The 569041-nt window shown below is 50.8% G+C and overlaps 10 protein-coding genes, 4 long non-coding RNA genes and 1 other non-coding gene across 47 annotated transcripts; 8 read left to right on the top strand and 7 right to left on the bottom strand.

Moving 5' to 3' along the window:
• The first annotated feature begins 1404 nt into the window (after nt 1-1404).
• On the top strand, nt 1405-1508 carry LOC132656198 (U6 spliceosomal RNA). Its single transcript, XR_009594121.1, has one exon. It is a non-coding gene; the product is annotated as a U6 spliceosomal RNA (small nuclear RNA).
• A 22239-nt stretch (nt 1509-23747) lies between these two features.
• Nucleotides 23748-62375, top strand: Cerk (ceramide kinase). Its single transcript, XM_021659081.2, has 13 exons — nt 23748-24616; nt 42114-42227; nt 42856-42978; nt 45826-45951; nt 47532-47595; nt 48807-48952; nt 51582-51656; nt 53358-53510; nt 55894-55999; nt 56683-56759; nt 57570-57775; nt 58692-58900; nt 59892-62375. Exons 1-13 carry the CDS (start codon nt 24475-24477, stop codon nt 59944-59946), a joined length of 1596 nt encoding a protein of 531 aa, XP_021514756.1. The 5' UTR covers nt 23748-24474; the 3' UTR covers nt 59947-62375.
• Nucleotides 24633-37482, top strand: LOC132655776 (uncharacterized). Its single transcript, XR_009593602.1, has 2 exons — nt 24633-30875; nt 36792-37482. It is a non-coding gene; the product is annotated as an uncharacterized LOC132655776 (long non-coding RNA).
• A 1414-nt stretch (nt 62376-63789) lies between the features above and the next one.
• Gramd4 (GRAM domain containing 4) lies at nt 63790-139666 on the bottom strand. 2 transcript variants are annotated; one of them, XM_021659082.2, is made up of 19 exons: nt 139499-139666; nt 108435-108645; nt 99320-99440; nt 82847-82967; nt 79459-79532; nt 76476-76608; nt 76114-76139; nt 75155-75246; nt 73969-74060; nt 72800-72848; nt 71434-71505; nt 70963-71006; nt 70787-70896; nt 70514-70668; nt 69111-69255; nt 68204-68297; nt 67395-67479; nt 66476-66544; nt 63790-66084 (listed from the first exon to the last, which is right to left on the bottom strand). In XM_021659082.2, the coding sequence occupies exons 1-19, from the start codon at nt 139525-139527 to the stop codon at nt 65980-65982; spliced, it is 1827 nt and encodes a 608-aa protein (XP_021514757.1). In that variant the 5' UTR covers nt 139528-139666; the 3' UTR covers nt 63790-65979. The 2 variants fall into 2 exon arrangements, with proteins under 2 accessions (XP_021514757.1, XP_060244850.1); XM_060388867.1 differs by lacking the exon at nt 139499-139666 and adding an exon at nt 112902-112920.
• Nucleotides 139667-144033: 4367 nt separating this feature from the next.
• LOC132655993 (uncharacterized) lies at nt 144034-145865 on the top strand. Its single transcript, XR_009593948.1, has 3 exons — nt 144034-144354; nt 144950-145008; nt 145524-145865. It is a non-coding gene; the product is annotated as an uncharacterized LOC132655993 (long non-coding RNA).
• A 14549-nt stretch (nt 145866-160414) lies between these two features.
• Nucleotides 160415-289407, top strand: Celsr1 (cadherin EGF LAG seven-pass G-type receptor 1). Of its 3 annotated transcripts, none has more exons than XM_060388870.1 (35): nt 160415-164070; nt 216061-216699; nt 232372-232594; nt 235309-235424; nt 236173-236261; nt 249170-249327; nt 250524-250687; nt 251168-251293; nt 252134-252300; nt 256882-257067; nt 257985-258098; nt 258615-258789; nt 259463-259604; nt 259875-259995; nt 261810-261993; nt 262299-262400; nt 263214-263308; nt 263735-263944; nt 264701-264884; nt 266258-266401; nt 268238-268442; nt 269229-269396; nt 271478-271604; nt 273757-273957; nt 281216-281390; nt 282828-282940; nt 283330-283409; nt 284491-284617; nt 285179-285304; nt 285483-285577; nt 285842-285945; nt 286114-286263; nt 286641-286874; nt 287117-287378; nt 287553-289407. In XM_060388870.1, the coding sequence occupies exons 1-35, from the start codon at nt 160482-160484 to the stop codon at nt 287575-287577; spliced, it is 9120 nt and encodes a 3039-aa protein (XP_060244853.1). In that variant the 5' UTR covers nt 160415-160481; the 3' UTR covers nt 287578-289407. The 3 variants fall into 3 exon arrangements, with proteins under 3 accessions (XP_060244853.1, XP_060244852.1, XP_060244851.1); XM_060388869.1 differs by having other exon boundaries at nt 160418-164070; nt 287586-289407; XM_060388868.1 differs by having other exon boundaries at nt 160418-164070; nt 286644-286874.
• Nucleotides 289408-291078: 1671 nt separating this feature from the next.
• Nucleotides 291079-306397, bottom strand: Trmu (tRNA mitochondrial 2-thiouridylase). 4 transcript variants are annotated; one of them, XM_060388871.1, is made up of 12 exons: nt 306233-306396; nt 303103-303268; nt 302829-303016; nt 300665-300771; nt 298392-298514; nt 296103-296275; nt 294902-294955; nt 294762-294828; nt 293689-293789; nt 292120-292264; nt 291641-291723; nt 291079-291504 (listed from the first exon to the last, which is right to left on the bottom strand). In XM_060388871.1, exons 3-12 carry the CDS (start codon nt 302846-302848, stop codon nt 291352-291354), a joined length of 1026 nt encoding a protein of 341 aa, XP_060244854.1. In that variant the 5' UTR covers nt 302849-303016; nt 303103-303268; nt 306233-306396; the 3' UTR covers nt 291079-291351. The 4 variants fall into 4 exon arrangements, with proteins under 4 accessions (XP_060244854.1, XP_021486569.1, XP_021486570.1 ...); XM_021630894.2 differs by lacking the exon at nt 302829-303016 and having other exon boundaries at nt 306233-306395; XM_021630895.2 differs by lacking the exons at nt 298392-298514; nt 302829-303016 and having other exon boundaries at nt 306233-306397.
• Nucleotides 306398-309024: 2627 nt separating this feature from the next.
• Nucleotides 309025-327669, bottom strand: Gtse1 (G2 and S-phase expressed 1). 2 transcript variants are annotated; one of them, XM_021630847.2, is made up of 12 exons: nt 326431-327669; nt 326111-326203; nt 324725-324782; nt 323988-324615; nt 321832-321987; nt 320347-320473; nt 318951-319328; nt 313804-313876; nt 311574-311810; nt 310474-310681; nt 309866-310081; nt 309025-309458 (listed from the first exon to the last, which is right to left on the bottom strand). In XM_021630847.2, the coding sequence occupies exons 2-12, from the start codon at nt 326136-326138 to the stop codon at nt 309375-309377; spliced, it is 2193 nt and encodes a 730-aa protein (XP_021486522.2). In that variant the 5' UTR covers nt 326139-326203; nt 326431-327669; the 3' UTR covers nt 309025-309374. The 2 variants fall into 2 exon arrangements, with proteins under 2 accessions (XP_021486522.2, XP_060244857.1); XM_060388874.1 differs by lacking the exon at nt 326431-327669 and having other exon boundaries at nt 326111-326418.
• Nucleotides 327670-328305: 636 nt separating this feature from the next.
• On the bottom strand, nt 328306-348830 carry Ttc38 (tetratricopeptide repeat domain 38). The gene is made up of 14 exons (XM_021630893.2): nt 348687-348830; nt 347884-347961; nt 346706-346787; nt 345064-345235; nt 342353-342526; nt 341808-341883; nt 338963-339082; nt 337689-337748; nt 336381-336419; nt 334319-334400; nt 333272-333437; nt 332490-332649; nt 332197-332270; nt 328306-329688 (listed from the first exon to the last, which is right to left on the bottom strand). The coding sequence occupies exons 1-14, from the start codon at nt 348705-348707 to the stop codon at nt 329595-329597; spliced, it is 1398 nt and encodes a 465-aa protein (XP_021486568.2). The 5' UTR covers nt 348708-348830; the 3' UTR covers nt 328306-329594.
• Nucleotides 348831-356314: 7484 nt separating this feature from the next.
• On the top strand, nt 356315-363584 carry Pkdrej (polycystin family receptor for egg jelly). Its single transcript, XM_021630840.2, has one exon. The coding sequence runs from the start codon at nt 356315-356317 to the stop codon at nt 362705-362707; it is 6393 nt and encodes a 2130-aa protein (XP_021486515.2). The 3' UTR covers nt 362708-363584.
• A 2575-nt stretch (nt 363585-366159) lies between these two features.
• On the top strand, nt 366160-370674 carry Cdpf1 (cysteine rich DPF motif domain containing 1). Of its 8 annotated transcripts, none has more exons than XM_060388879.1 (5): nt 366472-366526; nt 368023-368147; nt 368381-368493; nt 369338-369509; nt 370137-370674. In XM_060388879.1, the coding sequence occupies exons 3-5, from the start codon at nt 368381-368383 to the stop codon at nt 370269-370271; spliced, it is 420 nt and encodes a 139-aa protein (XP_060244862.1). In that variant the 5' UTR covers nt 366472-366526; nt 368023-368147; the 3' UTR covers nt 370272-370674. The 8 variants fall into 8 exon arrangements, with proteins under 8 accessions (XP_060244868.1, XP_060244866.1, XP_021486559.1 ...); XM_060388882.1 differs by having other exon boundaries at nt 366476-366564; XM_060388881.1 differs by having other exon boundaries at nt 366526-366615.
• Nucleotides 367640-432069, bottom strand: Ppara (peroxisome proliferator activated receptor alpha). Of its 11 annotated transcripts, none has more exons than XR_009593603.1 (8): nt 399918-400047; nt 394897-395143; nt 390862-391022; nt 389053-389191; nt 387652-387854; nt 378403-378850; nt 376185-376560; nt 367640-367914 (listed from the first exon to the last, which is right to left on the bottom strand). XR_009593603.1 is itself a non-coding variant. In XM_021630876.2 (8 exons), the coding sequence occupies exons 3-8, from the start codon at nt 395102-395104 to the stop codon at nt 376313-376315; spliced, it is 1407 nt and encodes a 468-aa protein (XP_021486551.1). In that variant the 5' UTR covers nt 395105-395143; nt 428919-428995; nt 431930-432069; the 3' UTR covers nt 370804-376312. The 11 variants fall into 11 exon arrangements, 10 of the variants coding, with proteins under 10 accessions (XP_060244860.1, XP_021486551.1, XP_021486553.1 ...); XM_021630876.2 differs by lacking the exons at nt 367640-367914; nt 399918-400047 and adding exons at nt 428919-428995; nt 431930-432069 and having other exon boundaries at nt 370804-376560; XM_021630878.2 differs by lacking the exons at nt 367640-367914; nt 399918-400047 and adding exons at nt 428919-428995; nt 430090-430241 and having other exon boundaries at nt 370804-376560.
• LOC132655777 (uncharacterized) lies at nt 432030-434554 on the top strand. The gene is made up of 2 exons (XR_009593605.1): nt 432030-432165; nt 432936-434554. It is a non-coding gene; the product is annotated as an uncharacterized LOC132655777 (long non-coding RNA).
• Nucleotides 434555-454948: 20394 nt separating this feature from the next.
• Nucleotides 454949-489723, bottom strand: LOC110545021 (uncharacterized). 9 transcript variants are annotated; one of them, XR_009593609.1, is made up of 6 exons: nt 488956-489723; nt 478005-478084; nt 467685-467767; nt 458568-461976; nt 458422-458473; nt 454949-455978 (listed from the first exon to the last, which is right to left on the bottom strand). XR_009593609.1 is itself a non-coding variant. In XM_060388886.1 (4 exons), exons 1-4 carry the CDS (start codon nt 489410-489412, stop codon nt 461952-461954), a joined length of 645 nt encoding a protein of 214 aa, XP_060244869.1. In that variant the 5' UTR covers nt 489413-489723; the 3' UTR covers nt 454949-461951. The 9 variants fall into 9 exon arrangements, 1 of the variants encoding a protein (XP_060244869.1); XR_009593611.1 differs by having other exon boundaries at nt 458422-458476; XR_009593607.1 differs by having other exon boundaries at nt 454949-458473.
• Nucleotides 489724-514962: 25239 nt separating this feature from the next.
• Nucleotides 514963-547032, bottom strand: LOC132655778 (uncharacterized). The gene is made up of 3 exons (XR_009593614.1): nt 546598-547032; nt 538934-540218; nt 514963-516654 (listed from the first exon to the last, which is right to left on the bottom strand). It is a non-coding gene; the product is annotated as an uncharacterized LOC132655778 (long non-coding RNA).
• Between the last annotated feature and the right edge of the window lie 22009 nt (nt 547033-569041).

Genomic DNA, 569041 nt, shown 5'->3' on the forward strand with positions numbered 1-569041 from the left:
TCTGTTTCCTTGCTTGCTTGCAAGTGCCGAGAACTAGAAGGAGCAAAGCACGAGTCCGGACCCAGGTGCGGGCGGGTGAGAAGGTTGAAAGCCTCTCCCGCTGTAATGGGGTCCTGGCCTCATCGCAGGGTATTGACATGGGATCCGTAAACACCACAAGGTGAAGTGAAGGAAGCAACTACCAGTTGAGCGTATCTGAGGCGATGAGGCAGATCCTCCTGGGCTTCTGCTGAAGAATGAATAAGCACAGAGGCATGAAGCATTCATCTTGCCGGCGCTCGCGCGCTTCAAACCGAGTCCGAAGTAAAGTGTGCTTTAATTGTGATATACATGTAAGATCCAAAAGCTTAACACAGGAATATTAATTTTACAATTTCATATTGAGTGGTACTTTATATATAGATTGGGTTCTGCAGGCTGTATTGTTAAATTTGCTTTACTATTTCTTTGCCGTGTAACCTAGCTACTTGAAATTATTTTTGTGGTTGGCGTTACATTTCTATGGTCTTAGACTCAAGGCTGTGGGCTGAGAGGCTGACATATCAGGCTGGAGCTTTATTGTGACATTGGTAGTGCCAACTGCCTGTTGTCTTTTAACGTCACTTGCCCACACACCCCTAAGTCCCCTGTAAGGATGGTATTCAAGGCCTTGTGTGTGCTAGGCAAGCACTCCACTACTGAGAAATATATTCACCACTTACATTTCTTAAACTTTTTCTCCTTTTGATATGGTCTCCCTGTTTAACCCAGGCCCTGACTGTATTCTCAGAGACCGAGACTAATAGACATATTGACCAGTGGTGTTGACTTAGCACTTGGTGGATGCAAGAAATCACACCAAAGTACTTGTATGCATTAGCCCAGTTGTATGCCAGACTTGTCCCCAGTACTCAAAGCAGGGTGAATGGCTCAGCACTCTATATCTCAACTTTGTACGCATTCTATAAGAGTAAAGCCTTCTGTGACTCCTTGCTAAATGCAGCGTGTACCAGACAACGCTTTTACTTTGCAAAATTGAGTGGCACCTGTTCCTCTTTTTCATTTCCCGCACAATGATGGCCTCAGGACCTGAAGCAGTGCATGGTAAATGTTTGCTATCTGGCTGACAACTGCAGGGCTCTCCAGGAACCCTTTTTGACAAAAGAAGAAACTTCAGGAAACATCAGACACTGTCAACAGATGCTGTGTGATCCCTTCAGACACAACCTATAGAGCATAGCTTCAGGTTCTCCCTGAAATGCCGTTTCGAATAGACTGGAATTTGAGAGATCTTGCCAAATTAAACTAATAACCATTTCCTAGCATTGCCCAGAGAGCTCCCTGAAAGAAAACTTTAGTGGTACATAGCTATAGCCCCAGCTTCTTAAGAGACTGAGGCAGGAGAATGGAAATCAAAGGTTGGGCGTACTCACTTTAGTAGCACACATATTAAAATTGGAATAATACAGAGATTACCATGGCTCTTGCAGAAGGATGACACACAAACTGGTGGGTGTGTGTTTGTGTTTGCGCGTGTGCGCCCCATGCACACCTGTGTGTAGGCAAAAGCCAGTAGTCAGCTGTAGAAGTTTTCCACCATTACTGGCCAACTTATCTTTTGAGACTTTGTCTCACCCTACCTGGCCCTCATCAATTGCCTAAACTGTTCCAGGGGTCTCCCTTTGTCTGCCCACTGAGCATTAAGGTTCTGGAGCACACCAGGATTTTTATGTGGATGCTAAGAATCCAAACTCCGGTCCCTTACCCTCTGACGCGGATGCTTTAGGCTCTGAGCCATCTCACCATCCCAGTGTTTCATGTTTTTTAAAATAAATAAAACCTGAACATGGTGGCACAGGTGTATAATCTCAGCCATCAGAGGCTGCAGATAACAGATCCTCAAGTTTAAGGTCAGCTTGGGCTGTATATATTGAAGGCTGGGGACATAGTGGGACAGTGCTTACCTAGCATGTATAATGCCTGTTCTGTTCCCAGTACTTGGGGGAAAGTCTTAGAATCCCTCTCAGTGGAATTCAAGAAGGCCAGGGGGGCCAGGCATGGTGCCACACACCTTTAATCCCAGCACTTGGGAGGCAATGGCAGGAGGAGCTCAGTGAGTTCAAAGACAGCCTGATCTATATAGACCCTGACTCAAAAAAAAAAAAAAAAGGCTCCAGGGATCTCTTCCTGACCTCAGCCAGTGACACCTCCCCAGAGATAGGGTCCTAGTAGCCTTAGGGATCCCCTTCAGGCAACACCAAAGACTGGATTCTCTCCAGCTTAGTCTGGTTTATCCAAAGATGGAAAAGGCAAAGAGCAGGCAGGACTAGGAGGAACAGTGGGGGCAGAAAGGAAGAAAAAGCTGTATAAGACCACAGGGGGCAACAGCAGATGCTAGTGACAGGTTAGATGTGACAGTGGTACCATAAATTTAGTCGTCCACAGTTGCCTTAGGGTTCTCTACATGCTGTCTTGGGGCAAGAGATGAAGCTAAGATTAAACCTGTGTACAGCATAGGCTTATGTGTGGCTTGTATTGAATCTCAGCCAGATACTATATTAGAGAACACACATCATAGGAGAGACAGGTTGCTGGAGAAGCGGGGGCAAAACAAAACCCTGGGACAGCACTGTCATGACTGACAGTCACAAAGACAAAGCTAAGGTGGGGAATCTTTAGAAATGCTCTGGAAAGGGTATAAGTGAGATTCAAAAGGATAATATAAGATGGTGGATTTTACAATTACAGCAATGTGAAGTTGGGATTGGGACCTGTGCAAGAATCAGGATAGATGCCCAAAGTCCTAAGGTGAGAAATCTTTTGAGTGAAACTGTTTGGGGAGGACAGAGCCTGGCAGTTACTCAGGCTGGTCTCCTGATGCTCCCACTCCACCTCTGTGGTATCTAGCTAAGACTGGAGGTGAAAACAGTTGCTGAGCAGCAAGAGAAAGAGGCTTACATTCACTAAGGCCTAGTCACTTAAATCAAAAGCAACAATGTACCATTTGACAAGGAAAAGAATGAGGTGAATGCCAAGATTGATAAAAATGTAGATTTGTAAACAAAGACAGGCTTTTGTGGCCTGCAGGAAGGGGTTCAAGTGCATTCAATACCTGGCCATTTAGAAATTTCTACTAAACATATTCTGTTACTCAGCAGTTACCCTCAGGGTGTGTACCCTGGAGCAGACTACACAGCTAAGCAAAGAAAAGGATGTTGATCTCATCTTCTCTCCTTATGGAGGTGGTGAGGAGGAGAAAAGCAATCAAACTGTCATCTGCAGGAGAATTGACAAATCCGTTTCCCCGTAGAATACTCTGTGGTAATAGAAATAAATTACTTTTACATACATTAATCTCAACATTAATTTCACACTGTTGAGAGAAAAGTCTGTAGTAGATGCATATGGCACAAAGCCATTTAGTAGTGTTGTGTTTTATTAATACCATTTTTTAAAAGCATGAACATGCTAAAAGCCAAATTCAGGAGTGTTTGCCTCTGGGTGTTGGAACAATAATGAGAAAATTCATAGGTTTCCTTGTGCTGTTATGCTTGGTATCTTAGGGCAAACTATATTCCAGTGTCTGTTGCAAATTATGATTTTTCCACATCTACAGTCTTTGTACATTAGCACGTATTTGAGCTCCCGCCTTGCTATACACTGAGCTGCTTTGAACGTAGAATTAAGGAAATTCAAACAATGAAGCTGGGAATGGGCAGGGTTCACTGAGGGGCTTCAGGGAGGGGAAGGATGGTCACACCAGGACTCTTGTGACCATTGCTTGAGGTTGAGTAGTTGAGATAAGACATAACGCATGGAACATCACTGTGTAAGTAAAGAGAACAACCTGAACTGGTTGGTAACACAAATTTCTTGGTGAAGCTGCGGTTATGATGCAGGCTGGTTTCTGCAGGAGGCAGGTGGGGAGACAGATATTGGCATCAGGTGGCTGATTGGGGAGGAAAGGTGGCTTATGGTGTGCTACATAGAGGCACCAGAAGAGGCCCCCAGACCTTAGCACACTGATGCCATGATGGTACCCTAAAACTCAGCATGTAGACAGCCCCACCTGCAAAAAAAAGAAAAAAGAAAAAAACAACAAACAAAAAACACCCAATCCATCAGAGTCCATAGCACTGGAAAAGTCTATGAGTACTGATCTTGCTTTCTTGCTTCTGTAGTTCTGCTTCTAGCTAACTATTCTTGCTAACTGAAGTATGTCAACCCAGGACATGGTTTTTGTGCTTGTGAGAGATCCCAGACACCCAGTGTAGTTGCCAGCTAGCTAATAAAGACTTTTCTGTTGGCTTAAACCCATGTCTGAGTAGTCTTCTCTGATGGAATCTCCACAACAGCAACAAACAAATACAAGGGTTAGTCCACATTGAGAGTAGTCAGTAGAGCATATAGATGGGCTTCAGAAGTGGCTTGTCTCAAGAAGGAGCCGTGTCATCTGGGGAAGAAGTGTCCTTCAGTTGAGGACAGCTCACAAGGAGGGTTTTATCCGTAAGCCGTCAGTACTCAGCATTCTTAGCATTGGGGGTCCTAAAACAGACTCTGCATGGCATCTATGACAACCTCTCTTGACCTTCAAACAGACTCACCCAACTGGGAAGAGTGTTTCCAAGATTCTAGTTGATCCGCTTCAGTGAGGAGCAGATCCTCATTGCCACCACTATCATTACCCTGGGAGAGTGCTCCCACCCTACCCCTGAGTCAGTGTGTCCCTAATGCAGGTACCTCGTCTGGTGGAGTGACCCAGATTTCCATCCTGAGTTTTTAGTAGTTCTGTGCTTGTCCCATGGCCATCAGAGCTGGGCAGGACAGTGCTCTCTTCCTCGGTGTCACAGAAGAGCTAGGTTTGCCCTTTTCCCTGCCCTCACCATCGGTTAGCATCCCTGACATCTCATGGCAATACAGTCATTCCCTCCTTTACCTCCTTCTCTCTTGACTAGGAGCCTGATGTGAGCAGGAGGCATCCGTAACTGAAAGCTTATGAGACTTCCTGGCTCCCTTCAGGAAGGGAGTGTACTGTGTCCTCTGCGGCTCAAGACTATCAGAATAGTGAAAACACACAAACCTCACTGTTGTCTACCCTAGTTTGCTTTCTGTTGCTTTGATAAACTTAATGACCAAAAAGCAATTTGGGAAGGAAAGGATTGATTTGGCTTATATATCCCAACCAATCAGTCCATGATTGAGGGAAACCAAGGCAGGAATTGAAGCAGAGACCATGGAGGAACAATGCTTACTGTTTTGCTTTTCATTGCTCATCAGCCTATGGATTGTTTTTCGTTTGTTTCTGTTTGGTTTTGGTTTTTACAGCCTAAGACCACCAACCCTGTGGTGGCACTTAGCACCCTAACTAGGGGCTTTGGCCCCACATCTTTAATCATTAATCAAGAAAAGGCTCCACAGACATCTATATGCCAGTCTGATGAAGACAATTCCTCTATGGAGAGTCCCTCTTCCCAGATATGTCTAAGTTGTTGCTGTGTTGGAAAAAAAAAAAAAAAAAAAAAAACCTTACTGTGACAATAAGGGAGGCCACTTCTCCCTCCTCTCCTGGCTCCCACTGCCAAGTTTACTATTCAGAGGAACCAGGACATCATTTACCTGCCTGCTTGAGGTAAGATCCCCCCCAACCCCCGCCAGGCTAAATGGGTATTGTGGTATACTGTAGAACCAATGGCTGTCCTCACTGTTGTTACCTCTTGTTACCGTGCTTTGCTCCAGTGCATGGCTATTCTCAGATACACTGAAGTCCTCAGAGTCCGTGCCAATGAATTAATCACGTCATACCTCACCACAAAAGTGCAAGTGATACGGAGACAGTTAGTCTCCAATTGGGTATATTTCCACCTAAAAAGGTTGACTACATTACTGGCTACCAGCAGGCAATAGCAATCTAAGCTACACTGGTAAAGGACAGCAGCAGCCCTCACAACTAAAAGAAGAGAAAGGAGCGGCTGCTGAGCTGGGACATGCTGGAAGAGCCCAGCCTTTGAATCAATCACAGGTGAGTTAACAGAGGGACACAAGTCATGGCCACTCCACAGCAGCTTCCATTGGCTTGTGCCATTCCTGACTGGCACACCCATCCTCCTTTGCCTCTTACCCACTCTTTTCTGTAACCCCTATGTGCTGTTATTCTGACCATGTTCTCAACTGAAAATATCAGAACACCTGACCAACTGTTTGGCCCGGTGATAAAACAAGTCTCCTCATCCTTGGAAATAGACGGCATCTTTTGGCTGAGTTGCTGTGCAGTGAGTGATGGAGGGTGCTGTGTGCACACCAGATCCCTCCTTGTAGACTGAAGCACTTGTTTTCTGAGCTGTGAGCAACAGGCATACCTCACCTCAGTACAGCCCACACTCAAGAACTGGACAGAATGGAGAGACAGAAGCCCAGCCCTCTGCCCCAGTCCCAGGTCTCCTTCCTTATGGACCAGCTGAACCCACTGGTCTGACTGATGTAGCTCAGCCTCTCCTTGCCCACCTCAGCCTCTCACCTGCTGCCTGGATCCATCTCCAGCAAGCCTCCCACAAGAGCACCTCTCACCTTTCTCTGAGACAAGGCATATGCCCTGGAGTCCAGATTGACTAGTTTGCACTCCTCAGCTTTATCATGTACCCACACCAGTGCCAAGAATGTCACCAGTCCTCTCTGTGCCTGGAAAGATGAGCTCTCTTTTGGGCATTCGTTCATCTGCCTCTCCGTTCTACAATTCTACAGCTGCCCATTAAGAAGGATGTTATGGTTTGGCAGTGAAATAGAAAGGGGCGCACAGTTCTGCTGTACCTAGGTTATGTTTTATCCCCTTCTGACTCACTGGCTAGAACTGAGGGATGGCTTTCCTCAGGAATGAATTTAATATTATTATTAATTTTTATTTTCCTTTTTTCAAGTCAAAGTTTCTCTGGGGGGGGGGGAGGGAAACAGCCCTGGCTATCCTGGAACTCATTCTGAAGACCAAACTGGCCTGTAACTCAAATGCTGGGACCATATATTACTTACATTTGTTGCTGTGATAAAACACTATGACCAAAAGCACTAAGAAATAGAGTTTATTTTGGTTTATGGTTGTAGTGGGATAGAATCTATAATGGTGAAGGAGGCATAGCAGCAGGAAGCTGAGAGATCACATCTCAGCCAAACACAGAAAGCAGAGATGGTGGGCCAGAAGAGAGACAAAGCTACAAACCCACAAAGATCACAAGCCACAGTGACATGTTTCCTCCAGCAAGCTTGTGCCTCCTAAAGGTTCCATGACCTTTTTAAACAGCACCTCCAACTGATAAGTGTTCAAATACATGAGCCCATGGGGGACATTTCACATTCAGACAGATATATCAGCCACTGGGTCACAGGCAACCTATCAGCAGCCACGCTCCCAAAGAAAAATGACTTTCCAGCTCAACAACCATCCATTGTCAGTAGCTTCTCAGCTAGAGTCCAGCCTTCTGAGCCCTTCTCCCACGCATGCTCTAACGTTGACTGGCTAGACCTTGTGTGGGTAGCCATGACTGCTGTGAGTCTGTGAGTGTAACAGCCACATCTTGTCTGTTTCACATCACTCCTTCCCATTCACAAGCTCTGACATTCTTTCTTCCTTCTCTCCCATGATGTTCCAAGAGCCTTGGGGACAATAGATTAACACAGATGTCTCCTTTAAGGCTGAGTACTCAATAGGCACTTATTCTCAGCACTTTAAATAGTTCTGTGTCTCTGAATTGACTGCTGCATACTGCAAAGAGAGGCTTCTCTGAACAAGTTGATAAACATAAATATTTAGAAGGCATTTTGATAACATGTCCATTTAGCAAAACAACAGTAGTAAGTTTTTGCCTAGGGTCTGTGACCTGAGCCATGGACTTTTGACCAGGTTTACAGTACAAGATTTTAAGAGTGGCTGATTAACCCATAAAAGTCATGGCACTTTTGACTAGTGGGCACAACTTTCCTAGCAGATCTTGTATTATAGCATTCAGGGTCCACCTGTGGCAAAGCCTGGGATGTTCAGGACAGTTCTTACTTACCTCTGGCTGTTGTGTTCTCTATACATTCTGCCCAAGAATTTCAGGCAAGATGGAAAGCTCTGGTTTACCCACAGTCCCTCAGTGACCTACTCACCTGCATTTGCTCTGTAGGAACTGGCAAACTTCTGTGGCAGCTGCCCATTAAGAAGGATGTTATGGTTTGGCAGTGAAATGTCCCCCGCAGGCTTGTGTGTGCAAATTCTTAGTTTCCAGCTGGTGGTGGCTTTAGGAAAATGTGAAACCTTTAGGAACTGGGACCTCAGTAAAGGAAGCATATTATTGGGGGTATAGTGTGTGGATTTATCCTGGCCCAAGCGCTCTCTGCTTCCTAGCTGCCTATACAATGCACTCAGGCTAGGACCACTCTTATGTATGCTCTCAAACCATGAATTGAGATAAACCCTTACTCCCTTAAATTGGGCATTCTGTTCACTCCAACAACAAAGCCAGAAAGCATGTGGGGAAGACTGGACAGTGTGTTAAATGTTTGTCAAAATACAACTGAATTGGAAATATATATATATATATGTACCATGTCCGAAGAGGAGTTAATATATACAAACCTTGAAAGTGAGAAAGTCAAAAACTCCCAACAGGAAATAGCCATGACTTTTATAATTAAGTATGAATTTTAAGACCAGCTAAATGAATCAAGACATTCAAAAAAAAATGTGCAAATTCTAAACAAATAAAAGCCAGGTGCATGGCACAAACCTGCAATGTCAGCACCCAAGAAACAGAAACAGGAGGATCTGGAGTTTAAGGCCTGCCTGGGCTACACAGTGATACCATTCCTCAAAAAGAAAATAAGACTTAAAAATACATGAAATAGCATTCATCTCCAGATTGACAAAGATGAAAAAGAATGGTGTATAGCTAGGTGTGGTGACACAACAGCCCAACTACCCAAGAGGCTGAGGCACAAGGATTGCAGTTTCAAGGCCAGCCTGGAAAGCCTAGCAAGACCCTGTCTCAGAATTTTAAAGTTTAAACAATGAAAGTACTGTGACTATAACTCTGGATAGAGTGGTTGCCTAACAGGCCTAAGAGCCTAGACTCAAACTCTCCCCCCTCCTAGTTATAGAATAGGTGTGGTTGCACATGCCTTTAATCAGCAATCGGATTTCTGTGAGTTCAAGGCCAGCCTGCTCTACAAAGACAGTTCCAGGACAGCCAGGGCTACATAGTAAGATCCTTTCTCCAAACAAATAATCCTCAGTAAAACACACACACACACCAGAATGCAACATTTGCAGAGTCTACACATACTTTCCCATAGGCTTTAATCATCTCTGGATTACATCCAATTATAATACAAATCTCTAAGATAGTTGTCATGCTGTACTACTTAGGGAAAAAAAACAAAAATCAGACGTGGAACCCACAGGTATAGAGAAACAACTGGTATCTAAGCTGGAGCCAGGCAGGGCAGGTGTCCACTTGGGCACCATTCCTGGCCTAGGACTGGATTCAGCTCTACAAGGCAAACTCTTACTGGCTCCGAACTAGAATGCCAGCAGCTCTGCTGGGTACTGGCAGCTGTTACTACGATAAGGAGGGAAGCCAGTTTGTAGCTTTCATTAGCACAGGAAGGAGGTCAGAGGCAAAAGCACAACCCCCAAGTGGACCTGCTGTATCCAAAGCCTGACTTACTCTTTTTTTTTTTCATTACTTAACCAGTAACTTCCTGTAATTGTTTAAATCCGTGTATGTTTTGTTCATCTGGAACCATCTTAACTCATACAATGGACTTCTAGAATCTTCTGTCTACATGCGAAACTTCATCTAACAAAAGTTGGAAATGTGTCCTTCCAATTAACAGTAAGCATGTCCATTCTAGATGCTGAGCCCTGTGTGGAGGGCATCGACCAGCAGAGGGCAGAAGCCTAGCCTGTTATGGCAGGCAAAAGAGTAGTCTCAGGCAGGAGCTCTAGTGAGCTCCTTCACTAGAGGCTGCTGTTGGCATATAGCCTGCCTCTAGGTTGCTTGGCGACCTGTGACGTCATCACCTGCTGCCAATGCCAGGGGGCGCAGATAAAGATTCCCATCTCTTCTCCTCTCTGCCTGTCCCTCTGATTCTGTCTGTCTCCCTCCCCACTATATTCTCCCCCACTGTCTGTCTGTCTGTCTGTCCGTCTCGCCTTTCCCATAATAAACTTCCTTGTACCACACCTGTTGTGCGGCGTATAATTTTTAATTCTAACAGCCTCCATGTTGTCTGTTACGCTCTTTGCTCATTCTGCATCTAGCAAGTCCTCAAACAGGCTGGCTGGGTCTGAAACCACTTTCTCACTCTAGCCTCACTGCTCTGGCTATGCAGATAGCCCAGCAAGTGACAACCTTCCCCACACTGTCCCTGGCTACCTGTGCGGCAGCAGTAAGCTGCATGTTGAGAACAGCTCATCAAATAAACTAGAGAGAATTTGGACCCTTGCCCCAGAAGGCTAGAGGGCCTAAAGACCAGGACGCTTTTGGTCCTTCCTTATCCTACCACCTAGCTTACAGTTGGGGACCAGAGTCAAGGTTTCAGGTTTTTCTGGGGTCAAGTGTGCTTTGAGATGAATGGAGCTTAGCTTCAGCTTTAGTCTTTTCCTGGTGCAGACTTGGTAGTGAGAGGGAGTGAGAAAGTGGCCTGGTTTCACCTTTCCTGCCCATAAAATGGGATTATGGCTTCTGCCCTGCCCAACCCACAGACCTGTCAAGATCTAGGGGTGAGGGGGAAGCTGGAGGGAGGACAAGAACACAGAAAGCTAAGTCACAGCCTCCTCTTATTTAAAGCCCCAGCTGAGCAACTGAATGGACCCTTAACCCCAGGCTAACCCTGTAGAGTCTCATCTCAGGGCTCATTCCTAAGAGCTGTCAGAGCTGGAATGTGACCTTCACGGCCCAGGCAGAAGGCAGATGCCAGGGAGGGCATGGCAGACAGAGCAGGAGCCAGGCTTGAGAGCAGGCCCTGCCCACTTCCTTATTTCTCTATTCCACTCCTGTCAGTCACTGGTGCCAGATGCTGCTATTGCCTGTCCCAACCACGACTGGTTTTCCAACAGCAAAGTATCCTGCCCATGGCACAGCAGGGACCATGAAAGACAAGAAAGACAATCCTGACTCCCACTAGCTTCACCCAGGAATCTCTCCCCACAGTGACTTTCCATTCTCCTCTGGAGGGGTGTGGCCTATCACACAATGGTTAGCTCAAGAACCATCAGTGACTCCAAGTGTCTATGAAAAAACTGCTGTGAGGCCCAGCCCTCTGAGGCCCCTGAAGCCCTGCAGCCCTAGGGTGTCCAACCCCAGTTTCCAGGACTTGCTTCTCGGGTTTGTGCTTTCTGCCCCAGGCCTCCCCATGCTGAGTGCCAGTTGACTTGATGGTATCTTTCTAGAACATCTGTGAGGTCCCAGAGCTGGCTCTTAGGTGGCCCAAGCTTCATGGGGCTGGCATATCTTAGCCAGCTTCTCTCTGAGCCTAAACACACCCATCTGTAAAAGAGGGAACCATCTCTTTCTTGCATACCTCATAAGCAAAAAACAAAGAAGCAATAACTGGGGATTGCCCGGGTGAGATGTGATCTCCTGCCAACTCCTGGGGCTGGGATTTCATTAGCACAAGGCAGCGCAGGAAACACCTCTTCCGAGGATTCTGAGAAATGGTGGGAGTGAAAGCTCCAGTATACAACAGTTCCTCCTCAAGTTTGTGAGAGCAGAGGGCACCATGCCAGGCTCAGTCCCTCTTCCTACTACAAGGTGCAAAGCTGAGTGGTCACTCAGGATTCCTGCTCTGGCTGTCAGCGGCTCCTGTTGTCCTGGTGTACAGACTGTTGGCCCCCATGGAATGGTGGCAGCCTGGCAAAGGGCTCTCTCTCTCTCCCTTTTATTTAACTTGTCATTGATTCTTTCTGGATTTCACATCATGCACCCCAAACCCACTCATCTCCCCATCCCTTCTCATCCACCCTCCACCCTTGCAGTGTCCGCCACAAAAGAAAGTAAAAAATAGAAATGAAAAAAAAAAAGAACCCAAAACAAACAAGTCTAGTTGTGGAAGCTGTCGTGTGTCCCACAGTATACCCTTTTGTCCACGCATCTTTATTTGCAAATGTTCATTGCCATGAGTCACTGGTCTGGTTCGAGGCCTCTGGCTTCTGCTACACCATCCCAAGACTCCTCTCAGATATCCAAGTGTTGCCCTGTGTCATGGAGATCCTGCAGCTTTTTCTAATGTCTCCCTATGGCTATAGTCACAGTGACGCACTGTCATGCTTGCTTCGGGCTATTTCCTTTTCTAAAGAGGAAGAGGGTGGATTCCTTTCTGTGCAAGCTTAGGCAAGAGACAAAGCAAGCTCTGTGCTCCTAAAACTTGCCTTTCCACACAGACTTGTTGCTTCCAGCATTGTCACATAATGTACCCAACAAAGAGGACTTGGCCAAGTGACTGGGGCAGGCATGAGATCAGAAAGTCACAGATGGTGGGGACTTACATTGCTCCATCCTGAACTGTCCCCTTGCAAATGGGCAAGCTAGGGTGTAGAGAGCAGCGAATCATTCAAGGAAGACATGAACTAGCCATGCATTCCTAGCCAAGGTTTTGTCTGGATCCCCTCTACTCTGTGTGCGTGAGTGAGTGCGTGTGCATTTACATGTATGTGCCTATGTGGCAGAGAGTGCATGGAGAAGACACAGTCACTCGCTCTCTTTCCACCTTACTTTCTCAGACAGAGTCCTTTTTGCTGAACCTGAGCAAACACCAGTCATCCTCCTGTCTCCACCTCCCCAGCGCTGCAATTACATGCCACCTGACCCACTCTTTTTAAGTGGGTTTTGGAGATTGAATTCAAATCCTTGTGTTTTGTGGCCAGCACTTTACGGACTGAGCCATCTCCCCAGAGCCACTCTTTGTTTTTACTTCAAACAATTGGTTAATTATTAATCTGTTCACTTATTTTCACAGTGGTGGAAATGAAGTCCAGGGCTTCATCTTAGTTTCACGGTGTTGGAGATGAAGCCCAGGGCTTTCTGGTTGCTTTAATGCTGAGCCACACCCCATCACTGCCTCTCCACTCTGGCCAGAGTGAGCACCTTCCAAGGAAGGCAGGACCAAAGAGAAAGGATCAAGGGCAGGATGCAGAAGAGAGGGTGGTGCCACAGGAGGAGGAAGTATGTGAAGGTACAGATGGGCCGGGGATTGGGGGGCTCTCTGAGGCCTCCTTCTCAGCCCTGGGACAATTTCTGGGGCTATGAGTGGCAGCAGGTCAGAACAGCATTCCTAACACAGATTGATCTACATTCTGACACCGGGGAACAGTTACCCACAGGGAGCCCAGCAGCCTGGGCTTTGATCACTGACAGCCAAGCTTCTGTTTGAATGTGGGAGCACAGCCCAGACCCCACGGTCAGCACATAAGACCCAGAGAGAACCCCTGGATTCCTGGATTCCCTTTTCTGCTTTCAAGGGAAAGAGAGCCAAGCAAGAGAAAGAAAAGGTCAACATCATCTGCCTGGACCACAGAGGTCCCTTGACTTCTGGCCTGGGACCTCTTGCACCATCTGCCTACCTGTGACAGAGGCCACTTTTGGGAGTAGACAGCAGCACAGGCTAGCTACAGTGGCAGCCCTGTGGCCAACTCTGGGTCAAATCCCACTCGGACACTGACCCCCTCAGCTGCCTTTTGAGATGAGAGCTATAAACAAGTGCACTGTGTCCCTGCCCTTGCGTAGGTCAGTGTGAAGCCCCGACTATGTTACACTGTCCAGTGTGAGGACCAGCAGGGGATATCAAGTCACTGAGAATTGTGTGAAGTATCCAGCCCCAAGCCTATGGAAGCAGCATTGGATGGGTGGGGGGGATGTGCTTCCCAACCCTGAATGCTCTCATGAGCAGGTGGCACAATTTGATGCGTCCCCAGGGCAAGGGACCTCACACTTCTTACCCACCACTGGAGGAAGGGTGGATGGAATTTTCCACATCCCAGAATGTCGGAGGCTGTGGCCCATTTGTAAGCCCTGATGAGCTAATTAGAGCTGCTGTTCTATTTCTGCTTGGTACCTAAATGAGGTCACCAGCCTGGTGTGCCTGCGAGGAGCCTGATGAGGAGACTAGGGGTGGCTGGGATGGACAGCAGGCAGGCTCCATCTTTGAGAAAAGCTGTGGGACCTGGAATCAGAATGGCTGGAGTGATCGGAGAAAAGTTTCCTCAGTATTGGATGTAGGACTTGAAGTGATGAAGCCAGGAAATGTCCCAGCAAGATAAGAGAAGTAGTGTTTCTACAGCCCAAATTGTCCTCACGTGGCTCTCTCTGGTGTCTGTATTTTTTGTTTGGGGGGAGAGGGCACAGGGTATAGAGTTTCTCTGTATAGTCCTGGCTGTCCTGGAACCCCCTGTGGACTAGGCTGGCCTTGAACTCAGAGATCTACCTGCCTCTGCCTCCTAAGTGCTGGGATTAAAGGTGTGTGCTACCATCATGTTTTAGAAACTCGCCCTTCATGCTCCCAAAATGACTAGCCTCTTGGTCCTTGGTATGCTCCTCCTCTCAGCATCATCAAGTCCATCCTCCCCCAGGAACACACACACGTTCACAGCTGCCTTGTCAGTCTGGCAGTCAAGGCTCAGGAAATCATGATTTCATGACCCCCCCCCCAAATGTCTCCACTGTGCCCCAGGCTCTGGGCTCTCACTTTAATGGGTTCATTTAGTGAGCTCTACACTCTATCAAGCCCTGTATATGGGCTACCCTGGGCAGATGCATGGCATCCCACATGGTGCGTTTTAGTGTCTATGTTTACCGAGCATGGAAGCGAGGTATCAAGGCAGCATTTCTTCGGGGCTGTGTTTGGCAATGTCTGCAGGTGGTTGATGCTTATCATGCTGGCTGCCACTGCTGGCATCCAGTGAGCGGAAGCATCCCACAGTGCTGGAGACAGCCCTGTCACAAGAAAGGTGGTATTTGCCTGAGAGACCAGGCACTCAGCTACTGGCAGGCAGAGCCTGGGTTTGAATTCTAGCCTTCGCCCACTTGGATCTGTGGTATGACTCTCATTTTACATTCAGAAAAGCCGAGGCTTCAAGGGAGGAGGGCAGACTCTCATCACTAACACAAACAGAGCTGGGTCCCCAAAGCCACCCCACCCTCTCCAAATCCTTGAGGCTCCCAAATCCCTACCATCCTCCTTGCTGTCCCCCTAAGATGCCCTCTCCCCCCAGATGTCCTTACAAGTAATGGGTGGCGAGGCAACTAGTCACCCACAGAGCTGCTTTGGAGAGGCAAGCCTGGAGCAGCACCTGGAAAGATTTTGGCACAGTAGGTACACATCAGGACTGTCCTGTAAACAGAGGCATGGAGCTCCCTGGGCAGATCTACTGTGCTGTATTGAATTCTAATCTTTGCCCACTTGGGTCTGGGATGTGACTCCTGAGAAGCAGACACACAACCCCATAGGCTCCTTGGAACACTTTTCTCACACAGTGACAGGTGTGACACCCAGTGACAGGTGTGACACAGTGACACCCAGACATGAAGCTAGGCAGGGGTGGGACCCAGACCCTTACTGCCCACAGCCTGTCAATCACTGTACACATCAGTTCTGCTCTGGACCACCCTGATCCAAATCCATCTGTGTTTATCACCACTGCCCTGACTGGTCAAGGACACCCCAACTTCCCATAGCTGAAACAGAAACTTACTTATGATTTTGTTTGTTTGATTTTTGTTTTCAGTGCTGGGAATCAAACCCAAGGAAGACAGAAAGGTAGCTACTGGAATTGGAGAAGAGGATAAATAAATAACCCCATCAATTAAAAACCAAGTGAGAGGTGAGGTGTGTAAGCAACACAGATCAGATCCGTTTCCTCATAGATAAGCTAAGCCAAACCCATGGTGAGACAATTTACACCTGCTGGGATGTTTTAATGCAAAAGCAACTCTCACCTTACAGGAGATAAATTATTCCAAAGCTAAATTTGAGTGACCGTGACCCAGGAACACAGATTTAGGTTACCCCATCTTCCAACATGAAATAGTTAGATGAAGTTTTATAGTTTTTATAGTCACAGAATGAAGAAAGTCATAAATCAAGGTGATTTTCAAATATGTTGGTGGGGACACCAGAGAGATGGTTGCAGCAAAGCAGAGACATGTCAGCTATAGGCCTCTGATGTTGTCTGACAGTCTTTGCTTTTGGGGTTAGTGGAAGCTAGTGTGAAGCCAAGCCAACACATTCCAAGAGGTCTTTTATCTGTCAGCCTTAGAACATTAGGTCTAACCCAGAGGTAAGCAAGGAATGGCTACTTAGGAGGCTGAAGATAATCCAAGATAATTGCAATTAGGCCCTGGACCTGTAACATTCCAAGCTGTCCACAGTCACCGACGTCCTGATCAGTTAATCAGTCTTGCAGAAGGTTAGGCCAAAGACACAGCTTCTTTAGGTGAACGTTTGTTTGTTTGTTTACAGATGGCTACAGCCAACAGCCAACAGGAAACCATAAGCAACAGTGCAGACATGCTGGAAGCCTGTGCCCTTCTGGGGTTTTCAGGCAGTGAGGCTGCATGGGGAGACAGACTGATGATTCCTCAAACAGTTAAGCAAAGAGAGTCAGAAGACAGGACAATCCTACTCCATGTGTCTATCTATCCATGAGACTAAGACTCCCCCACACACACACACACAAAAACTCACCACTGAATGTCCGGAGCCATGCTATTCATACAGCCAAAGAGTGCAAACAACTAACTGAAGGCCCATCAGTCCACGAATGAGCAAATAAATGCAGCACAGCCATGACAATACTACTTAGCCATAAGGGCAGTGAGGTGGAGACAGACAGAAAACGTGGATGGACCTTGAGAGCATTATACTCCATGCTGAAGCCAAGTTCCCTGTGCAGGGGCATGGAGACATGGGCCTTTGAGGAAGACGTTGTGACAGTTGTAGGTTGGAGTGCCCTGTGAATGGATGCATGGCCCTGAGAGCTGGAGGGAGCTGGTTTGTCAGATGGAACATCCTTCACTGGACGCTAGACCTGCCAGCATTTTTATTTTGGACCATGCAGGGTCTGGACTATGAGAATGATGAATTCCTGTTGCTCATAAAACATTCGGTCTCAGCCAGGCACGGTGGCACAGGCCTATAGTGCCAGCGCTCAGGAGGCTGAGGCAGGGGGGTTGCTGCAAGTTTGAGGCTAGCCTGGGCTGAAGAATGGGTTTTAGGTCAGTCCGGGTTACAACGTGAGACCGTGAGTGAGTGAATGACATTATTCAGCCTTCAGTTTTGTGGTGTCAGGCGTGCACTGAGACACTTTCAGGGGTTCTCACCCTTTCTAATGCCTCGACCCTTTAACACAGTTCCTCATGTTGTGCTGACCTTCAACCATAGAATTATTGTCGTTGCTACCTAATAACTGTAATTTTGCTACTGTTATGAATCGTAATGTAAATGTCTGTGTTTTCCTATGGCCTTAGGCAACCCCTGTGAAACGGTCTTTCAAGCCCAAAGGGGTCATGACCTACAGGCTGAGAACCGCTCCACCAAGTGGAAGAAGTCAGAGAGGCCGCTTCGTGGGACTGGAAGTGTAACTCCTCGGCAAAGCGTTTGTCTAGTATGTGCACAGCTCATTCTGCTCCCAGCAGGGAGTTGGGGGAGGGATAGTGTGTGATTCTACTTTAGGAAAAGTCTAGAACAGGCGAAGCCAGACAGAAACGAGGTTAGTGGTTCTCAGAGCAGGCAGGAGGGCAGAGTGTGGAGTGGAGGCTCATGGGTACAGGAGTTCTTTATGGGAAAAGGAGCTTTTCCCTTCTGTGGTGAAAGTATTGATAACTGTGAGCCTTGACTGAGTGAACTACCAGGGACATGAGCCATAGTTCCTTGAACCGGCAACTGAGACAGAAGCAGTCTTCCGAATGGGGAATCTTCTGTTTGTCCCTCTGCCCCCCCACATTCAACGTCTGGCCTCCCCCACCCCCTCCCACCACCTGCACCAGACTGCAGCTCCCCTGAGGGGCTTGTGTCTCCAGGGTGAGCTGGGTACCCTGGGTTTGGAGGGTGCCATAAGAGGTCTTCCCTACTGGCTCCCAGGGACGGGAGGATCCCACTAAAGCCTGCTCAGTCCATTCTCGTGCAGCATATCTTCCAAACGATTCCAGCAGCACCGCTTCCGTATCCTTCCTGGCTGAGCATTTACACACAACGCTAGCATGTGTTCGTCCATCTCTCCCACTGGGCCTTTTCAGTCTAACTTAACTCTGCGGTGCTAACCTAGCAGCCACAGACTGCTGGGGCCCCTGGATGCCCAGCCTGTGTCAGGAGTTACCATGCCACAAAACTCTCTTCAACCAAATCCATTGCTATTTTAGAGCTACTCATAAAAGCGTGGTTCTCTGTCTTCTCTTGAAAATTCTGCCAAGCTAGCCACAAGGGTCCTTGTCCCTAACTGGCCACAAATGATTGGAGCTTCACAGCCCTGTCACCTTTTGACAGGCAGATCTCTGCAAGGAAGAGTATGGTCTTCTCCTCAGAGGCTGCAATGGCCGGCCTACATAGAATTGAGTGCTAAGGGCTGATGGAAGATGTCAGAAGTGACAGCCCTGGGAGAAGGACAGGATGGGGAAGTGGTTTGGGGTGGGGTTGGGAGGTAGTTACTAGGCCAGCATAACAGTTGAGTAGGTGAAAGCACCAAGCCTGATGACCTGGGTTTGATCCCTATGATCCCCATTATAGACGAGAACTGATGCCTACAACTTGTCCTCTGGCCTACACGTGTGTGTGTGTGTGTGTGTGTGTGTGTGTGTGTGTGCGTGTGTGTTGGCAAGCATTGCTACAGCTTCAGTTTCCCTGTTCATAGATGATATGGTGTGAGCGGAATGAGGCTTTCTGATCTCGCATGGTCAGCATTATTGTCAAGACGCAGCCCCTCCACACTGTGAATTCAGGTTTCCTCCCTCTCTGCCCGTCCCTCCCATTTCTGGCAGACTGTTGAGGGTGGTAGAGTTTGCCCCTCATCTTCCCAGCCAACCATCCTTCTCTGCCAGCGCTGCCCAGCAGGACTTTTAGCGTGGCTTCTCTCGGGGGAACAATAACTTCTTTGCCATCCATGAGCACTGAATTCAACAGTGTTCAGTTCCTACTGATCTTTTTCTTTTTCAACTTTTTAAATTCCTTTGGTCTTGATCTTGGGTAGGATCTGATACTTTATTCCCTGTGCTACAAAGCTTGTTGCCTGTGGTGGCTTGTGTTATCTCTCTGAAATGGCCTTCTCCAGAGGGTGTTACTTCCAAGACCCTGGCTTTGTCTGAAGGTGTTTTTCTCCTGGAATCTTCTCTTGAACACAGAAAGACAAGTGAAACAGTCACAGACTGAAGAAGGCCTTCCTGCTCCTCCAAGCACCAAAGAAGGTATAACAATGGCCTCTGGGTCCTCCCACCTCTTCCTCCAGATCAGAGTTGCCAAGGGTTCCAGACCACTCAAGCAACTACCAATATGCAAAGGCCACTCAGCTGAGTCCTGGCGGATCACAGGTGTCACTTACTGGGCCCTTTTGGTGGTGACTTTCACCCAATTCCTAAAGTTGAATATTGTTGCAGCTTCTACTCTCTAGAAGGAGTCAAGGCTACATTGTATCACTTAACTGAAGTTGGGAGAGGTGGTCAAGGCTACATTGTATCACTTAACTGAAGTTGGGAGATGCTGGCACACATTGTTCCCTCCTGGATTGTTCCCAGTCTGCACCTTTGTCAGTCTGCTCCTCCTGACATGGCCAAGAGCTGTGGATCCACAGAGCTGTCCGTCTTTCCTCCAGCTGCAGGAATACACAGGGAGGGGGACTCTCTGTAGCCCTGGCTGTTCTAGAACCTCTCTCTCTGTAGACCAGGCTAGCCTCCCACTCACAGAGACCCGCATGCTTCTGCCTCCCTAGGGCTGGAATTAAAGGTATGCACGAACACCACCTGGCTCAGGTTCACTCCCTAAGCCAGGATCAGGTTCACTCCCTAAGCCAGTAGCCTTTTTCTCAAGAGAGACTACCACAGAGCAAACCTCCTTCCTTGTGGGCTGACATCCTGGACAACTCTCAGGACACTCCCTGTCTGGAAAGGAATGTAGTCAGTGGCCCACAGGCTGACCAGGCAGTGGAGGCCAGGCTCTGAATCTTGCAGCTGTGTTCCTTCCCAGTTCTCTTTCTTGCTTCTTTTCTCACAAAGCTGTTGCCTTGCCTTGGAGGCACAGTGCCCTGGGGACTGTACGAGTTTCAGCGAAGCAGAGTATCCAGCTCCTCTTTCTGCTCGGTATTGGCTACCCCTGAAGGTCTGGGGAACTTGCAGGCTCAAAGCAAACCAGAGTCTGGTCTCTGAGAACCCCTGTGCTGGGCAAGATGCTCCCCCAGCTCTCCAGAGGAATGGGTGTCCTGATCTCTGTCTCTAATTCAGGATTTTCTAGCCAGATCGACACCAAAGCCTTTCCAGCCTCTGTCACACAAAGGGCCACCTGTTCTTCAGTCCAAGCCTCGATGTCTTCAATGGGTGAGGACCCTTCTGCCCTACCTGCCCTCCTGAAGGTGGACTGGCTGTCCCAGTAGGGTGTCCAAGAAGCAGCATGTCCACTGACAGCATTGAGATAAGCTTATGCCACTTTCCAGCTTCTCTGAGGTGTTAAGGGCAGGAGAGCCTGATGTACCCTCCCATCTAATTGCTTCCCAGTGTCACAGGAGCAGGTCAGTTTGGTTCCTGGAGTGTCGGTTTGCCCTCCACAAAATGAAATAGACAATGGGTGTTTCCAGTCATTGCCTGGGCCATGAGGGCAGGTCAGAGTTGTGCATTTTGTGAACCATGAGCCTAACTCTCAAACACTGGGCCTCTGAGCTCAGGACATTTCTTCTAGGCAGTCAGCTTTGACAGGTAGTGCTTGGAAGGCTCTTCCTCGAGGGTGGAGGGCAGAGGGCAGCATTCCTGGCAGTCTGTGGGTTACAGCCTGCCAGATCCCCTGGCCCCACCCAGCAGTGTTCCAGTTTCTGATGTCAATTAGTCCCGCTGACTTCATCAGGGAGGAAGCTTGGGACGATAAGCAGGCAGGCAGCGCGGAGCGTAAACAAGAGCATGGGCTCCTGGAGATAGAGGAGCTCAGAGCACACAAAGGACTAACTTGGAAGGTGCTGCAGGTGGATGAAGACCTCTCCGGTGGGTGACTCAGTGGCTGAGACACTCATGATTAGTGGCAATTTGTGAGACTAGACAGGACCTCAGGAGCCAGCCAGGCCATCTATGAGAGAACCTGGACCCAAGGAGGGAAGGTGCTGGGCCACAGCTGGTCAGATGCCCAGATTTACATGACCCAGAGCATCAGGTCAAGAGCTGCATGCTTCAACTTGACATATGACAGGGCAGGACAGTGCTAGCTCATGAGGGCTCCGGGCTGCTGAAGCTGAGCCTATGCCCTGGGATTCCTGGTCAGCTTGGGCCCTTCTAAACCTGGGGCCATCTGTGCACATGGCAGGCCAGCAACAGGCTGGGGCAGCATTGGCTGTAGGGAGCCAGGCACAAGTCGAAGTTCTATGACAGACAGGGGCCAAAGCAGCATGAAGAGGTGGCCGTGGATAAGGCTGGTGGATAGGGACATCCAAAATAGACATGTAAGAAGGTGTTTGGATCAGGACCCAGGAAGGGAAGGGTATGATAGTCAGGGAAGTGGTGATCCGGGTACCTTGAGAAGCCATCATGGGAGCTGGGTGTGTTATCTCGGTGTAAAGGCCCACATCCCAGGACTGATCCAGGCTGCATGGGTGTTTCCAAGGCCCTGTCAGCTGCTCTGCCATCTGCTTTCACACTCAACAAGTGATGAGCCCCAGGGGACTCACAGGCAGCAAGGACCTGGCAGCTGCTCTGGACAGAGAAGCCTCCTTTCCTTCCGCCCGCAGTGCTGTGCTCATTATGCTCCACATCCTGGAGGGCCTAAGCCCTTCCATACCGCTCGCCTCAGCTGCACAAAGTGTGTCCTCACAAGACACAGCCCTCACTAGGCTGCCTCCCCTCGGCAGAGGCTTCCCAGTCAATCCTGAAACCGCAGCAACCCAGGCCGGCATGCTAATACACTAGTGGGCCAGGGTCACCACAGAGCAACTAGCTGCTTCAGCACCTGACACTGCTTCCTGACTCTGGTTCACAGAGGCAGGAAGCCCAAGGGTCTCCCGAGGCCTGCAGGTGGCCATTCCTCTGATGCTTCTCAGAGCTCGTGTTCTATGTGCACAGCCCTGGCATCTGTGTTCAAATCTCCCCTGCACCAGCTGAACTGGGTTAAGCCTACCCTCAGGGTCTTATTTCTTTGCAGGCACCTGTTCATTTGTGTGCACAAGTGCACACATGTGGGATGAGTTGTGTTTGGAGGCCAAGTGACCACAGGCTAAGCTATCGCACCAGCCCCTTAAAGGCCTCACTTAATCCCCTCTGTCTCCAAATAAGTCACTGTCTATGGACACTCAAACTTGGAGCTTCAGCATTTCAATGGCAGGGTACCCTTCAGCCCACAGCAGCCACGGGGGGACCCTGATCCTCACTAATTGGCTGTAAGAATGCACAGGGAATCCTCCTCGGGTTCTCGAGTATTCTGTGGTCTGTGTGGCCGTGTCTTCCTGGATGGAGCGCCTCCAGGGCTAGGGTGGGGTCAGGTCCTCTTAGGGACTCTGTCTGGCTACAGAATTATGTGGTCAGTGTGGACACATAAAACACCTCACGATTTTTCAGGTGTGGTGGCTCATACCTTTAATCCCAGCACTTGGCAGGTGGATCTTTAAGTTCGAGATCAGCCTGGTTTATAGAATGAGTTCCAGGACAGCTGAAAACAAGTAATAGTAATAATAATAATAACAATAATAAATCATGCATGATTAAATGTGAAGGGGCAGGAAGGCCAGAAGAGGCTCAACAGAGAGGCCATGGTTTTAGAGTCCCTAGTCCCTGCTGCCCTTGCCTGACACAATCCCTCACACCCACCTAGGTTTCTGAAGAAGTTTCATGTCCACCTTCTCCAAGCCTCATCACAGCATTGGTGGAAGGAAAGAGCTGGAGCAGCCCTTGCTTAGACCAACCACTGAGCTAGATCAGGTCCAGCTTGCTCGAGGGTGGGGCTAAGATTCTGCCTGAGCCTAACCAATACTACAGAGCTGTCTGGGAGCCTAGAACTGGGCTGGGCTTCCAGGAAGCAAGTGATTCATGGCTGTTCCTGCCCTGCAGCTGGACACCGGGCCCTGACAGGAACAGACTTGTACCTTAGCCGTCTGGTACCAGGCACAGCAGCCAGGCAAAGGTAGACTTGGGCCAGCCCTGCCTCAGTCTGCAGCAGCAGGAAAGCTGAGGGGGAGGGCAGAGCAGCGGGCTCCAACCGTCTGGAAGACTGACCCTGCTGTGAGGCTTATCTCTGTCACATCAGAGACCTGAACTCTTGGACCAGTTAGCATTTCTGAGCAAACTCTTCATAGGCCAGATGTGAACTGCTGCCATCATGGAACCAATATTTGAGGAACAACACTATGTGCAGGGGCCATTTTAGGCACTGGAGACCCAGTAAGGGACAAGCCCATACGCCCATGGAAGTTTCACAGAGAGGGGTGGACACGCTTTGAGGGCAGTGCTGAATACTGCCTTGCTGTGCCTTGGGACCCTTTAACTGGAGGAGGCCCAAGAAGACCTCCCTGAGGCAGCCATGTTGCGCTTGTCCCATCTTAAGCAGCATCCGGAACAGCAACTCCGGTTCCTCGGGCCTGTTAGGGAGGGAACAGTCAGGTGACCGACACAAGAACTCCATCCCCTGTCTCTCTGGCGGTTGTAGACCCACAGCCATCCACAGAACCAGCTTTCACTTCCCGGAAAAGCAGCCCTTATTCTCCTTTCCCTCCCAGCCTTCCTTGGCCTGCCGGGGCCAACCTGCAGGACTCTCGCCAGCCGCCAGGAGACCAAGACCTAAAAAGACACGGATGCCCAAGGTCACGTCGCTCGTGGGCGCACACCGGCAGTTCTAAGGCTACCCAACGCCAGCACACGACCGCCTGGGGAGCATTTCTGCGCCGCTGGAACTCCGCCTGTCATTGCAGCCCTCCCCCGCCCGCCGCGCGTGCGGACCCAGCAGCGCCCAGGGACAGCGAGAGCCACACCGGGCCGCTCCGACCTCACTCCTCACGCCCAGGCCCCTCAGTCGCCTCCTCTGACCCCTCCCGGTCCTTCCTAGGCCCTTTCTGCTCCCCAACCTAGGCTCCCTCTATCCTCTGCTCCTTCTCTGTCCCCAAGCCCAGCCTCCCCTATCCTCACCCTGCTCGCTTCCTCCCGGGTCCCCGCCGTCCTCCCTGCGTCCCGGGTGACGCAGCGCCGCCTCCCGTTCCCGCCTCCCCGCGACACCTCCGGGAAGACTGCAGGGGCCGCTAACGGTCCCGCGCCCCCCGGCGTCCGCGCGCCCCGCGCCCGGCAGGACGAGGCCGCGCCGGCTACGATGGGCGCAATGGGGGAGGCGGAGCCGCTGCAGTCGGTGCTGTGGGTAAAGCAGCAACGTTGTGCCGTCAGCCTGGAGCCCGCTCGGGCTCTGCTACGCTGGTGGCGGAGCCCAGAGACCGGGCCTTGCGTGCCCGGTGCCGGTGAGTGTGGTCATCCGGGGCTGGTGGGGCGGTGCTCCATCCATCCCGGGCCTGCGCAGCCAGAGCACTCCGGGCAGGCTGGGGTGGGCCGAACCCCGGAGAGAGAAATCCCGAGCACGGGAAGAGGAGGCCTGGGTATCTGAGGCTCGGGGGATCCGAGGCACACGGCCCGGGTGTCGGGTAGTCAGAGTTCTCCGCTACTTCTGGCGGGGAACCGTCCCGCCGCTGAGGCATGACAAAGCCTCAGGAGGTGCTGGATGGGGATGGGGGAAGGGCAAGCGTCCGCAGCCCCCAGCACTGCCGCGGGACCGCAAGGAGGTCTGGCGCTGGTGCTGCCTTTGGGATGCGCTGACACGCCTAGACAGGACAGGTTTCTGGTCACCCCCTTCCTCCAATACAGTGAATCCAAGTCCAGGCACAGGGGAGAAGCCCAGAGGCGTCCTGGCAGGGACTTCCTTTGATTAGGGAGTTGAGCAAGGGGCTCTGACTTTGTGTTGAGGTGTGCACCCTGCTCAGAGGCTCTCAAGGTTGAAAGAGGAGTAGCTTAGGTGAACACAGGAAAGATACAACCCACCTTCCGGGACACTGGAGCCACTCTCCCAGGGCTTTGTTGCAGGTCTGTCTGGTGGCCTAGGGATTGGCAGAGATTTACAAAGGTGTCATTCAGTCCTCCTTAAAAGGAGGATTACAGAAGATTGTGTGTGGAGACCAGGAGTTGGGGCACCCAGGGCTGGCCTTGTGGGTGTATTCATTTTCATTCATCCCTTGCTTTTTGTTGTTGTTGTTGTTGTTGTTTTGAGACTGTTTCTCTTTGTGGCTCAGGTCCTCCTCAAACTTTGGCTGCAGAAGTATGTGTGCCACCAAGCCCAACTTTATTTTTCCTCTCCCTCTTTCTTTGTTGGAGATAACAGAATACAGGGCCTGGGGCTTGCTAAACACAGGCTCTACCATCAAACAAGCATCCGTGCAAAGTTTCCCTTGAGTGCCTGCTGGGGATGGGCCCTGGGATCCCAGCCTAGGCTCAACACCTGTCAAGTGTCTGATGCAATGGGGGCTTTTCCATTTAGCAAGACACAGGGGAATAACCGTGTCTGGTGAACTTGGATCCTGAGAAGAGCCTCTGAGGGTAGGCATCTGAGGCTGAGCCACAAAGGGGTGGCCAATGGCCAGTACACGATAGGCTGAGCAGGCCTCACATGGAGGCATTTGCCCGGAGAAACCTGCAGACTGAGCGTTGATGTACATGAGTTGGGTGAAGACTGATAAAGACAGGAAGAACCTCAAGACATGGGTGTATCAGGGTCACGGTTGAAGGGAACCACTGGAAAATAAAATCTTAGGACTCCTGTGGCCTGGCAGGCTGAAGCAGCCACTGGTCTTTATTGTGGCTGTAAAGAGAACCCCTGGAATGTGGTGTCCAGCTTCATTTAAGACCCAGTGAGCTCTTCAGGGAGGCTAGAGAGAGGAGTGACCAAGCCAAGCAGAAGAGAGGCAGTTGACCCTGTCTAGGTGGAGACAGTGGAGGTAGTAGGCAAGGCTGGGTGTAGTGGGATTGATTGTCATTTTAAGAAAGCTCTCCACCTCCATTTGAATAAAAAACAACAACAAAAAACAAAAAAAAAAAAAACAACAAAAAAAACAAGTTGGCAAACTGTGGTTTGGGAGGGGAAGGGAGGACCAAGATGACTCCCTCCACCAACACCCCCACACTCCCGCCATGTTTTCAGCCCCCAAAGAATTAGGCCTACTTTAGACTAAGGTGAGATTGAAGTCTGTGGAGTCAGGAGAGCAGGCTAGGAGCAGTTGATGGCGCATTTATTTAATTCAGCGGGAGCAGCATGGATTTTCCTATTACAACTCATTGAGAGTGGGAGTAGTGGAAGTCAGGACTCCCCCAGTGGACAATCGGAGTTTGGGTTGTCACCCATGCATTCACTCATTCAACCCAGAATGGCTTTCTGGTGTCCTGTGGGTAGTCGAGGCTGTAAGCACCCTGACATTGTGCTGTGAGGCTCTGAAGACTGAGTGAAGATAGGTAGGGCTAAGATGGCCTCAGACTTGTGACCAACCTGGTTTCTGGCCTTGGGATCAAAGCAGTATTGTCTTCAGAGTGGCTTCCTGTGGCTCAGTGCCTGGGACTTGATTACCCTGAGGTCTCCCTATGTGTTCCTGGCACCACCTCTCAGGGCCACGTCTCTCTTGTTCTTTGACTTTACCACTGTTCTGCCTAGGCCTGAGTTGATTGAATTCCAGGTAAGCCTCCAGGGCCTGGAGTCTAGGCTTAGGATAAGAATGCTGTTTGCATGGGGTGTTCAGGATGTGTGTACACTGCAGGCCTCTGCTTTGTTCTACACACCAGACGGGTACCCTACTGACCCAGCTAGGACTTGGGGCCAAGCAAACCCAGTTCTACAAGACAGCACTGTCTCTTTTGGGCAGGGAGGCCACGAAGACGTGGATAAGACCTGCCCCGCCTGCTTCATAGGATGTGGTGTGGGACATCATTCATTGCTGGTTGTCAGTGTTGGCACAGTTGATGAGCTGCCATTATGGTCTCCGGTGCCCACATTCTAGGTCTGGTTTGCTGGCAGTGTCTGCTTTTAGCCTGCGTGTTTTTGCTGGCAGGTGGCTTCCACAGCTGGCCGGCTCTTCGAGTATTGCATCACCCCTGTGAAGTGTGCAGCCACTTTTGCACAGTCTCATCCACAGCCACTTGGGTAGCAGCCCAACAGACCCGTCCTCTCTAGGATTGGCTGTGAGGGACCAGTTGGTAGGCTGGCTCAGGAAAGTTCCCCTTCCCTGGTGCTCTCCACCTCCATGTGACTTAAAAAACAGTTGTAAGATTTGTGGCTTAGGAGGGGGAGGGGGAACCAAGTTGGCTTTCCCAATCCCCACCTACTACCCCCCTCCCTCGCCATGTTTTCAACCCCCAAATTATTAGACCTACTTTAGAATAAGCTGCCTGTGAAGTCAGGAAGGCAGACTAGGAACGAGCAGTTCATGCCACATTGAATTCAGTTGGCCAGTGGCACTTCCAACCTGCCACTCCCCAGGTGTGTCTGGACACACCTGAATTGCCTGGCTTGGGAACCCTGGGCAGAAGATTGTGCAAAAACAGATTGTAGAACACGTGAGAGGCTGTCAGTCCTGGAACTCCAGGACAGCCCTCAGGGACACTGGGCAACCACCTGGGTATTTCATCTTCTCCTTCATTTTTTCCTGCTGTAGACATAGGAACTGGAATATATGAGTTGCTTGTTCCCTAGGTGCCTGGTGCACAGCAGGAGCAGGCTCTAAACCTGGGCACACGCTCTCTGCCAAGTGCCCGGCAACAGAGATAAGGACTCAGTCTTGGGAGTCAGAGCTTGGTGCAGGAGGAAGCTGATGAGCCAGCCAGTGTACTCTAGGCCACTGCCTGAGAGGAAGTGGGTCAGACTAAAAAACAGGAAATGGGGGGGGCTTCTCTAAGTGGGTCAGTAGTTGAACTTGAGACAGTCTGGAATGATGTCTGGGCTTCTCCCTCTGGCTGCAGTAAGGCACACCATCCATTCTGCATTTGTTCTTTCAGAGAGTATGGGCTGTGTGTCTGAGTGCGCTCAGGGCTCAAGGATGGCACTGGGGCTGCTGCCTAGGCCCCACCTTTGTGGTAGAACCTCCTTTGTCTTCTACCAGCCCCAACTTGGATGCCCCAAAGCTGGCAGTGAGCTCATGGCAAGTCACTTCTATCTTTGCCTACATCCTCATTTCTCCCTGCCATGGCCAAGAAAAAGTGACCTTACATAAATCATGGGGTTGAGGGTATAGCTGAGCTGTAGAGTTGCTTGCAGACACCAGGCCATAGGATGGGTCACCCTTGGAAAAAAAAAAAAAAAAAAAAAGCTGATTTAATAAAATCCTGAAAGCAGAAGCTGGAGAGATGACCCAGTGGGGGGTAAGAGCATGTTTTGCTCTTGCAGAGGACCTGCATTTGACTCTGAGCACCCACATCAGGCAGCTTACAACCACCTAAAGCTATAGCACTAACAGGATCCAATGCTTCTAGCTCCAGTGGGTACCTGTACTCACCTGCACATAGTCTCACACACATAGACATCATTTTAAACTAAAAGTAAAATTTTTTAAAAAATCTAGAAAGCAGACAAAATTACTTTAGGATCATATATCCAAAGCCCTTAATGCTTGCTGTTTCTGTGTATGCAAATATGCACTGAAGGAAAAACAAAAAACAAAACAAAACAACAACAACAAAAAACTAGGGAAATAACCATAGGCTATTTTCCATGTTTTAGCTTGCTGCTGGGAAACATGGCTTGTCAAAGAGCAGCTTCACAGAGATCTGAGTCTCCTGCAATAAAATCCTCCTATTTTAAGGGCACAGTTCGATGTATTTTGATAACTCTGCACCTGTGTAAGCATTGCCAAGATAGGGCACAGGAGCCACAGCCCAGAACTTTCCCCCTGCAGTTGTGGGGAAGCCCTGCCCAGCTGTCAGGGACGGGCACCACTCTGCAGGTAGTTCACAGAAACACAGCACACAGCCAAAACTCCCGGCAGCCCCATCTCCACTGCTTTTAAACATCATGTATCTGTGATCAATTCTTTTGGGCTTAAATAGTATTCGTGTGGTGTGTGTGTGTGTGTGTGTGTGTGTGTGTGTGTGCGCACAGCAAATATGATAGCAAAGCTTAAAAAGTTAAAAACTTCTAAGCATCTATGAAAATTAAAGCCAGGTCTCATGGCACATATCTGTAATCCCAGAATTTGGGAGGTATGGGGTATCACCACCAGGGCCAGCTTGGACTATACAGCGAGTTCCTGACAAAACAAAACAAAATTGGTAGGAAAGCAGAACCAAGCATGGAAACACACACCTATGATTTGAGAGCTACAGGCAGGAGGACATGAGTTCTATCCTGGGTTACATGGTAAGACCTTGTCTCCAAAACATTGAAAGACATAGACGTCTCATCAGAGCAATGGCAGGGAATGGAAGAACAGATGATAGACAGCTAGGTGATCAGTAGATAAATTATTGATAGATAAGTGGTAGATAATTGATAGATATCAATAAAAAGATGATTGATAGATAACCAACTAATTATTGATAAACAGGAAGTGATAGATTATTGTTAAGTAGGTAAATGATAAACAAATAGAAGATAGATGACTGACACATAGTTGCCATTCACAGAAACAGATCCTGGGGTGGAGGCTAAGCACCTCAGTGGATGCCACAGAGATGCTGTCCTCAGCCTTAGGAACCCACGGGAGTGGGGGTGAGGCACAATGGAAGGAACACAGCAGAAAGTGCTCTGCTGTTTTTGGAAAGCTTCTAATTTTTTTTCTTTCTTGGTGCTGAAGGTGAAACCTAGGGCCTCACAGGTGCTGAGTATCTGCTTTGCTAATGAACTACACCTCACTCCATACCCTAAATTCCATTTTTGATCATGCATACTAAGGAAATGAAACATCAGTTTTTAGGTCACTTCTTTTTTTAATTAATTTAATTTTAATGTGCATTTAGTGTTTGGCATACATACATATCTGTGTGAGGGAGTTGGATCCACTGGAATTTGAGTTACAGATCAGATGGTTGTGAGCTGCCATGTAAGTGCTGGAAACTGAACCAGGGACCTCTGGAAAAACAGAGCTGAGCCATCTTTCCAGTAGGGCCCTTCTTACTTTTGAAGATACAATGTGTTTGCCGAGACCTTGCCAATGTTTTTTTTACTTTACATTCCCCTGCCTGTCCACATTCTTGTTGGTCCTCCCCTTTCTCTCTGATAACTTATCAACACAGATCCCTTTGTTCTAATGCTTCTCATTGGCAGCTGTCCCCTGTCCAGATCTGTCCCTGAGGTGTTAACTTGAGGCCCGCATATTGGTCCTTTTCTCCCATTTTCAGTCCATGTGTGGCTTCGAAGGACACGACAGGCCACACTCTTAAGTGGCTGGGCCTGACACTGTTTCTCCGTGGACCCCCATACATGTTGATCATGGAGCCAACTCCAGTACTGCTGGTACAGGCCCTATGGCGTGGAAGCACCTGGTGTGTGTTTTGACAGCTTGACCACCCATCTGGGGACTTGAGGAAGGATGTCAGAGCTCTGACACTCTTGCTGGCTTAACCTTTTACAGGGACTCCAGGCATTGTGTGGCCTCCATGGCCTCTGCTTTCTCTTAAGAGTTGGTTCTCACTGCCGAACTGGAGACAGTCAACATGTCACACATCACGGGGGACCATGAGCTGGCCACTGCTGTAAGTGGGATCACTTGCGAGTCAGCTTTCTCTGTCTCATTCCTCCTCTCTGTTCTCACTGAACCCAGTTGTGTTCCTTTGGCTACAGACTGGTTCAGACAACTGCTATCCACAAGCTCACTGTCCCCCTGCCTCTGACCTTGGTCTTGGATCCTCTGTGGTCACTATTTCCTCTCCCTGGGAATGTCTGTTATGGATGAACCCCAGGCATCCGGATGGGAAACTTGAAAAAAAAAAAACAAAAAACACCCAGTTCAGCCCGCCGGCTTGATGGTAGTGTGAGTGTCTGACATCCCTCTGTGCAAACACAGCTTCCCACGTTCTGCGTGTTCTGCACCTTCTTCTATGATTCAACCCTGACCTTAGCTCACCTCCCGCTAACACATTCTCCCCAGCAAAGCTGAGCCATTATCAATACCCTGACCCCTCCCCTGATCCCATTTTCCCATATCAGCCTAAGTCTCACTCCTATCCTTCAGGATTCAAAATGTGTTTTGCCCTTCAGCGGACTTTTCCTCTGCTGGGTATTTCTTTTTGCAATGCCTCTTGTACCGTGTTCCTCTTATCTCCCTCCTTCTCTGGGCCAGAGTCCGCCACTACCTCCTCCCTCTTCAAAGATTCCCTCATCCGCTGAGTAGATGATTATGGGACAGTGTGTGACAGACAGCTCATTATCCTCGCTCAGCTGTGGGGTCGACTTCAGGCCCTCTGTCAGGAGGACTCTGGCTCAGGACCCCCAGCACCCTCCCACCAGGATCGGAAGTTTCAGTGGTGTGACCCTGGTGGAATTACAGAGGCCACCTCACTGGATGATATCCACCCGTCTTTCCTTCCCTCTGAAGGAATATGGGTTAGAAGCCAGCCAGGCATGCGGAGGCTGAGGAGTGTGTGTAAAAACCCCTGCAGTGCCCTGACATGAAGGGCATTGGTGTAAAGTGCTGCCTGCCAGGTGTCAGCCTAACAGGGCAGCACAGCGTTGTGGTTGGGATATCAGACTCTAGAGAGCTTCTCTAACCTAGCTAGCTGCCGAATAATTGACACAGTAGAACTATAACAGCTTTAAAGCACAGTAACTGAGAAGATATCAACCCTCTAAGCTATTTTGCTATTTTCCTGCTGCACACCCTCCAGTTACTTGTAATCATTGTTCTTGCCTGGGCTGCTTCTGTTCCATCAGGCCAGCACTCATGGCCATATGCTCATGCTCCTTAATACCCACCCCATGTCGACTTCCTTCTCCCCTGCTTCCTCTCCTTCTGCTATATCTTATGCTTCCTCTCTATTCTTCTGCCCTCACGGTCCCTCTCTGACCCCAAGCCTGGGAACCTAAGCTCCACCTACTTCTCTTTAACCCAGTTACAGGCTTCTAGCTATTTTATTAACCAATTAAACTTTAAATTAGGTTGAGCAAAGGCCGGATGATGTACTTTTCTCAACTGCAACTAGATCTCAGGGGCCAGTGTTTAGAAAACATAGCACCAGACCAGCCTCCAACAGCGCAGTCTTCATTCCTGTCCCTCTATGAGGTCTGAAGCAACGGAAACGGTCAACTTACATAGCCAATGTGACTCGCACATTTCCCGTGAATAGCAGGAAATAAATGGCAATCATCTCAACTTACAGCAGAAATAGTCTCCCTCCAGATCAGTCCAGGGGCTGTGGGAGGCTTTGGATTGCAGGCTTCACAGCTTCCCAGGCAGAGGCTGGAAGGCAGCATCGAGGCAGCAGCCTCTGCTGGTGTTTCAGTGACTCGTAAGAGATGACAGGTCTTGGCGATCCTTGAATAGTCATAAAGGTGTAATCATTCTGACCGGGTTTCATGCTTTTGGTAATCTAAAACAGGTCAGCAGGTAGGTGAGGCGGTCCCTGTCTGTAATCCCAGCTCCCTGAGACTTTAAAGCTCGAAAGTGCCAGGCCATGTGGGCCAGCTGTGAGAACCTGTTTCAAATAAAAATAAAGGGAGTCCCTTAACACAAGCATTGTCTAAAAAGGACAAACAGAGGTTTCTTTGGCTCTGTGGGCCGCATAGTTTCTCAGCCCTGCTTTTTGAGCATATAAGCCGCCACAAACACCACGTCAACAAAGGGTCATGGCTGTGTGCCAGTAAAGCCTTATTTACAAAGGCAGCCAGCAGCCTGAATTGGGGCTGTGTTTGTAAGCTGCCAGCCCTTCCTGCTCTAAGTAATTTTTAGCAAAGAGAGACGAACATTGCATGCTGTCTTGTAAAAGCAGTGAATCCAGGTGGTCAAAAACAATTTAACTTAAAAAGCAAAAACAAAAACAAAAACAAAAAAACCTGTGACTGGAAAAATTGCTGCTTCTATTTAGGGAACATGCTCATATGGGGTTTTTTTCTCCCAGATGTGACAGGTATCTGCAAGAAAGAAACCCACAGGGTCAGGGTAGGCTGTATAGCAGTGAAGCCTCAGGCCCCCTGTGGCTTGGATTTACACCTCTTGGGACCAGTTCTCTCCACAGATACCTGAATCAACTGAAGTTCCCAATCAAGGCGTAAAGGCGCACAGAGCAGGAACGTGTGCCAGGGTGTACTACGGGGCACTAAGCAATGTCACCCCTCCCTCTTCAGAAGGTCCTAGTGACAAACCAAAGTCTATGCTACCAGAATTCACCCCGGAGAACCAATGAATTTAGTGGGCTTACTTAGCGTAGGTGGGAGGTCCACCCCCAAACCCTGAAAGTAGCCTGGAAAGTCTATACCAAGCACAGATGAGGGCTCCTTCCCCCTCGCCTTCCCCTTCTTCAGCCAATACACTCCAGCCCCTCCTCAGAACTAACCCATCTCACTCCACCAGTTGCAATTAGGACAAAGTTGTTTACAGATGGCTGGAATCTCCAGTGACCCTCCCTGCACCTTCCTCCCCTGAGGAAATCTCAACAGTCCACAGACCTTCATGGATGGGCCCTTGCCAGCGGGCACAGCCGGTCTCAGGATGGTGTCTGTTTTGCTCACAGGACAGTGCTTTACGACACAGGGGCTCCTGAGCAGGTAGACAGTTGAGGTATATTTTGGGGTCTCCCGGTTAGGTAAATGGTTTTGAGAGACTAGAAGTTAGACAGACTCCCTGTTGGGCAGATGGGTAGGGAGAGGGACCATGGCTAGGTAAGAAAAGGCGGTGAATTTCCGAGATAGCCAGCTTCTTTCCTCACCCTTATGACTTGAGACCAAAGCCTGGCAGCTCAAAACAAAACAAAACGCCTCGTAGGCTTTTGTTTTCCACCAGAAGGTCACTGCTTTCCGACTGGCTTAACAAGTTCAAGCCCTGCTTAGGACACGTCACATGATAGTTCCAAGCCAATCAACCAGCCAAGCTTTCTTCAAACCGAACAACCCTCAAGTAGAGGAGGAAAACTCTGCAGTGGCTTTGAAAGCCCCAGGCCTCCAGAAGAGACTGGATTTTCACTTTCCTCCTTACAGAGGGTGTTTTTCTCTGTGTGTGACTGCTGTGTGTGTGTGTTTGTGTGTGTGTTTCTTCATCCTCAATAAACGCTGTTCTTCAGCTGTTGTTTCTGTCCACAGTGTCTGAGATGTCTCTGCTGCTGCCGGTTTTGCTTCAGATCCCTCCTCTGCCCCCATCTTTTAATTCTTTAAGTGGCAGAAAAAACGAACCTGACCAAGACCCCTAGACTGTATCAGTTTGGGTTCATGTTTTGAGGGCTCCTAGGAAGGCAGTGTCCTGCTGCTTTTAGAGGAGTGTCCTTGAAGGCAGCGTTGAGCTCCACAACGCTGCTTTCCAGACCAGTATTCTGTCTGCTGCTGAGGTGGTCAGTACAGTCGGAATTCATTTATTTCCCCCATCAGTTGTATCTGTTTCCACCTTCCATGCTCTGCAGCTGTTTTTGCTGCAAGCACAGAGCCTTGCCACATCTCATCTTCATACAGTGGGTCGGTCCTCCATCTCTGGAGACTCTCCTTGGCTTGAAGTCTATCTGGTATTAGCATGGCCACCCCTGCTTTCTGTCACTGATCGGTTATCACCGGGTTTCCGGCCTCACTCCTAGAATGCTTACATCTTGAAGTCTGTAGTGAGTTCCTCAGCACGGCGGGCTCGATTGGAAAAGCAGGATAAGCCTTTTCGGTGGGGCATGGCGGTTCTTGTTCAAGGCTCTGTTCTGAGAGGCCAGCCCTGCCCTGGCTTGTGGCTGCAGAGAGCTGGCTTGTGTTGACGCTCTTGTCTGTACACATTGGCATTTCCAACTGTAGTTTCTTCTTTCCAGATCAGAGCTCTGTGGTGAAAAAGGAAACCCACAGGTCCCTCTCCAACCTTCAAAGCCCAGGCAGCTACTTTGTCCTTCTGCCTCTCTGGCCCTTCTTATGTGGGTTTCATATTTGACATCTAAGAAGGAAGAGCAAAGAAAGGCACATCCAGTCCATTCTGAGAGTCAAAGTAGTCCATATTTTCAGAATAGATTGTTCCTACTGACCTATTTTCTAGTCACTGTCTCTCCTCATTGCTCCATATTCTGAGCACAGCTTTCAGCTTTTAGCTTTAAGCTTCAGACACAAAGCTTTTCGGCTCCGTATTTGGCTCTCTCCTGAGCGCTTCCCTCTGGGCACCCACTCAAAGGCTCCAGGCACGCCTCAGCAGGTGTGGAGCCCACAGCCACCTCGGAGCTTCCATTCGGTGACTCCTAAGTCTGGTTTGCTTTGTTGTCCACGCCCTTTGATGATGCAACAGGCAGAATGTGCATCAGGATGGAAGAGCCCAACGGGAAGGGAACAGACAGCTCGGCTGCTCTCAAAAGAGAACCATTACCCAGAGAATCATGACCTGCTTGGTATTGCTGCACTCCCCAGGGCCCATGTGAAGAGTTTTAATGAAGGCCAGGTGTTCACACAGGCAAATGCTGTGGAGTGGCCTGATGCCAGGGAAATGTGTCTGACCCCTGTTTAATTACAGGGCAATGAGACATGTTCCCCATCCAGCTCTCTTGGGCGCCCTTGTTGCTCAGGTTCCTGTACAAACTGGGTGCATACAGACCAAGGTGCCTGGAGCTACTTCATACCTATTTTCCATGGGGACTGTAGCCTCAGCTTTTGCATGACCTATGAACTTTGCTGGTGGGCACTGGGGGTGCTGCTCTCTTGTCCCAACCCCACTTTACCCTGTCACATCAGACCTCAAGATTTTGGAGAGCCACGTGCAGCATTTGTGACCTTGATGATAAACTTCTCGTCTGATTCTTGCTTCCAGTTCCTCAGGCTGAGATCACAAGTGTCTGTCACTGTGCCCAGTTTGCTGTCTTGATCTTTATCCACTGGGTTTCCCAGGTGGCCATTGGAGGCCTGACTGACTGGCATATTCCCATCCTCTTGACCCTTGTCCTATATTTGTGGGCTTACATGTGTGTGCACCTGGGTCCCTGGTGAACCTTGCTGTCCCTGAGGCACGTGGGAAACAGATGGGCATCCAGGAGCCTCTGACATCACAGCTGAGTGACGACAGATGCTGGTTTCCTGTCTGTGCTATGGTCACAACTCATGCACACCAACAGCGCAGAACCAGCAAGCACTAGAAGCCAGTGTCCGTGTCATTCACGAGGCCGTGTGATGACTGCAAATACTGCAGCGGGCTGTAAAGAAGGTGCTGGCACACTCAGCCTGGTGACAGGAAGCGGCAGGCCAGCCTCACCTGCTGAGGGTGGCTGATTTTTCTGGAATGTGATGGCCTGGCATTGCAGGGTGGGCTGCACACTCACCCCTGGTGTGAACAGAAGGGCAGGAGAGTTTGCCCGGTGTCAGCAAAAGTGTTCAGAGGCTTAACCAAACTCACTTACAAATGTTCAGTCCAAGTTTGAGGAGGCTTATGGAACAGAAACAGTGTTGAATTTATGACATTTGGACCAGTATTGTTTTTAACGTGGATTTTGTTGTGGTCTGGTTTTTGTTTTTTCCAGAACAAGGGTTTCTCTGCGTAGCTTTGGCTGCCCTGAGACTCACTCTGTAGACCAGGCTGGCCTTGAACTCAGATCCAGCTGCCTCTGCCTCCCAAGTGCTGGGATGGAAGGCATGTGTCACCACTGACCGGCTAGAATGGATTGTTTCCTTGTCAGAAGACCAAGGCATGAGCCGCAACGTAGAGCGGTGCATTCCCTGTCTGGAAGTGAGTAAGGGCCCAGCTGGTGTCACAGGCAGTGGAGGAACCCAGCAAGAGAGAGGCAGAACAGCTCTGTGATGGGGGCCGACAGTTCTAACATCTCTGAATATGTGAAAACTGTTCAAAATAGAGTTGTATGGTGCACCAGAGCCAGCGAAAGGACCCGCCACGATGTGTTGTCTAGAAGGGCACCCTCATCGCCAAAAGCCTACATCTTTCCCAAGCAGAGACCAAATCTTCCACCATTTGCTCTCCTTTCCAACTGGAGTTTCTGTTTCAGTGTTTCTGAAAACAAAGTCCCTGTGCGTGTGTACATGGAGGTACAGGTGTGTGTGTGTGTGTGTGTGTGTGTGTGCAATAAATATGTGTGTGTGCGTATGTTCCTGTGAGCCTGTGAAGGTGCATGTGCATGCAAAAGCCAGAGGGTGACACCAAGCATCTTCCTCATTCACTCTCCACCTTTTTTTTTCCATTAAAGGTTTTTATATTTATTTTATGTGCATGAGTGTTTTGACCGCACATATGTGTGTACACCGTGTGTTCCTGGGGCCCACAGATGGATTTCCTGGGACTAGAGTTACAGACAGTTGTGAGCTGCTAAGCGGGCGCTGGAAACTGAACCCAGGTCCTCTACAACTGCCGAGCCATCTCTCCAGACCCCTATTTATTTATTTATTTATTTATTTATTTATTTATTTACTGTCTCACCCCCAAGCCCTGGGGTTACAAATACGTGCCACAATAACCGGCTTTTAAAGTAGGTACTGGGGATCGAACTTGAGTCCTTGTGCTTACAACAGCAAGCCCTTTATCTACTGAGCCACTTCCCAGACCCCTGGAAGACCCCCGCTTGTGATTTGTCTTGCAGTTCATGTCACCGTGGTGGGATGATGAGAAGCCAGAATGGTGGGGCACTCACGAGGCAAGGATGTCTGGAAGGGGCCCCTGGGAGGTGCCTCCGGAGCTCACTTGGGCCATGTGGAGGTAGTGGAGGTAGGAGAGGGCCAGTGGCGTTCTTAACCTCTGGATACTGAAAGAAAAAGGTGTTTGGTAGATCTCCCAAAAGGTCGCACCAGAAGCTGAAACTTGCTCTGGCTTAAAGGAGATACAGTGACTTTTAAAGTGCTTGTGTCCTCATGTCACCTGCAAGGAGGTGACCCTTGGGGGTGGGCCTCATTGCTCTGACTGGGCCCTCTTGTCAAGCATGTAGAATGATTTGAAAACCATTGCTCATAAGGGGTCCAAGGCTGGATTGGCCAGGCCTTGGTGTGACAGGCTGATGGGGACACATCCAGAATTCCAAATGGAGTAGGTAAGGACGCTTGTGAGCGTTTGCCTCATCCGGGCAGCGCTTGGACACTGGGCTTAGGGTGAAATGGCCCTGTAGCCCATTTTCGTGTTTTCAGGACTGCTGCGCCACAAACAGGGCCTCTTCTCAGAATGGTGGGGGCGCCCAGAGTGACACTCTGTGTCCCCAGGTCAGGTGGGTGACTGGTACAGTGAGTAGCAGGCTAGGCTGGGCATTGTAGTACCTGGGAGGTAGGAACTGCTTAATGGGGGGCTGGGGTTTGATGTTTGAGTAGTGGACCACAGGACCTGTCATCCCTTCGGTGTCTTGGTCACTCACTGCTCCTGCTCTAAGGCTGGCCCTTAGTTTGACTGTGGGGTACTGGAGAGGAGGTTAATATCCCTCATAGTTATCCAGGACATTTGTCTCAGAGTCCTAGCCTGCCATCTTTATTATGGGAAGGGGACCCATCTAATGATTATCAGTCACTGTTTTTTTGGGATCAGGAACAAGACCTGCAAAGACCCTGGAGTAACACCCACCACTCCGGCAGAAGCTGCCTGGCAAGCTCTGAGTATAGACCAGGGGGGCATGAGTATTGGCAGCTGTGGGCACATCCCAGCTGCTGCCAGATCACAGGACACAGCAAGACAGGACACCATCCTTGGACCAGATGAGCTGGTCCCTGCCGTGGCTTTCTCATGCCTTTTCCTTCATAGCAAAAGATCCCTGGCGGGCAACCCATTCCCAGTGTCACCGTCACACAGGCACGGAGCCAGCCTGGTCTGGAAAAACTGCACTCCTCATCTCTAGTCTCTGTGGGCCTTCTAACCTTGCCGGCAGTGCATGCAAACACGCACCAGAGAAATGTTAGCGTTCTTTTCTGCGGGGACATAAAGGAGCCAGATTCCCCGCCTCTCGGTCAGTGATTTGCCAATGTTCTCAGTTGCTGTGGTTGATGTCATCAAGTGTCCCCGTGGCCATCCTGGTGCATGGACATCTGTCCATATGGTCTAGACTGCATAGCAGAACACATGTTGGAGGGGCACCCTGCCCCAAGAGGACCAGCTGCTGTCTCCTCCAGGGCCCCTGTGCCCCCTCTTCACTCACTTGTCCCCACTGACCTCCGTGGCTGACAGTGTCAGCTTCCTGTGACATGACACTGGTGCAGAGGTGGCCTTGTCTGCTCTGCAGGGATGCAGGCCTGCCTGTAGGGAGCACATCCCCACCGACAGCTCCGTTTTCTGATAGGAAGCCACCCATTTTGGAACTGTCCTTCTGTGTTTACAGAGCCTCGCCCCTTACTTCCCTCTAGCTCTGCCCAACCCCTAGCAGAGTGATGCTAGTTCCTAAAGCTGACATTCTCATCCCTGTGTCCCTCTCTTCCTGCATCCCCGACTCCTTGTCCCTCACTGCTTCTTGGCCTGCTCTCTTCTCACTGTAGCTCTCTCAGAACCTCCCCAGCCATTAGCCCGACCACAAGACCTCCTCAGCCCCTCCCTGCTGGGCCTGCATCCCTCCTGACGGCTCATGTGACTCACTCTGGTTCTTTATTTTCTGCCTCCCGGTCCACCCCTGAGTTATGCTCATGGGTTATCTGGGCGATGCTGTTTTTAGAGCTTTGTTCCTACCGAGGGACAGTGCCAGTGTCACATGAGCTATGCTGTGGCTTGTGAGCCGCAGCAGCCATGGACTGTATGTGGGCCACGTGGCTTGATGGTGTCCCTGCTGCAGCACAGCCTTTGGGGTCTGGCCAGCAGAGCATGTGACGTGTTAGGACACTGCTCTCTTCTTCCTGGGGCTGAGACTCCCTTTGAATGTGTAAGATGAAGTGTTATTCATGAGTATTCCTTCAAGTGAGTCGTCCAGTGGTCACTGCTGCATTTTAGTTATTTTGTGATATAATGGGTGACCTTTGCCTCTCTCGTCCCTCTGAATAGTGGAAGCTTATCTTACTCCGCTCTTGTGCTTAGCAGCTGTGACTTCTATCTCCTGTTTCTCATGGACAGTCACAGTTGTGAAGTTAGAGGCACTGAGAGACACCTGGAGTCTTCTCTCAGGAATGCTTACACTCAAAGCACAGGTTGCGTTACCAAAGGGTCCCTGCCTCATGACTGTTCTGTCCCCACGACTGGGCACCTGTTGTAAGCCTGGCAGGTCATCTGTAACGACACAGAGAAGTGCCCCTGTCGCCTCCTGGTGTTGCAGGAAGTAGACAGAGGTCAGGTGGATCCAGGGTCACAAGCGGTGACTCTGGTGAGGGGGCTCCTTGAGGCCCGAATACCCCCAGAAATGGGGAAGGCGGGTAAGCTTCGGAAGTAGGCAGGGGCTGTGTTGGAGAACTGGCTGCTGGTTGGCGTGGCTGCTTGCTGCGGAGGTGTCCAGATGTGTGCTACAGGGGCTGTCCTGGGCAACACTCACCTGTGCAGAAATGGTGAGAAGCTGTGTGTGTGTGTGTGTGTGTGTGTGTGTGTGTGTGTGTGTGTGCAGGGGCGGTGGTGGAGTGTAGGAGGCTGTTATCAGGGAGGGGAGAAGCAGAAGGAGCTAAAAACTAAATTTTGGAGACACAATAGTGAAAAAATGGGAATCCCAGGAGGGAGCTATCTGAGGAGAGCTGAGGGTGGCCCCAGACCCAGGGTGAGCACAGAAGGCTCTACACAGCACTGGGCTTGATCCTTCTCAGTTCAGCCTTTCCCCAGTGTGTGTGTGTGTGTGTGTGTGTGTGTGTGTGTGTGTGTGTGTGCGTGCGTGCGTGCGCGCACGCCTCTGGAGACATGACTACAATCCTTCCGTGGCTCAGATTGCACCTCCCCAGGTGCTGATGACCCAATTTCCCTGGCAACAGCTTGAAAAGGAACACAAAAGGATCATGGGTGTTACCCAGCGTGGTTTGCTAATTCAGCTGTTGGCAGGGATGCAGGATTTTAGCTAGACTGCAGGGTTTGGAGCCAAGCTAGGAAGCCAGCAGGTAGCAACGCCCTTCTGTGCAAAAATACACCATGATTCATAAAGAAGCATTGGGAGTCCAGCCTGTGTTCAAAGAGGACATTACTGTCTATAATCTTCTCTGCCCTCCTGACCACAATGCTTCAGCCCACAGCTTCTTTCAGGCCTGTCATTTACCACGGCTCTGTGCCCGTGTAACAACTTCCTTTCGAACCAAGCCAAGTAATTGCAGCATGCTTCATGCAAGTATGGGTCAGCTCTGCCTCTCTCTGGGCTACCGGGTTAGAGAGCTATTTTGCCACCAGGCATGATGGAGCACGCTCATAATCCAGCTCTCAGGAGGCTGAGGCAGGAGGATTGAGAGCCCATGGCTAACCTTGGATACATAGTGAGACCTTACTTATCTCAAAGCAACAGAACCAAACCGATTGCCTGGAGCCGTCATCCTCTAGGCCAGTGGTTTGCAACCTTCCCTCGTCCCTTTAATACAGTTCCTCATGTTGTGGTGAGCTCCCCCCGACCATAAAATTTTTTTTGTTGCTATTTTGTAGCTGTAATTTTGCTACTGTTATGAACTGTAATGCAGATATTACATTAATGTAAACGTAATGATTTTATTTGTTGGGAGGGGGTGCGTGCCATGGCATGCTCGTGGAAGTCAGAGGGCAACTTGTAGAAGCAGTTATTCTCCTCCCACCCTGAAGATCCTGGGGACCCGACGCAGGTCATCAAGCTTGGCCACAGGCACTTTTACCTTGCCGAGCCATCTTGCCAGTCACAGCCTTCCTTTTGGTTCGAGCTGCCGTGTGTCTCCACAGCTCCAGAGCTGGGGGCCTCTGTCTGTGTAACTCTGATGGGTCCTTGAACCTAAGCGTGTTGTCGTTGTAGATACCTTCTCGGTGCCAGTGTCCGAGATCATCGCTGTGGAGGAAGCGGATGTCCATGAGAAGCAGTCCTCCAGTGGCCGATGGCAGAAAATGGAAAATCCGTTCGCGTTCACAGGTGAGGGCGCTTCAGTGTTTGCCAGGGCCCCCCCTTTAGCTCCGTGCACACTGCAGAGAAGGGCACTTACCAGGCCAGTGATTGGCTCCTCTTCATAGACTCTCTCTGATAGCACCTACACAACACCTACTTTTTGGAGTGGGGAAACGTCTCAGAGTGTTAAAGTGCTCGCCATAAGTGCTCGCCATGTGTCGCTAAAATTCTCCCTTCTCCCAGCATCCCAAGGGCAAACCCAGGTGGCTTAGCACCAAAGTTCATCCAGGGGAACCAATGCATTTATGGGCTTCCTTTACAGAGCCTAGGTGAGGAGCGTGGATGTCCCTTTCCCAACAGGCTGTGCCTGGAAGATCTCACCCAGCAGGAACAGAGCGGGCAGCTTTAGCCTCCCTGGCCTGTTTTCATTTTGGCCCCGCCCCCTGACCTCGTGCAACCCCGCCAGCCTGTGGATTAGAGCGCAGCTGGACTGTCTTACCTCTACAAAGGGGGTGTAAACCATCAGCCAGGCCCGCTGGGGGTGTGATCTTTTGCAAGAAAGCACAGCTGAACTCCCCAGGATGAGAGGTGGAGACCTGGAGGTCTCGCTCCCAACAGCCTCAGACCCTGCTAACCAGTGTCGGTTTCTGTACAGTCCACTGTGTGAAGCGAGCACGGCCACACCGCTGGAAGTGCGCCCAGGTGACCTTCTGGAGCCCGGACGAGCAACTGTGTCACCTGTGGCTGCAGACCCTCCGTGAGCTGCTGGACAGCCTGAGTACGTGGGCGAGCTTTCGGATTTGTTGCCAGGCAGCACAGCTGTGGTGGCACGCGAGACTCAGTGACCTGACCCAGGTGGACGTGACGGATCCCTTTGATTTGTTTTTGTGTTTCCTACTTAGAGGGTCACAGAGGAGTAGTAGCAGTGTGTAGATCCGCAGCCGCGGTGCGGGCTCAGCCGCTGCTTAGGAGCAGTGAGACTGGAGCAAACGCCTTAGGCCCCTCATCAATGTTCAGGGAGAAGCAGGCTTGTGACTTCCTTTCTGTGACATCCCTGTCAGGTTTTGCCTGGGAGGTCACCGTTACTTAACATGAATCACTCAGAAGTGCTTCTTTTCCTGTCCTTTGGAAAAGGTCACCCATGATGAAGATTGGTTTTCTGTCCTTCCTTCCTTCCTTCCTTCCTTCCTTCCTTCCTTCCTTCCTTCCTTCCTTCCTTCCTTCCTTTTTCTTTCTTTCTTTCCTTCCTCCTTCCCTCCCTCCCTCCCTCCCTCCCTCCCTCCCTCCCTCCCTCTCTCTCTCTCTCTCTCTCCCTTCCTCCCTCCCTCCCTCCCTCCCTCCCTCCCACCCTCCCTCCATCCCTCCCTTCCTTCCTTCCTTCCTTTCTTCCTTTCTTTTCTCCCTTTCTGTTTTTGTTTTGAGACCGGGTTTCTCTGGCTGTCCTGAAACTCACTATGTAGACCAGGCTGGACTGGCAGAGATCTGCCTGCCTTTGCCTCCCTGAGTGCTGAAATTAAAGCCACTATGCCTGGCTAAAACTGGTTTTCTTTAGCAGTTTGAGGAACTTTAGTGGTAAAACTGTTTAGGCCTGGGAATTCTTAGTAGGAAGGCATTTATTTGTCTGTGTGTGTACATCCATGTGTAGAGGCTAGAAGCTGACTTCAAATCAGGGGTTTTCCTCTGTCACTCTCCATCCTGTTTTTTAAGACAGGGTCTCTCACTGAACTTGGTGCTCAATGATTTGACTAGACTGGCTGGCCAGCCAGCCTTCCCAACTCTGGGACTTCACTTGGCTTTTCACTGTTTTGGGGTTTTTGTTTGTTTGTTGATTTTGGTTTTTGGCTTGTTTGGTTTTTTGAGACGGGGTGTCTCTGTGTAGTCCTGGCACTTGCCTTTTACACCAGGTTTGGGATGGCCTCAGATTCACAGTGATCTGCCTGCCTCTGTCTCCCCACATCTGTGCCACCAGGCCCAACTTGGCTTTTGGGTTTTTTGGTTTTTGTTTTGTTTTATGTTTTGAGACAGTGTCTCTCTGCTTAGCCCTGGCTAGCCTGGAACTCAGCGTAAATTGTAGGCCAGGCTGGCCTGGAACTCACAGAGAGCCTCCTGTCTGCCTCCCGAGCGCTGGCATTAAAGACATGTGTCACCATTGCCCAGCATTCACCTCACTTGTCTGTGGGTACAGAGAATCAGAACTCAGGTCCTTGTGTGTAGACAGAAAATACTTTACTAGGCGGTCTCCTTGGCTCCGTACCTGGATTTTCTGATACAACTATAAATGGTAAAATATGAAACAGACCTATTTTAAGTTTCTTCATTTTGTACTTGTTTGCTTTTACTTGCTTGTTTTGAGAGTAAGTCTAATATACCCCAGGCTGGCCCTGGAGTTTTCTGTATAGCCAAGGCTGACCTTGAACTCCTGATCTTCCTACCTCTACCTCCCAAGTGTTGAAATGACAGGTGTGTACCAGCACACCTGGCAGACTCTGAAGCCTGCATGCCCCCTGAAACTCCCTCAGGGTTGGGCCTGTCTGCCTTTCTCTTTCTTTCTTCCCTCCCTTTTCCTCTTCTTTCTCTTTCCCCTCCCCACATCCCTCAATCTTTTATCTTTTTTTTTTTGTAAGACCCACTTCGTGTTCCACAAGCCTTCTCTCATGAGCTCCACCCCCAATACACTTTATTTCAGCTTTCTCTAGTTAGAGGAGCATCCTCCCAGTTGGTTTTGTCTTTTTTCGAGACTACAGCTGAGTGTGAATGGAGTCACGTAGATGAGCTATTTTGTATACATCCTGGATGTATACAAGGTACATTCAGGGCGCATATCCTTGTTGCTTTTGGCATCTGTCCACTAGGTGGTGCCCTATCTATGGGTCTGTACCCGACAGTTAGACTCACCCACTTTCTGGGTATGCACCCCACCCTCTGGCTGTGTGCCCCATGGCTGGCCGCTCACCCACCCTCTGGGTATGTGCCCTGTGTCTAGAGGTTAGTCAGTCACTCACTCCATGGGTATGTGCTCCATAGTTAGCTGTTAGCCTCTTACCCACCGCCATTGGCATGGGGCAGCCCTTCATAGCACAGTGATAAACACCCATGTCTAAGTTTGGGTGTAGATGGATGTCCATCTTGGGTTTCTTTGGGCATCTTCATGTTATTGTGAGTTGATGGACCTAAGTGGCTATGTACTTAAATCAGCCAAAATAGATGTATGGGAGGGAGTTTCACAGGAAAGCAGGAAACCCAGGCACTGGCTGGGCCTGAGGGAAGGATCTCTTCCCATTGTCCATCCAGTCATTCTGTCTGTGTGTGTGTCTGTGTTCCTCTCCTCAGGCTCCCGTCTGTATTCCCACCTCATTCTTGTTCCCAAAAGCCTGTCCTTCCCATGGGCAGAAGGAGCTACAGCCATCTGTGCTCACGCCTCGTGAGACCTGGGCAGGACAGGGACCTTCCTGATGCCCCACACGTGTGCAAAGCCCACCCTCATCTCAACAGATGGTCGCTTTGCTCCTTTGGCGACCACGAATTCTTTGTCAAAGCTTGCCTGCTCTTCACCAGCAGCGCACTAACCCGGTTTGAACTCACTGTGCCCCGTTGTGATTGACGGGATGTGGGTGTTGTCTTGCAGTTTCAAGACCAAAGCATTTGCTGGTATTTATCAACCCTTTCGGAGGGAAAGGCCAGGGCAAGCACATCTATGAAAAAAAAGTGGCACCTCTGTTCGCCTTGGCTTCCATCACCACCGAAATCATCAGTAAGTGTTTTGGGCACCGGGGCAAATGTGCAGGGCCACCTTGAGAGGGACTCCCATTGCCACCGCTGCAGGAGGCTTTATCCTAGCAATCAACCTTCCTAACCCTTTAATACAGTTCCTCTCTGGTGACCCCCAGCCATAAAAGTATTTTCATTGCTACGTCATAACTGTAATTTTGTTACTGTTATGGGTCACAAGGTAAATATCTGATGTGTGACACCCAACACCCATGGGGGTCCTGACAAACAGGTTGAGCACCGCTGTGCCAGACGGTCATTTTAAACTCAATGGCAGTTTTTATACACTCAGTTGGAAGAATGCAAAAGAGATAATGTACTTAATGTGCTTTGCCTATAAAGTACTCGTGGGAACACAGAGGAAATAAAAAAAAAGAACAGAGTTCTCAGGCAGGAAGTCCTTGCAGGAAAAGATACAAGTAGAGGTCAGCTCAGAATGTCACATCATAGGTCATTTTACAAAGCACGACTTAACGCCATGTCATAGCACTTTGTCATCAGTGCGGTACCGGTTTCAGAGGGGGACACAGACATGGTCCCCTGCTCCTGCAGGCCTTCAGGGGCTTGGTGCAGCTGGGCATGGCTGGAACCCCAGCATGGAGCAGGCTGAAGCAGGAGGACTAGATATTGGAGGCCAGCTCAGTTACATTGTAAAACTTTACCAAAAAAAGGGGGGGGTACTTAGCAGTACAAGTCAAAAGTCTCAAAATGAAGAGGTTATCCCAATATGCCATACTTCCCAGATCTGAGCACAGTCGGGTATTCACCAAGACTGGGGCATTCAGCTATCCTTGGCATGCTTCGTGATAACAGGAAACTGGCAACAACGCAGATGTCGCCAATAGGAGATGTGAACCTGAAATCATGGTGGCTCCAAAGGAACAGCTCTATTAAAGGAGCAGTTCAGATTGCAATGTGGGAAACCATAGACACAGAATCGTGTGAGCAGTAAATTTCACTATCAGTTTTGCTTTTTCACATTAGTCACAAGGACTGTGGGCTAGCCTTATCTCCTTACATTTTGGTGTATTCTAAAAAAAAAAATTAAAGCAACTTGTATATTAAGGAATAAGTATAACAGAAGCTGCACTTAACTGCTCTTAAAGAACTTATTTATTGAGGCTGGAGAGATGGCTCGGTGGTTAAGAGCACTAGCTGCTCTTGCAGAGGACCAGGATTCAATTCCCAGCACCCACCTGGCGGCTCACAACCACCTGTAACACTCACCTCTTCTGTGGGCACTGCATGCACCTGGTGCTCATACACACATGCAGGCGGACACTCACGCGCACAGGTTAAAAACGAAGTTACCTGTTGACCAGTGCCGAGAATGTCAGGTCTCGACTGGTAGAATGGATCCTGAGATGCTTGTTTCCCACGGAGGCCGCCTTAGTCTTACTCTTTTGTAAGAGGGAGGGGGTGAGTCTGGGGTGGGGGGACTGCCTGCGGGAAATCTTCCTGTGACTTCCTGGGGCCCCTTATAAAATAGCATCATTTGGCAGTTAGCTCACACACGGGTGCCGAGCTGTGACGCTAAACTGTCCCATGCGCTGTTTTCCCCAGTTACTGAGCATGCCAATCAAGCCAAGGAGACTTTATACGAGATCAACACAGACAGCTATGATGGGTGAGTTACGCTCGCTTTTCCTGCGCTCCCAGTGAACGCTAACCAAGACCTACTCTGTGGGAGCTCTTGAGTTATCCTGGACTGTGAGCACGCCCTTGGCCTTCCCTTCATGTTACAGAATAGAACGCATCCCTGTGCACGCTTCTCCATGCCACCTGCAATCATCCCCAGTGCTGGACAGCATGCTGTAAATTCTGTCCTGCCCAGTCCACCGTCTCCCCTTAGCTTTCCTTACCCACTTATTTTACCTGGCTTTCACTTGGTCCCCGTCTCCCCTTAGCTTTCCTTACCCACTTATTTTACCTGGCTTTCACTTGGTCCCCTCTGCCCCTGCTTCCTGAGTTCCCAAGATTGTGCCCAGGGCAGGGGGTTGACAACAGAGGCCGAGCTCCCCTCTTTTCTGAGGTCCACTTTGGGGTACAGCAAGACCATTCAGTTGGATCAAGAGAAGGGAAGGGTACCACACGTCACCCCCGTCTCGGAGGCCCTCCCAGCGGCAGGAACACTACCATACTGGATTGGCATTCCTGCCTGGCAAGCCTCAATCTCAATACAAAGTGTCTTCTAATCTTTAATATGTATTTTTGCAGTGCTAAAGATTAAACCCAAGGGGTTTGTGTGCTAGGCAAGTGCTCTGCCCTAAGCTACCCCAGCCCAGGCTCTAGTTGTGTGTTTTTTTTTAAACAATTTATATTATGTGTATGTGTGTATGATGGTTTGCCTGCATACGTGTAAATGTATGCACTATATATGAGCCTGGTGTCCATGGAGGGCAGAAGACAGATCAGATTCCCAGGAATTGGAGTTATAGACAGTTGTGAGCTGCCATGTGGGTGCTAGGAACTGAACCCAGGTCCTCTGGAGGAGCAGTGTGTGCTCTTGATCACTGAACCATCTCTCCAGCACCCCAAAACCATAGGTTTTTGATGATGGTTGATCAGGCCCACACACACACACACACATGTACCCTCTGTTTAGAAACCGCCAAAATGCCACATCCCTAGCAGAGAAGCTGGGTGTGTGAAAACTCCTATTGTTTGGAAAAGCAGAGTAGGCAGGCTGGTCTGACCTCATGGCACAGGGAGGGGTTCAGGAGCCCAGTTTTCAGATGTCTGACAGGCCGGTCTTCTGAGCTGCCTCCAGCACCTGAGGTCCCCCGGCTGCTGTGAGTAGAGGGCTGACAGACTAACAGACCTATGCTCCTCCTGCAGCATCGTGTGTGTCGGCGGGGACGGCACGTTCAGCGAGGTGCTGCACGGGGTAATCGGGAGGACTCAGCAAAGCGCCGGCATTGACCCCAACCACCCCAGAGCTGTGCTGGTGCCCAGTACCCTCCGGATTGGCATCATCCCTGCAGGTATGGCACACAGACGGCTTTCTCCTCGCTGTTGGAGTTAGGAGGAGGTCTGCACGCACAACCACAGGACGTGTCCAGTCATGTGGTCACACACACAATTAGTGACACTTCCCTAGGATTAGGGCTTCAAGTCGAGGGTTAATCATTACGGGTTCATACTTCATTTAAACTGTGATTCTGCCATCAGGAGGCAGAAGCAAGTTGGAGATCATCTTCAGTTACATGGTGAGTTCTGCTGAGCCTACATTAGAATCTGGTTTGTTTTTCTTTTCTTTTTTTTAAGTGGTTTTTCAGGGGCCCAGAGAGATGGCTCAGCAGTTGAGAACATTGACTGCTCTCCCAGGGGACCTGGGTTCAATTCCCAGCACCTACATGGCAGCTTATAACTGTAACTCCAGGATCCAACACCCTCACGCAGACATACATGCAGGCAAAATGTCAATGCACATGAGATAAAAATAAATAAACTACTAAAAGGTGATTTTTATAATTTCTCAGAACTACACTGTTATCTGAGATAATGTATGACTAGCAGAAGGAACAAGACTGTGTGTCTGGGAAGATGCTTATTCCGGTACCCTGGGAGCCCAGCAGCAAACAGGACAGTCCCTGCTCTTAGGGAACTCACAGTTGGGGACCAAAGGAGCTGCTATCCTGGAGTCAGGGAGGGAAATTTTTCTGTATCTGAGGGAGGAACTTCATTTGCAGGCTTAGTGAGCGTGCTTGCCAGAGACCCAATCCTCTGTGATGAATGCAGGCTGGCTGAGAGACCCTGAGGGAAGACAATTCAGTTTCCTAGCCTAAGAGGTAGAGCCCTTACTGTTAGCACGGTCCCTTACAAGTCATCCGTTGGCCATCAGAGTGACCTGTGGGACCACAGAAGAGCCCCCTATTCTATGCAACTTGCCACATGAACACTGTGTGATGCTTTAATGGCATAAGCTTTTCTAAACTTTAGTGAGCAGTTCCTATTATTCATAGAGCCTCAGGGAACTCACCTCTGCTAAGCAGGTGCCAGGCCCAAAGCTTAGTCTTTCCTGTGGCACCAGGACAGTGAGCTCCAGTTGGCTGCTGGCCTGTGGGTTAGGTAGGCAGAGAACTCCCGTTGTCCTGTGCGTAGGGAATGCCAAGTTACTGTGAGCACAGATCACTCTTCTGAACCTGACCTTCAATGCTAAGGTCATGCTTGGCTGTGCCAGCAGGGTGGCAAACAAAAGCCTTCGGAGTGGCATCCAGCCTCTTCACAGAGGAACAAGTGGACACATGAACCACCCACCCTCAGATGAAATTTGAAAAGATGGCTTTGTGTGACCTCCACCGGATCCAGCTGGCTCAAAAGTCTGACATTTCTATAACTTCAGTAAAGCATAAAATGAGTTTCTCCGGGAGAATGCTGGTGCTGACTCAGCTCTGACTTCCACCCAGCCAGGTGACAATTCCCTTGCTAAGCAGCACACAGGCAGAAGATTCTGGCTTGAGGCCACGATGGGGACTGCAGGGCAATGCAATAGGGTTGGGAGGCGTATGCCACCGAATATTCGCCCCTGTGTACCGAGCAAAAAGAACTGGGAAGGTACTCCAGCAAAGCTGGGCTCATCTCCAGCTCTACTTCCAGTTAACTTCTCTGTTACTGCGGTAAAACATTCCGGCCAAAAAGCAGCTTAGGGAGGGCAGGGTTTATTTTAGTTTACACCCCCAGGTCACAATCCATCATTAAGGAAAGTCACGGCAGGCACTCAAGCAGGAACTGAAGCAGAAACCACCTCGGAACGCTGAGAACTGGCTTGCTCGTTGGCTCATGCTCACTAGCTGTCTTACACAGGCCAGGTTCCTCTGCCTAGGGATAGTACCGCCCACAGTGGGCTGGGTCCTCCCGATTCAATCAAGGTAGCCTCTCACAGACATGGCCACAGGTCAGTCCGGTTGAGACGGTCCATCAACTGAGGTTCCCTCTTTTTTGGGGAGGCTCTAGGTTGTGACAGGTTGACAATAAAAACGAAGACGCCTTCACAGCTGACTTCGTTTGCAGTGTGCTTTCTCGTGATGGTGCTCAGTGCAGGACTCCCTTTGTTCTTAAGGCCTCGACTGGCTGTAAGGAACTACAGCCAGTTATAGAGAAGTGGCCAGGGGCCACATACCTTCCAGAGCCTTACAAGGGAGGGGAGTGACTGGCCGTGTTACGGACATCTCTTAGAAGCTCCAAGAGGGTTCAGGGTGGTCTCTGTGTCCGGGTATGCTGCAGGCCACTTTATGGAGCTATGCAACATTTTTATAAGGCCTTTTATTTTATTGGTTTTTTTTTTTTTTTTTTCCACAATAGAGTTTCTTTTGTAGCCTTGGCTGTCCTAGAACTAGCTCTATAGACCAGGCTGGCCTCAAACTCAACAGATATCTGAGTGCTTCTGCCTTCTGAGTGCTGGGATTAAAAGTGTGTACCACCACCGCCTTGGCCAGCCATCAGGCCATTTTTCGTATTTTGAACATTCGCCGTGTGGGTGAATTCCTTTCATTCTCCAGCTGTCCCAGGGCTACAGAAGGACAGGATCAGCGTGCCACTCAGCAGACTGGAAATCAGTTATAGTTTTGGACAGTTACATTCACGCTAAGGGCTTTCCTGTCCTCTTTGCAGGGTCCACAGATTGCGTGTGTTATGCAACAGTGGGCACAAACGATGCAGAGACGTCGGCTCTGCACATCATCGTTGGTGAGTCCTGTCTTCTCTTTCTAAGACTGATCAACTGATTGATGTAACATGTGTGAGGGTTTTGCCTGGGTGCACACCTATGTACCATATGTCCGCAGGGTGCCTCCATGTGGGTGCTGGGAATTGAACCTAGGTCCTTCCCACCAACAGCAATTGCTCTTAACTACTGAGGCAACTCTCCAGAGACAGGGTCTCTCTGTATAGCCCTGGCTGTCCTGGACTCAGTTTGTAGACGAGGCTGGCCTCAAACTCACAGAGATCCACCTGCCTCTGCCTTCCGACTGCTGGGGACAAACGCATGCGCCACCATGTCTGGTAACTTTTTTTTTCCTTTTAACTTTTAATTGATTCTTTGTGAATTTCACATTGTGTACCCCAATCCCACTCATGTCCCTTCATATCTGCCCCCTGCCCTTGTAATGTCACCAGAAAACCAAAACAACACCCCCCCCCAAATCTCCCTGTGAAAGCTGCAGTGTGTGAGACCCACAGTATGCCCCTTTGCCTAAACAGCTTCACTTGCAAATGTCCATTGCAGTGTGTCATTGGTCTGGTTCGAGGCCTCTGGCTTCTGTTATGCTATCAATACTGGATCCTCACCCAGACTCCCCTCAGATACCCTGTTGTTGCCCTGTGTCATGGAGATCCTGCAGCTTTGAGTCTGCAGGCCAAGTCCTGCGGGTGCCTCACGCACAGACGGTAGGCCCCAGCTAGTTTCACTGTGGCCCTGCTTTCTCATGTTCTAGCCAGCTACCAGGAGTAATCCCCACTGTGAAGCGCCTGCAAGGCCCCAGGGGGAGTTACTCATTGGAGTGACAGACACACCCAGCCAATGTTGCAGTTCCCAGGGAGAAACCCCATGGGAGGAAGAGCTGTGGGGTTTCCTCGATTTTATTGTCGTGGGGTTTTGTTATGTTTTGTTTTGGAGATAGGGTCTCATTTAGCCTCAGCTGGCCTAGAACTTTCTATGTAAGACCAAGCTGGCTTGATCTCACAGGAATCTGCGTGCTAAGTATAATTTTTATTTATTTATTTATTTATTTATTTATTTATTTATTTTTAAGATAAGCCTTTCCTATACAGCCTAGGCTGGCCTCGAACTCACAGTGTGCTTGCCTCGGCCTCCTGGGTGCTGGGACTGCAGTGGGAAGAGCCTCCATACGTGGTGGATTTTGTGTTTTGAGTGCTGCGTTCCTGTTTTCAACCTCAAGCCTACTTCTCTTTCAATTAACATGGATGACCACCCCCCACCTCCACTCCCCCACCCCCACCCCACCCCAGTACACTTCGTTCTGTCCATTCAGAACAGTGCTCAAACCTTTGCTTGGAAATCTGAGCCACATTCTTGTCACTGGAGAGCTCATTTCTGAGGTTCCAACATAAACCCTGGGCCAGAGGTCCAGGAAGGTCGTCCTTTCTGACAGAGGGAGAAGCTTTGGGAGGGACACAGATGAAGCAATGAGAGAGGGAGGGGACCCCCACTTAACCAGCCAGATCAGCTGAATGGACCCTGGTGCGTGAGGTGGCGTTGACAGATGTCTCAGCCAGATAACTTGTCACTCAGACTGCTGCGCCGAGCGTGTTCCGGTCCTCATGTTCGCGGCAGGCAGACATCCCTGGTATCTTCAGAGTGCTGTCTGGGACAGGGCAGAGGAGGTCTGGGTGAAGACGGGGGTCCCTTACAGCTCTCCTCCCCCACAGGGGACTCGCTGGCCATGGACGTGTCCTCCGTGCACCACAACAGCACGCTGCTGACGTACTCGGTGTCTCTGCTGGGCTACGGTTTCTACGGAGACTTAATCAAGGACAGCGAAAAGAAACGGTGGATGGGCCTCGTCAGATACGATTTCTCAGGTACGCTGTGTTCACAGACATGGAGCTCATCCGAAAAGCTGGCCAACGCAGAGACGGGCAGGGCTCTGGGGCCTGGCTTTCCAGAATGTGAACGTGACCTTGAATCTGGCTAGTGCAACCCAGATCCTGTTCCCCCTGAGAGTCACAGCGTGTGTCCGAACCACACTGGGGGAGGCCTGGTGGATTGTCACATGTCACGTAAGTGGTACTAACCCAAGAGGTCAAGGTAGATGGTTTTCATAGGAAAAAAAAAAAAAAAAAGATCGTTTCTCCGATCAGCCTGAGTGTAGCAGTTGAAGTGGGAGGACCCTTCCCTGTGAAGAGGTTCAGCCCTGGGTATCTGTCTTTCAGGCTCAGGTCCACTTCCTCCCTATCCACAAATGCACCGTTTCCCAGAGCTTCTACAGTAGCGTCCATCATCCATTTCAGCTACGTCCTCAAGCACTTGTAACTGTGAGCATGCGTAACTAACTGACCAGGACAGTAGAGTTCTGAGGTCCGCATCTGCCTCAGTGCAACTCCAGCAGGGGAGGGGAGGGGAGGGCTAGACAGACGTTCCCCCATCCTCCCTTCCCCTCCTATATGCAGCAGGGACTCAGCCCCCATTTCACGGTTGAGACAATAGGAAGTATGCTTGAATGGCTTGCCCAGGTCTGTTGTCACTCTTCCTGCAGGTCAGTGGCCTGCAGAGGTGGGCATCAGTGTCCCTGGGAGGCTCGCCAGAACCCAGACCTCGGGGCCTTCCTAAGTGCAGCTGGTATGGGACGGACCTGCAAACAGTGTGTCTGTCCACCGGCACCCTAGGGAATCAGATAGAGCCCTCAGTGACAGCTGTGTGCCCTCTTACCTACTCACGAAGCCGGGAGGAACAAGAAAGGCAGATCAGCTTCAGGCTACTCAAAGCTATCACCTGCTGGTTTCAAGTTGTGCCTGGGTCCTCCTCCCTCCCCCGTCAGTTTAAACTGCAGAGGAGGAGGAGCTTAGAAAAAAATGCAAAACGTAGTGTGTGGCATTCTGGTGGTCCAGATGAATCCTTCTCCTGTGTTTACTGTCCCCCCCTTGTCTGAGCCTCTTCTCTATACTCTGCCATCGGCAAAACCGTACAAAGTTTAATGGCTCCAAGCACCAAAGCCCACCCCTTTCCTCATGAGAGGAAAGAAGGCAACCCTGACACACTTAGACACTGTGGGGTAGCAGGGGTACAACAAACACCCAGCGCTTCCCGAAGAGAAGGGCTCTGGGGTGCTGGGCAGACTGTGACCTTTTCCATATTGAGGTCCTGTGCCTGCCTCTCCCCCTCCCCTTCCTGCCCCTCATCTGTTGAGCCACCTGGCAGGCCAGAGGAGCCCCTGCTGGCCACAGCCTCTGGCCACTGCCTTCCTTTCAGTCCCAGGCCCCTCAGATCCTATCTGAGAAGCCCCCTTCTTCCAGGCCCCTCCCCTCAGACAGCTCTCCTGGTCTTTGTCCCCACGGTATTACAGCCAACTCAAGGGTGTTAGCACAGTGAGTGGGAAGCGGCCACTGTGACGGGCAGCTGAGGGTTTCACGAAGGAGAGCGGAGTGTGAAGCGAGGCATTCTATCCTGGACTCTCGGACATTCCAGGGCCGACAGGCTGGATGGCTGCAGCCAGCGGTGGGAACCTGGGGGTTGGAACAAGCCTGTGCTTGGGGTTGCTGCTCGTGATGAGACAACTCTCCCCAGTATCCTACCGGGGCTCAGTGGTGCACACCTCACACAACTGCTGGGCTGCTCACTGTGGGTCAGCTCCCCCATGGCGCTGGACACTGAACATCTCGGGAGGCCCCCAGGGAGTGAGTGGAAAGAGAAGGCGGCACCAACATGCAGGCGGAGGCAACAGAAGCCCCATGATCCATAGCCGTTCTCCACAAAGCTGTCCCCAGCATGCTTCCCACACCCAGCAGCCGACATAGAGGACTAGCATCTGGATGGGTACCCAGGGTAGACTGGGAGAGTGGGATCTGTGGCTCCTGGTACTGTAGCAATACCATGCAAGGGCCCTCTTGCCCCCCTGCGGACCGGTCAGCTCCTGGTCTTCTTTTTTCTTTTTAATTATTTTATTATTTTGTGTTTCTGAGCACTACATACACGCCCATTGCCTACAAGGGGTAGAAAAGGGCGTCAGATCCCCTGGAACTGAAATTACACATAGTGGTGAAATTACACTATGGGGGTGCTGGGAATCAAACCAGGGTCCTATGGAAGGACAGCCAGTGCTCTTTAACCGCCACTCTCTAGACCCCTGTCCTCTTGATGACGGTGGAAGTGGGGAGTGGTGGCAGTGACGGTCACGGTGTGTGTAAAAGGGCACTCGGAACCAGGTAGTGACAAATGGGTGTTCATTCTCGGCTGCTCTTTTCCCAGGGTTGAAGACCTTCCTCTCCCATCAGTACTATGAAGGGACAGTGTCCTTCCTCCCAGCACAGCACACGGTGGGATCTCCCAGGGACAAGAAACCCTGCCGGGCCGGGTAAGCAGGTGCATTTCTGCATGGGTTTCCATTGTAAATGACTTGATATACACAGGGCTGTTTGGGAGCCTGTTCCTGTTAGGGCAGTGGATGCAGGGGACTTTTTCCAAACACACAGGGGAGGCTCTGAGTTGCATGGGTTTGTGTAGAGCTTCCCAGTTCACAGATGCTTCCAGAAGACGCGCCTCCACGTCTCCATCCTGGTGATGTGCACAGCAGCTGTGTCCTCCCCGTGGTGCGGATGAAGAGGGTGGGTCCAGCCGCACCCGCACCCAAATGAGAAATATGCACTGAGTCAGCGGCTCAGCTCTGAGTTACTAACTGACGGGAGCATAGGCTCATCACATTTGTTACCTGAGATCCGGGGCACTCTCACCACAAATCCAAATCCGTTTGATGGGTTTTGCACGTTTACCATTGATGCATCCTGAGCTAGGTAACCAAGCCTGTCCTAGAGATGTTTGCAAGCCCTGGAGAAGGGAGCTGCTGGTTAGTAGGTGTGAATTTGGGTGTAATCTTGAGAGTTCAAAAGCAGTATGCTAAAGAATGAAGCTTTTGAAACAAGAGCCTTTTATTGCCCAAAAGGAGTTGAAATGCTTTTCTGTGTGTCCAGACCAGGGGCTTGGTTGTTTAATGCACTTGGATGCGTGCACTAGAGGCAAGGTGACCACGCTGTCTTTCAGGTGCTTCGTGTGCAGGCAGAGCAAGCAGCAGCTGGAGGAAGAGCAGAAGAAAGCCCTCTACGGCCTGGAGAACGCTGGTAATCGCTGCGAGCGTGGTCTTGTGTGTGCCTCTCCAGTGCGCGACCTCTCCTGGCCATCTACTTCCTCGCCCTCTTTTCCTGCTTGTCTTGTGTCAGCTCTCGCTCTAGCTCCAGGCAGCACTGAGACAGCGCAGCTCAGGAGTTACTAGGGAGCCGAGACATTTGTGGAAAGGCCTTCGATCACTGTCAGAGCGAGAGCGAAGGCTGCCATTCCAGCTAATGTAAAATATGGGTCGGCAAATGCCCTGTTTGGGCTTCCCTGAATGAGTGCCTTCTGCCATATTCACCACAAGGTCTTTGTTACATCCCTACTCTGCCAGAACGACAGCTACAGAGTGTGACTCAGTGGGCGTGTCGCCTGCCTATAGCGTTGTCTACGGACTCTGAGATTGGAGTTTTGTGTAGTCATCTCGAGCAAACTATTGTTCTTTTATTATTATTTTATTATTATTATTATTGTTGTTCTTTTAGACTATTCAAGTCTGTGGCAACCGTTCTCAGTCTATAAGCCATATAAAGAGAGATGGTGGGCCAGATTGACCCCGGCAGGGGTCTTCTTGTCCTTCTTAAACTGCTGTCCAAAAGTGCTCTTGTCAGGGCCGGGGTGGGTGGGGGCAGGGAAATGACCTGGTCCCCATAAAACCTGCTGGGGTACCGAGGTGGGTGGCTGGGTGGTTCCACGGTACGTAGTCAGGCCAGAATGAAAGCCAAGAACACACAGGAGGGACAGCAGCTACAACCCCTCACGGCCCAGGCAGCCGCCTCTGCACCCACATTGACCACAGCGCCCGCCCCTGTCTTCCGCAGAGGAAGTGGAAGAGTGGCAAGTGGTATGTGGGAAGTTCCTGGCTATCAATGCCACCAATATGTCCTGTGCTTGTCCCCGGAGCCCCAGGGGCCTGTCCCCGGCTGCCCATCTGGGAGATGGATCCTCCGATCTCATCCTCATCCGGAAGTGCTCCAGGTTCAACTTCCTGAGATTCCTCGTCCGGCACACCAACCAGGATGACCAGGTGAGGTGGTGCACTCCTGCCCCAAGGTCATTTACATTTTGGGCAGGTCCTGCCGTACAGGGAAATTGTAGGATCTGTTGCTAACTCCAAGGAAAGATCTTTGGATGTGTATTTCACAAGCCTTAAGCTCCTTGTCAGTCCCTTCATGTAAATTTTTCACTTAAAAATGTAAATCCAGGGGCTGGAAAGATGGCTCAGCAGTTAAGGGCACTGGTTGTCCTTGCTGAGGACCGGGATTCAATTCCCAACACTCACTGATGGCTATTAATTGTGTATTACTTCAGTTCTAGGAGAGCCAATGACCTTTTCTGGGCCTCTATGGGCACCAGACATGCGAGTGGTGCACATACATACATTCATACATGCAGGCAAAATACACACACAGGCAAAATACACACACACAAATTTAAAAATAAGTAAGTTTCAAAAATAGAGAATTCTACAAATCCCTACTAATGAGCCACAGGATTCTTTAGAGTATTTATATCCGTGGAGGAATAAAAAAATTTCCGTGAGTGTGGGGGGAGGGGGGGATCGGTTATCTGTACGTGGTGAGCACAATTGCTTGTGGAGACCAGAAGTGTTGAATTCCCCTGGAGGTGGTTGTGAGCAGCCTGATGTAGGTGCTGGGAACCAAACTTGGGTCTTTTGCAAAACCAATACAAGCTCTTAACCCCTGAGGCTAGGTCTCTCTATCCTCAGACCTGAGATTGCAAAGGTATTGGCAGTTGTCTGAAGCTCCCGAGAGGGCAGTGCACATCTTGGCTCTAAGCTGTCCGATGGGGAGGACTGGGTGGCTTGGAGACACTGCTCTGGGCGTCTTTACAGGACCACGAGTCCTGGCTGGCTGAACCAGCAGAGCTGGAGCATTTATCTCACTGACTGACTGTCGCCCCCACCACGTTTGCCTCGGCAGTTCGACTTCACTTTTGTTGAAGTTTATCGAGTCAAGAAATTTCAGTTTGTATCAAAGCACGTGGAAGATGAGGACGGTGACCTGAAGGAACCCGGGAAGCAGGGATTCGGGCAGATCTGCAACGACAGCCCCAGGTGCAGTTGCTTGGCCTCCAGAAGCTCCTGGAACTGTGACGGAGAGATCCTGCACAGCCCCACCATCGAGGTCAGGTGAGTGGGCAGGACCCCAGCCACCTGGCCAGAGGAGTGCTGTCCCCTCACATACATCAACTGGGATTTGTGGCAGGAAACACAAGTCTTTATTCAGGTGTGGAAGCTGTGTGGCCTGAAGTTTGCACGGAGCAGGCGCTGACTTTGTGGTGCTGTGCGTTGTAGACGCATCCTGTGGGGTTTTAAGGCTTCCCTGCTCTATTCTCTCTCTCTCTGCCATACTTGGCATTCTGCCCTTGATCTCTTGTCTGTCATAGTCACACGGCCCCTCTCTCTAGTTAAAAGAATAACAAAAAGCGACTGGCTTCCTGGGTGCTCCCTAAGTCCTGGGTCCCCCCCCTCCCCAAGTCACCCACAAAGTATCTGGCCTCTGTGGCAAGGGATAGGTACTCATGGTGGGAATAAGCAGCACCAGGGGGCCGTCTGAGGAACTGGGAAGGGTGTCCTGATTCTGTCAGGCAAAGAAGGGGCAGGAGCCTCAGAGGGGCCTGGAGAGGCCACACCACATAGCCTCAGGGGACTCGAAAGCCTAGGGTGGCCCATAAGGACATGTGCAAGAGCCTAGGGCCGGGTGGCTGGCTCTGCCTGACTTTCCCCATTCAGTCCCGTCGGTCCCCAAGGGGAGCGCAGAGTCACCCTCAGCTAAAGCTTTCGGTGTTCTTGGTGAACCTCAGAGCACGAGTCACCCCTGAAATTTGTTAACTAGAGCCCGAGCACCCAGCATCCAAGCTATGAGTAGACTAGAGGAAGGCCCTCGTGCCTGCTCTCCATGGTGGGGGCAGCATTTGTTCCCCAGCCTGTGGTAGAGAGCCCAAGAGAACAGAGCAAGGAAAAGCCTTTCCCCATATAAAGAATAAAGCAAGCTGTCTTTGGAAAACGGACCATTAGTAGTTATGCATACTCGGAGACTGGGGGAGAACTGCACGATTCTGGGTCAGCTGTGACTGTCGGCACACACGTGGGGTTTAAATGCAGCTGTTTGTCCCTGCAGGGTCCACTGCCAGCTGGTACGCCTCTTTGCTCGGGGAATTGAAGAAGAGTCCTAAGCAAGAACCCCAAAGTTGAGGCGCCATCTACCTTGAGCTTGGGGAGTATGAAAATAACTTAAGAAAACTTTGACAGAGCAATTATGTTGACATATCCATTTGAACTTAGAGATTTATTTTTGATAGGTAAATCTTGGTTTTAGAAAAGACAGCTTCATCAGCAGGTCCGTGTCCATACCTGGCACCCTTGGTTCTACGTGCATCGGAGTCGCTTTTCATAGAACTTGTTCTCAGCAAATGGCTCTTGCTGGTTTGGGAGCACCGGCGACATTTTAGCCATGCCAACCATGCAAATTTCAAGACGGCCCTTTAGTGGCCATACTGCAATAATTTTAGGGACATTATAATACAAATACTTCCCAGGAATCAGGTCACAGCATCTGGACACACGGGGGGCAACCCGGTCACTCTGACCCCTTTGTGAGACTTTCTCTAGAGTTGTGACCAGGTTTGGGGAAGTCAGATGGCTTTCTTTGCTGTCACTTTACCCCCACCTCCATTTATGATCATGACGTTGCTATATGGCCCTTGCTGACCGCCACACCCGTAACCTCTGTAAAGCTGCGCCTGCAGAGCAGGGCCGTGTCACTGCAAGAAGATACCCAGGGTGACGTCTCATCCTCAGGACTCCCCGCATCTGCTGCCATCACAGCCACGTCCTGGAAGACAATCCAGCAAAGTACCCACTGGAAGTTTTGTTCTGTCAGCCCCGGCAGCCTGCGCACTCTGGCCCAAAGGAGGCTCTATCTGAAATCAAAGCACTTGGCACAACTGGGCTTTATGGGGGTTGGGGTGGGGTGGACAGAGGGCAGCTGGCATGCACAAAGGGTGCTTTGTGAATTCCATACCACCCTCAACCTGAGTGTCACCAGTGGGATGACGGCTGATCCCAGGTTGCCGCCTCCCCCACTCCCCCCAGGTACTTTGGTGCAAGCCCTGTGTCCATTCCCAGAGTCCACATCCATTTTTCCCTCACCATGTGTTCTGGTCCATGTACTTCTTACCAGCTTTCTCCTTGTCTATCAGAAGGGTATAATCCATGTCTTGGCTATTTGCTTTGTCTCCACAAGGGGACTGCTAGCTGCTCTGGTCAAAGCCCCCTGAGCTCATGATCAGTTTCCTCTGAAGGCATTCCTGACCCAGGGGTTTCTCAGTGTGGCCTGTGCTGTGTCTCCAGAGTTACGCATCTGAAGCATGTGTGTAAAAGAGTTTTTTATATGAAATTCAAGAATATGCAGCTTAACCTTGTCTTGCAAAGGGGGAAGGGCCATGACTGTTACAAGAGTGGGTTTTAGGTTCTGCATTGGGGAAAGCATGCATCACACGCAGGCCCCATTGGTCACTCCAGAGTTCTGCAGGCTGCACCTGTGTCTAGGAGCTCTTGCATTGACTTACGTTTTGAAGCATATGTGAAATTTCTCTGTTTCTCAGTCCCATCCAGACAAAAGGAGCAGCTGCAAAGGAGGCTGTGCTTAGGGACCACGTTAAAGGGAATTGTGTGGTGGTGCTATTTAATGATTGACAGTCCAGTGAAAAGCTGGATAGAAAGAGTAAAGGCACTCGGCAATTTCTATCCAGGTCTGTTCTCGGATGGGCAGAAGCCAAAGGTGTCAGACTAGCAGCTCTTTGAGGAGGTAGGCAGCCTTGGAGCGGCACCAGGGCAGTCACTTGGCTGGCCGCCTCACTGCCCACTCACCCCTGGCATTCCATAGGGGCCCAAGGCCCGAGGCAGCTGTGGGTGCCCCTGGATCTCAGGAACTGCACTCTCCCCTCCAAGGACTCAGGTCTGCATTGGCCTTGCTACATGATGCCCACGCCCTGGTCCGCCCCTACCACTCACTGCCAGTTCTAGCGGAGGGGCCCAGATAGAGGATGCTTTGACGGTGCTCGGTAGTGCAAGCCACGCTCAGAATCTCCAACCTAGGCGCTATCATGGAGCACCATGAGTGTCAGACACGTATGACCCTGACACTCGTACACAGGATAATAAGGTGTCCCTGACATTCCCACACAATAGACTGTGGTCTCCATGATGCTTTTTAGATGCAATACCCCAACCCCAGCCCTTAGATATCTTAGGGGGGGAAAACAGGAGTAAAGGTTAGGCAAAGGCAACTTAGGATCCTATAGGGGTTCTGGTCCATGTTTTAACTCCCTCTGTGGCCCACTGGTGCACAATTAGGCAGCAGTCATATGCAGTAACTTATTCTTCTTTATCGAAACTAATCAGTGGGAATGGGGAGCAGCTGGTTTCCTAAGAGCTGCTCCAGTCCTCAGCACAGTCTCCTGGAACCAGGAGCACTGACAAGGACAGCCAAATATGCCTCCTGATCCTGCTGGCTTCAAGGTTAGGAAGTGGCATATTTGATCTGATATGTTTGAGAAGACAAAAAAATAAAAAATAAAAAATAAAGTGACTTTGGGCAGAATGTGGCGTGTCCCCCTCTTTTATAATTTCTTGTTATTTTCAAAGCAGTTTTATGTTTTTAAAGATAAGAACACAGTTTAATGAGTCTGTGCTAAGAAACCGAATGATACCCCAGAATACTCATTGTGCTCTCCCTGATGAATCTACCCCTCCCCCACCCTCCTTGTGGGTTGCTCTGCAGCCATTTTAACATCTGAGAAGTCCCTTCCTGGGTAACCTGGGATGTGGCTCCCATAGCATTATTATTTAGCTAGCAGGTTCTGCAGTTTGCCTGAAGGAAATGCGCCAGGTGTTGCTTCGTGACTCAATTCTTTTACTGATACAGCTGTGCTTTCGAGGTGCAGCTGCGCCAGGTACAGCACGAGCACCCTGTGTCCATACAGCTAGCCACACTAGCACACGTGGCCCTCAGACACTCCACTTGGCCTAAGGGAACCAGGTGAGGGCCACAAACAGGACTGGGTGTGGTGGCACTGTGTGGCTGAGAGGTCATGCTACAGGCACAGGAAGGACAGCTGTAGAGAGGCAGAGACGGTGAGTGGAGTGATTAGGCTGGCCCAGTGCCATGTGCTCCCAGGAGAGCTGCGAGTGTCTATTTGCCAAGATCCTAGGGGCTTTGACTGGGCTGTGTCCCAGCACCAATACCAATGTGTGGTGTGGCTGAATGAAGGGTGGGTGGGTGGGTGGAGAGAGGAAGAAGTAAGATGGGCGAATAGATAACGTTTATGTGTCTGGAAGTATGGATAGGTAAATGGCTGGATGTGAGGATGGGTCAGTAGATAGATGATGTATGGGTGAACACACAGAACATGCAAATGTCCAACCTCCCTATGGCCACGCTCCTGGGTACCCACTGGTCATAGCCCCCTTCCAAAGAGATTTTGGCAGCTTACTGGGGGCTCATTTGGGGTAGGGGTGGTGTGAGGCACCATCAATGTGCCTATCCAGGTTTGACTCTCAGGTTTTCTCGTATCCCTCTGTGTGCAAGATCGGCATCTGAATCAATGAGGTCACAGCGTTGCTGGTTGCTGAAGACCATTCTGCTCAGGACTCCAGGCTGGCAGAAATCAAGGCTCAGTGGGGCCAATGCCTACGCTGCAACCCTAAGGCACTGCCTGGCCCAGCCTTCCCTTGCACACCCAGGGCCAGCCCCTTCTCCTCTGGCCTGTCCTTTAGGACCAAGGGACAACCTCCTGTTCCCAGCCTCCTTCACACCAGGGGCGCCCTAGAGCAATCACCACCCACTCCCACTCAATACCCAAGCCTTCATTCTCCCAGGTAGTTTTTGTGCTGACTGCTAACTGCCCTGGTGGCCATGAGGACGACTCTGGTGCTGTGAAGGTCTGGGGGCCACCCAGATGCTCTACCAACCAACAAACATCTACACACTCTCCTAAGAACAGAGGCCCCCAGACTTAGCACAGAGCATTTTAGGTTTATTAAATAAAAATTATAATTTATACAAGACTTTGTATCTAAACAAGGTTGTCTTTTAAAAAAAAAGTGACAGAGATTTTTCTTTTTCCTATCAGTTCTTTATAGAATATGATCCTTTTGTAGAACAAAAGTTACACCAGTAACAATTATGTACAGATCCAAAACAGACTCAAGCTTCAGACATACAAAAATTGAACATTCTAGGTCAGTGATTAGTCAGCAATTAAACACCTGCCCAGATCACACAATCCAGTACAGACTCCAGTGTCTCTGTAAGTATGTCTAGATCCTGTCTAGCCCTGTCCCCCTGGGCTCCACTCAAAGACCCGCTGGTGGCCAGCTGTGGAACTTGGGGCCACCACTTACTCCCCGCTCCCTAACCAACTACCCTAGCCCATGGTCAGTCTTCATCTCTCTTTCCTAGAGAAAGAGACTCAAACTAAACCGACTGTTCCACTCGCCCGTTCAGCTCAAGGCCTCCGTGTGGCACGCCGGTGGCAGCACTTGCCAACCAGGGCACTGCCAGGGTCTATAAAGCATTAACCACCATGAAGCCATCCCCAGAGACAGGTCAGAGGCCATGCTGCCTCCCATCTGGCATGTTGGGGTGCCAGCAGGTCCTCCCTTATCTCCCCTCATGCTCTGAAGAGCATGAGCATATTACAGGGGCCAAACCCTGGGTGGAGGGTCCTAACTCCATGTTCAGACTCCTCCTCCAGCCATGGGCCTGGAGCAGTGTGGCCTTTGCTGCACATCTGGGGTGGTGTGTGTGCTTGTGTGTGGCCTGAAGCCCCTGGGAATGAGGTGTCATGAGCCCAAGCCACCAGGCCTCACACCCACAACCAGCAAATGAGGATTGGAGCAAAGGTAAAAATTACATTTGAAAAATGATACAAAAATAAGAAAGACAGCTTGCTCTCTGTAAAAAATATAATCTTCTGTTTCTTCAAAAAAGCAATCTCAGTGACATTTGAAGGACTCAGGACAAGCTGAAGGAACCAGAGTGTGGTTCACCTGGGAAATGCACAGGTGGGGTGGTGGTCGCCCCCTTCAGAGGCCCGGGCCTATAAGATCGCCCTCCCTTGAAGTCTCCACCTTTGCTGGGGCAGGCAGCATGGATAGGGTGGGGTCTGCCTGGCCCTTGCTGGACTCGAAGGAAGAGGGAATACTGTTAGTTAGATGTTAGAGGTACAGGGCAACTCGGGTCCTCCAACCTCTAGGCTCTGCCCACAGCCATCTCCTGTGGCACAGGGCCCTCCCATATCTCCCTGACAGACCCTCAGGCCAGTTCCCCTAACCCATCCCATTACCCAGAGTGGCTGCAGCCTGGAGGCCAAGTGCCAGCCAGACGACCACCGCGTCTCTCACTTAAGAGCAGCCAGAGTGGAGAATGCCTCCTAAACCTTCCCGAAGAGCGAAGTATTTAAAAGGTGTGCTTTTGCCAACACGCCATTCTGGACCCTAGCCGGCCACCAATTACTGGCCTGGCCTCTTGGTTGGAGGGTCAAGCCAAGATGGGCCAGATGCGTGATAGCTCAGGCCAAGACACCGAAAATGGAGGGGGAGGAACCCATAACCCCAAGCCTTGAGGGGCCCTACCCACAGCCTCGCAGTGCCCACAGTTAGGTCCAGCGTGGGAGGAGGGTCTGAGGGCCGAGTGAGCTGACTGGCCGTTTCTTCCTTGGAGAGGGGCCTCCCCGCCATTTCTCTCTGTCTTACCATCCTGGCAGGAAGGGGCTACAACCACTCCCAGCTATGACTTTGGTGGAAAAAAGCCTCTAGCCTCTGAAGAGCCTCATAAGATCAAGGGGCCTCTCAGGATGGGATGGCAAGTGCTCCGTCTGTACCCAGGCTGGGATGGAGAGTGAGGAGCTGTGCTTAGCGGGGGCCTGAGGACGAGTGTCCTGTGTGCCACCCTTCAAACAGGTTGAGAGGATCCTCTGCCCACCTGTGTCCACAGGTGTCCACGAAGGTGCTTCACGCACTCAGCACGGGCCAGCCCGGCACCATTTCCATGTGAGTTGCAGCCCTTTGGGTCTGCAGAACCCAGGGCCAATGTAACCAGCCACACAGTCCGGGAGAATTATTGCCAAAGATCGTGAGGACAGCCCCATCAGTTCCTCTAGCCAATGGTTGGAAAGGATTCCAGCAACATCTCGGAGTCAATACTAGCTGTCGCCGCCAGAGGCTGCTGCAGACGTGATTTTCAAGTACTGGCCGAAAATGGTCTCAAAGGCTTCGTCTCTGTGTACCATGGCACCGAACACCAGGGGCTGGCAGGGAGGAAATGGAGAGTGGGGGAATGAGTGCTTCATAGCCAGGCTTGGGCTAGAAGAGCCCCTGTTAGGAGACCAGGGCAGCATCCAGGCAAATCAAATATTCCTCTCACCCAGAAGGCTTCATCCAGCCTGAGAATCCAGCCTGAGGACGCTGCATGCAGGATCCATTCTCCCTTGGCCTCACCAAACTGTCTGTCCTATATCTCTATGAAGCCCACCCAAGCTAAGCTTTCTGGACCTTGATTCCATGCAGCAGGCTCTTGGGCTGACAGAGAAGGGAATCTCCCCCCAAGTTGAAACCATGTCCCAGGGAGGCTCACTCAGGTCCCCTGGTAGCAGCCAGAAGTAGGGGTGGGAGGAGGGGCATCATCTGCCAGGCACTTACTTTCTGCGTTGATGGTGTTGAGACGGCAATTCCCATGCCCGAGCCAGGGAGGACGGACAAGACTTTGTACTGAAAGGAAAACAGCACAGCCATTACCACCAGCTTCTCCCAAGGACAGGAGTGAAGCCAGTTCCCGGCGTGCCCAGGGATCTCTTGAGGGTCCTGTCTAGTACTAGGACTGTTCCTGACTAGGCTGCCAGCCTGGACCGGGGCTACTCAGCTGGGGAGGCTGGTCCGTCCCATGCTCAACAGATCCTTCCTCTCTCTGTTCCAGAGAACACTTCCCGCCCTCCAGACACGGCACACTCCACACGCCAACCCTCTAGGAAACTACTAGACCTCACTACATACATACAAATGCTTGTGTGCTTGTTTATAAGGGCCCGTGGCAGGAGACCAACGTTTCTTGGGGGGGAGGGGTGTCAGATAGAGGTGGAAAGTTCATGACAGAACTTCTCAGACTCTCCTTTCAAGACACAGGAAGGGCTGGCATGTGGCTCAGCTGGTAAAATCCTTGCTTAACAGGAATGAAGGCCTGAGTTTGATCCTCAGCAACACAAACAAACAAACAAACAAACAAACACCCACCCCAACAACAAAAAACCCATGTTCAAGGTTAGCCTGGACCACACGAGAGCGGAGGTCAGGCATACGTCATGATGCCCTTTTCTGCATGTAGGATGGTTGCCAGGCCAGGTGCTGACTCCCAGGGACACGGGAGAAGTGAGGCTGCACTTGGAATCTCGGGAGGAAGCTGACAGGGCTCCCCACAGAGCCTTCCCTCGGGTGGGCTGAAACAGCGGTGGCGGCAGCACCAGGATAAGCCTTTAGCCAACATCTCCCCCCAACCCTGGACTCATAGCCGAAAACCTGTCTGTGGCCCCAGACTGTGAGCGTGGCAGGAGCGGTGAGCACCCACCTTCTGGATGTCTGTGATGTCTACCAGCTTGATCACTTTGTTCCTCTTTGATGACCCAGACTTGGAGCTTTCGAAGCACAGGTAACTAGACAGGGGAGGAAATGCAGAGGCACGAGAGATAGCAGCTGGGCCAGACGGGCCCCTGCTAAGTAGGGTCCTCCCCGACTGCCTCCATAATCCCCGTGGGATGGTCAGTGACCCGTCGCACACAGAACCTGGAGAGGACTGAACACCCTGCTCTGTGGGACACCTAGGGCTTTCTCTCCCAGACGTCTGCTGGCAGGAGCTGCAGGAAGGCAACCTGAGGCCCTGCCAGGCTCCTCTGGGCTGACTTCTTTGGCAGGGAAAACAAGTAGGGACTTGGGGCTATGGTAAAAGGCCCCTTGAGGACTACCATATACCCTACCCCCTGTTGTAACTCTCAAATACCATGGTGGTGCTGGGGCATAGCAAAGACAAGGTGCTATGTAGTCCCACAGAGGGGAAAGCCCAAAGCTACTTTTAGCTTAGCCTCAGACAGCCAGGAGTCATGGACAGGACCCTCAAACGTCCCTATAAAGTCTACTTCCTGAGAGATTCTACCATCTGAATAGGCTCGACCTCCACTTGAGAGATTCCATCAGCCAAAGTGAGGGTGGGGCTGCCCCAGGAATGACGTCATGAAGGCCAGGCAGCTGGGCAGAATGAGGCTGGGCTGTGGCATTGCAAAGCCTGCTTGATGGACATGGGCATGTGTCTGGGACCTGGAGAGGACCCTCTTTCACTCCCCCGCCCCCAACAGTCATGCTTGGGCCTGTGGCATCACTTACTTCTCTGTCACATACAGAACTCCATTCCTGATGTAGTCCGTGGGCATCTTCCGGTCTCGGTTTATGAGGCAGCAACGCCAACCATTCTCACACACTGATGGAGAAAATGGACCTGGAATTTTCTTCCTCTAGAAATACCCTAGCCTTGACCTATATTGGTGCCTGTCGGCACAGACTTGTTAAAGATGTAACTACATCCACAAGGGACCATCAGAAAAGGTTGATGGGGTCACAGTGCTCACTCAGCACAGGCCAGCCCTGGGTTCCATGCCCAGAATTGGGAATGCACAAGAGTCCACAGTTGGGGTGGGTGAGGCCTGTCAGGAGTGAGGTCACCTATTGTGTGGGAGGATGGCTTTCCTCTCCCAGCAACCAAGTCAAGCTGCAGTCCTCATTGACTTAGGCTGCTTTCCACACAGGCCTGCAGCGCAGAAGGAGACTCTAGAGAAAGCCCTAGACTCTGGATCTCAGGTATTTACTGAACACTCTTCCAGAACGTTGACTGGACACCCAAGTCTTGAGGTACCTGTAACAGGTTGTACACTCAAGCCAAAGTGCCAGGACAGGGCTAGGAAGCAGGCTCTAGGCTTCAGGCTTATACCTTGATACAATGATATGGGAATCCCCAGCAGGGGTAGGGCTGAGCCCCACTCCCTGGAGATTTCTGCCTTCAGAAGGTCCACCTGAATCTCTGATGAGTAGTCCATACCTCCTCATGATTCCTAGGACAGCCCAAGACTTCACTCCTACGTCACCTCTCCTGAGAAGTAAGTTTGGGCCTTTTCCTCACAAGTTCCTTCAGCCTGTCATGAAGGCGGGGGCCATGCCTCCTGCGTGGGCTTAGACCCTGCCCCAGTTTTCCACTTCCTTCATGACTGGCTGGGTCACAGACTCACGACATGCTTACCTGCCAGTGGGCGCTCGTTTTCAGTCAAGTTAAAGATCTCGTGGAAATTTCCCTTCTTGGTGCTGTGAAAGCGACCGGCGTCTTCATCCTTACTCAGACCGGCTGGAGCGCTGGAGACGTAGCTCCGTGATGAGGCTGTCTGCAGCTGACAACAGCATACAGTCCCGGTGAGGGTCTGGGGGGAGACAGCTGGACCCACAGCTGATGTGGGGACACACTGGCCTCCCTGCCTGAGTCAGCTGTAAACTGACTGATGGGCTCTATTCCTATCCAGAAGATGCGGGTGTACAGCTCCCCCAGGAAGCCCCCCTTCTAGTGTTGGCCCTGCACCGGATGAATTCCACGTGCAACCTGGGCTAGATGAGGGGTGTTTTCCTCGAGAGATGCCCACAGTCTTCTCCAGCCCACAGTGCTGGGACTAAGCCTGGGCTCCAGCACATAAAATGCAAGGACACAGCTGCCTCACATGGGTTCTGCACTGAGGCAATTACAATCGACACTGCAGAAGTCAGCTGGCCACACAACGCCAGAACATCAGTCACAACACAGCAATGTCATAGCATCAGCTCACAGGAGGCCCAAGGGGGCTTCCACACGGACACAGTACCTTGTCATGCCCTGACAGCTGGCCAGAAAGGAGACAATAGGCACACGTGTGACCGTCACGAAGGAGAAAAGGGGGTACAGGTGATGCGAGGTTGTAAGCACAGAGACCTGAATGTAGCTCTGTACAGACATGGGGCCTGTGGGACACCAGGGATGGGGGATGGGTGGCCTCCACCAGGATGAACCAGCCATGTTGTAGTGAATGCTACATGGTCTTGAGCCCTGGCCAAGCCACTCCAGGGTTAAGATGGGCCCTTGAGTTGTCCCAACAGGCCAAGCTCTGTCCTGGGCGACCTCTACTTGTTGGAAAAGAGTCAGCAGCGCTCATTCCAGGCCTGGGCTGCTCTGGCCAATGGCTGATCTCAGGTTCCCAACAATTTTTGCTGTCCTGGATGCCAGAGTGTGACCCCCCCCCCAACCCAGCTCAGTGCTTCACTCTCACAAGCAGCAGTGGGGGATCCCTGGTGCGCCCCCTCCTAGAGAGCACTCACATGGAGAAGCTAATGTAATTTCTTATGCATCCCTAGGAGCCCTGCTGGGCCTGAGCACCTCACCCACCTCAGCCCCTGAGGAAGACACACTGGCCCACTCCTCCCAGGGCTGGCTGGCCCTGACATGTGAAGTGAGTGGTGACAGGGGAAAACCTCAGGGTGCTTTCCGCCACCTGTCTCAAAGGCTGCTAAGATCTGGAAAACACCAGGCTCCGAGTGAGCGTATGTAGAACCAGAGGTTAGGGTCCATCGGCTTAAGGGTTCTGCTAGCACCCTCCTCAGGGTGTTGGGGGCTGGGGGGCTCACTCTGCGAGACACGGTGGCACCAGCACGCTCCTTGAGCTGGGGGTCGGTGGGGAGGCTCCTCCAGATGATATAGGGTGTGTCGTACTTGGCTCGGAGTCTAGGGCAGCGTTTGAAGATGAAGTCGATTAAGAAAAACTTGATGCCAGCGTAGAGGCCTGAGGGGAAAGCAGAGATATATCCAGGTTGACAAAGGGCAGGTACCCCTGCCCAGCCCCACTCCTTGTACGACATTTCTGCTAACCGTTTCCCAGGACGGTGGCACTTTTTCCTTACCGACAGCAAGCCCCACCAGGCGGTAGGGGAAGAAGCAAGAAGCCAGGAAGGCAGCCCACAGGGCAACATACAGCTTCTGTGTGATCTCAGGTTGCACCCACATGAACAAGCTGTGAGGAAGATGGAGGTCAGGAGGGGTGGTGCACACCACCCTCGCTGTGGGGACAGCCACTTACTTCTTGATCTTTTCCAGAATGTCAGCCATCTTGCCAAAGAGATTCTGCGTGAAGGAGAAACCGCAGTGACCACAAGCCCCAGTGCCTGTCGGTCACATAGACGTACCCAGAAGGCACCAGGGGAAATACACAGCCATGACCACTTGAGCCCTATGGTCCTGCCCCACCACTGCCAAGGTCTGAGGTTGTTGTGGTTCTAAAGCTAAGGCCACCAGAAGTAATGAAGTGGGCAGGTGAGGTTAAGCCCTGACTTCTGGAGATGCTCAGCCCTGAATTCTAGGGGTGCTCAGCCCTTGTGGTGGAGGGCTCTGTCTACATAAGGCTATAGATTCATCAGGAAGCCACGCCCCCCCCATGCCACCTCACCATCGTGAGAATGATCGACTAGAAGAGGCACGGAACTGAAGGACATGTGACCTTTGGATTAGGGTTCCCCCCTCCCAGGGTGACCAGCAAGCTGGGAGATGGCACCTGTGCTTTCTGGGCGACGTCCAGCACCAGCTGGAACTTCTCAGACACGGTCAAATCTTCCTTTGCGGGTTCCTTCAGTCAAAGGAGAGAGAGAATTTTCCACTGAAATTTAACAGTTCAGAACAATTACTGACAAAACAGCATGAAGGCTCCCAGCCCCGGGGAATGTGTGGGTCACTGCTGTCTCCATACAGCCAGAGGACTGGGTGCAAAGACATCTGCTGGGCTAAGGGTGGGATCTCCCCTTATGCTTGCTGCCCTGCTCCAGTGCAGAGGGTAGGCAGGCGGTGGGGCCCCATGGGGGAGCAGACACAATGGCGGACAAAGGCCCTGACTCACTCTCCCAGCTCACTGCAATGGTATGTCCTGTCAGTGCTTCCCCCACTCAGTTCTTGACAGGCAGGGTGACTGAGGCCCAGGCCTGCAGCAGTTCACATGACTCTCTGCTGTTTCAGTAAGAATCTCCCTAGGGCTCCCAGTCTCAGGGCTGGGTGAGACACTGGCTTGGCTTCCTGGAAACTGTCCCATCCCTAGGTACTCCACAGACTATCAGGTGTGCCCACAGGCATTGTGGCCTCCCTCTGTCCCACAGACGCAAGAGTCTGCCCCTAGACTCTAGAGTAGTGGTTCTAAGCCATCGAGACCCCTTGGGAGTCAAATGGCCCTTTCACAGGGGTCTCATATCAGATATCCTGCATATCAGGTATTTATATTATAACTCATAACATTAGCAAAATTAGAGTTGTGTAATAGCAGTGCAATAATTTTATGGTTGGGGGAGGGGTCACCACAACAAGAGGAACTGTATTAAAGGGTCACAGAGTTAGGAAGCTTAAGAACCACTGCTCTAGAGAACTCTAGAGTCTAGAGCAAACTTCTGTCAATAATCTTAGATTTGAGGGTCCATGCAGCCTCTGTCATAGCTACTCTCCTGTAGTTTAAAAGGACCCATAGCCATGTCAACAAGTAGGTGAAACTGAGTATTAATAAAATATAAGCCAGGCAGGGGCCGGACAGAGGTTCTGGTGTCCAGGACTGAGACATGTCTGTTCATCTGGCATCCTGTTTACCTCCCCACCCAGAAAGCTCTATTGGGGGCTACAGCAGCTCCCTGATTGCCCTTATAACAATCCCAGGTAGAAAGGGTCAACCAGGACAGATGGACAGGGCAATCTGCTTCTAGGTAGCAAAGCTTGATCCAGTTGAGTGTCTGAGTTGGGTAGCCTCCTGGAGCTCAGGGCTGGCATGGCTGGCCGCTCTAAAGAGCCCCTGCCAGGGCAATGCTCATCTGGACTCCCTGTGATGTGGCCCCAGCTTAGAAGCCCTGGCTGATTTAGGCAGAGAGACAGTTTGCCCCAGGACTCACCACAGCTTCTGATACTTCTGGCACAATGCTCCACTGTATCCGCCAGCCCCTGAAAAACAGAAGCCGCTACAGCCGTGAAAACAATGTCATCTGGCGGGGGACAACATCCAAGCCATCAGCTGGGTCACCAGCTAGAGTAGGGGTCACCTGTTCCTTCAGGGACGGCCACGTAGAAGAGACTCCTGAAGCTGGAACAGTTGCCCCTAACACCTTACTGGTTACCCGCGCTGGTTTCTCCTCTCCTGGAGAACACGCAACAGCAGCCATTGCGGGTAGGAAGAAGCCCAACGTTGTGACTGGCTTAAGTAGCCACAGTGCCTGTTTGATCTCATCATGCCCCCTGACTGGTGTGTTAATGCAGTTTTATTGACATCAGCAATGCCTCTTAGTGGACTGATGGTGATTAGGTGCTGTGAACTAATGGGGACTTATGACTTTCAAAGGCATTTCAGTGTTTCCAGTAAAAATCGTATTCAAATGAATTCCCGAGGCAGGCCCAGAAGGGGGTGGATTAGGCTGGTATGTGTGCTTGCAATCTTTTGAGGGACCGAGAGGAAATCTGGAGTCCGGCTCTCCCACAAGCCAAGGCAAAAAACTAAGGTTCACTCCTGGGAGAAGCCAGAGGTAAAGCTCACCCCAGGAGTGCAGGCAAGGGTTCACCCCAGATGTGGCTTCCCCGAAAAGGGATGCTGGGTAAGGGCACAGAGTAATGGAGGAAGGGCCTCAGCCTTGGTGGAGTAGAGTGCCTGCCATGCAAGTGTGTTCCTGCTGCAAACACTGTGAATTTCAACCTCGGCTGTTCAACACTTCCTTTTTTGTTTGTTTGGCTGTTTTTTCAAGACGGGATTTCTCTGTGAAACAGCCCTGGCTGGCCTTGAATTCAGGTGTGTGCCACCACGCCCAACTTTCAGCGCTTCCTTTTTACAACCAAAAGTCACCAGGGCACCCATGGGGGTGCAGAGCCCTACAGTTTCACCCATCCACCCCAGGATGGGGGAGAACTCCCTGACAAACACACAACACCTCAGAGAGAGGGATGGGGTTGTACTGAAGCTCAGCCACCCACCGCCTGCTCCCTACAGTCTCCAGAGCCTCTCAGAGGACATGGGTAGCAGGCCACACGGTGTAGCCCTGTGTAATAGAGCCAAACAAGAGCCCAGCTCACCTACCTGGCGATGAGGTAATTGAGGGACAACCTCAAAATTGCTAGGAACAGGAACATGGGGATGGCCCAGCCATGCCATACAGCATTCATGTACACCTGAGCGTGAGAAGGTGAAGGACATGGTTAGGGATGTGTCAGGAGGTGAGGGACATGGTTAGGCAGGCCAAACAGAGCACGCTGGTACAAGTGGTGTCCTGCTTGCTTCCTCCCAGCAACAAGGCAACCCTTAATGAGGGAGACCAGTGCTGGCTCTACAGACATGCAGGGAACAAGGGCATGTGGGATGGGGCAGTCAGGAAGGCTGCTTCCAGTTTAAGAGAGAGGTCCACTCGGGCAGCGGGTGGACAGGGAGACTGCCCTGTGTGAGTATGGATCAGAAAAGGAGGGTGGGGGCCTCATGACGAGGTCTTCCCTGTCCCCAGTGTGACCCCCTCCCCCCATACCTGGGTTCTTCCACCTGATAAGGAGGCCTATCCCTGCTAAGGTAGCAGGTGAGCTGCGGCGGAGGCCTGTGTGGAGCCGGAGGCCCTGAGTGACACTCAGAGGAGGAAGGCCAGAAGGTGGGCCTGAACAAGAGTTTGTCTCTTAGGGAGACAGCACGTGCCCCTCGGTGTAGAACCCTCTCTCACAGTCTCAGCTATGTGCCAAGGGCCCGTCTGCCTGGGAGATATCAAGTCCCCGAGAAGGTACCAGTGTGCCTGACCAGGATTCAGGTTGTCTTAGGACCCTCCTAGGATAGGACTAACTGGGCAATACCTACAAATGGGCCTCCTCAGAAGGAGGCCACTATCTGTGAATACTCTGGAAGGTGCACAGGCCTGTGGCTTCCTTCTGGCCTGAAGGACCTGGCAGGTGGATGGATCGCCTGCGGCCTGCTGACATCATTCATTTGTCTGGAGCCTCCCTAACCCCACCTCTGGGTCCATGTGGCCATGCCTCAGGATACAACCAAACAGTGAGCCAAGAGGTTTATCCTAAGGACACTGCTATGAGGTACACGCCATGTCCTCAGGGGCCTGTGATCTAGTACTGGAACCACTGCACACACCCATATTGCTGATGGAGAGACTGAGGCCGAGCACATTCAGAGCCCAAGAAAGAGTTGCCTGGGGGGCTGCCCTCTGGGGATCTCATAGGGAAGACTTGTCCGGGCATCTTGCTGGCCCTACCCAGCCTGTGAGAACACTCACGGTGAAGGCGATGGCAGAGGTGTAGATGGAGTACCAGTCAGATAAGGCAGACAGGTTCTTCACGAAGTTAGTGACAGGCTTGGCACCACGCTCTGGGGACAGAACAGACTGCAATGGTTAGCACAGCGCTGGCCTGCCCCTTAGCACACAAGCGGGATCATGTGCCCTCCACCACCCCAGCCAGAAGCAGAACCAGCTCAATAATGCAAGACGCAACCCACTGAAGGGCCTTGCTGCCAGTGTCCCTCCTAACCACTGACCATGGTCCCCATAGGGAGATGATACCTGCCCCTAGCAGAGGCCCACAAGTAGCAGGAGATAAGGAAAAGAAAGAGACGGTGAGGATAGATGTATTCTGTGGGACCTGAGGAATATCAGAGAAGTGAGCCACAGTTCACCGTAAATCAGCAGTTCTCAACCTGTGGGTCAGAACCCCCCGGAGTCAAAAGGGGTCACCTAAGACTATCGGAAAACACAGAGATTTACTCCACAGACTATCAGGTGTGCCCGCAAGCATCGTGGCCTCCCTCTGCCGTATAGGCCCAACGGTCCCTCTAGACTCTAGAGCAGCGGTTCTCAGCCTGTGCATCGTGACCCCTTTGGGTCACATTATCAGATATTCTGCAGATCAGGTATTTATGCTATGAGTCATAGCAGCAGCAAAATTACGGTTATGAAGGTGCAACAGAAATAAGTTTATGGCTGGGGGTCACTACGGCATGAGAAACTGTAATGAAGGGTCGCAGTAGGAGGAAGGTTGAGGACTGCTGTCCTAAATACGGAGTCCACCAAAGCAGGCTCGGTTCTCCACTGGCCCTGGACTGTGCTACGTGTGAGGCACTCTTCCACCACAAGTTTTTGTCCCAGGGAAGACAGGAGAGGACTTTTTTGGAGGGTTCTATTCAGCTCAGGAGCACAGAGGCTCCCCCCAGGCCCCACGACAAGCCCTCAGTACTTACTCAATCTTCTCATGTTTTCAGTTAACCTGAGAGAGGGAGAGAGGGAAGGCTCAGAGTGACATCACCAAGCAGCAAGGGGGGGGGGGCGTCTAAGTGCCTGGGAGACCCTCAGGTGCCTGGGGACACATGCACAGTGACACACAGACCTCAACGCTGGGGCCCTTGCTGCTGATCCCTAGGTTCTGAAGTTGGGGTGACTCCCACAGTAGACCGGCCCTCCCATCTGTCACACGACTCCACTTTCCCACAAGCCCCTCCGAGGAGGTGCTCCAAGGACATGGGCACAGGGGGTTTCTAGAGCTTGTTAGCGCAGGGCCCTGGTCCTAGCCCACGGCTTCCAGGGCTTGCTGAGGCTCCCCTACCTGCGGGCGCTGAGGGGCTCCTCCGTCTCTACCGTGTTCTCCTCTGGCTGGAAGCGGAAGTCCTCCACGTACTCCCCAAACCTCTCATAGAACCACTTCTGTACTCGGGAGGACAGCCCCTGGCTGCGGCGGTCTGTGGGAAGGAGACCAGAGAGGGGCGCTGCAGGGGCCGCACAACCCCTTCTGAGGTTGGACCGGGGATGTAGGGCCAGGTACGGAGCCTTACAGAAAATACTGATCTGGGTGGGGATCCAAGAAACGTTTAGGGGAGAGAAGCTTGTACTATAGAGCAAGATGTGAAGAGACCTAGCCAGAGGGGTCTTTGAAGGGCTCAGGTCCCTGAGGACACTACGTGCAAACCAACAAATGCAGGTCAGAGCCACCCCAGCCGCAGAGACCCTAAAAAGCATGATGTCTCCACCCTCACGCTGGACCCCAGCAATCTCCAGGCATCAGTTTTCCGGCAGCCTTGGGCTTATGTCCAGGCCATGTCGGACCACGGTGGCAGTCTGTACCACCCTCCCTGTGGACCTCTGGTTTGTCTGGGAAGCGGCTGAGTGGGTTCGCCCCGCCAGCGAACCTGAGGCCCAGCCACTGGGTGCACTAGGGTACACGGCCCCAGAGACCAAGCTGCTGGCCCCGGTGAGCTCACGGTTATTGTCTGTATGTCACTCGCTGTCGTTATGGGCAGCTGAGACCACAGATGGCAATCCAAGTGGGAGAACTCCAGGGAGAAAGCTGCTGGGCAGGCAGTGTTCTGAGACCCGACCATAACGAAAACAAGATGTGGATCTGCCTGCAGGGGGCGCTGCCATACCATAATTTAAAAGACTGGGACCGGCAGGCACTTGATGCCCTGGGCGCCATAAACACCAAATTGATATCATGTGTCGATTTAAACTTAAAGAAAATACACCAGGTGTGTTGTGGACCCAGGGCGAGTGGATAACAATCAACACAAGCACAAGAGCACTGGACAGAAGATGAAGGACACAGGCCAATGGGAAGTGGGTGGGCTGAGATAGGAGCCTCCTGGAGCTACCCAGACAGTCTGCAGGCTGATCTGGCTCTATTACCGTCCACCAAGGTTTTCAAGCGGATCCAGGGCAGGCAAGGACGATTGTCTGGGAGCTAAAGGTGGTCTAAAGGCCAGGCAAAAGACTGGCCAGCCCGTGCTTCCACTGGATATTCATGGACGACAGACTCACAGAATTTCACTTACCGAGAAATAATCTTCCTTCTCTTTTTACTTTTTTCTTCAGCCATTTAAATATATTCTAAAAACTATTTTAAAATGTAAACCCAGCTGGGCACGGTGTGGAGTATCTACAATCCCAGCCAGCACTGGGGAGGAGGTTGGGGGCGGGGGGCCGACGCAGGAGATTCAGCCTGGGCTACATAGAGAGACCTTGTCTTATGAAACCAAAAATGTAAGACAAGACAAAACAAAAACAAAAGCCAAAAAACAAAACGAAACCAAACCAGACAGGGCTTGTGGGTTGTGGACCCCAGGTCTGGGAAACATGACAATCTGCCTGAAGGAGGCCATCTCTACCTAGTCCTGAAGTCCATCTGCTCAGCGAGCGCCTGCAGCTCCTGCCTGACTTTCATAACCAGAGTCGGGGATGCGTTATGCTACACTCCTAGCTTCTAGCAAGGGAAAGGCCCGAAGTGCTTCATCCTCAAAGGTGTGAACCTGAGGTCCAGGGATGAGCTGAGGCAGGCACACACCTGATGGCTGGATTTCTTCTTTTATCTAGGATGTGGCAGGGCCAGGGTGTGGCCCCTCCTCTATCATGTCCTCCCTGTCTTGGAGGGTGACCAGGGGCCAAAGTATGGAGAAGGCACACAGCCCCCACACAGCCTGCCGCACCGAGGCAATCAAGATTAGGTTTGGGTGTGCTGGAGAGATGGCTCAATGGTTAAGAGCACCAGCTGATCTTCCAGAGGACTCAGGTTCAATTCCCAGCACCCACATGGCAGCTCACAATCGTGTGTAACTCCAGTTGCAAGAGCTTCCACACCTTCTCCTAGCCTTCGTGGGTACCGTACACTCAAATGGTACACGCATACATGAAGACAAAACATGCATATACGTAAAATAAAAATAAATCTTTTAAAAAAAATAAAAATAATTAGGCCTGATGTTGACAAAGGGACAAGGGGTCCCCCGCCCTATGAAGGACCAAGGAGTAGGGAGGACCCCCACACTTCTCAACCCTCACTATCACCAAGCCCCAAGAGTCTCAAAGTCTCCTGTGTTGTTCTTGGCTTGATAACCAAGATTCACAAGCTAAGGGCTCTCCATCTAAGCCTGGGAACTGGCCAGGGATCCTCCATATGGCTCAGGAAGGCCACCTCCCGAGGGAGGCAGCCGCACTGGGGCTGGATGCCAGTGGGTGCAGTGAGGCTGGCCCTGGGAGACCTTAGGAGAAACCTCCTAGCCTGGGCCTCTTCCTGATGCAGGCAGCCTGATGCCAGTGACCTAAGCCATGGTTTATGCCAGGCTTACTGGCACGGGGAGGGAGAGCTTTGTGAATCGTCGGCATGTGGGCGGGGCACTCACTGTCTGTGAGGGTGCAGCCAGGGTGCAGGAGAACTGAACGGAGAATGGAGTTCCCTTCCCTTACAAAGGTAAAGTATGTGGCAAGATGGACGTGGGCACCAAGGAGGAAGCAAGGGGATGAGAAACGGCTTGTGCCCATGGTCTTTCTCGCCACGGCCTGCCACAATTCACTCAGCACCCGCATGGGATGACCAGTCACAGGGAGCATGTCACCAGGTCAATGTGGTATAACCCACTGTGCTTTTAGGTGCCTCTCAGGAGGTGTGGCCAAACTAGACACCACATTCGTGCGAGGAAATGAGATCATGTGGAGTGACTTGAGCCACAGTGAGAGACACTAACCCAGTTTTGATGGCAAGAGATTCCCATGGGAGGGGTCTGGCTGGGGAGAGAACCCGCCCTTCCCTCGGGGCCTACCTGTGCCCGTGCCATTGCTGGCCTGGCTCTGTCCCTTTGGCGGCTGCTGAGGCTGTGCTGGCTGCTCCTCCGACCTTAATCAGGACAAAAACGCAAAGTTCATGATTGCAAATGCCCAAAGAACGGAACTGAGCTTCAGGGACAGGTGGGATCTGGCAGCTCCGGAAGCCCTGAAGGCTGGAGCGCTGGTGAGGACAGAGCCCAGCAAACACGAAGCGGCTTTCTTCATGAGTGCACAGTTTAGTTTTCAATAGGTAAGTAGTGTCTCATAAGCAAGAGGTTCACCTTTCCTATTAATTTTAACACAGTTGCTTATCTCATCGTAAAGGGAAAAAAAATAGCTCACTAATGAGAATACCACACACTTCTTTACACAACACCACATGAGGCCAAAGCTGGAGGATACCCCGACATCCCTGTGCAGGGTTCCAGCTAGGCCATGCCAGCCACCTCCCTGGCTTCCTGCCCCCCAGCTCATGATCATCAGTCTTTACCGGGCCTAACGGATCCCTTGTCTCTGTCTACCGGTCTGACTCTTACTGTTACCCAGTCTCGAGCGCACACCCTGAGGGGCCTATACCCCAGCAAGAGCCTGGGTCGCACCCCTTGGGTGGCATCTCTATCGTGTGGCATCTCTATCTATGCCCTCCTCTGGAATGTCGGGACACCAGCCAACCCGCCCTGCCCTGGCTTTGGCCACAGTAGCTGTGGCCTGGAGCCAATAGTTCCTAGGCTCTATACTGCAGCTACCTGAAGCTTCAGGGTCCGGTGTGAGCACACTTATGTATCTGTATGTGAAATACACACGTTGTACTGGCTGGTTTTGTGTCAGCTTGGCACAGGCTAGAGTCATCAGGGAGGAAAGAGCCTCAGTTGAGGAAATGTCTCCATGAGGTCCAGCTGCAAGGCATTTTCTCAATTAGTGGTCAATTGGGGACGGCCCAGCCCATTGAGGGTGGTGCCAGCCCTGGGCTGGTGCTCCTGGGTTCTATAAGAAAGATGTCTGAGCAAGCCATGGGGAGCAAGCCAGTAAGCAGCACCCCGCCATGGCCTCTGCATCAACTCCTGCCTCCAGGTTCCTGCCCTGATTGAGTTCCTGTCCTGACTTCCTTTATTGATGAACAGCAATATAGACGTATAAGCCGAACAAACCCTTTCCTCCCCACCTTGCTTTTTTGGTCATAGTGTTTTGTTGCAGCAACAGAAACACGAAGACACGTGTGTTATGTGGTATATGGATGTGTGCACTGCCTGTGTTTGAAATGCCCCTACAAAGCTCTTCTCTCTCCCCTCCCAGTTCACTAACATCAGAAATGAGGAAGTCTCCCCCTGGAAATGTCCCTCCCTTCAACCTCTCCATTTTCAGGCTTCCAGAAGGCTCCTAAACACTTCCTCGACAAAAAGTGAGGGAGGAGCCCCTTGCTTCTCCTAGGTTCATTTTCTATTTCCTGGGTCACAACCTGGATGTTCCTTTCCTTTCCATGTACTAGTTAAACCCTCTAAGTCTTCAGAATCGACTCAGTAAGCTCACCCACCAAGAGAGGAGGGGTAGATCTTTAGGGTGGGACTGGGACTGGGGTACAGATCCTGAGTAGGCAAGAGAGGCTGAGGCTGCTGGGACAGGGTTAGTGTGTGGCTGAGTGCTCCTGCTCCTTCTAGGACCACCACGGGGAACCTAGCCCTCATGGGAAGCTGGGCAGATTGTATGGAAGAGGGTACCCTACACACAAGGGAATGCTCATTTAACTTCTGAGTCTCTAAGATCATAGTTCAACCCAGGGGAACACCAGCCTTGCGGCCAGGGCTAAAAGGCAAGGTAGGTTTCCTCCTCCCATGGTGGACCCTACCCTGGAAGACTCTAAACAGGTTACAGTGGCGGGGGCTGATGGGGCCAGGGTAGCCTGACTGCCAGGTGACATGAAGTTGTCGCCGGGAATGTCAGGATGGGGAATATGCAGCTTCATTTCCAAGACCTGTGCTTCTCAGAGCTGCTACTGTAGACTAAGACCCAGCAGGAAGTGGACATGACCACAGAGGGGCCTGTCACTCAAGCCTGAACTGTGAGATCTGCCACCAGCATGGCTCATCCTTGAATGGCAAAATCCCAACAAGGAAGACACTCGGTCCACATGGACAAGCACGGTCATGCTGGGGTATTCTAGAGGCAGCAGTGTGTGTCCCTAACTGCTCATAGTCATTCTCTCTGGCCTACCAGGGGCACTGACTTGCCTCCTGCCAGAAGCAGCAGAAGCAGAAGCCACACTCCTGAGGGTGATCAGAGGAATGGATGAGTACTGGATCTGCAGGCGCCCAGGGGACTAAGTGCTTAGAGCAACTATCCAAGGAAAAACTGTCGACCAGAAACAACCCTGCAGAAGCTGGGGTGGCAAATGTCATCCAGAGGAAAAGTGCGTGGGAAAGAGGGTGTGATCTTGGTGGGTAACTATACAGAGGATGTGCTGACGGGAGGTGCCTAGGACCCTGCCTTGAAGCTGAAGAAGCAGCCAAGCCTCTGTATAGGTCACAGGGCCTGAGCAGGGCTGCGGTATACTCCTGGAAAGGGCAACAAGTACAGGCAAATATAAGGCAGGGCAGGGGAGTCAGTGTCCTCCAAAGGTCCCAAGAGGCCCAGCCAACTCTCTGGGGCTAAATTTACAGGGTCAGGACAGGGCCTACAGGTCAGGGAGCATCTTCTAGTCAAGACAGGAGGGTATGTGGTGGTCTGGTGTCTTTAGACCTTCTTGGGTCACAGCTTTCTACACAGGCCTGGCTGGTGACAGGATCACCCATGCTAGGCTCCCCACCTCCCAGAAAGACACCTTTCCACAGCATGGCTCGGCCAGCGGTATGACTCACCTTGCACCCCTTGAGAGACTAAGAGCAAGACTTCTCAGGTGGCCCAGTTTTCACCACTCTTGGCCCATGGTCCCACCAGGGATCCGGGTGAGGGTCCATGAAACCCTGCCCACTGAGGAGAGGGTGGACACTGTGGTTCAACTGTGGCTTGTCTTTCACAGGCTGATGAAGCTCAATTCTTGGTATGATGGAACAGGGGTTGGGGGACCTTTAAGGGCCTGGGCCTGGTAGGAGGTTCTCCGGTCCTGAGAGCAGCCTTGGGAAGGGATTAATGCAGTTCTCTGGGACCCTAAATTAGCTCTCACCGGAGGGTCATTAAATGCGTTTGACCCTGCCTGGCCCCTGGCAGGATGTAATCTCTCTCCTACACACTCTCCCACCATGAGGCCATATACCATGAGTCCCCACCAGGGCCGAATCAATGCCAGCTGAGTTCTTCAGACTCCAGAACTGTGAGCTAAATAAACGTTTTATAAATACCAGCTTCAGGGATATCGTTACAGCAGTAAGAAGAGACGGATGTGGGCGTCACCTGGCCTTTAGCACCTCCTGCATTTTCTGCTCCAGTTCAATCCGGCGCTGCCGTTCCCGATCTAGCTCCTGCCGCAGCATCTCTGAGTTGGTCTCTTCTCGAAGCTTGCGGAGCTCCTCCTCTGTGGAGAGAAGATCCAGGTGATCAGAAGTTATGCCCACTGACCCCTCTGACAACACTACCCAACTTGAGAACAGCAGATAGGCTCCTGACAGGTAAGGGCATGTGACGTTCTCGAGTTTGCTGAGTGCTCAGTTGGCAGGTGCATTCTGGTTCCTGTCTGCTGTCTGAGAGGATGCTGGTGCTGGGATTCAGACCTGGGGCAAGGGGCTGAGGTATCTATTTAATATACCAAAGCAGACCTGTCCTCCAGGTTCTCCCAGCATCCCTCAGTCCCTACCTGTTACAGGACAGGGCTGGCATACCCCATCCTCTACCCTGAACTTTCCAGCTCAGGGGCAGACATTTCTGCTCTCGCTCTGTCTGTCTCCCCGCCCCGCCCCCTGTGGGTGTGCTTTCTCTCTATCCCAGCTTTTCTGAATCTCCATCTGCAGTGACTCCCCTGACCTCCTCCTATGATATCAGTGAACCCACAGGAGAGCTGCCCCCGGCAAACCTGCCTTTATGTACACTTAATTTGGCTTGAATTGTCACATTTTGTCGGCGGAGAAAACCTACCAGTTGGCAGCTCTCCTAACCCCGCCCGCTGGGGTATACACTGGGGGAGATGGGGTTCCTCTTACACAGTCCAGATAAAACTAGGGCGAAGTATGGGTGATGGCTTTTATCGAGCTCAGTAACGGTGCAAGAGAGAACTGCAAATGCCGTTTAGCCATGTCATCACCACAGGAGACGCTGGGGCACACACTGCCAATTGATTGAGTCAACAGGACGGTGACAGAAAGGCTAAAGGCTCCAGGGGGTGCCAGCAGCAGAATGGTGGTGAGCCAGCGCTCAATCCTCCACAATGCAGAGGACCTTGGGGGTACTAAGAGAAGGGGAAGGGGGTGCAGTATCCCTGGAAAGACCCTCATGAAGGCCAGATCACAGTCGAGCCCTGGATGGAACTAAAAAGCCAGGCAGCAGATAGCTGGCGGAGGGGCAGACAGCCTGACAGCTTGGAGGGTAGAGGAAGGCAGGAGTTGAGGAAGGTAGTGGCCTCAAACTGCAGATGTCAAAGCATACGTCAAAGTCACTGTGGAAATGAATGAGAGAACTCTTTCATGTCACAGCCCCACAACATGGGATTTGTCCCCCTCTACTTTTTCCATACCGGCATGAGAAGAGGGGTCCTAGTTAGCATCCCTTTATCTCTCTTCTATCACACTTAGGGTCACTCAGCTTAATGCAGCCAGGATTCTGGTGGTGAATTGAATGGTCACTGCCTTCAACACACTAAGTTTTTGTGCTCAGTTCCCCCACGGTCCCCACAGACAGCTAAGGCTGAGCCATGAGGGAATCTTGAGTGACAACCTTCAGCCCTGCCCTGGCCAGTCTTGAATCCCAGCAGGAAGGTAGGAACAGTTCTTTAGGAGGAGAGGGCTCAGGCAGAGAGGAACAGGGTGGCAGATGGAGTGGGGTCAGAAAATAAGTGAATTTTCTAGGCTACCTGAGAGCCTTGGTGGGCTCTCTCACTGTAGATAGGTGTGAGCAAGTGAGGATGGGAGTGGGAACACCTGTCACAGTCACACCTGAGACCCTAAAGCTCAGGCCCCAGCAAGGCCATGGGGCGGGGGGCAGGGGAGGTGAGGGTTCAGCCCAGGTAGTCAGCTCGAGCCATAAGGCTTGCTTGTAGTTGCTGCCCAGGAACCAGGCCTGGCTGGTAACTAGCACGGTGGTGGGCTTCAGTCTGGGAGAGCCCCACTGACAAGGTCTCTCACGGCGCTGCCAGGCTCACATTCCACCTCACACTGAGCTATCCCTCTGAGACACAGCTCTGCCCACTCACAACGGCCATGACCAACACAGCTCCACAGGGAACCTCCTCAGGGTCCTGCCACCTAGGTTACAGGTTGTCACTTCACCTCACAGAGCCACAGCCTGTCCTGGGCTCCCAGCACCTAGAGCTATCGGTGAGGAAAGTTCACGGCAAGGGAGACCTCAACAAGGGTCAGTACAGCTCAAGCCTCAGGCCACATCCAGCCCCCAGCCATTTCCAGAGCCACAGAAAACACAGGATGAACTCCTAGGAGAATGCCATGAACTCTCTCAATGCTGGTAAGGGGACAACGAAGATGTGGTGTTCTTGTCAGCACAGATGACAAGAATGTCCCGTGTGGAGTCTGGTCTTCCTGGGGTGATGTGGCAGTCACTTCTAAAGACTATCCTGTGGAGGAAGGGTTGGCACCCACACCCACCCCTATCTCGTCTCCACAGGCTCAGGCAGGTACAACACCATGATAATCCCAGGGCCAAGGTCAGGGCATGTTTGTGTGTGCTGAGCGTGACTTCCTGGATGGCAGTAGCCCAGGGACCTGGCTGAAGGTGATTGAAGGACTGTCTCTACAGAAGTCCCCTGCAGTTGTGGCCTGGGTTGGCTGGTGGTTCAGTTATTGGGTCAGCAGTGGTTTCGGCCACATAGAGCACCCCAGTCCTGGGGTTGGTGAGATGAGCCTTACTTAGCAAGGAAATCTCTGCAGGAAAAGATAAGCTTGCCCTGTGCTGTTATATGGTCCCGAGACAAAGGAACTAAACAGCGTTATTCTCTGCAGGCTCTGAGCAGGGCCATGTGGCTAGATTCCTAGGGAGAGGCAGCTGCTCCATGCTGATGGGCAAGGTGAGGTCCACGGAAGCCTGGAACCTTTCTGGATTACATGGGAACATACAATCTCAGAGTGACCCGGAGGCTCTCTTTCCTGTCTTAGTCTCCTCACCCAACATTGGGACACAGTCACACCTGAGACCCTAAAGCTCAGGCCAAGGTTAATAGAGCAGCTGAGGACACAGGCCTCGTTCTAGGAGAACAGGGCAAAACAGCCAGGCATACCATCTAGGCAGAATATAGCAACGGTAGACCAGGACAGTGACAGAAAACTAACTGAGCACGTGGACTGGCTGAGGTGGGAATCAGTGGGCTCAGTATTTTGAGTGGGGGAGATTTTCTGTGTCTCCATTTTCTGGATTCCACAGAATTGTTCAGGGGTCCTTTAGCGCCCTTCATCTCTGAGGGCCATAACATGACTGGGTCACATTGGACAGGCTATCCCCTTAAAGGAGTCAGAGTACGCCAGGCCAATGCTGCAGGGAAGTACCACCCAGATCTTATTACCTATGGTTCTCTGCAGAGGTCAGCCCCAGGGAGGAGACTGATGACTCAGGCCACCTCCAAGCCTGCTGACCTTAACCCACAGGGCAAAGATACAGTACAGGATGGAATCAGGAGCAGAGTCCCAAGGTGTGCTTGCTAGGTACCCTCTGCATTCTGTGTCTGTCACGTATGTAGGGGGGTGTTTACACACTTCCCCTTGACTTTGACCGTGCAGGATGATGACTTAGGGAAGGGAGGCTGTGATGCTCCTCAGGGTTCTGGGTGAGGGTTGCCAGAGACCATATAGGTCCTTGGAGAAGGACGCAGCAAGCATTGCCTCCCTAAGAGCATGTCTCACATCCCACGTCTATCTCCACATCTATCTGCAGGCTTCTCTGACTCCACTCCATCCCAGAAAGTTCCAGAGAGAGGAGGACTCCACCAGTACCATCTCCTCTAGCCTCAGGGCCCAGTCCAGCTCACGATGTCAAGGATGTCAAGGATATAGTAAAAGGATGATAGGCGGGGCATCTCAGTGAGACTTAGCTAGCAATATAAGCAGGTGCTTTGGGTACAGGGACACACATTCTAGACTGGCCAAGCCCCTAGAAGAGAACAGTGATGGTGGGTGAGGGAATGAGGTGAATGCCACAAGGGACAAGGCTCTGAGCACTCGAATACTGCACTGACAGGGCCCCAGACATCAAGCAAACTGACCCTGGTCTTGTACTGGGATTCCTGGGGACACTGCCCTAGAGGAATCAGGCTGCTCACAGGCTTGTCCATAATAATTGTTGGCACATGCTACCTGTTAGGAAGTCCAAGCAGAGGTAGCAGAGGGCCCTGGGTTTGGGGGGGGAGGGGTCTCTCAGCCCATGAGCCCTAGGCCCCACAGGGCAGCCCACCCATCCCATTGCTAATCCTGGCTGTGAGGTAAGGCTGTCTCAATCCCCCAGTGCTGCCTGGTGCGGCTTCACTGGTAGACACTCACTAAGGTTCTCTGCTTTAGTCTCCATCAAAGTTCCAGGGACACTAACTGGGGAGAATATGCTGCCCAGAGCAGACACCTAGGTGGGATCTGGAGAGCAGCCTCAAGCATATGAATAGGTCCATTGGGTAAGCCTAGATGCTAGCCTGGAACCCCTACTAGGCAGAGCATTGTCTATAATGCTCAGGGAGACTGCTGCCTCAGGCCTTTCCCTGAGAGGGTCCTTGGATGGATGAAAGCCAAGAAAGCCTCTTAACAACATGGAGACTATGATCACCTGAGTTGAATGGACCAGGAGACTACCTCCACAGGACCCAACTCTCAGCCACCTGGCTCCTCCTGCAGCCTGGGATAGGTATAGCAGAAGATCTGTTGGGGCTCACTGAATGAGCAGGTGAAGAGACCTGACGGCCTCCACTAAGATGGACCAATGAGCTTTCTCCCAAAGGTATGCATTTACCTGGCTCAGCCACGTATTCAGGGCAGTTAATGAGGTGTGCACTTAAGGCAAATGCGCATGGCCAGCTCAAGAACCGGGTGTGGAAGTATTTTTTTCAAAAGGGGCTGGGAATGTTGGAGAGACAGCTCAGCAGTAAGAGTGCTTTCCACTCCTGCACAGGACCTAGGTTCTCTTCCCAGCATCCACATTAGACAGCTCACAACTACCTAACTCCAGTTCCAGGGGATTCGGATGCCCTCTGGCCTCTGTGGGCACCTACACTCATGTGGTGTACATAAACTCACACAGGCATATATATACTGTCTCAGTTAGGATTTCTACTGCTTTCTGAAACACTATGACCAAAAGCAACTTGGGGAGGAAGGAGTTTATTTGGCTTGCACTTCCACATCATAGTCCATCCCTGAAGGAAGTCAGGGCAGGAACTCAAACAGGATAGGAACCTGGAGGCAGAAGCTGATGCAGAGGCCATGGAGGGAGGCTGCTTGCTCCCCATGGCTTGCTCACCCTGCTTTCTTATAGAACACCAGCCCAGGATGGCACCACCCCCATCAATCACTAATTAAGAAAATGCCCTACAGCTGGATATTATGGAGGCATTTTTCTTAATTGAGATTCCATCCTCCCAGATGACTGTAGCTTGCATCAAGTTGACATAAAACCACCCAGTGGATGTACATATTAAAACAACACATGAACCTTTTTTAAAAATTAAAAAGAAAAGTACCAGATGTATAAGCAGACTCAGCCTGGAGCGTCTATTTTCCCTCTCTGCTTCTATAAAGACAGCACCTCTACCACAGGATAAACAGAGCTGGGAAACCTTACATCATTGGCATTACAGGGGGGAGATTGAGGGAAGAGGGCTGAGGCTGGGGGTTGGAGACTTTCCTGCCTGATCGCCTGATCACCTGATCCCCCACCACCCCCACCAGTCCTTGGCCTCTTGGATCCCAGCCCATGTGAAGATCAAAGCAATTCTTCTCTATCTTTACACTGCACGCCACTCAGGAACAGGAAATTGGGCTTTCCTTAATTGGCCTCCCTTGAACGTCTGTGTCTTCCTGGTGTCACTACATCATGAAAGCTCATCGCCATGTTCCACTCATGGCAGATGATTAGCCAACAGCACCCAGTAGCACTGCTGAGACAGACATGGGCACAGAGATCCCTTCCCAAGGTGAGCAGGATACACGGAACATTCTTGCCAGCACGGAATGGAATGTGCGCAGCCCCTTAGAGGGGCTCAGAGCCTCTTAGCGTATGTCCTCCTGACAAACACCGCTAGCCGGCCTCCCCCGGGACCCCAAGGGCAGGAAACTCAGCCCTGCAACGGTACAACTGCTTCTTCGACACTGTGCCTCTGCAGCCCAGCTCTCTACCTCACCTGCCCTCCCCAGCCATTAGGGGCTCAGCTGCAGGGGCAGATCTACTGCAGCCCTTGCCAATTTAGTGTCTGTTCCCAGCAGAGCCGCAGAGGCTCTACACCTTTTCCTGGTGGCGCAGAGAGCTAAGAATGTAAAAACCAGCGGGATTTCTGAGCCTTTCTTTTCATGAACTCTTTCTTCCTCAGCTAATGGCTCCCTGCAAGGCCCTCTCTCCGCAACTGAAATGATGAGGCCTGGTGTCTGGGTAATGTGGGCCAGCTTCCACCCCACGGTGACACATTTAGGTCAGATGCAGCGTGGTGCCCGGTCGGTTGTCATTCTACAGAACAAAAGCAACACAAACCCAGTCATCAGTTTCTCATGCTCCTCCCCTAGAGGAGGAGAAGGAGGGGTAAGGCTCACTGCCTGCCAAGCAGAAAGCGCTGAGCTGGCCACCGGGAAGGTCACTCCCGCCCAGCCTTCCCATGGCATGGAGTCTCTTAGGACCGTGAGGGCCATGGCAGACAGCCTCCATCCTCAGTGTCTCTGCCTTGAGTTCTGACTGTGGCCTGTTGGCAGTTAGAGCTTTCTCTCCCAGAACTCTGAATCTCTTGTAATAGAAGCCTGCCACTGCCATGACTCTGGGGATTCCTCAGCCTCACAGAGGCTGATGAGGCTGTATCCACACATGACAGACATATGCGGATATGGGACCCCTGGTCCCTCAGTCAGGGGGCAAAATTCTCCCATGGGGTGGGAGGTGGGATGAGGAGCCCTTCAAATATTTAAGTATTTGCTTTCTGTGGCTGCTAATATCACATTCTTACTTAGTACAATAGTCACTGTCTTACAGTTTTAAAGGTCAAGAGATCAAATAGGTGTTCTAGGCTAGAACAGAGGTGTCAACGGAGGTTCATCTGGAGGCTGGCTGGAAGACTGGGCATATCCCATCCTTTCCAGCTTCCAGAGGAACATGCTCTGCTTGGCTGGTGACTTCCAAAGAGCAATGACATCATGCTGACCTACTTTCATCATTGCCAACTCCATCTGACCCACCAGCCAGCCCCCTCCATGTGATTGCCCCGTTCCCATAGATAATCTTGGATCTTCTAATCTCTGGCTTAGGCACAAATTCCAAGGAATGGTCACTCACACAAGTTCCAGGGGTTAGGAGTTGAATACTCTTGGAAAAACTGAGATTCTACCTACCATGTTCTCCTCTGAGAATTATTTCAGATAGGGCAAAGGAACCCCCAATAGACAGAGGCTCACAGAGGACTTTCCAGCCTCACAGCATTCTGAACACCGAAAAACAAGAAGCCCTCTTCTGATGGGCATACTGGCCTTTATGGGTGCAGGGACTCCCCAATCTAGAGGGGTCCTCCCTCTCACCTCACTCTCCAATTATGTCCCCAAACAAAGAAGCAGGACTCCTCAAGACCCCACCGGGGCAGCCCAGACAATGAATGCTTACATAGACTTTCTTAAAGCCCAGTAGTTTTGAAAAAGGAACCAACGAACGGGACATTGCCAGAGGCAATAGGTGTGCCATCCTATAATATGTTCACACAATCCTGAGCAGAGGGCAGAGAGACAGAGGTGCACACAAGCTCAGGGCCCAGGCTGTAGCTGACTGTCCTATCTCCCTATTTACACATGATGTTCTCACAGGCTCAGTCAAGAGACGAAGCCATACAGAGCCTGGGTCTAAGTCACAAGTGAGGATTCAGGCAGAGCCATAGCCTAGCATATTAGACCAGAGTCAATACTGCAGAGCTGTGAGACCACTTATCACATGCCACCAATGGTGTGGCACAGCTCCTAGCTCAGGGTCTAGCTTTTCTTACGTGGCCCACTGCTGGCTATTACTATTACTCCAGGCAGGTACTCTCACTCCCCTGGCATTCTGCAGGCTACCTGGCCATGCCTGCTGTCTAACCAGGTCAGCTTACTGCCTGGAGTTGGTTCCCAAAATTTCTGAGTCCCAAGGGTATACCTCAAAAAAAAAAAAAAAAAAAAAAAAAAAAAAAAGAGTTCAATGTCACAATTTAGAAGCTCCCATTCTAGGCTTCTGCTCACACAACACCCATGCAGGCAGACCAGCAAAGCAATTACCAGGAAGACAAGCAAGATGACTCAGGTGCACAGCACCAGAGGGAACCAGGACAGTCCCTGAGGGAGAAGGTCCATCCCCCATCCCCACCCACATTAAGAGTTGTTGAGGCAGCAAAATGAATGTGGAGGAGAGAGAAGACCAGGCGGCTCTTTCTGTATTTAAGTAATCTACATATGTCTAAAAAGGCCAGGTCACCTGTGATAGCAACCTTCAGGGACCCTAAGAAGGAAGAGACATTCTGATCCCCATGCTCAACCCCGTTTGGAGACTGCCAGGCATCTCCAAAGCAAAGGGGCAAAGTGAACTCAAGAGAGGAAGCCCCTGAAGCCAGGGGGACCTGGTAGAACAAAGAACATGCCTAACAGAAGCTATGGGAGCCTGGCACAGCCGGACCGCCTGTCCACCCACCTGGTCCAGCCTTCAGCCTCTTCAGGGTCTGGAAGGTGAACGGCAGGTGATTCATGGACCCTCAACCTCAAGAAACCCATTCATCCCCTCTCAAAACATGCTGACTCAAGGGGACATAGAGGAGATACTCAATTCAGCCCATGGTCATGGCCTGCCCAGGCTGCGCAGACTCCATGGCTCCCAGCCCACAGGGAAGGAAAACAACTTCAAAGCTATTTTTAAATTTGCAAAAGCAGATCTCTTAAGCAGGAATCCCTTTGGCACAAGATGCAACAGGCCCAGCCAGAGGTAAAAAAAAAAAAAAAAAAAAAAAATCAAATGATAAACTTTAAATAAAATTTCTTCCCACCCAGCTGAAGCACACACACATACACACACACACACACACACACACACACACACACACACACACACAAGAGCCACCCAGTGGGGAAAAGAAAGCTGTCCCAGGCCAGGCTGGCCTGCACACACCGGCACCTGATCAGATTTCTCCCAGCCCAATTTACCCTTCTTGTTATCCTTAAGGACTTTCCTAAAAGACAATGCCTGGCCATCCCCAACACTCCTGACCCCAGGGCATCCTTTCACCTTCATTCCCAGAGAAGGGGTTGGCTGTGTGAAGTTCTCCTCGCCTCTGGCCACTCTACTGGGAGGGTGCCTCGCTCGCTGTGTCCACCACAGCCTGTGTGTTCTCCTAGTGCTTCCTTGTCACCATGTCAGTCACTGCTCTGCACAGAAGCGGCATTTACTGCATAATGAACTGTCAACACCAAGCTGAATGTTCCTTCAATCAGGCAGTGAGTATCGTGCAGCCAAGTCCTGGACGCTTCACATTCTAACATGACAGGCTGCTGCTTGGGCTGGGCCTGTTACTGAGTTTAGGAAGTCAGTTATAGGGCTGGGGTGGTGCCCTGAGATATCTTTTCTCTATGTGCAAACAAACAAACAAACAAATAGAGAAAAAAAGGAAAGGAAGACAGAAAAAAAAAAAGAAAGAAAAAGAAATAGGATTCTAGGCAGAACCACTGCCCAGAATGGCTGGCTTTACAGACCTATCGCAGCCCTTCAGTACACGATGGGGAGATGGGATGGCATGCCAGCTCTGATGTGCTGGACTTGGAGGTCCTGGCTACCCCTGGGTTGAGAGATGTGAATATTCAGAAGTCTCTGCCTTAAGGTCTGGAAGGAGAAGGACAAGGGCTGGAGATATGACTTAGAGGCTAAAAGCACAGGCTGCTCTTCCAGAAAACCCAGGCTCAAGTCCCAGAAAACATATAGTGGCTCACAGCTGTCTGTACCTCCAGTTTCAGGGATCCAGTGCCCTCTTCTGGTGTCCATGGGCACCAGGCATGCACGCGGTACAGGTACACAACAGTACACAAATACACACACACACACACACACACACACACACACACACACATATATATATATATTTTTTTTTTTTTAGGTGTTTGCTTCTTCTGGACACATCCTTCCAACCACGCACCAGCCGCCAAACTTTCTCAAAGCATCAGGCTCATTGCTAGGACCCAATTTCTGTCTGATTCCTGGGCAGGAGGGCAGGCAAGGTGAGGTGAGCCCCACAGGCTCATACTGGGTACACATGCTAGGAAGCAAAGTAAGGTTAAACTGGGCCTGGGCCTAAACACCAGATATGAAACAAAGGAAGATACAGCTAGAGAATGGCTTTGAGAGGTGCCTAGTAAGACCCCAAAGGATGTAAGGAAAGGCACGCCTGGCTGTGGGGTAGCACCTCCGACCACCTATCTGCTCATCCCATTATCTAGGTGCTCACCACTGCTTGACAGTGCCAGCCATCTGCTTGTCATCCATCCATCCACCCAGATGTGTACTGAACACCCTGCAGCTGCCAGACTCTGGGACCAGACAGATGAGGCAGCAGCTGCCTTCTCTCCCTCCCATGAAATCCAGCTGGTGGATGCCAATATGGACGGGCAACAACTGTGCTGTCCCTGCCGGGCTATACAACACACCCCACAAGCCAATGGACAGTGTCTCTGCCATATGAGGCTTTCCACACGGAGCAACAGACAATGGAAGGCTGCTGGCCCAAGCGACTTCTCTCCCCACTGCAGACACAGGACCTCGCTCATGCCACTCAGAAGCAGGGATGGATTACCCACTCACGGCCCTGGGAGCTATACTGTGACCGTGAGGCAGGATATGAGTCCACAGAGAGGTCACAGAGACAGACAATGGCTGTGGATTGGAACACTCCCCTGAAAATCAATTGTCATTGCCCAAAGCACCCTGCCAGACCTGCGACATGGAGCTGTCAGCATGACACAGCAGATGAGCACGTACAGCCGATGACATCACTGTATCACCCCAATACTGCAGGCCCTGGCCCTGGGGCAAACCAGGGCATTTAGAGTGTTTTTTTCCTCTGAAGTATGAGTGACAGGCAGGCTAGGGGTTTGGTAAGCAGGCTCAGCCTCTGTGCTCAGAGAACTTCTATCCTGGGCAATGAGAAGTCTTAGGGCCAAATATCTTACCTGCAATGAAGACTTCAAGAGTGTATTTTACTGGGCAACAGAAATTATCTAGAAAAAGCAAAGGTTTGGGGCTCCTCTCCTACCTTGGTACTGGGTACAGATCCTAGGGCTTCCCACAAGATGGAAAAGCTAAGTCATGCCCATTCCCCCTGACATACAAATATGAAACTATGGGCCTAATGGGTCAGATCTTTAATTTTCTTAGGGACCAATTTTATCTTTTTCCTGAAAAAAAAAACTATAGGGCTTACGTCTAGCTCATCCCTGTCTTCTGCCCGTATCTTATGTCTGACCACCTCCTCCCACTGGCTTCACTCTACTCCACGCTAGGGACAGAAGCAGGCCCACTGAGGTGCTGTCCCTGGGGCTTATTTTGAGCTCCACACCACTTAACTTAGAGGAGGAGGCAGTTAGGAAGTCAGGCCTCCCAGCAAGACATCTGCAGGCCCAGGCTTTGAGGCACACTGTCAACCACACACCTCTAAACTGGTCTCAGGACTGTCCCAAACTCTTGAGAATGCTAGAGGAACTCTGGTGGCAGCAGAAGCGACAGCTGGGAGGTATCAGCTCAGAGGAAGGGACCTCACTCCATCCAAAGCTCTGCAGCCCAGCCCAGCAACCAGGAGGCCCCTAAAAGGCCTGCAGCACTTTTCCCTCTCCCAAATCCAATGCCATGCCAAGCTGCTTTGGGGGAGAGGCTTGTGTATACTCTTTATGGCGCTGGTGAATCTTGCTTCTCGGAGCCTGCACGAAGCAAGTAATCAATAAATGCACACTCAGATATAGAAAGCCTTGGAGGGGAATTGCATTTGTGTCCAACAAGCGATAATGCAGTGAAACGCATCTCGGACTTCCTGGAAATGGACACCAGTCATTCGTTTAAGGTCTTTAACAAGCTTTGGCCCCTGCCTTTGGCTGGAGCTACGGCACATTTCAACTGTACCTTCTTTATCCCATGTCATTTTCTCCTGGGAACATCTGTACCCTTCAATATTTAATCACTGAGGGAACCTATTGTGTACTTCGGGCTATTTCCCTCTTCTGTGAAGAATGGCACCTGTTGTCAGAGAGAGTTGAATAGAATTTGAACACTAACCACATAGCTGCTTATGGGTGGAGCCAAGGTCCTAAACAGCTCATTCTGAGTTGCTAGTGAAAGGAGGAAGTACAGCTTGAAGCCTGGGTCTCAAGGCCGGCCTGAAGCAACCCCGACCCTACACATGGTGTTTCCCCTGAAAGAAGGAACAGGCCAGCATGTGCTGTATAGGCTTAGTGAAAATGGGAACATATTTCTGTGTCTCAAGACTCAATAACACTGTATTGCCCTGGAAACTGTGATGGATGCCATATTGGGAGGAGGCACGGGCTCCTCTGTGCAAACTCCACCTCAGCCAGGCTTTTCTGCTATTTCTTCCAGTCACTCAGCACCCACTACACCCAAGACATCAAGCCTCGGGTATAAAAATAGGTCCCACCCCATCCTCAAAGTGCAGATGGCCTGGAAAGAGCTGCCTGAAGCCAGCACCCAATGCAGAAGGCTGGGGATGGGATAACCAGTCACCAATGGGCAACCAGGAGATTAAGCCACACCCAGCCTGGGGACACTGACAGAAAGCAGATCAGGGACTGTATCTCTGGTACCATCCCAGAGTGACTGCTAGAGGAGAACACAAGTGTGCATAAAGTATGAGTGTGCTAACATTTATCTATGCGCAGGGCTGTTACCAAACACAAAAATCAGTAGAAGTGATCAGTGAACTGGAAGAAAACTGGAACTCCAGAGAAGATGAGAAGGAGACCAAAGTTCTCTGACTGTAACTTGATAATGCAGCCAGATAAATCACCCTGTGTTATCTTTTTAAAATCTGCTTTTGGGATGGGGTCTCACTGTGCTTCCCAGGCTGGTGTTGAATTCCAGGGCTCAGGTGACTTCCTGGCTCAATCTCCCTGGTGCTGGGACCATAGGCTTATGCTACTACAAATAGTTTTTCTTGATTGGGTGTTCCCCCCCTCCCAGTACTGTGGAAGGGACCCAGGCCCTCCCTTGAGCATGCTTGGCAGGCCTTCTGCCACTAAGCTACGCCCCCAGTGCAATAATTTTAGATGGTTTCGAAAATTTAATTTGACAAGGAACTGTTGGCATTGTGCAGAAATAGATGAGGCAATATCTCATAACTCCTGACCGGCACTGAGGGCACACCACCATGCCTGTGACATTCAGGGCAAAAAAAACCCCACATGACTGGAGTCTTTGTAAAGCAACAGAAGGCATCTAAACCCAGCCAATCTATGTGCAACCTACCTGCATACCTCAAAAAACACCTGCTTCAGGAAACAAGCTGAGAAGAGGAGCCTAAAGAAGCAATGCATGATGAGAGCTTTCTTTTGCTATAAAGGACATTAATAAGACAATAGTGAAGCTGCAATAAGGTACAGCGACATAATGGCACAGCGACATCATTTCCTGGTTTTGATAGCTGCACACTGCACACTGTGGCTAGATAAGAGAATAGCCTTGCTTTTAGGAAGCATGGCAGAGTATGCAGAACTTAGAAGCATTGTTTCTTAAACAGACAACCAGGCAGCTCAGGAAAAAAAAAAAATATATATATATATATATATATAAATAGATAAACAGATGGATGAATGGATGGATGGGTAGGTGGATGAAAGATGGATGTGTGGGTGAGTGGGCAAGAGATGGATGTGGGTGGATACATGTGTGAGTGGGCGAGAGACAGACAGATGCGTAGGGGGGAGGACTAGTGGGTAAGTAGGAGATGGATAGATGTGTAGATAGATGGATGGAAAGGTGGATGGGAGATGGATGGATGTGCGGGTGGATAGATGGGTAGACAGACGAAAAAGATGGATATGTAGGTGGGAGATGGATGGATGTGTGGGTGGACGGCTAAACAGATAAGAGGCGGGTGGACACGTGGGTGGCAGATAATAAATGGGTGAATGCACGCATGTATATGTAAATGTATAGACAGCTGGATGGTGGGAAAGGAAGGCTTGGCAGATAAAAACTACAGACAAACAAGTGTGGCAAGAATGCTACCCTTTGAGGAATAGCTTCATGAAAATCACACAGAAATTCTTTGTGCTATTTTTGTAACTTTCTTCCAAGTCTGAAATAAAGTCAAAATAAGTTTCTGCAAAACAGAGGCAATCTCCGTAAACACCCTGAGTGGAAACAAGTAAGGGTGGCCTTGCACTCCTTGACAGCAGGGCCGTGAAGAGAGGGCGGAACCTTGCACGTGGCATTCTGATGAAGAAATGGATACTTCCATAGTAAGATATCCTCTTGGGGCAAAAGTGGCAGAACTGGACACACACCAGGCTTGGTGGTCCCAAGGCTGACGGTGGCCCTGGCACTTTGTTCTTTTGAGACAGGGTCTCATTATGTAGCTGTAGCTGGCCTCTAACTGACAGCCATCTGCCTCTGCTTCCTAAGAGCTGTATGCACTGCCTCGTTGGGGTGTTTGTGGACTTATGGGTTTTTTGTTTTGTTTTGTCAGGGTTTCTCTCTGTATCCCAGGCTGGCCTCAGAGATGCTCCTGCCTCTGCTTCTGGAGTGTTGGGATTATAGGTGTATGCCGCTGTGCCCAGCTAGTCCTGACACCTGCATGTATTATTGTGAGATAAAACAACTGAGTAAGTCTGGTGCTGCCTCTCTAGGAACCAAACAGTCAGTATGAGCTGAAGACACAATAAAGACCCAGTGAGGTCCAGAAGACATCCAGGAGTCTTGGATGTATGTTCCTAGAGAGTCACCTATCTGAACTCACACTGCCCAAGCCCTGGACTCTGTAGTGGTAGCTACAGCTACCATCCTGCAATCCTCAGTTGCTCTCTAAAGATCACTTTCCATTGGGGGGAAAAAAAAAACAAAAACAAAAAACAGGGCTGCCTTGAGATGGTTAATTTCAGCATTGGGACAAGAAGTGTTTGTGAGGGTGTTAGACTATCCTGTCCCACTCTGAACAGGCTCAGAAGTCAAGGGATAAGGCATCCGCAGACCAGAGGCAGAACTATGAGCACATACTCAGGTCATAACTCCATGACCATGCCTTGTTACTGGGGCTCCTGACAGTGGAGCAGGCACCCTCTCTGGTCTGAGGTGAAATATTCTAGTCATATTTAAAACTTTGTCACAAAGGGAGGAAGTCTATATCCCTGCCTTTCCCATGAGAACCACACCTCAAGGCAATCGTAGAGCAAAGAGAAATTTGATATGTTGGTTAATCAATAGAGCAAGAACTACAGACATACAAAAATGACCAGTCAGTTGAGATGACAGCCCTTTATGACATTAGGGACAGCATGCCCCAGGGCGATGCACAGCAATACCATCAGAGGTCTTCCCCTAACACCGACATCTGCCACTATGGATGAGGGATGGCAGACATGGACAGACCACAGTGCCCTATCCATAGAATCAAGTGGGGAGTTCCAGCCACTAAGGGTGAAGGCAGTAATAGAGAGAGAAGGCACCAAAAGACTGAGGAGAAGCACCAGCCGTTCCCACCCACGGGCCCTGCTGAGTATCGATTCAGAGTTGTCAAAAACCTATCAGGGAAATCCAGTCGGTCTCTGATGCAATCAGAGAAAAGCTGTCTGTTGTTCTACTTGCCATCTTGGTCTCTCAGCTTTTGTCATTAAAACATATTGCGATATCTACTAAAATATTTACAGATGAAGCGATAGAGCGCTGGCTGAGCTTCGCCCGACACGCCCAGGGAGGAAGGAATGAAAGCCAGCCTGGCCTAGAATCCGCTCCTACAGAAGCAGGTGTGAGTCAACAGAGATGCTCTCACGCTGTCAGGGTAAACACCACCCCTTAAGAGTCACCAAAGAGGGCAGTGGTGGCTCATACCTTTGATGCCGGCCAGCAGGAGCCATGAGGGCAAGGCCAGCAGACAACTGCTCCCACTGTCTCAATACGTAACAGAACAAATAGCTTCAGAGTCCTCTGAGGAACTCGGAAAATTCCGAGTTAGGTATGCTTGATTCACTAAAATCAACCTAATTGTCAGGGAAGAGGTCGCTCCTCTCCGAGACTACAACTGCTCCCTCACCCCACCTGCACAGCACAGGCCGGGGCTGGGTTTTGTTAAGCAACAGGCAACAGGCACACGTTCAGATAGATGGAAAGTGTCACATGGAGATATCAAGGTCCAAAGTCCACATCTATCTTGGTCCAAGCCTTTCCCTGAACACGCCTATGGTCACACGTGCCTGCCCCCATCTACACCTGCCCTCACGCACACCTGCCCATCTCCATTCTACAGTATCCCCAGACTGGCCCTGACGCTGTGGTAGTCCCCCCCTCCCCACCCCATAAGTACTTTTTTGTACTCACGAAGAAAGTGCTTTTCCAGTAAGGCGATTTCCAGATGACCCTTGATCTCATTCAGCCGATCAAACTCTGTCCTGTTGAAGTCCTGGACGCCTGCCGCCATGATGAGGGTCCCTGGACCAGCCTGGAAGGAAACCGCCAAGAGTTCAGAGGGCCACACAGAAGCAGCCTTGACTGATCCTAGCTGGTTTTAGGAGGCCCCAGAGCTTTGGGATGTCAGCCGAGACTCCTGGTGCTTTAGTGCAACCGATCACAAGAAAAAATATGGTATAGTTGGTATAATGGCCATAGGGCCCCCAGGAGCATCTTCCCGAACACATGAGACAAGGAAACATGGGCTCCACAACTGTTTGTGCTGGCATACCCTTCTACCTCAGGATGTTAGACAGCTCCTCGGACCTGACAGGAGGTCTTAAAAAATAACACACAAAAGCTGGGCATGGTGGTGTATGCCTTTAATCCCAGCATGTCAGGGGCAGAGGCAAAGGCAGAGGCAAAGGCAGAGGCAGGTAGATCTCTGTGAGTTTGAGGCCAGCCTGGTCTACAAATCAATTTCCTGGGCAGCCAGGATGAGAAACCCTGTCTCGAAGAAAACAAAAACAAAATGAAACACCAAATAACAACAACAACAACAAAAGTGGAAATAACACAAAAATCAAAACCCCATGTGAGGACTGGGAAGACTGCTCAGTGGTTAGGGTACTTGTCACACAAATATGAAGACCAGAGCTTGAATCCCCAGAGCCTTCATAAATGCCAGGTGGGCGTGGTACTTCCCATACTTGTAATTCCAGCCTTAGAAGGCAGAGACAGGGAATCACCAGCGCAGACTGGCTAGCAAGACTCACTATCACTGAGCTCTGGGTTTGATTGAGAGATCCTGCTTCAGTGAATAAAGCAGAGGAGCAATAAAGGATGATTCCCGACATCAACCTCATGCCTCCTCATGCACACTTATGCACATGGACTCACACACATACCCCTACACATGCAAACATGCATGTGCACGCCACCCATACCCATTTAACAATGGAAAAGGAAGGATCAAAACACTAAATAAAGTGTTAAACTTGGTTTCTGTTGTTTGGTTTTTGAGACAGCCTCATAACACAGTCCAGACAGGCCTCAAATTTATGATCCTCCTGAGTGCTGGGAATACAGTGAGTATTTCCACACCCAGCTGGCATTAGCCCTCTTGATGATAGCAACATTGACTGTGGTGCTGCAGAGGGAAGAAAGCATGACATGGTCCTGGCCAGGGTATGATCCAATCAGAGCAGTTACCCTCCAATGGAAGGCAAAGGGCATCTATCCTACACTGTGTAGATCAGAGGGAAAAATAGCTTGTAAGTGAGGCCTGTGAGGAACCGAGATGAGCATACTCCAGACCATGTCCTTCTCGTTGGCTTCCCAGAGAGCAAATTCCCCCACTGTCCTGTCCAAGGACTGGCTCTTGTCACAGTACCCACTGCCCCTGCCATAGGCATTAGACACAGCCACAAGTCCTGCTGACCACTGGGAAAAGAAAGCAGCCCCACCCAGCACCGCACAGCCTCCCGGCCGCAGTGGGAACTCACATGGTCATCCCTACAGTTGCACTCTGCTACTGACATGGCAAAAAAAAAAGGTACACAACTACCCTGCAAGCAACAGAGGAAACCTATGCACCTTGCCTGGGCACCCAAACCTCTCCTAAGCAACAGGACATGTGTGTAGACAGGTCAGCTGGGGTAGCACTGTGGATACGTGTGCCCTTCAGGGGCCACAGCCTGGGATGAAGGGGCTGGCAGGGACCAGAGGCTCTGCACAAAACCCACCAGTCCATGGATACACTGCCTGGACACCTGACCTGCACTTCCGGCGGCTCTGTTTACCAGTTTACCAGTTTATGGGGACATGGACCAGGTCCCCTGGTACAGTGGCACGTGGAAGCTTCGGGTGGCTGAGGCCACACGAACTTCTACTGTATGATCCACCCAAGGGGGTGGACTCCCCAGGTCAACGCTGACAGATGAAATCCAGCTAAGAGGCTCCTGCTCTAGAAGAAGCAGGAGCTCATGGGTATCCCGGCACCACCAAGCCCCTGCCCAGGATAAGAAAACTCTCCAAGAGGACATGCGTCCCAACCTGCGTCCTAGGTCACATGGCAATGGATCCCAAGGAAGCTCACAATCAGGTGGGGAGCCAGGTGACCCCTCCTCCCAGCCCAGAAACACCAGGCAGACATCGTCCACAGGTGGCTCGGACCCGGCCAGCCCCCAACTGAACGTACTAAGCCGGAAGAAAGCCACTGAGAGTCTTTGCTGTGGCCTGTGTGCAGGACTCCATATATACAGGCTAGTGAAGCTGCAGCCAAACCCCAACATGGCTGCCTGTCTCCAGCCCCATCGTGTCAACTAGCCCCTGACACGTTAAAGGCAGGAGGGTAATCAGATGCCTGACGTGGCTGTCTGTGAAGGGACAACAGAACTCACACAATCTCAAAAGCAAACTTCAGGACACCCGTGACCTGCTCATCTCTAACGCAGCTCTGGGCCATATGACCAATGGTCCCTGGCTAGCACCTAATTCCTAACTTTGCCCCCTTCCGACCTCTCATTGCTTCACTGCCTCCTGCTCCCTCAGAGTCTCTGCTCAGGCTGCTTCTGGCATGTGCACCCCGATTTCTTTGTCTCCACATCCTCTCCTCTGGCCCTCTTGTCTATGCACCTTCTAAAAGTTCGACTCATTCTCCCAGTAGTTGTACCTAGCCTCCCAGCACCAGCACACTAAGGCAAGGGCTATCTTAAAAGGGAGGTCATCAATGTTGAATTGAAATGGGATCCAGCCGCCCAGCAGCTCTGCTGTCCTATTCCCACTTCATCTCCAAGAAATGCCCCACACTGGCTGCAGCCTGCTCTAGCCTACAAGGAGAATGTGTTAAATATTTCACCAGCTCTGCTCATGGCACCAGCAGGCTTATAGCAGGAGTACTATGTTGGGCTTAGCAGGCCTGTCTGCTGCCCCATTTGTCAAGGGACCCTACAGCAGGAGTCCTAGGTGAGCCAGGCCAAAGGAGTGGGCACAGTCCATGCAGGACAACTAAGGCCCTGCTCAGGAGATGCCCAGCTATTAGGTTATGGGTTACATAGCAGAGAAGAACAGGAAGCAAGAACTACCCTGGGCAGTACCATGCTAAGGAAGGTCAGTGCTGCCAGCCCACCTATTCTCCTCCACTCAAGATCTGCCTTCCCTACAACCAATTCCTCCCTGGATCTCCTCAAGGGATGATGGAGGGAAGAGGGACCCTGGGATTCCCTAAGAAGTCAGGGGGCTTGACCTATATCACCTGGGAGATCTGGTCTGGAGCAAGGACATTAACCCTAGGAAAAGACAGTGGAGGGTTGTAAGCCCTGGCGAGCTTCTGGAGCGAGTGTGACCTTCATCTGCCAGAGCCGTCACTTGGCTCCAAATAGCCCTGGCATAACCATGCCCGAGGGGGTTGTAGAAGAAAATGAGGGGCTGTCAGTTGTTAGTGGGAACAAAGCTAGGGTGTGTACCCATGTCCCCCCATCCTAAATCCCTGCTTTGACCATTAGGGGATGTCTCAGAGCAGAGTCCCAAGACAAACTGCTCTGGACACAAATCCGTTCCCATGGGGATACCCCAAGGCCCCAAATCAAATCATAGGCCTATGAGTAGAAGGGAAGATGACATAGGAGCTGAAATGGAAGAATGGAGGCAGGGTGGGGGTGGAGGGGGAGTCCCTGGGTACTGGTCAGTATATGAAAGGAGGGAGAAGAGTCTAAGAATTCAGCAGTTAACATACAGCTTTGGAACCTTGTGCCTAGCCCAGCATGCTCCCACACGGTGGCCTGTGGCATGACCTTGGTGTAATCACCACCCAGGGCCTCAGTCTTCTTATCTAGATGCTGGCACTAGAAAGGAGCCTCATGTGCCAGGCACAGCACAGACACTCTGGCGCTCTTTGTGTCCTGGTTGTATGTGCTAGCCCTCTAGCGGCAGGGCCATGCTTCCGATCCCTGTTTGGGGTCACGATGGGACCACGGGATCATGGGATCCCGGATCCCACCAGTTTTCAGGGCAGCCCAGGAGACCAGAGTCAATGATGCCTCTCTTCTCAGCATGTCAGGTCAGGAAGGGTGAATCCCAAGTGAGGAGGCTAAGAAGGAGGCTTGGAGAAGAACCAGTATGTTCCAGCCCATAAGCCAACCTTCCTGGAAGGGAGCAGGGTAGCCACATAACAGGCAGGCAGCCGGTGCAGAGGCTGATAGTGAGGGGGAGGGGGCAGAGACAGAAAGGTCAACCTGATGCACTTAGCGGCCTCCTGCCAAAAGCGGCCAGTTCATCCTGGGATGGCCGGCTACAGTGAATGCTCGCTCATTTACATCCCTGGATGGTTAGACACTGGCCTCAGGGTTTCTACCCAACATGTGTATTCTAGTGGCCTCAGTGCAGAAGAGGCCACAGTTCAGGGGAGTCTCCTGACCCCAGCAGCAGTGAAGGTAAGGCCTAAGGGATCTGGAAAGTGACCAAGGTCTCCAACTCTGGAGTGACAAGGCCCCAGGGTGCTGTGCTGAAGTTCTGGTGTGATTCCCCCTGCAGGCTTCATGGTTCCCTAGGTGGCCCTTTCTCAGACTCAGGGGCAGAGTAACTGTGACCTGGGAGCCAGAGGCCTGGACATGGACGAGGCTGGGACAAAACCACTGTAAATTTACATAATGAAGTGCGTGTAAAGATGACCAGCTCTCTCATGATAAAAGCCAGGCAAGCCGAGTTGTCATTTTGGCTTGAATTGGCCGACACAGGGGTTGGAGGGAACCCAAGGTGGAGGTGAGGGAACACGGGCCTTTCAGCCAGTTGTGAGGATGAACTGCAATGTCTGGAGTGGAACAGTTCTTGGCAGCCATGGGAAGTGCCAGCACTCTCTCATATGAGTGGGAAGTGGCCTGTGTGGGCACGTGACTCAAAGACCAAGCAATACCATGAGCTGGAGGGCGCCAGGGTACCTCAGCAGGGAGGTCACTAGAGGCAGAAACGTGCATCTACGATGGGGGCCTGCTGAGCGAGGCAGCTCAGTAGCCCTCAGAGAGCTCCACAGCGCCCTGGTGAATGGGACATCTGTGCCACCCAGACCGAGAGAATCCACAGACCCTCGGCACGGGGAGCAGATGATGGCCCCATCACCTGGGAAAAACAGTGCAGCAGGCCTTCAGAAGCACAGGGCTTCCACGTGACCGAGTGACTCCAGATGCAAACAGATGTTTGAGAGAAACTATGTTCACAGGTGTTCTGTTGTTTGTCAGAGCCCCAAAGTGGAAGCAAATCTAATGGCTGCTGGTGCGTGCATGGATAAACAAATGTGGTCCATCTAACCTACAGGGTTGTTTTATTTACTTATTTTAGGGGTTTTGTTGATTTGTTGTGTTTTTGAGACTGAGTCTTGTTCTGTGGCCATACTTGCTATAACCTGGGCTAGCCTTGTGGTTATCTTGCTTTTTAGCCTCCCGAGTGCTGGAATTAGACACATGCCAACACTCCGGAAAATCAGGCGCACAGATGCACTTGGGACTGAATGCAGAGTCTTCCATATGTTAGGCAACCACTCCATTGCTGAGCTTTACTCCTAGCCTAAACCACAGGACATTATTAAGCTACAAAAAAGGGAAAAAAATGCTAGATACCAGAGGCCACATGCTGCCATTTTACAGGAAAATGTACAGAATAGGCAATGTTGGGCCACTGAAACAGCTAGATAAAGGCACTTGCAGCCAAGCTTGATTGCCTCAGTGTGAATCCTAGGACCCATATTGTGGAAGGAGAGACTCAGCACCATCAAGTTGCACTTTGACCTCTAAACACATGCCCTGATGAGCACAAGATCATAAGAGACAGAGAGATAAACAGATGAATAAATAAATGTACATAGGCTATCCTTGAACTCACAGAGATCTGTCTGCCTCTGCCTCCCATGTACTAGGATTAAAGGCATGCACTACCATACCTGAAAAAAAAAAACAATCCTAAAGAACACGCAATGCCACAGAGAGAGCAAACCAGCAATGTGCAGGCCTGAGGCTGGGGAATCACCAGCCTAAAGCAGGCACAGTCCCTCTTAGGCTGCCCAATATAAAGCCTACACTGAGAACCACTGACTCAAACTCACGCAATGGCCCCATGACATGATGAGGGTGCTGCTATTTGCCTGGCAACAAACCAGCCAACGACCAAAGGTTTCATGCTGGCGTCTGGGCTCCCAATATCTCCAGGAGGCTGCACAAAGCAAAGGGCCACCGCACCCCCAAGGTGGAACATGGGTATTGGAGAATACCTACCACCGTGCACCCTGACCTGGGTGCCCTGGATAGCGACCCCAGAGCAGGGTCTACATGAGGCAAGACAAAGGTTCTGCAACGGATCTGGCCTGGGGGAGCCTCTGAGTCGAAAGTTTGTGGGTGCTAATACCTACCTGTATGCTAACGATGGGCTGACGAGTATCAACACACTTAAGCCTCAAACCTAACCAGGACAGAGGGGTGGGTGAAGGGCAAACAGCATCACCTGGTCTGCTCTCTAGCCAGTAACCTGGCACTCTGCACAGTGCCCCAACCTAGAACCTGTTTTTGTTTCTTCAGGACTGAACTCATGACAGGGATTTCCCATAAGTCCTGGCCTCCAGGTCCACCTGGAGCAGTTTTCCCACAGGATCCCCTAATGCCAGAAGGTACAAGAGCCTAGGTCCCAGCTCTGACCTTGCTGAGACCTCTGCAGAATCTATTCTCAGCTGCAGCCTGGGATGCCACACCTACCTTCCAAATCAACATGTCCCCGGGACCTTCCTGCCACACAGAGAGTTTCCTATACACCAGAGATGGCCCGTCCAACTTGTACCATGCCCTGGCATGTCCCTTCTTAATCTTCTGTGACTCTCAGGAGCCCTCATTCTTTAAACTATACCTCAAAGCTAGTCACCCTAAAACAACCCACCTTCAGCATGGACCCTCCCTTGCAAGGGCTCCTAGTATCCCCTAAATCCACCATGACACCCTGGTGACTACAACAGATACCAGGGGCAGACATTCTCCCTGTGACGTCAAGACAAGCAAGGTAGTAGGATATGCCGATTTTAAGGTCACAAGCTTACCTGCCCTCTCCACTCACCAGGTGTCCCAGCTCTGGCCCAATGTTACCCAGAGCAGTCACAAGAACATGTGTCACTCCCTACCTAGGCCCTACCATCAACCCATACCCAAGCTCATTTCTGCAATGAGGGTCCCCAACCCTGTGTGTGGCCACGGGCTGAGGCCACAGCCTCAGAATCCTCCGCCAGCCCAAGCCTAGCTATGTCACCAGCAGGAGGACCAGGGCTGGCCAGACATCACAGGGTGGCAGGACACATGGGGTAAGGGTACCCATGGTCTGCGGAACGGGAGACTCTTTCTAACTGTATCTCGCTAGACCCTGCAGCCGCTAAGTGGCCAAGTGAGGCTGTGACTTGGGGCGGCTATCCCCAGAGACCCATACACCACCCTCTCCTCTCCACACTGCCTCATGTTACCTCAGACGTGCACACCCTCAGGTAGATGAATCCAGGTTCAGTCCAACTCTGCCACACAATTCTGGCTAGACACACAGATGGGCAGACAGAGCGACACCCAGGAGGACAGCCATTTTTCAGCCTCTGAGTGGGTTCTTTTGGCCATTGAACCCAGAATCTTACAGGTACACATATGTGTATGCATGTGTGTATATTTATGCATGCATGTGAGTGTGTATGTTTATATGTGCATGTATGTGTACATGTGTAACTTTGTGTGTATATGTAGATGCATGTACAAATGTGTGTGTGTGTGTGTGTGTGTGTGTGTGTGTGTGATTGTTTGTGTGTGTGTAGGGCAATTCTTGTCCCTGAGATGCTCAATCCAAAGACTCTCATCTCACCCAGACCCACGCCTTGTACACCTCTATACCAGCACTAGGCAAGACACAGTTTTTCTGTCAAATTAAGTCTCTACTGCTCTGTACTGTCACCTGCAAAACAGTACACACAACGCTAGAAGCACGACCCACCCTTAGGCCAAAACCTAAAGGACTAGCCATCACCTTTGAACCCTAGGAACAGCACCAGCCAAACACACCAGGAGGCTGGGTAGGAAGGCACACGGCCCCACCCACCTGGCCAGGCGGCATAGGGCACACAGCCAGGCTGTTAGGAGGCAGCACTGGTAAATTATTAATCTTGCCAGGAGCAGTACACAGTCACCATCCTATTATGAAGCATTAATAATACAGCAGCTAGGAGAAGGCCAGTGATCATGGCCACATCTGGAAAGATCCCCAGGCTCAGGGGCTGAGAGGGAAAACCAGTGGCCATCAAGTCCACTCAAGGATGCCGGGGTGCTTCGGAGGGGGTCTGAGCAGATACCCACACCACGGCCAGCCGGGGACTGAAGAGGCCTATCCAGAGGAAAGGCTGCAAGGTCCTTCACTTGCCCAACTCTATAATGCACTCCCCTGCCTGACACACCCATGAAACACAAGCTCTGGGAGGCAGGGGCCCTTGGTTTGTTCACAACAAAGCCTCACCCTGGCTAGGGTTCTCCAGTGATACCTGATGCCTGGACAAAGAGCTCCTTGCCATTGGCCACCGAGTGGACTAATGAGGGCTCAGCCAGTGGCTGGGTCAGTGACATACAACCTGGCATGGACATATAAGCTGGATGCCAGTAGCTTCTAGGCCAGCCTCATCCTGCCCCATCGCCACACCAATGCTGGGTTGGGTGGGGCGGTGTCAGGCCAGGCTACAGCGCTGTGTTTATATGAGACAATTCCCAATGTCTCACATAACACCCAGAAAAACCAACAAACAAGACAAAGGAAATGCAGCCTCTAAGGCAAAGTTTGGTATTGACGTCCCGCTTAGACAAGGCCCTGTCCTGGTGCGCTCTGTGGACAAGGAACAGGGAACTGGGCCTTTGAGCTTGTCTAAACAGCAGGCATGTTCATGCTCAGTTTGGCCACCTATGAATGACCCCACACATGTACCCCTGGCCCCTCCCCAAAACCCCGCTGTCCATATTGAGGGGTGGAAAAGACTCTCGGGGACTGGCATACTCACAGGGTCCCTGAGCTCCTCACTGTCCCGGGGCGAGGGCCGTGGCGTCTTCAGAGGGATCTCGTCTCCACACTCGGTGTCCGAGGCATTTGGGGACTCGGCTAAGTCAAGGAAGTCCTCTCTCTTGTGGCCTCTGAACCTGATCCTGTCCAGCCTCCTGAGCATGTTCAGCACGGCGCTCCTTGGCCTCACCTGGACATGACGAGACGGTTCCCTGCGAGAGAATGAGACGTGTCACTGGCTGCCCACCGCCTGGTGCCCCTGCCACGTTTGGTTCCGGCTCTGTGTTGAGGCTGAGAGTAAGCACCTAGCTCTACGATGCATGGCCAGATCTGACCAGACCAGCCATCTCCCAACCACAGACAACCTGGCCAGCTGCCGAGGTTCCTCCTGTACAAAGTCCTAATATAAGGAAGCCCTAGGGAGGCTCTCCTGGCCACACAGATGGTCTAGCCTGGGTCACCATGGTATGACGGACTTAAGGGTAGGGGGATAACCTGAGCTGGGGAAAAAAAAAAAAAAAAGGTTGACCGCTCTCTAAAATACTAAAAGACTGGAGACTGGGTTACGTACTGCCTGGGGACAGCACCAAGGCTGGGCCTGAGCATCAGCTCTGCAGACTCCCTGCAGGCCCAATGCAATCTGTGGGAAATCAGGCAGGGACTGACTCCATCATACTTTCACCTGCTCAGCTTTCCCCTTCACTTTTGAATACTGGCTTGGCCTGGGAGGCTCAGCTGTTATAACAAAGCCCTCCCAGAGTGGACTCAGAAGTTGGGCAAAGGCCTCATACCCTGTCACATTACACGCTGTGTGCTACATGCAAAGCTCACATAAATTAACAGATAATGTGTACTAAATGATGGACACCTCCTGGAGGCCTGTTCTCCACCCCTCCATCCTAACTGGACCAGGAGAGCCATGGAAACCTTCAAAATCCCCAGGAGGCAGGGGGAAAGGGCTGCTTTTCCCCAGTGTCCAGCTGGCCTTGTTCCCAGGCTTAGAGCAGGGCTGGCTGGTTAGGCAGGGAAGGCCCCAGCTCCAACCATACAGTCCAGATCTAGGGATACAGGTCAGGACCCACAGGCCGCCCTTCCCCCAGATCCTGCCCTGACAGCTTTAAGAGCCCTGGAGCCCCAGGGTGCAGTACACAGATATGCCTGGGCTCCAGCCTGTTCTGCCGCTCACAGCCTTTCCGAGCTGAGACTTCTGTCTCTGAAGCAGAAATGATCTGACTAGGCCAAAGTATTCTGGGAATTCAAGATGACACATGATGAGGGCCTGACCCCAGGCCTGGGCCTAGGCCCAGTCAACCACAGGATTGTTTTCATGCAGGCATAGCCAGGGGAGTGAACTGTGTGGACTCTTTGCAGCAAGATGGGAAGAGCTTCCTGTTCAGGGCAGCAGCACGGAAGCCCTCAGCGGACAGATAAATCACAGTCTGGACATAGTCTTGCAACAGGCAAGCCTGCCTGCCCCAAGGCTCCTGCTCTCCTTGACATCAAGGCCCAGGGCAAGATTCACCAGTGGTGGAAGCGGTAAGACTCGGTCAGGATGTATCAGAAGCTGCTCTGGGGGTCAGGAGGGAACAGCTCAGCTTTTAGAATTCTTGCCTGGCATGGATGGAACCTTTGTTTCAATCCCCAGCACTGTGGTGATACATGTCTGTAACACTAGGGAGATGAAGTAGAAGGGTCAGCAGCTCAAAGTCAACCTCTGCTATATAGCAAGTCCGAGGCCAGCCTGGACTACGTGAGAGCCCATCAGGAAAGAAAGGAAAACAAATCAAAAGCAGGCCAGGGTGGGGGAATTGAAGAAAAGTAGGAAGGGAAGAAAAAGAAACTGCTGTGCTCTCACTGTAGAACAGTGGCGGCATTCAGCACGTCAGAAGGACCAAAGTGCAAACCGACCCCCCAAGGGAATTGGAGCCTCACCTACACCCCACCGTAGGCAGCATGGTGGGTGGGGTGGGCAGTCACTCAGGGTGGGAGCACACATCAGTCACGTGAAAACGTGTCATAAATAGGAACTATGAATTCAGGGGTAACACAGGGATATTAAATTAAAAAACACGCAGCAAACCACCTGAAAGGAGATAACGGTGTACATGGAGAGACTGAGAGTAAGGGGCTGGAGAGATGGCTTAGCAGAGTCAAGAGCATCAGCTCCTCTTCTAGGGGAGCCAGTCCCCAGAACACACACTGTGGCTCACAACTATCTTGAACTCCAGTTTCAGGGGTCGGGTGCCCTCCTCTGACCTCTGCAGGCACCAGGCATGCATGTGGTGCACATCATACATGCAGGCAAAACACTCACAATATACAGAATATAAAATAAATAGATCTAAAATAAAACTTTTAAAGGGACTGAAAAATAAAATTCACAAAGCAAAAAAAAAGTATACAAACTATTGGACAAATGTAAAAACAAAACAAAACAAAAATAAAGCTCACACTTGTTTAAAAGTAAAAGCGTGGAGGATGAAACAGGAAACGCTGTACGCAATGTGAGCGAGCGTTACACATTTTCCAGGACTGCATATATAAACAGGGGTGCGGCGGGGGTGAGGAGACCACTTCCTAGCTCAAAATCTGGCGGCGTGTCACCAAACAGCAAAACAGCGCACATTTACACGGCAGGTGCTTCAGGGTCCTGGCACACAGATCTGCAGAGCCAGCGGTCCACCTTGTGGGACCTGATCCCATCATCAAACACAAGCGGGAGAGGGCACACCTGTGTGTTACCCTCACCCACTACCAGCCATGCACAGGGTGGGGACAATGTCATGTCTACTGTGGCCTCACACGGGACACCAGTTGCAATACACCATAGTCCTGTGGTCCCACTGTGCAGCTCCACCAGGGTGCTGGCTTAGAGTGGCTTCCAGTCTCTCTCCAAATGCACCACGGCGCCTTCCAATGGCTTTGTTCTAGCAATTTATTTACTGTGGTAACATATACACACCATAGACCGTATTAAGTAAGGTTCTTTTAAGGGTGTCATTTGGTGACATTAACTAGATTCCTCCACTCCCCTCACTGAACACCAGCCCCCTTTCCTTCTTCATCCCACTTCTGGGGACTTTAGCACCAATGGCTCAGAAAACTAAGATCAGGGGCTAGGGAGAGGACCCAGTGGAAAGCATGGGGATCTGAGTTCAAATCCCTACTCGGTCACATGCACACCTATAACCCTGATGCTGTGGGGGTGGAGTATGACAGAGGAAGACACCTGATGTCCTCCTCTGGCTTTTGCACGTGCATGGGCAGACATATGAGCATGTGTGTGTGCACAAGTAAGTAAAAAGAAAGAGGGAAGGGGCTGGAGAATGGCTTGGCGGTTAATAGCACTGGCAGCTCTTTCAGAAGACCCAGGTTCAGTTCCCAGCACCCACATGGCAGCCCACAACTGTCTGTAACTCCAGTTACAGGAGATCTGACACCCTCACACAGACATACGTGTAGGCAAAACAAACAAACAAACAAAACCCCAACACACATAAAAATAAATAAATTCTTTTAAAAAAAAAGAAAGAAAGAGGGTGGGGAGAAGAAAGGAAGACAAAGCGAAGCAGGTAGATGAAGGTTGGCTGCTGCTAGACACTGCAAAGAAGGGAGTCGGGGTTGGGGGAGGGGACTACCAAGATGCTGAGGTCAAGGGCACCTGGATGCAGGGGTTCATGCACCCGGGTGGGCACCAGCTATCAGCAGGCTGAGGAAAATAAGAAGCATACTTTTACATGGAGCTCTTGGCTCCCTCAAGAGGGTTCCCCTGTCTGAGATTCTGCAGTTCCCTGGAACTAGGGCCAACTTCTCCATTAAGCTTCAGCAAGTAAATGAGGAGAAGGAACAAAGGTGGCCCGGCATCCAGCCTGCACCACCCGAATGGAAGGCATGGCAGGCTGGCTACCACAGGAGCTCAAGCTCCTAGCCACCTCCTCATTGTGCACACACAAACACACACACACACACACACACACACACACACACACACACTGCCAGAACTCTCTGCAGCTGCCTTTTCCCTTTCCCCTTGTCCTGTGAAGTTCTGTGCAGTGGCGCTTCCTGAGATGGGACAGTTCCTTTGCTGGTTCTCTTGGTGCTACTAGGTCCTCAGGTGGCCTTTCCATGCCTCCTCAGACTTCTCCCTGAGCTACATCAGACTCTGCCCTTGACCGACTGACCTGAAAGGGAGTGTGTTTTTCTCTCAAGATCAAGACAGCTCCGTATGAACCGGTGCTACCTGGAACTCTGCAGTAAGTCACAGATTCCCTCAAGGCAGTGACATACAACCAGAGTGCAATCCACCATGCCATCAGCTGTGCCCTTGGTCGGACCATCGCTGTGCTTGTCTGGAAGGAGGCGTGCTTCAATATACCCCCAGCTACAACTATTCAGGGACATGTCTCAAGGACACGGTGGCTGCCAGCCTCAGAGCTGGCATGACACAAAGCCTCCATGCGGAGGATACCTGCTGCCCAGATTTTGATGATCCAGGATCTGCAGGCCCTGGCAGAGCAGGGCGGCGGGTGCTCTCTTTTCTCTAGGCTCCTCCAGCTCAGGTGGCACCCTCGCAGTCTCCCAGCCCCTCTCTGCAAGCGAGTCCTGGAATGCCACGGCACACTGTGCTGGAAAGCACTGAATGGCTTCCAGGCACACAAAGGAGGCAGTGTCTGAGAACCCAGGACTTGGGAACCACAAAGGGCTTTATTTCCCTTTCCAAGTCCAAGACTAAGAAAATAAAAGCAGCTGCCAGCCTCAACGCTTGGCCTGACAGCAACACTGGCTCACCTTCCTCCAGCCGAAACTCCTTTCTGAATTCGGAGTCTGACTTTGGATACGCTGGTCTGTAACCCGCGGCCCACAGCCGAGGCGCTGCTCTACTCTTCAGCCCTCCTTATCTGGGAGCTCTCCCACAGATCCCTAGATAAAGCACATCCTCTTTCCCATTGGACGCCAACCCTTGCTCCTGCTTAACAATCCCAGGGGCCCCCAGCTGCTGAGCAAGACTGAGCCACCTGGCCCTCGGCCAAATCTCTGTCTTCTTGGGAAGGTGGCCCTTAAGCCTCGAGAACATGAACGGGGCTAGACTTCCCATGGCCGGTCGGTGATGTAAGACGCTGTGCTCTGAGCATAACAGCCGTTACCATCTTCAGCAGAGTAACAAACTTGCAAGAGACCCTTTACCGACCTTCCCTCACAGAAGAGGGTGGGGAGGGTCACTACAGCCTCCCCTCAGATTCAAGCAACTCCCTCCTACACACGCCTCTAAGTATAAATAATTCTGCCCGAGCTGCGTGTGATCCCGTGGTCTCGGGAGATGACAGCATATACAGACTAAGGGAACATAACTGAAAGGGAGACTACCTGTGCAGCTGTGGAGAAACTGTCATCTATACTGGGTTCTGTTCCCAGCGCTCACGAGGCAGCTTACAGCCGCCTGCAACCCCAGTCCTGGAGGATCCGACACTCTCTCCTGGTTTTTAGAGGCAAGGCATGAACAAGGTGCAGACATACGTGCGAGTAAACACTCATCCATGTAAAATAAAAGAAAGAGAGGATGTGGCCAAGGCTAAGCACATAATGCTTTTGCTTGTGTTCAAGCTTCCAGCTCAGAGTGTCTGGGGGGGATGTGCCTGCTTGGAGGCCACCCACATTTTTGTAGGCAGTAACCCCTCTCCCATCCTCTCCAAGTAAGCCCAATAAACTACAATGCCACCAAATTGGACTTTGGTGGAATTGCTATTTTGGTTTGTCAGTGGTGGCCAATGTGGGGTGAGCAGATATTTGTCTATGCCTCTCGCCAAGAAAATATCATACAGCAACTGAAAGGGAGGTGGATGGAGCCACAGTGGGGTCAAGGAGCAGCAGGTGAGACAGGTTCTAATCCACATCCCAACCCTACCTACGCCTAGCTGACTGCCCCTGCAGTGACAGACACAAGTATCCCAACACACACACAAAGCCACCAACCAGCCCATCCCCCTAGACCAATATGCATCCCTGAGACCACAGGACCCCTCTGGTATTACCCAAGATCTTATCCATATACTCCCATCTGCCCCTGGCCACTGTCATTCCAGCACCAGGTTTGGCATGTTGGCTCAGACCTGATAGCCTTCAGGTCTGACCAAGCTCAAGGTGCGTGTGGGAGCCACCTCCTGGACCTTAGTTCCACAACATGGTCTGGTAACCTGGGCAACTGATGGGAGCCCAAGTGCACCTGACCTGGGGACTCTGAATCTTAAGCTGGCCTTATCGGGGGAGGTATGTCACTGCAGGCAGGTTTCAAGATTTCAAAAGCTCACAACATATGGGCATGGTAAGGCATGCCTTTTGTTCCAGCACTTGGGATCTCTGTGACTTCGAGGCTATCCTGGTTTACATAGTGAGTTCCAGGACAGACAGAGCTACATTGTGAGACCCTGGCTCAAACAAAACAAAACAATGAATAAATAAAAATAAACCAACCAAACAAAAAATCCACACCATTCCTGGTTAGCTCTCTCTGCCTGGGACCAAGGATGTAAGTGCTCAGCTACTGCTTCAATGTCATCCCACCTGCCTGCTGCCACGTCCCTCCCATGACTGTCATGGACTACGTAACCTGGGCCACTATGCAGCCTGCAGCCTTGGCTTTGTGATTTCAGTCACGTGACTTGATACCTTCTCCATGCCCTGAGTTCCTCTGCTAGGAGTTATAGCCGAGTACCTAACTCACATGCCTGTGGAGGATGAGCCAAAATGCCACCAGAAGGACCCAGCACCATGTCTGGCCAACAGTAGTGACAAAGACAAAAAGACAAAGATCTGCTTTCCCAAATGAGCTACCTGTGACTCTGTCCCTCCGCAGCTGTCCAGGGTTAAGACGGAGGTGAGTTCCTAGAGCCAACCAGGTCTGGCCACCTGGACTGTATACAAACCCCGCCCACATAAAGACCACGCCCAGGTGACGTGGCCTCTGTCCAGATTCACTGCACAGACCCCTAGATAGAGTATTCTCACCTCCCCCAGGCTTCCACAGTCCCTGCAACCCAAGTCCTGACTCTAAAGAGAGGACCTTCCTCTGACCTGCAGAGAACATAACCCTCATCGGCAACTTCAGCAAAACAGCACGGTTGGATGTGATGTCACTAGCCAGCAAAGGCACTCCAGCACACCTATCCTCAAGCCTGGAGGCCAGCCTCTCACCTGTTCAGCCCTTCCTTAACTGACAGGAGACAGAACAAGCTCCCCAACCATCCGTCTCCTCCACAACACACACAAGATCTCCCTTATTCCTGGTCACCACACCGTGGGTTGCTACTGCTGATCCAACTGACAGATGGGGAGACTGAGGCTTGGGAAGGCCGGCAGGGTAAGAGGTACTACAGCAGCAACAGAAGTGGTTCCAGAGCTCCAAGCCCAGACATCCTTCCCAGTTTATGGACCAGAGGTCCCTCTGCCTTTGAGACTGAGTGGGAACCTAGCAGGATATCCACACATGGGTTGACAAAGCTTGAAGGAAAACCTGTTTTTCAGCAGGTAATTGAGCAAAAACCTCTGTTACATAAGTGACTACGCTCAGCAACAGGAAACCCACGCAAGAATTCCTCACTAGCGAAGCATTCCTTCCCCAGCTCCAGCATCCTCCAAGCAACCAGGACCTGGGAGGATGGAACCAGTGAGACATCTACAAGAAGACACCTTCTGTAGTTCCTGGATACAACCTGTCTCCCTGCCATGGCCCCCGCCCACATTCCAGAAAGCAGAAGGTGGCAGCGCCTTTCATCGGAAAGCTTCATCGGAAAGCAAGCAGCTCTCTGTAGGATCAGGGCTCCACAGATGGTGTTGTGGGAAGCCCAGTGGCCAGGTGGGATGGGGGCCTCCTAGCCCCTGTTCAACTATCTGTCACAGTGCCAACAGGCACGGTTATGTGCCAGTGTTTATAAAACCAGGCAGAAACAGGTAGCGACACACACCTTCTGTCTCAGACCAATGAGTCTGAAGAGAAACAACTCCCACAAGGGTCCTGGGAGTTACTAACCCACTAAATGGTTAGGGAGGCCAGCGAGAACCTCAGCCTCACGACCGGCATGAGGGCTCCATTTTCGGAGGCCCAAGAAACATGCCCTGAAGGAAAGGAGCAGGCCAGGTGTGATCTACATAAATCCAGGCCACACTGAGACGGAAGCATCTACCCAGTAAGGGCTCACGAACTGCCACTCACACTCTCACCCCACCTGTGCTGTGTGCTGGACTGCCACTTGAGGCAAGAGAGCCTGCGAGAACATCATCGGCCGTGGATGCACAGAGGAGAGGCAGCTGTGAACAGCCACAGGCCTGGTGGTGGCAGGGACTGTCCCTTATTCTCCCAACGGAGGACACAGTAAAGAAGATGTCATGGTATCCAGACTAGCGCAAGACGGGACAGCCACTTGAGGGTTCCATCAGAGGCCGGTCTACCCAGGATTGACCAGCACCTTCTCAGAAATCCAGCTGGCTCCTCTACTCACGGTGGCAAGCATACGCTGGGCACCTGCTAAGCAAGGAGAACACCGGATCAAGTGCCGCTACCTAGAGACTCCACTACCTAGATGTTCCCGAACCCATACACAGGCGCTTCCATGTCCCCAGGGCACACTAACTGGAAAACTGGATCCAATGGCTTGTGGGTCTGTCCAACCTCCCAGCATGCAACTCGCAAAGTATTATGTAGAGGATTTGAAACACTCCCTCCTGCAGGGAGGAGGGAGGTTCATGAGACCCAAAGCTGATGAAACTTATTTACACAGCTCAAAAAGTTAAAGGACTCACATGGCCCATAAAAGCAATTTTCTGAGGAGTGGAGACTTTCCAACTGACCAAGCTGCCTGCCCTGTGCAGGGAACTCCCAGCATGGAAGCTTTTTTTTCTGAGTCATCACCACGCTGGGGTGGGCTTTTTGAGGATGCAGACGCCTCTGAGTCACCCCTGGTCCTGTATGTAACCCCAATAAATTCATTGGTTCACTATGCTAGACTTGCATGGGATCATTTCTTTGGTGTACTCTCCATGGCCTATCTGGGATGGATAGAAGTTTGTTTGTGACTTCTCATATACAACTGGACACAAAGACTAGCGCCAGCTGAGTGAGGAGCCAGGTGGGACTTCAGAAAAGGTCCAGTTTCGGATCCCCTAACTGAACCTGACCCCAGCCTTAAACAGCTTCTTAAACAGGTGACGTGCCAGTGAGCCACCAAACCAAGTTCTTTCCCTCCAATTGCTTCTGGTTTTCTTAGCTTGGCTCAGCTGTAGCCAGAGGCCACGCCAGCTGGAGACTCCCACACAGATCAAGCCCTGAATATGTACAGGCCGGGCACTGGCAGCACAGCTACAAGTACTATCAAACATTTTATGCCTAAAACAACTCAGCAAGGAGATGGTTCCTGCCTGGCTGGCAGCCCTGGATCCCTCGGCATCCCTCACTTGGAACCACCGCTTTAAAACTCAAGTCTCAGCTGGATGGTGGCGACTCATGCCTTTAATCCCAGCCCTGGGAGGCAGAGGCAGGTGAATCTCTAAGTTTGAGGCCAGCAGCATGGTCTACAGAATGAGTTCCAAAGCAGCCAGGGTTATACAGAGAAATCCTGTCTCAAAACAACAACAACAAAACTCCTCAAATCCCATGAATAGGGTAAAAACTGAAAAGCAAGTTGCAAAGCCCTAAAGCCCTCCAGGTACACCTGACGCCTCCAGACCAGGCAAATGGAAAGCTGCAGTGCTGCAGTCTGTGCTGGCCTTAAGGCAGAGTCTTCTAGTGGCCCGAGGGGCAAGGCGGTAGGAAGGCAGTGTTCCAGGGATTGCTGCAGTCCGAGTAGACCGCAGGGGAAGCTCCCAGGCAGCCAGTAGAGACAAATGAAGTGTGTGAGAGTGCCACTGCTCAGGAACACCAAAGACAACTGCCTACTAGGTGTTCTGGGAAACACTTACTATGCGCCAGGCTTGCTGTTGCTTTTGTTGTTGTTGCCCTTCTTTGAGACAAGATCTTGTGCTGAAGCCAAGGCTCACTTGCAATTTACTATGCCCTCAGGTTAGCTTCACACTAGCAGCAATCCTCCTGCGGCATCCTCCAGAGTACCAGTATTGAAGGCATGAGCTTTAGGCACACTTGATTTTTGGTGCTGGGGTGTGGTGGGGAATACTGCTGGAGCTGTGAATGCTGGTCTCGGTAGGGAAGAGAGGGTTTCCAGCCTGAGGGATAGACAGTGACAGCCCAGGAAGGACACACCATTGAGGTAAAGAGCCAGCTGGTGGATATGCAGTGTCCTCTGACCAAAGCGAAGCAGAGAGGAAATGGCAAAGGCAACCTTATTTAGGGTCATCCCATTCCAAGCACAGCATGTGATCTGTGACATACAGAGGGGAGAAGACAGGGGTCAAGATTCAGAAAACAGAACACAGGTGGTGGACATGGAACCCAGCAGACAACTCAGGGTTCATCGGGAGGCTCCGCCAGATTGCATGGGGCAGCAGAGGTGGCAGGAACTGGCCATAGGTAACCACCCCAACCGTTGAGGACAAGCAACAGGCCAGCCTCAGTGGAGCCACTGAGGTCCTGGTTCCTCAACTCTGTCTTCAGGCATGACACCCCTGGACCTTTCTGTGGTGATTAGAGTGCCTTCCTTCTTTAAGAGATGAAGAAACAGGAATCAGGGAGGGGAAACGCAGCCATCACCAGGTGGAAGATGGAATCCGGTCTCGCTGCTGTAGTCCTCCTCTGGGGCCCTGGTGAGATGCGAGCCCAGGTGTGAGGCACGGTGAGTGGCAGAGCTGAAGAGCCCGTTTTCAGGCAGTTGCACTGGCCTGGCTTCAAAAACCAGCAGAAGTATTGTTGTTGTTGGTGGTGGTGGTGGTGTGTGTGTGTGTGTGTCCACAGTCACAACCACGGAGGGCCATTAAGAGCAGCAAGAAGATGGTTCGTCTAGAACGGAACCCAGTGTGACCCAGTGTCAATCTCTGAGCCCACATACAACTGAACAGACCCAGCAGCAGGGGCTGAGCTGCCTGCAAACTTCTGCTCAGAGCAGAGCACCCACAGAAGTGCACCTGGCCCTCCTCCGGCCGTCCTGTCACAGGCAACCCCATGGAGACCTACAGGGATGCTGGTGCCTCTCTTCACTGGCTTTCTCCTCACAGTTTTCGTAAGTGAGCCTGTGGCTGTGTGTGCTGACATGTAGTGGGGCTGTCGTGGACATTCTTCAATACGCTCACAAATATTTTCAAAGTCCTCAGACTTTAATTTCTGGTACAAGAGGTAGCCACAAACACAATCCACATAAACACTGCCCGGAATGTCCTCAGCCCCTGAAGGCTGTAAAGGAACCAAGGCGGAGGCGGGGACCAAACAGGAAGGAGTGGGAGGTGGGAGGGGTGGAAGGGAGATTCAGAAACCAGACACTAGGCAACCACTGGACAGCCCCCGTGTGACCTCTGACCTGCCATCTAGGTCTTGGAGGATGGAAGCAGGTGCCACAAGGAGCTATATCCAGGCATAATATGGGAGAGGTGCCAGGTCAGGAGGGTCTCACTTTCCAGTAGAAAGACAGAGGGGACCAAGGATACCACTCCTGTCACAGGGCCATCTAGAGCACCCATCTCCAGAGATAGCCCTGACCCATCTGTAAGTTACTTAGGATATCAGGACCTCTAGCCTGCCTCACGATCCTAGCAGAGGACCCCAAATCCAGAGTCAAGGCTGGTGGGCGGCTCCTTGTATAAACTTCACAGCAAATGTACCATCAAGAAGGACACAGCTCAGGATGGCTCAGCCAGTGGCCCCTGTCCACAACACCCACTGACAGGCAGAGCCTGGGAGAAGCTGGCACCAAGGGGTGAGGCATGGGAAAGGTGGGTGGGTGTTAGCCTGGAGGCCAGCAGGTGGCTTGGGCAAAAAACAGATGATGCCAGGATGGAAACTAAGGGGGTGGAGAAAGTGTCAGGGCCAGTGGCTCCTCCCTGCCCTGACCGGAGGTCACTGTGTGTAAGGGCTGCTGGGAAGGCAAGACATAGCTGGGACAGCTTGGGGTCCTCAGTGACCCAACTTCATCCTCATGTATCTACCTGATAGAAGCCACCACCTCACCTATTACAAAGACAGGACACAGAGAGCTTCAGAGAGATGGGACAGTGCCCTGTTCCTGGCTGGTGCTCCAGGCCTCCCCACCACAGGCTCATGACCCTGTGGACCTCATGCCAGCACTCTCAAGCCTTCACCCTCCTAATCGCAGCATGTCTTTGCCCCTCCCCAACACCAATGGAGACCCAGAAGAGCAGGTGATCCCTCCTTCTGGCTATTGTCAATGCCATACCGCCTGCACACAACAGTAGACTGACATGACACAGACAGCCCTAGGCAAGCCCTGTCTCCAAACACACTCTTCCCAGAACCCCTGCTGCCTCTTCCTGACTCTCCACAGAAGGCCTGCCCTCCAGGAAGTCCTCCCTGACTTCCACGGTCCACAGGAACCTCTTATCCCCAGTGCACAGCCATCCTGAGGTATGTGCACACCTTTGTGGGTCCACACACCAGTATGGGTGGTTGGTTACCTGTGCCATACCCCTGATACCTGCACACCCTCGTGCGCTCATTTAGCCATGTGGGCTGCTTGAATACACCTGCTCCCCGGTACTGTGCTTCCTTCCACACCCTTCTCTGCTGCCTGTATGATGCATCTACTCAACGTCTCACATCTAGTATCCTCCCTTTCGGTGAAGACCCAATGCTCTCCATCATTACCTGCCCACTGTGAGGGGCAGCCACTCACCAGCCCCCGGTAGGGGTGACACTGTAAGTGAGGGGGGTAAACCTAGCCTTTTTTAAAAGGGGCATGCAATACAGGGGGTGGGAAGTATGCACGTCCCAAGAGACAGAATGGACATAGACCAGGATGAGGCAGAAGAAAGCCACAAGAAGGAAGGTGAAGGGACCAGAGACCCTGACCTGATACCCCGTACAGCTTCATTTCCACACTGACAGGGACTCAGGGCGGGCCCCAGATAGGCTCAAAATGTAGCCACCAGAAGAAAGTGACAGCTCTGGGCAGCAACTTCAGGAACTGTTAATATGCCAGTGGGAACATATTATGGAGGGCACAGTTGTGGCCAACCTCAAGTAACCTGACATGAAATGGTCAATTTCCAAAGCAGTTTGAGAAGAATATTTTGTGACTAAAGGGCAAGACACGTCCATAGAAACCTTCCGCCCATTGCCTGTTACAGGGCACTTCGGCCCATAAATCTCCTGCCTCCATTTCCCTATATCCCAATGAAATTAGAAAACAGAAATTTGTAAAGAACAATGGATTTATTATATCAGAGTTATTTAAAAAGAAGGAAAAAGAGGCCTAAACCCCCATATGTGTTACCTTACAATTTATAGACAGTTTTGAGGTGAAGGCCAGAACGTATGTAGACTTGGGCAGAGATAGGTTAATGACCCTGTCTTGTGGGAAACATGCCTGCACTCCAGGCTGTCAAGTGTTGCTGTTCTTCCACAAAGCGTTGTTGATTCAAGTCCAAACCAAAGGAAAGAGGGCATTAAAGATTCCCCAATTTAAAAAAGAAATGTGGGGTTTATGGGATGTAACGTCCCCACCTGCCCTGAGCCTGGCAGAGTTCCTTGTCCCTTGGCCTTTCCTTTGGTGAGTGTGGAGTGGAAGACTTTTTGTGGAGGTCGTCTTGAGCTCCCATTCCTGAGTGCCTGTCACACACAGAATCCAAACACGAGCAAAGGTGAAGGACAGCCATAGGTGACAGTCTCTCCTCTCCTGTTGGCTTTGGTGACATAAGCATCCAGCTTCCCAGGCACGGTCCAGGCTACAGAGAGAAAGGTTGCTGGTGGCCAGACACAGCTGGGAGGCTCCCACAGCTAGCCCTGGCCCACAATGGGGAGTCTCTGCCCAGCAAGGCCTATCAGCACCCACCTGTGCCTTTCTCCAGCCAAAGGACAGTATGACCCAGATGGATGGGGCTATTTCACCACAAGGGACTGATGGGCGGAATGTTCCCACCCTCCCCAAAGCACAGAATCTTGTTACAAAGAACAAAGTTCATTGGCTAAATTTGGGTTGCCAGGTAATCCTGTACTAGGTGCTATTAATTCTTTAACAGCATGAATATCCAGAAGGACAAGCCAACAGCCAGCTCCGCATCAGTATCCCAAAGTTCTCAGCTCTCAGTGCAACCAGGTCCATGCCCACAAGGCTCCACAGGAGAAATACCTGCCCTGTTCCCCTATGGGCACAGATCTCCACGGGTCTGCTGCTTGTACATTCTAGATTCTCTTATGGTCTTGGATCACGCTGACCTGATCTCACACCATCTCAGTGTATGCCAAGTCCACATCCCTGACCTTTCTGTTCCCCATTCCCAGCGTTTTCCATGCACACCTGGCCCGTTCACTCCTCCCTCAGTCCCAGTCTGAAATCAGCCTGAGAGCGGGCAAGGGCATTGCCTCAAGTTCTCCTGAGTCCACACAGCTGTGGACTTGACTTTCAGCTCCTGTTTCCATATCAGATGTCCCTGCTCTCCAGGAGCTCAGAGATACACCAAGGCTATCTGACCAGAAGGTCTCATATCCTACTGTGGCTGCTTTTGCAATATTTTCCTGCCAGGAACTGACCCCACACACATACTTCAACCCACACTCAGAGCTTCCATGAGCCAAAGACCAGCTGCTGGCAAATCCTAAGTCATATGGTGTTTCAGAGATCCAAAGGGAAGGATGAAAAGGCAGCCCATAGATCCAGGCCAGGAGCACCTGGGTCTTGTCCTGAACCTTCTACAATTAGAACGCAGTGACAAAAACCACAATGTAAGCTGACATGTCCCTCCACCACCGTTCCCGTCCCCCTCCCCGCTCTACTTTCCCTTCACCCATCCCCGTTGTCCCTCCCTCCAACAACCTTATCCCCTGACTCTACTTATCACAGCAGTAGAACCCCAAACATCTCAAGGGTCATCCAAGTGTCGCTGGAAAAAGGCCACCACAGCCAAAACTCTAGTAAAGTAAACTAAAAATAGATAAATGTACCTGACCAGAAGAGGCCAATCTCTGCTTTGAAAGGTGACAAACAACAGCCGGAGCAGAACAAAACTTCCGTGTGTCAGGTAAAGCTGTCACAAACATACTTAAAAAAAAAAAAAAAAAAAAGTGCACTTGTTTTGAACACCCAAGAACACCCAAACTCACCACATTGCCTCACAACCACAGGCCTCGGGGCTACGGCCGGTCTCTCTCTGGGAAAACCCAAGCTCTGAAGCATGGAAATCCAGCTGATACACTGCTTTGCCTCCTGGCATGCCTCCTTCCACAATCACGCCGCAGCTCCAAGGCCACACCTGGCGCCTGGCGGAGGCCTGCTCTCCTCATCGGACAGCTCCAGCACAGCCCTCCAGGCCAAGGACCCAGGGGAGGGCAGGTCTCAAGAGAGCAGGCGTGAAGACCTGGCTGGGCCGGATGAACAGGTTGACAAGAAGTGTGGAGAAGGGAGGCTGGTCTTCCACCAGACGGACAGCAGCTGAGTCAACCGTGAAACAACGAAACCTTACAAAGGAGAGGTGGTGGGGCACTATGAGGGAAAGGTACCGGGATTACAAGAGAACACGCTCTGCGGGACCTCACCTCCTAATTCCAAAGCTTAAAAGAAAGATCCTGCCCGCCAGTTAGTTGAAATGAAAGATCAAAATGCTCGGCTGGGCACACACACCCTGAAGCCAGAGAGGTACCCGCCTCCACCCACAGAGGGGAGGAGGGGTACAAAGCTACGTCAGGCTTCACAGGGTCCTATGTCACTGGTCCTCCTTCAGGCTGGGCCAGGTGACAGCTGTCATTGGTCCATGTGCACACCTGCAGAAACTGATGTCTGACTCAGAAATGCCACCTGACCAGCTAACTCTGCTCCCTGGGCTTCCAGAACACAGCTCAAGTCCCTCCTCACAGAAGCCATGAAGCTGGGCCTGGCTACCATGTCCTCATCATCAGTCCAGGCAAAGAAGCTTTAGTTCAGTGGACTCTGACTCCACTTACGGTGCCAATCTGAGACCATGACAATGAGTCCAGCAGCTGTCCATGAACTTCATGAAAAAAAAAAAAAATCTACCACACCGTGCAAGCTACCAGAGCTATCATCAAGGCAGCAACACGATGGACCCTCTGTATATCCCACAAGCCAGCTCCTGTCCACCCCTGCCAAACCCTGGATGAGCAGTGAGGTGGATGAGGTAGTGAACCAGTGATGGACTTAAGGCCAGGAACCTGAAGAACCCAGAACGCACTAGCCATGGGTCCCTAATGAGTCATGTGTCTGTCAACCTTTTACATCACAGACAGGGTAGTCACATGCCATGTGGCACAGGTTTTGTGAGTCTCTACATGTTTCTGTCCTGGCCTCCTGATAGGACACAGCCATTCCCTCACTGCTGGGAAGAGGGCTCTGGGGTCAGGAAGAGGGGTCCCCCATGACTGGAAAAGGCTGACCCCCCTCAAGGGCTGAGCTGCCTCAGTCAGAAGCCCCCTTTTCCTTTCAGAATCCATAATTCTCTTCTCTTGTGACCCTAGTGTCCCAAAGGGCCACTGGCCCAGAATATCAGGCATTGCCTACCTTTCCCAGGTATACATCCAGCCATGGATGGTGAGAAAAGGTTTTGAATAAACTATTCTAGGAAAGACATAACAAACACCTGCTCCCCCCCCCAACTCCCAATACAGCTCCAATGACAAACCAAAGTTCCATTTCATCAATGTCCAACTTGATGAACCAATGAGTTTACTGGACTCACAGAGTATGGGTGACCCCCAAATAACACTCAGCATGGATAGTGACTTCCCGAAACTTCATTGCTGGAAATCTCCCTGCAGTTAACCTTCTGTCCTCGATATACTGTAGTCCCTTCCCAGACCACAAGGCTACATGCAAGTAGGGCAAAATCATACACAGAGCTGGCTCGGGAGCATAGAAGACGGTGGCTTGAATCTCACACCAGGGTCCTCCTTACTCGCTTCTATAACGAAGAGACAATCAGCCCTGTCTCACGGGTCTCTTGAAAGTGGTCCTAGCTGCTGTCTGAAATGAGGGCTGTTACATTCAGAGAATAGTGTTCTACAAGAGGGGGGTCATACAGGTGTGCATGTTGGGAGGGGTGTTCCCATCTCATGTAGCATGAGAGAGAGAAAGAAGGAGAGTCACAAGACAGAAAGTCAGAGTGGGAAGAGAGAGTTGCTTTGGAAAGCAGCTAAGTCCAAAACCTGCTCTGCTGGATGATACCCCCCCCACACACACACACACAACACACACAAACACTCAAGTCACTTCTGGACTACTGTGGGCGCACAGAACAGAGAGAGGTTCTCCCATGAGCCTGTGTCACTCCAACACAGGGAAAGCGCTGTTTTCTAGGCCTGCTGCTGGGGTATAGACTGTTGCATCCCTCACTTCTCTGCTCCATGGCTATGTGACCTGTAGCACACAGAAGGCACAGGAAAAACGGAGCTGACAGCTATAGCAACACCAAAAGGTCCTAGTTGCTGGTGTGGATGCACCTCAGCAGAAGGCTACAGGATGGCAAAAGTAGGGAGCCTGAGAGCCTGTCTACTCCCTCCCAGCCTGGCTCCCTTATATGCCTCTGTATTTTGGGGAGTCTCAACTTTCCCTTAAGATGAAAAAGTTCCCAGGGGACGCTGCCTCACCAGGAGAGCCACAGCCTCCTGTCTCGCCACGGCTGACTGCCCTGTCTCTAACACTGCTTTGCCTCCTGAGACACCCACCCTACCTAGAACTGCCTTCAAGGTCCCTCCTGACCCAGAGGTACCTCTTCCTCTGCCTGGAGCCCCAGAAGACCTGGGAGCCTCCCTCTGACCCCTCACCTGCCCCCTTATGGCTCAAGCCATCCCACCATGCCTACACATGCCTGGTTCCTCAACCTGCATGCTTCAACACCTGTCCTGGCCTAAGGGTTCTTCTCTTCACCAACCCAGGCAGCCCTGCCTGATAAGACCATCTTTGCCTCCCTCCAGCAGGAGGGACCAGGGAGTGGGGACAGCCAGGTGGCAGGCACCACACTCTTCAGACAAGCTGTGGTAGGTACCGTGCATATGGAGGCCAGAGTTTGACTCTAGGTATCTTCGCTGATTGCTCTCTGCCCCTTATGTTTAGGTAGGGTCTCTCAACTGGGCCCAGAGCTCACTATTTGGCTAATCTAGTCATCCAGCTTGCTTGAGGTCCTGTCTTTGGCTCCTGCACACTGAAATTACAGGTGGACTCCATTCCTTCTTTGTGGGTGTTGGAGTTTGAACTCTGTCTTAACATTTGTTTGATAAGTACCTTACCCACTGGGACCCAAATCTATTTCCTTTCTTTTTCTTTCTTTCTTCTTTCCTTCCTTCCTTCTTCCTTCCTTCCTTCCTTCCTTCCTTCCTTTCTTCCTTCCTTCCTTCCTTCCTTTCCTTTCCTTCTTTTTTTTCCTTTGGTTTTTCAAGACAGGGTTTCTTTATGTTACAGCCTTGGCTGTCCTAGAACTCATTTTGTAGACCAGGATGGCCTAAGACTCACAGATATCCTCCTGCCCTTACCTCCAGAGTGCTGGGACTAAAAGTGTGTGCCACCGTGCCTGGTACAAATCTCTTTCTTAAAGACCTGACCCACCACTCTAGGCAACATATTCTCCTCCACCTGCCTCCTCAGGTACTCCTCAGAGGGCAGGGAGGGAGTCACCACCTGCCTTCACATGGGCACAGACCCACAGGTATGAGGCAACTGAAAAACTGCAGAAAGAGCCACACAACCTCTGTCACTCTCAATGCCCTGTGGAGGCTGGAGACTGCCTGCAGTGGGGAGCATTCCAGGCAAGCAGATGTTCTCACCCAAGGTCTGGAGATAAACAACACACTGGTGAGGGCCTAGTGAGAAACCTGGGTTCCCTAAAGTCAAAGTTCATAACACTACAGTCAGATCTCCTTTCCGCTGCTGGTGAAGAGAAAACACCAACAAACGGAACAGAGATAGCATGCCTCTGGTTACTTAAGCAACTGCGTTATTCTCCGGCATTTGGGAGCACGGTAGATAAAAATCAATTCCTTTCATGTCGTTAGTCAAACGCGTTCCTTTTTGAAAACACATGCAGAGGTAGCTCTAATTTAGGTTACGTTGGTGAACCAAAATAATGGCCGAGCGGGGTTTCTATCTTCTAATTATACAGAATTTAGGACAAAATATCCTCGTAAGTGATTCTGAGATACTTAATAAATAGGTCATAACGAGTTCATTTTGCTGCTAAAATCATTCACACCCAACCCAGCAGAACTAACTTCAGTATCAGGAAGAAGTGTCATCACGGCAGGAAGCCGGGCAGCCCTTCCTTCGCGCTGGTGCATCCTGGAAGTGAAAACCAGTTACAGGGCTAGCTCCCATTCATGTGGACGACTGGACCCTAATTTCCTTGTGGGGGGAGGACTGCCTTGACAAGCGTAGGGAGCTGGGGGCCCACCCCACCACTGGCGCGCTCGCTCACCAGCCCCACCCCACTCCACCCCCACCACCCAGGCCTATGCAGTCAACCGATCCTTCAATTAATAAGCAAGGCTCCGACACAGCCGTGAGCACTCTCAGTGTAGCGACACCCTGCGCTATTTTCAATCCTACCATTAAATACTCAATTATTAAAGAAAAAAAAACCAAAAAACCACCCTCGCCTCGCCTACCTTAAAGGAACAAATACTTATTTGTCAATTAAGTTGGCGGTTGGGGAGGGGGTTGACAGGGGAAGCTGGCTCCCTCCCCTGGCAACAGGATCCTGCAGAGACTGAACCATACCTGTTGCAGAGCCAAGACAAGCCCTGGTGGCCTGCCGAGCCAGGCCCTGGGGACAGGATTTGTACTGAGGCAATTGGCACCAATGGGTTCTCCTCAGATATTACAGTGTCCTCAATGTCTGCCCCAGGCCCTCAGCCAACTGCTGGGAACAGAGGGGAGGAGGCACCCACCTTTGTGGAACCTACTGCAATGGGAAGAAGGGGACTAGACAGCCCTCAGGTTTAGAGCTAGCCCTGGATAGCCCATCAATATCACCTGACACCTCTGACTATGCCTAGCTCATTGTGAGGGGTGGGAATGGTCTTTCCATGGGACGCAACTCACAACGGTCCACGGGAAGTTCTGGCGAATCTAGGTTTAAATCGGTCAAGCCTTTCTACCCCATGTCAGTGGTGGCTTCTAGAACTGGTGCCTGAGTATCTCCCAGAATCCCTCCTCTCTTCCAAAGCGAGCTCTATGACAGCCTTGGGTCTACACCAGCCTCTGGATCAGTCGCTCAGGCCAGCAGTGGGGACAGTAACTGGCCTCTGGCCTCGGGGAAGGCACCTGACCTCTCTGAACCAATCCTGCAGCACTGAACGCGTTAGATGGTGGGGCCTCCTACCGACAGGCACATCGTACCACATGCTGCAAAGAGTTGGGAGGGTCCTAGGAAGGAGTCGGGGGTTATGTGAGAGTCTGACTACCACGCAGACACTATCTGCTAGGAGGATCCCCAGGGAAGGGGATGGGAAAGAAGAGGTTTGGGCAGACCCAAGGGGGCCTTCCGGGGTGCACATGGTGGGGGGAATCACCCAGAAGCATGAGGAGAGGGCTCATCGAAAGACTTGAGGGTTACCCCCAAAATAAGAGTGAAGACAGCACTGATCTTTGGAAATACATAAACCGGAGCGGGTGGCAGGATGACGAGCATGGGCCCTGCCGAAAGGCAAGGTGGGACCTCTCTGATGCCCACTTCCTCATCTGCAGTGTGGAGGCCATATGGCTCCCTCTGGGGTTATGTAGGAGGGGGAGGTGTCAACTTCCTCCATGGACCCTCTGGCCCACCCACTCACTCTCTTCCTTGGGCAGCCTCAGGTATCCCTCCCTGGGCCCAATCAACCCAGTCCCCACCTGCCATCTGCCCTCCGGCCACCTGGGTCAGAGATTCCGCTACCCAAGCTCCCCAATATCCAGAGTTCTCCCACAGCATGCAAGACTCTCTTCCTCTAAGGAAGTTCCATGGCTTTGGCAGCTCGAGAAACCAGCATACATGAAGAAGGACCCTCGCTCTGGAAAGGGTCCGCTCTAGAGCACTGTAGCAGGCATCCTGCTCCACCTAGCAGCTGCCCTGGATGGCTACGTACGACCAGACTGCAGACCCAGACTTCACTCAGTCTAACAGCTGATACTGCTTGGGTGGGCACTTTCCACTCGACGTCTCAGGGCCTACAAGCACTCTATGCTCACTGGCCTCACTCTGGAGGAGAAATGAGAGACACTCAGAGAGGCCCGGCCACTTGCTCCAGGCCCCACCATTATGGCTTTGACATCAGTCAGTCAGGGAAAAGGGTCGCCACCCAGACTCACCCAATCCAATATATTCTCCACACCTTGTGAGACCACCAAGGACTAGCCCAAGAGGCAGGGATGTAGGGCTAGGGGAAGTGTCACTGTGGTACCTCGGGATGGAATAAGGGAGAGGTTGAGGGCTGGAGCACCTGGAGCAGGCCTAGGCAGTAGGCCAAAGGAATGACAGGCAACTAGCAGCTTGGAGGACCCCAACCCCCAGGCCATCTGAAGATGGAGCTGCAAGGGATCAGCTGGGGCTCTTAAAAGCCCAGAAAGCCAGGGCCCAGCTCCCCTTTTCCTGCCTATAAGCAGCCCACCCTGCCTCCCCACATACATTGATATAAACAGAGCACCCACCCATAGCTGTCTTGGGAGCCAGCCTGACCCTCATCCACACAGCATTGCTGGTCTGGGGGGGGGGTGGTGGAAGGCCTGCCTTTCCCTCTGGGAGCTGGCCTGTGGCCTCCCCAACCCTGATATTTAACAGCTACAAGAGGGACTGACACCTGTTGGCACTCACTGTCCTATATAGGTTAAGAACTAGTAGCACCTGAATCACGGGGCCTGCCCCTCCCAGGGAAGCCCCAGGGCTGTCCACTCTGCATGCCACAAATCTTGATGTCCACTCGGAAAGCAATGCCCAGATAGCCCGGACTGAGCCCAACCTGGCCCAACCTCCCTAACCCCAGTGGACTAGATACAAGCCACATCAGTCCCTTCTCTGCCGTTGTTCCTGACCAGGCCCTTGTCCCTTTGCCATGTGCCTCCAATCCTAGTGAGAGGAGTGGGGCTCCCAGCAGGGCAGGGGTGGGGGTGGGGGTAGGAGGCCATGTAGGCCATCCTCCTGGGCCTCCACCCTGGCGCTGTGGGCGGCTGACTCATGCTTCATTTCCTCTCTACAAAGACAACTCTACGTGTGGTAAAGTCGCACGTGGGCCCCTCCCACTGCTGGGCAGTGGCCCTGAAGACCAACAGCCGACACTAACAGATGTCATTCCTCTGATTTCTACCTCCAGCACCTGTGAGTCCCTCCCTTCCACTTTTCCCTCTCCCTCTCCACACCACCCCCCTTGTTCTCACTGTATTTAAACCTTCTGACGGAAATGCTTTCTGAAGTGATTCACACACCCCTGCACTCTTCAGCAAGCTGTTGAACAAAATGTCACCTTCCTTCTTGATTCAGGATCTACATATGCCTGTTTCACATTCTTCGAGGCCCCACCACCTCTGACCCCATCCCATTTCTTTTCCCAGCCCCGCCTCATCCCTAGCCACTTCTCTGGCACTGCCTTGGGAAATGACATATGACCACCACCCCCCCAACACACACACACCTTCTATTAAACCCTTGACCATTCCCTATGGGTAAAAATGGGTGAGGAAGGAGAAAGCTCTAGAAACCAGCCCTGAAGTTAGCACGGGACCCAAACAGGCATATTCTGAGGCTCTCTAGGGCACAGACAACATAGCTTTCTCCTATGCTGAGGGGTGTCATACTGGACAGCTGGGCTTCCAGCCAGCTTTCCAACCCTGCCCACACACACTCAAACCTCAGGTTCTACTTCTCAGACTTGTGAAATGACTCATATACCTCCCTCTATGCCTAGCAGTGTCTAGGCACCAAAAAAAAAAAAAAAAAAAAAAAAAAAAAAAAAAAAAAAAAGGAAGAAGGAGAAGAAAGAAGAAAAGAAAGAAAGAAAACCATCATCTCCTCAGGCTCAGGGTCCCCTCCTCAAGTCTCTGGCTCATCAAAACACAGAAGGGTCCTGTACTTGACTGAAAACTTCTCTGGGACGATATTAGCCCGTCCTGTTTCACGTCTATGGAAAATAAGAGAATGGGTTCAGAACAAGCCAGGAAACCACACTAGCATCTGGCCTTTGCAGCCTCTCCTTGGGCAGCTAGCTGGAGGAGGACTCTCCTCCTGAAGACAGAATGGATTTTGTGACACTCAAGTTCTGTAGTTGTCTTTTTTTATTTTTAGTCTATACTGATTATTAAACCACAGAGCCTCATATATACTCTGTGACTGCCATTACCACTGGGCTACAATCATGGCTCTTTAAATTTTGTTTTGAGACAGGGTCTCCCTATGTAGCCCAGGCTGACTATGAACTCACAGTCCTCCTGCCTCATGTCCAGTTGTCTGTCCTTTTTTAAACAAACAAACAAACAAACAAAGACAAAAGCAAAACTTAGGGTTTTTACTTTTTAGATGTACTTATTTTTAGATGTATGAATGTACATGCTTGCCTGGTACCCACTGAGGTCAAAAGAAGGCATCAGATCCACTGGAACTGGAGTTACAGACAGTTGTAAGTTGCCATGTGGGTGCTGGGAACTGAACCCTGGTCCTGTGAACGGCAAGTGCTCTTTACCACTGAAGCATCTCACCACTCTGAGCTTTAGAGTCTCAGATGCCAAATGGCCCCCTCAGTGGGCCATCTGGAATATGCCTTCCTGACATCATGGGTTCCAACCCAAGTGTCCTCTGAACTACAGGCCTGGGTTTCAGGATAGGACAACTAGGTGCCTGTGAAGGATGACAGGCCTTCACTGACACAGGTGTGCTTCTCAGGAAACAGGCCCCCAGACGGCAGTGGTGACATTCAACACTGTCCAGTGTCCAGCATGGAGCAGGTCCTTAATACACATCTACAGAGACAAGGCTGGGTGTGCAGATGAGCCAGGGCTTCTTAAACTATAACCAGAAGCTCTCCTCCTATATCAGTTCTCAACAGTGGAAGGAAAAAAAAAATGCTTCTAAGATCTTAGCAAAAACAAACCTATAGGGAAAACAGATCAACATTTATAGACAGTAGTGTATACATCCCTCCCTATGGGTGCAGCTCACACCTCACACCCCATTCCCTCCACACCGCCATGCCCATCAGGTATTGGGGTGGCACCTATCCCAGGGCACACAGGGCTCAGCCTATGTCACCCAGGAAATAGACTCTCAACCACTCAACAGTTCTCACTGAGCCCGGCCCAGAGGCCTCGGAGTATCCTGTCTCACTTCAGCTCAAGGGGAAAGCAACATGAAATGGAGGTATTTGTGCAGGCGTCTCCTGAGCCTGCTCTAGTGGTTGCACTCTTCTGAAATATCCTTGTCCCTCCGCACTGCTCTCGGGCCCTTATCAGGATGGGTAGCACTGTCTACCCATCCATTCAGCCTGCACCCAGCACACCTCCAGGTACACAATTCCTGTCTCAGGAAGCTCTGTGGCTGCAGACCCCCTACCCTGCCACAGGCACCAGCTGCTGATGACCTGGACAGCCGGGACAGGGCAGTGGCTACCCACTATTAAGAAATGGAACCAAGCCAAGCCTGAGTCAACAGAAAGGGAATGCTCACTTTATTCCCCGCCACCGCCACCATGGGCGGCGACGGCAAATGTGTGGCGCTTCCCAGAACTGCAAGTAGGTGTATCTTCTGTGCTCGGAGAACCATTCAAAGACTCCTCCTTGCTGAAGTGGCAAGTTCAGAGGGCTGAGAGGAGACAGACCCAGCCAGGATCAAAGTCAAAGATCCCTGAGCTCCAAAGCAGCCAGCAGCAACAGCCTGTCTCTACCCTGCCAGACTACGAGGATTCCTTCAAAAGATGGGCCCCACTCTCAAGTTTCAAACGGATGTCCCAGTCTGTGCCCATCCCACAGCCAGGCTGTTAAGCACAGCAGGGAAGCGCCCCCCCCCCATCCACAGCTTCCTCTTGTTTCTCTCTCCAGTCACAGAAGCATCTCTGGGGAGGGAGTTCCACTCCCTACCCTCTTCAGGCTCAAAGTGCATACCCACTGCACGGGCTGGTAAGATTCCCGGTTGGCAAACTCTCCCCGAGAGCTGCAAGATAACAATTCCGACTCCACTTTGTGAGTACTGATGTTAAGGGATTAAGCGCATGAGTAGCTAGTGAAGAAAGAGCCTAGCTCCATGATGCTGAGATGGAATGGTGCTCCATTCCATCTCTACAAGGAGAAGAGACCAGAACCATCCACGGAGTGACTAGACTGAAGCTGGTCATCCAGGAGCATACCTCCCTTGTTGTAGACGCAGATGGCCATGCACGGACGGGTTCATGGACAGATTCAAGTTCCCAGGGGTCAGAGTTCACACATGCCCCTCCTGTTCCTCCATCTGAGGGGGGTCTAGAATCAACCAAACCCAGTAGCAAACAGCAACCTCTAGATCTGGCTTTTTGATACTGGTCTCCAGAAAAGGAACCTGGGATCCCTATAGAATGGGCAGACTCTAGGGCTGAACCTGGCGCATTCTATGAGCCAAACAGCAGTGAAGGGCTCAGGCTCTCGTGGGGTTGTGGTGTCCACAGGACCCAGAGATAATAGCAAAAGAACAGAGCAAGGAAATAAGTCGAGCGGAATCACACAGTGTAAAATACAAATCAACACAAATAGAAATCAATGATTAATAAGTGGCTGCATGAAGAAGTGACAATTCCCCTATCCACACAGAATCCAAAATAATTCAGGTACTCAGCCCTTCAGGGAGTAGCACAGAACCCCTTTTCCTTCTGTCTGTTGTAGGATGCACCGTGAATTCCTTCTAAAGAGCATAGCAGGGAGGGCCTTGACAGAGTGAGCCCTTAACAACTATACCTGGGCCTGAGTCATACTGAAAGACAGAACCCAGACATCAAGAATGCTGCGGCCCTCCCCAAATCCATCACCCAGACTCATCATGACAAAAACATCTAAATTTCTTTCTTTTTTTCCCCCCATGACAGGGTTTCTCTATGTAGCCTTGGCTGTCCTGGACTTGCTTTGTAGACTAGGCTGGCCTCATCAAACTCACATCAAACCCCCCTACCTCTGCCTCCCTGAGTGCTGGGATTAAAGGAGTGCACCACCAGACCCAGCTAACTCATCTAAATTTCAAGAGAGGATTCCCAAGTAATACACAGACTCCCAACTTGGGGCCCTGAAGCCCACCAAACTCTTCAGGAAGTCAATCAAAGTCCGAGACAGGGTCAAAGCCAAAAGGAGCCTAAGGGGATGTGACAAGAGGACATATGTGGGACCTCATGGGGTCCTGGGACAAAAAACAAGGACATGAGGCAAAAAAAAAATGAAGACAACCTGTCAAGCAAAGGACTTCATCAATAACCATGTGTGGGGCTGGCAAGATTGCCACCTAATCTGATGACCTGAGTTCCATCCATCCCTAGGGACAGAGACCCACACAGTAGAAGGAGAGGACAGACTCCCAAAAGTTGTCCTCTGGCCTCTGCATGTGTGCTACGGTATCTTGTACCCACAAATACAAACATAACTAAACATAGTCTAAAACTTTCTAAATGAATGGATACCAGTGTACAAATAATAACAACCGAACCACACCAGCCTCAATTGTTAGAGATAAAACAGAGTGTTGGCCCAGGGGGCGGAGTGGAGAGGGAGGCAAGACCAGCATCACACAATTGCCACCATCACACATCCACAGTGAACGAGGGAGCTGACACAAAAGCCACCCACAGCGTGAGTACAGGTGCATTAGGCGTCCGGAAGAGGCGAATCCACAGCTAAACTGGCAAGGTGGCCTCAGCTGGGAGAGAGGCAGTGGAGTGCCGGCTGTCCTGTCCTCGCCTCTAGATTACAGCGAACGGGTTAGAAAGCAGTAAATTATATCCGTAAAGGGTGTATAGTGTGGTATGTGAATTACACTTCAACAAAGATGCTTAAAAAGAACAAATTCTCTCCCCGGAGCAGCTGTCAGAGCACTTGGCCCCTTCGAACCACACAGCCTTGCTCAACTATGGATGGATCCTAAACTAGGATCCCGGTGGTAATAACTGCCAAACGACCCAGAGAAGACAGAGCACGATGCCCACTCGGTGCCACTACACCTCACCATAGGCTGTGCGACACAGGGACATGGTGATGAATGGGTGTGAAGAGACCATGGCTTTGGAAAATGCCTACCCTCTCCATGGGAGGAGTGACAAACAGGAAAGGAGGCCAAGTGCATCATGGGGAAACCCCCAAACTTCTCTATACTAGAGGTACCCTTCCTGTGGGATGGAGCCTACCACAGAACCGACCTTCCGTAGTCACAAACATAAACCACAAGAACTTCCCCAGAAGAATGTCACCCAGGCCCTGTGAGAGATACTGCCGTGCCTTGAAATACCACAGGGCCCTTTTGATTCAGCTTTACAGGAGGATTAGCACGGGGTCCTAGAGCTGCTGTGGCCACAAGCCACCACCCAAGTTCAAATCCTAGTTCTGCTACCGAACTAACCAGCCCTTGAACAAGCTGTGCCCCTCTCTCTGTGCCTCGGTTTCCTCCCCTGGTGACTAGCAAAAGCACATGTGGTGAGATGATTCCTGGGAGGCACGCGGCACAGCCTGTGGCATGTAGAATGACTTCTCTTACTACTACTATTTTTTTTTTTTTTTTAGATAGGCCAATTCTTTCTGTCTTCCTGTATAATCACAGGGGACTTTAATCACAGGCTTAAGCATAATCACAACCTTGGTTATAACTCAAACACCAAACAGTCTTAACAATGGCCTGTCGATGTCAAATGTTATGAGTGGTGACTTACAGCCGAAAGTCCCCTCCCAGGCCTTCTGTACCGGCCACACGCAGACACCCCAGGAGAAAAGAACAAAGTTTTCCACAATCAGGAAAACCCCCGTCTGCCACAGCCGTGATTTTGCTTTATAAGGCGTTTCTCCACCAGCCACAGGCTCTGACCTGGTACAACGGCCCTGGACCCACCTACCTGGGCTGGGCTAGGCCTCCTCCCTGGAGCTGGCCCACACCTGGCTGAGGACTTTCACCCCTTTCTAGGTCTGCACAGAATGAAGAAAAGCAGGAAGCCACATGTGCAAAGCCAAGGAGAAAGCAGCCCCAAAGCCACTATGAGTGGCACAAAAAAGCCCCCGGGCAGCTCACAGAGCTCACATACCAAACCTTCCAGAGCCCGTAGTTATGGTCAAACTGCCCTGGGGTGGCGGCCTCCCTGGAAATGGCCACCTGAGGCCAGGGAAAAAGGATCCGCCTCCCAGCAAGTCAGTCTGCATTCACCTTTGACTCACTTTGCAAGGCTCCCATCTTATCTCCCTAGATTCACGATTACTGTCTCTCCACTCTTGACACACAGCAGAGCGGTCAGCAGCTGTCCCAGCAGCCACTTACACCAGAGGGCCACAGACGCGCCTCTCGCTGCTAACAGGGCCAGCGGCAACTTCTAAGTCTACCTTGCAGGGAAGAATGCAGAAGCTCGGACAAGGTAGCCCAAAAACAGGTGTTTGCCGCCACCGACCCGATGTGTCCCTATCCTGACATACGGAGAAAACCAAACACCACAGTAGAGAGGACAGGGGGTGCTCGGGAGGAGAACCTGCCCAGCTTCCCAAGAGAAAATGGCCCCAAACATCCTCACCCCATAATGAGCACACACACACCCCAATCCTGTAAAAGGCTCAGTAGATCGGGCTTCTAGAGAGAAACCCTACCAGAGCCTGGGGAACTGGATAGGGCTTCCATGTGTCCCCAGAGAAGGAAGGGGCCAAGCAGCACATTAGTCATAAGGATCCCACAGCAGAGCACTAAGCCTTTGATTCTCCAGACATGAATTCTGTGCAGATTTGGCACGGCCGGAGCTGGTGTTTCTAAACAGCTGTAATGGTCTCCTTACAGAGAGCTATGCTGGGGCCATGCCAGCCCTGTCAAGAGTATGTCAGGGCCTCCAATGACACTTTTCCATTGTGTGGAGCACTATCTATAGTGAGGCAGAAATGTTGATTCAGGAAACAGGTCTCATTCTCCTCTTTCTAGGTGGTGAAGGTGAAGCTCAGCAAGAATGAGGACAGCGGAGGCCATCGCCGCTGGCATTGGCCACTGCGCTATCTGCTGGCGCCACTCCGGGTAAGTCAGGATAACAGATAACAGAGGGTACAGGGGGAGGTTTGGAGAGAGACTACTGGTCCCTCCTTAGGGAGAGCCCCTCTGCAAAACTCCTCTGCCTGCCCAGGTAGGACACACAGGATAAATAGGTGCCCAGGCTGTGTAGAAACAGACCTCAACTCTGAGACTGTCCCAGGCAGTTTATAGGAACTAAGTCCAAGCATGTACACAGACAGACATCTCTGGGACCAATGGGGACAGCCATGCTCCCTACTATCGGCCCAGGTTAGCCAAGGAAAAACAAGCAGAGCAGGGAGATAATGGTCCACAAAGAATGTGATTCTGGGCATCCAACATTCCAGACATCAGTCCCTGGCCCAGATGCCCTCTGAGCTCAGCAGTCATTATCACAGCAAAGGCTGGGGCTGCATCCAGAAGCAGCTTGGGGAGGAGGGAGGAGCAGGCATACTGACTGAGACCCCCAGTTGGGGTATCCCAGAGAGGATATGTGGGTTGTAGTTTCATCCTAGAATGGGATAATAAATAAAACACCCTCACTGGGCCAGGCTGTGAGTGCCCAGATGGGCCTGGGAACAGTTTGGGCAGTGGCAGAATGGGAGAAGATTCTTCAGGTCTCTGCAGGTTCACTAAGGCCATCCGAGAGGCAAAGGACAGCACAGCCTAGTCTGACTCTTGACCCAGGGTGTGTCTGGCCAGCATGGAACACATACCATGTCATCACTCCTCTTATCTTCTCCTTATCTTCCTCATCAGTCACTCGCTGATGAGGAAACTGAGGCAGGAGATGCTTGCTGCCTTGCCCAATGTCAAAGAACAGGAACTTGAGAAAAGCTAACTTCCAACTGCCCTCTATTTGAAACCTTACAGAGCCTGGACCATGACCCTCCTCCTGAGCTTGGTCTTATAGCAAGCCCCTCTGCCTGGCTGGGCTTCAGTGAGATTGAGGAAGACTCAGAACTTGAATTTTGTCCCTAATTTACACAAAGCAAGGCAGGAAGGGAACCCACTCTGAAAAAGATCTCCCCCAAACTGAATCTCTCCTACCTAGTGTACCAGCTTCTGTCTCTGGCCCTGTGAGCCTGCTCCTCACTCTGGCCACAGGTAGGGTCAGGGGAACCAACACTCAAATTGGCCTCTCCACCCTTCAGAGGTGCTGACCCTGCTGTAGACAGGTAAGGTCTTAGGCTGGGACTGCCACACAGCACCCCACCTCAATGGTTGTATAAACACATAGGCCTAAACTCCAGCCCAGGTGCCAACTGTCCCCAGGATCCCACAGGCTACTGTCCAAATGAAAGAAACTGACACACAGAAAGCAGGGTGTAAAAAGAGACACAAGCGTCCACAACTTTTCCCCGGGTCATCTCTTGGACCACAGCAGCCTGGAGAGATCCACCTCCTTTGCAACCACCACCACCACCAAACACACAACCCCCAAGAGTGGGTCAGTAGGACGACATTTGCTGCGCCCTCATCCTGTCCCCCTCCGCGAGCGGCCTAGGCATCGTAACCCATCTAATGACAGCCCCACATCCTAGTTTTGGCCCTGCGTCGGGTCGACGTTGGCCTCTCGCCCACCAGGACCCTGACCCGCACAGTGCCGGAGGTACACTCTAGGGGCGGCCGTGACGCGCGCCCCGGGGGCGTGTGTGCGGGGCACGCCCGCGCTGGTCCCCGAAGGGAGGGTCGCCGCAGTGGGCCACCGATTAAAGCGCACGGGGTCGCAGCCCCACGGCCGGGACAGAGCGTGGCGAGCGTCTCCAGGTCCGTGTGGGAGTCCGCGCGCGTGCCGCTTACCCTGTGGGGAGATCGGGGCCAACTCTCATCCACCCGCTGCTGCGGCGACCCCCTGGCCGGCCACCCGGCCCCGCTGCACCTGCCGCTCTCCCGGGAGCCCAGCGGCGCCGGGGAGCGGGGACTACGCGGCCCCGCGGGTGCCGGCCACGAGCGCGGAGGCGGCGCCGCGTCGCGCGCTCACGTCCTGCTGCGCGGAGTCTGCGCGCCCCCGGCCGGGCCTGCGCAGCCGCCGCCCCGCCCCTCCCCTCGCCTCCCCGCCCTCCCTGCTCGGCTCGCGCGCACGCGCGCGCGCGCCCGATCACGCGGCGCCGCCTTTGTTTGGGTGGCCCACGTGGGTCCTCGCCGCGCGTATCCACGCGCACGCGCGGCCTCCTGCCAGTCGCAGCCACGGACTCAACCGCGCACAAGCACGCACGCCACTGTCGCCTCGCTCGGGTGTGCTGGAGTTGCTGCCAGTGGTGACCCGCACTTGGAGTAGAAATACTTCGCCAGACTGGACTCAGAGCACAGCTCCACACCGGGAAAAGGATATGATACCTGCTCCGGGAGGGGCAGTGGGCAACTCCTCTCTTAGTCCCCACTTAGTACCTACCCGAGAATGGTTCCACACACCTTTAAATGTCACCTTAGAGATAGGAAGCCTGCTGCAGGCCGGCCACTACCCTCAGGAACTGAGATGCTCCGGTAGACCCCTTCCCCTTTGGATTTGCCTTTCAGAAACAAGGGTTGCCAGGCTCCCAGGAAGATAACTGATGAACCAGGTAAAGACAGCATCCTCCAGAAGCCCAGGCCCTAACATGGTTGGAGAACCAACCATCAGCACCCTGTGAGGTCCGACCTAGGAGTCCAGCTGCAGGGTGGGTGGCGACCTTAGCAAGCTCAGCGTCGGAGGGTGGAGCCAGAGCGTTAGGCTTGGGCCCGCCTGATGCTTTGCCTGCCTCACCTCCAACCCTCTCAGTCCAGAAATGGCCCCCACCATTTGTCTCAAGCACCCCAGCTCAAGGACTCCTGGAGCTCCCTGGAATGCCTACCTTCCAGACAGGCCTTTGTATCAGGGTCAGGGGCGGGCACTCAGATGGGCGCCAGTGGGTGAGCTCTCTCTGAAGAATGAGAAGCAATGGTCTCATGTGTGTGGGGTGTATTCCACGGCTCTTGGCTGGCAGTGTGAAGCGCCCTGCTAAGCTGCCCGCAGGGCTTGGTCTTGGCAAGATGAGAGCTACTTTGGGCAGGAACCTCCTCTGAGTCACCTTTGTGCGGCATCCCGGGCAACACCATGCCAATCCTGCTGGTTCCTCCTACCTCTTGGCTTTTCCTGCTTCCTCTTTGTCCTCGAGCAAAACGGGGCCCTGATTTCCCCCAAAACACAAGTTCTGCTTTCCTGCCTCCAAGCCATTGCCTAGGCCATATCCTCCCGGTGGGGGAGAGGGAGGGGTCACCACTCTAACCCTGCCCAGCCTTCCAGGCTAACTCTAAAGTTTCAGCCCTGCAAAGCCTGCCTTTCCCAGCTGAGTCAGAAAATGGTTCTAGCTTCGCATGCAGCCAGAGTTCTCGGGAGTCATTCCCGATCCCTCTCCGAGGAACTCAGCCGGGGAAGCTTCTACAAGGAAAGGCTCAGTGCGTTTGTGTAGGTGTCCGTCGCTGCTAGAGTTGAAATGTGTCCCCAACGTCGCTGAATTGCAAGCTTAATCCCCGGTGTACCAGTGTGATTGTTTTGGAGGTGTCCGCCCTGAGAATGGTTTTATGATTGGTGCTGGTTTTATATGAGTGGGCTCTGGATGGAAGGTGTGGCAGTTTGAATGAGAATAGACGCCTAGGTTGGTGGCACTGTTTGGGGAGGATTAGGAGGTGTGGCTTTGCTGGAGGAGGTGTGTCCCTGGGTTTGAGGTCTCAAAAGCCCACGCCATTCCCAGCTGACTTTCTCTTTGCCTCATGATTGTGTCTCAAGGGGTAAGCTCCCAGCCACTTCTCCAGCACTATTCGTGCCTGCTGCCTACCGTGACTGTCACGGACTAACCCATATGAGCCCCAAATTAAACATTTGTCTGTGAGTTGCCTTAGTCATGATGTCTCATCAAGGCAATAGAAAAGTAATTAAGGCAGAAAAAGGTAAGTCCCTGACACATGCTCCTTCACAGCTCTCATGAGGATGACATGGCAGGCAGATCCTTATTATCACACAGGATATCCTGAAGCTGGCCAGTGCAGCTGCAGAAATGCCCTGTGCAGGGTGTTACAGGAAGCCCTGCCCCTCCATTCCACTTGCTCTCTCTGACTTCCTGTTCCTCTGTAGACAGGTCCCTCCCTCAGCCCCTGACCCCAGGGGAGAATCCTCCTTAGTCTTATCCCTGTAGCATATCTCAAGTTTTCTGGCTCAGCCCTCGCGCACTGGTGGCAGTGGGGAGAGGAGGGGAGCCTAGGCGCTGCTGGGCCTTCTGAGCCACCTGAGATCATAGCATCGCTCCATCTGGAAGGGAGCCAACAGATACTGCAATAGCCCCCCGCCCTTGCATAACACGGGGGGGGGGGTGTGCCCAGGAAACATTCTTTGCATGAGTGGCCAGGATGAGGAGATAGTCAGGAGCCCAGCAATGGAGCCAGACCTCTAGGGCCTTCCCAGGGTCTCTAATCACTCTCCTTCTGTCTACAAACATCCACTGGGTGCCCACTCCCAGACATTGCCTGGTGGGGAACAAAACTGGTCAATAAGGTACATTCTAGAAGACATACTTGGACAGACACTGCCCCCAGGAGAGCTTGAGGCTACCATGACCCCCATCATGAGGAGCCACTCAGAGTTTCCTCACACCCATGGCTCCTCACTGCCTGCCAACAGTTATCATGGTCTGGGCTGTGTTTCATAACTCTGGATATTGAAGTCCTAATCCGCTAGACCTCAGAACACAACTGCATCCGAAGACAAGGTCTTTACAGAAGCAGTAAGGCCAGAGGGGTCCTATGGGCCAGCTCCAGTCTAATTTGCATGGTTCTTCTTTTGGGGACAGGCTGTTCGAAACAGGGCTTCTCTGTATAGCCCTGGCTATCCTGGGACTCATTCTGTAGACCAGGCTGGCCTCAAACTTCAGAGATCCACCTGCCTCTGCCTCCCCAGTGCTGGGATCAAAGGTGTGAGTCACCACTGCCCAGCTATCTGTCTGGTTCTTATAAAAAGACAATCAGGAGACAGAGACAAGTGGATCTCTGAGAGTTTGAGGCCAGCCTGGTCTGCAGAGTGAGTTCCAGACAGGAGGGGCTACACAAAGAGACCCTGTCTCAAAAAGCCAAAAGGAAGAAAGAAAGAAAGAAAGAAAGAAAGAAGAAAGAAAGAGAGAGAGGAAGAAAATCTCACTCATGTTTTCTGGGTGGTGGGGGGCACATTCCTTTAATCTCAGCACTTGGGAGGCAGAGGCAGAAGGATCTGTCAGAGTTTGAGGCCAGCCAGACCCTCAGAACAGTAGTTCTCAACCTTCCTAATGCTGTAACCCTTTATTACAGTTCCTCATGTTCCCCAACCATAAGATTATTTTGTCACTACTTCATAACCTTAACTTGGCTAGTGTTACAAATCATAATATAAACATCTATATGCTGGATCTCTGATGTGTGATGGCAAAGGGGTCACGACCCACAGGTCGAGAACCTTCCCAGAACCTTCATTTCCACGTTCAGTAAGGTGCAGTAATGAACTGCCCTTTGTAAGGCAACTGGGGATCTCGGTATCCGTTCCATTCCCAACGAGTAGGTAAGCAGCAGCAGCCTGTGGGGGAGATCAGGGCTTCCAAGACAGCGTAGGGGACCAGGGAGCCTGGGCAGCCAGTGCTGCAGTCTTGATGGTGCCAAGCAACGAATGGGCGTCTTCGCACAGTGCCTATTCCTCTCCTCATAGGCACTCGGTGAGCAGGGGCCCAGTAAATGGACAGATGTCATCTAGAAACCTAATTTACATATTTTCTTATAAAATAAAAAAGGTCCTCAGATGTGAACGGTCTCACCAACGTAACAGCTTGTTTTTCAGGAAATAGCCCCAACCCAGCTGTGTTAGGTACACTCCTGTTCTAGGTTGTTCCCATGACAGCGTGACAAGAGGCTATCGGGACTCTTGGATGGAAGAAACATGGATGTGACACGTGGAGGGTTCTGCTCTGGGCTCTCCACTATGCACCCCCACTCTGGCTGCGACCCTTGGAGACTCCGCCCCTGGAATAGAGGCTCTTCCGTACAGCCTTGCCAGGCCTCACGGGGGTAGCAGAAAACAGTCCCCGAGCCGCCAGCCTGGGGTTGGAGCTGGCGAGTAGCGAGCCAGTGCAGAGGGGCGAGGTGAGAGAGCCGGCCCAAGTAAACTGCAAGTTCCCCTCAGTCAAGTTCTGAAACAGTTAGGTAGGATGCTGGCTTCCGTGCTGACGGGTGCGCCACCTTGTGGCGGTGGGTGGTAGCACAGGAAGCGAAGTCACACTCCGGCATGGCCCGTTGGGGTCTTATTACACCTTACCCTTCTCCCTATCCGGCACGCTGCCAAGCTCCGGCACACTTGCGGCCATAGGGCGGGGTCTTTCTTTTTTTGTACCTCTGTCTGTGTCCACTTGGGGACAGACTGCTGTCCCTGAGCTTGTCTAGGCTGAGTTTCACCCGCTAGGTGACCTTGACAAGTCCGTGAAAGCTTTCAGAGCCTTAGTTTCTTTACTTCGAAGGACGGTGGTTGTCGCCTTACTTTTTTCCTACCCTTTTAGCTCCCCACATAGCCAGGCATAGAGGCTCATGACCAGCAGATCTGGCCCATGAAGATCTGGTGATGAAAACCCATGTATTACCCATGTACCACATACTTACCGGGGCCAGGGGACTGGCGAGAAGGCCTTCTGGTAAGCCTTGGGGTTATCGGGAGAGGAAGTTTATAACCTAGAAAGGCATCTGAGGAGGGTAGACCACGGAGGGGTGACAATCTTCAGGATCTTTGGGGTCTCAGGGGTGGCATGGGGGAGTAAACACTGGGCTCGGGGAGCTGAGGAATAAGCTCATGAGCAGTAGAGATGAGAATCCTAACACAGTCCAGGGGAGGTGAGGGGCTGGGGCCAGCCAGTCAATGCAAGGGAGAGAGGGATGGAGTCGGGGAGCCCGTAGGGCTCGTGGAGGAAGTGAAGGGCTGGGGCCAGTGAACCAGAGCAAGGGGCTTGGGGAACTGCAGCAGCGAGCTTCGGGAGAAGTGAGAGGTTGTGCAGAGAATGCCGGAGGAGGTTTGGGCATGGAAAGGATGAAAAAGTAAGATGCCAGTGGCCTCTTGAGAGCCGGGTGCTAGGAGCAGCTTTCATGAACCCTGTACCCAGCTGAGGAGGGAACTTCCTGATCTGTGGTTCTTGGTGGCTTCGGGAGCAAGATCTGACAATACGGACAGTCTGGGCATAGAGGAGCCCAGGCATGGTTTCTTTTCTGAGGATTCGTTCTTGCTCAATTCTCCAGAAGAGTCTACTTGAAGAAGAACAGGAACCACAGAGGCAAAGGAATGGGGCCATCCAGAGGTAAGGAAGAGGGAGGAGGTGGCAGACAAGACAGATCTCCAGGATAAGAGCCTTTTGAGTGTGGGAGAATGACAAAGGAAAGAATGAAAACAAAACAAAACAAACAAACAAACAAAAAAAAAAAAACAGCGAATGGGGAGTGGAGATCAGAGGTGGGGTTGTGTTTGACTATACACGTGACAGGCAGCCATGGCCAGCAAAGTCTTCATGGTCCCTGTGATCCCTGAGAACAGAGGAAGCGTCCCATGTAGAAATGAACTGTACTCAGGATGATGGTAGTCAGACTCCATGTAAAGAGTCTAAGGCTTTAGGAGAAGCCTTAGGCTCTGTAGAGCAACACCACACTGAACAGAGCTTTCCAGAATCACAGAAGCGTTCCACAGCTACTCTGTCCTATAAGATACACCCAGTAACCACATGCGGCCATGAGCAACCGAAATGTAGCTAGTTCCAGGGAAGGGAACTTGCAATTGTTGGGTTGGTTTTTTGTTTTTTTTTGTTTTTTGGCTTCACAGATTCCAGTGCAAACAGCCTGTGTGGGTAGTAGAGGCACACAGCAAGCTGACTGCCAGCCTAGACGTGGAACAGAGCGGAAACACAGGCCATCCCGCAGTGGAAACTGGAGCCAGGGAAACCATGAAAATGACGAGGCTGTGAAAGGACAGCATGATTCAGAGCTCGAAAACAAATGAGCCAACGAGAGGGAAACTGCACATTGGGAGAATGGGGAAATCATTTGAAATAAAAAGGAAAATAATTTTAGATGAATAAAATAAAAAGAGAACTAAAGGGACACAAAAAAATAAAAAAAAACATTACATTGTCCTTTGAGATAAACAAAGCAAAAAAATAAACAAACCCAGAACTTTTTAAAAAAGAGATTTATTTTATTTTTAAGTTAATGTATATTTGGGGGGGGGGAGTGTGCACATGAGTGCAGTGCCTGAGGAAACCAGAAGAGGGCATCAGATCCCCTGGAGCTGGAGTCCCAGGCACCTGTGAGCCGCTGAGGTAGGTGCTGGGAACCAAACTCAGGTCTTCTGCAAGAGGAGCAAGTGCTCTTAACGGCTGGACCATCCCTCCAGCAGTTCTTTTTCATATTTTATGGGTATGAGCGGTTTTGCCTGCTTCTATGTACGGTCACCATGTGTGTGCATTGCCCACGCTGGTCAGAAGAGGGCATCTGATCTCCTGAAACTGGAGTTTCGCAGGGCTGTGAGCCGCCATGTGGACACTGGGAAACGAACCCAGGTCGTCAGGGAGAGCAGCAGGTGCTCTTAGCTGCTGAGTCATCTCTCCAGCCCCTCGTACTTGTTCCTAGCCCCTAAGATGATCTCAGCAGTTGGCTAGACAACTCGCCTGGGGTTTCAGAACCAGCCTGCGACTGTAGAGCCTAGCATCGGTGTGCTTCAGGAGGCTGGCGGAGCACGCCTGTACTCGCACCCCTGTGCCATCGAATCAGGAGTCACCAGGGTGCCCAAAGGCCACTGCAAGTCACTTTGCCAGACACATGGAGAGTGGAATTGAAGGTAGTTTTTAATGGCGTTTTGTAATTTGTCTTGGAAAGCTCTTCTATTTAATTTGTGAGGTTTTGTTTTTCCCCTGAGAAACTGCTTATAATGGGCTGTCTGGTGCTTAGGTCACTCTGTCACTCTGGATGAGTGGCGTGGGCACTCATCACTGAGGCTCAGCGGGAACAAGTAACTGCTGTGCAGGAGGGACAGTGGCATTTCTTGCTCCTGGTGAGGCCCATTGCTGTATGACTTGCAGGGGAGCCATTAAGGACAGGAACTGATCAATAAATGTGCACAGGCTCCTTTCCTATGAATTGGTTGAGACTTGATTCTGATGTGTAACAATTGGGATTGCTAGGTCTGACCATTAAAATGTGAGCTTGGAAGGCATGAAATAGATCCCTGCGCATTTATAATAGCTATTTTGTGTGTCGCGATGGCAGCATTTTAAGTCAAATGTTTTACATTTCCAAGTGGTGGGGAGTCTTGCCACTATCCTGTGTAATTTAGAGTCCAGTTGTGTTTTTTTTTTCTCTCTCCATAGCTGGACTGCACTTGTTTTCAAAGTAGTAAGCTACTGTGTGTATTATGCTTTGCATAAATCCTTATGCTAGCAGTTCCTAGCTGACAGTGCAAACACTAATTGGGGGTTCTATTTATAGGGAGTGCATAATAAAGTATGAAGTTCTTCAGACAGCTTACTTGCTGCAGCGTTTCCTTGTGCTGTGCTTGATCTCACACCGAGCTTGTTTTGTCTCCAAGGAGAAACTGGTGTTGGTCAAACCAAGCAGCTCCACGCAGAAGAATGAAACTGGGTCCTGAGTTCTTACCTCTCACCCTGCACAAAACGCAACTCTGAATGGGTCACAGACCTCAACTTTAGACAGTACCCTGCCCCCGAGAGAGGAGATAGCAGAGAATATGCTTGAATTCATTGGCACAACAAAAGGATTTTCTGAACAGAACCCCAGTAGTGCAGGCATAGAGGCCAACGATGAATAAACAACACTTCATAAAACTGAAAGAATTCTGCATAGAAAAGGATACAGAATGAAAGCAAACAAATGAACAACAACAACAACAAAAACATTATCAGCTAGATGTCTGACAGAGGTCAGTATGTAGAATATATGAAAAGATAAAAATCTCAAACAAGAAAACCAGCAAAAATGTTTAAATGAGCATAGAATTAAACAGAGTTCTCGTGGGGCAGTGCTGGCGTATGCCTTTAATCCCAGCACTCAGAAGGCAGAGGCAGATGGATCTTTGTGAGTTCAAGGCCAGCCTGGTCTACAGAGTGAGTTCCGGGCCAGCCAGAGCTACATGGAAAAACCTTGTCTCAAAGAAGAAGGAGGAGGAGTTAAACAAAGTTCTCAAAAGACGAGGTGTGAATTACTAAGAAACACTTTTTAAAATGTTGAGCATCCTCAGCCATCAGGGAAATCCATACAAAGCTGCTCTGAAGTTTCGTTTTATCCAAGTTAGAAATAACGAGGTTAAGGAAAATGCTGGCAAATACTAAGGTGTCTGTGGGGAAAGGGGCACGACAGTGCTAGCGCTGATGCAGGGAAAAGGGACACTTATTAACCGGTGGTGATGCAGTCACCATGGAAACAAGTGTGGAGGTCCCCCAGAAAGCTAACAACAGACCTGCCATACGGCTCACCTACCCTCTCTCTGGCATGTACCCAAGGACTCCACATCCTTCTTCAGAGATACTATGTTCATTGCCTCTCTACTCACAATAGCCAGGAGATGGGAACAGCCTATAGATCTATCATGATAAATGCATATTGAAAATGTGCTATCTTTATACAATGGAATATTATACAGCCATGAAGAAGAAAATAAATTATGTAATTTGCAGATAAACGAGTGGAGTCAGAAACAATCGTCCTGAATGAGGTAACTCAGACCCAGAAAGACAAGCGCCCCATGTTTTCTCTCATCTACGGCTGTTAGCTTGGAATCTTCAGCTGTTATGCGTGTGTTTCACTTGGAGTATCAATAGAGGCCAGGAACTTTCTAAGGAGCCATGGAGAGCGATGTGTAATAGAGGGGCAATAGAATGCACTAATGTAAAGGGTTAAAGGAGAATAATGGAACCAGAAATGTTATACTGGGTTGAGAAGAATGGGGAGGAATAAATGACATCAAAAACCTTTCAAAAATACATACAGAAACCTACTACTGTATATGTTTCCTAAAACACACACACATACACACACACACACACACACACACACACACACACACACACACACTAAGGATTATGTATATACATATATAGAGAATGAAATTGGGCTACTTCTTCATTTTTAAAGATTTGTTTTTATTATTTTACAAGATTTATTTTATTGTACGTGTGTATCTGTGTGTTTGCCATATATGTGTGGATGCCTGTGGAGGGCAGAAGAGGGAGAACATTGGATTGCCTTGTAGCTAGAGTTACTCTGTTCAGCTCCCGCCTGAGGCCTCCAGAAACTGCTGCTGAAAGCGGAGCTGGGAATCTCGGAGCTGCCCAGAGGGAGACAAGGCCTGGAGTTGTGTGTGCTGCAGGGGTTCTCTGGAAGACAGCTGGGACCTGCAAGGGACTGCCAGGCGCACCCTCCCTTCCAGATCACTATGCCATCCAGCAAGGAAAGCCATTCTGTTGCCTCCCATGGGATGCCTTCCCGAGGCCTTCCTGAGCCTCAGGGCCCAAGGTCCCCCTTGGGCTCCCAGCCTTGGAACTTTCCAGTGCTTTATGGTAAATTAAGAAAGACCAAAAGGGACTGAAGAGATGGTTCAGCAGCGGGACCTCTGACTGCTCCTCCAGAGGACCCCGGTTCAACTCCTAGCACCCACATCAGGGTTCACAGCTGCCTGTAACTCCAGTCCCAGGAGACTGAATGCCCTCTTCTTGATTTCATGTGCACCAGGTACACACAGGCACACCTGCAGGCAAACACACCCATACACATAAAATTAATTTTACAAACGAAGGGAATTATAGATGCAGCAGCTCACACTGACTCCAACTGAAATCATCTATCTGTCTGTCTGTCTGTCTATATTTGTTTACTTATTTTTGTATCAGGGTCTCACTACGTTGAGACCATTTCCAGCTCTGATCGTCCTGGAACTCAATATGTAGTTCAAGGCTGGCCTTGAACTCACAGAGATCCACCTGCCTCTGCCTCCTGAGTGATAAGATTAGGGCCACTACACTTGGCCTATTTTATTTTATTTCATTTTATGTGTGTGTTTGAGTGTAGGTATCTGCAACACGTGTGCAGGTGTCTGTAGGGGCCAGAAGAGGGCATTGGATCCCCTGAAACTGGAATTACAGATGGTCGTGTGCTACTCTGTGGGGCTGGGATCCAAACCCAGAGCTCTGTAAGAGCCCGAACACCCTTAACTGCCACGGCATCGCTCCAGCTCATTTTCTTTGAATTCACGTTAGACCACGCTTGGTCGAGATCTCACTGGGATCGCTCTCTCTTTCAGGAAAGATTCATTTACTTCTGCTGGATACAAAGGGGGTGCTTTTAATCTTAGTTTACTTTCTTGAGTCAGGGTTTTCCCGTCTCTGATCAGAGTTTAACTTCAGTACTGTGAGAGCAGAGAGCTGGCCTATGATTACGCTTTCCCAGGGGGAAATTACTCTCCTTTTGAAGGTTCTTTAACCAGAGTTTGGAAGCAGATGCCCACATTCTCAGAGTGGTTTGAGAACCACCGGCTCCCTAAGAGGTGATCCCCACCCCCTAGAAACTTACAGTTTGACACAGGGGTCTTATGTCCTCTCCCCAGCCGCCCAATCCTTGCCATTCTGCTTTGCCAAAGGAATTGTTTGCCCCTTATCTCTGGCTCCAGCTGTTTCTCTGGCTGTGACTTTCTAGAAGGCAGGCTTTTGACTGACAATGCTACCTGCATGGACATTTGCCTATGTCAGGGGAAGAAGCATTGGGGATGCTCCTTACCTCCCTGTCAAAAATCGGTCAACTCAAGGCTCATGCTGGGCAGGGCGTTGAGATGTTTCCGGCTGCTGAGGCAGCTCTCACGTTGCTTGGAGCAGATTTTAAAAATTACATTGCTTTCTTTGTTTATGGGTGTGTGCGTGCCTACAAGGATGCACGTGTGGAAGCCAGAGGCCGACTTGCTGGAGTCCGTTCTCCCCTTTACCGTGTGTGTCCTGGGAGTTCAGCTCAGATCCTCAGGCTGGGGCCGTCGTGACCTGCTGAGCCATCTTGCCAGCCCTGGAGCAGGCATTTAAAGCGAACTCAGGATGTGAGCTTGTGTGGGTGGCCTACGCAATGGGGCTGGTCTGCGCTGCTTCTTCCTCTGTTCTAGGCTTTGAACTGCATGTGTGCCCTTGCCGGTCACCCTGTAGACACTCCTGAGGATGCCCAGGACCAAGGTACAGTTGGGTACAGCTGTCCTTTTGAAGGAGGGTTCTTTAACTACAGTTTAGCAGACGCCCACATTCCCAGAGTGGTTCGGGAACCACCATCTCCTTAAGAGGTGACTGCCCCCACCCTCCAGAAGCTTACAGTTTGACATAGGGGTCTTGTGTTCTTTCCCCAGTACAGAAAGGACAGTAGGCAACTCATGCTAGAAGGGGAAGGGAAGCCAATAGATTCCTTCTCCTTTTTAGTGGAGAAGAGCCTGTCCTTGGAAGAAATGCCTGTGACACAACCAGTTGCAATGACATCCGCCCTTGGGGACAGGCCTGCTTCTCCTGAGCACTCTAGCTCCCCCACATAGTTCCTCCTGTATCTCAGTCACATGCTCTCCCTGCTCATTTGTCCCAGCTTCTCAGAAATGCCCCCCACCCAAGAGTTAGTTGCCTGGAAGCTCTGAGTTCCAGGTTGAACCATCGCAACAAAGAAGTCCACACAAGCTGTGGTGCTCGGGACTCCTTGCCTCCATCTTGTTCCCATGGCCTCTCACAGCTAACTGACCAGATTACCCTGAGAAGCCCTGTTCAAACGGCATGCTTCCAGAAGATTCCGATGGTCTGTGAGAGCCCCCATCCCAGGGACAGACCTGTCTGTAGTCAGTGACCCCTCTTTCTCTTCACCAGGTCCTCACACTGCTCTAGGGAGCACATGCAGCTTTCTCCTCTGTGCCTCTAGGTGGTGTCCACGCCTTGGTGTCTCAAACCTGAGCTGAAATAGAGCCAAGAGTCCCTCCCGCAGGGGGAGCATGGGTTGCCCGACAGCTGACTGTGAGATAGGAGAGTACCCTGTTCTGCAGCTAGAGCAAGGGTCCAGAAGAATCTTTACAGGTAGAGGAGGGAGGCAGAAGCCAACTTCAGAAAGATAAAATGTAAGACTCAACTGGCCACAGCTGGTTTGGAAAATGGAAGAAGGAGCCAGGAGCCAAGGAGTGCAAGTGGCTTCAGAAAGCTGAACAAAAAAAGGTGTTCATTCTCAGGCTCCAGAAAGGGACGTGGCACTCCTAACACCCGAATGCATTCTGCATTGGCTGAGACCCACTGCAGACGGTCCAACCCCAGGACCATAAAATAATCCAGGACCGTCGTGCTAAACCCCAGAAGTGTGAGGCTTTGTTACACAGGATACAAAAGATGGTGATGGAGGTCACAGAGAGAAGAGAGACTTGCGTGAACTCACCATGAGAACTGTTTTAAAAATCATGTTAATTTATGTGTGTGTGTGTGCGTGTGCGTGCTTGTTTGTCTGTCTGTGGGCCACACGCATGCAAGTGCCCGAGGAGGCCAGAAAAGGGTGTTAGATCTCCTAGCACTAGAGCTACAGATGATTGTGAGCTGTCCAGTGTGGGTGCTGGGAACTAAACTCGGGTCCTCTTCGACATGTGCTTTTTGCTGCTGAGCTGTCTCTTTAACCTTACAGCCAGGACTTTTGATTGCTACCAGCGTCTTCCCAGAGGACAGGAACATAGGCCCAGCACACATGTTCACTGCTGGTTCTAGGAGGCCAGAACCAGTGGGTTCCATGGACAGAGAGACCAGGGGGCCCTCAACCACACAAAAACAAACAAACAAACAAACAAACAAAAAGCCAATCAACCAACTGCAACAGAAGTCACAGAAATCAGAATTTGAAGGAACCAATCGCTCTGCCAATACCTTCCTGGGTCCCCCTCTCCCTCACAAGGCATGTGATAGCTTGCTATGGTTGTCAACTTGGCTACGCCGTTCTGGCTCTGCGAGCACTCAGAACACATACCTCCTGGCCCCCAAAGGCTGGCTGGGGGCTCTAGCCTATTTGTAGTGTCCTAATCCATCTTCTTCGCTTTTGATCAGGGCAGGGTCTGAGCTCCCCTTCCAAGCTGCGGATCTCAGCATGCTCAGTGGCATTCCACCTCAGCCTGACTCATTGTTTGTGCCCTGTGGGACCGTGGCCTCTGCCAGCAGTGCTGGTGAGGGCCCAGGGATCTCCCACTGCCCATATTTCAGTGCCCTCTGCAGACTCCGTGAGGATGAGTCTTCATGGGTAGAGGGCCTCCCCAGCTTTCTGGGGTGGGGTGGGGGTATCTGCAACATGGAGCCGCTAAGCACCGGTGGCTCTTTGGAGCTGGTATTTCTTGCTGGAAAGCCATGCATGGCCCAAACCCAAACCCCACAGTTTTTTGTTTTTTTTTTTTAATCCGGGGCTTTCTTTTTCAAGGAGCTCTGTTCGTGCTGACAGCCAGGCAGCCCATTGAATCTGATCACATGCTCTGTCCCAGCATCTCGGAGAGGTTGGCTGTCCCCTGTACTTGGCAAACGTCCTTTCCCTGTGACCGAAGCCAGGAGGCCTGTGCTCTGTCTCTAACACATCCCTGGAGGGCAGCTGGACTCTCTCACTAAGAGCTGTGAACACAGCAGTGCAGAGATGGGGGAGGACATTCCGTCGTATCAGAGGCACAAACAGCCAGAAGTGTTCAGTCACTGTTCGCTGGAGGTGACCTCTCACAAGCGTTTGTCCTCCTCCACCATGCCTTGGCCTCCTGTGTCCCAGGAAGGGGACTAAGAGAGGCAGCAGCAACAGGAGTGGTTTCCAACTTCGGGGTCAGAGCACTATGGCTCTTTTCATGTATTTTTATTTGTACCTAGCATGAAGGCCTCTCTCAGGCTAGGCAAGTGAACCACTGCTGAGCCAGACACCTCAGTCCTCTCTTAGCTTTTGTTGTTTGTGAGACAGGGTCTCACTCTGGCCCAAGTTGGCATTCAGCTCTTGATCTTCCTGTCTCAGCCTCTCAAGTAGTTAGGATCACAGACCTGTGCCACCAGGTGCGTGAGCTTTTGTGAGCGCACGTGTGTTTGTGTTTGTGTGTGGTGGCAGTGCCTGAGTAGTCTAGAGGAGGGCATGGAGTTCCATGGAGCTGGAGTTACAGACAGGTGTGAGCTGTGCACGGGATCTGGATGCTGGGTACTGAACCTGGCTCTTCTCGGAAGAGCAGTTCTTAACTGCTGAGCTCTCTCTGTGGCTCTCATGTTATTTTATCATTTAATGATATAACTCCATCAGTGGAGGGCTTGCCTAGCATGCAAGAAACCCTGGTTTATGCCTCTAGTATAAACCAAGTGTGGTGGCGAATGGGTGCAATCCCGGATGCTTTCAAAACAGGAGGATCAGAAGTTCAAGGTCATCCTCAGCTTCAGAGTGAGTGTGCAGCCAGACTCGGCTACGTGAGACCTTAACACACACACACACACACACACAAATTCATTCAGATTTGAGTGTCAGCTTTACCTTCCCCATACTTTCCTTTCCTCTGTAGAATCACTGTGAAAACTATTCTTGCCCACATCACCTATATTTCAGAAATTCTACAAGTTGAGCCAAAGGAATCAAGAAAGGATCCCCACAGCTGGGCATGCACCCAGCCATGTCTTTCTTCCAGAACGAAGTAGGGTGTCAGAACACCCAGGTAGGAGACCCTGGGGGCTGCTCCACCTTCTGCATTCCTGGGTAGGGTGCTTGATTCTCTCAAACCAGCTTCCTGGCTGAATTGTCACCGGACACCTTCAGGGCTTCTGCAGAGACAACGCTTCCTGATTGAAATGCCAGTGTGTGCTAGTCATGGGGGTACAGGGAGGGTAGGAAAAGCTATAGCATCTTATTCAGCTACTTGTCCCCATCCCAGACGTGAGGTATTCTTGATGTCCCTTTCACGTCCCCACTTTTACTCCACAAGCAAGGCCCACCGAGTCCTCCTCAAATACAGCCCCAATATGACTATTTTTATGTTCTCCATGGTTTCCCAAGTCCAGCCACAAGTTTCAAGAACAGCTGACGGGGTGAGGCAGGAAGAAGCCAAGCAGAGGCAACTGACTCCCCTCAGATCCCACCAGCCTGCTTTGGGCCAGCTTCAGCATCCCTCCCTGTGTTCATCAGGGACAACGGAAAGTCCCCAAGGAAAGTCCCCTGTGAGCCATTGATGATAGAGTCATAGCAATAAAGTCAAAAGTGGGAAAATGAAGAACACATTCGAAGATTTTTATGTGCAGTTTTGCGCAGAGAAAGGCACCTTGTTCTTTTTGCCCCTTTTGCTCAAAAGTAAGAGAGAGTCAGTTGTGGTGTAATCCAGCGCTTCAAAGCCTGAGGCAGGAGGATTGTGAATTCGAAGCTAGCACGGAAGGAAGAAAAGAAGAAAGGAAGAATAGAAAGGAAGGGAGGGAAGAAGAAAGGAAGGAGAACAGGAGAAGGAAGTAAGGAAGGGGAGAGAAAAAGGGGGAGCAAGGAAGCAAAAAGAAAGGGGAAGAAGATTACTTCAAAAATCAACATGAATTATTAATAATTAGAAACACTTATTAATTAATAATGATAATAATTATTTTTAATAAGTAGAGTCAATTCCCCAGTCCACTGATAACTGGCTTATTGGACTGGGAAACACCCACGCCACAGAAACTAAGCCTTCAGGGAAGGACATTAGGACTGAGGGACAGAGCCTTGGCACTGGCAAGCACTGAGAGACTACCAGGAAGCTTCTGGAAGAGACAGACCCAGACAGGAGGTGGACTGGCAGGTCTGAGGGTAAAGGGGGATTAGAGTGTGGAAGATTAGACTTGACTTGAGGTTTCCCGGGGTGATGAAAATATTGTGGAACTGATGGTGAAAGCCGCTCAGGTTGGTGAATATGCTCTCTGACCCAATCATAAACTTCAGAAAAGGTGAAGTTACAGCCACATCAATGGGCCTGTGCTTTCTTTTCAAATCATGAAGATTTTACTTAGAAAGCTTCTTGTTGTACAGAAAGTAAAAATGTTAGAATCGCAGTGTCACTGGTAGCTGGAGACGGTCACCTCACAATCACCACTACCATGCTACAGCAAGCCTTACACAAACCTGTCTTCACACAAACAGGAGGTATGCAAGGAAGGAATATCGCCGAGCTAGACAGTGCTACTTCTCCGTGAAAACCTCGTGAGTTCTATTTGCTGGGGCCCAGGAAATAATAACGGCAGGAACACTAGTGGCAGGAACACAGGCGCCGTTGGTCCTGTGACACAGGCAGGGTGGATGGGCTCTGGTTGCTCTGTAGTTCCCAGTCCGTCCCAGTCGGCTCTGCTCCTTGTGGTTCCCCTCTGGTGTAGCACCTGGCCCTTCTGGGTATTGTGGCACATGATTTGGTCCTTCACTTTCCTTCCCTAGTCTAGAGACCAGCTCTGACGCTGTAAGGGGCTCAGGAATCCCCTGAATATGGAACTGCACATTCAGGTGCAGGTCTGTGCCCCTTGGCGTGCACAGGAGCCTCAGGAGTGTGGCTCTCGGTGACACAGCCTGGAGCCCAGAGGCTGTTGTCCTTGCCATCTCTGTGCACCTGGGTAGGTGGGTGCTTGTAAGGGAACAGGACTCCTTAGGATGTTCCGAGGTGTAGAGACATAGCTCAGCCACTAGAGGTCAGTGCAGCCTGGAGATGTGTCCCATGCAGGGTGTACTACCTGGGAGTATTTGGGACTTGAGGAGGCAAACTGCAGAAGGTGGCTGCTATAGCGGTGTAGCGGGGTGACCACATTGCCGTCCCTCCCCATTCAGAGGGACTACAAGGAGGTTCTGAAGATGAAATTAGATGCCCTGTATTCATGCCATTTATACTCAGGAGGATTGTGAATTTGAAGCTAGCATGGAAGAAAAGAAAGGAAGAATAGGAAGAAAGGGAGGGAGGAAGAAAAGAAGGGAAGGAAGAAAGGAGAAGGAGGAGGGTAGGAGGGTGAGGGAACAAGGAAGCAAAAGGAAAGAGGAAGTAGATTACTGCAAACAGTTAACATGAATTAGTGTTAACAATTAGTAACACTTATTAGTACCTATTAATGACGATTAACTTTTTACAGTCAGCATGGAGACTGTGTCTCTGCCTAGATGCCCAGCTGTGATATGCTGGATCCTTCCAGATCTTTTTCTGGAGTCCAGGCTTCCCTCTATAAGTTACACAGGTGGAACAGGGGTTGGCATCTCAGGGAACACAGGAGGGAGCCCGATTCAGGAGGGGCCTTTGCAGGGTCAACCACACCCTGTTCAGTGTTAGGGATGGTTCCGGCACCTCACTAGCAGGAAAATATTTTTCCTTTTTTGTCGTTAAGTTGCCCTGATGTCTCCGAGAAGCCAGGCTTGAAGACATGGGCGATTATGATCTAAATCCCTTTGTGCTCTTGCCTCTATTAGCATCCTAATTAAAAGGGCTTGGTTTTTGTTGCATGTTTTAACTTTTAACATTTTCCATGAATCAAACCCCACCAAACGCAAGGGTGCCGGGGCCGGGTGGGTGGATGGCCCCAACTCTACTCTCCAGAGGTCTTTCTGTCTGAATTTTAAAAGCAGAGAAGCAGGTCATCCTGCATTGGCAGGATGGTTTCTTGGGGGCTGTTTGCTGTTCAAAGGCCGGCTCAGGAATGAGCTGTGTAAGAATCTGAATCCAGAATTGACGTGGGTCTTGATTCAAGCCCCCGGCAAAGAGCACTCTAAACACACACTCGTCTCTAGAAATTCTTCATTTTTTCATCGTTTCTATTTTTAGAGTTCACGTAAAATACCTTAAAGGGCTTGCAGAACAGAAACACCAGTTGCAACCCGCTGTACCCCTGGGAGTGGTGGGCGAGATCCCACACACATTAAATCCTCATGAACAGGGTGGCCTCCTGTGGTCCTCTCAAGGGGTCAGTGCAAGAATGAGCTCAGCTGCTCTTCTCTTCAGCCTCTTGTGACCCCCATGGGAGGTGGCCCTGAGAGTCAAGGATGGGCGGGCGCCTGGGCCCCATAGACCATGGGCTCGTGATGAAAAGGAGAACCCCGCTGAGAGATACCTTGTAGAAGAAAGGCATTTGAGCAGGATGGTGGCCAGCTAGAAACCCAGGCTATGGGACATGCTTCAGGCCGTGCTGGGGGAGGCCACCTCCCACCCAATCCCACGTCCCTCTGCAAAGCTCCAGGTACAGGCTCACCTTTCAGCAAGTGCCCGGTGGACTGCACCACTGCCTAGCACAGACTAGTGGGAAATGGGGTGGAAGCTGAAAGCCACAGCCCCTGCCTCTCCTTGGCCGTGGACACATGATAAAACATGTAGTCTAGCATGGAAACATGCTCTTGCCCCAGGGCCCCAATTAATGACGTTGGTTTTAACAAGGAGTCTATTTGTTTGTTTGTTTGTGGTGTTGGGGCTAAAAGCCAGGGCTTGGAGCACCCTAGGCAAATACCCTACTTCTACCACTAAGCCACACCCATTTCTGCCCCTTGGATGGTACTGGGCCACCCTGAAACCCCATCACAAGCTGCAGCCTGTCTTTTTATCCTTTCCCTTTAAAACTGTGGGCCTGGGCGTGCTCAGGGAAAGAGTGGGCAGCACGGAGGGTTCACAGCACCACGAAGCGAACTCTGCCAGGACCTACCTGCGGATCCAGAAAGGGACACCCTCAGGCCCCCACCCAGTGGACTGGGGCTTGCTCCTGATCTGACTACGAACAGAAAACTCTTGTCTATTGGCTTCTGCTGACAGCCTGTCTGGCCTGGTCGCCGCTGGGATCAGGAAATGATAACTTGCAGCTTGCAGGTGTCTGATTCCAGGAAAGCGTCCACACCCAACCTCCCCGATGCATTTGAATCCCGTTTATTTAAACCCAGCCCACCCTATTTAAAGGCCTATTGCAACACTCACTGCGTGTGTGTGTGGGGGGGGGGAGGTTTGTTTCTCCAGCTTTCTTCCTCCCACACTGGGAAGCTCTCCTTCCCGAGGCTCCAGAACCTTCTACTTCCCACAAGTGGACTCCCAAGAGCTTCCCTACGATCCTCACACATGGTTACAGAGTAAGGCTCCCAAGATCCACAAGGGTTCAAAACAACTGTTTTTTCAGATCAGTATAACTTCTTCAGTTGTTTCCAGTGAGAAGAAAAGATCATTTTCAGCACATCTGTGATATACACATGCTATAGGTGCCGGAGATCCCTTAATTGTTTTGGAAACTGCCCTGTCCTCTGTTGTCATCATCCTGCTGGGCCCTGACTGCCCAGAAAGCCCATCTCTAACAGTGACAAAGCAGCACTCCGAGCCCTGCTCCTCCTTCAACTGATCCCAGAAGAAATCTTTCAAAGGCAAGAGGCCTGCCCCAGTGCGTCCAAGCATGAGTCGGGCAGCAACGGGCTTGGGCCCCATTCAAAGGGGTGGGGGAAATGTTGCAAAGCTCCGCCTCTCCCCTCCCAAGTCCCGAGGCACCGCCTCCAAGGTGCGCTGCTTGCTGATCGAAAGCCACGCCCCACCCTTCCACGTAGGGGATGAGTGAATGTGTTAGCGCCACAGGCTCTCTAGCACTTTCTCCTTGTCCCCCCCCCCCCCCCAAGGCTCTCGTGGAGCCTAACCCTTCAGTGTTTGCTTGTCCCCTGATGAGCATTAACTAGTGCCGCCTCCACCAACGTTCAGGCCCAGAGCTCGCTCTGGTGAACAAGGTCCCTCCCACTGTCACCTCCAAACCAGAGGATTTTTCTTTCCATTTAAAAGTTGCACGTTAAACAAAACGGGACCCGAATCCTGCTAGCTATCCATTAGATTTCAAAATCTAAAAAAACTTTTTGCACTGGAGTCAAGCATTTTAGTCACTGTGCGTCCAACAGTCCCCAGTCCCCTGCCGCAGCCACGACTCTACCAAAGTTTTCTGGCACCTCAGTGTCCTGCAACCCTGGGTCTAACCCTCCCGATGCCAGGGACGGGATCAGCCCTACCAGGTGCCGTTCAAAGCCTGGAACCGCACCCGGCCCCGGGAGGAACTGTGCCAGCGACTCAGTGGCAGCGGAGGCCCAGGACCCTGGGGCGGTGGTTGAGTGCTAGGCTCCCAGGGCCCCGCCCCCCGCGGAGGCTGGGTGGGGAGGCCGCAGGGGAGGGGTCGGACCCCAGCCCCCCCCCGCCCGGGCCGCGCCCCCACGTCTCCATGGAGATCATCCGGGCGCGCACCTCTCCGCTGGCTCTCCCTCACCCCTCCCCTCCCCTCCCCACCGCCCAGGACTGAACAATGAGAGACTGGGAGGGGGCGGGGCGGGGCCGGGGGCGGGGAGAGCGCGGGCGGCGGGGGCCCTGGCAAAGCACACCGCCCTGCCAGCAATCGGCAGCGGAGGGTCCGCGGGTTGTGCGGCGCTCGCAGCCCCCGCCCCGCCCCGGGCCCGCCCAGCTTCCCACGCCCGCCCAGCGGAGTCGGTGCTGGGGCCACCTGGAGCCGCCTGGAGCCAGCGTCGCCGCAGGTTGATGCGCGGCGCCCTCCCGGGAGGCGCGGAGGAGCCATCTTGAAACCAACTTGGCCAAAACTTTTCGCAAAGTGCTCTCGAGGTGGAAGCTGAGCGGGAGGCCGGGCGCGCGGCCCCCGGTGTCCTCGCCAGGGCCCCCGGGGAGGCAGAGCGCGGGCCGCCCCGAGGGCCCGGCGCCGGGCGCGCGGGAGCCGCCCCCCGGCCGCGCCGGGTGGATGCGGAGGTGCGCCGGGTGCATGGATTGTGCTCCGGCGCCCGGCTCGGGCCGCGGCTCCGGGCCATGGCGCCGTCACCGCCGCGCGTGCTGCCCGCGCTGGTGTTGCTGGCCGCCGCCACCCTGCCAGCTCTGGGGCTGGGAGCAGCCACCCGGGAGCCGCGGGGGCCCAGCGGGGCCCGTGCCTCCGCCTTCGGACAGGGCTGGATCCACCGGTTGGACGCCGCGCGCACGCCTCGGGAGCTGTTGGACGTGAGCCGCGAGGGGCCGGCGGCGGGTCAGCGGCTCGGGCTAGGCGCGGGGACCCGGGGCTGTGCGCGCTTGACCGGAAGGCTGCTGCCGCTGCAGGTCCGGCTAGTCGCCCGCGACGCCCCGACGGCCCCGAGCCTGGTGCTGAGGGCGCGCGCCTATGGTGCCCGCTGTGGGGTCCGGCTGCTGCGCCGTTCGGGCCGCGGTGCGGAGCTGCGCTCTTGGGCCGTCCGCTCCGTGCCGGGGCTCAGGGACGCGCTCTGTTTTCCGGGACCGGACGGCGGCGCAGCCTCGCTGTCTTCGGTGCTCGAGGCCATCACCACCTTCCCCCCCTGCGGCTGCCCGCCGGTCTCCGGGACCCGCTGCAGGCGCGGACCCATTTGCCCGCCGGGGCCGGGAGGCTCACCCGGGCTGCGCCTGGTGTGCGCCCTGGGACGCGCGGCCGGCGCCTTTTCGCTAGAGCTGGTCACAGAGGCGACCTCCGGGACGCCCTCGGAGTCGCCCTCGGTGTCGCCAACGTCGCCCAGCCTGCCCCAGCCTCGGGCGGGGGCGGTGCGACGGGCTAGGCGGGGTGCGGGCGGCAGCACGAGCCCGCAGTTCCCGCTGCCCAGCTACCAGGTGTCAGTGCCCGAGAACGAGCCTGCGGGCACGGCGGTCATCGAGCTGCGCGCGCACGACCCAGACGAGGGAGAAGCCGGACGCCTCACTTACCAGATGGAGGCGCTGTTTGATGAACGCTCCAATGGCTACTTCCTCATCGACGCAGCCACGGGGGCAGTGACCACGGCCCGCGCCCTGGACCGCGAGACCAAGGACACTCACGTCCTCAAAGTGAGTGCGGTGGACCACGGCTCCCCGAGGCGCTCGGCCGCCACCTACCTCACCGTGACTGTCAGCGACACCAACGACCACAGCCCTGTCTTTGAGCAGTCTGAGTACCGAGAGCGCATCCGAGAGAACCTGGAGGTGGGCTACGAGGTGCTGACCATCCGTGCCACCGACGGGGACGCCCCGTCCAACGCCAACATGCGCTACCGTCTGCTGGAGGGCGCAGGCGGCGTCTTTGAGATCGACGCTCGGTCGGGCGTCGTGCGCACGCGGGCTGTGGTGGACCGGGAGGAGGCGGCTGAGTACCAGCTGCTGGTGGAGGCCAACGACCAGGGTCGCAATCCAGGCCCGCTCAGTGCCTCCGCCACCGTCCACATCGTGGTGGAAGACGAGAATGACAACTACCCCCAGTTCAGTGAGAAGCGCTACGTGGTTCAGGTCCCGGAAGATGTGGCTGTCAACACGGCTGTGCTTCGGGTGCAGGCCACTGACCGGGACCAGGGGCAGAATGCAGCCATCCATTACAGCATCGTCAGCGGCAACCTGAAGGGCCAGTTCTACCTGCACTCGCTGAGCGGGAGCCTGGACGTCATCAACCCGCTGGACTTCGAGGCTATCCGGGAGTACACCCTGCGCATCAAGGCACAGGACGGGGGCCGGCCCCCTCTCATCAATTCCTCAGGGCTGGTCTCCGTGCAGGTGTTGGACGTGAATGACAACGCGCCCATCTTCGTGAGCAGCCCCTTCCAGGCCGCGGTGCTGGAGAACGTGCCCCTGGGCCACTCGGTGCTGCACATCCAGGCGGTGGACGCGGATGCCGGGGAGAATGCCAGGCTGCAATACCGCCTGGTGGGCACGGCCTCCGCCGCCTCGGGGGGCAGCAGTGACCCGGAGAACCCCGCCTCCGCGCCAGACTTCCCCTTCCAGATCCACAACAGCTCCGGTTGGATCACCGTGTGCGCCGAGTTGGACCGGGAGGAGATAGAACACTATAGCTTCGGGGTGGAGGCGGTGGACCACGGCTCGCCTCCCATGAGCTCCTCCGCCAGTGTGTCCATCACCGTGCTGGATGTGAACGACAACGACCCGATGTTCACGCAGCCCGTGTACGAGCTGCGTCTGAACGAGGACGCCGCCGTGGGCAGCAGCGTGCTCACCCTTAGGGCCCGGGACCGTGATGCCAACAGCGTGATCACCTACCAGCTGACCGGCGGCAACACCCGCAACCGCTTCGCGCTCAGCAGCCAGAGTGGTGGCGGCCTCATCACCTTGGCCCTGCCCCTGGACTACAAGCAGGAGCGGCAGTACGTGCTGGCGGTGACTGCGTCCGATGGCACTCGTTCGCACACTGCCCAGGTCTTCATCAACGTCACGGATGCCAACACCCACAGGCCCGTCTTCCAGAGCTCCCACTACACCGTCAGCGTGAGCGAAGACCGGCCCGTGGGCACCTCCATTGCCACCATCAGTGCCACAGATGAGGATACGGGTGAGAACGCCCGTATCACCTACGTGCTAGAGGATCCGGTGCCCCAGTTCCGCATTGACCCGGACACGGGAACCATCTACACCATGACGGAGCTTGACTACGAGGACCAGGCTGCCTACACGCTGGCCATCACAGCTCAGGACAATGGCATTCCTCAGAAGTCAGACACCACCTCCCTGGAGATCCTTATCCTCGATGCCAACGACAATGTGCCCAGGTTCCTTCGGGATTTCTACCAGGGTTCTGTTTTCGAGGATGCGCCCCCATCTACCAGCGTCCTCCAGGTCTCTGCTACAGACCGGGACTCGGGCCCTAATGGCCGCCTCCAGTACACATTCCAGGGGGGGGACGATGGAGATGGAGATTTCTACATCGAGCCCACGTCTGGGGTGATCCGTACCCAGCGCCGGCTGGACAGAGAGAATGTGGCCGTGTACAACCTTTGGGCTCTAGCTATCGATCGGGGCAACCCGAACCCGCTTAGTGCTTCGGTGGAGATTCAGGTGACCGTCCTGGACATTAACGACAACCCGCCAGTGTTCGAGAAGGATGAGCTGGAGCTGTTTGTGGAGGAGAACAGCCCCGTGGGGTCAGTGGTGGCAAGAATAAGGGCCAACGACCCCGACGAAGGCCCCAACGCCCAGATCATGTATCAGATCGTGGAGGGCAATGTGCCCGAGGTCTTCCAGCTGGACCTACTGAGTGGGGACCTCCGTGCCCTGGTGGAGCTGGATTTTGAGGTCCGGAGGGACTACGTGTTGGTGGTGCAGGCCACATCTGCTCCCCTGGTAAGCCGGGCCACGGTGCACGTTCGTCTCCTGGACCAGAACGACAACCCACCGGAGCTGCCTGACTTCCAGATCCTCTTCAACAACTATGTCACCAATAAATCCAACAGCTTCCCCAGTGGTGTGATCGGCCGCATCCCAGCCCATGACCCTGACCTGTCTGACAGCCTCAACTACACCTTCCTGCAGGGCAATGAGCTGAGCTTGCTGCTGCTGGATCCCGCCACGGGAGAGCTGCAGCTCAGTCGGGACCTGGATAACAACCGGCCGCTGGAGGCGCTCATGGAGGTGTCTGTGTCGGGTGAGTGGCCTATGGGCAGAAGCTGCTCCCTTGGGACTCCTGGAGAGCCACAGGGACCCGCCAGTGGCCACCTGGGCATGCCCAGACACAGTTGGGCAGGGCCTGGGCGACCATCCTGGCATCTGCAGCTATGATTGGTTGCATGCTGGGGGTGTGCTCCCCACCTAGGCCCGTGGAGGAGGAGGAGGCCCCCCACTGCTTCTTCCTTCAGCAGTTTTGCAGGCAGCAGGCCTGGGCTGCTTCAAGCTCAAGTACAGGGCTTTTCTCTGCTTCTCCCAAATCATGCTGTTAAAACCTGGCTTCGGGGTTATCCAGAGTTGTCTGGTTTGTCCGGTGATGCTCTTTGGTAAGCCGGCTGCCTGCATGGCTGTCTGGAAGGATCAAAGGTCACTCCCTGCTCCATGTGCCAATTAGTTCCCGGGTGGGACCGTTGGAAATTGCTGGATGGTCCCTGAGTCACCCTGTAATATGGCTGGTTTTCCCTTGGCCTAGCTTTTCTGTCTCCTTTAGGTAATAACAATCGGCTCATGTGTGCTGCCTCTGGGTGGCTGTTTGAAAAGCACGGCCCTGTTTGATCTTGACTCCTGTCTCTGGACTCGGGCTTATAATTTGGGAGTTTGTTCATAGGTTGTTCAACTTAGTGTGAGAACCAGCAGCCTGCTTCAGGGCGGGTGGGGAGGGGCAGGAGGATGGGCAGAAGGGAGAGGAAGTGCCAGCCCTACCATCACAGGCTTGGCAGGAAACCCGCTGTGGAACAGGGCCTGTGTACTGGGAGACCCAGAGGAGAGAGGGTTGAGCCGGGGCTAAGGGACCATGAAAGGGCCCTAGCGGCTGCTTGGAGTTCAGCTGGTTCAGGCAACTGGCCAATATACCAGGGAGGAGGGCTTAGCTTTGTGGCCTCCTGAGTCCATGTTTCATGTGGGCAGTAAGCTATGGGACACGGTAGGACTGAAGTCAGTTTTCCGTTTGTCTGATCGCACCGTTGGCCGAGATTCTTATGTCCTAGGGGCTGGGGGTGACCAGCTTCTCTTCCAGTGGTCTCTTAATATCCTGTAGGACTTCAGGGCTTGGTTTTGAAGCAGTGTGGCGACCCAGCATGGCTTTGGTCACCATCTGTCTGCTGAGGGGGAAGTGTAGAGAGCACCCTGGAACACACCGGTAGGTTATTAACCAGGGTTGTGGCTGCTCCCGGCAGATTTCTGTTTCCTATGCTTCTGTGTCTCCTAGATAAAAGAGTAGAAAGTTTGGCAGAACGGTTGGGGAGTGTTTAAGGGGGAGCAGGTCCATTCTGGGAACAGAGGCATTTGTGTGTCTGCAATGTCCATCGCCCACTCCCTTCCCCCCGCCCCCCATGGGTGCACAGTCTGACCACAACCGTTAGCGGCAGGTTCAGGGCTCCTGCTGCTTGGTAATCGTCATTGATTCTTGTCTGAGGTTGTGCTCTCCCGTGAACGTGGGGCCTCGTGTGCCTCCACATCACGTGAGATGGACGATGGAAGATTCCCTCCCGCTCTGGCTCCCAGCAGCTCTCTGAAGTCTCACTTTCTCACTGTCCCCCTGGCAACAGGAGGTTTACACACAAAGAGGCTCAGAGGTGTGAAGCAACAACCAGTGGGGCAGCCCCTGTTCCCCAGTCAGGGTGAAACCTTGCCCCCACCTGAGGGAAAGGGTTTGAGGGATGAGCTGCTAAACTGACTTTATTCCACTGCCATTTGGGTGCTCTTTTGGGATGTGCGCTGCCATGCTGGGGCCCTTCCTTAGACCGTTTGACGGTTTCCTTCTTCCAAGAAGAGACTCGCCGTGACCTCGAGGCCTGCAGGTCTCGACAGCAGGCGGGTGAAAAGAGCAGACCAGGCCTCGGTTCCCCTGGAGGCGACTCTTACATTTTATTAAGGAACAGTGTGGGAAAGCTGTTGATTCAGACTCACTCAGCACTGCGCCGAGTAATTGGCTTCACAGTATTTACGGCCGTGCCCTAAAGCCTTTGAAGCGCTATTACCGCCCTGGAGTGCTAGATGTGAGGCCTGGCAGTGATTGGGTCTTGTGGGAGCCCTTCCTGGAAGGGCTGTGAGCCAGCAGCCAGGAGAGGAGCCTGATGGAGTGGGGAGGTGCACCTGGGGCGGGACCCCCAGCAGATGTGCAGGATGGGATGTGGGGGTGGGGGTGGAGCGTGGTCATTTTGACTATAAAAAGATTGTTGGCTGCTGCTCTGTGCTCCTCAAAGACTTTTTTTTTTTTTTTTTTTTTTTTTTTTTTAGTATTGAGTCTGCGCGTGATCATTCAAATAGCTGCTGCCATTTTTTTGCATGCTGGTCTTTCTAGGTGCTCATTTTCTCTCTGTGGTGTGTTTGGGTGCCATTTTCTATTCTGTGACTTTTTCTTATGGATATGGGGAAAGCTGTATTGGCCTTTCTCTAATAACAGGGAGAGAAACATGCCCCTCGAGTGCTGAGGGCTTTCCCCTTCTTTGGTGTTTTCGTTAGTCAGTCAGTGTGTGAATGCAGACGGTTGTAGTGTGCCATGGTGCACAGGCTGGGGTCAGAGGCCAACTCCAGGTAGGTGGTTTTCCCCTTCCACCATGTGGATCCCAGGAACTGACCTCCAGTCGTCAGGGGTGCTTGGGGGCAAGCATCTTTACCTGCGATCCCTTTCATAGGCCCCCAACGCTGACTTTGTAAAAACACGTGGAACATGTGGGTGCCTGTAGGTTCAGGGCCTCAACCTGGCCTCGGAGAACATGGCTTTTGGCAGGCAGGCACAGTTCCTGCCACTGCTATTAAATGTGTGTCACAGACCTGTGGATGTGGGAAAAGTATCATTTGTGGGGTAAAATGGATTGGCTGATGAGTCATTCGGACGTGTCAGAAGGCATCAGAGCTCAGTGAAATAATGGCGTTGGGTAACCTCGCCGGTTGCCCGAATGGGGAGAGCATGGTGCAGAGCCGTCTAGGCTTGATCAGCGTTAGAGCGTATTTACCCAGTTAAACACAGGATATGGCAGTGACTTTTCAATAGAAGATTACAGACAAGGAAATGAGCAGATGGGTGGACCAGGCACGGTCTGGATGCGCCGGGTTGTTTCCCCTGAAACCCAACAGTTAGCAAGGAAACAGAGCAGCTTAAACCACCCCGTCGTCAGAGCTGGACTCACCCAATGAGTGACACAAACCACCCGGAAAAATAAGGCACTTTGGGCAACCAGCTAACTGTTTGAAGGCTCTGATGACTCGAAATGTTCAGTATTTATTTATTTATTTAGAGTTTTGGGGGACAGTTTCTCTTTGCAATAGCTCTGGCTGTCCTGGATCTCTTGTAGACCAGGCTGGCCTCCAACTCTCAGAGATCCATCTGCTTCTGCCTCCCAAGTGCTGGGATTAAAGGCGTGTGCCACTATACCTGGCGTTTGATTTTTGCTTACTTGTTTATTCGTTTATTCTTTGTTTATTTTGAGACTGGGTCTCTCTATGTAGCCCTGGCTGCCCTGGAACCCTCCATGTAGACCAGGCTGGCCAGGAACTTAGAAATCTGCCTGCCTATGCCTCCCGAGTGCTGGGATTATAGGCATATATCACCATGCCCGGCTGATGTTTATTATTGAATACCTACTGTATGCAAAATCTTGATGAGTCGGTGTAGTACTAGCCTCAGCCCTTCTGGAGATGGATGGAGATAGATAGACAGGCACAGAGCTAAGTTCAAGGAGGGGTCACAGGGATAGGGGAAGAGAGGGACTGTCCAGTGTGGCCTGAACAGCAGGGGAGACCTGGAGTGACAGGCGTCCTTGTATCGATAGAGGGCTGAGCATAAAGCCCATTAGCTTTGTCAAGGGCATTTGGAGCAGTGGCTGTGCCATGTCCCACCTGCTGCTGCTGATGTGAAGGGAAATAGAGGAAACTCAGGAGGTTGGTCTTGGCCCCTTGAGGGTGTGGCTGTGGAGTATGGATTGGCAGGGAGTGCCAGGCCAGGACATCAGGTGCCAGAAGACAAGGGCATCAATGGTAGTTGGCGAGCTCTATGTTAGGAACTTTCCCCGGGCCTGTCAGGGCACATTCAGTTCTCGAGCTGCTGATTCAGGATGCAGGCACTATTGTCATCATCCCATCCCAGAATAAGCAAAGGCAAGGCACACAGGGCACTTATCCTGTGGCAGGAGTAGGGCACGGTATGCAAGTTGTGGATGATCAGTATAGGGCCCAGGCTTCACTTTGGGAACCACAGCTCCAGTGGACTGGCAGCTGGAAAGGGCTGTGTGAGCTGGAGCAGGAAGGGACACACAGAGAAGAATGGAGGGGGTGACCAATGACACATGGGACCAGGGGCTGAGGTTAGTGGTATGACAGAAGTGAGCGCAGCATGGGGGGCTCCTCTGATGAGGAAGTGGCACCCACCATTGCTGGGAGTAAGGTATAGAAAGGGCTAAGGCTTGGCTGGTGGGTGGGGGCAGGGTCAAGATGAGGTCAAGAAAGGATGACAGTATGCACAAACTGTCACGCAGATGTTGACCTGGTATGGGCCCTGCCACCTTCAGGGGAGTTGGGGTGCCTATCACTGCTCTGTCTCTGTGGGTCACTGCATGAAAAGGAGGGGCCTGGAACATTACATTGCCCCCCCACTCCCCACCCCCACCAAGCCTTAGCCCAACCACCAGCCACAGGGTGTCTGGATACATCTGGATACCTACCTCAGCTCCAGTTACGGTGGCAGGCAGGTAGAACTCAGCAGAGTAACCTGCAGGCCCTCGACACCAGTCAGGGAGGGCCACTCATGACAGGCCTCAAGTGGCCCGTGCTCCTGGTGACACCAGAGCTCACCCAGGATCCGCTGTCACCACCAGAAAGTCCACTTGGGTTTGGGCTGACAGAGGGCTATTGGAAACCTGTTGGGGAAGTGGATGGGTGGAAGATGGGGCCCCCTGGCAGCAATGTGTGTGCCTGGGGCGTGGAGTGTGGCCCTATGCCATGGGCCTCTGTCCCTGCCAGCACTGGGACTGAAACAGAGGTAGATCTTATCTTGTGAGGCAGAGCATGTGGAAAATACTCATAAGTTTGGCATGACTCTTTCAGCTCGTAGCCTTGGGGGAAATAGTTTACTAAGTTTTTTTTTTTTTTTTTCCTTCTTCTTCTTGTCCTATAACCTGAACAAGGGCTTGTATAAATGCCCTGAATTGAATTCCTGGTGTAGTGTAGGGGAGAGAGTACAGTGAAAGGCTTTGGCTTCCTGCTGCCTCCCAACATGGTGGCCTGTGCTTGGAAAGGTAAGAAGGGGCCACCTGAGGAGACAAGGAGGGCTGGGTCCTTCATTGCTAGGGTCTGAGAGGCCAGCACTCAGCCGACCTCCGTGGATTGTTTCTGGAATGAGTTAGCCATGCATCTGAAGGGGTTCGAGGGTAGAGCTCCTGCTAGGTCAGGCATCTGCAGCTCCATACAGGGGACTGAAGGCAAGGATACCCCGAAGACATCTTCAGTCCCGTTTTTGTGTGCCTAGGGACATGGCCAGGAAGGACAGGAAACTGTGGTTGAATTCTCAAACACAGGCTTCTGGTAAGAACTTGGGGACACCTTAGTGATCCATTTACCTTTTGGGACGTGGCATCCCAAAGGTGCAAAAGCCCATATCAGCCCCTTGTCACTGTAGCTGCCATAGGATCTGATCTCTTGACCTGGAGAAAGACCAGGGGTCCACTCTTCCTTCAGCTATTGCAACACAATTTTAACTCCTTCCAGGAGCAATGGGGGCACCCCGCAGGACACAGACAGGATGATTTGGGGGCTTGAATGTGTCCCCAGGACCCCCAGGATCCTTATATGAGGGAGAGGAGTCATGCTGGCTCTTAAATCCTTGGACTGATCCGCTAACATCAGGTATCAAATGTGTGGCATGGCACACGTCCCAGAGCTGTTGGAACAGGTGCCTTTGGGAGCTTTGTGCCTGCATCTTCCTAGGATGCTGCACATGAAAATGAACTTTGCATGAACAGGTGAGCCCTTCGTGTCTGTGGCCTTCCCATCAGAGTGACAGCTCCCTGTTTTCCAGACATGGAGACAGCCTTGTGCCCTAATGGTCGCTGTATAGATACAAATGTCAGACGGGAGATAAGTATGGCTCTCCCAGGCCGTACCAGCAAAGGAAGGTAGCTGTGGATCCCGGCATGAGGACTAGTGGTCGCTGAGGTCTTAGGTAAGGGCATCTCCCTGGCTTTCTTAGACTCCCCTCCCCCACCCCGTTCATCTCCATCCAGGGTTGCACCAGACTGCTTTACCTCCAGCCTGGATTCTGGAGATGGAGGGTGCTGCTTTATGGAGGGAGACAGGTAGCATTTGTCATCTCCACCCAGCCGTGGGCACAGGAAGCAGCTGGCCAGGGGGAGGTGGATGGAGAACATCAGCTTAGGAGGTGGATCAAAGATTGCTGTGTGGCCTCTCTTTTGGGCCTTCAGGCGCGCTTTGCCCCCTGGTCATAAGGCACTTGGAGGGTAGGGCCTACCTTCCTACAGTGGCTAGACCGAGTTCCTCAGTTTCCTCAGCCGAGCAGTAATGTGGTGAGGGTTGCTAGAGGTGCTGCCTAAGAAATGATGGTACCGGTGACTGTGGGTGTCATACTGGTTAGACTGTATGGGAGGGATTAAATACCCCCTTCCTCTGGTGGGCTGGTGAGCAGTCTGTGCGGCCTGCTCACCCTTGCTGCTCTGCTCTCTGGTCCTTGTGTTGGTGTGCTCTTCTTTCTGCTTCCAGCATGCCAGGGCATCAGGGATGTCCATCCATTTATAAGAGGCCTCTCTGGCAGCCAGCAGAGACCCCAGGCAGCTAGAATGTCCCGTGAGCAGGGGTAGTGACCACAGGACTAGGAAAAATCTTCTCGGTTGCCACAGGAGGGTTGGTTCTGGGACAGAGCTGAGGGGCTAACACTAGAGAAGGGGGTCCCAGAGAGCTGACTCTGGGCCTCTGTGGGCTCTCGTATGAGGCACAGTCATAGGAAGCTGTGGGCTTCCGGGTGGAGGTGCACCAGGTTCAGGGGTGCAAATTTCTTGTGAGGGGCAGCGTTTAGGCCAGTGTAGTTCCTTTTGAGGTTTGACGAAGCATGCGCAAGAAGCTCTCGCTGAGCCGTCAACTGTGAGGGGGAGGTATTTACTTGGGGGTGCATGTGCATGCCATGTCATGTACAGGTCGGTCAGAGGATAACTCGTGGGAGCCAGCACTCTCCTACCGTGTGGATTCCAGGGATTAAACTCAGCTGAGACCATCAGGTTCAGTGGCAAGTGCCTTTACCTGCTGATCCACAACCCTCCTCATTTTCCTCCCCCTTCCCTAAATCTCCCTCTCTCTTCCTCCCTTCATTCCTTCTTTCCTTGCTTTGTCTAGGCTTGTCCAGAACCGACATGTAGTCCAGGCTGACCTCAAACTCCAGGCCACCCGTCCTCCTGCCTCAGCTGCCCAAATGCCCGATTGGAGGTGTGAACTATTATACCCAGCTTTTTGTTTTGTTTTGTCTTTGTCTTTCCTCCGCCAGTTCTGTGTCTTTGTTTAAAAACAGTTTCAGGATGTGGTTCATATCTAATCTAAATGAGGCTTGGTTAAGGTAAACTAACAGCAGCTAATTCAAATAAACCCATAAACGGTGTTAGTGTTAGGAGATAAGAGTGCTCTTGCAGAGCAGTGAGCCAGCGGCAGGCCGGCAGGCCGCAGTTCACAGTTCCTCCGACTGCTACAGCAGTCACACTCTGGGAACTCCTGTGGGATGCCCTGTGTGTGGGGTCAGAAGTGAGAGGCTGCAGGCTCCTTGAGAAAATATCTCCTGTTAGTCAGCCTTCTGGAGATGACCTCCTAGCTGTACTCTTCTCTCTGGCCCCTGCTGATGCCTTTCGGGCCTCATAGAATATGAGTGACAAGTCCCCCTTTCCCCTCTTGCCTTTCTCTAGGGTTAGAATTGGCCAAACAGGAGTCCTGCAGGTGGCCGGCTGTGGCTTGGAAGACTGTCTTCATAGCTGTGTATATATTACAAGTATGGAGACCGTATCTCATTTGAAAACTGTTAAAAGGGCTGGAGAGATGGCTCAGTGGTTAGGCGCACCTCCTGCTCTTCCAGAGGAGCCCAGTTCAATTCCTGGCACCCTCATTAGGGAGTTCACAGTGCCTGTAACTCCAGCTCCAGGGGATCCCATGGCTCAGGCCTCCAAGGACAGCTGCCCTCAAGGACACTCCAAGGACACCCACCTCCCTGAGAGACATGCATGTGTCTGATTAAAAACAATAATAAACCTTAAAAACCACTATGAAACACTTGCAGATTGTTAAGTGGTAAGGGTAGGATGTAGAGTGTGTAGACAATGCCAGTTCAACAAGAAAGCAACTTGAACATTGTAATAGACGTTTCTCTAAGGGGTACTGATTGTCAAAGACTGCCCTGGGTAGCCCTTTGCTGTTGTGAGCTCTCTCCCACCTTACAACCAAGTCTGCATTCCAGACCCCTGGGAATGCATTTTTGACTGCCGTTTAAAACGTTTAGCAGTTTGGCTCGGTGTTCCTGGTACATGAAAACCAAGGGGGCTTCTTGGAATACAGAGGCACCTGTAAGTTTGGTGCCTGAGTCCTCCTTCCTCAAGCCTCAGGCCAGTTAATGCCACCTGATGCCCAGGGACCTGCTCCTTTCTCCTCCCCTGATTAGAGTGAGTGTCACACAGCATGAGTTCCCTATTGATGGCACACCCCCACAGACTTCCCACTCCCTAAATAACTCAGGAAATGATGGTGCTCTGGGTTCTGAGGGAATATTGTGCTTCCTGGTATCCTGTGGGGATGGGGGGGATGATAATAGTGGTCATGTGATAGAGCGCATAGAAGTGGTACAGAAGCATTTAGGACAATAGTGTGACCTCCCTCTGTGTCCTGAAGCCAAGCAACAGGGCAGGAGTCAGCTCTCTCTCCTAAGCATGGAAAATTCTAACGTGTAAGTGAAAGTCCCTCAAATCTTCAAAGAAGAGAGAGTGGAAAATATGAAGGTTTATTGTTCTGAGAAATTTCCTGTCTCTCTGGCATGTGGTCCTGAGGTCAGGGGTGCATGTGTGTGTACAGGGCAGGAAGTCCAGCGGGGTGAGTTATGGTGTGCCTGATGAGTTCTCCAGTGTGAACACATGTGCAGGTGAGACCAGGCCAGGCCGGGCAGGGGCTGATTCTGCCTTCTGGAAGCAACCTTATGCTAAAGGGAAAATGACCAGTGTTGGATGGAGCTGTGTGCGACAGCAAGCCCAAGTGACCTCTTAGACAGGAAGCTGGTGGCTTTAGGGTTGACATAGCCATCCGGGTCCCCGGTTTGGTCTGGGAGATCTTTGTGTTTGTAGCAGGAGTTCTTTTTCCCTTCCTGTTTTGTCTTTTTCTATAGCTCATGGACCTGGTCTCTTTAGAGCCAGAAGTACATAGAACAGTGTGAAAAATCACATTAAATTTTTCACAGCCAGGCTTGTATCTGGCAGAGCTTTTCCTGTTCTCTGCAGTTAGGGAACTGAGGCACCAGGGCTCGGAGGGGTGTCTTTGTTCCTCTGTGCAGTGATCTCTAGGTGGGAACTGCCTTGGCTATCTACTGGGCCACTCCAGGATCTATGGTTGGCGTGCTGGGACGAGGGAGCTGAAGCCTGGCATACCCAGGAAGTAGGAGTTGGGCTGTGTGTTTTTGCAGAGGCCGGTTGTTTGGGTAAGCACAGTCTGGGGGCACTGACATTGATGCCAGCAGTTACTAAAGGGGTGACTGCATTCACTGTCTGAACCTCTGCCTTCTTCTTGGTCTTCTTGATTGTCGTCTTCTTCTTCTGTCTCTCTGTCTTTCTCTCCCTCTCTCTCAAGACTTACTTGTTGCTATTTGTATGTATAGGTGTATGCTTACATGTTTGTATGTTTGTATGTATGCTTACATGTTTGTATGTACACCGTGTGTTCACAGGTGCCCACAGAATCCAAAAGAGGGCATCAGAGCCCTTAGATTTAGTTTTAGGTGCCTGATGTGGGCGCTGGGAATGAAACCAGGGTCCTCTGGAAGAGCACCAAGTAGTCTTAACTGCTGAGCTGTCTCTCTGGTCCCTTAAATCTCTAATTTCTGAGGCATTCAATTTACCTTTAATTTTTTTTTAATGAAGATTTATTTGTTATTGTATGTGTGAATGTTTTGCCTGTATGTATGTCTGTGTGCCATGGGAGGTCAGAAGAAGGCATCAGATCTCCTGGAACTGGAGCTACAGATGGTTATGGCCCATGAGATGGGTGCTGGGAACCAAACCCTGGTCCTCTGAAAGAGCAGTAAGTGCTCTTACCCGCTGAGCGTCTCTCTGGCCCTGCCTCTCTGTTTTCAGCTGTGGCTCATTTCACGGAGCCATCAAAGGGGGCAGTGTGGTGGTGTTCGGTATGGTCCTGTGTTGTGCGGTCTCAGTTCTAATTGAATTTCTGCTGTGGAGGCCTGGCCCAGCCTACGCACTGTGTTGTCCTACTGTAGACCCCCGAATTCGGTGCGTCTACGTCATCGGGGCCTCACCTGTCTCTGGGACACATGCTAAGTTGCAGGGTGGAATTCCGGACCAACATAATACCGCCATTGCCTTGTGTGTGTTGTGTGGGCATCCTGCTGCATCGCCTCTTCCACCCACCCAAACCTTTCCAGCTTTCCAAGGACATGTCATTTCTGGGACTCCTGGTGGCATCCCCTCCCTGGAGTTGGATACTCATGCCTCCTGGCTGCTCACTGTGTCTGTGCTCTCAGGAGGCACAGGGATCAGGCCAGAGCAGGTGAGCGTGTGCTTCGGGGAGCCTGTGGCTGAATGCTGGACAGAGGAAAACCCCATTCTGCTGTGTCTCCCACAAACAGAGGAAAACCCCATTCTGCTGTGTCTCCCACACTTCGCTGTTCTTGGAGGACTAATTTTATCAACTAGATGAATCGGTCAGGGTCCAGTGGTGTGTAACAAGCCACTGCAGGTGCTTATCTCAAGATGTCAGGCACTCAGTGTAGGGTACTGGGACTAGAGGAACAAAAGGAGCCTCTCTCTCACTGCAGGGCCTACTCAGGACCCTCCTCACCCCTAGGCAGCTGCCCCACAGGAGGCCTGTGGACTCTCTCCTTAGACAGGACCCAGAAATCTGTTCCAGTCACTGAACTATAGCCACAGCCACAGCAGAATGGCCTCCCTCTTTCTGAGGGGTAGCAGCGTCCACACGGGGCCCTCTTGTCTACAGCCTGGCAGCTTGCAGACTTTTAGATCCCTGCTCTACAGAGCCGCACAAGGCAGGCCTAGCACCCAGGCCCAGCCGGCACCTGTAAAAAGCACTAACTTTTCTGCAACTAACACAGTCCGTTAGGAAGGAAGAGTTTCTTACCACCCAGGAATGACAGTTACGAGCACAGGTACATACTCATATGGGTGTGTGTATGTGTGTGTGTGTGTTTAAAGCCACCTTGTGTAAACTGTTTTATGACTCGCTCTTTTCACTACAAGTCTACCGTGAGATTTCAGTGACTAAGTCTCTGTTGTTCCCTTTCAAACGGTGGAATGGCATCTCTCTGGGCCTGTTTCTAACTGTGGCTAGGATCCATGTTCTCTGTAACTTCTGGGGTTTCTGACTTTCCCTTCAGGTAACTTCCTAGGAGTGGACCAGAGTTGGGGGGGCATATTGATGGTTTTCCCTCCTTGATTACTTTTCCCTTCCTTCCCCCTCCTTACATTCCCTCTCTCTTTGAGACAGGGTCTCATGTAGCCAAGACTGCTGTCAAATTCACTATGTAACTGAGGATGACTTTGAATTTCTGATCCTCCTGCCTCTGCTTATGTAGTGCTGGGATTATAGGCATGTGCCATCATGCCTAGTTTGTGCAGTGCTGGGAACTGAACCCAGGGCCCTGTGACTGATAGGCAAATTATCTGTCAATGAAGCCATATACCCAGCCCTCCATTCCTGCCTTTTTAACCCACTGACTGAGCAGTGGAAGGTAGCTGGTGTTGGGAACCTTTAGAGTAGGCTGCCTGAACAGCCTGTCAAGCCCGTCACAAGCACTGGCCAAACCATACTGGCTGCTATGAACCTAGCAATTACATAGATAATGTCTGCCTTGTGGAGGAGGTCCCGGTAGCATGTGCAAGGCCTGACTGTACCTTGAGTCCTCTCTCTCCTCAGGGACTGTATGTAGATGGAGCCCTGTCCCATTGCATTCTCTGCTGGGCTTCCAGCTTGGGGTGGCCTGCACCCCTCAGCTACCATCCTGGTCCCAGGGCTCAGCCTTTCCAGACCTATTGTCACCAGGAACCACAGACGGCCAAGTTTCTTGTGTTCTGTCTAAAGACGCAAAGGAGTTTGTGCTTGAGATGCACCTGTTTCTTATCTCAATGACGTACCCACTGCCATATGATTTGGGATTATCTGCCAGTATAAACTCTGGGACAAGCAGTGTGTGGTCCCAGTAGCCCAGTCCCCTCCTGTGGGTCAGCTGAAGGGCAGGACCAGGCAGGCAGAGAGCGTCTGGGTAGAGGATCAACTGGCAAATGAAATGGTTCTCTGTCTATCTTATGTGCCAGGAATGTGTCCTTGGACCCGTATTCTTAGCATCAGCAGAGCTATGGTTAAGTCTAGAAGGGGCTACCAAAGCTTAGGACAGAGCTTAGGAGGGTGGGCTTAGGACAGAGCCAGCACCCTGAGCTAGATGCCAGGAGGCTCAGAGTAGGTCTGGGGTGTCCACCCCCGAGTCTGAGGGCAGGATTGATAGGGTACAGGCAACACCTCCCGGACGAGGGAAGCCTCAGGGCTTTCTTGCTGTAACTTGTGTGGGAATGACTCAGTAAGGTGGGTGAGGTGGGAAGTTCATTCAGAAGCACCTCTTGCTGCAATGCCGAGGTATGAGCTGAGGCCTGGAATTCAGTTGACCCAGAACAGAGCTACTCCTCCAGAGGTTTGCCTGGCCTTTGCAAACCTAGGGAAGACGGACCATGAAGTCAGCCTGGCCTAAGGAGGATCCGGGAACACCATCGTTTCTATCTTCTAGCAGGCGCTGGGTGATGACACGCAGATACTGCTATGGTATCATTAAGCCATGTCCTTTTATCTCTCTGCCTCCCACCTCCATTGATGTAGATCAGACTGACTGGCAGCCAGAGAGGCACAGGCTTGGCTTCCCCAGGGAGCGGACCTTGGGCCTCACTCACTACTTATATGATGGTGGCAGGCAGGCTGTGATGGAGGCGGGTCTCACTAAGGAAGCTGAGAAGCCCGGACCTCAGGAGCCCTCTGTGCCCTTATCCTGAGCGTTTGGGCGACTCTCACCAGATACCTACCTACACCTCCATCACTCTAGCTCTTGGGTCCGAGGGTGGGCACTGCAGAGATTCACTCTGCAAACCCACTGGGTAGAGAGAGACCCATGGTCAAGGTTGTGGGTGATCGCAGCCTTGACATTTTCCCATAGGGGCCCGGAGCACAGTGAGAGAGGAAACAAGGAAAGGTGCCATGGCAAATTACAAGTTATTAACAGTAGGTCACAGTTTACACAGTCATTGTAATGCCAAGCGTGCACTAATGAGCTCTCGCTTTTTGGGGGGAAGCTCTTTGTGCGGGTGAGGTTTGGATGCCCACGTGGCATGGATACGTTGGGTCTGGCTCCCTCAGTAGGGCAGATGATAGTAATTACAACCGCCCATGGGCAGTATCGAGTTGATCTTTCCCTGAAGATTCTGTGGCGGAGGATATTGTTCATAGTCTTTCGCTGTAGTTTGAGGCATGCTGGCTCACTCTAGTTTGCTGTACATGACGTCTGTTTCATTGTTCACCTTGGTGTGGACAAGGACCTATAAGACTCAGGGCTCTGGGTGGGGGATGGATTTGAATCTTGAGAGTCTGCTATATGAGGGAGAGCTGTTATTCCCCTCCAGGGCCTCACTCTCATATTCCCTGTCCCTCTTGCAGTGCTGAGTCCCAGCTTATTCCCAGGCTTGTTGGTTTGAGTGGTGTGATCTGGATGGGCAGTTTTGGAGGTGCACAGACCTCAGCCCTCAGTTTAGAGGTAGCTCAAGGGCGTCCCTCAGCACCACCCCCTTTGAAGTTTATTTCTCTTTATGTATATAAGTGTTTGCCTCATTTGTGTATTGTACCACATGTGTGCAATGCCCACAGAGGACAGGAGAAAGGCTGGACTGGGGGCTTGTGGCTTAGAGGACCCTAGACCCTGAATGAGTTGAATGGAGTTAGCAGAACACAAGGAGAAAGTCAGGAGTGACTCTTAAAGTACTTGTAGCCCTGACAGAGGACAGTCCTGTTTGTGCTGGGCTGAACAGTGAGCAGAGAGACCAGTACTTTTTTGAGAATTGCTCTCGAAGATGGCACATGTGTTGAACTTGATGCCTTACCCTGGAACCACCATACCTAGGAGGTACCTCCACCCCCTGGCTGTCCTTGACCCTCCTCCCTACCTGCTCTCAGCACCTTTCCCTATAAGGACATCATACCTGAGGCCCTCTAAGGAGCCCTGTGTAGGCTCTTTAGCCTTTAAGGGGGCACTGTGTAGTCAGTCCTGCTGCTTACCCCGGTCTTCTTATAGCCTGGCTTCCTACAGTTCTCCATGCTGTAGGTGCCAAGGCCAAGTTCAAGGTGCAAGGAAGATAGCAATAGTGTTATCTGTATGAGAGGAGAGGTTTGCTCACATCATGGTATTTGGTAGAGCTAGGATGCTGTGATTAACCCAATGGTTCCAGTTGGGATTTAAGAGCTTCGGGGGTGAGTGAGTGGCACGTGGCAGATGTCCTAGGCTTCCGGGAAGCTGGCTAGATGCTCTGTGCTTGGTGGACTGCAGGGTTGCAAGTTCACTGGCCGCCTCTTGTCCTGTGACCTTCAGGAGTCTCCAGCTGGGCTTTCCCTAGACCTCATTGCTCTCTCCTACTGACCTGAACGTACAGACATGCAGAAGGTGGAGAAACCCAGCACTTCCTGTTTGTCATTGTTTTTTGGAGTTTTATTATAACTCTGGAAGCGGCTATTTAAAATAAAAAATAGTTTTGGTCCGCTCTGTTCATAATGATAAGCTTGCTCATGTTAGCAAACTCCCACCAGCACTGGAAAGCAGAAAGCTGAAAATTCTTCAATCAGGCTTCAGGCCCAGAGACAGCCCTTGTGGCTGTTGCTCTGTTTTAAGCATCAACTGCCCTGACTTCATAGGATGCATACCTGCTCACATGATGAAGAAGGTCCCTCTGGCTTCTGGTCCTGGGGTGGATAGTGACCAGGGGCTCATATAGTGTTGGCAACTCCCCTGTTGCTCTGGAACTCAGCCTCTTCCAGGCCCTGGCAGCAACAGGAGTTGCCATGGTGATGGGCCTTCTCTGAGCCCATGGGAGGCTCCTCAGAGGCCCTCACACTGAAGAGCTGGTCCTTTGTCTAGGAATAGTGGGGCCCTGAAGGGCTGTTTGTGTATCAAGCTCACTTTAATTACCTCCAAGGAGTAGTCCCCTGGGAGGGGGGAGAAGGGGTGTTCTTCTCTTCAGGAATAAGCTTGGTGGGTGTTTTGGAATGCTTAGAGCCCTGGCCTTCAACAAATAGTGACCTCATACCAGAAAGACTTTAGTGTTTGTAATAGACTCCAGGGGCTACCTGCAGGTCCTTAGCCACTGGGCCCAGAGGACAGAGCCAGCCTTCTGTGCCTGTCATCTCCTGTCCCTACCTGCCGTGGAAAGGGACATGTCCTCCCACTTTAGGCTCTCTCTTCCCAGGCCTTTACCATGGCCATCAGAGCACCAGCTGCTCGATGGGAAGGTGGTTTTGCCCTGGGAGGTGTGAGCATGTGCAACTTGCCTGCCTGAGTGAGTACTGGGCTAAAGGGAAAAGCGTCGTTGGTCCCTTACCAAATGAGTCATGGTGTGTTTAGTAAACGACCTACTTGACTGTAGGTCACTGGCCCAAGCCCTGTCTTGTGGGACATGGAGCACCTTCCTGGTCAGGACTCTCTTCCCAGGGCCCTGAGGACAGTTCCCCACGTGCTCCCAGGACCTCTCCCTCCTCCTCTCCCACGCCTCTGATACTACAGCAGGTGTCTCCTTCAGCACTATTGATGCCAGCTTGTTCTCTGGGGCAAGTGTCGTGGGGCACTGTAGAACGCTGAGCAGTGTTACTACCTTTGACCTACGTGTGGTAGAAGCCAGTGGTAGCACCTGCTGTTTAGCCATGATAAAATATCACTGAAAAGGCCCACTCACTTCCCACCTCCACATTGAGATGATACGACAGAACTGAGCTGACACTCCACAACAGAGCCCGCTCTCATGCTTGGCATAGCTCCTGGCACCTCCAGGGGGTCCCCCGAGACCACTGAAGGTCTGGTACAGATAGCCAGTGGTTTGGTTTGGGGCTGGGATAGCCCACAGCGGTTGGTACCACCAGACGGTTTTATGACTTATAGGTCGTGGCAGGTGGAGCTTGGTGCAGCGCTGACTGGCTGAGTGCTTTGAAATGTTTGCTACATCTTCATCCACAGAAGAATGTGTCAAGTGTCACCTTGCAGGTACCACGGGACACACAGGATCATTGGAGCCCCCACTCTAGGTCTTCACTCCTACCCCTGTGGCCAGCGTGGGTCCCCATCTGGAACTTGACCAGGGAGGACAGTGGGGTATCTTTGTCTATCCAGGCCGTCCCCCATACCTCGGCTTTGGGATATTGTTGCACAAGGCATGCAGTAGGATGGAAGGAGGCCATTTGTATCGCATACAACAGGACAGGCAACTGCTGAAGAGGGTCTGCTCCAGCCAGAACTGTAGGAACTCTAGACCTGGCAGAGAGCACCCCTCCTGTTCTTGAGCTTCCCAAGGATGCAGAGGTCACCATTCGTGTTAGTCTCTGGCTGGGATGGAGGAAACAGCTAGATGGCACACAGCTGGCGTCCTGTTCTTCCACTTTCTATTGATTTTCTCCATTCCCATCTCCAGACAGGAATGCCGGCGTATCCAAAGACCTGTTCCACCCGCAGGGATGGGGCAGTGTTTCTGTAGGGATGCTGCTGCTTAGAAGCCGTTGGACAGACTCGTTTCTAAACACACGCTTCTAAATTCACTCAAACTGAGAGCATCCTGCCCCTAGGCTGGACCTGGTCATCGACATGCCCACACCAGCCCGCCACTTTATAGGCCTCATGAATGCCAGAACAACTGTGGTGACGACTATGGCCTCTCCTTGCGGCTGCTGGATCCCATGTGTGATTTTAAGTGAAGTGTGGAAGGATGTCAGGGCATATCCCAGCAACCTATGAGAGGGCCTGGCAGTAGCCAGAACCCACTGCTACTTAAGAATCGGGTGGAGCTCTGGCAGGTGGGCCTTCACTTGCCTTCCCAGAGGAGGCATTTTACACACTGACAGGGAGGGTAGTGACTGTGGCCTTCTGGGCAGTGTGGTGGCCTCCAGGCTCCATGAACTTCAGCAGACAATGAAGGAAGCTTGCCTGTGGCTCTTTCCCAGTGTCCTCTGCAGCTTCCTCTGAGCTCTTAGTTAATGGCTTATCCTACCTTTGTTATTGTGAGTTTGGGAAAAATGCTTCCAATACCCAGTTGGTCTATTGGTACATGCTAGCAGGTAGCCCTGATCCTGCAGGCTGTTTTCTGCCAGACAGTTATCCCTCCCTGGAGACCTGCAGTGCCCCATTTCTCTTGTCTCAGCTGCTGGGCTCCTCGGGGGAACAGAGCCCCGAACCAGTTTCAGACATTAATGTGGAGTGTTCCAGAAGCATCCTCCTTCAGATGTGGACTTAGCAGTGCATGGGTGGGGGGGTATGACAAATCCCCGGGGGTGCCAGGAAAAGGCACCAAAGGAGAGACCTGGGGCTTGGTAGTTGGGACACTGGGTGGTAATGTGTTATGCTTCCACCTGGGGCCTGGTGCAGGGATGAGGTTGAAGGAATGGGTCTACAAAAGGGAGGGCACAAAAGCAGCGAGGCGGTCTCAGTGCTGCTGGTCAGGGGCCAGGTCAGTGCCATGCTCGGAGGCATCAGAGCCACCCAGACAGAACCCAGCAGTCAACACTGATGCTTTCTCAGGGAGGGCGAGGATGGGTAGTCTAGTGGTTTATATTTAGAAAGCCACAAAGATCTTGTTAATTCAAAAAGCCACCTTATAGGCACCCAGACAAACACACATGCACAGTAGAAAAAACAGCGTGTCTGCGCACGCAGACATGTCACCCAGTCTGATCATGGAAGTTTGAACAGCAAACCAACTCTGACGAGTTGTCCCCTGACCTACGCACATGCGCGTGTATGTGCATGCTACACACACACACACCTTTTAACAAGTGTGGCATGGACTTTTTACCTTAGCGCCCTAACACAGCCAGGCTGTGTTTCACAGCCCCGTTTTCCCATCACACCGGTCCGAGTCCGTCCTCAGCCGATGCCCCCCTACTGTATACTTCTCTCCACGTAGGGTTTGCTGTGGTGTGGGCCCATGTGTAATCTTGGAGGCTATTCTGAATGACAAATTCCCAGACGGGAAATGATAGGAGAGGTTTTGCACACTTCGGGGGTGAGGTAACACAGGTGGAGTGGCCTTGGGAAGATGCAAGCGGTGTGCTCAGATGGTTTGTTTGGAGCCTGGAAGCCTCCAGATCTCTGTCACCGGGGAGGAGAGACATCCTTGTCTTTTCCAGCCCTGCGGGGTAGGCGTCCTCTCTGTCTAATTTGCATGTCTCTCTTGAGGGACAGTAAATGGCTTTTATTGGCTCTCACCCTCTGAAGCTGCTATGAATTGCCTGTCTGTCTTTTCAGCCAGACACTTATCTTTTATTAGTTTACACTTTTCTTTGTTAGGCCTTGCTATGTAACTCACTGCGGTTGTGTATGCGCGTCCACAGTGTTTTCCTTTAAGGAGACTGCAGTACCTTTGCCATTTAGATCTAATATGGGAAGTTCGTCTTTCTCATCTCTACCTCTCTGTGTCAGCCACTGAAATAACTCGAATGACTTCTTCTTTGCTGTTGTTGACACATTTAAATTTTCACTTATTGTTATAAGATCACATCATAAAGATAATTTTTTAACTGTCATAGGGAACATATAGGACCAAATATAATAATGCGATGCTTCAAGAAGGCAATTTTGTGTTCCTTTTCCTCAAAAGCTAAAAGTGTAAGGTTCGTCTGTTTTCAATTTTTTTTTTCCTTTTTATATGTTCTTCTCTCATACAATAGATCCAGACCACAGGTTTCCCCTCCCTCTACTCCTCTGTTCCCTACCCAGCCTGCCTACTCCCTCAGATCCACTTCCTCCTCTTCAGAAAAGAACATTCCTCCCAGGGATATCAACAGAGCATGGTATAACCAAGTGCAGTAAGACTAGGCACCAACCCTCATATCAGGGTACCTGGACAAGGCACCCCAGTAGTGTTGGGCCCAGATCTTAAGGTCTCTGAAGACCACCAGGAACCGCAAGAGCAAAGAGCTTTATTCGGGCTTAAGCTCAGTCTCTCCATCGTCACCATCACAGTGGATCAGAGAGGAGAGCCCCAAGCAGCTACATGGCAGGGGTTTTATTTGGGGCTTGACCAAGAACCCAGAATTCCCAGCCTAGCAGTTACACGACTGGATGATATTCAGCAATGGCAAGCTTGTTACAGAGTGATCCGCTAACTAACATTACTAACATTGAGTGAGCTATCTGTAGACCTCCGGAATGTTAGGTCAGTGGGCTGCCCAGCACAGATGCCCCACCCTGAAATAAGTTACCTTCCTGTTCTTGTGGTTGCCTCCAGGGTATTCCTTTGGTAGGGAATTTTACCTATTCCCTTAAAAACCCTTAAAAATAAGGGTTTTCTTATTCCTGGAATTGGTGAGCTATGGACTAGTTCCTGGGACTAGTGACTGTTTTTTTGGGGAGGAGGGGGTTCAGCCTTGTCCTTTCAGTAGAAGAAAAAGCATTCCAAGGACAGGCAAAAGAATCAGACACCCCAACTCCCACTGTTGGGAGTCACACACACACACACACACACACACACACACACACACACACACAAAACCCAAGCTAAACAACCACAACATATATACAGAGGACCTAGCGCAGACCCACGCAGGCTCTGTGATTGCTGCTTCAGTCTATTTTGAGCCCCCTATGAGCCCTGCTTAGTTGATGCTGTGGACTGTGCCTCCCGGTGTCATCTTTATTTGTGAATTTCCGTTTCTACAACAGGGATGATAGTGCTATTCTTATAGGGGCCGCTTGAGGATGAAGTGCTTTTGACCACACTGGACACTAACTTCTTTTTCAATTTACTTATTTTTATGTGTATGAGTGTTTTTGCTGCATGTATGTATGTACCATATGTGCCTGGTACCCAAAGAGGTCAAAAGGGAGAGTTGGAGACTATGGAACTGGAGTTACAGATGGTTTTGAACCATTGCGTGGGTGCTGGGATCTGAACCTGGGTCTTCTGCAAAAGCAGCCGATGCTCTTAACCACTGAGCCATCTCTCTAGCTTCTCTTATTTTTTTTCCCAAGCATCAGATTTAGCCTCTGGCCAGCGATTTCTTGTGAGTTCTCATGGTTCCTTGTGCTGGTGTTAATTTGATTGTTTCCTTCAGAACTCAGTAGCCTAGAATGGTCTTGGGGACAAGCCCATGAGGGGTGGAAAGTAGAGGAGCCTTGGACTAATCTCCCACCTATACTGACCTTGCTTGGGAGGCAGAAGCAGGAAATTGGGAGATGGCTCAATTGTTAGGAGCTCTTAGAGGTCTTGCTTCCCAGCATGGGAGTCCTGCAGGCTCATACCGGCCTGTAACTCCAGCTCCAGGGGACCTCACAACTCTCCACAGGCACCTGCACTCAGGTGCGTGTAACTCCCCACATCCATACTTAAAAAACAGCATAACAGATCTAAGTAAAGAGAAAACAGAAGCCCACTCAGCGGTGGCGCCCATTCTGCCATTCCAGGGAAAGCTGGAAGCGAGGCAAACCTCCTGGCTGGTTCTCGTAGTCCTCTAGCCGCACAGACAGTGAAAGCGTCTTGTAACTTGACACCCCTAACAGGCAGGTTGGATTCCTGAATGCCGTCTGTTCCCAGGGAGGCCAGCTCTAAGCCTGCCAGTTCTTAGATCCAGTTTCCCTCTCTTGGTATCCCTATGCTGAGACTTCTCCACTCAAGGCTACCAGATGAGACAGCCCCTCCCTACTGCTGAGTGACAGGCGCTGGATCTGAAGGGACAGAACTGAGGGCAGATGAGAAAGTGAGTCTTTGAGATGCTACCACTGACTAGCCCCAGGCGCGGACTCACTCTCCCTCATCTGTAGCCGTTTGTTCCCAACGAGGCAGAGATCCCTTATCTAAAGTGTTTCTGATTTCAGAATTGTCCCGCATTGGGAATATTTGCACACTCTTTTGCTGGCTGAACGTCTCTGATCTCAGCATCGGAAATACCAACTGCTTCTGAAACTTTGGGAGTAACGATACTGCACTCAAATGCTCGGGTTTTGAAACATTCTGGACTTGGGATGTTTGGATTAGGAATGTCCAACCTATCCTGCCTTTTTGGGAACATGCATTCTTTTAAGAAAAATGACTTGTTTGTGACTTAAATTTAGTGGCGGCGAAAAAGTCAGAGAGGCCGGGGATCCTGAAGTTGTGTCTGGGTCTGCCACTCACCTGGGACCCTAGGGTAATAATGGGGTAGTGGGAACTATTCCACAAGTGTTTGAAAAACATCAGATTTTCTGCTTGAATGTTCCGCTTTGTTTGTTTTTTTTTGAGTAGTTGATAAGAATGTAATTGTCTTCCTCCACTCCTTCAGGATAAAGGAGTCGGGATTTGCCCTAATCACCCAGACACCCTCTCTTCAAGTCTGGGAAGCTTAGGACTAGGAATGGGCCAGGACATCTAAAATTCTTCCCGAGGAGTTGCTGTTGGGGAAGATGTCATCACTGATTTCTCCTACAAGATGCCCAAATGGCAGAAGAAGTGATGTGATTGAAACTAATATTAAAACCATTATTACAACTATTTAAGCTAATATTAAAAGTAATATTTGGAGCTGGAGAGATGGCTTAGCAGATAAGAATAGTGGCTGCTCCTCCACAGGACCCAGGTTCTATTCCAAGAACGCACACGGTAGCACAGACATACATGAAGGCAAAATGCTCATACATTTAATTACATACAAAAACCCGTACAGCTAATAAAATACATTAAAAAAAAAAAAGCTAACCTCAGACTAACATTTGTCTGGTGTGATGGCACACACCTTTAATTCCAGCACTCAAGAGGCAGGTATATCTCTTACGAGTTTAGGGCCAGCCTTGTCTACATGGTGAGGCCTAGGCCAGCCATTTTGCTCAGCAGGTAAAGGCGCTAACCACCAAGCCTGACAGCCTGAATTTGATCCCTGGCATCCACATGGTGGAAGGAGAGAACTGGTTCCCACAAGTTGTGTTCTGACCTCTACATATATGCAATGGTGTGTGCACCACACACACACACACACACACACACACACACACAACTAAATAAATAAATGTAATGGAAACCAACATAGTTCCAACATTGAAGGATCTTAAACATCATGGCTGTAGCTACATGTCATGCAAACAAACTGGCCACCCCCCAGTGCCTGCTGGTCAGCACGGTTTAGTACTCTTGGGGAAGGTCCACCTATAGAATATGAAGTTGTGTATGCAGTAGGTACATTTTAGTACACGGCCAGCCACTGACTGCCAGGCTGCTGCATGGGCAGGGTGACTTTCACTGTGAGCTGCAGCCGAAGAGAGACCAGCTCGCTGCTAGAAAGTACACTTGCAGAAAAATGGCCTCTGACAGAGGCCTGCTGACTCATTGTTTTAACTTCTCTAGAAGATCAAAAAACACAGGTGTGGGCCAGCGCCGGCCTCTGTTCTTTTGTGACAAGTTATGGGTGTCATTTACGCCCCCTTTGGAAGCTCCTGGAGCCCCTGTCATTTTGCCACTGGCCTTTGTGCTGGCTCCCATTCAGAACTCGGGTCATCTGAATAAGCACAGAGGCACTGTCATTGTCCCCCTTGGTTACCCATCAACCATTTATCGCCTGCACCAGGCTGCCTGTTTCTATGGTTACCGCCACTGCTGTCAGTGGAATCTGGAGCTTGGGGGCAGGGGGCCGTCAGCAGCTACATGTGAAAGGTCATCTCCAGCAGGCGGTGGAGCAGCACCAGGCTTTGCTGGGTCCCTGGCCTGTGAGTCCAGCTCTGCAGAGATCACTGTGGTTGGGAAGGCCCTGTGTGGGCTGCTAGGAGAGATCTCTATGCCTTGACTACCAGTTGAGGAGTTGGAGGAGATGGGTGTTCAGGGCAGAGGAAGGCCTTTGGGGTGACCATCATCTTCTCTGTGGTTGGTAGGTGTTGGAGAAGAGGAAGTAGAGTTGGGAGGAATGGGTTTTTGTTTTGTTGTTGTTGTTTGTTTGTTTTTTGCTTTGTTTTGTTTGTTTTTAGAAGGGATGTTGATTTGTTTTTTGCTTTGTTTTGTTTGTTTTTAGAAGGGATGTTGATACATTATATCACATGTAACATATATGTATATTACATACATGTACATATATAGTATATAACATATGCCATATATATGGTATATAGCAGTCATCACCAAACACTTGGCTCAGGATGAGGTCTATGGAGGTTTAGGCTGTCTCCTTCCTGCTTCGTGTGTTTCTTCGTATTATAACCAAGTGACCGTCCCCGGGACCAAGGCCTCCCGTAGGTCTTTCAGTCTCTTGAGGATGCACGTGTAGATAGATGTCCGCCTGCTGCTCTGTGGGTACATCATGTTTAGATTTGGATCAAATCACTGAATTGTCTTCTGAAACCGCTTTGCTAACTGACATTCTTGTTGCTGCCAGCTAAGCGCATCCATGCGTACCCTCTCCAGTTTGCTCTTACCTCGTCTGACGGAGAACAGCCTCTCCATCACTTGCCTCTGCTTGCCTCAGGTGGGGCTGCCTTTCAGGCCTATTTCCTCTGAGGTCGGCCAGCTCCAACCGCTTTGCTTTTCCTTGGCGGTTTGGGTTTGGGGGTTCTCACCTTCTCCAGCACCCCCGTGTTGTTCCTTAAGGTCTCTTGGCACCATGCCCGTCTCCTTCCCGTATTAACTTAGAGAACTGATGAAAAGTGACACTCCGGGTTCTGTAAGTTCTCTGTGAAGCCTCCACCCCCACCCCTTCCTAAAGTGCCACTTTTATCACAGACTGCATTCCACAGGCACCGAGGAAGACATCTCACCGAGGTGTTCGTTTCCAGCTCACAGTGCCGGGGCGCCTTTGCTGCTGTTCACATTCCAGCAGGTTTGGGGGGCGTTGGAGCACATTGCTCGCCGTACCCTTCTATGTCCTGCGGCTGCTTTCCAATAAGCACGTGGAAAGGTCTCTTGGATTCAGAAAGTCCCCCGGGGAAGTCTGGGAGAATAGCATTGGATTTAGGAATTACCGTGGGTAGCCGGTGGAAGAGTGAGTGAGTGCCTAGCCCAACACAGGCCCAGAACCTCAATAAGACTTTAGTTGGAAAAAAGATCTTTGCAGATATGTTAAAGCTGAGGATCTGGTGGAGAGGACATCCCAGAGGAGGGTGGACCCTAAGTCCAGTGGCCTCTTAAAGTAGTAGTTCTCAACCTTCCTAAGGCTGCGACCCTTTAATATAGTTCCTCACGTTGTGGTGACCCCAACCATAACATTATTTTTGTTGCTACTTCATAACTGTAGTTTTGCTACTCTCATGGATCATAATGCAAATATCTGTATTTCCTGATGGTCTTAGGTGACCCCTGTAGAAAAGGGGTCACAAACCACAGTTTAAGAGCTGCTGTCTTTTTTGTTTGTTTGTTTGTTTGTTTGTTTGTTTGTTTGTTTTTCAAGTCAGGGTTTCTCTGTATAGCTCTGGCTGTCCTAGAACTCGCTCTGTAAACCAGGCTGGCCTTAAACTCATAGTGATTTGCCTGCCTCTGCCTCCTATGTGCCGGGATCAAAGGTGTGCGATGTACCGCCGCTCCTGCTGCCGCCGCCACCCTTTGAGAGCTGCTGCCTTAAAGAAAGAGATAGGTGGGGACAGAGCTCAGCAGTGCCAAACCTGCCCAAAGTACCTGCCGGAGGTCCCGTGTGTATCCCTGTGCCAGGAAGGGGTCAGAAACAGGGAAGAGAGGGTATGTGAAGATGGGCTAAGATTAGGGTGATGTACCCACAATGCCCAGGACTGTTGACTCCCACCAGAGGGAAAGAAGCTTGGGTGGACTCTCCCTTAGAGGCTCTGAAAGAAACCGTTCATGCCCACAGTTTGAACTCAGACTTTTCGGCCTCCGCAACTGTTAACCCGACTTACTGTTCCAATCTACAAGTCTCTGGTAATTTGTCACAGTGGCTGTAAGAAACTACTACCTCTGGGAACAAATGACCCTTTCCCCAAATACCTTTCCTGTTTCGGGACATTGTATGTAGCCCCCCCCCCCCCCCCCCGCTTCTCTTTCCCTCTCTTTCTAAATGAGGTCCTACTAGGTAGCACTGTCTAGCCTAGAACCTGCTATGTAGATCAGGTTGGCTTCAAACTCAAGAGATTTGCCTGCCTCTGCCTCCTAAATGCTAGCTTAAAGGTGTGGACTGCATACCGAGATTGTATTTTTTTTTTTTTTTTTTTTAAGATTTTGTTTTTGTTTTGAGTCAGGGTTTCTCTGTGTAGCCCTAGCTGTCCTGGAACTTTCTCTGTAGACCATGCTGGCCTTGAATGCAGAGATCCACCTGTCTCTGCCTCCTGAGCACTGGGATTAAAGGCATGAGTGCGTCACTACTGCCTGGCTAGGATTATTTTTATTGTTCTTATTTTATGTGAGGTTTGTCTGTATGTATGTCCACCGTATGTATGCAGTTCCTGAGCAGGCCAGGAGAGGGCATCAGATTCCCTGGAACTGGGGTTATGGATGCTTATGAGCCATCAGGTTGGTGCTGGGAACTGAACCCCAGTTCTCTGGAAGAACAGCCCAAGCTCTTTTACTGCAGAGCTGTCTCTCTAGCCCTTTGTCTTATTGTTGTCTTTTGTGTACTTGTTTTCCTTCTGGCCATATTTCTAGGAATTTTATGCCTTTCACTGCTGTTATAAAAGAGATTCTTGGCTGCTCATAATCCCTGTGATTGCGAGGCAGAGCAGGTGGATCTCTGTAAGTCTGAGGCCAGCCTGGTCTACATAGCCAGTTTCAGGATAGCCAGAGCAACAGAGAGAGACCCTGTTTCAAAAAAATAGAATAAAATAAAATGACATGAAATAACAATAACATAAAATAACAATAAAAGGGACTTTTTTTTTCCTGTTTTTTTGTTTTGTTTTCCAATCACATTTTCCAGTATCTGTTGGGTGTTAGGAAGCACTGGTGTTTTGACTGGTGGTTTTGTTCTCAGCCTTCACATCAAGCTCTTACTAATTAAAATAATTCATTGATTGATTTATTCATGGCAGCTGCCAAATTGACTCTAAATGATACATGTGTTATTCCTTTCCTTCATGCCATCTCTTTCTTTCTTTTTTTTTTTTTCTGATTTTGTGATCAAAGTTTTATTTTTACTTGTTAGGTAATGTGCAGCCCATACTCACTTGTTTATAGGCAAGGGGTAGGATTTTCTGCCATAAAGTCCAAGAGTCCAGACTTGCTTCCCCCCTCCTCTGCCCCCTCCCCTTCTACTTTCTCTGAGATAGGGTCTTACCATGTAGCTAAGGTTTGCTTAGAACTCAGGACCCTTCTGCCATAGCCTTCCTAGTGCTGGGATCATAGGCATGTGCTGTTATTACATAGGCTTAGAGTTAACTCCTGTGCACAGACACTGTTGACAACAGTTGTCAGTAATGAGTAAGATCATTTCTGATACCTCATGAAAAATTAAGCTGTTTCCTCAGTCCATATTTCTTTAGCCAGACTTTTTACTGAATCCCAGGCTCACTGTGCTTGCATTAGAAATTGCAGCCAATGCACTAAGACAAGAAAAAATTAAATGTAAATTTTGGAAAAAGGAATGGACACTACTCTTTTTTTTTTTTTTTCCTTCCAGAGACAGGGTTTCTTCATGTAGCTCTGGCTGTCCTAGAACTTGCTCTGTAGACCAGGCTAGTCTTGAATTCAGGAGGTCCACCTGCTTCTGCCTCCCAAGTGCTGAAGTTAAAGGCATGTGCCACTACGTCCAGCTAGATTAGGCGCTACTCTTATTCACAGATGATAAAGTGTTTTTCCAGGGGTTGGGGCTGTGCTGAGCTGAGCTTTTCCAGATTCTTGTCTTATTCCAGAAAAAAATAAAAATAAAAATAAGGGCACATAGAGAGTACAAATTTTTGAGAGCACCAGGAAGCCCAGAACGAGTGAGGTCCTGAGTGAATATGTGTTGTTGACATGGGCAAAATCCTTTGAAGGATCTCATAGCCTCAGACCCACGGGAAAATGGCAACATTTTCCTTCCATCCCAGAGGTTGAGGCTCATAGGCACGGCAAAGCCTTGCTCTGGTCCATATGTGGACCTTGTCCATGTGGGCAGAATGTGCCCACCATAGCTTTATCTTCCCCCTTCTAGGTGTTTATGGCCTGCAGCTCCTGAGCTTCTAGGGGGCTGGGGTTTCTCCATCAGAGCCCCGTCCACCTGATGCCATTTTCTCTGTGTATGGTTGTCTGTCTTCACTCTCAAGCCTAGTCAGGTCAACTCCCTGGAGCCATGCAAGGACTTGACAGAGGATACATTATAAGGAAAGCAGAGGTATGGATTGGAAATTCACTATCAAGATTAACAGCAGGCTGTATGATTGAGGGCATTCTGAGGTTTGCTGGGTTGTTGCCTGGGGCTTCTTCTTATGGGGGGTTTGGTTACTAGGAACATAGTTTGGGTGGTTGTAGGAGTACTTTTTATCTATTTTACTGGAATTCTTGTACCTCTACCTCCCTTAAACCCTCCACCATTAGGTAGGAGAGAAAGGTTAGAGGGAAAGGGGCAGCATATGTCTCTTTAGACTACTTCCTGCTTTTAAGGGAAGTAGTTCCTTAGGGCAAGTCCAATCTTTGTAGTCACGATATCCATCAGTCCAGTAAACCAGCAAAGGAGAAAATAGCAAATGCAGCAGCAGGACAAACCAGAAGGGGTGGGCAGCAGCAGGGAGCACAGCAGCCACCTCAGGCCCTCCAGAGCCCCCCAGAATTAAACTGTCTGCAGCTGGCACAGATCACGCCCCTGCCAGAGCGCGAGACAATCACAGTTAATAGTTGTGGACAAAGTAAAGCAGCCCCATATCCCACATCTGGGATTAAAACAAAAACATGTTTACTTATTAACATAACTGAGTTTTTAAAGGAACCAAAACTTGCATTATGGATGGTTATCTGGTGATTAACAAAGTAGCTTATGTTCCTATCCATAATGCATCTGGGTTTAAACATAGGCACAGCTGGTTATGCATAGCCTTAAGATGGTAAATACGAGTTCACTTTGAGGACATAGTTCGCCTGGTTGTGCCTCAGCCCAAACCTGTTTGGGCCAGATCAGCCTTCCAAATCTCATTCCAGAGGTAAGCTGAGTAAGATAGAATAGAATCCAAATTGGATGGTCATTAAGGAGAGAAGAACTTACTCCATTGTTCAGAGTGGAGTGTGTTGTGCCTGCACAGGGGATGCAGGTGAGGGTCCCTGGCTGCCAAGTGCATTATTACAAGAGCCATGCGTGAATTACCTGAACCAAGCGGAGTCCATGATTCCCTATGCTTGTCTGCCTCGGCTATGTACAAAGGCAATCCAAAAGAATATGCAAATATCCAATGCAAATAATAGGTGTCTTGAGCAGGATCATAGGATACTTAGAAATGCTTTCTTCACTGAGTTGCTTTTGGTCAGTGTTTATCATAGCAACAGAAAGCAAACCAGCACCCTGTTGTTCTTAGCAACGGCCAACAGTTCTGGCATGATCTCTGGTCAGGATGCTTTTTGCTGGGTGGCCCTCAATGGGTGCTCCTCTGTGGGTGACCATCATCACCAAAGTTCCTCTGTCTGATGCTTCACCTTCCTCACAAACCATATTTGCAGGTCTGTGGCAGATGTAACCATCACCGGTCGTGGCGTCCACAGAAATGTGGTCTGACATCTAGAAATTTCTAACCTGCTTTTGAATCGAGGCTTCCTACCTGCATGTTTTGAGGACCGGAACGTAGTAGGTTTGCTGAATTGCTCCAATGGAGAGTCACAGCCTTAATGTTTCCTCTAGCTCTCTAGGCTTATCTGCTGCTGCTGCAGTTGGGAGGAGTTGCTGAGAGCATCAGGACCCCAGCACAGTGCAGGCCCACGAAACCCGGAGGCTCATTTTTTGACAGGCAAAGATTAAGGCTGCTGAGGTCCAAAGAGCAGAAGCCACAGCACTGGTCTCGCGTCGTCTCGGAATGCTGTGTCACTGCTAGCAGATGCCATAGCCTCTCTCTTCGGTACTCACCAAGGGGCACAAAGCACCAGGAGAGACGCTGTCTCTTCTGCCTCGGGTTGCTATGGCAGCGAGCATGGCACGGCTGCTCTGCCTAACGCTCTCATGACTTGGCTGCCAGCTGAAATGTCCTGAGCTGTGATTAGTAACTAATTATCCTTCCGCCTGGGAGACCCCACCGTAGATGGGCCTGCCTCAGGCGCGCTCCGTGCTGAAGGAGATCTAGGTCTTTCCCGCAGCGTCCCCACGGTGTTATTGAAAGTATGAAAGAACTCCATCCCAGAGTATTCTAGAGTGGCCCCCAATGCTAAGCCCCCCTCCCGTCAGCCTGTGGTCTCCTTGAAACGTCAGTGGCAGGCTCAGGAGCCATGCTGTGCTCGCCACCACCTCTTCTTCCTCAGATCTGAGGCTAGCTAGAAAAGAGATGAGTCCTCCAGAGGAAGAGGGTGAGATTGGCACCTCCACGGTCCCTTCTAGCCACGGTAGGTTGAACCCTGACTGCACCTGCAGTGAAGTCTCGGGTGGTAGTTACTTTTGGAGTTTCATATACCCGAATACTCATGCCAGGAGACAACTCCTGATCCCTGTGACTAGTTTGTCATGTTGTCCCTGAGCAGGTGCCAATGGCCCTCAGGCTGTTTGTTTATCTTGAAGAAGCCTCAGCACTTCCCACAGTGTGCACAGGAAGAGAACGAGGGTGGTGCTGAATGACCCTGCCCGGTAGAAAAAGAGATTTTGTTTAGACCCAGGGTTCTCCCTCTATGAGTTGTGACCCCTTTGACAAACATCTGTCTCCAAAAACATTTACATTGCGATTCATAACAGTAGTAAAATTACAGTTATGAGGTAGCAACTAAAATAATTTTATGGTTTGGGGGTTCACCACAACATGAGGAGACTGTATTAAAGGGTCCCAAGCATTAGGAAGGTAGAGAACCACCAGCTTTAGACTCTGGTGGTCAGTTTTGGTCAACCTGAGACCAACTGGGGTCACCTGGGAAGAGGAAACCTCAGCTGAAGAGTTACCCACATTGAATTTTCCTGTGGGCGTGTTGGTGAGGCATTTTCTTAATTGCTAGTTGATGCGGGAGGTGCCCGGCCCACCAAGGGTGGGGCCACCCCTACACAGGTGGTCCTGGGTTCCATAAGAGAGCAGGCTGAGCAAGCCTTGTGGCGGGAGGGGCAAGCCAGTAAGCAGCACTCCTCCGAGGTCTCTGCTTCAGTTCTTGCCTCCAGGTTCCTGCTTGGGTTCCTGTCCTGACTTCCTTTGTTGATGAATGGTGCCTGCACAACAGCAGTGTAAGCCAAATGACGCCTTTTCTCTTCCAAGTTGTTTTTGGTCCGTGTTTTTTTTTTTAATTATTATTATTTTTAATAACTTGTTTATTTTGATTTTATGTACATTGGTGTTTTGACTGCATGCGTGTCTGTGTGAGGGTGTCAATCCCCTTGGTCAGTGTTTTATAACAGCAGCAAAAGCAAACTTAAGACAGACCTTCTCAATCTTGGATATTGAACCCACGGCCTTGTGCATGCCGGGCAAACACTGTGCCCCCAGCCCTAGACTTTGTTTTCCACCTAGAAAAATGTTGAATGTCTCCTGTCCTTCTCATCAGCTTTTAAGTCCTTTGTCCTAGTACCAGGCACCCCTTTCTAATCTGGATAAAGATGTGCTCCGGTGGGAACAGCACGGGCTCCTGGTTTAAAACAAAGGGGCCAAGTTCCTAAGGAAAATAGTGGCTAATTTTTGTCCATGGCTGGAAGTTCCTGAGAAGGAAATGTAAGCAGGGCTGGTGCTGCTGAGTTAACACCATGTAGGTTTACTTCTCGCTTCTTTGTGTAAATAACACCCAGGTGCAGCTAAAACCAAGGACAGCTGACAGGTTTCAGAGACTCATTTCCTAATGAGACAGAGTTGGTAGGTTAACATGGGGAGCTGCCTCATCTTCCTGGGATGGCTAGGAGGGGGCCCTGACATGTCTGGAGCTCAGGGTGGGGGTGGGGTGGCATCCCCAGTCATAGCATCCTCACCGTCCCCTCACTTCTACCTCTAAGGTGCCCAGCCTGCTGTCCTGACAGCTGGGCCCTGTGCCTGTTTCCACTCAGTGTTGTCCACCCATTGCAGGGCATCTGTCAGGGAAGAGGAAGCCCAGAGAGCCTCTTTACCTGTGAATATTAAAAATAGAGGGAATTTCATTTTTTTTTACAGCTTACATATATGTACTAAAATACATATTATTGGGGGGGGGGACTAGGTATTTTTAGCATTCTGGTGTAGCATACAAAATGACAGATACTTACTGTGTGTGTTGGTTGGTTCACACCTACTGTGTGTGTGTTGGTTGGTCCTCCTTCCCTGCCCACTGCCCCCTTCAAGCACTTTTACCTCCAACAGTCCACTTTCCATTCTTACACAGCTAATATGCTGCCCTCCATCCCTCCCCGCTCCTGGAAGCTTCTTTTCCCCTCTCACGGTTTCCTTTTTGTTTTATGGCCCGTGTCTTTACTCAGTTTCACATAAACACATTCACAAATTACAAGCTAGGATCCCCATATGAAAGAGAGTGTTTAATATGATTTCCAGAGCCAGCCATTTTCCCGAAATTCTCCCAGCTTCTCTCTTGTTTCTGGCTGAGTAAGTTTTTGTCCTGTATATTGTCCCTATTTTCATTATCCATTCATCTGTTGATGGGCATCTGGGCTGCTTCCATTTCTTTCTGTAGTGGTTTTTAAATGGGGGTGATTTTTGTTGCCAAGAGATACTTGACGGTGGCTAGAGACTCTCTTGCTATCACTGTGGGAAGCGGGTACTCCTGGCACGTCATGTGTCTCGGGAGGCATGGGACACAGCTCAATGTCCTGGGATGCACAGGACAGATACCGGCGTGATGGGATTAGCCAATCTGGGATATCCCTGGTGCTGAGGCTGGGAAGCTGCCTAGGTAGCTGCTGGACAAATATGTGTCCTGAGTGCAGCTTTGGGGAGTGTGAGTGTGTGTCCTTATTGCTGCGCTGGTGAACTTACGGGGGCATAAAAATTCTTTGTGTGCAAGAGGCAGTCAGCATGGTAAGTGGAGCACAGGACCCAGAGTTCTGGCATGTCATTAACCAACCAAATGACAATGGACAAGTTGCGCGACCTCCTGACCCTCTTGGGCCTAGTCTGTGACCAAAGGGAATTGAAGCCTGGAGGGTCAGGAGGCAGTTCCCAGAGCAGGTGGCTCGCTGCCCCAGAGGCAGCAGTGACACCAGAAGGCTTTTCTGTACCTGACGATGGCCAGTGCAGTGGCTACTGGGGGCCAGTTTGTAGGGCCGTAAAAAGTACAATAATTTGGACAGCAATTGCCCAGCTTGTGCCCTGAAGTACACGGGTGACTGTCTTTGTGCATACTTGCGTGTGCGTGTAACCCACACCCCTCTAGTGACCCTAAGCAATCCCTCTGTGCTCCACGGCAGACCTAGATGATTGACAGGACCCAGTGAGTCAAGGCCTGTGCTGGTTAGCTTTTTGCCAACTTGACACAAACCAGAGTCGTGGGGGAGCGGGGAGAACCTCAACTGAGGACAGCAGATTGGCTCTTAGGTAAGCCTGTGGGGCATTTTCACGATCCAGGATTGATGTGGGAGGGCCCAGCCCACTACAGGCATTGCAACCCTAAGCAGGTGTCCCAGGTTGTAGAAAATGCAAGCTGAGTAAGACTTGGAGAGCAAGCCAGGAGGCAGCCTTCTCCACAGCCTCTGGTACTGGGGATGTGTAAGCTAAATAGACCTTTCCTCCTCCAAGCTGCTTTTGGTGGTGGTCTTTACACGGCAACAGAAAGAAAACTAGAAAGTATACCTCTGCCTAGACAGGAAGGCCTTGAACCCCACTCCGAGGGGACATGGGGGACTCTTGGCAGGGTCTTTACACAGGGGCACTTCCTTGATCTGCAGTCTTGTGTGTGGGCACCGTGGCCAGAGTGTGGAGGCTCGGACTCTGGGACAGGGCCAGTTTGCATGTGAGCTGGACAGCACTTTTGGCCATGGGGGTTCACAGTTCTTGCAGTGTGGGGGTCACAGAAAAGAAAGAAGTGGATTTCTTAGAGTCAAGGCTGCCCCAGTGTGGGCCCTGTCTCATCTTTGTGTTGAGAACAGTCATGGGCCCCCTGTACTCCTTGGGGATCTAAGCGATTGAGAAGGGGTACCTGCACATATGTAGGTGCTCAGGCCTTCTCTGGCTTACTAGCAAATGCTTGGCAGTGCTAAGGGAGACTCCCTTCGCCTGGAACAGAGGGTGGGAAAGCCTCGCTTGAGTTAATTGGTAAACATACCGTGGTCAACAGGCACAGCACCCCTCCTGCCACTGAGCCGGGAAGAAATGGTCTCGATGTAATTACCAGCCAGCTTATTTGGCTGTGAAGATTGGAGGAACCAGGGACGGCAGCCATATGTTGGCTTAAGAATACGGAGCAATGAAAATGCTCTTACACAGTCCTGGGTTGGTGACAACTGAAACTGAGTATTCGCTTTGGCAGAATGAAGGTGCTGACACTGGCCATCTCATCAGTGTTTATAACCAGCAACGAAGTACCCAGCCTGGCAGTGGGTGTGGGTGCTGTGGCCCCAGCTAACTTACCCCTTCTTGCTCCTTGGCCCTGAGTGATGTTTGCTAAAGGGAGCGGCTCACCAATGTTCTAAAGAAAATGGTTTCTGCAAGGCTTGCAGTGCGAAGCTGGGATGGGATGTTTGTTCTGGGACCCATGGCCAGTCGCACGTGGCATCGACTTCTCAGGCCTGGGCAGAATCCCTGACTCAGGTGTGAATGATCCAAGCCACCTTCCATGAGCCGTCTCCAGCTCAGGCATGCACACAGGCCTCTGAACTTTCCAGGTGCACATTTCATCGGCACCGGGGGGCTGGGGGTGGGCAGGGTACCCAGGGACTCCCAGGCAGAACGCATGGGCTGCTAAGTAGGACTGTCATTCCAGTTGTCCCCAAGTCCCTGAGAGGCTGAGTTGGGGGGAGGGCATAGGTTTGCTGTGCATCTCTCGGTTCTGCCCGGAAGACATCGCTTGTGTTGTTATTAGTTTTTGGTATCACAGCGTGGACTCCCAGTCCCCATCAGGAGTTGACCACACATTGAACATGATTTCCATGTTCACGCAGCTGCTGCCCATCCCCTGGTGGACTTGCATGCAGCTTGAAGGGAAACCGAGAGCAGCCATCTTTCATTCCTCCCCCATGCACCCTGGTATCCTCTCCACCACCCCATCATCCTTGCTAGCCTCCCCCACCTCCCACTAGCACCCAACTCCTCTCTTGCATTGCTCTCCCCCACGGCTCTTCCTACCAGGTCACTGTGTGGCTTATCTGCCCCTAGCAGGCTGAGGCCATCTTGAGGGCACCACTGTTAGGTTTCCTCTTGGCACCCTGACGCCTCACCTGGCACACACAGTGCTGCAGATATTTGTTGAATTAATGAGTGATGACATTTTTAATTAGGGTTCCTTTGAGTTTAGGTTGCAGATTAGAATCTCGAGAGACTTTATGCCAGGTAATTTTTAATTGTGAATGAGTGTACCCGGAGCCAGCTGCAGTAATTACGGAGCAAACGTACCCACCATTTTCAAGATCCTCGGGGAGTTCGGAGAGGGAAATCCAATTTGTTTCTGCTAAATCTTCCCTTATCCTCTTAGTAAGAGGATATTGGGTATTAATCTCTTCCATCTGTTCAAACTCAGGCTGGAGGCGCTGCTGGAGGGGGTTGCAAGCTGAGGTGGTGTGAGTGGGTGCAAGTCTCCGTGTGAAGGCTAGAGGCCATGTGCACAAGGGACTCAGCAAAGGAGTACACAGTTGGAGGGAACCCCCTCCTCCTCCAGAGCCAGATGGTACAGAAAGACAGGAGAGACCTGTCAGACTTCCTGGAGTTGAAGCAGGCAGGTAAGGGTGAGGGACACGGGCTTTTAAGAGACCTCTGCAGACCCTTTCTGGAATGCATGTGACTGCAGATAGTGTTAGAGCCCTGTAGCAAGTTAAGAGTTGGTTCCGGAGTGCCACCCAAGCCTGTAAATGTCATTCGTAGTCGTGGCAAGACGAAACAAGCAAAAGTGCTGCCCAGAAGTTGGCTCTTGGAAGCAGCAGATGCCCCGCCCCCTTTCCCTCCCCCACCCCCATCCCATCCTGCATGCTCCTCACCTCAAGAGCATCCCTGAGCAGCCCATAGCTGGGATAGCAGAGGGGCCCTAGGGCAGTGCCTCGTGGACCAGCCCACGTGGGTGAATGTGAAAGAGAAGCCTTGCCGGCCTCTGTCTTTGAGCGGCTTGCGCTCTCCGTAGCTACAGAGAGGCACTCAGTGAGGGTAAGCCGTAGATGGGGAGGCGCCGGCTGCCAGACTCTGCCTTCGCCTTCGTTGCTGTGCTCCCTCGGCTCCTCAAGTCCTGCTAATGAGCTGGGTGAAGCTGCTGAGTGGTGTGGGCACTCTGCCCACCCCAGCCGCCAGCCCACACGGGGGGGGGGGGTGATCCAAGCCCATGCTTGGATCTTCGCGCTGGCTGACCTCAAAATAGGCCCATCTCATTAGTTTCATGAGGAAGGAGTCTGGTGGCAACAAAGACCAAGGAGAGGACCCAGAAACCGCTGTGACAGAGAGCTTGTCTAGAGGCAGGGGATAGTTTGAGGTGGGAAAAGGCTTTTGTTCCCGCTTTTGAATACAGGCAACTAATTCCACCATCTGGAGGAGGGGAGAGAGGCCTGGAAGACGTACATTAAAATACTCACCCATAGAAAGCCGGTCATGCCTCCCTAAAGACATAGTATGTTAGAACTCACACTTTCCTGTTCGCTTGAAGAGCCCCTTTCACAGGGGTGGGGGTGGGGCACCAACCTCTCATTTCTTCCACCGGCTGGGCTGCAGTTAACAATCTGGAAAAAAAAGAAAAAGAAAAAAAACTACTTGTGTATCACTCTTCGAATGCCATGCTAAATGAGCTTTTTGAAATTCAGGCCTGGAATTTTGTTAACAAATATTTAACTAGGGAGGAAAGAAAGAAAGAAAGAAAAAAAAACAACCCAAAACACCCAAACCTGCAGTAGCAGGTTGTGAGTCAGACTCTAGTCCAGCCTTTGATCTGTTCCCCCAGAAGAGAAACCCCTCCTTCACCTGACTGAAAAGAACTGGGAGTCATGGAGGTGACCTGCATGCCCTTGGTGATAGAGGAGGCCATGTGGATAGTTGATCCCCAGCATCTGATGGAGTGATGTGAGTGCCAATTCTGTTACCTCTCTTAGCCATGGTAACTTGGGTGCTGCAGTGGATGAATAGACTGAGGGCCCTCAGGTGTGTCCTGGGCTGAGGGCTCTGACTTGGTGGGTGTGACTGGCCTGTAGGGGTGGGAGTTAGGGCCTAAAACAGCCTCGAAGGAGTATTTGCATTTTAGACAGTAAAACTATTCTGGAAGTCACTTGAAGGGTCCCTGAGTGGCTAAGAGCTTGAGGCCCTGTCCCCATTAGATGCTGCGGAAGCTCTGTCCCTGTAAGATGATGGGGCCTGCCATGGGCTGGGCAGAGCCCTAGGGAATGCTCCTGTCCTCTTTAGGTCTTATGGGAGGAGAGGGAGTGGTCTGGCTGCTGGACTATGTGCAAGCTGTGGTTCCTGATGCCCTGCCCTCACCTTTGAAGCTGGTTCCTAGCAACTTCCTCTTGTCTTTTTCTTTGGTCTTCCAGCACGAGGGGTATGGACAGTGCCCTCGTAGGTGGATCTAGGAACCAGGATGCTCTGTGTTGATGTAACTGCTGGTTGTTACTGACCTGGCTGTGGTGCCTGGTGCTGTGGGTGCTGGTCGCCTAAGATAGGCACATGGTTGGTACAGCAAAGCCTCTATTCCCTGTGCTTGTTGCAATTGTATGCTAATGATTACTTTCTCTCTAGGAAATGTTAGAGTCTGGAGACTGACAGGCCTCATTGCACACAACAAGCACATTCTGGACAGCTGTGTTCCCTAAGTTGAATCCCCGAGCCTCTGTGTGTCCCAGGAGCCTCATCCTCGGTGTAGCATCAGCTGCTTGAGCCTGTACTGTTGACCAAATGCAGTTGCAGAAACATGGCGGTCCTCACAGAAGGGCAGAAAAGCCAAGGCTCTAGGTTTGACTGATGAGGAAATAGACACAGGCAGGTTTTGTTGGCTTGCCGGGGATCCTGGAGGAAGTAGGCCATGCAGTGAGATTGTGAGCTTAAATTCTTTTAGTTAATAAGGCTAAAAACCCAAAGAAGAGTCCGTGACTCCCTTGTCACTTCCTTGTGTCTGCTGTCTCATTCCTTTGCTGTTTGTGGTAGGCAGAACATGTTTTGAGGGACTGGCTGCTTCAATCCGAGAGATACTGAGAGAAACAGCATAAAAAGAAGAAAGGTTTATTTTGACTCATGGTTTCAGAGGCTTCCGCTCAGAATCATCTGGATCTGTTGTCCTGAGCCTGAGGTGAGACAGAAATACGGCAGTAGGAGCGTGCAGCTGAGGCAGGAGACTACTTACCTTATGGTGACCAGGAAGCAGAGAGATAGGGAGAGGAAGCTGGGTCATGATACATATTCTTCAAGAACACACCAGAATGACCTACTTCCTCCAGTCAGGTCCCATCTTCTGTGGCTCCTCCCACCCCCGTGGCTCCTCCCACCTGGTCACCCGCTGGGCACCAAGCCTTCAGCACATGAACCATGGACTTCAGAACTCCCTGTCTTGATGGCTGTGTCAGGGGTGCAGCGCCAGTGCTGCTGCCTCGGGGGGAGGGGGGCACCTGAACTTGGCCATACCAGGATATGTGGGATTTTTTGTTTGTTATTTTTTGAGACCAGGTCTCTTTGCATAGCTGTGGCTGTCCTGGAACTCGATCTGTAGACCACGCTGGCCTCAAATTCACAAAGATCCTCCTGCCTCTGCCCTCACATATTGGGATTAAAGGTGTGTACCACCACCGACTGACAGGGTATCCGCTGGTTTTGATGTTGGGAAGAGCAGATTTTGGATGAGAGTGTAGGAGGCAGAGTTGGGGGTTAACAAAGCTATCTTAATACAGACTTTGAGGAGGGAAGGATCAGAGAAAGAGCAGTACTTGGAAAGGGCATGGATTTGGGCTCAGAGAGAGAGCCAGTTTACTAAAAGATACTTTTAGCACAGAGAGATACCCTCAGGCCAAGAGTAAGACTTACCCAGGTGTGGATACGGACTCCTCAGGAGTTGCAATTAAGTGTCGTAGTCATCTGTGCCATTTGGGTGGCCCTCATGTTACAATTCAAAGGTTGCTATCCCTTTGAACTTTTCCCATCTCTTCTTGATAAGTGGGACTATAGGGTAGCTCTGGAGGTGACTTCAAAGGAATTATAATCTGATGAGGTAGAACCAGGGGCCACTAAGAGTGTTGTACAAGCGGTTTCTGTGAGATTCTTAAAAAACTGCAGGTTGACAGCTGAGAGGGGAGAAAGGCTTTTAAGCAGTTGTTAATTATGCTAGCTTTTTTCCTTGCCACGTCTCCAAGGTAAAGGGCTCATTTCTCAGGTCCCTAGAACTCAACCTGTCTTTCTATCCTCGATGGATGAGGGGCCTCGCTGGGTTAGTTAGATAGAAACCGGGAATGTTCAGAAGACTCTTAAAGCCCTAGGCCAGAGCAGGCTGCTTCTCTGTGGGACAGAGCCTGGCAGGGCTGCAGAATGCAGCTAGCAGGGGTGGGGTGAGGTGGGGTGAGGTGGGGTGGGGTGGGGTGGGGTGGGGTGGGATGGGGTGTTGACTAAAAGCTCTCCTCTTTGTTGTTCATTGCCCTCTTGGGCTGGTGGCATGTCTGGGGCTGGAGAACATATGGCCATCCACTGGCAAGTGCTCAGGGCACCTTGTTATGCTGGATGGCGTCATCTGGCTTAAAACCAGGCGCTCACTTAAGCCCTCATTGTTGGTTAATCTTTGCCTGGGGGAGCTTCACCCATTTTACTAGGAGGAGGTAGAAAGGTGGCTTTCTGAATGTGGCAGGGAGGGGGGAAGCTGGATACCCCTCCCCATCGGCCCCAGCCAGTGTCACCTTTGGGGCCCAGCTGGCAGAGGGAGCCCCAGACAGTGCTGCTAGGAAATGTGGAGGCCCCACTTGGGCTGAGCTGGCAGCATCTAGGGCTCCGAGCCAGGAGTCCCCAGCCCTGCTGCCTCCTAGGCTCTGGGTGCTCTGAGAGCCTAAGCTAGAAGAGTCTCCATGGCTTATGTTTCCCAGAGCAGGGTGGTTGCTGGGTATGATTCTGCCCCCACAGACATTGGACAATGGATATGGCTTTGGTTGTGACAACGCAGAGAGAGGCGTGGGTACTGGGTGGAAGCCAGGTACTCTTCAAAATGTCCCACAGGGAGCCATCACCTGCGGTTACCAGTGTCAGCCCTGCCCTTTGACATCATTTGATGTCCTACCAGAAGGGAGGTTAGGGGACTCCAACTTTGGGCCCATTCAGCAGAAGAATTCGTACACGTTCTTCATGGGCACTGGGGATAAAATGAGGGGGGACAACGTAAGCTCCCCCAACCAACTCTCTGTGTGATTCTAACCGAAGCCTTGGCGTGGCTTTCCCGTGGGCACCGAATGCACCTGCCAATGGGTTTCTTTCACAATGTCTAGTAAGCTATATAAACAGATGGTGGTGGCTTTGGCTCTGTGTGAGCCGTAACTCAGCATTCCAACAGCCAGTGAGTTTGTTAGCCCGTGGTTAGCAGGTGGCTACCTGGCTTTTTGAGAGAGAAGGTAGCTTTGCCGCAGACAATAAGTCTCTTTATCTCCCCTCGACTTCATTCTCCATCTGGATTTTAAGGAAGTCATTGAAGGAAGTTTCCTTCTTTTGGGTAATCTCACACTAAAAATAAAACGATCTGTGTTAAGAATCACGATTGCAACTCCTTTTAGAAAGCTTTTCAAAGTTAGATATGAAGGGCTGGAGGGGTGGCTCATAGGTTGAGTGCATACAGCTCTTTCAGAGGAGGACTTACGCCACCTGTAACTACAGGTCCAGAGGCTGTCCTGGACTTGCTTTGTAGACCAGGCTGGCCTCGAACTCAAGATGTGCCTGTCTCTGGCTCCCCAGGTGCTGGGATTACAGGCGTGCACCACCATGCCCTGTTCTTTTCTCTCTCTCTTCATGCAGTATCTCACCCTGTATCCCTGATTGAATTGGCACTCTCTATGAAGGCCTGGGTGGCTCTGAACTCTTAGCATCCTCCTGCCTCCCTGAGCTGGCCAAGCAGATGGCAGTTTTCAAAGAGAGCATTTCTAGAGCAATGTTGCTGAAGGCCATGTGGCTTTACTGAAAATGATCAGTGTGGGATCTGAGCGGAGGGCTCCAGATACCTTTGTCTCATTTATTTTCTCCTTTTCCATCTAGTTGTTTGTTCTTTTTTTAATCAGTGGTATACTTTACGTGACTTAAGCTTTGCCACTTTAACCGTTTCTTATTACATGTATGTGGGCATGTGCATATGTGGGGTTGGTGCACACACGCATGCATACACAGGGAGGCCATAGGACTGCTTATAGGCGTCAGTTCTCTCTTCCCATCACGTAGGCCCTGGGGATCCAACTGGGGCTGTCAGATTTGGTGGCAAGCACCTACACCTGCTGAGTCATCTCTCCAGCCATGCTTTGACGACTTTTGAATGGATGGCTCAAGGACATTTACTTCACCGTCGCTGGTGTGCAGCCGGCACCATTGTCCGCCCCTAGAACACTCATCTTCCTCTTGTTAGATAGAAGCTATTACTGTAAAATATAACCTCCCAGGCCACCAGCTCGGCGACCTCCGTTTACTGACTGCCTCTCTGAATCTGGCCTCTTTGGGAACCTCTTTTCCACAAGACTTATGCTGGCTTTGACCGCAGAGCCTGAGGACCCTCAGGGTCCAAGTAGCCCAGCGGTCCTCGACCTTCCTAATGCTGCGACCCTTTAATACAGTTCCTCGTGTTGTAGTCATCCCCAACCATAAAATTATTTTCATTGCTACTTCATAACTGTAATCTTGCTACTGTTACAAATCGTAATGTAAACATCTGATGTGCAGGGCATGACCCGCAGGTTGAAAACCAATGAAGAGGTCAGTTCTTGCTTCCTTCGAAGTTTCTTCATTTCTTGTGCTACTGGAAGCCGACTTCTCTAGATCGTGTTGTATCTTTCTTGAGCCCTCCGATACCAATGGCTGGGGTGGGGGGGTGTTGTTTCTCCTCTAGGTCTTGAGAGAAAAGCACTTCCTTGACATTTACAGTGTGAAGAGTTTAAGAGTAGAGCGAGGTGCTAGGTAACAGTGTCTTGGCAACTGGATGGGCGTGGAGAGAAGTGGGTGTTTTGTTTGGATGAGTGGGCTTGAAGCTCTGAGGTTTCAGGAGCTCACCACAGCGCTCTCGGCTGACGGATCCCAAGCCTGGCTAAGAAAGGACCTGCTGCTAGTAAATCACAGGCCACACCCACTGGGGGAGCCCTGCAGCCCGAAGCTGCCTGAAGTTCTGGAAGTTACAGGTGGAAAGTGTCCTCACATGTGCACGTTAAGCCTGTTCATAGTGGTGGCGGCAGCAGAGAATGTTGTCTGCATGCACAGACATGGGCTGGAGTCTGCCTTCTATGCCTGACTTCTCCCGGCATCCCAGTGAGGCCAGATGCCGCCCTGCCTAACTCCCTTAGCAGACATGCTAAAGGGCTTATACCTGGGACAGCTGACCTGGTTCCCTGTGGAGCGAACCAGAGGTCAGGATGGATGGCAGGTTGTCAGTTCCTGACCTGGGCTGTCCGAGACATGGGACTAAGATTGCTGACACGTCATTTAGCTTTCCTAAGAGTCTTCTCTGGCACTGCCATTCAGAGGATTGTCCAGTAAAGAATGTGGTAACTGCTTGGTTTTTTTGCTGCCTACATGTTCTCAGTGTGTGCGGCCCATGCTAACTGGTTGTGGCAAGCCTTGTGCTCAGCCCTTCCAGAACTGTGGGTTCTGGCCATCCAGGCTACAGCAGGAGACCCTCATGGTAGAGACTGAGGGTGCTGTGGTGATAGACTGTCAGTGTAGGTTGGCAGGTGTCAGTTTTGCCTCTTAAACACCACACACCCAGTACTTTGGGGCACTGTGCCACCAAGCCTATGTGGCTATAAGCTCATCGCTATCCCTGGATTCTCAGGAATGGGACAGCCTACGGGAACTCCTGTTCCTGCCGTATCTGCAGGAAGTGCAGAGGACTGGAATCAGACAGGCCATCAGGGATGTCCAGGAATCGCCTCTGTCCCCTGGCAAGTCATTGTCCTTCCAGGCAGTAGGAAGGGTCTATTATAGACCCAGCAGTAAGAGTAACCTTGGGATGGCTTTTCCCTGTGACCCGGAGTGTGTGTGCTGACACTTAAATAAGAGGAATTTCCTCAGTGGCTGTTCTAGAGGTAGGTGGAAGTTAAGGTTAGGAAGGAGGGCCAGGCCACCATGCTGGCGGGCCCAAGAATCTTGGGCAAGCAGATGTTTGCTGACCAGCTGCCTGACAGGTGCTGGGAGGTAGGCCAGGGGGAGGTCACCCACAGATGGGAGATGCCAGATGGCCTGATGGACACTTTGTGCTGAGACCTGGCTGCCTCCTCTCAGCAGCAACGGGGGTGGTGGTGGTGGTGGTGGTGGTACAGGTGGTAGAGGACCCAGGATTGGTGTGGGGGTAGAGCCTAAAGACATTCTAAGTTAAAAGGCTCTCATGTTAAGAGTGCTGAGTGCTAATTGTGGCCAGCATTCTAAGGCTGGAATACAGATTTCCCTGCAGAAGTGTGACTCAGAGCAGGCGTCAGAATCTGAGCACTGAGAAGTGCATGGAGACGGAGGCATCTGGCCCCCGGTTGGGGTAGATTCGGTTCTGCCTGCCAGGGATTTGTTTGGTGCAAAGATTCAGAGAGACCAGTAGGAGAGAGGGTGTGTGGAGATCCCTCCTCCAGCTCCAGCAATGGAAAGATAGGACATGGGTCCCAGACCAGAAGAGATCCTAAGTGTGAGTGAATGGGGGAGGGGTCACCAGGAGAGACCAGTGAAGACAGGGCTAGCTGGGGATGGGAGGAAGGGCAACTGGCACTGTCCCCTGGACCCCTGGCAACAGATTCAGCTATAGAGCCCTGTGGAACCCTGCAGGCTGGCTGCAAGGTGATCATCGGTCTTTCCAGAACAGAGTCAGAGCAGGTGACCTGGTTGTCATGGCACAGGTGTGTGGAACCATTCCTGCTGCGCCATCAGCCTTCATCCTGAGGTTGGGGCCCTGGAGTACTGTTGCACGATTACCAGGCCAGACCATGCCCCACCACCTAAGCACTGACTACACTGAGAGTGCCTGTCACCTTGTCCCATGACATTCAGCTTTTGTTTGGGGGGTGGGGGGTGTTAGGATAAAACAAAACCTGGAGATGCCCTCAGGGCAGGAGCCAAATAGCACTTGCTGTCTAGCCTCAATCTGGACTCAGAAGACCTCCCCGACTCCAGGGAGAGGCACAGAGAGCCATAGCTCCTAAGGCTTTGAGCTTGTAGGGTCCTGGAGAATACAGGCGCTGGGGTCAGGAGCGCAGCACCTGGCTGTAATCTGCTGATGGCTGCAGTGGCTCTCGCTAAATGTCAAGGCCATCACAGTTTAGAGATAGAAAAGGGGATGAGGTCCCACATTGAGACCTCAGTGTAGGTGGCACTGGCTCCCACTCAAGCTGTCCATGGTTCTGTCTTACTGAATTGTCCTCCAGTTCTCTTGTCTAACAGGTCAGAAGCTGTCCTTTCCCACTCCTAGTTTCTAGGGGGCAGGACTGAGGTCTTCCTGCCAGCTCCTCCATCCACCCTACCCGCCACTGGTGGGGCCTGTAAGTCTGGCAGTTAGGAGCGGCCCAGCTGGGCATACTCAAATCTCTGTGCTATACTGTCCTCAGCTGTAAAGGCCAGTGAGAAGCTCTTTATGGTCCTGTCCACCTTGAGGAGGACTTGTCCCTATAGTTACTCCCTTCTGCCTGCCTCACATCAAAATTCCACGAGGCCAGCAGCAGCCAGGGGGCTTCAGTCTCCTGCCTCTGTGGTCTTGTCTTCCAGTGACCCCATGGTCTCATGTATTCTATGCTAACGGATGCTCCCCAACTCATGTCCAGCAAGAGCCTCACATTGGGGTGTTAGCTGAAAACAGTCTGCATTATGCAGGGCTCAGGGTATCCTTGTGCATTGACTGGTGTCCCTGAACAAGGTCCCACCCTGTAGTCCTGGCTGGTACCTGTAACTCATGCTGATTTCAAACTTATGATCATCCTACATCCTACATCAGTCTCCTAAGTCCTGGAATTGCAGGGAACCAGAGGGATTGCTGTAATCTGCCCACTTATAGATTCTGGGGTTTGGTCTCAATCTGAAGAGGGTAATTGTGCTGTTGTAAGTTGCTTGGCCACAGTTATGCCATAGCCCTTTGAGGGCAGGGACTCCCTCTTCCTTCTAACTTGCCAGGCTTGCCTGCCACCTTTTCTTCATTGCATGTCTACTTCAGGGAAGCAAACTCCATCCCTCCTGGTGATGACTACTCTGCCTCTCGCCCTTAGTAATTTCACCTGCACTGGGTTTCAAAGCTGTAGCTCTGACCCCTGCTTCCATTCCACACTGGGGGAGGGGGTTAGCTCCCAAAGAGGTAGGTCTGCCACTGGGACACAATTATGGCTACCCTCCATCCTTTTGCTATCGCCCCTCACTGATGTGAAAAGATCAGGCAACAGTCCCTCACTGTGGAGACGTAGAAAGTTCTTCCAAGCATTGAGAGCCCCTGCTTGCTGGCAGCCATGCTACAGCTTAGTGTTCTGTCTGCTACCTCCTCTGCCTCCTTCCTGCTGTGGGGGGCAGTGCAGTGACTCCCGAGAAAGTGGTGGCTGTTACATCGGGCTGCTTGAGAGTGCTGCAAAGCCAGTGGCAGCTGTGGTTGGTTCCTGCACCATTCTCACAGCTGTGGGGGAAAAGCCCTCAGCATTGGTCTGGGGAGCTATATAAGCCCAGGCTTTCCAAAGTCAATCATCAGAAAAGCAAACAGGAGAAGGTAAGAAGAAGAGAAAAGGTTAGCTCTCTGCACCCATGCCTTTAAAGGCTCAAGCAGTGTCATTTACTCAAACTGCCAGGGCCTAGCGGCATAGAGAGCCTGAGATACTGCCACAGCCCAGAGGATGTATGCCTGAATATCATCTGGGATTCTGGGTGGGGACCTGGACAGGAGAAGGACAATCTGTAAAAACAGAGGACTGCTGAGGGAAGTGTGAGCTGTGGTTAGTAAGCCCTGATACGACCTGTAAATGATGATAATTGTCCCCCATTAATGTAGTGATGTGGGTTAATGGGAAGAGTGGGTGTGTGGTCTTCAGAACTTCTCTCTCCACACATTTTAAGCAAACCTAAAGGTACTCTGGAGTAGAGTTTATTTAAAGCCAATGGCACAGACAGAACCAGTATCTATGTGGCAGACAATACCCAGGTTGAGTTCTCTGGACCCCTGAGCAGATGGAGTCTTGTTTTATCTTGTGTAAAAGCAGTTTTTTCCCTCCCTTCTAATATATTACCTAGATTTTCCCTGTTAAATGGTATTTGTCCCTATCTTATTTTCAATGCATGCTGTTCCATCTCAGGGTGGCCTGTCTTTCATTTCAGGGATGCCGTGGTGACAGACATTTAGGTTCATGTCCCCAAACGCTTTTGAAAATTGTAGGTTGGCTCAGAAGCCCAACCCAGACCACTGAATCCACATACATCTCTGGGTTCACAACCTTTGAGAAGTTAACATCAGGGCCGGCAGTAAGTAGGCACACCATCCATCACAAGTCAGTAGCAAAAACTGTTTGGGGGGTTGTGTTTGCTTTGTCCCTGAATGAGAATTGGTGTCCCTAGGATGTGGCTCCTTGTTCTCATGAGTTTCTCTATGCTGTGCCTTTTTGGGCCAAGGCTTGGAGTCCTCGCTCCACCCTGGATCAGGATAACCCAATGCACAATGAGGGAGAGGGCCTGGGCTTTAAACTTAAAATCATATAGCCTTTAAAATCCTAGGCTAGGACAAATGAATCCCTGTGTGTTTAAAGAATGTTTTGTAGCCAGCACTTGGGTGGCAGAGGCAGGCGGATCTCTGAGTTCGAGGCCAGCCTGGTCTACAGAGGGAGTTCCAGGTTATCCAGGGCTTCATAGAGAAATTGTGCCTCAAAACAAAACAAACAAACAAACAAAAAAAAAAAAACAGGAAAAAATGTTTTGTGACAACTGCCACCAGGAAGCAAGCACCGTCATATTCAAACTACTATGACAAAACCAAATCAAACAGCTACAAAAACATGGCTTGGTGGAAAGCATTTTCTGGGTGTTGTTTGTGCATATGTCAGTGTTGGAGTGGAGGAGGCAGTAGGCTTCTGTTCTCAGCTCTCCCCCTTCATCTACATTTGCTTATCCAGAAGGTTCTGAGTACTGTTCTAAAAGTTACCAGTGCACACAGAAGGACTAAGAAAGTTCTTAATAGGGACTCTCGGGTGTAAACGGTTGAAATATGTGAGACTGTGACCATTCCTGAGCAGGAGCAAAAGCTGGGATGTAGGGGCGAAGGGGGTGTCCAGCATGGAGACTCTGGGAGGATGCTTGCATGGATGCCCCCAGTGAGGGACAGGTGTGGTAAGAGGGTGCTCAGAGTGGAGGGTCCTCAGTGAGGTGCAGGTGGCTGAGACTTGGGCTTTGAGGGGACAGCCAATGGATGATGAGGAGTACAGCACTCCAGGTTAAAAACAACAACAACTTAAAATATACACCAAGTTGCTAAGGTGGACTGAGAGACCAAGATGACAGGAAGTGTTGCTATGACGATGAGGAAGCGCCATGGGCACAGACTGTGAAGTACCATAGGTGGGGTTCAAGACATGAATTTTTATTCTAGGTGCTATTAGCAGCCGCAGGGAAATGGGGTGATGTAGCTGCATTTTACAACATCCACTGTGAACAGGTGTGAGGATGATGGTGGAAAGAAACTAAGGCAGGCAGATCTAGAGCTATATGAACTCTATATGTAGCCTAGTGATGTCCCTGGGTTATAACCAGGCTTTTAGAATTTTTTTTAACGTTGTTAAATACACTTAAGCCATAATCTTAACCATTTAAAAATACATCTCGATGTCATTAAGAATGTTTACGTTCGGTTGAGATTTTATTTTGGTTTGGTTTTTGTGTATGGATGTTTTGCCTGCATCTCCATACATTCACCACATGAGTACCTGGTACTCACAAGGCCAGGTGGAGCTGCAGAATCCCCCAGAAATGGAGTTACAGATGGTTGTGAGCTGCTATCTGGGCACTGGGAACTGAGTCCAGGTCCTCTGCAAGAGCAGCCCGTGCTGTGACCACTGAGCCATCTGTCTAGCCCCATCACATTCTTTCTCTGATTTAAAAAAAAAAAAAAAAATTATGTGCTGGGCGGTGGTGGTGTACACCTTTTCTTGTTTTATTTTATTTTATTTTAGGTGGTGCACACCTTTAATCATTCAGGAAGCAGAGGCAGGCAGATCTCTCTGAGTTCAAGGCTGGCCTGATCTACAAGGAGAGAGTTCGAGGACAGCCAAGGCTAAATAGAGAAACCCTGTCTCAAAAAAAAAAAAAAAAAATATATATATATATATATTTTTTTTTAATGGCTTTGGAGACTTTCTGCAACTTTCGTGTGGAGATCAGGTCAACTTGCAGGAGGAGTCAGTGCTGCCTACACCATGTGGGTCTCAAGACCTCAGGCTTCATGGCAAGTGCCTTCCGGTCTTGTGAGCCGTTCCAAACCTCCGTCTTTGGAATGTTTTTGTTCCCTCACTTCCCTGCACCTGTCAAATGCCCATTCCCTGCTTCGGTGTCCCCCAGCCTGGCAAAGCCCCTGTCCTGAGTTCTGTCTGCAGACTCCGTTCCTGCAGAAGCCTGTTCCTCGGGTCTCTGTGGATGTTACTGTGGGAGGGAGGCTGCCCGCCCTCCTTGTGTTGAAGCGGCACCAGGGCCACTTGCACATTCTAGGCTCAGCCTCAGGTCCTCGTGATTGCCAAAGGGCACCTTGAGCCTGGCTGTGAGCCACCAAGTGGCTTGGGGTATAGCTGGGAGAAGCTGGCCTCCCTTCTGTCCCTCCAGCTTCACTCCTAGGCCTAGACTTCACATCTCTGTATGTAGTTTTCCTCATCTGTCAAATGAGGACAGGGCCAGTGCTGTTAAACCCAGGCTTGCTGCGGTAACCAAAGTACCTCAGTTCAGCTGTGACTTTGGAATGGTGATGTTTCTTCACTGTGAGGATAACACACATGACTCGTGCTCCCTCTTGGACCATAAGTCACATAACTGTGGCTCCTGGTGCCCAGGAGGAATGGCCCTGGGGCACTGAAGTTGCTGTGGGTATTCTCTGCTCCCACTATGGCTCCTTGCTGCTGCTATGCCTTGTCAGGAAAGGATGGACTCTGGGCTTTGTCGCCTGATGACAACCTCTCAGTGATCTCCAGGATGTCACACCACTTCCCAGAACCAAGTGGGGAAAAGGGCCTAGGCCCAGGAAAACCAAGGCAGGTCTTACGGTGGAGCTATAGCAAGCTATGTGGTAGGGTTCGCAAGGCAATACTCAGGACACCCCCAAACCAAGGTCTCAGCACAAAGGGGATGTATTTTCCCCAGAGGGACAAAGAACAGGAACAGGGGATGGAGGATGAGGGAGAAGGGGAGGAGAAGGGAAAGGGATATTTGTCTCAGAGAGGTAGGGGGTAGACAAAGGACAGCCTCTCAATAGAGAGGAGACAGATGAAGCCTATAGGAAAATGACAGTTTATAAAGGTAAAAGGAGAAAACCCATGTTAGAATGAAGTGTTTGATGTTAATGGGGCATGTTAATTAGGTGAGCCCAAGGGGGTTTTTGATTGCTGGACTTTAATAATTTTGATAGCTGGACCCTGGTCATCAGCCTCAGAAAATGGACAAATAAGGGAATGGACCTTAGGGGCTAGCTTTAGGAATAGAATCTAACCATTTTTAGCAAGGTAGAGGGGAAGTGGGGGAGAAGACCCTCCAGAGCCATGTTTGCCATACTCAGGCTGGCTAGAGTCCTTTCAGGACAGGCGAGGCAAGGAGGAAGCCACCTAGAATGAGTCTTCCATTGGTGTCCTATGCCTGGGAGCCACCAGTCACCATGGATGTCCTGACGACTCCATGGTCAGCCCCTCATACACCTGTCTCCTGCTTTGTGCTTCTGTTCACAGCTAAGGTCCTCCTACTTGGTTCTGGAATCCCAAGTACCTGCCATCACAGTGTGTTTATGGTGCATACAGTGTCTGCCATTTTGTGACCTTCTGTTTCTTAAGGGAGGAGGAGGTTATTCTGGCTCACAGCTTGTGGGACTATCAGTCCATCACAGTGGGGCAGGTATGTTGGCAGCTGGCACCAGTGTTGGCTGGTGAGCGTCTGTAGTCAGCAAGCAGGGAGGAGAGTTGGTGTCCAACTTGCTGCTTCCTTTTTATGCCTTCCATTTTAGGGTGAGATTTCCTTCCTTCAGTTAATCTAATGTAATCCTTTACACACACATAACAAGGCTTGGCTTCCAGGTCAGCCAGATACTGTCAAGTCGACAATATCAACTATCACAAGTCCAGAACTATCACAAGTCCAGTTGGGCAGTGATTGCGCATACCTTTAATCCCAGCCCTTGGCAGATCCCAGAGGCAGGTGGATCTCTGAGTTGAGGCTAACCTCAAACTGGAACAGAACGAGTTCCAGAACAGCCAGGGCTACAGAGAAACCATGTCTCAAAAAACAGCAACAACAAAAACCCAACCAAAGGAACCTATCACAAATCTACCCCTATCAATCTGACACTACAACATGTCACTTAAAAGCCATAACCTTCAACTCCTTTCTCCCATAGGTCTGTGACCGTCTGGTAATGTAAAATGCATTCAGTCTAACCTCAAAGATCCCCATAGTTTTGGACAATTCCAACACAGTTCAAAAGTGGAAGTATAGACTTTCTCTCTGTTTTTCTCTTTTTTCTTTCTTCTTTTTGTTTTTTGTTTTGTTCTTGTTTTTGTTTTTCGAGACAGGGTTTCTCTGTATAACCTTAGCTGTCCTGGGACTTGCTTTGTAAACTAAGCTGGCCTCAAATGCAGAACTCAGAGATCCTCCTGCCTCTGCCTCCCCAGTGCTAGGTTTAAAGGAGTGCGCTGCCACCACCTGGCTCAGAGGAATCTTTTTGGAGACTCCAGTGATCCCTTAGCCATGAACTCCTGGAACTATCAAGAAACAAGTTATGTACTTCTAATATACAATGACACAGTGTGAACATTCCATTCCAAAAGGGAAGAATGGAGACGCAACAGGGAATGATTGGACCAAAGCAAGACTGATGCTCTAGATCCTTCAACTCTGAGTCTAGCTTATAGGGTTTGTGGTAGAATCATCTGGGCTCCAAAGGGTTAAGGTGGCCTCGCATCGCCAGCCCTGCTGTCCACAGTACACGTAATCTCTCTCTTGGTCCACTTCCACTCCATCCCCGTAGCCATCCTCAGTGGACATCCGTGGTTCTTTCATTTCTAACATCTTAGGGCCTCCATTGCAACTTACCCTTCATCCTCACAGCTTCATGCACGGCATCCTAGAGGCTCCTTGCAGGACTTCCATTTCTGCCACATGGTTCCCTGGCCTCAGTCACTTTCTGGAGCCGTGGCTCAAGTCTCCATGACTGCTTTTATCTCGCCCCTTCCATCCCTATAAAACTAGTACCATGTAGATGATGTTGCAAAGATCTGCTTCCAGCGTGGGATTGAGTTTGGCTCCCTCGGACCATACTTAACATTGGCCTTTCTGTGCTGATCAGTTCAGAGGGATACAATCCATGGGGGGGGGGGGGGGGAGAGGCACAGATGGTCCTATTACCTTGGCATTTCTGAAGTGGATACAGATGAAGCTCTTAGTACCCTTATAAAGCAGTGTTTATCCAGCATTTTTGGATGCTGGATTTACATTTTTTACATGCACACTGGCCATGTTAAAGATTCAAGTGGATAAGGCTCAGATAAGTTAAGCCATGGCATGGCACACTGGGTGGAGCTGTTCCCTGGTGACACCGGTGCTGACCTGTTGGTGGGGCTTGAACCGAATGGGGGATAATGGGAAGAATTTTGGTGGGGAGGGGAGAGGTCGGGGCAGGATAAGATGTCCAGGTTTCTGGGATGGAATAGAAAGGATACAGTCAGGATCGAGGTCTCACATATCTGGAGTGAAGTATGTGAATGAGGAGATGCTAAGGGCTGAATCAGCATGACCTCTGGAGTACCCTGTTCTGCGGTTTGGGGCCACTGAGGGTTTCTCTAAGAAAGGGGCATGCTGGGAGCTGTGATTGGAATGCTGGGTGTGGCAACAGTGGCAGCAGGAGAATAGGGCCGGAGGAGGAGGCGTTCAAGTGTAGGGAGTGAGAATGGGGATACCCAGGTTGGTTTCTCCTTTGCTGAGTATGTCTAAGGGCTGTTCTTGGTGGGGGTTGTAGGTGCATTTCCTGTCCTGGGCATCCTAATAACTCGCAGGTCTCCTTGCGTCCCACAGATGGCATCCACAGCGTCACAGCTCTCTGCACTCTCCGTGTAACCATCATTACAGATGACATGCTGACCAACAGCATCACTGTCCGCCTGGAGAACATGTCGCAGGAGAAGTTCCTGTCCCCACTGCTGTCCCTCTTTGTAGAAGGGGTGGCCACGGTCCTGTCCACCACCAAGGACGATATCTTCGTCTTCAACATCCAGAATGACACAGACGTCAGCTCCAACATCCTGAACGTCACCTTCTCGGCGCTGCTCCCCGGTGGTGCTCGTGGCCGCTTCTTCCCGTCGGAGGACCTGCAGGAGCAGATCTACCTGAACCGGACGCTGCTGACCACCATCTCTGCCCAGCGTGTGCTGCCCTTTGATGACAACATCTGCCTGAGGGAGCCCTGCGAGAACTACATGAAGTGCGTGTCCGTGCTCAGGTTTGACAGTTCTGCGCCCTTTATCAGTTCCACCACAGTGCTCTTCCGGCCCATCCATCCCATCACTGGCCTGCGCTGCCGCTGCCCACCAGGCTTCACCGGGGACTACTGCGAGACGGAAATTGACCTTTGCTACTCGAGTCCGTGTGGGGCCAACGGCCGGTGCCGGAGCCGTGAGGGTGGCTACACTTGCGAGTGCTTCGAGGACTTCACTGGTAAGTGTCTGGAGCCTGTGGGACAGGCTGCCAGGGGCTGCCCTCTGCTTGCGCAGAGACTCACGGTGTACGTGTGAGGTGTGAGGGTTTCCTGTGGGTTCGGAGAGGCATGATGTAAGAGGACTAACTCGAGCGTTGTCTCCATGCACTTTAAGATATCCTCAGGGGGCAGTTTTCTTTGCTAGCAAGAGAAGCTGCTTGCTGCCAGCCTCCCTGGCCTCATTCACCTTCTTGGGGGACTTGTGTCACCCCTTTCATGAGGATTTTAGGAGGGTGGCTCTAGGTGAGACCTGCTTTTGATACCCAAATGCATCAGATACAATGTATACATCTAAGTGAGTTCTATTGTTTTGAGACAGGGTCTGGCTCCAAAATCTAGCCTGGCTTTGAAATCATGCCAATCCTCCTGCCTCAGCTAGGGGTGAGTGGATTTAAAATTAAAGCCCTTTATTCCAGATTCCCAGTTTAACTGGTTAGTATCGAACTGTGCAGCTAGGGTAAAAATCCTGGGCCTTTAACCCCCTGGGTCCTGAAAGAAATTGACAGTTTTATTAGTCATACCTCATGGCTACAAAGGCTAATTCACCTCTCTCCGCCTCTGAAGATACTCTTAACTCAGCCTGTCCTGACCAGTCTCTGAACGCAGCCAATGCCACTTTAAAAAAATAAATAAACAAATAAAGAGGCATCTGAGAGCAGCATAAAACAACACTGTCACCCACAAAGCTCATTCTGGTCTTTGATCCCATGTTCTGTACAGTTACAGCCTACTTGGAAAACCAGTTCCCCAATAGGTCCTGTGCTGACCAGACCGTTTTTCTGGAAGGTTCCCTGAGGTTAGGTGGGACTTAATATATACCAGAGGTGACTCGGAGATCCTTCAATCTGTGATTAAGGACTTTAGTATGAACACCCCAGGAATCTCTGTCCTGTTAGGTAGGAATCTTATTGGCACATAGCACATATTCACTGTGCTTATCTTCTAGGTCTTAGCAGGTGGGGAGGGGAGGCAGGAAGAGAGAGAGCACACCTAGGCAGTGAGCACGGAGAGCATGCTCTCCGTGGGTCTGTGGAGGAGGAGGGGACGCCACTTGGACAGCTTCACGGCCCATGAGATGGGATGCCAGGTTGGTCTGTCAGCGTGTCGGCATCGCAAGCTGGTTATTGTCTGGAAAGGTGGAGGAGGGAGAAGGACGTTTGGCTGCCCACCCCTCTACTGTTCCCCTCCCTGTCTGTGGCTGACTGCCAACAGGATGTGGGCAGTTCTTCCTGCTGTCTGGCTAGTGCTGATCCCAGATTCCTACCTCTCAGGTACCTGGCGGTGAGCTGGAAGGAAGAAGGCAGGGGTCTAGGAGAGTCCTTGATGGTTGGTGTGCATCTGAAGTGCTGGGCAAAGTGTGTGTGTATGTGTACTGTACATGTATGTGTGTGTGTGTGTGTGTGTGTATGACTGTTTATCTGTCTGTCTGTATGCTTATAGGGGCTCCCCTCCTCTGCCTCTCCTCCCTTCTTTGAATTTAGCCAAGTCTATTCTGTGCTCAGGATACAGGTAGTCATAGCCTCCCTTCCTTTTTTAAACCCGCCAGGCTTCAGGGTGTCTTCTGAGACCCAGCTAACTTCGTGGAGGGCTTTTTCCTGACAGAAGCACCAGGATGAGCCAGCTTGTTCCCCAGTCCCTCCCTGTCATATGGCATTATGTGGAAAGCTTTGTAGACTCTTGCTTCAGAGAGAGAAGCTGAGGCCACTGTTGAGGGAGGAATCCATCATGCCCATTCATGCCACAGACATTTACCGAGCTGGGCACCTGCTGTAGACATTTACAGAGCGTTTGCTGTATACCAGACCAATGTTCGTTCAGTCATACTTTTTCCCCTGTGTGGGCAAGTGACCCAGGCACTTGATGCTTTTTCTTTAATTGATATTTAGGACCCTTCCCATTTTTTTCCTCATCAGCAGGGGACCCTGTAACAGCCTCTGCACCAGGCTTCATCCCTGGGGGTACCCTAGCTGACCTGTTAGAGACACCATGCTGCATCAGGTAGGCAAGGTCGCTGGGGATCTATGGATCCTCGGCTCCCCTGCAATGACGGTACACCCATTATATGCAATCAACTGACTTCTGAGGCTCTCATATTTCCCCTTCATCAGCGAAGTCATCATTTCAAGAAGGATGATAAAGGGACAGTGGCCACATCTGTCATCTCAGTGAGATGTGGTGATTGGCACGAGGCTAATTTGATTCTCTTTGGGAACTGAAAGCATCGTGCTATTTCCCTAGAGATAAAACTAATTAAGACTGATTACCTCTCCTCGATTCCCTTCCTTCCCTCTCCTCCGTGTTGCCTTTGAAGCGCTCGCTTTTTTGCGTGGAGGTAATTGTGCTCATAAAAGCAACGCTGTCGTCACACAGCTTTAATTTCTTGCTTCCCGGTAAGCTGAGCCCCAGCTCTAGGCCTCCTCACGGTGAGGTTGGAATTGGCCCAACTGTGCTGAGAGCCCTTGGCTTCCTGTGTTGCAGGACAGGAGGCTCAGCAGGAGCCCACAGAAGGAAGGCATCAATTAATGTCAGGAAAAGCTCACAGGATTCATGGGGGACACATTCTAGATAGCTCTTCTGAGTTTCTGAATCCATCCTGGCAGTAAAGGTGTGCCCAGCCCGAAGCACCTGGATCCCATGGGTTTTGTAAAGGGAAGCTATGGCGTGTCCCTACAGATACATCTCTATACTGCTACTGTGCTTGGGTTCAGCAACTATCTCATAGTTGGAAAGGAACAAGACAGGAGACTTCAGATGTGGGCACTGGATGCATGCTGGGAAGTATTAATTTCTCAATCCCGCTGGTGAGATGGCCCAGTGGGTAAAGGCACTCGCTGCCAAGCTTACGGACCTGAATTTGATCTCTGGTAGCCACATAGCGGAAGGAATGAACCAACCTCTAACGAATTCTCCTCTGGCCTCTACACATGCCCCCCCCAATAAGCAAACATTACTTTTTGAGCCCATAAACAAACACAAGCTTGTTTTCCACCCCTGGGTTCTCAGTCTTCGTTGGGGTGGGATGGGGGGGGGGACAACACTGTTTTGTTTTGTTAAATGCTCTTTTAAGTGGCCACAGACTGCCACGCTGCTCCTCCTGACTCAGTTTCTTCACCCCCATCTCTTAGCTTCCTGGTCTGCAGTCTTTCCTGTCTGAGGGTATCCCTCCTGTCCATCTGAATATCCTGTGCCCTTCCCTGAATCCACTGTTGAGTGCTTTGGGAAGGCTCTGAGAATTTGTGTTTGTTTTTGTTTTCTCCGCACCCTCTCAGTGGAAACCTTTAGGTTTCTTCCTTAAACTTCTCACACGCCCTCTTTGTTCACTGTTCTACCACAGGGCAGACTCCCTCATCCTCATGTCTGTGTCCCCAGCCAGCAGTGACTTGGAGCTTATTCGTAGTGAGCACTTTAGATTCTCTGGTAGAAAGTTGTTTCCCTGCCCCAGGGCTGCAGCCTGGACGTCCAACTGCCCCTTGCCTTCCATGTTCAGGTTGTGCTGGCCCTTCCAGAACACTGACCTTTGTATCCCAAGTGCTCCAGCACTCTCGGGGTGGGTTTCCCTGAATTTGCATGCTCACCCCTGTGTCTCTCTGCTGGGCATTGGTGACCTCCCCACTGCTGTGTATGATCTGTGGGGGGCAGAGGCAGAGGCACTGTGCATATGGGACCCTGCGGGGAGAGCTGCTCCTCCCCCACATGGCTGGAGACGCATCCTTGCACCTGCCATTGCTGTATGCTGTGGTCAGAGCGATACCTTTGCTGCTTTTGGTGCTTAGTGGGAAGAGACAGGATCCTGTCTGTCTCCAGGGTCCCTTCCTGGTCGTTAAGGTCCTTTAAGTTTTGGGCCTGTGGCCAAGCTCCGAACTGAGTAGGGACTCAGAATGCTCCTGGGCATTTCTAGGATCCCCACCCCCGCCCCCTCTCCACTTTAGGGAGACCTGGGAATAGCTACCTAATCGTCACAGATCAACATCTCCCCTGGAGCGCATTCCTGAATGACAGCTTTGATGTCAGCAGGGTAGTTCAGCAGCGTCCAGATCTGGGACTGGAGGGGGTGGTCACCATCCCAGCTAACAGGTAACGTTGAGTGTCCTTCCTAGACGCGTCCATGGGTGAAACTTTTTTGTTAGGTCAAGTTCATTCTTGACCCCTAATTTGAACCCTGTTCTTAGAGTCCCCCACCCCCAGCTCTTCCTGCTTGTCCTCACTCAGAGCGTGTTTCAGCAAATCCAAGCAAATGGTGCTTGCACAGCTGCAGAATACAAAGCTGCAGCCGCAGCCCTGGGCCATGAGTGCTTCTGCCCCCTGTACATGGAGTAGTGATGGGTGCTTCCTAGGAGGAGTTAGGGCTTAAGGGACCCTCAGTGGTATTCACTTTGAACTTTGTACCGGCTCCCCCAGCACCCCTTCCGACAAACACACACACACACACACACACACACACACACACACACACTTGCTTTAAGAGCCTCTCCAGGCCGCAGGACCCTCCAGGGCCCTCTGAAGCTGAGGATGTTTTGTGTAGATTCGGGGTCAGAGAAATGCGTGACTCTATCACCTGTCTGCTTGTGGGGACAGTTTTAAAGTAAACGCTGGTCCTCCTCTGCCGCTGTGGTAAATACTGACATTATCCGGCTCCAGTGGCTGTTTAGAATAGAGTGCCGGTATGCCTATCACCCTGGGGAACACTAATGTGCCTGGTGCCCCCATCAGAAAGTCCCACGGTGTGTGGCGCACTGGTTTTGAACTATGTCCTGGTCCTGCAGAGGAGCCACGGGGTGCACAGGGAGGAGGGTGCCCGGAGTGCTGAAGTCGGCAGGGAACAGGTCAACTGCACTGGGAGTGGTTCCTAGCACTCTGACATTAGTTCTTAATGTGGGGGGATAATTACCAGTTAAAGCGAGAATCATTCCGTTGCCCGTAATTAAAATCTCAGCCAGAGTGGCGAACGCTTTCAGACTTTGGAGGAGACATGACGTTTTTCCTCTAGTCCTTGCGCACTTACCTGCTGCTCTGGCTCTATCCACAGCCTGGGTGGCAACACGCAGCCTTTCTCTCCTGTGCCGTCCTAAAGCTGAGTGTCGCCGCACTTCTGGGTGACCTTGGTTTTCACTAAGTCCTCTCCTTAGGGAACCAGGTATGGGCAGACCCAGCCTGGAAGCCCATTTCGTCTGTGAACTTTAACCCCCAAAGCTAGGACTGAAGGGGGCTGACCCTCATGAGCAAGTGTCGGGCACAGCTGACTGGCCACCAGGTTGACCCTGGCACTAATGCCACATCCATCCTTTTGTGGCTGGCAGGAACAGCACTCCGGTTGAGTTTTCCTAACCCGAATTTTGAAATCTGGAATGTTCCAAAATCCAAAACTTTGCATGCAGCAACACGATGCCGGAGTGGAAAATTCCACATCTGACCTCACATGATGAGTTGCAGTCAGAACGCAGGTGTGTTTAAAATTTTGTGTAAAATTACCTGCAGGCTACATGTAAAAGACGCATGTGAACTGTAAATGAAGTTTGTGCTTAGGCTTGGTACCTACCCCCAAGATCTCTTTCGTTATTTATATGCAAAGGTTCCAAAACTTAGAAAGAATTAGGTGTCGAAAACCTTTTGATCCCGGACTTGCTTTCTTCCCCTTGAACTCATGGTTCCCCTGCCTCAGTCTCCTGAGTGCTGGGATTTCAGGCTTAGGCTACCATACTTGGCCTTCCAGGTATTTTAGGTAAGGGATCTACACAGCCTATGCTACTAAACAACCATGGGTGAGTTTAAGACAATTGAGCCATGTCCCTTTATGGTTCTGAAGGTCAGAAGGCCACTGTGGGGGTATGCCCAAGGAGGTGCCCCTCCTGAAGGATGCAAGGATGAGTGCTCAGCTTCTTGGCTGCTTGGCCTACAGCTGTGTTGCTGCAGGCTACACCTCTTCACAGTATGTGCTTCCTGTGCCCTGGTCTAAATATCTCTCTTATGCAGACATCAGCCATTGGATTACTCTATCCCTGGTCTAATATGACTTCCTCTGAACTTGACTATACCCACAAGAGCCTATGTTCAAATAAGGTCCTATTCACTGGTGCCAGACTTAGGCAGTGCCAGACTGTCACTTTGAGGGAACATAACTTACCATGCCCCCTCACGCTTCTTGCTTACCTACTGGTCAAGTATCTGCCTAGGTCAGGGGCACTCCAGCTAAGAGGCAGTTTCTTGAGCATGGCTTTCCTCAGGGGTCCAAACCAGAAGCAAGAGTGGTCCGAGGCCTATCAGTCAGCTTGCAGATGGCCAAGGCAAGAGGAAGGAAGGAAGGAGAATAAGGAATAGAAAGAGAGTGTCTGGTCAGACCTGTACTGGATGTCTCTGCCATTGGTGAAGTGGGGCCTAGCTTCCCTCACCTAGGTTGTGGGCGTCTCTGTGCACCCAGTTTGTGCCAGAGAGCTGCTGGTCATCACTTGAGGATGGGGAGGGCCTCAGGGTCTAAACTGAAGGTTTGGCCAAGTCTGCCTCCTCTTGGCTCCGGTGGAGAGCCTGCTTTCTTGCCAGCCTCTGGAGCAACCTGTGTTGCCCTTTACACCTGCCCTCGAATCCCACACTCTAACTTCCCACAGGATCCCATGATGGCTTTGTCTCTTGTCCCAGTCATCCAGGGTGACCTTCATCTCATGGACCTCAGTCTGCAGAGCAGCCCAGTTCTCAGATGGAGGGTGCAATCTTCTTTGGGTTCATAACTTTGTGGCTACTACCTATGGCCCCACCAGCACCTGGCACATCTGCTAGGCTGTCAGCAAAAATTTACTGAGGGGATAAGAGAGCCAGCAGACCCCGTGACTTCAGTGTGTGTCCAAGGCTGGGCTGTCCCCTCTGTTTAATGCCACTGTGGAGCTCTGACCGTCAAGCTGCTCTGGAGAAACTGGGCCTCTGACCCGAATGGTGACCCCAGAGGACTTCAGGGAATGCAACCCTCTACCAGTCTCCGCCCCATCCATTTTCTCCATGGCATCAGACAAAGCCCCTCTGTCTTGCCTGAGACCACAGGGGCCAGAACAAGAGCTATGAAGGCATTCCTCCAAGCAAGAAGTTTGCACAAGACCTGTTCAAGGGAGGGTCTCCTCAGCACACCCGTGTGTGGGGGCGGGTCGAGTGCTAAGGGAGGGCTTCAGCATCCCTGCTGGGGCTGGGTAGAGGCTCCTGAAGACTGACACACCAGGGTGCGGGTATACGTGTGTCATCTGTGTCCTGGGTAATTCTGTGTAACTCAGACTTCCAGCCAGACCCCACAACCATAGGACAAAGGCCTCCCAGTCTCTAAGTCTCCCTTCCTTGCCCCTCCTTCCCTCCTGTCTCTGTTTCTGTCCCCCCCCTTTCTCTCTTCTTCCCTCCCTTCCCCTTTCCTTCTGTCTCGATGTCTCCATAGCCTCTGTCTGACAACAACTGTTACATATTGTGCTGAAGGGCCAGCGAGGTGGCTCAGTGGGGCAATGGCGCTTCTTACACAAGCCTGGCAACTTGAGTTTGATCTCCAGAACCATGTCAAGGCGGAAGGAGGGAGCCAACCCCACAGAGTTTTCCTCTGACCTCTTCTTCACTGGAGCATGCTCTCTCTCCTCTCTCTCTCTCTCTCTCTCTCTCTCTCTCTCTCTCTCTCCATCTCTCACTATTTTTTAAACAATAATTGTGTTAAAACGGTTTTTTTCAGTCTTCCTAATGCTGTGACCCATTCCTCATGTTGCGTTGACTGCCTCCAACCGTAAAATTATTTGTTGCTACTTCACAACCGTAATTTTGCCACTTTATGGGTAGTGATGTAAATATCTGATGTACAGGATATCTGACCCACAGGTTGAGAACACTGTGTAAAGTTCGTTAACATCTACAAAAAGCACATTGCATGTGGTTACTTGGTCCACCTGCCTCTGGGTCACAGTTTTTCAATCTCCAGGTCTTTACTCTCAGCTCTAGGGATCAGGACGGATTATCTTCTGGTTTTCCCAGCCCAGTGGCTTCAAGGCCCCAGAGGTGGTTTTATCCCATGGCGGGGGGGGGGGGGGAGCATGTTCTAAATGTCACTGCAGTACAGGACCCTTTGGGAGCCGCTTGCTCGGAGAGCAGAGACACCCCCGTTGCCCCCTCAGGCACTGCAGGTCTCAACCCTCAGCCAGGCAGGTGGCTTCTCACTGTAGGGAGCAGTGTGGGTGGGTGGAGATCTTTGCCACTGGAATGTGGTTTTTATTTATATATTTAAAAAAAAAATGGGTGTGACTGGAGTTCTGAGAATTTGCTTCAAAGAAATGAAGTCATCAGAAAGAGACAGGACCCTGGATAAGCCCCAGTGTTGTGGCCTCTCCTGGCCTCAGGGCTTCCTGCTCCCACCTCCTCAACCCCTTTCTCCCAGGAGCTGTAGCAGGTGTCTGGCCTCTTTGCTGCGACCTTCTGGGTAGCCTGGCCAGCAGGGAGGGGCTGGGCTACCTGAGCTTATGGCTCTGAAAGACTAGGCTTCAGCCCCTGGGAGGTGAGAAAGTCAAGTGGAGCTGGAAACTCCCTGGGGGGAAGGGAGGACAGACTAGAACCTGGCAGTCTGCCTGGAGTGGGGAAGAAGAGAGGGCCTGGGGCAGGGTGGATGGGGAGTTGGGGGGGGTGAGGCTGGAGTGACAGTTGCCTGGAGGAGGAGTCATGGCCTAGAGTGACAGCAGCAGTCCAGGACATTTGCCAAGTGAGGTCTAGTCCCTCACCCAACCTCTCAGGCACTTGAGATGGCTCCCTGGCAAGAGAGACTGGTCTCCCTGCATCCAGGATAGAAGTATAGTCAGCAAAGCAAGAGCCGTTGACTGGTTTTTGGACAGTGAACCTCTGCCCTTAGCAGTGGTGCTTTGCTGGTTTTATAGAAGGCTTGAGACCCGAACCACCATCTCCTGATACCCTCCTACAGTGAATTCTGAAGGCCGATTCTGGATGTTTACATGCTCCAGACCCATCCCTGCAGACTACATACAGACGGCATGCCACTGATGCCAGTGTAGGTTATCCTGGCAGCTGTGTGATCTGGCACAGTGCACCGAGGCCCGCCTAGAAGGGAGCTTGTCTGGTGATGGCACTGTCTGGCCTGTGATGTGACTGCTTTCCATGTTGCTCATAGCATTTTTCAGCCCTCAGTGTGGCCTTGGTAACAGCCAGAGAGCAAGTATCAGTGGTTAGTCCTGTATGTCTGCTGGTCTCTGTGGTCTTCTTTGCAAAGCAGGGCTGTGGGACGCCCTCTCTCACGCCTCTGCTTGCTGGGCTGAGGGTTACTAGGGGCGGGAGGCTGTTGTGTGGTACCAGAAGAGGGCCTCAGCTGGTCTGTGGTAGGAACTATTTTGCATGTGTTTGGGTGTGTATATGTGGTGTGGGTGTACCAGAGTCTGGTCTATTGTAGGAACTATTTTGCGCGCGCGCGCACGTGTGTGTGTGTGTGTGTGTGTGTGTGTGTGTGTGTGTGTTTATACATGTGGGCATGCCAGAGGCTGATCTGTGGTGGGAACTATTTTGCATATGTGTGGGTACCCTGTGTGTGCTTACACACGGGTGTGCCAGAGCCTGGAGGTTCTTCCTCAGACCTACTTAGAATCTATAGGCTTAGTGGGGATGGTCCCAGGTCCAAATGCAGCCTCGCAACCCTCTGAGGTGTTGAGGGTTTGCTCTGCCTGAGCCCCACCACCTAGCCACACCCTCTCTTTACCTCACCCCCACATTGTTCCTAGGTTCCTCATCCCTCTTGTATCTGCTTTAAGACTCTTAGCACATCTATTTTATTTTCCTAAACATTCAAGCCTGTTTAAGAGACTCCACAGTGGAAAATAGCAGTTTCAAGTTCATTCTTGTAACCTCAGTGTCTTAAAGTATCCCATGACTGGCAATTCGTTGCCTGAACTGATGTTTGATAGGTGAGAGAATGGATAGCTGTGTGTATAGAGGGATGGGTAGAGAGATGGATAGATGGATGAAGGGATAGATAGACCAGTGGGTAGAGCAAGGACAGGTAGATGATTAGATGGTGGGTACATAGATCCATGGAAGGATAGATAGATCAATGGATGGAGGGAGGATGGGTAGATGGAGATGGATGTTTGGTAACTTGGGTAGAAAAAGGTATGACTGAGTGGAGACATGGAAAGGTAGGTTAGCATGCTTATTGCTTGGTCACTTCTGACGGACACATGCCTTTCAGTGCCCTGTAGAGCCACTCTGCCCACCACAGCACTTCCTGTGGTAATGGAGCTTCTATATTGATCTGTACTGAGCTTTGCAGTGGCTTGCCTCTTCTTTGCTAGGACACAATTTTCCTTTAAGGACCTGAGATCTGATGGGGCTTCAGGCCTCTCTAGGACTCAGTGTTTATGATCTGACTTTGAATGATCTGTGACCCCTCCCCAGCCCCCACTCCCTTCCTTGCCGTGTTCTCCACCCATCCTGCAGACTCTTGATCCTGCCCAAACCTCCAGCTTCCACATGTGTCTTTTGTGTGTTGGGTCTGAGCTTCGATCTCGGTGCCTCTGGAAATTCCAGTTTTTCTAGTTTAAAGCCGTTAAATGTTTACTAAAGGAGAAAGGATTATCTCTTTTTATTTAGTTAAAAATTTAAGTTGGCAAAACTTTGCCTGCCCTTCCCTTTGGGAGAGCACATCCTGCCCTCTTGAAAGTCTTGAGGGTCTGGGAGCTGTGCTCCTCCGAAGCTGGGCCAGGCCTTCTGCATCACTGGTCCCTGCTCCTTTGTGTGGTGCACTGAAATGGGTCTCACAGCCAGCAGCTCTCCATCTCCTCCCCAAAACTGAATGTGACTACCCTCTGCACTGTGGCTTCCTTGGGCCTCCTTTCTGAGTCAAAAACTTTCCAACTACTCTCACTTACCAACCGGCTCCTACCTATGACAGGCAACCTATTTGCCTATGTCCTGTGATACCAGGGCTTTTGCTCAGTTGGAGGGTCAGTGGTTCTGACAGTACCAGCTTGAGTCTCTGGGCAGAAAAGACATTACCCACCCACATCTGTATAGGGAATTTATTGAATGATGGGACATGCATGATACAAAGGGTTGGGCTGGCCTCAGCTCTGGGGTGTTTTCTGCACTCTGCAGTCTCTCTGTGTGGGTGTATATGTCTCCTGTCTTAACTGGGCTAAGGCCAGTGTCCCTCAGGGGCCAGGGACCTTGTGGCACGCTCCATGCATTATTGAGCTCAGAGATCAGGTTGCCCAAGCTAACCTTACCTCGGTGTGGATGAAGGGGCTGCCTATGAGATGGTGAGGCAGGAGGAACGTGGGTAGGTGTGCTCCAGGGCTGAGGATGACTCAGCAGCATCTGACTCTGAGCTGCACACCTGGCTGTTCAGAGAATGCCAGATTCTGAGCCATGAAATTCTAGAAAAGGACGGAGTGAAATCATGACAGTAAGCCCTGAGAAGATTTATTTCATCAAAATGGCATTGCTTGATAGGTGTGGCAGAAGGCTGAAGATAGAGAGCTCTAGGCCATAGAGTGACCCTGTTTCAAGAAGAAAAATGACAGGTCAGAAGGGGCTCAGCAGATAAAGGCACTGCCACCAACCAAGCCTGACAACCTGAGTTTGACTCCAGTGCCCATAGAAAAAGCAAGCAAGCAAGAAAGGAAAGATGGATCGGTGGCTCAGTGGTTAAAAGAGAGGACTTGCTGCTCTTCTAGACTTTCCATTCCTAATACGAGGGTCAGTGACTCACAATGGCCAGCAGCTCTAGCTCCAGACAATCTTAACGCCCTCTTCTGTTCTCCACAGATCACACACACACACACACACACACACACACACACACACACAGAAACACACAGAAACATACTACAGAGAGAGGAAGAAACACACAAACACAGGAACACATACACACAGAGAGCATACACACACAGAAACACACACACACAGAAACACACATGCACACACAGAAATGCATATACAGAGCATACGTGCACATACGCACACATTAAAAGGAAAAGACCAAAGCCAAGCAGTCCTTTACAGTTGCTATATGAGAGAATCAAGGCCGCAGGACTCACAGACTCTGACCCGTTCTCCTCGGCTAAGATGGCTTGCAGAATTAGAAACCATCACAGCACAGGTCTCAAGCGTGCGTGCTGCTCGGTCAGGCTGGCGGCTCCTTGTTGGCAGTGCTGGAAGCGCACACTGTAAACTGGACATCCCTACCCCACCCCAGGACAGCCGACTAACCACTTGCAGCCACGTGGAAGGTAAGGGCGAGGAAGGGCCTCAGTGAGCCAGGATGCAGCTCTGGCGCATTGGCAGGAATGGCTGCTGTGACCAGTGTTCTCTCGGGAGCGTCGGAGCAGACCCTGGGTTGGCTCCCAAGGACCTGGAGTTGACTCAGAGGAAAGAACCCAGAGATGAGGCTGGTGTGGTTCACCTGAAGTTCAGTGGCCACAGCTCATAATGCCTCATACAGAAGTGCTGTATTTAACCCTACAGTTAAGCCTTCTTACCAATATCTTCCCACACTGCTTGGATCCGTGGACGGATGATGTCCGCTTTGTAAGCTCATGGATGAAGCTCAAGCATGAATCATTGCCTCGGATCTGGGAAGCGTCGTGTGATTTCATCCCACAGGCACTCACCAGTACCTGCTGCATACCCCGCTCTCCCCAGACGCCCCCTCACTATGGGCACGGGTCCAGCACCCTGACACGCAAGGCACCCACTGTGCTCCATATGTTCTCAGACTGGGCCCTAAAACAAAACCCGTCGCTGCACCCCCACCCCATGCTCCCATGTAGTGGTGCTGCAGGTAGAGCTGGGAGAGATTCTGGGTCCTGACCCTGCTCAGAAAGCAGTGAAAGCTCCTGCAGGTGAGCCACAGTCAGGGGTAGGCCTGGGGTGTGGACACAGGGTGGCCTTCGGAAACTGAGGGAGAGGGACCTCAGATCAGCCATCGCTGGATTTCATCATCAGTGACTGGACAGCTACAAGCCCTCTGTAGTGACACACTAGGGGTCCTGGGGTCCTGGGATCCTGCAGGAAGGAGCAGTGTGGCTATGTTAGACCCAAGAGCGTGGGGCAGATGAGCTGGGCCTGTGCTTTTGAGGGACAGGGGCATGATGGGGTGCTAAGCCAGTGCGACAGAGACCAGCACCATGGGAAGCCGTCTTTGGTGTCGTAGGCAAAGCAAGTGGTGTTGTGAGTCAATGGAACTGGTATAAGGTGCATGTTTGGGGTGCTTGGGTATGGGTATGGGTATGGGAGCCCAGGGCAGAGGAGCGTTGAGGTGGGTGAGGGTAAACGGGGTGCTGGTGGCTTTAAGACTCAAAGCCTGCCTCCCTGGGCAGATGGTAGAACTCTTACCCTAGATGGGGGGACCCAGCGGGGAACAGGCTGGAGGGGGGAGGGAGGTCTGAACTAGAGGTGTCAGGAGATGGGAGGAAGTTGGTGAGGGGTGAGGTGGGCTTGTTTGGAAGGACTGAGAGGAACTGCTGTAGGCTGAAACTGGGTAGGCTGTTCCCTGGGCCAAAGCTATACTCCGTTCTGCTTGGGAGGGGAAGAGAAGTCTGTGGAGGCCCATCCCCTGAGGGCTGAAACATAGCCTGGGAAGCCCCTCCATAGTTTCAGAGCCTGGCTCTTGCAGAGGCCACACTGGAAAGAGGAGTTCTGGAGCAGACAGGGACACTGTGTAGACTGATAGCTCTCCACATCCTGTTTACACAGAACCCAGAATGTGGCCTCACTGGGAAACCAGGTCTTTCTAGATGTAGCCAGACCCTTGAGATGAAGTCATGCAGGACTTAGGGTAGACCCTCTTCTTTTTCAGGGTCTTTAGAAGATAAAGCGGTAGAGGGACTAGATACCCCCAAGGCCCCTTCTGGGTCTTAGAGAGGAATGTCTGAGCTCCAAGCAAGGAAGAGAACCCCATGCTCAAGTGACAGGACTGGGTTTCCCCATTGTAATCCCGTGGCCAGGCGGGGCTGGAGATTGGATCTTCTAGAATAAGGGATGTCTTTCCCTTCTGCTGGGAAAGTTTAGACAATCCCTGGAGCCTAGATCCTCCAAGGTCTACTACTCCCAGGCCCTGGCTGTGGGCAAAGTGACGGCAGGGCCCTTTGCCTTCACGGTTTGGTAAGCATAAGACCAGAGTGTCTCTCAGGCAGCTTTGCTCACAGAAGGTGCTGGGCTTGACTGCTCATGGGCTAACCTGGAATACAGTAAAGCTCCTGAGGGGGAAAGAATTTAAAGTGTCTGAAGGAAGAGAGAGATCTTCGGTTGAAACTTCAAAATCAATGATGGCCACTCAGGAGGGCTGCATAGAAGGCTGTGAGCACTGGCTGGCATGTGTGAGTCTGTGTGTGTGTGTGTGTGTGTGTGTAGGGTAGTACATAAGTATATACTTTGTGAGGAGAGCTGTGGCTATAGGTATGTGCATGTGTGTGAGGCTGAGTCTGAGACCATGGGTGTATGTAATGGTGTATGTACAGACATGTGCATGTGAGCATATATGTGAGGTTATAGGAGTTTGAGCGTGTGACCTGGGTATATGATGTTGTAAGTGTACAGGTGTTCATGCAGAGCACATGAACTCGGGGCGGCCAAGCTCGGAGCCATGTCGGGCAGGGCCCTGGGATCCAGGAGTGGCTGGGAGATGAAGTACTCCCCTCGGTAGACCTGAGACAGGCAAACGCCACGCAGTGGCTGCTCCTTCCTTACCTCTGCACACCGACAGCCCCTCTCGGCCCCTGTTTCTCTGGGCCCACCTCAGCTAATGCAGAACCGGTGTGGGCGGATGGGCACAGGCCCTCCTGACCTGAGTCTGGCCTGGCCTGGTACCAGAACACTTCTGTGGGGGGCTTACATGGCTGTGAAGATGTGTAGTGGGTCAGTGATTCCTGCCACCTTCTGTCTCAGCAGATTTGTCCTCTGGGCTACAGAAGCAGCAGCCTGGGACTCAGGGGGACCCAGCCTAGACACATTCAGTAGGAAAGGACTCCCAGGGGATACTTAGCCCTGTAATCCATCACCTTGCCGTCACCTTCAGAGGAGGGTGTTCCTGATGTTTAGGGAGAAGCACCTGTGGATGTGCAAACGGACAGCGAGCTCTGCCAAAGAGCCAGGGGTGGGGTGTCACTGCGGCATCCCAGCTTCCTGACTTGAGCCATCTCTCACCATTATGTGAGAGACAACTGTGTGTCTCAGGCGACATTCCCAGCCCACTGGCTCTCCGTCTCTGTGCTGGCTGGTACTTTGAAATAAACTGGAGTCACCTGGGAAGTGAGAACTTCAGTTGAGGAACTAACTTCAATTGAGGAGCTACCCTCCATTAGATCTGCCCATCAGCGGCATTTTCTTGATTAATGATTGACGTGGGAGGCTCAGCCCACTGTTGGCTCTATAAGAAAGCACACTGAGCAAGCCCTGGAGAGCAAGCCGCTAAGCACCACTCCTCCATGGCCTCTGCTTCAGCTCCTGCCTCTGGGTTCCTGCCTCAAGTTCCTGCTCTGATCTCCCTCCATGACAGGCACTAGCTGGGATAAACCATTTCCTCCCCGAGTTGCTTTTGGTCAGTGTTTATTACAGGAAAAAAAAAAAATTAAAAAAGGAAAAAAAGCAAACCTCGACAGCCTTTGTGTGACCTCCGCTTTCTTCTCCAGGGGAGCACTGCCAGGTGAACGTTCGCTCGGGCCGCTGTGCCAGCGGAGTGTGCAAGAACGGGGGCACCTGTGTGAACCTGCTCATCGGAGGCTTCCACTGTGTGTGCCCGCCCGGCGAGTACGAGCACCCCTACTGTGAGGTCAGCACGAGGAGCTTCCCCCCGCAGTCCTTCGTGACCTTCCGAGGCTTGAGGCAGCGCTTCCACTTCACCGTCTCCCTGGAGTGAGTGCAGCCTGGGCGTGTGGACACCCCTTGGGAAGGGGATACCTCAGCTTTCCGGGTGGTTGAGGGGCCTTGCCAGCTGCCCAGGGTAGGGCCGTTTGCCGAGATGTTGACGGGGGAGGTGATTTCAGCACAGTGGCAGCAGACTGTCTGTCCGTACCGAGACTACTGAGAGGGAACCCCCCTCCCAGGCCTGGAAAATAACCTGGCTCCTCTGGTCCAGCCCACCAGCCAGACATCTCAGTGGCCAGTGGCCACAGGCCCAGGAATCTGACCTCCCACAAGTGTGTCAAAAGGCAGGCTGCTCAGGCCCCAAATCCCTAGCCCCGACCCTGATCTATAACAGGCTGACTGTGTGCCGTCTATATCTTCTCCCCCAGAAGAATTTAGATGTTACTTAAAATTTTTTGAATCTATTATCTGGGGCTGGGAAGATGGCTTACTTGTTAAATTGCTTGCATGCAAACGTGAGTTCAAATCCCGAGCACCTATGTAGAAGGCCGGGCATAGTAGCACATACATGTGCTCCTGCAGCTGGAGAGGCAGAGACAGGAGGATTCTAGGGATTGCCGTCTAGCCAGTCTAGCTGAATTGGTGAGCTCCGGGTGCAGCAAGAGACCTTTATTCAAAATCTAATGTGCGAAGAGTGAAGGAAGACACCTGACGTCAGCCTCTGGCCCCCACCACATGTGCACACATGCTCCTGCACACACGTGTACAAACACATGCACACAAAATACCAAATGAACTCAACTGGATTCTAGGCAGCGTGAGTCCATAACAGTTGCTCAGTTAAAAGAAAACCTAGGATTTCCATTTTGAGGATTTCCGCTAGGTAAGTCGAAGAGGGCGAGGTTTCCACTGAGTGTTTTTTGTGTGCGCAGTAGCATGCTCTCCCAGAAAGGAGCATGGTGTTCTCTGTCCTCTGTGTGGGTTACTCCACAGCCTCTTTCTTCCCAGAGCTGCCTGCCGAGGACCAGACAGACCTCTTAGGACGGACAGAGCAGTAGCCTGTCCTTGAGTTCTGTCCTAAAGAAGCCCACCAGCAGTGTCATGACCACGCACAAGTGACTTCTTGTTCCTCTCTCATGTACCATGGGCCAACGAGGTCCCCCCCCATTGGTGTGTGGTAGGGAGGTCTAAGGATGTGGGGTGGTGCCGGGAGTTGACACCCACTGTTGTCCCCCCACCTTCCACTTGCCTGATAAAATGAACAGTGTCTGCCTATTGGCACAGTACACACCGAGCCCTGCATAGCCAGGCTGGGGTGATTGTTCTGTTTGCCCCTTTGTGCCAAGACTCCGCTCTCCAGCCAGAAGGCTGCCCCTTATGACACAAGCCTGCAGAGCAAGGGCCCTGCTGTGGGATTCCCCTGTGACATGGTACCTGCAACAGAGAACCCCGTGAATAGCCCCCTTCCACATCAGAGGAGTCTTGTGTCCCCTGGTGAATGTATTGTATGATGGGTGTGAGCTGGGGTTATGGAACTTTGGGGTATAGTCATGGATGCCTCCCACCTTGGTGTGGCCAGCAGCTCACAGTCGCATGCATTGTGGTGACTTTTGGCAACTGCCTTAAAACTCAACGCCACAAAAAGACAGAAAGTTCCCCCAGAGGCCCTCCGGTCACATAGTTTCCTGGGGCACACATCCTGGAAGCGGCTGAGGCCCCTCTTACTGCAGAGAGCTGCCCAGCCCGGCTGGGTTGCCTTGTCTCAGGTGGTTTCTGTCATGGCCTGTCTCCTTTTTCCAGTTTTTGTTTGCCAAGTGCTGGGGCTCCCAAGTGGGCCCCACTCCCAGCTGCCTTTCATTCCCTTTGTTCTTGGCTCCTTCTCCTCTAGCCCCTCAAGCCTTGGTTTCTATTTCTGTCTTTCCTCATTTCACTTGCATTGTTCCCACCCTCCCCTCAACCCTGGGCCCCGTCTCTAGTTCTCTCTCTTTAGCAACGGATGGTGCTTGCCAGGGAGGCACCATGTAGGAGGGGTTAACCTGGACACAGAGAGTCCAGGATCAGATGCTTCCACAGGTCCAAGAGGCTTAGAGACGTGGCACGTGCCCATGCAGAGACATCCGTGATAAAGGAACATCTTGGGGTCTCATTTGCTCTGTAGGATAAGATAAATTACGTGTGTTCTGCACCCAGACACGCTTCTAGTTGGTATGCAGGCTGTGTCATCCTTTTGAACATGTTTCCTCCCTTCCCCCCTCTCTGTCTCTGTCTCTCTCTGTGTGTGAGAGACAGTGGATGCCTTCTCCAATCAGTCTGCATTATATTGATCGAAGCAGGGTCCCTCACTAGACCCAGCGCACACCAACTTCAGATAGTCTAGCAGACGCTGAGAATCTTATCTCTGCCTCCTGAGTGCTGGGATTACAGGCGGCTACCTCTTCCTGTCTGCCTTTTGTCTGTGGAATCTGCACTCTGATCCTCATGCTTGACCCACAAGCTTCCATCCCACTCAGTCCCTTTTTCCGCCCCACATGGAGTCTTTTCACACTCTTCGGGCCACCGTCACCACGTTCGCCGAGGCTCCAGAGTGTGCCTCAGGTTTGGTGGGCCGTCAGGATCTCCCGTGATAAGAGTGCTGGGCAGATTCTTTCCTGAACCACGACCCCCCCCCACCCCGTGCTCACTCCCCTGGCTGGCCATGTCACCCCCGTGTATCTTCACGCTCCCCGGGGTCCTTCACTGTGTGACACGCTGCTCGCCCACAGGTTTGCCACCCAGGACAGGAACGCCCTGCTGCTCTACAACGGCCGCTTCAACGAGAAGCATGACTTCATCGCCCTGGAGATTGTGGACGAGCAGCTGCAGCTCACGTTCTCCGCAGGTGGGGCCTCCCGTCATGGCCGGTGTACCTCCCAAGGCCCTTGATGGCTTAAGTTCATCGTTGTCTTCCCAGCATCTCCTAGCTGCTCACACTTCCAACCCTAATTCTGCGTCTAGGAATCTGGCCTCTGGAATAAATCGGAGTACAGGAAGATGTCGATGTGGTTGCAGCGTTGCTTGTAGTGCTAATGCCACACAGAGCCTGTTCCCTGAATCAGAATCAGTGCAGTAATGGGGAGAGAGAGACAGATAGCTCAGCAGTTAAGAGCACTTGCTGTTCATGCAGAGGACCTGGGCTCAGTTCCCAGCATCCATGTGGCAGCTCACAACTGTTCATAACTCCAGTTCCAGGCTCCCCAATGCCCTCTTCTGCCTTCTGTGTGTACCAGGCACACATATGGTACACATATATACATGGAAGCAAAACACTCATATACGTAAAATCAAAATCTAAATAATAATAATAGCAACGCACCTGCAAATTTGTATGGTGACTTACACCGGCATGTGAGGACCAGGCAGGCACAGATATGGGACGAGGGGGTGGGGGTGGGGGGTGAGAGGGGCCAGTCTTGTCTAACTCCACCTTTCAGGTTAAAGCCGTTGATCTAGGGGGCTGGGCGGGGGAAGGCTTCCAGTGGTGGCCCTGCCAAAGAAAAGGGCACACAGCCAATCTCTCTGAGCAGTGTGTCTACCCTGCGGCCTGGAAGCCTGATTGGAGGTCCCGTAACCTATCTCTCTCTGTGCAGGTGAGACCACGACAACGGTGACCCCGCAGGTCCCTGGCGGTGTGAGTGACGGGCGGTGGCATTCGGTGTTGGTGCAGTACTACAACAAGGTAGGAGGGTGGTGATGGCCCAGTGGCTTTTCCCCTTAGGATGATGTCTGTACTCCGAGATGTAAAAGCAAGCACTGTTGGAAGGGAGTGGAGGGTTATAATGATGTCAACAGGAGGTTCTGTGAATGTAGCCAAGCCTTGAACTGGAGCTGTGGGACTCTGATACAGTAAGACAAGATGCAGAGAATTTGTTCGTCTGTGGCTTCCTTCAGTTCCGGGCTGGTCACACAATGCCCAGATCCAGGGCTGCCCTGAGCTGTGACCGGAGGGTGTGTTCTCGGCTGTGAAGGCAGGTGTCTCAGGTGTGCTGTTTGGCTATAAGGAAACACAGTCACTTCTGTGTCACAAGGTCATGTTCTTTCCTAGGCTGGGGTTTTGCACACACACACACACACACACACACACACACACACACACACCTGCTCCTATCTCTGGGTCTCGCCATGAGTCCACGATGGTCTGTCCTGCCCCTCACTGAGCCCGGCCCCAACCCTCCTCAGACTTTCTAAGACCCAAGTCTAGGATAGACCACCAGCAAATGAGAGGTGAGGGACACCCCTTCAGTGCACCTTGTATGGCGGCAAAGGCATTTTCTGAATTTCCTGTCTGCAGTACTTCAGGTCTTTGGTACCTGGGATGGTGCCTGCCTGCTCTTAGAGCCTTAGGGCATGGGGCTGTTCTTGCTGTCCCTGCCAGTCACTGATGTTCCTCTTTCTCCGAGGTCACTGTTACATTTGCCCTGGACATCTTTTCATCTCTGAAGCTTCCCCTGATAGCCTCCAAGAGTGGACCTTGGTCCCCATTCTGTGTTCCTATCTGTGAGTAGGAACTGTCTCTCACGGGGTAAATGTTGGCCAGTGCAGCCTCCGCAGCCTTAATGATGAGGGAAATAGAAGGACGGGTTGCCAGGACCTGGGGTCAAAGGTTCTCTGGGGACCTTGAGGGACACTGATGAGTGTTTGGAGTGGGGGTTAGACTAACCCCAGGCCTATCTCCAGTGGGGGTCCTCCTGTTACACAGGGCACAGTTGCCAAAGAGAAGAGTGAGTCTCTGCTGTCCACACTGTCCTATGTCAGAGACTTTCATTTGATCATGAAGTGACAGCCCTGTGGATTTGGGGGCACTTTATTAATATGAAGGATGCTACTTGCCCATCTCCTGGGTGGCTCACAGTAGCCCCTTGAGAAGCAGTGAGTGGGATGTGGGTCCCTCCTCTCCATTCTCTCCTCCCAGAACTCATCGTTGGGCTGGATTTGCTTTCCTTTCTGTAAGGTCTTAATCCCACATCATTTCTGAGCTATTTCTTTGTGGGTGTCATGCCATGGTCCCCCATGGTCCCCCATGGTCCTCCCCCACCCCAGGCTCTGTATTCTAAATCAGTGATTTCCACCCTGTTCTCACCCCAAGAGAAAGTGCACCCTGCAAACCATTCACACTGTGGCTTAACGATAGTTGTGATCTCAGGCACACAAGTGAGGGCTGAGTTACTGTGACTGGGGCACCGGGAGCCTCTGGAGCTTGGGACTGCTTTTCTACGTTCCTGTGGAGAGGGGCATGGTCGCCTGTCTGGACAGCTGCCCAGGTGACGACAGCTCCAGACAACACAGCTCCCAGGAAGCAGAACTTACTTAGCTCAAGGACAAAGTGTCTGTGGTTTTGGGCGCCAAATACACCCTTCCTTGGGTCCTGACATTTCATACACTTTTGAGTGGAAAGAATGACAGATAATCCTACAGAGGGATGCCCTTGTAATCTTTCAAAGGGAGGAAGGCCTTGCTGGCCTCTGCTCCCAGGCAGAACATCCAGGAACATTCACTGTCACCTTGTGGCACTCACCATGGTCCTGTGGCTTCTCTTGTGTGTTCTTCCCGCCATCTAGACCTTCATATTCTAGGTGGACACTCCCACTGGCTTGTGCTTCCAGAATGTATAAGCCTGTCAGAATGGACCACAGGGAACCCTGGGATGCCAGGGAAGCACGGGTTGTATTTCTTTCTTGCTTATGTCGGAGACCCACTACAGGCTTGCTGCTGAGGTAGGGCTGGGTGTGGCAGGTTGAGCCAGCCTCGGCTTCCACATTAGAAGCCTCTGTACCTGTCTGCTGTGGCCAGAGCGACAGCACGTTCCTCCGTGGTTGAATGGGACCCAGATCAGCACCCTGCATTGACCTCTCAGCCCAGCTGTGAACTCTCTTGTCCCGTGAGCCAGCTCAGAGGAACACACCATTATAGAAGGCTACCCCAGATGGCCCAGAGGAAAGAAGGGCTCCGTGCCAGAGGCTCCGCAGGTAGAGGTGGATTAGTGGGATCTATGCTTCCCTTTCCAGGGCTGGGTCCTTTCAACAGCTCCCTCCACCTCCCAATGAACAAACAGAGCCCTGAGCACAGGATTAGGCCTTTGCTGGGCTGTTTTCTTTCTTTTGCCGGAGGGTATTTTAGGGAGGAAGCCAACCAGTCTCCTGTATATCCTTAAGCCTTCATGTGTGGGTTGAGTGGGCCCCACAGCAAGGACTGTTAGCAGAGGTTACAGTATCTGTACGTGGATGGCCCTGATGTGTCTATCTGGTTCGGCCTCAGAGGGGGCTGCTTTTACCAGCCCAGGTGCAGGGACAGCCATGCTTTAGATGGGTGTGTCTGGGAAAACCCGTCAGACTGGGAGCAGGTTCTCTAGTCTATAAGGAGACTGTGAAAGTGACCTGTCAGGGTGGGTCACGCTCTTAGTTGGGTCCCTGTATGTTCGTTGTCATTATCATCATCATTAATGGCCTCTCTGTTCCTGGTCACTGGCAATAAAATGTGAAGTGACCTCAGGCTACTGAAGATGGCTGTGGGAAGGTGGCCTGAGGAGAAGTACAAGATGATGAGGGAGGATGAGCCACACTTAAAGGGACTCAAACCCTGTCCTGATGGTGACCTTAAGTTCAGTGGGTCCAACAACAGAGGGGAAGCTCCTCTGCATCCCTTCTCTAACTGGCTGTGCTGGTCCTGGGGATACTTCGCCTACTGCACTGAAGACACCTAGGTTTGGCTCTTTTGGTTATTGTGGAAATGCATTTGGAGACTTGAGTATCTCCCTGGCCCTGCAGTGAGGGTGTGGAGTTAGCTGCTGGCTATGGCTGTCTCGTCTGCCCTGCTCTTCTTGAGTTCTGGCTTTCTACAGGCACAGGGAGGTAGACAGGCCTAGGGAAGGTGGTAGCGGAGCTGTATGGCCTTCCATCCTGGACAAGCAAGCACTGAGGTCCAGAGGCCTGAGGAGGACAGTGTCTGTGGCCCCAGGGAACCCTCTGCAGATCTTCCAAATGAGGGCGGACAAAGGCAGTTTCCTCTTTCTTTCTGCATAATGACATTTTCAGTGGGAAGGCCTATTGGTTAAGTCTGCCCTCAGGGAAACAGGAGCATGTTGGAGTTGGTAGTGGTTCTAGGGAGAGATTTTATAGGCAGCCACTGCTCCTGCCCGTTGAGCTTCACACAGCTCTTCTCCAGAAGCACTGGGGAGGTTTGGCTGGATGGAGATTTGTGGTCATGGTCTCACTGTAGACTTTTTTTTTCCCTCTGAGGCTTTTGTAAAGGCAGTTAAGCTTTTCCATCTTTCCATCTGCCCTGTATAATGGCCTATTTCAGTAAGAGCATTTGAAGTCATTTCTTTGCACTTGAAATTCAGGTTTTGATGCTGCATTTCTTTTACGTCACCTTTCAGCACCCAGGAGTGTTTGTGGTGTTAGGAGAGGAACACTACCCATAATCCCAGCTCACAGTGGTATCTGGTTGCTTCCAAAAGAGGGCGCTGTCTGGAGGACAGGGAACCTGCATGCAGCCACTGGGCATTTGGCTCTCTGGAGCACGTCTCTCGCTTCCTGGGGGATTCTGGCCATACCTTGTTTTGCTCAGGGAGCCTCAGTGGGTGCTGGAGACACAGGCATACAATGAGTGCCACCCTCTAGCACGTCTCAGGGACTGACGGGACTAAGGATGCCACACAGGCACATACGTGTACAGGAAAGCTGAGATCGGATGGCCTGTGCTGCTTGCCCTGATGGAGGGCACCAACTGTGACCTTTGAACCCCAGCGGTTTTTTTTTTTTGTTTTGTTTTTTGTTTTTGTTTTTGACAGTGTCCTCATGTGGAGAGTGATGGAGTACCGAGTGATGTGTGTTATTTGACACAGGCATGGTCGTGTCAAAGACCTCAATGCCTCAGTCTCATGGGAGTGGCACAGCCTTCCCTGGGTGAGGCTCAGAGGGGTGGGAAAGCCTTCCTCAGGTCCAAGTGGAAATGTTAACACGTGTTTAGAAACCATCAACCATGGCTTCTCTTCCACAGGGATGACTGCAGCCCCAGACTGCTTCCCTATAGACACCTTTAGTCAGGACTAGCTAAACCTGCTTCCTTGTTGTATGCCATAAACCTGCCTCGATTCAGATGTATGAGCTATACATGCTGGGCCGAGTGGTGGTGCAGGTCTTTATTCCCAGTACTTGGGAGACAGAGGCAGGTATAAGGGTTAGCTGGGAAGGACTGAACAATAGTTATGGCAGGGACAGGAGTAACTGAAGCTGGGAGGGGAGGCGTCTGGGTGGTAGCAGCAGGCAGCTTGTTTTCAAGGACACTCACCCTTCAGCATCTAGCACAGGGACATCACCGTGTAGACTGCCTTTGCCACTCTGGCCTCCTGCTGCTGACAGGGCTTGTGAAGTTCCTCCCAGATCAGGCTGGCTATAGGGTGCTTGGGCCCTTCTTATTCAAGGGATGACTGGAATGGTGATCCTCCTCCCCTTTCATCATCATCATCATCATCGTCCAGGGCAGTATTTTTAGTTTGTTCCATCAATTCCATAGTATCCCAGTCAGTTAAGCCCACCAATCCAACCCCTCAGTAGCAGGTTATAGCAGCAAGTCTGGTTTTTTTTTTTTTTTTGCATCTTCGTTTGAAACAAGCTCAGGCTTCCTTTCCCAGCTTGACGTGCATAGAGTCTGCTTACGAACATCCCGTAGTTAGGGAGTAAATGAGTGATCACGTAAACTGCATTAGCTCTGAGAAGAGTGGTGCTATATAGAAGTGATCTTGGTTAAAAAGAGAGAGAGAGAGAAAGAAAACAAATCATCGCATAGGAGGAGTTGCGAAATATCAGGACTGGAGAGATGGCTCGGGTGAGGAGCACTGGCTGACATGAGTTTGGTTCCCAGCATGCACTTGGCAGATCACAGGCGTCTGTAACTGCAGTTCCAGGGGACTCCTCCTCCTCTTGTTCTTCCAGATACTGCATGTTGAGTAGCGTCCATGCACGTGCAGGCAAAACACCCATACGCGTAAAAAACATCTAAAGCAGTTGCCAAATATTGTTTTCAAAGGACAGACAGTAAATCAGATTGACATGATTAATGTCAGTGTGGCTTACAATGTTTTCCTTGTCTGCATAAATCTGCTGAGAAGAGGTTTGGAGAAAGGGTTGCCATATATTTTCAGGCTGAGTGTGTTGCTGGTGCGAGACTGAAGTCACTTTTATGAGAAGAGGGGGCTCCGGCAGAAAGGCTAGAGAACTCTTCTTAGAACCGGCGCCCCTCTCTCTGACTGGGGCTTGGGGGGTATCTGTGCTCAGGTGACCTTGGAATGACCTCTAGATATGGATCTTATTCTTAGGGATGGCCTGGCCCTGGCTGGGTTCACTCACTTGGACTGTTGCCATAGTTCAGATAGTGAAACCCCAAGATCCAAAAGACGTGGGTTGTGATCCTATCTCTACTACCCTCATGACAGGGATAGGGGGTGTCCCTACGACTCCAGAAAACCCAAGGGCCCGCTCTCAGACAGCAGACTTGGACAAGCCTCTCCCTAGGACCTCCAGGTGTTTGTTTGTTTGAGACAGGGTCTCACTGTGTAGGTCTGGATGTCCTGGCTAAGTAGACCAGGCTGGCCTTGAACTCCCAGAGACCTGCCTTTCTCTGCCTCTCAAGTGCTGAGATTTAAGGTGTGCACCACCATACTGGTCAAGGGACCTCCAGGTTCTTAAAGGCATGAAGTCTCAAGGCGGTACTGAGGACATGTGTTGCCAGTGGCATGTCGAGGCTGTTTGCAAACAGCAAGCAATTATGGTTGTGTTTGTCAACAAGGATGTGAATTCAGGTGGCTTTGTGATCCTTCGAAGCCCTTCCGTGTGTCAACTTGTACACACCTGAGTTACTGGTAGAACGTCAGTGGCAAATGAACCATTTTGGTCTTTTTCTTTTACACTTTTTTTTTTCAACAAATCTTCAGATTTGAAGATATGCAAGATAAAGAGGCCACATTTTCATGAGTTAATTGAGCTTTGCAAAGCACCTAAAACTGTTCTGACCAACGGTGCAGCAAAGAAAGCTTCCTTTTTTTTTTTTTTTTTTCTTAAAGTCTCCCATTGCACCAGGCCCTCTTACCAACAAAGGGGAGTGTGGTGTTTCACATGAGCCTGTGGGAGTGCACCCCAGGGGTTCGGTTACCATAAAAGCTCTCATTGTCCACAAGCCTGAGCCTGGAGTGTGAATTAGTTGTTTCTTTTCCGGCTGTGTTTCCTGCCGGTTCAGCGAGCTCCTGTCTGGTCTACATAGGTATTCCATAAATATCGAGTAGCGACACTTCCATACAGGCACATTCCGACGCCTCTCGGTGGGTCACAGGGTGATGTCTGAGACCCTGGTTATCTGTCCTCCATCTCCACCCTTGGAATGTTAAATGGTTCCCTTGAAGCCAAGCTTTGTAAGTAATAGAAGCCAGCCCAAGGGGCCTGGAATGGCCAGAGAGCCCTGTGAGAGAGGCCACTGGGTGCTTCAATGGTAGTGGCGGGGCATGCAGCAGGTACTAGGACACACCCTGTCCTTGACAGCTGACAGAGTTGGGAGATAGGGTGCCTGGCTTCCTTTCCTAAACACAGGCTGGTCAGACGGTAGGGAGCCACCTGCATGGAAAGTTCACGGCTCCCAGGCTCGCCCCGGGCCTTTGTGTTCCATTGCTCGGTTGTGGAAAGTCCTCCAGGAGCTAGGCAGCCTGTCACAGGGTGTGTCCTGTCTGGCGGGATGGGTGCTTTTTCTGGTACCCTCCATCTGCCTTATCCTCTCCCACTCTGTGTGACTTGAGATGCAATTGATGCAGCAAGCCTGCTCCCTCTTCACCCTGGTGCAGGGTCTGCATACCCTGACATCTTGCCTGGTGCTAGGGTGTGTAAGTCCAGGGTGGCCGTCGTGGTTCTGGGAGGAGATGAGGAAACTGAGGCACAGAACTGTACAAGGGGGGAGGAGGGGACACACGACTGTGAGTTTCCTCTGCTGATGTGTCAGTGGCTCTCAGGTGTGCCGTCCTCAGCCTGACACATGCTCTCCGGCTGTGACTGCTCCTTTGCTTTCTGTAGCAAGCTCATGCTTTCACCCACATTTATCTTCATCATGACAGTTTGGGCTTGTTGCCCTCAGGATCTATCAGTGAGGAAGACGGAGGTACTCTGAGGTGAGGTCAAAGACAAGGAGCTGGATCATGGGGCCTCCCTGTTGTGGCCCAGACTAGGGGTGGGTGGGTGGAGAGCAGAAAGAGGTCGGTCAGGTCCTAGCTAGAGTAGGCCAGGCATTGTGAGAGTGATTTGTTAAGAACGTGTAAGATGCTGCCCGTATGACCACCGGCGAGTGTGTGCATGTGAGTGTGCACACGTAAATGCTGGCGAGCATCTGGGTGAGTGCGCGTGCATGCGTGAGTGTGAGTCAGTGTGAGCATGCTTGGGCAGCCGAGCCCCAGTGAGGGTGTGTTGAGAATGCAGTGTGTGGTGTAGGGTACAAGGCACACTTCCGGTAAACACTGGCCTGTGCGCTCTCACGTCACCCAGGCTACCTCGTCGGGGCTTAGTGGGTCTTGTCTCAGATATCTGGGATATGCTCTGGTAAAGGAGAGCGCAGGAGTTGTTCCTCAGGTGCACCCTTCCCCCACCTGCCGGATTTCCCTGGTCAGGACAGCCAGACCTTTGCCTTTGTCTTTAACGGGAAACTCAAGAGAAGCAAGGACTTACAACTTTGTTACGGGAGCATAGCTCCACACACATCCTGGGGGGCCTCCTCAGGGAGAAGGCACCCTGAGGTGGTCAGTAAAGTGCCTGTGCAAGCCCATGGATGGCAGACACGGCCGGCTGGACTCAGGGCTGCTACGGGAGAAATGATGGCACCACCCTTCGCCTCCTGCACCCATTCCCGGGCTCCGGTCATCTGTGAGTTCTTTGATATGAATGTTGGTTGGTCGTTCCTGACCGCGAGTGTGAATCCGTTCACGTCCTGAGCCTCGCCCTGCCTGCATTTGGTTTCAGAGGCACCCCACTCTGCCCGCCTCCAAGCTGAAACCAAACCCCCATCGGCCTCCCAATGAGAAATTGTCTGTAGCAGGTTAAAAGACTGCAGAAATGTGAGCGCTATGGAGGACCAAAGGCTTTTATGTGCACACAAAAGCTCCCCGCAGATACTTTAGGCAGCTAAGTGGAAGCCATCGGGGAGGGCCCGTACACTGGGAAGAAAATCCGCTGCAGGAAAATGAAAGGGGCAGGCCTGGTGACGCTTTGGCATCAGGAGTCCGGATCTGCACAGGTTGATAGAGCTGGCATCTGGACGTGCACAGTAGCTCTTGGGTTTCTTGAGTAGAGGAGCTACTGTGGGGGCCCTGCCCACTGGCCACTTCCACCTGCCTGTGTGTGTATGTGTGTACATGTGTGTGTGTCTTGTATATCTGTGTCTTGTGTGTGTGTCTTGTCTATCTGTGTTTGTATGTGTGTATGTGTGTGTATGTCTTGGGTATGTGACTGTATCTTGTGTGCGTCCTACTCAGAGCAAGCCTGTGTGGCTAAGGAGGGACACTGAGGTATAGATGTGGAGCGTGTAGACGCTGCTGATGGTACAGACTTGGCTTTAGGTGTCATGTGGTGCTCTCGCCTCTGCTCTGTGTGTATCGCATTACTTTGCCCAAGTGTCCTGGCTGGGCCACTGCTGAGCATTTTGTCCTGGAGATGATGCCTAAGGTTTGGTAGGCCTGAGCGGTTCTTCAGGTATGGGAAGAACTTCATGTCCTACTCTGATAGGGCCTTCTGCTCCCTGAGTGCAGTCAGCCCTGGGAAGGCTAATCATCCCATGCCCAGCATCCCACACAGGAACAGTGGAGAACCCTGAACCTGCCACACGCAACTTTTCTTTTGTATAAAGATGTGGCAAATTTTTAAAAGTTCGCTTTAAAAGTGCTGGGTGGTGGTGGCGCAAGCCTTTAATCCCAGAACTCAGAAGGCAAATGCAGGTGAATCTCTGAGTTCAAGGCCAGCCTGGTCTCTGAGTTCCAGGACAGCCAGGGTTACACAGAGAAACAAACAAACAAACAAGTTGGAAAGCTGCCCATTTTGTCCCGTTCTTCATCCCTCCTCACCCTACCTGGAGCCTGGGAAACCCAGTCTCTGAAAAAGCTGCTCATGGTGCCTCTACTGCCTCCAGGGGCTTTCTACCCTCATTCTGTGTGTCAGCTTCCTGTTAGGCCACCTGTTTTGGGGTGATGACCAGCAGCAGCCACCCAGGGCCTTGCTATCAGCTCTGACCCCTCAGAATGGAGCTAGGCATCAGCCTTTCAGCAGCGGCTGCTCCTTATTGGCAGGAGCTGCTCCCCCCTGCCCTATTTTTTATGCCAGTGCTCCTCCCTGTCTGTGCTTGAGTGCCCTGGTGCTGAGCTGTTGGTTATGAACTGTAGTGTACGACGATCACAATTTTGTAAATAGCAGCTTAGCCTCATGAAAGCCTCCGAGTGTAGAGGCTGTTTCTATCCACCCTCTGAAGACCTCACACCCATTCCCAAAAATGTAAATTACATGCTACAGAGATGATATGGGGTTCGTGCAGCCCGGGGATGGTCCTTCTTTCTCAGCGTGGTACCTAACACTTAAGCATCCCTAATGGGTACCTCACCAATCTCCCAAAGCAAGTTGCTGCTCCCAAGTGAGAAAACAGATGATTTTCCATAACCTTTAACTACTACTTGACACAGAGGTTGACTCCCTAAGGAAATAGATAATCAGAGATTGACCTAAGACACTTGGCTCCCCTAAGCTCCAAAAGAAAGATTTGTGGGAGTCTCATGTATCTTAGTTGACACTAAAATTCTTTGCACATCAACAGGACAGATGGTCTAGTGTGTGTATGTGTCTATGCATGTGAATATTTTAGTTTTTTTTTTTTTATTGCTGTGAAGAGACACCATAACTATGACAGCTCTTACAAAGGAAAGCATATAATTGAGGTTGGTTTAGAGTTCAGAGGCTTAGTCCATTATCATCATGGCAGGAAACATGGCAGCAGGCAGACATGGTGCTGGAAAGAGGTTCCTGAGCGTTCTACACCTTGATTGGCAGGCAGCAGGAAGAGAGAGCGACCCTGAGCCTGGCTTGAGCTTCTGAAATTTCAAAGCCCACCTGCGGTGACATACTTCTTCCAACGAGGCCATACCTATACCAAGAAGGCCGTACTTTTTTAATAGTGTCATTCCCTATGAGCCTATGGGGGCCATTTTCATTCAAACCCTCATAATGAGTGAGAGAGAGAGAATGAGTATATGTCTGTATATATATAGGTACATGCCTGTAATTGTATGTGTGTGTTCATACATTCATATTTTGAGGGCTCTAATATGTATGTAGGTGCACTTGGTGTTTTGTGGAGGTCAGAGGTTGTCATTGGATATCTTTCTCAGTTGCTTGCCACCTTAGGTTTTTGCACTGAACTCGAATCAGCTTGGCTGGCTAGCCAGTTCTGGGGATCCACTTGTCTCTACCCCCCTCTTCCACCCAGTGTTGGAATTGTAAGCACACATGGCCACACTGAGCTTATATGTGGGTCCTGGGGATCTGAACCCAGATCCTCCTGCTTGCATGGCAAACAAGTTACTCATGAGCCCAGGTACTTTCATCTTAAATCCTACCTTATACCCATTGAAACTGCTGCCAAGAGCTTGTTTAGGGCAGAGGTTAGGAGGGCTGCGGAAGAAGGACTCACACAGGTGGCTACATGGCAAAGTCACCCACTGTACTACTCCAATATGTGGCCTGAGCAGACGGACCCTGGGGCACACACCTCAGACAGTTGGTTGAACTCCTGTGCCAGCAGCTCTATGACCTCCCTTCCAGCCCTGTGTCCCATCAAACAGGTACCTCCTTTCTATGAGAATTTTGAGGTTTCATGCTGAATGAGCTGCACAGTCATTTCCTGTTAAAAAGGCATTAAGGGTGATTTAATTATAGTCTCTGGTTTTGTTTGTTTGTTTTTTAATATAGCTATTTCCAGTAGCATAAAGAAGCATGTTAACACAAGCAAAACCAGCACTGTTACAGCAAGAGGAGGCACTGGGCCTATGGGTTTCTTTTGCTTTTCGTTTGAGATGTGGTCTTGCTATGTTGCCAGGCTGACCTAGAACTCCCAAACTTAAGTGATCTTCCAATCTCAACCTTTTGAGTTCTAGGACTGACTGTAGGTGTGCCAGTATACCTGTTTGGGTCTATTGGTTTTTATTTATTTATTTATTTATTTTGAGGGGGGTTGCGTGGAGGAGAGGTGCTGCCAGGCTCTCTGTGGGAAAGGAGGAGTCCCGTATCTTGTGTGCCTTGGTGATACTAGCTTGGGTTTGTGCTCACAGCACCTAGGGACACAGGCCTTGGTACCCCAATGTAGAGGTCAGAAAGGAAATCCAGTTGCCTGTGTCCGCCCTCTGGCTATTTGCCTATTTCTAACACTCACTTGAGACCGTCATACCTTTGTCTAGCATGGACAGGGCAGTTGGCTCCTCTTCTACTCCTAGAAGGGTTTCGGAGGTTATATGGGTGGATACCAAGAACTTGAGACCATGCCGGCTGCCAGGAAAAGAAGCCATTCCTGGGTGGCAGCTGCAGTCCCCTCAACAGGGAGAAGCTTCACTGTGGCCCCTGGGCAGAAGGAGGGGGGGGGCAAGGCCAAGAGGTTTCTGAGGAGTGGCTCTGGCCTGGAAGCATAGAAGAGGCAACCTCAGACCAATGAAGGGATGAAGCTAATATTTTTAGAGTTATTTACTTGTGTGTTTTTTTTTACATGGGCACCTTGTGTGCCTGAACATCTACATGCCAGGAGACAGCACTAGACAGTTATCAGCTAGCCTTGTGGGTGCTGGAGACTGGACTCAGGACCTTCAGAAGAGTCTTAACTACTGAGTCATCTCTCCAGCAAGGGATGAAGATAATTTGAGGAGGTGGCTGGCAGGGGCACTCAGTACTTTGGGTCGGGCTCCAGCGTGGCTGGCTGACAAACAGCTTTCAAAATGTGGGACAGAAAGCTGCAACCGGAACACAGAGCCATGGTGTCAGGAGCCAATGAGGGACAAAAAGAGGGTCCTACATAAAGACATGACTGTGTCTGGAGGCCACTGTAAGGAAGAGCTAACAGTGGTGTGGCTTAGACAACAGGTATTCCTCCTCTTGGCCTGGAGAACTGGACTCAACAGGGGGACGGAAGATTCAGTTCAATGGTTGAGTGGTTGTCTACAGTCCTGGGCTTATATCAAATTTTTTTTTAGCAAATTAAAAAAATATATATTTATGTGCTAGCTTTCTAGGGAGGGTCCTGCATGGTCCTGGTTGCTGGCTACAGCAGTGGACCCTAGTCCTCTTGTCTCAGGCCCTCATATGCTCCACCCCAGATTTGCAATAACTTACTGCCATCGCTCTATTTCCAATGAGGGCTCATTCTGAGGTGCTGAGAAGGCCCTGTGTTCTGGGAAGATTCCCTACAACCCATGTAGCGGGTCAGGGGCTAGGGCGCCTCACCCATTATGTACATGCTACCTGTGCAGGGGGTATGCAGGTCACACACTCTGAGGGACAGAGCTGACCAATTCCATTCTTTCCGTCCCCACAGCCCAACATCGGCCACCTGGGCCTGCCCCACGGGCCATCTGGAGAGAAGGTAGCCGTGGTGACGGTCGACGGCTGTGACGCAGCCGTGGCCGTGCACTTCGGAAGTTACGTCGGGAACTACAGCTGCGCTGCCCAGGGCACTCAGAGCGGCTCCAAGAAGTGAGACTCCTGGAGGGGGTAACACTGGGCATCCACAGCCATCCAAGCCCCGCCCTAGACACAGATCACCACGGTCAGGCCCATGCAGGGTGCCTCCGTACCTCCTGTCTAGGGGGTATCGGACTCTCTCCCTAATGGCTAGGCACCTTCCCTCTCAGACTGTAGAGCTCTTCAGGATAATAGTCCCCTAGAAGCATCTGTCAAGCCAGCTGTAGCAGAGCATCCCAATAATCGTAGCACGTGGGAGGCTGAGAAACACATGCTGAGGTTTCACATCGCCTGGTCTATATAGCGACCTGAAGGCCAGCCTGGGCTAAGCAGCCAGGACCTTTCGGAAGGGAACTCAGTCTGAGCCACTTGCCCTTCCTGCCTCATCTTCCAGGATTGGCTGGTCCCTGAACTCTGGAATTACCTGAGGTGGAAGTGACTGGGTGTCCTGGTTGGTTTGGGGTCTCTCCGGGATTGCTTTAACTTAGGACAAAGAAATCCCTACACCCATACACAGGGCCAACCTTACTTTATTTTCTTTCAAGAACACCAACCTCAAAAGGATGAGGACCGGCTCCTGCTGTGTCCTAGCTGATAGTTTGTGGGTGGAATACAGTACGTTGGGTTTTTGATTTTTTGTTTTGAGACAATGTCTCCCTATACAGCCCGGGCTGTCTTCCAACTTCTAATCCTCCAGCCTTGGTATCCTTAGGCTTAGCATTGCAGGCTTCTACCCCAGCCCCTATCCCTGAATCTCTATTCCCTTTGAAGGTCATGTTCAGGTGAACTTGATGAGGGTCACGCCCTTTCCCCCATCCTCACTTCACTTTCTTTCCTGTCTTGATGAGCTGGGTCTAGAGCCCTGTGTGGGAGCTCAGCTGCCCCCTGCTGGAGCCAGAGTTCTGTTCCAAATAGACTTTCTCTCTGGAGAGCCAATAGACTGTGGGATGTTCCTCTCTACTGCAGAGTGGAACTCAGTAGGTAGTCCTTAGCTAACCCCCAAACATCCATTTGTTGGGAAGTGATACGAGTGTAAGGAAACAGAGGCCCAGAGAAGCTGTGAGGGGCCCCTAGTGGCCCTGAGGCCGGCTGACACCTGTCCTGACCTTGGGCTCTGCTCTGCGATTGAAGCCTCTGGCCGCAGAGTCTCAGTGACATCACAACGATGCCAGGTCTGATGCCACAGGCGGATGGCTTTGCCTTCCCAGGTCACTGGATCTGACTGGCCCTCTGCTCCTGGGTGGTGTCCCCAACCTGCCAGAAGACTTCCCCGTGCATAGCCGGCAGTTCGTGGGCTGCATGCGGAACCTGTCGGTCGACGGCAGGATCGTGGACATGGCCGCCTTCATCGCCAACAATGGCACCAGGGCAGGTATGAGCAGCCCCCAGGTGTGTAGGGCAGCATAGTGCCCACTGGTCATTTGTGGCGACCTCAGGGACAGAAAGGCTGTTTCTACCTCCCAGGGGATTCTTGAACTGTGCCTACCTGTGAGTGAGGACCTCTTGGGAATGGGTGTAGAGCTTGGCTTGGTTGGCATGGCAACAGTGCCTACACTTTACTGTGCTCTTACTATTGGAACGGCGTCATGTACCTGGGCACATGAGCTAAGGCCTTGAGCTGGTCAACAGGTGGTCATATCAGACTCTGGGATGGCATGGAAACCCCGAGTCTCAGATAAGGGTGAAACAGAGAATTCCGCACACCTCCAGTCTGGGGTTCTCACCGTGGCCAGCCGGTTCCAAGCTAGCCAGCTCCAGCTGCTTGCGCTCCTGCGTGGGTCAGTGTGGGGAAGGGTGAAGCTCACCAATGGGGATCTTCAAATCAAGGCCAGGCTACACCCTCACCCTGCAGGCTGTGCTTCTCAGAGGGACTTCTGCGAAGGGACCTCGTGCCAGAACGGAGGCACCTGTGTGAACAGGTGGAACACATACCTATGCGAGTGCCCACTCCGCTTTGGTGGAAAGAACTGTGAACAAGGTAAGGATTTGTCCCTCCCCACCCCCCCAAACACCAGCTAGGAGGGGGAACACAGGAAATAAGCAGCCTGAGAGGCTGGGATAGAGGTTCAGGGCCTGGGGTCAGCTCTGTAGGATATGAAGCCAAGTGACCAAGGGCAAGATGACTGTGGGGATACACCTGAGCCCCGTGGAATTCTTGGGTGCTTTTCCTGACAGCTGCTGCTGATTGGGCCCAGTGAGGAGCATGAAATACAATCTCCCACCCATCTCTCAGAGGTGCTGCAGGGTTTAAATGATGGCTTATTGGCAGCCCCATCACGACAGGCTTACTGTGCCTTGGAACTGTGAGCCAAATAAACCCTTTATTTCTCAAGTTGCTTTTTGTCATGGTATTTTAACACAGCCACAGGGAGAGAATGGGTGATATCACACAGTCACCATAGTCAAGAGCAGAGAGCAATGAATGCATTCATGCTTGTGGCCTGGCTTGCTTTCTTCACTCTCAGGACCTCCTGCCTAGGGAATGGTGCCACTCACCCAACCAAAACCTGAACCTGCTCCATGTCCCAAGTGCTACAGTGCCTTGACTGTCATATATCCACCAAGGGGGGTGTTTGCTACCCTTCGGATCTGTCTGACAACTCTCAAGGTTTCTTTGCCAAATGAGCTGTACAGAAACCATGCCAGGCATCTGTAGAGTCCATTGCTGGGTTCTTAACGTAGTACTGCGCACAGGTCAATTCTGAGGTTAGCATTTGGGTTAGCATGAAAGATCCCTTCCTCACCTGGCTGGTAGCTGAGAAGATGCTCTCTGCCTGCTTTCGGGAGGTGCCTGAGGTGCCTGGTCTTGTATCTGCAGCCATGCCACACCCACAGCGCTTCAGTGGCGAGAGCGTTGTGTCATGGAGTGACCTTGACATCACCATCTCCGTGCCTTGGTACCTGGGGCTCATGTTCCGGACCCGGAAGGAGGATGGCGTGCTGATGGAGGCCACAGCTGGCACGTCATCCAGGCTCCATCTCCAGGTGGGTGTGTCTGCACCTGCAGAGCAGACAGGTGCCTCAGAAAAAGAACCAGACAGAGGGGCTTCCCAGGATGCCTATAAAGGGACATCTACTGCTTGCTCACTTCCTCCTATGACTGCCCTATGGGGGAAAGAGAGAACACAGAAGGGAAATATGGGTGACTCAAACAGTAGAACCATTGTGCCAGACAGATCAGGGGACGTGCAGAGATTGTGCATAACTATGGGTTCCTGTGGGGTTCATTTCCAGCACCTGCTTTCCTTCACTGTGGACACAGAGTGGAACCCATTTAACCATGGAGCTGCTGGCTCTGTGTAAATTGCCCTAGCCAGCAGCCCTGGTTTGCCTGGCCTGGAATTTGGCCCTTCTTCCTGGCTAGTCTCACAGACTTTCAGAGCTGAAGGAAATGGGCTGCAGCAGGTGCCGGGAGCGAGCCTCCATCAGTTCCAATTGCAGCCCCCTTCGCCCGTATTAAACCCGCACGCTGCCTAGAGGCTCCAGAGAACCCATCACATCGTGCTGCGTGTGTGTTTTCTCCTTTTTAATTTTTATTTTTTCCTCTTCACCATTCGGTTTGTTTGAAGCCTTAGGTCAGAGTACACGAACATTTTTGGAAGTGACTTTTCACTCCACTCACGTAGCTGCACCTCTTGCTTCGCAGACAGTATCTGCTAGGTTGTTGGAGTCAGAGGTACTAAGGAGTGATGAGTCTTTGTGAGGACCACTCAATGCTCCCTCACTGAGCTGCCCTTGCCTCTCAGCCTCTTCACTGTCAGTGTGGTAGAGAGAGCCCTTATCCTATGCTCACCCTGAGGTTTTGAGGTGTTCAGAATGAGCCCACAGGCCGAGAATCACTGCTTGGCCAGGAGGTCCTAGCAAAAGCCCCCAACTCGACCTCTGCCCTTGAATCTGACAGATCCCATTTGCACCAACAGGACAGATTCTCTTGTATACACCATGGCCCATGATTGCTGGGAAGGGTCAGAATTCTCCATTTTTGGCTCTCCTTGGGCTTAACACCCTCCTGATAAGCAAAAGTCCCTGGTCACTTAGGGGAGTCATGCCCTAGCAGGGGTTTGATTTTAAATTTGAAGGAATTAGTAACTGGGCATTTCTTTCTTTCTTCCAGGCTTTTCCAAAGTATGTATATGTAAGCACATGCATGTGTGCCTATGTCTCTTTGTGTGTTCGTATCTGCCTGTGTATGTGAATGTGTCTGAGCATGTGTATGTGTGTGTGTGTGCATCTGTGTGTACATCTGTGCATGTCTTTACACACGTGTCTGCGTTTGCATGTGTTCATGACTGTGTATATGTTTCTGTGCATATCTGTGTACATGTCTGTGAGTGCATGTGTGCCCATATGTGTATGTATGTTTGTGCATGTGTGCCCATGTGTATGTATGTTTATGCATGAAGGCATGCGTGTCTCTGTGTGTGTCCGTACGTGAGTGCATGTAATAGACTCTGGTGCCCATGGACTTCCTTCCCATAGGTCATCCTCTGTCCCCTTCTCCTTCCTTCCTTGTAGCACAGTCTCTACTGTATATCTATCTCTTCTCTCCCCGAGGAGTCTGGCCACACTGACATGCGAAGCACGTAGCACTTCTGTCCTAAGATTACAGCTTTAAGAGTAGCGACTCCTGGAACTGGTGCCCATGGCCCCTGCTGTCCCCATGTCCTCACAGAGCCATGGCCTCATTTCTTTCACTTCTGGGGCCCTGGATCGATCCTTATTTTTAATTCCCAGTCAGGCCGTTGGAGTGGAGCTGGAGATGGTCAGAGGAGAGGCGGGCTCTCTCTCTCTACCAAGGAGTGTCTGTACCAAGCTCCCGTTTTGCATGAGAGAAACTGAGGCTAGAGGCTGTGTGATCTAGGTTGAGTGGGGCCTGGGTCAGCCAGAGAACCCCTCATCCTCCCTGGTGCAGGGCTCAGCTCAGAAAGCGGGAGGAAACAGGGATGCCCAGAGCCCTCCCCTCCCACAGCGCTCTGCCAGAGGTCACAGGGCCCTTGGATAGATTTGTTTGTACTGACAGAAGAAAGGTGGGGCTATCAGCCCAGACAGAAGCCAGCCTCTGGCCTCTGCCTGCCCACTCACCTGGGGTCACGACTCCAGAGTCCCACTTGGGTCGGGGATGTTGGCATGTGCAGCAAAGGTAATTGTAGCTGTCACTATTCTTCTCTCATTAGCTGTAATTTCACAAGTTTACTGGCTGCCCCAGAAGCTCATGTTGGCCTGAATTTGGAAGCACCATTCTGCCTGGAGATGGCATTTCTCTGTGGGTGTTTTTCTGTCAGAACACATTAAATTGGCTGTTTCGATTCAGGTGATGATGGGCGTTCACAGGCTGTCATTAGTACAGCTGAAGGAAAAAAGGCTGCACTCTGCAGGGTTAGCCCTGACTAGCCATGGTAGCCAGACTAACCTTGGTAACTCATTCACAGGTTCAAGGACTGCAGCCAAGAAGACTAGGTGAATCAAAGGTGGCCTTTAGGAGTCCTGTAGACCTCATGGGCAACCCAAGAGACCGCCTCATCATAGTTCCCAGAGGCCAGTCTAGCAGGCATCCTAGAAATTTTCTGGTTTCATGTGTGTATGAGAGAGACATGTTTAGCTGTTGGCATCCTGACTGCCAAGGGAGTGCCATGATGCAGTAGTTTGGGTGCCCCCGTCCCATGGCAGGCCAAAGCCCAGACAATTTGGATAATTGCTGTCAGGGGCCCCAAACCCAGCTGCATCATCAAGTGGCTGTTGTTGACACATCTTTAATTGGATAGCAGTCCAAGACACATAGCAGCTCCTGTCCCTGTCCTGGGGTTTATTCACAGCTTCTCCTTTTGTCGTAGACACATTTTTATTTTCGTTGTTGATATACTCTTACCTTGGGGCTTTGCCAGGAAGGCCAGTGAGAGAGAACAGCCCAGAAAACCTCTGTGTCTTAATGTTTCAGGTGTGTCACAGTTGGTGAGTTTTAAATCTAAGTGTCATTTTGGTGGGCATCGTCTTTAACTGTGGACATCACCTTACATAAGCCAGATCTCGGCTTTCGGATTTTTTTTTTCTTCCATGTATTTAAATGTGGTGGCTTGATCCTTTGGGAGTGTTACACTAACAGCAAGTGTCTGCTGGCCCCCAAGTCTGTCTGTGCTTCTCATGGCCACTCCCAAGTCTGGGTCTGACAATTCTGTCATCCATAACTTTATAGGTCTCTTCTACTCTTGAGTTTTTAGGCATGCTCTTGTGTCCTCATGCTTTAGCATATCTTTATTGAGTGCTAGGCACTGTACAGCAAATCTAGAGAGAACTGGTTCACTGTCACCTGATGGCAGCAGCCAGGGGAACTAGTTACCCCCGAACATGTTGGTGAGCCACAGATCCGAGAAGGTCAAAGCCAGGTTATCTGTTCTTGCAAGATCTGCTCAGTTTCTTGTTCCCTCAAGATGTCTTGGCCCTTCGGCATCCCAAGGCCTTGAAGATGCTGGCCCATCTAGCTTTGTTGGGATCAGAATTCTGGCCTTTATATTCCATGGGCCCTCACGACCCTCTTGAGCTCCTGCTGCACTTGAGTCTTCAGAACCAGCTGGCAGCCCTGGGGAAAGCAGCCCCAAGCAGAGCTGCAGGGTCTTCTTCCTGGCTTTGGCTCTGCAACTCTGCTGTGTCATGAAGAGCTTACACAGACGTCCCAACTCACAGAAGGACGATCCAACTCACTCAGTACTCTGCCAAGTCAAAAGTTATCTGGGCATTGCCCCGGCTGCATTAACTTAAAAAATTTACATTTCTGTATTTATTCGTTTAATTATATGTGTGCATGTATGCGCCATACATGTGGGACCCAGGGTGCATGCGGGACCCAGAAGACAACTTGTGGGAATAAGTTCTCTCATTCCTTCTTGTGGGTCCCAGGTCATCAGGCTTGGCAACAAGCACCTATAACCACTGAGCCACCTTGTCAGCCCTCAGGTACATTCATTTTTCTTTCTTCCTTTTGTTCTTTCTTTGTTTTTGTTTTGCCTAGCCTGGAACTCACTGTGTAGAGGAGGCTGTCCTCAGACTCATGACGATCTACCTGCCTCTGTCTTCCAAGTGCTGGGATTAAAAGCATACACCAGTGTGTCTGGCCTTAACTATATTCTAAACACTTTTACAGGCAACATACAATACTTCGGATTTTCATTCATGTCTTCAAACAAGATTAGATCTCAACAAACTGAAATTGTACCTAATAACCCCCCCAAGTGTGTGTGTGTGTGTGTGTGTGTGTGTGTGTGTGTGTGTGTGTGTGTGTGTGTATGTGTTTTCCTTTCTCTTTTGAGATAGTCTCACCATTTAGCCCAGGCTGGCCTGCAACTTGCTATTTAGAATTAGCTGGCCCCAAACTCAGGATCATTCTTGCTGTTCCCCCGAAGCCCTGGCATTACAGACATACATCACCATGCCTGGCTCCTAATGTTTAAGTCCGTTTTTTCACTCTGGGGACATGTCCAAGTCTGTTTGCATGTCTGTGCTATTAACCGCAGAATGCTTCCCGCGTTACCGTAACTGCACCCGTCAGTTGGTTTGGCTCTTTCTGCCCTACAGATCCTCAACAGCTACATCCAATTTGAGGTCTCCCATGGCCCCTCCGACGTGGCTTCCATGCAGCTGTCCAAGTCCCGTATAACTGATGGGGAATGGCATCACCTGCTAATAGAACTGAGGAGCGCCAAGGAGGGCAAGGACATCAAGTACCTGGCAGTCATGACCTTAGACTATGGGATGGACCAGGTGAGTTAGCACCTGTGCCCTCCTTGGAATAGTCCCTTCGTCAGCCTATAGGAAAGCACAGTGATGCTTGGTATGCCAGGTCCTGCAGGGACCCTGTGAGCTTGGAAAAGTACTGGTTGGCATCCCTGGGTTTGGCTCTCCCTCTCCGTGTTTGATGGGAACCCTTCTGTAGTCTGGAGTTGGGCTCTGCCTACCTGGGTCTCCCTTCATGGTGCTGTGGGCGCCTTTGCAGGGCTTTTCCTCTTGGTGAGGCTACTTTGAGCAGCATCTCATTGTTCAGCCCTGTGCCACTGCCCAGGTACAGGTACCAATTGCACCTTTCCTGGAAAGGGGGATAGTGAATAGAGCTGGACAAGACGCAGGCCCCAGAGGGGTAGGAAGACACAGACAGACGTCTGTTCCGAGTGGTAGCTGTCTTCAGACAGAACCCTCAGAATGCTCACTGAACCAGACTGGTTTCTGCAGTTCCTAGCCAGAGGGCATGGCACGTGGCAGAAGATGCCCACACACTGAGGGAATTGTGAAGTGATCCATCGTGATTCACAAGCTTGCCTTGCTTTTCTCAGCGGACATGGCTGTTAAGTGCTGGGGCTTGGAGCCCCCTGAGACCAGATTCCCATCATGGGACTGCATGGTCCCCACTCTCTGCCTGCTTACTCAGCTCTTTCTCTTAACATGGCTCTTTTAGTTCTATGCCCATTGTGGGGCATGAGGGTTGCCCGTGTCTTCCCATGGCCACCTGGATCCCATGCCCAATGTGCTATCCACAGTCAACCTGCCTTCCTCCTGAAGGCCAAGTGTGGGCAGCCATTCTCTGGAGGCTCTAGGGAGGTGCCTTCAGGTCCTTCTGCTTTAGCCTTCAGCACGCTCCAGCCATTGGGAAGGTGTGCCCAGAGACCCCCGTTCTCTCCACATAGAGCACGGTGCAGATCGGGAACCAGCTTCCGGGGTTGAAGATGCGGACTATCGTCATCGGAGGTGTGTCTGAGGACAAGGTGTCTGTGCGCCACGGTTTCCGAGGCTGCATGCAGGTATGGTGGGCGCGGGACTGCATTTTCGCTGGCCGGCTCAGGCCTCCACCCCTGCGGTTGGTACAGCTCTTTATTTAGTCTTTAATGAAGTTATGATCCATCTAGTAGGCACCCCAAACCGTATCTCATGTTTCCTGCTCAGTCTTCCCCCACAGCTTCCCTTATGGCAGGGATCTAACCCCCACACACCCCTGCCTTCAGCTTCTTGCTTCTGCCATAGCGACCTGGTCCAGCTTCCCATCCACACAGGTGTCTCACAACTGCCAAAGGAGCAGCTCATCCATGTCCAACTCACAGGCCCCTGCAGTGGACACAACCCACACGTCCCTCTGCTGCTGGCTATGCTGTGTGACCCACCATTGCCCATGTCTCCAGCCCCCAGGCTATGGGGATAAGAAGAGCCGCTCAGCTTGGGAGAGAATTCGGGGCTCTCCTAACTTCCCCTTGCCCTCTGGGGTTCCTCCAGTCCTACCACTGTGGGACTGAGTCCAGCTGCCCCTGGCTTTTTAAATGCAGGGCGTGAGGATGGGGGAGACATCTACCAACGTTGCCACTCTGAACATGAAGGACGCCCTCAAGGTCAGGGTAAAGGACGGCTGTGACGTGGAGGACCCGTGTGCCTCAAGCCCCTGCCCTCCACACAGCCGCTGCCGTGACACCTGGGATAGCTACTCCTGCATCTGTGACAGAGGTGGGGCCCTCATTTCGGACACCATAAGAAAGGAGGTGTTGATGGCTACAGCGCATCTGGGGAGACTGATTTGGGGTGTCAGCTATCCTGGTCGAATCAGTGAGACTGCAGGGGGCCTTGAGCTGTTTTATAAGATGTGGCCTCTCTGCCACGCACTCACCCCTATAATCTTAGCACTTGGGAGGCCATGGCAGGAAGATTGCTACAAGTTTGAGGCCAGTCTGGGCTGCATAGTGAGTTCTGGGCTAGCCTGGGCTGCAGAGGTCCCCCTACTCCCCTCAGAAAGCAGAGGGCCTTTTCGACTGGAAACAGACTCTCTTGGTTTTTCTTTCTCAGCCTAGGAAACATTCAGGACTTAGGGCAATCAGTAGTGTAAAGTGACACATTTTCAAAAGCTACGCATTCACTGCTCACCCTTGAATTTGGGGGTGGGGGAACACTGAAGCTACTGACTGATAGCTCCCTTTTCCCATGTGTCTGGAATGACCAGGGCCCTTCATCCAGCCCTCCCCTGGCCTGGGCAGGTTGTCCTCCATGTTTTCCTAGTCTGTCTCCTGTGACCTGGAGGCAAAGCTTCTGCTCCCTTCTGCTGAGTGTTAGGAACCTTCGGCTTCGGGGAGTGGGATGCAGGAGGAGCATTGATGCAGAGGTAACGCCGGCCCTGTCCCCACAGGGTACTTTGGGAAAAAGTGTGTGGACGCATGTCTCCTGAACCCCTGCAAGCATGTGGCGGCCTGTGTGCGCTCCCCCAACACCCCTCGAGGCTACTCATGTGAATGCGGCCCCGGCCACTACGGGCAGTACTGTGAGAACAAGTAAGGGAGCCTGTGGCCCTGTCTTGTGACCCTCTGTTCCCATTTCCCCTGTCTCATCTCCTCCAGGGAGTCACAAACAGGTGCCATCCCACCCTGCCCCTTCTGTCTGTGCCATCCTAGCCCGGGGCCCTCGCTGGGCTTCTCGTGTGCATCTTCAAGATAGACCAAAACATATTTCACAGCATTTTTGGGGAGAGAGCCTGGCTGGGTATGTGGAGTTAGGGATATGGATGTAAAACTTCTGCATTTGTTATCTTACTTTCCCATCAGAGTCGACCTTCCATGCCCCAAAGGCTGGTGGGGGAACCCGGTGTGTGGCCCCTGTCACTGTGCCGTCAGTCAAGGCTTTGACCCCGACTGCAACAAGACCAATGGCCAATGCCAGTGCAAGGTGAGGTGTCAGCAGCCTGTCCCCAACAGACTTGAGCCTAGCAAGCTGGCCATGCATTCACAGTCCTACATACAAACATGAGTCTACACACATGGACAGACGTACCTGTATGGATATCATACACTTTCCTACGCGCACACATCCACCTGTAGTCACATGCATCCTTCTATGAGCACACACATCTGTGCGCATTCCCACCTGTACACACAGATATACACTCACCCACGCACTCCTGCACATGAATGTTGGATTCTACTGGGTGGTGGTAGTATACACCTTTCATCCCAATACTCGGGAGCCAGAGGCAGGTGGATCTCTGTGAGTTCAAGGCCAGCCTGCTCTACACAGAGAGTTCCAGGACAGCCAAGGCTACCCAGAGAAACCCTGTATTGAAACCCAAGATAAACAAACAAACATTGGGTTATTGACCTGTGCTCTGTGAACACTCTAGGGCTCCTTACATCTAACCTGGTTCAGACTGTCCCACTATGGGATCCAGAAGCCACTGTCATCTTTCTTCAGCCCCACTCGGGAGTGAATAACAACAGATCAAGTGGTTTCTGTGCAGGTTGTTACGTCTTTGGCATCAGCCTTGATTTTCCTAGTTGGCTTCCGTCCTGGCCTTTTACCCACTGGCACTCAGTGACTATTGAGTTTTTAAAATCTTGGGGGCAGGGGAGAAGGCTCGGAAGGTAGAACTTACACACTCAGCATTGTGCGGGTCCTGGATTTGATCCCCAAGTACCCCCACCCACGCATTACACACAAGCCATACCCACAGCATGGGACACCTGGTCTTGAAGCCTCTGAACATGCTCCCGTGGGCTTAGCTGCAGTTGTGGGAAGCCCCAAACCCCCTCAACCACAGGGACCTTCAGAGTTGCCATTGGAGGATTGCCACTGAGCTTGAGGCTAGCGGAAGTCACCCACCCAGTAAGGGACAGGATAGGGTGATAACCCAGGAAAGGCAGTTGTCATCATGGGCTCTCTGTGATGTTTCCCTAGTGTCAGTCTTGCCTCGAGTGCTCCAGGGTGAGTCCAACGGTGAAACAGGCCTTGTGCCTTGAAATGCTCTGAAGTGTCAAGTTGAAATGAATGTGGCTCAGGCCTGATCATACTTGCTTGTGGGCAGAGGGGCACCTAGCATCCATAGGTGGCAAGAGGAAGGATAAAGCATGTATGCAGCGTTCTGGAGGGCAGACAGGTGATAATGCCTCATCTTTTTCTCCTCAAAACTTAAAAGCCGGCAAGCAAGATGGCTCAGCTTGTAGAGCCACTTGTACACCAGTCTGATTCAGCCTGCTGTCTCACAAGGCAGCAGGCACGAAGAACCCTACAATGGTCCCTTAACACCCCCCCCAGTAATGTTTCCCCCACCCCCTCTACACACAACATTTTTTTTAAGTTAGTGAAAGTGTTTAGTTAAGATGTGGTACTAGACACTGTAATTCCAGCTCTCAGGAGGCTAGAACAGAAGGATCGTGAGTTCAAAGCCGACCTGGGCTGTGAAGGAATTCTCTGTATGGAAAAAAAAATTGTTTTTAAGGCTTCAGAATAATTCTGAATAGAGAATTCTGAATAGTTCTCACGAGAAGCATAAGAAAAGGGTTTTATTACATGTATTTATGTATTATGTGCATGTAGATGTATGTATCATGATGTGCATGGGGTAGTCAGAGGACAACTCTGTTGGGACAATTCTCCCCCTCCGTCTTTCTCTAGCTTCTGAGGAGCCAACTCAGTTGACCAGGCTTGTGTGGCAAGCGCCTCTACCCACTGAGCCATCTCACCGGCCCCACCTGTGACTTTTACAGGAGAATTACTACAAGCCCCCAGCCCAGGATGCCTGCCTTCCCTGCAACTGCTTCCCCCACGGCTCCCACAGCCGTGCCTGCGACATGGACACCGGGCAGTGTGCCTGCAAGCCTGGGGTCATCGGCCGCCAGTGCAACCGCTGTGACAACCCTTTTGCTGAGGTCACCTCACTCGGCTGTGAAGGTCTGTTGGTTGTCCCTTGACCCCTTTCTGGTCACACTGCAGAGCAGACACTGGCATGGTTTACGTGTGTCCACTAGCACATACATGTGTGTTTCTGCATGCCCCTGGGGCTTGGGAAGTCCTGGCAGCCTTTATTCTGAGTTCCCTTGGCCTTCTAGAAACTGGTCTTCCTGAGGCAGGCCTGAAACCTGTTCTAATGTGCACGGTGATTAGAAGGTGCTGGGGTCACTCTCGTTGGGAGCCTCTTGTGGGTGGAACGTAGGACTGGCAGATGAGCTGGGCTGAATGTCTTCTTCTGTCCCCAGTGATCTACAATGGCTGTCCCAGAGCATTTGAGGCTGGCATTTGGTGGCCACAGACAAAATTTGGGCAACCAGCAGCGGTGCCATGCCCCAAAGGGTCAGTAGGTAAGTCTTGTGCCCGGGTTGTCCTTTGGATAGGAAGCCAGACTGACGCAAGCTTTTCTTTCCTGGGCAGGTGGCCCGGGCATCGGAGCTGGTGAATGTCCACGTTGAAAGAATGTCGTGGGCTAGAATGGTAGCACTATGGTTAAGAGCATCTGGAAGAGCCGGGCTCCGTTCCCAGAACCCATGTGGTGGCTCACAACCATCTGTAACTCCAGTTTCAGGGGATCTCAAGCTCTTCTTCTGGCCTTCCTGGGTGCCGGCCATGCCTGTGCTGGTCACGCGCAGACATGCATGCAGACAAAACACTCATACACATTAAATTTAACTTTAAAGTGTGTCATTAAGGAATGTGCTGGGAGAAACAACATAGCTTTTCCCTCAAGAGCAAGAGGCAGAGCATAACAGATGAAAACAGCCCGTGACTCATCTCTTTCCACCTGGGTGCTGGGGCTTTGCCCCTCTCTGAGTGGGGCCTTGATGTGTTATTGTTTATGGCATTTGTTCTCTGTGAAACGGCGAGCAATGGTGTCTGTGCTGTCTCTAACAACCCCTTTTTAGAGAACATCGGTGTTGGCTCCTTGTCTCACAGACTTGCCCATACCCCAATGCGTGCTTGTAGTTAAGGGCCTGCTTTAACTGTCAGAGCAGCTCAGAGGTGGTTTCCGGCAGAGAAGATGAGAGCTGTGTTGGTTCCGTCCTGTGGCTGTGAACTTGGCTGACACAGCCCCCACCTGGATCCTCACCCGCATATATATTCAGGTGGGAGCATCACTAGGTGCCTCCCCACAGTCTGAGCATCCTTCTGTTCCCAAGGTAACGCAGTCCGACACTGCAGCGGGGAGAAGGGCTGGCTTCCCCCAGAGCTCTTCAACTGCACCTCGGGCTCCTTTGTGGATCTCAAGACTGTGGTAGGTAGCCTCGGGGAGGTGCCTCCAGGGTATGTGATGGGGACATTGCATTTGGTTCTGGCATGGCTCCTGAGAGGCCATGAGTCTGGAGGCAGGTGGGGAAGGGGCAACATTGGGGCTTCAGAGGCCAAGGGGCCAGGCCTAGAGTCAGACTGACTTTAAGTAAGTAGGTCTGTCCCCTCAGAGTCTGGTTCTGTGGACACTGAGTCCTCACTGTCACCAAACTCAGAATTTGCTTCCACCCATTCTTGCCCAGTGGGCCTGCCCTTTTCTTGCTACCTCTGTCAACTCAGATTCGTTTCTGGGTTTGGGGATCTTTGAAGTACTACCAAGAATACTAAAAAGTAGAGAATTACTTAATTGGGTGAGAAGGGTCAAAACAACTGAGGTCCGTTTGCGAGTGTCGCCATTTCCTTTTTGTCCCAGAACGAGAAGCTGAGCCGCAACGAGACAAGAATGGACGGGGACAGGTCCCTGCGGCTGGCAAAGGCACTGAGGAACGCCACACGGCACAATGGCACACTCTTTGGCAATGACGTGCGCACGGCCTACCAGCTGTTGGCCCGCATCCTGCAGCATGAGAGCCACCAACACGGCTTTGACTTGGCAGCCACTCGAGAGGCTAATTTCCATGAGGTAAGAGGAGGGCGATCCTGCCTGAACCTAGTGGGAAGCAAGAGCTGTGTGGGGCAGGAGCTGGGCTCAGCGGGTGAGGTGTGGGATGGGGGTCCCATGAAGGTGCCTCTTCATTTCAGGCGAGGCATTCTCTTGGAAGTGTTGTGGCCAGGCAAGGGCAGACCACGGTCTCCGTGACAGCAGCAAATGCTGACAGTCAGAGGCCTTTCAGTAGGCCAAGTGTTCTAAGTGGTGTGTATTTTAACCTTGCGTATTTTCCTACCACTGAGGCACGTGGAGCTTGTGTTTGGCTTTCCTGAGGGCACAGTTTGAGAATGGCAGAGCCTAGCGAGAGGCTCTTCAGCCTGCTACGTTCCAGGTCATTTAAGTCCCACACCCCACACCATGCTCAACACTTTCACATAAATCCTGGGTGCCTCATGTGAAATGTATGTGAATGTGGGTCATCACTCCAGAGTTTCATCTAGTCCTGGCCACACCCTGCTTCCTAGTACACCATGGTTCCCTTCCCTGGTTTACCTGTGTGGCCCAGGCCTAAAATGAGGGGGCAGCCCTGCCAGTTTTCCTCCTTAGTGTCTGGGGATGTGTGTGAGACCCCAGCAGTATGCCCTCCTGGCAGAGCCTCTAATAACTTTAGCCCTGCTCTCTTGTCCCAGCCCAGTCCTGGTCAGTTAATGTCTGAATAGAAGCTTTGCTCCATCTCAGGACCAGGAGTCTAAGAGCCAGAGACTGAATACCATCTGTCTGTCTGTCCAGGATGTTGTCCACACTGGCAGCGCCCTCCTGGCCCCGGCTACGCAGGCAGCGTGGGAACAGATCCAGCGAAGTGAGGGGGGTGCTGCAGAGCTGCTGAGGCACTTCGAGGCGTACTTTAGCAATGTGGCACGAAACGTGAAGAGGACCTATCTGAGGCCCTTTGTCATCGTCACCGCCAACATGAGTACGACTGAGCTGTGGGAGGGCAGAGCACCTGAGGGCAGAACCCCAGGGGCTTCGGGCATGCTGTCCAGACACTGACCCCTAGCAGTGAAGTGGGTGGGGACACAGCCTCAGCCCAGGCACCCTGTGGAGAAGAGAGCAAGCAGCTCTAGCCTCTGGCTTCTTGTCTATGAAGTGGGAGGAGGTGCCCAGTTCAAAAGGCATCCACAATTGCCGGTGATGTCATTCCTGTGGAGGTGTTGCCCTGGGGTCTTTCAGACACCCTGGTTTGGGATTCCCCACGGTGCACCATGCCAGGGGACAATATGTCCCCTCCCCCATTCACCACAGATGAAAGTGCATGTGGGAGGGGCCTGTGGGGTGGAGGTGCAGGCTTTTCCACCCTGGGAAAAGCAGTCAATACTGTTAACACCCTATGGCCCCTGTTACCTCAAATTCTAGTACACACTGCTCTAGGGCTGGGATTTAGCAGTCCTGACTCCTTCAAGGCAGAGACAACCCCAGGATGGTAAAATTAGTCCCCAACCTGACCAGACAAAGCTGGCAAAAAAAACCCAAGTCCCCAGGAATCACCATTCCACAGACAGAGTTTCTCTAACTGTGTGGGGCCAGCAACACTACTGATTTTGACCCCAGTGATCCCCTACCCCTTACCACAGGCTTTTCTTTCTGCCCCTCACTCCTACTGGTAGCTTGAGGGGCACCGTCCTGGGAGGGAGTCTTTTTTTTTTTTTTTTTTTTTTTTAATGTAGCTCAGGCCATCCTGGAATTCACTATGTAGACCAGGCTAACCTCAAACACAGAAAGCTGCCTGCCTCTGCCTCCCACGTGCTGGGATTAAAAGCATGCACCGCTATGCCAGCTGCTAGCAGGGAGTCTTAAACTGGGCAGGGTGCTATGAGGAGACCTCTAGCACGTATAGGCATAACTCTACCTCCGTGGCAGAGTGATGTGGCCAGCACCAACTGAAGGATAGCTTGATTGTGTGTCCTGTTGGGGGCCTGCAGGTATTTCTACAAGGCAGAGAGCAAACAGCAAGTCCACTTCTGTCTGTCACCACCACCCAGGAAGGCTGCAGGGGGTGACGTGGCTCGGGGAGCAGGGTCAGCACAGTACCTCTCACAGTCATGTTGTGGCTGGCCTTGCCTCTCATATCTCACCCCACCAGAGCCATGCAAGACAATGCCAGGTGCCACCAAAGAACGCCAGAGCGCCACACTCTGCCTTGTGTCCCCCTCGGGTGTCCCGCTGTGCGCCTTTCAGTAGGTTCCCTCCTAGAGACAACGGCCACTGCTGAAACAATAGTTATCGTTTCAATTCTGTGGGTTTGAGAAGGCTCTAACATTCGGGAGTGAGTCAAGGGCTTGTCCCCAGTTCTTGCAGTTGACATCTTCGACAAGCTTAACTTCACCGGTGCCCAGGTGCCAAGGTTCGAGGACATTCAGGAAGAGTTCCCAAGGGAGTTGGAGTCCTCCGTGTCCTTCCCTGCTGACACCTTCAAACCGCCAGAGAAAAAAGGTGAAGCCACCCAGATGCCCCTTGTTGCCTTGGGAGTCCCCACCCTTTCAGGAGGAAGTGACCCTCTAAACGAGTCCTGAGTGAGCCAGGGGGCAAGAAGGCTTGAGTGATGTTCCGGTGTCTTTATAAGCACTGTGAGAGGTTCTCATGGATGTAGGACCAAGCTTCGTTCGGGCCCCACCTTCCAGACTGTTCAGTCGCAGCTCCCCATGTGTGTGCTAACGTGTTTGTTCACAGCCGACCACGGAAGTGATTGTGTGGTGTGTGAGCTTAAGAGCATTAGCGAGGATTGTTGTTTGCACTCAAGGGTGCATATATTCAATGTATGTGTGGCTGTGGACATTCCTGATGTGTGTATGTATGTTCTGTGTGTATGCATGTGTATGTTGCATATGTATTCAGTATGTGTATGTGAATGAGCATATGCATGTATATTCAGTATGCATGTATTCACATGTGTTAATGCTCATATATGTGTATATTTAGAATGTTTGTATTTGTAGATATGTAAATGTGTATGTGTGTAAATATGCATATGGATATATGCATATTCAGTACCCGGTACGTGTACATATATTAGTGTGACCATGTGTGTACATTTGGTATGTGTCTATATGTACATATGTTCGTTCTCCAGGTGTGCACGAATGTTATATATGTCTATGTGTGTATTCGGTATGCATGTTTTATATCCCGTGTGTACATATATCCCATGTGTGCACATGTATGCACATGAACATTCTTTGCATGCACGTGTGTTTATTGCCTACATTGTGCACGGGTACGCTAATCCTATGTGTGTACATGAGTCTCTCCCTTGGCATTGTCACCTAGAGGAGGACTCTGCCCGTGTCACCTATCTGTGTCTGAGGCATGGCTCAGGGAGACCCAGTGTGCCAAGGAACGCTCCCATGGGGGGAGTCCCATACGGTCCAATCTGCAGTTCCCCACAGCTGCAGAAAAGCTAGGGTTGGTCAGCACAGCATCACACTCCTGGTTGTCCTCTGATAAGTGGGCTGTTGGGAGCCTCACTCAGGCCTGGAGTAGGCCCATCCCTACCACACCCTGATCCAGGGAACATGACATCTCTTTCTCTGTCTTCCCCGCCCCCCCCACTGAGCCCAGGAGCCGGGACAGGCACACCCACACCCGTCTCCCACACCATGTCTGCCTTCCCCCCCTCCCCCACCGAGCCCAGGAGCTGGGACAGGCTCACCCACACCAGTCTCCCACACCATGTCTGCTTTGTGAGTGGCAAGACATTGTAGGCTTGGGCACCCAGACGTGTCCTTATGTGGGGTTATATACACGGGCCTCTCTCATGGACAGCTGAAAACGCTCAGCATGACCTAAGAAAGCACAGGGCACAGAACCCTTGTAGGCAGAAGGCCCCCGTCTCCTCTTGCAGCTCCTGGCATCGCTCCTAGTGGATCCAAAGAACCACCTGCCACGTGACATCTTTGCTCCTTTAGGCACCCCATCCTGACCTGTTTTGCTGCATCCCCAGTGCCTCGTCCCCCTCTTCCCCTGCCCCTCAGCCCTTCCTCTTGTTGACGTGAAACTAACCGCTGGTTACTAAAAACTCCAACCCCAGTGTCCGCTGTGCTACTTTCTGTCTGGGAATCTGAATATTCTGTGCACGCGTTTTCAGATCTGTAGCAAGTTCTTCTAACACTGCCCAAAGGTAGATTTGGACTTGCCGGGCCGTGGGCTGCTACCGTGTGGCCTCAGAGGAGACTCCATGTTAGTTTCCATCTGCCAACTTTAAGGGCGTAGAAATAGCGTGCTAGCACAGGCTCCTTCCCTGAGTTCTCACGCTCTGTTCTCACATTGCAGAAGGCCCCATGGTGAGGCTTGCCAACCGGAGGGCTACCCCACTGACAGCCCAACCAGAGCCCAAGACTGAGAGAGAGACCTCATTCGGCAGACAGAGGAGACATCCCAATGACCCCGGCCAATTTGCCGTTGCCCTGGTCATCATTTACCGGACCCTGGGTCAGCTGCTGCCTGAACACTATGACCCCGATCATCGCAGCCTCCGGTGAGGCCTGGATGCAGGGACCTGGGGGGGGGGGAGAAGGCATGCTCCCCAGCACCATGAGGTCTCCAGAAGTCCAAGTCCTGATCTCCCGCTGTCACCCACAATAGCATTATGCCATGACCCCTGGCCTGCTGTGATTGCCAAGGAGGGGTTCTGTGTCTGCCAGGGTACTGTGCCCTGGGATGGCCATGCCCTTTGCCTTAGTTCGCCCTTGCACTTATATCCACCTGTTCCCTTCATTTGCACCACCTTGTGCCTCCAGGGGCCTCCGTTTTGTCCACACCACACCCAAAGGCTGTCATAGGTGATCGCCATAGGTGCATCTATGCTCCGCTGGCCCAGTTCCCAGGGCCCCTCAGCCAGTGTGCTGGACAGGACATGTTGCCCCTGGACAGAAAGCTGTACACTGGCCATGCTTCTCAGCCACTGTAGCTACTGTACTAAACCGGGTGCTTCCTTGTTCCCCAGTCCTTGTTCTTGGCATCACACGTTGAGACCGGTGACTGGGTTCCAGGCTCTAGTCACAGAGCTACTGCTCAGTGTCACCAGTATGCGATGGCCTCTGGGATCTTGCAGAGACACACTTGACCCTTAGTTTCTAAAGCCCCTCTTCCCTGGAGGTGACAAGTCTCCCTGCACTCCAAGAATACCAACAGTGCAACCCTCCCGAGACCAGGCCTGTGTCTCCATTGCTCATTTGACGTGTCCTCATAGTGTCTGGACTCAGGTTCTCATGGAATATGAAGTCATCATGTTTATCCCCATGATCTTCCCTCTTGGCCACAGACTGCCTAACCGGCCCATCATCAACACCCCAGTGGTGAGTGCTATGGTGTACAGCGAGGGGACCCCGCTCCCCAGCTCCCTGCAGAGGCCTGTCCTGGTGGAGTTTGCCCTGTTGGAGACTGAGGAGCGCAGCAAGCCTGTCTGTGTGTTCTGGAACCACTCCCTTGAGTAAGTGAGACATTGCCCCCCCCAACGGCTGCAAGCAACCTCTGCTGTGGGAGCCCTGTGTTTGTATGGGAGGGCCTTGCCGAGGTCAGATGGCTCAGCTGGCAGAATGAAGGCCATGAAGGCCGTGTTTCCTGGTCTCTTACTCCCCTTCCAGGCTTAACAAAACAGGAGGCTTCTTCCTTTTCCTCCCTGCTAGGAGTTTCAATGTATGCTCACATGCATGCACACATGTACACACATGCACAAAGCCATGTGTACACTGGGGAATTACTCATATCCTCATGGAGAAATATAGACCTATACACACAGACACAGAAGATCTGCACACATGATATAGACATGGTCCATGTGCAAGGATATGTAGGTACATACATGCATGCACATGCAGGCAGGGCAAATACACAGGTGCACACAGAACACTCATGCAGAAACAGGCAGGTACACACATAAGCCCCCTCCCCCCCAAGAAGGCCGTGGCAGAGATGGGCTGCTCACCTACACAGCACCGGTAATACGGTGGTCGACGTGAGCACCGGTTTCTCTGCCGGGCAAGGCCACTGCAGGATATGGGACTCAGAGATGAGCCCATGCAGAGAAGTGGCGGTGTTGGTCCCAGGCTGTCCCTCTGCAGCAGGGTTCGTTTGGCCTGTTTCAGGAGCCATCAGAGAGACTCCAGGAATGACCAGATTGGTGATGCGCGCACCTGCCGTCAAGGAAGGGAGGTGGTTGGTTTAAAAATATGTAAGATGTTATTCCCCTGTGCCCTGTGCTCCAAGGCTGGTGGCCCGTCTGTGGCTAAAGCCAGGGGCCATTTGTCTTTTTTAGCTGCAGGAGCCATGTGAGGTGTGGGGCCTTCACTTCCTTGCCTCCCTCTTAGGTCTTATATGGGTTGCCCTCACCCACAGGCTGGAATGAGGAAATGCTGGAGTAGCCCCTGTCATGGCTTGGCACACGCTTTCCTCCTCACGAGGAGCCTGGGAGTCAGGGCATCGGAGCCCAGATGCAGAGCTCTCTGCATGCCTAAAGCTGGGCCTGAATGTCGTGTATCTGTAAATTCCTACCACAGGGACATTTCCCACAATATGGTTCCCCACAACTGAAAGAAGAGCTACCACATGAGTCTGTGCTGGATGCCTGGGCACGTGCTCAGGCAAGAACATTCATCTTCTCTGTCTCTGTACTTTCCAGTTTATAAGTGAAGCTCATTGAATCCAGGGTATAATAGATCTTTGGCTCACAAAGGAGAGAGTGAAGGGAAGCGTTGGTGTCTGGTGCATGGGCCCCACGGCTGCCAGGCATGGCTGTCTGTCCCCGGCTATTTGTTTGAATCCTGGCAATTAGCAGTGGCTCTAGTGATCTGCCTCCTGCTTTGTATTGCTACCATTATCCCCAGAACTGAGCGCTCCTGGAAAGCGTGGCAACCGTCACACCCCATTTTACAGATGAGTAAACTGAGGATCATAAGGATTACAGAACTTTCCCAGAGCCGCAGAGGGCAGGGCCCTTGCAACAACTTGTTATTTGGGGCTTTCCAGCAGGGGAACAAGAGCACTAATTGGGGCCTGGCTTCCAGGCGGCTCCTGTAAAACATTGTGCAATGCGAACATGAAAGTGGACAACGGGGAGATGAGGCCTCATTGTTGAGGCCATTGAGGCTCCCAGGATGGCTGGTGAACACAGTGGCTGTCTCAGCCTTGGCTCCTGCCTCTCTTTGGAGTTTTCTGTATCTGGCACACAACCTTTGAACTTCAGAGGCGCTCATGAGAGTCTGAACCAGCTATGAAAGGAAAGAAAAAGCTTTTACACAATGCCGGCTGCTTGTGAGGGCTGTGTCCTCGGTGACAGTAGCCATGGCCCTCACCCTCGATGTGGTGAGGAAGGTGAAAGGCTCAGGCCAAGAGCAGAGAGTGAGGCTGTGAGACACTCACGGGTGCCTGTTCTCTGCACTGGGCCATTCCTTCCCAACCATATCCAGTGATGTCAGGACAGCCTCAGAGACCCTGGGGCTGGGTGAAGGTAGCTTCCTGGCTTTCTCAGTGGTACAAAGAACAGACTCACTCCCTTCTTCCTCTCCTCCACAGCATCGGTGGGACTGGAGGGTGGTCAGCCAAGGGCTGTGAGCTACTGTCAAGGAACAGCACCCACGTCACATGCCATTGTAGCCACTCGGCCAGCTGCGCGGTGCTCATGGACATTTCCAGACGTGAGGTGAGCATTTTACCACCACCCACCCCTTGTAGAGCTGGGAGAGTAATCCCAGTAACTGGAATTGGTAACTGAAAGCCCCGTCCCCAACTCACCCTCTCTCCCAAGGCCTCCATTTTTCCTTGTATGTTGAGCAAATCAGATGTGCTCATTGAAAGCTGTGTTCTAGCAACTGTTTGAAGAGGTCTATGAGGAAACTTGGAAGAGGTTTTAGGGGCCAGTGAGATGGCTCAGTGGGTAAAGGGGCCTGATGACCTGAGTCCCACCCTTAGGGTCCCCGTTGTGGAAGGAGAGAACCAACTCCTGCAAATTGTCTCCTGGCCTCCACACATACACTGTGGCATTCATTTGCACACGTGCACACACACAAAAGATACATCAATAAATGTAAAAATGTTTAAAATTACGTGGCCTATAATCTCAATACCTGAGAGGCTCAGCAGAAGGATTGCTGCAAGTTCAAGTTCAACTAGAGCTTCAGCGTGAGACCCAGCCTAGAAAAACAAGTAAACAAAAGCTTTCTCCAGGAGCCCAGGTTATAGAGCTGTTAGTAGAGGTGTTCAATGGTGCGTTAGGGTTTCTACTGCTATGATGAAGCACCATAGGCAAAATGAACTTGGAGAGGAAAAGGGTTTATTTTGGTTTATGGTTCCACATCACAGTCCATCATCAAAGGAAGTCAAGATAGGATCTCAAACAGGGCAGGAACCTGGAGGCAGGAACTGATGCAGAGGCCATGGAGGAGTGCTGCTTACTGGCTTGCTCAGCCTGCTTTCTTATAGACTCCAGGACCGTTAGCCCAGGGATGGCACCACCCACTGTGGGCTGGGCCCTTATGCATAAATTATTAATATCAAGAAAATTCCACAGACTTGCTAATAGAACATTTACCTAATTAAGATTTTTCTCTTCCCAGATCTGTCTAGGTTTGTGTTAACTTGACAAAAATCAACCAGCATGGTAACTAAACCTAACCTTGGGCTCAGAAGCTTCTAGAATATTATCTCCTCTCAGGGCAGGGCCCCTCAGCCATGCTAGATCATGCTGTCTTCTATACCCAGTTTGAATACAGGTCTCTCAGGCCACACACTACCCCAAGGACAAAGGTGTAAATTCAGGAAGTCAATGACAGAATGATACCTTTAATATCTTAAACAGCTTGAGAATGTGAGCCAGCCATTGTGTTATTGTTGCCTGGAGAATACTAGGCTCTGAGCAGCCATGGTGCACAGTTCTATGTCACCGCCTCCTGGAAGGTGCTGGATCACCTGTACCCCAAATGCCAAAACTCTGAGGTCTCTGAGCCACACTAAACACATGCCTGGAGACTCAGTCTCCAATGCTCAATCATCTCATGTCTATTTTACCTGGATTTTTAAGAGAAAGACACGTTAGTCACCCTCAGTTGCAGGAGACTATATGCTGAGGGTGAGAATGACGCGCCAGCTGCAGGCTTCTGCTGCCAAAGATGACTGTCTAGTCTCCGAGTTACCAGAGCTGAAGTTCCAGCCTGTCCAACCAGGCCACAGAGGGAGCCTAGGCTCTCACATCTGTACCTTCCTTGTACCCACTCTCCTCGTGGGTTCAGTCTGAGGACCACGTGAGATAACACAGCCATGGATGGGCGAAGAGTCCCTACCATGTATTAAATGAGCAGGAGAGACACAGTGTCACAAGTTACCCAGTCTCCTGTAAAGAGTCTGCTGTGACTGCTGTGGGGGAGGGTGGGCAGTCCTCCTGGGGACAGGTAGGGTTTGCATAATCCAGCTCAGGATTGGGAATGACTTTCTCAGTCACTCCTGACTACAGGATTTATGTGGGAGGGTTAAAAAAAAGTTTTTGAGGAAGGGTCTCATTATGTAGACCATATTGGCCTTGAATTCACGGAAATCTGTCTGCTTCTCCAGTGCTGGGATTAAATGCATGTGCCACACTGGCTAAAATATATATCACACGGGCTGATCACATCGGCACATCCCCCTGTTGGGCAGCCAGGGCCATCAATCATCATCCCCAGAGCTTGCTCCATCCCAAACTAGTCACCTGTTCCCCTCCCGCTCTTGGATGTCTAATATCCATCACGGCATTTTGTTTGTGTTGTTCTAACGTCCATCGGAGCCAGTTCCTTACTTCTCTTTAACCAACCCCCCTGCAGCATGGGGAGGTTCTGCCTCTGAAGATCATCACCTATGCTGCCCTGTCCTTGTCCCTGGTGGCCCTCCTGGTGGCCTTCGTCCTGCTCTCCCTCGTCCGGACACTGCGCTCCAACCTGCACAGCATCCACAAGAACCTCATTGGGGCGCTGTTCTTCTCCCAGCTCATCTTCATGGTCGGGATCAACCAGACCGAGAACCCGGTAAGCCTGCTGTCCTCGGCCTGCCACAGGCTACCCTGATGCTGTCACTTGGGCATACTGTCACGTGGGTGTGCTCTCAGTCACCCTGGAGCAGTGGAAGAGTCCTGCCTGTGAGGGTGTCGTGTCAAGAAACCTCTGGTTGGAGGCCAAAACTTTGTGACCTGTGGAGACCTCCCTCCAAAGGCCACATGCACAGCGATCCTTATCCTCTCAACATAGGCACTAGGCATTTCATAGGTGTTCTGGTTCCGTTTCTTGCTGTGAGAACCCTGACAAAAAGCAACTTAAGGGAGATAGGGCCTATTAGGTTCATGACTCCAGGTCATGGTTGGTCATTGTGAGGAAGCTGAGTCAGAGGCTCAGGGCTGCTGCTAGTCATCTCACATCTAAGAGCAGAGAGAGAATAAATGGGTGCATGTCTAGCACTCAGCTATATTTCTCTATTCTTATACAATCCAAGTCCCTCTGACTAGGGAATGATGCCACCCACTGTGGGCTAGGTCTTTTCCCATCCGTTAACAGTCAAGGTGATCCCCCACACACATGCTCACAGCCCTACCTGATCTCGACAGTCCCTCATTGAGACTGCTTTCCCAGGTGATTCTAGCTTGTGTCGAGTTGGCAATTAGAATTAACCATCAAGGTGTTATAGTTATGTGCTAAATCCCAGAGTCCTGAGGGCTACAGTAGAGGATAGTGATGCACAGATTTCCCCATTCCTCTGTTCTCTCCATGCCTGTGACAACCCTACGCTCTGCTCAGAAAGGAGCACCAAATGTTATAGAGCAAGGAAGTGTTCTCTGAGGGTGTTATAGGACCAAAGAAGAGGAAGGAACTTGCTGAGAAAGCAGTAAGGATGAGGAAAAGAGGAAAGTCAGGGAGCCTCCAGTTGATATTGATTAAATGCAAGGTTGTTGAGCATTGCATTGAGTCCTGCAACCCAAGAGAATGTTGCAGAACCTCACAGGGGTCCTAGCTGCTGATGGAGGTCATGAGGTCACCTCCTGAGCATGAGGTTTTAGCTTGCAGAACCTAACAAGTGTTACGGAGGAAGGATGTGGAAAGCAAATCTTTACTTGCACCTACACAGTTGGGTCTGTGACCAGAGAGTCCCCATTGCTTATCAGCAAGGCATGTCCAGACACAGCTACCATGCACACACATGGGTGATTGGTGGAACTTGCCACTGAAGTCAAGATAGCCTACAGGAGGGGCACAAAGACTGAGAGTCATGAGGTGGGACAGACAGTGCCAGGCCAGGGAAATCCAAGGATCTCTACTTAGAAGGTAAATGACTATATTAAGGACAGAGAGCATCTGTGTAATGATTTACAAAGGTCCACACACTGGAACAGTAGGTGTCTGCTATTCTATGTACCTATGGAACAAACTCAAATATATCTATAGAAGACACAAGTTCAAGAAAAATTTCTAGGAGTCTTAATGAAGGAATAATGTTAATGGAAATAATATGTCTGGCTTTGCAGACTAGGAAATAAAGGGGACAAGAAGATAAACAGCCACGAGGTGTCATTTGAAGGGAAAATCTCTAATGAAGGGAAAAGAGAAGGGCAAATAACAAACGCTGGGGCCGAGAAGAGACAAGAAGGCAGCTTGGACAGTGTGGGGCAGTACAGGAGAACCATGGCTGAATGGCTGCATTTCCCTCTAAGATAAGGAAGACTGGTGCTGGGAAGTATCTATACGTAAATAACGGTGTCCAGCTGGGTCTATCTTAGGACAGACGTGAAGGTGATTTAGCAGGATACAAACCTATAAAATGTCATTCTCATCACCACATACAAAGAATGATCCAAGTTTCCTTTTGCTATTCTGAGGCAAGGGCTAACATAGTCCAGGTGGCCCTTGCATCAGCTGAGGCCTACATGAGCTTGAAGGCCAGACCCTCGGTTTCCCCTCTGGAGTGTTTGGGATTACAGGCCCATGCGCCTGAACTACCTGATTGTGGTAAAGTTGGGGACTGAACCTAGGGCCTCTGGTATGAGGCCCTCTAACCACTAAGCCATATCCCTAGCACCACATTTAAGGAGAAAATGTTTCTTTTCTTTTCTTTTTGTTTTGTTTTGTTTTGAGACAGAGTTGTCTGTATAGCCCTGGCTGTCCTTGAACTCACTCTGTAGACCAGGCTGGCTTCAAACTCAGAGATCTACTGGTCTCTGCCTCCCCAGTGCTGTGATTAAAGGTATGTGTCACCTAGCTGAAAATAATTTTCCTCACTCAGAAAAAAATGACAAATCTTATACTCATTCATGATTAGAAAGAAGGGGGTAGGAGAAAACCCTCTTTGAAGAAACTCAAAGGGAACACCTTAACCTAGGACAAGGACCACACACATACACACACTAGCATAGCAGTGGAGGGAACAGTCTTAACTGTGGTTCCTTGTAGGCATTAGTTTTTAAAACTTTTATTTGCATCTTTTAAAATCTTCTGCTCCCTACTCCACTTCAATCCTTTCCGACACCCCAACACCAGGTAAGAGAGAAAAAGGGTTAGTGGGAGAGGAGGCACAGTTCTCTTAGCTGCTTTCTTCCTGCTGGTTAGGGTCGTCGGGTTCCTTGGAGCCAGTCCAATCCTCATTTCAGGAGATCTCCAACTTCTTTCTTGTCTCATAATAGGGAGCAGGAGCAGCATTGTTCTTTCTCTGAGCTCCACACTCTCTGGGCTCTGGCATTTCTTTCTTTCTCCAGAGTCCCAGATTTAAACCGTCTGCAGCTGGCAAAGAGTGCCCCTGAGAGCCCGCACAAAGCAAATAGTCTACTGCTGTGAGCCATCTGAATCAGTTCTACATCCCACACCTGGGAACAAAACAAATCCATGTTCCCATCCACAACAGTTCCTAATGGCAGGGACCTGCCTCATTGCAGCCTATTGTCTACTAAGGTATGGGAAGAGGGCCTCGGCAGGGTCACCTGTAAGAGAAGCAAGACTGTTTTATCAGATGACATGATTGGCATGTTGGGTTCCACAGAAAACTTTAAAACAACCTATATAGATAAAACCCTGTGAATAATGAGGGGAGCTCAGCGGCCTGTGTGTAAAGGCAACCACACTCCAATGTTCTGGCCACCACACCTAAGCATAAGGGGCACAGGAGTGGAAGGGTAAGGACGTAAATCTGGCTGTGAATCAACAGAGAGGTGCCTGTGGCTGAGCTCCTGGAGGAGGGGGCTGGGGAGCTTTCATAGTCCATTGGTGATTGTGGCATTTGTCCCTCAGGTGGTAGGGGCTCTGGGAAGAGCAGACTGGGTCCAGAGATGATGTCTCGGGAGGCAGCACAGGTCCATGCTGCTGCTGAGAGTGGCAAAGTCCTTGACGGCAGGCAAAATCGTGGGCCACAATGGGATTGTGACGTTGGGTGGCCCCAGCTAAACAGCTGTGGTTTTCCACGTTTTCATATTTACAAGGGAGAATTGTAAACTAGGTGAGGTCCAGCCCACTTCTGGGGAGTTTGGGAAGGGAGGGTGTCTGCCAGTCAGCTCTGTTCCCTGTGAGGACTGTGGCGGAAGCTCACTCACAGGATCCACCCATTACCCCTCTGGGGCTGAGAGGTGGCTGCGTAAGGGAAGATGGTCTTGACAAATGGGGTCACCACTGGGTCACTCAGGTGGAGATGGTAGAGTTACAGTAGGTTCTGGGCCCTTGGTGCCACCCCCCTGTAGACCTCAAGGAGGTCTCCACTATGTAGACTTTCTAACCACCAGAGATGAGGGCTGTCACCCTCCCAATGTGTTGCCTTCTCTGCCTTGGCACTCTGTGTATGTACATGCTATTTCATACCTGCGGCTGAAATGGGACTGTACAATCAACAGACCTTCACTTGTGCATGCAGTGACCCAGACGACCCAACACAGACACCGTCACGTTTGCAACGGCCTCTGGTCCAGGGTGGTGCCCCAGGTAGCACCGTCAGGGCAGTCAGCTGTCCCCTCAGCCTCACCCAGGTCTCCCAGAGGGGGTTACAGCAGCTGTGCTCTGTTTCCACATGGGCTTGTCTCGGGTCCCGTGGGTACCAACCCAGAGGACGTGTCAGATGAGGCAGCTTCTGCGTATGGTACTTCCTCCTGCAAGTGTTACAGCATCCCCGTGTGTCGGGCTGGCTGTACTGTGTATAGAACTGTGAAGGGAGAACGAGGCACACTTTGTACAGATGTAATGCTTTTTACCCCAGATGTTTGCCATCCTTGGAGGCAGAGCCCTTGGATATATATAAAAAAAAAAAATGCAGCTAGACATCCAACCAACCAAAGACCATGATTCAGGGACGTCTCCCACCCTCTACCTGTGGCCTGGTGGGGAACTGGGCCAGGGAAGGGGGCTGCGTGGAGACTCCCTATTGCCACCCAGTAGAGTGTGTCCAGGAAGGATGCAAGAATAGGTGGTGAACCCATCCACTGGTAGCCTGGGAGTCACTCAGTGGGAACACAGTATTCTGTGTGCAGGTTGCAACACGCCCTGAAGTGCCATGGCAACCAGCCAGAGCTCTGGGATCCAACACAGGCCTGGCAGTTGAGGCCCAGAACAGGGCAGGAAGGAAGAGGTTGGGGTGTTTTTTTTTTTAAGGGCTCTGAGGTAGAGGAGGATAGATGTAGCTGCTGATAATGGGGTGAGTAGGTGCAGCTGGACATAGCGTCCCAGGCCAGAAAGCACAGAGCCCCGGCATGGAGCCCTGATCTCCAAGTCAGGCTCTGGGATAGAAGGGGGAAGAAGGCTGCAAAGCTGGAGTTTTCCACCAAGCACAGAGACCTTCCTGAGTGGCCAGACGCCTCAGGAAAGAGGACAGACCCCGCTCCCTCCCAGGCCATCCTTGACTCTGCCATTGACAAACTTGGGCTTTCCTGAAAGGTCACAGAAGCACAGGGTTGATCAGGTAAACAAGGACCAAACCTCCCCACCTCTTCCCAAGGCCAGACATTATCCTCACAGAGCAGGCATGGCATTGATATGGGCCCTGAGGGAAGATCTTTCCCTCAGGCATGGACACGAGAGGCCCACCCTCTTCCACATGTATAGCCTGGGTGATAGCTCAGTGAGCTGAGATTCTTTTAGGGATACGGTAGATGTGCCTTTTCGAGGTCTGGAGAGGGGAAAGTGTAGTCTTTGGCTTCAGGCCACTCCCTGCACCTGAGTAAGGCCTGTAGAGCACCGAGAAGCCACAGCTCATTTCTGACTCAGCGCCTGGCTGGAATGAGAGCTTTCCGGGCACCAGTGAGCACAGACCAAGCAAATGCACCCCAGCAGGAAAGGTGTGTGGTGGCAGGGGCTTGGCACGATGCCTGAGGTTTTTTTTGTTTTTTTTTTTTTTTTTTTTTTTTTTTTAATGAGTTTTATCTAAACTCACAGCCCTATCTCTGGGTGAGGCTGTTTATCTCCCAGAAGCCTGACAGGCTGAAATTATTTAGTACGTGTTTGTTCTGTTCTAGAAAAGCGAGTATGTTTAGTGTAGAAGTGTGTACACAGGACCCCACCAGATCCTACTGTGGATTTCTAGCCCTTCTTTTCAATTTACTTTCTTTACTGAGCGTTTACTTTTGCAACATTTAAAGCAGCAGCCAGCCCACCTTCTCACCCTCATCCTCCAGCTGAACCAGCTGCACGTCCCACTCTGGAAATGGAGTTTGGCGTGGGTCAAACCAGCTCAGGCTTGTCCCTCGAAGCTGTCATTCTGATGCCAGCAGAGAGCAGCAGAATGGCCGCTGTTTCTGTCTTCAGCTTTGCAGTGTTGGCGACAAGTGTTCACGCTCACATAAGTCCCTTGTACTGTCCGGGCGTCATTTCTGGAGCGCACCTGGCCCCTGGAGGTTCTGTCACGGCACCCTCCAGCCTGTGCTCTGTTGACCTTCCTCAGAGTGTAGTGACCTGGTAGTTGAGCTTGAGCTGTGGCTCTCCTCCTGCCTGGAGGAAGATGAAGAGGACGGCAGGCTGGCAGTCAAAGGCCGAGCATGGGGCGGTCCCTGCCACAAGGGTGGGCTTTGATGAAGGTGTAGCCAGCTGTGGGGTTAGAGGGTGCTTGTGGCCAAGGGTGGGATCTCTCAGTGAGTTTGGTCCGGCTGGGGGTGGGGTCAGTCTCAGCTGTGGTTAGGAGTGTGGTTAAGCTGCGGGTGTGGTTGTCCAGGTGGCCAACTTGAATAGGGCCAGATTTCCCCCCTTCCTCCATTTCTGCTTCTCGTTTTCTACCCTGCCTGGCTTAACTTCCTGCTGGGAAACCTGCCGTCACCTTCCAGCCGGCTGACCTGGAAAGCCCCGTGAAGGGCAGGTCTTCCAAAAGGCCTATGAGCAGCTGCCCTGGGCAACATCTTCACGTCCCATCGTGAACGCCGCCGGAGGCTGGGTTTATACCGATGTCCCGCCAAGCTGAAGGAGCCCCGTGTCCCTTGTCCCTCCTCCCACTGGCGTCTTCCTGACACTGCTCAGTCTTCTGTCCCCAGGCAGGCAGAGCTGGCTTCCCCAGATGGCTCACTACCCAAGAACACACATGGTGACCTTCAGCCAGCCCACGTGTCAAGTTTTCATTTGTGGCATGGGGCCTTTGGCCTGACACAGAGCCTTGTCTGGTAGAGCCCCCTTCTTCCCTGGTCTTAGACCAGCAGATAACATCAAGGCGTTCTTCCCACTGGACAGAATGGCCCCTGGAGGAAGTGCTCTCCAGCCCCCAGCTGTACCCACTGCCGGCTGAAACCATGAGGTGGCAGCTCTGGGAGTACAGATGGAGGTCCCAGCCTGGGAACTTCCAGCCTGAGCAGATCAACTCTATAGTGATTTCAAATAATAATAATAATAATAATAATAATAATAATAATAAAACCCGAAGTAAAATTTAAAAATTAGAACAAGCTCTCAAAAAGATGTCATTTCCAGATTCTCAAAAAGACGAGGCGCTTTGTCCACTCCTTGTTTCTGAATTACATACACCACTCTTGGTGGTGACCCCAGGTTGAGATCTGGTCCTTGGGTGGGTTTTAACTCCCACCCCCCATGCCACCTTCCACCATCTACGCCAGGAGTGATGTGGTGACCATCACTGGGGAGGAGAGGAGCTTGGCTGCCCTCTGGGGACACTAGAGACCCTGCCATGGCAGGACAGCCCTGTAACAATTTGGCTTCTGCCCCAGGAGGGGTCCCCACCACCCAGACTTGGACCCCCGCATTGGCAGTTTTCCGGGGTGCTTGCCAGCATGCCCCCTCAGCGGTTCCAGGGCCTTTGGCTGCATTCTGAGCCTGCTCCTCTCCACCCCAGTTTCTCTGCACAGTGGTCGCCATCCTCCTGCACTACGTCTCCATGAGCACCTTCGCCTGGACCCTGGTGGAGAACCTGCACGTCTACCGCATGCTGACGGAAGTGCGCAACATCGACACGGGGCCCATGAGGTTCTACCATGTGGTGGGCTGGGGTATCCCTGCCATTGTCACAGGTAAGGGCACACAGGGCAGCTCTGCCAGGGTGACCTGGGTTAGGACACAGATTTCCCCGAGCCATCTGTCCTCTTTTTCTCCTGGCCCTCAACATTTAGCTGTGCAAGTCTCTCTGGGCAGGTGTGGGCAGCAGGAACAGAGTACTTGGGGTTCTTTGTGAAGTGCCTGTTGGAAGAAGCCCTGCTCCCATCACAGAATGTGTGTGTGTGTGTGTGTGTGTGAGAGAGAGAGAGAGAGAGAGAGAGAGAGAGAGAGAGAATGAGAATGTGAAGAGGTAAGAAATGAATAGATCAATAAAAGGGTGGGCCAGTAGGTGCACAGATGGATGGACATGCTGTATGATAAATCAGTCTGACAATTGGATGACTTCCAAGTGAGGACTGTTTCATGCATACTTCCTGAGCATGTTTTTCTCTTCTTTTCTTTTCCTGGTTTTTCAAGACAGGGTTCCCCTGTGCAGCCTTGCTGTCCTGGAACTTTTTCTGTAGACCAGGCTGGCCTTGAGCTCAGAAATCTGCTTGCCTCTGCCTCCTGAGTGCTGGGATTAAAGGCATTCACAGTCATTCCTGGCCTACACTTTTCAGTAGCTATAGAAAGCCAGCATTTGCTTCCTGTTGAGGAAGAGCCACACTTCCTGTTCTCAACAGGAAGGCATGAACCTGTTTCCTGGCAGACCCTGGTGGGCATTCCAGGATTCTAGACAGTCTCCCACGGCTGCTAGGGTTCTGATAAAACTCATCCTTACTCCAAGGGAGCCTGGACCATGTTCATGCTTTCAGAGATATGGAGGGAGGATGGCAGCTGCCTCTCCTTGCTTCACAGACATGTGTTATCTCTTTCAAGGTCAGGTGTCATCATGAGAATACCTAGAATATGATGTTTGCTCCTCAGTGTACAGGCCATCTTGAGTTGTCAGTGGAGGGCCTCCCCCGCAGCCTCTGTTGAGTTCTGAATGGAAAATGCCTCCTGAGGGCTTTGCTATCTAGATTCAGACAGTTCACAGTCCTAACTTTTCAAAGTTTACTTATTTTTAAAAACACATATCTTGCTAGGCAGTGTTGGCACATGCCTTTAATCCCAGCACTTGAGAGGCAGAGGCGGGTGCATCCTTGTGAGTCTGAGGCCAGCCTGGTCTACAGAGAGAGTTCCAGGATAGCCAAAACTACAAAGAGAAACCCTGTCTCAAGAAACAACAGAAACTACATATATATAATAATTATGTAAATACACACACACACACATATCCCAGGCCATAACTTAGTTTAAGGAGTTAAGGAGTTTGGATGTGCTTCTCTTTGTCTCCTTGATCTCTGGTGAGAGTGGTTTTGGGTCTCTGGATGGCGCTTCCTGTCTGGCCTCCTCAAATCTCCTCCCAGGAAGGTGGGTGACTATCCATGTTTGTGACCCTCACTTCTCTGTCTCTCCAATATCCACAGGACTGGCTGTTGGCTTGGACCCTCAGGGCTACGGAAACCCTGACTTCTGCTGGCTGTCCCTTCAGGACACCCTGATCTGGAGCTTTGCTGGGCCTGTAGGAGCAGTTATAATTGTGAGTACGGAGTCCTCAGACACGCCACTTGGGACACCGGAGCCCAGGTGCTCCAGGGTCAGCAGTTCCTCAGGGTGGCTGGGGTTGGCGAGAAGGACGTGCTTCACAGTGACAGTCAGCAGAGTTTCCAGGCTGCTCTGAGACCCTATCCCCAGACTCCCAGGTTCTGGGTCTCATTTCATGCCCACTGGAAGACCTCCATGCACAGGCAGCCTGGCATCAGGCTGAGGCCTGGCCACAGCACTACCTGACTTAACTTGCCTGGGGCCAAGGCCTCTTGCCCCACCCCAACCCCTTCTCCAGACATGGTTGAAAATATGTGTTTGGCTGGGGCGCATCGCCTTGGAGACAGCAGTCCACTACCTGAAGCTGCTATTCTTGTTTCCTAGATCAACACGGTGATCTTTGTCCTGTCTGCAAAGGTTTCCTGCCAAAGGAAGCACCATTATTATGAAAGAAAGGGGGTTGTGTAAGTTGGGGCTGAATCTGGCCTTTGGGTGGGACAGAACATTGAGCCAACCCACCAAGTCTTTGGGAACCCCCAAAGATAGAGAGTACATTCTGGGCAGAGTCCTCTGCAAGTGGCCATCCCATCCCCCAGCTGGCTGGGCTGTGAGCCACATACGCACCAGGAAGTCAGCCTGGGGGAGTAGGGCAAGCACTGGACCTCCAGGGAGACTGCTGGCATGGATGTGGGAGACTCGATAGTGATTAGCCAAGCAGGGGCTGACAGCGGGTTCAGGCCCTGAGATAATTCCTATGGGAAGAGGAAGAAGAGGGACACGGGGAGGAGAGGGTCCTGGATTCGGAATGAGACACACGTTCAGCGCTGGGTGACACGTTCAGCCAGGTGGGCTGGGAATGGCGGCGATGCTGGGGCCTCGGGAGTGTAGGAACCTCCTGGGTATAGCCCAGGAGCGAGCTTGCAGTTTTAGTAGTAGACGGGGTGACATCGTACCCCATAGAATTAACGTGGCATCCAAGAAGGGTGAGATGCGAGTGACTCTAAGGAATGCTGGAGGATGCCCTCTCCCTCCCCCCTCCCCCAGCCCGAAGAAGGTAGCTGAGTCTGAAGTGGAGAGGGTGGGAGTAGCTGGAGTCCAGGCCCAGAGGCTGAGACTTCCTGAGTCCACTTTATCTCCAGCTTCCCACTCTGACCCCAAGTCACAGGGGAAGGCCACATGGTAGAGGTGGCTGGCATATGAATTCTCTGTCTGTCTCCCGCTGGCCTCAGCCACTTTCCTCTGTGTTTCCACATTTCAAGAAGCTAGCACGGCCTTCCACAGCAGCCATTGGACCTGAGTCACATTAAAGAGAGTGTTGGGAGCAATGGTTCACTTTAGTGGTTGAGGCTCATACTCTCCTTTTAACTTGTTTTATCTTCTTATGCCCACACCTTGACCAACATAACCTCTGTCTGCCTTGTCCCTGGTGGAAGCTAGGGTTGGGGTGGGTTTGTGGATGGATGGATGAACAGACTCACATATGACGGCTGCCTGTGTGAACCTGAAAGAGGCAGGGACCCGCACTCACACGCTGCCCTCCCACAGCTCCCTGCTGAGAACGGCCTTCCTCCTGCTGCTGCTCGTCAGCGCCACCTGGCTGCTGGGACTACTGGCTGTAAACAGTGACAATCTGAGCTTCCACTACCTCTTCGCAGCCTTCAGCTGCCTGCAGGTAGGTGCCAGCCGAGTCACCTGCTGAACACCTCCTTCCCTCTGTCCTGGGGCAGCTGCAGTGAGAAGGGGGTGGGTAGGAGAGCTTCGGGACTTACACCTTCAGAGGAGGAAGCCTCCATCTGTCCCAGCCCTTCCCTTCCATTCCCCTGGAGTCTGTCGGGACATTGCCGTGCTTTGGGCAGGACAAAGCTTGATTCCCTGCTCCACCACCGTAGGCTGGCCCAAAGCCAGTAGGTGTTCTCTGAGAGTAGGAATAGCTCTACATTTCACACCAAGTGCTGCCTAGTAAATTTATGGCATAATGTTGGTGGTGGGGGTTGGGGGGAGCTGATAGCCCAAAACGCCATGGACTGTGCTGTCCTGTCCATGTTGTATCTTAGTTGTGGAAGCTCCCCTGTGAAGCAGTAGCCCCTCCTGGAGGCCTGTGGTGGGCGCTTGGGGCATCTTGTGTCAGCCAGGCTGCTCTGAACTAGGCTTTCCTCAGTGGGCAGCCAGATGCCTGGTGTAGCAGCATCAGGACGCTGAGAGTCACTCTGACCTGGTGCCCATATCCCTCCAGGGCATCTTTGTCCTCCTGTTCCACTGCGTGACCCACAGGGAGGTGCGGAAGCACCTGAGGGCAGTGCTGGCCGGGAAGAAGCTGCACCTGGATGACTCGGCCACCACTAGGGCCACTCTGCTAACGGTAGGAGGCTCTGGAGACCTCTCCAGTCCAGGCCTGGGAGCTGGCGGTACTGCTAAGTGGCAGGGTTGGTAGCTGTGGGGACCAAACGAATTCCACTCCCCAGGCTTCATGGGGGCCACTCAGGGTCCATGCTGATTTCTGCGGCATCTGCTCATCATTCTCCCTACCCTCCCCGCAGCGCTCCCTCAACTGCAACAACACTTACAGCGAAGGACCAGACATGCTCCGCACAGCCCTGGGCGAGTCCACAGCCTCTCTGGACAGCACCACCAGGTCAGGCCTCTGTACTCACTCTTTTCTTGGGGGGAAAACAATGCCCTGGCTGTGAGCCCTGATGTTCCAGGAACCCAGTCTGCCCCCATATACCAGGGAGGCTGTTGGATCAGTTATTGCTGTCGACAGAGCACAAACGGGGCAGGTTTAGAGGATCTTGCTGAGCCTTGTGTGGCCTTCCGTAGAAGGTGCCCTGTGACATTGACAGCCCGTCGCTGTCACTCAGGGACAGTGCTGAGCCGACCCCACCTCTAACCTGTCTAGGGATGAAGGGGTCCAGAAGCTCAGTGTGTCCTCTGGACCAGCACGTGGTAACCATGGAGAACCAGATACGTCCTTCATCCCTAGGAACTCCAAGAAAGCTCATGGTATGGTTTTCCCTCAGGCACCCCCCTCCCGTTCTTGTTTTTCCTCCTCTTTCTTGACCCTCCATCCTCTGTGGTTTTGGACTTTGTGTATCCTGGAAGAGCATTGGTGGCCTCATGCTTAGAGTTGGAATTGGCCTGAATTCCCTACCCTGCCCTGACTCCCTGCAGGCCCCGACTCTGACTCCGACAGTGAGCTGTCCCTGGACGACCACAGTAGTTCCTATGCTTCTTCACACACATCGGACAGCGAGGACGATGGTGGGGAAGCTGAAGACAAATGGAGCCCAGCTGGTGGTCCTGTCCACAGCACCCCAAAGGGTGAGCAGTAGAGACACACAGAATACCAGAGTGGACTGTTCCCTGTGGGATATGGTCACGCCTCAGTTCTGGCTGGTGTCCCCTAGACCTGGCCAGCAGAGTAATGGCCACACAAGACAGCTCAGACAGGAACACAGACCCTAGGAAATTTGGCCACACCATCTGCTGGGCAGTGGCAGGAATTTGGGTGCAGCAATGTGGCTCACATTATCCCAGGCTCCCTAACACCAAGATGTGGCCTCAGTTTCTCCATCTTTATAGATTGTGGCCCTGCCAGTCCTGTTAGCCAGAGATGAGGTCAGGGCCACTCTCGGAGTCTACCAGGCCTCGGGTATGATGGGAGTGTGGCTGTAAGTCTAACCAAATGTCATTCTTAGCAGATGCTCTGGCCAACCATGTCCCAGCTGGCTGGCCCGATGAGAGCCTGGCTGGGAGCGACAGTGAAGAGTTGGATACTGAGCCCCACCTGAAGGTGGAGACCAAGGTCAGCGTGGAGCTACACCTGCAGGCGCAGGGCAATCACTGTGGCGACCGGCCCCCTGACTTGGAAAGTGGGGTGCTGGCTAAGCCAGTGGCTCTGCTCAGCAGCCAGCCCCAGGAGCAGCGGAAAGGTACCTGAGGAGGGCCCTGCTGTCTGTCCCTGGAGCAAACCCTTTTCTAGCACAGAGGACAGGGCAGGAGCCTTTTTTTCAGCAGGCTGAGGGGAGTTCTGTGGAGGGCTTGGGTTAGGGCCTGGGCAAGTCGGTAAGAACCAGGTCAGCCGCCTTCTCTTGCTCACCATCACCCATCCCCGGTTGAGTCACTGCGCCCAGGTCTGCCTGAATTAACTTGGTGGTCACCTCCATCCTCTCAGGCATCCTGAAAAACAAAGTCACCTACCCGCCACCACTGCCAGAGCAGCCATTGAAGTGCCGGCTGCGAGAGAAGCTGGCCGACTGTGAGCAAAGCCCCGCATCCTCTCGCACATCCTCCCTGGGCTCTGGTGATGGTGTTCATGCCACTGACTGTGTCATCACCATCAAGACTCCAAGGAGAGAGCCAGGCCGCGAGCACCTCAACGGGGTGGCCATGAGTGTATGCACAGGGAGTGCCCAGGCCAATGGCTCTGACTCAGAGTAAGTACCCTTGGGAGGGTGGGAGCCACCAGCTTTCCCCATCCAGGACTCCTAGCGCCCCCAGGCTTCCCCTTGCACCTGAATGCGAGTATCTGCCCCTGAATGACTTTGGAATACATCCGATTGCCACTGTCACTGACCCTCCACACGCCTGGCAATTCTTCCCACACACAGAGGCAGTAATGAAACTTCAATTTGAACCATCAGGAAACCATGAGGCACAGTCAACCCCAGACTGCCAGTCAAGCCCTCGGACCTTGAAGCCTGGGACTGATGCTTATGGGGCAGGCAGGCCCTTCCTTCGTGTGAGGGCCCCTGCAATAGCAGCCGCCTCTACACAGAACGTCCAGGCAGAAGCCCTTGGCCCTCGCAGGAGCTCAGGGCCCAGACTCTGTGACAAGTGCCAAAGCTACAGGCATGGTTCAAGAGGGAGACGTGGACTTCAGGCTGGCACAGCTCCGTCCTTAGACTGCAGACAGAAGGCAAACCACGCTGCTGACCTGGCCACAAGTGGCCCCGCACAGAAGCCAGAGGGCCTGAGCTGGACTTGGAGAATCACTATGCCAGGCCCTTCGCCTTGCCAGAGTTTAGAGATACCAGACACAGGCCAAGGCCCAGCCGTCCCTGCAGGCATCTCCTTGGTCCCTGCAGCCCATAGTCACCAGCCTTGCAGGCTCTGCAAAGGCACCCCGTGTCTTAAATTGCTGTTTAAAATTGTAAATACGTACAAATCTGCCCTGGACTTGGAGAAGATGGGAATCTGTGTATATTTTGCAATGTCTTGACTTTGCTGACACGGGAGAGCCATGAAATGGCATCTCGATATATTGCCCAAGGAAGCTCGCAGTTGACCCTGGAATGAGTCAACACAGCTGATCGCAGTGCCCAGGTAAAGGGAGCACATGGGCTGTGAAGTTGATATAGTTCTGGCAGCTGCCTCCAGCCAGGGTGCATGGGTGTCCCACTGGCCTTCGGAGCACAGCCCAGGTGCTGTGTGTACTCTCAGCTCCATGGATCCGGGATGGGGCTGGCCTGTGAAGTGCAGCAGCTACAGCTGATTTCATGTGTGTGTGAAATCCCAACTACTCAACCCCCGCCCCCAGGCCCAGATCCGCTCCTGATCCAGTGGGGCTATTCTGGAGCCCTTCCCAGTCAGCCCAGTGCACCAGAGGAGAATTTCTTTGTCGCTGCTCCTGTTCCCATAGGATCTTAAGAGTGCTCGGTGTTGCTGATTTGGAGGGAGCCCTGAGGTCTTTCTTCCACAGTGTCACATTCCTTCCTGCCAATGTTCTACTCTTTCAGGCTCCAGAGTACTCTGGGCAGGCAGGGGCTCCACTCCCGAAATCTGACCAATAACATCGTTTTGCCTCAAATGGCCAATTGTGCTAAGAAACAAAGCCACAGCCCTCTTCACTGGTTACCAGATTCTTTTTGGAAACTCACACCAAGGGCTGCTGTGCCCAGCCCACCACGAGCCACCATGCAGCCGAGCCCAAGGGACTGGGCCCAGCGTTACTCGACGTGTACTTTGGCATTCACTGTTGTTTGAAGCGGGTGCCCGGGGCTATGAGATGTAGAGCTGCTCTCAGATGGGAGAGCTAAACCAGGAAGCCATGCAAGGACTTTCACAGCAAGCTCTGCTCCCGTGAGCGCACAGGACTGCCAATGATGGATCTGTGAGGGAGGAAAGCCTACATGGCATGGTCTGAGGTCACTCACTGCCACCAGCTGAGGGGAGGCCCTAAGGTGGCCTGAGGATGACAGGGATACAACCTTGCACAGGCTGAGGGGAGGTGGAACACTATGATCGCTCAATTCCACGACCCTATGCCACTCCAGAAGGTGGAGTTGTTAATTTGAAGACTACTGTTACCAAAACAAAACCTGTCAGTTTTAAACTGTTTTTATGACCTGAGACTTTATTGATTCGACACTGGAGGTTTTTAACAGGTGTATTTATTACTGTTCAGCACTGGATGACAACACAGGTGAGCTGCATCTATAATAAATTAAGATTTTTGGATTTGTATCCATGCTGTGCTGGGTGTTTACTGTCCCCGCTGGCTCTAAGGTGGCACAGGAAGGACTGTTAGAGACAGCCTCAGGCCTCACGTGGGATCCAGGAGGCAGACAGGCCCATGGAGTATCTAGTTATGTGCAGGCCTGCCATGACATGGAAGGACTTGCCCAAGTTTTCCAGTTCTTCAGTCTGTCTTTTTTTTTTTTAAATCAAATCTGAGAATTTAAAAGGATTTATTCTGTGTATGTGTATTTTCTCTCTCTGCATGTCTCTGTCAGTGCTTTTAAGCACTGAGCTATCTTCTCTCCAACCCAGGGGACTCAGAAAGAAAGAAGTTTGTGTAGAGACCAGAAAAGGGTCAGTGTCCTTATACCATACTCCACCCACCTGAAGCAGGAGTCTCCCTGATCCTGGGGCTCATGTTTGTTTTTCAGTCAAACTGGAAGCCAGCTGGACTCCCCACTAGTCCTCCCGTCTCTGTTCCTTTAGGGGATGAGGCTACAGGCACATGCAGGCCACGTAGCATCTTATGTGCATGCCGGGGCGAAGTTCCAGTCCTCATCACTAGGCACTTGTAAGCACCGAGGCCCCACTGCTCATTGCAGTCTCCAATCCTCCTTCACTATCCTTTCAGCCTTGTTTTCTGCATCTGCCTTCCCTCCTTGTGCTGTTGTGGCACACCACTTTGGTGCTACTGATATCCCACTGGTTCCCAAGCCCTCTTGTTCTGCAGATCTGAGTACCCACGAAGGCCTTGATGCTTCCTCATTCTTTCCCATCATCTACACTGTGCTACTGAGCCCATCTGGTGAGCTTCTGCCATTTTAAGTGTGATTTTCAATTTTATAGTCTGTTTTCTCACGGTGGTTCCTTCTCTGCATTCACCTTCATCTCCTAGGCACAGTGGATTAGTGTCCCACCCTCTCTGGTGCTACATACAGCTGTGACCTTAGGGCTCCATCTATCGTCTTTTTCTTGGCTTTGAACACTCCAGTGGCATCCTGATTTCTTTGGAGCCTGGGCATGCTTAAAACCTCATCTTAACTTTGCAGCAACCTGGTTAGGCTCCAGCCACTACTTCCTGCTCGTACTGAATCCAGCCCTCACCTCTTAGGTCATTTATCTTGATTCCTGTCCAGAAAGGTGAGTTTCCAAGACTTCTGTCCCGCTGTGTTGCTTCATATATCTGTTCAGTGGTGCTACCCTTGGGAAAAACTGGGAGCAGAGTAGTGGGCACTCCTTTCTTTCCCTATGGCCCAGGGGTCCCCTTCCCCAGGGTCTCCACCTGGTGTTGCTGCACAAGGAGCCATCCTAGGCCTGTAACCCACGCATACCCCAGCTAAAGGTCATCTTCTGCTGTGGTTTTTCCTCAGATATGCTTGTGCACTTCTAGAGTAACATGTGTTCACTTCAAGCCCCACTCCCACCCCAGTGCCAGGCTAACAGGAAAACACTGGCTTCCTCCTAATATGGGCACTGCCAGGGAAAGGGTTATCTCACACGTCAGCATCTAGACAAGGACAGACCTAGTACAGATAACTCTGCCTTCCCTTTGGCGAGAGCTCAGGCCCCAGGGAGGGGAGAAAGAGGCTATAGCAACGTCACATGATTGGTGGCTCAGTGTAAGGAGCACAGCCACAGCAGCCCACTCAGGCCTGCAGCAAGCCCTAGACACAGTGGTCAGATTTTGATAGTTTTATTTGATTCTGTTTCTTCACAACCCTCACACACTGTGGAGGCCTCCTTTGGCGGAGCTCCAGTAGGACCCTCAAGGCAAAGCCAGCATCCAGCATCTGCTTCAGGCTTGCTGGAGCACCAGCACAGAGACACTCCTTCCTCAGGCTGCCATGGCTCTGCAGCCAGCCAGACCATTGTCTTCTAGCAGCACCAAGCCCATCACTGACCAACTTGCCCCAGACTCTGCTCTAATGTCTCCTAGCAGTTTGGCCTTTGTCAGGATGTAGGGTGCAGGCCAGGGCTGTCACTGGAGACCTCAGGAGCCACTTCGGTTCTTTTCTTGCCCTTCTGGAGTGTGTAGGCAGATGGCCCTAACCGTAGGATTTTCCCACTGCCAAGGCACTCATCACCCTTGTAGAACACTGCAAACTGGAAAGAAAGGGGTGGAAAAAGCTCAGTGTGTGTATGTGTGTCTCAGACCCCAGGACCGAGTTGGCCAATGAGGACAGCAATGTCTAGGCCCCTGCCCTACCTCCCACCAGGCGCTCTTTCCTTACTGCCTTACCTGTCCCAGGGCAAGGGCCCTCACAGCCTTCACAGCCGTCACCCACACAGTGCCATCCTGATTGAGTGTCAGCATACAGGGCACTGTGGAAAGAGTTAGGAGGTGGGTATGGGCCTGCTTTCACTGCCAACCACAGCTCCTGGGAGAATAAGCAGCCTGTGGGTGCAGGGACACCCAACATCCCTCCTACTGAAGGATAGGACAGTACCCAAAAGGGCTCAAAGCTGCCCTGGCTGCGGACATGACACCTCAGAATAGCAAATACGGTAACCCAACTTCCCAGCAACTCTGACAAAACATTTCTGTGCCTTAGTTCCCCTTCTGTGGCAGGCACAGGAGTACTAGTTTTGAAGTTAAACAATAGTAATGGTGGGGACTTTCTGGTGTGCTCAAGGGAATACTGAAAGTGTACACAGTCCCTCTGGCTTAGCTTAAGCTGACCGGGAGCTTAGCAACCAGCACCCCTCCCATCCAGTCACCTAGTGCCATCTGGTGGTAGAATCGGAAATGGCACTCCATCATCTTGTCTCTGACCAAGGCAGCAGGTGGTTCCTCGGCAATCCAGTGTACACGGTTGGTCCTGAGCAGGTCCCTGTACAGAGCTGGGTGGTCTCCCCGGGGAGCCTGCAGAGCAGGATACAGATGTTGTGATGCCTTTGAGGTGTGCATCCCTCAGCAGTTATCAATAAGAACAAACCTATCAGCACATCCATAACTAATTGTAAGCTAGCCCCACTCAGCTGCATGTGTCAGCCACATGTAGAAATCCGTTTCATCAGCTTAAGGGTTTAGCCACCCTGGTTTTAAGATGAGAGAAAAAAGGAACAAGAGAGAAGGGATGGCCATAGGCAGTGAGCAAGGGGCAAGGGTGAGATTACCTCCCCCGCCTCTAGTCATTCCCACAACCCCATCATGCTTTGAAGATCGTTTTCTATTCCTAGAGATGTAGATGAAACACACATATAGCCTCTTGAAAGGACCATGGATCCCACCAGCAATAACTGGCTGAGGAAGGCAGGGGCTGAAGAGTGCTGGTCCCCAACCACCTGCGTGTTCCCACCTGCATGTTGTGAGACTGGCCTGACCTGGGGAGTTTAACACACACACAACTGCTTCTCAACTTCCTGTTCCATCACCACTAGTCCCTGCATCAAAGAACCCTGGTGTTGCCTAGGATGCCGAGTTTCCTATCAGGCAGACCCAGGAGCACTAACTGAGACTTCAGGTGCTAAGATCCTGAGACTATCTGAGCCAGTGGCCCTTCTGGCTTTTCTTAGCAGGCATTTCTGAGAGCTTATGCTAAAAACATCTTAACCCAAGCCTGGGGAGGTGGTTCCCATGCTGCTCTTCTGGAAAGATGTCTATGGCCCGTGGATCCTCCAGTGTCTGTCTCTGATTACACTAGCTGGCAGCTCAGCCTGCCCCAAGCAGGCTTCTCACTCTTGAATGCCTGAGAGTTGGATTCAATGAGGCTGTCTGAGTTGGGGCTGCTATGTATGCAGAGGCAGAATGCCAGCAGCACCAATTTCTCCATCTCCACCTAGTTCATAACCCAAAATATCTCTTGCTACTGTCAATATCTGGAAAGCTCTCTTGGAGAATTTCTGCCCCAGAGCCTAGGACACAGCAGAATGGCTCAGGAGGTGGGGGAGGCATGTAGTCCAGGGCATAGCCTGGTTCTGGCTCAGCCAGGTTCTAGCCTAAATACCTTGTCCCACATGGACTTACTTCTAGGACCCTTCCATAGACTGTGGGTGAGAGGGCTATCTGGGCACTATGACTACCTTCTCTCCATGAGAGACCTTGGCAAGTTACCCAATCAGAGTCTCATCCTCCTCTGTAAAACAGGGCAGTTTTTCTAGGAATGGATGCAATGATTGGCACATTGCCATCATACAATAGGAACCTATCTTTATATGAAGACCTGTTACCGTCCACCTGTCCCAGGAAGCTGTGGAGGACAGGTCTGCTGCTCCAGGCCCTTAGAAATGCCAGTACTGCCCATTTTATTGGCACACTAGACAGCAAAGGAGGCCAACCTCACTCACCACAAGCACGTCACCCTTGGTGCCATCCTTCTCCACCACGTACCAGGGCTCTCTCAAGCCGCTGATCTTAGCTCTCTGGCCCAAAGTATACAGGAACCAACCTAGGAAATAAGTGTTCCAGAGGGCACATTTCAGCCTTTACAAATGGGAGGTTACCGATCGCTATAAGGCATGCTTGCTTGAAACCTGATTCTCTTGGCTCGAGGGGCTCTTAGCCCTAACCACAACACCCATGTCCATCCTGCCTCAGGATCAGGACTTGAGGAATATGACAATGACTAGGATGGACCTGAGCTTGACACTAATGCCAGCTCCTTCATCTGGCGGCTCTGACCTTCCGGGGAGTACGGCGCTCAAAGCTGGTCTTGTGCCTGCTGAGCGCACTCCTCGCGTCTGTACTGTCACCCACCCGTTCACCAACCCTCCCTCCGCAGAAATGCATGCACTGTGGAGTGAGTCTCCAGCTGCTGCCTGCTAGGGACAGCAGCACTGTCTCCAGCAAGGTCCTCTTCTCCACTAGAACACCGTTCAGCCGGGTCTCTCCCTACTCTCAGGGAGCCCGGCTCCCTTCACAGGAACCACACACGGCAGGAAAAAAACAAGTGTACCCTGTCTTTCCAACTAGTCTCACAGATCAGGTCTAGATGTCAAGTCTCAGGAGGCCTGTCCCCACATAAGGTCTGTGAGCACTTGGGACTTCCCCTGTCCTCACACGGAGCACAGTGCAGGTCATGGTGGTCTAGCTCTGTAATTATGTGAACAGCCATCATGTGGTCCTCAGTCAGCTGGCTCCAAGGCCAGCTCCATTCTTTCTCCAATGGCATTTCTTGCAGTCTCCCAAAGCATCAACACCTTACTTTTAGCAATGTACCACATGCAGAGTCCAGCTCTGCATCTAGGGGTTAACTCCGTGTTTATAAAATACAGCATCACAGGGGCACAAAGCTCTTGTCGGAGTGACTGCACATGCAATATGTACCCACCCAGCCTATCCCTTCAGTCCTCCATGAGCCCTTCATGGAATGGATGGGAGCTAGCCCTGGCCTTTGGTTCCCAAAGCTGGCAGAACTCACCTTTATGTGTTCCCAGAACTGTATTATCCTCGATAGAAATAAACTTGCCAGGCCGAGGTTGCAAATACTGGAAGACAAGTTTCATCAGTACTGGAGACCAGTCCCACAGCAGACGGCTACTCATGTCAGAGGACACTCACCTGAAGAATGAAACGCTCGAAGTTTCTTTTACCAATGAAGCAGATGCCCATGCTCTGGAACGAGAGGAAGGCCAACATGATGTGAGCAGAAGCCAGGGAGCAAAGCAGGGAACAGAAAGCCAGGCTGGGTCAGGAGGGCAAAGAGCAGGCTGTGTTGCAGGAGACCTCAGCGCTCAGCACAGACACAAACAGAACTTGAGCCTAGAGAATGTCTTGGCTTGCCAAGTCTGGCTCCAAAGTGGATGATATGTAAATAGACTGCATCATTTGACTGAGGACCACATGAGAGCTGTTCACATAATCACAAAGCAGGACCACTATGACTGTGCTGGAAAACCCATATGAGCAATCCAGGATAGCAATCTAGACTGCTGAGTACTAGAGAGCAAGGGACCAAGGCAGGGGCAGAAAGCAGTAAGGAGATTGGCTACAGCTGGCTAAGCCCTGCACAGGAGACCAGGCAAGAAGCTGATCTTCCTGGGACTGGGCTGGGCAAGCAGCTCTGCAATTATTCCTGTGTGTGTGTGTGTCCCTCTATGACACAGGTCACGTGACTAGGGATTGGCTCCATATATTGCTGGGACTCTCTCAGTTCCTACCATGGAGAAATTCTGTCAACTGAGCAACATGGAAGATGCAGAACAGGCAAGGGACATTCTCTTTGGCAATGTGGCCTTCCTGATAAAAAGCACAGCCATGCATGTTCCCAGGAGACTGGCATAAGTGGTAGCTACAGCTGAACCAACCTCTAATCAAACCTGAACTACCAGGGCTTCTCACAGGATCCCAGCTCTCCCTCCAAGGGGTTCTCCCTCCACAGGGGGTAGCACGGTTTCCAAGATGCAGGTGTATGATTGTCCTTCTACAGGGAGCTCTGAGAAGGCAGACGTGTACTTCTGCTGTTATGGTCTCCTTGGATAGGCAGCACTCTACAGATCCTGTCTCAGGGGATGGACCAGCATGGCTGTTTCCTGTCCACACTCACCTGACTGGCTAAGCCAGTTACCATGTCTGCTGAGAAAGCAGCCACAGCAGGCACAAGAGGAAGGAGGAAGAAGGCCTCAGCTGCTCATCTGCAACTGTGCTCTGTGCCTTGGCCTGATGGGACCCTGGCAAAGGATCCAGAGAGCCCAGCCCTGCCTATACCATGACAACATAGGTGGACACATTCACAAATCAATGGCAAGCTGCTCACTCCTACCTCTCTCTTCTGAAGCACATGATGGAGTCTATTCTCTGCAGCTATTTTCTTTACAAAATCTTTTGTTAGGTCCCCCAGGGGGAAGATGGTTCTTCTCAGGGCATCCTGGGAAACCTGGCTGAGAAAGAAGGTCTGGTCTTTAAAGCTGTCAGCTGCTTGGAGAAGTTTTACGGCTGCCAAGAGTAAAGAACAAAAGTCACTACAAGAACAAAGAACTCTTTGCCCTTCTGTGTTACCCCAATCTGCCAAAGCAAAACCCATCTTAAAAGACTATGGAAAAAAAAAATACCAGCTTAATGTACTGAAAAGTCTGGCCCCTGGTTTACCTACCAGGAACAATACAGGGAAGGTATATTTTTACATACAGAACTTATTCCTGCTTGTAATTTTGATCCTAAGACTTTCAAACATCAAGCACTATATGAAAAAAAAAAAATGTGAAATGAGAATCAATGGTCCAAAATAAATATAGTCACATCTGGGAGACTGGACAAGACAGTTCATCCAGAACTATGTCAGCAGGTGTTTCCTTAACAACTGCAGCTGTGAAGTATGCAAAGAAACAAACAGGGCTCTGGCCTTCAGCCCAGCCACAGAGTGAAGACGGCTCTGTAGAACTCTCCTCCTTGGTGGAAACAGCTTTGCTATATGTCCAGACTGACATCTGGCAGCAGCCTTGCTGTAGTTTCTCTAATATTCTCTACCTAACTGTAAAAAAATTCTTATTGCACATAACAGGTGTGAGTGATGTTGGCCCTGGCGACTTTAGATTCTGAGAAGGCAGCCAGGATATTTCCCAATGAGACAGTCAGCTCCACTCATGGCTGTGGGCTGGTAGGGCTTCTCACACATAGTATGAGGAGATGCCTCATTAATGAAACGAGGAGCAGTCCACACAACAGCTCAATTTTGTATGTGCACATGCATGTGAGAGCTTGTCCATGCCAGTACACACGAGTGTGGAAGTCAGACGACATCTTCAACTGCTGCTCCTCAGGTGTCACCCACTTTCTTTTTTTGAGATGGTCTCCCTCTGGCCCAGAAGTCACCAACTAGCCTCCCCCAGTGTTGGGATTATATGTACAGGCCACCATGCCTGGCATTTTTACATAGGTTCTGGAGATTGAACTGAGGTCCTTGCCTTTACCCCGTACTGCCTGCATGCTTCTACCCGCTGGCTTTCACGTCTCTGTGTAATGGAGAATGTGCCCCTCTTTACAGCCACAACTAAGGTCTGGCCCATGACGATGCAGGTGATGAAAGGCTGTGCTATGGACTGAGCCACTTCCCATAGCCACCTCCCATTTTTCCTCCTGTCACTATGTCTGTCAAAAACAATGCAACTAAGGCTACAATTAATCTGTTTCAAAACAAAATTCTCTCAAATACTATTTGTGTGCATATTTTCTTGGTTCTGAGTTACTTTGTCTTGGATTCTTTTGACTGTTTCTTGAGCCTCCCAAGTGCTGCGATTACAGGTATGCATCCCTACACCTTCTGAGTTATTTTAAAACACACTGAAAACCTGACTTTGAAACAGAAAGCTGGTAACACCAGCAAAAATGCCACAGAAGCAAAGAGCAGGATGGAAATAACATCTGGTGAATCTCCGAAGCTCAGAGATTCATTTGTTTCCAGGATCCTGCTATTCTATTTGCCAGGCACTGTGCCATGCTCAGATGGAAAGCAGCTGGTTACCAGGTCAGGTCCTTAACAAACTACAGCCATCCCAGAGACCAAGAGCTCTTGTGCCTCCACCTGCATGATGCCCTAGGACTCAGACCAAAGCCAAAGAACCAGCTTTGGCTTGCCTAAAATGCACACTGAAAACCAAGACATCATTAAACTACCACAGGCAAGTCACTCAACACGATGCCTGACTATTTTATGAGCATCAGAACAAGTATGGAATAGACAAAGGTAAGCATGTCCTTGACACAAACAGATGTGTATATGCAAGATGGGAAGTGGCTCGCCATCTGTCTGGGACCCTGTAAAGACCATGCCAATTATCACTGTCAAATGTTTCCCCAGATATTTTTGGAAGTCCAAGCTACCAATATATAATAACCTCAATGACAGGTTTCTTTTTCACCTTCCTTGGCTCTCACCAGGACATCTCAATGCTCAATCACTGGGAAGCAATGTTGCTGCTACCTGTGCCTTCACAAATGTGAACCTAAACAAACCATCTAATTGGGAGCACAAAGAATTAGGTTAGGGCTGTCATCCTTCTGAGTGTTCCTGTGCTCACACAGATTATAGCTATGGCCACCCACACAAACTCACGATTTCTGACTTCAAATCGATTTCTGAACAGCCCCTCTGGTCTCTTAATGTGCTTCTGCTCAAAAACTTCCTCATCATCTAGTGAGGTTCTTGCATAGTGGCCAGTGGCAATGGCATCTGCTCCTGCAAGGTTTTTAAAACACAAAGATCCAGTGTGAGACTCAAATTTACTGGCAGTTGTACTGGTTAGTTTTTGAAATCTCGACACAAACTGGAGTCACTCGGGAAGAGGAATCCTTAATTAAGAAAATGTCTCCATCAGACTGGTCCATAACAAAGTCTGTAGGGCATATTCTCATTCTCTCTCTCATCACGGTCTCTCTGCATAGTGCCAGCTGTCCTGGAATTTACTACATACACCAGGCTGGTCCTGAACTCCCTCTATCTCTCAAATGCTTGGACTAGTGGCGTGTCCCAGCGCACCCAGCTTATGGGTCATCTTCTTGATAAATGATTGATGTAGGCAATACTACCCCTGGGAAAATGGTCCTGTGTTATATAAGAGAGCAGGCTGAGCAAGCGATGGGGATAAGCCAGGAAGCAGCATTCCTCTGTGGTCTCTGCGCCAATTCCTAACTTGGCTTCCCCTGCTAATGACTGAACTAGCCTCACTGAAACCTGCCAACAGTCTACTCGCCTTGGACACAGAGCACGAAGCACAGAGGTCTGAGTGACAGCTCACTAAGCAGGCTCCCTGCAACTCCTAACGTGAGCTAAGAGAACCTCGCATCTTTAAAAAGCATTTCCGAAGTCAGAATTGATCCGCTCACTCACTCTGTATTACGCACACAAAGATTTCAGTACAAACCAGGTTTTTACAATACTAAGGCAAAATTGAAAACCGAAATATTCAACAGCAGGAGGCCGTGAGTTCTGATGCTGCAGCATCAGTGGGAGTGGCACTTACAACGCACTGACTGACAGAGGTAAGCAGAGGAAAGGGATGTCATACTACACCCACGACTTGGTGGACAGGAGAAAATGGACAACCTCAGTCTTATTCCTTTGATTCTGGTTTGAAAACACGGATATGCTGCCCCTCTTTCACCTGCCAGTATAGTAAGTGCGTATTATCATACCAAAGGGCCAAGCAATAGATTTAATCTCTTTTGCCCACATGATCCTACCTTTCCACTGTGAGGAGTTCAGAGGTTGTTACTGCAGGAGGCTGAGCTGGAAGGCTCAGCAAAGCAGACCCAGACCTGAACACCTGGGCTACGAGCTAAGACAGGAAGCCTTGAGAGACTTAGCACTGCATGCAAGCACTCTACTAGTACCTTCAGGGCCACATTATATCCTGACTCATTTTCTCACAGAACATTTCCTAACAGACCATCACCTACACTGCAAGAAGTGTAGGGTTTTTCTAAGAGAAGCCCTATTACCTCAGAAGCCTAGATTTCAGGTGTCTGACCCTCCGCCTAGTGCAGGCTTCAAACCCAATACAGAATAGGGACCCAGAGAGGCAGGGAGGTGCTGCAACAGGGAACCAGGTAGGATGTGACACAGGTTATATAGCTTGGCTGAACCTCAACACAAATGCATTTAAGAGGGTAGGTGACCTCTGAGCTCCTGGGGGTCACATTCTAGACAGCACTGACTCTCAGTTTAAGAAGTATTCTCCTTGCCAGTGTGGTGAAATGACACACAAGCTCCTGGGCCCTGGCCTGCCGACTCTCATCTTGTGCTCTCCTGGCTGTGAGCAGGTCAGCCTGCCGGCGTGCTCATGTGTCCATCCACCCACCCACCCGCCCACCATCCGTCTTTCTTTCCTTTACTGAGACAGGGTTCACTATATAGGACAGGAGGGCTTAGAATGTGCTATGAAGCTTGGCTGGCCTCATACTCACAGCAGTCCTGCCCCACCTCCCCAGCATGAGGATTACAAGTGTGTGCTATGACCTTCTGCCTGGCAGCCATATACCAGCTGATATGGGTGACCTGCAGGTTTCTACTCCTGCTGGTCCTGTTGTCCTCAATGATGATCCTTTCTGATGAATCACTCCTGATATGGATCTGAATCCCACTTTCTGAGAGTCCTCCTGCATAGGGTACTGCCACCTTTTAGCCTTTAGGTCAATGGCCGAACACACCTTCTCTCAGGAATGTGAAGCCAGCTGCCTGCCCATGATGGAGGACAACCTCTCCTAAGGTTCACTCTGAAAGTTCTTTCTTACTCAGTGAGTACTTTCCTTCTGAAAGACAAAACTGTCTACAAGGCTCTGGCTTCTGACTATGTCTGAAAAGCAAATGAAGAAATCTTAATTCCTTACCAAGATTGTCCACAGCATAATGATAAAAGCAACTGAACTTGATATGCTTATTGCAGATGATGTCAGGATTGGGAGTCCTTCCTTTCTCATACTCATTCAAAAAGTCACTGGAATAAAAGAAAAAAAAAAAACCCGTCAGATCTAAGTGATACACTCCTTTAAAATGTGTTAAGTGGCTTGTTTAATGCCAAATTTCCCTTTATTATTGCAAAACTGTACTTTTCTTCCACATGAGAGCTTCGTTATCACACCATTTTCCTACCTTGTCAAGCAGCTTCTCAGAACTCAGATGTCTGAATGAGAACAGCCCTCACGGGTTTAAACACTTGGTCCCCAGTAGTGGCGCTGTCTGGGCAGGCTTAGGAGGTGTAGCCCCGCTGTTAGAGTGTGACTCTGGGGTGGGTTTTGAGGTTTTAAAAGCCACATGCCATTCCCAGTTCACTCTCTCTACTGCTGTGTTTGCTGCCTGCTGCCATGATGGCCTTTTCCCCCTGGAATAAATTCTATTAGTCAGCATTGTTCTTAATTTAAAGATAAGAAAGCTGACACTTAAAAAAGCAAATAAATTGTCCAAGGTCTTCCACGTGGCAAAGTTGAGGGTGAGGCCTATATAAGTATCTTTCATTCTCCTGAGGTAACAGTTGTCTGAGAGGCTTACTGCCTCCTCCTGCTATCCTAGTCCTAGTAGCTTCTAGCCTCCATACAGTTTAACCTAGGCTAGAATATTTTCAGTCTCTGAGACTTACTGCTTAATGAGCTCACCCTTACTTGTTCTTACTGCGTTCTGGGCTGGCTGGTTCAACTCAGCTGTTCTGGTTCAAACTCCTTTCCCAGCTGACTTTTCTCTTGACCTCTGAATTGCTTTGCTTGCCTCCACTTAATTGTAGCAATCTGCTTTAATCTCCTGGCAAGTCTTTCTCTGATTCATCAAGTTTCTGCCACTCAATTAGTTATCACTTTCAAACATGGGTGCTTCCTCCTACAAACTAACTTTACCTTCATTGCTTGGGATTAAAGGTGTGTACCACCCCACCTGGACCTAAACTTTTATCTGAAACTTGCTCTCAACCAGGCTGGCCTTGAACTCAGATCTGCTTGCCTCTGTCTCCTGGAGTAAAGGACGGTTTGTATTCTAGACCAATCACACAGCCCTAGAAGATCTTTGGGTGTGATCTCTTGCCAGAACAACCATGTTCTGAACTAAAGTTCCTCTACAGAGGCCTGTTTAGGCAAGAGCAACCCAGAGTGAACCCCTGTTGTCTCTGACATGTGCAAGGGCTCCCAGGCATTGTCAGGGCTTACCAGAGTGGCTCTGGTGTCTTTCTCTGCAGGAGTAAGTGGCTAGGAAACTTCTCACATTCCTAAGATAGATGATGGGCATTCTCCCAAATCCCTGCTGCTCTCAGACCCCACATAAAAGCTTCTACTCAAACCTTCCTTGAAGCTGCTCAGGCTCCTCTTCTTCCATGAGGGTGCCAGACCACACTCTATGCCGCACCACTCTCCCTCCTCTCAATCCAGGAAATTTCCTACAGGCTGCTCATCACCATCAGCACCTCTGGTAGAGAGCCTATCACCCACCTAGGAATCCCGTTTATACTTTGTAATCTCAGATGTAGCACAGTGCTTAGCATATAGTCAGCAATAATAATTACAGTGTTTGACTTGATCAAAGTTTTGCTTGCTGTTTCTTGTTTTCAAAAGGCAAGGGCAGTACCCCACAACCCCCTGCCCCCAACCTCTTGTCTTACCTTGCCTTCTACTGCTGTGAGAAAGACCATGGCCAAAAGCAGCTTGGGAAGGAAAGGGCTTATTTGGCATATATGCCCTGATCACAGTCTTCTTTAAGGAAAGTCAGGACAGGAACTCAAGCAGGAACCCGGAGGCAGAAACTGATGTAGAGGCCATGGAGGGTGCTGCTTATTGCCTGTACACCATGGCTTGCTCAGCCAGCTTTCTTAGCTCAGGACCATCTGCCCTTTAATGGGCTATATTCTCCCATTAATTATCTATCATTAATCAAGAAAATACCCCACAGACTTAGCTATATTTTCTCAATTGATGTTCCCCCTTCTCACATTACCCTGGCTTTGTCAAATTGATTAAAAAACAAAATTAAAACAAAAACAAATAACAAATAACCAAGACGCCCATAATCACTTACACACAGTGTTTGAGTGACATTCATCTCCCAGCACCTTCTGGGGAGACCTCAGCCTCCACTCCTCATGCCATAATTCAGAAAAGCATTAAGGAAACCTCTGGCAGGTGGGAAATATCCCCAAGAAAGAGCGTGAGGGTGCTACAGACAAGGTCTCTGGTGCCCCAACTTCAGCACAGTCTTGGCCACCTCTGTGGAGAAACAATGACTGTTCCTCTCCTCCCTTGGAGAAGATGAACAGAACACTAAACCCTGCTGTGCAGTGGCCTGCGCTCACCTGAACACGTCATTCCAGTACTCCTTCACATAGGACACTTGATGGAAAGGGATGTCTAAGATCTGACAAACTTTATAAGCATCTTCACAGTCCCTGTCAGCAGCACAAACACCTTGTTCATCCAGGGAGTCCCAGTTCTTCATAAACACCCCTGTCACCTGGTAACCTGGGGAGAGAAGTTAGGGTAGAAAGCAGGGATTCCCATGCCTGGAGAAGTTCTGATACAGCACACCCAATGCCTCTGTACATTCTGAATGGCAGTCCAAGCATGTCCAAGTGGCCTAGGCTTACATTTTAGTATAATACCTGAAGCCACTTCTTCCCTTTAGCATTCATTGCACTCAAGGCCTCCACATTGTAGGACATTGTGCAACAAATTGTAGGACAAAGTGAATAAAATGAGCTTTCTTCCATGTTGTATCTCCACCTTTGCATCAACAAACAGCTTGTGCTGTTTTGTATCAGTATCAGTATCAGATTTGTGCAGAATGACTGAACGGTGAGCAGAAACTCAGATTCTAAGCCAAATGGTAGCTCCATTCAGCCTGATGTGGGAACACACACCTATGATTCTGTTATTTGGGAGGCTAGGACAGGAAGATATTGAGTTTGAGGCTAGCCCCAAGATATATATCAAGATTCTGTTAAAAAAAAAAAAATCAGGGCCAGAGAGATGGCTCTGGAGTTAAGAGCAATTGCTGATTCTCCAGGGGACCCAGGTTCGATTCCCAGCACCCACAAGGCAGATCACAAACACCTGTAACTCCAGTTCCACGGGATCTGATGCCTTCTTCTGGTCAACCTTAACACCAGGCACACATATGGGCACAGACACATCCGTGTGGGCAAAACATCCATACATTAAAATTAAAAATAGTTTTAAGATAATCACAGTTCAGTTCTTTTTAAGGTAAATCATCTGAAAAGCTATCCAGTTGCTATCTAAGACCTTTACATTTATAGTCATCAACTATAAAGACAATTAAATTATTAGATATTTATTATCAGGCTGAGGATGTAGCTCAGGAAGGATAGCTCACGCTTAGCATGGGTGAAGCCCTGGGTTCAATCTTCAACACCAAACATTAAAATTAAGTGTTGGCTATTCCATAAGGGCTCTAACATTCAAATATTTTGTTTCCTCTTCTCCTCTACAGTGACAAATACCCAACCAAATATCACATTGGCCAACACTGGCCCTCCAGAGTCTCAGAAAACTCACAAGTGTTCACCCTGTATCAAAACCCCATTTCTCTTGAATAAGCTGAATATAAGGAAAGCCAGAGCAATTGTATTAAAAGCTTCTACCATTTGATTACCACCACCCTACCCCCAAAATCCCAGGGATTTTGCTGACACTCATTCAGTTATGGGATGAAGCACCTGACTCTGCTTTATTGCATAGTTAACTATGCTGGGCTCAGCTCCTGAGCTAGTCTTGCACTTTACTTACTAAAGCAGGGGGCTCCTCAAGGGCAGAGATAGCATAATGCAATCCTGTATCCCAAGAGCTAGTACAATGCCCAGGGCATTAGGAGAGCTAAGACCCTTACTGTAGCATAAACAAACTACACAGAGCTTTAGAACCACATCTGCCTGATCGACCGCCTCACAAACAGACAAGACCCACACAGGGGGACAGGCACTCAAGGATGGGTCAAATTTCCAAGGAAGTACAGGGCAGGACATTGCCTCCAAGAGCCCGAAATGCCAAAATGACAGGATGTTTTTGTCCTGATATGTCCACCAGTTTCTTCCATAAAAGAAATTTAAGGAGAGTCAGAAATAAGATGCTGCAGCACAGAGGCAGAGGGCCTATATTTGAACTAGGTTTCTATTGTTGTGATATATAGCATGATCAAAAGCAAATTGGAGAGTAACAGGTTCATTTGGACCTAAGGGTCACTGTCTATCACCAGGTGAAGCCAAGGCAGAAATTCAGGTCAGGAACCTGGAGGCAGGAACTGAATCACAGACCATGAAAAAAACACTTGCTTATTGGTTTGTTCCCATGGCTCGCTCAACCTGCTTTCTTATACAACCCAGGACCACCTACCCAGGGGTGCATTATTCATAACAGGATGAACCCTCCTAAATCACTCATCAACCAAGAAAATGCCCCACAGACTAGCCAATGCAATGGAGGTATTTTCTCAGCGGGGGTTCCCTCTCCCAAGAGGACCATAGCCTGTGTCAAGCTGACATAAAAACTAGCCAGCAAGGCGTGTCTTCCGTAAGTAGTAAAATGATAAAATAAGTCTGGAAGAACATGGTCAACTCACTGCACTTCCCAAAGCATCTGGTCAAACCTTCAAAGACTCCCAACTGCCTACTCAACATAACCCCAAAGCCCCTAATACCAGGTCAGCTTCAGTAACTGGGGGTTAACCCCTCTACATCCTGTTTGGCCAGACCTAGGCAGCACTCCCTCCTCTGACTCCTGCGTGTGTTACTGATTCTGGCTCAGCAGCCAGACCTTTGTAGAGAAATCCTACTGAGCTTCGGCTTCACCGCCTCTGCCACTAGGTATACCTTTTCCTTCTCCCTTTCTGAGAACACGTGTGTGTGTGTGCTGTCCCCATCCTCTTTGGCACTTCTTATTATACCTCACATAGCAGCTGTGATTATAATATAAAAGAGTCGCTCCTGCTTTCCGAACTCTTACATCGCATGGTTAACCCTCTCAATACAGGCGTTTTCATTTAATCTTTCCCATCCCATTTCACAGAAGGGTGCTTAATTAACTTGCCCAAGTCCAGGCTCCTTGCCCGCACCACTGCACGCCTCGTGTCTTTCGGGGAAGGTGAGCCAGGGCTGAGACTCCATAAACACTTGTTACGTGAACGCGGAATGAAGTTGAAGTAAGTTGGGACCACCGAGCGGGAGGAATTTAGGTGGGTAGTTGGTATCAGATCCGGACTGATACCAAGGTCCCGTGGGGCTATGTTTAGAAGTCAGGAAGAATTGGTAGCTGTTTTAAAGTTTGTCATCCAACGAAGGGGGAACACAGGAGTGATTTAGTCAACAGCAGTTGGCCGTCCTGGAGTGGAAGCCCGCAGAGTTTGCAGGGGCCAGGCCTCAGGCCTGGAGAAGCCTAGCTCCTGTCCCCAGGGAGGAACCCTGGCCTCACCTCTCCGCCGCAACAGCAGCGCGGCTACCGCGCTGTCCACACCGCCAGACAGGGCGCACACGACGTGCCGAAGCGCCGACATCGGCGAACTCCCCAACTCCTCTAACAGCTTTCTAGCCGAGTTCACTCGACACCGGAAGTCCCGGCCTTCGGGGGGCGTCCTCATTCTTCATCCGGCCGGAAACGTGCTCCGCACATCCACTGTTCTGCGGGCTTTTTGGTTCCGCGCTGCGGATTGGCTGTGATGTGTTGGGCCAGGGTGCCTCTGACAGAGGTCAACGCAAAATTGGGCGGGCTGGGTTTCCCATCAGCTGTTCTTGCGTCTTCTGTGCCAAGCTGTGCTGCTAGGTCAGCTGCACCAGAAACAGCCTCCATTCAGGTTTGAGGTTCCAAAGGCCTCCTAGGTGCACAGGGCGAAGACATCGTGTTGTGTCTGCAGCTGGCTCCTCACGGTTACCGGCTAGAGGAACCTGTCAAACCCGTTCCCACTGAATTCTATGAAGATTAGACGTCCTAAGGCCGGGAGCAGCGGGTCCTCTTGGGTCTGCTGCTGCAGGCCAGGCGGATGCAGAGCCCAGTGGAGGATAGAGCAGAGTGGATTGTTACTCATTAAGGCTTTCCTAGGGGTTCGGTCAGCAGTGTTAGAATAAGCAATGGGAACTTAGTAACGAGGCCCAGACAGTGAGCTGGAAAGAATGGGCCACAGAGGATAGGAAGCATTTGGAGTTGAACCTGTAGTTCATTCTGATGCTGTGGTCATGGAGATACCACGAATTAAAAATTTGTCTCGTGGGCCTTTCTTGGAGGAAAACCGCACTCTACGGGGTCAGCTGTAATGAGTGGATGCTTTGGGGCCTCCAGCTGGGGGTGTGGCTCTTCCTGAATTCTTTGTGGGGAGCCTGACAGGTGGTGGATGGCTGCTGGAAGAAGATAGATCCTTGTACTTGGCCTAAAGAGGAAGAGGGAGGAGGGTGTGAGAAAAAAAACAAAAAACAAAAACAGGTAGGAGACCTGGGCAGGTTTGAAGGCAAGAGGGCAAGGGGTCATGTCTGTGGAGTGTCCCAGAAAGGATAACACATACAGGGCTGCCTATAGGACTGCATTTAATACAGCAAGTCTCACTTTCCCTGCCAGAACCTGTGATAGGGCCAACCACAAAGTAGCAGTAATCTGACAAATTTACAACCTATGTTTTCCTAGTTAGAATTTGTCAATTTGACACAAGCTGAGGTCATCTTGGAAGAGGGAACATAAACTGAGAAAGCACTCCATTAGATTGGCCCTTAGGCAAGTCTGTGTCATTTTGTTGATTAATGACTGATGTGGGAGGCCTAGACCACTGTGAGTTAGACCACACCAGTACAGGTGATCTTGGATCATAAAAGAAGGCAAACGAAGTCAGTAAGCAGCATTCCTCCGTGGCCTGCTTCAGTTCCTCCTCGAACTTGTCTTCAGGGTTGTCTGTGAGTAGGATGTGCAAACCAAATAAACCCTTTCCTCCCCACACTGCATTTGGTTAGTGTTTTATTATAATAGAGAACAAACTAGGACATCTCTTCTTGTTTAAACAGAAGTTATTTAGCTATCCTTTAACTCCAAAAGGCTGCTGTGTGATACACCATGGACAGCTATGGCAAAGGCAACATGGAAAAGCATTGTGTGGTGAAAGCACAAAAGGCCATGTAGATCTCAGAAACTGCCCCACAAAATGGTAAATGGCACAGGGAGGCCTCTGTCGTCTCTAGAGTGAAGGTTGTTATCAGCCTGTGTACTTCATTCCAGCTTCTCAGCCCAAGTCTCCAATGAGTGTCACAAAGCTACTCTTCCGAGCAGCCAGGACCTGTGATGAAAGGCTTAGGGGAAAGCTGCCTTTGAATACATGCAGAGAAACCAGGAGTCAGCACACACTGGCAAACATCAGCTGTCCTGGTAGACAGAGCAGAGCCAGGCACACAGGCTAAGCCAGAGCTAAGGGCTAAGTACAGACACTGATGGACCCCACCAAGGTAATCTGGTTATCATGGGTTAGTATCTTTCCCCACCAAACAGGCCAATAGGGAGGGACACAACACTCCACTGTACCCTCAGGGAAATGCAGCCCAGCCCCTACTGCAAGCCCAATACTTAATGAGCTCAATTCCACATTTCTTTCTTTCCCTGTGGAAGGGGTCGGTGGATTAGGGAAGGTAAAGGCAGTTTACATGATAATACTCAGGATTCCAGAACTTCCCACCCACTAGGTTAGGATCTGCTGCCCCATCCCTCCGGGGTCTGCAGCAGCTCACCAGACCTTGTTTTAAGGTCTTTGTGATACCCCCTCACTTTGCCACTGCTGATGCCCAACCACACTCCAGCTGGCAGCTTTGCATTCAGCACATAACCAGAGAATGAGGAACCCATCAGACTTCTCTTTCTCTCAACTGTGACAAAGGGTAGCCCCAGACTGAAGCTGGGACGTGAGTGCCCTAGGGAAGAGAGCTGCAGGCTCACTCAGCCTCTGACAAACACTGGAGCAGACCCTCCCTCACAGCCCAATCCCCTTTACTTTCTGCACTCTAGCCGCCTAGAGCAAGTGTAAAGGATGTGATTCTTAGACCACTGCATCAGAATCAGCCATTGGTATTAACCATGCAGGTTATGCTGGCCCAGAAAACAGGCTGGGGTGCCTGGGGTGGGCCTGAGAATGATATTTATACCAATTTTATTCCCCTACATTTTATAAAATTAAGGTTAGATAATGAAAGTCTCCCATAGTGTCTGGAGGGATAAAAACAGCTCTACACATTCGAACATCAAGTGTGAAAATCAAGTGTGCTTTAATACACTTTATAATTTAACTTAAATCTAGATTATTTAATTTTCAAACAAATTAAAATTTACGAACAGTCATTTGCTATTTTACAAACAAAAATAATAATATATATATATTTTTAGAGAGCTGTGTTCCTGCCTAGGGAAAGGCAGGGAGCAGGGCAGCCACAGAGGTCCACAGTGGGGACCCCCCTAGGCACCACTCCAGACACAAGCGGGATAACAGGCTTCTCCCAACCTCATCAAATACAATTCCTTCTAAAATTTGCTTCCACAGGTCTAAAGCCACAACAGAAGGAAACAGACTAACGAGCGGAGGCTTGTGCTCAGCTCAGAACTTGAGAAGTGGTGAGTCCACATTTTCTTTGTCAGCCTCGGGGCTCAGTTGGATCAGGGGGGAGCCCAGGTCGATCAGCTGGAAGAGAACAGAGACATCAAAGTGAACACAGCTGTCTGTGCCCAGCATTGCATACACAGCACACAAGAAGCTGCAGGGGCTGAGCCAATCCCACCTGGGGCCCAGGGGCAGAAAACAATTCAGCACAGCACAAGAAGACTCAATCATGTTTAAGACTCTTAGAAGAGAAATCTTAAACCCATAAACACTGTGACTTCCTGACATGGCAGGCAGTAGTGGTGTTGGAGACATGACTGCTGCCCTGAGAACTTCTTCAGGCCCAGCAAAATGCCTGATAGCAATAGGTAGCCATAGAAAAGCCAAGCATGAGTATGACACACAAACCCTGTGTACCCCAAGGACACCGTGCAGGGCCCAGACAGCACCTGGGGCTGAACTGGGCATGAATCCCTTCCGCTTCTCACCTGCCCAAGCTCAGCCTTTGGAGGTTTCCCCACACCATTTCTATCCACCCCTGGAGTGTTCACTACAAGGTCGAGGAGGGGCCAGCTGCTGGGTCCCAAAAACATGTTTGACTCAGGGGTGTTGCTGAAGTCGATGAGAGGGCGGTCAGCCAGGTCTCTGTCTCCTGCTTCAGGGGTGATGGTGAGCTGGTCCAGCTTGATGTCTAGGAGAAGACCCTAGGCAGGCATGGAGAAAGAGAAGGTCCAGCTCCACGTCAGTGCCCACCAGCACCCTGGGAAGGCAGGCTTTGCCCGTGACGTGAGGCTCACAGCCTGCAGCCCAAGGGGAAAAGGCTGGAGTCGGCCTTCAATGGGAATAAGTTCCCCTCTGGGTAGTGCACCCCTACCCACAGCTAGGACAGAGCTTCAGCCTGCTTCCATTCCTGCCCGCTGACCCCTGACCAACTCCTTTGCCAAACATTTCCTTAGTTCGAGGTTCTGAGCCCCTTTCCAAGTCTGCTGAAACCAAAGGCCTCAGCACAAGATGAAGCAGGAAGGGAACTGTGAGTCCCTGTCCATGACTCTCCATGCACCAGAGCTGGCACGTAACTGCAACCACCTCCACGTACCTCACTGGGGTGCGTGTCTTCATGAGGCTCTGCTTCACCCTGCACTGCTCCTGTGGAGGAGCCTCCGGAAAGAGGACAGTCACTCTTCTCTGGAGAAAAGTTAAGTGCTTGAGGTACAGAGGACGGAGGGGAAGAGCTGTCATCTGAGGACAGGCCCTGGCCCTGCCCACTACTGGCATTGCTGCTGCTCTCCTGTGCCAGCTCCACTCTGGGGGGAAAAGAGAAGGAAATACTTGTAAGGTCTCCCTACACTGGTCATTAGCTTTGGTGTGAAAGCAGCCTGGGCCCTGGGGCAACTTCCTACACATGTCCGGAGCTATGAGGACAACCTCATCTGACAGACCCTGGTCTCTGTGCAAGAGGAATGAAGATTTTCAAGGCTCCTTTCCAGTTCTTTCACCTCTCCAGTTCTACCAGTCTAGCTTTACCGTGTATTCCCATCAACCCTTTCTTTTACAGCTACTAAAATACACAGAATTGGCTCTACCTCTGCCCACATGCTGTTGCTAGGCCCCTCCAGGCCTAGGTAAGCCAACTGCCTGCCTGCCTGCCCCTCCCCACTGCTCCCTCAGGAGGCCTGGCTCTACACGCTGGCCAGGCTGGAACCCTAGCCATGCATGGCCTCCCATACTACAGCATGCCTCGCACTAACGGGCACACCTGATTATGTCATGCTTCCCTCTAGCAGTGACCTCTCAGCACCTAGCATGTCCCCTGAACACCTGATGACTCAAAGCTGAATGAACTATGGAAACTGTGAGCAGCAACAATATCCACAAATAAGAACAGAATGTCCTCTTTTTCATAGTTTATGGGTTTCATAACAACCTGAGTTCTTTCTGTATTATACTTACAACACATACATACGTACATACATGGTACAACATATATGAGACAGACACACATACACACACACACACACACACACACACACAGCCCCCCTCCAACACATACACATACTTCTGACTATTTGCATGGCGAGCTTGCGCTTCACAGAGCTTCTTTTCCTATTTCTCCTAACTGCTGCCTACACCCTCTCAGCACAGGGGGAGTCCTGAGGTCTGGGAAACTAGAGACAAGCTCATTCAACTCTTCTTTACCTGACTGTAGATCTTCTCCTGGGCTCAGAAGAAAGTCGGCGGACAGGCACACATAGTGGGGACACCAGAGGCCGGGGCATGGACTGAGGTGTCATTAACGGAAGGCCAGAGAGGCGCCGACTAGCAGGTGTAGGCAATGCTGACATCCGTCTTGTGCTCATAGGAGTCCTCATACTGCTGGGCAGGCCTTGTGAAGTGGGCCCTGATGAGCGTCTCACAGGAGTGCTGCTGACAACCCTGGTGAAGAATGGAAATCTTGAACAAAGACAACTGAAGCTGAAAGGGCAGCCAGGGAGCCTGGGTGGGCTCTGTTCTTGAGAAGGGGCTCTAGTATGGGCAGAACTCAAGGCAGTGACTGCCCGCGCCCTGGATCAGTTTCAAGTTCCTCAGCAAGTGATGTCTCCATCCTATCCCACAGGTAAATGAAACATCTATCCTTGAACATGGCTATGTTCATGGTACCAACCATGGGAGGGTCAGAAGGGACTTAAATAGATACTCATGATGGCAGATTTCTCTACAAAGACATCTAGGCTCCCATCAGACTCTGGCAAAGAGATGAACTGATGGTGGTTTTTCACCACTTGCCCACTCAGGCCCAAGCTTAAGATCCCCAAATCAAAGGTGAGAACCGAGTCTGGGAAATGGGTGCTCCCTGGCAGTTCCTGTGCCCTAACCACCATCTCTCCTAAATGTTATTTTGCTGTTGTTGTTAAGCCAGAGGCTAAGTCAGGTTAATTGTTAACAGCTATGGACTAATTTGCATCCCTCAAATTCATATGTTAAAAGCCTAACCCCCAATATAATAGCATAGGAAATGGGGCCTCTGGGAGGTGATTATGTCAGAAGTCAGAGTCCCAATCAATAGATTAGTGCCATTATAAAGAAGGCCCCAGATACCACGTTTGTCCTTCCATGTGAAGACATGATGAGCCAAGCAATGAACCCGCAGTAGACATTACCATCTATAAATGCCCTGATCCTGGATGTCCAGCCTCTAGAACTGCCACACACCCCTGTTTAAATCCCCAGATGCCCAGCATGGTGGCACAAGCCAATAATAAGAGCAAGGAAGAGGCAGGAAGACCAAGTTTGAGGTTATCCCTGTCTACACAGAAAGACTCCCAACTCAAAACGAAACATAAACCAGGTGTTATAGTAACCCCAGAGTACTAAGACACTGTAGTAAAACAACTCTAGGACATACTGCTAACAGTGCTCTGGCGGGCCTAGGAAATCACCTACTAACTTTACCATGCAACAAAGACAACGTCTGTGTTGATCAAAGAGTCTGGAAACAAACTCTAAATAGCATGAGCTGAAAAACAAGCTCCCTACACAGAGCACATCCAGGCACAAAGGGTAATCTTAGTTCAAGCTCCTGCCTGCTGCCCAGGGCCAGGCCCATTGCCCTACCCACCTTGCCATTGTGGACACTGCTGGATCTGCCACAAGCTCCAATGAAGACAAAAAATGCCCACAAATGTGACCCTTGATGGGACCCAGAAGACAGGAGGAAAGTGGCTACCTTGCACCAGGAAGGCACCTCCGCATGGCTATAGCTTTAAGGGAAGCCATCTGGTACGGCAACCCCCAGCTCCTGAAGTGTACTTCCATGGTCACCCTGAGGATGTGAAAGCTTAACGCTGCCCCAAGACTGGCTGGTGGCCTCAGCCGCACTGTGTCAGAACCAGTGGTATACAGACTGTAACAAAAAGGGCAGTTGGGGCCAAGGCTGCCATTTCAGAAGTCCATGCATATCCCCAGCATCTGCACATGTATGGACTTGTTCTCACTGTTGTAACTACCTTGTTGGACCAGAGAGCATCCAAGGGACAGATAAGGAAACTCATTCAGGGCAGTTAGATGCATACTGGGTCAAAGAGCAGGACTGAAACCCAAGTCCCTAACTGTGTACAAACCAGTGGCCTGGGGAACTTCTGAAACATGTGGACACTGGACAGTGCCCCCTTGTCCCTAACCCTACCCCCCCAAGTCAGAAGCTTTTGGTAGGGGGTGGAGGCTGGGCTCAGCGCTTAAAGTAGTGCTGAAGGGGTGTCTGTGACTGGGCCTGGGCCTAGCTGGGAGTTGCAGCATCATGCACACAGTGATGGTGACAGAAAGCCTACACCTCAGCAGCTGGACATGCAGCCCAGGTGGCACTCCAGAGACTACAGACACATCTGTGATTCTCAGAAGGTAAGAAAGGAGGCAAACTCCTATTGGCTACCTGCTAGCTGGTGTCCGGGACTGCAGCTGATGTGTCCGTGAGATCTTTGAGGTCACACCTACAGGTGACTCACCTAAGAAGAGAGAGAACCAATCAGAAGAGAACAATCAACATGGAAAGCCTGGCATGTGCCATAGCACTCTCCTCTAAATGTCCCCACCTTCCCAACTGTCCATGTAAAGATAGGAAGTCAGATGACACACATAACGAAACCCTCTTGAGACCCCCAACTGAGGCAAAGGCTGGGTTTGATACTGAGAACCCTCTGTTCCATTAAGCCAACTCCTTTCTGCAACTGGCCTGGGCCTGAGTTTCATGGCAGGCTCATTCCAAGTCTCCTCTGCCTGTCAGGATGCTTCCTACATTCCCATGTCATGGAAATCATGTGGATGGAATCCCAGGCAAGCCAGCAAAGCCTACTGTACTTTCATGTCCCTGAGCTGTGGCATCCCTAGCTCAGAAATACATTATACACAAGCTCTACGGGTGACAAGTGTCTCCACATGGATGCCTCAGCTGGTATTTGACAGGTACCAAGCACAGTCAGAATTCAGTGGGTGCTCACCAGCCACTAAGCAAAGCCCAGAACAGCCCAGATGGCTTATTACATCACTGTCCCTCTACCTCATGATTCCAGGTGAAATCATGATCCTTGGAGTCAACCTGGGGGCCCAAAGCCTCAGGACCTCCATGTAGTAACTTGCTGTCTTAGAAGCCATGGGCAAAATGGCCATCACCAGAGCCCTTGGCTCCAGCCATGAAAGAGACCCATCTTAGCAGGCCATGTAAGACCAGATGAGGTTTCAAACCAGTACCACTGACCATGCTCCTGTCCTCTTCTGTACCAGCAGCTCTGGTACAGAGCGCCCTTCTGTCATGAACCTCTTGCCTCACTCCTCTTCCTCCTGCAGTCCTATCCCAGGGGCCCACTCTTTAAATCCACATGGAAGAGCTGCCTGTGTGTGCCCCACGTCTCACCTGTGTTTAAAACTGCTCCTGTCAAGGTGCTTCAAAAGTTTAACCAGTGAGGGGTGCAACCTTAGTGAGAATGCAGCAGTCTCCTGCCCCCTTGAACCCCGTTGGTCCTGGAAGTCTTAGCTTTCAGCCTCCTATGTCACATACTTCTGATGTCACTTCATTTTCAAAAACTTCTGATGTCACAGGAAGTTCTGTGGCTCTGTGACGGCTAGTTTTATGTCAACTTGACTCAAGCTAGAGTCATGTGAGAGGAGGGAACCTCAATTAAGAAAATGCCTCCATAAGATCAGGTTGGAGGCAGACCTGTGAGACATATTCTTAATTAGTGATTGATGGGGGAGAGCCCAGCCTATTGTGGGTAGTGCCACCCTGGGCTGGTTGGTGGCCCTGGCTTCAATAAGAAAGCAGTCTAAGTAAGGCATGAGGAGCAGAGGAAGCAACACTCCTCTACAATCTCTGCATCAGCTCCTGCCTCCAGGCTCCTGCTTGAGTTCCTGCCCTCACTGCCTTTGATGAACTATTATAGGGAACTGTGAGTGAAATAAATCCTTTCCAACTTGCTTTCAATCACAGTGCTTCATCTCAGCAAGTAGTAACCCTAACTAAGACAGGCTCCGACCTATGCAATCCTGCTGGCCTAAGAAGATGCTCACAGTGAGGTCACCGTGTCCCCATGTCCTCTATTTAGACTTTGATATGGGGAGGAAATCAACACACACACAGCCAGTGTTGTTTGAGGCTTGCAGGAGGACCTATTCCAACTGCATTCTCACCACTGTCTTCTGCCTTCTCTAGGAACTCAAGCGCCTTTCCAACACAGGACTTTACAGCACCTTTTCCTCTGCTTGGAATGTTCTCTTTGGGTTATCTAGTGGCTGCCTCCTCACTGGGCTTCTGTTCTCTTCTCAGCATTGTTGCCTGGGGTGCCTACTCTGGCCAAAATGACCACTCCATCTGTGGTTGCTAATCTTGGTTGTCAACTGGACACATGTGGGAGAGGGAACCTTAATTGAAGAATAGCCTTCACTAGACTGGCATTTTCTCCATTGCTAACTGATGTAGGAAAGGGCCCAGCCCACTGTAAGTGATACCATCCTTGAACAGGTAGGCCTTGAAGAAAGCCAGTAAGCAGCATTCCTCAGCAGTCTTTGCTTGAGTTCTTCCCCTGACTTCTCTCAATGATGGATGATGATGCAAAGTGTAAGCCAAATAAACTAACCAAAGTGCCTTGATGTTGCAGGGAGGTTTTTCCTCCCATTTCCTTGTTCCCAGAATAATGACTCATGAGACTCAAATTATTATTTACAAGTACCTAGGGCATACACTTAGGCTCTTCTCTGATTAGCTTATATCTTAAAATAACCCATTTTACTAGCACATGGCACTATTCCAGAATCCTTTCTGTCTGCTGGAAGCCCTACCTTGTATTTCCTGCCTAAGCTATAGGTCATCAGATTTTTATTGACAGGTGATACTTCTATACAGACACAAGAGATTCCTTCCACATCTGGTCCTGGTGTTTGACAGAAAGCAAACTAGAATACTACCTAACCTCTTCCCCAACTGTCACTGTTGTTCTTCTACTGCTGTGACACACTATGATCGAGGCAACTTACAGAGGAAAGCACTTACTTGGGCTCACAGTTTGAGAGAGTCCATGGCCATCGTGGCAGGAAGCATTGAAGGAAGAAGGCAAGCACAGTGATGGAGCAATAGCTCAGAGCTAACTGGAAATGGCATGGGCTTTTGAAACTTCAAAGCTCACCCGCCAGTGACACACCTTCTTCATACAACCCCTAATTCTTTTCAAAGAGTTGTACCAACTAGAAACAAAGTATTCAAATACATGCATCTATGGTGGCCATTCTCATTCAAACCATCACACCAATGCATCTCCCCTGGCACCAAGCTTTCACTGCACAGAAGATCCAAAAGGACACTTCCTTGATGGGAGCCAAGCCTTCAACTAAGTGTAAACCTGGGCTGGAGCGATGGCTCAGCAGCTGAAAGCACTGGCTGCTCTTCCAGAAGACCCAGATTTGATTCTCAGCACCCATATGGCAGCTCATAGTTGTCTATAATTCTAGTTCCTACGGCTCCAGTACCTTCTGGCCTCATAGTAGACATGGCATACACAAGGTGTACACATATACACTCAGGCAAAACAATCACATACATAAAAGTAAAACTTAAAAGTCCATTAAAATAAAATGTACGCTGTGAGATACCTCACCAGAAGATTCTGTGTCGCTAAACATGCCAGCACAAGACAGATACCTAGAAAAGCCACAGTCTTAGGTTTTGTTTTGTTCGGAGACAGGGTCTCACTGTAGCCCAGGCTAGCCTAGAAGTTGTGATCTCCTGCCTCAGCCTTCCTTGTACTGGGATCACAGCCAGAAGCAACTATGTTCTTACTTGTTTCACCTTTCCCCTCCCTGTTTCTTCTTCTCCTTCCTATTCTTCTGCTGTTTTGCTGTTTTGTTTTGTGAACAAGGGCCTCCCTGTGCAGCTCTAGTTCTCCTGGAAATCCCTATGTAGACCAGGCTGGCCTTGAACTCAGAGATCCACCTTCCTCTGCCTCCCCTATTCCTGAAAACTTTCCATTAGCAAAAGTAAATTAAATTCAGTGAATGGGGGCAGAGACCAGTCAACTGGGAGCCAGCAGAGCAGCAGCCACAGTGTGCAAGAGTATCATCTCCAATAACAGGTTCTGGGGGAGCGACTGCCTGACCACCACAGGCAAAGCTACAAGAGTGCAGCCAGGAAACCTGCTGCAGCTCAGACAAAGGCAAAGGACAGTGGCCAAGAGTGCTCTGAGCTCAAGGGCTTTCTTTGCTCTCTGGAGACTAAAAAATAAACTGGATTAATTCTAAAGCATTCAGAGAAAGCTCCCTGCCTCTGCCCATCAGAGACAATCCTCTTCTGTGGCTTGTTCTCGCTTTCTACTTTATTTATATTGTGTGGTTTTTTTTGTTTGTTTTGTTTTGTTTTTTAAGAGACAGGGTCTTACTGTGTATGGTCGTGGCTCATCTTTGCTTTGTAGGCTAGGCTGGCTTTGAACTTAGAACCTCTGGCTCCTGAGTTCTAGGTTAAAGGTGTTATAATTATCCACACTGTGGAAAGAGAAAACCAACTCCTAAAAGGTATCCTCTGGACTCCAGGTGTGTCATGGTGCATACACACACACACTCACAGGTAATACAATTCTTTAACAATTCTTTTCAATGAAGAGTTTTCTGTTTCTATTTTTGGGTGGAGACAGGGATTCAATCCAGGACCTCAAACATTAGGCAAGGACTCTGTCACTGAGCTACAGCCCAAGCTTTAAGATGTGCTTTAAATGGGAAAGACAAGACAGAAACTACTCTGTGTTTTTTTAACATTGTCTCAATGTGTGATCCTGGGTGTCCCCAAACATATTATGTAGAACATGTTGGTCTTGACAAAACAGGGCAGGACAATCTTACTAGCTGGGAGGGGACAACAGCTTCTGTCTGGGGGACTGAGAATCTAAGAGAGAGAACTGGAGAGAAGCCACACAACAGAGTGGAAAAAACTCTAGGAAACTCTGTGGACTCTCCTGAACAGGCAGCTGCAGTGGCAGCACATAGCACAAGATGAGACAGCTAAAGGTCAAGACAAGCACCTGGAACAGGTGGAACAGGGCTGGGAAACAGCACACCCAGCCTGAGCGGATGGAGCAAACTGACAGGACGCTTAGCAGTAATCTGGGCAAAACCCCACACCAGTGACAGGCCTAAACAACTCCAGACAGCATCCATTCTAGACCACCTGTGAGAGGTTACAGAGAAGGCCAGAATGGAACAGGCTGGGCTACATGCTCACTGGTGGCCAAGTTCAGCCCCTTAAGGAAAACATAATAAGATGGTTAAAAACACAGAAGCAGAACCGCTAATGCCAACAGAACAACAAAGGCCTAACCCACCCAGGTGCAACAAATAAAGGCCACAGCTCCAGACCTAATGACCACACTTAAGACAACAGGAAGTAGTAGGAAATAGAAGTCCAGGGGCAATGGCTCATCCACAGACGAATGAACACAGCGAGCGGGCGGCAGAATACACCCTGGACAGAATGTCAGACCTAAAGAAGTGAAACAGCACCAGCCACACTGGTAACCTCCCCACCAAAATGTGCCTGGTACTTACCAACAGAAAACTGGGGGACTTTAAATGGGTCTGTAGCGGGAGACATAGCCTCTGCCTTGCAGTTTAGGGAGGAGTCCCGCCGTTTTATACTGCCAGTTTTATTCAACTGAGAGGATGTCACGGTGTTACTGTCCAGCCTCGGTCCTCTCTGTTCTGGAGTCTGGGGTTGTTGGATGAGAGGAGTCAAGGTGGAGGCTTTGGGCTGCTCTGCTATCATCCGGGCAGCATCAACCTTTCTGGCTTGTTTGGAAGATGCCCTGGAAGAAGCTGCTGGCAGAACCTGTTGTGCTGTGGAGGGTCCTATTCTGCCCAACTTGCTGGTGCTTGTCCGAGGCTGGGAGCTACGAGCAGGAATACTTGAAAGTTCACTGGACTTTGCTGCAAAAGGAGATAATCAAGGCTGGCCTCTCAAGCCACACTGTTTCCAAACACTTTAACACACCAACACACAAGGTGTAACACCTCTAGACTGTCTTCCTAACATCAGAACACAGACAACATGCAGATGCCCAGACCTGAGCTGAGTGCTGTCTGATTCTCAGCAGGTAGGTGTGTGTGTGTGTGTGTGTGTGTGTGTGTGTGTGTGTGTGAGAGAGAGAGAGAGAGAGAGAGAATTCAGAGCTAGGCTCTCCTTTCTTCACTTCCTTGATGAACAGAAGAAAGTGGACAGTCTAGTCACACATCCTGCCCTATCTCCATGGTAGATAGGAACACGAGGAGGGAAAACTTGGGAGGAGGTTTGGAAACAGAACAGACAGCTAAGGCAACATCTGCTTAACTAGCAATGGACCCACTGAGCTAACACAGTGAAGACTCAAAGGGAAACTTTAGGGAATAATGCTGTAGCCACGTCTACACCTTGTGTTCCCCAAGGTCAACAATATCACTTGATTTAAAAGGTCAAGATACAGACATCTGTTACCCACTGAGTAGCAGTCAGGACTCCAGATCAGGCTCTGATTCTAGAGCTCAGACTTCTCACATCTTGTAAAAAGCTCTCACTGTGCTGCGACAGACGACCAGAATCCACAGGCAACCCCAGAGACAGATGTTGTCTCTGGGTCCTACAACACTCCACCACTAGAGGGAGCCTTGTTTAGGCAGGTTGAAGGCAAGGGCACTTGCCCAAAATGACCCAGGCTGGGGCTAGTTGATCTTCGCTCCTGTATTCTGATGGATACACAGCTAGTGTGAACATCCATCTTGTTTCAACACTTCATGAGTTTGGGTGCCTCCAACTGAAACCACCTCTGCTTACTGAAGGGAAGTATTCGGGGGCAGAGGGACAATGAGTCTCTTCCTGCCCAGACCCCTGCCCTGAGCTATTACCCCACAATGCCCTATGCCGCCAGAACACATGCTGCACAGGGCTCCCCTGGCTAGTGGATCTGCTCACCTTTGCCTGCTGCTGGAGACACACATACACTAGACCCAAGGCTTGAAGCAGACCCTGAGGTAGAGGACTTCTTTGTGAGACTGCCAGTATGGCCAGGTGGCTTCAATAGGGTCTTCTTCAGCCCCAACTAAGATAAGAGTAAAGTTGAAAACCAAAATTAGCAAGGATTTTATTACTTACATACACACACTGAACTCTGCAAAAGTAAGGCTTAAAAATAATCTTTAGTGAGACTAGAGAGATAGCTCAGTTGGTAAAAGCACTGTCTAAATTACAGTTAGATGCTCGGCGGTGGTCGCACATGTCTTTAGTCCTAGCACTTGGGAGGCAGAGGCACACATATCTCTGCATTCGAGGCCAGTCTGGTCTACAGACAGGCAGGGCTACATAGAGAAACCTGTCTGGAAAATAAATAAATAGCCTCTAGGTAATTCTAATTTTAATCTAAGACGGTGAAAGTCATCATACTCACTCAGGCATACTGACAAGGAAAAGAAAGTTATATGGGTTCAGTAAGGAAGCAGCTTTTCTTTTAAGCAGGTTCAATATGACTGGGTGAATCCACAGATGCAGAGCCCGTGGACCTGGAAGGCCTACTGCATCTACGATATAATGTCCAAACTTCTGCTGGAGGAATGTACAGGAAAGCTAGCAGCAAATAAGACTGTGGGGCTCCAACCTAGACCCCAAATCAGCTGCTGTAGGCCCAGCTTTTGGCAGCTTCAATAAATAACTTCTAATAGGTGGCTCAGAATACTAGAAAGGAGACAACCTCTATGTCTGTAAACTCAGATTACAAAAGACAATACTTCGTGTCTCTCACAGAGCCTGTGAGGCATTAGCGAGAACTGGCTGGTGGGAACCAAGGAATGCCAGGTTTTTATCAACAGTCCAGGTGACAAGGGCAGTCCAGGGCACACTGCAGGCCTATCTTTTTTGCAACTTAGCTGCCTCTTTTGGACTGTTTCCAACTTTCCTTAACTGGAGTATGAGTGTACATGCAGACCAGAGGACAACTGCAGATGACATTCCACTTCTTACTTTGGATACAGGATCTCTCTGTGTAGCCCTGGTTGGCCTAGAAGCCACTATGCAGACCAGTTACAGAGATCCACCTGCTTCTGCCTCCAGGAGCTAGGATTAAAGCTTGCTTCACTGCTATGCCCAGCCACCTTTTGCTTTTAAAGACAGGGTCGCTTGCTGGCCTGGCAGTCACCAAGTAGACAAAGCTGGCTGACCAGCAAGGAAGGTCCAGGGATTCTTCAGTCTTCTGCCTCCCTAATGCTGGGGTTACACGTGCACCCCATCACACAAGGCTTTTTAAACATGAGCCCTAGGGATCTAACTTAGGTCCACACAAGCATTTATCAAATAAAACTATTTTCCAGACAACTTAACTTCGTAATCAAAAGATACAAAACTGGTACTGTGTTCCCATGGAGGATAACTGGCAACCCTGTAGCATTGTAGCCCCAGGTGACTCACCTTGCTAGGAACCGGGAGTGATCGCTTGCCTGGGTGGCCTGCTCTACTGGCAGCATCTGGAACCCTGCTAGGTTTGTCTGGGAGCACATTACTCTGGGATCCCTTTTCATTCAGGAGTTTCATCCTCTGAAGGCTAGCTGGCACCTCTTTTTTGAGCTGAAAAATGTTAATTTGAAAGGTGAGGGGGGGAAGCCAGGCGCAATGGTGTATGCCTGTAATCCTAGCACCCAGTGAGGCAGAGGCCAGTGCATCTCTATGAGTTCAAGGCTAGCTTGATCCACAAAGTCAGTCCAGGACAGCCAGGCCTACATAGAGAAGGCCTGTCTTGAAACCTCCCCCACCACCAAAAAAGAAAGAAAGAAAGAAAGAAAGAAAGAAAGAAAGAAAGAAAGAAAGAAAGAAAGAAAGAAAGAAAAAAAGAAATGTGAGGACTACATGGTCAAAAAAGGCCCAGAGTTGGTACCATTTCTCCCAAACACTGGCACTCTCAACTCATCTGCTAGCATGAGAGAAACAGAGCACAAAATGAGACTTGGACTCCTCGCTAAAGCAGTGTTAGACTGGAGCAGGCAGTTTGCAGGAAGATCTCCTCTGTCTTCACTGACATATCCTGGCTTAAAAGTGTCAGTGAGGGAGCTGGGCATGGTAATACATGCCTTTAGTCTTGCACTCCAAGGCTGAGGAGAAATCTGAAGGCAGATTTCTGTGAGTGCAATAAAACCAGCCTGGTCTACATAGTGAGTTCCACAGCAACCAGAGTTACACAGTGAAACCCTGTCAACCAACCAACAAATAAGAGCTTCAGTGAGGAAGCTGGCTCGGTCAGACATGTTCTGAATGCTGTGGGGAAGATGTGATCACTGCATGGGCACCTCTACAGCAGTCACTGCTCAGCTTCAGTGAGGCTTCCTGGTTGAGAGCTAAAAGCCACAGTTCCTGGTGGGCGGTGGTGGTGCACATCTTTAATCCCATCGCTTGGGAGGAAGAGGCAGAAGGATCTCTAAGTTGAAGGCCAGCCTGGTCTACAGAGAAGAGTTCCAGGAAGGACAGCCAGGGCTACACAGAGAAACTCATTTTGAAAACCCAAACAAAACAAAACAAAGCCCACTTTCTGTGGCTGGCAAGCTGAGGAACAAACCCCTGACATATTCAGGGACAAGGGCGTCAGGGAGCAGCTCCTTGGGTGTCAAGAAGGCACAAGCAGTTGCTTCAGTGTGAGAGTCCAACAGTAATGCTTTCCTTCACGTTAAAGCTCAGTCTTGAAGATATATTCAATGATACTGTAATTCTTTTACTAAAAACTATCCCATTATTTGGATATGTCCCCATTTTATTTATCTACTCATCAGTTAGTAGGCACCTGGGTTGGCTCAATTCCTTGGCAATTTTGAATGATGCTGCTGTGAAAAAACTATTGAGCTGACATGTACCAGCTGATTGATGATACAATCTCATCTGCTATCCTGCATGTGCTATAACCTCAGCCCTGCCCCACAGCCATGCATGGGTCACACACAAATACTGCTCCACATCCACAGATGCTGCTAGCAGATCTAACCCAGAGCATCCTAGTCTCAGGAGGGAACAGATGTGGTCAGGAGAGGGCTTACAGATGGGGAAAAGGGATGTCTAAAAGGGATCACAGAGCCATTCTTTTAACTGCCAACCCTCGGTACAATAAAGCTGGTACAGGACATCAACACAGGTGCCTTCCCAGCACACCTTTACCCCGTGTCTCCTCTCAGGAGCCCCCTCTCCTCAGCAACACAGCAGGCAAACCTGGAAGCGAGCTGTCTCTGAAATCTACCTTCTGCCTACCCCCAACCAAGCCCCCAGGACCCTGAGTTTTCCACAACTGGTCAACTGCCACTTACTTGACAGCTCATTTATGTGATGTCTGGGGAAAAAAAGAAGCATAACGTTGCAGCCATAGAGAAGAACTACAGCTCAACTTGGGGGGAAGAGTGCTCATCAAAGGGGCCCACCCTGGGTAGCTCCCCCTCACTATTGCCTTCATTGTTCAGATCCTGGCTCTAACCTTGGGCTTTCCAGTCCTTAAGAGCACTGCCCCTCCCATAAGCTTCCATGGCAGGGCATGGGCTAAAGAGAGGCAGGGAGGCTGTGTCCCACAGCAACTATCCTGTACATTTATTCACCTTCTCTGTAGCCAGTTGAAGAGGTCTTCCTCTCACAGGCAAAGCTCGAGGTGGCTGTAGCTTGCTTGTGAGCCTCCTCTGAGGCCCAGCCTGATTTGGAGGTTGGGAGGTACTTGACTCCCCTGGCAGTGGCTGAGAGGAGCAGGGCAGAGCCTGGTTGCTCTGGGTCTGAACAGGGCCAGCTGGGACAGGGGAGCTGAGCAGGGCTGGAGAAGCCAGGGGCTGGGGCTCCCCCAAGAAGGGTTGCACCCCTGAGGATGGCAGGCAGAATGTCTCTCTTTTAATTGATACGGGGCTTTTCTCCCTCTTCTGTTCTTTTTCAAAGAGGCTTATTTTTAACTGTGAGTCCTGCACAAATCTTTCCGCGCCCTGGTTCACAGGATTTTTGGGCTTGGCAGCCTGGGCTACTTCTCTTCGACTGTGGCTTTCTATCTGTAAGGCCAGTAAGTGGGCTTCTTTGTACACCTCCACAAACTTCTCTCCAGTGAGAGGGCTCCAGGCACAAGAGCTGCCAGAGGCTGCTGCAAGAGGCTGCTGAGGAACCTGGCCATTCAAGTTCAAGCTGGCAGCAATGCATCTTTCTTTGTGTCCCACAGGCCCAAAAAAGACTTCATCATCTTCATTTGCACTGTATTTAAAGAAAAAGATTGTCAGTGATTAGTCACAATGGCATCCAGATGAAGGGCTTTGATGAATGTGTCTGTGCCAGGGAAAGGGAAGAAAACTCATTTGTTTACCTTGAAGAAGACAAGGAAAGATCGAAGTCAAATTTTTCATCTTCCAAAAGAAGAATGTCTAGGAGAAAAAAGTTCACTGTTATTTTAGGGATAGCATAAAATAGGAAAACACTGGTTTCACAACTGCTATAAAAATTCACTCTCAGAAAAGTACTAGATTATTGTTTTAATGCAATAGATTTTCATAGGTAGCTCAAGTCCACCTTATTTTCCATTTCCACTCTCAAGTTCTAAGAGCCATTCTGAGTGCACTGATCCAACCCCAAAGCACAGACCATTACTTTCGTGACAGAATCTAGGGTTTCTGAGAGGGCTAGGTCACATTCAGGCACAAGATATTGTCTAAAAACCACCTACTTCAGCTTTCCAGGAATTAAATTACGAGACACCTACCTATCTATCCACCAACAATGAGTTCAACAGTGATTCAAACTCACAATAGAGACTAAATAAGTGTCCAAAGGCCACCATTGCTCCTTGGATCCTGTATGTGGACACACAAAACAAACCCCTGCACTTTGCCCTCCACCCCATCCATATTTTTGGGGTGGCCCAACTATTTATCTGTTCAATTCCCTCTAACAGATCAGCAACTTCCCAACTGTATTTAAGATCTGCTTCACTGCAGGGAACCCATGTTTGGTACTGTAAATCAGGATAGTGGCTGAGGGAGATCATACCCAGCCGGGATGCTATTTTGTTAAATGGATATGACATGCCTGATAAGTTGACTTCTAAAGGTTCATGTTTACGCCCATAAATTACTGTGCTTCTGGCCTTGGTCTGAGAGCTTCTTATAGTGGGCATCACTGTACTAAGCAGTGCGTCACCTTCTATTGAGGATTTCTAAGACTATGCCAGCATGTATTATGGGGCTTCTGCAGGGGGATCCTCTGTGAGTCCAAAGCCAGCCAGATCTACATAGTGAGTTCTGGGTTACAAAGTGAAGATGCTGTCTCCAAGGTCAAGCAAAAGAGAAAAAAGCAAACGAAGGACGGTGGAGGAGGAGGAAGGAATGCAAAAAGAATGCAAAAGCCAGGGGAAAGGGTGGAGTGTTGTCCTCTGCATGAGGAAGCTGTTGCCATTCAGATATCACAGCAACTGTGATTACCCAGAGGAGACCCTCACAAGATTGAACTCACTAAGGCACTTCTGGAAGTGTGAGGAGGCTCCTCTTAAGACTATGCTAAATGGTTTAAAACTGCTGAGTGGGCAGGGTAGCTATGAGATGCTAATGTCCTTGTAAATAACTCCAGTTAAATTCGCCAGCTTATCAGGCCAGACCTTAATTAATTAATTTTTGGGTCTGTTGTTGCGTTCTCTATTCCCTTTAGGGGTAAAAAGAAATACACTCCGGGAGCAGTTGCACGAACAGAAAGGTCTTACCTTCTCCCTTCTCAGTACCAGTATTCATCTTCACCTCTGCCGACTGGCTGGCCAAAGGCACGTCGCGGCCTTCTCTTCCTTCCCTAGATTTCGCTGCAGGAAGCAAGGGGACGAGAGGGTGAGGGCATGTCAAGAGGCAAGCCCCAGCCTGTCCCCGGTCTCCCAGAGACAGTGCGCCCCGAGGCAGTGTAACGGATTCCCGGGCTCTGAGCTGCAGAGCAAGCCCAGTAGCCGGTCCTCCTCCGCCTCCGCGGCGCCAGGCCCTGTTCCCCACTCTCTGGGGCCAGCCCCATATCACCCCCTTAGCCCTTGCTTCTTACCCGGAGGACTGAAAACCCAGCTGGGACGCCGCCACGGGTTTAAACGCGGCGGCGACCTCTGCCGGACGCCGATTGGCCGGTTTAAACAGGGAGATGCTCTCGGTGCACCCTGGGAATTGTAGTCAGAGTGCGGATTACGAGACCAATGCGCAGGGACACCGGGCCACGGATTGGCTCCGCTCGGAGCCGATCACTCTCAGCGGAAGGACATATGAGTTTCCTCCACGAGGCGACGCGGAAACGGTGTTAGTGTTCAGCCTGCGGCTGGGCTACCAAACCGGGCTGAGGCTGAGAGTAGGGTGTGGACGATGGTCAGGTAGCTAGGAAGGAGCGCTTCTCCCTGCGCTGCTTGTCTTAGCGTCCCCAGTATTTCCCTTGCGTCCGGGGATTCTCTCTGCATCCTGAGGCCTCGGGTACTCTGACGTGCGGGCCCTCCCTGCTCTCCCTTTTAAACCAACTGGAGAAGCTTCACCCAACCAGCCGCAGCACTTCCTAGCTGCCACTATCAGCTAGGTGCTTTTGGGTAGCAATAAACAGAAAGCTGGCTTTAAGGTCTTTTGGCATAAGGAAGTCCAGGGTTGTCTCCTCTGCACATCTGTTCACTAGTAGGCAGCCTGGCTTTGATGGGCCCAAGCATCCTACCCGGCGGGGATGGTGACCAGGTCACTGGTCTGTATCTAGAATTGTAAGGGCCAGGTTTTCCTGACTCACACCCAAGTGGAGGGGCAGGACCACGGTGGCCGGTACATCTCTTAAGTAGCCCATGGCAGTTCAGTGTCCAAGTGGGTTCCATAGTAATGGGAACAGGGACTGTCTCTGACAGGAACTAATTGGCCTGCTCTTTGATCACCATCCCCTCAGGAGGGAGCAGCCTTACCAGGCCACAGAGGAAGACAATGCAGCCACTCCTGGTGAGACCTGATAGACTAGGATCTGAAGGAAGGAGGGCAAGACCTCCCCTATCAGTGGACTGGGGGAGGGGCATGGGTGGGGACGGGGAAAGGGAGGGTGAAGTTGGGAGGGAGGGAACTACAGGCCTGGGGGAGATACAAAGTGAATAAACTGTAATTAATAAAAATTAAAAAAGAACCCTTGGCCCCACTCTTTCTGTGCCCTCCAAGGTGTTAAATCCCTCCATCCCTGGGGTTTATCTGCTGGGACAGGAAAGTTCACCAACACTTCTCTTTGTATCCTATCGATTCATAGCACATATTCAGTGAAGCATACCCATAAGTTAATGTATTTTTACTCTTTTTTTTTTTGTCAAGGTGTGCATACATACACATATGCAAGTGCCTACAGAGGCCAGGAGAGGGCGTCATATCCCTTGAAGCTGGAGTTACAGGCAATTGTGAGCTGCTACATGGGTGCTAGGAACTGAACTCTGGTCCTCTAGAAGATCAGCAAGTGCTCTTACCCATGGAGCCACCTCTTCAGACACACACATACACACACACACACACACACACACACACACACACACACACACACCTTTCCTTTTAAATTAATGGCATGTCCCCTGCTAGACCCATGCCTTCCTTCATTAAAGCCCATGAACCCTAGCTTTCACAGACAGAGATTCAGTGCAAGCCACTGGTGGCTAGGTCATGCAGAGATCACACTTCCTGACCAGCGATCACAACAGAAAGTGGTGTAATAACAAGGGCAGGTGCCAGGGGCTGTGGGGTGAAGAGAAGGCACTGTCACCAGTCGACAGGCAAGGTGGGAGTGGTTCCCGAAAGAAGAAGCAAGATTCCATTTTTCCTGGATAAGTCATGTGGAATCAGGTAAATATACATACACATATATATATTTACATAATGAATGTGTATGTATATATGTATATGGCAACTGTCCCGGGTTTCTGGACATGGAAACGGTAGTTATTTTATTTTTATTAATTACAGTTTATTAATTTTGTATCCCAGCTGTAACCCCCTTCCCCATCCTTTTTTTTATATATATAATTTTTATTTTAGAAACAGTAGTTCTTAAGACCCTATGGCAATTACACAATTTCTTGACTTGGTGCCCTACCCAGTGAAAATTAAAGGAGAAGCCCATCTCCCCAGGGCCCAACCCAAACCTGGTTCTTAGGAACTGCTCAGAGGTGCCCATAGGAGTGAGTAGTCAAAGGACTGAATTAAGTTGTTTTAATGCCCAGAACCTGTCCAGGCCTTAGCAGACTGCAGGGACTCTGAGCAGATTGAGCAAAGCTCATGAGTTTGGACACCTCTGTGTTTCTTCTGAGAGACATGCCCATCAGTCCCTGCACAAGTGGGCACTGAAGGAACCTGAGGAACATCTCTGCACTTGCACCTCCCCTTCTGGAGGACAGCAGCAAGACTGTATCAGCACTTCCTGGAGGGATGCCCCTGTCACAGAAGCAGCAGATAGGCTTAAATCTTGTGGCAGCCATGTCAGTTATCTGGTTATTTGCCACAACAGAGCAACCCCAAGCTGGGGTCTCAGACCCACAGATACAAGAAGAATCAGAGTTGCACAAGAAAGCTATATCCCTCAAGCTTCAGTCCTGTATGCAGTTTAAAGAGGAGCTCCAGTTATCACCACCAAATCCACCAGGGAGACAAAAGCCATCTTTGCCCTCATCTTTGGGGATGGTGGCAGATGAAGCTGTATGGGGCTGACAACCAAAGCCAGTGAGGCAGAGTCCCCTCCCGCTAAAAAAGGAAAAGCCTCTGCTTGCTAGGACCCAAGGCAGCTCACTGGAATCCTCCCCAGGGAAATGGGACAGCAGGACCTATGTAGACTATAAGGAAAACTAAATGAAAAGGTTTCACTAGTACCAGGTGTGTGTATGGGCGGGGGCACACTTCTAATCCTTCCAGCTGAGCTGGCACACCTCTGTCTGCAGCCTCAGAACAAGAAAATACAGTGTTAAGGCACCTGCAAATAATAGCACTGCTTTGGTTCTGGAGGCCAAAAAATGATTGTTGGCCCTAAGAGAAATTCCAAACACCACTCAAAATTAACTTGCATCCCCTCTTTCTACCAAACTACTGATTTGAAGAAGTCTGCTCAGGACTTAACATTGTTCTCTGACAAATAAGCCCAGCTGTTTCCCAATCCTAATAACCCAACCAGCTAGTCAACTTAATGCCAGGAGGTCAGTGCTGAGCTGTAGGCCAAGGATCTGGCCTTGGTCACGGCATAAGATGAACAGCGGCTGCCTTTCGGATAAGCCGCTCAGTCAGAGGTGAGTTGGGTTTCAACGCATCACGCTCCATCAGAAGACTCCTGTGGGAATACACAGAGTGTTTGTTATAGAATCTTCTAGAAGGATGTGGAAGCATGGCCGGCAGGAGCAGAATGGGTACAGCCGGCTGGACAGTACTTTGATTCTTCATTAGAGATAAACAGTAGAGATGAGGACTCCAGTGTAGGGCTATCATTGTGGCTTTGTCTGTCTTAGAAGAAGCCATGGCTCCAAACCTCATAGGCCATGCTCCTGTCACAGTCTAATTAATGCTGAGGATGAGAGGGACAAGAGACACAGCATCTGGCAAGAAACCATATATGAGACTGGTCCAGAAATAAACAAGTGAAAGAATTAGGGAAGCCTTAATTTAAAGAAAGCAAAAATAGGATCAGTCTGAGGTAGAGTCCCTGGTGTGGCTGAATGCTGGTGCTCCTGACACCCTCCTCATTAGGCTTTGGGTAGGACCCTTACAGCGGGATTACTGTCCCTGTAACAACGAGAATCTGCTCTCTGAGTGCTCAGGGAAAGTAATACACAGCAGGAAGCTTTGAAGCCAGGAACAGGAGTACACCAGAAGCTGAGCCTTGATGGATCTTGATCCAAGACATTTCAGCTTCCAAAACTACAAGACCAGGGGTGTCTGGTGTTTGAACCACCATGTCTGTGTTTGTTTTGGTAACACCCCTAGGAGATTAAGAAAGATTCCCATTAACAAAAGTGGGCCTGTGGGGAGTGAGTGATGTTAAGGGGCTGGAGCCTTGGTACACAGGTGGGAGAGGACACCAACAGCCAGGGCAGAAGTGTATCAGCCTTCTTTCTGCTGCTTTAGCCTTACAAGTTATGCTTGTGAGACTGGGTACTTTGTAAACTTAAAGGTTTTATTTAGCTGGGATTCAGAGGATGGAAGTCCAAGCCACAGGCCCTATCTGGCTCCAAAGGAGGTAGCTTGGCTGGCTGAACAAGGAAGAGAGGCAGAAAGGCAAATGACTGCTCGCAGAGGAGGCCAAGAAAACAGGGGTCTTGCTTTATAACATCCTTCAGTGGAAAGCACTAAGGAGGATCCCTTGAGAACTACTTTAATCCCTTCTGAGGACAGGGCCCCATGAATCCCTTCCAGGAGGAGTTCTCATCTCTCAGCTGTCTTCCCCTTCTCAGTACTTCCAGACTTGGAAACAGAGGCAGCCATGAAACCCGGGGCCACACTCAAACCATCCCAAACCACAGCGCAGGGTTGTTGCCTGGGAAAGGGATGGGCTGCATGGAGGAGGCAAGCACTTGGAAGGAATGCCCACCCCTGCAGTGTCTTCCCAGGCACCTGTGCCATCTCTCTGCCCTGCACTACATCCCCTCCCCTAGGTAGGACCTGAGCTGTATAGCACCCATTCCAGTCTGGATCACACTGCACCCCAGAATCTTGGATGCTCAACCCCAGTCCACTTCTCTTTCCACAGGGCCCACATTATCCTAGCTGTGACCACCTTTTACTCACAGCAGGTCCCCCAGAGGCTCACCCACTATAGCAACACATAGACATGTGCTTTTGCATATGGACATGGAGTGACAAAAACAGAAACGTGTCCACGGCATTTGTGAGTTCAAAGTAGTTCAAGTATTCCCAGCCATCACCTGCACTGCAGGGGGTCTAGCCTAATGGCCAGGGTACCTGCCTAGACCTTTTCTCACGAGGCAAGAATCCAGGAGCCCTTTCCTTGACAGGGTGGTGACAAGCCAGGGAAAGGAAGGATAGTGTTTAGGGCTGCAGGAGTTCCTTTACCGGGTGTTCCAGACTTACAGCTTTCTCTCCTAATCATGCCCACTGGCTAAGTGCACTGGGCATTTAGTCTACCCTCCACACCCCTATGGTCCTCCACATCCTAACTAGCTCCACCACCATCCTCTCCTCCTGAACACAATTATGTGACTGTCCAGATGTTCATGTAATGAATTGGCCTTTTTGAGAGGTTCCACTCAGCTCATATCCATCTACCTACTCAGCACTGCATCCCACACCCAGCACAGGTCTGCAAGAGGCTGTGAGCTGAGGCCTAATGGAGCAGAAAAAAAAAAAAAAGAAGATGACAGGGTATCCCAGGAAGAGGGCACAGACACAGACATGCAAGGACCTGAGAGCTGATGCACTGGCTATCTGTGTAGATCAGCATGGCTAAAATGGGAAGAGGGTTGGAAAGGCAAAGGCTGGGCAAAAGGGTGGCACTGGCTGTGTGGTGGTGACATAGTCTTTTATTCCCAGCACTCAGGAGGCAGAGGCAGAGTTTGAGGCAGTCTAATCTACAGAGTAAGTTCCAAAACAGCCAGGGCTTCATAGAGAAACCCTGTCTCAACACCACCTCCAAAAAAAGGGGTGGTAGTACTAGCTATCTTTGTCAAGTTGAGCCTGATAATGAAAGAGAACCAAAGGCCCTGTATGCTCCCTGCTTTCCAAGCCACCAAGGCAGAAGTACACATGCTAAGGCAGGTGCATGCACAGGGGCACCATGTTCAGGGGACCCTCCCAGGCCTGGCTGTAGGAAGGGCAAGGTGCTCACCGGGCCACATTCTTATGGACGCTGGAGGTGCAGTTGATGGCTGCATGAATCAGCATCTGGTTGAAGACATCTCTCTATAATGTCAGTTAGGCAAGTTAGGCACATGCAACTCAGACCAAGGATGGGCTCCCAACCCATAGGAACCGCTGAGACAAACATCACCCTCCACAGAGGACCCTCGTGGCAGCGTTTAACAAGAGTACTCCTACCCCATGAGTACCGACCACACAGGAGACCCCTGGCTGCCCAGCCAAGCACTCCAGCCTCTGGGTCCCTTCATTCAGCTGGCTCACCTGGGCATTGCTGCCCCCAATCTGGACGATTTGGTAGCGGATTGGCAAGAGCAGTTCTAACACTCGATCAGGGTTCCCGTTCTTGGCCTCCACAAGGGCCTGGCACAGGGGCAGCCCCACGTCTTTCGCCAACTGGTGCTGGTAGTTCTCCCCTGGGGACCTGTCACCAAGACCAAAGCTCAATATCCACCTTCACAAAGTCCCAGCTGGGCAAGGGACCCAAAGTTAGGGCCTTTCACAGCTGCCTGATGGCACTCTGCTGGGAAAAGGAGACATAAGCATCTGCCCAGTGTAGGGAGAGGACAGGGCTCCCTGTCCCCCACCTCAGTTTATCTATCTGGAAAGTGGTGTAACAGCACAGCCCTCACAGAGAGGTCAGGACTGCAGGTAATGCAGGCAAAGTCTGGGTACCAACAGCCAGCATTACCACCGCCATCAGAGAATGTGTCTGCAGCAACCTGTCTTTCCAGGCCGCCCTCGACAGCCTGGAAGGCACCATTCCCAGCAGATAAAGAAGCTGAGGCTCAGAGCAAAGAGGGCAGCTCTGTGTCCTGAGGATACCCACAGGACCCCTGAAGGTCAGACACCTGTGGTGGTTGATGCCCACCCTGAGATACCCACCTAGAAGCATGGGAACCCTCAAAGCTGTGCTCACCGGCACGACCTCACGCTCAGGTTTTCCCGGGAAGGCAGGGCAGCCCCTAGCAGGCCTTGGCTCAGCCCTTGCATCCCTTCATCTACTCAGCTAGGCCCAAACTTCCTGGTCTTGGGGCTTCACGTACTTGCTGGCCTCCTGAAGGGTAGTCAGCAGCTCCTGTGTGGTCTGGAGGTCCTCTGCACCCAGGGAGGCCATCAGGAAGTGAGCATCGTTGAACAGAAGGATGTGGTCTCGAGTATGCTTCTTGATCACAGGTAGAATAGCCTGCCACCGCTGGCCAACAGACACCCCTGGGGATTTAAAAAAAAAAAAAAGAAGCCAAGGGTGTGAGGCAGCAGTGTATGCTTGGTTCTTCTGAACCCACATCCCTCAAAAGCACATCCAATCCTGTCCCAGTGAGAAGTTGGGAGGTGAGGAAGTCCACCAAGGCCTATTCTCTCCTTGTTTACCTGAAAAAGCAGCAAATCCACAAGGTAAAAAGCAGATTTGAAAAACTGCCACAGGCTATCATACTATTCCTAGACCCCACCTCTGATAGACCCCCAAAACATGTTTTAAATGTCCCCTATGGTAATCACAAGCCTAGTACCTATGGAGAGGTGCCTCAGTGGTTAAGAGCACTGGTTGCTCTTCCAGAGGTCCTGAGTTCAATTCCCAGCAACCACACGGTGGCTCACGACATATAAAGGGATCTAAATGCCCTCTTCTGGAATGCAGACAGAGCACTCATACGTTAAGAAAAAAATACATAAATAAAATTTTAAATATTGAAGTGATCCTTTCCTCATAACAGCAGGAGAATGAGTGAGGGAATGAGAGGCTATTCTCAGCCTGCCAGCCACTCAGTACTCCACCTCATCCCTCACACTGGGATTCTGGAGCTCCTGCCTTCCTCAGCATCTCTCTGTGGAGCGTCACCTGGACCTCCAGCCTGGGCAGAAAGCTGGCTCCGTCAGGGGTTCAGAGCCGAAGGCTACCACAACAAGGAGGGATGGAGAATAGAATAAAGGGCAGTAGAGGCTAGGTCGGCTGCCTTGCACTGAAACCGGAGACAGCTGCCTCCGCTGGCATGCAAAGCTACAGTCAGGCTCATTCATCCCAAGGCCTCACCCCCAGGACCAGCAATCACACTTTCTCTCATGGTGTAGGGAGAGGAAAGAGACACAGCTACCTTCCATCTGAAGACGGTAGAGCATGGAGGAGCTGTCCACCACATCCAGCATGGATCCACTGGTCTGCAGGTTGGGGAGAATCTGGAAGACAAGGGCCGTGGGAGGCTCAGAGGGCCAAATAGTGACAGGGCCATGGGAGCAGCCAGAGTTGCCAAATGAGCCGTGAGTGTGGCCTGCAAACAAAAGCTATAAGCTTCATCCCCAGTGCCCCAGCCATGAGGACCATCACAGCCACTACAGCAGCTGTGGGTGCCGGAATGTATGAGGGGCTTACACACACACACACACACACACACACACACACACACACACACACACACGTGCCCACTCCACTGTGTACCCAGAGTTACTGCTGTGTCCTGTCGACTGCCACCCCCAGCCCTATGCCCATAGCTGCTCTGGCAGGAGACTCATATCTTGGCTGGTCATGTTTCTAGAGTCAACGTTGCTCACTGGGAGATCTGCCTACAGCCCAGAGCACACTGTGCCTGTCACCTCCATTTCGTTCTAAGAAGCTGATCATGATAAAAGGACCCCTCCAAGCAACCTGTCTGGCAGGTGTCCCTCTGGTGTTCTGACCCCCATCTCATGAGCACCCTGTGCTAAGGTTTTATTACTAAGACCTCACTTAGAAGCTTTTCCTCTCAAAGAATGCCCAGGGTCTGAGAGGGGAATTTGAGTTTGGGGAGACAGAAGGTTCTGGAGTTGGCCAGTGCAATGGGCCCAGAAAAGTCAATGTGCTAATGCTGCAATGCTACAGATTTCATCATCATCTTCTTCTTCATCATCTTCATCTTCATTTTATACGTATGAGTGTTTTGCTGGCATATATGTCTGTGCACCACATACGTGCCTGGTGCCCATAGAGAACAGAAATGGACATCTGGTCTTCTGAGAACTGAAGATACAGATAGCTGTAAGCTACCATGTGGATATTGGGAATTGAACCTTGGTCTTCTGGAACAACAGATCCTATGCACTGGCCCATCTCTTTAGCCCCACAATTTTCCTTTTTCTTCCCTTTTCATGTAATACTGGGGTTGAAACCTTGGGTCCCATGCATGCTAAGCAAGTATTCCAACACTGATATATCCAGGCCTCTTTTTAAAACTTTTGATTCTGAGACAGAATCATATTAAGTTATCCAGTCTTCAGACTGTGAACTTTTAATCCTCCTGCACCAGCCTCCTGGGTAGCTAGGATTGTAGGCATGTTGTTACCATGCCTAGATTAATTTTTATAGCATAGATTTTGTAACAGTAAAATCAAATGGGTCTGGTGAGATGGGTCAATGGTTTTTCCAGAGGACTTGGGTTCAATTCCCAGTTCCCACATAGCAGCTCATAACTGTCTGTATGAGGATCTGGCACCCTCACACAAACATGCAGGCAGAACACCAATACACTTAAAAATAAATAAATCTCAAAAAGTCAGAGGCAGGCATGGTGGTGCATACCTTTGTTCCTAGTACTCAGGAGGCAGACACAGATGGATCTCTGTGAATTCACAGTCAGCCTGGTTCACATAGTGAGTTCTAGGACAACCAGTGCTCTTAACCACTGAGCCATCTCTCCATCCCCTTGTTTCTGACTTAAAGTTAAAAATATATAAACAAAAAATCCTATGGACAGATGAATTACCTCATGAAGAATACCTATGTATGCTGAAAGGTGGTGTCACATGCCTTTAATCCTAGCATTCAGGAGGCAGAGGCAGGTGGATCTCTGTGAGTCTACAAAGAGAGTTCCAGGAAAGCCAGGGTCACACAGAGAAACCCTGTCTCCAGTGGGAAAAAAAGAACATCCATCTGAGAGGACAGAAACAGTTAGAGACGGCCTTGGACATGTCAGTCTCCAAACACCATGAATGAATAGTCAGCAAAGGCTCCATGATACAGAGTCAGGACATGGCTCTTGGCAACAGCCAATCCCACGTAGTCTTGTCAGCGAAATGGGGGCATTCTACCACCATTTGCTCTGGCCAGGACGATGCCAACAGGCCCAGAGGCTATGAGAGACGAAGACTGTAGCAGCAAACCATAAACAATATAAATGCACTCACGTGGTTGTCATAGATGGTTAGTGCGGCCTCATATTCTCCCTGCAAAGGTGACATTGCCGTGATTAACATCTGGAGAAGTCAAAAGGTGATGCTTGGAAATACACCAGGGATAGCTGAACAAGGCTCCCACTAAGGGAGATGGGCAAGGCTCGGTGGCAGCCCAGTGTGGAGAGAGGAGAAGGTGAGCTAGGAGCCTCCATGTCTCTGTAACAATGCCATGAGAAGCACCTTTGCAAATGGGACACTGCCCATCTCCATCATCTGTCCCTACCCCCTCTCATCCTAGAAGAGTTTCTGGTGCCATAGTCCAGCCTGAGACCCTCCCTGTACCCCAAGCACTTGGCTCCAAACCCCCTGTGGTGGTGTAAATGAGAGCGTCTCCCATGGGCTCAGAAGTCTGTATACCTGATCTTCAATTGGTGGCACTGTTTGTGAAGGCTTAGGAGGTACAGCCTTGCTGGAGGAAGGATGTCACTAGGGATGGGCTTTGAGAGCTCAAGGCCTCACCCTATGCTCAGTCCATGCTGTTTTGTGCTTGGATGAGATGAGTGCATCCAGTTCCTGCTGCCATGTTTGCTGCTTGCTGCCATGTCTCCCACTGTGATAGAGGCTCTTATGCCTCTGGAACCCCAAGCCAAATAAACCCTTCCCTCTGCAAGTTGCTTTGGTCACAGTGTGTTATCACAGCAATAGAAAAGTAACTAAGTCATGTGAGTTCCACTTCCCAAGAGTGGAAAATATCTTTGAGGAGTGCAGCCTGAAAAGCTCTTGGAATATGATCACAGTACTGCTTAAGACCCCATCTGTGGTGGAGAGTTTTATGTCAAGTTGACTCAAGCTAGAGTCATCTGAGAGGAGGGAACCTCAATTAAGAAATTGCCTCCATAAAGCCAGGTTGTAGGCAGACCTGTACGACATTGTGGGTGATGCCATCCCTGGGTTGGTGGTCCTGGGTTCTATAAGAAAGCAGGCCAAGCAAGCCATGGGGAGCAAGTCAGGAAGCAGCATTCCTTCATGGCTTCTGCAGAAGCTCCTGTCTCTAGGTTCCTTCCTGCCTTGTTTGAGTTCCTGTCCTGCCTTCCCTCAGTGATGGACTATAACGTGGAAATGTAAGCTAAATAAACTCTTCCCTTCCCAACTTGCTTTTGGTCATGGAGATACATCACAGCAATAGAAACCCTAACAAGACACCATCTGTACCAACACACAAAGGTGCTACATGGAAGTCAGATATAGCAGGGGACTAGGAACTGCCTGTTCTCTGGACAGCTGCACTGGTGAGACAATCCAAAGAAACAAGCATCTTACCTTCTCAATCAAGTACAGGGCCCAGTGCCAATAGTTATGGCAAGCGAGCATATCAGAGTCCTGCAGAAAGAATGAAAGAATGTCTGAGCCCCTGTAGGCTGGGCCGACAGTTATCATGCCTGAACCCCTGGGTTCAATCCCCAACATGTAATAAGCTGTGACCCCAGGACCAGGGAGGTAGAAACAGAGGTTCAGAAGTTCGAAGCTGAGCTGGGGAGATGCTCACTTGTATAATGTTTGCTATGTAAGTGTAAAGTCCTGAGTTTGGCTCCCCTCACCAAGGTAAAGGCTGGACACAAAGTGTATGCCTGTAATCACAGAGGGGTCCTTGAGGTTTTTCTGGCCAGCCAGTCTTGCCCAATCAGTAAGCTCCAGATGCTAGGAGAAAACCCTGCTCAAAAAATGAGGTAGATGGCACCCGAGAAATGACAATGTGGCTTCCACATACACACATATACAAGTGCACTTACATCCCCATATAGGTCCACCTGTACATGTACAAACACATAGATACACACACACATTCGCACTTATGTACTTACACACGCACAAGCAGAGGTGGGGGGAATGTGTGTATGTTCTGGGGAAAGAATGTGAACGAGGGAAGCCAGGCCAACTAGAGGATGAGACCAACTAGTGCTCCCCACCCCCGTGCTCCTCTTTACCCACAAAACCTTGCAGTATCTGCCTGGGGAGCCCCAGCAAAAAGTAGCTTCTCTGGCTTTAGGTTTTTGGTGCCCTCGAGAATTTTCCAGACCCTGGAGTCTGGACATCTTTAGAATGGGCTGCATGTTCATATACCTCCCTGTTAGCCAGCTGCACCTAGAACCATGCCTGGAGATGCTGGGAATTGGCCTGGCTGTCAGTCACAGCCCTTGCCCAGGGAACTGCTCAGAGGGATGATGGTGGCCACGGTGTCCAGCCTTGAGCATCTACTCCTCAGTGCCAGGCTCAGGAAAGGACCTACTGCCCTAGCTGGCAGTGTCCTTGCGGCCTACTGTGGTACAGAAGGCAGGGCAGAAAGGAAACCCGGACAGGTGGCCAGGTCATGTGTCAGAGGCAAGTCTAGGGAAAACAGGCACACACATGGGGGGCAAGGAGGAAATGGCAGCAGCCAGTCAGGAGCAGGGATGGGTAAAGTTGGGAATAGGAAATAGGAATAATGAGACCACAGAGTGCTCAGGGGTCTCATGCTGGGCACTAGGGGTCTGGATTGCTCTAACCCCCACAGGCCAGCCCTACCATCAGTGGACCATCCCCCCATCAGTTCATACCTTCCAGTTGTCTTCGGTACGCTGCATGAACTCCAGCCCGTCTTTGACCTCTGCCCTCATCTCATGTATATGGGCAACAGTGTGCACTGACCATGTGTCCGTCAGCTCGATAGATAAAGCCTGCGTGCGGTAAGAGACGAGAGGACAAAGATAATGGGGGTTAGCCTGGTTGCCTGGGCCCAGCAAGGGCAAGGCTGGGAACTGGGCTCTAATTCAGAATAATTATAATCCCAGCACCAGCCCTGTCTTCAGCGTGCCTTACCCACCACAGCAGGCTGCTAAGGATGGCATCTCTGCCGGCCACTTAAGGAAACTGAGGCTCAAAGAGGCCAGGATTTGCTTCCTGGGCACATCCAAGTCATCTGCAATATTCTACCCAGGAGCTCCGTGCCTCAGTTTCCCATGATGGCCTTTGGGGCTGCCTTCCTTTCAAGGGCTATAAGAACAGTGTAGACTTTCACATCCTCTGGTCTTGAATGGCAAGACACTGCTCCTCCCACTTATACCTAGAAGATGGTTACACAGGTAGCTTCCTGAGTAGAAGCAATCGGTTCCAGAAACACTGTTGTTAACGACAAAATCTACATGAGCCACAATAAGGCAGAGGGACACATGGAATGGCTCTCACCTCCTTGTCCATCTACTCACCAGGTCAGTTCATGTTTAAGTCCTAGACATGAAGCAGTAAACTGGGGCTCACTGGCCCCATCACTGGCTTATACTCAGAGACCCATACCAAATCACGGGTCCCTTAGGCCTGCTTTCCCCAGTGTCTGGAATTGTGGGTGTTCCGAACTGGCCTGATCACCTGTTGCAAGGGTTTCAGCAGCATGTCCCCAGCAGTCTCTGACTTCCTGTCCTGCCCCTTAGCTTTCACATTCTTATCCACTCCATGTGGGAAGACAAGGGTCACACAGCATGTCTGCAGTGCCTTGGGGCAGAGGGCCTGAGTACCGGGACAGCTGGGGACGTCTCAGGGTGCGTCCTGAGCATGCTGGGCACCTTTAAAGAACCCCTCTAAGCGAGCTGCTTTCACACAGGGTGGTTGAGAAATATGACTCGGCTCTGTTCTTTCTGTTTCTAGAGCCAACCAGCATCCTCACTCAAATGGAGCCCTTGCAAGATTTCCTGGAAGACACCAACTCTCTGCCAGCCCCTCACATCTGAGTTTGATATGCTGGGCTGGATGTCACCTTATGAAGTCATTGTAGTCCAGTGGAGCTTGGTGTGGTGTACCCTCGCCTTGTGGAAACCTGGGGGACATTGCTATAGCCCTGCCTTCATATCTAGCAAGTTGTCTGTGGAGTCTGTGGCTAAGATCAATGTGGCCTGTAGCACCAGGAGAGCTGGAGCAAGGGGCAGGAGAAAGAACAATGGGGGTGGGCATGCTATGGTGCCATATCTTGTTTCTTCTAAGACTTGAGACTGCATCTTTGGCCATCTTTCTTTGGAGTCAGCTTGCCACAGTGCCACTCAGAGCTACTTGAGTCACCCAGGTGGCTCCCCCAACCAGAGGGGCCTTCCTGTGGCTTAGCCATGAATGGAGTATCTGATGATCATAGAGCTTAGATGGCCAAGGAGCTAAAGAAACAACAATAAAAACCCTTCCCCTGATCCCTGAATCCGGACTGAGTCTGATTCAGGCCACCTTCAGACACCCAGAGGACGCTGTCATGCCTGGGTGGGGAGCCACAGCAGGGATGCAGGGAAGTCGGGATCTAGTCCAGGCAGTTTAAGGGACAGCCTTCTTGTCAGGTGGGGATCTGACCCCTGAGCTTTAGCACCATGGCGGGGGGTGGGGGAGCGCTCTGCCTAGCCTCTCTCTCTGAGCTGCAGCTCTCTTCTCCGGGCACTAAGGTGTTTACAGTGACTATCAGTGTGGACAGAGACTATCAGCGGGAGCAGGTGTGTGCAAAGTGCCAGTTGTGAACCTGGACCAATAGCGTTTGTCTCTCTCTACATGTGACAATGCCTCCTTGCACCTTAGTTTCTATTCTTGTAAGGATAAGAGTGGCAGAGAAAGACTTCCAGAGCCTGAGCCACCCTGCACCCGGGCCTGTCACCTGACCCTGGATCCAGGTCTACAGGGGCATCCCCAGAGCTCCAGGTCAGCCAACACATCCCAGCAAAAAGCAGAACACAGGGCCTGACGCTGAAGCACCTAGCAGGATCCACACTGGGTCCACCCCTCATTGACAGGCACCCCAGGTGATGAGTGAAGGATAAGAAACAAGCTTGTGGGTAGGGTAAAGATCCTTCTGCTTAGTCCGGCATGGTGGTGCACACCCGTGATCCCAGCACTCAGGGAGGCAGAAGCAGGTGGATCGATGTGAGTTCAAGGCTTGAACTCTACAAAGTGAGTCTACAAAGTGAGTCCAGGAAGTGGCCAAGGTTACGCAGAGAAACCCTGTCTCGGAAAACAAAAAGAAAACAAACAAACAAAAAACAAGAGAGAGAGGAGAGAGAGAGAGAGAAAGAAAGAGAGAGAGAGAGAGAGAGAGAGAGAGAGACCTCTCCATTCGGGAAGAAAGAGCATAATATGATCAGGTCCTGACCTAGGAAACCTTTGTTTAAAATCTTCACCCACCTCAAGCCTCAGGCAAGCAGAGTCATCGCCCTGGTGACCCCTGAATGCAGGAGCCACCACCTCCCTGAGCCTCACTGCCCCACCTGCTCCAGGGACCTTGGAAGGATTAAAGGAGTGACAAGCAGGCAGCTGCCTGCCCTAACACCAGCCCCTCCCAGTCCATGAGGAAACTCCAAGGTGGGGCAGCTGGGCTGCTTGGTTTGCATCCTGAGGAGTCATAGCCTGAAGGGCTTCACACCTCAAGAAGGACCCACTCACCTCTTTGGCAAGCTTTTCTGCCCTGTCATAGAAGTTGGTTTCCATCAGTCCAAAAGAATAGATGCCTTTCACGTAACTGAAAATGAGAAAAGACTTCAGTACCCAGGAAGATGAAGAGGTGGATGGAGTCTCCCCGCAGGGTAGTCTAGAGTCCTCACACTCAGGGCTTATATGTGACTGTGTTTGGACACAGGGGGTTCACAGATGGAACTGAGGTATGATGCAGTGGGCGGCAACCTGATCACCGTTGTCCTATTTTAAAATTTCTAAAACTAACGGTGGACAGGAAGAATGGGTATTAATCTTCGGGAAATGTGATCTCGGGGATGTTTGTTATCGCAACAAAAGAATCTTACATAACTGACACACAATGATACGACCTTGTTGGCAGGATGGAATGAAGATCAAATGAAGCAAAGGAAGACTTTTAGATTAGCAGCAGGAGTCTCACTAGCTTTAGGCTGCGGCCTATAGAATTTCTATGCTTCTAGAGCAGAGGAGAGAAGCTGAAGAACGAAGTGATGTGGTTTCTTACTGGCATGTACCTGTAAAGGGGGATCTTAGGGCTCCAGAACGGGTAAACTCGAGCCACGGAATCCCGCATCTGCTCCAGGCGGCCCAGGTAAAAGAAGGCATCGTGGGAAAACTTCAAGGCCAACATGTCTGTCGGGTAGTCCTGGAGGATCTGTTCCCAGAGATCACAGGCTTTGGGTAAGTTCCTGGAAGCCAAGAACACATGAGCATGAAGCCCACGTCCACTGGAAAGCCATCCTCTGTTACTATCCGAATGAACGGCTTTAAACAATTATATCTGGGGCTGGGGTGATGGCCTAGTGGGTAAGAGTACTTGCTGCACAAGCATGAAGACCTGAGTTCAAATCCCCAGTACCCCGAGTAAAATTCAGGCATTGTCATAGTCCTGTAACCCCAGTGCTGGGGGCAGCATGGAAAGAGGGGGAGGCTGTTGTGGCTTGCTGACCACCAGTCTAGCTGAAAGAACATGAGTTCTAGGTTCAGTGAAAGACCCTGTCTCAAGGGATTAAGATGGAGAGTAATAGGAAGGGACCCTTAACATCCTTCTCTTGCCTCTGAGCACAAGGGCACACGCATAACTCACAAACACAGACATGTGTACACACACTATAACACCCCCCCTGCACACAAAATTAATAAAATAGTAAGAATTAAAATATATTAAAAATTATAGTTACGCATGTGTGTCACACGCGAGTCCCAAAACTAAGATGTGATGCAATCTGAAGTGGGGAGGAAATAGAAAAGGCAACAAACAGGCTATGTATGACATGAAAGCAGAGGGACACTCTTGTGGGGAAGGAAGCAAATGGGCTAGGGCGGGGCAGGGGATTGAGGCCATACAGTCCCAGTGGTGGTGAATAAGGACAAAGTGTGATAGCACCCATTACTTTGTTTACTAATAGCAATTAGTAAAAAGAAAAAAAAAATGTTTCCAGTTAAGGAAAAGACGTTCCATCAAGAGCTAGAGATGTGGGAGTTTGCTTAGAAGGCAGGGCTCTGTGGTCCATCCCCAGCCCTGCACAGAAAAAAGAGAAAATATTATAGACATATATATGTACATGTTTTCTATGTTAGATTGTACCTCCCCAAACTCAAACACCAGGGAGAAAGTTTACCCTCCCATGCAGTTTTAAGAAGAAAAGCAGGGGAGCCGGAGAGACGGCTCAGTGCTAACCACACGTGCTGCTTTTGCAGAGGACCCAGGTTCAGTTCCTGGCACCCAGAGGGCAGCTTAAACCCATCTGTGGAGTTGGGGTGATGGCTAAGATGTTAAGAGCACTGTCTGCTCTTCCAGAGGTCCTGAGTTCAACTCCCAGCAGCCACACAGTGGCTCACGACCATCTATTATGGGACCTGATTCCCTCTTCGGGTATGTATGAAAACAGAGTACTCATACACATAAAATAAATAAATAAAAATAGTAAAAATCTGTGGCTCCAATTCCAGGAGGTCTGGTGCCCTCTCCAAGTCTCCATGGGCACCAGGCACACATGTGGTACACAGAAATACATATAAGCAAACCACTCAGGCACATGATATAAAAACAAATTCTTTAAGAGAAGGAAGGGGAAGACACATTTGTCTCATGTGGAGGCCAGGTAGCAGGTGTCTCCTTCAGTCGACCTCCCCCTATTTCCACAGTCTCTCACTGAACCTGGACCTTACTAGTTCTGCCAGATTGGTCAGCTAGTGAGCTCCAGGGACCTGCCTGTCTCCTCCTCTCCAGTCTGGGGGGTATAGAATTCATCACCATGCCTGGCTCTTTGCCTAGGTGCTGGGCATCTGAACTCAGATCCTTAAACCTGTGTAGCAAGAACCTTATCAGCTGAGCCATCTCTTCAGCCCAGAAAAGGAGGCTTAACCAACTGCCAAGGACAATTTATCCCCGACACCATGGGGCACTCGAGAACCCCGCGTCTATACTGAGTCACCAGAAACTGATGGGACTTTCTTGCTCTATGCCCCTGAGATTCCTCACAATCAGTTTGAGGTATCTGCTCTAAGGGATACCTCGCCTGCCCAAGCAGATAGAGGAACCACCCTGGAGGACTGTGGGAATGGAGGCAGAGAACAGTCTGGAAGGCAGAGAGCTGAGGCACGCAGCATTGGAATCCTGAACACATACCCTAAAGACTTGTATGTTGAAGGCTGGGTGTGCCAGCCTGTGGTGCTGTTGGAAAGTGGGAGTTTGGGACCAGTGATATTAAGTTAGGTCACTGGGAGCACGCCCTTGAAGGGAACATTAGGACCTTGGGCCCTTCTTGGTTTTCCAGGCTACTATGAGGTAAGTATCTTCCTCTGCTACCCCTTACTACCATAAAGCATTGCCTTGACATTCAATTGCAAGCATTGCCTCGCAACCATGAGTAAGTTCCCATGGACTGACGCCTCTGAAACCATATGCCAAAACAAGCCTTTCTTCCCTATGAATTTATTGTTGCCAGTATTTTGTTGCAACAACAGGAGGCCTCTTGAGTAAGAAGCAAAAGGGTCAGTTGTTTCCTTCTCTCTCCTGGGTGTTGTAATTAAAATAACGACCACGTTAGTGAACCATAATAAGCTATTCTGAACCCTACACAGGGAACCCTCGATAAATACTTCTTCATTCAGTATTCAACTTAGGGCAGAGGAACAGGCTGGTGAGAAGCTCTCTCAAGCTCTGAGACACCAGCTTGCACAGGCTTGGAGTCCCAACCTCCGGCCCAGGGAGGCCCCTCACCCCTTGGAAAACATCTCCACCGCAGACACATGCAGCTGCTCCCGAGGTGTCAGAGTCTGGCTTTGGGAAAGTTCCACCATCGTCTTCACTGCCAGGTCCAGGTCTTTGTCCAGCTTCACGGAGCTTCCCGTGCCAATGAGCACAAGGCCGTTAGAGATGGCATGGCCCATGGCTGACAGAAGATTGGAAAACAGTTGGTCACTCAGCCTCGCCCAGCCCCACACCCCATGAAAGTGTGAGCCAGGCTGGGTACGGGCTCGCTCTCGAGGCTTGGTAGGAGCCTTGATATGTGTGAGGCCCTTATCAAAACCTGGCGCTTAGCCCTGCCTGGCCTTCAGCAGGCAGTGGATAAACCGCATTTCTCAAGTAACAGAGGTTATTTTTTAACTGGCCTCTATGTTGAACCCCGAGGTCTGAAGTACTTTCCTCTGTCCTCATGAGCCTGGCAGAAGCTGATAACTGGTCCGTAGGCTGCCATTATTGATATAATCAGCCCAGGCCTCCTGGGATGTTCAGTGAATGCTCTTCAGGGAACTTAGTCAACAAGTCCCTGGGGCCCACGCTCTGATCCTGTCTCACTGCCCTGGCACAGGGTGGTGGAGTAGGTAGTCCTTACTGAAGGCTGGAAGTCCCAAGCCCTCCCTACTCCCCAGACTCAGACACTGCTGCAGGTGCTAAGACTGGTGCTAACAGGGGGCTGGAGAGATGGCTCAGTGGTTAAGAACACTGCCTGTTCTTCCAAAGGTCTTGAATTCAATTTCTAGCAACTACACGGTGGCTCATAACTATCTATCTTGAGATCTGGTGTACAGGCACACATACAGGCAGAATACTGTGTAAATAACAAATAAATAAATCTTAAAAAAAAAAAAAAGAATGTTGCTAACATTGTCTTTTGTAAGTTTTCTCAAATCCCAGGAACCTCACCCTACACATGGGCCACCCATCTGGGATTCTGAAGTATACTGGACTGACCTCCCCCAGCCTTTTACATGCAAGGCTTTCCCACGAACCAGGCTCTGTCTTCTTCCACCCAGCTCTAGCAGCTCTGGAGGTGTCTTGGGTCCCGAGACCCCTGACAAAGGTTTCAGGAGCCATCTTTTGTGTTCTAGGATTCTGGGCTTGAGAGTCAACTAGATTTGGGTATGTGTCTCACTTTCACTGAGCCTCAGTGTCCTCATCTAAAGTAGAGTTGGTACTGTCTTATGTCAAACTGATGATAGTTATTAGAAAAAAGATCTAGAGCAGTGGTTCTTAACCTGTGGGTCATGCCCCTTTAGGGGTTGAGCGACCCTTTCATGAGGGTCGCCTAAGACTATCAAAAAACAAATATTTACATTATGATTCATAACAGTAGCAAAATTATAGTCATGGAGTAGCAACAAAGTGATTTTATAGTTGGCACACATAACATGGGAAACTGTATTAAAGGGTTGCAGCACAGCATTAGGAAGACTGGGAACCACTGATCTAGAGCCTTCTACAGAAATGGCATCCGCTGCTCCAAACACTGCTTCGCCCCTCTGTGCAAGTGTCAGTCCAGCCACTGCCTCCAGTGTGCCCTCCCAGCTAAGTGACAATTGAGTCCCTATAGTCAGGGAGTGTGACTGGCCCTCCTTTGCCTGGGGAGAGCTTTCCTCACCGAAGGTTGGATCCGCTGCCTTGAGCTTTGACAGGCACCCCTCAATGCCACCAAGACTCTTGTCATTGGTCCACTTGACATACTGGAATGAGAAAAGCAAATCAAGTCTGTCTTCTCGGCCCTTAGATCATATCAGTGAACGGATCTAAACTCAGATTTTTTTTGGCCAAGAGTGCTGGCGATCAAACTTGGGGTCTCACACAAGCTCTAATATGGAAGGAGTCCCAGACCTGAGTTCTTTTTCTTTCTAGAACACCGAGTGCTTTCTGGACCCTAATTCAAAACAGGTATTACTTAATTGGTCTTGGAGGATGACACCCCCTAGGGCTGGGAATGCTCCCTGCCAGAAAAGAACTGTGGAAAAGTAGGTCCTTCCCAAGAGATGAGATGTAGCATGTCCTCTTCTTATGCACTAAGAAGATCCCTGGACTCACACATTCCTGTTTCATTTCTCTCAGAAATGACCACAGTCGACCTGGTATGGTGGCTCACATGCATAATCCCGGAGACTGAGTGGGAAGGCTTGCTGTAAGTTTGAGGCCAGTGTGAAACCCAAACAAACTGAAAGGCCAGTGCTCATTACAGTTAGAGATGGGAAGGCTAGAAGATGGGAAGGACGGCTTTTGCTTTCTGCCTGTGCCTTCAGACCCAGGTAACCTTGGCTCTGCCCTCTGACCTCCTGGATGACCTTTGACTCAAGTCAGTTCAATTCCATTATCCCATCTGGAAAAAAAAAAAAAAGCTACTTGGACCTTCCTTCTGAGACCCTATTCTCTTTCTCATAAGCCCCAACTCCCCAAGCTATAGGATTCTTCACTGGTGTGGCAGTTCATGGGAATGGGTGGAAAGTCTTGTTTGTGCCAGCCAATGAGAGGTGAGCCTCAGAACTGGACCCCTTGCCTTTCCTGGCAGAGCCCACAGCAAACCCTCAGCAGGCCACAGAGGGACACCTGTCTCCACATTTTCAGGCCCCTCTAGGGCATCCATTGCTGTCCTCCCTTTGAACTGGGAACCTTGAGGATAGGGCTGCCAGGGCCAGCAAGAGACACTTCCCATGCTGTTGGACTTGTGAAGCAAAGGACAGCTCTTCACCGTGGTGGGATTTACAGACCATTCACCATTAGAAAGCCCTCCTGAGAACTCTTCATGGAGGACCACGAGTCTCTTGGCCGGCATACCTGGGTCAAGGTGGCATCAAACAGCTTGCAGGCTTCATTGCTTGTGGTTGAGAGTGGGAGGCCAGCATCCTTCCACGCCTACACAACAGGAAAGGAATACAAGGGTTTGACTGGTAGGAGCCCCCAGACCCTAGGTTACCACTCTGTAAAATATGCCAGGGGGGCCAATGAGTCGAATTCCAAGTATCAGCCCCAAGGTAGACAGCAAATGGGAAAGCCATTATCGGGAGTGGCAGCAAGCCTTGCCCCGGGTGGAGGAGGTCAGTGTTAGAAAGTGCGACTTCGGGGATGTTTGGCTTGTGACCTGGTTAGCAAGGTGTGAACTGCCTGCCAACACCTAGCAGCTCCTCAGATATTGCATGGGAGGAGTAGGACCAAGCCTGCAGTTGGAAAACCTTCAGATTACAATAGCTGCCCTCGGTGACCTGACACAGAGTGCACGGCTGAAATGTCTCCCTTGGGTGTTCGACTTGTCCTTCAGTCCTGGTGAGGATAAGGCTGCACCTTCCAGGACAAGTCCACTGGCTGCTCCGACCTTCATCTTCCTCATCTGAAAAATGGGCTCAAGGTCCAGGCCCGGGGCGCGGGGGGCGGGGCACAATGAACGGTTCCTGGAGCCAAGCCCAGTGCACAAGCTTTCACTAGCGTCCCTGACTGGGAACCACTTCGGAGTCCCATCCACACAGAGCACTCAGACCAGGTTCTCTGCCTGACTCCCGGGCGACCGGCAGGTTGGATCCCGACTGTTCAGCACGGGGCCAACTCCCGGACGAGGAGGACCCAGCCGAAGGGGTGCACCGTACCTGGCAGTCTCGCAGTGACATTGTGGCTTCGGTCTTCAGAGTGAGCGCCACTGGTCAAGGTTCTTGGCAGTCTGGGAGGCCTCCGGAGGAGGTGAGGATGTTATTTTTTGCGGAAGGGGGCGGGGCGAGGGCGGGCGCGCTATCCGGATCGCTCACTGGTGGTTTGGGACGCACGTGCCCAGCTCAGGGCTCGGACCTGCCCGCCCCCTGAAGTAGGGTGGGTGTGGATAGGAGAAAGGGTGGGGGCGAGGGAGTTGGGAGGACACAGCTGGGCGCCTTGGCTGTATTCCAAGCTGGGGTGCTCCAAACTAGCCTGGCAGTTGCAGCCCCTGCTCCCGAACCCCACCTGAGTAGCGGTGCCCAGCTTAGGTTTGAGTTCAAATGTTCACCTTGCACATCCGATGGCGCGTGTGCCCGCGGTCCAGCCTCTCCTGGCCTGAGCCTCCTTCGCTCGGCCAGAGAGACATGGGGGGGAGGTGTCCCTGGAGCCTCATGCATCTTAGTACGGAGCTGTACCACTGAGCTACATTCCCCCAATTCCGGCCCCTCCTCTCCCTCTCCCCCCAGTTTTGAGTTAGGAGCTCACTAGATTGCCCAGGCTGATCTTGAACTTTCAGTCCTCTTGCCTGGAGTTGTCAGCATTACAGATCTATCCCACCAGGCTTGGCTGTCACTTGCGTGTTCTAGGTAGCACTCCTCTACTTGCCTAGCTTCAGGCACTCACAGCTCAGTTTTGGGCTAATCCCTCATTTGACAAGCTTCACCAAACACTCTCTGCTGCCTTGGGACATTTCCCTTTTTCTGGGGCTTGGGAGTATAATACAGCTCCCCTTCCTCCCTGTAGGAGCTCCCAGACATTTTTGTGGGAGTCAGGTGAGCAGTGAGGGTGCAGGCGAAGATCCTGTCTTTGTTTAGAATGTTGGTATTTCATTTGTCTCAGACTTTCTGTGTTACCGTTCACTTTCAGAAATACATTAAAATACTGTTTTATGTAAGGACCTGGTCTCACTATGTAGACAAGGCTGGCTTTGGACTCACAGAGATCCACCTACCTCTGCATCCAGAGTGCTGGGGCTAAAGTGATGTGTCATCGTGACTGGAATCTATACCATTCTTAACAGCAAACATGGGTGGAGAAAAGTCTAAAGTCTTTGGATTTGACACAGCATTTTCATTGCTCTCACTGCTAACAAAATAGATCAGTTGGACTTCACTAAATTAACATATTTTTCTGAATAAAAGGACACAGTAGGCAAAGAAAGGATAAACGGTAGAATGGGAGAAAATACTTGCAAATCATATATTAGATAAGGATCTAGTATCCAGAGTCTACGGAATATTTCTTTGTGTGTGTGTGAACCAATATGTTTATTGGGGGTTGTGCAAAGGAATATGAGTGAGAGGTTACTTATAGAAGCAAAAATGACTCAAAGGTTGCTCAAAAAGCCATGGATGACAGCTCATGAAAAACTGGGGATTTCAGTGTACTGCACAACACGAAGGCAGCTTGACAAGCTGGAGAATTTCTTCCAGGCAGCTTACGTGGTCTGAGTGTCTTCCAAAAAGTGCCACTGCTCTTTGCTTCTTCCAGGCAGTTCAGCCGTCTCTGCTCACTCCAGACAGCTTGGCTGATCCTCCTTCAGGCACTTAGACTATTCTGAGAGCATCCCTCAGCCTTTACGCTTATACTTTGCTTATGGATGGAGGGTTCTAATGAATCCGGTCAGTTGCAGGGACTTCATAAAGCTACTGAGCGGTTTACTCTAAGTAACCTGAGTTTCCTTGAAGGATGGAATATTTCACACACACACACACACACACACACACACACTCACTCACACCAAATCCTGTGTCTTAAAGCAGGAGAGATGATGGCTCAATAGTTAACAGCACTTACTGCTCTTGCAGAAGACCTGGGCGTGGTTCCCAAGCACTCAAAACTGTCTAATCCTAGCCAGGGGATGGTTGTGGCAGTTTCGGTTTATGATATGTAAACATGGTTCTGTTTTAATCCCAGGTGTGGGACTGATTCAGATTGTCCACAGCAGCAAACAATTTGAGCGGGCTCTGAGAGGGCATCTTTGCCAGGACAGATGGCTGGAGGCCATGGTGGGGGAGGGTAAGAGACAACCTCCAGTGTTGGTGGGGTTTTCTTTTGGGGTAAGAAGATATTTGGCTGCAAACCCTTGACTATGTACTGACCACCATGTAGCTTTTACCCTTCTGAGTGGGTACCCTTGCTTTGTGTGATTATTACTTCATTCCAGACACTGTCTTGATGAATTTTGTGGCTTTTGTGGCCCATCCCCTTGAATCTTGCATCTGAGCTGAATTCTCTTCCCTTCTCACTTTCCACACTCTGGTGTGTCGACCAGAGTCATCATTTTGGAGAGGAATCTGGGGGCTGTGGAGCTGGAGTGGTTCAGAATTGCAGGTCATCTGGGTTCCAGTCCTGCACAACCAGGAGACCCCCCCCCAAATGCCATGACGAAGCCAAGGGGTTGGGGGAGGTGGCTCAGTGGGAAGGGTGCTCGCTGCCAAGCCAGATACCCTGAGGTTAGCTCCTAGAATTTACCTCCGGCAAGCTGTCCTCTGATCCACAGGTACATGTAGTTGCCTGCCCCTCCCCCACAAAATATATGTTAAACAAGTTTTAAGGGGGAGGGGATCAAAGAAGCCTCTAAGGAGGCCAGTGAGAGCCTGGGTCTCTCTTGCGTTCTTCAGGCACAGAGGGTGAAGAGGCATCAGAGGGTGTCTTTCAGACCACCGGAGATCCAAATATGATGTGGGTGTCCCCCTGCCGAATCCCCATTAAATAGTAGGAACTTCCTGAGCCCCTCAGGCCTGCACCTCTGGGCCCACAAGCTGGTATCTAATGGGCGACATAGCTCTAAGGCATGAGCAGAAGCAGGGCTGTGGTAGGAAGGACACTCCCAGTAGGTCATAGTACAAAGGGTGTACATGTTTACTCTAGCCTTGATGTAGCCTTGACCATGAGGGTAGGCTAGCCCAAACTCTGCAAACCCAGGGCTGAAGAACGGCTAGGAAAATTCTGGTTAATTGAGGGACCCCAGGTGAGAAGGGGACCCTTGAAAAGTCCAAAAACCAAAGTTCTCAGGGAAGAGCCAGGTTCAGGGATGTTCGATCCAATGGCATCAGTATCACGGGTGCACCAAGAAGTGCCTTCCTGCCCTGCCCCCCCCCCAATTCATTTCCACATTGGTGGGCAGAGATGACTTGAGGAACCAGCAAAATTCAGAGCGGGAGCAAGAAGAGGTTAAGGTTTTAAGTCAGACTTTTATTATTTATTACCTGTCAGTTACTGGAAGAAAAAAAAATATCAAGCACTTTTAATCTAGGGCTCAAAGTTTTAAGTCTTACATTCTGGAGGCTGAAAGTCCAAGAATAGAGCAATAGCATGGTCAAGGTCTTGGTGAGGACCTATTCCAGATTTCCAGATGGCCACGGAGAGTGAGACAGGAGGAATCTCTCTCTCTCTCTCTTTTTGTTTTTTTATGAGACCACCAACCTCATCATGCAGCCCCTTCAGTCGATCAAAAGACACAGCTCTCACTTCAAAGGGAATAATAGATAGTTTACTCTTGAGCCAAATATGCATGACCATTACCCAAAATACAGACTGTATTTCGGTTGTCCCCAGAAGACATGTTCTTCTGTGGATGTGGCTACCTGAAATTATACTAGTTACAAAACAAAGAAAGTCATAAATCAAGGCATTTACTGAAAACATTAGTGGGGGCCCAGGTAGGTGGGTTTACAGCAAAACGGGAATTTTGCTATAGGTTTCAGATTCCACCTTATCACATTCTTAACTTTTGGATTGATGGAAGCAAGTGGTCTAATAAGAGTACATTTTAGGGCTGGGGAGATGGCTTAGAAGATTAAAAGCACTCAAAGGTCCTGAATTCAATTCCCAGCACCCACATGGTGGCTCACAACCATCTATAATGAGATCTGGTGCCCTCTTCTGGCCTGCAGGCACACATGCAGGCAGGATATTGTATAAATAATAAATCTTTTTTTTTCTTTTTTTTTTTAAGAATACATTTTAAAGGTTTGGAAGAACATTAAGTCAAACAGGAACAGGCAACACAGGGGTTTCAAAGGGGCTTTAAAATAGCTCAAGATAATTTGGCGCTCACCAACATTTTAGTTCTCCATTAACTACCAAGTCCAGTCATTTGGCCTTACAGAATCTCTCTGTGTGCAGCTGGGGGCATGCAGAAGCTAAAGGTCAACATTGGGTGTCTCATTCAGTCACTTCCCACTTTGGGTTTTATTATTATTATTATTATTATTATTATTATTATTATTATTTTGAGACAGTCTCTCACTGAACCTGGGCTCAGTGATTCAACTAGTCTAGCTGAACCAGCAACCCTGCCCCTAAATCCTCTCTCTGCCTCCACAGCCATGCTAGGATGGCTTATGTAGGTGCTGGCGATGGCACTCGGGTCCTTGAGCTTTCACACAGGCCCCGACCTTGCAGAGTCTTCAACAGACTATGGCAGTGGCTCTCAACACGTGGGTTACAAAGCCTTTGGGCTCGCATATCAGCTAGTTACATTGCGATTCATAACAGTAGCAAAATGACAGCTATGAAATAGCAGCGAAATAATTTTATTTCAACATGAGGAACTGTATTAAAAGGTTGCAGCATTAGGAAGGTTAACAGCCACTGGTCTGTGGTCTGTGTAGCTTTTCTGTTTTATTAGAAAAGCAGTTTACAGCATTCAAGACCTAAGGACATTCTGCATACCACCACACTGGTAGTGACTAGGGTGTGAGCCTTAAGACCTTAAGAGGACAGAGACATTTAGCCCACGACACCTCTAAAGACCAAATTCAGATCAGGATCACCCAGTGGAAGCTGATAAGCTATGGCTTCCCAGCATGTCTAGCCAGGCAGCATGTCTACAGGTCAAGCAGCTGAGCCCTCTGACACAGATTTCGCCAGCATGCAACCAAAAGAGCAGTAGTGTCACCCTTTGTCAAGGCTTTGTGGTGGCCTGCAGCTAGGCAGTGACACAGGCCCATGTTTGGACAAGCCCATACCTGCATCACTGCTACAAAGTTGCTGTCTTGAAATTCTTATTAATTTTTGAACAAGAAATCTCGCAAGCTCAGTTCACACAGGACCCAACAATTGTGCATCTGGTTTTGCTGCCAGGCAAAAGCCTGATGAAGAAGCGTGCTCCTTTGCCACAACCCACATTCAATCAAGGTCATCTACGCCTAGGCTGCCCTTCCGCAAGGGCTCTCTCTCTCTTCTAGACCTCTCCTGACTGGCCTCCCTTTTTTACATCCTTTCTACTTATGGTCTATTTCCCAAGCAGGAGGGTGATGCCAGCAAAACAGGAATCAAAACAGAGCCAGGCAGTGGTGGTGTGCACCTTTGATCTCAGCACTTGGGAGGCAGAGGCAGGGAGGTCTCTGGGAGTTCAAGGCTAGCCTCGTCTACAGAGCAAGTTCTAGGACATCCAAAGCTACATAGAGAAACCCTGTCTCAAAACATACACACACACACACACACACACACACACACACACAGAGGTCCCTTCCCTACTCAGAGCCCTAAGACAGACACTTGTGTGGCCATGCCTTCCAGCTCACTCTGTTACCTGTTTGCCCCTTTCTTCCAGACTCACTGTCACCTTTGTCCTGCCTCCTTCTTTCCGGAAGTGCCTTTGTAATGCTGTCCTGGAGCTGTTTGTGAAGCCTGTTCCCTCACAGCCAGCTGCCTTGAAAGGCACCTCCTCAGACAGTCCCCTCGATTCTGCATACTCTCCACCTTAATTTCCTTCACACTACTCCTCACATCTGAAATCAATCACATTGTGTTGTGGCCTTTACTATTTTAAAATTCCAGATCTTGCTTTATTCAAGTCTATAGTGCTAGCGAATTTACGTCTTATGGTTTGGTTATTACACAAACTGCATTTTAGATTTAAAAATAGTGTGGTTTTTTGTTTTGTTTTGTTTTTTTACCAGATTTATTTATTTCATTTTTTTGCGCAAGTGTTTTGTCTGCAGGTGTGTGTATACACCATGTGTCTGCTTAGTTAAGTTTATGGAGGTCAGAAGAGGGCATCCGATCCCCTAGAACAGGAATTGTTGCTCTGTTGTTGAATTTTGGTATTAAAACTAGTATTTATTTGATTTTTTTAAAAAAACACTTACCCTAAGTGTTGCTTCTGCACTATTCAACGGGCCATTGTTTAACCATTAAGCGTCTAACTTACTGTGAAGGTGTGGACTGCTTGCAATCCCAGAACTGGGGAAGTGGAGTCAGGAGGATCCTGGGCCTTTCTTACCAGCCAGCCTAGCCAAACTGGTGAGCTCCAGGCCAATGAGGACCCTTCCTCGAAGGAGAGATGGTGTTCCTGAGCTCGGCATTCAAGATTGTCCTCACATTTGCACCTGAACATGCGTACACTTGTACATGCCCTTAGTAAAAACAAAAAAAAAAAAATCCAAAATACAGGGGTTAGAGAGACAGCTCATCAGTTAGGAACACTTGTTCCTACAGAGGACCAAGGTTTGATTTTCAGCACCAACATGGTGGCTCACAACCTTCTGAAAACCAAGTGTTGTTGGTGGGCAAACAACACTAACGAATTTCAGTTTCCACTCATCCCTAAGGCAGTTCGGCCCGGTGTGCATCACTCTTCTTAGGAAGCAACAAGACTCCAGTAACCTTCCCTTTCCTAAACCACATAGTTATTTTTAGTTAGGTGTGGTAATGCACTCCTGTGATCCTAACATGGAGACGGCTAAGTCAGAAGGATCTCCGGTTGGTTCCCGGGAAAACACTGTCTAAAACAAGCAAGCAAGCAAGCAAGCAAGCAAGCAAGCAAGCAAGCAAGCAAATAAGTAAGCTATACATTTAAAAGAGGAGGGAAGAAAAATGAGTCTGGACTGGGCTGAGGCGCTGGCAAGGCCCTACTGATTTTATTATTTTGGAACCGGTTTTCCCGTGGGAGAGGAATTCCTGCTGAGAAGCTTTCTTGGTGTGTCCAGCTTTAAAAAGAAGAAAAGAGCTGGGGGTGGGGAACCGGATTAACCTCATTTAGCAAGCCATGATCCTAGAGCCTGCACCAGTGTGGGAAGAAAGAGGTGGAGGGAGCGGTCTCAAGCCCAGCTGCTGCCCAGAGCAGAGTGACCTGCCTTTCTGGAGATGCTGCTTAATGCTCAATGCCCTTCGACAGCCCTCCTTCGGGCTGCTCCTCGGTCCTGAGCCTCCCGGAGACCCACTTCCCCTGGAAACCCACTGTTCTGTGACTTCTCACGCCACAGTGTTCTATGATTCTCCTTGGTCCTGAGACCCTTGAGGACCCGGAGACCCCACTGTTCCTAGAAACTCACTGCCCTTTGGGACCCACCGCTCCTGGGAACACACTGTCCCTGAAACTCCCTAGCGCTGGAAACCCACTGCCCGTGGGAACCCACATGCCGGGTGGACAGCTTTATTCCAGAGTGGCGGGGCACGCTGCCCCTGCCCCGAGGCCCGCTGCGCGCCCAGCCCAGCCCCGCCCGGTGCCCTCGCGGCCAGGCCCAGCGTCACAGCCGTTGAGGCCCGCGGCCCCCGCAGCTCCTGGGGGGGAGCCATGTGGCCAGGCCCCGCGCTGCTGCTCCTGGGCCTGGGCCTGGGTCTGGGCAGCCAGCCGCCATCCCTCGGCCCTCGCGGACTGCTCAGGTGCGCCCCGGGGTTGGGGCAGGACGAGGAGAGCAGCGTCGGGGGTGATGGCACCGGTGGCCCGTCCCCGCGCACAGCCCCGCGCCGCGCCCTCCCTACGCTGCCCCGTAGATGTCCCTCGGGCACAGCCACGAGGGTCCTCCTGAAAGTCAACTCCTCGGACCCCGCAGATACCACGGCTACGGCGTCTTGCCAGACGGCCACCTGTACCATGAAGCCGGTGAAGATCAACAGGAACCACCAGAACGCTCCCCTTACCCTGAGCAGGAAGGAGGAAGTCACCCTCAAGGTCACTATGTCCTGGGACTGCCCAGGAGCCATGGATGTTAGCAAGCGCTGGCTCTACTTTTCAGTGGCTTCTGTGAACGACACACCCGATTGGAACCGACCTGTGCTCCTGCCTCAGGTACGGGAGACTAATTTTTCCTCCATCCACATCCCCAAATCTGCCCTGCCTTATGGAGTATATGTGTTTAACTTCACGCTGTCCATCATCAGGTGTGACCCCACCTTGCCCCCGCTGACAAGCTCGGATAGCATCTACATTTGGGTTAAAAAACGCTCCCTGGAGGCTATTCTTTCTGGAGCGGCCAACATGACTGTGAATTTCTCTGATGAACTGATTCTGAATGGAAGCATGTCCCATGACCCAGAGGCAGACATTCCCACAGAGGGACTCCAGTTTTTTTGGTACTGTACCACAAATCCAAGACACTATGGTGGCAACTTCACATTAGTAACCAACCAGGATGTCTGTCACCCAGAGCAGGATGCGCTGGATTGGCCTTGGGCAATGGGCTCTGTACTGACCATTCTGCCAGAAACTCTTAGGGGCGATGATGTGTATTACTTCAGAATGGTGGTACGGAAACAAAACAGAATTGCATATGCCGATAAAACTGTACGGGTACTCAAAGGACCTCAACCTAAGGCTATAATTTTATGCATTGAAAATTGTGAGCCCACTTTAGTTGTATCAGATAGATTTTCTCTGTTTCTGGATTGTACAGGCTGTGCCAGCCAGGATTTCTATAGCTGGTCCATTTTGTCTCAATCGGGTCATGAAGTGATGTTTGACTGGGCAGGGCAAGCTGTCACCAGGAGGAACGGGGCTTATTTGTCTATAAAAGCTTTTGCCTTTAGGAATTTTTTGGAAAGTGGGTTTTGGGTTTCTCTGCATCTAATTTCTTGGAGTGGTGTGACCATGACTTTGAGACATCCTTTTGTCATTAACCATGGCCCTCAAATTGGCAAGTGCACGATTAATCCAGCGAAAGGGATTTCGATGGTTACTAAATTTGTTGTTGAGTGTAGTGATTTTAAGGATAAGAACCTCCCCCTTAAGTATAAAATAATAGTAGCTGATTTGGACAGCACTGGAGAAATCAGTTCAGTGGAGGAGAATACGCTGGGGACTATCGCGTATTTAGGGACACAGTCTACAACACCTGCCTTCTTTCTCCCTGTGGGGATGGTGGCAAATCGCTACAATGTGAGGCTGTATGCCCAGGTCTATGACTCACTAGGGTCCTTCTCTCAAGTGACTTTGCAAGCCACTGTACAGATGCCAACTGTCAGGGACTCTTCAAAGGACGTTTTACAACAGCTGCTCAGCTTCACCATGGATCCAGGGTCACCACTGTCTGCTTCTCTTCAAAAGCAGGACTGGTTACCCATGGGCTACTCACTCTACGTGGTGGCTTCCGTCTTGAATAGCATAGAAAGGGAGCTCAAATTCCAACGCGACAGAACCCATCTCCTGGAGCGCCTCCTCGGCCAGTCTTTTGTGCCGTCTATGAGCACGCTGGATGAAATTTGCCAGGTGGTAATGGTGATTACCAAACTAACACAGAATGTCTCCGACTTCGGCCAAGTGGTTTTAACGGATGCCACGTTACGGCTGTGGCAAGCAAACCAAGCCCTGCAAGCACACCAACACAAAATCAAACACTCTCACTCCCGGCAGATTGAAATCGTGGCGGCTGGCATCCTAAGCGGCCTGTCTAACATTCTTAAGTGGATTAACCCCTACAGTGTGTTCCAAGATCCCTTCTTTGTAGTAGAATCTCTCTCAGACACAATCCTGGCTAACAAGGTGCCGGGTAGCAAAATCACAGAACTAAGGACCAGCAGCTTCAAAATGTATGTGGAGAAAGTTGAAAACTGGGATGTTTTTAAGACCTTCAGAAATGAGACACGCTGCCCAAACTGCCTCCAATCGACACTGAACACAAGCAGGGTTCCCGGGCTACCTTCAAAGGCTCCAGTTTCTATTATGTTCTGTGAGTTCACAGATGACCCCTTTCCTTGGCTGACTTACCCGGAAAACATTTCTGCAGATGTGGTTGGGTTCAGGATGACAGGAGCCACAGATAATGACGGCACCATAGAGATCACACCCGATGTAGCAGAAGTGTATCTGGTCAGAAAAGATTTGACCATTTCCAGTTTTAGCCTTATGGTGGGACCAGGCATGGAAAGTGCTGGGTTCTCAAAGATGACAACAGGTGGAATTAGTTTTGAGGTGGACAGCAGAGGGATTGGGGAGGTAATGGTCCATGTTGTCACAGACGTGACAGTGTTGTTCAAGGCCTTGGTATATGCAGGCAGTCAGATCACCCCCACCAATCTGGTGGCCATTTTCCTCGTACCTCATGACATCCCTCCCATTGCCACATGGAGGGGCCCGTTTGACCCAACCTGCCCAGTCAAGGAGGCCCGTGTGGTTTGTCTGCCATCATCCATGCTTCGAATCATAGCTCAGCACAGCCGTTCATTCAGGTATAACATATCTGTGATCCTACAGGCACCTCGTTTTGTCTTCAAGCCTACTAACAAGTTGGTGAGAATTTCTCTGTTCACGGTTCACTGTTTGGATATGGATGGGATCCAGAGTGACTGGCGAGGAGGCACCTGCGTGTTGGGTGAGAAGACCACATGGGAAAAAGTTCACTGTGTCTGCAGGAGCGTGGCACAGAGCCGGCGGCAGCTGACCTCTGTCAAGCTGGCCTACCCTCACCTACAGACCCGCTTTGTGACTGCTAAGGTGATCATGATCCCCAACCCTGTGGATCTGCAGCCAAAGATCATTAGCAACCTTAACAAAAACCCTGCGGCCTTCCTGGTTGTGCTTTTCATTATGGTTCTGTATGTTATTCTGGCTCTCTGGGCCTTGCACAGGGATGCGATGGATCAGTATCTCCGGGACCCTGTGGTAATACTGACCGATAATGATCCTTTTGATAACATATGCTACCTGATAACCATCTTTACTGGGAGTCGTTGGGGGTCCAGCACCAGAGCCAATGTCTTTATCCAGCTTATGGGAACAGAGAGTACCAGTGATGTGCACTGTTTAAGCCATCCATATTTTAGAACTCTCTCCCGAGGAAGCATCAACACTTTCCTCCTAACAACAAAAAATGACTTAGGGGACATCAATTCCATTCACGTGTGGCATGACAATGAGGGCAAAGCGCCTAGCTGGTACTTAAGCCGAATCAAAGTAGAAAATCTCTTCAGCAGACGCAGCTGGCTGTTTATGTGCCGGAGGTGGCTCTCTGTGGACACCAGTTTGGATGCAACATTTTCCATCACCAACCTGGATGAGCCTCTAAGGAAGAGAGACTTCTTCCTGATTGACTTGAGTCATAAGCTTGAGAAAACCCACATGTGGTTCTCCATTTTCACCGACGTGGTCCCCAAACCATTCAACAGGCTCCAGAGGCTGTCCTGCTGCTTGGCCGTATTGTTAAGCTCTCTCGTTTGTAATATCATGTTTTTAAATCTGAACAGAAAAGAGCAAACTGAGTCCAGACAGGGGCTTATCATCAAGTCAGGAATCGAAAGTGTCTTAATCACAATCCCCGTGCAATTATTGATAACCTTTTTCTTCACCTATTCCCAGAAGGAAGCTCAAGTGAATCTAGATGAAGTGGCACCTCAGGAGCATCCACTGATGTCAGAGGAGAGTCTGTTCTGGAGAGAGAGATTGAACAAATGGCATGAGTATGAAATGAAAGCTCTCCCCAGTGAAGCTTCCAAGTCCACCTCTGCTTCCAGGGGAGAGCTTTTAAAGATCACCTTCAGAACCTCACAGAAGAGTAAGAAAGCAGGCAGCAAAGTCCTGGATACCCAGAGGTCCAATAAAAACTTCAGTAACAATAACCTAGAAGACACTGAAGATATCCTTTCAAAAGCCTCCTCTACCCAACTAGATATCACTCAGCCCATTAAAAATAAGACCCAGATTATCCCGCCCAGCTGGTGTGTTTATATAGCCTGGTTTTTGGTGTTTGCCACTTCTGGCATATCATCATTCTTTATCGTATTTTATGGCTTGGCTTATGGCTATGAAGAGTCAGTAGAGTGGTTCATTGCATCTTTCTGTTCTTTATGTCAGTCTGTGTTCATCGTACAACCGTGCAAGATTCTACTGAGGTCAGGCATCAGGACAAAAAACCCCAAGTACTGTAAGAACCTCCCATGGTCCAGCAAGTACCATTATACAGAAATCAGGCTGCAGGAGACAAGGATGACGCTGGAAGAGATGCAGCAGCTCCATGAGGATATGGACTACATCCGAGGCTTGAGCATATACCAGCCCATCACCCTGGACAAACTCCAAATACTCAAGAGGAAGAAGAGGATCAGGAGGCGGTCCCTCTTGTTCTTGAGCTACCTCATGACGCACTTCATATTTCTGACCCTTCTCCTGCTACTCATCGTCTCACTGCACCATAATGACAGCTTCTACTATAACCGCTTCATTCGCCAACGGTTCTCCGTGGACCTTGCCACAGTGGTGAAGCTGCGAGATATCTACACATGGCTCAGCAGTGTGTTCCTGCCTTTGCTACACAATGACCTGGACCCAACGTTCCTCCCGGACAGCTCATCCAAGATCCTTGGCCTTCCACTCATGAGGCAAGTGAGGGCCAAACCTAGCAACGAAACATGTCTGTTGGCCAAGAAGTTTGGGCAGAGCAGCATTGCAGGAGAAATCCATTGTCACCCACACTATGGCATTGACCCAGAAGACACGCATCAGTATTCCAGTGCTTGGAATGAGGCTGGCAAGCCATCCGCATACGACACCAGCAACGGGTTTACTTATAAGCCTCCAGGGAAGAAGTGGGTGTATTATTCCTATGGAACACTAAACACATATGGATCTGGAGGGTATGTCTTCTACTTCTTTCCAAAACGACAGATGTTGAATTCCACGCTGAGGCTCACGGAGCTCGAGGGAAAGAACTGGCTCGATGAGATGACGTGGGCTGTGATTGTGGAACTCACCACCCTGAATCCAGACGCCAGTCTGATGTGCACTGTTTCAGTTGTATTCGAGGTCTCTCCCTTGGGGGTGGTCAACTCCAGCCTCTCTGTCTACGCCTTCTCACTGGCTGATTTCAGCAGAGGGACATCGGCAAAGATCTACCTGTACGCAGCCATTCTCATGTTCTTCTGTGCCTACATCGTGGATGAGGGCTACATCATCATGCGAGAAAAAGCCTCCTATTTGAGGAGCGTGTACAACTTGCTCAACCTGTCTCTGAAGTGCACCTTCAGTCTGTGGGCAGTGTTGTTCTTGCAGAAGCACCTCCTGGCCACCAGCATGGTCTGGCTTTACCTGAATGACCCTGAAGCCTTCATCCCCTTCCATGCTGTTTCTCGGCTTGATCACTTCATGAAGATCAGCTTGGCTTTCCTGCTGTTTCTGACCATCCTGAAGACACTCAGGTATTCCAGGTTCTTCTATGATGTGCGCCTGGCTCAGAAGGCCATCCTGGCTGCCCTTCCTGGCATCTGCCACATGGCTTTGGTGGTATCTGTGTATTCCTTCATGTATGTGGCCTTTGGGTACCTAGTGTTCGGACAGCACGAATGGAATTACAGCAACATGATTCATGCCACCCAAACCATCTTCTCCTACTGTGTATCAGCCTTTCAGAACACTGAATTTTCCAGCAACAAGGTTCTTGGGGTCCTATTTCTGTCATCCTTTATGTTGATGATGATTTGTATCTTCATCAACTTGTTTCAGGCAGTAATTCTGTCTGCCTATGACGAGATGAAGCAGCATGTGTATGAGGAGCCATCTGATGAGGCAGAGGCCATAACCTATCTGTGTGACAAGATAAGATCTGGGTTCGACTTTCTCACCTTCAGATCTAGGGACAGGGACCAATCCGACTTCTTCATCGACATGCTGTATGGGCAGCCGGAGAAGAACAATCGCCGTTTACTGGGCCTGAAGACCAGAAACATCAATGGGAAGAAAAGGATTTATCTTGTTGTCTGACTGGTGATGGTCAGAAGGGCCAGCAGCAACAGTGGTCCCCAAACATGACCTATGTTTGTCAGGAGGACTAAAGGATGCTTGATGGCTTGGTCACCCCCCCACACACACACACATCTGAAGCATCCCCACTCTGGACCCTGCTCTTAGGAACAAGAACATACGAACAGTGGGAAATATTGGGGGACAGAAGGTGGAATTCCCTCTGGACGGGGGTCTGTGACTCCTGGTTCGGTGGCAGTACTCCTTTCGTGGCAGCCTGCAGCGGTGGGGAGGAGTGGCAGCCGCTCATTTTCGAGACCCAACCTCAAGGGAAAGAGCTGGTCAGATCCCATCATGGATTCAGCCACAGCCCAGCAGCCTTTAAAGCAGAAGCAGGCTGGACAACCCTGCTTGTTGGGAGTCTGTAAAGGGAGTCTCCTTTATAGACTGGGCCCTGGGAAGCCTCTCCTCTGGCAGGGCAGGGCTAGTGGGGGTCTGTGGGGAGTTTCAGGACAGGCTTTAGAGTTTGATAACGCAGAGATGAGAGCGGGGGACAGGGATCTGAAGCTTCCCTCTCAACTCCCTCAGGCCACGCATCTCCAGTCTACCTGGTAACATTTTCCGACCAAGAAACACAGCCTGTCAACCAAAGTGCACAGAGGTCCGTGTTGAAATACAGTATACATTCTACGTACTGAATGCAACAATGTGTCTGATTAGTCGGGCACCCGGTTATTATATTTATGATTATCTTCACGGATTATTGAGGAGCAAGGAAACGTGGTTTACTGTTCAAGAAGAACAAGGGCTAACAGTGTAATGCTGTTACTCAGAAGCATGTACCCTTATGTTGATGCCACTTTAAGTTTTATATGAATTAAAGTTGAGATTTCTTCTATGACCTGTGCAGTGATTTCTGTGTAAGAGATCAAGACATAGCCGTGAAGGCCAGAAACGTATCTTCAAAGCTCAGGGCCAGGAAAGGAAAACATACAAATGAGGTTATGGCTGCACTATCCTCACAGGAGTGTCCCATCATAACCTTTTTCTTTTTTTAAGAGATTTATTTTTAAAATTCATCTTTTTTTTTTTTTTTTTTTTTTTTTCAAGACAGGGTTTCTCTTTGTGTATCCCTGGCTATCCCGGGACTCTCTGTAGACCAGGCTGGCCTCAAGCTCAGAGATCTGCCCGAGTGCTGGGACTAAAGGCATGTGCTATCACTGCTTGACTTTGTGATAATATTTTAAGACTCACTTGCACAACATACTTTTGGACAATACTTACTCACTTGCACAATACTTTTTTGGAAACAGGACCTCACTATATATCCCTGGTTGGTCTGGAACTCATTATATAGATGAGGGTAGCACTGAATTCATAGTGATCTGTCTGGCTCTGCTTCTCTAGTGCTGGGATTAAAGGCTTGTATCACCATATTCAGTTTTATTTTAAAATTTGTTTTTGGACAATTGCATGCAAGTATACACTATATCTTGAATCTATCCACTCCAACCATTCCCTCTTCCTCCTTCTGTACTCCCACAACACTTCCTTTTCCCATCTCCATGCCAGCACTTCCTCCTCCTCCTTCATCTAGAGTCTTTTCTGCAAGTATATGGGTTTAGGACTATGACCAATCAATCTATCAGTGGCCACAACCCCAAAGAAATGATCCTTTCCCCCAATACCCATAAGTTGGCAATAATGAGTCCCTCAGCCATCCATGCTGGAGGGTTACCTGGCTTGGTCTTCTTGTTTATTTTTTTCGTTTTGTGTTTGTTTGTTTTGTTTTTCGAGACAGGGTTTCTCTGTGTAGCCTTGGCTGTCCTGGACTCACTTGTAGACCAGGCTGGTCTCAAATTCAGAGATCCACCTGCTTCTGCCTCCCAGAGTGCTGGGATTACAGGCGTGTGCCACCGCACCAGGCTCTGGCTTGGTCTTATTACGTAGGTACAGGTAACCACATCTGCTGTGAACTCATGAGGCCAACAGCCATGTCATGCCCAGAAGACAGCATTTCACAATGTCCCCCTTGTCCCCCCAAACTTTTGCTCGTATGCTTCTGGCCCTTCTTCTGAGATGTTCCTCAAGCCTTGTCGGGGGAGGGAGTGATAAAGATGCCCCACTTAGGGCTGAGCACTCAGTAGCCCAGTTGTTTTGTGCTGTATTGGACACTAATGGCTTTGTTATAGAATCCCTTTGCTGCTTAATCTCAAGCTCACTAGCTTGGAATGGACAGTAGCAGGTACTCAGAGATTCTGTCCATCTTCTGTACAGGGGTTCTGTTCCATGTATGAAGCAGTATGTTAGCCACTGAGTGTCTTAGAGATTTGGAGACGTGTCTGGAAGAAGAGTAAAACAACAGTAAAGAGTCTACATGAAAGCACCTCAAATAGGTAAAAACAAAACAAAACAAAACAAAATCCCAGAAGCTGTAAGACTGTTGAAAGAAAATTCTACACAGTCAAAGGCAGGTTATGTCCCTATGAGTTGCTAGCCAAGGAAACCCTTTAAGTTCCAGAAATCAGCAAGGCAATTTCCACTATTGTTGGTTGCATGTCAAAATTAAAGGAAAATACTGGTATTTGCAAGACATGGAGAAATTAGGTTAAAACTGAAGGGGGAACCTAGGCTCCCTAAGGAGAATTCTTGCCAAGGATCCCATTTCACTACCATGGAAGGCAAGGTATGTCTGCTGGGGCACTCATGGCAAACTGGTATGGATGCAGACAGTGCTTTCTGATTGAATTTAAGGCTTCACAGGAGGGAAACCATGTTCATCACTATAAACCTGGGCAAAAACTTGTGGCTGGTGGTCATAGGCTCCAGTGGGGAGAATGCTGCTGGTTTGTTTTTTTTTTTTTTTAATGAACAGGCATGCCTGTGAAACTGCCTCCTAAATACTTGTATTTCTTACCCACAGATTATTGCTGCTGTTGGCCTCAGGTGTGGAAGAAAATTTCTTTTCTGTCTATGGTAGTTACTGAGGAGACTCAAAACCAGTCAAATAACTGAATAAATACCTATTCCTATGGCATATCGGTCCAATGCCAGCCATAAACATAAGAAAATAATCAGACTTCTACGTAACCCCTTCCCAGGTTCAGGGAACATTATCCAAGAGCGGTAAATAAGAGCCACAGAAAGACGTGAGGTGTTATACGGCCCTTTTCTCTAGATGGAAACATTCCTTCCTGGAGGCAGAGGAGGACGTTTAGGGCAAGAATCAGAAAGCTCACCAAACTTTTAACTTAAGACTATCCACAAAGTCCTTTCCCCAAAGTTACAGAAGCAGCAAGCAACCGCTGCGGGAGACAGGTGGAGCTACCTCCAAGTCGGGCAGGCAAAGTGCAGAGATATCTTTGGAGTCGTCACCTCTATTGTTGCAGTTACCCGAGTCACACTTAGCCCTGTAAATACCTACCCACCCCCCCACCCCCCCGCAATTCACTGATTCACCAAACAAGATACAGGTAGAACTGGAATTTTTGTCTGTCGTGAGTACGCTTTGTTCTGAAGAAGCCCACAAAGCTCTCAAGCCGCGATCCACAGTCTCTACAAGCTAGCAGCGGAAACGGAAGCAACTAGCCAAACTCTACCCCGACAAGAACTCCCCTTAGATTTAATTTCAGATCGGAGGCGGGAACCGGGTAAGAGGCTCCCAGTTAGGATAGTGCGGGGGCGGAGCCTCAGCGGGCAATGGAGCGGGGCTGCGCAGACGCCATGGGCCGAGGGCGGAGCTTCAGCGGCTCTAGGGTGGGGCCGCGCAGGCGCTATGAGGCTGAGCTGTGTGTTGTGGGTGGGCCACGCAGGCGCTGTGGGGCTTTCGGCGGGGAGGTGGTGAGTGCGCGTGGCTGAGTGTGGCGGGGACGCGCGTGGTGAGCGAGACCGTTCTCCGTCCACGCCGGGCTTCGCTGGGTCTGGCCACGGTGCTTCTGGAAGCCGAGGCGGGAGGCGTTAGACACTCAGGGCGCGGGGAGGGCTGCGCGCGGGTGGCTGGTGGGTGACCCGTGCCTTTAGCGTCTGTGGTCGCCAGGCGGAGCCCTGCTGACTCGGGTAGACTGAGCAGGAGGCGGAGGCTCTCGCGGAGCCGCGCTATCCCGGGAATGTCTCCTGACTGTCACCTGCTGCCAGGGCAGCGCGCCCAGCAGCCTCGGCACTCGCCTGCGACGTGCGAGTTAAGATACCAAGCAGAGCGAGCTAGGCTCGCGTATACCCAAAATAGGATTTTCAGCTTTAGACGTCATTCAGAACTCCTGCCAGTTTCCAAGGCTCCAAAGCTCTTTCTGCAAGACGGGAAGGGTTAGAGGAGAGCACAGCTGGAGCCTAGGACTGCTGATGGGATGTGTGGGAACTTTGAAAGGCGAGTAGGAATTCCAGCACAGCGCTGTAAAATATGAATCGTGTTTTCTTGAACTCACCAGACAGCTGTGGTTACGTTACGGGTGAACCACTTAGCCAGCAATCTACGAAGAGGCAGGGCCTCCAAGACCATAGATAGTCATGAGAATAGGAGGAGTGCCATCCAGATATAATGCAGCCACATCAAATGGACCAGGGTATGAATCCCGGGGAGCCACAGAAACAAGAGACTTTTCCACCCACCCTGGGCTTTTTACCAGCCTACACTGGTGGGAAAGACTAAGGGCAGAGCAGGAGTCTAAAAGCTTTCCTGTAAACTGACCTGGGGAAGGCTGTGGTAGCTGCACCAATTTATCTGCCTGGATCTTCCAAGGGAAGAAACGTGTCAGACTACTTTTGGGTAGGATAGGAAAGTATGCTCTAGGGCAAGTGAAGATTCTTGCATCCAGTGAAGGGAAGGGCAGGAGGTACACAAATCTGTCCTTAAATAGTATCTGAGAGGCCAATATACCTCCCAGCTAAGCACAAGTAATGCTAGAGAAACTTGAAGCCAGTGTAGCAGAAGAACCAGGAGAGCCAAACCCACCTTAGTTACTGGATTTAGATGGGGATTTTATCAGGTAAAGAATTAATAGTGAAAAAAAAAAAAAGCAGCAGAAAGAAAGAATGCCTTCAAGGGGTCCATCAGTTGACATGAAGGAAGTCACTGAATTGAAGATAGTCTATCAAAGCTATCCATATTGGGGCTGTGAGATGGCTCGGTAGGTAGAGTGCCTGCAGACAAGTCTGACCTGAGTTTGATCACCAGATCCCACGTGGTGAAAGGACAAAACTGACTCCACGTTGGTACTGTGGCACATGCGTACCTGCACAAAATCAGTCAATAAACATAATTAAAAATTAGGGCTGTCGAGATGGCTCAGGGGTTAAAAACATTTGCTGCCAAGGCTAATGACTCAAGATTTCATCCCCAGGACCCATACTGTAGTGGGAGAGATTTTCTGCAAGTTATCCTCTGACCGCTTTGTGGATTTCATAGATGGCACTACCTTCTCCCCAGATAAATAAATGTACACAAAAAAGAAATTCTCCAGCTTAGGTATGTGGGGATGTAAGTCGTCTCTCTCATTTCACTGTTTCATAGCCCAGGCTAGGCACAGTCAACCTTGTGCATTGACAATTCTGTGTAACTTGCTCTGAGCTTGAGCTTCTAAGCGCAAGGTCCGGGATGCTTACACTTTGTGGGTGGGCTACGAACGGCAGGCAGAGGGAATTTAAAGTGTGGTGCTTCTTTGGTTCCGATGGTGATACCCCTATCTCTTGGTCTTGTAGATGGCATCTGAGGCAGAGCCCCGTCCCCTGGGCATGTTTGAGTGCCAGCTCTGTGCCTTGACAGCTCCTTATACCTATGTTGGGCAGAAGCCCCCAGACACCCAGGCTGTTGTGTGAGTATGCATTCTGGGCTAGTGCTGAGGAGGCTCTGTCCAGTATTACTTGGCAGGTACTATGTGGAGTGTGACGCCTGGTTTGAGTGTTGTACTTTGGACCAGTCTTTGCCCTTGTTCCAGATGCCCCAGGCATAACCCGAGGAGGCTGCAGGCAAGGCTAGAATTCTTTTTGACTCTTCCAGGACTCTTTGCACTCCTTGTGACACTCTCTTCCCTCCTCTCTGCCACTACGCCACTGTATAGATAGACTAGTTCCTGCCTGCTGAGGCTCCTCCTGCAGTTGAGAGTTAGCCACTTGTTCTGTCTGTGGGGTGGAAGCCTTGTGGCCCCGGGCCAAACAGCAATGGATGAGCATGGTGGCTTTCTCACGTGGGGCTGTGCCCTCTGCTGTCCCTGCTGGTGATGCTGGGTGGGTACCAAGTGGTTCCCAAGGACCAGCTTTCTCAGGGTCTGCTGCATGCAGGTAGGGAGCAGAGATGGTTCCAAGCTTGCTGATTGGATTGTGGCTCATCCTTCATGCAAGATTTCATGAGAAAGCTGGCTAGTACTGGACTCATGCGACAAAACAGCTGGGGACCAGGCTCAATTCCAGTTGCTCTCATTCTGATAGATGTGGGACAGAGAAGAGTGTGCACCATGCTGACCTCATGAGCCTACCCAGTGAATCATGCTTGCTCTAAGAGGCTTCCACTGCACCTCACAGAGCTGAGGCTGGGTCACATTTCAGTTCCCATGTGTCCTCCAGGTGTGAGCCTTTCTGCCACCACCCCACTGTATAGGTAGACTAATTCCTGCCTGCTGTGCAGCCCCACCATGCTCACCATGTCCCTTCTCCCTGCAGCCTCCTGGAGGAGAGCTACATCATGAAGGACCCCTTCTCCTCTGACAAGGCCAAGTTTCTGGTCCTCGGCTCTCGGTGCAGTGTGTGCAGCAGGCTGGTGTGTGTGGGCCCGGTGGGTACACCTGGGGACCTCCCAGGTTTTGCCCTGAAGATCTGGGAACCTCCTGATCAGGTGGAGAGAGGATAGGGGTTCATAGCCCAGCCTTTGGAACACAAGGGAAGGGGCCAGTGAGGACAGTTAGAGGGTCTCAGTCTGGGGTGAGTAGAGAGACTCCAAGCGTTAGGCCTTGGAGTAGTCCTGAGATCTGAGAACCCCTCAGCATCTCCTGCAGATACAAGGGGCCCTTGCCACAGGTCACGCACAACAGCGGTTCCCTCTCTTTGCTGACTGGCTGATGTATGGGATGGTGGCAGGAGCCCCAGTTCCACCAGTTGGAGGGAAGACGGAGTGTTTGAAGTCAACAGGCTGGAGAAAGGTGGGCTGGGGCCAGCCTCTGAGGAGCCTCTAGCTCTGCTCCTTGGATTTGGGCTGTACTTGGCAAGCAGAAGTAGGGATTGCAACAAGAATATCAGGCATCTTCCCCTTTCTTGGATTAAATAATACATCGTTAGCGAGGAGTTCTCCATTGCAAGGGATTGCTCCTCAGAACTTCAGGCAGGATGGCCACCCTGCCAGCCCCTGGTGCTCCTTCCTTTTGTTGCTCAGGTTGCTGCTCCTCCCGGTGCCTTATGGGGGTGGGGGTTGCCTGGGAGAGGCCTGCTGAGTCCCTTCCTGTTCTGGCCCTCTTCTCTCTCACAGGACTGCAGCCTATTCTATGCCAAGAGGGTCTGCCTCCCCTGTGTTCAGGAGAATATCAGTGCTTTCCCTCAGGAAATCCGTCAGGATGTGGAGAAGAGAAAAGGTGCCTCTAAGAGGCCCTCCAGCCATCCTTGAATGGCAGGGGCACAACCTCCTATGCGGCATTGGGCTGGGCTCAGCCAGGATTCCAGCTGAGAGCCGGAGCCGAGGAACTGGCCAAGACTGAGGACAGACAGCAGGAGTGGATCCAGCTGGAGCTCCAGGCCTGGCCTCTAGTGGAGACCGGGAGTGAGGAAGAGGGAGCCTCCTTCAGTTAACAACTGGTAGACACTTCCTGTAGCTGTTCATGTGGGAAGACAGCTGGCTTCTCTCCAGGACTTCAAGTGACATGATGTCATCTGCCTAGGGAAATCAGCCTCTGAGGGCTAGTGGCAGGGCCAGAGGGCATGCAAGGGTTACGTCACATCCTGTATAATGCCTGGGAAATGATTTAAACTTGACTCTGTCTCGTATTTCTAATTAAAAATCTGAAGGATAAGTAACCTGGTTTGAGTAACCTTTTCACTGACCCACTTGGACAATTCAGTACATCCCATTTTGGGGCCAGTCTGTGGGACCTGGTCTCTGCAAACCCGCCACGTCCTAGCATCATTCAAAATGAACCAACTAATTTTTAAAAATAGTTTAATTTTTTTTAAAACCATTAAGGCCAAACTGTACCCTGAAATTAACTCTTTTACATTCATCAGTCTTATAGTAGGACATTCCAAACATACAGGTTCCCATAAATTCAGGATATAAATCAATACATATCAATACATACAGTCAGTTCCATCTTCTATGGAGAAGACAAAGAAGACTTTTCTTTTTTTAAATTAATGTTAAGTTATAACCATTTTCTAATTGCCTGGAACCAATCAGATCATAGGACTAGAAATTTCTATTTGCCCTTCTGTGTTCCCCCCCTGGATTCCTGATGTCTTGGGTAGCCCTGTATCCACAACGAGCTGGGGGTGTGTGAGAGGATGCTTGTACGGGCTCAACACTTCCTGTTCCGGACCGCCCTTATCACAGAGGTTTTCGAGAATGGCACCGAGGACAGTAGTGAACAGGTGGCAGGAAGCAGGCCTTAGGCCTTGCTTCGGAAATGTGTACATCCTCGTGTGTGTCTGTGAGACCCTCTCCCCACAGGTTCTGGTATAACGGCATTGTGGATCTTGGAGGGTGTTATGAAGACACACCGAGGAGAAATGTGGCCAGGACATTGGAAATGACATAGAGACTCAATGGAACAGCTCAGATTGCCTCAGTTCTTTGGTAATAATTCATAAGTAATAATTCCCTGAACAGTGGGTAGCAAGTTAACCCCACCCACCGGCCTGGTCGGTGGCCTCGATGGGGATACTGATGGCAGGTTGGTGACTCCCAGCGGGAGTTCGGGGTTCAGGAAGGCCTAGTTGGCAGAGATAGATACCGATTGGCTTGTACGTGTGTAAAGGAAAAAAAAATGACTGGCAGAGCAGATTCACAAATTGGGAAGAGATGGTGCCTGGCGCAGGGGCACTGAGGGGAGCACGCGTGGGCAGCCGTGCTGCAGTTGTTTACTTGGGCTTCCTGTGTGTCCAGCAGGTTTGAGAGCCAGGCTTTGAACAGACACTGCACTGAACCCTGACCTAGAAGATTCCAGGTGTTGACGATTAGAAACATGACCACAAGCTAGTCAACTACTTGTATCAGAGTGTTTAAAAAGAAAAACACAGAAATCACAGTCTTTTAGATATAGCTATGAAGGTAATTCCTTTTCATTTCAGTGCAGAAAACATGATGACACTTAACACGGACAATACTGACGTCATCCGAGAATAAACGCCAAGTGTCATTCATCTGTTGTGAGGTACACTTAGTTTCAGTCCTGACAGCCCTTTTTTTTTTTTTTTTTTTTTTTTAAGTGACAATTTTACCAAGAAAGGGTCAACTACTCCCTAGTCTTTAGGGCCTGAATCTAGGCTCTATGTGACTTGAAAGCATAGCTGAGTGTCAGGGGCCTGGGAAAGATGCCTGAGTAGCCCCTGACAGCCAGGGAGCCTAGAGGTCCACCTGCCTCTGCTCTGGCCTCACCACTGCCAGGGTGACCTGTGCCCCAGGGTTAGGGCATCTGTTTCACCAAATAAATGAATTTGAAGCTGGGTTTGGTTTGGGGGAAGATGTGAGAGAAGAAGAGGCCATTATTTCCTTCTCTCTTCAGAGAACTGCAGAGTTTTCTTATTTGACCCCCAACTGGGAAACTTAAATAAAAAGAGAACGAAACAGCTTTATCTATGACATAAAACTTGATGTTTCTCCTTGCCAACAATGGCACCTGACGACCACTAAGGTGTCAGGTGCTTTGTCAAGACATGATAGTGACCATGGGTGCATTTTGGTCCATTTCTGGTTGGCACAGCATTCTCCAAAAGGTGCACCTCACTATGCAACCACTCTCCCTGACTAAAGTTCTCTTGCAGGAGAAAAGCAACGGACTCCATTTCTCTTATCTCAGACTAAGAAGTAGATGCGGCTGAGGTGTGATGCTGAGAAAATGTCCACAGGCTGGTGACTGGCCAGGAGGCAGCAGCCTTTCACACTCTGTCCTGAGAAGGGGCCACAAATCTCTTTTTTGATGAGCCAACATCACTGAAGCAAAATGAGAGATGCCAACACATTCCTCAGAGGAGGCTGAGTGAGGAACAAGATCCACTTATTTAAACTAAAACGTGTCGGTGGAGATTTTGTGTGTGCTGTGTTTTTAGGTAAAGACAAGAGTTGTCTCTGCTCTGAGTCAGGCTATTGCTCTAATATTCTTACCCTACTCTGGTCATGGTGTCAGCCATACAGATGTGCACTGGGTACAGAGTGGTGACTGGTGGTTCATTGGGAAACCAAGCTGGCCCTCCACCCCTCAGGCTGGTGGTGTTTACCCGAAGATGGGTTTAGGTTCCTGTTCTCACCCTTCCAGAGGATATGGAAGGAGACCGGGACCCGCTTTGTATGCCGGATGAGCAGTTGTAGGCAGTTGCTGCGCTTTCCTAGTGTAATCCCATCTTGAAAGGCTATTCAAATTAAAGACAGATACAGTGAAGATGGTGAGCTTTCTGGTTGTAGGAGGCCCAAAGGCTAATCAGTCTCAGGGGACATGAGAAGAGCTTTAAACTGGAGTTCAGCAAGACATTTTCAAACCATGTGGCCAATGATGCAGGACAAAAATCCCCTTCCTCCATGCATGTGGCTACTGAGTCCAATGTGCCCCATGTCACGGTGTGCTGGATAAGGGCTCAAGGTGAAACACATTTGGAATCAGAGAGATGCAAGCTGAGTGTAGAGGAGCCCAAGGGCCATATTTTGTTTTTCTGAAGGTCTGTTTCAAGGAACCTCCCCTGGGGAAGTGCATATAAGACCAGCAGAAAGAGGTGTTGTGCAGGGAGGGTCTGGTGGAGTGGCCTCTGCAGACAGGATGACCGACCTCAGTTCAGTAGGTGACAGTAACTTTTGCATATGTGCATCCCCCTTTAACAGCAAATGTTTCTTCACTAGGTCACACAGCCTCTTGCAGACACCAGGAGGCGGGGAAGAGGGACATCGAGGCTGCTTGGTCCCCATCGGTCTCCAAGGAGTCTGGCACCAGGAGTTTGCCATCGGTGCTGGTTTCACACCCCTGCTCTAGAGCTCCAGGAGCCAAGGTGGCATCTCTTATTGGGCTGTTGGCTGATACCACTGACACCTTGCAGACTATAGCTGCCCACCTCCTCAGTTCCTAAATGTGCCACAGTATTCAACCTGGCATGTCTTGGGTTACTTGAGAAATCTAACTAGGTGACCTCAAAGGTCCTAGCACCATGTGGCCACATTGTGAATATCCTACCCAGTAATGAGAGTGCAGAAAGTCAGTGACTTTCAAGCCAAGGTCACTGTGGTCCCACCTGGCTTCTCTGGGGATAGCTTATTGGCAATCTCACGAGGCTATGGAGAACCAAACCTTCATGAACACTACCTAGCATCAGTTCAGATATAGACTGTCCAGGAACCTGTCAGTCAGCTCTGTGGCCCATGCTGAAAGCATACAGCAAGTGGCTACTTTTCAAAATCCACTTTCCAAGGTCACCTACACTGGAGTGGCATTTGTCTAAAGTTCATCAGGAGCCTGCCCTCAGAGGGGACCAGTGCACAGAAGAGACTTGGCACTGGAATCCATCCTTTGACCCTCCAAAACCAGGACCAGCTTTAGCCCTGTAGGAAGGACCAAGGACTGGATATGCCACATTACGCAAAGGCTGGCTTCTTCCTGAATGAGCTCAACCTTCACTGGGATCATATATGGAAATGATTTGCTCTGCTTCTGATTGCGAAGAGTCTGGGCAGATTACCTGCAATGACTGTTGTCCAACAGAGCCTTTGACTGGCAGCAAGGAAGGAAGGGAAGAAGGGAAAGTGGGAATGATGAAGGAAAAAAGACAGGGGGAGGAGGAGAAGGAAAGAGGGAGAGGGAGAAAGGAAGGAGGCCAGTAAGGGTGCAAATCTTGAAGCATACCTTGACCCTAATTCTCCCTTTTTCCTACTTGAAATGTCATGGCCTTATTTTTCTTTCTACTGTTTTTATAATGCTGACCTTGAACATTTTATCAGCATCAATCTTTTCTTCCCCCCCCAAAAAAAGGGCGGGGGGAGGTCTCACCCAGCACAGACTGGCATCAAGCTGGCTTATGTATCTGAAGGTAACCTCTAACTTCTCTGAGGTTACCGGCATCTGCCCACCCTAAAGCAGCACCAGCGATCAAGCTCTCTACCCACTGAGCTATGCCCTCGACTCCCTGGCAGTTTCCATCTCGATCATTATTTCATAAGAAATAGTGATGACGTCAGAAGAGCCAAATTTTCTAAAGATGGTGCAGGAGCATAGAAGATACAATCTGATCTGAAATATGCAGCTACCCCCTCAGAGGGCAGGAGCTGGCAGGTCCATGAGGTCTGAGAATTCTTTGTGCAACTCTTTCTTTTGAAGGTAGCCAGCACCATTGGCCCAATGGGACTGAGAAAAAGGGACCTTACCATCTAGTTCTTTGAAAAACAAAAAAACAAAAACAACAACAACAGCAAACCAACCAAGGGCTGTGAGGTCGTTGGCTGGGTACAAACAGAAGATGAATGAAACCACACCCTTGTCTCTTGTTCTGCAGGGTGACCAGCCCCCTTCAGCCTGGGTGGCGAAGTCAACTTTTGCCTTCTCCACTCCAGGGAGCACCTCACCACCAAGACAGTTTTTAAAATGCAACAAAGTGTTATATTAAAGGAGCTGCCAAAGGGGCCTAGAGGAGCATTTACAAATCTTTTGTGAATCTACCTCTGAAATGGCTGCCAACCCCCCACGCTGTGGGTCTGACGGGAATAGAAACGCAGAACTAGCTGCTGGGGCTCATCCTGTCTTTGTGTATCAGACACTACCTCAAGCCCCCTGAGGCTTCTTGAGATGTAACTTTCTGGAATCTTCTACACAAATCTGAAAAATTTTTTTTTCATGTGTCAGTTATATCCTCCAAAACAGTGGTCAGTAAGGAAAATGATGGGGCTGGGTTCTGATAGCTTATCAAACCATTCTTGAAATGTTCTCAGAAGTCAGCTCTCTCTCCTTAGAGCCATGAAACAGAATGGGGGTCTTTTCAATAAACTTTTTTTGCCATGTTTAAATGGCTAACCTTGGGCCGCACCTTGACTCGTATAGGTTTGAAAGGTTAAAAAGTGCAGATTAGTTTTCGGGATTTACAAGAGTGCTCACAGCCAGAAGGACGGCAGGAAAAGAAGAGACTGCGAGGGCTTTGAGGTTACCTGTTAATTAATGGCAAATTATAAATGTGATGTAGAGAAATGTGCATTGACTATCATTGGGCCAGTTAAAATCAGACCGGGGATTGCCATTCTCTGTAATTGTCTGAATCCTATTAGTAGTCTCCATTCGAGGAAAGGCAGTCTTAGAAGTGCCCACTGAGAAAGGAAAGACGTGGGGAGAGCCTGCATTACCTAGGCCCAGGCCCTCTTCACCTCCAAGGACAGGAGGGTGGCCATCTGTGCAAATCCTTGCTCTCCTGTTTGGGGCTGCAGACCTCAGAAGTTTTGAATGGTGGCAATGGCTGCCATCTCAGGAAAAATCAGTACATGTCTCTGTAGATCTCCTGCAGCAGCGGGTGCAGCGCGGCGTCCGACTCGGTCTTCTTGATGACCTGCACGAGCTGCGCATGCTCCGTGACCAGCTGCCGAAGGTCCACCATTTTTTGAAGAAGTTTCGGGAAGAGAAAGGTGTCATCCGGATGGTTGCTCTGGAGGTGGAGCTTGAGCACGTGCACAATCCCTTCTTGCAACTTCTCAATGTATCCTATGTTTAGAAGGCCAGGCCGATCTACGCTCAAAAGAAGAGAGAGACGTCTGAGAGCCATGGGTCAGTGGAGGAGCCAAGCGTTGCTGCTTCCTGTGGCCCTGCAGGGAAGGCGCCGAGTGACCTTCACGTGGCAACCAGACCAGAGGTCAGATAGACTTGTCCACAGTCACTGCCCCTGATGAGGACAGACACGCCGGACACTCCTAGCTCTTCATTGGGCCATCCCATCGTACTACCCCAGGCTCTCTTAAGGTGCAGCCTCTCCTTTTGGATTTGTCTGACAATCCCCAAACCATGCCAAATCTTTATGTAGTATAGGAAACGGAAGGCTTCTTCCCAGGTGAAAGGTGTGTATTCAGCTTCCCATCATCAGCTCAGAGTGTGACAAGATCAACAAGATTTTTTTTGTTTGGCTTGGCTTTGGGTTGTCCCCCCCCCCTTCCCTGACAGACTTTGTCTGTGTAGCCCTGGCTGTCCTAGAACTCTGTAGACCAGGCTGGCCTCAAACTCACAGAGATCTACCTGCCCCTGCCTCTTGGGTGTTGGGATTAAAGATGTGAGCCACCACTGCCTGGCTAAATCTTCCCTGTAAGTAGTAAAATAGATATAATAATTAAGGTTTTGTGTATGTCTTGGGGGGGGGTATACTATGTAGAGACCAGAAGCTAACCTTGGGAGATGTTCCTCTGGTGCCATCCACATTGTTTTTTGAGACAGGCTCTCTCACTGGCCTAGAACTCGTTCACCAAGTCTAGCTGTCCAGTCAGCCCCCACGGATCTGAGCATCTCTACCTCCACAGCACTGGGATTACAAGAGCATGGTCACACAGCCAGCTCTTTTTCTTTTCAATGTGGGTTTTGGGTTTGAACTCAGGTCCTCACGCTTGTATGGCAAGCACTTTGCTGACAGAGCTGTCCTCCCAGCCCCATGACTAAGTTTCCCAATGGCAGAAGGCTCCACTCTCCATAGTTTTTAACTTCACCGTCACAAGTTTACTATTTTCCATATGGTACAGTTCCCGTGTCCACAGGGTTGGTGCAGGACTGCAGCCATGGGAGTATGTATGTAGCTCTGCACTGGCTTTCTACCCTCCCTGCCACTCCCAGTCACACAAAAAGACCCCGGCAAAGAGATTTGAGCTGTTTTTATGCTTTTTGGGGGTGGAGCGATGCTTCCATCAGTGACCATGAAGGGCGGTGTGGCTTCTGGCAGTTGGGAAGAATTGTCACCCGTAGGTCTATGCCAAGGCCAGGCAAGGTCAGCTGGGCTTACAGTAGGTGGATGACCTTCCTAGACTAGAGACAAGGCTATTTAAAGAAGCAGAATGCTGAGCCAACTATCAGGGACCATACAGCCAGCTTCCCCAGAGAGGCCTGGATCTTCCTTCATGGGGATTATTCCTTCTGGCAGAGAAGACCTTGACGCTGCTTCCAGAGAGCATGATAGTTCTCAGCATGAATTAACATCAGCATTAACAGCAACAGCACTGTGCCTGTACTTGCACAGTACTTTCCAGACTATTAACTACACAATAATTATAATATTAACAGTACAAATTATCACAGTATAGTGTGTGTATCTAGAATGCTTACATTTGATATAATTTTATGTTATCAGTGGAGCATGTATTTAAATTAATGCATATAACATGCCAGTATGTGTTAATGGATATATACTAAGAATGCAACTACAGTGTATAATAGGTATAATATTCTCACTCAGTTCTACTTGGGCTCAGACACCATCCCACCCCGATGGTGCTCGCTTCACTATATCAGACCCAGGCTGGCACCATATTGACAGCCGTTGGGTTCCTCCAGAGGGAAAGCCGGTGAGTGCCTGACAGTGGCAGATCAACTTACCTCCACAGCAAATTATAGCAGCCACGAAAAGGGAAATGTCACTGTCATCCAGTTCTAGGGCATTGAACTTCATAGCAAAATCAAACTTGGGTTCCAGGATGTCACAGAATGGTTTCCTCAGGTTCTTTAGGAACTCCCGAGTGATAAAGCCATTGCCATATGCTATCAGCATCCCATCTTTGTTCATCATGGAGGACAACATTGTGAAGATGGCTTCATACACACCGTACTTTAGCAAGGTAACTTGGTCGTTCAAGTCCAAGTTTGCAAAGCCCGGGATGGCCTTGGCAAATTCTGTGAGCTCGGTGACAGTCTCCACAGACATGCACTGGCAGCAGTGAAAGATCCGGACCTCTGCCTCCTTGTTTTGGATGCCATTGGCCACCATCTTGGCCACAAGTGTCTTCTCAGCCATACACAAGGTCTCCATGTCATGTATGACAAAAGGCTACAAAGGAAGGCGAGGAAGTCAGTCAAGTGACTACTCTGTGACAAGCTATGCAGTCTTCTTAACCATCAATAAACTAAGAAGCAGCTACTGAGTCCAAACCCCCAAGCTTGGTGCTAGGACAATTCAAAGTACATGTACAGTGCAGTCCTGTCCTTGGACAACTTCAAACTTGGATAACATAAGACTTTGCAGAAAGCTACAATATAAGTCAGAAAGATAATAGTTGTCAGGGCTGGAAAGATGACTCAGAGGCTAAGAGCACTTGCTGCTCTTGTAGAAGACGTTGGTTCAGTTTCCAGCTCACAACTGTTTGTAACTCCAGTTCTAGAGAATCTAAGGCCTTCTTCTGACCTGTGCAGCACCACGGGAGAAGGTGCTACACAGGCAAAACACCCGTACACATAAAATGAAAATAAATGAAAATTTAGAAGATAGCATTTATTATGGCTCAGTGGTTACAAGTGTGTACGATCTACTTTTCCAGGGGACCAGAGTTCAGTTCTTTGCATCCGTGTTGGGCAGTTACAGCTACCTGTAACTCCAGCTCCAGGGGACTTAATGCTGTCTTCTGGCTTCTTGGGGCACTGCGTTTGCATGTACATACCCACACAGAGACGTGCATAATTAAAGACATGAAACAAAAATCTAGAAAAAGAGACAAGAGTAACCCAAAGTGCTGGTTTTGGCAATGAAGTGAAGATGAAAATGTAGCAAAGCCCCTTTACGTTTTAATTACATTTGCCAGACTCCTAGATGCTACTGGAATGGTATTAAGTAATTAATTAAGTAATTAATACCATTAAGTAATTCCTAATTTTATCATTTCATAAACTTTGAAGGTAACTATCATTACTTTGCATTGACTTTTGGATAAGCCTGCTATATGAATATATGATCATTATTACCGGACAAACAGGCCTTGTTCAACTCTGTAGAGTGAGACTTGGACCATCTTCCAGTGTGCCTTTCAGTGCAGAAAACATAAGCCTTATGTCAGTGGCCTGTCCAGGAACAAGGGTCAAATCCAAGCCCGGGTCTCTGTATGTTGTAGCACTAAGACATCTCCACCCACAGGTCTGCCTCTATATAAAGTTTAGTGAGCAGTCCAGCTTTGTCACCGCTGTGCATGTGTGTGATGGTTCATCTGGATTGTCAAACCGGTGGGATTCAGAAGCACTTACAAGACAAACTGTAAGGATATTCCTGGAGAGGTTTAAGTGGGTGAATGTGGGTGACACCATTCTCAAGGCTGGAGGGCCAGACTGAATTTAAAGGAAAGTCAGCACCATCTCTGCTTCCTGACTGTGGCCATAATGTGGCCAGCTGCCTCATGCTCTTGCCATCATGCCTCCCCTGTCATGATGGACCAGACCCTCGAACTGTGAGATAAAATAAACCCAGCATTAATTCATGTTTGTCAGGTGTTCCATCCCAACAAAGGGACAGGCAACGAATAAAGTGACTAAAGGAAATTAGCTATGAGATGCCACATCCTTATAGGTACTGCTATACCATTCCCAAGAGACATGCGTGGAATAAGTCAGGATGTCCATTGACAGACAAATGAATATGCCCAAGAGAATATTCTTTAGTCATATAAAAAAAAAAAACAAAACCAAACATTCTGGTATTTGTGACCAGATGGACAGAACTGGAGGAAACAAATACTGTGTGTTGCCACTCATGTGGGTGCTAAAAACATTAGCCTCAGGAACAGAGAGTAGGGAAGAGAGAAGGGAGAAGGATCTGATAATGCCATTGACCCCAGAGATCTTTATGTGTTTCATACGAAGTTTAAACTTTCTGGACATATGATGATAAATATTTAAGCAGGTTGACACTGAGCTCTGATTTTGTCAGTACACATTTTTTGTACTTGCATCTAATTTTCAACCCGTATCCCACAAATGCGTTCAATTAAAAAAAAAATAAACTGCTTAAAAGAATCATCTGTTGCTAGAACACATTGTTTTGCAGTCTCTTGTGCTCAGAGGGATTAAATGTCTGGAGTGCTGAGAAGAGCCAGTATTTGCCCTACCTCCCACCATTTACCTGCAAATTTCATGACTACCTCTGACCAGGATTCATATTTGCTAAGTATCAAGGGCTCTGAATTTTGTGACCCTCTATACCACAAGCACCCCCCACACACATGTAATGTCTATGCTGAATGAGTACAGTCACTAATGAGGTAGCCAGGTATTGTTTTATCTAAGCACAGAAATGAGGCATCCCAGCCACTGAAGGGGTGCCTAACTCGCCCTCCCCATGCTGGGTTGTCAAGAGCATCTTCAGGAACCACAGCATAGATGCACAGTCCAGGCATCTGGCATGTGCCTGGTACAGAGGCAGGAGGGTGTGTGGAGAAGAAGCAATTTTCTGTGAGGTGTTTAAGTTGAGCCTGAACATGTAATATAGCCTTGGATTGAAAAAAAGTCTGATTCTATGTTAATGAGAGGATTACTAAAAATGGCTCATTGTGGGGCCGGAGAGATGGCTCAGTGGTTAAGCACTGCCTGTCTTCCTGATGATCTGGTCCTACCAAGCACCCACATGGTGGCTTACAACAATCTCTAAATCTAGTCCCAGGGGACCTGAACCCCTCTTCTACCTCCAAGGGCACTACACACACACACACACACACACACACACACACACACACAGTGCAAAGATGTTTATGCAGGCAAAATAGCCCTACACAAAATAGTTCAAGAAAAATGGCTCATGGGCAAGTGAAAACATTCTGTGGGCAAAACTCAGAGCCAAGATGCTGAGCATTTCAAGTCAGAACAAGGTGGATCACAACACACACACACACACACACACACACACACACACACACAGAGTTTCTCTAAAGGCCTTAATGACAGGTCCGATTACTACTTTTTTGGGAATGATTTGGGAACAGTGATACTTCAGAAAACAAACATGGGAAGTCTGATTTAAAGGGACTATAGAAATGCAGTGGACTCACTATTTTATGGCAGGTGAGATAGCTTGGCAGGTGTTTGTTTTCAAGCCTGAAAACCCAAGTTTAATCCCGGGGCCCACATAATACAAGAAGATTGACTCCTGTGGGTCGCTCTCTGACCTCTACACACATGAGCCCCACCCTCATAGACACATACACACAAACTAAGTTTAATATAATTTTGAATAACTAAAATTAAATGTCTATACTGAGTGAGGACCGACTTTAAAGATTATTTGCAATACTGGAAATTGAACTCGGGACCTCATATATGAGCAGAGAGTCAGACCCTTGGCCCTGAGACATTTTTTTTTCTTGTCATTATTGCCTAAGCATTCCAGCAAAGCAGTCATTTCCATAGCATTTACATTATGTCAGGGGTTATGAGCCATCAGAATGAGTTAACAGTTTAGAGAGGATGTGTGTACGATTCTCTGTGATTGCTATGTGTGGTGGTTTGAATAAGTATGGCCCTCATGGGCTCATGTGTTTGAAAGCCTGGCCCATTGGGATTGGCACTGTTAGGAGGTCTAACTTTGTTGGAGCAGGTGTGTCACTGTGGGGGTGGGTTTTGAGGTCTCCTATGCTCAAGCTATGCCTGGTATGGTGCATGGTCTCTCCTTTCTGCCTTTGGATCAAGATGCAGAATTGTTGGCTCCTCCAGCAGAAATAAAAGTGGAAAGCAAGCAAATAAATAGTCAGGATTTAGAGAAACACAGTGAGAGGAGCTGGGGCCTCCCAGAATATTTGACATGACAAATGTGCACTGGGAGTCTTCCAGAAGGGAGCTGTGGGGCGTAGGGGGTGTAATCATCAGGAGGCACGCTGATTATCATGAGAGAGCATCTCCAAGGACAAGGACAGCCTCAGTTACATAGCCACAGGGTAAAGCAAAATGAACAGCTGGGCCCCTGCTAGAAGACAGTTAAGAATTCTGGCTTTCAGGGTTGGAGAGGCGGCTCGGCAGTTAAGAGTAAGCACTGTTCTCCTGGAGAGCTTGAGTTTGGTTCCTAGCACCACACTGGGAAGCTTATGATGATTGTTACTCCAGCTCCAGTGCCCTCTTCTGGCCTCTGTGGGCACCCCCACTCGCTGTGCACACACAACCCCATTTACACACGACTGAAAGTATAATAACTTGGGGCTGAAGAAGAGATGGCTGCTCTTCCAAAGGACCTGGGTTCAATTCCAAGCACCCACATGGCAGTTCACAACTGTCTGTAACTCCAGTTGCAGGGCAGTAGATATCCTCACCCAGACGTAAATGTAGACACCAATGCACATAATTTTTTTTAAATACAATAACTCTTTAAAAATTCTAAGTCAGGTTGGGCATGGAGGCACGTGCCTATTTTCATAGTAGTCGGAAGACTGAGGCAAAAGAATTCCGTGAGATTAAAGACAGTACTGGGCTAGTAAGAACTTTTTTCTCACACAAAAAGCTGAGTGTGGTGACATAGGCCCTTGATGCCAACACTAGGGAGGAAGGAGGATCTCTGTGAGTTAAAGACCGTTCTGGTCTACAGAGCAAGCTTCAAGCTGGCCAAGGCTACACATTGTCACCCTGAGGACAGGTCAATATGGTGACTAGACTTTTTAGTTTTTTAATTTATTTACCTTTATTTTACATGCTTTGGTTTTGTTTGTTTGTTTGTTTGTTTTCCCTGCATGCATGTCTATGTGGGAGTGGCAGATCTTGGAGTTACAAACAGTTGTGAGCTTCCATGTGGGTGCTGGCATTTTCCTCTGGAAGAGCAGTCAGTGCCCGTAACTGCTCAGCCTTTTTTAAAGATTATGTAATTATGTGCTTGTGTGTGTGTGTGTGTGTGTGTGTGTGTTTATGTGAGCATGTACATGCAGGTGCCCAAGTAGGCAGTTATGAGGCCTCACACCTAGACATCTAACAAGCTGTTAAAAGGCCTCTTTGGAAGCCGGGTTCAAGAGGGGAAACTGTTTCTATTTTGGCCACTTTTAAATCCAGAAGAAAAAAGTTCCAAGAGATGTTTTAGCCCTATCACCTGGGTCCTGGCCATTTTCTGGCTCGTGTGTCTGAAATCCTAGGGGCTCAAATCAGACACAGGGTCCAGAAAGACACCAATAATCTTACCTGTCTCCTCAGCCCCTGCTCTCAGCTAAACCCACCTTTCCTACAACAATGTGGCCTACCCGAAGCTGCCTCCAGGCTCCCATTCCTGGACCAATTCTAGGAGGGCTCTGGCCTCCACTTCCTCTGATAGGTCTTTTACAAAAAGGGACTTGATCTCTACTTTGAGCATACTAGAGGCTGTTAAAAAAACAAACAAGCAAACAAAAAGCCCTTTTGTTAGTCTGGTTCATTTGTTGTCTGGGAGGATTACTGCCTCTCTCTGCTAACATAAGCCTAATCCTGGAAACTCCTAGCCTCTGTACAATCTAACCTAGGCCTAGAATGTTTTCGGCCTCTGAGACTTATTGCTGAATAAACTCACCCTTTCTTGTTCTTTCTGAGCTCTGGGCTGGCTGGTTCAACTCAGCTGTTCTGGCTGAGGCTCCTCTTCCAGCTGATTTATTCAATCTGGCTTTTCTCTTGGCCTCTGGATTGCCCTGCTTGGCCTCTGAATTGCAATCTTTCCTAACATCCTGGCTTCTTCTTGTTCTCTGGCTCATTCCCTTTTCACCTGAGTTCTCTCTGTCTGCAACCTGTCTCTCTATCACTGTGCTGGTAAAATAGCCTCCTCTCAGGAAAACTACCTCATCCCTCTCATTCTCTGTGTGGATCCATAAGTAGCTTCCCTTTACCGCTCTCTTCTCTCTTCTGAGAGTTGGCGTATCTTACTCTGTCAAGTCTTTCTCTGATTTGTCACTGTTTCTGCCACTCAATTAGACATCACCTTCAAACATGGGTGCTTCCTTCTACAAACTAACTTTACCTTCAGTGTTTGGGCATGTACCACCATGCCTAGATCTAAGCTTTTGTTTACCTGAAAATTGCTCTACACCAGGCTGGCCTTGAACTCAGATCTGTTTGCCTCTGTCTCCTCTTAAAGCGTGTTTGTATTCCAGCCAGATCACACAGACCTAGAAGGTCTTTGGATGTGATATCTTGCCGGAACAGCCATGTTCTGAATTAAAATTCCTCTATGAGAGGCTGCTTGGACATACCACAGACAAGCTTTCCTGTTCCCAGTATGGTGTAAAGCAGGTTCTGTGGTTGCTCCTGCCCTAGTAGACCTGTAGGACAGCAAGACTGCTTTATGCTGTTGGCATGAATGCCCATCTCCCCTACCTCTCAAGTTCAAGTTCATTACAGCCATGCACTTTAACCTGCTACACACTGTGTCCTGTGTCTCACTGATGTTCTGCTGGGCCTTCCTGGGGCTGTTAGGTCGTCCCAGACTAGAACCTGACAGTCACTGAGCATTGCACCATGGGGCACAGGCCAAGTTGAGTGCATCAGGGCTAAACCTTGGCCTCCCTGAAAGAACTCCCACCTTCAGAGGTGATTGCCTTCTAAATATCATAAAACATGGGGCTGGAGAGATGGTTCTGAGGTTAAGAACACATGTCACTCTTCAAGAAGACAGGTTCAGTTCCCAGTACCCACACAGGTTCACAACCATCTGTAACTGCAGTTCCAATGACATCCACAGGCTTCTGCATACATATGTTTCACAGACATACACTCAGGTACACCACACACACACACACACACACACACACAAATGGACACATACACATGCACGCATGCACACACAAAATAAAAATTTTAAATCTTGCAAAAGGCATAGCCTATGGTCTCTTGATGCCACTGCAGCAAGACCAGAATCCTACAGAGATACTAGGACAATGAAGCTGGTGGCAGGCGCTCTGCCATCTGGACATTTCCCAGGCTGGGCACAGATGGAAGAGGAAAGATAGGGTCTCACACTAGAGCAGTGCATTCTGGGAAGCTGGCCAGCAGGCTGGGCAGGAAGGGAAGGCCTGGCCTCTGAAATGACTCGAGACCTGGAGGTAGGAGGTGATTCTGGCCAAATGTGGGGTCAAAAGCAGCAGGATGTTGTACCTAAAACTGGTCCCTGCATAGATATTTGTGGTTGAAGCAGGCAGTTAGTTGCCATAAGCCATTAACGTGTGTGTGTGTGTGTGTGTGTGTGTGTGTGTGTGAGATCTGTGATATATATGTATGTACATGTTTGTATGGTACCTGAAGGTGTAGGCAGACAAAGGTTGATGTAGGTTGTCTTCCTCAGTCAGTCTCTACCTTACTTTTTGAGATAAGTTCTCTCACTGATCCTGGAGCTCACTGATGTAGCTAAGTCCGCTGTCCAGCAAGCTCCAGCGATCCTCTTGTCTCTCCCTCCACAGTGCTGGGACTTTTTCTGTATGTGCTGGGGATTCGAACTCAGATCCTAATGCACTGTACTCTCTGAGACATCCCCCTCCCCACCCCCCTCCTGCATTTCTCATATAGTAGGCCCCAGCCCTGGATTACTACTCTACCATTCATTTCCTCAACTCTGACAGAGGATGGTGGGCCCCTCTGAAGAACCCTGTGGTGAAGAAAACGGAGGCAGCTCAGCAGGGAAGCAAATCAATACCCAGGCAGAGTGTTGGAGTATCAATAGAATTGACTCTTATGTTTGCTCTAAGTCTCAAAGTTTGAGAGAGAAATGAAAGGTCTCAAGTGGAAATTCTGATTTATCTCATTTGGGGTCATCATTACGGACATGGAAATTTTACCCAGTGATCCAGAAAGCCTCTAATTCAGGGGTCCTCAATCTGTGGGTCGTGACCCCTTGGGCTGTATATTGGATGCCCTGCATATCAGGTATTTACATGACAATTCAACAGTAGAAAATTGCAGTTATGAAGGAGCAGTGAAATAATTTGGTGGTGGTGGGGTCACCCCAACATGAGGAAATATATTAAAGGGGAACAGCCTTAGAAAAATTGAGGACCACTGCTCTAATTGGAAAGGAGTTCTGGGGCCACCTGGTGTGGCATTTGCCGGAACCTTCTAAAATGTCTCAGCTCACTTCGCTGAAGAATTCGCCGAAGAATTAAAAGACCCAGTAAAAAGAAAGGTCGGGCTTGCTCATTAAAGTATGCAGCTTGTAAAATCTCTCATTTTTCTGTGGTTAAAAACTCTAGCTTGTAATTCCCAGTGAGGAAGCCTCCAAGCTACTCATTACCACAAATTAAACCTGTCGTACCAGGCACACAGGAAAAGGCAAGAGTCCTCAGGTGCCAAGCGAGGGCTGGTCCCTCTGTGAAAATGGCTCCTGATACCCTTCTACAGTGCACGGAGGCTTATCCAGCTGTGAGAATATAGCGGGTCATGGGCCAGGCAAGCGTTACAAAAGTTGCAGACACAGGGCCGAGCTGAGATATACTGCTTACTTCCTGTCAAGCCTCCCCAAGACCTGAGCCGTCATGCTGAAGGAAAAGCAAGAAGGTGACAAAGAGGCCAGATACGGCTTTGGCAGGAAGAATGACAGCGTTTTGAGTGGGGAAGGATGGGCTTCATTTCTGACCTTAAAACAGGGATTAAAACACACTTAAGGAACACCCCGATACTAGGTAAGGTATTAACTAGATCGTTTTTGTCCTATCAATTACACAGTCTTTATAATGCCACAGTTGCTAGGAGCTGAGGCAAGCCCAGGCGAGAAGGCAGCTGTTGGTGTGAAAGTGCATCTTACAGCCTCAGAATGACCTCATGTATTTCCATGGCCATCCCTTGGACTTTGGGATAAATTCTATTTCCTATACTGGACAATGCCGGGGACTCCGGCTGACATCTCACCAAGAGATACTTTAAGGTACCAAGGACAGCAGAAGCACCTACCGGGTTGTTGCTAGTCTTTCCTGCGAGTATGACCCGGGCCTTGACCTTGTTCATGTTGAAATTCTTCAGGTAGGCCTCGTGGATTCGCTTGGCCAGAGATTTGAGGTCCGCACTTTCCGAATTTTCCAGATCGTGCTCACAGGTAAGGATTTCTGCTTTCAGTTTTGCTTTCTCGGATCTTGGCATTCTTCCAAAACGAATTGCTGGAGTTGGGGTGAGGAGGGAACAAGGGGAGATGTAAAATGATCAAGGCACTTGATGCCCAAGGCAGAGGTGACAGGTAGAATAGAAAGTTCACACAAGGAATGGAAGGCTAAACCCATTCCTCATTATGACTGAACTTCCTACCAAAGAGATTGAAAACAAAACCAAACACATAGCTCATCGGTGGGATGGCTTGTTGTCCTCAGGTAGGCCGTCAGCCAAGCTGAGGGGAATAAAAATGATCTATCTATCTATCTATCTATCTATCTATCTATCTATCTATCTATCTTCTATCATCTGTCTAACAACAGCCTATTGATCATGCATATCTATCTATCTATCTATCTATCTATCTATCTACCTACCTATCTATCTACTTACTTATTTATCATCTGCCTGTCAATCATCTGTTTGTCTGCCTATTTTTTTTGAGACAGAGTCTCATGTAATGCACCATGCTTTGCCTCCAACTAACTATGTAACTGAGGATAATCTTGAACTCCTGAGCATCTTGCCTTCAACCCTCCAGTTGCTCAGATCACAGGCCAGGTCTATGTGATGCTGGGAACCCAGTGCTTCATGCATGCCAGATAAGCACTCTGCCAGCTGAGGTACACCTCCGGCCCTATTTTGTAATTTTTAAAGACAGGGTCTTCCTATGTAGCCCAGGCTGGCCACATGGTCTTCTTGCCTCAAGGATTACAAGCATGAAGCACTATGTCTCTGATCCCAGCACTCAATGGAGGCAGAGGCAGGTGGATCTCTGTGAGTTCAAGGCCAGCCTGGTTTACACAGTGATTTTTCCATACCAGACTGGGCCGGATAGTGAGACGACCCCCATCACAAAAATAAAATAAATAAATAAGTAGATAATCTTTGTTGGGAACCCTCTAGTTTCAAACCATGTTCTAAATTAGAGTGCAGCGCTGAGAATATGGAAACTCACAGTACGGTCCAATGTTTAAAATAACACACATTCAACACAGGAGATGTGACATCTTGCTACTCCAGTGACATCCTCTCCCCCAAGTTGACAGCCAAGTCTTACCACAGTAGTTTCAAGTGTCCTGTTAAATACCAGCTGTGGGGGGAACTTACATGTTACAGCACACTCATTCAGAGTACAGCTACTCTGACTGAACAAGGAGGGTAAACTGAGGCACGGACTGACACAGTGAGCCCAGCAGCCTTACCTACCATTGTGTGACATCCCGACGGACAGGCACTTGTGGAAGCGGCAGTACTGGCACTTGTTCCGGTTCTTCTTCTGAATCTTGCAGCTTCGATCACATTTGTCATAGGCCAGCTTTAGTCGAATAGTTCGCCGAAAGAAGCCCTGTGACAGACATTGGCACAAAATTTACTTAGAGAACGTGGGCTCTGGGTAAGTATCCAGACGGGCTTCGCTCAGCTTTCTTGTGCGTTGACTGACTGACTGATCTGTTTTGAGACGGGGTCTCATAGAGCCCAGCCTGGCAAAGAGCTTGCTCTATGGCCAGAGATGACCTTGAACTCTTGATCTTCCTGTTTCTACCACTCAAGTGTTTGGAGCTCTTGGGTGAGCACCACCATGTCTGGCTTTATGGGTTTCTGAGGATCCAGCCCAGGGCTTCGTGCATGCTTGGCATACTCTACCAGCTGAGCTACACCCCAGCCCTACTGTCCCTTTCTAGAAAGTCTCCTGTGACTGGGGCAAATAGAATATGTGTATCTCACTGCATTGAAAGTGGAAAATAATGTGTTAAGGCAGAGTTCAAAGCGATCTTAGAAAGACCCTACCAGACCGGGAAAGACGAAATGGTAGTTTCTTGGGTCACAGTACCAACTCCCTAAGAGAAGACATTATAACAAGATGAAAACAGCGATTCGAAAGCAACCCTTTTGCTTTATAGCAGCATTGAGACTTCACCCAGGAAGAAACAGCTTGAGCTCATGAAAGCCAGGACTTAAACAAAGACAACTGGACATGGGCTTGACAGAAAGCCCTGTCACAAGTTGCATTTTTGAAGGGATACAGATAGAAAACTCAGGAAGGGGTTTATTTTGGTGTTTGGTCCTTTGTTCTTGAGTGGTGCTGCTCCCTCTACTTGTTTGACACAGCAGGCTCTCATGGCCCATGTAGAAGGCTTTTCTTGAGGGATGGAAAGAGAAAGCTTCCTCATCTAGGTGTGTGAGCCAGAATGGCAGAAGGGTGTGTGGGGTGGATAGGAAGGGTGAGAAGCAAGGCTGTGAGTGCCAGAGACCACCAGGCCTTTGATCTGGATTCACTGTTCCCATGCACTAGGCCTGTAGACCAGACCCAGCAGAGGAGAGATGGCCGTGCTTCAACAATGACGGTACAGGAAAGTCTGTGGTATTCCCTCAGATCCTGGACACTTTCATAAGGTCCTACTAGGAATGGAGCCTTTGGAATTTAAGTGAACATGAACACTTCTCAATTTTCTATATATGGTATCCATGAAGTGACAAACTTGAGAATGTACATGCAGCTGAAGGGGACTCACTTCATGCACATGTGACCTGGGTCATGCTGTCTAGTTGTCAAGTTGATTCTCATTAGGATAAAGGATGTAGGTGGCTAGGAGGAGGAGGGTATGTGCCAGAAGTGACTACTTGGGGGTCAGTTACAGATACTGTAGACCCCGAGCAAGGGACAGGACATGCCTGATGGCCAGCCCCTTGCTCAATGCATGGTAACCTCTGCCCTAACTGGCCTCTGGAGGGGTCCTGAGGTGAAGTCTACTGTTTGTGTCATGAAAAAGGATCATTCTTAAATTGGCTGCTTTTTGTTTCCTTGTTTGTTTTGTTTTAAAGGATACACCCCTCTTGAGTGTTTACAAAGCACGGCAAAGATGGCTGCCCTAGATTGTCAAAAGAAGAGTCAAGCTGCTACCGCATCAGTTCTCTGCTCTTTCTGTAGGTCTCAGAGTGGTGGCAGCCATCTTACAGATGAGCAAAGCCATCAAGCCATGTGGCTACCTTACCCTTCTCCCGGGGCCTCTGTACCTTGCAGCCTTCACATGCGTGGACTCCATAATGGTATCCTGAGGCCTTGTCACCGCATATTCGACACTCAATGTTCAGTGCACTGCCAGGGGACTCATCCGTGCTGGCGGGGACCACAGGGCAGCTGCCTGGGGAGGGGCTGGAAGCTGGAGAGAGGGTGTCTACAGACAGAAGAGGAAAGCTGTGTGAGACCTGGGGTGTTACCATCAGAGTCAGACCTGAGGGAAGAGGACTTTGCATAAGAGATGGATCTGTGATGTGGGCAGGTACCTCCCTTGAAGCAGTGCTTCTCCTGGCCACACTGCCCATAGTCAACCATGGTGCCAGCATTCTTGAAGCTCACGTGCACTGGTTAGCCTGCCTCCTGACTCATACCATACTTCAAGCTCTTCCGTGGCCACGTTATGGGACCTCCACAGGGGCCCCAGTGTTCCATGCCACATGCCCAGTATAGAGCTGGCTGCCTTCCAATTTTGTTGTCACTGTTACTCAGAGTCACCAGAATGAGGCCTAAATAGTCATGGCCACAGGTGTAGTGACACATGTTTTTAGCCCTAAAATTTGGTAGCTTAAGCAAGAGGATTGTGAGCCCAAGACCAGCCTGGGCTATATAGTGAGACAGAGACAGAAACAGAAATAGACACAGAGACAGAAGAGGGAAGAGAAAATGTATAAAGACAGAGGAGGGGAAAGTGAAAGAGGACACAGAGAGAGTTGAGCGAGGAGAGAAAAAGAAAAAGAGAAAGGACAGAGCCTGGGGGGAAAAATACCTTAAAAAACCCATTCAATAAGTCTCGTGTCCAAATGACACAAAGAGGTCTTAAAACTAACCAACAGAAAACAACACAGATAAAAAGCATCAATAGGCCTGAATAAATAGTTCCCCCAAGAAGACAGATTGTGAGTGAGTGGATGGAAATACACTCAGTGTCACTGTCATTAGCAGACTTTGAGTTAAAAACACGGTGACTATCACTGCACACCTTCAAAACCAGCAACAGAAGTGCTGGCAGGATTGTGGAGTGGTTGCTGTCACTCATGGCCAGAGCGCGTGAAGAGGAAGCCACTTTTAAAGCAAAACAGTCGTAGGTGAGGAAAAGCATATCTCTGGTTAGTTAACCAGCTGATGTTGGAACAGGTCCACACCAAAACTGACAACATGAAAGGTTATAGAGGAAGCTTGTTCTTCTTTTAAATCTTGCACATATAATGTGTGTGTGTGTGTATGTGTGTGTGTGTGTGTGTGTGTGTGTGTGTGATTGTACTGTGACATGTGTGAGTGCTGCTATGTGCATGCTATGGTGCGCATGTGGAGGTCAGAGGACAACTTGAGCATCAGCCATCGCCTTCCACCTTATGTGAGACAGGGCCTCTTTTCTGTTATTCACCTCTTCGTACACCTGGGTAGCTGATTTGTGAGTTTCTTGGAGGATCTTGTCTCTTCCTGTCTTCTCTCCAAAACACTACTGTGACCTCGGACCCATGCTACTGCATTTGGCTTGTTTTTTAAACATATGTTTTTGAACTCAGGTCCTGATGCTTACGTGGCAAACTCTTTGACCTATGGGACCATTTCCCCAGCCCCAGTAGCTTCAGACTTAATGGATAAGAGTTGAAAGTAGCCAAGATTGATGTGTGAGAGTTCAAGGCCAGCCTGAGTGATAGATACAGTAAGTGTCAGGACAGCCTGAGCTACAGCGTAAGACCCTAGATCAAGAAACCAACAAGACAGGGATGGCTCAGTGCTATGAAAGACTGATATTCTGCATTCCAGGAACCCTCAGTAGGAGGAGAAATACATGAAGGTTTGTGCTCTGACCTACACACACACACACACACACACACACACACACACACACACACACCAGATTAAAAAAAAATACAACAACAACAAAAAAAAGGTAACTATAAAAAGACACCTCAGCAGCAGCAACTGATCCCAGAACTGCACTAACAGGGCTGAACACACTCCTGCTCTTGCCCTGCACTGTGGATGCTCCTGACTGTGTGGGGCATCAGGCACAGCACTCAGAGGGTACTGAATACTCTGGTAGTGAGAAAATCACCTCTCAGTAAAAGCTACATGGTTCCATCTAACAATGCTAGAAGCAAGACCTGGAAGGATCAAACATTTCAGAGCCACTTCCCCACGTCTCTGAACAAAGCCTGGCATGCTTATTGGAACGCAAAGTCCACCACACAAAATCCACCACACAGCAGAGATCACAGTATGTGCCACTCAATAAAGAAATTACGAGGCACATGAACAGAAATTTTGGCTCATGATGAGAAGAGAAATGAGTGAAAGAGACCCAGAAAGGACACGCATGATAGAATTTGCAACCAAGACATTAAAAAGTTATTCTGGCCATAATCCAAAATGCAAGATAGAAGACTGGGTGTGCTGGATAGAAATGAGGGTGAAAAGGATGGATCGTGGCACTAGTGATAAAAATTGCAATCTCTGGTGTGGAAAAAAAAAAGAAAAAACAACAAACGGGTAGATTAGACACTGCAGAAGAAAAGATTGGCAAACTGGAAAACATGGCAATAGAAACTATCCAAAGTGAAACACACACAGATACACGCGACACACACACACACACACACACACACACACACACACACTAAACTGACCAGCTGATTCTAAAGTTTAAAGTCCATACAGTAGGGAAGCCCTAAGACTATCTGAAAGAATATGGCCTGAGAACTTGTGTAGGTGGTGCTGCCCATTGATCTGCTCTGAACAGTGACGCTCAAGGCTCTGCTTAGATATCTGCATTCTTCTCTTGGGTGAATACACAAGAGTGGAAGAGCTGGGATTGTGGGGCAGATATTTGTGAAGGTTTTCAGGAAATGCTAACGTCACGGGATGAGTGTTCCATGAAAGAACTGGCAGACAGAGCCGAGCAAAAGCCTAGATAGAGACCTCTATCGTCTGCTGATTTCAGAGACACAAAGACAACAGGGTGGCACTGTCAGTGAGCTATGCCAGAATGACCTCAAGGGAAAGAGAGACAGAGAGAGAGATGTTGATCTGTATGTAAAAATCAAGTCAATGAATATTAGACTCAGTCATAAAACCTAAAATTTCTAGAAGATATTCAAGTAAAGATCTCTTGAGTCTAACCCAAAAAGCATGGTCTAACCAAAGGGAAGACACTGATAAGCTGGACTTCATCAGTCAGGAAGTCCTCATGTCCGTAATATATGCATACGTTTCTATCATCAATAGTAAGAAAACACATCCAGGTTTAAAAAAAAAGTAGGTAAATGATTTGAACAGAAACCTCATAAAAAAAATTATAGAGCAAATTATCACGCAAAAAGATGCCTCATATCATTTGGCATCAGAGATGCACACACTAAAACTGCCCGGTGAAGCACCACGACTCACCCACAAGGATGGCTAAGATGTAAAACACTGGTCTTAACTGCTGCAGACCAACCTGGGAGGGACGGAACTCATACACTGAAGGTGGGGACAGCATTTGGGAAAGAGGTTTTACCTTTCCTGAAAACTCACACAAATGTCTGCCCTACTCTCTCAGCCCTTTCACGCCCATGTGCACTATCCTTGAGTGAAACGACTCGTAGTAGAGTTACATGCAACAGCTTGGACTTGCCCGTAGCTCCAATGTTCCAGGCAGATGGACGGAGATAGAAACAACGGTGTGCCAGGCAGTACACAGCAAAGAGTGAAGTACAGAAACACGTCACAAGGCAGAGGCATGGCAAAGTGAATGAGGGAGCCTGTACACAAAGAATCAAGCCATCTAGAGAAAGTTCCAGGAAACACAGACTAGACAGACTAGCCTACAGTGCTGGAAAGCATATCAGAAGTCATGTGGTGAGCAGGAAGGGAAGCTATTGCAGGGGAGAACCATGCTGACTTCAGTGGGTATGGTCATCATTTTGACTGTAATGATGCAGAGAGGGCACGGGAAGAGAGAGACAGACATTCTTTTTAAAAAGTCTTATTTTCTCTGAGGAAAATACGTATCTAGGAAGATCTCCCTAGAAAGCAGCCCTTACCTGTGATGGCTGAGCCCTCGGAGCCTGGACAGCTTCCTAAGTACTGGTAGTCCACGAAACCAAAGCTTCCAGAACTCTCTTCCCCGATGGACTGAGAGATCTCTTGGATGTTCCCCATTTCTTGTAAGAATTCTTCTGATAAGGGACTTTCCAGGTCATCGGCCTCAAGTGGGGAGAGTGGACAGATGGGGCTCTCTGTGTCCATCATGTTGACTGGGTATGGCCAGATGGGCCACAGAGTGCCAACCTGTGGGAGGAAAACAGCCAGAAGGGCACTCACTTTCTGTTCTGAAATGAAAATGTCACCTGTTCTTGAAGAGCTATCTCAGTTCAAATCTCAGCACAGATGACATCGACTCTCCAGCCTTGACTCTTGGAAGCACAGTAGTTAAATTCTCTAAACGGGGTCTGGAGAGATGGCTCGGCAGTTGGGAGCATTTGTTGCAATTGCAGAGGTCCTCGGGGTTCAATTCCCAGCACCTGTGCGGCAGCTTAAAACCATTTGTAACTCCAGCTCTAGGGAGTCTGACACCTTCTGACCTCTGTGGGCATTAGGCACATGTTAGGTGCACATATCTAGATCCAGGCTAAATGTTCACACAACACATAAGATAAAATAAGTATATATTTAGAAACCTCTGAACAACAAAACACAGAAGGGGCCAGACTGCTTGCAGCTGGCAACCCTTCATAGCTCACTGTCTGTCCGTTACACATGAACTCAGCCTCTCAGTCATGGACAAAAACAAAGTCCACATTCCCTTGAATGCACCATCCAATGGGGACACAGGTAGGGGGCCAACTGAACGGGCTGTCTGGTGGGGGTGGGATGACACAGCAAGAGCAGATGGAGAACAGATGCCTCGCACGGGGAAGCCCCAGAAGGATGGGCTGTTCTGAAGAAGAATGTTCCAGCCAAAAGAACACCAAGTGCTGGTTCATGCCAGCACATTCGAGGATCAGCAGGGAGGCCCCTGGGCTTGGTTAAGGGGCACCAGGAGGATGGGGCCAAGGAGTCAGCAAGAGTGTTCTTCCTATCCACGTGAAGGTCAGTAGTCTGTTGTAGATGGCCCTAGGAAAATTACAAAGCAACAAATGCTTTGTGGAGTTTTAAAGACATCTAAGTAGGTAAGTTCCATTAAGTCAAACTCCAAGGGAAAAAAAACAAAACAAAACAAAACAGTCTTCATATGGATGAGTACACTCTTTCTCCATAATGTTAAATGACTTGGTGTATGTCCTCCAGCCCATGACGCAATCCCCTTAGCTTGTCAGTCCTGCCCTTTGGAACATATCTCTTCTCATCATACACTTGTCATGGTCCCTTCGGTGCCACGGAAATGTAGCTCACTAGGGCCTCTTGGAAGCTTCACCTGTGCAGCTCTGCCTGTCCCACTGCTGCCTTCAGTAGGCCCCGACCCCAGCCTGCCTCCCTAAGCCTAACAGTGTCATCACCCGGCCAGACTGACCAGATGACATTTAGCTCCCTCCACTGTTTTTCCATCTAGACGCCGTCACAGAGGAGGCTGCAGCTCACGTCATCGGGAAGGCCAGAGCTGCTGTGTGCTAGCTGGGCTGTGGATTCCAAATGATGCAGCTCCACTATGCTGTGACCACAGAGAGCCAATGTCCTCTGAGGAACATTTCCCAAAGCAGAGAGTGAATGCCCATGTACCAGCATCTCCACATTTCCCATTTGCCAAATGCCAACACACTTTTCAAGTGCAAAGAGGAAGAGGTGTATAATTACCTACTTTTGTGAAATTTGTATCTCGGGCTTGGACTCCTCACAGGTTCTATCATAGGTGATCGTTACACACAGCGAGAAACACTAAAGAATAATCATCCTGGTCCTGGAGAGATGGCTCAGTCGGGAAAGCACTTGCTTTGAAAGTTCAAGGACCTGGCTTCATTCCCCACGGACACAAAAAAAGCCAATACGTGCCTACAATCCCCAGCACTGACTAGGGCGGAGGCAGGAGGATTCCTGGAGCTCACTGGTCAGCAAGCTGAATCCAAGATCAGTAAGACTCTGTCTCAAAAAACAGAGTGGAGACCAATTGAGGAAAACACCTGACACTGGCCTACATAAACGTGAGTGAAGGAATGTGTGTGTATGTACCTGCTCCCGTCCCCACAAAAATCATCAATCTTCATAGGATAAAGATGATCTCCTATTTCCTGTTATGCCACAGATTTGTATCTGCTGTTTTACTTGGAGGGGTGGTGCTAGGGACAGATCCCAGGGCTCCATGCACACCCAGCACACTCCACCACTGAGCCTACCACCTCAGGCCTTCTACAGGCTTTATTCTGCATTATAGGCAGAGGACCGGCAAGCCAGATAGTGGACTGATAAGCATTACATAAGTCATTTGCACCGTGAACAAAAAGTTCAAAAGCCGCAATTATGATATCAAGCCATAAAAATGCATCCCTATAAAAAGGCCACAGGCTGGGCAGAGTCTGTGCTGAGGGTGGGGCGGTGTCTTTTCTTTTTTTGTCTCTGTCACCAACAGCCTTTATTCCCACAAGCCAGGAATATAGGGCTAAGGCCATGAACTGGTTTCTTTGTTGTGACTTTTAGGGAGCCCCAGTGTCTGGGAATCATGTCATTTTACCCTTTGGTTGCTTTTAAAGAATAACCAGGATTTACCTAGAGAAACGCTGGTCTTGCCATTCACAAGCCAGATGAGATAATCCTGCTTCATGAGTGGGGCAATCCTGACGTGAACTCTGGCCGCGGGGCCTGGTACCACACACATCACCAAACACACTGGTTTTTCTTGGTTCCAACCAGGGCAGATAAGAGCCTTTCCCTTTGAATGAGTCCCCCAGATCGATAACAGAGGTCACATGGGCACACCTCAACACAACTTGCTCTTAGATTCCCGGCAGGCCCTGGCATCCCCACATGCTCTGGCTGGGAACAAAAACATCCGGGGAAGTCCTACCGCCGTGTCCAACATCCACAGTTCACCACCATTGCTGGTTCATTGAGAAGAGCAGCCAGGCCAGCTCTGTGCCCTGTGCGCTAGATATTCCAAAAGGATAGAGGCATGAGGAAAAAAGTCCATCTCAACAGGGCCTACATGGCTTAGGATAACTGAGTTGAGTCCCAGAAACATTCCTTTGGGAATTGAGAGGTTGGCTGTTTAAAAGCTCTAAGAGCATTCAATAACTAGGAAACAAAAGAAGCAGACACACAGTTTCATGGTGAGGTAGGACAAAGCACATGGGAATCTGGGTATCCACTGACAACCTTTGATGCCACAGCATCTTGAATTTTGCCATTCTAGGCCAGCAGATGATTAGGCTAATATGACTTGCTAATCTCACCATGGGCACTTACTGTGGGAAGCCAAGCGGGGTTCAGCTCAGTCTCCTCTAAGGTCCTCCACACCCGGGTCCTAAACCCAGCATGCCCCTATTTGCACGTGGTCATGTAACTTTTTAGGTTTTTCTCTCCTACAACATTATATGTCTTGATAGAGCAAGGGGTGTATTTGCTTGATTTTTGCAAGCACACTTTCAGAACAGTCTCTACCGTGGAGCGGGTGTTCAGGTGCTTGGCGCAGAACAAACACTCATGTTGTTACCTGTGACAGGTGGGGTTCTTGAGAGCTCACTTTGGCTCTGTATGAGCAGCTCCTGCAGGTATCTGGGTAGAAAGTAAACCAGTGCACAGCCTCCAAAGACAACATCTGTGCACTGAATACCAAGAACAGAAATCAAGGGGGAATCCTGCACCAGGTATGAAACCAGCAGTTTTCAGAGTGCAGTATAATTTCAGGGACTGAAAAAGTTTATAAGAAGGAGAAAAAAAAATCTCAACAGAATAGTCAACAAAGAAGTTCCCAGTCATTAAGTGAGAGCTGTGGAGAATAGGGATACTGGGTGTCACCCCTCAGTTGAAAGCAAAAGACTTGCTGGTTCAGTGTATTCCCTGGGTGAAAACCAGCACCCAGCAGACAGTAAACACTAAGAGGAAAGGGAGCGGGAAGCTTGTCATTTGGACTTTCCCCTCAGACTCACAAATGGTGAATGCTGGATATATCCTGTGACAAAGTGTGCCACAGCAGAGCCCAGAAGTTTCAACAAAGCCAGCAAAGTAGCCCGGGGTGATGAAACACACCTTTAATTCCAGCACTTGGAAGGCAAAAGCAGGTGGATAGATGTCTGTGAGTTTGAGACCAGCCTGATCTCACATCAGTTCTATACATCGAATTCCAGGATAGCCAGAGTTGCATGCTGAGACCCTGTCTCAAAAACAAAACAAAAGCGGCGCTGACATGGAATCAGTTCCTTGGGAGGCTGAGGTAGGAGAATCGCAAGTTCCAGGATAGCCTGGACCACATAAAAAGACCTGGTTAAGGAAGTGAGGAAAGAAAAGGAAGGTGAAGAAGGGAGAGGGGAGAGAATGAAGAGACTTCATCTTTTGGATGAAATAAAAGACTGGAGCCAGGGCATGGCTGACAGTAGAGTGCACAGCCTAGCATGGAGAAATCTTGATTCAACACTCTCAGGACTATACAAATAAAAGAGTAAGCAAAGAGAAAAGACAATAGGAAAGTCACTGTGGCTGCCCAGAGCACACAGTGACCTATCTGTTAATAATACAGAGGTTCGGGGTTGGAGAGGTGGCTCAGCGGTTAAGAGCACTCACTGGCTGCTCTTCCAGAGGTCCTGAGTTCAATTCCCAGCAACCACATGGTGGCTCACAACCATCTATAATGTGATCTGATGCATGCCTTCTGGCATGCAGATTCATATATATAAATAAAATAAATCTTAAAAAAAAATAATACAGAGGTTTTTAGATCTGTAAGTCACTTCCCCAATATCTTCTAGAGCTACGTATTAAATAGCAGGGAGCATGACACTGTCCCAGCTGCGGAAACAGTTTGCTGCCCTCTGTGAACAAATGAGCCTGAACAAAAACATTCGTCACAAAAGCGTCCAGACAGCCACAGTCTCTGGCTTTCCTCCTATGCCTTCTCTATTTGTTCTCTAATTTTTACCGTGTCACAGGACATCCTCCCAGTTCAACGCCTCCCAGTGCTCAGCACCGCAAACCTGGAGAAACCGGTTTAACCCTTCCACTGCTAGAGGCAGTCTGATTAGGCTTAAGGGAGTGGTTGAGAGGCCAAGGAGGAAGTCTTATCAAAGGAGGTGGCTGCAGGTGGTTCCCTGACTGTGCCCTTCCCATCACCAATTCCAGTACACAAGCTGGTCATATTCTGCAGATTCTTCTTACATAATATAGTCATATTACATGTCATATTTACATGTCTTTGGGTTCAGGTTGTTGGGCAAAGATCTAAAATAAGGTCTCAGAATAAACAAACTAAGAGCCACAGAGGCCCACTCTGTACCTTTACCTATGACCCAGGGGTTCAACAAAATAGGTTAATCATTGCCAACCACACAGCAATCAGCATGCCAATGGTCAGTGTAGAAAATGCCCACAAAACCTGAGGGAGCCCAAGGCCAAGGTCAGCACGTACAGACATGGCGGGGGGGGGCAGGGGGAGGAGTATTTGAACAACTCAATTCTAACATAGTCCCAATCATTTCCTCATCACCTAGATCTTGCCTAGCAATGCTGAAGGCATGAACCTGTGATCACAACAAAAGGTTGGCATGGGAAATAAGACCGCAAGCCCAATGCGACACAAGACCGTGGCTTTGAGCCTCCACAGCCCTACCTTGACAACACAAGATGAATGTCCCCTGTTGCTCTAAGGAACACATCCCACGAATTTTCTTTCCACGAAGTCACCACTACTTGACAGGGCTTATTAATTCCAAATGAAGCCCAACATGCCTTTTAAATTTTGATGCAATCTTACCTTTGTGAATAGCGATGTCAAAATAATAAAAGAAAAGCTACAAGCTTGGACACATCCTGTGTCTGTTGCAATCAAAGTTGAGTGAGCCCAGAAGTCTGTCACAAGAATCAAAAGTCAACTAACGTGGCATTTGTATTTGCCAGAGCTTCGACCCTGTACAGACAGAATGTACAGATACGGGGACAATGCTGTGATGTCTGGTAGCCAGGTTGACAGAAGCCACGGATCGATGGGCCTGCCACGTGTAAAGTGGACTGTCCGGAAGAGCAATGCCAGCTCTCCAGAATGAGAAAAGGCCATAGGCCGTTGGCACAAAAATCCGATACATAAAGACAACCCTCTAAGGGGTCTCTGCTTCTAGATTTAATCTGATGGTCCCTTTGGGAAGAGAGACCATATTTTATGAATTCCATGAGGCACATACAAGTATCCACTTAGGCTTGTGCTCAACACCAGAGACTACAGTCTTGAAGGATCCATGGGCCAGGGCACTGGAAAGAGGAGTGGGCTGAGGCAGGAAGGAGGGACAAGGGAAAAACAAACGTTTACTAAGTGACTCATTGTGTCATGTCCTCAATGAAAATGACACTGATTTTCCTAGTTCCGAGACAGGTGGGATTTGTGGGCCCCACTCACAGAGAGCAAAGCCATTTGTCCAACTAGTACATAAGAGGCACATGTCAGCAAATAGGTGGAGATGAAGGATGCTGTGTGAAAATCATGCAGATCAGAGATCTGGAACATCATGAAGTCAGACATGAAGCCTAAAAGATGACAGAAGGAATTCAACAGAAAAGGGCAAAGGGCATCTCACTGAGATGGGAGAAGCACACCCACACGAATGACCTAGGATGTTACTGGAAAACAAAACAAAACCAACCAAAAATGGCCAGCCAAGCTACACGAAGAGTTGTATCAGCTATGCACGACTGCATAACAAATAGCTCTAGACATACTGGCTTGAAAGCACCACTACTTTGCTCCCAACTCTGAGTCAGCAAATAGAACTTCACTCAGCAAGGCAGGTTTCCTGTTGGTCAGGAGGGTTCTATCATCGGACTCTTGGGAGTCTCAGTCATGGCTACTAGGTTCAACAGAGCCTCAGTCACATGCCCAGCAACTGGTGTATCTGACTGGTCCCTTCCCACCAGGTCGTCCATCCTCACTGGGGCTGGAAGCTGCTGGGACTCTTGGGTTAGGGCAGTTCCCACCTCTAAACTGTGCAGCACCTCTCCAGTCATGTTCTTTGTTTCAGATCAAGTTGCAAGGCCAACCCCAACTCAAGGTAGAGGAATGAACCCTACCTTTGGGTAGGAGGAGCCACAAAGGACATGTGGCCATTTAGGGCTTCTCATGTGGGGGAGGTGGTGAGAACTGAGCCAGGAGATGCAAGAGAGGTTGTCAAGCCCTGCCAAGGTACCTCAGGCCTGACCATGTTTAGAAGTTTGGATGTCATCCTCAGAGCAATCTACAACAGGCTGTGGAACAGCAGGACCCTATAAACCTGCCCATACTTCTTGGAGGCTCAATTTCAGCAAGTACAGTTAGGGTTAATGGCAGCCACATAGAGGAGGTTGCTCTGACTGCAGACACCTACGCTATTTCTTCCACCAACTCGTCTCCACCTCCTGCCATTTAGCTGTGTCCTCCTCCCTGCCTGGTGAGTCTTCCCCAACCAAATGGTTGCCAAGGCAGGACCCAGACTTACTGAAGATACAACACTTGGTGTCCTTGAATGAAACATGTCTGATGGAGGAAAAGCTGCTGTGTGCTACTCAGAATGTACAGGAGACCAAGGTCAAACATCAGAGACACAGGAGAACTTCAGTTACTTAAACGAAGTGATGTGCCTGAGGCATGTGATTCAAGAAAGCGGGGTGGCATACAGCCCACAGAGAGAAAGCTGTATGGCCAATCCTGTGGTACATGCCAGGATGCGATGTGCATTGTGGGGAAAAAACAAAACAAAACATAACAAGAAACTTTTTTTTTCCCTGTGTCCAGGAGTCAACTTAGTGTAAGACCAACTTTTCTCAAGCCTAATATAGAACAGTGGTTCTCAGCTTTCCTACTGCCAAGACCCTTTAATACAGTTCCTCGTGTTGTGGTGACCTCCAACCATACAATTATTTTTGTTGCTATTTAATGACTGTAATTTTGCTACCGTTATGAATTACGAATATTTGATATGCAGTATATCTGATATCTGATCCCTGCAAAAGGGTTGTTCTACTCCCAAAGGGGTCAGGACACACAGGTTGAGGACTGCTGGTTGAGAACTGCTGCCAACCACTTTGGAGATGGTCCTCGATTCCAAAGGGTCGCTTTAATTTTGTGGGCTTCTGGAAGGGAACAGAAGGATGGGTCTGTTTTTAACACATCTCCATGAACTTTCTCCTTCATTTTTTTTTACACCAAGGCAACAGAAGTGTATTTTGCTTAGGGCAGATATGCTCTGAAGTTGTAGGAATTAAGGCCCGTGGGTGAGTGCCAAGGTGAAACTCCTTGCTCTGTGTGGATACCTGAAAGGAAGGGACAGCCCAGAGATACCCACTCAGGACAAAAGCCTGCTGGACAACAAAAATCTTTCTCACAAACTTAAGGGAAGGGTTGGAAGACAAAGGCTGGAGGCTCCCTGAGAGTCGAGTAACAGGACAGGTGGAAACTTGAGAAGAAAAGGAGAAGGGCTGGGGAGACAAGTGCTTGATAAGCATCTAAGTTCGAATTCCCAGAACCCACGTAAGAACTGGCACGGTGGCAGTGTCACCTTCAGTGCTGGGGAGCAGGGCTAAGAGGAGCTGCTAGTCAGTGAGTGTTAGCTTCCTTGAGACTCTCAAAACTAAGGCAGAGAGAGAGCAGTAAAGAAAGTAAGAATAGAGGGCAGACTGTGAGGTAAAACACACCAAGAGTAAGAGAATCTGGGCACAGGGAGGAGGAAAACCCTCTCCACAAATTCAAGAAAATTCCTCAGAGAGGAAAGCTGTGAGTTCACAGGTACTGGGGTCCACCAGGGTCCAGATAGGATCAGGACAAGATACACAGTCAGGCCAGTAGCCAGGAAGTTCCACAGCACGCTGGGGACCAAGTGACATTCTCCAGAAGGCCGAAGAGGCAGATGACATCACTTGCAAAGGCTAAGGAATGAGAAAGCATTTGAGTCTCTTAGCAGCAGCCACAGGAAGAGGGAAAAAAAGGACTGAATACCATCAAAACGCTAAAGGAAATCACTTTCTGGCTGATAACCCCGAGTTCGGAAAGCCATCCACAGGGTGTGAAGGGCAGAGTTCACCCTGCACACTGCTTCTCCAGGTGGTAGAATGCCTTTTTCAGCACACTGGGCACCCACCCCTCTTTGGTAAAACATGGTTTTCATGGGTGGGACTACATAGCACTTTTTCTAGATATCCCGAAGTTCCTCTATCTGCATCTGGTGCATTTTCATAGTTTTACGGACTTTTTCAGCCCATCTTTGAGGAAGGTAGTCATCATTAGGTGTCTATCTGTCAGACACAACACTGCCATAAACCAGAGATGTGGCCAGGCTAACACTCCTGAGTACTTATCATGGGCCACACACCCAGTCCTCTAAGTACCTAACGTCTACCCACTCCTGCCATCATTGCCCAGCCCCATGAGATAGGTGCTATTATTGCATTCACCTTACAGATAAGGACGCTAAAGTACAGAGCGTCTCAGTAACATACTAGGGTCACAGCCCATGAACTGTAGTAAACCCAGGTTGCCGACCTCTGATGCTCATTCCCAATGACGATTCTTAATTGGTGCTTACATTTTCCTTCCTGGTTTATATGTCTCAAGAGTACAGATGGAGGCTAGGGAGATGGTTCCAGTAGTAAATATGGGCCTTGCAAGCATGAGAAATTGAGTTTGGTCCCCACCAACCACTTAAAAGAGTGGTGGCATGGGCTACCAGCCCTGGGGACGGAGAGACCATTGGATGCCCGGGGCTTGCTATGTAGACCAAGTTCAAACACACAGAAATCCACCTGCCTCTGCTTTCTGAGTGCCGAGCGTAAATGTGTGTCTACCAGGCTTGTGTTGGCGAAAGAGGAGGGGGTTGGTTGTTATTTGTTTGTTTTTAATAAACTTTGGTGAAGGCCGAGGGGGTGGTTTGACTCTCAGGAAAGGCTCATGCTGCTGAATGTTGTGTGGTTACGTATATCCATTCATCCACTCATTTAGCAAATGGAGCCACTCTAGGTGTTTCCACCTCTGGCCTCTTGAGTCTGGGTGTCAGAAGAGCCCTCAGCCAAGGCCTCAATTCCAGCCCAATTTGGTGGGCCAACTTTTTCTTTTTTTCCTTTTCACGTAACAAAAAGCGGCTTTGGGGGCTGGAGAGATGAGTCAGCGCTTAAGAGCACGTACTGCTCTTCCAGAAGACCCCAGTAATTCCCAGCACCCTTCACAGGCAGATCAGAACCACCTGTTAACAACAGCAGCTCCGGGGGAGCTGACACCTCTGGCTTCCTTGGGCACATGCACCCACATGCTCAGACCCATACACAGACATGCGCACATACACAGCATCAAAAATTAAAAATAAGCCTTGAGGAAAAAGTGTCTCTGACGTGTAATCATCTACACATTGACAGTGTGAGACATGCTAGGACATCGGCACCCATGACAGCGTGGTCACGGCACCAACAGCATGCCTGTCATGCCTGAGAGGTTGCCTACGCCTCTGTGCCCAGCACGCCACCTTCCCCACCTATCAGAGCATGTTACTATAGAACTGCTCACAAAGAATCACGCTAAAGCCGGGAGTGCTGGCGCACGCCTTTAATCCCAGCACTCGGGAGGCAGAGGCAGGCAGATTTCTGTGAGTGTGAGGCCAGCCCGGTCTACAAAGTGAGTCCAGGACAGCCAAGATTACACAGAGAAACCCTGTCTTGAAAAAAAAAAAAGGAAAGAAAAAAAGAACCATGCTAGATATAGTTTGGTCTGTTTCATTCACTATCATCATTTTGAGATTCATGCCTGTGGGTGAGCTGTATTACTCATCCGGGTCTCAACAGCTTCAAAGTCACAGCCATGGTGTGGGTAACCACAGTCTGACTACGCGATCAGCGGCTGATGTGCATTTGAGCAGTTTCCATGTTTTTGCTACTACACGCAAAGCAGTGAGAAGCATTCGGGAGCCAGGATGCACATGAACACATGTGGGTTTCTTTTCTCTCGGCTGAAAAACCCAGGGCTGGAAATGCTGGATGGTGGTACATATTTGTTCAACATTTAAAAACAAACACAATTTATGTATTTACCAGTATTCACCGGTACCTGAATGTGTGTATGTATACCGTTGTACATGCCTGTTATCTATGGAAACCAGAAGAGGGTGTCAGATCCCCTGGAACTGGAGTTACAGGTAGTGGTGAGCGGCACTGTAGGTGCTAGGAAGTGAACCCAGGCCCTCTGCAAGAGCAGCCAGTGCTTGTATCTGCTGAGCCACCTCCACAGCCCCTTGTTGAGTTTTTAGAGAAACCACCAACTTGTTTTCCAAACTTGCATCTTTTTTTCTTCCCACCTTCAGTGCGTGCGAGGCCTGGTTTGGTGCTTGGTGTGGTTGGCTCTCTGGATCTGCACACTCTACATGGGTGCAGTGTCGCACTGAGACTGTGGGGGCGCTATTACGGGAGCATGAGACTCAGCCTGCTTGATGGCTACAGATATTGATAGGTTTGGTTCTTCTTCTTTTCCAGATAATTTGCACAAATATCTTCATTGGTTTTCTGTCCTTTTTGCTAATATTAAAGCTTAGATCTTTTGTCTCTAGGTGACTTTGAGAGGTCGTTTTATATCATGGATATATCTTTTCCAGATAATTTGCACAAATATCTTCATTGGTTTTCTGTCCTTTTTTGCTAATATTAAAGCTTAGATCTTTTGTCTCTAGGTGACTTTGAGAGGTCGTTTTATATCATGGATATAATCCTTTACCGAGCACATGTTTTGTGTAGGATTCTTCCCGCACCACAACTTGTGTCTACATTCTCCTAATACTGTGTTTTGTAGAGCAAGTCTTGGCTGGTGAGCTCCATTTTTGTTTGTGTGTTTTATGAATGAGGTGCTTGCTTTCAGATCTACGTAGACTTTGCTAATACAAAGTCATAGAGTTTTCCTCCCATGGTTTCCTCTGAAGTTCTGCTGCTTTTGAAGTTATAATCTAGGTTAAAATCTAATCTAAATAACTTTTGGTTATCTGGCCTGAGGCGTAGACTGACATTCCTGTACACTGATAACCAAGCACAGAAACAGCACTGTGTATTGAAATTTTTCCCCTTCTTCATCTTTATCAAGAAACAGTTGTATTTTTAAAAATTATAAACAAAAGTGGGATTTTAAAAAAATCGAATGCTTTTTCTGGAGTTATTGAGGTGATCATATGGGGTCCTGCATCCTGTTATATGGGGAGATTCATCTTTTTTTTTTTTTAAGCTATCAAGCCATCCTTGCATGCCTGAAATGAGTCCTGCCAGTTATCATAGTCTGTTTTTGTAGACTCTTAAATTCTACATCCGAGGATTGTTAGTAGAATTTTTTTTTTTCTGTGCTCACCAGGGACAATGATCTTTAGTTTTATTTGTTTGTAATTCCTTTGTCTAATTTTATTATCAGATTAATGCTGAATTTATGGAATGAACTGGGAACTGTTTCTACCTCTTTGGTTTTCTAAAAGACTACATAGAGCCAGTATTATTTCTTCCTGAGATATTTGATCAAATCCTCCAGTGAGTTGTTTGATCTTGAAATTCTCTGGGAGAAGGCTTTTAGCAAAAATCTTTTTTTTGATAGATTTAGGGCTACTTGGGTGGTGTATTTCTTCTAGAAATGGGTTTTGAAAGGTCATGTAGTTCAAGTCATTTGTCCTTTTCACCTACGCTGTCTGCTTTATTGATGTAAATGTGTTGCTAATGCTTCTTTATTGCCTGTTTATGTCTGTAGTAATGTCTCCTCTCCTGCCAGATGTTGATGATTTGTTCCCCAACCCCCAATCAGCCTGGCTCTCTTTTCCTCTCTACCTGGCATTCTGACAATTCCTTTCCTCTCTGATCTCTCATTTTTTTTTCTGCTTTACATTAGATTTAATTCATTTATCTTTTTGTTAGTCTCTTAAAAATTACTGTTATTTCATGTGTTTGTGCAGAAAAGTGTGCGCTTGGAGGCCAGAGGTTGATGTTAGGTGGTTTCTTCCATTGTTCTCCACCTTATTTTTTAAAAAACAATTATTTTCAATTCTTTGAGAATTTCATATGCTGTACTTTGATCTTATCCTCCCTAACTCCTCCCCTTAACTCCTCCCAAATCCACTCCCACTCACTATCCCTGCAACTTCATGTTCTCTTTCTATCTCTTTCTCCTTCCCTCCCTCTCTCAATTCAATAGTCCATTAACTCCAATTCTTGTTGTCCATATACAGCAGGGTGTGGGAGTAAATGGACATCCACTGGAGCATGGCTAATTTACCCGGAGCTACTTGAAGGAAACTGACTCTCCCTCTCCTAGAACCCACTGACTGTCTTTAGCTCATCTGTTAGGGCTGGGGGCTCATGGGCCTCTTCCCACTCCTTGCTGGAATGTTGACTGGCTTTATCTGCACAGGCCACCACAGCTGCTGTGGGTTTGAGAGTACAGTGGTCCCGTCACATCCAGAAGACAACGGCTCCAGCCCTCCCCAAGTTCCGGCCTTCCTAGCTTCCCACCCCACCAACCCCCTCCTTAAGCCATCTTATAATTTGAGGATGGGTCTCTCACCGCATCTAGAGCTCCCTGATTGGCTAGACTGAATGGCTAAAAAGGTCTAGAGACTGATTTGCTCCCCTCCCGGCTCTCACTAGGGTTACAGGTGCTTGCTGCCATGCCCAGCTTTTTATGTGGATACTGGGGACCTGGGGACACAGATCCTCACGCTTGAATGGCAACGACTTCACCAACTGAGGTCACTTATTTGAGATATTTTCTCCTTTCTCCCTAATGTAAGTATTTAGTGCTAGAAATTCCCTCCTAAGCATGCTGTAGCAGCACCCCACAGGTTTTTTAACGTGTCGTTTTAAGTTTCCATCTGGTCCAAACACTTCATAATTTCCTTGGTGGTTTAGGTTGTCATTTAGTTCCCAAATGTTTCTTTCCAGTCATGCTTATGGGACTGTTTTTTTTTTTTTTTTAATTTAATTCCATTATGGCCAGAGAACTTACTTTTCTATGACTTGAATCTCTTTAAATTTATTGAGAATTGTTGTATAACTCAAAATATGGATCATATTAGTGAAACAGGCAATTTAACAAGTAATGCATGTCCTGTCGGTGGTGGCAACATTTTACGTAAATGTCAGTTAGATCAAGTTTGGTGACAATGTTGTTCAGTGAACTTTATCCTTGCTGGTGTCTATATTTGTCTTATGCATCTGGCTATTATTGTGTGCTTGGATATTTCTTCTTACAGTGATGTAATTCATTGCTTTGTGTGTTTTAAAGCGTTGTTATTAGATGAAAACGATTTTAGGATAATTAACCCTTCCTAATAAATCAACTCTATTATATCCTCTGAAAACTTTTTTCTGTCTGTTCTGGTTAGCTCTGCTTATCTCTCTGTCACAGCATAGTGCCGCCTGAGAACGGAGTTTCATGCAGCTGAGGAATTGCGCATATCCTATTTGCCAGTGGTTTGTCTGGGGTGGGGGTTGTCTTGATTATTAATTGCTACCCCAGCCCACTATGGGTAATACTATTCCCTGGGCAGATGGTCCTAGGCTGTATAAGAAAGCCAGCTAATCATGAGCCTGCAAGCAAGCCAGAAAACAACGTTGTCTCCATGTCTTTGCTTTAATCTCCTGTTTGAGTTTCTGCCCTGACTTCCTTCAGTGATGGCTTGTGACCTGGAAATGTAAGCCAAATAAATATTTTCCTTCCCTAAGCTGCTTTTGCTCATAGTTTAGGTCACAGCAACAAAAAGGGAGCTGGAACCCTGTTCCTCTTTTGTTCCCTGGGGTCTCCGATTATACACACATTCGATGCTTAAGGTCATACCACTAACCACTGATGCCATTTTCATTTTTTTAAAAGAAAAATATTTTTCCTGTTTATTTCATTTTAAGTGGCTCTTTTGACTATGCTCAACCTCACCAGTTTTTCTTCTGCAATATCTAACCTGCCACCAATCCCACTCATCGTGTTTTCATCTGAGCTCCTTCGATCCCCACCACAGGAGTTCAATTTTGTTATAATATCATCCATGTCTCCACTTGACTTTCTGAACCTTTGAAATTCAATCATAATGACTTTAATGTACTTGGCTGCTAAATCTAATATCCATGGTCATTCATGCTACATTTCAAAGCATTGATTTTTATCCTCATTATGGATCCTCTCTTCCTGAGTCTTCTGGTGCCTAGCAACATTCAGTTAGATGCCTGGTTTGCGATCTTTCCTTGCCGGCTGTGGGGCAGCTTTGTACTCTTAGAAATGGTCTTGAGCGTTGTTCTGGGCTGCAGCTAAATTACTTGGACAGTTTTGGTCCTTCCATATCTGGTCCTTGCAATTCGCTAGGAAGGAGTACAGCCATGTGCTGTGCCAGACAATTGCACCCCCACCACTGAGGAGGGGTCTCCTGGAAGTTCCCCCGGAAGCATGAGGGGTACCCAGGTTGGTAGAAGGCCTATGTGAGGGCCAGACGCCATGCCAGGCCCAGCATAAGTGCTGGACACCATTCCTTCTAAACTCTGATGGTTCTTTTCTGGCTTCGTCCTGTCCACAGACATGCACACAAAGTTTGTTGGTAGATGTCTGGGGGCCAGAGATCTTTCTCCTCTCACCACCTGAGTGGAGGGCTGCAGACACTGTCCCCTCCCACCCCTGCTTCTTCAACTTAAGGAGTCCACAAGTGCTGCCTCAGTCTAAAGTCAGCACCTCTTACATACTTGCTAGCTTCTGGGAACCACCCTCGACACCCTATCTTATGCCCAGCATCTCTGAAACCAGAAGTTAAGTTCCTTTGTCTGGTTTTTTGTTTGTTTGTTTGTTTGTTTGTTTGGTATAAGCTAGTTGTTATCCTATCTGCACAGGAGACCAACCATTTTCACACACATAAAATAAGTTATCCATAATAAGGCCATTTGGGCTGGTATTTCTCAATTCTTTATAAATGTTTGTTTAAAAAAAATGTATGTGAAAACATGGCACGGTGGCCCACACCCTTAATCCCATCCTCTATTGCTCCCTAGCTTATTTTTTGAGACAGTCTCTCATTGAACCAGAAGCTCACTGGCTAGACTGGCTGGCTAGCAGGCATCCAGGATGCTCCTGTGTCTACCCAACAATGCTGGGGTTTCAGGATGAAACCTCATGACCCTCTATGTGTATGGTGCGAACAGGGCCTCCAAATACATGAAGCAAGAAGTGACAAAGCTGAAAGGAGAGCAGGACAAGCCCGCAGTTATGGCTGAAGACTTCAACATCTTCCTCTTAGGGACTAATAAACAGAAAGTCTGCCCAGTTATGGAAGACATGGGAAACAACTAATCAATTCCAACAGCCTCCATGCTGAAATTCTAATCTCCAAGGCAATGGTATAAGGAAATGGGTCCTTTGGGAGGTGTTCAGCTCAAGAGGCTGGATGAAAATAGAACCATTAGGACGGGGCCCAGTGAGCTGCCTGGTCCCTCTACCAGACAAAGGCTAAGCAAGAAGACCTCTCTGCAACAAGAAACAGAACTTGATCCTGGGATTCCCAGCCTTCCAGCCTGTAAGAAATAAACTCACACTGTTTATATATATGACTCAGCTCATGATAACTTTTTTCCATTTCTTTCTCTCTGTGTGTGTATTATGTATATATATATATATTCATGTGTATATTCTTTCTTTCTAAATATATCCACATTTTCATGAATATACATATTCATGTATGTATATATTCACATATTCATATATATTAGTACATATTAATATATATAGATATTCATTCATATATAGTCATGTATGAATATATATTCATAGATGCATGTGTGTGAGGGGGTGTGTACACTTTCGAGGGGTACTACTGGCAGCCCTGCTCTTTTTAAAGAGCACGTAGAAACTGCTTTAGAACCTCTTGAGAGTACTCTTGGGAGGTGTCTGCACAGCCGGTCCTACACAGATTGAGAATTTCTAGCCCAAGGTATCTTGTGTCTCATTCTCAAGCTGAGTTCTTCAATAGGCTCCAGGCCTCTCCCCGCTTGCGTGCCCTCAGTCTTGTCTCTCTGCCAGCTGGAAATGTGTACAAGGCTTTCCTGTTGGAGACGAGCAGTCCCCAGAGCTACATAGCTTCCATCCTTATTCAGTGCAACCAATAAAAGAAACCTAGAAGCATGATTATTCTGTCCGCTTCCAAGTAAGAGAACGGAGGGCCACAGCGTCCACCTGATGACACCAATTTGAACCTGTTTCAGGGATTTAAACTTAGTAGACACGGAGACTCATAAATCACGTGCCTCCTGTAATAACTGGTTGAAGGGAAAGAAGGACAAATATGGTTTAAAGTGGCACAGATACTGAGAGAACAGAAGGCACTCCATTTTAGAGGGAAATGGAATTTTTTTTTCTTTTTTGCTTTAAAGTTCAGCATAAAAATAAGAGTTAGGAGCCAAGAGCAGTAGCACACTCCTTTAATCCCAGCACTCAGGAAGGCAGAGGCAGGCGGATCTCTGTGAGTTTGAGGCCAGCCTGGTCTACAAAGCAAACCTAAGACAGCCAAAACTATACAGAGAAACTGCCTTGAAAACAATAACAACAATAATAATAGTTAGAAAACATTAAAAAAACAAGACAAAACAAAACAAAACTGGGCATTGTGGCATACACCTGCAATCCTGGCACTTGAGAGGCAGAGGTAGGAGGATCCTTTCGGGCTGCTGGCCAGCAGATCTAACTAAATTAATGAGGTCCAGGTTCTGTGAAAACCAAGGTGAAAGAGTAACAGAGGAAGACAACAGTGACCTCCAGCCTCCATACGCATGCGCAGACATGTTCATGTACACCCCATCCTGCACGCATATACAAACATGTGTAAAAGATACACATAAACACACACACACATACACACACACTGACAAGAAACCAACCACGGTTTATTAATGAGACTTCAAGGGGGCAGATGTGTTTCTGGGGTAGATAATCATGGAATTGTCCTGTGCAGGAGCATGCTGAGCAGTGCTGTGGAGTCATGATGCCTCTGCAGAATCCTGTGCACTCTACTCTACTGTATCTGAGGTTAGGCACAGCCTTGAACCCAGCATGGTCCGGTATGACCTTGCTCTTTTATTTCTGTTCAAAATCACAGCTGGTACCCTTTGAACCATCTGCTTCCCTTTCACGCTGTTTGTTTTGAAAGGCAGTTTTCCTCTTCCATTGGTATTCATCCAACCTCTCCTCCCCACCCTGCTTGATAGGCTCATTCCCTCCCCTCCAGACTCTAGCCAGGGTGCTCTGTCTCCACCACACCATAAGAGTCACATGCAGTGGGGCGGGGTTCGAGGTCCTGAGGGTGAATCCTGATTACTCCACTACTGCTGAGGACAGCGTGGCTCTCAGCTACCTGAGTGTGCAGCTGGGGAGCCAGAGCAAGGCTTGGTCTCATCCAAGGTCATATATCTGCCTGGAAGCTCACTAGGTCTTGGATCTAAGTCAAGGTCTCTTTGTCCCCACATGGTGCAGTGCCTTCCCACGTAGCCTCCTTGCTCATCAGGGCTACACCCGCCCAAGCCCTCTGCAATCACTCTTAGCCACCTTTAGCTCTGCCCTGAGCCTGACCCCAACCAGAAGGGCCTCTTCACAGCTGAATCAGTATATCCGAGCCCCACTCAGAAGCCCCATGCGGCTCACACAGAGCTCCAAACAATCCTCAGGGTGGACAGCATAGGCACCTGCTGCCACCTCTCTCCTGGGACCTTCCCTTGTCCTCTTTGGGACATTCCAATTACACTGTCTCGTTCCTCTTTGCATGAGTCTAGCTGGCTGCCTGCACTGCAATCCCTGGTCCAGTCTGTTCTACTGGTTCCCACCTGAGCTCAGCTTCCCCCAGCATACTTCCTTCTCTCCAGGCCAATCGGGGCTGTCCCACCACGTTCCAAACCCAGCTGACCCAAGCTAAGCTTGCTCTTCCCACTGCACTTGTCCTCTTTTTACCTTACCAGGTCCAACCTCGGTCACTGTGCCCACGAGCCCACTCCCTCTCTACTAGAGAAGGGGTCTTGTGTTTGGGGCTCACTGATGAACCCCAACAGCACAGAATGATGCCTAACAAGAAGAACTCAATGAATATTTTGAACGTGACTTCTCCCCCTCCCCCTGCCCATTTTCCTTTGCAACTCAATCCTCTGGCCAATGCCAACGTAAGACAGTCAGAACTTAACAGACATGCCACTTGCTTTCCGGCCTCCATACTTCCCCCTGATTTCTTCGACCTGGAACATCACTCGTCCTTACCCATTCGAAGGTACTCCAATACCTCTCCTCTCAAAAGTCTCCCAATGACGCCCAGGGTGGAAGACATTTGATTCCCTGACTATAGCTCAGTTCTTGGGTCCTGACTGATGACCTACCTATGACCTGCCCACCTAAGTAGGAGCAGCAGCTCACTAGGCAGAACTCTCATTTTACCTACCTCCTTTCCCTCTTACACAACACTGTTTCATCAACAGCCACGAAGTTAATTTCATACTGGTGTTAATGGCTGAGCAATGAATGCTCCGTTGCAAGGCTAAGCAGTGAGCCTAGGGGAGGGGCCTGCCCGAAGATAACAAGCATGTTGAAAGGGCAGAGCTGACTGCAAGGCAAAGCTGTTCTTAAAGGAAAAGGATGACTGTCACCTAAAGTGATGAGAACTACAGGAGCAGAAGCAGCCGCTTAAGTAAAGCATGAAGCTAGACACCTTTAACCCAGCAATTAGGAGGCAGAGGCATTCGGATCTCCAAGAGTTTGAAGCTAACCTTATCTACATAGTAGGTTCCAGGCTAGTCAGGGCAAATAGTGAGACCCTGTCAAAGGAGAGAGAGAGAGAAAGAGAGAGAGAGAGAGAGAAAGGGAAGTAAGGAAAAGCATGATAAAAGAAAAACTATAAGATTCTTGATAGGTACTGTATTGGTCAGGGCTCTCTAAAAGAATGTAATTAATGGAATGCACCTATCCATCTATCTTATCTTATCTATCTATCTATCTATCTATCTATCTATCTATCTATCTATCTATCTTTCTAACATCTATCTACCTACCTACCTAACTACTTACTATCTATCTTAAAGAGAACTTATTAGAGTGGCTTACAGTCTTGGTCCAAATAGTCCAACAATACCGTCTCCTTGTTGAAAAGTCAAAAATCTAGTTGTTGTTCAGCCCATCAGACTGGGTGTCTCTGGTGCTAAAGTCCCAGGGAATTCCTAGAGAGCTGTTAGTCTTCAGTCTGCACTGGAATCCTGAAGAAGCAGGTTCTAATAACTGCGAAGGGATGCCTCAGTAACAGGATAAATGAACCTGCCAGCCAGAATGAAGACAAGCAGGCAAAACCCAAAAGCTTCCTTCCCATGTCTTTTTGTGTGTGTGTATGTGGGGGGGCTGCCACTAGAAGGTACTGTGCAGATTTAAGGTGGGTCTTCCTGCTTCAAAAATCCAATCAAGAAAATACCTTACATCTGGTGTAAGATACTTGATTTTTAGTTGATTCCTGAGACAGCCAATTGACAACCAAGAATAGCCATCATAGGCATCCTGAAAGCTCCTAGGAAAGGGCATGCTTAAGGTGCTCCAGGCCATTGAAAGAACTGAACACACATATGGTTCGTGTTAGATGCCAGGAATCTAGTATATCATACATGGCTTTTCTTAAGGGAATTGACATCTTTCCATTACTGACTTATTCCTTCCATGAACATGGTGCCCCCATCTATCTACTTGGTTTATGATATGGTTTGCTTTTCTGGTACTGTGATAAGCATCAAGGCCAACAGCACCTTGAGAGAGAAAGGGGCTTATTTTATCACTTCCAAGTCACACAGTCCATCATGAGGGAAGTCAAGGCAGGAGCTGAAGCAGAAACCACAGAGGAATGCTGCGTGCTGGCAACTCTCTGGCTTGCTCAGCTAGCTTTCTTATATATTCTAGACCCACCTACCTAGGGATGGTACCACCCACAGTGGGCTGCACCCTTCTGCTTCAACCGTTAACCAAGACAATCTCCCAGACATGCCCACAGGTCAACTTGATCAAAGCAGTTGTTCAATTAAGTTTTCCTCTTCTCAAGTGACTCTGGATTGTGTCACGTTGACAGTAAAAACTAACCAGGAAAAACTCCATTTAATTCCTTCCATATCATCAAGTTTCTTTTGTTGGTGGTGGTGTTTTTTTTTTTTTTTTTCCTTTTGTTTGTTTGTTTTTCAAGATAGGCTTTTTCTATGTGTATTCCTGGATGTCCTGAATCGATTTGTAGACTAGGCTGGCCTTGAACTCACAGAGATCTGCCTTCCTCTGCCTTCCGAGTGCTGGGATTAAAGGCATGTGCCACCACACCTAGCTTCATCAGGTTTCTTATCAGAGGCCTTCCACGTCTTTCTCAAATTTATTCCTAGGTATATGATATATGCGTTTAGTTTTGAATCCATTATTACAATGTGTTTTAAGGTTTACAGAAAAAAATTGGGCAAAATCTGGTTTCCATATACCACTTCAGTTCTCACCAGTTCCCCTATTGCTAAGTTCTGTCCCTTTGCCTTAGGCCTAGCTTACACCACTGCAAACTCGCTTTAACCTTATTGTTGGTGACTCATTTGCAAATAGCATCCATCTTTGAGATATAGTGAGAGAGACAGATTTGTTAACTCTGGGGAGACAGATTTGTTAACTCACTGATAAGCCAATATCAGCATATTATTAGCCGAAGTCCCTAGTTACCATTGGAGATCAGTCTTTGTAGGATTGAACACCCTTGTGGCTTTTGACAGCTATGTTGGCATGCCATCCACATTACGGTATAACACAGAGCAGTCTCACTGCCCTGAGAGTGACCCATCCATGCTCACCAGCTCACTCCCTCCTCCCTCTTCCAACTTTCATGTGTGTGTTGTGTGTGTGGGGGGTGTGCATGCATGCGTGTATGTATGTATGTTTTTGCATATGTGTGGGTCCGTGTGTGTGCATGCATGCGGAGGCCCAACATTGCTGTTGGAAGTCATACTTCATTGCTCCTCCTTATTCACGGAGGCAGGACCTGTCAATCAAACCCAGAGCTCAGCCACGTGGCCAGTCTTACTAGATAGCTTGCTCTCCACTTTCCGAGGCTACGACAGCTGGGCTGCCACTCACAGCAGGCATTTGTGTGGCTTTAGTCCTCTTGTGTTCAGGGCAAGCATTTTAACCAGTAGTCCTCTCTCCCACCCCTGCCCTCTTTTCTTTGGAGGTCAAGAATAGCACTGTGGCGTGGCTTCCTCTGGCTTTGCACGGCAGTCACTTTCTCGGCATGTGTGAGAAGGGAACCTCAGCACATGGTTGGCAGCGGCTGGCTATTCTCTCACTGGTTTGGCCCCAGTCCACCGGGACAACGCTACTGGCCTCCTCACATCTTATTTATCTGTGGCCCGTGCGCCTCGCTGGGACCATTCCTCTCTCGTTTCTTATTGTATTTTACTTAGTGTGCAAAAATCCTGGGCTTCATTATCGCATTTCACCTACATGTGATTATTCTTTGCTCAGCGCCTCGCCACACTTTCTCCGCTCACTTGCCTCCCACCCCAGATACTCCTTCCCCTGTTCCATGGCATGTATGTGCTTAAATCCTGACTCCTCATGTAAGAGGGAATATGGGCTACTCTGCCTATCTAGCCCTCAAATTAATTTTTCCTTCCCCTCCCCACTCCCTTTGCACCTCATCCTCTCCCTCCCAACTCCCATGTCATATATACACATGTGGTTTTTTAATCTAGACCCCTGATAAGAGAAAACATATAGTGTCTGCCTCTCTGAGTCTCATTTCACTCACACAATTATTTTTCTATCTTTTTTTTTTTTTTTTTTTTTTGAGACAGGGTTTCTCTGTGTAGCACCAGCTGTCCTGGAACTTGCTCTGTGGACCAGGCTGCCTCAGACTCACAGAGGTCTGCCTGCCTCTGCCTCCCGAGTGCTGGGATTAAAGGCCCATGCCACCACCACTAGGCTTACATGATGGTTTTTGGTTCTATACATTTGCCAACAATACCAAGATTCCACTTCTCTAAATTAAACTCCGGTGCCTGTATGTCCCACATCTCTTTATCCATTCATCTGCTGGTAGGCCTCCGTGAGGGGCTGAGTCCTTATCTTGGCTGCCACAAATAGTGCCAAAATAAACATCACTGTCTAATCGCCCGAGGTACACTGCCTGAGAGCCCTTCAGGTATATAGCTGGACCATGTAGTAGTTCTATTTTCAGCTTTGGAGAAACCTCCACACTGGTTCCCTCGATGGCTACACCAGTCTACATGTCCACCAACACTGTATGACTTGCTCTTTCCTCACAGCCTCACCAGCACTTAATGTTGTGTTGTTGTTGTTGTTGTTTTCCCTGAAGCCACTTCAACTGGGATGAAATGGAAACTCAGTGCAGTTCTGATTTCCATTTCCCTGATGGGCTGAGAAGTGAGAAGGGTGGACAGGTTTTGCGCCTTTATGTCCAGCTCCTCTTCCACATTTCCAGTTTTATAAAGTGTATCATGTGGGACTTGAGGAGACGATGTGACTGCGCATTTGCTATCTCTGCACACGCTTGAGGGGAGGGGCTCAGATCCAACCACCGAGTGACTCTGAAGCCGGCCGGGAGTCATGAGCATGACTACACTATTGCATCTCTCCTTCTTCTCTCTTCAGGGGCCAGGAGCTGTGACATCCTCACAGCACCCCTACCTCTGAGCGCCATGCTTTCTCCACTCATCCACACCCTAAGCAGGTGGGGTGCTAGCTTTCCCCTCACACCAGCCTCATGCAGAGAAGGGGCTGCTGCCACACTGGGCCATCACAGCAACCCTCCCACTCCTATCCTGGGCAAGGCCACAGTGACCTGCACTGTGTCAGTTTCTGACCCACAGCATGACCAGTCACAGCTTCTCACCCCTGCCGGGTCCACATTTAAGAATGAACAGCTGAGTGGCCTCAAAGTTCCACATCCCCCCCCCCCGAGTGAGGGCCAGCTGCCAGCAACACACTGTGGGCTTGAAGGCAGGAGCCATGAGTGGCTATAGAATCATGGCTCCAGAGCTGTCTGTGACCTGAGCCCAGACCTTTTCATCTTGTTCTCTCACATGGCAAAGGGTTCTGCAGTGAGCTTGGCGGGACGCGCGTGTGTGTGTGTTGTGATCAGTTGATCTGTGTTCCTTACAGAAGTGTTCAATTTCAACTCACTATATCTCAAAGATGGATGTTATTTGCAAATGAGTCACCAACAATAAGGTTAAAGCGAGTTTGCAGTGGTGTAAGCTAGGCCTAAGGCAAAGGGACAGACACCTCCATCAAAGAGGGGAAACATGGGTCCGGGGAGACAACTCAGCAGGTAGGCATGCTAACTGTAAACCTGATGATTCCAGTGCAATCCCTCAGAACCCACATAAAAAGCCGGACACAATGGGACATGTCACTAATGCCAGTGCTCCCAAGTGAAGGAGGCAGAGACAGGAGGATCCTGGGTAGCTTTCAGGCCAGCTAGTTTGGGGGTTATGCACTGTAGAGGCACTAACAAGGAAGATCATGTCTTCACAAACTGGAAGGCCAGAACAGATGTTCCAAAAGTTGTCCTCTGACCTCCACATGCACACCCTTACACACATGAAAGTGTACACGGGCATGCAAACACACACACACACACACACTTACACTAAACTGGTAAGATTAAAGCAGATATGTGGCCACAGACAGATATGAGAGAGGGTGCTTTGTGAAGCAAAAGCAGACACAGCATGGCCACACGCTGGCAGGTTATGGCCGTCATAGATACTAGGGCAGTGGTACCCAACCTTCCTAGTGCTGCAACCCTTTAATACAAGTTTCTCATGTGATGATGACCCCCACCACCACCATTAAATTATTTTTGTTGTTATTTCTTAACTGTAATTTTGCTATTGTTAGGAGTCGTAGAGTAAATATCTGACAGATGACCTCTGTGAAAGGGTCTGTCCACCCAAAAGGGGGTCACAAGCCACGGGTTGAGAACCACGGCATGATAGGGGAAAAAAGGATGGGTTCTGCCCAGAACTTTCACAGGCGTGCAGCTCTGTTGGCTGAGACAGACTTCTGCCTCCAGAACCAGGAGAAACTCCTAGCCTCAGAGCCCACAGATTGTGGCATTAAGCTCCAGCGCCTTAGGAGAATCTTACAGGGACCAAGATGGAAGGCCATCCTGAGACCTAGGCTGGGACCAAAGGGCTCACTTGACCTCTCACAAGTGGAGAACTCTAACTTCTGCTGGCTAGTATCAGAGATGCGGCAGAAGGTAGCTGAGGTGACGGCGGAGAGGCACCAGGAACAGGCAAAGGGAGCAAAGCGAGAGGTGTTTTTGTGTCAAAAACAGAGGGACCACTTGGAACAGATCAAACCTCAGCCGGTGTCTAGCAAGAGAATAGGGATCTGGTAGGTTTCTCAAATCCTGAAGAACTATCACTGAAGAGAGAGGGATTTCACTGTACGTAAATGGCACGCAGTAATTTTAACAGCCTGATCTGAACGAAAACTAAAGCCCTTAGATGCATCTTGCTGCCTTGGTTCCCATGCAGTGGGAAGGTAGCCAGGATACCCTGACCAGACATTCTTCCATCTGATCTAAAGGGCTCATGGCCCTCAGATACGATACAGATGTCCCAAAACTATCCCCAAACCTTCCAGTCAAATCAAGGAGTGACCTGGACTCACACTCACGCTGTTTCTTCTAGCAAACAGGCCTGGATGAGAGGCTTATAATTGTCTAGGGAACAATTTACCTCACGCAGGCCAATCAAGCTGAACGGTGCTGATCCCACTGTACCCCAAAGCCTGCTCTTACCCTCCCGGGCTCCATCTCAGGAAGCCACTGACCTGGTGGCTGGCCAGGGGAGAGACGATCACTGCTCCAAGGCTACGGGACCCATACGAGACAGGAAGTAGACAGGCAGGCGTGGTGATTAAATGGGTAATGCTTCCTGAATATCGGTCATTAGATTCCTGATTAGAGTTAATAATCACCTAAGATTAGATCCTGCCAGCCGATGTGGGTCACGAGGAGTTTAACTTAGCACTCAATGCTTCAAGATCATAATGAAAAGAATTGAAAGTGGGTTCTGCGGGTGCCCGACTCTTTAGCGAGTCTGTTCCTTCAGCGCCTTTCCTTTAGGAAAAGGAAATTCCAAATCCCCAGGACAAACGTGCTCCCTTCTGTGCACTGGAGTCACTGTTAAACCCTATGCACGCATCTCTGGAGGTCGCCTGGACCCTCTATGCAGGCTCCTTTCACACCGCCTGTCCCTCCCTGTATCCTGGGAGAGGGACTACAAAAGGGAAGCGATGGAAGGGAAGGGTGATACCTGGGGTTTCTCACTGTTTGCTCCCCACTCAGGACTGAGTCTGGACCCTACAGGGATATAATAAATATCTGTTGAACGAATGAGCCTGGCTTCCAAGAGAAGTAGAATAAATAGAAGCGGAGCGTCAAATAGCCTCTGTGGATGTGATGAGCAAAAACCCTGTCTGCAGGGCTGCGGAGAAGGCTCCGGCAGTAGAATGCCTGCCACCCAGGCATGAGGACTGGAATTCAGATGCCCAGATCTGGATACACATACAATCTAGGCCCAGAGGTGTGTATGCAGGCCTTCTCTGGAAGGCCAGAGACGGGTGGATTCCTGAAGCTCATTGGTAAGTCAGTCTCACCGAGCCAATAAGCTCCAGATTCAGAGAGAAATCTTGTCTCAAAAAGTAAGGGAGGGATAGACAAATGGCTCAGCTGTTAATGTGGGTTTCCCAGCACCCACATTAGACAGCTGGCAATTGCCCATAACTCCAGCTCCAGGGAATCCAATGCCTCTGGCCTCTAGGTATACTTATATATGGAACACACACACACACTTAAAAACAAAATTTTTTAAATAAAAATAAATACGATAGCATGCAATAGTGAAAGATACTCTGACTTCTGCACATATGCATGCATGTGTGTACCCCACATCCCACACATCCTTGCACCCAATTTCAGGGAAAATTATGAAGACTTCATGAAGGACATGGTATCAGATACAGCCTTGAAGAAATCTCAGACTTAGGGTGCACCTGCTGCTACCGAGATGAGAATGGAGTGTGAGCGAGGAGTACAAGTCTCAGGGAGAGCCACTGTCCTCAACTCACACGAGAACAGCTATAGCTCCCCCCTCACACACAAACACACGCTTTGACAGGAAGGCACCTGACATTCTGTCAGTACCCATGTCAGAAAGCTCCAGCCAAGGGAGACTCAGGAAAGAGCCTAAGAAGGAAGTCTTCAGATGAGATCTGAAGGAAAGGGGCTGTGGGACAGGGCAGAACCTGGAGGGTGCATGCCTTTTCATCTGCGGAAAAAGCAAAGAGTAGGAAAATAACTATACGATGCCAGAGCAGAAAAGGTCAGCTCTGGGGAATCAAACTACCTTTCTGGTCACCACTGAAACTCATGAGTGTGTGATGTAGGAGCTGATGGGTAGTGGGCAAGAGTTAAGACAAGCAGACACTTATAGAGCTCTTGTAGCCTGCTAGGCAGAACTGTATATGAAGAGCACTGGTATTCATCCCATTGATGGACAAGGAAACAGAAGCACAGGCCAGGTGAAAAAAAACGCAAAGTAACGGGAGAGGATCCTGAAGCTTGTCCTGCCCCAAGCTTCCTCCAGTCCAGCACTAGTGGGGGCCAGTAAGTGGGGGTTGGGGGAGAGGATCAAGGAGAGGGAACTGTGCAGGGTGGCTCAGAATACGACACACAGAGCTTGAGAGTCATGGCAAGGTCACGGGGGAGGCCTGGATATGGAGTTCTGAGACAGATGGCAACGTGCAGGGGCCTGGCAGGAGGTGGAGGGACAACTGGCTTGGTCCAGGGGACTGTCCTTGAGGACTCTGAGAATCGGGAAGCCCATGCTAACTGGCCCTCTGGTAATTTGCCTTAACGTGTCTAAATAAGAGGCTCTCAGAATAACTGGGGTTTGGATGTGTTCATCTTATGCCACGATGCACATTTAGCATCTCTTGAGGTCTGGTTTTCAGTGATCTCCTTGTCTCTCCTAGGCTTCATTCTTAAAGAGTTTCTACCAAACCTCCTTTCAGATATGGGCAGGTTGCCTTCTGAAATACCTACTGGGAAATGCTTTCTCCTACCTGGAAAGGCCCCTCTAAAATCGCTCATTTCTCCAAAGGGTCACAGTTCATTGTCAGGGTTGTACTCTCTTAGTCAAGGAAGTCCTGGCTGGAGTCTGCTGGCTCCCATTTCTCTAAATCTGTGCCTCAATTGCTATTGAGATTATCAGCTGCCCTTGAGTATGGTTAAACATTCACCTTCATTAGACTTCTGCCCTAGACACTAAAAGCTACCTTTATTAGATTCATCCAAGTAGTGAACAGGGCAGGGGAAAAGCCGATAATGTTTGGTCTCTAGAGTAAAAGAAAGCCGCTTATGTATCACTCTTCCTTCTGAATCCTCCTCAGTTCTCTGCCCGATGCCTATGTACAACCCTGGGACCTTGCAAGGAGACTTTACTGACCCTAATGGAGGCTTCCTCCCTCACCACAGCTGTCCTCTTGGCTGAGAACTGTGACCTTCCTGTTGGCCTCCACAGACCAGCCCAGATGCACACGCCCCACTCCTCTCTCCTGGTCCCACCAGGCCTCCAGGTTCAGTGTTAGGGTGGGTGCCCTTTGTCCACCATCCGTGAGTCACCCTCCCTCTTGCCACTATCCACCCCATGCTGACTCCCAGTGTTTCCCCCTGTTGTCATAACGCACATCTAAAATCCTCTCCGCTTCGGATAAATGCTCCCAACACTGAACCTTCCACTTCGTGTTCTCTTTGTTGTTGTTTAGCCCAGGCTATTCTAGGCTTGGGGCAAGCCCCCTGCCTTAGATTCCCACGTGCGGGTTATAGGCACATGCCACCACACGTGGCTTCATCCCACAATGATCAATAGCACTTGAGCTCTCCTAACTCTGCCTTTCAAAGAGCATCGGTTCCGGCCGTATTTAGACACTCAGACCCCTTCCTTGGCTTCGCACTTCCCTTTTCAAGCTTCCTTCCTTTCTGTGGCATGTGTACCCATGCATCTCTGCACACCTGAACTTTTTTAAAAGAGGCATTCCTCTGTCAAAACTCCACACTGAATACAGCAGGCCAGGCTCGCTTTTGTGATTTCAAAACAACAGCAATAATAGAATGTCTTTCCTAATGGGGAAACACATTGGGCAAAGAGGCTTTTTTTTTTTTTTTTTTTTTTTTTGGAGGAGAGATAATGGACGTCAAGTCCTGAAATTTCAAGGACTTCAGGCTCCTGCTTGTGAAGCAGCAGGCGGGGAGCGTGAGCCAAGCTCCCCCTGCCTGCATCTGGCAAAATCTGCAGTACTTTTCAAAGTGGAGGCAATGATAATACAATGAAAATACGTGAGCAGATTGCTTCCCTAAACTGTAAAGTTCAAAGGCGCTGCAACCACACACTGACAGGCTGCTTTCCATGGTCAATAACTTTCACCAACTCAGACATGACCCCACTGTGGCCAAAGTTCAAAGTTCTCGAGACAGATTTTTTTTTTTCCTCCCTCTAAGGCATCATTCTTTATGCACAGGAATAGAAAGTGAGTGGATGGTGGTGAATAAGACCCTGCCCCAGTTATCAACCTATGCCATGAAGCAGGCCAGTTTGTGACTGGTGTCTGCAAAGCATCAGAGCGGCTTTTGAATTCAGACAGAGGAAAGCAGGACCCTTGTGCTGGTGAATCATTAGATATCATTTTGTCAGATCAGAAAATATAGCTAAAACCTCTTCCAATAAAAACCGCCTGTGGTTTAGCATGGAGGGAACAGGAAAATGCCTGCTTTCGGGCCGCTAGGATGGCGTTTGCTCACATGAAGCTGGCTGCTGATGTCTTGGTGTGTTTCCGAATTGGGCACATCACCTCTAATTAGTAGGTCCCCCGCCCCCCTGTGCCCCATAGTGGTTGCTTGTCACCTCAGAATAGTTATCACATAACCACAGACTTGTTCAGTTACAAATGGCTGTCGAAAGTCAAGGCCCCCCCCCCCACAATTTTGACCCGACCTTAATCTTGAATTGTTCACAAATTTCATTGACCTCTGGGAAAAATTAACCTTTCTGTGTTCTACCCCCAACTCTTAAGATCCAGAGCGATGCTTTTTCAAAGGCTCCCCTGTGTTCTCCAAATGGAGAGTGTCAAGTAAGAGGATCCCAATTAGAATGCTCGCTCCTCTTTTAAAATCCAGCAGAATAAACACAGTCTGGAGGTTGCTACCTTCCAGGGCATTTAATTTCTCCAATTTAATCCAATTTCACCAGTTTCTCCCAAGAACATACAACCCATGCAGGACCCTTAGCCCATTAAATGCACATGCTTTGGGATTTGGGAGAGGGCTTGATGGTTAAAGCACTAGCTGCTCTTCCAGAGGACCCAAGTTCAATTCCCAGCACCCACATGGCAGTTCACAACCATCTGTAACTCTAGTTCAGGAGATCCAATGCCATTTTCTGGCCTCCATGGGCACCATGGAGGCAAAACACTCTTGCATTAAAAATGTTAACATATTACGTGTCCCAACTCATGAAACTTTAACCACATTTCTTTTTCAGTCGGGTGTTTGACATTTAAATCCATGGTCAAGTTAAAAAAAAAAATCTCCTTCATACACACTAGCTCCCAAATCTAGTGATAATTACAAACCTACTGTTTTGACTGCAACCCCCATACCTTAAGCCCACCGCCATGGGAACTACATCCTGGACATGACAGGAGCTGCCAACTGCAAAGAGGTGCCCCAACGTGAAGATGAGGGTAAAGTACCTGCCCATTCGGAGATGCCTGCCCTTCCACATACATGCTCCCACTCAGGAGGGCACAAGGCAGTGAGTTCCTGCTAATCTCAGGTCTTCCGGTCATTCACATAGTCAATGAGATTCCACAAGTTCCTACAAAAGCTATGGTGCTAGCAGATCACCACTGAACAGATCCCAACCCTCCATCCCCAACCCCTAACCCTAACCCTCACCCGATTCCTCTCAGTGATCTAGACCCAGTGAGAGAGGCAGATTCTCCAGGAACCATGGTGCCAGATAGTTTAAGAGGTTACCTTTAGCGGGGGTCTTAGTTAGGGTTTCTATTGCTACCACAAAACACCATGACCAAAAACCAAGTTGGGAAAGAAAGGGTTTATTTGGCTTACTCTTCCACATTGCTTTTCATCATTGAAGGAAGTCAGGACAGGGGCTCAAATAGTGCAGGATCTTGGAGGCAGGAGCTGATGCAGAAGCCATGGCTGGCTCCTCGTGGCTTGCTCAGCCTGCTTTCTTATAGAGAGCCCAGAGCCACTGGCCCAGAGATGGCGCCACCCACCACGGGCTGAGCCCTCCCCAACTGATCCCTAATTGAGAAAGTGCCTTACAGCTGGACCTCATGGAGACCTTTCCTCAACTGAGGCTTCTTCCTCCCGATGACTCTAGCCTGTGTCAAGTCGACACACAAAACCAGCCAGCACACTAGGTTCCCCCAGTGTGGCTTAGTCTAATGGGCATCCGACCTTTTGACATTGCACTGTTATATCATCTACGTGCCCTGGGTCACGCTCACAGCTATCCCGGGAAACACATGGCCCACCCGCCATAGTTTAGACACCCATCGGGATGAATCGGACTGAGGACACGTGGCAAGACTTGCCTGTCCCCACCAAGAGCTGGCGTCACGTTCGCATTCTAAGCTCGCAGGGACCACTTGTGCTAGTTGCGCTCTTACTGATATAGCCCTCTCCTTTACCTGTTTCGAACTGAAATCTGATGAGAGATTATGGGAGGGTAGTAAGGCAGTCTCTTTCTCAAAGTCTCTGAGAGTTCAAGAAGCTGTGGCGGCAGCAATTTGGCTTGGGGTAGCTAAGCAACACAGGTGGCCCAGAGCCCAAGCTGCCTTGACAGCTACTCAGATGGGCACGGTGTTTTCAGCCACTGCTTCTCAACTTCACAACCCCTCAAGGGTGGTCTAGGGAAGAACTGTGTTTTCTGCTAAAAAATGGAAGTTTAGGGAGGCAGACATAAGTCTGTGGCTCAGCAGGTGGCAGCTGAGAGGCAGGGACCCAAATGTCCTAATGAATGACATCACACCTTCTCTGCTGTATCCAGGTGCTTTTCCAATGCAAACTCTCCAGTACCCATTCCTTCATCCTGTGGAGACCCCGAACCAACTCAGCTCAACTAGGAAGACTTCTTCGCCCAGGAGCAAGGACCTCACCGTGTAAACTGCACACCCTCCTGCAGGACACCAAAGTCACCACCTCTTGCTGCTCAGCCACTGAGGGCTGCAGAGGCAAAGCACACGCACGCATACCCACCTTCACAGAGTCCATACAACAGCGCGGAAAGCCACATGCACGGCATTCCTTTCCACAGGAAGCCTGATGCTCCTATGGACAGGAATGCTCTCAGGGGGAAGCAAGCTCTGCTAACAGCCCAGCATTTCTCTCAGGAAGCTCCTACTGAAAGCCCAACTGCACTTGGGGCCGTGCCCCAGCATAGCACATGCTGTGAACTTGCAGCTTTAGGCTTGCTGTTCAACAACCAGACCAAAACAGGAACCTCACAAGACCCCTCCTACCACCAAGTCTGGGGTTGAAATTCTGTGCCTAATTTTCTCTAAGCACACGGCCCTAGAAGATCTAGCTCGTTCTGTGCATTAAAAAGGCTAAAGCCACAGACATAGCAAATGTTTGTTCAGTACACAGAAATTATAGCATTTCTTTTTCAACTTATTTATTTGTTTGTTTGTTTACTTATTTAAGAGGATCTCTCTATGCAGCCCCAGCTGGCCTGGAACTCACTCTGTAGACCAGGCTGGCCTCAAACTTAGTGATCTACCTGCCTCAGCTTCCTGAGTGCTGAGATTAAAGGCATACACTACCACCACCCAGTTTCTTATATTCTGGCATGAAAATCACTTTCATGAGAAAGCCTATATATGTCCTGTTCATGAACAGCACACCAGGCCCATGGTAGCTACACAGTAAGCATGAATCAAATGAATGAATTATATACTCACTATACTCACATAAGTCTGTGTATACATGGGCAAACTACTGTATCTCAACCTAATGGGTTATTATACAGACACTTTAAATGAAGCAAAAAAATGTATTTTATTTACACGAAAATATTTTTCTCAACCTAACATTTAATGAAACAAGTTAAAAACATGTTTTCTCTTCTCTCATTCTCTTTCTAAACCACACACACTTTTTAGACCTCTGTTTATAGGCTAGACAAACATAGGCTTAAAAGAACTACTTCAGCTTTCAGTCCTTGGGAGGCTGGGGGGGGGGGGATATAAAGAATGCAAGGCTAGCCTCTGCTACATAGCCAGCTCCAGGCTAGCATGGGTTACTTAACAAGATCCTGCCCTGTTAACAAACTCTCGGAGTCTGGTGTGTGTCCATACATGTTTAAGATGTTGGAAAAGAAACACTCCGTTTTATACTGTTAATTCATTTGTCACCAGGCCCACTGTCTCTGGAATTTTATATGGTCACTAAGCTTATCAGTTTATCTGGCTGTTTCTTGGGGTCATCCCTGCCCTGGCTGATGATGTAACTCACCTAGCCCTTAGTCAAACTGATGTGAAAACAGCTAAGAGACAGAGGCCAGTCTGTCTCTTAGAGGCATTTCTAAAGCAATGCCACCTCTTTTTAAATTACACCAGAGCAACCAGCCATGAGGAAATGAAGTTCCCAGGGAACACACTCCATGACTCAGAGCTGAAACGTGGATCCGTTACGTTCATTTACCTGGCTTTCCAAGATCTGAAAATGCATTTTACCACAAAATAATCACTACCCCAGCCCCATCGCTGGTCTGAAGTGCAACCAAAGACAGCATTTACAGTTTTCCAGTCTGGAAGCAGTCCAGAAACCCTCTTTACCTGGGGGTTCCTGAGGGACTTGTTCTTGAGCTTGACCGGTCACAAGTTGTCAGTTCACCGGGGCCTTGAACTTCAGTCTTGGATGTAGAATGTTAAGAAAGGAACTGGTTACAATATGTTCTCTGGATCGCCCCCAACTCTCCACCACCTTGGGAAAGTCACTGTGACCCTGCCCACGGTGTCCCAGGGTCGCCCAAGAAAGTTCTGTGCTCCTCCCTCAAGAGGAGCTGGGAGAAGGAGGGGCCTTTCTGGCTTCCTTTAGAAGAAGGGAGTGGGGTAGGGTTGGGGGTAGATGAGCAGCCCAGAGTCTCAGGGTGCGCCTCAAAGACATTATATGCCACCATGGATTTTTCTTAAAAAGAATCTTAACTTTCTCAAAAAAAAAAAAAAAAAAAAAGTTTGGGAAAAGGAGAGGTACAGTTGTTCTGGGCTAGTTGGAGTGAGCATTGGGGCAGAGTCACCCTCCTGACTAGCACACTGGCACTCCTGGCTCCCTTCATCCATATCAGGCCAGCAGGACAGCCAGGGGCACAGAGGAGACTTTTAAGCTGGCCCTATACGGGACCCACTGTGGCACTGGTCTTTGGAGGGCAGAGACATAAGGTAGGTTTAGCAGAGTCTCTGCCCTACTGCTTGGGCCTGCCCCACATCTGCCCAACTAGGGTCAGGCACAGTGTGGAAACTGGTGCTCAAAGAGGGTCGGCTGCTGGTGACACGAACCCGGGCGTTTCTCCAGATCGACAGCAGTGGCCTGGCTCAGTGACACCAGGATCAGTCTGTCCGGGCCTCAGGTTACCTCACCTCTAAGATCTCTAAGGGTCTCAGGAAACGCCCCCCCGGCGAGTGACGCCCAAAGGTACCACGCCTGGGAAGGGCGCACCCAGATGTCACCGCCCGTGGGTCCTCCCCTCCAGGGGACAACCAGAAGACCCAGCGTCGCTCCAGTTCCAGGACTCCGCGAAGCCCCCAGTCCCACCACCAGCCGCAAACACGAGGGTTCGGAGCCAGTGCCCGGCGCTTGCGGGGACCCGAAGTAGCGGACAGTCCCGTGCGTCCCGAAAGTCGCAGGCGTTCCCAGAGTGTGCCCTAGCCGGTGCCTGTGGGTCTCCAGACCCGCGCCCCTGGTCCGCGCGCATGCGCCACCGAGTCCCTCCCCTCCCCGTCCACCCACCTCACTGTCCCGGGACAGGGGACGCCTGGCTCCCGCCCCCGAGCGTGCCCTCCGATGCCGGGCACCCGAGGCTGCGCTCCGCCTAGGGGTTCGCGGGGCTGGCGCGCCCGGGGAGGCGGTGCCAGCCGGGGCGCGAGCGGCTGCCTCCACCCCCCGTCACCCCTGTCGTGGGGCCGCGGCGTTCCGGGCCCCGGCCCGGCACCGCCCCCGTGCGCCCGTGCCAGCCGCGCCCCCACGACACGCGCCGCCCCTCGGACGTCCCCTGCGGGGTCCCGGGGAGAGGTGACCGCCCCGGAAACTCCGCCCCCTAGGCCCGAGCCTTGGCCAGGACGAGGCACACCCCCCAGACGGCAGCGTCTGATTGGCTGCTGCGGGGTGAGGGCGGGGCTGAAGAGGCCCGGAGCAGCTCTCCTTGGTGCCCATTTAGTGCCTGGGGGCCGGGGCATCCGTTGGTAAACTGAGGCTGGCTAGGTGAGGGAACTACCAAGGTCACCCGACGGGTGAGAACAGCCCTGCCGGAGGTCTGCACCCCGGCGCGCGCTCGCTCCTGTTCCCAGCCCTGCGCACCAGCGGGGACTGAAGTTTAAGGCTGCGGGTCGGGTAGAGCTTCCCGCCGGGTGCCCTTGGTGAGCTGGTCTAGACCGCCGAGGGCGCTCTGGGAGTCCTGGGAGTTCGTGGGGTGGCGGGCTGGAAGGATCTGATCTTCAGAGCCCCAGGATCGAAATGGGAAGTAAAGGAAGAGCGAGCCGGGGCACGCGGCAACAGGTGGCCGAGGTGCCAGGGTGGGTGTGGCAGACGGTGAGCGCAGAGGCTGAAGGGCATCGGGGACGGTCGCGGGGAGGCGCTGCCGCTCCGACCCTCCTCCTTCGCCCCGCCCCGCCCCGGGCTGCGGTCCCTGTGCGTCCGCTTGAGGGGCTGATCGTGCCCAGCTCAGCCACTGGGGCTCTGCCAGCTCCCAGAGCAGGGGGGGAGGCCACGACCCGGCACAGCCGCTTTGTTTGCGTCGCCCCTGGATCTCCGCTCTCGGAATGCGTAAGGCCCCCGGGGTGCCAACGCATCCGGACGCCGCTCCTTTGGGAACGAAATGTGTGCTATGCCAGCCCTCCTGTCTGTCCTCAAGCTGCGCCTGCCACGATGCTATTTGTGGCGATGAGCGCCCCCGGAAGAACCTACTCGGGGAAAGGAAACTTTAAACACACATCTCCGCAGACTGGCACAGTCGGGAACTTCTTTTAAACCCCATCCTTGCTGATCAGCCTCATACCTGTGGCGAACTCTGCCCCACCCTCTGGACACCCACAGAACCTTCCCTGCTTGCCTCCCGGCAAGCCCTCTTTTTCTTGCACACCCTGGCCAGGAAATCACTACTGTTTGTATTATGCTTCAAAGCTTGCAAAACTGGGACCCTGGAGATGACTGAGCCGGTAAAGGTGCTTGCTACCAATGCGGATGACCTGAATACCATCCTGGGGCCCCATACGGTGGGAGGAAAGAACCAGCTCCTGCAAGCTGTTCTCTGACCTCCATATGCGTACACACACACACACACACACACACACCAGCCACTCTGCTACATATAGTAAATAAACGGGGCTGGGGGAGGGAAAGGCCTTGCAAAATGACCTGCCTGCATGGTTTCCTGGATGACCCAGGGGATATTCAGAAATAACATTTTTCCCTTGTCTTATCAGCGGCGGCGTAGTGCTACGTGGCATCTTTCAAACAGTGAGCAAGGATGGCTGGAGGCTGCCCACAGTAGCTGCATCCCTGGAGGACCCTCCCCCCTCCCCCAGTGTCCCAGGTGGCCGGGGTGGCCACTGGAAAGTGAATTTTCGGTTACCTGGCGCACAGCAGGTCCAAAGCTCGAGAGATCAGAGTCCACAAGCAGGGGTGTTCCCTTCCTTTTCAGAGGGTTTTGCCGGAAAGCCAGTTCTACCGGACATTTGGAATGATCTGGAAAGAATGGTTCGGAATGAGAGGGGTCAGCAGAGTAGCTGCGAACACAGAGAACACAGCCCAATGACAGCTGGAATTCCCGGAGTTCCCAAGGTTCCAAGAAGAAAAAGAAAAACACACGTGGGTTTTGTTTGTTTGTTTTAAACTACAAGCCTAGAGGAATCACTTTGTAACAAAGCCTTCCTGCCAGCCAGCCTCCCTTAGAAATCCTGACTGTCTCTTGCTCACATGGCACTCTGTCACTTGCCGCAGAGGATGGTGAATTTTGTTCGGCAGACTGCTTTGAGAGGAGAGAGGCGCAAGGGCTTGTCCTACACCCACCTCAGAGGGTGCACACCTGGGCCGCCTCTGCATCCTCGCTCTCTGCTTCCTGTGGTGTTGAGGGGTGTAGAGACATATAGAACACGGGCACCGCCTGTGCAGAGCTGGATAGGCACCTGCAACTCTGGGGTTAGTTGGCGCATTAGGAACCACTGGAAGTTTTGGGGTCCCGTGTCCTAGTTCACCCTGGATGGCTTTTGAGATGCAAGACGATGCCACCTGCAAACATGTTGGGTCACATCTCCCGCTCTCCTGGGACATATATGGCCCATGGGCTCCAGGTTAGACACAGTTGTCCAATGTCACCTCCCCTGACCAGTTTCAGGCCTAGGAGAGAAAGCCATTCTGGAAAGCCCCTCCTGTGCACACCCGCCTGCCAGAGGTGGATGGAAGGGGTACCAACAGGGTGCCCCCGCAGTGAGCATACAGATAGTGGGGGGAGGGGGGCCTGGTGCAGGAAGCCCGGGAACCCCACTACCTGCCTTCCCCCCACACTTGGAGATTCTCCCGTGGGTCTGGGGTCCAGGCCCATCTATGTTTACCTGGCAGCTTATGTAAGTCCTTTCCAGGAACCACCCAAGGCCTCTGAGGGTCACTGGCTTGCCCCCTGCTGATCTGCAAAGCCTCCTATCATGTGTCATCTGACAGGACGGTGGCCTCTGATCTCCTGGAAGCGTGCCTTCCATCAGGTGGTGGAAGTCCACCAGGGCAGGAGGAGTCGGTATTTGCTGATGGAAAATAGGAAGCTGCTGATGGCCCGAGGTGGACTTCAGTGAAGAGAAACCCTGGTATGTCCTTGGATGTCACCCTAGGACTGGCACTCACCACCCAGGAAACGAAGTACGTTCGCCTTAGCCACGAGACTCGTGGTAGCCCTGGAAGGCAGCTCCACCTACCTCTTCACAGATGAGGAAATCAGGGGCAGAAGCCACCTGGAGAGAGTAGGGGTGCTCTTGGACCTCATATCCACGCAGCGATCTGTACTTATCTGGTACAGAGGCCAACTGCTGGCTTGACACCTCAGGTTCTGGCAGACGTAGGAGCCTGGCGCTCTGGACCGTCCCGTCCCCAAGACTCTTGGGGTTGGCATCAGACAATTCAAAAGCCATGGCAAGAAGGAGAGACGGGTACAAGGAGGGAGAGTGTGGAAGTGATACGAGGTGGGCAAGGCGGGCAGGGGCCTCTGTCCAGGAAGGGCCTTGTAGCTGAGGGGGCGAGGGGACAGGTATGGAGGGCTGGCATTTGTCCTGAGGTCTGTGGGAAGCTGGCCATGGATGGTCTTTCGCCCGGCTGCAATCCCATGAGCAACACATGAGAGCTATGTCACTTGTTAGCCAAGCAGTGGTGGTGGGTAACGCTATAAACTCACTGGAGGTCTGCGGGATCCAGAACCTTCTACTTGGAAACTGCTGCTTCACAGACACTCTACCCTTCTTGATAATTAACCTGTCTCCAAACCTAAGTTTACAGGCTCCCTTTGCTCACTGTGGGTCAGATGTCTATCTTTGTCTTGGAAGGACAAAGCAGAGTTACAATAACTCTGCTCTTGGCCCCTCTCCCCTCCCCGGGCACAGACACTCTCCTTGTGGATACATGTGACTGCGTCCCCAGTGGGCTATATCTTGGGGCACTGGGTCATGGGTGCCTTTTATCCAAACCAGAGCACAGGCTTACAGAGTGACCCACTGTATACTTCAGGAGTCTCCATGCAGAGTCGAGATTCAACTTCCAAAGGCTATTTGTTCTGGCCTGGACCAGAGCTAGGACCATGAGCTACATGGCTGTGAGTGGGCAAGGGTCAGGAGAGTAGAGATAAAGGCACAGTGTGTTAGTCTCAAATGCAGGTGTGGCAGCTCACGCCATGGGCCCCAGCACTTGGCAAACAGTGGAAGGTGGATTTCTGTGAGTCTGAGACCAACCTGGTCCATACGCAAGTTCCAGGACAGCCAGGGCTACATAAAGGAAGAGACCCAGTTTCAAAACAAACAAAATATGCTTGCTTTGTTTTCGAGAGCATGTGGTCAGATTCAATCTAAAAATATTAAATGGGTGTCGCACACATTTCGAGTAACGTTTACTACAGTATGTTCTACTGCAATGTATTACAGTTATTCGACTTGATTGTGCCCTCCTATTATGCCTGCTATGAAAATTAAACTTCATTCTGGATCTGAACGAATAGGAAAAACCCAGTGTCTCTGGGTTCTGGTACTGAGTTGCAGCATCTACGGGGTGCTTGGAAGTACCCATTACTGCCTCAGCCCCCTTGGCACTGCTCTGCCCATCACTTTAGTTTTGGTTGTGCTCTACTCATCTGTCACTCTGTAACTTTGGCATTGGACTTGACTCCCACAGGAGCCTTCCCATTTAGCAAGTAAAGCTGTCGCGTTTTCCCTGGGATCCCGAGGAAGGCACTTGTATGATCCCCCTAAAAGGATAGTCACATTCTTAATGTGGTGACCACTAGCCTGAGCTCCTTAAAATCCATCTCGCGGCTGAAGCGGCCCTCTCTTCAGGCCCCTTTTCCATGTACCGTGCAGACAGCTTAGTTCCCCACTGTCTGGCAGTTTCTGATTGCCAGTTTCTCCTGCAGGCACTATGGTCACATGCCTCTGCACACCGCCCTCCCCTCTACTCTCTTGGCTTTCACGGAAGAGCGTCCCCTGTCCCGAGCAGCCTGCAAACTCCAGGCTCCATGGCACTCTGTAGAAGGGGCTAAGGGCCCTGCAGCACATCAGTTGCTCAGGAAGGCTGCCTTTGTAGATAAGACCAGCTGGATGGCCCTAGGTTTTACTAGGAATTGGGCTGTGTCCCACACCTGGTTCCCTAGATGAGGATGGGCCATGTTTAACAAAGGTTTTGTTTTGCTTTTTAGCAAAGTGGAAGGAAAATACATTGAAGAGTTTCAGCCTTTATTCGTTTATTTAAAAAAATATATGTTTCTTCCCCGAACATCCTTTAGAATCTGTTATTGTTGAAAATACCCCTTTGCTTTGGTTTTGGTTTGGTTTTGTTTCGTTTTTCAAGACAGGCCTTTCCCTGTGTACGGCTGCGCAGGGCTGTCCTGGAACTCGCTCTGTAGACCAGGCTGGCCTTGAACTCAGAGAGCCATCTGCCTCTGCCTCCTGAGGGCTGGGATTGAAAGGCATGTACCACTACCGCCAGGCTGAAAATACCCTTTCTTAATTAAAATTCCCTAAAAAACATGCTGGGGTTATCAGGAAGGGATAAATTTGTTCTGACTTGGCCTCACCAAGTGCTAGCAACCCCAGGATGCACCTCCAAGTGGGTTAAAACCCAGGCCCCTGCTGCCACCTCCCACCTCTGGCCTGATGGGCTCTGTTTACTGATCCACTCTAGGTGAGCTGCAAAGGCTTCTTGATATGGTTCTGGACTTTCCGTGCCCAGCCCTCTCCCCCGGCTTTATTGGCTTTATTTGTGATATTTATTTTTCAAGTCAACACACTGGCTTATGTTGAGACTTGCAGAGTGAAATACAACATTCTACACAAGGCCTTGATTCTGATCTTGCAGGAGGCCAAGGAGCAGGGTGTGGGCGGCACAGCCTGCAGGGGTTTTGCACACACAGGGCTCTGGCACAAGTCGCTGGGCAACCTCCCAGGGCTCAGATTGGAGAGGCATGTCTCCCTCTGTCTGGGAGCCTCAGGAGAGTCTTTCGGAGGGGCAGCTAGAGGCAGGGATGGAAGCTTCGTTCCTGATAGTGAGAGAGGCCATCCATTCCTCTGGAAAATAGCCTGGGGTGGTGAAGGATACGGGGGCCAGCCCCCATGGGAAAAAACAAATTTGCTAACAAATTTATTCTTAGCAAAAGGCGGTTAGCTGGCAGGACAGCCTGGGGACAGAGCCCCATCCTCCCATTCCCAGGCTGGAAGTGCTGGAACGAACCGAGGTCTCTGTCAAGTATTAGCGCTGCTGAGTTTCACTTTTAAAACAACCCCAAACCTATGTGGCAGTACTAAGTAGGAGCCAAGGGCCAGCTTGATTCCTGGTCTTCCTGCCCAAAAACCACAGCACCGACAGGCAGCAAGCTGGGCCCTGGGTTCTTATCCAGTTGCTGAACCACATCTTGGCACTCCCTCATTATCTTGGCCTACAGTGTCCTGGGCTGGTTATGCACTGTCTAGCTTAATTACTGTCCCTGGTACTTGCTTTCCACAGTCCCCCCATGACACTCCCCCCACCACCATGACTTGGGAAAAACCTCCGTCTACTGCTTACTGGGTCATTTGCTGGCTTGTCTCCCTCCCTCCCTCAGAAAGGGAAGAGTCTGCCTTCACTGGCTGTGTGGCCTTGGCACCCGGTAGGCTCCCACAGAAGACCGAGTTGCGGTTTCTCTTGCTGATGAACGGTGCCGGCCACATGCTGTCCAGCTGGAAGCAAGAGCCAGGTCTATAGCCCCGCAGTCCAGAGGTATGGCTACAGAATCACCCTGCCAAGACGCAGAGTCTTGGAATGTAGGCGAAGAGGCTGGAGCTAGGTCTTGCTGGTAATGGAGAGCCAAGAGGGAGGACAGGCAATCACAGACTCCCGCACAGGGACTTCCCCGCCTACTTGTCCTAACCTGTCCCAGGCCCAAGAGAAGGAGCAGAGGTCACTCTGCAGAGATGGTGCATGCAAGGAACAATGGACCTATGCTGCGGAGCTGAGAGTGGTCTCACCTTAACCCTAAAAACAGAGGTGTGAGGGGACACTGCAGGTCCTCCTGATTGACGCAGAAAAGCAGCTGTCTTGGGAAGAAGCGAGAAGTTCTTCGGTTAACAGAAGCAGGCAGGTCTAAGCGACAGATGCTAAAATTCAAGGATAAGTGTGCTGCTCACAGAAGTCACTTAAATGACTTTGGAGAGTGGAACTCCAAGCTCCCTCGCATTTCCCAGATAAGTTTGGGAAACTGCAAGCAAAATTAGAAAGACAACAATGGTGAGAAACAGCCGGTTTGTTCAGAGCACGAAGTTTGCTTCACCCTATGGACAGAAGTGGTTCCTGAGTAGATCTGTTTCTGGTGTGTGTGTGTGTGTGTGTGTGTGTGTGTGTGTGTGTTCCTGTGGGTATGGATGCAAGTGTATGTGTGCAAACCAAAGGACAGCCCTGGGTATGGTTCCTCAGGCATCATCCACTTTCTCCTGTTGAGACAGGGTCTCCCACTGGCCTAGAACCTGCCAAGCAGGCTAGGCTGGCTGGCCGTGAGCTCCAGGGATCTGCCTGTCTCTACGTCCACAGCACTGGGATTGCAAGTGTGTACTACTGTGCCTGGCTTTTTTTTTTTTTAAACAAGAGTTGTAAGGCTTGAACTCAATCCTCATGCTTATAAGGTTTCACTGGCTGAATTATCATCACTCCGTACTCATGCTTTTAAAAAGTGTTTTACATTTTACATTTTTATTTGGGGTTGGGGGAGGGGAGGCGCCCAGCATCATCGCACACATGTGGCGAAGAGAGGAAAACTTAACACTACTCGGTTCTCTCTCTCCGTCCACCACGTGGGTTCCAAGGATCAAAGTCAGGTCATTTGACTTGGGAGTGAGCGCCTTTCCATGCTGAGCCGTCTGTCCAGCCCCTTGTTTATACATCACTTATTAAGAACAAACCTGCTTCTCCCGGTCTGCCACACGGGTGGAAGGCACAGTGTTCAAACAACCGTGTGTAAGAAAGTCAGGACATTCCACCTCCCTGTTCATCGGTCACCTGCCTGCAGCCGCCTGGCCTGCCCACCTGGGACTCCCTGCCCAGGACAGTCCTCTGCAGGCTTCTTGAGGGAAGCTGTCTTAGCTGTGAAGAGACACCGCGACCGGGGCGAGTCTTATAAAGGAAAACATTCCATTGCGGCTGTCTTACAGTGCAGAGGCTTAGTCCATTGTCGTCCTGGCGGGCAGCATGGCAGCACACATGTGCTGGAGAGGGTAGCTGAGGGTTACCGTATCTGGATCTGCAGGCAGCAGAAGAGAGAATGACCCTGGGCCAGGCCTGAGCATCTGAAACCTCAAAGTCTTTCCCCAGTGACACACCTGCTCCAACAAGGCCACACCCCCAATGACACCACTCTCAGAGTCTATGGGGGACATTTTCGTTCAAACCGCCCCAGAAGCTGAGGTGTGCAATGTGCTGGGCTTGAGCATGGTCCTCTCTCTCTCACAGTTAAGGTGTGATTTCTGATAGAACCCGTAAGCTGCTGCTCAGTCTGAAGCTCTTGGGTCGAGACTGAGGCTGGCTCCACAGCCCAGGCTCACCTAGAACTCTGGATAATCCTCCTTGCCTCAGCCTCCCAAGTGCTGGGCTTAGGCATACACCACTATGCCTGGCTTCTGTCTGGGGGTTCTTCCTCGTGGCGCCTTATGTTTTCTTGCTGTGTGTCTCCCGGTGCTTCTCCACGCCTTTGAGCCAGTCTTTGCTGTGGTCCCACAGGACTGAGGGTAGAGGTTCCTTCTGACGACCATTTCTGTTTGGCTTCCACATCTACCACCTCAGATCACCTGAAGCCAAATTTATGGCCACCTAGATGTAAGACTCAGGATGCCAAGTCCGGTCACCCTGAGAGCGGGATGCTGAACGCCTGCTGAGTGAGGGAGGTACTCAGGCACCTCCTACCTTGCCAGCTGTCTGCTCACACACTCCCCAGCCAGTCTAGCTCCTCCAGGCTGGCCGATGCTCAAAGCACAGGGTGCTGACAACCTCCCGCTCTTCCTCCCGAGCACAGGGCCGGGGTTCCCCTGGGTCCTGGCATCTTTTCTGTGCTTTCAACATACATTTGAAGATGATTTTACCCACAGCTGATACCTCCTCACTTCCCAGAGCAGGAGTTGACGTGAGCAGCCTAGCTAGTGAGCTGTTTCTGCACACGCAGCTGGGTCTCTTATTTTACTGGGCACAGTGTGTGTGTGTGTGTGTGTGTGTGTGTGCGCGTGGTGTGTGTGTGTACACATGATACATAGCGACCCTTCTTTCTCTACTTCCCCCTCCATTACCGGGGTTACAGCCTTTACATAGCCATATCCAACCTTTGTGGTAGGTGTTGGAGTTCCAAATTCTGGTCATTCCCCATGCTTGTGCAGTGGGCACGGTTCTGACTGCTCCCTCCCTCAGGCTCTGGAGCAGATAGTAGGTTACAGGAGATGGTACCTGCCTCTGTATGAGTGACCCCTGACACTTGATGGTACGGGAGACCAGCTGGTAGTCACGGGGCAGAGGCTTTCACCATGGTGCCAGAGGGTGTCACTGAGCCAGAGGAAAGAGGGTCAAACATCTCAGAGCTAACACCTCCACCCCACCCCACCCCGCCAGCTGCACAGCCCAGAGAGGCAACCGATGATACCACAATGTGCCATTCATCTCTGAGAGGGCCTCCCCTGCCTGTTCCCAGGGGTGGAAATGGAGGCAGAGAGGCTGAAAGGAAGCATGGGCCTGATCCAGATGCATGGTCCTGCTCACATGTCCTCGTGCTCCCTCCTGGGCTCTGCGACCTTGGCCTCCCGGCAGCCGAGCTGTAAGACGAGAGGCCAGGCTGGCTGATCAGGACTGCCCCTGCCAGCCTGGCATTCTGCGTAGTATCTGGAGGTGTGACTGTGACAGGCCCCAGAAGGAGAGTGCCAGGGAGGCGTGTCCTGACTGGGGGAAAGGAGGCGACCACGTGACCTTCCAGACAGAGCCTCGTAGAGACTTCTGTTCAGTGTCTCGTGCTCTGTGCTTTGGAAATGCACTCGAGACTAGCCCAGACCCAGAATTAACCCAAGCCTATGGCCCTGGGGACTGGACTCCTTTCAGTGAACCCAGCAAGGCCCAGAGAGGGCCAGCTGAAGGTCATCACCCAAGTCCATCCTGGGACACGGACAATCTCTTTGTGCCTCTACCCTGAGAATGGCTGGCTGCCCTGGTTCCTCTCCGAGCCCTGCCATCCCATGCTCTTGCTTTGATCCGAACAGTGGCAGATCCTGCTGGGAGCAGGAAGAAAGAACTTCCAGGAGAGCCTCCTCTGGCAAATTGACAAAAGAGCAGATACAAAGCCTGACTCCAGTGCATGCTGGGCTCCTCAGTCCAGGATAGAGGCTGCTCAGAGCTCGGGCTGAGAGACGTGAAGGCCAGAGCTGTACCTCTTTGCCTGGTCACCCTTGCCTCCTTTGGGAGGAAGCCTAACACATTGGTCAGCTAGGACAGACCTGGCAGGACCCAAGGTCACCAAGAGCCCTGTAAACTGAGTGAACCCTGTGGGTTTTTTTTTTTTCAGGTCCTGAGAGGGGCCTCAGGAGGGCAGGGGTGATGAAGGGCAAATGTGGAGAGTCTCTCTCCACACCGTAGCCCTATCTGCTCATGCCGCACCTATCTGCTTCCATGGGCTGACAGGCTCTGGCCACCTGAACATTCCGCCCCATCTCTGTCCACACCCCTATGCTGTGGCAGCCTGCAGTCGTGGGCAGGGCCCTGTGAGCCAACACCAGGAATCAGCCCCAGCCGCTTCTCCTCTCACCAGTCACTGGACTTGAGCTGTGCTGCTCCTTGCTCACTTTTCCTTACGTAGGGTGCCTCTGCTGCTCACTTCTGCTTTTCCTTTGATGGCTCACATCAGGCACCAGCTCCTCCAGGAAGGCCTCCTTGATCTCTCCTCCCTGTGTCCTGCTATATATGCCCCCTCCATTCCTGTACCTCCCACTGTTGTCAATGTACTGTAATGTCTAGTTCTTAGCTGTCTTTCGCACTAGACTAGAAACCCCTTGGGAATTAGGATTTCATCTGAGATTAATGATTAAAAATAATAATAAAATGAGCCAGGTAGTGGTGGCACATGCCTTTAATCTTAGCACTCAGGAGGCAGAGGCAGGTGGATATCTGTGAATTCAAGGCCAGCCTGTTCTATAGAGCTAATTCCAGGACAGCCAGGGCTATACAGAGAACCCCGTCTCAATATTAATAGGAAGAAGAAGAAGAAGAAGAAGAAGAAGAAGAAGAAGAAGAAGAAGAAGAAGAGGAAGAATGTTTTAGCCTTGTGACTGTGGAATCAGGGAAAAACACCATGGGTGCTAGAATAAGTAGGTGAAAAGGACACATAGTAATGAAATGTATTGAGGCAGCAGCTACAAAAGGAAAACAGTAGCTTTGGAGAACATCTAGGTGACTCCACAGTTCTTCAGGGGTTTCTGGCTTGGGACACACAGATAAAGACGCAAATTTCTGTGGCCCTCCTGCTAGGGAGGAGGTAGCTAGGGTCTTATGACAGACATCCTATCAAATCAGTGAGTTGTGTTCCTCAAGGTCACCAGTGGCACGGAATAACCACACACGCGAGTACCATTTCAGATGACAAAGAAAGTACACGTGTACATGTATGTGTGAGCATGTAGGCCATCTTCTATGGGCATGTACAGGTTCGTGTGCGAGCTCCTGCCTGAGCGGGTGCATCTGTGCGAACTTGTGTTTGAGTATGTGCACATACTGCAGCTTTTTATTTGCTCTCTAATAATTAGGAGCGCAGGAGACAGCTGAGAGCGGCAGCTGCCCTGAACTTAATCCAGTGACCCACTGTCTCTTCACATCCAGGAAGGCCATGAGGCCTTGAACTCCACAAAGCCAAGGCCAGTAGGGGCAGCTTCTTTGAATGTCCACCTCCTCCCTTGCCTATTTCCCAGTTTCTTCTGCTCCACAGCAAGAAGTGTCTGCTGAGTGAAGAACATTCCAAGAGGCAGCGGAGACGCTCCTGTAGTTACTTCCTCTTCCAGCTCGTGCCCAGGAAATGGGGGGGGGGGGGTGCAGTCTGCCCTGGACCTTCTAGTGAAGGCGCCACAGAAATTTGAAGGGCTGTCCGTTTTCCCAGCATTTGTTTCGTTAGAGGAACAAAGATAGAATTGTAAGCACTTCCAGTAAAGGGCCACAAAGAATTTACTCCTTCCTTTCCTGATTGCAGCCCATGGGGCTGCCCAGGAATTCAGTCGGGCAACCAATATGCAGAACACCCCAGGGTGCTCTAGTTTGTCCTGCATTGTTCACACTTGGCCCATGTGTGTGCTTGGAACAAGGTTCTCCCTTCCCTACACCAGGATTTCAAGCCCTCTTCCTCCAGACTCCACACAGGACAGCCTGGAGCTAGATTTGTCCTGGGTGGAGGTGCAGGGGAGCTCCACCTCTGCCTTACCTACAGTCATGACCCCTCCTCCCAGGTACGAAGCCAACTGCTCTCCAGGAGACAAGGATGGTGATAAACAAGAGCTATGGGGCAAGGACAACAGAAGCAGATGCCAAGGACTTCAGGTCCAGGGCAGAGCGTGGAGCTAGGCAAGGGTCCCTGGAGGAGACTGTTCTGCAGATGTCCCTATGGGCCATTCTGCAGATGTTCACAGAATCTACAAAGCCAGAGGTAGCTATAAGAGAGAGAGGGAGAGAGAGAGAATGGAAAGGAGGGAAGGATGGAGAGAGAGAGAGAGAGAGAGAGAGAGAGAGAAAGAGAGAGAGAGAGAATGGAAGAGAGGGAAGGAGGGAGAGAGAGAGAATGGAATGAAGGAAGGGAGGGAAGGATGGAGAGAGCGAGCGAGTGCTGGACAGGGTGTATCCAGGAAGGCTTGTGTTTTAGACAGTTGAGATGAAGGTCATAAGGGAGGGTTCAGAGTCCTGAGGTTGACAGACATGTGGTCCCACATCTCAGGTCGGGATCGTACCTAGACAGGAGGGCAGTGCCTGGCTCATCAGATAAGAGCAGGAGTACAGAGAGCCCTATGTTCATGATTGATAAGAACAGACATCTTTACTCTCCATGCTGCTCCTACGGCATGGCACAATAATCTTTGTTCTGAAGATGAAAACCTGAGGCCCAGAAGCCAGTGAGCTGTAATGGGGACTGGACTCTGCCTGTGACCTGGCTAAGATGGGGCAGAGACAGGGCGAGGGTAGACGGGGCACAGGCAATTAGGGAAACAGCAATCTAAGCTGGGCCGAAGGTCTTGGCCTTGAGCCTTAAAGTAACCTCTAGGATCTTTGCCCCGGAAGGAGGGTAAGGACAGAAATCGGGAGTAAAGAGACTAGCAAGGGTCTGACTATGGGAAGGGGTAGAGGGACACAAAGGCTGAAGCCAACCTGGTGCTCAGAGAGGCCCCAGGGACCCTCTTTGGCTTTAGGGCTCATGTGACCTAAACACACGTGACAGGAAGCCCGAGCTGATTGCTAAGTGGGAAGCAAGCCTTCCCAAAGATCAAGCAATCAGACACCTTGGCCAGCTCTCCTAGCTGTACTGTAAGGCCAGCTGCACTAGAAAGAGCCAAGACAGGAGGCCTACAACACGCTGGCCACTTATCCCCTGAGTCACGGCCACCTCGGAGAGCTGATAATGTGATCAGGCTTGCCAGAAATCTGTGAAGCCACAGGCCACCTCTCTGTGATTCCAGATTCCACTAGACCCCCAGCCTAGGGGCTGGTGTATGCTGGGACCGGCTTACTCTAGGAAGGGAGGAAACCATAGCCTGTTCATCCCTGTCCTGGGTGCTGCAGAGGAAAGACCCAAACCCGGAAGCTGAAAACCTGTCTGCCAGCCTTGGTTGCCTGGTATGACCTTGGCCTGGTCTTTGGACACTTGGGGCTATGTCACATAGACACTGAGGGAGGAGGCCCTTCCACCTAGTGGCTACCAGGACATCCATGCTTATAACCCCACATTCTCTTGCCATTGCTTACTCCCAGTATCCCCAGACCACCAAGGGGAAATGTTAGCCAGTGCTATAAGGCAGAGGACCAGCACCCAGCACCCAGCACTGGGGTTGATTAATCCATGACTAAGCCAGGATAGAGCTGTGTAGCCCAGTGTGGCTTTACATTCCTAAGGCTTCCACATGCCAAAAGCCTCCTCCCAGATATGGCAAGCAGATGGGTGGCGTCATGGCTCTGCCTGGAAGGCAGGGCACACAGGTACTATTAGTGGCCATTTCAGCTGAATCTGGCCAGAAGACATCAAAGAACACTGTATCCCTGCATACAGTTCATAGGTGACCTGATGAACGAAAGGCCCGCCTGAGGACATGCAATCATACCACCTGCTGGGGCCTGGGGTCTGTTTCCTGCTGCCAGTCCCGCAGGTCAGGACTGGCACAGCAAACGTGGGTGCTGGCAATGAGCTGGGAGTCCCCATTAAACACTGTTCCCCATCCCTGTACTCACCTCCACCTATAGACACGGTCCTGAGTCTCATCTTTGGCCCCAGCAGAAGGCTCTATCCTGACCCTCACCCCTGACCTCGGCAGAGGACCCTGACAAATGTTCCCAAGAGCCTATGGCTGGACACAGACTTTGGCAAGGCCACAGCCTGTACATGAAGGAGTACTGGGCAGAAAGGGTCCTGCAGAGAGCTCAGCCAGCACCTGCCTACACCCAGCATAACCACTCCCTGTGCCCATTTCCCTAGACCCTCTCCACTGTTGGTATTGTGTTCACCAACCTACTCTCAGGCCCTGGCCTCAGCTGTAATCAAAGGACTGCATCAATGGAGACTTGTTGATGCCATGACAGCCTGACCCCTGCTAGGGTAACAAAGTTCTTGGTGTGCTCTGGAGACTGGAAACTAGTTCCGGTTCCAGAGAAGGGGGGCTTGGGGCCAAGGTGTCAATCTCTGTTGACCTTCAGCATCCCTGCAATATTGGCTGATCCTGCAGCCAGCCCCTCAGAGGGCGGGGCTGTGAACACACAGCCCATCTTGAGTGGCCCACCAGCCTCACAGCCTCAGACACTGCTCTTACACATCACATAGCCTGCTCTGGGGGCGGGGGCTCTTGGGAGGCGCGACACCTGGGTGCAAATGTGTGGCTTGGTGCCTCTGCAATGGCCTAACACCGGCCTGCCTCAGAAGGGAGGGGAAGGTTCCTCTCAGTCTGTGGCCCTGAATCTCCACAAGTGTGTAGCCCTGACTGCATCCAGCCTGGCGCTGGCCACTGAGAACCTTTGTTTCCCACCACAGAAACTTGAACTTGTCACCAGGGGAGCTAAGGGGAGGTGCCCACAGAGCACAGCTACCCAGCCATGGTCAGTTAGCTCTGCCTGAGCAGAGGGGTAGGGGGTGGGTAAGAGCACTTCTGAGTGGTCCTGGCCACATAAGATAGCAGGTCATTACCAGAAGGTGACCAGCTATCAATGCCTGTCTTGAGCCCAGTCCCATCCGCACCTAGGTTCCACCAGGAGACAGCCTGACCCAGGCCCTGCTCTCAAGAAGCTGCTCAGGTTTGTTAGGGAGATGGATGGAAGACGGAAACCAGAGAGAAAGGTTTGTATCACAGCGGTGGGGTGTGTGTGTGTGTGTGTGTGTGTGTGTGTGTGTTGATGTGAGGGTGGCGGTGGTGGTGGTGGTGGTGGTGGTGGAAATGGCAGACTCCCACCAAGAAGAGAGACACAAGTGGAGGGAGGGGCCAGAGGGAAGTGCAGGGTGCGGGGAAGAAGAAAAAGCTTGGTGAGCAATAGGAATGGAGCACCTCGTGGAAGGGTGATCGGGCTAGGTCAGGGAGACATGGGGTGCTTTAGGGTACTGGACAATGGCAGTGGCCAGATGTGGCTAAGTCCTGGAGGGGACAGCATTAAAGAAGAGTTCCAGCCAGGCCCTACTGCAGGGACCACACACACACATACACACATACACACACACACACACACACACACACACAGCATAGGTCTCTCCTTGGCTCTTGCCACCTATGTCCTTGTGGGTCTCACTGTCCAAACAGGAATCCTCTGAGACTGTATGGGCACATGGCTTGTGACAACACTGGATCCACTCAGGACGTGGGGGAGGGGAGCTCTGGAGCAGATAGGGGCTCTCGGTGCCAGGTTCTGGCCTCTCTGGGTAGGTGGCACCCATGACCTTTCTCCCTCGGGTGGTGGCCAGGGCATATGGCTGTGCCCTCACCCTGTGGGTTACAGACATAGCTCCTGTCTGTGACTGGCTCCCCTCTGTCCCAGTAACTCACAAGCATCCTAGGTGCCAGGGCTTTGTGGCCATCTGGGTATAAGAGCTGGGGCAGAGAGGAGAGATGGAGTCCAGGAAGGGTCCCTGGAGATGAGAAGTCGTGCAGGGCAGGTGGTGGCAAAGCCAGGGTTTATGTAACATGCGGTCACAAGTGCTTTTGAACGGCATCTTCCAGGCTGTAATCCTTGGGAAGGTCTCGCCACCTCCCCCCTTGCCCTTCCCCACCCCTCAGTAGCCCAGTGCTCTCACCCTTAAGCTGGAAGGGAGTTAATGCCAGGATGTGGAAGCAGATGCCCTACTGAGTGCTCCCTGACTGGTAGCTCCCAGGAAGTGAGCACCCCAGAGCTCCAGAGATTGAACTGGGGCACAAATGAACAGCTAGGAGAGGGAGGACACAGGGCTCGTAGTCTCTCCAACCCCAGACGTCTCTCTAGCATCAGACCTCTTCAGAACAGCAAATTGGTGGCACTGCCTATCACCAGGCTGAAAATTTCCCCAGTGACCCAGGGGATTTGGGTCTGGGTCCTCGTACCCATCAGGTTCCCTCAGTGCTGGGCCAGTAGCTAGCTGCCTTTGTCCATGCCTACATGGAGAACTCCCCTGCTGGCCACAGGCCTCCTCAGTGGGACATCCAGGTTGTGTAAGCCACCAGGGCCTCCTGCCTTTGTCAGGGCTGTCCTTGAATTGCCTCCCCTTCCCGTCACCGCATCCCTGTGGGTCCAGAGCTCCGGAGCCTGCCTTGGAGATCGGTATCCCTGAGGCCCTCATGATGACATATCCAGGGTTGCCCAGTGGTGACCAGTCATGTTGACAGCCACAACTCCCATGATCTGGCTTGACATCAGAGATCAGTGAAGGACCCTGTCCTCAGGGAACTTCTGTGACCTTGAAAGTGGTCCTGGCTTCTCTGCCTTGATGTCCTCATCTGGGAAAAGCAGCTGAGACAGCCTCTACCTCTGTGCTGGGGCCACCTCCCACCCACTACGGCTGTGGTTCTCAACCTTCCTAATGCTGTGATCCTTTAACATAGTCCTGGTGACCCCCAACCATACATTGGTTTTTTGTTGCTACTTCAAAACAGCAACTTTGTTACCGTTGTGAATTGTAATGTCAATATCTATGTTTTCTGATGGTCTTAGGTGACAGGGTTTGGGTCATTCAACCCCTAAAGGGGACATGACCCACAGGTTGGGAACGGACAGCCGTTCTACTGGTACCAATGGTCAATTCGGTCCCCTTCTCTTACTGTTTCACCTCTTTCTCAGTGTGACCTTTCTCAGGGCTGACCTGTGGACAGCCTAATCCAGGCATCACCCTGCACTTTTCAGGACAGCCCTACCAGGGACACCCCTGTCTGTAGGGGCTGACACATGGAAGAGGACATGGTTCTGGCTGCAGGGGATAAGCATGCTTTCTTTGGGGCAATGGCCAGTGTTATCGAATCAGGGAAGAATGGGGATGTCTGTTTATAGGTGGGGAAACTAAGCCTCAGAGCAGTATGGTGAGCTTGGATGGATGGGTGAGGTCTGACTCCTGAGACCCTATAAAAGGGATTTGGAGGCAGGGGTCCATGTGGGTAAGAGACTGAGGTTTTCCCTCAGGCCAGGCTGGGACTGAGGCTATTCTGTTCAAACCTCCACCTCTACAATCTTGTCAGAGACCACCACACCCAAAGATCTTACAGGAACCATTAGGTCTCCCCATCTACAGAGAGGAGGCCAAGGACAGCACCCACACACTACCGCCTTTTACTATGGGCATATTTGCTAGTCCAGGGCGCCACCTGGTGGAAAGTACAGAAACTGCTGGTTAGGTTTTTTTGTTTGATAGTTGACAACTGGACACAGCTGCAAAGAAGGAAACCCAATTGAGAAAATGCCTCCATCAGACTGACCTGTAGGCAAGTCTGTGGTGCATTTTCTTAATTAATAATTAAGGATATCCAAGACCACTATTAATAAGGTGACTCCGGGACAGACAGTCCTGGGCTGTGTAAGAAAAGTGGGCTAAGCAAACTGTAGGGAACAAGCCGGAAAGCAGCGCTCCTTCACGACCACTGCTTCAGTTCCTGCCTCCAGGTTCCTGCTCTGGCCTCCCTAGGTGATGGACTGTTGCCTGGAAACACAAGGTGAAAGTAACCCTTTCCTTCCCAAGTTGATTTTGGTCGTGGTGTTTAGGCATGGGGAAACTGAAGCCTTCAGAAGAGCTGGGAGCTTCCAAACCCCTTAGGCTCAAGCTATCCCTCCAGCTCAGCGTTGGCAGCAAGAGTTTGGCCCGAACCTGGAAGTGTCTAGAACTATGCTTCTGCCTCTGGAGTTCCGGCCTTGGAGCCTAACTTGGGTCACTGAATGGACACCTGGCTGAACCTGTATCAGCACTCTGTGAACCCAGGTATGCATGCCCCCAGTCTCCCTTCCCTCTGCTACTCCTGATCCTGCCCAAGGCTGGGTTCCCACAGGCCAGGCCAGCACCCAGGACTGGGCAGCCTAAGACTCTCTCTGGATGGCCAAGTAGGGCTGGAGGGGTGGGGGACTGTGACTCCACTGACCACACCCAGCTTCTCACTGGCGGGCCAGTCTCGGCCACCTCTCGAGACATCGCCCACTTGAGACTTCTGCTGACTAAATCCCCCAGTACGGCTCCTGCTCTGTGGGGACAGCCACTAACATGAGTGAACCAAATTCTGTGGGCCTGCTTCCCCCTTCGAAGACCTTGTCAGGGCCTCACTACTGTGTGGCTCCAAGAAAGGGTTTGGGGGCAGAAACGTAGACCTCAGGAGGGCCTTGCCAACCCCACGCACCCCAGAGATCCTCACAGTCACATCCTCGACCTGTTTCAGGTTCCCACCAACCTCCAGCAGTCTCTCTGGGATTCTCCCTCTGCCCTGGGCTCACTTGACCCATGACACATTCACTTTCATTTACTTGCTGTTCTAGTTTGGTTTCTTGCTGTGAAAAGACGCCGCCACAGCTATCTTGGAAAGGATAAAGCTTGCTTTTAACTTACAGGTTGAAGTCCATCATCAGGGCAGAAGCCAGGACAGGAGCTCAAGGCAGAAATCTGGAAGCAGGAGCTGAGGCAGAGGTCACGAAGGGACACCATTTACTGGCTTGCTTTCCATGGCTTTGCTCAGCCTGCCCTCTTACATATCTGAGGCCCACCTGCCCAGGGACAGCATCGCCCTCAGTGGGCTGGGCCTTCTCACATCGATCATTAATCAAAGAAATGTCCCACACCTTTGCCCACAGGCATTTTCTCAAATGAGGTTCCTCCATGGGACAGGACAAGACAGTACCTACAAGTTCTGCATGAACACAGACAATGGCATGAACAATGTCCGAGCCTTGGAATGTCGCCCCTGCTCCTGAGCAGCTGGCAGGAAGGCTACAGCTGCGTCACCAGCCACACCCCTGGCTTCGCCCTAGGCAGCAGGCCCTTTGTAGCCTACCTCCCAAAGGGCTGCCCAGAGCAGAACCATCCTTTCGTACACCCTTTCCATACCCTCCTTTCTGATACCCCAGGGCCCCCAGTGTGCCCCAAGGGCAGTGGCCCCTGTTCCACCGTGAGTCATATCGTTCCTAGGCTAGAGGACTTAGCCTGTACCATCCGGGGTGAGGACAGGGGCTGTTGGTCTGGAGGGCTAAGTCATTGGTGGGGACCACCAACACGGGGGACTTCCTTCTGAGCATAACTTGTCTCTCATTGGCCCAGCCAGTGCCTGTAAGGGTGTTACACAGGGGTAGCTAAACACCAGGGAGAAGCAGGCCTCCTTCCTTAGCAGAAACGGTATGGAGAGCGGGAGAGGCCTGTCCTGGGTGGGATTCTGATGCCGCTACTCCTGCCACACCTTGGGGCCTATTGTGGATGTCAGGGGTGGGGCATGGGCACAAGGCCTACAGGCCAAAGAGGCTGTTGGCAGGCCTCCTGTGTCTGGAGCACATGGACCTCCAAAGTAGGAGGTTTGTCAGGGCTCACCACACTTACCTCAGCTCTCTCAGAGGCCTGTAGAGCATCCTCTCATCTGCCAGGGCAGTGGGCACTAGCTGGGCCTTCAGGGCTAACGGGCTGTACCAGAACCACATTAGTCCCAGCACTGGTCTTGTTCATTCCTGGTTTGATCACTGCCGACCCCTGCTCAGCACCCCATATGCTCAGAGTGTTTCCAGTCCACAGGACAGAGCCTCTGTCAACTCCACCTGACTCCTCAAAGGAGTCGTCATTCACTCGGCACCTCCCTTAGGGTCTCCTCCCCACACCTTCTCGGCCTCCGTCGCTCCTAGTTGCTGTCCTCTTCCTGGGGCCTCTGTGGCGGCTCCTGTCTTCATACCCACAGAACCTCATTCCTTCCTCCCATGAGGGCCCTTCCCATGCTTCAGAGCCTCGTACATTCCCCAGTCTCCCCCTCCCCAACCTTCAACATCTTCATACCCCATTTCCCTGCTCAGCTCAGGCCATCCATTTAGGATTTAACAGACACACACAAGGAAACATAGGAGGTCCAGCTGTGACTGTGGACTCGTGCCATGCTGACCCAGACAATGAGCAGAAAACAGAACCGAGAGGGAGGGTGCCCGGGATAGACTTGGTGAGTGAGGCCCAGTCGGGGAAGAAGAGGTTGGCAGGATACACTCTACTTTGGTTTCCAGAGACCACAAGAGGGCAGCACCTCTCCTTCATGCTGACAGGTTATGACAGGAACCACAGTCTGATGCCTAGGACCAGCAATGGGGGTGGGGGGGGTGGGGGGGGGGCCCAGAAACGCCAAGGCAGGTTGCTTCCAGTTCAAACCCGGGGCAGTCACTTCTTTCCTGGGAAGCCAGACAGCTGAGCACCGGCCACTTTCCTCTTGCCAAGGAAGGCAGCTGGGGCAGAACAGAAAGGGTCCCAGAGCTGATTCCTTAGTCCCTCCCCCTGCCCACCCCCTTCACATCCCCTGTTGGCTGGGAAGGCAAGACAACTACAGAAGAGGGTGCACAGGCCTGGCCTCCTGTACCCACTCTACTTAGCCTGCTGTGTGGTCTTGAGAAACTTGCTCTAACTCTCTCTCCATCAGTCTCCATGACTGTGAAACCAGCTCAGGAAGGTAGCTTCCGGCCCATACCAAAGATAGGGATCAGACATCCAAAGGTGTGCTACCAGCAGTCCTGTGTCTACCTGTGCCCCCCACTCTCACCCCACAGGGAACCGCCCCTACAGAATAGAGCAACCTGGCTTTCCGCTTAGGCTTACAGAAAGTGGGAGCTCTAGACTGGATCCTGGCTGGGTGGGGAGAGGCTGGGGCTGGAGAGGGTGTGCATAATGAACTCAGGCATCCAGGGAGACATGGGGGTGACTGGTGGTCCCACCTGCCCTGTGCTGAGGTTTGGGCCCACCAGCAAGCCAGAGACCCGAAGACACTCGGCTCCTTGGCCTATCTCAGCTGTATCTCAGCTCTCCGATTGTCCTGGGTCTGGCTTGTATGGTTTTAGCTGTTTCCTCCTTGACCAAGCTGAGGGTGAAACAATTAGCTGCTTTTCACCCAGCAGCCATGGGGACTTCTCCAGGGCCACAGTCCATCTCAGCAGGCGACACTGCAGACACATGCCCACTGAATGCCACAGGACAGCTATGCATCTGCCATCGGTCATGGGCACACCAATGCAAAGACCCAAGGCTCAGCCAGAATAGCACCCCCCCCCAGGCTGTGACCTCCCTTCAGACACCTCCCTCGCCCAGGGCATCCCCATCTTCAGGTCTCCAAAGGCTCAGGCCTCTCCTCCCCACATCATCCCAGTCTTAGGATGATTCCCTGCCTGTGGGCGGCCCCTTAGTCTGGCTCTATGATGCCCATTGGAGGGGGTGCTTGAATAGTGCTACTGGCCCACAAGGGCAAGACAAACCTGATCAGAGTGCTGCCAACAGGTGCCCTGGGCTTGCTGCTCTCCCCCGGGACTCAGGACTCCCAGGCAGCCTATTACACAGCTGTATCATAGAAAAAGCAGCGTGGAGACAGCTGGGACAAGGCAGGCACCAGGTAAAACATGCTCGGGGTATAAGGAATTGCAGCTCAGGCTCCATACAGACCTTCCCAAGGCTAGCACAGCCTAGAACAGTTCACCTCTCCCCCCCTCACCCCCCCCCCCCCACAGCATCCTGAAGGGAGCAGAAGGTAGGCGGGGTTTGGCGATCACAGTTCAGTTGCCATAGTCGCCTGCTGCCACACGGTGTCGCTGCTGGGAAATACACCACCCAGTGGATCAGGGCCCTGGGCAGTCAGGGCCTCTCCCTGGCTGGTCAGAAGGGCGGCTGGGTGACGAACAGGCTGATGGCATAGACTGAAACAGGGTTCCCTTCCCAGGGCAGTCGCCCAGAAAAATACCCCTGGGCCTAAGCACTTGACCTTAACTTCAGCCTTCTGCCCAAAAAAAATCGCCAGCACATGCCTGACAGGAGCGGTGTAGACAGATGTCTATAACCCCAGATGGATTCACAATGGGCCACGCCACATAAGATTATGTATCTCCCTTTTATGAAACAGTGAGTGCAGGCTTGTGTTCATTCCGCTATGTAATATATCCTGTATCAAAGCTATTATACTATATGCAACATTCATTTTGTTCAGTTTGAATTTTTATTTTTAAAGGAAGTAAGACTATTGGGGGAAGACACTAACATCTTCGAGGATCACAGCTCCAAGCCCCTGGATGTGTCTCTGTGACTCCCAACACCTTCTCCGTCCCCACCCCTCCTCCCCACCCCCTCGGGGTCCTCTGCCACCTCTGCACCAGTCACAGCCAGAAGACCCCCTATCTCTGGAGAGTTGCCCCCAGGAGGGGCAAGGATGTGCCAGTCTCGCTTCTGTAGGACTCTAGACTTCTGCATGCTGCCTGGGCTTCCTCCCATTGGGGTCGCCCAAGGTCCAGCCTGCTGTCCTCCAGGTCTTGAACTGGCTTGTCCTCAAAGTCACTTACCCATATCCTGATTTCAGTTCCAACCTGCCTGGATGGAGACATCCTAGGACCTCCAGCCTGCAGCATCCCCTTGGCTCCTGATCAATCCCCTCCCATCTCCACCCCTACCCTATACCTCAAATAATACCTAGGTACAAGTGCCAGGCCAGGAGCCACTTCTTAGCTTAGCCAGCAGGTGGCACCAGGTGGCCAGCCAGGGACCAGGACCTTCCAGCGTACTTTCCCTGAGACACTATCTAGCAGCGCCTTTGAATCCTGACTCCACCCTTTCCAGTGGAACTGTTAGACTTCCTCCATAGGATAAGAAAGTGGGGACATGAGTACAGGGTCTCTCTGGGTTGAAGCCCCTAAAACTTCCACTCTGTCCAGTGCTGGGTAACTCCTTTCCTGGCACCCCTCCCCCACATGCACCCCTATCTCTAGTGACAGCCAGTTTTCAGAGAAGAGGCAACGGAATGTAGTGACCGCTCTGTGTCTCTGTCTGTGTCCTGAGTACTTGAGTTCTGCAGGGCAGAGGCCATCTCCCACTGCAGAGGTTGGGCCTGTGTGAGGACGAAGGATGCTGGGCTGTGCCGGCAAGCATAGACGGTGGGCAAGGGACAAAGCTCTGCTCAGGGAAGGGCAGGCAGGACCACCCCTCTAAGGCTTGAGGCACAGCAAGGGTGGATGGACAGAAATGATATTCAGAGGGCAAGAGCTGACAGCCTTGACCACCAACTAACCAACTACAGGACAGAGAGGTGAAAAGGTGACAGTTCACCATCTTCCATGGTCCCAAAGCAGAGCAGGGAGGAGACAGGGGGACACTCTATTGAGTGTCTATGTCCACTCCTCTGTCTCCAGGTTCTCTTAGCTGCCAGCTCCTACACAGCCATCAAGACCCCACTCAGACAGCTCCTGCTTTGGGTACTCTCAGCCCTGGGGCCAGACCAGTTGATGCTTTGTGATCACAGTTGACACAGCAGAGGTGATCCTTGGGAGTGGCAGGCTGTGTTTGAGAAGCCTTGTAGCCAAGGATGGACACTGATGAGTGATAAGGGTGTTAGTCTACCCAGGTGTGCCCACGCAGGTGTGTGGGCACTTGAGGCAGGTTGGGGTACAGGATGGAAGCTGGGGCAAAGGGCATCTATCATGGGGAGAAGGCCAGGACACCATGGCCAAGGTGTCAATCCAGCCATACCAACAAGGGAGGCCCTCGGCATCTTGTCAGGTAAGAAAAGGACTCTCCATTCCTAAGTGAACCCTGGCTGAAGACTGACACCCTCTTCCCCAAAAGCTGCCTGAACAAAAGCTTGGGGCCCCTGGGAGAAGGATGGATGGCCATTTGGCCCTCAAGGAAGGAAAGTTGCATTCAAGACCACCCCAGGTCACATTTAGGACCACCGTGGTCCTTGAGGGAGACCGGGGGATTTCTTGGATCTGGTCAAGACCACGGGCTGAGGCACACCGGAAGGCATCCTGGGTTACTGACCTGGGAGTCACCAGGTCCGTGGCTCCACTCCGTGAGGCTGAGTGCACTCTCCAGGGCTCGGGTCGCAGAGGGACATACATACAATGGGAGGGACAGGCAATGGTCACTAGCCTGAGCAGCTCTCACTGGCAATGCTTCACCCATGCAAACATGCCGACAGTGTGTTCGGCGCTCCTGTGCCCTTTACCACCAGCCTCCGTGTTCCCAGAATGACCAAAGACCAGGTTGTAAGCTCACGTCAGAACAGCCTTTATTTATACCCAGGCCCCACACTGCAGCGCCCGCCCAGTCTACGGCACAGGCTCTCCATGTGGCTTGCTGAGCAGGGTCCTCCGTGGGCGTGTCCCTGGGCTCCTCAGGGAAGGCAGTAGGTTGTATAGTTATCTTCGGAGGGGCGACATCACTGCCCTGAAACCACACAACCTACTACCTCACCCTGCGGCGTCCGTGCTCTGGAGGAGGCCCTGACGCTCCCCACCCACCCTGCCCACGGGCCGCCAGAGCCACAGGGCGCGGCTGGCGCAGGGCGGGGGGTGGGGTGGGGGAGCAGAGACAGCGGCTCAGCAAGAAAGGCCTGTGCCTACCAGATGGGGAAGCCTCCGGTGTCTGAATCCATCTCCCCGGGGACAGTGGCTGACACAGCCCAGCTGCCCAGGTGCCCATGTGCGCTCAGAACGCCTCCTCTCACTTCCTTCTTGGGAAAGGCATCCTGCCTCTCTGTAGATGGAGGCCACTCATCAGAGGCCTGACCCTGAGCTGGAAAGCCTAGGCAAAATTGCTAGGCCTACAGTGTGAAGACAACGCTGGTACAGAGCTGAAGGACGAGTCCAGACCCTCTTTTCGTGGAGACCTGTGAGGCCGGGTCTGATCTGGGGTGAGGGGAAGGAAGGCCCCTTCCTTCAGTGTGACCCAGGAAGAGGAGGTGCCCTGGAAATGGCACGTCTGCTTCCACGCCCACACCCAAACCCTTACAGAGATGAGTAACAGAGCAAGAGTTCATGGGACTGCCCAAGGTCCCCGTAAAACTTTCTTTTTGCACAGCGGCTACCACCCCCTGAGCCTCCCCCAGCCTCCCCAGCCAGGGCTGGCGCTGCGTCCATTGCAGATAGTGCGGCCACTTCAGGAAAGACAGTAGATTGTATAGTTACCGCAGAGCGGGGCAGAGCCCAAAACCATACAACCTACTACCTCACCCCAAAGGCCGTCAGTCAGTCTCGGTGTGGAGCTGGAGAGCGCAGCTTCCTGAGGTCACCTCCTAGAGGAAAAAGGAAGAGCTGGGAACATGGTGAGGGGCCCCACACGGCCAGCTCAGTGCCAAAGGGATCAGCCAGCAGGGGATGGGGATCCCCTCAAAGTGGGCCATGGCATTGAAACAAAATCATCAAGCAGAGAGAATGAGGGAAGTGGGGGAGAAGAGAGGAAAAGCAGCGGGGGCGGGGGGGGTCATCTGTCACTACGCAGGAGTGGCCACAATGAAAAAAGGGTGTCATTTGTTAAAGGACAGCCAGGTCCGGGGAGCTCCCGGTGTCCACCTGGCTGAGGTCCAGCCCCTGCCCACTCAGTTCCAGCACAAGGAGAGTTGGAGGCACCAGGACTCCAGCTAGGCAGTGGCCTTGGACATGCACCTCCTCCTCTTAGACAGGAAAAGCCCCTCCTTGTGGGTTCTGGTTCTGTCCCTGTCTCCCTCCCTCCCTCCCCCCAGGGTGGCCTGAGCTGACCTTGCTTGGGAGGCTCAAAATGGTTTTTCCTTGTGGGAGGCAGCCTAGCTCCCCACGGTGGCCAGCCGGGTGCAAGGGCAGACCCTGGCTGGACACTCATGGCCAGTCTGTCCCTGGTGACCAGCACTTCCTGAGACTGGCAGGGGCTCTATGCCTGGGGCTCCCAGAGCCTTGAACTAAGCCTGGCAGGGGGGAAATGCCTGGGTAAGGATAGAGGGCCTGGCCTGGATCTCGATGTTCACTGTGTAATGGGACAGGTAAGGCTCACTCTGGGGCAGCAGTCAGCCTGTATGTACACTTGGAGACTGTACTGCAGGCCTCCTTTCCCAGCTTTCCTAGGCGGGTATGGGGCTGGACAGAGCCATCTAATCCTCCAGCTGTGGGGTGGGGCTCACTGTGAAGAAACTGAGGCTCCGAAGGCCGAGCCTCTGACGCCGGGTAGCTCTGCGCTTGTTAAGGGAAAAGAGCTGCTTCTTTCAGGCCTCGGACAGAGACAGGATTTCCCAGCAGCACTGTCTCTTAGTCCCAGGAAGCCAGGCAGTTTTCACTCTCTGCATGAGCCTTGGCATCTGATGCCACGCCTCCTTCCCTCCCTGCCAAGGGTCACAGGAGCAAGTCTGAGGCCCCTGGGTCAAAATGAAGCCATTAGGCCTAAGTCTATATCGTGTACCCAGACCTAGAGATTATGGAGCAGAGTGGCTTGGGAACAAGGCCCCAGGGCCCTAGTGCAGCCTGGCCCTCAGTATGCAGCCACTGTCCAGTCTGAGGCGATAGGAACCACTAAACTGAAAAGCCCCAAAGGAATTCTATGTAAGCCATTGGGGTGCCATCCCCTGCATGAAGCCTGGACCCTTTCACTGACAGACAACTCAAATATCCCCCAAGGATGGTCCAAACAGAGCCAGCAAGGCAGGAAGAGGCATGGGAAAAAGAGTGGCTGAGCCCCTCCCCCCTGCCTTAATGTGCCCATCTGTGATGAGCAGGCCAGGTGGGAAGGTTGAGGGGTATCACAAACTGCTTAGCCACTCTGTAGCTGACGGACCATGTCAGTTCCCAGGATGCACCTGGATGTGGTGGAATGACGAGAGGCCACACTGGCCATCTCCATCTGAGTGCCCCCCTCAAAAAAAAAAAAAAAAAAAGCACCTTGAAGAAAGAGAGAAGACACATCTCAATCCCAGTCTCACTGGGTGACTCTTACAGCTTACATTTCTGTGGGGTCCCTTGAGCTGAGCCTTGGGGATTCTCAGCAGCTCCTCAGCCACTCTGTAGTTAAATATCAGCCGGAGGACGGTTTGTGCCCCCCATGACGGGCCCCAAAACACCTGCTCTGCACTTGCTGGCTCTCCCTGAATTTGAGCTTCACTGAAACACAAGCCTTGCAGGGCCCAAGCTGTGGGACAGAAATAACAAGAGACAAGTATCCTGGTTCTCCTTGACCATGGCCACCACCCCCTGTGCCTTAGCCCAACACGGAAACAGATGTGACTGTTTGCCTCCTCTGCCCTTTCTTCTTACTCCAGGCAAGACTCTTCTGGCAGGCCCTCCACCAATGCCAGGTGGCCTGGGGGTGTTACGATCACACCAGAGGGCTGAGAGATGATGGTGGGAGACAGAGAGAAGAGAGCTACCTCATACCCAGGGCCCCAGAGGGCTCTCAAGGCTGTGATTCTTCCACTCAGAGCCAGTAATGAAGGGGACTGCATCTCTGTCAAACCATGTCTGGCCTGGGTAGGCCGAGAGGGGGTCAAAGGTCATCCTATCACAGTGCATCATGGGCAGATATGTCATCTGGTGCAGTTCACTGTGGGGAGGCACAGTACTGGGGTGAGGGAGGAGCACAAGGCCTCTAGGTAAAGGCATCCAAGGCTGAGGGCAGGTCTGGGAGCAGGGACAGAAATGTGGTTCTGACCTTCCTCATTCTGAAGTCTCCCAATGGCTCCCTACTTTCCAGAGGAAAGGCAGTGGGCCCCTACTCACCACAGGGGAGCTGTCTGAATGCAGAAGTTCCTTCGTGGTACCAGTTCCTGACCTGCTTGGGTTCAGAAACAAAAGCGGATGAACATCGGCTTCAGAAAAGGAGAAAGCTTGGCCCCTGGCTACCTCCCCAGGCCACACCTTCATACCTCAGAGCACAGTTTTTCACTCAGTCTGTCTGCTGCCCAGTGACGCTCTGTATGCAAAGCCTTGCATGGAATGGCCTCTGAGACCAGCCCTGCGATAGACGTGCTGGTAAGAGACTACGACTTGAACTTCATTCATGGTGGCTCAGCATGTCTGTGTGGGTGGCCAGTGGCCCTCCTGGCTGATGATTGGATGCTGTGGGGCCCAGAGGGAGAGAGGAAGCATGGTGAGGGGACAAGCTCATGCTCGCCTCATGCACACTGGCCTGTGGTACCCTAGAGGGAGAGTTAATCCCCTTTCAGAGGCTGCAGCTTCTGCCATAGGGCAAATGGGTCCTGGATCTAAGAGCAAAGACCCAAGGAAGGGGCTCATTGGACCACAGGCTTGCTCCATCAATCAAGTCACTAATCTACTGCTGTCGGGCCCACTCTGGCCAAAGCATCATGGCGGAGCCGGCAGTAAGATGGAAGGCCAAGTAGGGACATGGTGGTTGTGAGGGAGTAGCCTGGCCGGCAAGGGCTCTGGAGCTGAGCCTGAGTGCAGACTATGGAGACAAGCCCTAGTCAGGATCTGTCCATCAAGCCAGCGCGTTTTGTCTCCAGCCTTGCTATCCCCTCACAGCTCAGGGATGGGAAGATGAGCTCATTGGCTACTAAGGGTCTGGTGAGGACACAGGGTGGGAAAGCCCCCTCCCTGACTACCAGCCTCGCCTGTGCTTCCAAGACAGCCAAGCTATCCATCACACTGACACCCTTTCTCTGATCCTTCCTACTGTGCCCATCAGCCCTGCCCCCAACCCACAAAGCAGCAAATGCCCTGGGCAAGCCTCCTCTGCCCTCCTTGGCCATTTCCCAGGCCCTTCCCACCTCCTGGCTTTTGCCCTGGTCTGTCTCTCTGCCAGGAACCGCTGACCTGTTTTTCCTGTTTCTTTCTGCAAGGTTCCTGCTCTCCAGGGGGTCTGGTGAGGCTGACCCACAGATGTCTGTCTTAAACCCATTCTTCTGACAGTGTCTCTCCTGTGCTCGGGTGGCAAGCATGGCTATCATGGTCTCCTCAGTTCCTACGTAGCTCTGCCTCACCCAGCAGACTTGGAGTAATTCCTCAAGTTCAGGCCATGTCACCCTTTCTGGGTCTGTGGCCATCTCCAGAGTCATTGTGAACGACTGTGGAAAAGGCCAAGGTCCATACTTGGGGCATGTTCAGATGTGCCAAGCCCACCTGCGAAACAGCTAGGCCTTGACCACTGGCCTCAGGCTGGAGATGGGGGTTGGTTAGGACTCAGAGAAATGCTTCCTTTCTCAGGAGGTAACAGAGAAGGGGGTCCTGAAACAGACCAAAGGGACCCAGTGGGGCCAAGCTGGAGGAGGGCCAGTGGCAGGGCGGGCAGTGCACATGAATGGCGCTCCTGAACAGGTCGCCAGGGAGTGAGCAGTCAGCAGACGCCCTGCCATCTGCCAGCTGCCACCTCCCAGCCCTGCCCCAGTCCTGCAGTGTCTGTCCATGGGCAGGGTGCCTGGGGGAGGAGCCAGGCTGGCCAGGACAGGTGCGCCAAAGGCCTAGGCAGGCAGGTGGCCCTTTCAAGGCTGGGCGGATGTCTGGAGGGAGAGAGGCAGACAGACGGTGTCACCCTGAAGTCACCTCAGGCTTGGCTTGGGGCCACCAAGAGCCAGACCCCCCCCCGCAACCCACACACACCAGGGGCAGCCCCCCTCTCCTGGTCTCCCTGATTAGGTTTCTCCCATAAAGCGGCCAGTGTCTCTGCTCAGTAGGCCGTGCCAACAGCAAGTCTGGGAACGATGGGAGGGGTGGCATCCGGCTGGGCAGAGGGCGGATCTCCTTGTGAACACGGCCCATAAAGTTAACAAGATGTATGCTCACTGACTAGGCATAGGTCGGTGTGCCCAGAGGAGGGCCGTGCCCACCGAGCGCCATCTTGGATCTGGCTAAGACATGTTAGGGGTGACCAAAATCTCAGTCATGAAGACAAGTAAAGCCTTTGTGAGAAGTTCAGAGAAATGATTAATGCAAAGCCCCCCCCCCCCCCGACATTACAAGACGATACTTGAGTGAAGATGACCCAGGTTTGCTGAGTCTCCCCTGCCTTCTGGCTAGAATGCTTGGCAGGTCTGTGAGGAAGGGCACCACAGGCCTGAACACCCTCTCCCAAAAGTGTACCACAGATTCTGCAGGGGCCAGATGGATGCTACCTGCACAGAGCTCAAGGCCTGGAGAGCCCTGGTGGCAGGGCCGCCCCTAGAAGTAGCCCGTAGCAGAGCTCATGAGAGAGAATGGGGGAGCCGGGGTCTACAGCTGCCTGAGGAGGCCCATATCTGAGCTTCGCGCTCTCTACCTGGGGCAAAGTCAGTCATCCATGTGCCTTCTCTGGGGAGCCAGTGAGATAGCTGTCGTTATAGACAGTAGCAGGAGCCATGAGGAGGTTGCTGGCTTATGCCTAGGGCAAAGAACACATGGTCTGGTGTACAGTGGGGAAAGGCCATTGTGCAGGGCCCTCCTGCTCCCTGGACTCAGCTTGGGGATGGGCGGTTAGGCTACAAGTTACCAGCTTTGACCACAGAGGTGTGTGCTCATCTGTACCTCTTCTCAACTTAGGCATCGTCTGGGTGATAGGAAGGCGGGTGGGAAATGATTACAGATGTAGTCACGAAGTACCTACTCTGCCTGCTCTCTGACAGACCCCTCAATCAGCTCCCTGTAGGCCCAGTCCCTCCAGGATCCCAGGAGATCCCCTCCTAACCTGGCACTGGTCTGGGAAGGTAGATTTTGGACATTCTACTGGGTCTCTCTGGAAGGAGGGCACGACCTGAACACAGATCACTGCAGGGTGACTGAATGTTCTGCCCGGGAGTTGTGGGTAAGAAGTCTGGGGCCGGCATCCAGCTAGCTTCCTATAGACAGCCTGACCGTGCTGTCTACACACAGCTTCTTGCTACCCTGGTAGAAGGCACAGGGCCATGCAGGGCCACCAAGAAACACACATGCTGCCCAAGAAGAGTCAAAAGTCCCATAACCCTTCTCTGTTCTGCATGGAAATACTTCCTAGCTTCTTTTAAGAACCCCCCCGTCCCCACTTTCCCAGCAACCACACGATGGCTCACAACCATCTATATTGAGATCTGATGTCCTCTTTTTGCATGTAGATATACATGCAGACAGAGCATTTATATACAAAAAATAGATAAATAAATTAAAAAAAAAACAAAAACAAAAACAAAAACAAAAAAACACCCTTGCCCCATCACCGGAGTAAGCAGGTCTATCTGGCCACTCCCGGCTCCCAGAGCTTGCTCTGCTGTCCTACCTTGGTACTGGATTGTCAAACGGCGATGACTCAGGGCTGCCGGAGGTGTTTGTGGGCCTTGATGGCATCACTTTGAGATTAGGCTTCTGATCCTTGGGAAGGCAGAGGAACAATGTGAGCTTGTTAGCAGGCACTGGGAGCTCTTAGGGGGCTCCCAGGGGATCCTGCTGAGCTGAGCCGTTGAACCGGGTAACACATAGGAAAGGGGCTGCTGGGTTTGGGTAGTTAGGAAAAATAGTGTACCCCAGAGCCCCAATGGCCTGCTGAGTGGCCTTGCTCTTGGAGAAAAAGAGCCTCCTCTATCAAGCACCTGGATGGCTTCTTGATGACATTCTAAGCTACCCAGGCCAGGAGACTTACTGGCCGCTGTGAAACCCTGGTGTTCTGTATCATGTTCACCCAGGGAGCCCCAAGGTCCTTGGGCAGGTCAAGGATATGAGGGGCATTTGGAGGCCAGAGGCTTTCCTCTCCAGAAGGACCTAACTCAGATCTATGTTTGTTGATGGCTCCACTCAGAAACCCAGTACCACAGTACAGACATCATTTCCAGAACCATCTGTGCTGGCCCCACCCCTGCCAAGGACCCCCTCTAAAAGTACAGCATTGTGAGCAGCAGGCTTTCTGGATTCTGATGTACAGCTTCTCTTTCTGTCTGTTTGGTGATAAAGCCTCCTAGGGTAGCAAGGAATAAGTGGAGCTGGGTAAGGGGCCAGGACTCCCATGCTGCCTTGCCAAGCAGCTGGCTGTGCCAAGATCGGGGTGGCCATGGCCAAAGCCAAGCAGGGTGGGGGCTGGTCCTGGGCTCTGTCCAGGCCACTCAGGGCAGGCGGGAAGCAGGGGTCTCCTTCTTTTCAAGGCTACTGCTGGTTTCAGCTACAAAATGGCGGACAGCTGTGTCGGCCATTTTGTGGCACGCTTGGAAGACAAAGGCCGTGAAAGCCAGCGGGTGGGACCAGTGGATGCCTGGCAGGGAGAAGGAAGATCAGCCTAACTGGAAACAAGGCTCAGCCCTGTGCTGAGGCTCAAGATGGTCTGCTCAGACAGTGGGTCAAGCGGGCTCTTTCCAGATCCTTCCTCCTGCCCAAACGCCAAGCATGCACAGGACTTCCAGACTTCCCTGCAAGGGGCTCCTGATGGCCCACAGCGTGCCTGTAAAGAACACTGAAGTTCTTCTGCTTTATGGTGACAGCTGGTCCAACAGGCTGTGAGGCTTCCCAGGTCTGAGCTCATCTGGGTTCTCTGCCCTTGTCTCTCTGCATGACATGCCCTTATCTGCTCAGGTTGGGGAGGCCTCAAGCCAGGGGTCTCAAGTGCCAGCCTACACTCCCGGAACCAGTGGTCCAGGTAGCTCTTTCTTGTCTGGGCCAACAGGTCGAGGGATCAGTTGCTGGAGTGGCCATCAATGGGATGGATGGAAGCCAGGAGGACTGACCTTAGGAGTGTAAGGCCATGCCCTATTCCCACTTTCTATGGCTCCAGCTAGGAGGGCCCTAGCTTTCCCATCCTGCTCCAGCTGCCTTGTAAACAAGAGACTGTTCACATTCCCTTTTCTGGCCACTGGCTAGGGGTCCCACTGCCCCCTTGCCATGGCTGGTCTCTAAGCCTCTCTAGGCAGAAGGCAGTAGGCACTCAGTGACCAGACACAGAGCCCCACAGAGGTATGGGTCCCGGAGTTGTAGGGCTCCTTTGCACCCCCTCTTCCCATCCTTATTCTCTCTCTCATTCAAAATCCAGTTGTAAGCTAAAGGCAAAGAGGACAGCTCTAAGAGGTCCCACCTCAGTATGCCTGCCTTTAACCTGTGCAGAGCAAAACTCTGTGTGGAGAACAATCCCACTTCACAGGCAGGGAGTCTGAGGCCCAGAGGCCAGAGACACTACAATCATAGGATCGACCTTGTAGGGTGGCTGGGTCATAGGAGAGATGCAACTCACACAGCCAAGAGTTCAGGTCTCTGACAGGGATGGTCTGACATGAATCCAGGCCATGAATCCACACAGGATGAAACTGCCATGGTGATGTGGCAAGACTAGGTGCCACCAGTCACCAGTTGTCCGACTAGAGTTGACAAGTGTGAACTTGTCAACTAGAGTGTGAACAGCACAGTGGCCTCTTCTCCTCAGTGGGAAGCCACATAGTTCTGGGTTCAAGTCCCCATCTACCCAAGAGTGCTGTAAACTCATGAGCCAGTTCTGGGTACACACTCCCCTAAGAACCCAGAAGTGTGAGCACAGTTGGTTTTTTTCTTTTTTTGGGGGGGGGTCGAGGGCTGGGGACTAAACCCAGGCCTGTACCACTAAATCACATCTCTGGGCCTTCAAAAAAAAATGTACTTTGAGGGTCTTGCTAAGTTTCCCAGGCTTGCTCTGAAATCCACTCTATAGCTCAGTCTGGCCTCTCTCTCTCTCTTTCTCTCTCTCTCTCTTCTGAGAAAGGGCTCTGTGTGTATGTGTGTGGGTGTGGGTGTGGGTGTGACCAGGCTGGCCTCATAGACCCACCTGTCTCTGCCTGTGGAATGCTGGTATTAAAGGCATGTGCCACCACCTCCCGGCTGGCCTCAAATTTTCAATCTTCCCAAATAAACAGGATCACGAGCCTTTGCCAAGAGACCCAGCAAATATGAACATTTTTTTGTACCTGCAATGTGCCAGGCTCTGTTAAGTCCCTCTAGGGTTCACTTCTGCCCTGGTGACAATGTGATCCTTGGCCAGAGGGTAGCTGGAGCACGGAGAGGCTGTGGTTTGATTCTGCCCTCCACCCCCACCCTCATCCCCAGTCACACAGCAGCATGGGAGTTTTCGCCCTCCAGTGTTTTAGGGATGAGGGGTGGAAGATTCAGTCATACAGTGAGAGGTCACAATGTTGTTCAGAGGATCAGAGCCTCTCTCTAGCCCTTCTCTCTTTCTCTCTCTCCCCTCTCCCCCCCTCCCTCTTGGAAGTTCTACACCATGGAGGGCCACTGTGCCTTCCCCAGGGCCTTTTAGCTTCCCATGAAACATCTGTCCAGAATCATCCTCCCTCACTCAGCCTGGCTATCAGGGGCTCCTCAGGAGCCAGAGACTGGAGTACCCCTCGGAGATAGAGCCGGTGCTGGCCCAAGTGTGTGGGTTATCACTTGCACTGGGGCCAATGGCCAAATGCAAGGTATCTGGAAAGCTAAACAAAAAAGTATCATGGAGCTGGAGCAAACAGCTCAGCACTTTAAAGCACTTGTTGCTCTTTCAGAGGATCCTGGTTCTATTCCCAGCACCCATATGATGGTGGTTCACAACAACCTGTAACTCCAGTTCCAGAGAATCAATCCAGTGCCTTCTTCTAGGCTCCATGGGCACCAGGCACGATCATGGCACACAGACATGCATGCAGGCACAACATTGATACACATGCATTTCTAAAATATCTTTTAACTTTTTTAAAAAGTATCTTTAAAAATCTTCTGATCTGGAGATGTAGCTCAGATGGTGGCATGAACCCTGGGATCAATCCCCAGCACTGTATTAAAAACTGGGGGCAGTGACTCACACCTGTAATCCCAGCATTCAAGAGGATCAAGAGTTCAAGGTCAGCCGAGATGAGAGACCTTATCTTAAAAAAAAAAAAAAAAAACACACACACACACACACACACACAACATTATCTGGCTATTAGATGAATCTACATCCTTTCCCATCCCAGGGAGGTCACTGGGACAGCTGGGAGTGACAGACCTTGGGAACCTGGAAATCCCATATATAATTTTCAGTGTGCTTCTCTACCATGGCGGTCAGGCCCATTGTCCCCAAGCCTTGGTTTCCCTTTCTGGCCAGGAAATCTATGGGATGAGGCAGATCCCTTGAGAAAACCAGCCATCCTCAGAGACTAGGCAAGGCCATGTGGCCACCACTTGCTGGGCTGGGCTCCTGTGGTTGGCTACTTGCTGGGGGGGCGGGCAATGCTGTGAGCTAAGGAAGCCTGGGTAGGACACAAGGCTAAGGGCCTATGTATGCTCAGACCTCTCAGGCCCAGACCCAGTCTGGCACATTCAAGGGGCACAATTCCAGCCTGTCAGCTGAACCCTAGGGTCCCAAGCTTCCCATGGCTCCCCAGTCTAAGCTGGTGTCTCAAGGGCTTCATGACCCAGTGTCCCCAGGCCACAGGTGAAATGGCACTGACTCTCTACCAGTAGAGGCCCTTGGGAAGAAAAATGGGGCGGTAAACCCCATGTTCCATAGAGGGTGGGAGTCCCTGAAACTAACACTTGACCAACACCAGCAACTGAATAAGTGCCTACTGCATACATCCAGCCTCATCTTGCATGCATGGTGCTAAGCAGAGGCTGGGTCATGGACCAGGACTGGCCACTCTACCCCCATCCAGCCTATCCTTTTCTGTTCTGGACCCTCCCTCAGATGTCTTGGCCCACGATCCCCCAGAAAAGCCTAGGATCTATGAACCAGAGCCCCTTGGCCAAGATCTACTAGGTCCCTAGGGATACCTGGGCCAGCTGTACTTTCAGGTAATCTGTCCGGGAGCTCTGCACTGTCTCTTCCATCTCTGCCTGTGCTCTCCAACTCTTCCAAGTCCCGAAACCTCCTTCCCAGCAGTCTCTTTGCCCCACTCTCAGGCACTGGCTATCAGCCCTGACCCCAGGGGCAGACACAAAGACCAGGGTAGCGTGTGTGGCGGCCTCCAGATAGCAGATAGCAGAGGGGTCCTCAGCTTACCCCTCCTATAAGGACTAGTCCTACTGGTCACCAAGGACCTAGAGGCTCATCCTGTGTGGGCAGGATGAGCCACACACGGAAGCCGCCACTGGAAGTAACAACCCTGCCAGAAAAACCTCAGTGTTTAGCCAAACAAATGGCTGCCAATGGACCTCCGGTGGGTGGCATAAGGGCCCTGCCCTATCTAAGTGATGTGTGGCAGGCCTAGGCCTCCTAGTGGCTAGGTCATCCCAAATGACGAGGCCCTTTGCACACCCTCCTCAAAACTAACTTGAAGCCACGGAGCACCACTGGTCTGGGCTCCTCCATACAGAGCCCTTCTCAGCCATATCATGAGGGAAGCCAGCACAGCGTCACCCATTGGCAGAGGCAGAAACAATGCCTCAACCAACTCTCCTTAGTAGTATCCAGCACACACAGAGTCCAACTGGATGACTCTAAGGCTGGCTGGGGGAGGCTGGAGAGAGCAGTGATACTACTCTGGCTCCCGTATGCAGCCTGCCACCTCAGGGCACCTACTGTTTCCAAAGACTGTGTCTAGCTCCCTGGGACCTTCCCCCAGGCTACAGGCGTACAGCCCCCTGATCTCCACCAGCAGGTACACATGCCCATTTTCTGTACCAGTACACTGAGGCTTAAACGCTGACAGAGCCTGTCTGGATGGACAGCAAGTGGCAAGGGGGCTGGCTGACAGGGCCAGGGGTACCTACTGCATGACTGGGCTGCAGGAGGCTGTCTCAGAGCTAATTCTGCCCTCCACCACAGGCAATCTGTCCCTGCCGGATTCCATCTGCTTCAAGAGGACAAGTCAGGCCATCAGAGGCCGCAGGGCAGAAGGCGAGGCAGGGACCTGGAATCCTTGGCACTATCTCCCATCCTGTCCTGGGCAAAGATCTCTCCCACTGGTTGGAGGCTATGCTGAGCCCCTGAGGGGCTGGGGGAAGGGCAGCCTGGCACCAGGTAGAGCCTCTGAGGCCAGGACTGGTCCTGGCTTCTCTGAAAGAACAACTGTGGACTCTTGTTTGCCAGCACACAATCATCTCCAAGACTACTTCTGATAGAGTGAGCCCTCCTCTGCCCAAGTGGGTCAGATGGCTACCTGTGTGTGAGGTCGTAGGTGGTCTTCTGCCACACACGACAGGCGCTCACTTTTCCTGGGAGGCTCTCTGGCGCTTCCATGTTCTGTAAGACATAAGGGAATCAAAACAGAGGTGTCAGTTTGGCAGGTCACATGGCTCTGACCCAGAGAAGGGTCATGGGTAGCTTGGCCTTCCCTTCCTTGCTTCCTCCCACAGCCATCTGTAGATAAGGCCCATACACTATTCACTGTGGCCTTGGCATCAGAGGCCTGGAATTTGGGGTCACAAGAGACAGAGAACAGCATGAAAGAGTCATGACTGGCTTTAACCAGTTCCAGCCTGCCAGGACCCACATCCCAAACCAACTCCCTGCCATGGCTCCGAGGCGGCCCAGTCACAGAGAAGACCCAACCCTACCCTAGAGTCCTCCGTGACTGTAGAGGAAGGGCGCCTAGGGCTTGTTTGCCTGCCGGTGCCTGGCTAAGACCCTTCCTTTACCCCAGTCCCTCTCTGGTACCCATAATTCCCTGTGGCCAGAAGGCTCTCCTACCAGCACAGATCGCCCCAGCAGGACCCATCCCTGCTGCAATAGGTCCCTCCACCTCTTCTCATAGTGGCTGCACTACCCCTATAGACCTGGAAACTTTGAGTCAAGAGTGTTTTTTAATGAGCATATATATTCCTGGGCCTGGCAGTGCCTAGCAGCCACAAGGATCCCATCACTTGCCTCATTTGAAATCTGAGGTTTATGAGGTACAAACAGGATTTGGGGTCATTACTAAGAGGTAACGTCAGCAGTCATTATGAGCCTGAGAGGGGGACAGGCCAAGACTGACAACACCAAGACCAGGAGTCAGTCTGGCCAGGATGACTCCTAGGCACTTCCTCTTCCAACACACACATATATATATACATTTATACGTATGCACATACATATATATGTATATATACATATATGTGTGTGTATATTCTTAGTGTTTAGGCCTTGGGCAGGATTACCTGCCCCTTTCCTGCTCTCTTGAGCCCACCATGGTCCAGGCATTCATGTTTCCATGAACCTTGGGCTGTAAGAAAGTTCAGGATGCCTCTCTCCATCTTCAGAGACTGCTAGTATCTGCATGTAGAACTGGGAGCCCATAAGAACTTCATGCTGGTCTTCATCCATACAGCGCTATAAAGGTCCCAGATAGGGGACAGGGGGGACAAGGCCAGGCCTCTAAGTCCAAGTTTTGTGACCGTATCTCACGGCTGTACCATTCTGTACCTGACAGCTAGACCCTCCCCATCTCTTCTCTCAGCCTGGACCAAAAGTAAAAACCCTCTCCGCTTCTGGGCCCACAGCGTGCAGATCCCCTGATTTAATAATCCTGGGACAGCTGCCTGCTACGCCCAGGTACTGCAGACTGGCTAAGCCAAGCTAACCTCACCAAGAAACATGGACTCGACCCATCTCTTCAGCTCGAAGGCCTCTCTAGGAAAGACACCTCCACGGCATCGAGACTAGTAAAGCCTGTAGCTGCTTGGCTCAAAGAGGAGCACTTTCACCAACAAGAAGGCGGGGTACCCACGCAGCCAGCAAAAGAGACCCCTGTTTTGTAAATAGCACTTCATGTCTCTGAACAAGGTCGCTATCCAGAGTTGGAAACTCCAGGCTTCAGGTGCAGGACCAGGTAACACAGAAACAAGTTCAGCCATAGCAAATAGAAATGCTGACCCGACCCTTGGCGGGGCTGGGCACCATCCCGTGGGGGCAGTGGCCAAGGCTATGCATTCTGGACACATGAAGGCACACAGTCCCCATGCCGACAGCACAGAGCTCCTGCCTACAGCGCAAGGGTGGCTCTGAGGGTCCTGGTTCCACCCTTAATAATACAGGAATGGATGCACCTTGCTAGATATGGGTGGAAAGTTCTTATGGCTGCTCAAAGCCCCCAGCTGTAGAGGGCTTTGCTGAATTCCCTCTAACTTTAGGCGTGTACCCACATACTTCCTCTTGGGATTCAACTGCCCCTGTGTTTTTTCATCCACTCTGCCCACGGCAGTAATGGAACAGCAAAGGCGAGTGATCTCCAGGGACTTGGGCAGGAGACCCCCACTGGGATCCAAGGGTGGACATTATCTGCCATAAAGACCTCTGAATAAATCACTGATGTACACTGCTCCCTCTCAGGCTGATGAGCCGCCCAAAGCTGTCCCTCTGTCCCTTAGCCCCTTATGTTCCATGGTATAGTCACTTCTGTGACAGGGCCACATTAAGGCCATTTTTATGGCTCACCGTCCATCAAAGTTAGTGCTGAATCTGTCAGACCAAGCACCAGGCAGAAGGTCCTAGAGGTCCAGCCCAGCCCTACCTCAGCATCTTTCCTACCCACACTCACAACCACCAATGGATGTTATCTGCAGAGTTCAGTGGGACCATGACGTCCATCTAGTTGGAGGAATGATTGTCCCTCCGAAGCCGAGCAGCTGAGCAGAATATCTCAGGCTGTATGGCATTCAGGAACCTGTTTTCTCTGGGCCACATTTTTGTATCTTAAGAGAGGCCATTTATACCTACTAAACACACGACATCACTGACGAGTGAGAAAGAACAGAGTATAAGCTTCCCATCCACCCATACTCGGCACTCTCAGTGGGGTCTCCCACTAGTGACCACCAGCTCCCGCTAATGTCCAGTTGATTCTAAAAATCAAGCCACCTCCAGACACAAGGTCATCTGCACTCCCACCTGGAATGCTTAGGTAAGAATGTCAGTGTCTGTGACAGCAACGTAAAGGGCCATCTTTTCAGAGAAGAGACTCAGAACATTCTAGCACACCTGAGTCCTGCCCTCAAGCGGCACCATTGCTGTGGTCATCAGCTATCTGGACAAGGGGGATACTGACCTCGCACAGCCCCTACGGTGCCCACAAATTGTCTCTGTTTCTGTTAAGAGCCTGCCTGCTGGCTGGTGGGACTAACGACTTCCACTTCACAAGCATTTTGGCAAGGTGTCCATTTGGGGGACGGACATACAGTGGTAGCTTAGGCAGGGTCAGCTCCTCTCTGGACGGGTGGTTAATTTTTGTCACTTCAAAATATTTTCCTTCCCGTGCAAACAGGAGTAACATTCATTCATTCAGACCAAAAGTCTGAGACATAAAAGGACAAGAGAAAGCAGAGGCCAAGAGTTCCCCTATGGCCTAGCATAGAATCCAGCTGCATGTGTACACGTGCGTGGGTGTCCACCTCCCCCCATAGTGGTTCCCATGTGCTAGAAACCTGGTGGGCTGTGCTGGGCACTGCATGAGTGCCCACCCAGGTGCCAGCATCCCAGCCACTGAGCTGGAGCAGCCGGCCTGGCCTGGACAAGTGGGTGGTTTCTAACCTGTAGCTTTGTGTATCCATTTCTCTGGTCTCTAGGGAGACTTCAGAAGCAGGGATCCAGATTGAAGCTTAGGAATGCTTATAAGACAGCTGCTTCAAACCTGGACTCTAAAACCTGCCAGTGACCCACCGATATCAGAGCTAAAGTAAGGCAGACGGAGAAGGTGAGGCCCAAGGTTGATGAGGAAGGAGGCCCTGGCTCCACAGCTCTTCCCCACCCACCTGCCGAGTGCAGGCTGGTCAGACAGGTGTGATCAGGTGACAGCTACACGTGCTTCACTGGACAATGATATAGCATATGTGTCGATCACAGACCCCAGAAGGTGAATGGCAAACAGAAAGATGACAGTCAGGGTAGAGATAGTGGGACTGTCCTCTCTCAGGAACACCGAGGGCTGTCTGAGTGTCAGGAAACGACCTTTTTGATCTGTAGTTTCACATGCCTGGATCAACCCTAGGAGGGACTGTGTTCACGGGATTGGAGAAAGCCCCTGGGAGAGGTCCCAGCCAGTTGCGGTACCTAGAGGCATGGGGACTTTCCTTCCAGGGAGACCTTCCTTCCAGTTCCTTCACTCTCACAGTGTCCCCCCAAGCACCCCTGAGCCATGCTGTAAGACACAAGATGGTGGTTTATAGCTACCATCCTGCCCAAGGAGCTCCCAGGGTGGACACAGCAGTGAAAGGACTATCGGGGTTGTAAGTCCACAGTGTAGGCAGTGAGTAGAAGGCTAGGAGCGATTCTAGGTGGTGACACGAGGTCCTAGTAAATAAGTTAAAAAGGGTTGTGGAAATACAAAGCTTGTCAAGGGTCCCACTAAGACCAGGGTGTGGTAGCACACGCCTTTAATCCCAGTACTCCGGGAGCAGAAGCAAGTGGGTCTCTGTGAGTTCAAGGCCCACCTACATACCAAGTTCCAGGCTAGCCAGGGCTACACTGTGAGACCCTGTTTCAAAACAAACAACAATAATCAGTTTTCACTAAGGAGACTGGTCTTCAACTGAGACTGGATGGGGGCCCTCTTTTAGGTGGGAGGGGCAGGCAGTGGTCTGCTCTTTGGCTCTGTCTACTAAGGTCCCTGCAGCTGCCAACAGGGTATAAGCTAGGGCACCGTCTATAAGGGCCTGATCTCATAGCCCTTTTCCCTCAATCTATAGAAGGGGGCTGGGTAGGGGCACAGTTCTCCGAGGCTACCCGGATGCCAGATATCTGCGCCCGGCACAGACTAAAGCTTGGTTCCCTTCATGGTGCCTCCTGCCCAGAGCCTACTTGGAGCCCAACTCCAGGACACAATGAGGTTGGGCGTGGGGCAATGCCCACTGCCTCTCTGCCTTCCCCATGCTGGTCTCTAGGGCATATGGGGGGCCCAGAAGGACGGGTGGAGGGGGGCAGTCAGAGGAGCCAGTCGGCCTGGCGGTAAATCATCAGGTCCTGCTTTGTAATTATCTGGGCACTTAAGCTCCTCTATCTTGTCTCTCCCTTCCCTGGGGAAATTTCCTTCATTTCCTACGCTCTCCTAGTCTCCTGGATGTCTAAATCAGCCCAGCTCAGGCCCAACGTGCTGCTTTCCCCTGCTCTCGCAGCCTACAGCTACCAGGTTGCATGTTTGCATGTTGGACGGGAGGCACTGGAAGCCACCATCCCCATCTAAGTTTTCTCCCTGCCCAAGGACAGAAAACTGAAAACACCATCACACCCACCCTTGGGGTTACAGAGTCATAGGATACGTAGGATTTCCCTGAAATAAGGACAGGCCAGTAAGCCTCAGTGGCCCAGGAGTAGGAGGCTGGGGTGATACCTGAATAGGGAATGAAATAGCGAAACTATCAGGACAGGGTGTCCGGGCGGCAGCAACTGGGATGTGGTGAGGTCTTTTGTTCATGATAAGGACCCTGTGCTGATATCATTCACATATCCCCTCTTCTCTCTAGCTCTCACACGGAGTCCGGGTCACCATCCATGCTCTGCAGATGAAAACGCTGAGGCAATGCTTTTGAACTCAATGCAAGGGGCGTGGATGACTAAGACAGCCCGATGCCAGCGGCTCTGGTCCTGGTACAGTGGCCTCCACAGTACCAGCACCTGTGATGGTCCCTCGCAGGCAGCCAGGAACCAATCTTCCCATGTGGAGGTTGCCCAAAAAGTCCCCCAGAGCCAGTACCAGTGCCTACACCATACTATCTATTGCAGCTTCCCAACCCGACGAAGGAGGAGGCTGGCATGCTACCATGCCACGGGCATAAGGGCTAGGTTGAGGCTGCCACAGGCATGTACAGCCCTTGGGTGAACTTTGCAAAGCCACCATAGGTGTATCCCTTTCCCAGGCCTCACCACCTCCCCAGGGATGAACCCACTGAGTTTTTAAAAGCTGGATATCATTCTCAGCCTGCATTTCTGACCTCCAGAAACCTCTCCAGTTGTTTGCGGAGCCCTCTGGCAGGACCGAAGCCTCCTGTCGCCGCATTCGTAGCCAGGTCGCTGGGTGCCAAACAGATGCTGAGGGCTCCCTCCGGCCGGCTCACGTGTGGCCTCTCCAACCACCATCTCAGCTACATTCCTTTAGAAGCCCTCTCTGAAAGCAAACAAAACCCCAGCCTGTGAACCCAGAGGAGGCCTGGTGTGGCTCCATTTTTCTTTCTCTTTTCTTCCTCTCCCTCCCTCCCTCTTTTCCTTTCTTTTTAAGTACTGCTACAAGGGACTCAGGAAATCTGCTGACCCTCTCCTGTTGAGGATGAGTGAACCAAGGCCCAGAGAGAGGAAGGGGTCCAGGGTCCCATAGGTTCTATGACTCGGTGGGAGTTCTGGAATCCACACAGGACTGACTCGGGTACACAGCTTCTCTGGGCGACAAAAATTTCTGTAGTGAAGGTCTTTAGTGAAGGACCAAGTACTGACACCATTACTTGCCAAGATCCAACACATCCCCAGTGTCTGACAGGGCCCTGAACCCACCTGATACTTCCCTGATGTAAGCCAGCCAGTGCAGGCAGGGCTGGGACCCTTGGGCTCCCTGGCACAGACTGAGTGGTGCTCAGCAAATGCAGGAAGAAGTCTCTGGGGAGGCCTTGAAGCTCAGGGGCAGGGCTCCAGAAAAGCAGCCTGCTCTAATGGAAACCAGTCAGTGGCTAACCCCCCCCTCCTTGGTTTCCATGGGGACAGGATAGGAGGTGGAGCTCTGGCGTGGCTGCTGCAGCAGATGTGGCCTGTACAGGGCTGGTGGGGGGGTGGGGGTGGCGCCTGGCAGGGAGCCCTGGGACGTGGCAGGAGTAGGGCTGGGCGCGGGGCCCTGCAGCTATAACCACGGCGGTCAGCTTTAAGGAAGAGCCCAGGCCTGTGGGTCTACCACCTCCAGGAAGTCTCCTGGATTCCTCAGGTGCTGCAAACCCATGACCTGAGCTCCTCAGAAGGCATTGGGCCCTTGGCATCTCAGTGGGAGCCCCACCCTCTTGAAGAGATCCACATTTGTCATGCCAGTCATGTTGGTGCCTTGTGTACCCCAGGCTTGCTGGTACTTGTAGAGGTGGGGGGGCAGACCCCTAGAACACCACGTGGTCCTCTCCACCGTACTCTGGATGATGCTAACGGGTCTCCTTCTACAGCCATCCTCGACCTGGGGTGCTGCAGGGCCGAAAACCTATGTAATGTGGCCCCGAAAAATGGAGGGAGCTCAGTACTACTCTGATGTGCTTGACACAAACCGTCAGTATGGGCCACAACAACTGATACAGCCAGCTAGGAGTCTTAGAAGTCTTCTCCCTTGCTTCGTATTGGCACAGTCCCCACAAAGAACTGGGGACTGTTTATGAGCGCATCATGACCTAGGATATAGCATCTAGACCCACAGTTCCAAGTAGCTCCCCGCCTCAGGGCCATGGGGAACAACAGTGACTCCATGTTCCCTCCTTCTCGTCTCCCACTGCCACCCTGAGTATGGTCCACAGCACAGCCGATCATGAAGGTATGGAGACCATGAGCTAGGGTAGAATCCTAGACCCTCAGAAAACTCAGACCTGCATGGCTATGATGGCAGTTCTGTCAGAGAGAAGACTCCAGCACCCCCAAACCTACATGGCCTAGAGCCCCAGGACAACTGCTTTTAATTGCAGCAGGATACCAGGCCAAAGGGAATATCCTTATTGGCGCTGGGTGTCTGAGGAGAACCAGCCAAGGTCAGCTCCTGAAAGGCAGAGAGTAAACAGGGGTCTAATTCCAGGCATGGGGAAGATGTAGGCTAGGACATGGGCAAGCTGTGTGGCTCCGGGAAGGCTCCTCACCCTCCCTGACTTTCTCATATAGAAAAGTTAACGTCCACTCCTCACCTGACCAGGACTTCTTCCACTAGGGCAGGAACCATGTTCTGTTTATCCTGCATTCTAACTAGTTCAGCGTGGGCTCTGGTCAGATGGAACTGGACCGATTAAGATTAAAAATGGATGCTGTTTTTAAAATGCTTGGAAAGTCCCATCCTGGGCCTAGCACTTAGTAGGCACTCCGCAAAATCAGTTCTCCCAGTCACACACCTGTTTGCTTTATCTAACCTCTACTGGTGCTCTCTGGGAAGAGCCAACTGTGGCCAAATCTCCCCTGGGCCAGGGCAGGGGCTTTCAGCCACGGAAGTCTCCAACTGGGTCTGCCCACCTGGTCTTATCCCCTCTCTTGTCAGCTGGACACTGACTACAGTGGCCATTCCTTTGCTACCCTGGCACCTAGTTGAGATCTTAGTCAATGCTCGGCCTTAGGAGCACTCGCTTTCAGGTGCCTGGCATTGGCCCTTCAGCTGGATGGCCCAGAGGGGTCGCCTGTTCGAGAATGACCCCACCTCAGGGGGCAGAGCTTTCCCAGGGTGTTAGAGTACTCTGGATGTAGACCTGAGACCCCCAAACCCCTGTCCTCAGGTGCTGGGTCTCCCAATGGGCTGGCACTGAATGACTCACTCTATGTTCACAGAAAAGGCCTGAGCTGAATGCAGTGTGTCTCCTGCCCCTGGGACCTCTGATAGCAGTCACGTTAGACCCTGAAAAGATCTATCAGAAGGTCCCATGTGCTAGCACCTAGCAGATGGAATAGGCCACTTAACAGGGATTCTGAAAGCCCGGGCCCAGGTGAGGTTCATCTCATGAGCCCCGGTAGGGCAAGAGCAGGCAGGATCCCAGGATCCCGCCACCCACGCCTGAGCCAGAAGCATAGGCACACCCACCCCAGGAATCCTGGGCAGGGCTAGGCGCCCAGGAAACTGGGCCAGAGGTTCCAGCACATAGTGGTATGGCCAGGCCGCCTCCTGGACACCCCCTATCCCCCTTCACCCTGACTCCAAGCCTGCATCCCTTACCTAAACTCAAAGTTCAGAAGCCTAGAGAGTCCCAAGGCTCAATGCTGAGGACTCTGACCTGTCCGTGGTCCACCCACCTGCAACCCTGCATCTGGCCAAATGCCCCATCACATCACAGATATTTATTTTCACAAGAAGTCATTGTGTCTGATGCCTCCCTTTTAGAGTGCGGGCGGGGGGCGGGGGGGCAAGGCTGAGGCGAACAAGTATCTCTCTTAAAACATCCAGGCTTCCTAGATTTTCCCACCAGGACACAATGAGGGTAAGAAAACCAACAACTCATAGGCTCCCTATAAGAAATAAATACATAAATAAAACTCACATGAGCTTCCTCCAGGGTCTGAAGCTGATGTTGTATCCCTCTTGTTAAAAGCCAAGCTCCAAGGCCTGTCAGAAGGCCTGTTGTCCCATCTCATCCAAACCTTCAGTTGTACAGTGTCCCTGCCCTGGGCCCAGCGTGCATATAGGCACACACAGACCTGCCCAGGAAGGCCCAGCCCTGTTGGTGGCCCCTTGTAAGAAGGTCCCTAGCAGCTGACCAGCGGCAGTAGCAGGACTTCCGGGCAACTCCCCCGCCCTCCGCCCGCCTTCCCAGATTCCCGCTCTGGGCCGCCATTTCCTCTGCTGGGTCCAGAGGCTCACTCTTACTGCTCCAGCTCTGAAAATGGCCGGCGCCTGGAACTGTCCATCTACGTAGGGAGCGGGCGGTCCAGGCCTTGCCTGATCTCTGCTCTGAGACCGATTGCATCCCACACCGTCTACCTTAGTTGCCCCCAGCCTAGGGAAGAAGGCTCATCTCAGGCCCCTAGGGATAGTGATGAGCTGTCTATTGCAGTCACTGCAAGGGGCATAAGGGGCTTCGTGGCCGACTTGAAGAAGAGGAAGAAGGACAATATCTAAAAGACAGTGTTCACATTGGTGAAAAATGCCCCCGGGCCGAGCCTGAATGCTAGCCGGGGGGAAAAATATTGAAACCTAAGGACCTGTGTACAGGTCACTCCCACATGCCTTTGGGCACATACCTCTGCAAAGACCTCCTTGCACATCCATGTTTCACCTGTATGCATATGAGGCACACATCAGTGAAAACTATAGCTGACCTATAGGAACTTGGAGAGAGGCCCAGTGGGGCGTGATTCTTGACCTTAACTGCTCATTTGGCTGAATCTCTCTGATTCCCCGCCTCTCTGGGCGGAAAGGAGAGAGGAGTCCCTGCTTTGGGAATGTTCTGAGGCTCCAAAGTACAGCAAGGATGCAACGGTTGGTACCGGACCAGCTCCATTAACTAAGCTTTCTGGTTTGGGGTTAGGCCTCTGCTTCCTGTTCCCATTCTGTACACTAGGGAACCGAGGCTCAGAAAATGAAATGATGTAACCGTCAGAATATAAAGCCTGCCCAATTTGGCTCACGCTACCCTACCCCCCAACCCCCTGCATGTGCTCTTCCAAAAGGGAAAAAGCCCTGGAACCCTGGCCCAAACGGTACTGACACCATACCCACACCGGACTCAGTACTGCCGCTACCCTCCCACTTTACATCCACCTTTAGAGTGGGCAGCAACACATTTCCCCTGATGCTGAGGCAGCAGCTGACAGACTGACGGACCCACGGGAGAGTAGGAAGAGGTTAAAAAAAACTCAGACTCACCACTCCTAAGGCAGCTGCGTCGGGTTTCATCCATTTGTCACTTCCGCTGTTCTCTAATATCATCACCAACAGGTACAAGCCTTCAAGTAAACAAAGTACTTCTATTAACAAATGGGCGTGGGGGGGGAGGCTGGAGTTCCAGGGGATGGGCAGGCGTCGGGGAGCCCCGGGCCCTTCCTTTCTTCTCTCCCAATGCAGAAACCTCAAATGCTCTCTACAGGCAGGGACACGGACGTTTGACTCCAGAAGTGCAGAGGTCAGTGCTTAGCACATGGGAAAGGGGGAAAAGTGCAGCTTAGCGATGATTACATCATCACATGTACACAATTCCCAAAATAAGCAGTTATCATCGTCTGCAAATTATTGTGGCTGTAAAAGTTCTCTGGCCTCCAGTGTGTTGATATAGCCCAATAAATTCTGCACTTCATTATCTTGCTGATAGACTTTTTTTTTTCCAGTTTGGACTTAAATATACTTTTCAACCATTCAAAATATTTATTATTTGAATTTTTTTCTCCATGCAGGCAGGTCTCAAAATAATCACACATACGTCGACCCAGAATAGCTAGAGGCCCAACCCCCTTATAGTGAATAAGATATTAATAATTCCATGCCCCACAAGGTAGAATTTAAGGGTACTGCTACGGTGTTCACGCAGCAAAACAAGATAAAAATTGGTAATTAATTAAAATGCGGAAGGACCTTTGACATGTGGTATTTGAAGTCTTAAAAGATGGCGACCAGGTAGGTTTGGTGAGATGGCTCTGCAGGTAATGGTACTTGCTGGCCAAGCCTGACAACTTGAGTTTGGTTCTTGGAGGCTGTGTGGTGGAAGGAGAGAACCAGCTCCTGCAAGTTGAGCTCTGACCTCCACACGCATGCCATCCTATGCAAATGCCTTCAGGCACAAATGAGTGACATAAATAAATACACGTGTATGCGGGGACCAAACTTAAACAAAAAAATGGAACTCGGTGACGTTGCTCCCTCCGCCAGCCCTTCCACAAGACCGTGGAGTAGGCTTGCTCCTCGGCACAAATGCAGCTTGTTTATTTTGACCTCAGTTCTTCGAATGTGTTGACTCCGCAATTAAAATATGCCGTGTGTTCCAACAAGTACTAGGCAGTGGTAATGACAGACCAGCCCATCTGTGCCTTGAGAATGTATAATTTCTGTCTATAGTGGAATTTATATAGAGGCAATTATGTGGAAAGTGTTTTGCGTGGTACTTTCTTCCTTTCTATTTTTTTTTTTAATACTGTCAAAAAAAAAAAAAAACAAAAAAACGAAAACAACAACATTGGGTGCCATGGAAAGTGCTGAGATTTTGCCCATTTTTTTTTTTTTTTTTTTTTTTTTAAACAGAGTATAACGTTTTACATTTGGGAGACAGGGTCTATGATGCTGACGGAATTCAAAGCTTAAGGTGGAAGTGGACATTTACAATCTCCCCAGACACGTAAGGGCGGTATGACAGACACACACTAAAAGCAATGGGTAAATTTACTCAGAGCGGAAGGTGATAATTTTACAATGAAGATATTTCTATGAATTATTTTTCTGATGCTTTCCCCTTGCCCAAAAAGAAGATGAATTAACACTCAAGAAATTCTACCACCACATCCACCCAGAACTTAAAATTGGAGAGTTGTTCACCTACATTCATTATTTAAAAACAACAACAGGTGAAGGGTGGGCAGCTATTAAAATGCAAATTCTTTCAAGCTGATAGCCTGCCTTTCTTCCTTGCGTAATTCTCTCTTTGCCATGCTTTTGCCTTTGAAATATATTACACTGTTTTTCTCCCCCTATTACTTTTATTTTGCCACTAGTGTTTTATCCGATGCTTGCTAAATATTTGGGTGGAATGAATCCTCCAGCTTGCAGCAGCAGAATGTGGCTGTCATAATCGTGAAAATGTTTTAATTATCTCAGCTATATATGCCTGTCTCCGCAGCCCCAAACCCTTCGGTATCTACTGCTGCCTAGCATAAGAACAAAAGCAGCCGGGCTGGGCTCCTTTTTCATATTTGGTGTTGTCTGCTCCAGGCGGCTGCTGCAGCCAAGTCCTCGGACACATAGGGCCCATGTGCCTTTGCACTAGGGAAACAAAGATGTCTGTACTTGGGAATTTTCCTCTTCCTGCACAGTGGAACTTTCTGCGTTGGATTTTCCAGTTCCCATAAATCAAGACCCCAGCTACCCTCAAACAGAGGGAACCAGACTGTGGTGGAGGGCGCTTTTGTCAGCCTGCCAGAGGGGTGGAGGTGAGCGGGCAGCTGGACTCTGCAAATGTCACCTTTTTATAAAGGATGGGGCCTGGGACCAAACTGAGACAGTCACTAACTCAGCTCGCAGGCAGCACAGGGCATGGCAAGTTACACAAAGATCCTAAGGGGTTCCTAGCTCCGTTAGCCACAGTGTGGCTAATGTGAAGCCTGGCACAACTCTGCAGGTGAGGAACCGGCATAGGACAGGGACTAGACAAGCCTGGAGACCACTCAGTGCTCTCCAGAGGTCTGTCTGGTGGCTGGTGTCCATGGGCACCTCTCACCCATCCTGGCCAGGTGGTTACTGGCCAGGCACATTGCTATGAGGTAGATCCTTCCATTCAAAAGTGAAAGAAAGAAAGAAAGAAAGAAAGAGAGAGAAAGAAAGGAAGGGAGGAAAGAAAGAAAAAAATCTTAAAAACAAGTGCTTAAAAAGCAGACCGTCAAATAACCCCAGATTTTCCCCACACTACGCTGTCGGCCAAGAAAAGCTTTCTTGCTTTTTTCTTAAAAAAATAAAATAAAATAATAAAATTAAAAATTAAAAATAAATAAATAAAAATAAAACGAAAGGTAGAGAGAACTAAATCCCTAAACTGTGGAAATGGTGGCATTAGGGATGCAGGACAGAATAAAAGGACCTCTGTTTCTGAACCCAAAAGTCCTCCCTCCCGTGTGTGGCTGGCCCTGCCTGTGCCCTTTGCTGGAGGGACCGCACGATGGTTCTGGGTTTCCCGTCTCTGCTATAACCGGCACTGCCAAAGATTAAAAATTAAAAAAAAGAATGGTAGTGAAATAATAAGATCCCCTTCAACAACAAAGCAATACAAGGCAAGGAAGGGTAGCTTGCTGCCTGATGCCTCCTCCAGCCCTCGTTCAGCTCCTACCCGAACACGCAGCCACTAGGAGATGCCGAATGTGTGTTTTCATTATCATTTCGAAAGCCATAGCTTTGGATCTTAAAAATAAATGGCTTGGCTTCTGCTTCTTCCCTGCAGTTTTTGGCAGTGCCTGCTTCACTCAGGATTGGGGGTGGGGGTGGGGGCTCTGAAATAGAACTGGGGGTTTGGGTTAAGCCAATTAGAGGGAAGAAGACGTAACAGGCACGGAGCGCAAGATGGCAGGGCCCTCTGCTCGTCCCCAGCGGGAGAACGGGAGAAGGTCACTTACCAAGGAACTGGAGAACAGGGTCACTTTCTCAAAAGCCAGGAAGTGAAAACGATGTCCCCTGCCCTGGCTGGGGAAGAGGGCTCTTGCCAGCCAGCAGGCCGTGCCCAGGTGACAGCCTCTGTCAGACAGGCTCTTGGGCCTCCTGGGCTCTGGCGTCCATCAGTCCGTAGGTCCTGGCCTGGGCCTTGGCCGCTGGGGCACCCGGGGGTTAGAACTGCCAGGAGCAAGTGGCGCTGGGGGAAGGCCCTGCTGCCAGCCTAGGAGGACGAGGAAAATGCTACTTTTGTCTCCTGCTCTCTCTCATCTGGCACTGGCTCCCAGGGAGGGGGGGCAGAGGCGGCCGCTACAGCTCAGCCCCGCCCACCGGGAATTTTCGAAAGATGCTCGTGGGTGCCTGGAGGATGGCAGACGTGGCAGAGGCGGGTGGGCCGGGTCCCCAAACCCACTACCAAAAAGAGGCGGGGGCTGGAAGACGGGGAGAGGAGGGAGGATGCCACAGTGCCTGACCACTCAGCAGCTAGCCTGAGGACGCCTGGAGCACCAGCCCAGCCCCAGCCCAGCCCCAGCCCAGCCCCAGCCCAGGCGACAGCCAGCCCTGTAAATGGGCAGGGTGGCCCTGGCGCCATGTTGCGACTGCCTGGCTAGCCAAGCTGTTCTGAGGGGCCTGGAGTCCAGGCGGTCCAAACTGCTCCAGATAGAGGCCGCATTGTTCCTATGCTGGGTTCTAGAGAGCGGCAGGGGGTGGCCGGCACTCTGCTGTTCTCCTTTTGGAGAACAGAGCTCTCACCCCAGCTACTCCCTGAGCAGGGCTCTCAGAGTGACCCGTCCTAATCTTGGAGACTAAGAGCTGCCCAGCCAGGAGCCTGGACTGTGGGTTTGAATTTAGCTAGTGTCTAGCCTCGGTTTTCTCATCTGTGTAATGAAGAGAGAGTATGTCTCCCACTTGTGGTAGCTGACGGGCTGCAGAAAGAAATACACCTTATGCTGAGCATTTTGCTTGGTACCTAATACCCCTGAGAGCAGAGAGGATCCCAGAGTGAGCGAGCAGCCAAGAACAAGAAGGAGTGTCAGGGAGGACAGCACTCTCTCCTCTCAGATTCTTCAGCATAACTAAAGCCATTCCTTGTCACTGCTTTGGGGATCATTCCTATCCTCCAGCCTTCTGAAACAGCCAGAGGGGCTAAGGGCCTGAGAGGGGCAAATCTGCCTGCCTGTGCCAGATCGGCCTGGCAGTCCTCTCAGAGTGTCACTCTGGGGCCTTTATGTGATGTCAGAGGTACTCAAGGCGTCTGGAGTATGGGAAACAGTGCATGAGCGGGATGTGCCATCTCTCCTCAGACACCTAGGCACCCTGGGGCCAGCTCTGCCACAGAGGATGGTCTAGAGGAACCACTACCCATGAGCCTAACTCCTCATCACGTGGGACACACTGAGGGCCTTTCTGCCCATAACGATTCAGGTAAAGCGTTGTCAGGCAAATCATGTAGACCTGGCCTTCCTTGGGCAGCCTGTTTGTTTTATACTGCTTTCTGCCTGCTCAGGCACTCACGCCGAAGGCCAAGAAAAGGGTGGGTAGAGTGAGCTAGGAGGAAGCTTCCCGGGAGGAGTCTCTGGTCTCTAGCTCGGGCTCTCACGCACACGGCCACGTGACTGCTTGCCAGCTGACGCCAGAGACAAAGCAGGTAGCATTCCGATGCCATGCGCTCGACCAAGAACGCCGGGAATCCATGCCAGCAATGGCTTGGCATGGCTGCCAAGAGCCTGGCCCTGGGAGGAGAAGGGTCCCTATGCTGTGTGAAATGGGCCCTGTTCTGTCAGTCTACAGTGCAGAGAAGCCATTGAAACCCGACCAATGGCTATTTGGGGGTCGTGCTGAGACAAGGGAAAAGAGGCAGAACCTGTATCACACAGCCATAAGGGGAGGTATCATACACACACACACACACACACACACACACACAATCACTACAATCAGAGGTGATTACCACCATGCTCAGCTCGCCATATAGGAGACGACAGCTTCGCCACAGCTACAGCAGGCCATTGAGGCCTTGGGACAGTGGAGCACCATGGGGGGTGGGCAGTGGATCCTCATCGGACCCAACTGCATGCCATAGGCCTAGCTAGAATCCCCGCCAACCAGCTTTCCTCTACATGGGAAGGCAGTTGACGTGAGAAGACTGTTAAGTTCTCTGTCCAGGTCAGAACCAGCCTTGTCAGGCCCGGGTACTGTGAAACCCAGAGGAAGACTGGCCACAGCTGTACTGCCCAAAGGGACAGGGAAGGCGGCTGCGGCATTGGTGTAGTTTATAATCATTTAAGATGTAATCTTATTTTTTTAAAAGCCTAATTTGGTTGTAAATATCTTTCTTAAATATACAAAAGGAGATTCTAAATTTAAGATATTTCTACCGAGTACCCCTCTGGCCAGAAATCCCAGTAGTAAGGAAGGTTTCACAGACAAACCCAGCCCGGCAGCGTTCTCCTCTAATCTGAAGGCAAAACTTAGACAGCCTCAAAAAATACATCATGGGCCTTTTCACTCTGCGTGCCATGTGTGTACACTTTACAACCATAGCTGACAGTCCTGACCTTCATCCTTACCCAAGCCTGACGGCCATCGCTGCTCACAAACCCTCCCCACCATTGTCTGGACAGTGAATCCTGGACACCTGTGCACACACATCTTCATGATAAGGAAACTCCAGATTCCTGAGACTCCAGATTCCAGACTCCAGCTAGAAAACGCCAGAATCTGACGGCAAGACTGCACTGCATTCTGTGCCTGCTTCCTCAAGCAAGTGAATGTAACCCATGTTTTGGGGTTTGGGATTTTGTTTTGTTTTGTTTTCTTCCCAGGGCACAAGATTTCATCCTTTCCCATGATTTCAGCGCATCCACACCTGTACTCACAGCCTTAACTGGACATCCTGAAGTCTCTCTGCTTGGCATTTTGGAGATGCATGTTAGTGGGGGTGCTAAGAACTCCCAGCATTCAAAACAAATTAAAGATTCAAAAGCAATTTTAAAAACGAAACCTTACTCAGAAGATAAATATTTAGTTTACTAGAACATTTTGTGTGTGTGTGTGTGTGGTGAGTAGGTGTTCCCTAATCATGACCTATCCCTTGTCTGTCTTCTTCCACTGGTTCGGCAGGAGTCTCTTGACTAAGGGTCACCTGAAGTAGCAGGTGTCCTCTGACTAAGGGTCCCCCTTGGGATCCCCAGAATTGCATGATGTTGGCCCTCTCCAGCAATCCCTATACAAACCCCAGCCATGACACTCTGAAACTCCGGAGTGAGCCTCTGCTGCTGGCCTGGCTTTTAAGGTGGCAGCCACCGGGCACAGCTTGGGCCAGATCAGTCTCTGGAGAGTAGGCTGGACATACTCTCCTTGGTATAGAGGCCTCAGGGATAAATCCAGGGCATTCAATCAGTTCAGAAGACAATCTTTGTGGTTCCACGTACCGGGTTAGTTTATCACGGGTTCCAAAATACTTTCTATAGTCGGAAATGTAAAGCAGGGCCAGTGTGGGCTTCTCCCCTCCAGGCAGACTCACACAACCTACGGGCCACTCCCAAGTTCATCTGAGAACAGGATGTGAGGCAGAGGAGATGGCACTGGAAAGCCACAAACCTGTCTGATGAAGCCCCTGGAAAGTAATTCTGTCTCTTCCAGTCTGTTTTATGCGCTTCCATCCTGAAACCCAGCTAGGCTGACCATACTTGGCCTAAGGGAAACCTCATGTGGCTCATAATCCAAAACCTGGCCACCTTTCTAAGGGTTGTAGACGTACCCTGGTGGCCTTGGAAAAGAAATCACAGACGGAGAAAATAAATTAGTGAAAGTTTAAACAGCACTCCACAAAGAAAGATGAACATGCATGCTGAAATTTCCCAAGAACCACAGCTCAGGGGACTTTCGTTTTCCTCCTGTAAACCTCTGCCCTAACTATGTGGCCAGAGCCTACAATACTGGAATAACAGCCCCAGCCAATGGAACACTAGTCAGTCCTCAAAATAAATATCCCATACAAAAGGTTCAATGTCTTTGCTTGAAGACAATTGTTGCTTTTTTTTTTTTTTTCATCATCCCTATAACATCAGAAAGTGTGGCTAGTACCCTTAAGATTTCTTTTTGTTCCAACAAGGTGCTTTGAGAAAAAAGCAATCTTGCTGGGTCTTTCTGAACAAACAGCCAGGAGAAAAATCTCTCCAAAGCAAGCTATTTGGTCAACGTATCAGGCCAAGGAGCACTTCACTCACCACAGTGGCAAAACTTTCCTCTCAGATTCCTTCCTGGATCTATAGTAAGAATGCTGGAAGTTGCCATGGCCCCTCTGGACCACCATCGGGGTACAAAGTTCAGACCTGGACCAGCACCCTGAAGTCATTTTCCAGGAAGATCTCATCCTGCCCTGTGAAGGGGTGGCATATTATGAGTCCCCAAGGGAACCCCGGTCTCATCTCCTGTACCTAGACCCACAACGCATGGAACAGTCACATTCACACCAAATCCCTGGGACATGGAAAGTTTTGGCTTTGCAAGTTCCCGCCAGCCAACTCTAAGGGGCTATGGAGTCAACTTCTGTGTCCTCTCTGTATAAATCAGAGGAGTAAGATCTGTTACCTAAAATATAACATAATATATCACATTTAATACTATGCACAAGGCATTAAGTGACAAATGTATAATTACAGTGATTTCATTTACAGTAACAACCACAGCACAGCCACTGGATGCTCCCAGAACTTATGAAAATAGTGTTGTCTGTATCCTTTGAGATTGGCATCTCTATCCCTTTCTGGAATGCTCAGGGTACAGACTTGAGGAGGCAATAGGACTTGCCTTGGGTCACATGGTGAGCCGGCGACAAGGACAAATTAGAACGTGGAATGCTCCAACTCCACGCCCTGATGTGAGCTTGGGCACTCCAGCCTCCTGAGTTCTGTATCAGTATTCCGCTTCGCTCCACACATGCAAATGCACCCTGAAAATCCAACCATAGCAATGCAAACAAGGCATGGCAGTTTTAAGATGTTTCTTGCCGGGCCTGGAAGGCCTAGCCCTTCCCTACACAATGTTCCTCTTTCAAGGCCAGTAAGAGGTTCTTCTGATTAGAAGGGAGCACCCATCCAGCAGGGTGCCCATCTGGACGGGCAAAGTCCTCCACACCCCTCTCCTCCTGCCTTGTCTCCTCCAGGACCTTGTCTCTGCTGGACTGGGGTAGGCTGTGCCCTGCTGGGGACTCGATGGAGCCAGGTAGACAGATTCACACAGAGGTCGCCAGCCAGAGGTGCAAGCCACATTGCTACAGAGCCTGAAGCGGGTTGCCATGGCAGAAGGAACCAGTAGGCCTCACTGGCACATAGGCCTGGTGCTTAGCCCATCCACCCTCTGCCAGTACCCCGGAAGCCACTTGCCCAGGATAGCGTGAGGCATGGTAAGGCTCTGGCGAGGCCACCCTGGGCTTGGCCCTAATTTAATAGAAAATCAGGCATCCATGCCGGTAGGCTGCCCACAACAGCAGTCCATTCCACCAAGGCCCGCCTACCTGTCCCTTGTATTAAATCCAACAGGGAGAAAAAAAAAATCAAGAAGTATTTGTTCCCTCTTCAGAGCCTCCTCTTTTGTGTATGTGTGTGCCCCCCCCCCAATAAATGTTGCCAAAACAAGCTATTTGAGCATGGGAAGATGTCCTGAGCAGCCTCCCCAGAAAAAAAAAAAATGCTTAGTCCTGTTATTTCCTGGGTACTAGGGTATGCTCTGGGCATACACAGGACCCTGATGTTTGCCGAAACAGTGGCCTTGCTTCAAGGTCCTAGAACCACCTCCTCGGATGCTCTGGCCTTTCCCGTTTGCCTTGTGTTCCACACAATGGCCTGGAGAGAAGTATAGATGTCCACTTGTTTGGGGGGGGGGGGGTCTGCTTTAGTCCTAAGCATAATGAAGAGCCTTGACTAACTACCAAACAATCTCCACCCTCCAGCCCTGTGCCGTGGGTCTTGTGTGGACTGCCAGCATTTTCCAGACAAGGCTACAATGGAGTGTAAGCTTCTGCTAAGGACCCCATCATGGCCAACGCTAAACCAACCGGCTCACCTTCCACATACTTGCAACGCACTTCTACAGCTGAGTTCATTCCCAAATTTCTCACCCAGGGTTTTGCATTTGCTAAATACCTCTGATTAAGTAATAAATGAGAGCTCAAAACAGGGGTGGTGAGCAGCACAAAGCAGTCTAACAAATAAAAAATAATAAGAAAAATAAAATAAAACAGCTGGTCAAGGTTGGACTTTGGTTACTGTTCAGGCTCTGCCAAAAAGAGAGCCTCCTTACTCTTCGGAGTTCTTATTCTGGATCAACCAGAGCAGGCACCACAGGAAGGTAAGCACAGAGCAGGCCTGTACTTCTCCGGCCTCGTCCACATTCGTAGAAACGGGGTCTCAAATGCCAGCGTGTGGCTCTGGGGTGTTATGGAAACAGATGCTCCCCCCACACACACCGCTGTGTGTGATTTGAGGTGAATGCCCCCAACAAGGCTATCTGGGCCACATCTAAAACGTGGGGGCAGGCTGAGCAGTGTATTCACACCTGCAGCATAGCTATACGCAGGCAGGCTTAATCCCCACGGCTGTAGTTTAGTTTTAACCCAGGCGGCGTACACACAAGTAGAGACACAATCTCCCAGACAGCCGGAACCTATGTGCTCAGATAGAATGAAGCTAGTGCTGGCCTGGAGAGACCACCTAGGCTTTTGAAATCCAACTTTGAAGAAATTAATTTCAGTGTTACCTAAAAACTCTATTAAAAATGACATCCAAGACAAATTCTTTCACCCCCTTTATTTGATCCCCACACACCTCCTCAGGCCTGCTAGCCGGGCTGTGTGGGCCATCTAGAAGGTGCACTTTTTACAAAACGTTATGAACTGGGTGTTTTGTTTTGCTTTGCTTTATCTAACTGCCCCATGAGCAAGAGTTCCCCACTAGAAGCTTCCTCGGCACCCTGGGTCTCAGCTGCTACCCTTAACATTCACCCTGAACCAGCTCTCTGAAAATGTCCATCCAGAATGGAATAATATTTTTCAAGTAAGGGTTTGGTAAAACAGCTCAAATTTTCAAGAAAGGGCTTTAGCTTCCAAATAACATTTCTAAACACCTCCCCCTACACACACACACACACACACACACCCCAGATGTTTTCTCTTTTCTATTGTTTAAGATGCCGGCTATGTTTTATACACTCTCGATAAAATTTCTACGTGGCTAGCAGCCCCCACACCTGCGATCAGAAGCTGTGGTTCACAGATCCCAAGTTCTGGATACAGGACAGCGTGGCATTCTTTGCAAGCTGGCTGGCTTCAGGTTCAAAAGCAACCTACCTCGGCTGTGTCCCCTGACTGGGAAAGGCAGACCCTGCAGAAGGGTCTCTCTTAGAATATCTGTCCATCAAATATTTAAATGCCAAGTAGCTAAAGTAAAAAGAAAAAAAGCAAAAAAGCTCTTACCTCTCCAACCTTGATCAAGCCCGCGGTGCACAGGTCCACCGCCCTGCCAGGCAACCTCTCGGCCGCGGCTAGCGCTGCGCTGGCGCTGGCGTGCCCTCGGCCGCTGGCTGGAGTCCGGGGGTGACTCTCGCCAGCTCCTGGGCGCGCAGAACAGTCGGGGGCAGCGCGGAGCTGCTCCTGCAACTCTTCGGAGGGCGGATCGACCGCCGGCAAGCGCACGGCGAGGCCCCAAGCCCGGAACCCACCGCTTGGGCTCTCCCGGCTTCGGCAGTCTTGCATCCAACGACCCACCAGGCAAAAGAGTGGCCCGAAGGATCGAATCACGCGTCCACGACTGGCCCCACTGGAGACCTTTGTCCCGGACGCAAACGAGAGCGTGCCGGCCCGCGTGCGCCCACGCCCTGCCGCGGAGGACCCGGCCGGCGTGCCCCGTGACTTTCTCCAAGTTCACGTGCATCCCGGAGCGGCCAGGCGGGCGCAGCGGGCCCGGACGCTCAGAGCCTGGCCGTCGGGCGGGCTCGGGACCCACGGCCCAGGGCGCAGGCGGGACCACAGTGCGGGCCACCGGGGGCAGCCGGAGGGCACCGGGACGTTGCTGGCCACTCGTCTGGCGCTGCCCGGGCTCCGAATGCAGCGGCAGCTTGGCACAGACGCGCCGCGCGCCCGGTGCATGCTAATGGCCGGCGGGCGCGCCATGAATTATTCAGCAGCGGCGCGGAGAGGACGAGCGCTGGCTCGGAGGGCGGCCTGGGCCGCGCGTCCCCCGCCGCTGCAGAGCGGCCGCACCGACTTCCCAAACTTTCCCCGGCCCGCACCGAGGATGCGGCCCCCGCGGCGCCGCGGTCCCCGCCCGAGCGCGCTGGCCGCGCTTCCCCCGTTGCCGCCTATTTTATGTCTTTTGTCTCGGAGTTGGCACCTGTCCCAGAGAGCGCGTTTCCCTGCCCACCCCTTCGCCGCCGGATCGGGGCGGGGGAGGGGGCACGGGGGACCGGGGAGGAGGGGACGGGGGGAAGCGAGGCGCCCGCGCGCCCTGCGTCTTGGGGAGACCGCCCGGGGGTGGCAGCGGCCGTGCCCAAGCACCCGGGCACCTCTGCTCCGCGGGGAGGTCAGGGCTGCGAACGCGCCCGGAATACCAAGGAAGCCACCGTGCCCTCTGCGGGCCGGTGCGTCCGGGCGTCGCCCCTCCCGGGCGGCCCCCACCCAGACGGGCGCGCTCGAGCTGGGCGGGCGGCGGGAGCTGCGGATTCGCCGTCCCGGCCCCGCGCCTGGCCCCGCAGCTCCGCGTGCGCGCCCCCGCGGGCACGCCGCCCCGGGCGCTCCCCGCCTGCGCGCGCCCGCCCCGCGGCCCCGCCCGTCGCCCTTGCGCGCCCACTCCACTGGGCACCGCACGGCGGAGACCCACCGGTAGAGCCCCGGGACCAACGCAGCGAGGAGGAGGGCTGAGCAGGAGCGCGTCCCCTGCCCGCGCCGCCTTGGCACGGAGGCGGCTGCCGGGGCGCGCTCCGCGGCTGCGCTCCAAGGCGCCGGCTGCCATGATTGCGGGCAGCACCCGGACGCGCGCGCACGCTCGGGGCGGATTGGGACCCTCGGCCGACCGCAGTCCTCTCTGCCTGCCAGCAGCCCAGTGCGCGCTGAGGACAGCCGCCAGGGTCGCCGAGCTCTAGATAGGGTACTGAGACAGCATGGTGGGCTGGATAGTGGCCGTGGCTTCCCACAGGAAGGGGCGCGCGCACGAGCGACCCCGCCACTCCAACTGAGCAAGGGGCGCGGTGCCCAGCGGGGTACGGCAGGGAGGGCACACTGAACCTCGCAAGTGGGTGTGGGGAGTAACGCACAGAACTGAGCATGCAAAGGGGGCGCGCAAGGTGCCTGGGGAGGCTTAGTAGGCACCCAGAGCCGGTGCCCACCTCCAGGCTCGGCCCCTTCCCGCTGGAAACAACTTCCTGCTACTAGGACCGGGGCACAGGAGCTGCAGGGGTAGTTCAAGGCCATGGCTTTGCTCTCAGCCCTAAGGCGACACTGCTGGCTCCAGGCCACACCGGGCCCCTAAAAGGGGGAATGGGACGGCTGGGCTCCAGGGCCTGGTTACTGGTTAGAATGCCAAGGAGGCCGCAGCGTCTTCCAGATCGCTTCACTGGCGCACACAAGCGTTTTCCAAACAGAGGCGGGCCTGGGCCTCAGGCTCTCAGAGACACAGGCGAACACAGGGTCCCTAGACTTGGATTCCGTCCTCCTGTCCAGACATGTCTGGATCACAGCCACTTGGACCTGGCTGGTTCTGGAGGTGTGTGATAGCCAGTTGACGACCAGGGCCAGGGAGAACAAGGCCTCCAGGGCCCATCCCACAATCTCTGTGCCTGTCTCTCCCCTCTTCCCCCCCCCCCCCCACTGGCCTTGGCATTCTAACCAGTGTCCTTTGACGTCATATCTCGCCATTCCTGTCAACCAATTGAAACTTGCCCGTTGTAATAAAAAATATAATTTTTTATGCCATTGGTAAATTCAAAAGTTCCTCGTGTGTCCCGCTTCCCAGGAAACTTCATTCCACGTTGTACCGGACTGCCACGAGGAAGAACCTGGACACACTGGGTAAAGCTGCCAGGGCCTTTAACTGCCAGTGACCTGCTTTAGAAGTTCTGTAGAACACTATGAGCCTGGCCTGGATGGACTAGTGCTAGAGCCACACCACATCAGTGCAGGCAGCCCCAAAACATACAGTTGGGGAAGGGGGGGATCAACTTTCATTTTCTACAACTGCCAGTAACCAAAGACAACCCGAACAAGTGAGCCGCACTCTTTTTGGGGGAAGGTGCATTGTGGACCCAGCTCTCAGGGCTGAGTTCCCAGGGCCAGAAGGGCAAGGGCCCCGCTGCTTTTTACCAGTGTGGCTGTACCGAGTCCCGGCCACAGGGCGGGTGACACCTATCTTTTCTGGCACTGTTTGGTCCTTTATAATTCTTGTTGCTCTCAAAATTCCCAGCCTCGATCAGGAAGAGTGGGGCAGGGTGACCCTGTGCTGGGCAGTCTCCTAAGGCCACAAAAATCCTCAGGAAGCCCCCTCCTACTGCAGCCACAGCAGGACATGGAGGATAACCTCAACCATGAGGTGTCATCACTCCAGCATCCCTCCTGGTTGTATGGGTGAGAAAACAGGAAGGATGTTTTGTGGTCTAGCAAGTTTTGAGGCTCCAGAAGAACAGAAGCTCCAGGACTGGGCTTCTGACCACAGAGATCCTGGCATTCTACATACCTTCTAACGCCGAATCTGGTTCCTCCAAAATAGTGAGCAAACTCGGGAACGACCAAACGGGGATTCTGAACGCAAATATTATGATGCTTATTTTCATGTGAAATTGCTCTCAAGTGCAAATTCTAAAATGGCTGCACCACCTTTGAGATGTGCTTGTGAGAGGAAAAAATAAAATAAAATAAAATAAAAACTGCATCCAAATGCCACACTATAATCTATTTCTAAATATTATAAATATTACAGGTAATGTGATATATGTTCTGTAATTAAATGGGTGGATTAAAACGTTGAATTTTTTTTAAAGGCACAGAGAAAAAGAGATTATCTTCCATTATATGCCACTTACAAGTTTTGCCCCACTAGCACAAATAGAGATTTGACAAGTGTGTCCTTACTGAACATGACGACTAAATGCCTGGATATTAGCTTTGCAATTTTCACCTGAAATCATGGTGTAATCACGCTGGGTTGCTAACCTTCTTTTTATTAGCTGGCCTTTTTTTTTTTTTTCACTTTCACAGAGTAATAAATTAATTTAATGTCTAATTTAATGTCTTCTCCCTCCCCCACCTTTCCAATTTTTATTTGGTAACACAAGAAATTGGGTGAGTCAGAGCAATATTCAGGAACACACACTTTCTAAAATTCTCCCTGTACTTGGCAAGGATTTGTATGTAATTTGGTTGCAAATTCAGAAATCAAATTCTGCCTAATTTAGGGAAAATAATGGCCTTTAGGTAATTCTATTGGGCATTATTCACTTTGGCTAACTTTTTTTTTTTTTGTCTAATTGCTATCAAACTATATTATCCAAAGGAAAAAAAATTAAACTATGCTCAAATGATCAAAAAAAGGGAACCTGAAAATTTTAAATTGTTAATGAGCATTTTTGCTAGACAATTTTGTGGTAAGGAACCCTTGTGTCCCTCTGGACCACAGCCATGGCTGGGGTCAGATGTTTGAAAATAAGTCCTAGGAAGCCTGTCCCTGGACCAGGATGTTTATAATATTGGCCTTATATAGTTATTTTTTCCTGATTTCTCCCAAGATCTGCCTGATGGGAATTCAGCCAGCAACTTCCTGCTATGCCCTTTCTTGAGCCCTGGCTTTTTCTCTGCTCGGCCCCTGGCCTACAGTCTAGCCTCAGAAAGCCGTGGGGCTGTACTTTCGATTCGCTTCTCTCCACAAAGACACATTTAATGGTGTTAAATTTTCAGTATCCAGGGCATTATGTGGACTTAGTAAACAGATGCACTTAATCTAGTTAAAACAAGCAGGATGAGTGTGAGCGGGAAATCAGGTTTTCACTCGGGTGCTGACGGTTCAACTTGCATGTCCAAGAATAATGGTGTTTAGAAAGCTGGCCCGGGAACCCTGGCAGTGCGGGTCTGCAGCCGCTCCTGGGTAAGATGCCACTTCAATCATTGCTGACAATGTGCCCTTCAGAGGAGCTGCGAGCCAGCTTTGAGTACTCTGTGAAAAGGCAATCCAGGCTTAGGATTTCTTTCTTTCTTTCTTTTTCTTTTGCCTTTGTCTGGGAGTGCAGGTTTGAGAGCCCATTTTACTACGCCTGTATCATACGAACTTGTGCTTCTATCTTGGGGAGGTGACCTCCTGACTGGATTATTTATAAACAAAACCTAGCAACACCCCTGTCCCTTGACTGTATATATGTACATATACATATGTATTGATTATGAAGGAAATTGAGAAAGGAAAGACACGCACTGATTCTTATACAGATAAACAGTGCAAGGAAATTCCAAGCTGTTAGGACCAAAAGCAAGCGAGCGACCATAGAAAAGATTCTTTCCTCCCAGGCGTGATGAAGCCGTTTTCAGAATCTTTTGCTTTGGTTCTCTCTGTTTTATGTCAAACTTGGCATTCGTTTGTCCCCAACAGTAATGAAACCCTGGCCGTACCATGAGCCTGTTTGAGGACAAAAGCAGACCCAGAACACTGCTCAACAACCACCACTGCCTCCATCTCCGCTGAGGCAGCACGCTCATCTCCCCACTCTACCTTCTTTCCATTCCTCTTTCTTTTTAATAGAAAGACCATGCTTACATGTGCCTGCAGCTGACAGTGAGGAGGCTCTCCACTCCCAGCCCTGGTGGGTGCAATCATTTGTGCTTAGAGAGACTCCCCAAACATCTTTAATGCACTTTGGAAGCTCAACCATTTTCTTTTTCAGCTACCCCGTACCAACATCAAAGCATCTAACCACCCCGAAAACATCTTTAAGGCATTATTATCTTTAAAATAGAAGGGGAGCATAACAACTTGGAATCGGTGATAAATGTATTTGGTCATAAATGTGTGTATTTTTATAGGTAATACATGCATAGTAGAATGAAGATTTCGCCTTGATTCAGATGATGAATTGTAATTAATTATTTTTCAATCCAAAGACATAACAACAAAAAATTTTAAAAGTATGAACTGAATATAAAGGGATTATTCCTGATGAAAAATGTCATGGCTAGATTCTTAGCTTTAGATGCAGAATAAGAAAAGGCGTGGCACAAGTTTTTAAACATTTAAGTTAAAATTACCTTTCAAAGGGAAGCGGGCGCTGAGCTAATTTTAATTGTTCAATTCTACAATTTCTAAAATGGAACCATCATAAACTAATATTCTTCTAAAGAGCCATTATGCTCATAGCATTTTATCAGCAATTTAGGATGTCTTAGAATTGGAGATTTTACAGATTTTGGTAGGAGGTACAAATTTCCAAGAAAATGAAAATACATTCAAATGTTTGGAAAACATTTTCCTCCCCCAAAAGGCCCCAAAAGCTGCCTTCCTTTTATAATGAGACATCTCTATTTCTTGGGAGCACTTTACACCTTGTTCATCCTTTACTGGGGTCTTAAAAAGCCACTCCTGTAATGATCACGTATTCTCTTTGCAGCACATGTAAGCAGAACTTAGCTGTGAGATTCTAAACTTCAGAAAACATCGAGTGTTTATATTTGTGTACGCCAGATTTTAAAATAATGCTGACACGACAACCAAGTCTGTTGAAAATTTGTCTTCTCCACAGCTGAAAGGAGAACATCAGTAGCTCTTCTGGTTTATACAGTTGAGGCAAGTTAGAAACCCACTAAAGATTTTACAGTAAGACGGGGTGCGAAGCTCATGTAGAACTAAGTGGCTCATTGTTAAATTGCAAGTGATCACAGGAACTGTTTTAAAACCCAAGACTTTACGGATTTTTTTTTTTTAAAGGACTGGGACAGAACTTAGCTGTCTTCAGATCAGGGACACAGTGAACATGGAAATTTTGGGGAAGGGGGCTAATTACAAGGTGCTTGGATTTGGGCCACTGCTCTTATTGATTGAAATACTCTTTTTATTTTAAAAGTCAAATATGATTTCACAGAGTGAAATTTCCTCTATAGCTGAATTTTCCTAATTATATCTAATGTCAACTTCAGTCTGAGTCTCCACACATGTCCTTTATGCAAGTGAGAAAATATCTTACCTATGTCTCCCGCCTCAAGAAAAGAGAATATTTAACTGCTGTGAAAGAAAGGTTCTGAAGGAGGAAAAAAAAAATGCTTTCATTTTGTTTCTGGCGAGCAACTTTTGCTGTGATTCCTGATTTCAAAAGAATATGAAGTTTGTTTTCTTTAACCAAAAGAAAGTGGTCATATAGGCCCCTGGACAAGAAGAGGTATGTATGACAGATGCAGATTTTGAAAATGTATTTTGAAATAACCAGAAATGTGAGTAGGCATTTCACTGCGGCCCTTGGTTTTCCGTGTTGTGCAGAGGCAACAATTTAAGTTTGCGTTAAAGGAGTTTTCACTTTTGTAAATGCCTAACCCATTAACCAGTTTTTCAACTCTGTGTTCTAAATTCCCAATGGGGTTCTGCCGCCCAGGTGCACTGGGGTCGGAACACTTTCTGTCGAGGGGAGGCAGTGGGCATGGTGCTGCCGGCTCCTTCTCTCCCTTTTGAAATTTCAAACTTGGAAATCTGTCCTGTGTTGAAGACTAAATTTACAGCAGGACCCCAAGGTTTACCAGGGAACTTCGTGAGCTGGGAGAAAGCCTCTCAACACACACCTGGAACCACGGATTCAGAAAAGTTAACCGGCTGTAGCCAAAAACCAAAATGCTCAGCCCTGAAAACAGTCTGCAAGAAACACTGAGTTCTTTGATGTGACAAGAATTATAAATAAAACTGCTCCAAGGCAGACAGGCAGAGAGAGACTTTAAGACAGCCTGTTGGTGGCTCAAACTTTAATACTGAGAACATCAAGTGTTATAAAAGATATCGCCTGGGTATGTGTGGGTGTGTGTGTGTTTGTGTGTGTGTGTGTGTGCATGCCTTTGCTTGTGCATGTTCATGTACGGCAATTCTGGTTCCTCCGTGGCCCAGGGGCCCAATCTGAAGTCCTACTGAGAGCCCTCCGCCAGGTGCTGGGTATGCCCTATCTACCACTTCCTGAGCTACACCCTTTCTCATTACACCTGTGCCAACACCCCCCCCCCAAAAAAAAAGGGAAAAAAAAGCGACCTAGATAACAGACAGATGCCTGATACAGCGAAGCTCTCCTTGCAATAAAAGCCATGCTTTGTGAATGAAAGCGGGGCTCCTGGCCCAGCACTCTGAAAGTTGCAAGAGCCTCGAGGCCATGTTGGTAGAGCCAAAGGGTGTACACTAGGCTGAGGCTCAGGCTGAAGATAATTCCTTCTGCCAGGCTGGACAGAACTATGAATGCCATGAACAGACAAATGGGCTACCTGGTACCCAGAGGACCAACTCCAGTCTCCCCAATTGGAACCATCTTGTTACCATGTTTAAAGGGAAAAGTTGAGAGGCCATCTCTCCCATGGTCAGTCCACACCTGACCATGGGTTTGACATGGTTGAGGTCAATAACAGCATTGCTATCCCTTAAGCACCGGATGCCATATAAACTGCTAAGCATTTTAATCATAAATGAGTGCCTCATTGTAGAGGAGTTTTCTCAGAAGGTAGAAGTGACAGCATTATGCGCATATACAGCAAGTACTTCTCAATTAGGCAGCTCGAGAGCACTGAGTATGTATACAGCAAGCACTTCACAGCTCATACAGCATGCTTCTACCTCAATCTCGTACGACCCTTCCAACCTGGGAGGTACAACAAAAACGATCATACTTCTTGAAAGACTGAGGCCCAGCAGGCAGAGAATAATGAGATGGCTTGGTATTACACAGACCTGGGCCTCCAACCCAGAAAAAAATAAAACCAAACAAACCAAACCAAAACCAGAAAATCTCAGGCCAGAACTGCCTTCAGCTGGTTCGGCTTCAGCAGCGGCCCCCCCTCCCCAGTCTGAACCCTGAAGCCAGCTTTGGTCATCTGAGGTTCCCACTCTTCCCAGAAAGGTACGTGCTGACCAGCTCTTCAAAACCAGACTCAAGGTATACAAATCACAGACACGTGCTCCCCACCGTGCCTTTGAGAGCCCTCATGAGAAAGCCACCTGGCCTGAACTGAGGGATCATATCTCCCGGGCTCTGCCCTCATTTCCCAGGTGCCAGCACCCTGAAACTGGAGCCTCCTTAACTAGGCAGCCAGAGTGGCTCCCAGCCCCATGCCTGCTTACAGCCACTCTGGGACCTAGCAAGGACTTGCCCCAAGGTCTCAGTATATCAAAAGTCAAGCAGTTGATGAGAACGGCTAGGGGAATCTGAAGGTCTCCTCTGACCTGCAAGGTCTCACATTACTTTCTCCTGAGGTCCCCACCCTCAGGACAGATTGCTAACTGTCTCAAAGAAGAGGAAGGCTAGCTTGGTGCCGTGGTCATAGACGGAACTAAAACTTGGAGAAAGCCTGAAGAAAGAGAACAATTTGGCAAGCCAACCGATGGGAGACCCCAGTAACAAGAGCCATCTCCATACGATGCTGCTTCCAAGCATTGGATTGCACTCAGCAAAGTTGCCATGCAGCTGCCTCCTCCTCCGCTCCTGGTCACGGCAGGACCCTGTTCCAGAGCCACCCTTACAATACCAAGGCGTGCCCTGGCAGCTCCAGAGTGCCAGGCTTTCCTGGAGCTAGCTTTTACCCTGCAAACAACACGTTCAGAAACAAACCTCACATCTTGAAAGTCTTTCTGGCAAAGCCTGGCAATAGTTAAAGCTGGGAACAAGACTATGAAATAGCTGAGAATCAGGCCAGAGGACCTTGCCCAGAAGAGCCAGAGGCTGAAGGACTCCGCCATCTTCAAAGGCAGCGGCTTCTAAGGGTCCTCTGCTTGTTTCCCTTCTGCACCTAATTACAAGAAAGTGTCTTTTATAGAAATAGATAAAAACCTATTTTCAAAACACAAGGAGTTAAGTCTTAAAAAGCTTTTTGGGATAAAAATTATAGCCTTGTCCAATACGGGTAGAAGAACAAAGAAGACATGGAGTGATGGGGCCTGAATTCTGTGCCTGCCGTGTGCATGGTGACCGATGTTAGTGTCACCTGGCATCACCCTCCACTGGAGGTGCAATGTGGAGAGGGAAAGAAGGGCTGTGTGGAGAAGGGTCTGAGGAGACCAGCTCTTTGGGCAGAGGATGCTGTCTTTTCCTACTACAGAAACAGATTTCCAAGCATCGGTAAAGAGCAGAAGGTATTAGAAAGACTAGTTACGCTCTCATCTCTGCATCCAACCATCTGAGATCCCTAATGATTCCCGGGCAAGTGGCAAACCAAGAGGACCAATGTCTCAACCTGGCCACAGGCCTGCTTGGGATGGTTTTAAGCAGGACCTAGGAGCACCAGCCCATAGGGTGAAGAGGATTTGGCCTGGCGCGCCTCCTGCAGGCAGTCCCGGAGCTTGCAGCGAAAGGAAGAGGGCTTCTTTCCTTGGCCTCAGAGCCATGAGCTAAGCTAAGCCGCCTAGGTCCTAGGTCCTAGGTGCGGCATTAAATCCAAGGCAGCCCAGTCAGCCTAGGGACTGCTTGGATGCTGGGACTACATGTCAGCAGCGGCCGGGCATGCATGTGTTTGTCAGGCAGGGGCTAGGTCTAAATCTGTAGCCCTGGTCTGGGTATAGGTCTGAATCCAGTGTCATTGTGGGTGTTGGGGATGGAATCTGCGGGCCTGTCTGGGTCTACGTCAATATCCAGGTCTGATCTCCGCCCTGGACACGCCCAGGGTCCATGTCGGGGGTCTGCATCAGTGTCCAGAAGTGTCTAGCTGGGTCCTTGTCTGAGCCCAGGGACAGTGTTCAGGGTCTTGTCTAATCTTCGCTTTGCACAGGCTCCGGGGTCTGTGCGTGAGTGTCTTGGGCTGGGCGCTTGTCTGTGTCCAAGGTGGGTGTCCAAGTCGGGGTCTGTGTCCATCTACAGGACCAGGCCAGTCGCGCACAAGCACCGCCGGTGAAGGCTGCACGCGCCCCAATTAGCCGCGGGCCAGGCAACGGGCGGGCCCCATTGAGGGCGAACAAAGGGCGCGACCCCGGGGTCAGGAGTCGCGGGCCGCCGGCCGCTGCTTTGTTCCAGTGTTTGCTCGGAGGAGCAGAGCGCACACTATATTGACTAAAGCGGATTAGAGGGTCGCGCCCTGGCGGTGGCGCAGACCCGCGGCCTGGACCTCCCAGGGACACCGGCCCTTCGCAGGCCAAAGCTCGATCGCTGTGCGCCGCCAGGGAAACTGAGGCTCAGTTTTGCGCGCCCCGCAGCCTGCTATTCCTACCCGCGCAGGGGTCACTCTAGGGAGCCTCACCAAGCCTTTCACGCCAAAGGAACACTGACACTTCCCTGGCTCAGCAAGCGACAGAATTTTGCCGGTTTTTTGTTTTTGTTTTTTGTTTTTCCATCCTGCAGGACTCGGGCATTCGTTTTTTTGTTTTTTGTTTTTTTTGTTTGTTTGTTTTATTTTAGTTTTTTTAAAGGAAGATCCTGCCTGAAGAACCAAGAAATTCTTTAGTTAGAGACCTGGGTAGATTTCCTCCATATTACAAAATCAGTTCTGCAACATTACTGACAAAAAAAAAAAAAAAAAAAAAAGATGTGATATAGAAATTCTTGTAAACATAAGCTTAAAATATATGTTTTTAAAAGGAGAGGATGACTATAATAGACTGCTAAGATTATCATTGGACATCATGAATCCGGGATTTATCTACTTCTCCACTACCCAGAAGTTTCTTCACCTTTAAATTGACTTTAAACACAAAACAGAGCCACGGTGAAGCATGCAGAGGCCAAGAAGGCATGCCCATTTCTTCTTGATGCTAAAGCTTAGAGAACACCAATCACTTCCCTTTAAGTCCACATAAAACTTAAACGGTTTTTACACTCTGCTTATGTAAGCATTTGTGTTTGACCAGGGACCCCAGGAAGTATTTGATTGATAACCTATTAATGTACGCATCTTCTACAGAAGAACAAATAATATTTACTCACCATAGGGTATATGTTGGCCTAACAAATATTTTACTGCCTGCCATCTATTCCCAACAACCAAAAGAAAACATGTCATTTGTCTATATTTCTATTTCTAAGCCTTTAAAAATAATCATCCCGATTATGAAAATATCACATGTTTAAGGAATGAAGGGAAAGGTTTAAAGTCTAAACAACTTGAGAATATAATATAAGCATGTAAAGATATAGGTAATTTAAGTAGAAAGTGTGTTTGTGTTTGTGTGTGTGTGTGTGTGTGTGTGTGTGTGCAGGTTAAACACAAAAATACATAGAAAAAGAAAATCTGGGCATAGGCCCTAATATTTCGGCTACTTCCTTCTTGACGAGTGTTCAGTGAACATGTGCATACCATTACGTAATTTACATATGTACTTACTGTTAGGGAACTACCACACTCTGTACTTCCCGAAGCCACCACAAACGCTCTGTGGGCACCATTTTAAGGGTGACCCACTCGCTATGCCACCACTTTGTTCTGGGATAATTTACTGCGGTGTCCTTGATATTGCAAATTTCATCATTTTGCTATTTCCCCCCTGTGATTAATATTGCAACCCACGAACCTGATTGTAAAACTTGTGTACAGTGTGAGCTACTGAGAAGTCTCTAAGGGCCAGAGAGGTGGTTCAACGATTCAGAGCATGAGTGGCTCTTGCAAAGGACCCCCAGGTCTGAGTCCCACCACCCACCTGGTGGCTCACAAAACATCTTTTAAGTTCAGTTCTAGGTGACCTGATGCCTTCTTCTGACCTCTGCGGACACTAGGAATGCCGGTGGCACACATTCATGCACATAAAACAGAATAATTCAATATTTCTAAGTTAGAAGAGAGAGAGAGAAATCTATAGCTCTCACCAAGGAATTAACAATTAGCAGTTTTGAAATTGCTTCTGACTCCCATGGACTCCAGGACGTTGTATAAAGGTCTGTCGGTCCCCCTTTCTAAAGGCCTGGTTCTGTGGAACGTCTTTCTAATTTGCAGCACCAGCTGAAGCACACGTCTAACTGTGACGCGGCATTTGGGAACTGTACCCTTGCACGAACTGCTCTGCTATATCCCTCCCTGCAGGCTCCTTGACTCCATGGGTCATCTCCCACGTGGTGGATTTAAGTCAAGGCCATAAAGTAAACATCTTGGAGAACAACTGTCTCAACAGCTCTGATGGGCACTGCATATCTAACAAGAGGTCTTGTTATTTGTCACTTGGCCCAAGTACCTTACTTTGCCAGGATCCAAGCACCAGTACCGCAGTCTGCCATATTTCGGGTCCCTGTGCTGACAGCCACGTTCCCTGCCCACCCCAAGGAAAGCCTCACCTGCCCTTCCCCACCTTTGTGGCAGGGTTCTGGGCCCCTCCACAAGCATGCACCCGGAGCTCGCCTCCATCCTTGGCTTTGTAGTGAGGCTGCTGGCTGCCAGAGTTGGGCTTCTAAAACCTCAGGGCAGAAAGCTGGTGCCAGGGAGCCCAAGGGCCTTGTCCTTGAGCAGCTAGGATCTGAGCCGGCTGCTTGGAGGGGAAAGCTCTAGTTCGTGTGGGAGGAAGAACTACCTCTGGAGCCGAAGGAGAAAAGAAGCGGGGTCAACAGAGCAGACAGGCAGTGTGGCCTTATCTGAAAGCAGATAATACACAAGTCAAAAGAAGGAAGCCTAGGAAAATTCGAGCAGAGCTTGTCTCTTCACGGAAGGCGCAAACCATCTTCTCTCACATTCCTTTCTGCAGCTTCTAAACTGTCTACAATACACCCGAGATACAGTCAGGATCACAGGAGTCCGTAGTCTATGTTATATCAAAAAGATATAATCCATATGAAGAATGAAATGCACGATTGCTACTATTTATGTACTTAGTACGAACACCAATTATCCACACATTGCCTTAAAAAAAATGTTAGTTTTCTTACGGTGATTGATATATCTCCAGCACTTGACCCTGTGGGGCAAGCGTCTGTTTCTCAAATAGAAACTGAAACCAAGGGATCTGCCAACACTGTCCACTGGTGTCACTGTCCTGCAGTAGCCCTGCCAGTGAGGAGGCTCTGGTTTGCACCAGGAGTGAAGAGCCTCAAGGCTTCACGGAGCCTTTCCACTCCCCTATCCCTCTAACTGCTATTTTCCTTCGAGATTCAACGTATTCCTTACAGAGTTTCGTTTGTCTGTTTCCTGATTTCCCATTGTCAGACCTAGTGCCCGGAGCCAGGGCAGAACTACAATGAACAAAGACTGTCTAGGTTCGCCTTAGAGTAATGGTATTTGTACAGGTCCCTTTATCACTTGAGGGGCATGCACCAGCTTGTGCGTCACGCTGGCTAGTGGCCCTGCGGAGCGTGACAGTGTCTCGGCTTGTGGGGATTCTCCCGCTCGGTAACATTACAACCTTAGAAGGAAGAACTGTGCACCGACCGTCGCCCAGAGTGTGTCTGAGGACGCTTCCATCCTCGGACCCCTGGCCCCTGTATGAGTCTATCTTGTTCCTTACTTGTTACTAACAGTGGGCTGTTTTCTAGACTCCAGCTGGAGGGACAGATCTCCGGATCCAGAGAGGCTGGTTTAAACATCGCTCTTTAAAAGTGGGTTAAAAGGCGTGCCTGTGTGCTGTTTTCTACTCTAAAAGGCAATTCCTAAATTTGGATTGAAAAAAAAAATGTACTTGAGCTTGAAAAATCCAATGGCTCTCAGAATGTGAGTGAGATCTACCGCTCTTCGTGCTAAAAGCATCTTAAACAGCCGAAAATAAATCAGAACAAAATGCTGTGTGCACAGCATATGTCTTCCATCACTGGCTTTCTGAAGGCAGTTTGAGTTGCCACACACAGACATGTGTGGACCCAGAAGCCAATAGCCCTGACTCCGGCGGTCCAGGACCTATGGGGCACCAACCTCTCACAGACCATACAGACCCAGTCTTGCTAGATGCCAAAGACAGTCTCGGTGCTCAACGGGGATTAGATTATAAAACAAATAACTTAAAAAAAAATACAATCAACAGGTGAGTTGCAGAAAATACCCACATTTATTTCCTCCAAGTTGGGGGCGGGGTAGGGGAGAGAGTCTGGTACTTGGAAATTTTAAGCCATGAATGGATGGGCACACTTTCAAAAGATTTATTTTACTTCCTCTCCTTACACTGGGCATAGCAAAAACAACAACAACAACAAAAAACAAAAAAACAAAAAAAAAAACCATCCCTGCTCTCTAAAACAAAAACACATGCCATTTTAATTTAGCAAACAAAAGCCAGGATGCAAAAATTCTCTGCTGCGATAATTTTTAAATTAAAAGGCAGGAAGGGGCTTTATAGCTTTTGGGGAGGATTACCTTATGCAATCATCAATAATTTAACAATCAAACCAGAGCGAAATGCCAATTCCATCTGAGACTTTGGGACCAAGGCCTAGGAGAGATTTCACTTGTAACTGCCAACTAGCCAACGCTGAGGTTAACAGCAAGAGTGCTCTAGGAGTCTCCAGACAGGGTGGGGTCATAATTAATTTATTTTATCTTATCCATCTATCTACACACAGGATTAAAATATTCGCATCGGCCTGCTCACTTTGAAACATACACCCACTTCAGAGTGGCTCCTTCAGCTTTCACAGTTGTGGCTTCCCTCCTTCCTCATCTTTGGACCATCCCTATTTTCCAATTCCGGTGGGATGGATCTTTTAAGTCGGGAGCCCTGTGATTGCGCTGGGGTCTCTCACATGAAAATCCGGTGACAGTGAGGTCACACTGGCAGAGGCCCTGCCAATAGTTTTCCCCAGAGAGGCCAATGAAACCTTACAGGTCTGAACTTGGCTTCTAGAGGGAGTGTGACTTGGCCAAGGTAGCTTGATGGCAACCAAAGCCCGGCGAGGATGCGCCATCGAAGGCTGCCAGGTAGACGGTGGGTAGCAGAGGGTTAACTTGGGGAACAGGGTGGGGTGCAGACAAAAGCACGCAGGCAGGGGATCAGGAGCTATAGGACCCTGCGAGACAGGCACAGACACAGGGGGCTCTGTCTGCCTGCCTGCTGCCCTGGCACAGTGACTAACCGCCCCACCATTGTAAGCCTGAAGCCAGCCCTTTGTGTGGTCCCCTGGCGTCTGGGAGCAGAGTGGAAGAGCCCTTTCCAGCACTTCGCCTTTGCCCTGGAAACCTGCAGCCCAAGTCCCCCTTTCTCCGTTCCCGGGGTTGCTGGGGACCTGACAACCCAACAGAGGAGTCCCCTGCCCTAGCCAAGGAGGTACACCCAGCACAGGAGGTGGGGGGGATGTAAAAGAAAGCTCCCAGCTTTGAGGTTGGACACAGAAACCAGCTCAACTTGCTTTGCCCACTACAGCGGCTGCCCACCGTCTTGGCCCCTGAGCCCTTGAGATGTGAAGAATCCAAGTTTGGACACTTGCATAAAAGACATTTAGAGTACTGAGGACATTGCAGAAAAGAAAGGAAGGTATCTCTCCTTAGCAATTCTGTGTGCCATATTGAGAGTACTATTTGGGATCTACGTTAGAGCAAATGGATTCTATTGTCAAGGTGGCTCCTCTTGCTTCTGCTTCTGCTTTGTAAAACCATGGTTGTGAGGACCTGTTCGGTTGCTGATAGGCCGGTGATTGGGGCTCAAGCTATGCTTCGACTGGATAGGGCTGGGCCAGGAGAGGGCCTGGAGTCCAGAAAGGAGTCTTGAAAAGTGTTTTTCTCATAGGGAGACAGACAAGGGGCTCCTCAGCCCAGAATGACTCCTATACTTAGGATCCTGAAAACTTAGCTACTGATGGCAACACTGTCCCTTGCCTCAGCTTGGTGTTTCCCTATGTTGACAATTGGGTCTTTTACCTTCAGGTACTGAGGAACCCTTTCTGAAACACACATGGGTAAAAGAAGTGCATTTGCGCATGCGCACTCATGCACACGCACATGCACACAGGCACACAGGCACAGCCATCAGGCCATGGCTCCTCTCCATGACAAAGTCACTCTGTCCTGCCAACCATCAGAGAAGCCAGATTTGCAGAGGCCCCAGATACAACCCCTCTCCTTCCCCCCCCCCGCCAAATATCCCCAGACCCTCAGACCCTCAAACCTGGGAAGGACAAGACTAACTCATGACCAGCTCTGTTTTTCCTGATCAAATCACTGTTGCCTTCCCAGGCCTTTCCTCCGTAAATATTAAAAATTCTATTTTATGGACGCATCAAACATGGACATTAACATAGGCTGGGTTCAAATATGACATGTTCATTATTTCGTACTCCTTTTTCTTTTAATTGTAGAAGGAGTTGAAATTAAAACATGTGGGCCTTAGGTGGGGCAGCTGCCCAGCACATGGACCCAAGCCATTCCGGGAGCTCCCACACCTGCAGCTGGATCCCTTTATCTGCCAGCCATGCGCAGACCTCCCCCTCTGGGAACAGACCTACCACTTTCCTCTGACCACGGTCCCCTAGAACTCGTTCCCTTTCCTCTCTAGGCGGACAGTGGGAAAAGCCCCCACCAGCCACCAGAAAGCATTCCAGGAGATTTTTAAAATACAAAAAAAAAAAACAAAACAAAACAAAACAAAAACAAACAAACAAAAAAAACCCAGCTAGAAGAAAAGCTCTGTATCCCACTGAGGGCCCAAGTCAGGAGGAACCCAGACCATCATGGACACCAGTAAGGTTCCCATCCGGTTGCCAAAACGGCCTGGTCAACACCTTCAACTCCAAAAGCAAAGCCCAGGAATGGTAGTAACGGGGCCAATGACTGGCACCCTGCCACTACCCACGATGCACCAGGCTTGTGCAGGAACCAGACACTATGCCCCCAAGCCCGTGCCCTCAGCGGGTGCTCCAGGCCCTGGCTCTGCACGGGGTGCTGAAGAAGCCTTGGCTTCCCAGTATCTCATTTAAAAAAAAGGCACGTGGGCTCCCCACAACCTCTTTCCCGTGGTGCTACTGCCTAGCCCCGCCAAACTTTGCTGAGGAAGGCCTGGTTGATTCAGGAGATGGTTAAAATTCTGCATCCGTTTGCATCCGCCTCCAGAGGAAGCACTGCTTTTTTTTTTTTTTTTTTTTTTTTTTTCACCCCCAGCAGGAGGAGGGGGGAAAAGCTGAGAGCAGCAATTTGCAGGCCTTGGGATGTTTTTCTCCTTGACAGCCCTGGGCCCCGCCTGCCTAGCTTGGCCTTCCTCGGCTGGGCTGTGCCGGCTGCCCTGGAGCAGAGGCTGGGCTCTGTGGCTGCTGCTCCTGAGGAGGCCCCACGCACACGCACTCACCTCTCCTCCCCATCCCAGGCTGCAAACGCCCCCCCTCCCGCCCCCGCTGCCCCGGCTTGGGCGGGCGGGCCATGCTGCATGCTGGCGGCCTGGTACTGCCATGCTTTGTGCCTGGTTCTTCCGCCAGCCAGCCAGCCTCTTCCCACGAGGCCTGCTCCCGGCCGGGCTGCACTGCCTGCCCACCCCCGAGGCTCACCCTGCTCCCACCCGGAGTGCCCTCACCTTCTGGGCCCCTGGCCCCCGGCCTCGGGTCCTGCTCGTGCCCAGGGCGCCCAGCCACGTCCTCTGCGCCTCTGCCGCTCGCCCCACCCTGCTGCCCGCGCTCTGCGGCGAGCCTGGCACTGTGCCAGGCTGCCTGGGAGCCCAGCCCGGGCAGGGCGAACTTTCCAGCAGAGTGTGTGTAGGGGGATTCTGGAGTGAAGCTGGTGCCAGGGGAGGGAGCGAGCCCCAGGTGCCCAGCGGCCAACTCCCCCTCCAGCCCTGGCCACCTCCTCCCCCCACCCCCACATCCCACCCCCTGTCTCCAGAGTCCCATAAAGGCGCAGACAACACGAGTGGTTTAGTCAAAACAGTCATGTGCAGGAGCCCGCAAACAAACAAAAGCCCTTATTTATTTATTTAGTTCACACACCCAGATAAGGAGCCGCCTTTGTGCACATAATTTCACAGAAAGGAGGCGAAGCCACGATGTTCCCCGCAGCCCAAGAGCCTGGACAGCAGGCCTGGCTTCATGAATAATTGCAGAGCCTCAGCCTGGGTATTTCCATATTTAAATTGGGCAGCAGCGTATGATTAATTAAGAAGGAAAAAGGCAAAAAGGAAGAAAAGCGGTGGGGGTGGGGAGCCGGACATTCTGGTCAGTGCGACGTGCCAAGGTGCCCACTGCGGCTTAACTCCTCCCATGCCAGGCCCAGGGAGGGGGCACCGCTGCAGATGGTTTGAGGGGACCCTGATGGTGCTCACACCTTCCTGGGTTCAGGGCTACCTGACTCCAGATGCTGCCCAGGAAGGTTCTCCCATGGTCCAATATGGCTCACACACAAGAATGTGCTGTCTCCAAGGCACCCGGCAGGGCACTGAGATTGAGACAGCCTTCTCCATGCACATCTCCACGAGGAGGCTGCAATGGGGCTCCGAGGTCCATCCGATCCCCCAACCCCCAAAGCATGCATCAGTCCCTTCCAAATCCAGAAGCTGCGTCAAAGCTTGGCCACAGGAACAGGTAGCCTGTTCTGCGAATGGGACAGGAGGCCCCTGGCCCTTCTGGAAATAGTCTAGGGCTGCTAGCTAAGTGGAAGAGGGAAAGACTATATCCCTGAAGGTCACTGCCTTGGGGTTGGGGCCCAGCCATCATTGTGAGTCAACCCTGACCTTGCTGTCCGTTTGGCTTGAGGCAAGTAAATTATTTGGCCTTCCTTAGCCTCAGTCTGCCCATCTGTATAACAGGGAGGATACTATCACCCTTATCTGCCGCCATGGGATTGAGACAATATCGTACAACTTCTGACTGAGTTGGGGGCCTGCTTGGGGTCTTAGGTCATTAGTTTTTTTGTGATGAGCAACGGTGGGTCCAGGGAAGCCTGTAGCAGGAAGCTGGTGGCCCCAACCCAGCAGTCACTTTGCTGAGAAGTTGACCTGAATTCTGTGGCCATTGGCACCCACTGCCCTTGAGTATGTACAGATTGGGCAAGGGCCTCTGAGGGAGAGGGTGTCCCTCTGGGGTCTATCTACAATGCCCAATTTGCAGATAGGTAAATCTAGATATAGAAAGGTCAATCACCCCAAAACAGGGGCAACTAGATTTGAACTTGGAGTAACCCTACCCCACACCCCTGGCTTGTAATCACCAACCAGTGCAGTGGGGCTGGTGCCTGTCCAGGAGGTATTCGTATTAGAGAGGCAGCAAAGCACCCTCAAAGAGGGACCACCCAGCCCTTATTCAACCGCGCCTCAGAGCCAACATCTAGAGACTGCGCATGCGTAGTGTGACTGTAGGCAAGGGAGGGAAGTCAGGCAAGGCAGATGTTGGTCTGGGCAGAAAAGCACTCTAGGTGATTGTGCCTTTGGGGGGCGGGAATCAATGTACCTCTCTAAGCCAGTTTCTCAGGTGTCACCATGAGAAGCGTCTCTGGGTTCATACCGGGCAGGCTCTACTGAGATGCCGTGACCCTCATCCTCCTGATCATGGGACAGTCCTAGCCACATCTGCTTTTCTGCCAACTACAGGCCTTGGGGGTTCTCTGCAGGGGATGAGGCTCCTCTGTGGACGTGCTGCTGCTTTCTGAGAGCCCTGTATTCCTCATCTGCAAATGGAGGGGGCACATTCTTTCCGTCCCACAGGGGCTGGGGAGGCGAGGTAGGACGTGATACACATTAACCACTCCATACCCGTCCCCCTGCCCCAGATCCCTCCTGACGGTACTGGGAAAGTCCTGAAGCTGGTATCCCTGCAGATGAGGCATCAAGAGAGTGCGTGTGTGGGGGGGGGGGGTGTGTGTGGGGTATGGTGGGGTGGGGTGTGGGGATCTGCACAGTAGCCAGGTTTCTATGCCCCTGGCTTCGCTGACCTTATGTAAGTTCACATGCAAAGCAGGGGAAAAAAAGAAGGAAAAGGAGGGAGAGGAGGGGGAGAAGGAGGAGGGAAGGAAGGTGGCATCTCTTAGTGCTCCAGGAAACATTATTTTACTCCTGACCCCGCCCCTGCTGGGCAGGATAAGGGCTCTGAGATACTCAGGGCCCAAGCCCTAGAAACTACAGATGTGTCACCTTTCAAGACAAAGGGCAGTGAAGGTTTGATGAAGCTAAGAACCTGGAGCTGAAGGCTGGCCTGGGCTACCCACAAGCTCTTTAGTCAGAGAGAATTGCTGGCATTGAAGACAGAGGAACAAAGGAATTCAGGCAGTCATAGGGGGTGGAGGGTGAAGAAAAACAAAACAAAACAAGAACAAAATCAGAGAACACCCTGGCTTCATTGAGGGGGGCCACTGTTTCCATTCCACAGGGGTTGGGGTCAGGAAGGACCTGACACATTAGCCACTCCATAAATGGTCCTTCAACCTCTCAAACCGGGAACATGGCCCTCCCCCCGCAGAACACCTTGCTTTTGGCCCAGGGAGACCTCCATCTAATTTCTAACCTCCTGTAGAGAAAGAAAACGAATCTGCATTTTTCTGGCCACAACCGCAGTGGCCCTCGGGATAAAGGGTAATGCAAGGACCCCGATAGATAAGGTGGCTAGTCCGCAGGCAGAGCTCATTTACTGAGCATTGTCCATGAATGCTAACCACATTATTTCATTCCAAGTCTACCCAACAAGCCTTGGGGTCCAGGCCGCCTAGTTTGCCACTTGCTGCCTCCCACGGTCCCTCCATAGCTTGACGGTACAGAGGCCACTGTCAGTTCTGTGACTATCACTGTGTTCTCCTAACGTAAGGACATTCTGTGGCCAGCATGGGATACCTAGCACACTGAGAGGCACTTGGGCCAGATGAAACTTCAGAGAGCCTCAAGAAGCTTCCAAAGACTAAAAGTTCTCCCTTGGCTGACTGACAGGGGCTCTTGAGTGAGCTCCCAGCCTTGGGAAACACGACACACACACACACACACACACACACACACACACACACACACACCACACGTGCTTTCCGTGCTGAGGTTAACAGCAAAGGAATCTGGGGAGAATCTTTGTGTCAGTGACGAGGGACTGGTTGAGGAAGTGCACCCAGGGATCTCCCTTTAGCTAGCCATGACAATCACTTTGTAGTCCTGAGTCTTTTGACATAGGCCAAGGGCTGCGATCAGTTGCTAGGTGAGATCAATATGAGGTACAGTGAGACCCACAGAGACATTAATGTGTTTTGTTCTCATTGAAAGATGGGTAAGCTGTTTCCAATGGGTGCACTCAGTGTGAATTCAAAGGTAATTAAAAGGCGGTTTTCTTCCTTTGTGAGGATCCGAAATGATCTAAGCTTACCACAGAATACCCTCAACAAACACACACACACACACACACACACACACACACACACACGAAGAGCCTTCTTAGTCTTCAGTGTGGCTGCCTGCAGTCTTCCATAAGCGTCAAAATTAACAGGCCCAGTACTCAGCAAGCACCTGAGTTCAGAAGGGTCCTAACGTTCTGTTAAATCCTCCACTGTCACCATCTTGAGATTCTAACCCACTTTCAAGCAAGGCACACTGGGCACTACACGGCCGAACGTCCATGTCCCATCTCTGTCTGCAGCTACCAGGTTTGCTGCTCTGCTGCTCAGTGACTCCCTTACTTCTTGTGTTTCAGCCAGATTTTTTCCATGATTGGGAGTCTAGCCCCAGAGGAGTGAAATAGGTAAGTGCTGTCCCCAGGGAAAGAGAGTTATTTGTTTAGTGGCTAGGTGGGAGTCACCAACACGGACCTGGCTTTACTAAACGGAACATTGGCAAAAATGGGAAGCAGGGCACAGGTTTGTAAGCAGTAATTACAACAATGAAACACTGTTCCCCAATGATTTGTAGTGCTTTTCTTAGAGACAGAAATGAGTCTATGTTCTCAGGACCTTTGTAGGAGTGCTTTTCCCCAGCAACCAGATGCCCAGGCACAGAACTGTTAATTGCCCCTTCTCCTTGGTCCCCCTCAAGTAATGTTGAAAGATGCCTAGAAGGTTTCATCCAATAGCAATGCAACGGCGCCCATAGAGAAGTAGAGGACAGCCTGTCTCTGCAGGCAATCAACCAACTGTAGCAGCCTGGTTGCTGTGTAGGAAAGAGAGGTTCTGGTTTAGAGAGCCTCATCTGGATGCTGGCATTACTCAGGGTAGCGTCTGCCCTGCCTCTCAGTCCTCTCAGGGAGTGGAAGGAGAAGAGAGAAGAAGAAGAAGAAGAAGAAGAAGAAGAAGAAGAAGAAGAAGAAGAAGAAGAAGAAGAAGAAGAAGAAGAGAACACCAAAAGTGAGGGGAAAGATACTTGATGCAGGAGAGGACTTTCTGAGCTGCCTCAGAGAGGAGGTGGGAGCCTGGCCTCTTGACTACCAGCTGTGTGTCAGGAGCTCTGAGTGCCTGCTGGATGCCAGCAGGGAACTTAGCAAGGAGACATAAATATCATCTTGACCCTCCAGAGAGACTCCTAAATCAGAACTCTCATTGTGCTCTGTGACCAGTGAGGACTCAGAGGCTCACGCAAGTGATGTCATTCCACTAGGATAGGGCAGTGCCAGGATGCAGAGGCATCCTGTGTGTTCAGAACTGGCCCTGTCCAGGGTAACAGTATAAATGCCTAGTATTTCAATAACCTGCCTCTGACTACCTGGGAAATGAACAAAGTTCAAGTTTAGACCTGGTTCCTGCATCCTGTCTCCCTTGAGGCATCTGTCCATCATGGGCAATGAGTGAGCAGGGCTCTGGGGCCAAGACAGGTCTGGAATCTTTTCTAAACAAACAAACAAAAAGTTATTTTTAATCAAGTGTGTTTGTAAGTGTGTGCAATCACGTATAATTGTGTTTGTGCCTGTAGGGGCCAGTAGAGGTCATTGGATCCCCTGGAGCCAGACTTATAGGTGATTGTGAGCCACCAAAAGTGATGCAAGGAACCAAATACTGACACCTCTTCCTCTAGAAGAGCAGGAAGGCTTCTTTTTGTTTGTTTTGGTGTTTTGAGACAGGTTCTCTCTATAGAGCCCTGGCTGTTCTGGAACTCACAATGTATACAAGGTTGGCCTTGAACACATAGAGGTCCACCTACCTCTGCCTTCTGAAAACGCTAGGATTAAAGGCGTGTGCCACCATGCACAGCAAGCAAGCTCTCAAACCTGCTGAGCCATCCATCTAGTGCTGGGAATCTTGCTTGGGGGGGGGGTTGATTTTAACTTTGAAATAATATCACAACGATCAAATCTGCTCTTAGAGGGCAATTCAGCTTCTTCATCAAGTATAGTGAGTGAACACAAATCTGCCTCCCAGATCGAGGTGGCCTCCTCCTCAAGGATCTGACTGGGTCCCCAAGACACTGAGAAGCCTGACTTTTAATACGAGCCTATTCATATGCAATCTTGGGAGTGTACAAGAGCCTGAGCTGCAAATGACATATTTCCTTGTCCTGTAATACTTTCTTTCTAATCTATTTTTTCTTTGTTTTCTGGTTTTGGTGTTTTGAGGGTTTTTTGTTTGTTTGTTTGTTTGTTTGGTTTGGTTTGGTTTCGAGATAGGGTTTCTCTGTGTATCCCTGGCTCTCCTGGAACTCAATCTGCAGACCAGACTGGCCTCAGACTCACAGAGATCCACCTACCTCTGCCTCCCTAGTACTGAGATTAAAGGCATGTGCCACCACTACCTGGCCAGGCAATGCTTTCAAGTTTATGAAAGTCTGGCATCCTTCTCTCCATACCCTTGTTTGAGGACCTGCTGAGGGGTGTGGGGTACTGAGGGCAGGTGGACTGCTGGGACCCAAGGAGCCAGAACTTCAGTTCACACTTTGGTTCCCACCGAGCCACCCAACCCCACAGTCCCTACAGCATCTGGGCTCCCAGGTGCCCAAGGGACATCTGTAGGCTAGGGCTGACCTCTAGACAGCTGGGGACCTGGCCAACATTGGTAGTAGTAGTTAACCAGTGATCTCTGCAGTATCGGGGTACCTGGCTATAGGCTTGCTGGCCCAGGGCAGAACTCTGGGAGGCTGTGGATTGGGGACTCCTCACATGCACAGTACATACCAGGCTATTCTCTAGGCAAGTACTTATTTCAGGTAAAGGGGGATGGCGCTGAGAGGTAGGCTACCCAAGTGGTCCCAGGGGCAGAACCCGGAGAGCAGGCCCTCCAGGGTCCACTCCATCTCCCCTTAGACCCCCTGTAAACACAGCACTGGCCATACCCACTTACACCCTGGCTGACCTCAGGCCGCATAACGGGGACGACTGTTCGACTTTTCAGGCTACAGGGAAGCAGCTCAGGTCGTTCCTGCAATCTAAAACAATGCCCACTGCCCTCCTGCAGCAGGGTGAAGCCCTGGTGGAGTGTGGTGCCTCTGGGCAGCTCAGTCTAGGAAGGCTAACACCTCCCCCTAACACCCTTCATCCCCAAAGGGGCCATGTGCAACAAAAACATCCAGCAGAGAGGCTGAGTGCATCATCTTTTTTTTTCCCCTTTTAAGAGCCCTGGCTGTAGCCCTGAGGAAGGAAACGGTCTCAGCGGAGCATTCCAGGCCTAACTCTGCAGCTTTTCTTTGTGCGAGGCTGGGCTGCATGGGCTGGGGCCCAGACTGCACCCCAGGGCGGCCCCAAAGGCTGCCCCAGCTGCTCCCTCCAGCTTCAGCCGCTAACCCCACCCCAGACCCCGGCCTGGGCCAGGCAGAGGGCGGAGCACTTTACCAGGTCAGCCGGAGCCCGGGGCGATGCGCCTGGGAGGAACACAGGGTCAAGTTCACAGCCACCGCCAGGACTGTCCGAGTCCCTAGAAGCAGGCTCTGCCGTAATCCGTAATCCGAGTCACGACCTCCGGGGCAGCCCCGGGTGCCAACACCCCTCTCTCTAAGCCTCACCTTAACTTCGCGCACAGCAGCTGAACTCGAAGTTTCCGGGCTTCGCGGAGGCTGGGCTGGGTTTCAGTAGCGACGTCTGAGCTTGGCAACAAAGACAGAAAGCAGACCGGCCTGGAGACAGGATAAAGAATGACAGCAACAAGGACAGGGGCCGCTTAGAAAGCCCTAGAACTTGAAATGATACCCGAGAGCTTTTTGTTTTGTCTTTTCCCTAAGAGGAAAATAAGAAGGGCCCAGACCCCAGTCTGGACGTGGGTGAGGGTGGGGCAGGAAGGATTTGTTCTTTTCTTCCATAAAAGTGGGTGTTGGCGGCTGGTCTCTGATAAGTGGGTATCTTCATTTCAGTTCTTTCTGAAAGAGTCAGTCCACACAGATCTCAGAGAAGCGCTCAGCCACTGGAGCATGCGATGATACTGTTTATCTACCTGGAAACGTCTATGGCATGGCACTGGGGCTAGGGACACAGGGGGTGGAGCCAGGGGCTAGCTGAGAATGCGTGGCAACCATTCTGAGAGCCCACAAACCCTTTGGCCTCCACAGGTTGACAGTGTGTCCCCAGCCCCCCCCCCCCCAGGTTTCACGGGCGGGAGGGCGGGTGCCGCTGGAGATCCTCTATTATGAGTGTGGCATATGACACTTGCCACTGTTTTCAAAGTAACCAACAGAATCCACAATCCCTGGGACAGTCAGCGGCAACCACCCTAGCTAGGTGGCCATTTCAGGAGGATTCGGACTAAATCACACTCCTGTTGAAGGGGGAAAGCCTATACCGGCTTTCCCCACTGCATCCTTACCAGGAACTCCGCTTGGTATTTTCAATTTCCTTTCTCTTTCTTTTATTTAGTTTTTAATTCATAATCATTACCTAACATAATCATAATCATAACCTAACATTGCAAGGAAATGTTAAGAATCGGAGGGGAACGAGGAAAATGTGGAACCTAGAGGATTTCAGTGAGAGCAGATGCTACAGGGTGCAGAGGGCAGGTAGGGTGGGGACGCTTTTCCACTACAGAAGGAACAGTCTGAGGAGATGCTGGATAGGCACAAGAATCAGAGTCGTCTACAGTCAGCAATGGCGGTCTTCTTGCTGCTCCTGCTGTTCCAGGTCCCCAGGTGCTCCACAGCTTCCACGAGGCTCACATCTTCTTTGAACTTCCTGGGGCCCACACGGTTGCCATCCGGCCACTCAGTCCTTGCAGATGAAGAAGAACTGGGGACTGTTTGTGTCTGGCTCAGTGTTTGCCATGGACAAGGTGCCGGGACCTGAAGGCTTCAAGATGAAGTTCTCACCCTCAAACGTTTCCCTGTAGATGAACCTGTCACCAGTGCCATCACAGCGTATGACGCTTCAGCCTGGCCCATGGATCCAGGCAGGAGGAGCCCTTGTGTCCCAATCCTTCCTCTCCAGTGCTAAGACCATGAATGTTTTTTGCCGCCTTTGGAACGTTGCTGGCTGATAGCTTGAGGGGGACACAGCCCACGGTTCACCATCAGCCGTGATGTGAAACTGACCCTGGCTGCAGCAGGGGGCGACGGGAACAGCCGTGCCTGCAAACCTACTTTGTATTTTCAATGCACCCAAGACGTTGTTTTCCTGGAGCGTGGCCTCCTTTGCCTCCGCACTTCTTGTCACTGGCGTTTGTCCAGTGACAGCTCAGTTTGTCCCGAAGGAGCTGGGTGTGGGGTTCACGCCTGTAATCCCAGCACTCCAGAGTCAACAGCTGAAAAGTTGTGAATTCGAGGCAGTCTGGGCTGCATGGTGAGAAACCGTCAAAACCAAAGGGGGCTGGAGAATTAAAGGGGGAAAAGCCTCTATTGTTCTCCAGAAGGACCCATGTTTGGTTCTCAGCAGTCACAGTAGGTAGCTCAGAACTGCCTATAAAACTCCAGCTCCAGGGAACATGACATCCTCTTCTGGCCTTGTCAGGCACCTGCACACACACACACACACACACACACACACACACACACACACTTAAAAACAAATCCTGAGATTTGGGCATGATGTCCCATACCTTTAATCTAGCTCTCAGGGGGCAGAAACAGGTGTATCTCTGAGTTTGAGGACAGCCTGGTCTACCAGCCAAAAAGATAAAAATCTTGAGACTGGACTGATGGCTCAGTGGCATTGGCTGCTGCTCTTCCAGAGGTCCTGAGTTTGATTCTTAGTACGCACATGGGGGGCGTACAACTGTCTGTAACTCCAGTTCCTGGGTATCCAACACCGTCTTCTGGCCTTCATGGACGCTGTACATACACACTCGGCACAGACATACCTGCAAGGCAAAATCCCTATGCATATAAAAATATATAAATAAATCTTCAATTTTTTTTCCAAAAAAAAAAAAAAAAAAAAGAAAGAAAGAAAGGAAGAACATGGAAGAGGGAAGAAGCCCTGGGTTTGATTCCCTGGCACTGCAAAAACCAAGAGTGGTGGTACATGCCTATAAGCCCATCCCTTGGGAGGTGGAAACAGGACAATCCAGAGTCATTCTTGGTTATATACTCAGTTCAGGTCAGCTTGGGCTAGATAGATCCTGTCAAGAAAGAAAGAAAGAAGGAAGGAAGGAAGGAAGGAAGGAAGGAAGGAAGGAAGGAAGGAAGGAAGGAAGGAAAAGAAAATAGGGTCGGGGAGAGACCACAAAGATGGAAAATAAAATCAGATTATTTATCCAGGGCTGGCTCGAGCAGGCGAGCAGCATCCTCAGTCCCCCAGGGCCACGGGCACAAACGGAACCCCGTACTTGTCAGTTGTCACCTGCCTGGAAAACTGACTCATGTTTGAGCCCAGAGCTGCGTTTTCATCTCGTTCTGGGCTCCGAGAACTGAGCAAGCAATCCTGAGTGTAGCTGTAGGCGAACAATGCTACGAGGCAGGTGTCTCTCACTGGGGTTTCTGCTACTGAACTCTGTCTACGGGAATAATTTCAAATCCTGGGTGTCTGAAAACAAAACAAAAAAAAACCAAAACCATTTTAGTGTGTGTCTTAAGGAGGGAGAAGCTGTGGTGACAATGGTGAGCTATAAGGACCAAGGCCATCGGGTCCATTCCTGGCCCTCCTGTGTGGGTGTTGTGCTCCGGCTCAGGGTCTCTAGTTCTCTTGGAAGGGATGACAGTTTCTGGCTGCAGCTCTTCTTAGGAACCAGTGTGGTTGGCAGTAGATCAGTATGCAATAGGCACTTGGTGAATAACCTGTACTCTTGACTCTCATGGTTATGATTTGAAAACAGGACCCGTGGACAGTTTCATTCCTTTTATTTCTAACACGTCTCACTATGTAACCTGAGCTAGCCTAGATCTTGTGGTCCTCCTGACTCAGACTGAGTGCTGGGAATATAGACACGTGCTCCTATGCTCAACTTCATGATGTTTACTGAAAGTGTATTTGTCTTCTCTTTCTGTCGCCCACACACGCACACACGCACACACTAGCCACCCAGAGTCTTACTATAGAGTTCTGGCTATCCTGCAACTCTCCATGTAAAAATCATTCTGACCTCAGATACAACAATCCTCCACTTTGTAAACCAGGCTGGCCTCGAACTCACAGCAAGCCTGCCTGCCTCTGCCTCTGCCTCCCTGAGTGCTGGGATTACAGACAATCTCTACCACACCCGGCTCTCATCCCTTATTGTTAAATGAAAGGATCAGTCTGGGACCCCTACGGGGTAGTTAAGCAGATGAAGGTTCTTGCTGCCAAGTGAAGCCCGAGGCTCTGGGCTTGATCCCTGGAACCTACATGGTGTGTCGAGAAAACAGACTCCTACGAAAGTTCCTCTGACCTCTGCACACACATTATGTGACATGACTGGAACTATACATATACTCATAATAAATAATTAAGTTAATTAATTAATTTAAACACACACCAATGAGAGACTAACTCGGTGGGTTTGTTTACTGTTGAGTATGAGGACCTGAGCTCAAATCCTCAACAATGGAATCCTATCACCCCTATGGGAATGAAGATGGGGAGGGAGGGAGGAAAAAAAAGAGAGAGGGAGAAAGAGAGAGAGCGCACACAAAACACAACAGGACCTCACTGGATACTCTGAGCAGAGTCAATGACCTCCCTTACACCCTGGGGATGCCTAGCTGACCACAGCAGGGTTGCCTTCACACCAGGCACAAACATGGCCCCCATAGCCGGCTGTTCTCCAGGACCAGACACTGTGACATTTGCTGCTGATTCAAAGCTTTGCATCACACTGAGTCCTTAACCTTCTGTGCCTCAGCTTTCCCATTTGAGACTTGGTTAAAATAAATTATTTTTAACAGTTTCAGGCTCTTATTTAGACCCACAGGCTGCTGCAGAATCTGCTCCATCCATCAGGGAGAGGAGAAAAAAAAAACAACAAAAAACAGAGACACCCGGTATCTCTCTGAGCACCCCTGTGAGACCAGTAGGCAGGAGAGAGGGGTGGTGAATACTGGGCCCAGCAGCTTTCAATAAAGGCAGAGGTCTGTTTCCCAGAGAAGATCACAGTCAACTTCAAAGCCTAGCCACAGAGCCCACAAGAATCCAGACCCTAAACCCACAGCACCTTAATGACCTGCTGGGTCCAGAGACTCATGGGAACTGAAATTATAAGAACTGGAAGCCCAGACAAGGGGATAAATTCACCAAGTGCTGGCTAAGGTCCTCTGGGCAAGTTACTCCTTATCTAAAGCTTCGGTCGCCTCAAACAATAGCCTTAAATGTTCAGGTTCGCAAGCGGGATGTTCAGTGACTGACACAGGCTCTCCACACCTGTGTCAGAACTACGCCCCACCAGCCCTTGATGAATTGGGGTGACCACCGAGATCCAAACCCAAGACCCCATGCTGGGCAGGGCAATACAGAAGGCAATTGTTCCCTGAGAGGTGCACCTAGCCTCAGGCCAGCCCTCCAAGCAGAAAGGTCTAGAGAGCTTTCTTGGTTCCCCTTGCCCACAGAGCCCTTCAGAGGGACCGGCACAGAAACAGAGCCAAGGGCAGAGGGTTGGGTGTTCCAGACCAAAGCCATTTGCCTTGCAATGCCCCACCTCCCTGGGCATTACCCTTTCATGGAGTTGGGGTGTTTTCTGAGTCACCTCTGGGAGCCCAGTTCCACCTCCCAGACCTGCTATAGTTGGGGGTGGTGAGGGAAAGGAGATATGCTTGATTTTATTTAATTTGTTTATAAATTTAAAAAAGTGTTCATTAAGGAACATCTGGATATTTAGAAAAAGCATAAAAAAAGGAAACAGAAATTACTCACAAGGTAATTACTGGGTACATTCTGTTCAAAGTCCTTCTGGGATAGTTCAAACAGTATGTGTGTGAATGCAAGATTACATATGTGTATGTACATACAACTAGGTAGCATGGTAAGTTACACATGTGCACATGTAGTTAGATCATGGCATAGATTATTTTAAAATCTTGTTTATATGTTGTAGAATTTTATGGCAATATTATCTTTATGGTATTTGAACACATAAAAGATAAATAACTCTAAAATCAGCATTATTAAGCAGATATGTGATTCAGTTAGTAGAATGCTTGCTAAACATGCATAAAGCCCTGGGTCTAACACCTAGCACCACGCACACAGGAGTGATGGCACAAGTATGTTATCCCAGCACCTGGCAGGTGCAGGCAGGAGGATTGACAGTTCAAGGTCCTCCTCCGCAACATAGCAGGTTGGAGGCCAGCATGGGATATGGGGGACCCTGTCTCAGCAGAAAATAAAGCAAATGTAGTCTAGCGTTGTGCACTTGGGAGTTCTGGTATAGCACCGTGTCATCATCGCCTGCCCCAGGAGAGAACATTTCTGTAGCCACATACTTAATGTTCTCTGGATCCTCTTGTCAGGAGGTGACGGCTCTCAGGCCCCAGATTCACATGTCTGAAGCCTGTCACTGCAGTGTTCTTACGGAAATGAACCACAGAGTGTGAACTCTTGCTTGGCACCCTTGACACTCGCCTCTGTCCGGTTTACCATGGAACGTTGTTTTTCATTAGCAACATTGTGATATGACATTGCACGCTGACTGGAGGTTATCTGTTTTGTCTACTTATGGACCACTGGGTTGTTTCTGATGTTTTATTTACTTATTTTAGCTGCTGTGAACAGAACTTTGAAAATCTTTTTAAGCTTAAAAGTGAGTTGCATCACCCATAAGCTTGGGTTTAGCTTACTGAGGGCTGGAGGGAGGCACGGGTGAACCAGAAGCTTTGGAGTCAAGACCGGCTGGGAGAAAACCCAGCTTCAAAAATCTCAAAAGCCCACCCTCGACAGGACAGATGCCTCCTTTCACAGATATGCTAGTCAGAAATGCTCCGAAATTTTCCTACCAGGACAAAATTCTATGAAAGTCACCAGTTTAGACTTCTGCGCTACTCCGCCCTTCCTGAGAGGCAGAAGGAGTGCTGGCTTCATGGTTTCAGCACCGCCTGGCCCTGGACAGGAGGCCTGGACTTAACTACTGCAAAACCGCTCAAAAGACTCAGCATCCCACCCCCACCCCCAAATCCAGTCTCCCCATGAGGACACAGATGTATCTTCTGGGGACTTCCTAAAGGGTGATGAATCAGTGAGATGGCTGCTTCTAAAGAAATGTATCACAGCTGACAGGGCTGGCAGAGCCCAGGCAAGGATGGAGACCAGAAGGTGCTCATCAGAGAATTCTCCCTGCTGTGTCTACATCAGTGGCTGTCAACCTTCCTAAAGCTTCGACCGCCTCATACAGTACCTCAAGTTGTGGTGACTCCCAGGCATAGAATTATTTTGGTGCTACTTCTTAACTGTAACTTTGCTACTCTTAGGAATGGCAAGGTGAATTCCGATTTGCAGGATATCTGAGATGCTACCCTCAAAGGGGCAGCAACCCACAGGCTGAGAGCTGCTGATCGGGCCTAGAGTGTCTTGGGTTCCTCCACACATTCCTGGAGTGCGTAAGAAGAACTCAGCATTAAAACCGGGACCAAGTTTTGTCTTGCTCCTGAATTAATTAGCTCTTTGTTACAGGTCCGGCAGAGCTCCCGTGTGTCTTTATTTTAAATATCTGTTTTTATTATTTATTATGTCTATGTGTGTATGAGTGTGCTTGTGTATGTGCATGTGCATTCAGATGCCTGTGGAATCAGCAGAGGGTGTTAGATCCCCTGGAGCTGGAGTCACAGGGAGTTGTGAGAGGCTGGATTTGGGCGCAGGGAACTGAACTCAGGTCCTCTGGAAAAACAAGTGCTCATAACTGCTAAGCCATCTCTCCAGACTCCCTTCATCTTTTAAAAATAACATTTTATATTTATACCTTGAAAAATTCATACAAGTATACAATTTATTTTGCTCCTATATTATTGAATCCCAAACAACCAAATGTTATAAAAAAAATGAAAATCCCAGCGGTTCCATTTTACCAATAAAGACTCAGGAGCCAGATGCTGGGGTGAAAACCTGCTAGCTCAGAGAGGCAGAAAAAGGACCCAGCTGACCTTCCTACTCAGCTCAGGTCCGGATGGAAAAAACCCAAAAGGCTCACTAGTTCAACTGTCAACCCAGGAGCAAAAGGCAAAAAAACAAACAAAAAAAAAAAAAACCAAAAAAAAAAAAAAAACCTGGCCGAAGGCTTGCTAGCTCAAAGCCCAAAAAGCCAGGGATCTGAGGAGCTGAAGCCTAAGCGAAAACAAGAGCTTGAGCTAAAAGCTCTTTCTTCTTCTCCACACTGTCTCCAATACCCCTCAACTCAAAGTTCCTCCTACTCTTTAATCCCTATCAACTGGTTTCTTGCTTTGCCTCTTGACCTAGGCTTAACTTTATTGAATCCTTCGTACAGAAAGCTCTTGGATCAAAGGTGTGCACTAGGGCTGGGTGAATAATCACCTGTTTACAATAAAAAGTTCTTGCATTAAAGGTGTGTGATAGGGCTCAACCACACCAAACAAGAAAGAGGGTTTTGCAGTTCACAATTTTGGCATTCAAAATGGGATCAAATATCCTGCAACAAAATGTGGTTATCCACATTTAACAGATGAGAAAACCAGCGCTCAAAGAAGTTAAGAAACTAGAGCTGGGGAGATGCCTCAGGCAGTAAATTGTTTGCTGTGTGAACGTGAGAGCCTGGGCTTGATCCCTAGAACATATATAAAGAAGCTGGACATCATGGTAGTGCTGCAATCCCAGCACTGGGGAACCGGGGACTGGAGGTTCCTTTGCTGGCCAGCCAGCTTAGCCAAATCTCCAAGTTCAAGGTTTGACGAGAGACTGTGCCTCAAAAAACAAAGTGTAGGGGCAGGAGAGACAGCTCTGTGCTTTAGAGCACTGGCTGCTAAAGGTGCAGTTTCTGGCACCCACACAATGGCTCACAACCACCTGTAACTCCAGTTCTAGAAAACCTGATGGCCATTTTAGATATCTGTGGGCACCAGGCATGCACACAGTATACATATATACATACATACACACACACATACATACATACAGGCAAAATGCTTATACAAATAAAATAAAAATTTTAACTCTGGAAAATAAAAACAAAAACAACAATAAAAGCCTGAGTGATTGAGGAAGATACTGATATCGATCTTCACATACTCACATGCATGAATACCCACACTTGTGACCCACAGAAACACATATACACATACAGAAAGAGAGAACTAAGAGGTGACGTGAAGGCTTAGCAGTTACAAGCGCATAGTTCTTTTCCAGAAGACCCAAGTTTGCTTCTCAACACCCCAATCAGGTAGCTCACAACTGTCTGTAACTCTAGCTCTGGGGGACCTAACATTTCTGGTCAGCTTGGGAACCTGTACTCTCATGTGCACACCCACATGCTGACACACACACACACACACACACTTCTTAAAAATAATACAAATCTTTAACAAGAAAGGGAGAAATAAAGAATGGAAGAAAGGACTGGAGAGAAAGAGAGAGAGAGAGAGAGAGTAGAGGGCTTGTCCGAGATCTCAGAGTAGTCTGAACTCCCAGGGAACCTGTTCCGTACAGATTTGCAGCCAACACCTCTTCTGAACCAGAGAAGTCTCTCTGCATGTGTGGCTAGCAGGCCCTGAGGGACACCTACTCGCCCTAAACTAGCTATAAACATAGTTCCCTTCTGTGGTCACCGCCAGCTCTACCCTGTTCATCGATATTTCATTCCTAGCTGAAGGTGCCTGATGTCCTCAGCCCCACCTGTTCACCAAGATCATCAAAAGCAGATGCTCCTTAACGATGGCTAAACCAGAACCCAGAACGATTTCCTTTTCCTTTTTTTTTTAAGAAGATTTAATTTTTGTATATGTGTGCTCTATCTGCATTTACATCTGCCAGAAGAGGGAATCAGTTCACATTATAGATGGTTGTGAGCGCACCATGTGGTCACCGGGAATTCATGACCTTTGGAAAACAGTGCTCTTAACTGCTGAGCCATCTCTCCAGCCTCCCCCCCAGAACGATTTTCTGACAGAGAAGTGGTCTAGACCACCTGCCAAGTCCTGTCCAACTCCAAGAGGCCTTCTTCCTGGGGCCTCACCCTAGATTCATCCTTTTCATAAAAGGGGGCCACTGGTCTCTTAGTTGAGACAGTCCCTAGTCCCAGAATCTCTGTGCTTGGAGATATTGGACTGAAGCATGTCTCTAAAACCAAGAACCAACTCTTGGAAACCATGTGTTCTCTGTTTACAGAGGTGCCTGTCCAGTTTCCACACTTCATTTTTTAATACGGAGAAGAAGGAGAAGAGAAAAAAAAAAAAAAAAAACCACTGTACAGTTGCCTCTCTGAGGCACACTTCAGTCTACAAAATCTGAACTGTTGCAGACAAGCTAGGCAGAGCCTCAAGCCTAAAGCCAGGCATCCAGTGTACCTGCTGCTGCCAACACCCAGCACATTAGATCGGAGAAGACACCATGGCATCAATAATATACCTCAGGACATCCCAGGAAGAGCAGTAAGTGCAGATTGGAGATGCCTCCTCATGGCACCACAAGGCTGGTTTCTTCACAACTATGTATGAGAACCCTGGGGTGGTCTCTCTCATACACATTGTCTGAGTGGCTTGGCAGGCCTGGTGCCACAAACTAGATGCTTGGAAATCACCTACTTTTCCATGTCCTGTCCTCAAAGGCTTCATAGAGGCCATCTCACCCAACCCACACCCAACTCCCGGACAACGAGAGACAGTGCATAGATGGTGCACAGCCTACAGCGTTTCATTTTGAGGTTCATCTGGCAATGACGGCGGGCAGACGTGACAGGCATCAGCAGAAACAGTACTTGGGACTTTGAATTTGACCTTTCCCCTGCTTGTGATAATGCGATAGAAACACCCTTTCTTAACGCCGGCCGTCAGCAGGGGAAACCACATGCTCCTGTGTGCTGTGTTGATAAGCCAGGACATTTAGTAGATTAGGCGACCCCATGATGTCTTCAAGCCACAATGGGTGTGAGCCACCGCTAAGGAACATCTGCTTTTGATGATCTTGGTGACAGGTGGGGGTGGGGACATGAGGCACCTCCAGGGTGCTGGAAGAAGGAGGCTCTTCGAGCTAGGGATGAAATAGCTACGAAAGGCGCAGAGAGAGCTAGCGGTGGTCGTAGAGGTGAACTATGTTTACAGGCTCCAGTTGGGCACAACGGTTTTTCAGAGCAGAGATTCAGAAGCAGGGTGTGGCTCCCACCCAAGCAGGGCTCCAGATCTCAGTGGAGGGACGGTGCGGGCCACAGCTGCTAGGAGCATCCAATAGTACACGCAGGCCTTCCTGGGAAGTGACTGTCAACAAACAGCTGCTCTCATTCCCGGTCCTGCAGACCTCCGAGAGGGCTCACACTGAGGGACTAGCCTCTACTCCGTATTTTTTGGACCTGGGCAGAGTGAGGCAGCAGGGCCGCCTTGCTCCCAGTTAAGCGCGAGGCTAGAGGGCAAAGTAGGAGGGGCTTCGTGCTCCGGGTGCCACAACCCTGCCGCCATCACAGTGCCCTGGCCTACCCTCCCTAGGGACCTAGAAGGCCTCGCGCTCACACCTTGGAGGGGCACAGAGAGAGCAAAAAAAAAAGAGGAAGATGTGCGCCCACCGCTAGGACGTCCCCAGGACATACCCTCCTAGCTTCACGCCCCACCCCGGAAACCGACTCGCGGTAGGCATGGGGCGGGGCCTCTAGAGCCCGAGGGCGTGACTTCTATACCTGCACCGGAAATGAAGTCCAAGGCGCGGCTGGTCCAGCAGCAGCGGCTCGCAACTGAGGGGCGGGACTATGCTTGGAGGCGGGGCCTCTGCATAGCTGGAGGTGGAGCAACTAGGCCACCATCTCCGATTTCCGGGGATGCGAGCGGTGCGAGCCTGCCCCGGATCGGCCTCCTGTGAATGCAAATCCACGGGCTGGGCAGGGGGCGACGCCTGCGTGGACGGGGCAGAGACTAGGGGTGTAGCGGGACCTGGCAGGCGGGGCGAGAGGCGGGGCCCCGGCCTCGAATGAGTTTGCGCAGTCTCGCGACCTGGCTGCAGCAGGCGGGAACCCAGCGGGGTCATACATGTCGTCACTGTGCACTGTTGACCTTGGGGCTGGCTTTCTCTTGAATCAGATTTTCATTTAAGTTAGAGTTTTCTCTGTTGAGAGCTTTTCTATCCTTCCTCTTTGAAACCAGACCAAACCGCCAGAGAGTTGGAATTTGTAAACCTTGGCGAGGGTGAAGAAAACGGGAAACCTCCCTGAGCTCCGCACTCCAAGCACCTCGGGAGATTTGTTATTCGAGGCTGTGTACACGGTATAGAGATTCTTGAGTGATTGGAATAACACTTATAGATAATTTAAAAATACCCAGTTCTTGGTCTGGGTATTTTAGACCAAGCTCTGTGGACAGAATGCTTTCCTAGCATATGTGAAACGTTGGGCTCCATCCTGGTACCTAACATAGACAAAACAACTTGGTAAATTTTCAGCGAAAGGGAATACACGTTACTGATGAAAATTTAGAAAGTTGAGAATTTTAAAACTTGACCATTAAGCCAGGCGGTGGTGGCACACGCCTCTAATTCCGACAGGCAGGAGTAGAGGCAAGTGGATCTGAGTTCAAGGCCAGCTTGATTTACACAGAGTTTCAGGATAGCAAGGGCTACGTGGAGAAACCTTGTCTTGAAAAACAAAAGAAAATTTCAAAAAACAAACAAACAAAAAAAAAACCAAAAACCTGATCATTTAAGATCATCAGTTTTAACATTTTTGACAAGTTTCTGTTTTTACAATTCTATGTATATTTGAAACAAAAATGGGGTCACACTGTAAGTAATGCTTCGCCCTTTGTCTCTTAGTGGCTGGTGTTGCTGTGAGGGTCCCACTGCTTCCCTGCTTGTGGGCACACACAGCCCTAGATGAGAGAACCCCTTTGTTATTGGGCTTTGGGTTTGCCAGTTTCATCTCTTCCTTTCCTCATGCCTGTGCCATGCCTAGGAGTGGAATGTTACTTGTCAAAGTTGCAAATACTAGGCCTTCTTATTTCTATCCTTTTAAGATGAATTTTCTACATTTAAAAGATAACAAATGTTTCAACAAGGGATAAGTTACTTGTAGCCCAAAATAGATATCTTGTGTCCAGATTATATAAAGAACTAAAACTCAACAATGAAATACCTAATTTAGTTATAGGCAAAGGATTTGAATTTTTCCAAAAGACTATGTAGCTGTCTAAGACCCACACAGCCAACAAGATACTCATTGTGGCCAATCAAGGGTGGGTGGGGGGGAGAATAAAACAAAATCACAAAACAACACTTCACACTAAGGTAGCAAGTAGAAGAATTATAAAGAAGTGTTGAGGTTTTTAAAATATTAGGAACAATTTGAAAAATTGGAGAAGGTTAAAGAGTGTTGGCAAATATGTGGAGAATCTGGAACCTTTTCATGTTGCTAGTAGGAATGCGAAATGACATAGCTGCAATGGGAAACCTTATGGCAGTGCCTGGGAAGTTAGAGCCACCATCTGACCCAGCAGTCCTGCCTGTCAGGGACATTTGAGAGACTGCTGTGCGCCCCTGTTCAGAGAAGATGAAGGGTAGAAAGAGAAACAGCCCCAAAGGGTCACGCGTGGGTGAGAGGGCAAAGCTGATACATAAATGCTTACAAAGGGATATTATCAGGCTTAGAAAGGAATGACGTTCTCCCATCAGCTACAATAGAACTGAACCCTGAAAACGTGCTGCTAGGTGAAGAGAGCCAGACACAAAGCATCCGGTCATGAGATCCGTTCAGCAGGAGAATGGGGTTACTAGGGTCTGGGGCCAGAGGAGGTGTGGAGTTCTTACAAGAACAGATCACGGTTTCAGCGTGGGAGAATGAGAAGATGTGGGAATGAATGGTGACGACTGCAAAGCAGGTGAGTGTGTAATGCTGTGGAAACAGCGCATGAAAAAAAAAAGAAGGAAGGAAGGAAGGAAGGAAGGAAGGGGAAGGAAGGAAGGAAAGGAAGGAAGGAAGGAAGGAAGGAAGGAAGGAAGGAAGGAAGAAAGAAAGAAAGAAAGAAAGAAAGAAAGAAAGAAAGAAAGAGAGAGAGAGAGAAAGAAAGGGGCATGGGGTCACACACTTATAATCCCAGCACTTAGGGAGTCAGAGACAGGCAGATCTCTGTGAGTTCCGGGCCAGCCTGATCTACAAAGGAAGTCCAGGACAGCCAAGGCTACACAGAGAACCCTGTCTCCAGTGAGGGGGAAAAGCTTATTAATATTCATGAGGAAGTCAGAGGACAACTTTCAGGAGTGTCTCCTTCCACCCTACTGAGGCAGGGCCTCTCATTTCTGCTGCACAGTATACCCCAGGAAAGCTGGCCAGGTACTTGTGGGTGATTCTCCTGTTTCTGACTCCTATCTCACAGTAGGGCTGCTGAAATTTGACATATGCCACAGTATCAGGCTTTTTATGTAGGTTCTAGGGCATCAAACTCAAGTTATCAAGCTTGTATGGCAATCACCTTAACTCCTGAGCCATTAGCCAGCCTCTGTAATGATACTGTTACAAATATTTTAACACCCACTAAAGACTTTTTTTTTTGGTGTGTGTGTGTGTGTGTGTGTGTGTGTGTGTGTGTGTGTGTTTATGTATATGTGGGGGCCAGAGGCAGATTTTAAGTGCGTTTCTCAGTTATTCTCTGCCTTATTATTTTTCCCACCTTATTTTTCGAGACAGGGTCTCTCATTGAAGCTGGAGCTCGACTTTCAGCTTAGGCTGTCTGATCAGTAAGCCCCAGGAATCCTCCTGTCTCTGTCTCCATGGCACTAGATTATATGCTGAACCATGGGGGAAGATAGGGTCTCTTTCTCAGATGCTAATCCCTGTATATGAATCTCAGACCCATTGACTTGCCTCTCCAGGGGTCTGGGAATGGCTTCATTCAGCCTTCTCTGTATTAATCTCCAAGCAGTAAAGGGAAGCACCCTTTGGAAAAGCAAGAAATTATTGGTGATCTTTATCTGAACTTGATCTTTTCTGTCTGACCGGCCAACACATAAACACACACACACACACACACAAAGACAAACACACACACACACATTTTCTTCTCTAAACACCATATGCACTCATTGCTGACAATTTTGCAAACATGGAAACATGAACAAAATAACAAAAAGAACCTCGTGCTGGAGAAGACCATTGTCAAGACCGCCCTCTCTATTCATGACACACACTCAAACCAGTGTGACCATATGTCATGTTGTATTATCTTTGCCTCTACAAACAAGCAATTAAAAAAAAATCCGTGTTTCAGTGTTTATGCGGCACATTTTAATGACTTCGTGACATCCATCGCTGGATGTGCCTTCTGTACTTTCTGTACCTAATTCTTCACTGTTGGCTGTGTGGGTGATTGACACACGGGCTGCAGTGAGCATTCTGCATGTCTCTCATGCTGCCCATGAAGTGCCCCTAGAGTATTTGTAACATCATAGAGAACCAGCCCTTTTGAAGCTCTTGAGTGCATCACTGGCTAGTGCCCAGGAAGCATGAACATTGTTTCAATGACACAGCAAGTGACAGCAGATATTGTTCTGTTTTTTAAAAAAAAATATGTGTATGGGCATTTTGCCTGTATGTACGCCTATGCACTGCATGTGTGCCTGGTGTCCCATGGAGGTCAGAAGAAGGTATTGGATCCCCTGTAACTGGAATTACATAGGGTTGTGAGCTGCCTTCTGGAGAGAATAACTGGGAATCGAACCCTGCTACTCCGGAAGAGCAGCTGATGCTCTTAACAGCCTAGCCATTTCTCCAGCTCATTTTGGTTTTGAGACAGGGTCTTGCTGTGAAGCCTTGGTTGACCTGGAAATTGCTGTACGGACCAGTCTGGCCTTAAACTATGGCAATTCCCCTTACTCTGCCTCCTCGGTGCTGGGCTTCTGTGTCAGCTGAGCATGTGTGAAGCATCTTACTGTGGGGGAGCCTTGGAGGTAGGAACAGCATGTTGGTGGACACTCCTGCCTGAGGCTGTGGCCCACTGTGGACCCTTGCATGCCCAGCAATCCTGAAGACAGGTGGCCAGGGAGAATTGGGATTCTGAGCTTCAAAGGTCTTGGTTCCACTCCTAGCTGCCCCTAAGGCTACTGAACCTGTCACTGCCTATCCTAAAATCCTCTGGTTTTGAAGCAGGCTGATCTCTGCTTCTTTCTCTGGCCTCCTCATCAACGCCATTTTCCATTCTCCAGCAGCAACTCCTCCACTGCAGACACTCTGGTAGAGAGAACCACTGGCCTTTCCTCACTGCTCCTTTTAGAGATGCTCTTTCTTCCTGGGGATCAGAATCCCAGCTCTGCCTGAGAGTAACAATAGCAACTCGGGCTGTTCTTGTTAGCTGCTCCCTCAGCCATCATGTCTTGCAGGAAGCTTCCCAGGACAACGGGGATTGATCCCTCAGCCACTAGAAGCTACACGGACAATGCTGGCTCTTCCTGCCTTTGCCACAGCCTATCTTTGCACTGAGTCCCACTAGGCTGTGAATTACCTGAGAACAAGGAATGGCCTCAGTGCCCAGCATGGGCCTGCTATGGGTGCCCAGCTGTGGCCAGGAGCAGTGTGCTTAAGCAAGTGACTGACTATGAACAGGTAAATCAATACAGCTCACAAGCTAGTTCTGACCTCCCAATATTAAACTCTTAGTCATTCGGGTACAGCTTGATATTGGGATGCCATGGTGGTATTATGTACATGGGTATCAGCTGTCATTCCTCAGTCAGCATCCCCCACCCACACACACACACAGTGTCTCTCACTGACCTGGAACTCACCAAGTAGGCTAGGCTGGCTTGGCCACGAGGCCCCAGAGATTTGCTCAGTCTCCAATTCCCCAACATTGAGAATATAGGTAGACACTGCCACACCCAATGTTTTCGCTTATTTGAGACAGGTCTCATCATTATGTAGCCCAGGCTGGCCTGGAACTTGCTATGTAGACCAGGCTACTCTCAGACTCAGAGATCCACCCACCTCCGCCTGAATGCTGGGAGGATGAAGGGCATTCGCCACCATGCTTGGATAATGCCTGGCTTTTACGTAGGTTTTGGAGATAGAATTCACATACTTGTGCTTACAAGGCAAGAGCTTTACCGACTGACCTATGACCCCACCCCTCTGAGACTGTGTTTGTTACCCTGGTTTGGGGTGTGGCATGTCCTTTTCACAAAAAGAGACTGCCTTGCCTGTTACTTTTACTTTATGTGTTTCCCCGAGAATACTTGTTTCCAACAGTCAGAGGCCATCAGCTTTTGACAGGAGAGCTTCATGCTCATGAAGAACATGTGGGATACACACACACTCACACACACACATACACACACACACACACACTCACACACACACATACACACACACATGCACAATCACCTTGTAACATCCCGTGCAGACAGCCAGGTCACATGAATTCAAGCTTTGACTCTCCTGTTCTCACATATACCTTCCTTCTTAACAAGCCAGTGCCCTCTGCTGCCTTGTTCAGTCACATTGTCCAGTCATGGTCCCTCCTGGGTCATTCTCTGAGAATGGCCATATTGGAGGGCACAGTGGCTACAGGGGACGGTTGGAAGATTCCCTTGCTCTCCTGGGGATCTGGAAGCCAGTATACAAGGTAGGAAGAGGCCTCAGAAGGAACCACCCTCTGATGGGCACTTGTCACAAAGACACTATGGAGTCACTGCTTCCTGTCTAGAGTCTGTGATGGCTCCCTGTTGTCCTTGAGTTGAGAACCAAATTCTTTAGTACGGATGTGAAGCCTAGGCTAAGAGGAGGGAGGACAGATGGGAGCTGCTACCTTGGTGAGGGAAGGGTGGGTATCTAGAGGGCAGTGGTGGTTTGAATAAGGAAATTCCCCTCCCCCACAGTCTTGGGCATTTGAACACTGGGTGCCCATTGGTGGTGGTGTTTGGAGGAGGTTTGGGTGGTACAACCTAGATGGAAGATCCATGTCACTGGGAGAGAGCTTTCAGATTAATAGCCTCAAACTGCTTAAAGTTCTCTCCCTGACTCTCTGTCTCCCTGTCTCCCCTCCCCCTCCTTCTCTCTCTCTCTCTCTCTCTCTCTCTGCTTCCTGCCCACCACTGAGATGTGAAGTGTCCGCTTCCCGCTCTTACCACCATGCCCTGCTTCCCCACATGAGAGAGTCTTATCCTACTAGAACCTTCAGCCAAAATAAATTCTTCCTTTTGTAAGTTGCTTTTGGACATTTAAAAAATGGATTGAGTACCATGTCCAGGCTCCAGAATGTGCACTTCTCGGACCAGGTTGCAGGAAAAGGAGACACCATACCTAAGTCACATAGAGAGAGTGGAGTAGGATGCTGGGAAAGAACTTGATCCTGGATCTGACTGTAGGCCAGACATTCTGCCCCCCGAAGACCTGGGGCTGCCTAGCCTCTCCATGATGCCCTTTCTCACCAGCCCCACCTTGATCCTTTTTCCAGGGCCTAGGCCTGGGTCTGGCCCTGATTGTAGTATCAAGTCCGTGGACATCATCCCAGAGCATGGCGCCAGTGCTATCCCGCCCCCACCCCCCACCCCACTGGCTTCACATGAATGCACAGGAACAGGCACTGCAGACACTGCAGACATCACTGGCATCGTGTGGGTACCACCCACACATCCACACAGAGCTTCTGTTTCCCGGAACCTCCAGAGGCTCACGAGTGGGCAAGAGGGAACCCAGAGGCACCCTCCAGGAAGAGGCCCACTCTCACCCGCCCCCCAAAGGCTGTGAGTCTCTTTCCAAGTATTGGAAACACCTAATGTCATGGCCTGTCCCCATCTGCTACCACCCAGCATGACCAGCCCCGGCTGGCATTCACCCATCCAATTATGAAATCAGTAATTCTAACCTGAGTTCTGCTGAGCCCGAGGGAATCACAAGTTCCTGCCCCAGGGAGGAAGTGGGGAGGATACCAGAACGGTGAGGATGGTCGAACCACCCTGAGACCAGAGCCTCAGCAGGGGGTGTGAAGATGGTGGTGACCTAAAGGATCTGAGGCCACTCCCACCCCCAAACACTTGCTCAGCACAGTAGAACCTCAACCCAGCTCCACCTACAGCAAGCCTAGAATTTAGGGTCTCTATTCCTGGGTCTCTAGGCTGGAAGGCGCCTGCTGAGAGGCAGGCTAGATCCAGAAGTACTTCTGGAGACTGGAGGTCAAGCTGCCTCGTGGTTTAAGGGAAACTGAGGCTAAGATTCATCCCAGGCCCCATAGGAGTAATGGCGGGCCCTCTCTGCATCCTGGCCAGCCGCTCCCCCGCCCTGGGCCTGCTTTTCCCACGGGGCCGGGGCACTCCTGGCACAAGGCGTGGAGGAGGAGTGCGGTGGAGGGCATCTGGCAGCTAGAGGTGCGGGGGGCTCCTGGCAGCAGGGGGAGCCTGGGGGAGGGGGCCTGGCAGGGGACGCAAGGGGCTCCCGGCGGCAGGCCGCCCGCCCAGACACCGCTGCCAGGCTGATTAGCATGGGCGAGGGGCGCTGGCGCGGGGGCGCCGCCGGCCAAGCTGGCACGTCCCGCGCGGGCCCAGCTGGCCCGGCCGAGAGACACAAAGCGCCTCAGACGGCGGCGGCGCTCGGCCATTCACGCGCTGGGACGGCCGGGCGAGGGGTTCCCGCCGCTGGGGCGAAGAATAGCGCCTGGGCCAGGCGGGGCTTGGCCGCCCCGCGCTCCTGACCTTGAACCTTTGTGACTGGAGCGCATGCAAATCGCGGCGGGGCCGCGCCAAGCCCCGAGGGCGCTGCGCCTCCCGGGGTGTCCCGGGGAACAATGCTCCGCTGTCCCGGCGCGGTGCCGCGGGCTGGGAACGGCGCGGCCAGCGCGGCGCGGAATGCCGATGCCGACCTGCGCGGTGCCCGCGTGTGCGTGGCCGGCTGCGTGGGCTCAGGGCCGGCGCTCGAGCCCGGGAGGCGGCTCAGCCCCGCGCGCTGTCTCTCTGCGTGGAACCGTGAGCAGATCCAAAAGGTTTGAGACCAGGTCCTACTCGTGCCCTGCCCGCGATAGTTTAAATCCTCCGGTGATCGATAAGGAGATACAGACTGGGACCACAGAGACAGCTTTGCTAGTTAAGGCATTTGCCACCAAGCCTGGGGGCCTGAGTTTGATCCCCGGATAGACCCCTGGAAGTTGTTCGCCGACCTCCACATCCTTGAACCTTGGTGGGGTTCCGCACATGCTCTTCCTTTGGGGGCCTCCTCTCTCTTTGTATTCACCTCCTTGGTTTTGAGGCCCAGGTTAAGGTTCTGTTGGGCTGTGCCCCGCTCTACATAGAGTGATGGAGAGGTTCCCGTTACAGGAACCTTGTTAACATGCTCTTCCCAGTCCTTTAAGCCCGTGGAACAGAGGCCTTACCGAGAGATGCAGGTGCAGGAGTCGCGGCTCAGGAGCTTGGCGGGTTCCCTGGGGCTGCCAGGCTGCTCTTAGAGAAAGGGGGTCTTCGTGTGACTTCACCCGTGTGTGGACGTACGCGCTGGGCAGCTCTGCTCTACCATGCCCGGGGGCTGGGATAGGTGCAAGAGGTTGGCAGCTGTCCTCGAGCAGGCCTCAGTGTCCCCAGGTATTGTGAGGGGTTAGAAAGTCTGAAAACCCTAAGCTTTCTCCCCTCCTCCAGGGTATATATGGTTACTTTTCTATTGCTGTGATGAAACAGCATGAAGGAGGCAACTTATAAAGAAGAGTTTATTTGGGGCTAACGGTTTCAGAGAGTTAGAGTCCATGATGGTGGGTGAAGGTAAGGCAGCAGGCATAGCCAAGAGGTCACATCTCAAAACCACCATCAGGAGGCACAGAGCACACTGGGAAAGGGGAGAGCAAGGCCCGCCCGCAGTGACGCACTTCCTCCAACAAGGCCACACCTTCCAATCCTTCCCAAAGAGTTCCACCAACTAGGGACCAAGTATTCAAACATAGGAGCCTATGGGGACCATTCTCATACAAACTGCCACACAGGTTCTCACCCTTTGGCTCTAAATGGCCTGAGAATCTCTGGGTAGACCAGACTGCCCTTAAACTCACAGAGATCTGCCTGCGTCTGCCACCGAAGTGCTGGGATTAAAGGCGTGTATCTCTACACACGGCCCTACTAGCTTCCTTAGAGAGAAATGAAAATGAAGGTTTTGTCTCTCTACAGGACGAGACAGGGTCACCCATGTCATGCCACCCTGCTGGGGCCACTGTGTCATTCCTGTCGATGATTTGTTGAGGCATCCTTGGGGCCAGGATTTATGGAAAAACTCCCTAAGCTTTGCAAAGACCCCGTCGGTCCTCAGGGAGTTTCAGACTTTGTGAAGAGGCTGAAGGGGTAGAGAGGAATGGATGAAGACAGCTACTGTGCCCAGTGAGTGAAGAGACACAGTGCAGTGGGAGGGCGTAGCCAGCCATGGATGGTCCAGGAAGGTTTTCTGCGGAGTCATCACAGGACTCTGGCAAGACCCTGGCTTCCGTGCCCAGCAGTGCTCACAAGAGTCTGTAAGGCTAAGGACGTGACAAGGGAAGGGAAGAGGATGGGGGAGTGGCTGGCTTCCCTCAGAGACATGCATTCAACCTTGGCTTGTTTGTTTGTTTGTTTCTTTGTTTTTCAAGACAAAGTTGCTCTGTGTTCCCTTGGCTGTCCTGGAACTTACTCTGTAGACCAGGCTGGCCTCGAACTCACAGAAGTCCACCTGTCTCTGCCTCCCAAGTGCTGAGATTAAAGGCATATGCCACCACTGCCCAGCTGATTCTTGGCTTTTTCAATGGATGGTGGTGGCTCACCCTTTTTATCCCATGCAAAAGCAGGCAGATCTCTGAGTTCAAGGCTAGCCTGCTATGTAGAGTGAGTTCCAGGACAGCCAGGGCTACACAGAGAAACCTTGTTTTGAAAAACAAAACAATAGCAACAACAAAAGAGTATCAACTTTGAGGAACAGTTGGCCTCTTGAGAGATGGGCAGTGTGATTCCGAGTCCCAAAGCCAGAGGCCAGTGAGCCACATGGCAGTTTGCAATCTTGACTCTGTGTTCTTGTGACAACCAGCATAGCTGGTATTACAGGGCACATTCTGTGTAGGGGACTGCTAGGTACCTACTTAGTTCAAGTGCCAGGCTGAGTACCCACAGTAGACACAACCCCCAGGGAAGAGGAAGCCCCAGTGAGGTGTTTCCTCTCTAAACTGAAAAGCTTGGTTAGGGGGGTTGGTCTCTCAAGCCCTCAGTGTGCTGACAAGTCTGGTTGGTAACTGTGGGTTGGGGGTCACTTTTGAATTCTCGGGTCCTCTGTCATCTTAATAGAAGTGAAATTTGTAGCCCTAGAAGTCAATATAAGACAGTCGCTACAAGCCAGCCACTGAAGGCCTGAGATCAGGCTGTCATGGCAGCTACCCCAGCACTCCTTCGTCTCATGGCGCTTGAGTTTTCACAAGTCAGAACTGGACGAGCCCTCGGCATGGCAACTTCCAGTTCCCAGCACACAGAAGTGGCAACCGTGGCCCTGGCGGGTTGGTCTGAAGCCAGGACAGGCCAGCGTGAGAGGCAAGTCTCCCGCCTTCTAGGTCTTTCCACTACTTCACCAAATTCCTCAGAAATTAGCAATGGAAAAGCCATCCCACACTCTTGCTCTGGAGAGTCAATCTTTCCATCCTGGCAACTTGTGAGCACCTGGGGTGGGGTGGGGGGCAGGGAGGGGAGCCCTGCAGATCTGTGTTATGTCACCTGCGCCAGCTCCCGGGACTCTTTGAGGTGTGCTGATGTTGACATCATGGGCTGAGCCTGTGTGGAGTTGGTGGCTTGACTTCTCTCCTAGCTGCCAAACCATAGGGCTGGGTATCCAGCTCAGCTGCCATAAGGGCATTAAGGCCTTGGTACCTCTCCTACCCAGGAGAGAAGGGGGGGGATTATGGACACACATTTGCCCACAGCAACCTTTCCTTCTCGGGGAGGACTAAGAAACCAGCACAGTAGGTAATGGGCTGCACTCAGCCCTAGGCCAGCTGCCTCCCCACCCCAGCTTCAGCTTACTCCTCTGCAGACTCAGATATCAGCCCCTGGATAGTGACAAATCAGTAGGCAGCACAGGGGGAGGGTCTCGGATGGCACCAGGCATGCAGTAAGTGCCCAGCGAACGTGAGCAAGCCACGTGACACTCAGCCCTACGCCAGCCCCATCTCTCCCTTCCTTCTTCCTACTTACTGTGCTTCCTTCCGTTGGCTGTGCCACTCGCTGGGGACACTGACTCAAACTAGACAGATAGTGACCCTGGTACTTGCGATCTGGCATGGAGCAGCAGGGGCTGGTCCAAACAGTCCAGAGCCACTTGTCCAAAAGAGTGTTCCAAAAGAGTGATGACCCAGTTGCTCTTTTTTGCTGGCCCCAAAGTAGCTGCTGTTAGCTCATATGACCAGGGAAATTCATTTCACATCTTATCCCACTCATTTTTAATGGGGGAGGGGAAACTGGAATTGAGACTGGTAACGGTGTATTGTGTGTGCCGTTGGGTCACAGTACACTTGTAGAAGTCAGAAGACAACTTTTGAGAGTTGTCAGAGGCAGGGTCCCTCTCTTGTTTTCTCTCCCGCCATGCTACCCTCCTGACTGTCTGGCACTTGAGCTTCCAGTTTGCTGTACTGTCTCTCCTTCCCATCTTACCACGGGAGTGCTGGGGTTACAGATGTGTGCCACAACATCAGCCTTTTGCTTGGGTTCCAGGGATCAACCTCAGATCATCAGGCTTATGTGGCAAATGCTTTCCTGTTGAGACCTTCCCCTCTACCCTCATTTCACCATAATGTCAATCACCGTTACACTTAGGTGCTCCTATGTGGCTGGCTAATAGCTCTGCTACTGGACATCACAGCTACAGAGCCAAGACAATTCCTTCACACCACTGACGAACAATCATTTCCTGTCATTTCTTTCTAGGATGACACAAGCCTTAGACTTCTTTCTTTGAAAGCAGAGTTTGAGGTGCTGGAGAGATGACTTGGAGGTTAAGAGCACTGTCTGCTCTTCCAAAGGTCTCGAGTTCAATTCCCAGAAACCACATCATGGCTCAGACCCATCTACAATGAGATCTGGTTCCCTCTTCTGACCTACAGGTGTACATGCAGGCAGAACCTTGTATATGTAATAAAATCTTTTAAATTTAAAAAGAAAGAAAGCTGAGCTTGAGACAGAGATTGGCCCCTGGGCTTTTGGTCAGGGATGAGATTCCAGGAAAAACCAACTCAAGGATGTTTTCCTACCTCAGTGCCTGAATTACTGGTGACTTTGGTTAGTTTTCTCTTCTTTCTGACCAAAACACCCAGCAAGAAGCAACTTGGCAGGTTTGGGAGATGGCTCAGTCAGCAAAGCATTTGTCACACAAGCATGAGGACCTGAGTTCAAATCCCCAGAGCCCGAGTAAAAACTGGGTGGGGTGAGGGGGTGAAGGGATGGGGGTGGGGTGGAGAAAAGCCCAGAAGTTGGAAGCTTTCCCAGGGGACCCAAGACTGCTTCCCAACACCTGTGTCTGTCTGGAAGTTGATGGTAACTCCAGCTTCAGGGGACACCTTCTGGCCACTGTAGACAACTATACACACATACTCACATACGAAACAAACAAACTGCATTGGGTTGTGGTAGTTCATGCCTGTAATCCTAACACTGAAGAGACAGATATAGGAGGATCCTGGTGAGCAGCTAGCCGGTTAATTTAGCTAATCACTAAGCTACAGATTCAGTAGGAGACTCTTGTCTCAAAACAGTAGGTGGAGACAGACTGAAGCATACGGCTGATGTTAACATCTGGCCTTCACATGCATACACACACACACACACACACACACACACACACATATATATATATATATATATATATATATATATATATATATATACATACATGAACACATGTACACACATACTGACACTCGTACAGTCCCAGTCTGGGTGAGTCTAAGTCGTGAAGATTCATACCAGGACGGGATGCCAGAGATGGCCACCCTAGGCCCAAGCGAAGGAACAGTCTAGTTACACAGGTCCTCAGCTAGCCAAAGTCGATGTGAGGCAGCCTCCAGGGTTGAGATTGAAAAGACCCAGGTGAACATGAGCTGTCCACTGCAGGCCACTTCCCTGATCAATCCTACCTGCTTGTGCCTTTGAGAAGGTACCGTGCCTTGGAGGTGGTCACTGGCAGCTACAGTAGCCATGTTGACACCAGACCGGAGGTCATGATGGACACTCATCACTACTTTTCCCACACATAGTCCAGATGAGCAGCTCAGCTAGTCTGGAGGAGGGCTGTGGAGGCCTGACCCTCTATCCCAGGAGGATCCAATCTGCTGGCTAAGCAGCAGGGCCCTAGCCCCTTTATCACATAGGGCTGTGGGGCCCTGGTCCTCTGTCTCAGGCATTCTGAACTCTCTGTGGCATTACTTTTGACCCCATGGTCACTGCCCTGGCTGCTCATACCTATTGCCACCATCTTGACACCGGGTATGAGTTCTGGTTCTGAGACTCTGACTGTTCCCAGCCCACAAGCCCAGGTCTTCTTGAAAATCAGGATCAACGTCCTATGTGTTGACTTGTTTTTCTGCCCCACGCTTCACAAACACAAGAAGGCCAGGGAGATCAAGAGGCAGAGTGGACAGACAAGACACCCCTTGTCACATCAGCGCATGTGCTTTCTTCATGACACTTGAGATTACGTACATTCAAAGGCTCATCTCTTGTCACCTCTACTGGAACCGAGCACATAAGACACCTCTGCACGGCTATAGTCGAGGCCTCAGATGAGTGGACTGTGTAATCTACCTCCTGGCAGATGAATCTCTCTGCTAGAACTGGGGCCTCACATCCAACAAAGCCTATGGTCGTGGGGATGGCAAGAGGTCCTTATAGTGGTTTGAATGTGAATGGCCTCTGGGCTCATATGAATCCTTCATTCTCAGTTGGTGGAACTGTTTGGGAAGGATGAAGAGGTGTGGCCTTGTTGGAGGTATATCTCTGGGGGTGGGTTTTGAAGCTTCAAAAGAATCGTGCCATTCCCAGTGTGCTCTCTGCCTCCTGCCTGTGGTTGTGAGGTGTGAGCTCTCGGGTGCTCCTGCCACCATGCCTCTGCTCCATCGTCCGGGAATCTAGCCTTCTGGAACGGTAAGGCCGATTAAAAGCTTTCTTTATAACTTGCCTTGGTCATGGGATCTTATCACTGCAATAGAAAATCAACCAATACAGTCCCTTCATGTGAGGACATAGTTTCTCAGGTCAGGGCTCACTTCCCACGCTTTGGGTCCACAAGATTAGCTGACATACACTGCTCACTGACATTTGACGGGACGAGCCAACGAAGTCTGGACACACTGTAGGTTCCACTGGAGCAGTGCTGGATGTCCACCTTGCACATGGTTGGTCTTCCGGCCTCAGAAGATAAGCCTGAAAACCACCAAACCAAGAAAGAAAGTCATGTCACAAAAGATTCATTACCAAATAGTAAAGTGAGTGAATTTTTCTTTGTTTGTTTGTTTGTTTGGTTGGTTGGTTGGTTGTTTTTTTCGAGGCAGGGTTTCTCTGTGCAGCTGCAACTTGTTCTGTAGACCAGGCTGGCCTCGAATTCAGAGATGCAACTGCATCTGTCTCCCACAAGCTGAAATTAAAGACATGTGCCACCACCATCCAGCTAGTACATTTTAAAGCATTTTTTTAAAAAAACCCACTGTGCTGTCACTGAAAGAGGTGTTTCTATAATCAAAATGGAAAACTAAGAAGAGGTGAAGTTGTCACATGAACCCCCCCCAGAAAACTACATATATATATATATATATATATATATATATATATATATAATCACTTTACCCTGGGTCATGGGGCGCTGTATAAGTAGAGTCAAAGGACAATCTCCTGGGGGGAAAAGCTATGTGATTGAATCTGCAAGGATGCCTCTGCTGGCCAGTAAGTTATTCTCAAAGGACACATAAAGAAAACTGGTAAGAGACAAAACTCCAACTGCCAATATAGTTGTGATAAAGTCTAATTTCAAAGGATAAAGATTAAGCTGGATAAAGGCTGACACTAAAACCAACTCATGACGAAAGACAAAAATGCAAAAGTCTGGAGGAAAAGATGTCACAGACTAGGAAATGGCTGGTTGCCCTATTGTGGGCACTGAGTGACATCTGCCCAGCAGACCCTCTGGGAATGTTCCAGTTCTATGAGTGTGTCTCTTACTCTACACTGTTTTCACAGCTCTGCACAAAGTAGAGCTGTGGAGGATTGACTGAGGCAGCCATGTTGGCCAGAGCAGCAAGTGAGCTTTTTCCATAGTGTCAGGACCCTCCATTCTATTCTGTGCCAGAGACCGCGATCCCTGAAGGCAAACCTTCCTACACGAAAGTGACAGGTTCTGTGTGTGCATCAGACTCACCCATACACTGTCCTTCCAATGCCCCTGTGAACTGGTTCCTGCATCTTCTTCGTTCCCTTATTGATTAATGAATTAAATCAAGTCTTATATTTTCCCATTGCATGAGAATCACGATTTGACCTCTAAAAGTCATTCTGTGCCTGCATTCACAGTATATGGCACAGAAGTGCAAAAGGAAAAGACAAAAACCCAAACAACAGCAACAACAAGACCCCAATTAAGTACAGGCTCCAGTTTCTAAACCAAAGAAATGGCCTGCCCAATGAGGAGAGAAGGTGAAAACAACACTAGGACTGGTTCACTCTCAGTAGGTCCCTACCGGCTCAGACTCAGGTCTCTGCTCCCAAGAGGTTGGTCAGGGACAGAATTATTCCCCTCCGCCAGCTGGCTCTGTCTTAAGAAGGCTCTCGTGGGCTCATTTAGAGACCGGAAGAGGCTGTGTGGGCTACTGGCAGTGGCCAGGAGGTGATGATGGGTCTGGGCATCAGCAGATTGAGCAGTGGTGGTGGTGAGGGACATAGATGGTGACTTGAGTACTAGACATGGTGTCCCTGGGTGTTATTGCCTCTTTTCAGGCCTGTGACTCAGTCTCCCATGTCACCAAGGAGTCAAAGACCCAGAGATAGGCAGGTACCCCTTAGTCTAGAGTATCGGGAGTGGGACACTGGGTCAGGGCTGGGGGTGGGAGGGCATATGATCAGTTCCAGATGTGTGACTGCTGCAACCCCAGGATGCTGGCAGTTGGGCGGAGGCAGGTCGGATGGAGCCAGCCTGAGGTGCTCTTGGCATCCCACAATAACAGGGTTCTGGTACTTTTTACATTGCAGGGCACGTGGGGTTCAGGTTGTACAGAGGTAAGCATCACAGTGCAAGCTCTCCAAGGACTCTGTGATCCTTGAAGTCTGGGGTTGAGTGGCTCAATAAGGGCAGAAGCAGGGGTACACAGACGACGAAAAAATGTGAGGCTGGCTTCTCAGGATGGCGCCTGCGGCTGACCTTGACTGGAGCCATCACGTAGAGAGCAGCAACAATCAATCCCAAATGGAAGTGGCCTGAAATGCAGGTTGGGGGTGGCCTGCTTAGCCGGGTCCTGGGCTGTTGGGAGGGGGCAAGATGGGGAAGTGGCTAGGTCCGGAGTGGGGCGGGGCACCAGGGTTGTGTCCCTTGGGCTGCTGGAGGGAAGGGTGAGGTAGCAGATGCTGGTGAAGGAAAGCAGAGGGAAGAGCGGCATTAGAGGGTGTGGGCTCAGGCGCTAGGAGGCTTGTGGCAAAAGCAGGAGACGCCGCGGTGAAGCTGGTGAAGCCGGCAGGCCACGCAGCGACTTGCCCCAGGCCAAGGGACACCCACCCCCGTGACTCATCTGCGTGACAATCTGATGGGCTGTGGTAGCCGTGGGAAGGCAGCTGGAAGGACATCTGAGTTCCTCAAACGACAAGTTCCAACACGGCTCAACGGAGCTGCTTCCAGACAGCGGGTGCAGGGCCTGCTGGTCTCGGCGGGGGACCCAGCGTGCCAGGACAGACTCAGGCGCGCCCTCCAGGAGACAGGCGAAGTCCCACAGGGCGCTGCCTGCCCGGGTCCGCCCCTAGAGTTTCCTTTGCTGGAACTGCTCTGGAGTGGTTCTTACCACTTTAGGGGGTTCGACTGTCTCCAGAGCTGAAAGGTGTTCTCAAGAGCTCCTATGGCCGCAGAGCGCAAGGCTCATCCCTTGTGGGATGCTAAGGGCAGACTATAAAAAGGCCTGGGCGGAGCCCCTTCGCCATCTCCACTGTCGCTGGTGTCATTCATGTGCTAGCTCATTCATTCCTGCGTCCGTCCCCACGCTTATACCACGCGTGCTGGGACCCCATCTGCTCTCTGCCCTGGGACAGCGAAGTCAAGGTGACAAATATAGACGCTAAAGCCCGTGAGGCAACACGACAGGTGGAGGGGTGAGTCCTAAAATGAGGAAACCCTAGACTGACCTGGGGGTTACCTGGAACAGCTGGGCGGGGTCGTGACTGGGTGGAGCCTTGAGCTGGGCGGATGGGACCCTGAGCAAAGTAGGCAGAGGCCTAAAACGGTTGAACCCCTTGGGCTAAACTGGGCGGGACCTTGGGCTAGGCGTGGCCCTAAGATGGGCGGAGCCCTGGGGATGAACCTTGAACTGGGTGGAACCTTGGGCTGAACTGGGAGGAGCCTTCAGAGAGCAGGGCAGAGCCTGGTGAGGCTCTATTGAGGGCTAATGAGGAGGCCCAGGTGTGAAAGTGGAGCAGGAGAGAGTGTGCCCAAGGGCTTATCTGTGATGCTGAGGATACAGAGAGGGGCGTGAGTGGAGGGGACCAATCGTAGAGACAGAAGGCCGGGGTGAGAATGTGAAAATGGAACAGCTTCTCCCAAGCCAGGGTGAAAGGGAGAGGTTTGAGGCCCTAGTCTTTCGGGGTCTGAGGGTAGAGGGAAGAATCCCAGCAGAAGACTGTGAGCCTCGCACCCTTGCCATAAGTCTTCCTGCAGCACACAGCCCTGACTGTGGATACTGCAGGGTGGGCCTCCAGCTACAGAAGCTGGCCTGGGTACGAGGCCGTGGTCCCTGGATCAGGCCTGCCCAGTGACTGATGATGTGACAGGAATGAAGCCAAGGTCCACTCCACTCCACCAGGCTGAGGATGGCTCCGGGGTTAGTTTGGAGGGCCAGTCCTACATTGACCCACCCCAGCGTCCCTTTTTCTGCTCCTCTCCCTGGCACTGCCCCGCCCGCAGGCTGTCTCCCCATCCAGGAAATCATGGAGCATTGACTTTCTCGGTCACACTGAGGCTGGGGTTACTAGACACAGTGCAACTGCATGTGCTGTGGCACCAGCTATCCCACCGAAAGGAGTCTAGCCCTGGGTGGGGAAGCTGCTGGAAGCTCTTGAATCTTGGAGCCTGTGGGGCCATAGGCAAGGGCCAGAAGTGACCTTCTATGGGGCCTGTGAGCTCCGAGGGCTGCTGTCTAATGGTACCCCTTGCTCTGGTCTCTTCTTAGCTCCTCAAAGATAGACCCCTTTTCCTAAAGTCCCATTCGGGACTTCCCTATCCCTTTTGTATATTATCCAGACCCAACTGGCCTCAGTGTCTTTCCTGCTGAGATGAGATGGCATTAGAACCCCAGGAAGACCTTGGCTGCCCATAGACCAGCCTGCTGCAGAGACCCTTCTGTGAATGAGCCCCTTCCCGCTCCTGTCTTCCTACAAGGTGGCCCTGAAGCACGGGCGCCTACATGTAAGTTGGACTCTGTCATGGAAGAGGGCTCTAGCCAGTGCAGAACATCCATCAAGGGTGGCTGGGTACAAGAGGCTGGGACTGCTGTCTCGGCTAAGGCGGCCTCCTTTCAGCTCAGGGTCAGGCCTGCTCTCTGGCACTCTAGCTGGCACTTGCAGCTCAGCTGGCCTGGGGCCAAAGCTGCATCTGTCCCGGTGGCAGCTAAAAGGGCACTTCCCACACTCTGTGAGATGCCCCCGGGGGTGGGGTGGGGTGGGGCTCTTGTGCTGCTATGGGGCTGCTAGCTCCTCACCCGGGGACACCGAGGGACAGCCTGCTGTTTTCAGTGCCCTTAAAAGCCATGTGAGTGACAGTACCCCCACGGTGCCCGAAGAAGAGGGTCCTTCCTCCCTGCCCGCTTCTTTCTCCCCTCCTCCAGCCCATAGCTCCAGCATGCACCCCAGAAGTTAAGAGACACGCCACTGCAGGGTGTGGTAGCTCAGCCCTGACTGGCCTAGTCTAAACTGATGTTCCGCCAAGGAGGCCCTTTGGCTGCCTTGAGCACCTAAACAGCCCTGCCTTTGTCCTAGCGGCCACAGGCACTGTTTGCTCAGTGCCCAGCTTGTTTTTCCCAGGCTGAGCTGGGCAGGCAGAGGCCCGGGAGTCATGGAAACAGCACAGGCCACCTGTCTTGCCCAGCCCCGCTTTCTGCCCAGTTGCTTTCTTAGTCTCTTCAGACCTCCTACCGCACTGGCCCTGCCCCAGCTGCCCCCGTAACACCCCACCCTCACCCCAGTCCTACCCCACCCCCACTAGCTGGGCTGGGTGCAGAGACAGCCAAGGGGTTCAGTGCCCTGGGGTCACGCAGATCCTGGGGTCAGCTCGGGCATTCAGGTGGTTGACTTCGAGCATGGTGACTAAGGACTCCAGCCCAGAGGCTCTACCCTGCACTGGGGACCGAAATTCACTAAGCTTCCTGTGCTAAGGAGGAAGGCCGTGGGGTCCAGCAAGGGTTCCACAGCCACATTGAAACTACTAAGCCAGGGCCTGGAGAGATGGCTCAACAGTTAAGAGCATGGGTGCTGTTCCAGAGGACCCACGTACAGTTCCCAGCCCCTACATGGTAGCTCCCAATTGTCCGTAACTGAGTCCCGGGGGGTCGGATGCCCTCTTCTCCGTGGGCACTGCACACACACGATGCACAGATACCCATGTAGACAAAAGAAATCGATCAATCAAGCAAAACAAAACAAAACAAAAACCTTCTGTCCCAGTCTGATTTTTTTTCTCCTGTCCTCTTAGAATCTCCAACCATTCATTAAGATCAGCCTGAGCCCCCAGACGCAAAACATCTAATTCTTGTCCCCAACAATACTTCCTGCCCACTAGTGTTATTCCTAGGTTCTATCCTAGGTTATTCGCTAAGAAGGAACCAGGACAAGTGTGATGGGCCTGACCTCGGACCTGTGTCCACATGTTCCCCCTGCCTGTACCTCACTGGTTCTCAGTATAGCCCTGACAGGACCAATCTCTTTTAGATTTTTTTTTTTTTCAGGGTTATGTAGGCATTCTCCAGGTAGTATTTGGGTAAAGGTAGTGAGTGCAGGAAGTTTTGTGGTTGGGAGGGTTGGAGGACAGTTTCACTCCCGCTGGGGCAAGGAGGGAACTGTCTATTCATCCTAGGAGGAGTCCCCTGGCCCAGCCAGGGGAAGACCCACTCTTGTGGCTCCGTGAAGCACCAGTCTGGCAGTACCTGCGTCCTCAGATGTCTTTCAGCTGCTGAGGGGCAAGAAGCTTATTTGCTCCCTTCTCCAGATGAGAAAATCAAGGCTCCAGAAGCTTTCTTTAGTACTGCCACTGGGCCAGGGCCTAGGGAGCTCTCTCTTCTGGTCACCTTTAGCCTCCTCACACACACCCCCCCCCCACTGCTGTCCCTACCGTTCCTTCCCCATCCCTGATCGTGTGGCTGGCTGTAGCATTGTGTATCTGGATGTGTGCATTAGGGCAGCAGGGTACGGTCATAGGCTCGCTGTGCCTAATGCCTCTGTCTTTTGAAGGAGGGGACATGGGCTGGCAAGGCTCAGGGCTTGGCGATTCTGCCCTTCATTTGTCCCTAGCTCCTCTTATGTCTGGCCATTTGGTTCCAGCTCTTGAAATATCTGTTCTGCCTACCTGGAAGCTGTTGGCTTCAGGCAGGACAGAGTCCCTCCTGCCTGCTCAGTCCAATCCAGCCTTGTCACCTCCCTGCAGCCATCGCTGGACAGGCACCGGGCATGGGCTGTCTGCTCTGGTTGGGCTCCTGGGTGGCCAGGAGGCTCTTGGAAAGCCCTCTTCATTCCCACTCTTGGAGCTCTGCAGCTCTTTTCCGGAATGGCTTCCCGATGAGGTAATGCTTCTTGCAGACGGGAGGAGCTGCTGAAGAATGGCAGTCAGTGGCCTCCTTGCCTGGGCGACCTGCCCAAGGCACAAAATGAGCCCTTTTTGGTGGCTGAAAGGAAGACCAGACCCGAGACTCCAGACCTTCATTCAACTCCCAGCCTTGAGCCGAGACTATCCCCAGCCCTGGGCTGAGCCTGCAGCCTCACAGTTCTCCTCCCCTCCACTGTAAACACAGCAGCCCCTGAACACATGTGGAAACTGAGGCCGGAAGGGAGAAGCGGTCACACTCAGAACCCCAGCAAGAATCCACAGCTCCTCCTACTTGACACTATGAGGAACAAGGAAAGCCTCCTGGCTTACCTTCCTTCTTGGTCTGGGAACAGTAGGGGACTTGCGCCCACCTGCCAGACTTCATTCTCCAGGAACTCAGGCCGAATTTAAGAATGTTACCTTCCTGTGTTGGAGCTGGTTGGATGCTGTCCCAAAGGACAACTTCTGGGCTAGCCACTCTATCTCCTGGGTGAGAAAGACACTGCAGTGATGACACTATGCTGGGAAAGTCCTGAGGGGGTTTGCCTCCTCACTCAGCCTCGCCCCACGCCTGCCAGGCTCTGCCCTGGTGATGAGGTTCCGGATACCCACACTTCTAGGAGAACCCACACTTCAGGCTTAGAAAACGATATGAGACTTCTCACTTCGGAGGCTGGTGGCCACAGTGCCCAGCACCCGGGGCTGGCACAGGAAGACCTTCCTCAGACCCGCAAGACCCCTCTCCCACAAGACTGCAGCCTTTGGTGGGATTGGGACACAGGCTGAGCGGTGACTCCGTGAGACAGGCAGGCCCAGTGTCTGCAGGCCCAGCTGGTCCTGTCCCCGATTTGAATTTATTATGCAATGTCATCCAAGCCCCCCTGCCCTGGCTGGGTCTCAAGTTCCCCATCTGCAGACAGGAGGAGGGCAGGAGAGGCCTCAAGTGGACTCCAGAGCTCCCCAGGTCTGGCGGACCAGACCTGCAGCTGTGTGGGCGCAGCCTCTCTGGGCAGGAAGTTAATTTCCGCGTTGGAGGCAATGCCTGAAGCAGGCCCAGTGCTCTCTGCATGTTCAGATGAGGGCCGGGCTGGTGAAGTCATGTGGGAAGTAGCGGCAGAGCCAGGATCCAAGCCAAGATTTCTCTGCTGGCCTGGAGTGACCTTGCTCAGACTCCTTTGCTCACCCCCAGACCCCCACCCCTCTGGCCTGCACAAAGCCCTGGCTCCACAAGGAAGACAGGTCGCCTTGGAAGGTGGGCCTGCGCCCTCTTCTGCCCCCTGGTGGCTATGAGGGCATATGGCAGTTCAATCAGGGCTTTGGACACCCAGAGCCACTGACACCCATAATGCCACCATCATCCCACACACAGGATCACAAGAATATACAGAGATACAGACACCCACAGAGGCACAGACATCCACAGAACCACAAGAACTCACAGGGCTGGGAACCTACAGGGTCACTGACATCTGAGCCACAGCCATCCATGGGACCATGGGCACCCATAGGTACCATCTCTGGAGGCTCTAGTTGTGACGCCCCCACACAGGAGGTTGTCACTGCCACCTATGTCTGAGGAGTGTGCAGTACAGGTCGAGAGTGGTTAGGTCCTGCAGGAAATGATGCAAAGATGGGAGCAAGCTTGAGAGGAAACTGGTCACCCACCAGTTAGCAGCCCTCTGGCGCTTCAGGCTGTAGAGTTGGAGGGTAGGGAGAGGAGGATGGGGCCCACATCTTTTAACTCCTGACAGTGACAGTGGCAAGAAGGACTCAGTTTGCTGGTTCTTCCCAGTGTCTGGGGACAGTTACAAGGCTTTGTGTCCCCTGAGCTAGCAGCGGCAGCATGGGGCAGGTGGGCGCCCACTAGCCTTGACCTGACTGTTCAGCAGTGGGTTTCAGAACAGAGGGCAGCTTCTCTAAGGCCCAGCATGTGCTGAAGGCTGTACTACAACGGGGCTATAGGCCAGGGCAGCCAGCCCAACCTAGCTCCTAGGGACCTAGCACCTCCAAAACCATCATCAGGGTTGGAGGTGGACTGAGCAGTCTTTAGGATGTTCCAGAAGGCTGGAGAGATGGCTCAGCCATGAAGAGCTGCTTTTCCAGGGTACCTGGGTTCAATTCCCAGCATCCACATGGTGGCCTACTGCTACCTGTAACTCCAGTCCAAGGAGATCTGACACCCTCTCCTGGCCTTTGTGGGCATTGAACACACATGGTGCAAAAACATACATGCAAATAAAACACCCAGGCACATAATTTCTTTTTAAATGAAATTTAAAAAAAATTTTTTTACCAGGACTGTTCAGGTGTTTCTCTAGAGTGTTCCCTAGCAACCTTCTCCTTTTTTTATCTCTCCCCCAACCCAAATGCTGCCTGGGCCCTATGGCCAAACTTCTTCCCCACCCCTGACCCTTACCAAGCTACCTGGTTCAGGGAGTGACAGGCTCCCACAGCACACCATCACATCAGAACTAGAAAGGTAATCACCCACAGAAACCAAGCATCAATTGCACTGATAGGTAAACTGAGGCTGTAATAGAGGACCTGGCAAGGCCCATGACTAGCCAGACACAGATCTGGGGCTGGCATGGACACAGAGTCCAGGGGTAGTCACCAATTCAGAGTGACACTGACACTGTGACACTGAATTCCCAGAGGGAGGTTTGAGGTCCCCCCCAGCCTGGGGCATCCTCCACACCTCCCACCCTGGAGTGAAGGGCTAGATCATGCTGCCCTGACTGACGAGACAGGGCCTCAGGCTGGTAGAAAGAAAGAACCGGGGTGGAGACCCAGAACCTCCCAGGTTTGAGTTAGAGGACTGGGCCTCTGATACCGATGTCTGAGAGCCCAGCAGGACACTGAATCATTATGTCACTCCCATGTCTGGTGTCCTCTCTTCTCAACCTTCTGAAGGAAGAAATACTTCAGGAGCGAGAATGCTGTGATTTGGGTCTATGGTGTAGAAAGACAGAGTAGGTGTGAGCAGCAGAAGGAACAGGCCTATGATGGGTAGCTCAATGGCCTGGTAGGTTATCCAATGTGTACCAGTTCAAGGCGCACTGAGATGCAGGCCTTTGCCTACCTCAGCTGTGCATCATCGAGCAGCAGCCTCAACCTCTCTGTGCTTCATTAGGACAGTCTTACTTCCCAGGGGACAATGGAGGGGCAAGGGAAGTCTAGAAATCACAGAAGCTATTGTCATTGGTGGTGACATTACAGCCAAGGACAGGGATTCAAGGAGAATAAGATATAGCCTGAGCTCTCGGGGGTTGATTGGGCTGACAGATGGACATGTCAGCCCTCCTGGGAAGCCTTAGGAAATGACTTATACCAGGAGCTTTGGGGATATTGTCCCTAGATCTTCATGGTATTATCAATGAAGATAGAGATGGATGGGAACTCTCTCCATTGGAACACACCAAGGCCTTCACATAAGCTGTATTAGGCGGGAGATGTGTGTAGTCTGAGGGCTGGTGGCTGAGAGGAACTATCTCTGTGCGTTTTGGCCAATGGACCTGATGCAGATAGATATCCGGGCTCTGGACAGCCTGTGAAGTATGCATTATAGTGTTTTGTACTGTATCCTTTAATCCAGCCCAGGGAGACCAACAAAACAGGCACTACATAGGGTCAGAGAACCTGAGATGCAATTCTGAAAGCCCAGAAATTATTGTTTTGGGATTAAAATAAAAGTTCATGATTCATCCAGGCATTGGTGCACACCTTTAATCCCAGTACTCAGGAGGCAGAGGCAGACTGATCTCTGAGTTCGAGGCCAGCCTGGTCTAGAGAGTGAGTTCCACGACAGCCAGGGCTATGCAGAGAAACACTGTCTCAAACAAAACAACAGCAACAACCTCATAGTTCTGGGGCTGGAGAGATGGTTCAGTGGTTAAGAGCATGGCTGTTCTTCCAGAGAACCTGGGTTCAATTCCCAGTACCCACATGAAAGTTCACACCTGTCTGTAACTCCAGTTCCAAACCTTCTGGTACCCTCACACAGACAAATATTCAGGCAAAACAACAATGAACATAAAAATAAAAATTTTTTAAAAATCTCATAATCCTGAGATGATGACTGGGACCTCCTTTAAGGAGGGCTTTGCGGTACAGATCCTTGAGCCCAAGGAAACACCATTTCGGTGCTCGGCAAACTGAAGGGAGAGGGATTCAAGTCCTAACCACCTGCCCCAGACAACCTGTTCATTTACCTCCCTCCAAGCTGAGCAACGGCTCTGCTGCCCATCCCAACCCTTTCCCAGGCTCTGCATCTCTACTTGGTGGAGAGGTAACTGTTTGTTTGTTTGTTTGGATACAAGGTCTGTCCTCATTTGCTTCAGTGCTGTTGTGATAGAACATTGACAAAAATGACTCCAGGAGGAAAAAGTTAGACTCATCTTTGAGGGAGGTCACAGTCCATCGCTGAGGAAAGTCAGGGTCGGAGCCTGGGGCTGGACCTGAAACACAAACCACGGAGGAACACTGCTTGCTGGTTTGCTCCCCATGGCTTGCTCAGCCTGCTCTCTTAAATAGACCAGGACCACCACTTGCCTAGGGTTGGAGCTTCTACAAGGGCAACAAGCACTTTTAACCGTCAGCCATCTCTAATCCCATTCTTTCTCCTCCTCCTCCTCCTCCTTTTTTCTTCATCTTCTTCTTATTAGTTTTGTGTTTTGTTTTTCATGACAGGGCTTCTCTGTATAGGCCTGGCTGTCCAGAAACCATGTCTGTAGACCAGGCTGGCCTCAAACTCACAGAGATCTGCCTGCCTCCCAAGTGCAGGGATTAAAGGTGTGTGTCACCACGCCTGGCTCTCCATTTATTATTTTTTAACCAATTTTTTAAATAAAAATTTTTGAGTGTTGTCTTTTTTGTTTTGTTTTGTTTTTTTATGTGTGTAAGTATTTTGCTTGCATGCATGTCTGTGTACCACATGCATGCCTGGTGGCTAGGGAGGCCAGAAGAGGGCGTTGGATATTGTGGGACTGGAGATGCAGGCATTTGCGAGCCACCATTTGGGTGCAGGAAGCTGCACGTGGCTCCTCCGGAAGGGCAGCAAATGCTCTTTAACTACTGAGCCATCTCTCCAGCCCCAGTGTGCTTGCATATAAACAGTCCATTCTTGGGCATGGGAGCAGCCAGGCTTCCATGGAACTTCCGGGGCTGCATCAGCTTGGTATCCCAGTGCTAGCAGCTGCCCTGTTTGTCCTTAGGACAAAACTGGGTGTTATCAGTTCTTCTCTACTGTTGAAAATGCTGGGAGACAGGGAAGTCATCCTGGGCAAACCAGTACATGGCTGTAGGTGAGGCTGTGACATGGGGTGGCAGGTGTGTGTGTGTGTGTGTGTGTGTGTGTGTGTGTGTGTGTGTATGTGTGTGTGTCTATGTCTGTGTCTGTGTGTGTGTGTGACCAGGAGGTTGAGGTGCTGAGAGAGAAGGTCTCCAGACAACAATGTTGGAACTGGATCTGAATGGGCCACAGCTGGCGTGCTGTGTGCCAAGTAAAGACTCTAGCTGTGGGACCTCAGAGCAGAACTGGGAAGTTGAGGGGGAGGGGATTGGATTGTTATCTTCACAGAGGGATATGGCCGCCCTTGGCCTTGAGTGGCCTCTGGTCCTGTGGGGTAGCCAGGCTGCAGGGTGCCGGGGAAACACGACCGACACTGTTTGTTCAGCTGTTGGGCTGGCGCCGAAGTCCTAACCAGGACCTGGTCTCTCTGGAGTTAACACATCCACTCCACTCCTAACAGAGCGTGCTCATGCAGTGATGCTCCCGAGAGGATACAGTTTTCTGCAGAAGTCATCATGGGCAAACCAGTGCCTGGCTGCACTGGGGACCTGGAGTGGAGGGATCTGGAAGGCTGAGGTGTGGAGAGAGATAGGTACTGACCAAGCATGGCGGCCTCTAATAGAGGAACCTGGAGCTACCACCCCACCCCTTTAGCTAGGACCAAGCAAAAGTCTGCGTGCAGCAGTCTGGGGGCCGCCAAGGTCAGCCTTTGGGAGCTGCTTGGGTGGGTGAAAATGAATCTGGAAATCCCAGAGAGGCAGTTTCCAGGTCCCTGACAAAGCCAGCCTGGCCACTGGAATGGCCCTTCCCAGGGAGAACATCAAGGTTAATCTTCACGGAAGCCAGAGGGCACCACACCAATGAATCCACAGCAGGGCATTCTACTCCACCATCACCCTTCCTTCTCTGACTCTTCTGATACTGGCCACATACCATCAAGGGTGGCATCTAGGCCCCTGGCTCCAACATTAGGTCTATGACAGCTCCATGGTGCCCCAGAGGTGCCACATAGGCACAGGGCTGGACTGTGGGGTTTTTGGCTTCAGTCTGGTGCTGTGGGAACCCAGCTCATGTGTAGTTGCCACTTAAGGGCTATACTTGCCAAGCCTGAGTAAGAATGGCTCAGACTCCAGCCCTGGCCACCAGGCTACCTGCAGCTGAGGCTCCCAGCCAGGAAAAGCAGAGGCTGGGCATTTACACCGCAAATCACAGGGGTCATAAGGGTTAAAAAGTGTGGCTGCTGGGGTCGAATAAAATGCTTGCCACGAATGAGAACCTACATAAAAAGCCGGGCAGAGCGGCCCGAGCCTCTAATCCCAGCAATGGAGAGGCGGAGGCAGAAGGATCCTTGGATCTTGCGGGACAGCCAACTTGGTGCCCTCTGGCTAATAAGAACCCTTGCTCAAAAAGTGAAGTGGATGGCTCCTGAGGAAGGATACCCAAGACTGACTGCTGGCCTGACATGTACTCACATACATGTGCACCTGGACATAGATGAACTCGCTCATATTCCTTCCCCTGTGCACACAGCAACTGGCTGTGTGCGGGTCTGTCTAAGGGTTCCCTCTTACACGGCAGCCACCGTATCTGGAACAGAATCCCATGGAATAGACTGGTGCCGGGTAATTTGGGCGCTGCCGAGAGAGAAGTGGTTGCTGTGAGCTCTGAGCCTGAGTGAGTACATTGGGTAGACTGGATGCCTGGCTTGTGAGCCATGCTCCAGGGAGAGCCCGGGGCCTTGGCTTTAATGCTGCCAGTGTCCCGGTTCCTAGCCTGTGTGGAGCTATCTCCTGATAAAGTTAAAAGGAAGAAGGGCATCAAGGGAGAAGGGTAGGAATGGGGCAGATCATTTATCATTATCATTAACTGAAAAGGCCTTCCAGCAACATTAGGGCCACTGTGTGGGTGGGGACAGCCACACTGAGGAAGGCTGGGAGTAAGAGTGGCTGTGGTGGGGGCTGGGAGAGACAGAGTATGTGGTACCTGGACAGAGGACTAAGTCCCCCAACATAAAAAAATAAGTCCCCCAACATAATCTCGGGAGATGTCTGGTTGAGGTTGTAGAGGTGACAAAGATACGTTCCAGGGCCTCATATTCCTATTGCAGGGTCAGAGGAACAATCCATAGCCAGAACATGGGGACAGAGGGCACAACTATTCCCTAGAAGAGCCTGCCACAACTCCATTGCTTCATTTGTTAGCTGGAAGAGCCGCAACGGAAGCCTCAGCCCTCGAGTACAGGTGGATGACGGGATAGAGGGAGGCTCTGTGACAGACGCACTAAGGGCCTGGCAAGCCCGATTTGGGGTTTTGCCTGGAGTGTCCCAGGCCAGCCCCATCAGCCCAAGCTGTAGTTCAGTATTGAAGGATTCTGTATAACAGTTTTTCTCAACCTTCCTAATACTGCCACCCTTTAATACAGTTCCTCATGTTGTGGTGACCCCCCCGACCATAAGATTATTTTTATTGCTACTTCATAACTATAATGTTGCTAGTTATGAAAATGTCTGATATGCAACTCCAGAGGGTCACAACCCATAGGTTGAGAACCAATGTTCTAGAGAAACAGAAAAGATAGATAGATAGATAGATAGATAGATAGATAGATAGATAGACAGACAGACAGACAGACAGACAGACAGACAGACAGACAGATAGATGAAAAACAGTATTAAAGGGTCTCTAGGGATCTACATTCCATTAATGGTTTCTAGGAGAGGGAGAGAGATATTTTCTTCAGTGATGTCTTAGGGTTTCTTTTGATACTACAACACATCAGGACCAAAAAGCAAGTTGAGGACAAAGGAGTTTCTTGGGCTTACACTGCCAGGCTCACTGGTACCCACAGTGCTTACACAGGGGACGATTCAGGGAACCAATGGCCTCTTTGCCAGGTGGGTGTGACCACGTGGTGTGGAGGACAGGCCTCTGTACCCAGGACTGCTACCTTACACAACCCTTGCTTTGGAGCCCCACATGTTTGGGTATGTGGGGGAGGGGTGCAAAGCAGAGAATTTGCTGTTTTTTTCCCCACAAAGGACCCAGGACCTTGTACATTCCAGGCCACTGAAGCACACCCCAAGGCCTTTTAAAAGATTTCATTCTGAGGTAGTGCCTGACTATGTAACTCAGGCTGGACCCTTCTGGCTTTGAAGTCCTGAGTGTTGGGATTCCAGGCATGTGCCACCACAGCCAACTCGGGTCAGCTTTTAATCCTCAATGATACTTTGAAAAGTGAGACTGACGACCTTTTGAAGGGAAAGTAACAGAAGATTCTAGGAGCGAGGTCCCCATCCAGAGTGAGCTCATACCCCAAATAATGGCTATGTGTGGGGGTAGGGAGCCAGCGCCTAGCCTAGTGTTGCTGAGACAGGGCCTCAGGTCCTCAGGGAAGAACAACAGTATTCTAAGGGCCAGGCAGCGCTGGCCAGGACTTCATGCCTGAGGACTGAAGTATGCAGGTGCTCTGAGGGATCCAGTGAGTGGCAGGGGAGTAAGACACCCACAGAAACTGTAACCATGTGTGTGAGATTTAAAGTTTCCTGGCCCCTTAACAGGCATGGTAGGCAGACTGGGGTCCCAGAGCACACTCGCCAGAACAGGTGGATGCCAGGTCAAATGCTCATGCAGGTACTCTGGATAGTACTTTACCTTATGAACAAGGTCATAGAGGTGCGGACAGAGGCATGTAGCTGGTTTCTTCTGGCTGAGACCCGCCATTTTTCTTTAAAGTTGTCCACACAGGAAGTATTCTTTGAAGCTTTGGTGCATGGGGTTGGGAGGGAGGGGAGGATGAGTGTTGGGGGTGGGGGAAAAGAAAGGACCTGACTCAGGGCAGAAGCCATGGGATAAGGAGACTCGTAAGTTCCCAGGCTGGACTTTCATACACCACCATCCTCACCCCAGAGTATAGGATCCAAATTCCCATGAGACCAGCAGTTGGACATGTTCCTCTCGAATGAGGAACTGGCCAGGACTGGAGTCATTCCTTCTTGGATTAGGGCTTGGCTGTTCCCCTTGGCCTTCTCTACTTCGTCCAGGCTGAGAAGTGACCAAAATCTTCTAATTGGTTACTCTCAGGCTGGGTGATGGGATGGTGCCATCCCAGGACACCCGACAAGTGAGCAGATGGAAGGACAGGCGGGACAGTGACCAGCTCCCCTCTCCCCACAGCCAGCTTTCACATCCCAGATCCCCAAGCAAGGCTGACTGACTAGGGAGCATGCAGAGCTCAGGCTGCCTTTGCAAGCCTCTCAGTTCATGGTCCCCACAGGCCCCACCCGCCCTGGGCAGCAGCTGCTTCCGGCCAGACAAGCGGACAATGTGTTGGCGGGTGGCCCGGGGCCAGGACCATCCATCCCCCAGCAACACAGGAAGACGGAGCACAGAAGAGAAGCCACTGTGTCCCGGAGTGAACCCACTGCTCAGGCACTGTGATTTAGAACTTCAGATTCCAGTAGAAGGGGCCTCTCCCGGTAACTGATTCCTCCAGCCGTGAACCCATCAGGACCCTGGAACGCCGCCTGGGGGATGGGAAGAGAGTAGAGGGGCGTCAGAGAGTCTTGGCTTTGCCCTTTCTTTCTATCCACAGCCTTGGCTTCAGACTGTGCAAGCCTTCCCTACCACAGTGCCCTTGCCTGGCCATGCTCTCTGTACTTTATCTGGGTCTGTTGAGAGCATCTGTCTATTCCAGTGGCCTCCTATGGTCCACCTTCTTCCCCTCCCTCTTCCCCTCCCTGACTGAATCCCTTCTGCCCAGGCATCCTTGTCCAAGTGCTATCTGTCCCTTCTACTGGGCCCTCCCCTTCCCTGTCCCCGCCCACCTGCCTGTCACAGGCACCTCCTGGGCGCACATACCACACCTCACAGTGCTTGCTGGTTTGATGGTCTCATCCTTCCAAAACACCTGGAAGGACACAACCTATCCAGCTAGATCTTAGCATAAAACCAGTGTGCTTAGTAGATTGTCACAGAGCGCTGACAGATTGCTGAATACGTTGGTTTCAGCAGCTTCCTGAGTGTGCTTGGTTCTCTCTGCCAGGCCAGCCCCTGCCCAGTGGGGTCCATCTCTGCCTTTTCTTCCCCCCCGCCCCGGCTTCTTAAGTGACCCTGCTGGCTGCAGGATCTTCCCTCAAACCCACACTATGAACTCTGAGGGAAAGAGTGCACCCCACTTTTCTAGCCCTGCAAAGGAGTGAAGTACAGTGACAAGGCCACTTCCACGCACTTGGATGTTATAATAACAATAGCGATGACACAACAATAACAAAACACAATGGAAAGAAGAGAGGCTAGCAGGGGAGAGGAAGGGAAGCGAACCTCACGTGTGGCTGGAAGGTTAGAAAATGGCCACACTGGTAAGCCCCTCAGAAAGGTCAACACAGAGCCCTACTATGTGACCAGAAAGCCCACTTCCAGACCTAAGTCCCAGAGGAATGACAGTAGTGGCTGTATCAGACTCCTGAGTACCAGGGCTCACAGCAGCCAAAGGGGCCTGGGTGAGCCAAATGTCCAGCAATCTAGGGACTGTGTAGAATGGCCATCCTAGATTGCCACCTGGGGGCTGGGTTGGCCACCGCTGTTCCCCTTCCAGCACCCTGAATCTCAGGGTTAATGACGTATCTTGTAGACTCCTCAGCCCCCAGGACTGCAGCTTTTAACAGTTATTTGTGGTGATCCGGTCCTGTTCCCGATACATTTCTGTTTGGGTCTTCACAGGCTAGCACCACCTGCTTTCCATGAGTCATCCCTAGAGCCCTCAGGTAGGCACCGTGCCATAGAGGCAAAGGTCTTGGTGGTCACATAGCCTATGGCCTGGCAGCCAGGCCATAGACAGTCCAGAATCTACAATCATTCCCTCTATCTCAGGAGCGTGGACTCCAGCTCCATGGCTAGGCTCCATTGTGCCTATTCCCTGCCGCAGCGCGCCCTCTGGTGGATATATTGAGGGTAGTCAAGCCATAGAAAAGGAATGCAGAACCGGGCAGATTTCCGAAGGTCAAGGACATTTGGAGGGCCACGTGGTAGGGACTGGCCAGGAGCTAGAGCTGCCTGAGCTCACCAACCTTCCCCATGACTTCCATAGAAAATGTATTCAAGCTGTGGATCTTTCCCATGGACTATGACATGGTGAGGACAGCTTGCAAACTGGGCTCCACAGAAGACACTGCCATCCCTCTTATTCTCAAAAGCACCACCACTGTCAACAATCTTCCCCATCACCACCATCATTACAACCATAATCATCACCATCACCACCATCATCTTCACCATTGCCATCATCACTATCACTACTATCATCTTCATCACCACCATCTTCACCACATCATCTCCATCATTGCCATCATCACCATCACCACCATCATCTTCACCATTGCCATCATCACTATCACTACTATCATCTTCATCACCACCATCTTCACCACATCATCTCCATCATTGCCATCATCACCATCACCTCCATCACCATCATCACCACCTTCACTGCCATCACCATCAGCACCATCATAACTACCATCACCTCCATCATCACCATCACCACCATCACCTCCATCACCATCATCACCTTAGCGCTTGACAGTACTTAGAATCACTTAGGAAACAAACCTATGGGTATGTTTATAAAGGCATGTTTACAGAGAGGTTTTACTGAGTAGAAAACCCACCCTGCATATGCGTGACACAGTTCCATGGGCTAGAGATCCAGACTGAACGTGACCAGCCACACATGCTCCTGCTGTCACACCTTCCTTTCCGTGATGAGCTATAGCCCTTCTTTAAACTGAAGGTTTGAATAAGAATGTCCCTCATATAGGCTCATATATCTGAATGCTTAGTCACCAGAGAGTGGAACTCTTTGAAAGGAATAGAAGGATTAGGAGGTGTGGCCTTGTTTGAGGAAGTGTATCACTGGGGGTGGGCTTTGAGGTTTCAAAAGCCCATATTAGGCTTAGACTTTCTCTCTCTGATCCTGCCGATCAGGATGAATCTCAGCCACTGCTCCAGCACCTGCCTGCATGCTGCCATGCTTCCCCACCAATGGACCGAACCTCTGAAACTGTAAGCAAGCTCCCAATTAAATGCTCTCTCTTCTAAGAGTTGCGTTGGTCGTGGTGTCTCTGAATAGCAATAGAACAGTGACTAAGACAGAGCTAAAAGGGACCTTTCACACTTACCTCCTCCACCACATGCTTCCATTGCCAAAATGCTCTGCCCAAGTACACAGAGACAAGCAAGGACTAGACCCTCTGGATCTATGAGAGCAAAAAAATATTTCTTGCTCTTTTAAGTTTCTTTTCTTTTCTTTTTTTTTTTGTCACGCTGATGAGAAAAGTAACTAATAAAGCTATCATTACTATCGGCATCACACACTGTCACCATCACATTTCATCACCGTCACACATCATTAACCATCACTATCACACCTCATCATCGTCATCATCATCATCACTATCACACATTATCACCTTCACACATCCTCACCATGACACATCCTCACCATCATCATATACCCCACACATCACTGCCATCATTGTCACCTTCCTCCATCATCTCTATCACCGTGACTACCACCACTATCACCATCACTGTTGATTGGTCAAGCTGCTCACCAAGAGCAGAACCAGGAAAACATGCATGTGAGTATAAAGGGGACTTATTGGACTGACTTCCGAGAAGGAGCCTGGGTGATGGTTCAAACAATGGCCATCTGTGTTCAGGAGAACCGGAAAACCCACTAGCTGCTCAGCCGGAGAAGCTGGGAGCTTCAGAATGAGAAGAATGGAGGATGCTCTGGTTGGCTTCCTCATTTCCCACTAGGGTGGCACTGCCCACATCAGGGCAGTATGCCCTCAGTTGATGCTCCACATAGTAATCATCTCTTGAAACACCTAGAAATTTGCTTTTCTCGTTCCCTGGTATTCCAGTTTCATCTCTGTTGCTGGGAGAAATTATCCTGACAAAATGCATCTTTATGAGAGATACGCATTACAATGACAGGTCACAGTCCATCGCTGCAGGGAAGTCAAGGGAGCAGGAGCATGAAGCAGCTGCAGACATCACACAGATGAGAGCAGAGAGAATGAATGTGTGCACAATTCTGCGTGCTTAGGCTCCTCTCTACACTTACATGGGCCAGATCCCTTCCCTGGGGAGTGGTGCTACCCACGGTGGGCTGGGTCTCCCACATCTGCTAACAATCAAAACATATTGCCTTTACAGCCTCCCCCGCCTCCACCACCTCCACTATTGCCACCAACAATGTCATCCTCACTACTATAATCACTGCCACCAGAGGCCAGCAGAGGCCACGCACAGCACCCTAGCCAGGAAGCCATGCTGTGTCTCCCACATATAGTGGGGGCAGGAAGCTCCCTGACTCAACATGAGAGTCAAGCAAGGTATTGTGTAGATAGGCACCAACACCAAGGCTCCCTAGGGGCTTCAGAAGGGCTGATACAGGAGGGGTGTGTGTGATGAGATGTGGAGACAAGAGCATCAAAGGCTGCTTTGCACATTTGGTAGGGCTCTCAGTGAGGTGCCTCCAGGGTGCTCTGTGCAGGGTGTTCTGGACAATGTGCCAAGAAACAAATAATAAAAAGACCCTGGCGATGTCTTCATGGCTTGAGGGGACAAGACTAGGCCCAAGTAGGAGGTGCCATGGAAATGTTCAAAGGCTCGATGGGGCAGGGCAGCCTTTGCTATCCATTTGTAAGTCACAAGACCAGAGCTGCTGAGTGGAGGCCGTTCACTAACACTGGGGGGAGTCGGAGACCCATGTTCTCTGTGTTGTCCATACTCTCCACTGGAGAGAGTCATGGCCCTGAGAGCCCCTCCTCTCGCTTCCTCCAGCCAGGGGCATGGTGGACAGTGTGGGCTTCAGGAGTCTGCCTCTATATCTCCTGACTCCAAAAGACTCCAAAACATCCATCAGGAAAGGCCCTAAAGATAGCTGCTTCTGTCAATAGATCTGGTCAATAGATTCATCACTTTGTGGGCTGCAGAGATAGTTTTGTGGTTAAGCACACTGACTGCCCTTCCAGAGGACCTGAGTTCAATTCCCTGCCCTTCCAGAGGACCTGAATTCAATTCCCAACTTCCATATGGCTGCACACTTCTCTGTATGTCTGTAAATAGAGTCCCTGGGGATCAATGGCCTCTTTTGGACTGCATGAGCACTGCAAGCAGATTGTACACAGATATTACATGCAGATAACACACACACCACATACCATATACACCACACTACACACAAACACACTACACACAATACATACACACACACAGACAATGCACACAACGCACAAAACGCACACAACGCACACATACACCACAGCCCCCATACCTTAAGAAATTATTTGCATAATTGAATAATAAGAAATTATTTGCATAATTGAATAATTAAGGCCAGGCAGAGGCACCAGCTCTTTGCACTTTCAGGAGTCAAGCTTTACTTGATTGACTTCTACTTCCTGACTTCTACTTAATTGACTTCTACAGGCCACTCAGGTGCCCTGCAAGCTCTTGCGTGTCACACTTGACTTTTCTTCTGTGCACGTGTGTGGCAGTATCGGGGACTGAACTGGGAACCTCATGCATGCTAGGCAAGTGCTCCACCGCTGAGCTATGTAGGGACCCTTATGTATCTGTGTGGTGGGGAAGGCCAGGGTGCCCTGTATGGGAGGAGATGGCTCGAGTCAGCGTGGGATGGCTCAGAGTCTAGTCACCTCTGACTAGAGGTGTGTGGGTTGCAGCTTCCCATGGCACGGAGGGCAGGGCTGGTGTGCATCTGAAGATTGTTCCTCAGAGGCCACACTCCACCACCCTCTCCCACTGTGGCATCCACCCAGAGCCTCTGGAAGGGCCCACTAGCTCCAGAGGAGGGCGATGAGGTCCCGTCATCGCCTTCTATACCATCAAACCTCTGGAGAGGACCCGGCCCCCTCTCAGGCAGGGTCACAGAGGGTTTTCCACCATAACAAACCTGGAGATGTCCTCACAGCCACCATTATTGTCACTTGGGGAGGAGATAGAGCGATGGCTGTGCCAGAGAAGGACACTCATGTATGCCAGGCCCTGCCAAGGGCTTTCTGCAACTAACGGTGGAAGAGACAGGCACGGAGCATGGAGAGGGGAGCTGAGGCTCACTCAAGCCTAGACCTCCACCCCCATCTGCAGTCCTGTCCTCAGGAACACCTTCTGCTCTCCGAGCCCAGGAGCTGCTGTTACTGCACTTAGCCTCACAGCAGCGTGGGCTTCTGTGCCCCATGAACGAGGTGTCATAGAGAAGAGTAGATTTGCCCACAGGGTGTGTGTCGAATTCAAATCTAGCTCATGGTGCAAACCATCACTTGGAGTGTGCTGAGCAGGAAGACAGTTTCCAGGCCAGGATAGGACGGAGTCTCTCCTGACACCTGCATGCTGCTCCTAACAGCCTGAAAGCATCCTCAGGGAGGAACGAGGAGCCCTCTGGAGAGGCTGAGGAGCACAGAGTGTCCACTTTCTGTGTCCACGGTGGCTGGGAAGCAGGGAAGGTAGCCATGGTCTCATGCTGTCACACCCACTGGCCAGTGTGTGCTGGACTCAGCATGTTGGGGTTCAAATTCCTTCTCAGTGATTGTGGAGCCATAGTGAATCCCAGTCCTCCTACTCTTTAAGGAGGTGGCTCTCAACCTGTGGGTGGCGACCCCTTTGCTGGGGGGGGGGCTTCGAGTGACCCCTTCCCAGGGGTCACATATCAGATATCCTGCACACCACAGATGTTTACATTATGATTCCTAACAGTAGCAAAATTACAGTTATAAAGTAGCAATGAAAATAATTTTATGGTGGCGGTGGTGGGTCACCCCAACCTGAAGAACTGAATTAAAGGGTCGCATCATTAGGAAGGTTGAGAGCTGCTGCTTTAAGGTTCTGTCGTTCATGAGTCTTGTGTGGTTGCGAGGAGAATGTCGGGTCCCAGGCTCGAGTACCACTCTGGTCAGCCTGGTGCTACAGCTCTTGGTGTCCAAGATGAAGAACAAGAACCTATGATTTTTCAGGGCTGGGAATGCTTCAGTTATGTGCCAGGCTTCCTAACACACACAAACCTCTGGGTTCAAACCCCCAGTACGGCATAAACTATGTGTGATGGCTTATGTCTGTCGTCCTGGCACCAGAAGACAGAGGCAGAAGGATCAAAAGTTCAAGGCCATCAGCCTGAACTACATGAAACCCCGTGTCAAGAGAGAAAAAAAGAACCTGTGATTTTACATTTAAAAAAATATTATTGTTGTTGTTGTGTGGGGGTGGATGGGTGTATACATATGTCATGGCATGCATGTTGAAGTCAGAGGAGTTGGTCTTTCCTTCCACTTCTATGCTGGTTCTGGGGATTGAACTCAGGTTGTCCAACTGTTGCTACAAGCACCTTTTACCTGCTGAGCCAGCTTGCCAGCCCATCTACAACTTTTAAATCTACCTGGCAAACGGATCACAGCTACCGACTACAAAATGGCCAATCCACCTTCCTTCTGGGGACAGCGACAGGCTCCTGGCTCTGAAACGAACCTCTCTTCCCTCCTGGGCCAGCAAATGTGGAGAGGCTGGGAAAGCTCGAACTAGGGGATCCCTTGACTGCAGAGACACACATGCCAGAAACAAATACGGAGGAAGAAGTGTTAGCACTGGCCCACGAGCTGCACCCCAACATCTGCAAGGTTCACCATGCCAGCACTGACCCCAGAACTCAGGGGGGACAGAGGAGGGTGGTGGAACTCACTCCCTCACTGCTTCAGCAGGGAATTCTGGGTCCCCAGCAAGGACACCTGAGATGAGTCACCCACAGGCTTCCCAGCATCCAGGACCATGACCTCAAGGAAAGTTGTAGGGCACAGAGAACTGGACATGGCAGGGATTTCCCATGTATTCCCAGATACCCAGGCCCCGGTATCTGCCTCCCATCATCCTTTGTAACGGCATGGGTTCATCATGTTCAGCTAAAAGGTGACATGTCTCAAACAGGCTTACAGCTTGATGTGGCCATGTGGCCAGAAGTAGAAGAAGTTTCAGAGACATTTAGGCATGAAGAGAGAGCTGGCCGGCCCTCCTGCTCACTCAGAGCGCTGTCAGGGAACCGAACTGACAGAACGAATACACAATGCTAAAGGGATTCACTGGAGTGGCTTGTGTGCAGCAGGGCATGGCTAGGCCATCAGTGGTCATCTGCAACCTGAGAGGCTGGAACCCAGGAGGCTGATGAGTCAGCAGGTGCAGTCTGGTGCCTGGGGAGAGACTGGGGAACTTCCTGGAGAGCGGCTGGTCTTCAGTTCACATGGGAGGGTCAAAGAAGCTGGGTTCCGATGACAGCAAAGGACGGCGGCATCAGCAACGGCAGCAAGGTGATGCCCTTACCCACAGGAAGCAGAGGCAGGCAGATGGCACTGCTTTGCTCTCCGGCCTCTTCCTATTCGGGCCACTGCCAAAGGTGCTGCTCATCTTGGGGAGGATCTTCTGCCTTCAGTTAATTCTCCCTGGAAATACCCTCCCATACTTAGCCAGAAGCATGCCTCTTAGTTAATTCCATATCCAATCCGATGGAGAAGCAAGATTAACCACACACCTTCTTTGGACCTTATTTCCTCTGACATCCTGGAAGGCAGACGTGATAGCGGAACTCTCTTGTGGCCATTTTTGAACTCTGAGGCGATCGGCGCCACGTTCAGGATGGCAACCGAGTCCTTGGTGATATGTGTGGCCCTTAGACCAGCTCTGGTTTTTATTTATGACTGAATTTCTCTTGTGAGAAATGCTCACTGTTTCAACTTCTGTTGTAAGCCGCGACCTACTCAGAAGTGGCAAAGAACACTGGAGAACAAGGGAGCTTTGGAGAGAGCCGGAGATGCGTCAGCTTGGGGAGTGGTGTACAGTTTGCCCAAATCAGAGGATACAATGGCTGCTAGGCAGTCAATAAAAGGACTGTAAAGTTCCTACAGTATACGCAGGAGCTGGAGCTATCTACTCGGAGTCAGAAGATAAGAGGGGCTGGTGGGAACATGATAAAGAGCAGGGAAAGGTGTCAACAGGGAGTGCCCAGGGCCATGGTGGGGACTGCATCTAAGGAAGATGGCAGGCCTCCCGATATCCCCCAGTGTTGGCGTACTGGTTTTATGCTGCTTTTTGGGGGTTCTTATATCTATCAGCCTTCTCCACCCCAATCCCTTCCAACACCCCTAACGCTAGGTAGAAGAGACAGAAAGTTAGATGGGGGAAGAGGTGTAGACAGCTAGAGGCCACTTCTTGCTGATTGGGGTCATTGGGTTCCTTGGGACCTTCATCATCAGGATAGCACCAAATTCTTCTCATCAAACAGCAACCAGGAGCAGCAGGGGGGGAGCAGTCACTGTCTTTTTCTTCAGAGCACACCCATCCCTCTCTGAGCTCCACCATTTATACCCTCTCAGAGTCCCCAGAATTAAACTATCTGCAGCTGGCAAAGGTCATGCCCCTGCTAGCGCATGATGCAATCATAGTTAATGGCTGTGGACAAACTGAAACAGCCCCGTATCCCACACACACCTAGGATTAAAACAAAAACATATTCACATAACATAACTTTTTTTTTTCTTTTTTTTAAGAAACCAAAGCTCTCACTACACTCCAGAATCTATTGTTCCTTCCTCCCTGGGTCACCTAGTGCTCACTGATGCTAGCCAGTAGCTGAACCTAGGCTCCAGCTCCTAGCCTCCCTTGCAGCTAGGTGTAGCCGAAACCAAGTTGGCATCAGTGGGATGCCAGAGGTGCAAGATATTGTCACTTTCTTTCTTGGATGTTTGTGCTGCTTTGGTTATGACTAAGCCCTAGCATGAGCCTGGTTATCATGAGCTATGTTCTGGGCACACACAGTTGACCTGGATTGCCCACTCCCAAAACACTATACTTTATAGCTTAGACCACTGGCTTTTAATGGCCAGGGACCCTGCTGAATGACACAGGACATAAGACAACCTCCTACAAAGAACCATCCAGCAAAATGATGTGGGTTCTGTAAGCAATCCATCTTGAACAAGCAGCTGTGTGCTGTGTGGGTGCCCTCAAGCCTGGACCCACACAGTCTTTTCCCTGGGTACCAGGCACTCAGGTCTTGACCCATCAACCAGTCATTGGATGATAGTGTTTCTAGAGAGTGGACACCCGTTGGGAAGGGATGTCTCCAGTTCTAGGTGTGGGAGTGTGTCTCCCTGTCTGTAGACACTGCAGGAGTGCAGGCTCCTGGAGATTATGGTTTCAGCCAGGGCAGGCTCCCTCTCCTGCTCTTGACCTGTCAAACTCCTGGGCTTGCTCATCATCCCGCAAGAACCAGTACCTCTACCTGTCCATCCCAGTGATGGTGCCCCCACTTCTTCTCTGGGGAGAGTCTCCCTTCCTCTCCCTAGAGGCCCTGCCCTTCACCCGCTAGGGACTGGAGTAGGAGACACACACGAGAGAGAAGGAGAGAGAGAGAGAGAGAGAGAGAGAGAGAGAGAGAAAGGGGGCAGGACACCTGTTCAAGCTGTCAGGAGCCAGGAGCTAGAAGGTGACTCTGAACCAGCAGTCACTGAGGCTATGGTCCAGGTTTCTTCCTAACCAAATTTGTTCTCCAGAACCTCCCAGCATTCACATTGGATGCCCCTCCTCCACTACTGAGGAGTCAGACTCCGAGTGACCCCAGACCTGGCTGGTCAGGCAAGCAGGGGGCACTTCATCCAGGGCCTACCTCGGACACCCTTTTCTCTCCCCAGAAACCTTCAGTAGCTCCCCTGTGCCAGAAAACTACTCCCCCGTCTTTCAGCCTAGCGAGCAGTCCACGTTTGGGGTTCTGCTTTTCCTGAGTCACCTCTTACCCTGTCCAATGTAAGCAGGGGCCATTGCTTACATTGTCTTGGGATTTGGATTTCTGTTTCCTTCTCTGCGTGCCCAAAGCCTCCTACACTGGCTAAATGTTTACTATGGAGTATGTGGCTTCTAAACATCAGGAGTCCAGCTTGGCATGTCGGGGGGCTGGTATGGGGTGGGTAGGGGCTTGAGGCCTACAGGAGTGGGCCTCTGGGCTAGTCCTGGTGGCCGGCCCCGGACTCTGTTCACTGCTGTGGGAGGATTGAGGCTCCTGTGTTCTGTGCTGGTTTCCAGCAGCTTTGAATACCTAGAGGCCAGGAGCCTTCTCCCCAGGAGGCAGCCCCTCCTCAGGGCCACGGCAGAGGTCAAGCGCCCCTGCCTGTCTCTCCCACAACCCCTCCAACTCCAGCTGCTGAAAACCCTGCTTTTAGAGAGCTCAGGAAATCAGACCCAGCCCGTGGGGGTAAGCTCTGATGGAGTCAAACAATTGTGACTTTTAAGTGCACCTGTCTCCCATGCTGCTACAGTCTTGGGCACTACCGGGAGTAGGGCAGGGCATCTTTGAAGACCTTACCACATCTCCCCCTTTCCTCCTGCCCTCATCTGCCTAAGTCCCTCTGGGGATCACCTAGTTTCTCCCCCCCCGACCAACACCTTTCTACTGACCGCTGGCCATCCTTAGCGCCCCTTTCCTCCCTGGACTGGGGTTTCCCAGCACTGGCTGCAGGGGCTTCCCCTCTGCTTCTGCCCCATGAAGAGGTATGAGTGATGCAGCGGCAAGGGTCTAGCTGTGAGAGACGTGGGTGAGAACCCTGCTTCCCTGTCCGAGTTTATGGTTTCTGCGGCTATGAAAACACACTATGACCGAAAGCATGACTCCGGGAGGAAAAGATTTATTTGGCTTAGGCATCCCGATCACGTCCAGGGCAGGAACTCAGGTCAGGAACTGAAGCAGAGGTGCGGAGGAACGTTGCTCCCCGTGGCTCCCTCAGCCTGCTTCCTTTCACCATCTGGGACCACCTGCGCAGGGGTGGCACTGCACGCAGTGAACTGGGCCTTCCCACAGCAAGAGTGACTGAAGAAAAGGCCCAGGGCCAGCCAGGTGGGGGAAGTTTTCTCAGTTGAGGTTCCCTCTTCCAAAAATAACCCTGGCTCGTGTTATACTCTCGGCATAAAACAAGCCAGTATACTACTCCAGCACTCTCTGCTTCTACCTGTGTCTGCATGAGCTTGGGGGCCCCCAGCTGCTCATCTAGGGCCAGTGCACCCTCAAGGCACTTGGGGCTGGAGCTGCTGGAATTCAGGAAATGCCAGTGACCACGCCACTCACACGTCCCTCACAGGATACCACACAGAAGCAGGGGCAGGGGAGCAGCAACAACCAGGAATGGTGCTGGAGACGGGGGTGTTGGGACCTCTCGTTTCAAGGGAATTGGGCCAGGCCCCTCTCTTTCCAACCCAGAACACTGCAGGCCACACATGCCTGCCTGCTGCTTCCTGCAAAATCATTTATTCACTCCTTAGTTCATTCAAATAATTACCCAATAGAACACTTACTCTGTGCCTCCAGGATAGAGCACTAACCAAGATAGATACTGCAATGGTTCCTGTAAAGCTTCTATGCTAATGGTATTCAGACAGATAAAACAATGAAATCTGCTGGGGGTCGGTGCCACAGGCCTTTAATCCCAGCACTCAGGAGGCAGAGACAGGCAGATCTCTGTGAATTCGAAGCCAGCTTGGTCTGCAGAGTGAGCTCCAGGACAGCCAACTGATGCTTGTATTTTGATGCTAATTACTGGCCCTGGAGATCTGGTCGCTGCCCAAATACACCTGCCTAAGACATTATTCCTGATTGGTTGATTAAAAGGCCTAAAAGCAGGGCAGGGCAGGATGGGGGAGGCATGGCAAAGGCTTCATAGATGGAATGATCTGCCCGGCCCAAGGTGTTTTAAGGCAATTATAAAATCTAACAGGTGTCTGTGTTTTATTTGATTGTGATAGCAGGTTAAATAATACCTCTGAAATAATAATTATAGGGCAAGTAATAAATAACAGTATTTAGCC

Source organism: Meriones unguiculatus, chromosome 8, assembly GCF_030254825.1.
Source record: "Meriones unguiculatus strain TT.TT164.6M chromosome 8, Bangor_MerUng_6.1, whole genome shotgun sequence".
Lineage (NCBI taxonomy): Eukaryota > Metazoa > Chordata > Mammalia > Rodentia > Muridae > Meriones > Meriones unguiculatus.

Coding starts and splice junctions, on each gene's coding strand:
- Gtse1 (XM_021630847.2), bottom strand. CDS start 326,138: ATGAATACTGGTACTGAGAAGGGAGAAG. Junction 324,616..324,724: donor CTTTCCTTGTCTTCTTCAAG/GTAAACAAATGA, acceptor CTTTAAATACAG/TGCAAATGAAGATGATGAAG. Junction 310,082..310,473: donor AAGACACGCACCCCAGTGAG/GTACGTGGAGGT, acceptor ATGCCTGCCTAG/GGTCTTCTCCTAGACATCAA.
- Celsr1 (XM_060388870.1), top strand. CDS start 160,482: ATGGCGCCGTCACCGCCGCGCGTGCTGCCCGCGCTGGTGTTGCTGGCC. Junction 259,605..259,874: donor GGGCAGTACTGTGAGAACAA/GTAAGGGAGCCT, acceptor CTTTCCCATCAG/AGTCGACCTTCCATGCCCCA. Junction 259,996..261,809: donor ATGGCCAATGCCAGTGCAAG/GTGAGGTGTCAG, acceptor TGACTTTTACAG/GAGAATTACTACAAGCCCCC.
- Cerk (XM_021659081.2), top strand. CDS start 24,475: ATGGGCGCAATGGGGGAGGCGGAGCCGCTGCAGTCGGTGCTGTGGGTA. Junction 24,617..42,113: donor GCCTTGCGTGCCCGGTGCCG/GTGAGTGTGGTC, acceptor TTGTCGTTGTAG/ATACCTTCTCGGTGCCAGTG. Junction 42,228..42,855: donor AAATCCGTTCGCGTTCACAG/GTGAGGGCGCTT, acceptor GTTTCTGTACAG/TCCACTGTGTGAAGCGAGCA.
- Trmu (XM_021630894.2), bottom strand. CDS start 306,314: ATGTCGGCGCTTCGGCACGTCGTGTGCGCCCTGTCTGGCGGTGTGGAC. Junction 294,829..294,901: donor TCGAGCGTTTCATTCTTCAG/GTGAGTGTCCTC, acceptor CTTGTCTTCCAG/TATTTGCAACCTCGGCCTGG. Junction 291,505..291,640: donor GGGCCCTTGCCCTGGGACAG/GTAAGGCAGTAA, acceptor CTTTCTTTCCAG/TTTGCAGTGTTCTACAAGGG.
- Ttc38 (XM_021630893.2), bottom strand. CDS start 348,707: ATGTCACTGCGAGACTGCCAG. Junction 341,884..342,352: donor CCTAAGATCCCCCTTTACAG/GTACATGCCAGT, acceptor TCTCATTTTCAG/TTACGTGAAAGGCATCTATT. Junction 339,083..341,807: donor CAGAAAAGCTTGCCAAAGAG/GTGAGTGGGTCC, acceptor TACCGCACGCAG/GCTTTATCTATCGAGCTGAC.
- Cdpf1 (XM_060388885.1), top strand. CDS start 368,381: ATGGCATCTGAGGCAGAGCCCCGTCCCCTGGGCATGTTTGAGTGCCAG. Junction 368,494..369,337: donor CCAGACACCCAGGCTGTTGT/GTGAGTATGCAT, acceptor TTCTCCCTGCAG/CCTCCTGGAGGAGAGCTACA. Junction 369,510..370,136: donor TCTGGGAACCTCCTGATCAG/GTGGAGAGAGGA, acceptor TCTCTCTCACAG/GACTGCAGCCTATTCTATGC.
- Gramd4 (XM_021659082.2), bottom strand. CDS start 139,527: ATGAGAGTTGGCCCCGATCTCCCCACAGG. Junction 79,533..82,846: donor CAGGAGGTGCTAAAGGCCAG/GTGACGCCCACA, acceptor GTCCTGATTAAG/GTCGGAGGAGCAGCCAGCAC. Junction 70,669..70,786: donor CCTGGTGGGGCTTGCTGTCG/GTAAGGAAAAAG, acceptor CTTTCCCCTCAG/GCCTCTACGCTGGCATCAAG.
- Ppara (XM_060388875.1), bottom strand. Junction 391,023..394,896: donor CGAGGGCTCAGCCATCACAG/GTAAGGGCTGCT, acceptor TTCTGTCTGTAG/ACACCCTCTCTCCAGCTTCC. Junction 389,192..390,861: donor ACGCATGTGAAGGCTGCAAG/GTACAGAGGCCC, acceptor TGTCTGTCACAG/GGCTTCTTTCGGCGAACTAT.
- LOC110545021 (XM_060388886.1), bottom strand. CDS start 489,412: ATGCACGTGAACTTGGAGAAAGTCACGGGGCACGCCGGCCGGGTCCTC. Junction 478,085..488,955: donor GCTTGATCAAGGTTGGAGAG/GTAAGAGCTTTT, acceptor GTTTACTTGAAG/GCTTGTACCTGTTGGTGATG. Junction 467,768..478,004: donor ACGCAGCTGCCTTAGGAGTG/GTGAGTCTGAGT, acceptor TATGTCTTACAG/AACATGGAAGCGCCAGAGAG.
- Pkdrej (XM_021630840.2), top strand. CDS start 356,315: ATGTGGCCAGGCCCCGCGCTGCTGCTCCTGGGCCTGGGCCTGGGTCTG.